The sequence below is a fragment of the Tetrao urogallus genome (genome assembly GCF_951394365.1).
Source record: "Tetrao urogallus genome assembly, chromosome: 2".
In the NCBI taxonomy this organism is placed as follows: Eukaryota; Metazoa; Chordata; class Aves; order Galliformes; family Phasianidae; genus Tetrao; species Tetrao urogallus.
In genome coordinates, this window is record NC_136814.1 from 53,968,204 (window position 1) to 54,420,622 (window position 452,419).

Genomic DNA, 452,419 nt, shown 5'->3' on the forward strand with positions numbered 1-452,419 from the left:
GAATACAGAGTATTAGAGCGAAAAACATCTTTCAAATGCAAGAACCGACTTCAGCTTCCTATTTTTTAATGGGTCTCAGTATGTTCTAATATATTCAAGAAAGTAAGAATCTCCTGATTTGTCTTCTTTTAGTCCAGCTAGAATTAGGCCTTCTCCTCTTACTACTGACTGTAAATGACTCCTTTTAACCCCAGGCTACCACGTACCTGAGAGCACACAAGCTGTCATGCAGAATACTGCCCATTAGGTTGGTTTTATCTCAGGGCATGTATCATGTCACAGATGCATCAGGCAAACATAGTTAACAGAGGATGAGAAGCCAGGTACCGACACAGCGGCTACAGCAGAGCAGCTGCAACATGAAAACATGCGACCTTTACAAGATTTGTTTGCTGGCTTACAATACAGTCTTCTTAGTCAATCCTTGCTACCTTTTTGCCTTTGATTTCTTTTACCTTCCTATTTAGGCAGGTATCTTCCTCAGCCTCAAGTGTTGCTTTGCCTTTATTTGGTTGGTGATTGACTTCCCAGCAGAGCTGCTCTGTTGGAGAGGTGACCAAGCAAGACAGCTGCTGCTTCACCAACAAGATCATTTGGTGAAACTATGATTTTCATGGCGCGTTATCTACCTACCTCCTTCGGGATTTAGTGCCACAGCAATTATAGCATATGCACCATGGGCATTTAAAATAACTTAAATTCTAGGATATAATTTCCTAGGTGGTGGGGCATTTTCTCTCTTTTCTGGAGTGAGTAATTAAAAAATGTTGTTGTCCATGATGCAGAAAATCCAGTCTTTGATAATAGCATTCCACAATTTAGATTGCTTCAGGTTTATTTTCTTTATGGAAAATCAACCAGAAAGATCATATCTTCCTGGAGCTGTGATTTTCAAGTAATGAGTGGTTGAGAAGAAATCAAAATGGGCAGAAATTTGGAAGAACTGCTAGAAAATCTGCAAAGACACGGGAAGGTTAAGGTGTGTATTTTAATTAATTCTGCTTGAGAAGATCACTGAACTTCCTGACAGATTCACAGGATGTAGAGAAGGTAAAGTTTGTTCATTTGTTCATTCTGCAGAGGGAGGTCTGATTGCCTGTATGTTTTGAAATTGAACATAGCTAGTGCTTCAACAACTGGGAAAAAGTGCTGGTGGGAGGTAAATCACTTATGATGTTGATTTCTCCATCGTTAAAGAAGAGGCGGCCCTAGCTTTGGAACACACCTTTGCTAAGAATATTTCTACACGGCTGCAAACATTGGAACATTTGAAGCATCTCTAGCTTACTTTTCCAAAGGACCAAAGCAGTTATTTCAAAGCAAAAACCCTGAAGGTCTAGCATGTAGCCCACTTTGTGAGAAAGTGTGTATCTGCAAAGGCTGTCATTGAGAATCAATGGAATAAACATTTCTGACTAAATGAAGTGAACATCCTAACTATTTCTGCAAGACAACAAAACTCCAAGGAGTGCTGCTGCACATGGATGTGAGGGCACAAGAATTTTGTAACAGAATTATGTGACAGCTAAACAAACAAACAAACAAATAAACAAGATGGGGAAGCTTGTCCCATGATGTGAAAAGTATATGTTGCTGCAAGACCTTCTTCACACACAGGCATGTGACTGCCATTTGGGCTACTGACGAAAAGGCAATACAAAGGGGAAGTTACAATACACGATAATTGCTTTGATTTTTGTATGTATGTATGTCTGTATGTATGTATTTATTTATTTCTGTTCTAGGATATAACCATTCAAGAGAGGGAAAAATGTTAGCCAGGTGGTAAAGTTCTGGCAGGAATGGGTTCCACTGCCATAAAGTAGAGCAGCCCCTGTCTGGAACTTGCTGTCACTTATATTTGTGCAAAATAGAGTTTTGATCTGTTGGAAAATACTCAGGCATATCACCGTCTAAGCAGCCAGTATTTGCATGACAGTGAGCAGACACTCCTTCCAGCAGGTAGGTTTGTGGCTGTTGGCAACAGGGTTCATGGCTGTGTCCATTCTGCAATGGAGCTCAGGGAGCACAGGAGTGAGCACAGCTTGGCAATCCATCCTCCTTGCTGAAGATGAGGGCTCTCCAACCCATGGTGGTCCTACACCCCCCAGTGCCACTTCACCAGTGTTTCTCAGCCCTGCGGTGAGGGGTTCTCTTAGAACCAGGTGCCAGCTTGTGAAGCCTGCCCTTCTCCTATCCATTGCCCCTTCACAAGTCATGCTGCCTCCTCAGTTTTACAAACATAGATAGTAGTGCAGCAGGCAGCAAGAAAAACAATTCCTCTGCCCCTTTCTGCGGGGTTACAGTTTGGGACAAGGAATGAAGGCAAGGGAGCAGCTGAAGAAATTCTTTTCCAAAGAGAGCCTTAGAAAGAGGAAGCGCAATGAATCCAGCGATTAGCCATTTCCTCCTTTCTGTCTCTTTGAAAGCCTGGGAAGAAGCAGGGCTGTGAGGGATCCCTTGCTCCATTCTGTATCTGGAGGAAGACTTATTTGCTGGCCAAGCTTCATGTGGAGACAAAGTATCCTGTGGGAGCCATACAGGGTGTTTGAGGCACAGAACTGCTATCACTGGGGACGAGTGGGGGCATGGGAACAGGATGGGAAGGGCTGCTATCACCATCCGCCTTGGCAGCATTTTATGTGACCTTTGGCAGTGAACATGAACACGTTATTTGCAAGAAGGGCTAAAATCTCAGTATAAATGAGGGTCCCTCTACGCAGATGGCCTCAGAGGACTGTTTCTGAATGTCTCTGAGCAACAGGTTCTGTTCTCTGAGCTCAGGCTGTTACTTTCAGCCTCGCTGGCCCCTGACCAGGAGAAAAAAGCTTCCCGCAGACAGGAAGGAGCAGGAGCACTGTTAGCGGTCACACAGAACAAACAGAAGCGGAAGGGAGGCTAGAAAAGGGCATTTGCTTGCTTTTTTTTTTTTTTTTTTTTTTTTTTTTAATTATCTTATTTGTATTTTTTAACAAAATTGGGTTACAGAGAGTCACAACACGACCAAAGCAGAAAGATGTTTTATCAGCGGTCAGGGCTGGTGGATATAAAGCAGTATCAGCACTTAACAAACAAACAAAAAACATTACAACAACCAACTAAACCCACAAGACACCCGAACTCCCTCCCGGAGACCTCCCCGCCCCCTCCGCCTCAGCGCCCGCCCCTTCCCGTCCGGGTGCAAGCGCCGCGCTCGGCTCGGCTCGCTGTGGTCTTCGCTGCAGCCGCGGTCGCGCCGCCGCCGGGCGCTATGGGGGCCCCGCTGGCCCTAATGGTGCTGACGGCCCTGGTGGCGGCCGGCCGGAACGCGGCCTCCCTCCAGGAGCGGCCTCCCGCAGGTAAAGGGTCGGGTTGGGGGTGCCGCTGGGGGCGGGAGGGGGCGGCGGAGCGGAGCGGACTGCGCTGCCAGTGCTCTACGCCCACCTCGTGCGCGGCGGCAGCGAGAAAATGGAGGCTGTGCCCGGCCATCCCGGCGCCGTCCCGGCACGGAGGACTTGGAGCGCGAGGGGGGCGCGCGTTGGCGGTGGGCGGGCCGCGTGCGGAGCGGTGCTGGGCCGGCAGCAGCCGCTGCAAGCTGTCCGGGCGGGGTTACGGTGCGCTCCTCGTGTTGTGGAATTGAAGTGAAAGGTGGGGAGCGCACGGCTGTGAGTTCGAACAGGGCCTGGGGACCTATGGCCGCGGGGCGCTTCCAGCCACACGCGGGGCTGGAGGTGTGCTCAGGGCCGCCGGCAGCGTCCGGCCCGGACTCTGAGCAGGTGGGACAGTGACAAATAAACAAAGACGGGAGAAATAGTCGGATCTCTGGGTTTCACTTCCATCAGCACCACCGGAGAGAGCCGTCTGTTGTCATGGCTCACGTCTGAAGAAGGCGCGCTTTATTGAGAGTGGCACGGAGCTCCGTTACACTCCTTGCACGAGTTTAAAAGTAGGAGAGTGCCTGCACTTGGATACTAGTGGCCCTGGCACTGGGGAAGATGGCTGGGGCTGTAAGACTTGCAGGCCAGCTGCTGATGTGCTACAGGGCACCCATCTTGCCAAAATCCAGGCTTACTCAGCACAGTGTTTGTCACATTGGGGCTGCTATGGGATAGCTGATATATATATATAATATGTATGTGTGTATATATATACATATATATATATATATATATGTATGTGTGTATATATATACACATATATATATATACACACATATATATACACACACACACACACATACATATATATATACATACATATCAAGCTTCCTGAAAAAACTAGCACTTTCTTTCTACACAAGCACAGCAAACCCTGAAAGGGACAGCACATGCTTCTGAGGTATGTTTTGGCAACACGAACAGGGGTTTTCCTGATGACTAGCACTGAGGTTAGCCGTAGCCTCAGTAACGGAACCATTCAGAGACTCCGACATTTAAGCAAAAGATTGTTTGTTTGTTTGTTTTTTTTAATCTAACAAAAACATGAAGGGAATTTTGATATCACTGTGTATTAGATCAATGAAGAAACACGCTGTATCTGTACTGACAAACCGTTATTACACACAGATGCAAACAGATATGCAGTATTAGATTGGAAAAACATGAACAGAAGAGTGGGAATTCTGAAACAAGTTTATGTTTTCTTTTAGAGTAATTACTTTCTGCAGATTCAGTAGGGCTTTTTGTATCCTGGTAGTGTATGATATATATACTTCAGGCAATGAGGAAGTGCCCTTCTGTCAGTTATCTCTTGCTCCAGGACGTAACTTTTCCTTGAAAAGGCAGGCAGCAGTTATCTGAGTAGCTGATACATGCCTGCAGCTGGTTGCTCATGTCAGCCTCTGTCTACCTGTGACTCATCGGTGGTGCAATGCTCTTGGCCATGGGAACTGTTTTTATTTCTATATCCAGAAAGAGGTTTCTGATCAAGGTTACAGTAGCAACAGTAGACATAGACTATGATGCAGCATCAGGTGTGTCTTGCACCTTGGAAGCAAGTTTTCCAGACTGCATGTGTAATTCCTGTTTGTGGCTGAGCATTGTGTGAGGTTGTCTTTTTGGTTTGTTATTTTGGCTCTTATTACTGGCAGTCATAGCAGTTCTTCTCAGCTGCAGACTTTCTAATAGCGCTCTATTTAGATATCTAATGACTTCTCAGGTATTAAAAAAAAAAAAGTAGACACATGTAATGCTGTAATGGGATGATAATGGTAGGGTGGCAGAGTCTTCGCCTACAGCAAATAAGAACAAGCCCAAGTGCAGCATACACAGAAATGAAGGAAAAGAGCTGCTTACCTGTCAAAGGCCTCAGGTAGGCAGGGATCTCCAGCAAGAGATGCTCTCACCCCCAGTGCCAGCCCTTAAATGATGTCTGGGAAGGGATAGATCCTGGCTTCACCCCTTCTGGTCACTCAGGTGCATTGCATTCACCTGAGCTCTGCCTTCCCACCAGGTGCTCAATCAGGTGTTCAGGTCATGACTTAGTATTTCCACTACAATGCTGAATATATGAAACAGTATTTCAATTTTAATGTCAAAGCAGTTTTTAAGATGTTCATCTTGTGCAACTTCCTGGGTTGTTTTTTTTATATTTTTTTGGTCTAGGTCTAACCCAGTTCATACAGCACATTACCTCCGTCAGCTTTCAATCATAAACAATTTTAAAAGCACTGTGGGACAGCTCAAAATGTTACCCCCAGTCTTTGTACTCTTTTCATCTGTAAATTGAATGTGTTTTCCTTCTTGAATTTAAGATCCTTCTGAGAACTTCTGATAGAACCTTATGCACTGAAATGCTGTTGCTAATTCAAGCTGACTTTAAATAACTTCATTATGAATATACCACCAAGGAAGAAGAGTAGTGTTACAGTTGAGGTATATGTCCCGAGTTTCTTTAGAGGAGTCAATGAAAGCAGGTGAAGGTGAGCATGGGAGGTTAGCAGATGCTACATGGCTGCTGTCACCCCAGGGGTGGCCAGATAGGTTGCAGGACCAATATCCTTTGCACCTTGGCAGCCTGCTGCCAACCTGCCCTGCTCCCTGCCACAGTGAGCCTAGTGCCAAGGTGCAGACTCTCACCACTGAGCTGCTTTCAGTCCATTCCTCAGGGTATAGGTTGCCTTTGTGCAACCTTCTACTTTTTCTTCCACGAGGGGGAGATTTGGATTAGATGCTGGGGAAGTTTTTCACAGAAAGGGGCAGTGAGGTGCTGGCACAGACAACTCACAGAAGCTGTGGATGCCCCATGCCTGGAGACACTCAGGGCCAGGTTGGATGCAGCCCTTCGCAACCTTGTTTAGCACCTGATTTAGTGGTTGGCAGCCCTGCCCACAGCAGGGGGATTACAACTGGGTGGTCTTTGAGGTCCTTACCAACCTAAGTTGTGGTGATTCTGTGATTGCTGTGGTCTTGCAGAAGTGTTCTCGGGGTCGTGCGGATTTACCTGGACATTTTAGCCTTTTCTTCCCCTCCAGTAGTGTTGATGGGCTAAGGAGAAATGATATATTTTTTTTATATTTATGGAGGCACCAAAGCTGCTGCCCTTCCTGAGTGCTGTGAATGTGAATGTATGAGCTCAGATGGAGCACAGGGCTGACATAAGGGGGCACAATACTTTCCTAGCCAGCAACCCAGAAGGATGGATCTTTAACTTTGTCAAGGCTGTCAGAAAGACAGTAGAGACTTTAGCAACCGTGATTTTGCACAGAAGTAGAATTAGGTACGTGCGTTATGAAACAACGTTCAAGGAACCTTAGGTCTGTGGAGTAAAGGGAGAGGGTAAGCCAATGAGATCTATTTTTTCTTTTAACCAGAGTAGAAGAAACTAATAGCTTTGGATTTTGAGAGTAAAGAAAAATGTCAGAAAGTAAACATAGGAGTAACAAGAGGCTAAGAGCATGCACAAGTGTTATCTCAGGGTGACTTGGAAGATGACTACCTAACATCAGTGAGTAACAGAAGTGGAAATGCAACCACAAAGCTGATCTGAGCAAACTCTCACCAGCATCAGTTTAAATAGCATAACCAACATGCATAACTCAGAGAGCAACATAGATATATAAACACTGCAAACTAACTAATGTTCCCATGTTGGTGTGGCAGAGACCTCTGCAGATGTGATGGGTACTGTAGTGTCTGTGTATAAAATCAAATGTCATCTCAAGTGTGCAGTTATCTTTATTCAAATATTAGAACTTTGGAGACTTCTGTGTCTTCGGCAAACCTGCGTAGCGAACAGGAAGGAAATGCATATCAGAGGAGGTTAAAAGCCACTGAAAGACTTTTGTTCTACTGCATGTATATACTGCTAGCTTTCAGGCTGCTAGAAATAATGCATATATTTTAAAATGTTTTCCAAAGTAAAATGAACCTAGCTTAGCAAAGAAGTGTACCTAGCTATGTGCTCTAGCAAAATAGCTCACAGAACTAATCCAGTGGTTGCACACAATATATGGTACAGTGCTGTCTCATAAACATCAGAAAACGCTACTAACTACAAGGCAAACCTTGTTCTATTTATTGAAATATGATATTGTCTCAGAGGTCAAGGTGGATAGTGCTAATTGCAGGTAGAAATCACCACGTTTTGAACTGGGAGTGAACTAGAACTATTTGAATGTCTTATATGGTGCAGCATGATTTGATTTACTGGTCAGTTTTCTGCTCGCTTTTTCCATAGTTAGTTTCTCACTGTTTGGTTTTGTGCCTTGAGTGTTGCTGCATTTGTGTTTGTTTATCTTAAATCAGAAGTTTTCTATTTGAAGAATAGCCTTGTGGCAGCCACTGCCACCTTCCTCGAGTTGCACATGCTGGACTGTGGAAGAGAACAGCTCATGATGTGTTTAAAAAAATGACTGTTTCATAAATAAAATGGTGTTCAAATAAAGTATTGTGGCATTTATTTGGCAGTATGCAAAAACAGTATCTGTGATGATTAAATGGTAAAGCTTTGGAAATCTGCAGTGCATTTGTGCTGGAATGGAATGTGGCTGAGCTGTCCCAGCCTGTGCACACATCAGGGGGCAGGAAGGAGGAGACATCATTAGAAGTCAGATAGACAATTTGAGGAAGAAGGAACAGTGAGCTGGACACTTAAGATTCTTTAAAAAACAAACAAAAACAGGGGAGGTAATAAACCTGAAGAAAAGAACTAAAGTTGCCTGGTCAAGGTGTTAAAAGTAGACTGGCTTATCCATTTTACACACCCATTTCTAGGTCCTGTGGGCTAATCTGTCATAATGCTGAGCCCTCACTTCAGCATCTTACACTGCTGCAGCTTAAGCTCTTGCTGGCTGAACTGACCAAAATGGTCCTTGGTGGCTCAAGTGACCAGGACCTGTTTGCAGGCAAAGATCTTGTCTTCCGTGTAGACGTAAATAACTAGTGCAGTTAGGAAAAGGAGATGATCTTCCAGGCCTTCCTTGATCTTAGAGTAGAACCAGCAATCCTCAAAAATAAACACAGGCTGAGAACAATTAACATCAAAGTTACTATCTATTTGTTAGACAGTCAGAGACAAGACGGACTGCCTGTGGAGAATAAGGGAAAAGGAGCAAAGGTGTCATCCCCTAGGAAAAGAGAAGGAGGTAATTCTTGGCCTGTGAAACATGGCAAGATGAATGAGTTAAAAGATGTGCTATAAACTTGCTTCTCTACTGGTTTTTGCTCTTACGTAGCATTAAGAATTTTAGCTGTTCAGCCTATGCTGAAGAGTGTGTCTTTGGTCTGTCTTTAAGGATATGGAGTGGAACATAAAGAGATGGAGACCAGTTCATGGGAGATACTGCTTGGCTAACATCACTAGAAAGAAAGTTGTTAATAGTAAGGATGCAAGGGATGAGACTGTGTGACTCTTGCTCCTGTAAGTGATCCAGGCCACCTTTCTGGTGGTTGAGAGGGTGGTTTAAATGGTGGTGTGGTTTGTGAAGAAGGTTGTCTTTTCAGGAGGAAGGCTTATTTTCTGCTAGTTTCTGCCAATAGTCTCAGAGCTGGAGCATGTTAAAAGTAATCTCTGGGAGGAAGAGCAAAGAACTAAGCCGAGTAATCCTTCTTGGAGTTGGAGGAGTGGAGAGACAATTTGGTAGATTGTTCTTGTTGGTCACTGCAGATTTCCTGTGTAGTTGGTTCCCGTGCCTTAGATTGGTAAGTGGGAATAATGCTCACCTCACTTATGGAGGTGTTGGGAAAATACTTCAGTAGATGTAAATGCTTTGCTGACTTAATATAGCAATAAGCACCATATAAACATTTAGCTGGAATAATAACTCTTTCATATGAATCACATTTGAATAACTAAGTCATAGAGATGCTTAGAGATTTGAATTAAAGAAAATACTCAAGACTGTTCATTAGCCCTCTGTGTCATCTGTATACAGAATAGAATAAAACTGTGGGAGCAGGAAAAAGCATAAGGGAGGAAAAAGCAAAATGTTGTGTAATTGAACAGCTAAATCCATGTAGCTTCTACTGATGATTCAAATATCTCCTGGAATTTCATTCCCTACTCTTCTGCTAAAAGCAGTTCTGTTCTTACAGTAGTACACAACAGTAAGATTTCACAACAGTAAACTGCCTCAAGTATTTACATTTTGGGAAGCAATGTGACATATGTGTGTCTTGACGCCTCTTCTGTCAATTTGTCACCTTTTTTTTCTTGTGGTTGAGAAATTGATGATTGTGTTCCTTTTTTCCAATAACTGAATGCCACTTTCGTACATGCTGTGAAAGAACCAAACCGCAGCACCGTTCGCAGAGTGACGTCTGTTATGTGTATCACAGCTTCGTGGTTAAATTAATAGCAGACCTCAGCCTCTCTGTGCTACTTTCTGTAAAGTGCTGTCTTTGTGGTCTTGTTTTCAAGACATGAAAATTGTTTACTTTCCCTCAATAAATCACAAAGTGAAATGAGAACGCTTCGTTTTGTGAGAAGTTCCCAATGGGCAGGTCAAATATGAGCTAGCTTTCATCATCTCACAAAAGCTAAATTAACAGAGTCAAACACTGAGAATCAGAAATTGAGAAGCTGTGACAGTTAAAATAGTTGAGTAACCTTCATTTTTCCTCATCAGAATGCCACGCAGCAGCCTTTGAATAGTCACAGGATCATGTAATTTTCCTTCCCCTGCAGCTGCTCACCAGTGCCCCTGCTGCTGTTAGCACTCAGAACAGAAGTTTGCTGAATGAGGAAAATATTGGTGCTACTTCTTATTTTTGTCACTTATTACCTCACCTGTAATGTTATTGAATTACTTCAAATGATCTCTTGAGCATGGAGCCACGTGCTAACTTCAGTATTCAAATTCCTTACAAATGTTAGTAGCTTTTTATTATCACACACTTAAAAAAAAATAATAATACTGCTGGGGATGTAAAAATGTCCGTGTCAGAAGTTCACATTGAATCCAAGCTTTATCCAGCAGACCTGTTGTCTTTTGGCAAGGCTGTATTAGGAGACATTAGGCCCCCCTGGAACTCAGAGCCTGGATTCTGCAGCTTTGGTAACATCCCTGCTCAGCCCCATCTGTCTGATTCAGTTCTGAAGAGCAACAGAAATCTGCAGGAGTTGGGCAGATCTCCTCTAACTTCAGAACACACACACTGTCTGTCCTGGTTTATCTGTGTAATATTGACAAAGCTGTGTCATTGTCACAGATGGTGAACCTGGTACATGCTCTCTGGTGGACTTGTTTTCAATGGGCATGGATTATATGAGGTTTTGAGTTGCAAACAGGAAGAAAACTGTCTCTGCAGGAAAAAGAAAAGTAAATCAGCATGCAGGGCTTAAATGTGTTTGCACTGGTGGCAAACAGGGTCCATTTGGGGGGAATAATCTCCAATTTTTAAGTCTAATTTTTCCAGCCATTTCTAGCATGTTGCCTTTTCCAAATAATAAAAGTAATATATTTGACAGTTCTCATATTTTACTAAGTGCAATTGTTTTGTTTCTTCCAGTGCCTTCGCCAACAGGGATTTTAGTCACATCCAAAAATTTCAGAACTGTCTTGCACTGGCAGTACCCATCCATGTCTGAAACTCCTCATTTTGTTGTGGAAGTCAAACCTTACCAGTAAGTTCATATTCTTTCACCATTTCCTGCACCTCGTTTTTTTCTTGAAGCAAAAACAATCAGTCCATGGAAAACAGTTTTGTTTGTTTGTCCTGAAGTCCTGTAGAATGAAGGTCTCCTAAGTGTAAATTAAGCCAAAATGTGTCTAATTATAACATAGTTGAGACTGGAAGGGACTTACGGAAGTCATCAGATCCAAGCCCTGCTCAAGCAGGGCCACACAGAGCAGGGAGTCCAGCACCATGTCCAAGAAACTTTCGAAGGTCTCCAAGGAGGAGACCCCAACCTGTGCCACCCAGCCACGCTGTTATTTTATCACGGGCAGTGTATTGTTCAGTATTGTCCTGTGGCATATAATTAATAGTTTTTTCTTGGTCTTTTTACAGCCTTGGCAACTATACAACTGTTTCAACTTGTGTGAACATCTCAGCTACTTCTTGCGATCTGTCAGAGGAAATAAAGGAAATTTTTCTGTCTTACTGGTTTCGTATTAAAGCTATTGTTGGATCACAACAGTCTGAGTACATTGAGACAAATGAGTTTGTTTTGCAAAGGCATGGTAAGTCCCATCATAAACTAAATCTTGTAAATTTTCTCCCAGCATTGTCTTTTTCTTTTCCCTTTCCTTTCCCTTTCCTTTTCCTTTCCTTTCCCTTTCCTTTTCAAGTATTCTTTTGTGCTGTATTATCATAGCTCATAAGGTCAGGAGTCCAGGGCAGAGTGAAGCATGACGATTGTTCAGTAGAAACTTCTGTAGTACTGCCTCTGCAGGGACTTGTTTGTCCTGTCACTGGAGTATTTGAAGATATTTTTAAAAGCTTCTTAGGGCACAGAGAAGTGATGAGGACAGTGCATTGCTTGCATGCTTTTTATGTATTTGCCTGGTGGATCAGATACTGGGATAGGGTAAGAAATGGCCCCCACATGCTGTGGACCTTTAGGCATTTAGAAGTTGTTTTCAATTGGTAGGTGATAAATACCTACAATGGACAATAAAGCCCCACTTAACAAGTTGGATTTCATAATGGTAATTTGTTAGTTCCATTTTAGAAGCAGATTCACTAACATACTGAAATGCCTCTTATTTCCCAGTGTTGCAACGATATGATATTAATAGCATTCAAAATAAATGTATCAATCTTCTCAAGTCTCCACTGAATTTTAGGAATTTAACTATACTTAGCTTGTTTTGTTGAATTTCTTTTTTTCAATACTGTGTTAAAAATGTTGGCCTAATAACAAAGGTAAAACGTATTGCAGGAAAAATTGGACCACCAAAGCTGAATCTCTCAAGGCACGGTGCTGAAATCATAGTTGATATTTACAATCCTGAATTTCCATCTGTGGAGGTTCAGCCTTGGCTCGAAGAAGTTTATTCACAGCTCTCATACTCAGTGATGTTTAGAAATAGCGAAAATGAGGTAAGTTTCAAAGTGAAAAATTAAATTCAAATTAAAAATACATTTGTGTGTTTTAAATGCTTAGCAAGGAGTTTGCTCTCCGTGACACACCCAGCCCAGATACCAAGAAAATAGCTGAATGTAACAAAATAATGCTGAAGCTCTAACATGTGGGTCGTGATGAAAGAGATGATTTAAAGGTCTGAATGTTAGAAGACACGCAAATGGGCAACTAACATTCAGACCTTTAAATCAGCTCTTAGTGTTAGTTGTCCGTTTGCATGTTTTCTAACAATAGTCAGATGATAGCAGCAGCTGCACACAAACAACAAGGATACTGCATCACACACACAGTTATTTCTACATACCCACCAAGACACGGATAATTTCACTTGTGCCCCTTTCACTTGTTTCGATAGAGCTTTCATTTCACAAGGTTAACCTTCAAAGTATTGATACCACGTTACTTAGAGTCATAGAGGGTGAACTTTTGGAAAGTGACAGTACATGGGTTAGAGTTACTTTTTGTAACTATGAACTGTGGGTGAAGGTGTGGAATATGGATAGAGCATGTTTTGGATGCGTCTGAAGATTGTTGATGAGAGCACCACATCAAAAGGAACGTTTTAGGGTGGCTCATAGGTTGGTGTCTGAGGTTTCCAGCTGTGGCAAGGCATGTATCTGTAGGAGCCACATCTAATGATATTATTGTAACATTTTAGAGGTGTTAGAAGATACTGTAACATTTGTATTGAGTCAAATGATACCTTATTTTGATTTTTGATATATGTATGTTTTCTTTTAGAGCAGAAAAACTTTCACTGTAGCAGACTGTGAGATGAGTGAATGTAGCCTGAACATCCCAGTTCCTTCTGAAGGTTCCATGTACTGTGTTTCAGCAAACGGGCATTTTTATGATGATCTGATAGTTGGTGCCCAGTCGGAAGAAAGTTGCATTTGGGTTCCTCCCGAGCAGGCTTGGAGTAAGCAGACTCTTAAACTGTACAAAGAATCTCTTGAGTCTGATCAGAGATATGATACAGCAAGTTGTTGAAGCTGTGGTGCAGCCGTGGGATCACTTGGATATCTATGGGAGAATATGAAAAAAGGAAAAGCGTGAGCATTCTTTTCGAAATGCACTCTCCCAGTTCTAAAGGCTTTTAAACACTATGTATTATTTTCAAGTAACTTTGATTTTCCTGGGTACTTTTCCAACCTCACTGGTATCCTAAAATGTGTTTTCTTTGCACCTGGTCATTTGTGGAATTAACAAATGACAGATGAATTGTTCATTGAGTTACAGCTTTTGGAAACACCGAGCCTATCTTCTAATAAATGGCATCTTGCTGAATCATATCACTGAAGAAAGTGTGTGCGGACATTCTGGAGCTTGAAGTGACTCTGAATTTGTAATTAAAAAAAAATGTAATAAAATCTGTTTTTTTCTTAAGTAAAGGGAATGAAGGCAGTTAGTGTCTCAACTTTGTATCTCTAGTACAGTTTGACTTTTTTTTTTTTTTTTTAAATACTCCATCATGGTTCTAAACTTCATCAGGGAAAAAATTTCTAAAAGCAGTCATGTATTCTTTTTTTTTTGTTATGCACAGGAAGAGCAGTGTGGTTGAGGGGAAAGACTAAGGAAGATTTGACTTGTGGACTCCTGTTAGTTTTAGATAACAATTCTGCATTGTGGAAAATTTCACATTTCAATTTTGTTGCACAAAGATTATGTGCAGCAATTCTTATGGCAGTTAATAGGATATCACACAGAGAATGTGTTGCTTTTTTAGAAAAAAGTTTGTTCCCATACGGACTTGCTAAGGAGGAAAAAGAAACAGTTATTTAAATGCTTTACTTCTATAAAAGCATGACTGTTGGATAAATTGAAAATCTCTTGTAATTTTTATTGATTTTGTGTATTGTTTTACAAGTTCTCTTGAGTGGGGGGAAAAAAGCAATAAATTGATAAATTCACGTTTGTTCTAAATGGTATAGTATTTATTTTCCCAGCTTCTTAATGGAATTTGTTCTACCTTCCTAGGTACACTAATTACTATAATTGTATCTGCAATTATACTGATTGTGGGGCTAACTTTGACAGTGTGTTATGGCTGCAAGAAGCTAAGGAAGAAAAACATAAAGCTGCCTAAATCTTTGGTAAGTTTAGCCTTGCTGTCTGTGTCAGATTTGTCATCTCCAATTTTTTTTTTTTGTAACAACAACTTTATGGTCATTTTGGTTGTTTGTGCCACGATCACATAGAAGTTCAGAATTTATACCAGTCTTAAGATTCTGATTGCCTCTACAATCAGCTGCGCTGTATTGGCCTTAGGATTAGACTTTGGTGGCTGTTTAACTGATGTAACATTACTTGATCTATTTTGAGAACTTAGTTTCCAAAAACCCGTTTGTGTGTACGTAGGCAGATTTGTATTCACTGTAATAGCAGAGACATAAGAATTATTGAAGTTAGAAGATACTTTTTGAGGTTGTCTTCTTTTTTGCTCAGGTGGGTTGCTCCAGACTTCACCCCCTGGGGTTTTGAACATCTCTAAGGAATAAGACTCCACTACCTGTCTGGACAACCTAGTCTAGAGTTCTAATAACTTTGCAGTAGGAGACTGTTTTCTTATGTTCAGTTAGGATTTCATATGTTTGAGTTTTGTGCCCGTTGCCTTTTGTCCTGTCACTTGATGTGCATGAGATTCCTTCATTACATAGTGATACTGTAATACTGCTGAGTATTACAATCTTCTTAGTGATGTGCAGAGTAAGAAGGAAAAAAAGAAGTAATAAAACTGTAGAAAAAGGGAGGAAAAAGTAGTAGGGGAAATCAGTTCTCACAATGAGGTTACAGGGAAGAGGATCAGCTCTGCCTTAAAAGCTCTCTGCAGTGCTTGAAGAGCAGTAGAAGCCTCAGTGCTTTCATACCAAGCAAGAGTGAATGTCTGGCAAGTATCATTCTGCTGTCTTTATGGTGTCTCGTTAGTTTTAGCAGCTGAACAACCAATAGCAGTCGAAACAATTTTCAAGAACTGTCATGTGAGGTAGTAGTAATTCTTAAATGATAATCATATCAAATCTGTATCTTGGCAGTAAGTCTCATAAAAACTTCTCTAGTGAAGAGACATTCCACATTCTTCAACTTCAGGACTCTTAAAGTGACACATAATCCAGGGTAGCTGTTACCTTCCTGGAGCCTGCTTGGTTTGGAATAGAATGTTAGCAGGCGGCATTGCTCTGACTAAATGAAGATGTCCTAGCAAATTACACTTGGTCCCTTTGTCCTAAGCAGTCATCTAGTCCACCAAATTGTGCAGAAAGTCTGATTTACAGCACTCATAAGAATTATTTTAGTACACAAGATATGAATAGCATTGGGAATGCAAAATGAGTAATTAATAACTTATGATTTATCTTCATCCAATTAAAATTATATTTTAAATACCTTGGATTATCAGTTTAATGAATTACTAATGCAAGCAATAATTTATATGAGTAAGTTTTAATGGAGGGAAGAGTTATCCCTGCAGGCATCTGTTACTGAACTTTTGTGCTTAACTGATCTTGTCTGAGAGTGAAAAATCTCAGGAGTGTTTCCAAGTGTCAGAAGGCTGTAGACAAGATGTCCCACTGTAAATCTGCTGCTTTCCAGCGATCTGCTTCAGTTAGATACTATACAATCAGATCATTTGAGTGACTTTCAGGAGGCTGAAATTCTACATCAGAAAGCTGTCTTAGCTGCTGAGATATCACAGGCAAATAAGGGGAGAAAATCCGTTGTCATTTAGATCACAAGAGCTTTAATAACATTGTCGCGATGCTGTTCAGGTCTTCCCAAGAGTGCCATGTCAGTCACGTTCAGGTCTTTCAACGTGGACATAAAATGGTCACTACCATTAGAGAAAGTGTTACTTTAAATGTTTGAAATGCCCTTGTTCATAACAGGGCCCCACAAGAAATATAAATCTAGTGAAATGGGACAGATTCCTAACAATAATTCATGATGCTGGTGTGCTGCTGGATGACAGGAACCTGATGTTTCAGGGTCTAGCTGCAGAGAGAACCATTTGTTTTCATCCAGTTACCTCACAAAGAGTATTTCAAGATGCTGATACCTTCCAGTCATCATCCTCATTCGTTCCAACTTGTCCTTCATTTGGAAGCAGATTCTTGTTGTAAGATCTGCGATAGCAGTTTGTCCATTTTAAGAGGAGCCAGTCCTTAATTTACTGATAAGCTGTGGCCATCTTTGTTTACTTCAACTTTGCTGTGTTTTATTCAGTGTTCTTATCTTTAAATGGTGGAAAATGTCTTAGTAGGAAGAGAACACACTAACTCCACAAGGCAAAGCCTCATCAAAAAGTATCAAGGTGTATTTTTATCTCGTGCTTAAGTAAACTTTTCTGCAAGCTGCTGATGCTTTTTCTGAGTGTGAAGGGGTGACATGGTTGTGTTCTCTTGCTGTATTTGCATAGCACTTAGAAATAGTGTCAGTTTGTGACTGGATTTTTTGGTTATTAGGATTATATGACATACATTTTCAATTTGAAGAAACCGTAATTGCTTGTCCCTGTAAATCTTACTGGTGATATTTGGCATAAATAATTACTGTCTTAAAAGAAAGAAGTTAGTTCATTAACATTTGTGAAGGATTTTTTTTCCCTATGGACACTTACAGGACAGCAACGTGGTTTTCTAATTGCACATTCACCCAGCATTAATTTGTTGTGAAATTATGCAAGAGCTGTGTAGATTTCAGTGTTTTAATAGGATTTGGAATAGATCTCTTAAATGCTCTTCCAGAAAACCTGCTCCTGAAAGTTGCTGGGAATGTGTAGGTGGACAAGCCCTTAGTAAAAGTGCAGATAGCACTGCCTGTTACTGGTAGTATGCACAAAGGAAAAATATTAACTCACTTATGGTAAACACTGGTTTTTAGAATAGTAACCCAGATCTTAATTGCACTTGTTCCTGGAGGTGCTTTGAGTATCATTACAGTTATTGTAGTAAGTTCTTTTATTCGAAGCTGTAATAAATTCATGAACTGCTAAATTGCGTTGTAAATCCATGACTGAGTGACTCTCAAGGAACCTTTGCTACCAGGAAGCCCACAAGGGTTTTTCCTTTGTACGGCTTCCTTCTTTTATGGAACAGAAATGTCTTGTATCACAGACAGAGAACTGGTTTTCTTTTCACAGACACAAGTCTTAGATGTAGTTGTACAGAAGCACTGATTTTATTCTTGGGGTCTTTCTCTAGGCATTCCCAGCCACCACTGTGAGATGCAGTACCTTTGTAGAGTACAAACACCCTCTTAATGTATTTTAGGACTAAGGCTTTAGAAGTGGGTGAAAATCATAGAATCATAGAATGGCCTGGTTGAAAAGGACCACAATGACCATCTAGTTTCAACTACTCTGCCATGGACAGGGTCACCAACCACCAGACCAGGCAGCCCAGAGCCACATCCAGCCTGGCCTTGAATGCCTCCAGGGATGGGGCATCCACAACCTCCTTGGGCAAGCATGATCAAGCACACACAGTACCATAAATGGGTATCAGGGCAACTGAGGGGAAAGTTTTGAGGTTGAAGATAGAGATGCATGGAAGGTATCAGCTCTAATGAAGTCAGACATCATGCCAGTAGGAATGTAGAGATACAGTCTCACATATTCCAAGCAAGGAATATGCATGTAAAGCAGTCAGATTCGATCATTTGGTTGTGAAGGTGCTCACAGTTCTTACACAAACACAGACTGGGGGATTCTTTTTACCTATCAGGAGCTTTACTGAAACAGCACTGTTCTTCATCCTTTTCTAATCCCAACCTACATCCCTTTCTTCACAATTTTTCTTCAACCTATATTTTTCAAGTCAAATTACGCTCTAGATCGTCTCAAAAAACAGTGACCATTTGTATCTCATAAAGAATTTAACTCACAAGAAGTAGCTTATAGCCTGAGATATACATACATGACTAATTAGGAAATTTGGAAAAGGATTCTTGAACTGAATACCCTTTCTCTCCATGCTTTCTTGTAGCTTTAGAGAGCAACATTATACAGTTAAAAGTTTATCCTTGTTCTTCATATATATTGTTAAAAATAACTTAAATCAGGAGAATCTAAACAGCCTGAAGGCATGTCTTAATGATTTAGAGCAAGCTCAGGCCTGGCTGTTGAAGAACTTAATGTTTCTTACTACAATAGATTTTTCAAAGCAAAGCTTTGAAGTCTGTTGCAGTGTTGAGCCAGTGCTTAGTGATACAGGAGAAATAACCAAGCAGTCTTCAGCATAAATGCAGCTACTGGGAATGTGTGAAGGTTCTTAAATCACTGTAAAGATCTGTTTCCAAAGATCTTTTCCCTTCCACATGAGACACTTGCCACAAGTATTGCTCATTACAAATTAGCTACAGGGTGTAAAGGTCCACAGCAAATTCAAGAGGAGGAGTGTTATATCATTTTCTTCTTACCCTGTTTCTTCTTCCCCACTGTAAGCTTCAAATGACTTAAATTACAATGAGTGAAAATGACACACGTGAAATGGATTTGGTCTTTGCATACATACTTGCATGTAGGAAGCATTTTGGAAAGGTTGTATAAAAGCATTAATGTATAACAGCTGGAGTCATACTGCCTGCTGACCTTGCCACATTGTCATTTTGCTAATTTTTGCTGGAATTGGTTATAATTCAGTCTGTGTTCCAAACTTGTGTATTTTTTTTTTCTTTTTTTAATGCTCTAAACTTCAACAGAAGTTAAAGCCATTGAATTAATAGATATGTGGAAGTAAAAGTAATGTATTTTTTTCCTCGCTTAAGGTCAGTGTGATAAGAAACTTGAATCTAGACAACAGCTTCGAGTCAAGATCAGAAGCAAAAGACATTTGTGCAGTAAGCGTCATGCCAGTCCCATCTGTGGGTGTCTCATCATCAATGAATGACGATGAAGCCTTGCTGAATATGGAGTCAGAAGAAGAAGCTGTTACTCCTGAAAATTTCAGTGAGGGAACATCTTCTGGTCCTCCTCTGGAGGCATCAGACAAAGTGGAAGAGACCTCTGTGCGGGAAGATACAGAAGTACCTTCTGATGTTGAACAGAATCATACAGAAAGTAATTTCATTTCTGATAGTAGCCAAACAGATGTATGTGGTAACTCCTCAGGTCCAGTGATTTCTGCCACAGAAATTCGACAAGCAGTCATTCCAAGCAGCTGTCCCAAGTTTTCTGGCTATGACAAGCCTCATGTACCACTAGATATGTTGATAGACGTTGGTGAAGAACAGCCTGTGATTGCATACAGGTCAACGGAGTAACTGCGATAGCTGAAATGTTTAACCAGAGGTTGTAAACAGCAGCATTACTGAAGAGAACAAAGAGTCTGGGCTGTGTTTTGGATATCTACAGGTTGTGCTTGTACTGATGGAAACAGCATAGCCAGTATCCAACTTAATGCAATGGAATCTTGAAACGGAACTGAGAATAGTGCCTGAAAACTGTATCAAAAACTTTGGGGAAGGATTCATGATGGCCTGTCTCTTACAGAAAAGTTTGTGTGTAGGACATGGCTTACTATTTCTTGTTTGAACAAAATGATTGTGTTGTTTGAACAGTACTCCATGAAGGGCAAAGGTTTTATTGGGGAGTGTAAAAAGAGCTGCTGTGTCAACTATTCCTTTCTGTTTCAAGTACTTTTCAAAGTTAATGAACTGAATGCTTAACGAGTCCTTGGTTATGACAGAGATGTGCTAGAAAAATTCAACTTTTTTCAGAGGTATTTTCTTCCTTATATTTGCATTCTCTAAAGTGCTTGAAGAGTACTAGGAAATCCTAGTATTTCCTTTAAGTAAGAATATAGTTGTAACTTTTTCCTGTGTCATTTAAGAACTTGATTCTGTGGCCAAGAACCAGTTGTTTATCCTCTTTTCTGCAACTGCAGGTGTGTACCAGAGCCATTACTTAGCACATTTCAGTGAGTAAATATTAAACCTTTTTTTTCTTTTTTCTTTTTTTAACTTGAAAGCACAAATCTTGTGATGTGAAAAGCTGTTCTTTAAAATTTCTGTATGGCAGCATCCAGCTGCCTACGTGTGTTGTGGTAACGTCACATTTTGGATAGCTCCCATATAAGTGTACTAGCTGGTCCTTATTGGAGTGAGGGGGGGGAAAGAAAGAAGCATGTAACAGGCACAGGCAGTTACACAGATTCTTTGGAAAGAGGGGAAGTTTTTTCCAACTGCATAAGATGCATAAAAACGCATGTCTTCTTCCAGAGCATATTTTTCCTAAATCTTAGAAGAATGTGGAGTTTTCTAATAGAAACCAGCATTACTTCTGCCAATCACATTTTTTGCAGCAAGTTAAAAAATGACAAAAAGGTAGTAATTTTCATGACATAACTCAGGAATCATAAATCATAGAATCACAGAATGGCCAGGGTTGGAAGGGACCTCAAGGATCCTGATGCTCCAACCACCCTGCTGCAGGCTCTCTACATTTAATACATACCTCTACATTTAATACTAGACCAGGCTGCCCAGGTCCCCATCCAACCTGGCCTTGAACACCTCCAGGGATGAGGCATCCCCAGTCTCTCTGGGCAGCCTGTTTCAGCACCTCACCACTCTCATAGTAAAGAACTTCCCCCTAGAAACTGCACCAAACTGTAAACACTCAAAAATACATCTCAAAACAATTGAGAAGTAGTGTGATAATGTGAAGTTCTTACATCACTGTTATCTGCTCTGGATGTTTTCATGCAAGATTATAATTTTGAAAAGTAAAAGATGTGAATCTTATTTTTTTTCTATTTAAAAACTTTAGAAGTCTGATGCCTACAAATCAGTTATTTGCCCTTGAGTCCACATTTGGTGGTGTTTTTTTGTTGTTATCTGATTGTAGGAAATGTTTGTGATAATACCAAAGGTTAGTTTGAAGAAAAGGTGTATTTTTACAGGTAGTAAAACACAGGCTTAAGGAAGTGCATGTAGAAAACTGTCTTTGTTTTAAAAGATCGTTTTTGTAGGTATATCAGAAATGTTTGCTTTCTATAGCAGGCTGTTTTAAAGGAACGTGTACTTTTGTCCTTATATTTCTCGGTGGCATGAGTATTCCTAATGTAAAGCTCACACGGCAGCTACTGGACTGCTTCCTTTCCTGTAGATGACTGACATTAACCACAATTGTATATGCTGAATTCCCAAAGGTTTAAAGACAATAGCAATTTTTCCCATTCTCTGTTCACAGGAAGATAACAGTTCCATTAACAGTTTAGGAAAAACCAAATCAAACAGGTGAATTCTGTAACTATGGTATAATGGAGAACCCAGCTAGAAAGATTAATGTGTTACCTGGCTGTGATTTGTTCCTTTGTTATAGTCAAGTGTGGTGAGACCCCAGGGTAAGTTGGTTTTTGTCATGTTTGGTTTGAGTTCCTAGAAGGCACTGTGGGTGAAGTACTGCTCAGAGTGCACTAATGTATGGATATCTTTGCTGCAGACATGAAGAGAACAACTCTTGGTGTTACACAAAAGCTTTGAAAATTAGAAATAACTTGCAGTTGAACCTTCAGCTCAGCTGACTTCTCAGTTAATGGTTCACCACTGACAAGTACTTTCAGCAGTCTGTTCTGCCAAGGAGATGTTTCGTGCAGAGCTGCAAGGTGCTTTCATTCTTTCAGTGTCATTTCTTTCAGGCTTTGTTTGTTTGTTTATAAATAGGAACTGCCAGGAATACCTCAGGACTTGACAGATTTTAGCTAAGTGCCTAAATCTAACTTAGATCTGCCTCAAGGTTCAGAAGGGAAAAGCAGGGTCTTAGAAATCATTGCATTAGCTTATTTTAGGAAAGGAAGGTTGTGACCAGATATTAATTTGTTGAGTAACTTTTTCCTTTGCTAACGCTCAGCATATTTCAGCTTAGCATACTTTACACCTTATTTTCCTTCTCTCAGCTTTGTCCTGAACTGCTACTGTACCCCAAGGAGATCAAAACTTAGCTGTTGTAGGCATTCCGTTTAGTGTGTCTGCCTCAAAACTATTCTGTCATAAGTATGTAAGTTCTTGGAAATGTGAGGTTTACGTTCTTAACTCTTTGTTGGTACCCTGCCACTGTTAGAAAAATTATTGCCTGAGAGTAGGCATCATGGATCTGTGAACAGAATAGCTCTCCAATTATTTGCTGTTCTGGAAATGTATTTCTTTCTGTTAAATTTTTGCTGGAAGAGAAGTGGTATTTTTTTGCCTGTTTGAGAGCAGGCAGACCAAGTGTTTTGTTGTTTTCCCCCACCACTCTTTGATACTACTGCATTATATGTTGTTTTTGCTGGATTGTTCAAGATGTTCTGTGGGCCAGTAGGCTTCGTGTTCCCCAGGCCTTTCTACAGCAGTTGTCAGCTGGAATGTTAAGAGTGAGACTAAGAACAGAGCATGTGCACGATGGTATTTCTGCTAGGATCTGATCTGGTTCCCAACAGCTGCAGTGTGAAATCTTTTTGGAGCAAGGAATGCAGAAATGCCTCACCAGACACAGCACTGCTTTGGCAGCTCTACCATACCAAAAAATTGAGCCATGTCAGTTTGAAGATAGAATAGGTAGTATTTAGTTATACGTTTTCATTTATCCATTGAATGTATTTAAATGAATAAGCTCATATTCTTTTGGTGAGAACAAAAGCTTTGCTGAAGCTCCTAAATATTTGTTTATAGTACCTTGACAGTGGATATTAAGAAGCCTAACACTTGCAGGGTCAAAAGCACTTAACATGCATGCTGCTTACTGACATAAAATATCAGCTATTCAGTATGACACACAGGGAAGTTTTTACCACTTTTACCTGTTTCAGGTGATTTTTACTCTTGTTATGGCTGCTCAGCATCCTTCTCTTCCTATCTCCTACAGATGATTTGGGAGTCGGTGGAGTGCAAGACTTCAGAACATTCTGTGCTTTGTCAAACCATGTGCATCACAGCCTTTGGGGCTAATGCCTAGCAACTTCTCTCAGAGCTGCTTTCACTGTCCTTTTTGCACAGATGCTGTAGAGTTTTATACTCTGTCTGGATTTCTAATTTTTCTACATAAATAATGTAGCTTAGAAATAGTTATTTACAAATCTGTTGGCATCTGTGAAAACAAAATGCAGCGCCTGGGTTGCTTAGCTAAGTTTGTATGTAGCCCATCACTAGTTTGGATTCTAGGTAATAAGGTGTCATTGCAAAGACCTGTTTTTCTCAACTAAGGCTTGAAATAACTGACTACTCTGAAATGGTGCCATGTAAGCAGTTCAGTACTAGTGGATAGAGCTATTGCACTTAATTCATATTAGTAGTTTCAGCATGTCTTTTCTTAAATGCACCTTTTCATCTTCCGAGTTTCTGAACCCAAAATACAGATTTCCTACAGTGACCTGCATAGATTTTTTTTATTTTTAAGTCTGGTTTTTAAAAAATTCAGTCCTTTAAATAGAAGGTCTGTATTTATTCTTACACTCTGTGTTCTCTAAATGGATGCAAGCATCAGACCGTGTGGAACCTCCACAGGCCTGCAGTTGTTTGTCTCCCCAGATGGGTGTTGTTCCTTCTCCGCATCTATCTGAAGACTTCACAAAGCCACCAGGCAATCTGCTCAAGCCGTTGTCATCCTTAGAAAGCATTTCCTTAATGTCTAACCCAAGCCTTCCTATCTTCAGAAGCCATCTGCAGTGAGCCTGTCTCAATTTTATTACCAGTGTAAATAGTCTATATTAAAAATGTTTGTATATGGAATTAAAAAACCTCAAGAGACAAGTGTGTGTGTGCTCTCCTTTTTCCTTCTGTCAGCTTCTGTGCTGAAGACTCAGTCTGCTTCTGAAGCGTGCTCAGTTAACTCACAGTAGGTAGCACGTGCTTGAGCATTACTGGAAGTGAATGGACAGCACTGGGGGGGCTGTGTAATTGTTTGTAGGCAGTTATTGTATTTACTTGCCAGATGTATTAGCATGTAGAATTCATTTCAAACTAGAGCTGCTGCTTGTTTGTTCTCAAGAGTTTGAGTGAAATACCACCTACTACAGTCAACGGCGATCCTCTGATCGACACAGAGGACACGACTGCATCCTCTTACTGGAAAAGTCTCTCTCCTTTGAGGTCATACAGCACCATTCCCCTGTCTTGGAGGGATGGGGGCCTGGCGCTCAGCAGGAGCTCTTTGTGATCCACTGGTTCTGGCTGCATCATCAGCTTTGCAGTTTCATGTTTTGCCCAGTAGCTCTGTTCACACCACTGATGCAACATGCAGCAACTTCGGTTCCGATGCTGAAGCCTGGGGACTGTCCTCACAGGCTATTTAAAAATGTTATCTGAGGGTTAAATGCTCAAATGGGTTCATTGCTACAGAGTGAGGAAAGCCAGGTTTCCCTGAAACTCCTACTAGCATCTTTGTTTGAATCTTAAATAAATAGAAGACTCTTGGGTATATATTGTTCACTTTTTAATTGTGAGCAAGTGCACTCTGATGTGTATCTTGGAAATCAGATGCTACTGTCATGCTGATTTACCCAACAGGATTTAAAATAGTTAGTTTTGATTTAATTTCATAGGCAAATCTAGAATGTGCCATTTTGAGGTATTTTCTATTCCCTCCCTCCAAATTCCTCCTTTTGAGTAATTTCTTAACATTATGAATAGTGCTTTCTTCATGCTGCTTCCAGCTAGGAGATTCAAGCCTTAGGATTTCAGGTTCTCAGAAATGACTGTACAAATTGTGCATGTTTTTTTACATGCCCATTTGTGATTGGGCCAAAAACTAATTTGTCATCTGTTTTGTGCAGAAGAAACTTGATTTCCTAGTGTCTGGGCGTACCTTAAAAGAGAAAATGCATTGCAAACAGAGCAAGCAATGAGTGAACAAGCCAAAAGCATCCTCCAGCCAGCTTGCTGTGTTCTGCAGAACTAATGCTGAAGCTGTCAGATACTTGCAGTGTGCGTGCGGCGCAGCAGTCGGAGGCAGTGCCAGGTCTGACCCAGCTCTTTCCTGTGCTGACATCTCTGGAGTAGCACACGCTCTGAAAGGTTATGCCCTCTCAAAAATACCCTTCCACAGAATGCATATATAGTCCCTTTAGATTTAAAATAGAGTGCAATTCTTTTCACTTTATTGTCCTTCTGGATGTGGCAGTAGGTGAGTGCAGGGGAGAGACCAGAGGTGCAGATGAGGCCCTTCTCCCACTTGGGCTCTTCCCAGCTGCCCATCCTTATTCCCCATGCCTCTCCACTGCCAGCTAGTGAGGTTATAATTTCTCTCTGTTCACCATCTCAGGATGACTGGAGAAGCCTGGTCTTCTTTCAGGCATTGGATAGGAGCTAGTTGTTTTTTTTTTCCCCTTTCCTAAAAGTCTTTTTGAATACAATTGGAATAAAGCACGCATGATTTGAGTGGCTGATTATTGATAATGCCTCTATACTACTTCCAGGAGGAGCAGCAAAATTGGCAGTTTTAGTTGACATATGCCATGTCAAGTCCTGCCCACAAGGACTGGGGAAAGGTGACCAGATTAATGAATAGCCCCAGTTAGATGAAGGCAAATAGGTATGCAAGGGTCCGCACAGCCAAATTTCATTTCTCGTAAGATAAAAAAAATTGGGAACAAAGATGTCTTTGTTACCCTGTGACTCTTCTTTCTGGTTAAATGGTCACAGCGCAGTGAGCTCAGACACCCCTGAGCAGCATGGAAGCCAGTTATGCTGAGCGTGAAAGATTCTGTCCCAAAAGCTCGTTCCGCAGATTCATGAGTGCATGGAGACTTGTATCCACACGAGGCACTGTTGCTGTGTTTTTGTTTTTAAAGAAAAAGTCTTGTGAAGCTCATGTGGTCACCGGCCTGGCTGTTTTGGGAATAGCAGTGCTAAAGGTCATTAGAAGAGTTCAGTTCTAGCGTGTGCTCTCCAGATGATGGGGAGCCCTTATTGAGAAGCCGAAGGATGAGCAGAGAGCCGACCTGCAGGCTGGGAGGTGTGATGCTTGTGGATCTTAACTTGCAAAACAGATGAGTGACAGGACATCAACTTTCTTTAATATTTTCTAGATGTGAATGGTATATAGAAAAAGGCAGGGTGGGAGGAGGGAAAAAAAGTCTGTGAACATACACCGTGACCTAGCTTCCTTCCTGCACAGAAACCTCACAGAACTAAGCACATCTGAACTTCAGAATAAAGTCCCTGTGATCGTCAGCAGTTAGTAGCGCAGTGTAATGAAGGAGCCACTGGCCTGAAAGGCACAAAGGGCTCCAAAATCAGCCTGCAAAAAAGTTGTAGCATGGGTTCTTGCCAGGTCCTGTGCTTTGGTCAAAATAATCCTGCGCAATGCCACAGGCATGGGGCAAAGTGGCTGGAAAGCTGCAGAGTGGAAAAGGATCATGGAATGCTGGTCAATAGCAGCCACCAGGAGCAGGGGAGACCTTATCACTCTTTACAGCTGCCTGAAGGGAGGTTGTGGTGAGGTGGGGGTTGGCCTCTTCTCCCAGGTAGCACTGACAGGGAATGGCCTCAAGCTGTGTGAGGAGAGGTTCGGGTCGGATATTAAGAAAACTTTCTTATCTGAAAGAGCAGTGAGGCATTGGCACAGGCTGCCCAGGGAGGTAATAGAGTCGCTGTCCCTGGAGGTGTTTGAAAACTGTAGATGTGGCACTGAGGGATGTGGTCAGTGGGCATGGTGGGGGTGGGCTGGTAGTTGGACTCGGTGATCTTGAAAGTCTTTTCCAGCCTTTATCATTCTGTAATTCCTGCCCATGCAGCTGACAGCTCAGGCATTGCCTCAGCTGCTGCTGGCAGTGGAGCAGAGAGCAGGCACTGGCATTGCCTGCCTTCAACTCACCTCTCTTTGCTCCGGTAGATGGACAAAGGCGGTATGCCCAATGTTTGTATTGTGCCTCTCCTGCCTAATCTGTGTTTCAGCTGGCCAAGCAATCACCTGGCATGCTTCCTACACTTCTAACATTGCTTCAACTAAAGCAAACAAAAAACCTTATGTAATAGTAACTCCACCTATCTCTGCTGGTAGGCTTTAGCTTGCGGGTGCTTTGGGGGGGACCCACAAGCTGACGGAACCCAGGTCTTTTATCTGTGTGCTAAAACTAGCTGTAGTGCTTTAGCAGTAGGAAAAAAACATAAGGCTTAGCAAACAAGAGAAATAATCAGCCTCGTTAAAGAAACTTGTCAATGGAAGAACAGCCTTTGCACCATTTTTGTATTTACATTCTCTACAGAGAGTGAACTTTGGTGTTGGTTACTAATGTTGTGGTGCTAGGCAATGTCTCACACGTTGTTAAATAAATATTTCAAGTGCAAATAAGGACTTGCTACAGAGGGAGCTTTCAGCACGTTCACATTTCTTACTATGAAAGTGCAGATATGGCACTTGGCATTTTTTACTGTAATCTCCCAAACGTTGAGGCAAGCCCACTGACTGTGAGAGGTAAACAGTTCACACCTGTGGGCAGGAAGCAATGAATACCCACAGTATATAGAGAAAGTCAGTCTCACTTCCTTAGAAACTTTTCTGTAATAACTCTTGTGATGTAATGCCCCTTCCCTGAAGGGCTGAGAAATAAAAGTCCCCGTTGCTTGGATGTGGGTGGTTGATGTGGGTTTTTTCTTTCGGATTTTTTTTGTTGTTGTTTGTTTTTTTGATTCATGTTCAAAGTCACCAGTAAGGCAGTGAAGGGCTGCTGCACGCGATGTGCCAGAAGAGGCAGGGAAGTGGATTAGGAGGGGATCTCAGCACTGTTGCCAGCTGGATGAATGGGGCACTTACAGAAAATACAGGCGGGTTCTGCTCAGAGACTTGCAACCTGAACACAAAAAGCCACTGTCATGGGTTGCAGCAGGGAAATCCCGATTCGATATATGAGGGAAGAGCTTTCAGTGGGAGTGGTTATGTGTGAGGTGACCCTGTTATCAGCTTGGAGCGTTGGGTTGGACAAGCTGAGCTCCAGAGCCACCAGCCAAGAGAGGTTGTTGCATGGGTCTGAGCCCATGAAACCTATGTGCAGACCTGTACCCAGTCGTAGAGGTGGCTGCGGGAAGAGCCCTTCTGCGGTCACATTTTCTCTCTTATGGTCAGGAATATCTTGCTCTAGCAGAAAATAAAGCAATAAGGTGGAGCTATCAGATGGGATGAGTCAGGCAGCTTCCAGCAAGAAAGTACTCAGCTTTCACCTCTGTGTGGCAATAGCCATTCTTCAAGAGGAAGAACTCTGTTTACCCAGTATTTGGAGAGGTTTTTATTCCAGGAATGGAAAAAATTCTGGTGCCCTCAGCTCTGTCTGTTCACAAAACCACAGAACTGCTGTGTCACAAAGGTCTGGGTCAAAGCAAATTCTTCAATGTATGTAAGCACTAATGTAGATGCTGCTGGGGAAAGGAATGTTTTCATTTTCATTTCATTGTAAGTACCATTCAAAGTATTCTTAAGCAGTACTGTTTCTTATATGTTCTTATTTATTTAAATGTGCTATAGATGTGTTGCACTCAAGATGAGTACGTCTATATGTCTATATGGGTGTGTGCAGTTGCCACTCACTAAAATGTAATTGTCTTTATCGCAAAGAGCACTGGGGAGACATGATTGAAGTTCATGAGAAGGAAAATGTTACAGATAAAACATGGGGATTATCAGTGGGTGTTTCAATAATGGTGAAATTATGTGAAGAGATTGCATTACATTGCCAGGCCCAATTACAGAAAAAGCAATATTGATGCTGTGTGGGAAGCCCTGACCTTTTCCATGACCCAGGTGTTTAGCCATAGCAAGAAGCAGCCTTTCTGTATTTGGAAGGGAGAACCAAAGGGGCATCCAGCCTGGCCCCAGTCATGCAGCCACCCAATCCCAGCTCTGGCAGGTCTTGCCGTCATGGGAGTTGCTGCCACCAGCAGTGATTCTGGCAGAGCTCCAATCTTGGGTCCTGGTAAGGTGTGTTGGTACAATTCAAGTAAGTAAATACACAATCTGTGACAGGTGTGACTAAAATTTGATGGCATTTCAGCCTGCTGATCTGTTCATAAAAGCTCCCTATTCCCACACTTGAGCTCATATAACATGATGAAATACTCATTGTGTGTGTTGTGGGGAATTTCTTAAAAGTCACTGAATTTCGAAAATGTGTTTGGTAAGTGGATAGATAAAAAACTCCCAGAAAGCAATGCCAAGATTGCCTCCCCACCTTCTACCTTGATTTTCTTTTCTTTCTTTGTTTTTTTTTCTTTTCTGCATTCCTTCTCAGCTAACACCACATTCTGGTAACTAGCTATTCAGAGTTACACATCTACAGTTTTAATGTGCTTGCTGCGAATTCAGTGCACGCATGATGATGTGCATGTGCTCAGCTGAAGTCACCAAGACCAGATTCTTGATTAGGTTGTGTTTAGTTTGCCTACTGCAATCAAATGCCTTTTGATCAAAAAAACACCTTAATTTGCACAATAACTTACACTTTTTTTCATCCTGGCAGCGTTTTCTTCTGTCTTTTTCCCAAAGCCAAGGTGAGGAGTTAGGCAAGTTTCTGCAGACAGAGATGACTTGCTTCTGCAACCAGGTGGTTTCTACCTTGGTTATTCATTGGTGGGCATTACTACTGTGTGCTGCTCTACACTGTGCATGTTTGGGTTGTCTCTTCTTGCCCACTGATGTGTGCAGGAGGTGAGGGCACCTGGCTCATGCTGGGATACCCAGTGTGTCGGCATTCGGCATGACCGCATTGTCCATACCACCCACCAGGCAACAACTGGCCCCCTGCAGGCTGGCACACACAGCAATAAAGGACCTACCAGCACAGAGTGAGATCACTTTATCACAAGCCCAGCATCCCATTTTGGGGCTGTGGAATATGCATACCAGTGGTACAGCATTCAGAGTTGCCATGGTGCACACATTGTGGCAGTACGCCCAACGTGTGTCCAATACACAGTGGCACTTTGACCAGTGGGCTGGGCTCAGCCAGCCCCAGCCTCCAACCATCTCTCCACAGCAAAAACTGCAGCAGTTTCATGTCCCCGTGTCCCTCTGATGACATGATCCTAAATGGCATCCTGCACTGAATGTTCCGACAGCCTTCACTCTTGTGTTCGACCCCAAGACAGGCCACCAAGATGACATCTCATCGCTGTTTTGTGTTATTCCAGCAAGATTTTGTGTTCTGCAGCACTGAGCGACTGGCAAGCTGAAAAACAATATCCTAACAGAGCGAAGACGCAAGCTTGTGTGACATATTTTTGGGATAAAGCAATATTGCCAGACATTTGGGAATTAGTCCCTGAAAAAAAAGGACATTTTTCTCATTGGTTTGCTCCATAATTAGTTTCAAACTTCAAAGTGAGTGCAGTTTCCAAGTAGGAACAATTGCTTGTGTTTAATTTAGAACAACTCATATGTTTCTCAACTAAATTAAATCAAAGCCACAACAGGGACTTTATAAATGGAGAAGTCATTTTAATAATTACTTCCTCATAAGACATGCCCAAGAGGAAAAGAGATGCTCTCAGTCATGGAGCTGCTCTCCTAAGCATGAGGGGGATCAGGCTTTCCTCCCTCTGCTTTCTGATGCACCTGCTGCAGGACAAGATAAGCAGTAAGTAAAGGCTTTCAATTTTCTTCCTACCTGGGGAGGAGGGCTGGGTCTGTTCACAAAGCTGGGCAAGTCAGGAAATCTCTGGATACAGAGGCTGGTTTCAGAAGTCCTGTCATTTCCAAATTAGTCTCATTTTGTCTTTCAAAATGCAGCTGAAATGAGTGTGATGTTCATCACATTTACTTACAGTTCTGTTACCAGCTTCAGTTCAATTCTGTGTGTCTGAGTCTCTGGTTCTGAGATATACTGCAGATAAAACTGTGGGCACATGAAGTCAGGTGGGTCATGAAATCCAGAAACCTGTTAGGATTTGGATGCTTCAGGAGTGTTAACTGATTTTGTCACCTGTATCTGTTTCACTTTGGAAACAGCTTATCTTGAAAGCTGTCAGACAGCTTTTTCCATCAGTTCAGATGAGAAAAACAGTGAATGTCATACTATTTTATTAGGCAAGAACAAACAAACACAGCCGTGGTAACTATTAAAACATAGATACCGTATACTATACACCACTGTTAAAATATAGTTCCTGCAGGCTAAATCTGGGATAGGAAGGACAGAGCACCTACCTTTAACTACTGGTGCAGCTGTGTACTGCATGCTTTAGGAGCCGATCGGAAGGGTTTGTCTGCTGGGGTGTCCACTGGGTATCTTTAATGGCAGTAAATTCAATTATGAAAGAAAAACAAACAAAACAAAACAAAACAAAACAAAACAAAAAAACAACCACCATGATTTGTTCCTTTCACAATCCTGGCTGTGGTCTGTAATTTCTACATCTGCTTACTGCAACGTGGAAAGTTTGGAACATGAGACCCAGATTGAACTTCCCTACCAGCTGCTAGCCTAGAACCACCCGAGCAGCGTGTGCCTGGATGCAGAGGTGCCTGCCTGAGAGAAATGTGTGCTGTCACTGTTCCTTACTATTTGCAGCCATTCCAGTCCTGGAAAATCGAGACCTTCAAGATGCAATCAAGCCACGGGGGGTACGGTTTTACTCACTGAATTTCAACAATACCCTGCGCTGGCTGCCTGGAAGGGCTGGAGAGGGAGGAACCACGCTCTACTTTGTGCAGTATAAAGTGTAAGTGCCGGGGGAACTCCAGCATGCCTCATCCAGCAGCAGCCCATCCCTGCTTGGCAAGCCAAAGGGATCTCTCAGGTGCCAAAGGATACCTGGTGCACAGCCATGTCCTTCACCGCTGCCAGCTCCCTGCACTTATCACAAGCCCGTAAAGCGCAGCTGAGCAGCCTGAAGGACATAGAGGTCAAGCACGTCTAGCAATGTGACGCACATCCTCATGGCACCTCAGCATGGCACATACATGCAGTTTGTGTGGGGGGCCTCTGAGACCATCAGCCTGCCCCAGGCAGGTCTGGCCGGCCAGGCATCTTGCAGGAGCACAGTCAGGGGTTCGGTGGCCACTGTGCCACAGGGTGCAGTGCTGTTACCTGTTCCTCAGAGGGAGCTTGCTCCACAAGGGAGGCCTGGTCCAGTCCCCAGCACATCTGGTCCAGCACCTCACAGCATGAAAGCCTTTGGTTCCTTTGGGGAATAGACTGTTACAAGTCTGCACAAATCTGTTTGATGATAGCTAGGGCTCGCATTGCTCCTCCTTTCCCCAAAGGTATGGGCAGAGCAAGTGGCAAAACAAAGAAGAGTGCTGGGGGATTCAGAGCCATTTCTGCGACCTGACAGAGGAGACTTCTGACGCCCATGAGGCTTACTACGGCAGGGTGCAAGCCGCTTCCACCGATGCCCGCTCCGACTGGAGCCTCAGCTGCAGGTTCACTCCCTGGCGAGAAAGTAAGTGCAAACACATGGGCTCTCTGAGCATGGGGCTGGGTTTTCTGCAGCATGGAGCACAGCATTTTTGCTCCCAATCTGCTGTCAAAAGCGATCCCCTTCTAGCTAGAAGACTGTACCGAAAGAAGTTGTGTGTCCACAGCTCTCAGGTGAAGTGTTTGCGACATAATAACTTTCCCCACACTTGAACCAATTTCAGATGAGCAGCATCTTAGCTACAATTCAGGGATCAGAAATCCCTGGCTCCCTTCCACTCAACCTCTCCCTCATGGAACTCCACAAAATACTTGCAGCAGTTTTGGGGGCTGCTGGAAGGATTGAGCACAGTGTGAAGAAGGAAATGTTCTCTGCTGGAGGGAAAGGGGAGAAGAGAGAAGGCAGCTGCATAGCCAACAGCCTTCTCACATGCATGCGTTTTTCCCACATGTATTCTCCTGGCAGTGGTATATTTAGAAAGGGCGCACACAGAGCTTTTAGTTAGTACAGCCATTGTAATTCCATAGTGCACAATGAAACTGCAGGACTGTTAGCACACTAAGCAGTGTCAGTGTACTTACCAATAAGCTCCCATAAATTATCAATTTTTTCCCTCTCTGGTCAATGTAAAACTGAAGTGTAGCCACCAACACAAGTCACTCCACAGCCCTGAAGCACAAACTAACTTGTCCTGTGTAGGCAAGACCGCATGCTTTGAGCTAGAGCTGCATCTTGCAGCAGCAGCAGCTCACCTTGCCCTGCACCACATCCTCCTGAGAAAATGTGGGGCAGCCACTGCCTTCAGGGGTACACAGGCACCATGTGAAACCTCAGCTGTCTTTAACCAAGCAGGCTCCATGAGTTCGGAGAAGGATGACTGAAGCTGCCCTTGACCTGAAATGGTTCAAACATTTCTGCAGCTCAAGATAGCAGAAAAACATGAAGAAAAAGAATCAGGGCAAAGAATCCAAAGCATTCTGTTCTGTGGATCATTATTAATAAACATGCTACAATCATACTCACAGCTTTGTTTATACCCTTAGCTATGATAGGACCTCCAACAATAAAGGTGGTTCACAGCAACAAATCTGTAATACTAAAGCTCCAGGCTCCACGTTCGGCTTATAAAAGGAAGAGAGGCAGCATGATACCAATGACAAATTATTATGATCTTCTGTACCAAGTCTTCATAATTAACAACTTGCTAGATGAGGTAAGTACATATTCAGATATAAACTCTTTACCATTGAAAAGCCAAGAGAATATAGGCACACTCTTCCCTTTTACAGCCCTCTGGGATTGGAAGAGTGTAAATGGCTGTGTATCTAAACACGAAGTAAGCTTATTTTTCAGGAATTGAATTTGGTTGAACTGGGTTGTAATTCATCCCCACTTTGTTCATTCCCATTGGTGTAGTATTTCAGAATCTAAAGCCTAGTTGAAACAGTTGGGAAATGAGGGCAATTTGGGGTGTTTTGTTTTGTTTTTTTTTTTGAGAAAGAAAACAACACCAAAAATAACACATAAATAACTAATGCTAGTTAATGTTGTTCACTTAATGCCAACCCATGTGTTGCTCTGAACTTTTCATCCTTCCCAGCTTAGTCATAGACACACATGCATGACCAGCTGTTTCTCCTCCCTCTGTCTGAAGCAACACAGAGTGCTGGTGTATGAAGGAAAAGACAAAGTGATCAAAATAGAAGACCTGAGGCCGGGAATCAGCTACTGCATCGTGGCTAGAACATCAGTGCTGGTGCTGGGCCGCAGCAGTGCCTACAGCAACAGACAGTGCACTGTGCTGCTGTGACCAGGTGGCTGCTGCCGCAGGCCAGAGCCAGAGAAGACGCAGCAAGCTGACACCCACCCGCTCCCCAAAAGGAGAAGGTGGCACATGGCAGGAACGCTGCTGTCTCAGAGGGCATCGTTTGCCAGAGTTCTTGCATCTTCTTGGCTCGTTTCACTCCAGATGAGAATGATAAGCCAAAAAGGTTAGAAGAACGGTGTGGATAATTATTTGCATGCTGTCAGAGTGCTCAGAAATGCCTCCTTCTTCCCCTTCTTCAACCAGTTATGCATAATATTGTTTCCTCAGTTTTTATTGCCATCATGCAATTATTAACCAGGAAAATGAGTGGTCTCCAGCTTTGTTAACAGGCAATTCTGCTGCAACATCTCTAGGGATTTACCCAGTGTGTTTAGTCTAGATGTACCCATCCTCACTTAATGGCCATTATTTAGGTGTTACGTGTTTAAAAATGAGTCGTTTATGAAATTTCATGAGTTTCTATGAGCCAGAATGCAAGAGTTATTTCAACTAGCTGGTCTGAATAGTCTATTTTCTCACCTCAATCACTGTATTATATTAATGTATCACTTGCTCAGCAGAGAGATTTACTATTCATCCTGCCTTGCAGGTGCCAAGGTGCAAAGCACATTAGGACATCTGTGACACTGGCCACAGCAAGCTTAAATTAAGGTCCTTTCTAAGAGAGAAAACCAGACTTTGAGCCTGGGTGCCTCCTGGCTATAGCATAACTGTAACAGATTTTCCTTCTTCTACTTCATCAAGTGATGCATAACATTAGTCTTTCTTGAGATACAGTCAATAGTTCAGGCTAAGGAGCTTGTTTCTAGGTGATTTCCCTACACTGATGAAGGGCTTTCCCTGTACTGTACAAGGCAGAACAGTTTACAGAGGTACAAGAGGGGTGCAGGCAGAAGGCATCTTCAGTCGAAATCCATAGCATGCTGCTTAAACATGCACTGCAGCAGCAGTTCTTTCTCTTCCCTGTTACTGCAGTAGTGGTGGAGGCTACCTCCTGTTACAGGCCCAGCTGTAAACTGACATCTGGGGTCTAGAATATGGCTGGACTACACATGTGGATGCTTTTTAAATTAAAATTTGCCGCATTAAATAATTAATTTTATTAATCATTTAATGTTACACAAATCCCAAGGATTCTTTGTATGCCCTATAGCACAATTTAAGACAATATGTATCTGCATTTATATTGTAATAAAAAAATGTGAAAAGCACTTGTGAAAATATATGTTTTTACGGTTTTCTCGGTTTTCTATTTTAAAACTTGGAGTTAAAATATGATTTATGAATTAGAAGTTTCAAACACTTTGTTTCTTCTATAACAAAGGTTGTAGAAGAAAGTGAAATAGAAGTCCTTTAAAATGTGTGCCCAGTGCTATGCCTTCATAGTGTCCTCAGTGTAACATTTCTGGTAGTGAAACCATTGTACAGGAAATCATGTACACTGAAACGGAAAAGATCCTTGCTTTCAGTTAATGACAGACATTTAGGGGGAAGAGAACTCTGTTTTAAACCAATAATGATGAACAAACTCGGTATCCATCACCTGTGATTTCCAACGATTCAACTCTTCCTTGTCTTTGTCTCACAAGAGAAAAGTTTTTCTGGTCAAGGACTGAGTAGATACACACCAAGCCACCAATGGAGAAGGGAAGTGGCTCTTGCCAGTTCTACTAGGTCTGTAACTAATAATAATCTTTGCACTTAACATCATTCTACTATTGGGAATTATATGAGGCAGTGAGAGAGGGCCAGGCGTAAGAAAGCAAAGTTTTACCCTTGGGTAAATGGAGTTCCCTGCTACATAGTTGCTCTCCACTTTTCCCATAATTTACAGATACTGGGGTGAATTTTTTTTTGTCATCAGCACCTCACCTACAAGCAGCACTGCTGAAAGCAGCAGCAGGATGCCAGCAGCAGGAATTGGGGAAGAGGCCATGCTTAAGTAAGTGAATGCTGGTCACTTGTGCCCTTACCAAAATGAAAAAAGACATCACATACTAAATATTTCTGCCATCTGATTCTAACACGATGTATTTGAATGACTTCTCTTGCAAGAATCTAATCATGTCCACACACTTAGTCCATAAAATCAGGTTTCCTGCTCAGTGCTTCCCTATTTACTCCTCTCCCTCTTCTTCCAGTGGTTTTACTGTGTCCCTATTGCACAGTTTCTTAATTCAGTTACATTTATTTGGAAAATGGGACTACTTAAACCTCAAAACAATACCGAGCCCATGACAAATTCCAGATCTCAGCAACTGCTGATAAGTTGCAAGAACTGCATGCAACCTGCACGATGCTGCCCTGCTCTACCCCTTGCACTGGGCAGAACCTCCATAAAACTGCTCAGGCAAAGTGTTAGGAAACAGCACGTTGTGTATTGCAGCACTGGTGACTTCATCTGCTTGTGGCTTATCACAACTTGAAGATATTTGCAGTAATTCAAGTCCTTTCTCAAATTCACTTCTTGCCTTAGTGCAGCTCATTTTACCCTTGTTAAACTAAGATAAACTTTTATTACGGTCACATCTACTAATCCTGGTCAGGGAACAGTCTCTAGATACAGTACCCATGTCAGATTCAGAGCATAAAAATGTTTAGGACTCTAAATCTTCAACAGAATTTATAAAGAAGAAGATGCCTGAAGAGTTTGGACCTGGCTAGAAATGTAGTAGGTGCCATGCTATAGAATCATAGAATCCTCAGAGTTGGAAAGAACCTTTAAAAGTCATCTAGTCCAACTCCCAACTCCTATGGACTCACAGAAGTTGGAAACCAAATTATTTTTCTTTTTTAACTTGATAAAATTATACAGAATTGTACAGAGGGAAAAAGAATTAGAAATCTGAAGAAGTCTTGTGCTGTCATATTTGCTAACAAGATTTCACTTCCTTAGCAACAACACAGCCTTACAGAAAGTGGTGCAAGAGTTGCAGGAATTGCTTCCATTCTGAAAGCAACTTTATTTATTATTAACAACCGCATGATTTTCTGCAAAAGTCAATTTTCTCTTTCTGTTTGGAATTTGAATTTATTTTTGGCATGGCTTTGCAATGTAATTTTACTGGGGAAGGTTCTGGTAAAATGGTTAGTGCCATATTTTTTCTCCACAGGCAGCAATAGTGCCCTTTTCCCACAATAAGCTCCATTGGGTTTGCAGAACAGAGGGTTCATGCAGGTACCAGCTGCATGATCTACACCCACAGCACCTTGACAGTGCTGGTAATGCTGTTGCTTTTAAAAACAAAATTTTGGATGCCTTACCCCATATGCTGCACTGCTGTTAATATCTCTGTGAAGGCAAAAAGGAGGAATAACTTTCTCCTAGGCTCTGAACTACAGCGGGGTTTTCCTGAAGGCAAGACAGTTTGGAAATAATTGGAAAAGTGAATTCTGGCCTTCTCCCCCCTTCCTTCTCATGGGTACAAGGTTGTCTCTGGTGTGGGTCCACCTCTCAGAGCTGACATGTGGGGTGTTCAGCACATGTGCACACAAGGCAGGATGCTTTCAAGTTGTTGGCTTGATCCCCAGAATGGGGCTGTCCATGTAGAGCACATGCTGGAACTCTCCTGGCCTCTTCTCTGCTGCGAACCATGGAGGGCCTTCTGCAATGAAGCCTGAATAGGGTGGAGGAGAGTAGTGTCCATGCAATTCCCCTACAAGCCATTGCCTCAAGCACCTTTTTAGCATTTGGAGAGAGCTAGGCTCACAAGCCAGCCTTTCAGAGCCTCTGATTGCAGAGGGTGCCTGGCAGGATCCATCTTCTAATGTAGGCCATGGCTAAGGCTCATGAGATTACAGTTGCTGACATTTCCAGCTAGCCTGTACTTCTGGCAAGCAGTTTGCAGGGTCCAGCTGAAAACACCCTCCCCCCAGATTTTTTCCCACTTGCAGAGCAGACACTTCCAAGCAAAGAGCTAAAGCCTGGGTTTAAACTAGATGATCATCACGGCCCTCTTTAACCCAAGTCATTCTATGATACTACAATTCTATAAAATACTGGTTACTAGAGCCACAGCATTTCCATAAAGTGGAAAGATGAAGCAGAAGAACAAAATCAGGACTTGCACAATTTGTTCTCTAAGATCTCGCCTGCTGCATCACTGGGGATGTCCACAGTCACACACACAGCCTGTTGCAGTGGCCTCATGTGACCACATCCTCCTGTCACAGCTGGGGATCCTGCCAACAAGAAATACATATTACATCTTTTAGAGTACGCCATTATTGATCTTTCTGTGAAGTGGAGCCCATCCCACAAGGCCAACCCTTTCTACCTCACCATGCTGAACATTACCTTATTTGTGGAATAGAGTAGCACCTAATCTCCCACTGTAAATGATATCAACTTCCTGTTCCACTGGCACACACAACTGCAATATTTGACTACTAGGCATTCAATAGCAGACTTCTGGAAAAGCTGATGGAGCAACAGCAGTAGAAGCAGATGCTTCAGCCTTATAAATTAGGAGAATATTATGCATAGCCAGCTGTACCATATAGATGCCCAGTTTCATACGATGCCATGATCCTTGGTGTTCATCATATGGTCTAGCACTGGGCCAACCCTGTTCACATCTCCCATATATTTGCTATAATCAGATGTAAACTTGGGGGTTATTTGCTAGCACGACTTGATCTCATGTAAGAACCTTCCTCATGGCCCAAGGGTGGGGTGTGATTGTGAAATTATGTTGGTTTTTGCATCAGATCTATCAGGTGTTATCAAGTATTCCACTCGCAGTGAATTTCTCCTAACTAGATGATTTTCTGTGTATTTCCTATGAATTTTGATGTTTGCTTCAATGATTGAAGGTATTAATCTGCAGTAAGAAAAGAAGCAAGAAGAAAACAACTCCTGAGAGTTAGTTTGCCACAAAGGACATAAGACATATAGTACATGTGCAGATAAACAGGGAAAGAAATGGCACTGGTGTTCATCACCGTAAAAACATACAATCTCCTTAGCTGCTTGTTTTCAGGTTCTTTCATAAAATGTTTTCAAGAAGAAAAAAGCTTGACAATTGAATTTCCCAAATGATGAAATAGCTTGCTGTTGCATTTCAGGTCTTACAAGTTGATTTTGCTGAAGGCCTGTCTCAAACAGCCCTTGCTGCCAGAATTTTGTCTTGAGATGGGAAAAAAAAAAAAAAAAAAAGGAAGGTTAAGTCTTGATGTGTAAAAGAAAATTTCAAAAAGATAATTCTTGAAAAGGAGTTTACCTGACATAAATACTGAAGATTCACAACCACTTTTATTTTTTAAAGTATGCTGCTCTTTTCTAAGGTAGCAAATGTAAGGACACCTTACACTGGTTCACATAAACACATACCCTCAACATTGACAAAATGCAGCCCAGCAGGATGACAAGGTGGGGACTCCAGTGGCATCCTTATGCTTCAACAGAAGAAGGGATAAGTGAGCATGCACTGTTGTACCTACAAGAGTGATTGTAAAACTACCATTACATTAATGTCCTTATGTCCTTCAAGCAATGTCATTCTGATATGATGGGGGCACTATTTATTAATTTTGTTTTTTTTGTTTATTTATTTTTGTAATAAATCATTTTGATTCCAACAAACAGCCATAAGCACTTGTTTTTCATTTTGAAACAATGGATGAGCAAGTACTTTTAACATTGTTATGGAACACTGGGTTTGTTTAAAACCTGGTATTATGTGCACTTGATTGTCATAGGACTGGGATGAACTGTTATTTCAGTGCTAAATTCTTATTCTTGATTTTTATGTTGGAAAGCATGAAGGTTCTAAAATTATCAGCAAAAAGAAAAACAATAGAGTTGACTCAAAATCACCCTTCAAGTTGATCACTAATTGTGTTCCCAAACGCAAAGAGAGACATAAAAGTGGGGCAAAAACAGATGTAAAAGTTTGATTCAGGCAGAATGAAAAAGATTCTGGGGAACAGCAGAATGACTAATGCGAGGCTAATACTCTCTTAGAAGAGAGAGCGTGCACAGAAAGTGACTGGGGATAAAATGCTTGCAGCATTAGAGGAGAAATGCTATTTGAACCAGCCTACAAAACACAAGCAAAGTGAGTTGGAGGGCTACATGTCTAACTGCTGGCACAGACACTGAACAATTTGTGCCTTTGAAATGGACTGTTACATTAGTACAGAGAAAGGCTATTTTTATGAGCGTCCACAGCCAAAGAGAAACCTTACACCTACAGGGGCATGATGTTCATGCATTCTGCTCAGAGAGATATTGCAACAGCAGTCTTTAAGCCCAAAGGGCCATTATCAAGAAGATGTTAAAAGAGAGATTCATCCATGGTAGCGGGAGCTGCAATTACCGGAAAGGCTTATTCGTTGCAGCTGTTCAAGAGATAAATCCAGACACACATTGGGGCTGATTCACCTCGGCATAGATACCATTAAAGACATGTATATGTATATGATTTTGTAGTCATTTCACACCAATGAGCAGCTAGGTCCCTCCACACCACTCTTTCACTCTCCATCCTCAACAGACAATAATGATGAAAAAGGGTTAGTGGGCTAAGATAAGGACAGAGAGATCCTTCACCAATTACCATCACCAGACTCAACATAAGAGAGACTGGTGTAGTTTATTGGCTGCTAATAGCAGACTAGAGCAGCGAGAACCAAAAGCAAACTAAAACCACTTCTCTCCACCCACTCCTCTTTCTTCTCCCAAGTGGTGAAGGAGAACAGAGAATGGGGGCTGCAGTCAGTCTGTAACACTTTGTCTTTGCTGCAATTCATGGTTACTCTCCATCCCTGCTCCAACATGGGGTCTCTCCCACAACTTTAGTTTGAGCAAATACAGTGCTTGGGATGCACTGGCATATAGCTGGCAAAAATAGCTTATGGAAAGATTTTTTCCCCCTTTTAAATAATAGAACCATATGAAAAGCAACTGCAAGCACCAAGTTATATTACCAACAGTCATCAAAAGAAACATTATATTGTTAATCTTGCCATGATTGACCATTGTCACAAAAACTATCCAGCTACTCCCAGACAAAGTAGGAAATGCAATAGTTCAAAACTAAGCAGTCACCATGATCCAAGGAAAGAGCTGTACATCCAAGAACCTGAGCCCTGCTGCCAGGAGCATGACATCTCAAGGTCCAGTGACAGCCAGTCATGGTAAGGAATGAAGTGTGCAAATGATCTGAACTGGGGAGGGCAAACTGAACAGCAGAGAAGCATCAGTCGATTTTCCACAAACCCCAGCACTGCATGGAAGTAGGATCAATGAAAACACTTCCAGAGAAATATATCTAATGAAAACATGGCATTTTACTGAAATGAAAACATTTATTAAAATATGTTTCAAAACATTATGTTTTTCAAGTGAAAAGCCAAAGCAAGTTTCTATTCTTTGTGGCCAAAAATATTTCCTTTGTTTTCCAGACTGAGTTTTCCAATGTGAAGTCGGTACTTCCCAAACAGTCACCTCTGATCAGTCTTTAACACATTTAGTCATAGCTCTTACTAAAAACAGAGGTAACCTTTAGGAATGCTTCCGGTCAGATACCATTTCTTTGAAAAGAAAAAAGTTCAATAGCACTTTCTGGAGTGCAGAATACAATCATGAATGCAGGAAGAAAAAAGGAGGACATTGAACTGCACTGACTACTGTCCCAAGAGGGACACTCACATTGGAAGCTGAGATTATTCTGATCATCCTCTGCTTTTTATTAGTGACATTCCTGTGATTTCAGTGACACAGACTGACATGTCACCTCAAGTCATGGCTCCTCTCTGTTGCAGGAATTCCATTCCTTTCTTGCAAGTTCCACAAATACACCCTGAAATACCCCATTTCCCAAATTCCTGCTACACTGTCTAGAAAAGAATCACAGAATCACAGAATCATAGAATCACAGAATTGTAGTGGTTGGAAGGGACCTCCAGAGATCATCGAGTCCAACCCCCCTGCCAAAGCAGGTTCCCTACAGCAGGTCGCACAGGCAGGTGTCCAGGCAGGTCTTGAACATCTCCAGAGAAGGAGACTCCACCACCTCCCTGGGCAGCCTGTTCCAGTGCTCCGTCACCTCACTGTAAAGAAGTTCTTGCGCATGTTTGTGCAGAACTTCCTGTGCTGCAGTTTCCAGCCGTTTCCCCTTGTCCTGTCTCCACTCACCACTGAAAACAGTCTGGCCTCGCCATTCTGCCCCCCACACCTTAGATATTTATAGACCTGGATCAGGTCCCCTCTCAGTCTTCTTTTCTCAAGGCTGAACAGACCCAGTTCACTCAGCCTTTCCTCATAGGGGAGACGCTCCAGGCCCTTCACCATCTTCGTGGCCCTCCGCTGGACTCTTTCCAAGAGATCCCTGTTTTTTTTGTACCGGGGAGCCCAGAACTGGTCGCAGTACTCCAGATGAGGCCTTACCAGGGCAGAGTAGAGGGGGAGGATCACCTCCCTCGACCTGCTGTCCATGCTCTTTTTAATGCACCCCAGAATGCCATTGGCCTTTTTGGTCACAAGGGCACACTGCTGGCTCATGGCCAACCTGTCGTCCACCCAGGTCCCTGCAGAGCTCCTCTCCAGCAGCTCACCCCCAACCTGTACCGGTGCATGCAATTATTCCTCCCCAGATGCAAGACTCTACACTTGCTTTTGTTAAACCTCATTTGGTTTTTTTCTGCCCAGCTCTCCAGCCTGTCCAGGTCTCGCTGAATGCCAGCACAGCCTTCAGGCGTGTCAGCCAATCCTCCCAACTTCGTATCATCAGCAAACTTGCTGAGGGTGGCCATTATCCCCTCATCAAGGTCATTGATGAAGATGTTGAACAAGACCGGACCCAGCACAGACCCCTGAGGAACACCGCTGGTTACAGGCCTCCAACCGGACTCTGCACCACCGATGACCCTCTGCGCTCTGCCAGTCAGCCAGTTCTCAACCCACCTCACTGTCCACTCATCTATCCCACACTTCCTCAGCTTTGTTATAAGGATGTTGTGGGAGACAGTATCAAATGCCTTGCTGAAATCAAGGTAGACTACATCCACTGCTCTCCCCCCCATCCACCCAGCCAGAGACAACATCATAGAAGGCTACCAGGTTGATCAAGCACGACCTCCCCCTGGTGAACCCATGATGACTACTCCTGATAACCTCCTTCTCTTCCAGCTGTCTGGAGATGGCATCCAGCGCAAGCTGCTCCATCATCTTTCCAGGGTCAGAGGTGAGGCTGACTGGCCTGTGCTTACCTGGATCTTCTTTCTAGCCCTTTTTGAAGACCAGAGTGACATTGAAGAAAACAATCAAATCAAAGCCTAAAAATCTTCTGCTGTGTAATCACAGGTGTTTGGACAGCTTACTGAGGCTTATATGTGGGGAACTAAGGATTAACTCCCCTTTCCATGTTTCATTTTAGCTGGTAGACAATGTAGAACATGATGTTCAGGTAAGGAGCTGGCTGGAGGGCCGGGCTCAGAGAGTGGTGGTGAATGGAGTTAAATCCAGCTGGCGACCGGTCGTGAGTGGTGTTCCCCAGGGGTCGGTGCTGGGGCCTGTCCTCTTCAATATCTTTATTGATGACCTGGATGAGGGCATCAAGTGCACCCTCAGTAAATTTGCAGATGACACCAAATTGGCTGGAATTGTGGATCTGCTTGGGGGTAGCAAGGCCCTACAGAGGGATCTGGACAGGCTGGAGAGCTGGGCTGAAGCCAATGGGATGAGTTTCAACAAGACCAAATGCCGGGTCCTGCACTTCGGCTACAACAACCCCAGGCGATGCTACAGGCTTGGGGCGGTGTAGCTGGAGGACTGCGTAGAGGAAACGGACCTGGGAGTATTGATTGATGCTCGGCTGAACATGAGCCGACAGTGTGCCCAGGTGGCCAAGAAGGCCAATGGCATCCTGGCTTGCATCAGAAACAGTGCTGCCAGCAGGAGCAGAGAGGTGATTGTCCCCCTGTACTCAGCACTAGTGAGGCCGCACCTCGAGTGCTGTGTCCCGTTTTGGGCCCCTCACTGCAAGAAAGACATTGAGGTCCTGGAGTGGGTTCAAAGGAGGTCAACAAAGCTGGTGAGGAGTCTGGAACACAGGCCATATGAGGAGCGGCTGAAGGAGCTGGGAATGTTCAGCCTGGAGAAGAGGAGGCTCAGGGCAGACCTCATTGCTCTCCATAACTTCCTGAAGGGAGGTTGTAGTGAGCTGGGGGTTGGCCTCTTCCCTCGTGTCATTAGTGATAGGACCAGAGGGAATGGCTTCAAGCTACGGCAGGTGAGATTCAGGCTGGACATTAGGAAGTATTACTTTTCAGAAAGGGTGGTCAGGCACTGGAATGGACTGCCCAGGGAGGTGGTGGAGTCACCGAGCCTGGGGGTGTTCAAGGAAAGGCTGGATGTTGTGTTGAGGGACATGGTTTAGTGGGAGCTATTGGGAATAGGTGAACGGTTGGACTGGATGACCTTTTAGGTCTTTTCCAACTTTGGTGATTCTATGATTCTATGATGCATTTCTACAATCACAATTAAAACCATATGTTTAATGTTTACAATCCAAGTGCCACTGATAGTATTTTTAATGAATTTCATGACTCTAGTAGGTTGCTCAGACAGTGGGACAAAATATATACACGTTTATATATCAGTATAAGAAAGGGAGAAAACAATCAGTGCTAAAAATGAGGTAGAAAAAAATGTAGAATACCTTTGTGATGTGGAAAACAGAATTTCCCAGAGCTATTTGCACTTTCTAAGGGACCAAGGTAAACAAAAGAGTAAGAGATTCACTTTTTCCTTTTCTCAGTCTTGTGTTGGCTATCATTTCTCAGGGGCTGTTAACTTAAACCCATGAGGAATTTACCCATGTAGTAAACAGAGCTTCCAGGTAAGGCCTGAGCAGGCACCAGCCAGTGTTACTGCATGTAATGAAGAAGACCATTGAAGACCATAAGTTTGGGCTGGTGTCACACTACTGCAGTGCCTGCAGAGTACAAGTAGGGCATTCTTCCTTTGCTTTAGGCTGTACCAAAGTCTGACTGGGTTTTCGCAGTGTGATGGCCAGCTTCATGCCATGAAGTACACCATCTGCATTCAGTTGCTTAGAGAAGCATCTTAGCCATGATCTATATAAAAATACCAGATGCAAATGTTTCATTGCCATAGAGAAATCCAAACTGCTTGGAAAAGAGAATTTCTGTTTCTAAAACACAAGAAAAAAAAAAAAAAAAAAACACAAAAAAAAAACAAAGCAAAAACAAACCTTAAATCACAGACATGTATAGTTTCTTTGTACTCTATGAGCTTGCATAGCTTGACATGAACTGTGCATGGAAAAGCACATTTCAGAACTCGGGCTTTAATAAATGTTTACACTTCTTCTTTTATTTGTTTGAAGGAAAACATAAAAAGAGAATGAATCAAATTCATGTAGGTTTTGTGGCTGTTCTTGAAACAAGTCTGTTCTTATATTCTTGGGAGAAGAACACAGCTATTCCTCCATAGACAGACAAACAAAGCTGAAAAGAACAGTGCAATCCTAAATTCCAAGGGAACATTTTCCAAGTAAACCAGGGGACTATAAAGAGGACAGTCTGTCTGAACCATACATGGGATTATACTGACATGCTGTGGCAAGACAGTAGCAATACAGTGCCTGAGTTACTTCCATAACCACAAGCTGCTCTGCTACTTTGATTACAGCTACTGTTCATGCTTCCAACCAAAATAAAAACAGTGGTGAAATGTCAGATTTAGAAACTACATCAGCTAAGCAAATTCTGTACACCGTCCAGGTGTGATTTCTTTTTGGTCATGAGCATTGCTGTAAGGCTTCACTTTTGTTTTAGCCTCTCTGATTGAGAGACAGAGAAATCGGAGATCAGGAGCAGAATAGAAGCCCAAGAAAATATACAAGCAAGAACGTGTGACTGGGTTCTTCCATGTTTCCAATGATGGTACCTGAAACAACTGAGGTATTTCCACATGTCAGCATAGTGGAAAATACCATCTAGCTCAAAGACAGAGCTGACTTTGAACCTTGACCTGAAAACCCAACACCTCATACAGCTGCAGCTGTGTTCGGAGGCCTCTAAATTCCCAACTTTTAGACAGCAAGAAACCTCTTTGTTTTCAGAAAAAATTTTCCCTGAATGACTCAATTGAATAATTCTTCCCATATCTCTGCTGTTTCAGGGGAAAATGGTTCAGGCACAAGTTCAGTGCCGTGAGATGAGGCATTTCCAGAGGACAAGCCAGCAGTGTTCCCAGAACAGGGCAATGACTAAGCTGTCTGAACTTTATGCCTCTCACTCACGGTGACAGACAGCACCACCACAGCCAGCAGGACTTCTAGTTTTAACTGTTTCAGCCTTTTCAAAGCAAAATAGTTAGAAAACACATTATAAATATAAATATATATATTTATATATATTTAATATAATAATTTTAATTTAATAATTTTATATATATAATAATTTAATTTAATAATTTTAATTATATAATATTTAATATAATATAAATATAAATACATATAAATTGAATATCGTGTGCTTCTCTTTCCCAGTGTAAACTGGTCATCAGGTCCAGCACGGACTTAATCTGTGGAATTCCAAGAAACAGACTTAGTGCCAGAGAGCTTCACTGTTTGCCCTAACCAGAGAGCGAGCAGCTGTGGTAGGGGAGTGAAGGATGATAGAAATAGTGCGTATGTAACACAGACAGCTCTACTGCACCACCAACCTCTAAACTGTCAACAGGAAAACCTCTGCAGAGTTATTTGCTGTTTGAAACCTTTCTGGGCAGTGAGAAACGTGTCAAACATGGAGCCTCTCTGTGTGACCACGAAGATCACATGTCATTCGAACATTATGTTAGCTAACAAGGGTCACATTTCCTAGGTATGAGAAAATGTGCTCTGTGAGGTACACAGTATTCAGAGACCATTTACTTCAATGGAAATTAGGCAGCTGAACAACATCCCTAAGCTTTAGAGTGCCTTAGCACCTTTAGTGTATTTATCTTTGTATTTATCTCCCTGTGAAACAAGGAAGGGCTCTAATTCTGTCTATAAAAATGTAAACATATATGGAGAACTCCAAATACCTTTGAACAAAGTGATTTGCTATGATTGCACGACGAGATTTTGGAGCACAGGGCACTGAGCCTTTTTTTTCCTCTGGTCTGAGGACCTTAGATCCAAGATTGCTGTAACAGTGCTCATTGTTGTTACCTAAAAACACAGTCTCCATTTAAATCCCCCTAAGTGAGACATGAAGGAGAAATCTGAATACATCTTCCTCTGAAATAAAGATAAATGACACCGTTTATATTACAATCAATGGCCTCAGTGGTTAAAGGCAGCCCAAATCTTAAATGTCATTTTAGGGTAAAACATCCATTCTGGCCCTCTGGATCACAAAGGACACAGACCATTACAGAAGGGCTGACTCAGCAGCAGAAGCCACAGTCCCTTCTCTGAGTCTCCCCTGAACATTAAAAACACATACTTTTCTGCTGCAAGAAAGAAAGCGCTAAACAAGCGGCAAAGTGTTTTCACTGAGGAAAAAAAGCATGTTCTCCACTTCAGCAGAAGATGCCCTCCAATGTACTCCTCAGGCCAGTGAAAACACGCATCCCCAATCTACAACTGGGGAATGTTTGAATGCCATTATGTACTGACATTTTAGCCTCTGCTGTAATTAAAACCAGATTCCTATCAATGGCACTGTTGTGTAGGAAATGAGCTGCACGAAGCAGCAACAGCTCTGTTCTCCCTACTGAGGAAAAGTTTTCCAGAAGTGACCACAAATACACACACTCTGCTGAAATGACATTTTTTAACTCTTCCTCCCTTCCTCTATAATAAGCATGTCCAGACTAATGCACTTCTCTTTCTTTAAGCAGAAACACAATGCACTACATTACATGTTCCAGGGCTGCATATCTGAGCTCCTCCAGTCAATCATTTGCCTTCATAGGGCAGCAGGCTGATCTGCAAGTTTTGTCTGCAAAAAAAGTAACTAAAACTCTCATACCACTACATGATTCTTTTTCTATTCCATCCTGCAATTATTTTTAGTTAATATAGTTCAAGCACTAATATGAAAAGAATCAAGAAGTGTAACTTAACGCAAAAGAGCTTTTTCCAATAGATAAACAAATGTCACTGCAATATTTGTATCTACAGTGCAAGGAACAGTTCTTCAGTAGCTGACAGTCACTGCCTAGTGTATAATTCTTTCTGTCCCGACATATCAGTCATTATAAGAAGTATGGATACAAATACCAATTGGCTTGAAGTTTACTCACAAGAAAACTAAAAAGCATTATCTGTAAAATAGTCAAAGAACAATTGAAGTGGGAGGGTCAATACCTTTAGTACTTTAATATGATTAAAATTTCCTGTGCCAAAGAAAGGTTGAGAAACCAATTCTGCAGCCCAGTGCTTCCTTCTGGCACACCCCCAGAACTCTGCTCCCTGCACCGGTAATAATTTTGCAGAGACTGGAGAAAAGCACCCCACGCACTTACAGCTCTCTGGTTAGCACAGCCAACTTCCCCTCCTGTCACCTAAGAGCCAGCTATTGCACTTGCTCCCAGAGCAGCACACACTGCAGCACCAGGAGCCCAATTTAAGTGACACCTATCTTTACTTCCCAGTTTAATAAGAGAGGCAAAAATCCAGTGTGAGAGTATGGGAACATGAAGGAGAAGGTAACAGCAGGGACAATTCTCCCCAGCAAGTTGGCTGCTTCTAAGACTGCACTGCACCAGGCATGATGCCTAGAAATTAAATATTACACAGTCAAATGCTGCAACGCTGAATGTTGCAATGCACAGATCCCAATTGTCATTCTATCACTCTGAGCCCTGGCAAAAATGCAAGAGATGAGTTTAGACAAAGTCTTGCAAAAGTCCTGTGCTCACTAGCAACCCTGTGCAGGGAGTGGGCAAGAGGAGGCAATGTGCACCCAGTGGGGACAGCCCACACCTCCCTCCACCAGCACCCTGAGATTTGCAAAGGCAACAGCACGGGAGCATCTGGTGGTTTGCGAGAGGGATACAGCTAAGTATGAGCTTGAAAACACTTGTGTGTTTGAGAATGAAAACCCTATGAGCATTTCCAATCTGGCTGTTAGTTGCAGTATCAACTACAGGCTTGCAGCAGAGTGGCTGGAAAGATGCACAGAGAAAATAGAATCTGGAGTTGATAGTTTACAGCCGGCTGAATGTGAGCTAGCAGCATGCCCAGATAGCCAAGAAGGCCAACAGCATCCCAGCTTGTATCAGAAACAGGGCAGCCAGGAGGAACAGGGATTGTCCCCCTGTACTCAGCTCTGGTGATACCACACCTCAAGTGCTTATTCAGTTTTAGGCCCCTCGCTACAAGGACATCAAGGTCCAGGAGTATATCCAAAGAAGCTGTGAAGGGTCTGGAGCACAACCTTGTGGGAGGTGGCTGAGGGAACATGGATTGTTCAGTCTGGAGGAGACTCAGAGGAGACCTGATCACTCTTCACAACCGCCCACATTGTAGCAAGCAACTTTGAACCTAATGGATGGCTATGGTTGTTTTTTATTTTCCTTTTTGTGAACACACAATCCTGGCTGCCAAATTGCTAAGACACTTGATCACCTCTGAAGTATGCAGTCTGAGCAGCCCAGTCAGTCTCCAGCTTTGGTCCCTCTGTAAATTTGCCTGATGACTTTCTGACAAGGCTGGAGACAAGTTTATGTCTGTTCCTGGTTCCTTTAAACAGCCTGTCACTTCTCTCTGTTATGCTACTGCTGCTGTCAGAAATGCACGGTAAGAAAGGAAGAAGCAAACCCCTCAAAACAATGAGATTTCTATTGTGAACATGAGACGGAAGTCAGCTCACATTTACACACTCACTAGCTTTACTGTTATTTGAAAAACCGTTTCAGCATCAACCGAGCTAGAAACCATCAGGTATTTTCTCACGTCTTAGAGTGATACAAGGACCCAAGAGCATGATTCAATAGCACTGTAATTTATTTTGGTAGGCAGATGGCAAGAAAACATGCAAAGCATTCAAATAATCAGTGTGGGTGTTGCTAAGACATGAATTAAAGTTTACAGGCCATAAAATCTAGGATTTTATAGAGATGAACTGCATTACAGACACATGCTTTCGGTGTGGGCTCATCAAAGTTATGAAAACGAAGATCATGGGAAACTGATGGATGCTTCTGGGGTTGATCTAATTATGTGTCACCAATCCAGCTTTGCCTACGTCTAGCTTCTTCCTGCTGTTGGAAACCTGTCAAGCTGAGCCCTCTGGAATGTTTTCAAGGACTGAAACCCATTCTATAAGGTACATTAAAACCAAATGGAGTTGAAGTTGTGCCCTTGCACAGATTCTTTCAGATCAAACGTCACATAGGAGACTAGGAGTTTCATTTAGTTCAGACATTTTACTCCAATTTTACTAGAACTTCACTGAAAACATGTTTGGGGCAGGATGCAGTCACCTAAATCAGTGCTCTAAGTACATTCTAGGTGCTGAAGGATCCTGCCTGGACTCCAGCAGTAACTATAAAAGAGACTTTAGGCCTCCCTGTGAGATGTTGCATCTACCTGTTCTTGCAGATGCCTCGACACCAAAGGTCACATTTAGTACTTACAAATACCTGTACTTAGGCAACTACATCCTTCCTCAGCTGGCTAGTCAGCTGACTTGCTATTGAAGATGTGCAGGATACAACTTCCATTGGGCCATTAGCTTGCAATGATCTGTGAAGATCCACTGCCTGTGGTGGCAGGTCAGACACCTGGTGCTTATGTGGACACTTGCTGTTGTCTCATACCAGTTCCTATAGAACAATAGGCAGCAGCAGCCAGCACTGGCAGCAAGATGATGTGAGGAACAGAAGTTTCACAGACCAAGGGAACAGAATCACAGAAACTGTTCCTTAGTCTGGCTGCTGACAACAGAGAGGCGATACCTGTTAGTAGGATTGCACTGGGAGACTTCTGCTGTCCCTTCAAGGGATAAAGCGAATGTTTTAACATCAGCCCAGTAATTACAGAAGGAGGCTATGGGCACCTATCAGCATCTCTGTACTGACCACCACTAGCAGGCTATAGATGTAGGGCTATGTAGGGTCTGTAGATAGCCACCTTTGGGAGCGCTACCATTAATGCCTCACCTGTTCCCTAGCTGAGCAGCATTATTACCAAAACACATGCTACATATCAGCGAATGGCTTCTAGAGGCTGGCACAGAGCACATGTGTTGTACAGCACAATGTCAGGCAGTGGTGACAAGAGGAATGGAGTAGGTCTTACATATGACATGCACAGATGTCTGAAATCATTTCTCCTCTGAAGAATTTACAATATGGATGGAAACATAAATAGAGCCATGGTTCAATACAAAATCAAAGTGTCTCTATTCTTCCCAGATCCTAAATGAATATGTTACAGAAAAAAAAGACTACTTAAGAGTTCAGCAGCGACAGCTTATGCCTACTGCAAAAGATTTAAAGACTAACATTTTGTGGTAATAAGAAATACCAACCATTGTGGTATTAAAGAGTTTAGTTTTCAAAATGATAGAGGTATCCCAGATTCCTTGAATATAGGTCCAGATGCTGCTGTGAGATGGCACAGCCTTGGACACAGTATGTGCATAGCTCTTGCCACACAACATGCAGTAATGTTCTGCAGAAAAGGCTTGTCTTGTGCACCTGGCTATGTTCCTGAGATCTGTGTACTTAATTTTGCTGTCACACTTTGGCTGCATTGCCAGATTCACAGACAACCAACTCTCGTGACTTTGGTCCAGGAAATCCTTTTTCTTCTCTGCACGAACCATCACAGTTACACGTGGAGATGTTTGCTTACTTGAATCACCCATGGTAGGCCAGTGCTGAACCCAGGATACCAGACTTAAAAGGTTAATGATCTATCCATTATGCTAAATCCTCTGCAGCAGCACTAATTCCTCCTATTCAGCCACACTTTTCCCAAGAGCCTGCGACAATACCATAGACATGGAAGGGTAGCTGATGTATTGCTTACATGCAAAAGGTCAGATGAAGGAAGGCCAGACACTAGAGGCTGCTGCCCTATAAACTTAGTTTCTGACTGGTCTGTTTGCCTTAAAAGTATTCTTTGACACTGAGAAATTACTACAAAAATAACACAGAGCCTTTCAGTACTCCAATTATCTGTACTCCAATCAAATGTGAAAATAGGTTTTGTTATAATCTAGCATCACATACTCACTCTGCAATGAAAGATAAGACTTTCAGATTTACCATGCTAGCTACGCATTCATGTTGGGGAAAATGATTAAAGTTATAACGGAAGATAACGCATAGTAAGGCTGTAGTTAAGAGTTGTGTTATTACTCTAGAATAATCAGTGTCAACAGAAACAAGGAGTAAATATTTTTCCTTTGAAATAAACAGGTATATGACACTTTTCAGCTCAGAATTGCAATTTATGTCTATGAACAAAGCATATATCAGTATACATGCATGAGTACAGAAATGTGCTCGGATGTAGCATTTTTGTTTATGTATATACAAATATACACATAATATAAATGTATTAATTATATATAAGCATGCATATTCTCTGTAAACAGAGGGGACACAAAAGACCTGAAGCCATCACTTCTGAGCTTCTCTCTGTAGGAGAGTTAATTTCTGACAGCAAGATAAATGAAGGGGCAGCTGTGTTCATTCTCCAGCGCTCATGTTTATTTAGTATCCTGATTAATGATGAGTGCTATACTTAGTCTAATTTATCTCTTACAAGCCTTTATACGCTGTTCAGAAGCCAATGTAAAGTTTATGTGCAGATGCACCCACACAATAAAACGATTCCATATTGAAAATGACCACAGTTTAATTTCCAAGTGAGTCCCCAAGGAACTTAATGCTAGGGAGGCAGTATCTCCGCCTGCCTTGTCTTAAAGCTCACATTGCAGATTCATTGGCAGCCCACAGGAGAGTTATAACATGCCATTAAAAAAAAGATGCAGTGGAAATTGTGAGAAAACTGTGACACCCAGTCACTTCTAAGATAAATTTTATAGATTATTTCGACTCTATAGAAAGAGATAGAAAGAAGTGAGGATACCGATCGAGAAAAAGCTTTATATACTAAAAGCCCAGCCTCAGAAGACATATCTGATTAAGCCAAGAGACTCCAACCTGTATCCAAGGACTCCCCCTTGCTTTGTGAAGTCATTCCATCCCAGAAAAATGTACACGGGATGAGTCTTCAATAGAAAAAGCAAATTAAGGAGATCTGTCGTGCCCTTATAAAAGCTTTTTAATGACATTTCCTTTTTCAACTGAAGAAATATTTTAAAGGATGAAAGTAATTGACAGAATGGCATAAGTGGGGATCATCAGAAGGGTTTTCAACTCCACTTCATGGACCAGTTTGTCGGAAACCTTTGCAATGACAAAGAACTCTGTGAGCAAACTCTGCATGGTCTGAGCACCAAGAGCTTGAAGAAGCTTGGAAATGTCCTTTGGTGGGAAGGTGGGTAACAGGAAGAAGCCATTTCATAATAAGGCCAAATGCAGAAGATTAGCCAAACGCTAACTCAACAATATTACCCAGTTTTTAGAAAGTCCAACAGAAATTGGGAACGACTCCCAAACTGATACGTAAGCTCTTACAAGCAGAAGAATTAGTAGTCAAAAAACAAAGGACATCCTAAGTAAAAAAATTAGAAGTGAAAGAAAGTTCTTCACAGTAAAGAAAGAAAGAAAACAGCAAAGAAAAAAAGCCAATAGAGTACATATGTGTTCTTTACATTTAGGTAATCCTTGCTTTCTGATGGGATGAATGACACCATCTGTTTGGCAGGATACAACTGAGACCTGCTAAAGGCTTGCACTTCTCTATTGATTGACCCACTGGACATTGAGCTTGAGTCTAATCTTAGAGTTGCATTTTCAACTTTGTGTATTTCCTCTTTGTTTAGTATTTCACTTTAAGTTTAAACTGACACCTTTTGAGTGCAATTTCCCTAAATAATACTACTCTAGGATGATAGAATCATAAAAATCACAGAATAGCTTGGGTTGGAAGGGACCTCAAGGATCATCAAGTTCCAATCCCTGTGCCATAAGCAGGGTTGCCAGCCACTAGATCAAGTACTAGATCAGATTGCCCAAGGCCCCATCTAACCAGGCATTAAACATCTCCAAGGACAGGGCATCCACAACCTCCCTGGGCAACTTGTTCCAGGACCTCACCACTTTCTCAGCAGATAATGGATATGGATATTCTTCTATTCAGATTTTAATAACAGTTGGTAAAATATGTAAACAAATCAAATTCATCTTTAAACTGTGAGATTTTGTGATAAATATAGTATTTATTCTAGTCAAGCAAATCTTCTCTGACACGTCTTGTAGGACATGGACACTGATAAATGTAATGCAGAAGCTGAAGTTTCCATGAGAGTAAATTGTTGACATTTTTAAAATCAGATTCAATTGAACTTACAATGACTCAAATATTCATCCTATCAAGCATTTGTGTGGCCATATTAATTTTTTTTTAACATTGTAGGGAATTAGAATAACAATAATGCATATTCCCTCCAGATGTGTCTCATTTACAGCTAATGCTTTCAAAATTTTACCATTATGGCTTCTTCATAGGCTATTCTTTTATTATGTTTTTCCAGTTTTCTACTGCAACAAAATACTTGTAAAAACTTGATTGACAGATAGTCTACATGTGGGATACAGCACCTGCAGCAAATCCTTCAGCCCACCTCCCAGAGCCCTCTCTGGCTACTGTGAGCCTCAGCTTGGGCACTCACCAAGCTGCTTCTCAGAGAGGATGGAAGCATCCAGGAAAAAGAAAACAAACCTGAACTGCTTCCTGTGGTGCCGCAGCTCTGAATGCTACAGTGTCAAAGATCTCCTGCTTCTTCTGAGTCTCAGAAACTCTGAAGTTTCTACCAAAAACCCACAAACCCCACTGACGCTGACTCAAAGATGCTGTGCCAAGGCCATCATAGCACCTTGTAACAGAAATGCTGAGTCACGGCATGAAACAGTGACTGAGCACCTGGTGGGAAAGCAGGGCCAACCCAGGAGAGCTCAGATATATGCAATGCACCTGAATAATCAGAAGGGGTGGAGCATCCACCCCTTCACAGACCTCATTTAAGTCTTGGCAGTGGAGGATATCTTGCTGGAGATCCCTGCATACTTGAGGCCTTTCAAGAGTGAGCAGTTTCTCCCGCCCTGCCTTTGTTTCTGTCTGCAGATGCTGCATTTGGGCATATCCTCACTTGCTGCAGCCTAGAATTTAGCTACCCCACCATCATTGCTGTGCTTTCCATTGCATTACGGTATTACACATTTCCTCCACCAAAGAGCCTCAAGCTCTGTTTTAATGCCATCAGCTGCATTTTAGTTGGAAGCAGCAACTCAAAACAGCTGGTGGGAAGTATCATATCAGCTACGTGTATTTCTGCTCCTCCTGGACCATGTTTTCCCACCTTTATGACAAAACCCTGCCTTCAGGCACCTCTCCAGTGTTCTTCCATAATGAAACACTGCTACAGTAATACTGAACCTGTGAAATACATACCACCTCTTTCAGAAGTTCAATACAGGAGAATCAATTATTTATCCGGTTCTAAGCTTTCTCCATTTGATGTCTGTTTCAACAGCCTCTTATGATTTATTAAGTATTTGCAATGTTTTGCTTTGCTACACTATTATAGCATATCAGTATCACTTTGAAAGGGATGGTTTCCACTGTTTCCAAGGGGATGCAACAGATCAAAATAATGTGTGATTACATTACGGTAATCCCCAGAGCAATACACTTTAAATACAATTCTTGCTGTTGGTCAGTGAGACAGATTCATTCAGGTGATTTAATGAATTATGATTTACTAACTCCTTTCCAAGAGACAGTGAAATAATACGCATTTAATGCTCCATTTGTTCAGGCTGATTTGCACCAAAAGACTACATGGGTACAACCTTCTGATATTGTCAGAGTTCTTTTCTGAGGACAGGATGAATTAGATCTCTTCAGGAGGAACTTCAGTTGCTTTCTTCTTGCAGGAGGCATTAACTGCTTCCCACCAGCAGTCTTACCTGAAGAGGCACATTTCATATTGCATTGTTGGGCCCAAATATTTCTCAGAGTTATTTGTGCCTCAGTGATGTGCAGTGCTACTATAATTAATATTTTTCCATCCAGGTTAGATTTTCTGTCTCAGTGAACTCACCTTGGATTTGGTTTTACAAAACATGAGAAGTTCTCTGGGCTGTGGTCAGTACTTGGGCCTACTGTTTGAACTATGCAAATCAGGATTTGTAAATACACCCTTCAAAATAGCTCTGCAGCTGTGACTTTGGAGGATGGAAGAATGATTTTCACTTCCTTTACTGCAATAGCTTAACTTTATGGGTTTCGGTAGTACCGGCAGATGGAATGAAATTAAGACTGAATGCCATATCCTCCTACACATAATACCTGATGTAATCTGATGGTGAGTCATAATCTTCTCAGTTGAATTAGAGCCAAGGAAAGACTTTGGTAAAGGTGCTAACAAGTGTGGTCACTGGAAGGCTTGCTGTGCTTTCCTGGGCTATTTGTTCTTAGCTTATCTTCATAAGGATTACTGACAACCTTCAGTAGTCTCAAGTACCCTTCCAGGAAAAGATCGTTCACCTTGCGATTTCCTCATTCACAGAATCACAGAATGGCCAGGGTTGGAAAGGACGCCAAGGATCACGAATCTCCAACCCCTCTGCCCCAGGCAGGGCCACCAACCTCCCCATTTAATACTAGACCAGGATGCCCAGGGCCCCATCCAATCTGGCCTTGAACATCTCTAGGGATGGGGCACCCACAACCTCTCTTCCAGCACCTCACCACTCTCATAGTAAAGAACTTGATGAAATGCAGAGCAGCACGTGTGCACTGACTTCAGCCAGTCAGGAGAGCCTCTTGAGAGGGACTCACTTTAATTCAGCCACAATATGGAGGAGAGGAGGGTCAGCCACACACAGGGCCACGGCATCGCATACCAGCAGGAATACCACTATAGCTGCTGTGCAAGGGAGCACAAATATGCATCCTATTCACTTGAGGCTGTGCTTTATGGAGTGCTGTGTAAAGGGGCATTTCTAATTATAGCTATGTATAGCAACAACTTTAATTGATGATTTGTTTTACTTTAAGACTTTATTGACATTATGTGACATAATTAATGTACAAAGAGCAAAGGAAGTATTTCAGTTCACAATAGCAGGCCTTTCTGCAATTCTTTTTAAGTTCTCTTTTAAATGGTATCTGTTAATCTCTTACTCAACTTCTTAGTGAAATGTAAATATCAGATCCTCTTCCTCAGTCCAAAAATAAATGCACCATATTTTGGATACCTTCAAAATAAGGAGATTAATCTTTCATAGTAAATAACAAAATTTCTTATGAAACAAAAATGAAGAACCTCCTTTGCAGGGGATATTTTATGGAGAAAGGTGAGCAACCATTTTTAAATTGAAACTAATTGCATGTGAGGAATAACCTATAGGGTCTGTCTGGAAGAACCTGAGTCATCAAAACTCTTTACTAACATTCACAACAAATTTATTTTGCCCTCTTCAGCTTTCTATTTGTGGGATCAGTCAGATTCACACATTAGGAAATTAAAAGATGCTGTTTACCCTAAAATTGCGTTTTACTGTCAAAATGTGACTGAATCTTATAATCAGAAAGGAAGAATCACAAATGAATGACTGAGCTTGTACTGAGCACAACAGCAAGACTGTCACCTTGACATTGCACCAACAGAACCAAATAGCCTTCACCTCAGAACTGGCAGAATAAAAGTTCAACACAGTGAACTTTTAGTATTATTTTATTTTATATAAATATATAAATATATATATATATATATATATATATAAATATATATACATTATATATACATTATATACATTAGTGTATATGCAAAGCAGGCTGTAAACACAAAAGCCATAAAACTGCACATCACCACAACAAATTTGGTTCTAAATCAAATGATTAAATTAAAAAATAAAAATAAAATATAAAAAATATATAAAAAATAAAAATAAAATAAAAATAAAATAAAATAAAAAAAAAAAAAAAAAAAGAAAAAGAAAAAGAAATAAAAGTGGTCCAGCAGACATTAAACTAGCGTGATGCCCTGGTTCTGAATCTGTTCAGGGACAGGAAAAAAAGACAACTTGTAAATTTGTTATCAGAAAGTGCCTACAGTGAGGGGAATACAAAAGATGTTATCACTGCTTACAGATGGCAGCCGCTGTTTCTCAGGACTGCAAGGAGACTGATGTTCAGGATATGCTGAGCACACAGGTGTGTTCCTAGAGTGAGCATGAGACACAAACACCACCTTTCTCAGTTCTGCATGGGGATTTCAAAAGATAAAACTGATAGCATCTTTTAACATTTTCAAGCACATTTTCTTCAAGTTCCCCTGAAGAATACTAAGCAATTACTATTGAATAAATGCAAAGAAGTCCTGAAATGTTTTTTTGAGTAAGAGTGTAAGCTCTTCAATGTATAATTTTAAAAGTAGCCAGGGCGGCATCACCACCATGTTTAATTACAGCCACCTAAATACTTCCATAGAAAGACCAATTATGCCATATCTGACCTTTCAGGTTCTTCTCTTATTCTCAGGTTGTTCTTTATTATATTTAGTAATGCCTGAGATTAGCTGCATTGAAATAAGCCTTTTATTTATGCTCCTAGGTTAAACTATTTTACAGACTAAAACATGGTCTCTCATTCTCTGAGGCGATCTCTCTTTTTTTGGGGTGGGAAGAAAAGTATCTGAAAAGTCATTGCCTTCACTCTTTAGCACAAAGAGATTCCGTAGGGAAGTCAGAGCTCTGAAATAAGACCCAATTCTATTTTGTCCAAACAGTTTTTCTATTACTTTCAGAATATAAGCACCCTCTGTAGTAATATCTGTGCAGTCCATCTACTTCATTGTTCATTCATTAACACATTCAATAATAGTCACCACCCAAGCATAGTCAATATATCAGCAGCATCTGGCACAAACACATGCCAGATACTGCATGCCCCATTCAGGCAAACTTCCAATAGAAATCAACAAACAACTTACATGGAGAAAGGAGTGTAGGATTAAAGATAGCCTTAAAGCCAAGAGTTGCATGTATATATGCACATATATGTCATTCTATACAACAAATGTATTTCTTAGAAATACAAACTATACTTAGAATGAGATAGAAAATGTTGGTGGTTCAACTACGACTTGATTTCAACCAAATCTCACTTAATCAAGAAAAGATTAAAAAAAAGAACCACTGCCTTCCTAGTCAGACTGATGCATTGAAGTTGGTTAAAACCCTCAACCCTGTCATGTTCACCATCTCCTCCCTCCTGCTGGGCTTCTCAGCTGAGGAGGTCAGGAGAAGAAGCAAAGAAGCATCCTGAGCCCGACAGCAGGTTCTTTGGGGAAGCAGGCTGCTCTATAATAACCACCACATGACATGACATTGGGAAAGATCGTGATCTCTTTCTCACACCTGTTTGACAAAGGCAGGAACTAATCCTTAGTTACCACACAGCCTGGTAACCAAGAAGGAGTAAAAATCAATATGTCTACAACTGGAGATGTTTTGCATAGGTACATAATCCTAAGTAGATTTCTGGCCTTTTCCACTGCATAAATAATTTCACTTCTTTAACTACTGTTCTGCAATAAGGAACAAATTACTCAATCAGCTCAGTCTTTCACCCACTACAGATAGAAGTTAAATTCTGCTCTTAAGCACTCCCTCATACAATGAATCTAGAGTAAATCTGCAGAAGTTAAGGGCTAATGTCAACTTGCAGTGATGTAAATGAGGGAAACTGTCCCACTAGATTAGTTAAGATCTTCTACTATTAATTTGTTACATATACCCTCTGTTTTAGAAAAAAAAAAAAAAAAGAGTTGAAAAGGAAGAAAATTAAAATAGAAACAAATCTTACTAGGGTTTTGGAACCTGAGTACTGTCAAAATCTTGAACAATCAGAGCAGCATTTTATTTGCAGGAAAGTAAAATAAAAATAAAAAATTAAATCTGTAAAAAAGGGGAGTAGAAATGTAAACAAAAATTCAAAAGTGGAGATGGCTAGATCTTTCATTTTTTTTCTGCTCCTTGAAAGATACAGAGGAAAAACAAAAGAACAGAATCACATAATCACAGAATCCTTTGATTTGAAAGGGACATTTAAAGATCACGTAGCCCAACTCCCCTGCAATGAACAGGAACAAAGATCAGGTAGCTGAGGGCCTGATTCAGCCTTGCCTTGAAAGTCTCAAAGCCACCAATGTACTTGTTATAGACTATTGGGCATCTTTTCAGTAACTTCAGTGCAACTCACAGAATAAGAAATTCTTTCACATTGCCCTGGTATCCTACAACACTACCAACCAGCTGTTCAAATCAGCACTGCTAAGCTGAGTACAGTCCAGACAGCCTCAGGAGCTATGCTGTATCCTGTGCCTGTTTGGTGGACTTGGGTATCATCAGTCAGTCATATATCTGTGCTCTGTCTACATCAGGCCAGGTAAAATCAGGTAACATCAGGTCAGTGAAATAGGTTCAAGCTGTTACCTCTCATTGAGCTTAGACTCACAACTCACAATTACATCTCCACTCTCTAAACTGATTCCTGTCCTGGGATCCACTGTGGCCTCTAAATCTCCAGGTAAGGTTACTGCTGGCTGGACTACAAAAACAAAGAAACTGCATACAAGTTTCACACAATGCATACAAGTTTATGTCCTACTCTTGCCATCCTTACAATGAAAAGCATCTCTTCCAGTTACCAGCACAGCTCAGCAGCTAAGGGAGGAGAAGTTACTCAGTGTTGTGCTCTGCATGCATAACCATGTGGAATTAACTCATTTAATCTCCCTCTCTGCAGGACTGTTCCTGCTGACAACATCCCAAGGGAAGCTACGGTATCTTTCTGAGTTCCTTACTATTCTGAATACATGTCTTTATGAAATACCAACTTGCAAACAACTGGAAAATATGTAGCAACTGGACAGATCAATACAATGGAAAGGGTGCTACAATAGAGGAGTGATGACGGGAGGACTGGTACAATAAAAAGGTGCTATAAAGGAAGGGATGAAGATTGCTCATCCATATCAGAAGATTCTAAGTTCACAAGAGAAAGCCTCACCAAGGAGGGATCTCCAGAAAGAGATCCTTCCTCGGGGGGGGTCAGCCCTGAAATGAGGTCTAAGAAAGGTGCAGCCAGGCTCCACCCCTTCTGGTCACACAGCTGCATTGCCTTCACCTGTGCTCCCAGGGCTGACTGGGTCTTTTCCCCAGATGATCGATCAGTGGTTCAGGCCATGATCAACAGTTCCCATACGGTCTAGGAGAATACTTCCCCAACTAACGTGTATACATTTTCCTCTCCAAGATGTTGATGGCATCCAGGTTGGGATATGTCCAAGCTAAATTACGTGCAAGTCCTATTTAATGGAAAAGGATTCAAGCAGGAAGCTGCCCTGCTTAATGCTTCCTTGATTATGCTGTGCTAAACCCTTAGAAGGCAAGGGCACAAACACTCATGGCAGCTTCTGCTGTTAAGGACCGCATCATCCTTCTGTCCCATCATGCAACCCAAAGTCCCTGCCTTCATATTTCAAAACCCTCTATTGGACTGGTTCAGCTATCAGAGAATTCCCTCATAGGCCCACAGTCTGACCTAACAGCTGTGTTTCACAAGACCATACAGCAGGGATGGCCTGCGTGTACTGGAGGCTGGGCTGACGCCTACTGGCTGCCAGCTGCAGGCCTCTGCCCCTCAGCAGGGCAGGCGGAAGGCAACAGCCTGATTTTCACAGCTGCAAGCACTTCCTGTCTCTTTAGCCTGCTTTTCTATCAGCACCTCTTCCCACTGACAACTCAGTAATGCATTAATAGCATGGAAAAAAACCACAAGTATTGCTCTCAACTTCCTTGTTACTTTGTGCAACTGCACCTCATATCCTTGCTTTACCACCGCCTTTCTCCATACCAAGCTGTTCTCTCTTTGGACTCTGTCTCCCTTTTAAGCATTTCTGTACCACTTTTATCCTTACACCTCCTCCCTTGTGCCTCTGGTGTTGCTCAACTTGCAGCTGTTACATCAATTTATTATCTAACTCTTCCATTTTCATGCAACTGAAAGCAATGCACCACAGCCATGTGTGCTAGAGGCAGCCTGAGGTGATGGCAGGGCTATGGGCAGTGCCAAGCTCTATCTGGAAGGAAAGATAAAGAACATGTATTTGTGTAAAGTAAAAGAGAAGCGGAGATGGTGAATCTAAAGGGCTACTTTCAGTCTGTATCATATTGATAGACTTTAGCCATCCTCAGGCTTAAGCTAAGTCATCTGGGACGTTTCCAGGAATCAGGGCAGAGGAATAAGACCTCTTCTTCCCACTTCTGTTTTAAATGCCAACAACTTCTATCTGTAAAAATTCAAGGAATTTCAGTGGAATGTGGCAAAATTTCCAGTTAGAAAACAGAGTGTGATCCTTTATCAAAGTATATCTTTCTTTCAAAAAAAAAAAAAAAAAATCTGGCCAAAAATTCATTGACAGGAGAGACATTGAGCTTCAACTATCTGAACTTGCTACAGGTCTTATCACTACTGCATGTGTGCTTCAGTCTGAAAGCAAGCAGGATGACTAGCTGTGTGACCAAGGCTTTAGTCTATGGAACCAGCACTAAGACTTCTCTTTCTAACGTCACGCTCACATAGCGGGCCTATCTGCACAAGGGCACCAATGCCCCATTTCTGAAGCAGATGGCAAACCCACAGGAGATGCTGGGATGAGATGTAGAACTGCAGAGACAGCTGATTGGACCTGGGAACCACTGCACACCACATGGGAACAGCTTGAGTCCATCAGAAGCTCTACTGCAGTAACAATCACCACAAGTTTACCACATGCACTTGTTTCTAATATTCTTCTACCAACTATTCACAGCTTCTGCCGTGATCACTGCCCAGACACCTGCACCCCAGATATTGCTGCATGCTGGAGCCCTGAAATGTTCAAAACTCATTAATCTGTTTACTGTCTGACTTGCACAAACTGAAGTCCATTCCCATACAGGTGAGACATCCACTTCTAGACACTGTCTCTCGTTCTATGCAACACTACCCATGCTTGCCCCTACCCCAAATCTTGGTATGCAGCAGCCAGGCACTGCAGCGACACAAAGGTGCTGGCTCTACATCGGCTCGCAGTCCTTGCTTGCAAGTCTCGCAGACCTTGCTTGCAAGATCTTTCTTTTAAGCAGAAAAGCCTGAGAGGAAGTGGCAGGGAGATAGAAGGCTAGAGTGAAAGACTCAGACACAGTGGCATAGCAAAGCATAGCTGGGGCAGGCAGCCGGGCGCGAAAGGCGTCAGCTAATGAGCTGGAAGGACTCCTCGGAACCAGACCTCCCGGAGAAGCAACACGGCTCCCTTCAGCCCCGCCCCGGCCCTCGGCGCCCCGCCCGGCTCCTGCCCCAGCTCCTGCGCGGTGGCGGTGCGGGAGCTTTGTGCGTCCTGGCCGGGAGATGTGACCCATGGGCACCCGCCAGCCGCGGCGGGGGGCGGCTTGGCTGCCGCTGTTGCTGCCGCTGCTCCTGCTGCCCCCCCCCGCGGCGCACACAGGTGAGCTGGGGTGAGATGCGATGCGATGGGTTCGGCGAATTTTGTTTTGTTTGTGGTTTTTTTGTTTGTTTGTTTGTTTGTTTTTTAAATCACTTTGCATCGGTTCAATTTCCATATTTCTGTCCTCTAATATTTAGGTGGGAGAAGAGTGCCGTGTGTTTCTTTAAGGCTCCTTCATCTTCGCTATGACTGTGCTGGAATTAGGTTTTACAACTCTGTGTGTTTTCTGAATGCTAATTTACTTTCAGTTATAATTTGACAGCATGCTCTTGGAGTATTTCTTGCTCTATACTTTGCGTTAATTCCCTTAATACTTCTAGTATCTTCCTTTGTGCTTGACAGCCACCAGCCCTCAGGGTCCCACCTGAGCAGTAAGAGACAGGTTACAGCATGGGGCGTGCTGAGTTTTGGCAAAGTTCTGCTCTGCGTGCCAGTCCCGGCTGTGCCTCCCAACAGAGCAGAGCAGTGCCCCCGTAGCAGCCTAGGTCAGAGCAGCACAGGGGGGAGCAGGAGAGGAGTGGTGGCTGGAACGAGTGAGCGAGCAGTCTGGTTAGCAAGGACTTGGGCAGAAGCAGAGATGTCACCAGGTGAGAATAAGCTCATACACCTAAGCTGCTGAATGTATGCCTGTGGTGGGGCACTGCTGCTGCCAGAAGCACCTCACGGGATTTCTTTGTTATATCCCTCCAGTATATACAATGCAAGGCATTAAGGAGATTAGCAGAGCTTCTAAGAAGGCTGTGGTCTTTGTGCTCTGGCTGTCTTCTGCAAATATTACTGCCCAAGCTAAGTATGTGAGGATGATCTTCCCATCTAAATTCACAGCAAAGCTTCCAGATCTGATGAGAGCTGGGCTGTATTAAGGGCATTCTTTGTCCCAGCTCTTGAGCATTACTGAGAAAAGTTTCAATTAGCTTATTTGACAGACTATTCTGTTATGCATCAGTTGTCTGGCTCTCAGGGAGAGCCACGCGTTCCTCCCATAGGGCCAGTTTCCTTCCAGGCAGCTGACCATGCTGTGCTTATCTTGTCGGTGTCTGCTGAGCACTGGGTCAAGTATTTGGAAAATTTCTATGACTTCCAGAGAAGGTTTAGAAAAATGTCAAGGGGGATGAGTTGGCTTTGGGTAGTAGCTTTACAAGGCAGGAGGGAAATATCTTGCACAGTCCTGAGTTTTAGCTAGACCTCTTCTCTTGGTGTGCAAGGCAGTAAAAGTTGTATTAATACATTCTGTCAGGATTTTGCTAGTAACGGAGAAAAAAAACCAACACATGAGGTGCTGATCCATCGTAGCAGCTCTTCCGCTCTCTTTCACCAGTGAGGTTATAGGTACATCAATCTCCTTTGGGTCTTTTCCTCCAACAGAACAAACCTGGGTTGCCAGTCACCAGCAGAGGCAATCCTGCAAATGCCACAGCTGTCCAAAGGCTGGGTCTGGTGCTGTTCTAGGAGCAGGGGCCAGGTGCTGTGGCAAGCAGTCTGACAGCAGCACTTCACAGACCTGGGTTCCTGCATCTGGCAGGGTCTGTACTGTGCATGTTCTTTGGGAGTCTGCTATTTAGTTAATCTGCAAACAAATTAACAAGCATAAAGCCTTTTATGGTGTGTTATTGGATACAGTCCTAGCCTTACTTGTGTATGTTAACTGTTCTCTGGGTCTCTGAAAGTTAGGTACTGCTGTCTGGGGCTGTGTGCCTACCTCACAGGTAACTTTGCAGTGCACACTTACTACTGTACTTCATTGGGTTTTTACAAATTAGTGCTTCATTCACTGCTAAAAATCTGTGCTGTAGTACTAATGCATAAGCATGGAAAATGGAAAATGAAGTTAAAAACAAAGGAAAATCCATTGTTTAATTAACAGGATCAGGAGATGCAGCAGTTTCTCTTTACACATCAGTTTAGCAATTTTTTTTCCAGCAGCTCACAAGGTTAGGGAAGGAAGGCTGGGATTCTTGAAAGCAATAGAATGTCATTCTAAGAATTTACCAAACTCTATCTTAAGTCCTTCCATATACTTCGAGATGAGGTTTCCTTAACCATGTTTTTCTGTAGTTAGAGAAACCATTATATCTATCTTAGTAGATATAAACTTATTCTGTACTGTAAAAACAGAAATATTGTGCTGAACTTCAGGCACGTTTGCTATTTCCATTCAGATGAGGCACGTGATTCTCTGGAAGCAGATCTCTCATTCCTTGCACTTACTCTACTTTTCTCCACGTTGGGAAGCGTTCTTAGCATTGGGTTTCTCTTGGATGAAGCCGACCTGGAAGGAGTGTTCCATGAGTCCATCTAATGCGGGTACAGCTAGTACAGTCTTAAAAGGAAAAAATAATGGAATAAGTCTAGAAAAGATTCTTTTTTTTCAATATTGATATTTCCATGTAAGAAATCTACTTGTACTGGCTTGCTTTATTCACCAATGTAGACATAGCTGTAGATGCAATTGAGTTGGTAGGTGGCTGTACCAATTATCTTATGGTAGGATATTGAAAGCTTCCCTCTTTTAATGTTCTCTAATCGTTGCATAAATTACTTGGTCTGCACTGAGACATGTAGTTTAATTTGCTTCTTTCTTCTTCCGCTTTATCATGGCATGTATTTTATTTTTACTAAAAAATATGTCTGCATATTGAGAAGCAGTCATCCCTTTAAGCAGATTTTTCTTTCACAGTCACTAGAATGCTGAAACATACAAAACATCTCTTTTAATAAAGGAATTATTCTGGGAAATACAAAATAAAAGGATTGGATCACAGTACGGGCCCTGCAGTTAAGCTATGGAGCTTGAGATTCGGAATCTTGCTTCTGTCCAAGCATTGTATTTTATCCTGTGAAAGCCATCCAAAAGGCGGGCAATGTTCCAACACTAATCTGCTTCTTTTCCTCCTCACCTACACACAGTAAATCGCTGAGAAGGCGTGCACCAAATCTGAATTTTTGAAGGAAGGGCAGAAAAGAAAAGCCGATCTCAAAGTTCAACAGTGCAGAGATGTTTATGCACTGACACAGGTGATCTAAGGTGTATTTTGGATCTGAGAAAAGGCTGATCTGTTATGCATACACAGCCAGTAAGTATTAGCTGAGGTATTAAACAGCAGACTGAAGTGTCTGATATTTCATATTAAAGGCATGCAGTATGTGTGTTATGCACAGGCTGATTATCCTGTGGATGTGCTCTGTGATGTCTTTGTGCTGTGAAGCTTCACTACTAATAGTGGAATTGTATGGAAAGGCTGAGCTTTGTGTTCTGCAGAAAGAATTTTGGTGTCCTTTATTTTTGTGTTCTGTTATTTCTGTTTCTCTGCAGCGTGAAGGAGAGAAGAACAAATACAACATAGCGATAATTAAAAGGATATGTTGGCTGAAAGCAGACTACAATATATGAAGGAGTATTGTGACCATACATTTGAAAAACTCACCCTTATTTTCTCACCTGTGACCTGCTGTCTCTGGTCAGGCTGTTTCAGATAATGCCACAGTCTGTGCCCTATGTGTTGGCTCTGCTTACAATTTCCACAATTTCAAATTCTTATTGCCTGTTAATTAAGGGTGTAAATAGTGAGAGTAGGTAATTCATCCCATAGAGAAATTTGAATGCTGTTGGGAAGCTGGGATTAAAGCCCAAAATTTATATATGTTTTGCAGTTCCCAGTGTTACCAGTGAGGTTCACCTCACTAGCTTATAATCTTATCCTTCCTTCACAGTTGTTCTCTAGCAGCTTTTGTATTTTTAATTCCAAGACAAGCAAGTGGTTAGTATTACTCAAGTCATTTGTATTTGTGTGGTGTGGTTTCTGTTTGTTTTTGTAGTTGTGGCTTGTACAAATTGATTTTTACTGATTGATTTCTCTCCAAGATTTGGTGTTGTCTACAACTAGAAGATTAGTAGCTGAGGTCATCCTTTGTAACCCAAACAAGATCTTTGTTTAAGAAGTTGAGATTTGTAGAAGCCTGAATTTTGGAAATCAAGTCTATCTGTAGATAAAAATGACTTTTCATTAGAAAGCTGTATTTAAACAGCACATCTGTTTGTGCTTTGTTCTTTGTGTACTAGTAATTTACGGAGTTTTTATCCACTGCTCATCATATTTTGAAGAGTACAATTAAATTAGATGGAGCAGAAAGACATGGCAGTGGGATGTGGGGCTGGAGATATAGGGCAGTTTACATATGAATAGATGAAATAAGCTCTGCCTCTTTCTCATGGAAAATAGATGACTGAAGGGGACTATGTTCATCTGTTTTTTTCCTGGCTAGCTGGCTAACTTAAAGAGTATTTTAAGGTACAGGAAGGGACAGGAGAAATACCATAGTTTCCCCTACTTTATTGCCCAGCATTTTGAGTTACATCTCAGATGGCAGCTGAGCTGTTATTCAGCCTCCCATTTTTCACTTCCTTTTCTGTGATGGAAATCCAAACATGTCCAAAAAAGAGTTATGAAAAGAATGTTGCTTTAGGAGAGGGAAAGAGGTTACCCAGGTTTATGTATTTGAGCTTAATCACACTCCATGCTCAGAAGCTCTGTGGTGAAAGGAGGTACTTTATTTCATAGTAGACTTGTAAGGGCTGGAGAGAGCAGTAAGGCTAATATTTATTATTTCATGTGGTTCGGTTTTTGGCTTTCCTTGTACTTTCAGGAGATATATCAATATCCTGCTGTTAGGGTGTACTGAATCAGAATAGTAATGTGCAGGATGTGGTTCAGAAACACTAAAACTATGCCTAGAGAGGGCTGAGACACATATAATTGCTGGCAGCTTTTTCACATTGTGAGAAGGTAGTGGACAGACAGAAGTAGAGCTGTGTGACTCCTCAGGTGTGAATCAACCTGTAGCAGTCAAACATGATCGACAGCGAACTTCTCCATCAGCACAGTCCATGGGCAGGAAAAACATACATGTGTATGCTCTTCCACTGAACTTCAGAAATGAAACACTGTCCCTTGGATCCAGCTGTGTGTTGCCACCTTGAATAGTATTTCTGAGGCTTTCCTAAGTTGTAAAAGAAGTAGATGATTACACTGAATGACTTCCTCTGTACAGCGAAGTCACTTTGGACCTGTAGACGGGGTAAACAAGGCAGAAAATCATGTCTGGTGTTTTTAACAGAAAATACTTGCGAAGTCCAGGAAAGACACTAAAAATAATCCCATACCTATTATTAAATGACACTGTCTTGTTCACATCTGAACTTACCGTGGGAGCACTCTGAACAGTCATACAGTGCCTCGAAACACACCAGTGTGTACCTCAGAGATTAGCAGAAATGGGCAGATACCCCAGAAAACCTTCCGTTCTTGTGAGTTCTCTACAAGCACTAGCTTCTGAAAGGCACAAGAGATGAGGTAGTGCCAGCATGCTGGGTGCGTTAGCCCTGCCTCGCAGCTCTCTGATGCAGAAGGAAGTGCTTAGCCTTTTAGAGCTAGCTTTCCCTCAGAAGTGAGGGCTTTTCTTCCACTGACATCACATTCAATCTCTTGTCTAGGGGAAAACGTAGATTCAGAAAATAACATTTCACTAATTCAGATTTCAAGAAAAACAAAGCCTCTTGTCTAGACAAGCTGTTGGTAGGTTGGAGAGCAAGGAACAACAGCCTTTAGGAATAAATAAAATCTTAATCATTCTAAATGAACAGCCACTATCTTATAGATATAAGCACTAAATAGTGGCTCAGTTTATGTAATATATACTTTCTGAAAGGGTACGTTAGGATTGCAACACGTTGTGTCAGAATTCAGCTGATAACTCTGACACAGCATTAGTTTTACAACATTCCTTTTCAAAAAGAAATTTACTTAACCCTTGCATTTTGAAAAGCGTAAAAAGTCAGAAATATTTGAATTAAGCACTCATTTTCTTGGCTGCTGGGTTGTAGTTGGTCTAATAAGCAGATGTTTTTCATACTAAATATGTTCTCAGGAGAAAAGAAAATCCTCAAACATTAGGCAGTTTGGCTATTTTTAATATATAATTTCAAAACATCTCTGTTGAAAAGCAAATGAGCTTTTAAAATTAACAGTTATTTTTGATAGAAAAGTACTTCTGCATTTCAAACTTAATAAAATATCGTTCAAGTATTTTTCATTTTTGTAAAAAAAAGAAAAAAAACCCACACACCTCTGATGAGTGATGATTCTCAAAGTCATAATGGGGTTATGAGTAATCTTAGAATTTCTATCAACTTGTTTCATTCCAATATTGATCACTTAAAATTAATAGAAAACATGCAGTAACTTTCTCCTATTTGACTGCATCAGGGGCATATTTTTGCAGTAAGACATTGTTGGGTAATATGAGCTCTACCCTTGCACTTGCAAACTTTCAAAGTGGTGGGGAAGAAGCACTTGGGTCTCTGGAACATGGCAAGGCAGGCCACACCTTGTATTGGCACCCTCTTTTCATCCTACCCTCACTCGTTTTCCAGGTGATCTGCTCAGTTTCACCTGATTCCAATGGCAGCCTGCCTATTTTCTTCTCAAACAAATCCACATACCTGGGTCTTGTCGCTCACATTTTCCCACCTCTTCTGCCATTATTTCTGCTTTTCTGTCTGCTCCACCATCTCAATTTCATTTAGTCCAATGACACTGTTTCTGTCCCCATCTTTCTCTCCCTTTTCCACATACCCCTTATGAAGAGGTTGTTACTGATGGGTTTGATTCCTCTTCTGGGAGGGTAAGAGTTTGCTCTGTGGTTACCTCTCAAGCACTGTTATGGTTACAACAGGAAATCACCTCCACAGTCCTCCTCCAATTCCCATCACCACTGAAGTAAAAGAGCTTCACTAGCCCAACTTCATGTGCAGAAGTCCCAGAGCTCCAGCACCCACCAAGAGAAAGGTAGGGATGCTTCAGTGACTCCTGCCTGCCTCTTCCTCCTCACTATACAATCTGTTGAATTCCAGAAAAGAGCTCATAAGAATCAGCACAGAGAAAATCTTTCAGGCTGACTTTGTTAAACAAACAAACAAAAAAGTTCACTCATCTCTTTTAATTGTTGTAAAGATGACTAATATCAGGCAGTGACATTTGCTAACGTGTATTCCTGGCTCTATGGGGTTTCCCTTCCTCTCTGTAACTTCTGAGCTCCCGTTTTGGCTCAGTTCCCCTGTTTACTATCTCATGCACTCCCTCGCATTCCTGCATGGCCAGTGTCAGCTTGCTTCAGACTGTAGATATGCCACAAAAGACAGTCATAGCGCTCTGCTAGCAAATACTACTAAACATTATGTCAGCGGACACTTGTTCTGAGTACAGCCATTTTTATAATATACTTAAATGTGTTTGAGGCAGTATTTTTCATTTCAACCAATGTATTCATCTAAGCAGATGAGCTGGAGGAAGAAAAAAAAGAGTATGAATTCAGCAGCAGAGAAGGAGCAAGCAAGATTGCACAAGAATTTGGTGGAAGTCACCCATAGCTGAACAGAAAGACAGGGCAGTGTGTTACAGCACAGCCAGGAGTGAACATCTGGTGTGCTCCATTGCTCCTACTTTACTTGGTATTTCACTGGTGGTTCTGATGCCAGTGAAAAGGTGAATCAGGAACTTGGCATCTCTGAATGTCTGCTCCCTTGTGGACATGTGCAAGTTGGATTAGATCAAGGGCTCTGAAGTGGCAGCTGCAAATCACAAGGCATGGGGAGTGAATGTCCATTGTGATACCCTTAATCACAGCGCCTGAGGCAAAGGAGCCGCTACCATCAGAGGTGGTCCCAAGGGCCACTTCTGCATAGGAAAATGCAAAAGCAATTGAAGCCAAAGTCTTCTCTGTCATTGTCAGAAGAGGAGTTCTTCATTTGTAGAGAATAAATTGATAAGGGAGGAGTACCTGCTTTTTACTGCCATAGGTATTGGAAAAAGCTGTGTTGAAGTAAGACTTAAGACTCTCCTTTCTGTTTCAATTCTTTTCACATCTCTCACTGACTTAAATTACATTGAATACTTGTCTAGAGAAATGCTCCAGCTTTCTAAGTCATTTTATTTTGTTGGAAAATTTGGTGGGAGAGCCATCCTCATGGCCATGACACAATAAAATACAACAGGTGATCATTTGTATTGAGAGCAGCACAAACACCAGTACTGAAACAATACACGTTTCTGTGGCAACAGCTCAGTTTTCAGTGGTTATTTGTCTTCTCCCCATCCTATAACTTTAAAAAAACCAATCTATATGTTTGTGTATTTATGTATTTTTATACTTTGCAGCTGCTAGGTTGTCTAAATCAAGAGACATGTTAACAAATGTGTTCACAGTGAGAGAGCTGAGGCAGCTGTATTTGTCCTGCAACACTGACATTAAGCACAGCCATTTATCACTGAATTAGGCAACACTGCCTCCGTAGACAGAAAGCAGACACACTGAGCAGATAATAGTTACAACTGGAAATTACATGTGCTTCTATTTGTGTAGGTGTGCACACACATATTCAGGTGTGTACAGATAGACGTGGCTGTACCCGAAACCAAGGTTTGAGCACTAACAACTTGAGCAAGGCACGAACATGGTGCTGAGCTGCATGCACTTAAAACCAACCGCATTTCTCAACCCAGCAGGCACTTTCACAGAGAGAGGATGAGGCACCTGCTGTGAAGTCCTTTACTCATGTGAATAGTCTCACTGACGTCAGTGGGCTTTTTCACTCACATGTGAAGGTGTTTTCAGGCTAAGTCATATCTGTTTTGAAGAGCCTCGCAGTAGTGTATTCTAAGATCAGGAATTGGCTCTTCAGTGCGGTGGTGAAATTTACAAGCCTATATTACTACATTCTTTCCAGCCCAGGTGTGCAAAGAATTATAAAGATATGAAGAACACCATTGCTCAAGGTTTGATTTACAGTATTTCCAAACATGGTAATAAGAGCTCCAGGTTTTTTTTTGCATCCAATAAATAAATAAAGGAAATTATTTCATTATACTGGAAAGTGATGACAGCCATTGCAGACTATCTATGAGGCAGGCTGAACCTAGAAAAGCACATTGCGTGACTGATTTGTGCTCTCATGTAGGCCACTGTAAACTGAAAACATGTGACATCCATGCTATTAATCCATTAATGGAAAGAAAATTGGAGTATGGTGGGTTATATTTTGTTTAGAGATGAGATACTGAAATAAGCAGCTGATAACTTTGGGAGATGCAAGCTATGTCTACACTCTATTTTATGCACATGCCTCCTGATATTACAGAGCATCATGGAGACATGAAGGAGTTCTTTCTTAGCTCTTCTCATAGAAATAGTGGAGTATGGCAGTTTTATTCCTGTTTTACAGATGCAGAATTGAGAAATAAAAAACATGCCTTGTTTATCCACAGGGCAAGCAGATGCACCTACAAAAAACACATATAGAAAGTAAATCTCTTCCATAGCAGCTGATGGAAAGTTAACGGTCTCTGTCCCTCTGCTCCCAAATCACATTGAACTTGGGGTAAATTGGAGTGTGTTTGCAGTGTGATAGTGCTTTAGATCTTGTAAAGATAGAGCCTGTGGGTTCTGTTGGCTGAGATTGGCTCATCTACTGCAGTCAGTGTTTCTGTTTTGAAACTTCATTTACCACATCAGAAGCCACGTTAGGCAGAGATAAAATTGAAAAAAAAAATAATAAAAAACACATGTTACTAGTTTAAAAATGTTCGAGTGTAACACATAAGTTCATGACTCCTGCTACTTTAAAATGTGCTTAAGGAATATAAATGTTTTTATTCAAGGTTGGGCAAATGTCAAAAGGTGCAGGTACACAAAACCATTTAGAAAACCAGAGGAAGAAATTCGCTTTGTTTGTGATGAGCTGGCTGGTTCCATTCACTGACCATGCATTAGCCCCACATTTTATAAAACTTTAAAAGAAAAAAAGTGTGAAATGTGAGCCGACAGGGAAGGCTTCAGCTGTCTTCTACTCAACTCAGATATAACACTGGCTAATTTTTTATGAGGCTTATCAAAACAGGCCTGGTAGTGACCTTAAGATCCCACCTGTCCCACTACCCTTAGGCAGAACCAGCTGTGTTGTCTGGCAGATAGCACCCTGAGCTGCCCTTTGAAACATCCAGAACCCTCCAGATAGTCAGCCTCGTGTGTTCTCTTCTGCCCATCAGGCATTTCTGCTGGGACTTCTTTCTATCTGAAACTGAACTTCCTTTCTTCTTTTCCTTGTTCATGGATGACATGGAGGATAAACTGTCCCTTCATGTAAAGACTTGCAGCGTTGCCCCAGCTCCCTGACAAGGTCTATCTCTGGTAAGTTCACTGTCAAAGAAGCAGAGATGGGGGCTGATCAGCATGGCTGCCATCTCCAGGGCAGGGAGGGAGAGGCATCTGCATTGGTCCATCCTAACCAGAGAGAGGAACCAGTGTGTGTGGGGGGGGGAGGGGGGCAGTGCTCACTGGCTCTTTTGCTTGTAATTAATGCAAAGCAGATGCCTCCCTCAGAGAGTCTGAGTTACCAGAGACATATCTCTTCCTCTTCTGCTGCTAGTTTGGGATTTTTTAATCTTGGCTGTGGGGGTTTTCAGACCCTTCACTATGTACTTTATTTTATTCTTAATTCTCTCCTTGTTGGTCTTTCAGGTTTTACCTCAGTGCTTTTTAATGAGAAGCTTTTTATACCTTTGGTTCCCCTCAACCTAAGAAATAAATCCATTTTCTATATCCTCCTGTTTGGGAATTGCAACAGAAAGTTTATTTGTGCTTCAGTACTTCCCCTGCTGTCTACACAGATTTCCCAGTTGCCTTCTCCAGGATTTGGTCAGGGCTGTGTCACTTCTGTTTTTTTCCCTTCTTGTTCCTACAATTGATGTCTTCCCTGTAGTCTTATCAACAGTACTGCAGGGATTTGGTACAAATGATGAAATTTGATGCGTGGATGATTTCTTGCAATCTATATAATACTGATTTTGGTTTGTTCTTCTTCGTAGTTTGCACATTAATTAATTAATTAATTAATTGTTTCTCCACTGAACAAATGTTGCCAACTTTAGGATGTTTATTGGGCAGCTTCATGCTGACATTTGGAATAGTTTCACCTAGAGCAGGGAGGTTGTGGAGGACATTTATTTTGGTGGAAAGTAAAACTTTATTTTCTAGGTTATCTCCCGCTTGGAAGAAAATGTTAGAGTAAAGCAAATGCCGAAACCTTCTTGGAAGCCTCTTTCTGCTGCTTTTACATCCTCTGGCATCTCAAACTTTTTGATTTCATTAATTGAACCTGTAATTTGAGCCCTTGTGAGATTACAGTCATTGGGCATTTCTGTGTCCAGGACTTTCTACATACCATTTGGTAAATAAGTAAGCTTGCCCTAAGGATTGTGCTTGACAAGATTCATTCTCCAGAAAAAAAAAGAAGAAAAAAAAAGAAATTGAAAGTCACTGAATACCGGCAAAGATCTAGGGAATAAAAGAGAGCAACATTAGAAACACTCTCCATAAACAGGTTTATGGAAAGCTGAAGATAGAGATGCAGGCATATACTGAAGTTTCTTTTGAACATTAATATGCAAACATATTGGCTTGGAAAACCCAGGATTTCTACCATGACAATTTTAAATATTTGGCCTTTACAGAACAGCTTTTTCTGACTGTTTCAAAGACAACTACAAAAGAGTCAGTTAATCAGGAAAATGGTGGTGATTTTTACTTATAAAAGCAGCTATGTGTTACACATGGTATGTTATATGCAATTCATACAAGAGAATGAACACTTTAGTAATAGTGAAATATATCGCCAAGAAAATAATAAGATCTGCTTAAGGTCAAAGTCTGTTCATTCAGATAGGTTCCCACTGTTCATGTTAATGTGTTGTATTTCCTCCTTTCTTTGTCACTTTTTGTTATCTTAAAAACTCAAATTGCATCTCTGGAGGAAGAAGGTTCTGAAAAGTCCTGAAAGACCACAGATGCACTTTTTCTCTTCCTTATTATGATCTCGTGGCCACTTGCACAAGAAGCTGCTCCCCAGCAGCTGCAGCTTCAGGATTGCTCTCAGGGCTGCTCGAAGTTGCTGGGAATTGGCTCGCAGCTTGAAGCTTGGGATTCTGTCCCAGCCCCAAATTCCTCTGCCTTGCAAGTAATTTAGCAATGTGAACATAGGAAACTGGGCTCTGAAGAGTCCTCAGACTTGCTTGCTTTGCTCATTTATGGTTCAAAGAACCATAATTTAGATGAGTGACATACCAGTAAGTGTTTGCTTTTTGGCTTAATCGAGAATAAAGGCAGTATGTAGCAGTTTATGGCTTATTTAAAAAATAAGCTCCTGTTTGGTTAACTTTGAAGTATATGAATCTGCACATTCTTAGTGTATATTGTTCCTTTCTTATTTTCTTTCTCAGGAGAGTTGTATTGTTCTTTGCCCAACCCTAGGAATGTTCATTTTGAATCTACAAACATGAAGAATGTCCTTCACTGGTTAGCACCAGAAGGTACAGGAGATGGAGTACTCTACAATGTGAAATATTCAGTGTAAGTTGGCTTCTTTATTGTATCCTTCACTGTTGTTTTTTTTTTTAGCATTTTAAATTTTTTAAAAAAAATCTTCCTGCAAGATAGGGCTGCTAAAAAGTAAAGAAAGAAGAACTAAAGCATAGCTTAGATTTAAGCAATATAGTTTTTAACTTTTACTTCTGGTACTGCTTACTTCAGATCCAGTTAAAAAAAATTGATACGGAAACTCTTCCTATGAAATGAGCGTAGGATGTAACCTGAAGCTTTCAGGGCATTCGACTAAGGAAGCTAAGGAATAAGCAGGGACAGTGCTGTGAATTGGCATCATAGTTGCCTTCTATATATGCTTGAATGGATCTGAGGATGTAGTATTTAAAGGAATATTGTAAGCAGACACAGTTTCATCAGTCTTTTCTAACAGACTCAACACCCACAGGTTTATTTCAATCCCCAAAGCTTCTCCAGTTTGGGTGTCAATCTGATGAAGTTTTCAAGTATTATAAACAACCAAGTAACATGATCAGAAACGGAGCTTGACTCTTCGTAGGATATCAAGGAATGTGAGTGAAGACCAGAATCCATTTCCTTCATTGCCACCAAGAGAGCGCTAGGTCATTGTAAGAACAGTATTGGAAGTTTAACTTATAAATAGGTGTAGTTCTGTGGACATGGATGTTACCGTGCTCCTAGTCTTATCCCAGTCTGGTAGCTTTTTCATGACACTAAAACAAATTTAGATCCAGAAGTTTCCTGCAACTTGTACTGATTTAGCAGTTAGAGTGTGCAACCTTGTTTCCCAGATCTTGCCATCTGTGCTAGCAGAGGAGTATCACAGTCCACATCCCTCGGAAAGGCAAGATAGGCAAGATTTCTTGACTGTAAAGAAATGAACAATAATCATATAGAAGATAAAAAAACTCAGAGAGTGTTAGCTGTGCTGACTACAGGTCAGCAGTAGAGTAGTCATAGTTATGGGCCATCTTTCACACAGAATACAAAAATGCTCATCTGTATCTCCAGTTAGCTAGAAAAGCAAGACTTTGAAAATGCAGTTGTGTAGATGCTGCCACATTCCCTTATTAATTAGCAGCTAAATTGGGATTCTTCTTAGCATAATGTGAATTTGAGGAGTGGGAGCTCCTGAGAAAATCCAGGCATACATTTTCCAAGGAAACTTGGATTTCTTCTGCTTGTGCTTAAGATCAGTACTGAAGCATTACTGTAGCGTGTTAATGCTGCTGCTTCAACAAGAAGGATTTTGAAATGCATCATATTACAGATGGAGTCTTTATATTAAACAAGAAAAAAAAAGTGACCAACAGCTTAGCACACATCTTTACGCAGCAGAAAGAGCCACTGGCTATTCTACAGAACATTTTGTCATTACATAGTTACCTTGACTCAGTTCTCATAAGTTTAAGCCAAAGCTGTGGAGACTGAAATTGAGAGTTCCATGTAAGCTAATGTGGTATTGCTAACATCCCAGTTACCTATTGCCATTTTTTAAAAGGACCTACACTGGTTTATTTTTCATTGAAAATTCATGTTTTTATCTCAGCTGAATTTGGGAATTCCTTGAAATAGCACATTTCTGCAAAACAGGCAAACTGTTCTATCAGCTTGATCATCATTTCTTTGTATATAATCAGGTGAATGATACAATGTCAAGAACATTTGTACAGCTCCCTTCTCTTTCTCTTTCAACACAGATATGGTGTTGGCAAATGGATTAGGAAGCCAGAATGCAGGAATATCAGTACAACATGGTGTGACCTCTCCAGTGAGACTGCTGACCATGAAGAGCAATACTATGCGAGTGTGAAAGCCTTCCTAAAAGGGAAGTGCTCTAACTGGATAGAGACAACACGATTTAACCCTCTTACAGACAGTAAGGAAAGCTAATCACAAAGCCAGGTGTTCACGGCCTTAGTTTATACTGTGTGCTCAGACTGCATCCTCATAGTATGCAATATTTTAATGTATGCTTAGATTTTTTTGCTGCTGTTTGAGATTTATGCTGCTAGTAGCAGTAATTGAAGTCATTGTAATTTGTAATTTTTTGTAATAAATCTTTACTCAAAGGGAAAAAAGGGCATGGCACATATACTTTATGAAGAACTCTGATTTTGAAAAGGCCCTATTAAACCAAACAGTAATTGTACTCTAAAGCATCATATCTCTTATCTGTACCAGATAATCTGACAATATACTGGTAATTCAGCTTGTTTTAGCAAATTGAGTTTCGATGTTGCACATTCTGCAAAGTCACAGAACTTCCTAGGCAAAATTCCAAGTCAGTGTTAAGCTTCTTACTGTGAAGTTTCAGTTACTTATGTGGAAGATATTTTTATATCACTATAAATAAATTGTTCAAGGTTCTGTTTAGACTACCCAAAATATTACAAAAATTTAATATGATTCCCTTCAAGAAGTTGCACAGTCAAATCTTCTGATTCATGTAACTATTTCTTATAAGTTTTTATTTTTCCAGCTAAAATTGGCCCACCTATGGTAAATGTGTCTTCTACCGAGAAATCTATTTCAATCACACTGACTGTTCCTGAGAAGTGGAGAAGTCCTGATGGCGAATCTATATCTCTGCTTCAAGTATATCCTGGCCTGCAATACAACGTGTCTGTCCTCAAGAAAAAGACAAAGAAACGAGTAAGCTCTGATAATGCTACAGAACTTTACCTATTAAGTCTGTGCACTGTGCACTGTAACACCAAGAACTGAAATAGGGCTCATAATATGACAGGAATCGTAGGATCATTGTCCATCTTTCTGTGTCAGGCAGACCAAAACTGGATGCACTGCTCTAGATGTGGTCTGATGAGCACTGAGTGGAGGGGCATAATCCCTTCCCAGCACCTACAGAATCTTCTCCTTTTGACACAGCCCAGGATGCTATTGACCTCCTTTGCTGCAAGGGCGCATTGCTTGCTCATGTTCACCTTTCTGCCTATCCCAGCCCTCTTCAGCAGAGTCTCTCCTCAGCCAGTCAGGCTCACCACACATCACAACAAAGTGCATCCTTTGCCACCACATCTGAAAGTCTTCATTCATCTCTCTCTCCAGATTTAAATTCCATAAGGGAGTAATTTTCACCAAAAACAGAGTAGATAAGGAGGCAGTTAGTGATTATTCACAAAAATATCCATTCTTCTCCTCCTGTCCTCCAGACACAACACCTATCTAGCAAATGTCTGAATTTCCAGAAAAGAGGAGAAAGGGTCTTACACCAAAACAGTCCCCTTCTGTCAAAGGTATATTAAAATGCTGAGATTAGCATTAGCTTGACAAAGAGCAGTTACTTTGAATTCCAAGACCTACATAAAAACTTATTTTATGGCTCCTAACTTTACCAGAACATCCAAATTTGAAAGATTTTCAGAACCTGTATCACGTGCCTTTCATTTGCCTACACATCAGGAAGGGGCTAGTGTGGTATTTTATCTCTACTGCAACATCAGCATGAGAACGTGGGCTGGTGATGATACGTGATCCTACTTCACATAAACTGTGACGTTGTGCAGTAGTAGTAGAAGGGTGATTGAATGGGAGATAAAATATTCAGAGATTATGTGACATAATGAAGACGTTGAGTTTTGATTGCATTAGGAAAAAAAAATGGATACAGCTGGCAGTTATTGGAGCATTATTATTTATTTCGGGAAATGTGTTCTCGTGACACATTTTATCTGTAACATTTTTACCTTTCTGTATGTGAGGAGTTAAAGAGGAAAGACAGACTTTTTTGTATGTATCTTCTAGTGGTTTTTCTCCATCAGCAACAGCAGCTTGGTTGTGCCCTGGTTAGAACCTGGAACAGCTTACTGTGTCAGTGCGCAGATCCATGTCACTACACCTCTTCTACACAGTGGGTTTTCCAAAGAACACTGCATTTCTACTTTGAAAGGTATGTGTAAGCTGGCAAATTACAGAGTTAGAGAAAATGGTGAATGAGTTTGTAATTTTTTCTGTCTATTCTCTCTCTGTAGATTCACACTATTGAACTTACTTTTGACTTTAAAACATAGTTGGGTCCTGCTGACTGAAAGATAAGACAGTACCTTTGAAAAAAAGGCTCTGCATTGCTTGAGTCTCAATGAATGAGATCTTTTTTTTTCTCCTTGAATGATGCTTGGGAGTGACAGAGCTGGGACAATCTGAGGGGGTAGAAACTAGCAACAGGAGAGCAAGAGGGAGGGATTGTTACTTATTTTTACAGTTTTTACTTTTTTTTATAGTTTAATTTATTATTTGGACTGAAATAATAAAAGATTGTTCTGTAGCACTTTTTTTTCCCTGATTTCCTGTAAATTCCTGTTTTATTTAAAATATTTGCATCCCATGTCCCAAAGAGCAATATGGTAAATGTGAGTGTTACTATCTGAATACATTATGAAGTTAAGCAGTACAACAAAAACTTTTGCTTTGTTAACAGATAAAACAACAGATGAGACTATAACAGTTGTATTTGGATACATTCTGCCTATCGTGCTAGCTGTCCTTTTCACTTCAGTGGCATGCTGCTGTGTGCACAGGTACATTCATGTCAGCAAACAGAAGCATCCAACAAGCCTGGTATGTATTCTTTGTTGCCGGATGATGCTGCCAGCTTTGGATCTCACAGCAGAGTTGTGCGTTTTCCAGGAGGAAACCAAGGCTAACTGCAAATGAAATCTCTAGTTGCCACTCTGGTCAATTATAAAACAGAGGAATAACTCCAGTTAGCAACTGTGACTAGATATGAGAAGATGACCAAGGGTAACAAAGATTAGAATAGATCTGTTTGCTTGGGAAGGTTCAGTGCCACAGGCAAGGTCTGAGATGAACTGAGGCAGATTCTGTAGGAAGTCAGCACTCCTGAAATGCATTCAGAAAGAAGCACAGAAGAGAGTTAGTGAACAAAAAGTTGAAATCAGAAACTAGAAGAGGAAGTAATTCAGCAGTGCAGAATCACCTTGATATTTTCTTGGATCATTACTAGGTGCTGCCACATTTTCCCATGTATTTGGGAAGATTTTAGCACAGAAAGGTTATTTAATCTGAATTTCAAGAGTTTGTTCATATACTGGATTCTGTTTTTTTGCATCCAGTAAATTACCAACAAGCAAATTCTGTTATTTTTACTCCCCAGAGACACTTTCTATGTAAAAGTATTTGCAGATTTCTTAGAACCACTCTTTAAAGTTGGTTAAATTTTGGAAGGAACACATGAAGTTTACGAAACGTTATCTGTTTCCATCCAATAAGCCCAATGAAATTTTTTTACAGCTATCTATCTGTAAACAAGTTGCTCAATCACAAAAGTGCAGTTGATGAGCTCTGATGTTAATCCAGTCTGCACGACACGGTGTGGTGGGAGGTATAAGGGAGGTAGTTTCAACCCTTTGATCTTTCTAAAGAAATCCAGAGCAGCAGAGATGATAGAAGTGTTTTCAGATGGACTGACTGGTTCTTGAAGGGGTCAGAAGGAAGTAGCAGAGCAGCTGCTGCTGCAGTGTAGTCAGGCATGTGCCAAAACACCTGCAACTGACAAGGTGCCAGCTTTTCCTGGGGTACAGGACATGGTAGGGGGAGATAGCAGTTTGCCACAGTTTGGAAAGCTAGAAGGACAAAGGTCCACAGCCAGAGGACTACTTAAAAAGAAATTCCCGCTCAAAAGTAGACTAAACTCCAACTCCAGGAGTCTTTTCTCTTATAGCATTGTGTTGTTTTTGTGGGTCTTTGGGAAATTTTGTTGGGATTTTTTTGCATCCAGTGAACTTTATGTTCAGTTTGAAAGCTTCAGTTTTACTTCTGCACCTCTTAATTCAGCTCATGTAAAGATAATGAATGAATATGGAACTACTGTTTTAGCGATGGGTTTTGCTTCTCCCAGTCTACAGACTATTCCACACAGCCATCCCTTGTGGTCACAGGGAGGCAGAATAAGCAATTTGGTTTGGTCTGGCACTTCTGACCCGGGGAGTCTTTCAGACTACGTAGATTAGTGGTTTTAGTCCTCCATTCAAGTTTGAAATGTTGAAGTGCAGCTTTTCATGGCTGTTATTCTATTGAATTTTCTTTTAATGTCTGCTATACAGTGCTTCTATCTGCTATCTATGCTAGAAATACTAGTCATTTCAAAAAGATTGTATACTGTTGTTTATTTAACTAGATCATTTATTGCAGTCATAAATTCAGCCTGTGAGCAAACGCAGAGTGCAGGTTCTGTACACTGCTGTATTTTCCCTCTCTGAGAGGAAACTTGGTATTATTTAATCCTCTGTAAGTCGCACCTTAGCATGGTAACCAACTGTGTGGGATGTGGTTTTGACTGCACTTCCTCTTTGCTGGTTAAAGAGAGTGGAATAGATTTCTGTAGTCTGTGACCCACGTGCAGTTCCGATGTTTTCTCAGTCACTTGATTTTGTGCTGGTGGAAACAAAACCAGAATTTTGACAGAATTGTTCTAACCATTATTTTGGCATGGAGAAGATGAGAAAAAGGAAATTAGAGCTGATCATAATATACTTTTACTTCTGACAGAACAACAAAAGCAGAGCATTTTAACAATCTTACAGGTATACATGATGAACTTCCTTTTTCCCTGAACTGAATTATTCACTCCTAATATGGTCTAAGAAAGCCTCATCTTTTAAAAACAGGCAGTAGTGTAAGAGGAAGCAATATGGTATTTTTATTATACTTAAATCAAAATACTTTTTGCTTTCCAGGTATGGCACTATACTGATAAATGCAAGGAAAAGGTTTTTATACCCTGTGAAAAAATAGTGGTCAACCTTATCACAGTTAATGTGGATGAGCACAGACCGTCTCAGGAATCCATTCATCCATCAGAAATGAAAAGCCCCCGTTATTATACTGTTTACAGTGGCACTGAAGGGAGAGATCTGTCTCCAAAAGAAGTGCTGGAAATAAAATACTTGCTGGATATTTCTCATGAAGAGATTTCACAAGAAGAGGATATTTTAGCTGAGGGGGACAAAACTGGAACAAAGAATGACCAGCCTAGAACAAAGAATACTTTGAGACAAAAAAATGGAGGGACTGTAGAGTATGAACTCAGCGTAAGGGCTGAAGACTTCGGTCCTGGCCAAAACCTAGAAGAACTCAGTCTGAAAGAGAAGACTTCTGCACCCGGGGAACTAGGTGAGCCACAGACTGCTTTGGGAAACTTAGTTAATTTTAATACAGGAAAGGCATATTGCCCCCAACTGGAGGTGAGGGCAGCAGACCCTTCTTTGGGACAGGAATTAGAGGAACTTAAACTGAAGATGGCTGATGCAGTGGATGAATTGCTAGGTAAGACCTGCATCAACTTGGTGGACTCAGATGATGAAAAATCTGGGCAGACATCTTATCATTGGCTGGGAAAAATAGCACATGGTGTCACAGAGAATGAGAGTGAACAGACCATACTGGTAGACTGGGACCCACACACTGGCGGATTGTATATTCCTACTTGGTTCAGTGTTGAAAATGAGGTGTGTAAAGGAGTATTTAAGTGTGATGTTCCTAACAAAGAGGGAATTTTGTCCAGACTGTATGAGAAACAGGTATCTGAAGAACCGTCTGAGGACCAAGGAATGTATCTGCTGCAATTTCAGGAACAATGGGGACTGCATGTAGAAATGGAAGACTGAACAAAGATTTTCTAGAATACTGTAAACCACAAAACCCTGTTTACTTTACCAGAGAGAATGGTGGACTCAGCAGAGGAAACATATCTTAATGTATTGGAAGTTTTTAGAACCGTCACAGTTGAACAACTTATTCATGATATTTATAACAACTTCCAGGTATGATATTGGTGATTTCAACTCCCATTATATACCTCTCTGGTAAAATATAATGGTTGTGAGATTATCTTCTTTTTAAAAAATAAAAATAAAAATCTCTGTAAAAAGGGTGCATATTGTAATTGCTACTAAAGCAAAATATTTTGGTTTGAAAGCTGTTATTTTTAGCAATAAAAAGCAACAGTATGATATTTTGCTGGGATGTGCCACGTATCTTGACACAACATAGCCTTTTTTATGTCTCATTCCTGCTAGTTTTAATGGGTGCAGTTGATTTTTTGTGGAAGTAAAGGGCACCTCCAATATATGGTTTCTTTGTTTTATCTACATTCTATTTAGTGAGGACATTCTAGTCTTTTTTTTTTCATGAAAGACTCAACTGGAATGCACGGTCACTTCCCTACTGCTGCTCAGATACACATCCAACAAAATTTCTTCTAGCAGGTACAGATGCAGGTTCAGAAAACGTGGCGGAGAAGGTGGCAAGCACTAGTCATATTTTACTCTGAGGGAAAATGTGGTGTGGGGGAATTTAGTAATACACCTGCAGTCTTACTGGATGGCCTGTGCCTCACCCAGCCTTAGCCACTAGCAGTATAGAAGCTGTTTCATGATGAAATGACTCACGTCCTGCAAGTGACTGTTCCTCCCTAGTGACTTTAATGGCAGGCTAGCATGACTAGCTCAAATGGAGAAGTCTGCTCTAGGCTCACCAGTGCTTTTCCAGGTACATCCCACTTAACACAGCAGACCCAGAAAGCGTCCTGGTGAGCTTTCTTTTCCTATCTGATGTTCAAAACAGGACTTTCAATACAAGTTCACTTTTTATCCACATTCTGTAATATTTACTTAGGATAGTAAAATTACCAGACATTCTAGAAATTACCTACTGAGGCAGGTGACACTTCCTTTCAAAGCCTGTTGGACCCTCTTTTCCTTAACATACTTTTTTTTTCTTTAGAACACCAGAGTAAATCACAATAATGATATATTTCGTTTTCAAGGAGAAACAACAAAAGAGAAAACTTTTCTGTTGTGTTTAATACTCATAACCTCCAATACATGGTGTAATTTTGAAGGAAGAAATTTAGCAATATCTTTTTTTATTCCAGTAATTTATTTGCTGCAGGGCTTTGGCTTTTTCTTTGAGTATTCATCCTCCGGAATATCTTAGTTGCAGTCATAGATTTTAAAACAAGAAATGACAGTCAAACATTTCACACTGATGACTACTGATGTAAAAAAAAAACCCAAAACCAAAAAAAAAAAAACCTCTCAACTGTCTTTATAATAAGGATATATATTTTGCAGCAATGTTACATCTAAATGCTTATATCATGTATTTCTCTTTTGAGAGATTCACAGAGGAAGGTCACAGCTCAGGGTGGAATAAGAAAATAGTTGGAGAGTGTCATCTGAGAAGCTGGGAAAAGGACAGAATTTCTACTGTTACACACCAGCTTCATTAAGCCATCCAAAATAGTCCCACTATTTCCTAAAGGTTTCTTAACTAACCTCTGGGATCACAGTCTTCCACTTGTCTTCTGTGATATGGGCATTTGTTTTTTTCCTCCCAATGAATAACTTCCTTTTCTTTTCCTATAGCCCACTGAATTTTATTCACTTATTCCTGTCCTAAGATCAATTAATTGTTCATCTTGTATGTCTTTCATAAAGAAGAGCGAAGATGCTCCAACTCCCCTACTAGTTTGTTTCTGCTGCCAACCAACATTCCTTGAAAAGGAAGGCATCTTTATTTTTGGTTTGCATTTTCTCTGGTTTTATTTGCCAGCTGTTGGTGTGTGCAACAAACTTTGCCCCAATAGTTGTGCAAAGACACATACCACGATCATGTCACTGCTGATTAAATTTGAGAACTTGATAAATAAATCATACAACTTCATTTCATCCAGTTCTTTGGTCATTTAATCCTCTTCCTGCACATATAATTGTAAAAAAATTGTTAAAAAAACCTTCCACTTATAGTTCAGTTGCGTAGCAATTAATTTCTCTCTTGCACTTGAAAAAAGGCATCACCTTCGTAGCTAACGTTAATTGTGATCATAATATATGGTATTGAGATTCTTGTAATCAAGCTGCATTTTCAGGATAAAATTTCATGATAAATAAGTTTGCAGATGACACAAATTTGAGTGGCAATATCAAGCTGCCTGTCAGGCTAGAGGAAAAGGATGCCATGCAGAGGAACCTGGATGGTATTGAGAGGTAGGCCCATGCCAATCTAATGAAGTTCAACAAGGCCAAGTCAAGGTTCTGCATCTGGGACAGGACGATCCCAAGAGCCAAGTACAGACTGGACAGAGAATTGCTCAAGAGCAGCCCTGATCTGGGGGTGTTGACTGATGAAAGACTCAACATGAGCCAACAATGCATGCTTTCAGCCCAGAAGGCCAACCATATCCTGGGCTGCATCAAAAGAAATGTGACCAGCAGGTCAAGGGAAGTGATTCTGCCTTTCTACTCTGCTCTCATCAGACCCTACCTGGAGTGTTGTGTCCAGTTCTGGGGCCCTCAACACAAGAAGGTCATCGAGCTGTTGGAGTGGGTCCACAAGAGAGCCATAAAGAAGAAGAGAGGACTTGACCACCTTCCCCATGGGGAAGGGCTGAGAGAGTTGTGGCTCTTCAACCTGGGGAAGAGAGCACTGCAGGAGGACCTTATAGCGGCTTTCCAGTACCTGAAGGGGCCCTACGGGAAAGCTGGGAAAGGACTTTTTTTTGAATGCCAGGACAAGGGGAGATGGCTTTAAACTGGAAGAGGATAGGTTTAGATCATATATTAGAAAGAAAATGGGAGGGTGATGAGACATTGGAACAGGTTGCCTGGAGAGGTTGTGGATGTCCCCTCCTTGAAGGCTTTCAAGGCCAGGCTGGATGGGGCTTTATCAAGCTGGTCTAGAGGGAGGTGTCCCTTTCTATAGCAGAGGGATTGGAACTAGATGTTCTTAAAGGTCACTTCCAACCCATTCTATGATTCAGTGGTGAATTTATGTTTCAAAATAGTAGCTAATTTCTGGGCAAATATATTTGCAATGCATTTTTTGCTTCCTTTTAATATTAATTTGTTTTGTTTTATGCAAGCAGTTCTTGTTTGTTTTCATAAGATATACTTTCAAAGTTTTCTCAAGATAATCACAACTGGGAAAAAAAAGAAGGGGAAAAGTGTTAATAACTTTCTTTTATACGCAAATAATTTATCTAGTTACTTAGCCAAGTTCTTTAGCCAAGTTCTGGAATTGATTAGAAAGGAAAACATGCATTAATTTCGAGCAATACTATAGCAGTAGACTGTTGAGAGCATTTTTATTACCCTCAAGGACATTCATGTTTTGCCTTAAAACTTTCAAATTATATGCAGCTGGTCAGGTATGGTAGCTTCAGCAAGTCAAACAGTCAGCAAGTAACAAAATACTTCCACATCAAACTCTTACTCTACCTACAGATTTCAAACAACAGGGTTGATTTCAAACAACTATTAATCACATAGAAGATCCGAGCAGTAAGAGAACTGATGCTTTCTCAGTCTTTAATACTTCATTAAACTTTGGTTAGCCACATTTAATGGACTCAACGCAGCCAAAAGCAAGGTTATATATATAGACTATACTAAAACACAAGCCTACCTATAGCCTTAAAGTCTATGATTTTGGAAACAATGTGGGAGGTTATTAGAACTAAGTAATAGTGCATTGAGTACAAAAGAACATACACTTCTTAAGCACAACAGCAACAAAAACAGCACTTTACCTCTGTTTGTACAGTTGATGTGGCCACTACTAGAAAAATAGCATCCAGTGTACAAACTAAGCAAAGTCATGAAGATAGAAGGTAAATGCTGCAATGGAGGTCTAGCATTGCACTTTTGAACTTGAAAAACAGGAAGTCTAGCTATCAAAAATGAGTTCTAATGGTGATGAAACTGATAGCTAGGTGTGGGCACACACCATTTTGGAAAAGGAACTGTAATTGTAAATGTGGCTTGCTGCCTACAATTCAGAGGGAGTGACAGGGTTCTCGAAGGAGTGACTGAAACAGGCATCTGAGCACAGGATACAACTGTGGTCTGACTTACAGCAGCTCTGGAAAAATTACTGCACAAAGAGAACATGCTGATGGAAAAATACAAACATGGCTTGCAAAAATACAGCTTGAGCTGTGCACATAGTACAACACTGACTGCAGACTGAGAACCCATACAGTGTGGGAAGTTAGCCAGATGAGGAAAACATGATAACTGCCTAATACAAGATGCAGGATAACATGGAGAGAAGTGATCTAATTCTTATAAGGGTAGCCAAATTTCACATCTGTTGTATGCAAGCAATCTGGACTTCACAGAGCACTCCAATCACCTAACAGAGAACTGCTGCATTCTTGCTCTGCTGGATGGATAAAGGAGCATGTGTGGCTGGACAAAGATGAGATGAGCACGTTCTCTGCGAAAGTGAGATCAGAAAGAGTTCTGATAGGGGCAGTGGACAAGAACTTCCACTTTGGAGAAGTCAGCAATGCATTAGCATCAGTGATGATCCAGTTATTTGCAACACACAAACAGTGCGTTGATTAGGAAAGATGAGGCTCTGGAATAAGCTGCTTGCACTGCTAAACAGATAGCACAGCTCTTCCTACGGAATCCAGCAAGGGCTGTAAAAAACATTCTCAGGGCCTAGGAAATTCACAATACAAAAACATATTTGTCCCAAACAAAGAAATTCTTCAAGTTACATTATTAATTGATAGTACTCAACTTCCACTGATTTCAAATTAAAATGTAAGTGAAGCTTATTTTTAAGCGCTTCACTGAAGAAAGATGACTTTCTGAATTTGATACTGACAAATTCTATCAATTTTTATCAAAAGAGAGTTAACTCAGAGTTCTCTATGGCCTGACCTGCAGCTACAGGCTTAAGCAGACCAAGTGATAGAAAAGTGAAGCAAAAGAAATTTAAATAGAACTGTGCCACGGCTTGAATACAAATCACATACAAGAACAACTGTTTACTAAGTGCTGTGGAAACTCTCAAGTGACTGTATAGAACTTTCAAACAAGCCTGTCTTTCTTCAACAATAATACTAAAAGTTAGATGATACTTCGTGACCTAGAATATGCTAGATGGTAGAACAATGCACACGTTCTATGAAGTTTGAAAACTAATCCTTTTTTTCCTTTCAAATAAGAAATGTGGTTCATCCATACAGCAGAATATTAACCATTTTTCCAAGTGTCATATTTTTTAATTAGCTGCAGGTTTTTGTTTGATGTGATTCATTTTTACAAAGTCTACGATTTAAAACCATCCCACTATCTCCCATTGTCCGTGCGAAATACCAATGGTCTCCTTAAGGGGAAGACAAGGCAATAAGCTAAGATTTTGCTGTTTTGGTTTTGCATATAGGTTTCAAGCTTCATCAGCCCAGGATCAAATAGCAGTAAGCGTAGGAAGTCATTTTCATGTTTAGTGTTATCTACAAACCATAAATAATTTGGGTAATTTGTATATGTAGTATACAATGATAATAGTGAACTGTTCTTAATTTCTCACTCTCTTTTCCTTTTTCTGGTTCAAAGAAAAGGGAAGAAAAAGTACAGACTTCTGTTTTTGAAAACCTCTAGAATCAGTTTAGCTGATACAGATTTTCCTAGTCTAAGCTAGGTTTTAAGAAAAGGACTTACTCCTTAGCACTACATAGCTGTGAGAACCTCAGGTAAGGAATAGGGATCAAAAGCTTCGCAAGATTCCCCCAGCTCTTCCTCAGCCTCACCTTTTGTATCCATTCTGCTGGAGGAGCAGTATCCTGCATAACAGTAATGTTTTTCCATCACACTTTTCTTGCAGTGAATGCTGGGTGCTTGCCACTGCTTGTGACATTATTGTAAGCTCTGTGCAGGCTGAGAAACCAGCAGAAAGTGAACAGTTCTAATTCCACAGCACATACCAGCTTGCCTGCTCGGTCTCACTCCAAGGTCCAAGGCCTCACTCATTGCCTTGTCAAAGTTACAGTTATTTATCCAAGCTGAGAGCTAGCACTGCTCCTGACAGAAGCTCTCTACTAGTATCTGGAATTGCCACAGCAATGCCCTTCGTGTCAGGAACTGTCCTTATTTCACAGCAACTCACACAGGCACTGGTGAGCCCAGCCTGTGCCATAAACATGCATCATCAGCTCTGCCTCCCAAAAACTGGCTTCCAGAAATATCTTCCAGATGTCCAAAGTTAGCCGGCATGCTGACATAGCATGCCCCATGCTGATAGCCTGTAGTGCTGCTCTCTTCCAAGTATAAGTAGACCAGTGCAGTAGGGAGCTGAGAAAAGAAGGCACTCAACATGCTAGGGAGCAGAGTCCTGTTTTGGGTCTGTGAATGTTTCCAGACAGTGCTACAGTACACTGTAAGCTGCTTCAGTTTAAACAGAGGCAAACCCCATTAGGCTGTGTGGCTATCAGCAGAACTGCTTCTGCATCTTCCCTTTGTTCTTGGCCATAGATGAGGCATGGGATGAGGGAAGTGGTACTTCTCTGTAAACCCCTTGTTTGGGCAAGATGGGCCCCCTCCACCTGTGCTCCAGTGTCTCAGTCCTGCCCCTCACTGCCTGTGCCTGCTTCCAGACTTCTGCTCTTTCTTAGCATCCTTAGCCCAGAGCTCTCCCTGCATAAGTGCTGATCTACAGCTCTGAAGAGAGAGTTTTTTCACCAATATTCTGTTGGAAAATGTTATCTGGGTGTTTTTTTTTTTATGCACTTTTTTAATGCATTTTGATGTTGGTTTAATTATTCTCAAACACTTTATATCTATTTGTACATTTATTTCTTACCCCACATCTGTAAGAAGAAAATGAAAAGAAAAAAAAAAAAAAAATTCCTTGGACAACCCCTTGCTTCCTGTAATGTAAGCAACTGTAGCTCTACTAAAGATCACAAGGATTCAGATTTTGCAACATTATTTACTGTTACCCCATTGGACTTAAACCCATGGTGTGCTCTATCTGTCTCTGCTCATCTGACTTAAAAACAGCCCAAAATATTTGTCCGTCTAAACTGAGTATGTTTACATTTTCCTGTATGATCCTGGACACATTTTACAATTTAAGCAGTTACCAAAGAAAACAATTCTGTTTTTATCATAGAATCATAGAATGGCCTGGGTTGAAAAGGACCCCAAAGGTCATGTAGTTTCAACCCCCGCTGTGTGCAGGGTCGCCAACCACCAGACCAGGCTGCCCAGAGCCACATCCAGCCTGGCCTTGAATGCCTCCAGGGATGGGGCATCCACAACCTCCCTGGGCAACCTGTTCCAGTGTGTCACCACCCTGAGGATGAAAAACTTCCTCCTAATATCTAATCTAAACCTCCCCAGTCTTGGTTTAAAACCATTCCCCCTTGTCCTATCACTATCCGCCCCCATAAACAGCTGTTCCCCCACCTGTGTATATGCTCCCTTCAAGTACTGGAAGACCACAATGGAGCCTTCTCTAAGCTAAACAAGCCCGCCCAGTTCCCTCAACCTCTCTTCATAGGAGAGGTGTTCAACCTATTTATGATTAAATAGGTTTCAAAAACAAAGCATAAAAAACTGTTGGGGTGAACTTTTCCCTTGTACGAACATTTACTATTTACCTGGCTTCATAAACAAACAGCACAAATGTCAGTAAATAGATCTTCCATGGTCAATCCTACTTTTTAGCTGTGGGAAAACACAGATAACAATCTGCTCTACTGCTCTTTTCTTTCCAAGCCCTTTGTGCAAGGACTCACTTTTTAAGCAGTAGCCAAAAAGCAACCAGCCAGCTAGGAATACCCAGCAGTTGTTCAGGGGTAACAAGCCAAATTAATTTTTAGCAGTGCTGTTGGTGTGTGTGGCAAAACAGCAAAGGAAAATAGTAAAAGCTGTTTAAGGGAAGCTTTCTGCTCTACAGAATCAGGCAATTAATTATGACTGAGATGAGTAGAGAGGCCTTGCATCTTCCCCAGGTTAACAGCAGGAGCCTTCTATCCTCTTCTTGGAACTGGTTGCCACCCAAAAATCAAGGTGCCTGCCTCCCAGCACTGACCTACTGGGGTTCTCAGTGTGCAGAAATAAAAGCTTTTGACAAGGGGCTACAAATAAATTACAGGGACAAGTTTAGCCTCTACCTTTAGTTGTCACTTGAAGTGTTACTAAGGATTACAAGCAGAGATACTTCTAGAGGAAAACAGGAGTAGCAACAGGAAATTTGACTCTTGCTCCTTTCTCTCGCTCTCTAAGGACCTCATTGTAGCTGCTGACAAATGGCCTGCAGCAATGTCACCTGCTCTGTAGAGCCTCTGCACACAGACACCAGCAAGGAGCTCTGTATGCTCCTCTTCTGTTACAGAAGCAGAGATTATCATTAAGCCAGCTCATGGCTTTTCAAAATGAATTTTAAAAAATATTGTTTTTAAAAATCACATCTTTGAACACAACCCTTACACTCCAAACTGCCCTAATCCACAATACATTTGGGGTGCCTTATACCAATACGTGAACATTAATTCCATTTGTGTCCCTCCTGTATTTATAACATCCTTAACTTCTCATTGCCAGCATAAATATTTCACCATGATCTTTTGGGATAGCTTTAATTCTACCAAAAACACAGGTGTCAGAACTATATACGCTCCCAGCCCTGCCAAAACATTCCCAGAGATCTATGAACACATTTCAGTCTGACATGGAGGTGCTGCAAGACTGTTGTTACCTTTTACTCATATAGTAAACATTTCATTTGTGTCACAAAAAGCTCTTACTTCCACGACATCAACCAGTAAGTTTCTCATATGCAGAAGCCTCACATAGGATCAGTTCAACCCTACTTACACCAATATTTTCAACAGAAACCTTTCTACAATCAACACAAGTTCAACCTAAGCCCACTTCTGAAGAGAAGCAGAAACCCTTTGTTTTACAAAGCACATAATATGCTCTTGAACAAAAAAAGCACTCCTGGTTTTCAGGGCTTTATCTATACTGTTGATAAAAAGAAGCTAAGGAGCAATACCTGACCCAAGATTGAGACAGAGCAGCCAACCCACAATCTCTCTAGAGCAGAATGACTGTGCAGTGTTATACTGCATTTGGCCTTAGGCCTTCTGAATACTGTATGATCTATTTTTTGTCATTCTCAAGTACACCCTTATAACAGCAGATGTTGTACCCTATTACTGCTGCCATGCAATGTTTTCTCATGTCTGTTGAGGATTTTCTTTTTCTAGCGAACCTCAATGGAAATCTCTTCAAAAATCTTGGCACTTCAGTGCTGCTGTCAGACTCACCATGCACTCTGGCCAACTGAGCAAGCGGGACATTTAGAAGTAATTGCTGAATGACCAGGTTCCTTCTCAATACCATGTTAAAAAGGAGAGAAATCTAAGGCTTCTGCCAGGGTTGTAACGATGGAGCCTGAAGAACAGTGTGGTCAGGGCCTGAGATCCTCAGTGACTGCACTGAACACTGGACACAGAAATGAACTCAGTCCTAAGCTTGATGGAAAATGCAACTAAACATAAAAAAGGGAACACCAAATAATTTCTTGTGGGCACTCAGCAATGCAGAATCTCCAACCATTTAGTACCTTCCTCATACCTATGGCTGTTTTTAAGCAAAACCATCTCAATTACCATTTACATTTTATGCATTGATGATGTCACATTACTACTGTCTGCCTTAAAAAAACAGCAGTCTAAGTAAGTGTCCAAAACAGATGAGGCATGCATGTTCAAGGATCCTGACTGATCCAAAGCCAAATATTCCAGTAAATGGCTATAATGAAAATCCATTAAGAGGATGAATCAGTTGCAGCTTGTTTTCCCTTGCTTTTTACTGTTGTGTTTTTCATCATTAAGAAAACAGCTCTGTTCCTCATAACTTTGTTAGCATTTATCAGAAAGCTATCTGTTATAGCAGATTAAGAGTTCCTGGGAAAAAAAACCAAATACACATAAGACCAAAACAAGCAACTAGATTTGTAAATTTCCTTATCTAACTCCTGGTCACCATAGCACACGGCAGATGGCCAGATTTGTTCCAGTCTTATTTGATTACTACTCATGTTTGTCTTTTCTGCAAAAGAGCACGAGATGCTATGCTGAGTTAGCTGGGAAGGACCTTCTAAAAGCTAACTGATCTTTTTACTCAGCTACACAGTGCCCTGTCCATTGCTGTAAGTAGTAAAGAAATCAGGTCTTGTACTGAGTTGAAAGTCAGTTCAACTAAGTACCTGAACAAGGCAGTCTGAATGTTATCCATTAAAAATGGAAATCTCATAGCAGCAAGCATGGTAAAAATATCAACAAGGAAAGTAACTCGAGTCAGGGATGGAAAGTTGTTTGCAGTTAACTACCAAGACAGGAATTTCCCATTTAATCCACATGCTTGCAAAAAATTTTATTAGAATGTCAGGCAAAACAATTTATTTCTTCCTGTTTTCTATTTGTTTCTATTACTGTGAGCTTATTATTTATACAACTTCACAAATCTCTCCCTGATTCTCTGCCTAATGGAATACATGCAGAGCCCCAGTTTGATGCCTCAGGTAGCTTTTGCCAATGTCAGAGCAGGAGTAGACCTAAAGGAAACACAGAAGTGTTTCAGCTGCCAAGACGCATTGCAGCTAATTATAACAATCATCAGGAGCTTCAGGGGAAATCCTTTGATTCATCCTCTAAACCACAAAAGCTGCTTGGCAGAGATGTGTCACACTACTGAGCGGGAAAGCCAAGGCAGCACCTAAGATTCTGCTGGCCAGCAAACGCTCCGAGACAAGGAGGCACTCCCACCTTTCCACTTATTAAAGCAATAAGGAATTCTCGAGTTTTCCCGTACAACAGCTGCTAAGCAGTGCTAGCCTACACAGGAAGGGTACCCACTGAGTGAAAACATCTTCACAAGCAGACCACAAAGTGCTTTCAGATTATCCGTATCCACTGTTGTTTTTTGATTATTTAAAGCTGTTGCAAGCAATGCAGGAAAACACAGACAACAAGTCACCCACCAATTATACAGCTTCAAGGAAAGCAAATGACTGAGAATCTGTTCAAAGTCATACCAAACTCCCCATTCACTCCCATTTTTTCCTCAATTACCTCATTTCTGAATTATATGCTCAGGTCATAAGAACATCAGAGCACAGGTCATATATACCTAGTTTTTTCTGCACTTTTTCAGTAACAGAAAAAGCACAAAATTAGTCAGCTTAGATTATCCAGTAGTGGCAGACTCAATGTGAATTTTTCTGCTATGTAATGAATGCCAAGCCAGAAACAAGCAGCAGGTGAAATCCACATGGTACTTCCATACCTAGGAATGTAAATCAAGTGGAGCCACTCACAATGATTTATAAACATATAGTAAACCTAAACTTGGCAGGCTGCCTGGAAGGAGCACAAGTGTGATACATAACTGAGGTTAGTACACAAGTCTGAAGCATTCTTGACTCTGCAAGTAAATGTAAGTTAGCACATACACTGTTCAGGCTCACATTCATCAGTTCATTTAAATTCATTTTCAAATTAGACCCCTGCAGCACTTTATGTAGGCCATCTCATGATTTTGCATTTGATCTCAAGGGCTGCTTATTCTCTCATCTGATTCCCATTAATCAAAACGACAGTCTCTAGCTAAATAATTTTACATGGGTCATCTAGCTGGTCAGTTTTATCTGTGAGGTGTTCAGCATTGCCATGAATTTTCCTCTACAGGAAAAACTTAACCAACACAACTGAGGCAAACTTCAGGCAAGTTCATCCAGTTGTTCATCAAAACATGGACCAGCAGAAACCTGAGACTGAATATACACTTTTGCATTAAGGGAGCAGAAGCAACACTTGGCAGGTTGGAGTGAAGGAAAATGTATGAGCATCTGCCACCCAGATGCAGTATTGAGCCCAGGGCCTCAGCTCACACTCTCACTTGCAGAATAAAGGCAGTCATTAAGAACTTGAGATACCGGGAGAGCTGAAGGTAAAGAAAAGATTTCTCATCTGCCCTTTCTCAGAATTTCACTAGCAAAAAGCAAAGCAGCCAAAACACATTGTGCAATTTCCCTAAATACATTTTTGTTTCTATGTGTTTATTCCTTTGTTTTTTTTCCCCTTCTTCGTGTAACCCAAGTGTTTTTGTGTTTGTGAGACCTTGATGTGGGTTGATCCTGGTGTGTGCAGCCTAAGCCTGCCCAGCAATGAGGAACTGAATTGGAAGGGCCAAAGAGAGAAATTGTGGGTTGAGACAAAGACAATTTTACCTTTAATAGTTAAAGCAGCAGTTGCACACACAAGAAAAAAAAAAAAAAAAAAAAAAAAAAAAAAAGTGAGCAATTCACTCACTAATTACCATATTCAGGCAGATATATTTATCTATTTCCAGAAAAGCAAAGCTACATCACACGTAACAGTTGCTTGGGATGACAAACAGCAGCCACAAAAATCTGTTCCTCTTTCTCCTATTTTCCCCAGCTTTTAATACTGAGTGCAGCACAGGGAATATCCTTCCGGTCAGTTGGGGCAGCCATCCTCTCTGTAGCCCGGCCCAGTGTCCTGTGTACCCCAAGCACACTAACTAGCATGAGAAACAGAGCCAGTAGCACTGTTCACCAGTAGCTAAAACATCCCTCTGTTATGAATACTGTTCTGGTCACAGGTCTAAAATGTAGCACCGCACAAGATACTTAGAAGAAAATGAATTCCACTGCAGCCAAAACCAGCACAGGTCTGCCAGAGATTTTTCAGAGATAAACACTAAACAACACAGCTCTAAACAAAGTTGCAGACCCAGGACAGACAAATCACATGCCCTGCTTGCAACCTTTTTGCAAGATTAGTTAGCCCAGCCTCTTGTCACAACGCTTTTAATGGTCCTAGTCACCAAATCATTTTGTTGTAGGCACTAGTATCCCTGAAAGATCTTTTGCTTTGTAGGTATCAATTTAAAGCTAGTGGAACTACTTCTATACTTGTAAAATAGGTAACAAAAAAGTACATTCTGTGACTGAAAAAAGGGCCATGCATATAAGTTTCTATACTTTGCTCTGGTAGTCAGTCTAATAAAGATGCAATCTCAACCTCAAAATTCAAACTCATGGCATAAAGGCAAATCATATCATCCAGGACATCTCAAAGAGGCATTTTTATAAGTAAGTCTGCTAAGCTTGGCACACCACGTGGAAAGATGCAAATCAAGGATTCTGGAGCATTTCAGGGCTAAGTTACTGCCATTTAACAGTTCTATAGGAAAGATGCAGAAATGCACACATCTAATACACCTCTCTAATACTCATAGACCTGGCACATTTGAAAACCCTTCTTTATCTTCTCTATAGCCTATAGATGAGAAGCTGCCTTATCAATACCTTGCCCTCCACACTGAAAGGAAGCTTTAAACCAGTACAGCTAGCAGCTGGGCTTTCCAGGTGAAATTATTTACCACAAGCAAATAAACTGTCCTCAGGGGCCACACCTAAATGAATGGACATGAATCTGCAAGCAAGGTTTTAGGTGGGGCAAGAGATTTTTCCATTTCAGTACCTTGTTTGTGCCAGTTATTTTGGTGTGGGTTAGCATACCATCAGGCTCTTGGAAGTTGTTGTCCCTTCTGCACCTCAGTTGTGGCACTCAGAAATCTGCTAGGTAGCTCCTGCAGGTGGATGAGAAATGATCAGGAGTTGCCTTTGCATATATATATATACATTTAATAAGACTACGGTGTTTTCAATCTATTTTCTGCTTGCTTTAAGTATGCGGTATCCGCATGTAAAATGTTATCCTCGATCAAATGTTGAGAAGGAACCCTTACCAGGGCCCCTGTACCCCTGAAGGCCAATACGTGGGTATTCAGCACGGCACTACCCTCAGACACGGCAGCATGCAGCCACAGCCCCTGCTCCGGGCACCCCCCCCACCCCACACACACGCACGCACACGCACAGGCCCTGCCCGCGGCAGGCACTGTATCTTCTTCAAGCCCTGTGTGCTTGGTTCTAGCCATGATTGCTCTTATCTGGCTCTCGCCTGAGGGGTTCACTGCAGATAAGACTGCAGTTCAGGTCCAGCACCGGTTATTTCTCCATTTCTATTAATTAAAACATGCGAGGCAGGGAGGAGGAGGTAACAGATACAAAAAAAATAAAAAAACCTGCCCAGCGCAGGCAACCTCTCTGACCCGCGGCTCAGAGACGGGCGGTCCCCAGGCAGCTCCAGAGCGCACCTCCAGGCCTCGAGCGCCGGTACGAGGAGGGGCTCCCAGCCATGACCCGCACGGCCTGGCCGGTGGCTGCCGCCATCTGCCGGTGGCGCTGAGGGGCGCTGGGCCAGGCCGCGCCGCGAGCCCGCGGAAGCTGCCGGAGCTCTTGGCCTCTCTCTGCGAATATTCCGGATTGGTTCAGAAAATGCTGGGTCAGAAGAGTGTCAGGTCGGGATGAAACGACAGCCATTTTGTGAGGCACTTTCTAGCAGTTACCTGGCCTGGCCTGGGGCTAATCCTTGGAGATTACCGTTCCCTCCATTCTGGAGCTGTCTTTAAAGACTGTCCGACCGCTCTGTGGCAATGACAGCACCAGCCTATGGCAGTGGTTGGATCGCTCACCTTGGAAGCAGTCACAGAATTTAAATTCTTCCTCTGCCCAAGGTCAGATCCAAATCCATAATGATTTGAACACACAGGATCTTTGAAGGCTCTACAGCAATACAGGAACTTCGGAAGCTATAATGGCAATTCAGGGAGGAAAGCTTTGCGTCTCTCTTGAAGAACACAAATGGAAACAACTGTGAGTCACGTTTCTGCTCTCATTACTGCTTTACTGTTTTATCCAGAAGTGTAAATGCTGCTTATAATGGAAAGAATAATAATTCATCTGAATATTTTCTGGATGGAGAATATGGCAGCTAGCATACAATCTGTGTGGGAGACTGACTTGTCAGCGTGTATAAGACATCCTCTGAAAATGCAAATGGATAAAGCCCATAGGGAGATTGGGCCAAAACCCAATTGATTTCTGGATCCCAGTCAGGCTCTGACATTGTCGAAGCATATCTCATGCTAATACTTAGACATTGCCAAATCTGAACCCATCTATCTTTTGCAGCATTTAAATACCCCAGTTCCCTCCACCCCATAGCTCCAGCACTGAAATAATAATATTTTCAATGAAGTGTATTTTGCCTTTAAACAAAGAAGGGGGAGCTGTAGAAGGCAGAGAAGTTCCACAGCGGAAGTTGTCTTAGAGAAGAGCGGGATATATCCCAAACACTTGAGAAAGTCCAATCCAGTTAAAAAGAGCAGAAGGACTTGAGAAAAAAAAACAGACATAAACGCAGGAATGATCCAAGGATGATAGAAAAAACTTTTCTTCATTTGTTACTATAGTATAGAACATAATATAGAATATGACAAGTAGCAGGACATAGCCAAACTGGCTCAGGGAAATAGATATGCTAAACTGCTAATTGCTATCCATGATTTGGAAACCAAGCATGTAATAGCAGAGAGAAAAATAAGACTAGAAATGAGAACAAAGTTTCTTACTATTGGAGAATTAAAGCTGTGCCCAAACCTGAACATTTTTAAGAGCTTCATGAATCAGTGAGAGGGATTCTATTTGAGATGGGATATAAGTGACCCTCCATATTGTTGGCAGTTATAAGGTTATTTTTATTCATGGAGGAGAGACTCAACAAAGTCCTTGAGAGACCCACTCTTCTTCAAAATCAAAAAATACTCTTAGAGCAGACTAGAATTTCAGCCAGATTAAATAATAATGCAGACAAGGCCAAGCTTTGCTTCTAGGTCTTCAGATGTTAAGGTATCTATGGGTGAAGTTCCCATTCTTAGCTGTAACTATCTATATCTGTAACAAGTTTTGGGCAAATTTTGGACCACATTGTTATTTCCTGTACGTGGTGCTAGAAGTCCTCAAAATGAGAGAGAGCATTTTGTTGACTTCATACTGAAAAACGGGTACGGATAGCAATCCTCCATGTTCTGTTCCTTGTTCAGTGAGGAAAACATAATGCCAGGCCAGGAGCTCTGGTGATGCCAGGGAACTGGCAATGCCTCGACATGCAGTAATGCCTCTTCTGTAGCAAGTGCTTCCCTCTGCTGGAGCAATGCCATAAAACACATTTTATGCTTGGAAACTCCTCACGTTTCACTAGTGCTTGGGCGTGTAAGTATAGTCCTCTTGGTTTCTTTGTCAGTGCAGCAGAACATAGTGCTTGCATCTTTTTCTCTTGGAATTACTAGAAAATGAAGGCTCTGCTCTTAGAAGGATGAGCTTCAGACAAGTGCCTTTGAAGATAAAGCTGGTATTGACCAGGCTGCTGCAACAATTTTACTGGTAGTACTTTGAATTAGTGCCTCTAGATTCATGGATTTTTAAAAGTTATGAATGTGATAAGTGGACTGGAAGTGTGAACTTGGTAGCAATCCTGCAGAGATAATGATACCAGGAATTCAGATTTTGCCTTTAGATTACCTTCTTTTTTCTTCTTCCTTTTTATGTTTAAATAAAAGCAATATCTTTTTCTGAGAAATCCAAATAATCAAGAGATCTGTCGAGACTTCTCAATTGCTTTTCTCTTTGAAGATAAATAGCATGCTTTTATGTTCATATGCACACTCTTTCACTATGACAGTTTCAGCCTATCAGATAAACTGACAGTCTCTGAAGAACAACCAAAGTGAAGGAGTCCTGCTTTCATTGTTTGTAGTCAATACGTTCTGTAGTGTAGAGTGACTGTGGAGAAGAACTGTAGGTAAGAAGACAAAAGTACTATATTCCATACAATTACCCATCTTCAAAGAAATAAAGGCTTTGCTGATATATAAAGAAGAACAAACTGTGGTGCTGTAGTTATGCCATATTTGCTGCAACCTATGTGAATTAGTTTCCTACAACTATGAACTATGTTGGTGATTTTCTAATTTACTTTGTCCCTTTGAGTGCTATTTTGTACTGCCTTTTGAGAAGAACTTAGGGTTTTGGACAAATTGAATATTATTCTCTATTTCATGTAGATCATCCAGCTCCAGTCAATGATTCAGTTTTCTATAACCCTTTTAAAATTTCGTTACATTTTTAAAATACAGAATTTTTTTTCAATTTGTTGGAGCTTATTCTTTTGCAGAAACACATTGCTCTAGAAATCACAAGTGGCTTCCCATAAACACACAGTACCCTTCCAGAAGTATCAGAGACTAGAGGTGCAGTAGAGGCTGTAGAAAAATGTGAGGCTGGAGTATGGCACTGCTATCCAATGACATGTCATGTGTTACAGCAATTACCAGACAAAGTGGAAGAGGTACTTACTCTTCAACTTATTTAAAACCTTTGCCAAGCTTGTGACTTTGGGCAGGGAATGGGGGAACCAGGGAGACTTCTCTTGCTCAACAACATGGCAGTGGCAGCACAATCTGAAGGAAATAATTTGCTGTGCTCAGCTATGACAGAGCAATGTTTCTGTTTTCCCTGCCACAGGGGAGCCATCAATGCCTCTCATGCAATATAAGCCCACAGAAGAGAGCTCCAGCTCCAAATTTCAAACCCCCAGACACTCTGGCTCTAGGGACAGGGAAATTGAAGCCTGAAGACTGAATCTGCTAAGGTACTTTTTCTGTCTCATAGCCCTAGACTGAACACCATAGAGGGAGTCTCTGGAGAAGTGGGACTTATTTCTTCCATTTTTCTGCATCTCTGTGACAGTTACTACCCAACAATTTCCATTTACACATATGCCACTTACATCCATTTCACTTTGGAGGCTATGTTTTTCTCCACAGTAGGTTGGGTCTTTGGGTACAGTCTGTGACAAGGACAGCATGCACACTGTCATAGACATCTGGGTAGGTGCTTCTGCAGATTCCTTAACAAAGTTTCTACTATGAGGAATTGTGGAGGAATGGCTACGTGACAAAGGGCACATAAACATGATACAACTTGCTGATCACGAGTTTGAGGATTACAGAACCCAGCTTGTCTGAATTGTTAACGTAGCAAGGACACAGGACATGGTGGATACAAAGAAACAGAAGCAATATCTAAAGGAATGAAGAACAGGCATAAGGTGGGAGGGATTGGCATTCAGCTTTAAGCACCAATGATGAGCTCGCTTTTGCACTATGTATGAGGATTATTAAGATATGTATAAAAGAGAATCTTTGGTAATCAATAAACGAGACTTGTTGATCACTCATATTGAGCGCCAGGTTCTCCTTGTTGCCACAAGGAATGATAGATAGCCAGGTTTAAAGAAAAAGCAAAATGAAACATTGCAGAGGCACAGATAACCGCCTCACCAGGATTTTCAGGGCCAGGCATGTGAGTTCAGGCAGACCAGAACCAGTGCAGCTCTCTTCTCATGGTGCTACACCCATGCAAACCAATCCAAACAATCCCACGATGACACACAGAGCAACCTCACGTGTCCACACCTAAGGCAATCTGTGATTGAGATAATCTTCCCGGGAAAAATGAAGACTTATTGTACACTAATCTCGAAAGCAGACCAACCCAGGAGTGTCACAACCCTTTTTACAGAGGAGGCACCTGAACTTCAGCGCCCTGCAGAGGGCTTTGGGAACAGTATTGCCCAGTTTTGAGACTGCCTGGTGGAGTCCTCTGTTACTGAGGAAGAATACAAGCTTGCAGATAGCTCAGAGTGGATGCCAACAAAGGAGAGAGGACCCATGCAGCAAACTAGGACCTGCTAACACAGGAAATGCTAAGTAGAGCAGTGAATCTTAAGATGTCTATTGACAAGGTATTCAAGTGTTTGTATTCATTTGCTGGCCATGGTAAATTGTCCATAGCTTGAAATTTACAGTTTTGTCATTTTTGCTTACCTAATAAGTACTAACCTCTGTATTCTACACACTGTAGCTGCTCTTCCTTTGTTATGTTACCACAGAAAGATCAGGAACGTTTGCTATCTGTACTATATATGTTCAGCTCACTGCTATAGAACACCAGACAGTGCAATCCCGTGCAGCAGCTTGGCTGACCATTTCACAGCAAACAACCTATCATAGGCTCAGAGAATTTTTGTGTAGAGAATAAGAGCAGCTGCCCTATAGCAGAACTCTGCACTCTCTGCACCTTCTTTATCTCACTTCTACACCTGTGAGTTTTCTTCACTATTTCATTTTCTTCTCTTCACATACAAGTCATTATAAATTGTTGAGGAATATTGCATAATGTATTTACTAATAAGAAGTAACTCACATAATGCAAACCCACTCTAGGTGAGGCAATGTTATCTCTCTGCCCTGACAAGTTTATGAACTGTGAGTAATTTCATTATGAACTTGATGCAGTTTTATCTTTCAGTGGCATATATAGCTGCAGAGGATCACTCAATAGTTTATTTTGATTGCAGATTCTTTGGGCAGAGACTATCTCTTGTATAGGCAAAGCCTACCACAATGGAGACTTGATTTCGTCTGCATCTTCCAGATACTTCTGGGATGCAAATGTAAAGTACTATCAATTCACGTGGCTGATTTTTTCCTAACATGCATTCGTGCTCACCCCACAGACACCATACTCACAGTGTACACAGACACAGGATAGAGAGTGAGGTGGGACAGAGAGATGGTTAAGAAAAGTTTTAATAAGAAGATAAAAAAAGAAAGGACAAACAGCAGTGACTAGGCTTAGGGCTTCGCCAGACAAGTGCAATGGCTCTGTTTGGTATTTGATATTCTTGACCAGAAATCTTATAAAGGGGCAGATACTCTCCTTCTGCACGCTCGTAGATGTAGAAGCATATATAAATTCAGTAGGCACACAGAGGTGAGGAGTTGAACCAGCTGAGATCCATGGCTCCAGGAAAGGGGCTAGAAAAAGAGCTCCATGGGAGCAAAGACTAACTTAGCTGCTAGAACAACCTGCAGTCCTTCCTGTCCCACATCAAGGCAGCATTTGTTGGCTCTAGTCTTGCTCCAGCACTTGGAAAATCACCATTGTGACTGTGATTGCTTCAGATCTCTCCAAGGCACAGGACACTACTGGCGAGCTCTGAGACAACTGATGCAGCTGTAGAATACAGTGTTTTGCTCCTGATACAAGAGTTAGGTACAACACATGACTGCCTCCATCCCCTTTTTTGTAGCCCTGTTGGCTAAAAGTAGCTCATGAATGCCTGCATCTCACCCACTCAAGCAAATATACCTGCCTTTGTGCCCTCAGGTGGAGCTGGAAACCTTAACGTAGGGGTGAAAATCTCCTCAGGTTGAAGAACAATTAAAATCATGTTTTGCCATGAGCAGCCATACGTCTTTGTACCACTACCTATTTTGTGCCTTGGGAAAGTTCAGCACTGCACATCTATAGCCGTGTAGCTTGTGATGCTTTAACTGATCTACCAGCTATGTGAATCAAGTTGTCATTGAATCCTGTCATTTGAAATCAGATCAGGTGTTAGGCTTTGAATTAGAATGCTAAATATAAAAAATGTTTTACCCAAAACTTAATGGTTTATAGGGATCTTTCTTTATTTCTAACTATGCTGAGTCACTATTTTGACAAAGCAAAGAAAAAAAAAAAGAAATCAACTGCAAGTAAGAACAGTTGTTAAAACACAGTAAAGTCACAGAAGAGAGTGAGTATAAAACACTGAAGGAGAGGTCATCTAACCTCTGAAGCTGTGGTGATATCTTGAGGAAACCTCTACAAGTTTTCTTCCAAGTAAAGACTTCTAATTAACACATGAACAACTAAAATGTGCCAGACCAAAGGTCCATCTTCCCTGGCATACCATCCTCAACAAAAACAGGTGCCTAGAATGAGAACAAGAGGCTATGAGTACATCCTTTGAATACTCTTCCAGCCTCAACATATTTCCATCTCAAAGGTCTTTCTGATCTATGTATGGATTTATTGATTTATTAACTCTCTCAGGACTTCCCTCTCATGTACTTGGGTCACAAGTGCTACTAGTCTACTGCCTTGTGTGAGAAGAACATTTTTATTTGTTTTGAACTCGGAGTTGCAGCACAGTCCTCACATTGGCTAATTGAACCTGAAAAAAGCCACAAAGAAAGTGATATTTAAACCTCAGGGCAATGAGACCCAGAAAAAAAACTTGCAGCTAAATGTGGACACGGCCAGTCTGCAGTTGATGGGACTAAGTAGTCATAACAATATATATAACCGAGTTATATATATAACAAAATATATAACTGAGTAGTTATGGGCACAACCATTCTGCGCCACTTGCTGTGTAGATGTGGCCAGGAGGACCAACAAGGCAAGACAGGCACAAGAGGTGACAATGTGAAATGCAGTGGAATTGTAAATAATAGAGGAAAGAGACTTTCAGCTACAGATTAACCATTTCAGATCTTTAACTAACAGTCATTTAATTTGAGATGTTCCCACTTAATGCTAATTAATTCGAAATAGTGTCAGTATTAATGCTCTGCCTTTAATTCCATGTCCCATTTTGCACTTTTAATGTACCAAACTACTAAATTAAGACTACATCAGTCAATGGACAATCACGCACCTCTAGACTTTCCCATCAGGGATTAGACATAAAAGAAGAAGACCTCAAAGTCAGTCCATATGATGCATATATATTTATTATAGTGGTTTTAGTCTCTTGCTGTTTCAGATGCTTGTTGACAGCTACATGAAGTCACTCATCTCCCAAAGAATTGTTAGAATAACTCAAATAAGTACTTTTCCCGCAGGAAACTGCTCCACAACTTTAGAAACTGTAACAAGAAAAGGTCCCTAAGCAGTACCTCAGTAAAGCTTGTGACAGGTATACCAAATCATACTTCCCTCACAGCAGCTTTTTTACACTCCTCTCTGCTGCACAGCAGGGAACTCTGCAGCTTTATGTGCATCTTTCCTAACCAGAAGAGATGCTTACAGCTCATAAGGGACCTATTTTCTTGAACCAACTTCTTTCCAATCAGTTTCATTGGTACTGTGGGACCATGACTATGTAGCATAATAGAACAGGCTCTTTACTTTTTTTGAAGCACATTTATCTCACCAAATCTACACAATTAAATCATAGTACAAATCAATGGATGAAAACTCCAGTAGTCGTGCCTCCTTTTGCAAAAAGAAGTAACAGCACAATTTCAGGAGTGTAATTCTGTTTGCAGTTGAAGGGAGCCCCTCAATGACCTGGCTGTTTTCCAAATCTTTATTTATTTAAATAGGCATACTGATCTTAGAGCACAACAGCTCCTGTCTCAACAGCCATAAGTAACACACTCCCTGCTCATCTAATCTTTGCCTCACATTATATTAACAGACCAAAAGTACACCCAAATTCTTACAAGTCATTAAGAAACAAGCTAGCAGAAAAAAAGATGAATAAAATAGCCTGAAATCTGTAGGCAAAAAAAAAAAAACACAAAAAACCACAACACTTAACACTTTTGGTTTCCTTTTTTTTCTGGCAATATGGTAATGTGAACGTCATTTTATAGAATGACATTCTGTGTTATTGAAAATATATCACAGATATTTACTGGAGCTGCTAGCTCACATCATGTCCATATATTGCTGCTTCCAGCACATGTGGCAGCAGGAACACTGGGGCTGGACATGGGGGCAGGTTTGCTTCTGAAAGAAAGAGAGCAGCAGCCTTATATGGTTGTGAGGTTTAAAATTTCAGCTGCATATACAAAGGCGTAGGCAGAAAGAGGCAGCAGATGTATTTATTTCAAGCCTCCCAGGTTCCAGTGTGCCCTGGATGGGGTCTGCCCTGGTCATTTGTAGGCTCTGGTGCCAGTGGTTCCAACCCAGGTAGCTCCTGTGGACATGCTTCATGGGCTCCCCACTTTTACATTTGGATCAGATAGTGCCACTGCATTTGAAGTAATCAAAATGGTCTACTTCTATGTCACTAGACTCACTTCCATGTCACTAAACTCAAAAGTTTATTCACAGTTTTGGTTGAAAACTGTAGGGCAACAACACTGTGCATCTTTAGAAAAGTCACTCTAGTTTTTGGCTTTCTTCCTTTCCTGATAGTTTATAATACTCTTAAGTTATTACTCAAACTTATTATTTTAGTCAAAATTAGAGCAGTTTTTTGCATGAATCTGCAAAATTGATCTTGTGTGTCTCTACTGGCAGCCACCCATAGTCAGATTTCATGTGCCCTAATGCTGGAAATGTACTTACCCAAATTAGATATCCCATCACTGCAGAGTGCACTGAGAAGAGGCATATCAGTGCTGCCTGAGCCCTGGGAATCAGCTGCTTACTCTTTATCTTGCAGGAGATTGAATTTATGGCATTTTTTATTCTAAGGCTCAACTGTAAAGATGCCAGATTTGTGTGTCAAGTCAGTTCAAGAATAATGCTAAATCTCTGATGTTTTCAAATAGGTTTTAAAGCTTGCTGTAGCAAAGCCACTTTACAGAGCTAATTCTTTATCACAGTTCTTACCTTTACATCTTCGTTTTCCCATACACTTCAGAGGCAATGAAAATAAAGCAGCCACCAACCTAATCCATTCCATACACTGAATTATTTTGCAAGCTCAGCCAGTGCTGTACAGCCTGCAGGAGCTTGCTTCTTCAATAAATCTTTTTTATTAAAAAAGAAAGCTAAAGAACTATTAGATTTGCATTTTTCCTTTCAGAAATACAGAGGAAGCTGTGATAGAAAAATAAAATAAAATAAAATAAAATAAAATAAAATAAAATAAAATAAAATAAAATAAAATAAAATAAAATAAAATAAAGGAACAATTTCTGCACTGGTAATAGCCTGTCTGGTCAGCACAGAAAACATTTGTACTATTCCTCTCTCCCACCATGATGCCACCAACTGCCTATGCTGAGATTCGTGTAGGACATTGGCCACAGTGAGCAGGGGGGTCTAAGGAGGCTGTGGTCATAGAATCATGGATTAATATGCCATAGAATAATCACAGAATAATATGCCAATTTGGGACACACAAGGATCATTGAGTCCAACCCCTGGCTCCACACAGCACCACCCAAAATCCAAAACCTATGTCTGACAGCCCTGTCCAGATGCTCCTTGAACTCTGGCAACATGGGGCTGTGCCCACTACACTGGGGAGCCTGTTCCATGCCCACTGCCCTCTGGTAAAGAACCTTTTCCAAAAACTGTCCTGCCCCTTCCCTGACAAAGCTCCATGCTGTTCCCTCAGGTCCTGTGGCTGACACCAGAGAGCAAAGCTCATTGCTGCCTTTCCTCTCTCTGTGAGGAATAGGCCTCCCCTCAGCCTCCTCTGCTCTGGGCTGAACAAACCAAGCAGCTTTGGCTGCTCCTCACATGCCTTGCCTTCCAGATCCTTCATCATCTTTATAGCACTCCTTTGGATGTTCTCTAATAGTTTTATGTCCTTTTTGTATTGTGGCTCCCCAAACCACACATGATGCTCAAGGTGAAGCACAAAGTAAAGCTGGTCTTCCTGAGATACTTTGGGAATAGGCCCCAGCAGGCAATGGCCCTTCCACAGCACCATGGAACTCCGTGCTCTGGCAGAACATGCATTTGCCATTGGTGACAATGCCACAGCAATGTGAATAAACAGACCTAGGGTGAGGGTACTTCAATGGCATTGTTTTGCTGGGTCTTGTGGGCTTCAGCTTCTCAAGCACAGAACTCTGCTTGTCAAATTACAGAGGTCATCACAAAACTCACTTCTGACATACTTCTTGGTGAAACACAACAGAATGCTTTCACTGAGTTTTGTGTCCTCTTGAATGAAGGGTTGGTCAAGGGACAATATAAATATACCCTTAAATGTTTTGATACAAACAAAAGGACTACTTAACCAGGGCAGGAGCCTGTGATGACCAACAGGGAAGGTGTTGCAGTGACTGCTCTACATCGCCACTAGGAGGAACCTGCATTCACAGTGCAAGGCTTCATAGTTGGCTCATTTACTTGCCAGGGTGTTGCAAACCCCAATTGCACCAGCAGGAGCCCCATGGACAAACAGTTTTCAGTTTCAACCCATCCATGAACTCTGGGGATGCAGCAAACCTCCATAGTTCTGAAGGCCTTCTTCACTGTGCTTGTTCATCATGTGTATTAATGATAATCACAAAACAGTATGTCCTCCACTTAGTGCAGGAGAGGGGGATCTGATGACTTTTGTCTGCAGGCTGCAGCTTTGATGTCCCTGACCAGCCACTGGGATACAGGCAAAGTTTTCTCAATCAAGAATATAATTTGCAACGGTTTTGATTAAAGGCACTGAAGTCGGTGAAAGTGAGGAAAGCCTAAAGCTTGGGTAACTATTAGCAGAACTCCTCCTGTGAAATGTTCTGTAGGAAAGTCAATTCTGGCTGTTGTCTTCCATGTTTTAAAGCAAGACATGATTAACCATAGGGAATGAATTTCGTCTGATACAGATACATAAAACAAAGACTACTCTTCGGAGCTAGTTATTCCTTAGTATCTCTACTGAACTGCAGCTTTAAATGCAGCTCATTTGATGAAAGACTTTAAAAATATACTTTATCACTGTTAGATAGATCTTCCAAATGAAAAAATAATCAGCACAGTTTTTATTTGATGACAGAGCTGAATGCAGCATGACTAGCCCCAGTTTGTTCAAGTCACTACAATATTGAAGTAATTGAGAGGAGTTCAGCACCCAGAAGGCAAACCAGATGTTACACATCATTCTTTTCATGCCTGGCTGTTACTAATGAAAAAATAATTTGAAGAAAACAACAGTTGAGCAATTTCGTTAGCCCAAATCTGCCCGTAGGAATCATTGAAATGTGATGCTGACTTAGCAGTAATGCTTTTTTGGAGAGGAGCTCTTCACAGAGATCTGCACCTTAATTTTCCTCTGTCAGTTGTGTTGTGTGTACATCAGCCTTCTATTATCCAACAACTGTTCAGATCCAGTGGCCTGTCAGCCACTATGTTGAGGAAATGCAATTTTTTGTTTCTGTAAAATTGTGATAAGGACATACTTAGCTGAATTTCCTATGCATGTCATGAAATACATTGTTGGACTTTTGCTGTGACAGTGACACTCACTCACCCAAGGAGGTTCACTGACACACCTCTTCAGGGCCTAGGTGGGCTTGTGATGTGGCCATCAGAAGGGAAAATCCATGTTCTACCTTTTAAGCAAGCATATACTGTTTGGAATTGGATGAACCATAATGCTTCATCTTCAGGCTTGAAGAGACACTTTGAGGGCTGGAAATCCATATAAGAGAATTAAGGCAATTCAAAATACGAGGAGTTATTGATAATATGCACAGCAGCCTCCAAGTGTTTTTATTTATTGATGATATTCAGTATTTCCAGCAGCCTGCAAAGCTTCATGGCCAGTTACAGCTCATCTTTCATTCTTGATGCACCATGTCAAGTAAAAGCAATCTGTGATCGTGGCAGCTATAGCTCTTTTTCAGAGAAATCCTGATTTCAGTTAAAGAATTGTTGACATTTGTCTTGGTTTGTCAGGAACAAAATCAATAGCATCTAATCAAACAGCGGTGTAATTTTGAGAGCAGAATGGATTCTGCTTTAATTCAAAAAAAGACAAATTTATCAACAAAATTAACACGTCTAGTGCAAGATTTCTTATATGTCTAGTCAGAGAAAATCACAAGATCTCAAGTAGCTCCTCTTGCCTCCAACCGCCTCCAGATCATTCAGGCTTCCTCTCTTTTTCTTGCATCACTCTTCCAGAGCCCCAAATTCAAGAGCACTCAAATTCATGACAATATTTGGCCCTGGATTTCTGATGCTGTCACTATTTCTTTCCTTGTAGAAAGTGCCAAACTGAAATTTGCTGGGAGGGCTGACTTCCAGCTCCCTATGGATGTGTGTGTTGGAGACAGGTGCAAACAGAAATGTTCTGCTTTTCTACATAAGTAGCTGTGGCTTTGTAACATTTTTCCTATCTGCCGCAGTCCCTCCTACCTCCCCTGGCAGTGTTTCCATGCTGCTATTCAAACGCAACATCTAGCATTAATGTGTTTGGCATGAATTCATTCCTCATCTCTCCCTGCAATAAACCCAAGAACAGCAAATCAGCAATAATGATGGCAACCCCTTTGCAGGTTTATAGCTTTATTACTCAGAATGCTCTTACTGGGAAATTATCTCCTGCTGGTTTTACACGCAGAATAAGTACCTGCACCAGCTTCCACTCAGGGAGATCAGGTACTGCCATGCTGGCAGTGAGGGCCCTCCCACCTGCATGTATCCTACCCATTTCCCAGTTCTGCAGGAAGCTGGTTGGCAGCCACGACTGAGCTATGCCAGGAGCTTGTGGCACCCCTGCTCAGCCTTGGAGCTGTGCACAAAGCCTGCAAGAAGCAAGCTGGGCTTACAAGAACCTGCTGGTCCATCTGCCTCTATGCCTTTCTAGAAATAAAAAAGGGGCGGGGGGGGGAAAGAAGGAATAATACGGCAGAAGCCTCTGTTGCAAATCTTAATTCAGAGGCCAGAGCAGAAGGCTTACACCTTTCTGTGCACAAAACGCTTTGCCTGCAGCAAACAAACATAATGAAATCAGGGCAGGCACTAGCAATAAGCAAGTGCTGGACACACACAGGAGCATGAGTGTTGTTTAACAAACTGAAGTATATTTTTTCAATATTGGCTGGTTGCTGATCATTTTCCTTCTAGCAGTGATGGTAAACTCAGGATCAGTTTGTCAGTAATGCAGATTTTTAAATTATTAATATAAATTTTAACTGTCGCTGCCTTCAAATACCCTGGCCTCTCTCTTTTTTTTTTTTTTTTTTTTTTTGAAGTGTTTTAGATAAGATAGTTATCTGGCTTTCTTTCTCCTGTTGCATGTCTGTTTGTCATGTGTGCATACGTGCAGCAATAGCAGTGCCAGAGCAGGTGTTACTCGGGGATGTATCCACACTGAAATTAATGTTTATTCTCAAAGCAGTTATTGTGTATCAGCTTGACTTCATTGTCCTGAACCCAGGACAGCTCCTTTCTCCAACCTGTCATGAAGACACTTCTATGTGGATCTCTCAGGCGAATCCTGTAACGGTCACCAGCCACATCATGGGGCACAATTCGAGATGCAGAGGGGACAAGGATAAATTTGCATTTACATAAAAAGTAATTGTTCAGTCAGCCTGTAGGCTGGCAGGTGACATAACTAGTAAAACAAATACTATTAATAATGAGCGTCATCTTATTTAATTGTTTTCCTTCTAAAGTCAGAGCGGTTGCACTACTGACACCTCGGTCCCTTTGTCAATGACAGCATTAATAGTGTACTGTCACGTGCTGAGGAAGCTTGGATCGTATAAAGGCAAAAGAATAATTATAAATGAAGTAAAAATGAGGACCCCAGAGTAGCAACAATAAGAAAACCAGAACTTTTGGAAAGCAGTGCATTTTATTCCCACATCTCATTCTGTAGTCTTCCACTGATGCTATAAAAACGCCTCTGCATGAGGCAGTATTTTTATTTTTGTGCAACAATCTCTTTATTGAGAAAAAAAAAAAAAAAAAGTTAACTGCATTTGCCAAATTCCCATTTTAATTTAGGGAATTTAGATGTATAAATAGCATACAACATTATCACATTTTTCCTATACATGCAAACATACAACATGGTAACAGCAGCTTTTTTAACAGTTGAAACTGTTCAAATTTCCACAAGTTTCTAATGATACTTCCACAACAGTAAAAGGCAAAACACTGAACTCCTCCAGGAAAAAGTCCTGCGGTACAAATCCCGGTGGAGAGCTTTCTATAGCATGTGCCAAGGAAGCACAGTGTGCTTCAGTGGGACTGGCAGTCAGGTGGCAAAAAGATCCCCATTTCTGTGGTTAAACTGCACTGAGCAGTAAGAGCAGGTCAGAAATGCAGGTTTCTCTTCAGCCATCTGTATGGATTGCTACGTAGATGGTACTGTAAAGAGTTCAGTAACACCGCAACTCTACATTGCAGGCACAGCCTTATATAAGATATATTTGAAAAATAACAAAAAAAACATTGGCTCATAAACAACAAATAGTGCTTTTATTGAAAGATGCCTAATGGAGCTTGAGCAGAAAGTAAACATATTTCCGCACAGGTGGTATTTCTCCACTCTGAAGCAGCAGCTATACGCAACTGTGATGTACACATCTCCATGCCCCATCCCCACAGTGCAGCAGCTACAGGCTGACTGCCTTTGTTAACAGTGCCTTTCCAAATCGATGGGTGATACCAGGTCATCCAACTTTTGCACTCGTTTCGAAAAAATACTACTGTGCCCAACAATTTCTATCTGCATTTGAATTGACAAGAATCTACTTTTTCCCTGGAGACTAATTTTGTACGTATGCTCTGCTGGGGAAATTGCTCACAGGTGATTTCAGTGCTGAATTCACCATTAGGTGAAAGCTGTCTGACTGAAGAAGGCATTAGGGTAGGCACTGTTTAACTGGAGATGTGGGTATAGCTGGTTCAGTGGCTTAATAAATAATAATAAATAAAAAAACAACAACCACCACTACCAAAACAATGACAAAAGCTTGATCCATTCTTTTTTTCCAGGAAATGATAGCCACTTGTTTCTGTCCACTGTGGTCCAGACAGCTGGGGCCCTCTTGGGATGATAAAGACTTGGGGTCAGACCTCTTCTCTGTATGGCCCTGAGCATAGGCATGACCCAAAGACTGTTGCTTCCCAAAAGGCTTCCCCAGGCTAAGAAATACTCACACACTTGTTTCCTCTGTCTTACCTGCTACAGGTATTTGGTACAAATTATGAGCATATTGCTTAGAAGACACACTGGAGATCATGCTTCCTGCTTCCCGCACGAGCCCTTGAGCACCCGAGGCTGAGCGCCAGCTTTACCCCTCACAGCACAAGGAAGCACTGAGAACAAAGGGGCACAGCTTCCCCCAAAGACCCAGGTGTTCCAGTGCCAAGCGTGCTGTGCAGACCTGGCCCCTGAGTGTGATCTGCCAGAGCTCCCTGCCTGTATCCACAAGACACTGCAGCCACACCATGCCATAGCCCAGCAGTCAGGTCATGACAGCACTGCCCTGCCAAAGAAGCTCTGGGAGCCCTAGTGTGGGCATGGGCAGAGATGATCCCCACATCTCTGCTGTAGCCTGCACCCAGGTTCAGACACAGGCTGAGATCCGCCCGACTCTACAGTATGAGAGAGCCCAAGGCACACTTTCTCCCTGTATTTTTTTTAATAGCCCTCCCATGTCAAATCAATACAACCCAATAATTCCAAACTTGTATTTTGGTCAAGCTAATCTTCCCAATGCTTTATGTAGTCGAAGCTCACAGGCAAACATCCTTCTTCTGCTGACTAAAGCTCCTCAAAAGTTCAGATCCGGTTCTGCTCTCCTACACGTGCAAGATTGAAGCATTTCCACTGAAAACACAGACCGCATAACATGAAGCTGGACCATGGCCCAGCCTGGCTGCAGAATCAGGGAGAATTTCAATTCTTCAGCTAGGTGGGTGATCATACACCGATACAATTCAACTGGCACAGCTTCTAGCTCTGTTGCAATCATAGTGACACAGAAGAGCACATACAAGTACAGTTAATAGGAATTTACAAATTGCAGAAATACACTTGTACAGAGTACATAGAATTGGATGGATAAAGAATTACATCAACAGAGCCTCAAGCTACAGGCTACTGCCGGCACTGCTTTCAACCTAGAGGCACTGATACCCCTCACAGTCATCCCCACGGCTTGCTGTTACCCAACTCTGTATCCACAGCAAAGGACTTGGTACCTTAGCTGTGGCACGTCTAAATGGATGTACTGAAAGCAGTTAAATGCAAGCAGAAAGCATGAGCAAACCCTGACCTTTTGCTTTTTGACAATGAGGTAAAGTTATCCTAAATTACTTGGATTTGTCAGCATCGATGTGGAAATGTATGCTCTGCCTCTCCCTCTGTACATAGAACTCAGCTGTCTGTCTTCAAGCAACATGTTCTGTGGAGTTTTCACACCTGCTTTTCAAGGGCTCGGTAGCTCCTCATTTTCTATCAAATAATCCTTTTTTATATATTTAGCACCCCTCACCAACCTCCATACTCCGAGATAGGCATCCTTCAGCGAGCTCCTGCTCCCATCTTGTGTGCTGGTGGCTTTTCCCTGAGCCGATAGCTCCCCAGCAGATTTCTTGGTGCTGTCCTTCTCGTCCTCTCCACCCTGGCTGTCCCCTTCAGCTGATCCTTCCACTGTTGCTTCCCTAGCCCCCTTTTCTGGGGAAATCACCTCCATTGCAAACAGCGCTTGGTCCCCAGCCTGCCTTTTCCCCTCCTCTTCTCTACCTTCTTTCTCCAGGTCTTCGTACGTGCTCTGCTGCCTGGTCTCGATGTACTTGGCCACGCAGTAAATGACCGACCCCAAGGTGTTGACCACCACACCAGCTATGAACAACTTGGTGGGCTCCACATCATTGAATGCCACCATGCCCACCGTGATGGTTGCTATGCTTTTCACCACCCCTACAAAGCTGGTGGTCACAGCTGAGTTAATATAGGTGCAGTGAAGGGTGGTAAAGTTCATGGCGCAGCTGATCAGGACGCAGGCGATGAAGATGCATACCATAGCAGGGTCCTTCCAGCCTGGGAACGACCAGACATTGATGGAGTCCATGCTGGCAAAGGAGCAGATGATGAGAAAAGGGGTGGCTGAAACAGCAATGGCATACTGAGCTGTCAGGGGTCCGTATTCGCTGTCAACGCTGGTCTTCTGAATGAGCACCAGGTATGCGGCATGGATCAGCACAGCCAGCACGCCGGTCACGTAGCCCATGGCATCTCCGGTCAGGTCACCAGCACCTGTTGGGTGGATTTTGCAGATGAGATGGAAAGAGCATCATTTTGGAGGAGGAGGATATTTAGAAAAGATATGTCAGTGCATAGCTTCTCAGGTTTGTCATGCTTGTCACAAAGCTTGATGTCCTTACCTCCTGATAGACTTTTCTGCCAAATTACTGAATGTTTTCACTTCCCTGTACACCCCCCGGTCCGAATAAACTCACTCACCTTCTCCCTTTGGCAAGAACACTCTGAGATTTGCAGCTGAAACAGCTCAGACACAGTGGCTCTGGGTACCCTCTGCCAGCATAGGTGCTGGGGAGCTCGGTCTGCCTGGCTTCCAATCGTGAATCTTCTTTCCACCATCCCGCCACCCTGGCGAACCCGCAGGGGTCCCACAGCCACAGCGCCCTGTTCGGGCTGCTCGGCAGATGAAGCTGCCTGCCCCAAACCCAGTGACACCAATCACGACGACAGGGCCCCTGTCCGGTTCCAGCCGATTCCTAAAATTGCACCTACCCCTGTAAGACTGCGCTTACTCCTCCTGGGCTGCAGCTGGCACCACGGGATCGCAATTGCCCCCAGGGTATTAAATATCCCGCCGTAAGGCTGCACGCACTCCTCTACGGTCGCACCACCCTCCACAGAGCTGCATCCGGAGCAGCACTCACGCTCGCCCCGTTGCCCCATTCTGCCGTGCCGGGGCGAAGAGTCTCCGAGAGCGGAGGCGGCGCTGCCGTCGGGGCGCCCCGCGGCGCGGCTGCCCGCTCGTCGCTCTGCATCCCTGTCCCGCTCCGCTCCCCCCGTCCCGTCCCGTCCCGGCGGGGCGGGCACTCACCGGCCAGCGCGGCGCCGCATGTGGTGATGAGGACGGCCACCACGACGCCGGGCGAAGGCATGCCGTCGCGCAGCACCAGGACGCCGGTGACGAGGGTGACGAGGGGCAGGCAGCGCTTGAAGACGACATACATAGGGAGGCTGAGGCCGCGCAGCGACCAGAGAGTGAGGGTGGACTGCAGTGTGGCCAGAGCGGCCACGGCGGCGAAGGGGCGAGCCAGGCGGAGCCCGAAGGGGGGCAGCGCCGCCAGCCCCCGCCGCCGCAGCGCCTCCAGCCCCACCGCCGCCGCCGCGCTGCTGAGGCACTGCAGTAGCGTCAAGAAGGCGAAGTGGTAGCGGGCTAGCAAGAACTTGAGCAGGATGTTCAGCGAGCCCGAGCACAGCCCGTGTGCCACCGCCACCGCGACGCCCCGCGCCCGGCCCCGCCACCGGACCATCCTCCCGCGCCCGGGGCCAGCGGCACTGCCGCCCGCCCGGGCACCCGCGGCGGCGGCGTGGGGACGGGCGGAGGCGGGGGGCGGGCGGAGGCAGGACGCGCCGACGGGCCCCCCCCCCGCGCAGCCCCCCGCTGTCCCCTCCCCGCCGCCTCCCCCGCCGCACGCCCCGGTGGAGCGGCGCGGGGAGTCCCCGGCCCGGGAGGGGAAGGGCGCATCGCCCGGGGGCGCGGCCGGCAGCCTGCAGCCGGGGCTGGCCTCGCCCAGACACCAGAACCGGTCACCAGAACCGGCGGCGGCACGAAGCGATGCGCTGAGCCTGGTCAAGTTTGTGTAAGCTCATCCCGAATTGGCAGGTGAAGGGTTTCCAGGAGTCTGAAGCTTCGCCTTGAATCGACGGGAAGATTGGCAGCGTTCTGCTGGCCTCCTCCAGCGCCGGGGAACGTAGGGCAAAACTGCGCTGCTGCATATCTTGTGCCTTCTGTACACCGTGCACGGCAGGTTGCTTTCATGAGCAGTAAGGCTGCTCGTCACTGATCTGTACGGGATCAGCAAAGCTATTCTCTCTTTTAAAGAAATAAGCCTCCCTCCTCTCTCAAGGGGAATTATGTTACGAAGAACCAGCTTGGTTGAGAATGGCAGAATTGCCACTGCATGCTTGTCCTTGGAAGACGCCCTACAAAGAGTAGGCCAGGTCTCAACAGGACAGTCAGTTCTGGTGGGAAGGTACCCAGTCCAGCACAAGCACAGTGCAACTTTCAGCTGTATCAGAAAGACACCACTGTTTTATGCCAAGAAGAATGTTACATTTCATTCCTAGCTCAGTGCCAGCCAGGGATAGGATGGAGCAGGCCCCACTAGATTCTCCCAAACAAAATGGCTCAGCCACTACTTCCTTCTGGCCACTCCCCTCAGAGGCCTTCACCAGCTTCGGCCACCACACTGCAGCATGAAGCGTGAATGCCCAGCAAAGTGGCCTGAAACATTACAGCATGTAACATTTGAAACTCTTCAATAAAAGTCACGGGAGGCCAAGCCTGGCTTTAAAACCCACTGAGGAACAGTGCCAACACGTTTCATGCTGGTCTCATTTTGGACTCATCCCAAGGCTTACAGGGAGCACAATTTAAAGAAACACATGGATTGCAGACTGCATTTGCAAATGGGAAGAAAACAATCTCCTTCTAACTAAATGTAGATGGGAAAAAAAATGTTTTCTGGAAATACTGAAGTAATTAGTACTCATGTACCTCAGCATGACTTCTGGAAGAGCCATTTTGTCCCCTCTCTAGTGAAAGCATCACTGCAGAGGAGGGCCTCTCACGTCACAGGGATCCATCTGCAAGTTCAGACTGGGGACTACAAGCTTCCCTGAGAAAGAGGCAAACACATGTATTGGAAAGGTAAGAACTTGGGAACTCAAATGTGTGTGTCCCGAGTTTCACATCAAACCTCTCAGGGCTTACTGGCATTGCAGGGACAGTTCCTCTTACAACATCTCTCAAGTTTCCCCTACATCTAGCCTTGTCTACACATAGCATTCTCCAACACCATTACAAAGTGGGGCAGCTGTAGGGGGAGTGCTGCCACTTGCCCAACCTTGCTATTCTCACTGTGCATTTAGGTCAGGCCCCCTATGTGTCTCCCACTGCCTCCTCACCTGTCTGTGCACAGAAGAGATGCTCTCCTGCATTGGGAAGGAGCTGAATAAAGCAACACAGAGACCATGTTCTGCAAAACCTTTATACTAGTCTTGAGTGCAATTGATAGTGCAGTAAGAAAAGGTCTTTTCACAGGGTGGGTCCTGTCACTTGTGGGAAAGATTCTGGTCACATCAGACTGTACTGCAGTACAGGTACATCTCTCATGTTGGCCTTTCCTGTGTGCAGAAACAATGTCATGTGCTCACTCAAGAGGTGATTCTGCTACAAAATTTTCGCTTACCAGGGCACAGATCATAGCTCTGTGATTCCTTACAGTAATGAGATGATTGTGATTTTTAGCTCAATTTCTTTGATGCAACTTATCCTCAACTTTGCATTTTGCTTGGGTACATGTTTGAGAAAAAGACGTGGACCAAACTCCTAAGGAAGACATCATTTTTTTAAATGGCTTCTACAATGAAAATGGTAATTATCTACATTAAAAGTCTTTAATGGAGAGCTTGTGTTAATCAGGGTCTAACATCTAACAACAATTAGATGTATAAGGGAAGTGTTGTGCAGAGTTGTAGCCACTCACTATCAAATGACTCAGTTGAAACTGAACACTACTACTGAAAGGGTTAGTATGGCCATGCTGGTGCAAATAAAATTTGAGGCCAGTGCTGAACTTGATAGAAGGGATTGCTTTATCACTGGTGATTCCCTCAAGGGTTGGTACTGGGGCTGGTCATGTTTGACATCTTCTTCAATGACCTGATACCAAGCTGGGAGGAGTAGTTAACACACCAGAAATCTGTGCTGCTATTTAGTGGGACTTGGGTAGGTTGGATAGTTGGCCAGAGGGAACCTGATGAGGTTCAACAAGGACAAGTGCAAAGTCCTATACCAGGGGAGGAATAGCCACATGCATCAGTACAGGTTAGGGGATGACCTGCTAGAAGGGAATTCTGCAGAGAAGAATCTGGGTGTTCTGGTGGACAACGACACACCAGGTCTTGTGCGACCTGGTGTGGGGAACCCGCTTTGGCAGGGGAGTTGGACTCGTGATCTCTGGAGGTCCCTTCCAACCCCTACAATTCTGTGATTCTGTGGGAGTCCTGGGGAGGGACGCACAGTGGCAGCATTAGTGGCTATAACAGGTTGGCCATGAGCCACCAGTGTGCCCTTGTGGCCAAGAAGGGCAGTGGTAGCCTGGTGTGCATTAAGAAGTGTGGTCAGTAGGTCAAGGGATCCTCCACCTCTCCTCTGACCTGGTGAGGCCACATCTGGAGTACTGAGTCCAGTTCTGGGCTCCCCAGTTCAAAATAGGGAACTTTTTAGAGAGGGCTGTAAGGATACTTGAAGCATCTTCCTTATGAGGTGACTGGTGACAGTGACAGGACGAGGGGAAATGGTATCAAGTTGTGCCAGGAGAGCTTTAGTTTGGATATCAGGACATGTTGGACTAGATGATCTCCAAAGGTTCCTTCCAACTCCCACAGTTTTGTTATTCTATGAAAATAACTTTTCTTGATCAAAATGCAGACCTGATGAGACACACCACTAGGTAAAGTTGCATGATGTATTGCCTCACAAAGCACAGGAAAAATGCGACTATCGCTTGGTATTCCCAAAAGATATGAACCATGATCATGATACTCATTACTGATAAGTCTCAGTACCTTTCACTGCATTTACTTTTTTGATAACATTTCTTAACTGTGGAAGTGAATACAAAATTTAGCCAAGGATACTGCATGCAATTAATTTAATAGCACTGCAGAATAACAAATCCACTCCTTTAAAACATGATTAATCAATACATCTCTTGAACTGAGAAGAAAACTATACACTCACATGAAACAAAATCTTCCACAAGAGCAAGTTTAAAAGTAGAACACGTATCTTCAAGATTGCCATAGTCAAAGGCCTGTTTTGATAAATAAAAAACAAAGATCAGAAGCTACTACTGTGGTCATTAAATGGGGGAAAAAAACCCTTTAAAACAATTCCCTGAGAATCAAGATTCAGCAACAACTACTAACAGATTTTTTTTCTGTTACGGTGCAAAAGATTACAGCATGTTCTCTCCATTCAGAGATCAAACAGGAAGAGTAAAAGCCACAGTTTTTTGTTACTTTGCACATCTTCTGGATTCATCCATTTTTCAGGAGTATTAAATCCCAGCAACGTTCAGCACAGAAGCTAACCTACACAGGAGGAGAAGTGAAGGCTGTTAGAAAAAGGTTTAATCCATGTGTTGAGAGTGCATGATCAGAATGGGTGTTGTTTCTCTCCTTGTGTTCATTTGTATAAATCTGACTTTTCAACCAATAAGTTACAGCAGTATTCTGGAAATACCCACCCCTAACAGAGACAAGCGTAAAGAATACATAGTCACCACCAAAATATACCACTCACTCAAGTAACTTGCAGTCTAAGCAGAAAAAAAGAGATAGAGCAGAAAAGTGGAATAACTGTAAAGGCTGAATAATAAATAGTAATACCTAGCACGAGATTTACGGCCCATGATATTACTGAAAGCTCTATATAGCATAGCTTTACGGATGCATCATTCCTCAGCACACAGAATTAAAGTGCAATAAACATGGAATTTGGTACAGCTATTTGGTACAATAGGAAATCTACTTTGTTTTGTATTTCATTCATCTTAAGACAATGGCAATCCAGGGTCAGTTTGCACTGACCCAGAAAAACTTACGATGATCCAAATTCTTCACCTTGTGAAAGGGGGTTTCTTTCTGTCTTGTCCTAGCACTGAGTCAGTATATCCATACTGCCCTGTGGCTGCCCGCTAGCTCCCAGGCTCATTCTCCAAGATAGCACAATAATTCTTTCCTCACAATTCCCAAGTCTTAGTTCTGCTGAATTCTTTCTTTCATTTCTTCATCCAGCAGGGCTGGCAGTGCCTGCTATTGCTCGATTTATGAGTGGTGCAACCCAGAAGCATATAGCATTCATTAACAGAAGACTATAAAAACCTGTCCAAAGGCCTAGGCCCTGCAATTTTTTAATGATGAAGTCTGATGATATGGGGTAGCAGCAGAAATGAGACAGTTTTAAAAAGGTTTAGGGAAAAAAAAAAAAAGAAAAGGAAGGGTGTGAATGGCTTGCACGAAACCAAGTCAAGCGACTTGGGTTTGAAGGGATCTTAAAGAACATCTCGTTCCAGCCCTCCCGCCAAAATTGCACCACACAAATTGAGGAGTCAAAGTGGGCACAGAAACTAGTCAGTTCATAGCTACTACAGCTATAAAATGTTGGGCATATTCTTGCATGTCTGATAATAGCTTGGCTACTCTGGAGCTGCTGTGCTTATGCCATGCAGTTAATCCACACGTACATAGGTTCAATTGGTCTGGATATCAGCTCTCGCTTTGGCCAGACTGTGGGAGGTCCAGAAATGCTGAATGTATGGCCACACTGCTATCTCTTGAAAAAAACTCTTTAAGTGAAAGTAAAAGATAAGTCTAATAGAAGAGATGGTTATAATATCTCTAAATCTTGAAGATTGTGATCCAATTAGGGTTGTTTATAATTCATTTTTTCCTAAGTGTTTTCTCTGTTTCTCTAGAGTATTATTCTGCGCGACTTCATTAACTGTTTTACTCAAAGAGATCCAAGGGAAAAATGTACGAAAATAATCTTTACCATCTCTGTGAAGCAGCAATCAAAAAGGTTAAAGGAATGAGTTGGCTATAAACTATGACATTTACTGTCTATCGAGAGCATTCATCATATTGCACAAGATAATGCAATGTGAGTCACAGCAAAACAATTCAATATAAATGGATCTCGGGGATACAAGCCTCAGGTTGACATTAGAGTACTAAATAGTGGAAAAGACTCTTCTTTTTCTATAGTGACAATATCTCCAAAGGCACTGCCAGCTACTTTTATTCTTTATAAGGATCAAGAAGATTCTGGCCTCTGCTTGCATCATTAACCAGACAAATCACAAAATTTTGTTGGTAGTTCTGAAGACACCAGTTCATATCTGCTTCTGTCACTCCTTAGCCATTCAGTAGCTGTTGAACATTTTGCTGATCCAAGTACTACTAGTATGGTAGAACAAGTCTACAAGCTCAAGAGCAGAACACTTCAGGCTTTTACTTGAAAAGGAGACACAAAGATTAGTGACACAATTGACAGTTTAGCACAAGTCTGATTGTAGATGATGACAAAAAGGTTCCCAGTGTGTCAGATCTTCAGTTTCTCTCTAGACAGCAGCTGCCAGACACGATGGAGTGTAGATCTTGACAAGTTCATCCCACGCACAGTCTACCACCTGTAAAGCAAACAAAATCTACTTAGTGTCGTGTTGACAAAAAACAGATGGAACTTAGAAGAAATTAACAAATATTGTTGTGTTGATGTTGGTTGGTATTCTGTTTTACAATGCTTCAAAATTAGGTAACAAGGCAATGGCTCTCTTTTTTTTTTCTTTTTCTCCTTTAAAAAAAAGAAAAAAAAAAAGAAAAAAAAAAAATTGTCTTAACTTCAGTAAAGTGCCCAGAGGTTTACACTTGCCTATTTTTCATACTTTGCATGGAAAACTTGGAGTTTGAAGTGATTGTTTCATGTAAGCTAAGGCAGTGTAACAATAGGACAAAGGATGGACATACACATTTACAAGCCATGTGACATCTCTTCATAGGCTTTCACAGTTCTTTTACCAAGACATCTCAGCACTTCATGATATAATGTGACCAGCTTTCTCATACTTGCATGCAGGAATAGTTATTACAGATATATTTTTGAATGGAGAGTTAAGGAACCAAGAAGTAAAGACCAAACAAAGACACAGGATGACACAGGATGTTTCTTGAAGAATAGAGACTGTTCTGTCTCACTCTAATGAGCTGAGAGCACTGTATTTTCTGTTGAGAAAAGTGTTGTCTGTTTGCTGAGAATTGAGTACTGGTGATGAAAGACATGTCAAAGACCATGGTGGGAGGAGGAAGTTTACTTCAAGCACTACATAAACCACCCTAGTCTGAAGAGGAAGTGATGCCACTTATGCCAACTGCCTTTTACAAACACAGCAACTGATTCCAATGTAACTGAAAATATTCTGAATTGCAAGCCCCAAGCTCTTCTTTAGGTGCAAGTTAGAAACTAAAATTACAAACAAGGAGATTAACCTAATTCTACAAAACTAGATTCGAATAAGTTATGAGATTCCACAGAAGTAGACCATAGAATGCTTTAGTTTGATAATGATAAGGACAATGCACCTGAGAGTCTGTAATAAAGTGAAAGGGTTAACCACACTATTACTCAAGTAACATAACGTATATTCACAGAAGATTGCAGGGGATAACAACTAAGGCAAAAGAAAGTAGGAAATGGAGAGCTAAATAGTTTATGAGCCCTACAGATGTGTACCAGTAAATCTGGCTGAATCCATCTCAAATTATTTTTATAAAGTCCTTTCCAGTTGAGATTACAAAGGATACAGTATTGTACCCTGTACACAACAAGTTCCTTTCTGCTTCAGATTCCAATTCCTGTTCTCTTCTAGAGCCAGAATAAACAGCTGCACATGAAAAATTTGGAAATCCAACTTCAATATTTGATTTTATGCTATAATTAGCCCATTTTGTGTTTACTATACTGCACTATTATTCATTTCCATTGCTTCCTTAGCTGCTTCTACTTAGTTATTTGAAGTGTTTTCCATATACATCTAAACGTACCAAAAAATCTCTCAAAAACGTTTGTCTATTCATACAACATAATAGAGCTTTGTATGGTTCTACTGCATTGCAGTCCCTCCAGTCATGCAAAAAAAAAAAAAAAAAAAAAAAAAAAAAAAAGAGAGAAAATCTGAGTCTCCCACTAAAGAAGCTATGCAGAAATTGTCAATCACAAAAAATACAGTTTTTAATATTCTCCAGAGCTCTGGATCAATATTTGTATTTCCATAATACTTTTCACTTTCATGCAGAAACAAGATAACATTTGGAAAAAGCCCATGGGAATTCCCACCTGCTACCAATATAATTAGCATCCTGAAGCAGCCTCTGAACAAATATAGCTACAGAACCATTTAATCTAGCAACACTCAAAATAAACATGGGGATTAAAAGCGGGTTTTAAAAGGTTTGCTTGCAGTAATTTGTCCAACTCATTGACTTAAAGGTAGAACATGAAAGATGAAGAGGTAACCAACTAACAGAAGGAAAATAAGGCTACAACAAATAGTGCTGTGTCCAGTTCTCCTGTAGAGCAGTCACTTTATAGTGAAAGACCGATATCAGAAACCTCGATGAGAGCACACACATAAGGAACAACAAACAGGTATACATGCCAAATTGTGACACAATGGTTGGAACAACACTAGCAAGAGCAACTGCATTCGTATTTCTCCATAATACTTTCTCCAAGATACTGTTAAGACTGTAAGAGAAAGGTGACAACTGGAAGTGTAATGGCAAATGTTAATCTACAGACAGCTGCTACACTCACCATTGTCACTGTCTCAAATACAAATCACTAAAAAAGAAATGTCAGATACAGATAAGTGAATGTTTAATGCAGTTACTGCATCAGGTTACCAAATGCCTTTTTGTTTCATTTTGATTTTTTCTTACAAAGACCTGTCTTACACACCGTTCTTATGACTGTTGTATGCCTTTCCTAAGAGGGAAACAGCATATTGAACAAGTGCTTTAAAAGTTTTTAGGAATGTCACTTCTCAAATTGCATGTGAATATGTTTTAATACGTTTTAATGTTTTAAAGCATGTTAGCCTTTCTTTTCTTCTTTTTAAAATAAGTGCTACTTTAATCAAATATTAAAAAGCAGCAGGAATTCACACTGGGAGGAAGGCTGACCCAGCACACCACAGTAAATAAGGGTACAGAAAAAAATTGTTAACTTCCTTTATATTTTTTTCATATTTCAATCACGGAATGGCCAGGGTTGGAAGGGACCTCAAGGATCATGAATCTCCAACCCTCCTGCCTCATGCAGAACCACCAGCCTCCCCATTTAATACTAGACCAGGCTGCCCAGGGCCCCATCCAATCAGACATGAAACACCTCCAGGGATGGGGCATCCACAACCTCTCTGGGCAGCCTGTTCCAGCACCTCACCACTCTCTCTGTAAAGAATTTCCCTAACATCCAACCTAAATCTCCCCTCCCTCAACTTCAAACCATTTCCCCTTGTCCTGCAGTTATCAGCCCTTTCAAAGAATTGATTCTCCTCCTGTTTGTAGGCTCCTTTTAGGTATTGAAAGGCTGCAATGAGGTCACCCCACAGCCTTGTTTTCTCTAGGCTGAACAAGCCCAGCTCCCTCAGCCTGTCTTCATAGGGGAGGGGCTCCAGTCTATCAACCAGATGATGTTACCAACACATGGAGAAAATGTTTCTGTGCTAAGATACAAAGGAAAATTTTAACTGAAACATTATCTGCATAGCCAGCAATTCCTCATCACCTGGAACATGAAGGTTTGTCCTTCAGTGAAAATGTCTTCTTCACTTGGAGACAGATTTCACTTACAGATTGAAACAAATCTCACTGCTTTCTGTATTTAGAGGGTGTGTGATTGACTTCTCTCAATTTTTTTTTTTTTTTTGAAGTTGATATGCAAACAGAGTAAAACACAGTTTACTTCAGTTGCAAAGAACTGTATAAATTATAATTTCCTTATACTTTGGACTCCCTATGTCATTATCATTTTTATGCAGACTGAATTGTTACAGTTCTACTATAGCAACATTTATTTATCAGAAATTGCACAGAAAAGGAAAATAGCAACAGCTTAGTTACAAAAAGGAATATTCTACTTACACTGACTGTTAAATTACATCAAGAAATAATACAAATGAAAAAAGCATTCTAAAATTGGTAATTTTTCTGCTGGTTGTCAATTGTTACTAAAGCCTTGTGGGATAAAAGCAGTCTAACAAAACGGTATAACTGCTTGTCTCTTACCCTTTTATTTCAATAGCAAAACTGCTGTACTAGCATATGTGCTGGGGGTATTGTTTTGTTATTGCCGCAACATAAATGCCATGCCAACTTATCTGCCAGTAGAGATTTAAGCATGTCTATTGCAAGCATAAAAACAAAATGGGCATCACTATACTTCCCTTTATGTAAAGCCAAAGGCAAGCAAACCAACCCAAGCCTGGAGTTGTCATAGGAAGCTGACTTCCTGACTAGAAAAATCATAGTTTAAATGAAACAGCTATCCTGTATTTTATTGAAATGTTCCTTGTCTCAGAGTATAACAATTTTTCCCACCAACTGATTTAATATTGATATCCATTAATTTACCAAAGACATTTCCATTGACTTACTAACTGATTTACTTCCTTGACAGGCCCTCTGTTTCCTATTCATCACAATCATCTTGTTTTGCAATAGACTTAGACCTTTTCCAGCTCCTGAGGACAATCCATTCAGTCTGGTGCAATTATCTGGTTGACATTCTGCTTCTTCGCTATTCAGAAGGAGCAAGAAAAGAAGAGAAATCTCCCAAGTCAGTAGCTTCCCCCCCCCTCCCCCAATGTTTGAATCCATAATAAAACCCCAGGCCCTAATCTAGATGAAATACATTCAAAAGAACAACTAAAAACTGAGTTCAGTTCAGTTGTCCTTCTATTAAAGGAGTTTGAAGAAAGTACAGCTTTCTCCATACTAACATTTTCATTCTTTTTAATGGGCAAATCCAGAAGTACCTCGGTGCCACTCAGCTTCCTGAGAGCTTGTAATAAATCAGGATAATGCACAAATGTGTCTGATAATGACTCATTTCTCTTTTCAGCTTTTCTCCATCCCACCCCCTTTTCAAATGAAACAGATAAGACCTGTCTTTCTTCTGTGAGAAGCGATATCAGAAAAAAATATTCAGTTCTTCTCTTCCATTAAGGTTGTGTCCCCTTTCCTCTTTTAGTTTCTTATCTTCTGTGACTTTTTATATAGAATTTAACAGTCTATTTATATCATTATTGTATATTTCTAATAGTTCCGAACACCCTCTGCATGTATGCAAGATGGAGATTAGTTAGGTTTGCTTTCAGAGGTGATCACTCCTCATATTCCATTTCCAGACCAGAACAATCTAGGCCTTAGTTGTCCATTCACATATAATATCCTAAAAAACACAAGTAGAAAACATTTCCGTTTTAGCACTTTTTTAGTACTTTTTTTTCCTTTGGAGGGGAGCCATTAAAAAAAAAAAGAATAGGCAGACCTCCTCTCTCACCAAAACGATTTGGTTAAGTGCATAATGGACCATGCATGAAGTAAAATCTACTCCATACCTATTTTGTACTAGCAAATCTGGACTACTGGTACAGCCTTTTGTTTGGCCAAAAGATGTCGGGGATGAGCTGCACATGATGTCTACCTTCACACAAGAACAAAGTAATGCAGTCTGCAAATTTAAACCTTTTGTCTTGAATTTCCAGCGACAGATTTCTCTGATGCACTTCTGAAAATAACACATAATTGTTATTTCCAATAAAGACATCATTAAATCCTTGACCAGAAGTTCTTACAAAGAAGAGCTATTTCAGATACTGCTTAAGAAATCTATTTATTTCTTAGGGAGATAAAAGATTTAGGGGGCACTGTTTTTCAGAATGCAAAGATGTATCACATTTCACCAATTTAAAAACGAGGCAGCTATCTCAACATCTTAGTTGCTCCAACATGGGCAACAGGAAGATAATGTGTTGGTCACACTGTGCTTTTCTAAATGCAAGTCTTCTGAATGTGTTTTTCATGAGTAAGACGTAAAGCAAATTGAGGCACAAGTTGCAGGTTAGAAAAGCCTTGGAATTTCTACAGCAGTGGTAGCAGTTCCTCTCTACCTATACAAAGGGAAAGACACCTCCTGAGTCTTTGACCAGTAAATACAATCTTAAGTTCAGTAGAAGATACTCTGGAACCCGCTTTTCCCCATTGGTGCCTCAGCGGCCCCAAAAAGCAGATTAAATGCAGTGAAACTGTGTTTTCATAATTATCACACCCAATCTTCATGCTGGACATAATCACAGATACTGATAAGGCAAAGTGTTTTCAGTGACAGCTGAAAAATCCTGTTCCTGTTTCACTAGAGCAATTCACTGGGAGACTCAAACAATTGTTGATTATGCAGACATAAAGCAAAATCCAGTGCATGGACTAACAAATGAGGTTTTGAGAGTAGAAATTGTTTTTAGGCAAGTGAAATACAGCAGACAACCAACACGTGTATTGAGATGCTTCACATCTCTTTTCAGTACATCAGAATCAGTTACTTTTTCCTCTCAGTAGACTGACACTGCAGCTTCTACAGCACTCTGATGCCTGGCAGCAACTTTTCCAAACACCCTGAGACCTCTCTTGATAATGACTAAGAGTGACCATTGTTCATAAATGATTAACTTTGACTTATACAGTGAAAGTATAACAGTTTGCAGAGGACGTATTGCAATAATCACCAGAAATAAATGTCACCTCTCTTTTCTCCTCCTCCAGCTGTTTAAAGGTGTTCACTTTGGTTTCATGATAACATTTGCATTTGGTTAAATCTGATCTTTCCATGCAAAAATCCACTCTGAAGCTAAGTAAAAGCAGAGCTGCTGTAGAATCTTTTAATCTCAAAGGATCTCTAACAGCATAACTTCAGTAACATCCCAGAGAAGGTCCATAGGGAGAGATTAAAAAGCAGTAGAGATAGTGATACAATTACAGCAGCGTGATAGCTACAACAGCTGAGTGAAAGCCATTGGTTCTCTGGTAATTAAGCGTAGCAGATAAGAGCAAATGAGCAAAAGCAAGGTTTTTACTTTTCTATACATTCCCACAAGAAGTACTTTTATATGAAACATCCACTATTTCTGGGGCTGTCAAGGGTGCATGACTAATGAACAGCAAAACAGAGAGCAAAACAGCCTCACTATAGATATGTCCTGCCTTTCCATTTGCTCCTCTCTCCTGCCAATTCTACTTGTTGTGCTTGTACAGCTAATGTGGTACACTGCACAAACTACACATAGAAAACAGGTAGCAGAACAAATTTGTACACCAGAACTTGACAGATGATCAAAGATTTCTCTAAAAAAACTGCAAGATCTTAGAACTAGGTTTGTTTTACCTTCAAGTGAATACAGTTTGGCTACATCTCCCTGCAACTACTGAGAAACATCAGGTTTTTATATTTTAGTGATATTGATGCTATATGAAAGCTCACAATGCCTTCAGCACAGCAATACTTCATTGGATCAACAGACTGTTGCTGCAAAGCAAATATCTTCCCTTGGTTCTAATGGCCTCTGGGTACATGGAAAGAGCATAGACTGGTATGGACACAAAATACTGGTGACATCCCACTGATTTAGAGAGAAGAAAGAAGAAATTTCAAGAAGCTGAGCCGCAAAGAATAGTGCAGAAGAGAGCACAAAACTGATTTCACAGGTACCGTAGTGGTATCAGCATCAACTCCATATTATTATCATGTGTGTACTGCCATATCTCACATCACCATCTCCAGTGCAACAGAGCAAAACTTCAGCCATACCCTTTGTTATGGTGATACATCCTGGAATCCCAGGCACACTCCCAGGAGAAATAAGATAAACCAGTTTTATGTGAGCTAATCTACTCTGGGAGAATATTTACAAATGGAGGTACAGCCATACAGAGGGCTAGAGGAAACAATTTTGCCTCCCAAACCATGTTGACACAAAAAGCTTTTTAGATGATGAGCTGCCCATTTGTAGTATAATTACTACCCAAACACACACAACCACAGTTAAAAAAAAAAAACAAAAAAAAAACTCACATGATTATTACTTGTGTTGGTCACAAGTTATACTAAAACCTAGACTTCAACACACATTCTCATGAAATGGTGCAGAACAATTTCAGTTTCCAAGAGGAACATCTCACTATTGCACATCATGAAAATCCTGTTCTGATTTGGCACATCACTGATGCCTAACACCCTCTTCACATGCCAAGAATTCTAGGTCATTGTACCACTTACCATCACTTCTACTGAAGTCCATATTCTCGTAATTTATAAATGTCACTGTTCACAGAGTATAGAGAAATGGAAAGATTCCTCTCTTGCTCTAATTAAACGCTCAGTGTCACTCTCAATAGCAAGGCAAAACGGCTGGCTCAATGGGAAGCAATAATGTACTTTCCACTATTTATGTGAGCCTATTGGAGTTCAGAGCATACTCAAAATGTAGGCTGAGAAAGACTTTCAGACAACTTTCAGGCTTCTCTCATATTTGTTTTAAGCAAAATACAGCTTTACAACAGAAAGGGTTGGGGTTTTTGTTCCATTATTCTTTATGTACTTACTGAAATAAATTCAAAATCTGGACAAGAAGAAGTGAATATTCACAGGAGCTGTACTTTTTATCTGTCACTGATGGATAGCCTAAAAAACTTACAAAATGAATTCATAATTACCACACCACATTCAACCTGCAAAAGTTGTTTTGTTTTGTTGTTTTATTTTGTTTAAATATAAAAAGGACTGCTTTCAAAGAAAGCTGCACAAATACCAAACGAAGTTACGTTAACGTCTACAACTCTGCAAGTAAGCACAGCAAAACCCCAGTAAGGACTGGACCTAAGGGGGTACTTCGCTTTCAGTCATCAGAATACCAAAGAATGATATACAGGGAAAGTACATACCAGGAGAGAAGTCAGAAATCTGATGAAGTACAGAATATCATTCCATATATGTCTAGCACTATCAGCCTCTAGAGAGGAATAATATAAAGCTGATTATCATTTTCATTATTTTCCATATACCTCCTATGCCTGTTTAGTTTGCATATAGAAGTTCATAGTCTGAAACTGTTATAAACATGACATGAACAGTGAAAGGAACAGGAAAGAAAAAAAGCAACCTTCTTGATTATATAAACGCAAAGCTTTCAACAAAAGCTTTCTTTATGCAGAGGCAGATACTTCCAAAATAGGTATTAGAATACTAATTAAGCACCAAAGAATTTTCTGTTTCATCTAGCTAATACTTATCTTCATTATCTGGTATCCATTCTTCACCAGCAAATCTCTCCCTGACAGGTTGCCTCCCCTTAGCAGGATACTATGCAAAAACCCCTTGCCTGCACAGACCTGCCTGTGGATTCTGCTCAAAGCTCAGTCAGTTCCACAGGAATGCCTTGTAAATCCTAAATTGGATCCTTAATCACAGTATCTATTTTGAACACTTTTCCAAGAGTACAGACTGAGTTTTTCTTGACATGTAAAAGATACTTCAAAAATACTGAAATTCATTGGGAAGAGCCAAGGAAAATATCATCTGGGTAGACAGCATTAAGAGCAAAAGCAAAGGTTAATGACCAGAATGGTATACTTAATTTGACTGTAAGTTAATAGCTTCTCCATTGCATGGAGGAACAAAGCAATTCTGATCTCAAATCGGAACTCCTTCTGATGCATACAGTGAAAATCACAAATCATATTAATGCATGAAGAACAGGTATTGGGACTCGTTATCAGTTCTTGATAGAGAACAGCCATGAGAGCAACCTACATACTGGAAGCAGCAGTATAACTGAGGCAAATAGTCTTTGCTGGATCAATGTAGATGTCAGGGAAAAGCTTCAAGGGTTCAGATTGTTCAGTAAGCATTCACTCTTGATCTGGTAGTTACACTTCAATTCTATTAAAGATTTTTTTTTTAAAAGCAGTATTTACATTGCCAATTGCTGTGATATCCAATCATCACAATACACTAAATCAACTCAGCAGAAAAAGCAGAAGAATATTAAAGCTGTTGCAGATGCCAAATTTCTGTCTGGAAGGCACATTGGCATGAATTGTACATGGATTTGGATTTACAGGCTGGTACTTTCACATTAAGTCCAACACAAGACTTACAGAATTTCTGCATGGAAAAAACCATCTAGATGCACTAATGCCCTAATGTAGATAGGTATACATATCATCATTTTCCTTTTTCCAACACACCAGTGCAGGTGCAGCTGTTTGCTTTGAATTCATTATCATCAATGAGCCTTGTTCCAAGAAGGCTGTGCCATACATTGCAGTTACAAAAGAAAGAATGTCCTTTCAGCAGGAACTCAGTTTGACAGATGTATTGCACAAAAAGACGGCGTATTTAGCCAGACAGTCAAAAACATCATCCACTGTAACACTCGGGGCTCTTTCCAACAGGCTTAGAACCAAGATGCAATCACATCCTCAGTACAAAGGAAGAAAACCCTTTTTGTCATCTCATTCAGACCCATTGCAAAAGCCACACCAACTCCGTGGAAAGTTGAGCTGGCTCAGGATGCTGTGAGGTAGCAATCTAAGGCCCTAAAGCACTAAGCTATGCTTCCTGCTCCCCCGGCCCCAATTCAGACAGAATCATATCTATGCACTCACTTGGGATAAAGCTTTAATTCCTGGCAACTGGCCTTTACACTACTCTTTCCCTGCCCCAATGAAAAACAACCTGAAACTTGGGATTTATATTCAGCCTTAAAAATTCCCCTGCATTGTTCACAGCACAGTCTCATTAATAGCTACCACAGCACCCCTGAGGCAGCAGAATGAAGGGAACAAGCAGTCTGGCATAAAGCTCTTCAAGCCTGCACCAATGCCAAGAATGAATCCACACACATTAAGCTAAGTATTGTGCCAAACTGACATTTTACTCCCATGTTATTTTGTCAGCAGCAGAAATTAGGATGGTTTTATTTTGTCCAATCAGAATTTCATCTCAAATGAAAGAAGTCATTTTCATCTAAGATATAAATTGAATTTCACTTTGAATTAGAAAAGAACCTAGATGCAAATAACACCTGAGGCACAGTTAACAAAGTTGCATTAACTTCTGTGTTAAAACCGTATGCTTTAAAGTAAATGATGAACTTTATTTTCAGTTTTCTTCTGTCTTTCTTGCTGGGGGGAAAAAAAACAACAACAAATTCATACTACATATAACAACTCTCTGTTTATAAAACAGAAATATTTGCAGAGAGAGAATCCTCCTACCACCAGTACACAAAAAGACGCCCTTGTCAAAATGGGTCCCACTCATTCAGATTGATAACTGAAGGATTTACAGTTGTGAATGTATGTTGAACCTCCTACAGTACTTGACAAACCAGATTCAGAGATCAAGTGTGACACTAGCAATACTAAACTTGACTTTTCAAGCAGATGGAACAAATCCCCATGTCTTTGCTTGGTATCTAAGACCATTCACCTTTACTCTTCCTTCCAAAATAAAGCCACCTCATTTCCCATGAGCTTGCTGTGGCTTTCTGTTACTTGATTTGGCAGTTCTGTCAGTTTTGTCCTCTTTTCCAGCTCAACACAAGTAACTGCTTTATAAATAAATATGCACCTAAGGAGGAGTTTACTTGATAAGCATTCAGCCAGATTCACTTCCAAAAGCTTTCTGTGATCTGGTGGCTGTTATTCAGGATCTGAGTGCTGCAGTCCAGCCTTGACAGAACTGGCTATAATAGGCGAGTGAAAGGTAAATTTGTCACATCTCTTACCTGGCCACATTTGTGAAGGCTTAAATCTAGTCCACATGTAAACTCAGTATGATGCTCAACTGTTTCCAGCAAAGGGTTAGGCTTGGAAAAGTCCCAGAATCTATATAGAAAGGGAGGGTGGGAGGAAGAAAAAAAAAAAAAAAAAAAAAAAAAAAAAAAATCAAACAAACCACAATTAAAGTAATTGAAAGGCCATTTAAAAAATATAATTTGAGATATTGACAAATCTGTTGCTGCCAGGATATTTAAAAGAGCAAACTCATCCACTTAGGAAACATAACTAATCATACTCCTGCAAAGCCATCTGCTGATTTGCATAAATTAAACCTCACTGGGTAAAACCATCTTTGTCTCTTGTTGCTGAAAGTGAGATCAAAATTGGCACCAAAGACCAGCACTTGGGACATTACTAAAACAGAAAAAAAATGTAGGATAGAATATTCTCATCATATTTCTTGATAGCTGGATAATTGCATCCCTGTAAGATATCAGTTCAAATTATGATTTTTCTTAATTTTTGGTATCGTTCAGTACAAGATGTTTATTTATGGAAAACTACACATTCGTGTATGACATTGGCCATTCTTTGTCTCTAATTTGAGACTGTACTTCTGAGAAACATTATAATTCAATAACAAATTTGTACTACAAAGATCAGTGGCACTACGCAGTTAACACCAGTCTAATGATGGCACAAAAGAAATATTTGTTTTGGGGGTTTTTTTTGGATTATATGGTATTTCTTAGAAAAGTCCACAAGCTGCAGAGCACTGCAGATTCTAGAGGGTGGTTGCTGTAACAAGGTTTTCTAGTTTGAATTTTCTGACGGTGGTCAATCAGATGCTTTATTTCTTCGCTAACAATCACAGAGTCTCATTGTGTTACTCTGATTGGGGATAGTGAAAATAATTAATAAGAATGATTCGTTATCAGACTAACTACACTGAGTGCTCTTTATGTTCAAACCAATTCAGGCAAAATAACAAACACTGGAGCCAGCAAGGTCAGTTTGTTTAATACGTAAATGTTATTTCCTTAATAAATGACCAAAGAGGTATCAGTACAATGGCTGTGTCATAGCAACAATCCTCTTAACTTTTTCCTAGTACCTGAGATCTAGGATAAACAACCTATTTTGCAAGAGAGAAGGGCAAAAAGCCCATCTCAGCATTTTCATCCTCATCCATTTGTTCATAAGAAGGTAAAGAAAGGTCAAAAAAGGTACAGTCTTAGGATTGAAAACCACTGATGACAATTTCATGGCGGCTCTGATAATTTACTGCAGTATGAAGTGAAAAATGCTATCTGTAGCCCAGCTTTCAATACTAGTGTGTTCTGCTCACTCTTTGATCCCCGATTTGTCTTTTTTCTTTTAATGAAAAGATGCACTTTCAATTGAAAAAAGAAAACAACATATATTTAGATGCTGCCATTGTTAAAGATTCATTACATTAAGATTTTAGTTACCAATGTTTAATATTTATACAAACAGACCTGTATATTAGAAAAAATTAAAAAGAAAATACATACACAAATATCCCTTTGCGGTATTCTTCAACAATGTTATAATGCTATAAAAAGCAGCAGTAATTTGTTTTGCTAGAAGAAAGATATTATCTCACTTATGAGGTTACATCATTTGGTGAGTAACTCCTGTGGTCAACATTTTCCTAACTTACAGAGAAATTCTACCTCATAACACTGTTTTTAAAGAAAGCTAGCACATGCAGGCAGGAAAATGGCAGTGAATTATGAAATGAACTGCACGAACATCACATTTATTAATATTTGATATAATATTTAGCATAAAATTGTAATTCTTGTCTTAATACCAAAAGGAAGCACTGGAAAGAAAAGATATGCTTAACACTGGTCTATGAGTGATTCTGACTTCCACGGTCGTAACAAAGTAAAATCATAATTGAAAAGTTACAATCAGTTTTGAAGTAGGTTAATTTCACCAGATGTAATGCTTGAGGCTCTGATTACCACCAGCAACTTTGCTACCAATGAAACTTCTTAGAACACTACGTGAGTTTCCATCAAATGAGGCATTTAAATTAACACGTTCTACTGCAGAGGTTTCAGTTTCATGCTAGAAAAATGCCAGCGATAAGTATTTCAACTATCTGGAAGATAATTTTTAGTTGGGAAAAAAGAAAAACGTAAAAAAAAAAAAAAAAGAGCAACGGAGCAAAGCAAAACACTTTCTCAGCTTGAAGGAAAAACAAAGCAAAACAAAAAGACAAGTGACTGAAGTAAAAAATAAAAAATAAAGGTTTTTTGTGAGCAGCATTATTCCTGAAGTTCTGAAGACTTCTTTGTGATCCACGTCATTGAACTTGCACTTGATGGGCAGGTAGAGTCTGTAGTTCACCTTAAAGCTTCTTTCAGATTTGCTATCTAGTGCAGAATAAACTTTCAACAAAAACTTGCCTCTTTACCCCATAGGCAAGATTCTGTGAACACATTTCAAGATCTGGCTTGATACCAGCTTAATGAAGTTCTTCAATTTATCAGATCATCTGTTTAGATTTGGGTGAGCACTGTCTGTGCCTAATGCAACAGGATCTTTTTATACTGAAGAGATTCCAAATATATAAAATTATGATTCCGGTAAGAGATGACACTGAAGTTCTTTCAAACTGAATTTTGATAGAGATAAGGCTTAAGAACATGCATGCAGATCTTAATAAGTCCTGGAAATGTTCCTGTACTTTGCACATTTCCGGGCATTTTAATGATTCATTTGTTTTAAAACTGATTTTTTGAATTAACATGCCTAGTTGTTTTGTGGGTTTTTTTTTTCCTTTTTTCCTTTGAGTTCTTCCAAAGAGTAGGGAGTTTGTCTTGATGAAGGATCTATAAGACAGAGGACTAAATACATATCCTTATACTTAAGTACCAAAAAGTAAAGTTCAGATCTACCACACCTTTTATTTTCTCAGTTACCAGCATAAAGTTGGCATGGGAACTAGTTTTCAATAGCTTGTGCACACAAGTAATCATAATTTTTAAAGGACTGCCATGCCATACTGTTCTATGGATTACTACAAAATGAGGCTAAAAACCAACAAGTCTTAAGTACTACGGAATATAAAATTAATGCCATTAATAGTCCATACATGCCAGTATGCATGCATGTATGTGTATGTAGGGAGTATTGTGCATCCATTCAAACTCAGAACATTCCTCAGAGAACTCTACCTCTTACTCCTTCTTGCAAATGACAGTAAAGTAATGTGGTAGAGGTACATCACAATATTATACTCTTTAGGAGAGACATTCCCAAAATATTGCAGTGACAAGTTTCCCCCGTTATACATAATATTTTACTTGTGCTGCATTTTTCAAAGACTTCCACATACTGTTCATTCATGCTAAAACCATGATTTTTAGGAACTAATGATTTTAGAAAACTCCTAAATAATTATATTTCATTTCTACATCTCTGATCCTGTCTCTCTGGTCACAGCAATTAATTGTTTGGACAGAAGAATTATGCCAAGAGTAAAACATGGCATTCTGTGAAAATGTCTCCCTTCTTTGCATTTACAGGCTCCATGGTATATGAGATAGAAGTTCTCCCCATCTTTGCTGAAAGCTTTGTAAACTAAATGTCAGAGCTGAAAATGCACTACATTTTGCATGAAGCAAAGCTAGACCTTACATGAAGTGCATTAGTGCCAAACCTGAAGGATATACACTTGGTGTCAAAAAGGGGAAGAGCAATGGGATGCATTAAAATCACTTAAATGCATTGACCATTCATTATGGTGATTATCAATCATACTGTTCAGACAAAGCCACTGGGAAAAAAAAACAAACAAAACACAACAATCACCACTTTTTATTTTGGACTCTGAAGCCTTTTGAGAAACCATACGTGGCAAACCAGCTGGCACTGAGTCAGTAGAGGACGCTAAAGAAGATCGCATAAATAAACCTCCACAGACTGCTGTGCAGTATCTTATGACAAGTAAGCCCTAGACATAAATAAAATTAGGCATTTTTATATAAGACAGAATGCTGATGCAGCAGTCTGTAAGGTTATATATGTACAGACAACACAGCACTTAGACTGTCAGGCTCCTGGCAGTAGCCACACAACAGAGGATTTCACTGGCCAGGCATTACCCCTTATTACACTAAGCAAGAGAATAACAATTAATGTAAACTTAGGAAGAAGCTCTCAAGAACCTTTGTCCTTAGCAGCTCACCATACTGGAATGTGGCAAAGGATAAAGGATCCTCAGGAAAGAGAGGCTATGATGGTGGCAATGTCCCACTAAATCTCTACCATCCCCTAAGAGGCTACAGCTGTGCAGCTGCACATAGACTTCCTATTACCCATTTGCTTCCTCTGTTGCATACAGGTATCAGTCTGCTTTCAGAGGGCAACTTAGCAAGCCTCTAACATAATGCTGTTCTGCACACACTTCTGTGATCTTCACACCTTCATTTCTCTTCAGGTTACAGTCACTCCCTCCTAACATTTCTCTACTTCAAAGCCCTCCTCACTAAGTTATCAAGTCTGTTAGCATACATGTTCTCCTTGCCCTACTTTATCAGATGGATCTTATTCCTGCCTTGAAGCATCCATAGCTCAACAGAAGGCCCCATGGTAAAAAAACAAACAAACAACAACAACAACAACAACAAAAAAAAACCTGTCACTTCAATGATTCCTGGTGTGGGGTTTTACAAACAATAATTATTTTCTATTTTAAAACCAAAATTGCTTCACAATCTAAGACTGACACAATAGACATTATGTGCCTATAGGCAAAAAGTAATAATCAAATATAACTTCAGGAATTCAGAAATAAATTGGTTTAGAAATTTCCTTTTCCAAACCAACATGCAATACCTGATTTGTACATATTTGAATATATGTAAGTGAACACTGAGTCTTAATCACTTATTTTAGATTAAAATTTAAAGCCTATGGTGTCCTGTACTCATAAAGTATGTTATATCTAGGGCAGCATAAAATGCAAGCCTTTGCATTAATAATTCACAAAAAGAGATATAGAAATATCACAAGCTATACAACTGCATATGGAATAGAGGTTTGCTTTCTCATCAAAGAGAATTTGAAACCGGTGAAGTTGTCCATCTATCCTACAAACAGGTGCAACATCAGCATTCAATATGTAATCTTTCTTGTACACCAGGTACACCAACCTATACATACTGGGCATTTTTAAACACCTTGTCAGTGAAAGAAAGTTTTCTCCCCTGCTAGTATTTCTAATAAACTTATCAATGGGTTTCAACATGGTTCCACTTGTTAAGAAACAGAAAGAAGCAGCTAATTTGTATTAAAGCAGTCAGCTTTACTATAAAACACTCACCAATTCTTACTAGTTTTACTGGGTAGCCAAGGGAACTTGCTGAAGTACCATCTAAACAACTTCAGCATACATACTGAGGAATGATACTAAAATTCCTTAGATACTGGTAGAATCAAAAAAATTCATTATAAAAGCTTCAATAAAAATAAATCACAGAAGCATACAAAACACATTCATCCTAGAGGTTGTTACCTTCCTATCAGAGACTACCACAGTTGGATACAACTATGTGCAGCAGAATGATGTGAAAAGGCCTACAGAAAGCATCTGTCAGTGCAGAAAGGAGTGACTGACATAGTTTTTAAGGAAAGAGCCCATATATTTTCAACATATCTTACGATGAGAGAAAACATCTAGGAGCAACATTAACTGCACTTCACTATGTCTGTGCTAGAATTATTTTCTATCGGAAGCAAAATTAAGAAGGATTATTTATTCTATGCAATAAAAAAAATATTACTGTACCTCACAGTAAAATCATAGGAGCAGGAAGCCAATAAAGTTGCATGGAATGGCGAAAACTGTAAGAAGACAAAACAGAACAACTTTTAAAGCAAAAAATCATGAGCAGATACAGACTTACAGCAATTAGAAAGTTACCAAAGTTTAGCTATTTAAGCTGCCTTTGTAGATATGCATGATGCTGCAACTATACAGATTATGTCAACAAATTTCCCCACCGTGCTTTTAATTACAAGCATTGTTTTGTGAGATTGTGGTTCGAGTTTCTTTCATTACAGCACTTCTAAGTAACACTGCTGTAAAGTTAAGAAGTTTTAGAACAGTCATAAACACTCATATTCTGCTTTTGGCTGACAACCTAAGTATCAGCTCACTAAGCACAGAAAGCTTTACAAAAGCTGTGTAACTTCAAAAGTTAGGCTTGAGCTATTGCCACAACTGCCAGGAGAGCGATGTACGTTGTTACATGCAGGATATCACTTGCTCAGGATTGTTAGGTACAGCCACAAAAAACAGTGTGTTTGCATTTGCACACTGAAAAGGATCCAAGATTTATTTTGGGGAAAGGAACAAGAGAAGAAAGAATAAAGGAACAATTAAGAGAAAGGAGAATTTCTGTGCTAATTATACAATCATCTCCTGATAACTACAGCACTGAAGCAATCAGCATGTCAATCTGTAGTGATGCTCTGAGTTCAGCAGCTAACAGGTGAATTTAGGATGGTGTGCCTTACAAACCAAGTTGTATTATATTTAACACAATTGATCAGCCTCTTCTGAGCCAAGAACAAGGGAGCACATGAACTTAGTAGGCAAGTACTTAAAGAACACCTTGGCTAAGCTGTAAAATTCTGCTAAGGACTTGCTTGTTTTTGAATATCAAGTTCATAGTAGCAAGTTTCCCACATTCCCCCATTGCAGCTTTGTTCAAATGTTTTCAGAAGAAGCAAAAACATCTTTTCAAAGCTGAAAAGTTTTGCCACTGACCTTAAATATCCTAGTCACTTTCAGGGACAGGATTTTCAGCAAAAGCAGTCAGCAGAGCCAGCCTGCTGCACAGCTCTCTAATTGCTAGTGCCAGCACAGCATAGGGGGAAAGAAAATCTTAGTTTGGGTAGCATCCTGGTGTCTCTCATTGTAGCCAACTGGTGAGACACACCACACAACCATGGATACACTGTACCACCTCTAAATGTCAGCCTACCTTCTTAGGTCTTACACCCACATAGGCCGCATTTAACTGCCAGGGACAGCTATAAAAGCCTGCTAAATAGATTAGAAGTCACACATTCCCACATACCTCTTCCTTACACAAGTACACATACACAGCCACTCCACTGCCTCCTAAAAACCATTTAAGGAATTATTCTCAAAGTTCTACTGCTAGCCAGCTCCTAAGAATCACTGAAAGATACCTCAGGAAACAGGGAGAATTATGAGCCAAAGGGAAACTTACCTAAGAATACAAAAATACCCTACTTGGTCAGGCCAATAGTCTTCTAGCCCAGTGTTTTGACTTCAATAAAGGCAATAGAAAATGCTATATAGAAAGAGACTGAGAATTCAGTCACCGGTCATCTATTTCTTCCATACAATATTTCTAGCTGCTAGAAGATTATTATCAGAGAATCATAGAATCACTGCAGTTAGATGAGACCCTTAGAGATCATCTGGTCTATCCCCACTGCTCAATTCAGGGTCAACTAAAACTATAGGCTGCATCCAATTGGATTAATATCTCTAAGGGCGGAGACCTGTTTGTGCAACTCCAAAGTAGAATAAATAATTAAATTCTTATGCTTAAATGGAATTTTCTGTATTTCAGTTTGTGCCCCATGCCTCCTATCCTCTCATTAGATCCCACTGAAGAGAGGGCTAATTCCAGAGGTCTATCACCTGATGTGTTAAAGTACTTACACCTGTTTGTAATATTTGAAAGCTCATCAATCTGCTAGACATAAAAAAAAGTCTTTCAGTGCTAAACTGAACAATTTCCAAGAACTCTACCATCTAAAATCTTCAACACGTTTTTTTCCCTAGTTCTTAGATCACGTATAATAATATTGCTTAAAGTGTATGCTTAAAGCGTAACGATTCAAGGATAGGCAACAGTGAATAAAGTGCAACTTACTTTCACTCTTCTGACAGCATAGGTATGACCAAGGAGGATGAACACTGGCTGCCGGACATTTCGCAAATCCCAGCCTTTCAAACTGCAGTCAACTGCACCAGTTACCAGCAAGTTCTGATGATTCCACACAACACAGATGTATTAGGACAACTTAAATATCAAATTGCAAAGAAGTTAGAGAGATAAAACAATAAGGCAGATCAAAAAATATAGATGCATAAATCATAAATGTGGTCTCCAGTATGAGACAATAGACAATAGAGAAGCGTGAGCTGTCTCCACTAAAAAATATACTGCCCACTATGGAAAAGAATGAGCAAAACTTCAAACCAATTTGATCATTTATCTTTTGAAACAATGTTCTTCTGGAAATGCAGCCAGCAAATGAGAGTAAAAGAGCAACTAGCCCTGCTTTTATTCCCATGTAACTAGAAGATGCATTAATGCTTCAGGAGAAACAAACAAAGAAAAAACCCTGCTACTTAATAAAAGTGGCTCACGTAAGAAAACAGTTGAACAAACAGGATTATACCTCATCGTACTTGCACCAGTCACAGCTCAAGATCTCAGCCTGGTGGGCTGGTATCACAAGTCTGACTCCTGGGGCTTTCACATCCCAAATTCTTAAAGTCTGGTCACCTGAAACAAAGAAAAATTCATTCAGCAGTGATGAACTGAGTTTGGGATACAGTTAATCCACTAGTATTTACGTAACAACCATTTATTAGTTCCATGAAATATAAATTATAGAAAGACACTCGAACCAAATAAAGTATGGGTATAATAGACACAGATTAAAGAAATGTGCAAAAGGAATAAGAACTTAGTATTGCTCTTCCATTGCAAAAAAAGAATTTCATTTTATTACTAATAATTCAGTTACTCTTTAAAATTCTGATTTGATCAAAAGGAACCCATGACTGTGTGGTGTTTATTCAAGAGGCAAATGAAATCAGTAGAAGTTGTGTCCAAACATCCATGATTGGTATAGAAAGAAGAAATCAGTACTGTCTAAACTAAAATCTTTGCTTCACATTGCTACTGAAGAAATTTCTCTATCAGTAACACTTCTGAAAATCTTCAAATTGGTTTTCATCAGCATGCAGCTTAGATACAAGCATTTTGATGCTTTTGAAGCCCAGTTGGTTGCTCTCCATAAAACGTACAGACCGGCACAGGAAATCACAGCTCCTTTCAATAATCCTTTTATTAATCCCCTATTTTACTTCCACCACTTGCAGGAGCAAGGATAACTGCTGCCCTGCATACATAAAGCCCTCCTGGCAATGTCACACTGAAGCCCTAAACATCCCCACGGTGGTTATAAAAACAGCATGGCATATGGTGAGAAGAAACACAACTAGCAGGATCTTGGCAAAAGTGGCAGCATGTCCATCCCTCTGCCAGCCCTGCCAGCCTCAGGACAGATTTCACCTCAAGTTTTAAGTCTTCTGAAGATGTAACAATGGACTTCTTCGAAACTTATTCTTTCAGTTTCATCGAATAACACAGATTTGCAGGGAAACCTCATATCTCACTACAGACAAAAAAAAAACATTTCAAAGCAAATAAATACTTCCCCACATGGAATAGAATGAAATGGTACAGAGATCAGCCATTATAGTGTTATTATAACCAAAAATGTTTGGAAAAGAATACTCAAGGCAGTAACAACTTTGACATCAAAAATATAATTGTCCCAGTTCTTTCCTGTTTTTTTAATAGAAAATGCTGACCCACAAGAAAATCAGTTATTTCACATTTTTCCTTACTTTATCTTCCTACAAAAATGCTATACTTAGCTGCCATTCACCATGGCTGGCACTGTTTGTGAAATACTTTTAATGGAATAAGAGAGCACACAGGTCAACCTTTCAGCCAGTGAAACAAATTGAATTAAAGCCAAAGGAAAATGCTATTTATCTTCTGAGCGAAATAATCTGTTTTTATATTTTTTTAATGTATCTGATAAACAGTATAATCCCGATACATGACACATTTCAACAAATTGCTTTTTTTGCTTGAGCATCTTTCTATGACCTCAGAATACATACATATTTCGTTTCAATTAAAATTGCTGCGAAAAAGAAATTGGAATTCCCGCATTCCATATTTCCATAATTTCTTGAAATCTGCATTTCAAATGATGTGTTTTTCCCATGAAAAAGCAGAATTAGGATAACCTATCCCAACTCAAGGGAACGGCATGAAGCTGCAACAGAGGAGGCTCAGGCTTGATACCGGGAGAAGGTTCTTCACCAGAGGGTGGTGGGCATGGAACAGGTTCCCCAGGGCAGTGGTCACAGCCCCACGCTGCTGGAGTTCAAGTGGCATTCAGACAATGCCTCATGTATACAGTCCGATTTTGAGTGGTCCTGTGTGGAGGCAGGAGTTGGACTTGATGATTCTTACAGGTCCCTTCTAACTCAGGATACTCTTTTATTCTATTCATAATAATGGAAAATACAAGTACAGCACACCTAATAAAATCATATTCACTAGGAGTCACTTCCAGTTGGCATCCCAAAGTAAGCAACCACTAAAACAGCCAACATTTTCCCCACAAAATATTTCTATTTTTGTAAGAAGCAATTTCTCTATAGCAACAGATTTTTGCTGGTCTGTTAGATAATTATGATTCCAGATTTGTTTGTATATTATACTTGCCTTCTTTCGTTTTAATGAATATTTGTGAAATCTTGGACGAATCAATAGAACCACACAATATATACTCATCTATTCAAAATTAATGAAAGAGATGCTAATCCACAAGTACATCATCCCCGTATGTGAGATGATGACTGCTAATGTGAAAATACACAATGAAGAGATAAAGTTTACTTAACATTTAAATTTCATGTAGGCTTTACACTGGATATTTACTCACAGATGTATTTAATCTATATCCATTAATTATTAACTCTTAAGTCCCGTGGCAACAACGAGGTAAGCAATTATCGCCAGACAGTACAGAAGTACAATGTAAGCTATATAACATAGCTAGTTAGAAGAGTCTCTAGTTACCTCACAGCAAACCTCAGTCTTTTTTTCCTGAAAAAAAGTAAATTGCTTGAAAATAAAGGTGAAAATCTTTATTTCAGTGTTTTCTGAGATTAATAAATGCAATACTGAAAAATTTTTTACTTAAAAACTGGCTAACTGACCTAACTTAGATTATTGTATTATTAAATTATTCTCTAGCAAATTGAAGTATTTGCTACATACCTAAATCTAACCCAAGTCATTCTAAACAAATTAGTTCACTGCAAAAAAGCTCCTGTTGTATTTTTATTTTCAATATTTAAAGACTGTTTTATATTATAACATCCTAATATAAAATACTACAGCCCATAAGCGTTTTATTTTCTAATATGTGCTGCATACAACACTTTGCTATGTTTAGCATATACCATAAATTGAGGGCCAAACTCATTGCCTGAGAAGCATTTCAGTTTGCATGAATCACAGAATGGCCAGGGCTGGAAGGGACCTCAAGGATCATGAATCTCCAACCTCCCTGCCTCATGCAGGGCCACCAACCTCCACATTTAATGCAAGACCAGGCTGCCCAGGACCCCATCCAATCAGATATTGAACACTTCCAGGGACGGGGCATCCACAACCTCTCTGGGCAGCCTGTTCCAGCACCTCACCACTCTCTGCAAAGAATTTCCCCCTGACATCCAACTTAAATCTTCCCTCCCTCAAATTAAAACCATTTCCCCTTGTCCTGCAGTTATCAGCCCTTTCAAAGAGTTGATTCCCTTCCTGTTTGTAGGCTCCCTTGATGCCATGTTAGAGGTTCATTTAGGAAACCTTACTGAGCACAAGACATGGAAGAATTTCAAAACTATGTCAGTATCTCTTGAAGCAATAAATTCCAAATGAAAACAACCACCTCATTTCATTACATAGATTTACCTAAGTGTGCAAACACATTATATTTGAATAGTTTGTGGCATAATCAGCAGTTCTGCTAACTCACATCAAAGCACAGTAACTGCACAGTTTGCTTTTTAGATACTTGACCAAGGACCGTAAATAGAAAGCTCTTATTCTTTTATCTCTTTAAGACTGAGATTCCAAAAATAAAAAGCTTCCCCAATTTTGCAAATGTTCAAGCACCATTGGCAGTGATGGAATGATGTTGGAAATGATGGCATTTCTTCTAGCAAATTCAAAAGACCAATAACCAGAAAAGAACTCACAAGATCTCACAAGCAGAGAGAGAACCTCAGCCCTCTCACCCACACCTTTCACAAATTAATGGAAATAAAAACTTCCAGTAAAGCATTTTGGAACTCACGTCAAACCACTACCGTAGGAGAATATAAGCTTATTTCCTATATATATATATATATATATATATATATATATATATATATATATATATATATATATATATATATATATATATATATATTTAGGAACCTAAACAAACACAGAATCACAGAGTCACAGGGGTTGCAAGGAACCTCTGGAGATCATCTAGACCATTCCCTTACTGAAGCAAGTTCCCTACAGTCAATTGCACAGGAAGGCCTCCAGGAGGGATTTCACATCCTCTCTGGCAGCCTGTTCCAGTGCTGTCACTCTCCCAGTAAGGAAGTTCTTCCTCTTGTTCATATGGAACTTCTCATGTTTCAGCTTGTGCCCAGTGCCCCTCGTTTTGTTACTGGTCACCATTTAAAAGAATCTGGCCACACCCACTCGACTCCTGTCCTTTAGATATTTATAAGCATCAATAAAATCCCCCCTCCCCAGCCTTCTCTTCTCCATGCTGAACAGCCCAGGACTCTCAGTCTTTCCTCATATGGGAGATGCTCCAGGCCCCTAACCATCTTTGCAGGCCTCCGCTGAACTCTCTCTAGCAGTTCCCTGTCTCTCATACCTGAGGACCCCAGAACTCCAGATGTGGCCTCACAGAGTAGAGGTGGAAGATATCTTCTAAGTTACTTGTCTGAACGCCCACTTCCCATCAACTCCTTGTTTTGCCTTGTGCTGCTTCTGAAGGAGCAACGTACAGTCAGAAGCCTGCAATCCCACATGTGGTCCAGGAACTGACATACAGAAAACATCCTTTTCTTGAGAAGCTTCACTTAGGGCAGTACCTTTCTCACTAATTCAGTTGAAGTACACCTTTTCCAGTTCATTATCTTACTCATTCAGATCCTGAGCACAGAAAGGGATGCCATCGGCTGCAAGCCAGTTGATTTCTGGACCTACAGCTTGACAACCCCTCAGACACACATTGGTCAGTAAAGACTAGTAGGAAAGAAAATCAAGTTTTTAAAAGGCCAGTCAGTATGCCATAACTGCCATTCTAAACCTGAGCTTTGCCAACTCCACAACATTCACATTTTCATCTGCTAGTATGTAGTGCAGAATACTACAGTTACACAGATGAGGGTAACATGGCACTCATTATACTTATCAGTGGGAAGTAATTAAAGATCAATAAAAACTTTTGACACTGTAACAGATAACTCTCTTTAAAAACCACAGGACTGAACAAAAGCTATGGTTCTGCAGTTGTGGAGGATCATTCAGTAGAACTGACTTATGTTTGCTTGTAGCCTAATGCTCTGTGTATCTGGCACTCTGTATGCACTATTCATCCATTTGCTCCCCAAGATATTTAAAAAAAAAAAAAAAAAAAAAAAAGGGAGAAAGACACCTTCTGGGCAAATGACACAATGACTCATTAAACCCTTTTAGCCATGAAGTTAGTTATTTATGTCATTTCTTTAATGACATTTTCCACATTGCCGCTTTATCAGTATAAGGCAGACATTTACCAGGGCTATGTGCTGGTACTGTCTGTACACCTGAACATGCTGCTTATCAGCTCAGAAATTGTTACTGACTTCACAACAGAATGTATTTACATATAGAGAATTAGTAGATTGTTCGGTTACTATTAACATCTCCCAATTTCAAACAATACAAGATAAGTCAATTACTTGATAGCTTTTCAAGAGTACCAATGATCGTACATAATGACTACAGCCCTAAAGTGATAATGCTTTACGCATCCCCATAAATGTTAATTGGAAATATATTAGATGCTAAATAAAAGCTAATTTAAATGATATATTAGACATAGTTGCATAACATAATTGCATTTCACTGGCTTCTGTACACAGTTAGTCTTCCTGTATGTATTCAGATCAAAGACTTAATGAACAAAATATACTACATGTAGTATCAAATTCTTTTTCAGCTTTTTTATATTAGTCACGGGTTTTTAATTTTCTTCACTCCTATACTTTTTCTAGTCTCATAAATGTTTGAGAGGAAAGGCATATTCCAAATGCAAAGATTTAACCTTATCAGCTTCAGGCAAAAGTTGTCTAGGCCCACAATGGTCATTATGAGCAGTTATTTTGCTGCGTCTTGCAGGTGCATTAGTTTGTGAACACTGAGAACAGAAAACCTAATTAGTTAAGATGATATTAAACTCCTGCTGGCATCTATATGGATTCAAATAAAGACAGCAAAAGGGCAAGAGTGAGGCACGCAGAAGTTCTTAAGACTCCCTCCCTTCTGCTTATTTTCAGAAAAGAAAAAGGGCAAAAAGACATTTACTTGAACTTCCCTACATTTTACATAACTTTTACATGCTTCACCTACATTTAGTTAAATCTGAAACATTTCATTATCCCTGCTTTTTCCAACTACAATTAACAAAATACTTATTATCTTAACTACTGTTTTACTAAGACATTACATAAGTCAAAAATGAAGAAGCTGCAACATGGAATAGTTAATTTCTGGTCTGAGTACTAACATTTTCCATGGTTAATATCTGGGTATGCATGTGAGCAGGTGCATGAGATAGAATGAGAGAAGGGAAATGAAGGGAGAAAGAAAACACATTACAATTCTATAGCAGCTCAGCTTTCTTCAAAGAGGGAACCCTTCAACAACAATCTTCAAAAAGGTTATTGTTTAAAATATTATGTAGTTTAAAAAAAAAAAGGGAGAGATGAAAGGAAGTTCAAAAAGTGTCCCTCCAGGCACATTTTCCACTAGTAATTTTCAAGACTACACACAGTTACAAATGAAGAGACAGTTACACTTAAGGTGGTCAGTCGTCCCCCCCCCCCCCCCCCCGTACATATATCAAAAGCATATAGAAGAAGAGACAAACTGTAAATGAGACATCATGCCTAGTTAGCCCTTATGTTGAGACTGCAGTTTTTCTCCAGTTCCAACTTCAGCTCAGTAGAAGTTCAGTTATGGGTGAAATTAAGCTTTCTGTTCCACAATTTCCCTTAGAATAGAGAAAACCAGTATCTGTGCGTATTGATTTTCTCTCTCATTTCTACTTGCTTAGACTTTTGAGACCTAAATAATGTCTGTTTGAACCACCACAGAAATCCAACAGGATTGAAGCTAGAGACATTGAAGCTGCTAATACTAATACATTGACATTTGTATTGAGGCAGTATCTTATTGGCTCCGGTTTCTCAGCAAAATCTGTGGCTCACTGCACTCCTAACTCCACCTTTGTGCTGTTGGACCACTGTAACATCTCCTTAATAGCAGATACATCCAGCTTAATTATAACTGCGTTAGTCAGCAAGTTTCATAGTGCTGGCAGAGGTAGAAAAGTATAATATATGATTACTTTCCCAAAGAACACGACACAGTGATCTCCAGCAGTAATGGTAATTGACTGCATTTTTCACAGGTCTAATAGACTGCTGATGCTTGAGACAATTTGATCAAAAGTTTAAGCCAGAAGAAAGCTTATAAAATATTTTAGCGGCCAACAGAAGTTGGATGAATGGATGCCAGCTACATAAAGTAAGGAAAAAAATGTCACAAGTCACTAAAGCGACTGCTAGAAAACTGCTGATCCTTCTTTAAACAGCCAAGAGAACAATTTAAAGATGGTAACAGAAGCTACAAATCCAGCTGCAGCACTACATTTATCTTGCCTTCCATTTTTAGCTATGACACATACTACCATCTGCTGGAGAAAGTGCTGAATGATTATAGGCACTTCAGCTGTTGAGAGAACTGCTTTACCATCATGTTTACCTGAAGCAGATGCAAAACAACCAGGGATGTGTGGAGACCATATAGTGCTGTAAATGACCCCTTCATGGCCTTTAAAGGTACGTAAAGACTTTCCCACTGCTGGATCCCACTGAATAAAATAAAAAGAAAATTGTTGAGGTGCACATGCAATGAGAAAGGAAAAGATTTAATGAATATAAAAGTTTGATGTATATGAAAAGGACTAAGAACTTTTTTTCATACAATATCCCAAGTTGGAAGGGATCCCTAAGGATCATCAAGTCCAACCCCTGATTTTGCCACGTATCATGAAAAGCACTACTTCACCCAATACCAGCTGAAGGATATAAAACATCTCAGTTAAAACAGAGCTATAGCTTCCATTTAAAATACCATTTAAAATTCCATTTAAAAAAGAGGAAAAGTGAATCAATGCTGTTAGAATTACCAGCATCAAAACAAATTGCATTTTTACCTTCAAGAAAAACCAACATACCAACTTGGCTGTTTGATCCCATGAACCAGACACCACTAGCTGCTCTCCTCTAGTTTGGCTCCAGTCAACACTATATGCCTATAAACGATACAATAGCCCAGTTTAAAAAAAGCATGTCTGAGATTCTAGTTACCTATTAACTACATTATACATAAATACATTAATTTCAGTTCCATTAATTACACTTGAATTTGTAGATTAAATTATAATCAGCTAAAAAACCACTCTGGTAAAGCATCACAAAGCTGCCAATAGTGTCATTTACCTGAGCAAAATTTAAATTTAATCTCTCAGTCTGCCACTGAAGGCACAGACTCAGAAAGGTATCCAAAAAAGTAAAGAAAGGGGCAAAAAAAAAAAGAAAAAAAAAAAAAAGGACAATTTAAACTGATTCCTGATCTCAGATCCAATTTTATTCAAATATTTACGTTATGAGAAAGGAAATCAAGGTATCATTCAGCTACTTCTGGGCACTTTCCTTCCTACAAACTATTTCAGACTTCGCTGGATCCAGCTTCAATTGACTGGCTTTAATCTATTTGCATATTTCCCAAAAGTTGAAGGCAATTGCTGCCCACAGAAAAGACCACAACACATCACCCGCAATTTTCCTTCTTTATTTCACAATATTCTGTTTCTGTATACTGAAAGGCTTATTGCTCTGGCAGCACTTTGTGCTGGCTCCCTTGTGTGAGGAGGTTATAACCTAAATGTACAAGACAACCAAACACTATTTGACAACAGCCAAATAAAAACTGAACAGTAATTCTTCTGTTTGCTTTTCCAAACTGTGTCCTTTTCCCCTTGGCTATTCTACCTTTGTCAGCTCACTACCAGTACCACAGTTCCTTTTTCAGCCTGCCTATTCTTATTAAAATAACAATAACACAAACAAACAAGTCATGCTCATGTTTTAAGAACAGATGACATCACAGTTCTCCCAGGTGGCTCCTGAGCTCCTTGCTAATATAACTCTCTCTTCTTTGCCTGAATCTGGATGATGGTCTTGCGTTCAACTCCTAACCTGGTATCATTTGACAATGCCCCAGAACGTATCACTACACAGTATGCCTCATCCATGCAATAGACCTACAAATTCTGCTCACTCCAAATGTTGGGCTGCCATATACATCCAGAATTTTCAAGAAAGAAATGCATGCCTGACAAATATGTACCTGCGTCACATAATTCACCTAGCCCCACACACTGGGCATGAATCAGATCTTACTACAGAGCTAACACAAAATTCACATATAGCTTACAGCTCAGCTAAAGGGTATCAGCATGCAGATCAATTGAAGACATGTGTGCAGGTCACTGTCACAACCTATGACAGGCGTAGCTGCTGCTTCTCAGTAGTCCGCAGCTGCAAAACAGATAATGGTACCTGGACAAACTCTCCTCCAGGCAAGCATTATAAGCCAAACAGACAACAGCCTCAGAAAAAGCAAGAGCTATTTTCATTTGGCATGTGGCAGACCAGGTAATGAGAAGAGAATGAGAAGAAGAAAGTGTCAGAGAACCAAACAAGGATCACTTTTTTTTCCTCTTACTTTTTCATGCTATCATTCAACATAAATCTACAGAAGCTTCAAAAGAAACTGTGCTGAGCAACTGAGAAGAGCTCATAACACAGCACAAACCTTAACCGTTAATCTTTCTTTATCTTCAATCGTAGAACGAATCAATGCATTTATGCTTAAACACTGTAATAAGAAATGTCTCAGGTAAGATGAAAACAAGATGAAGGAAAGAAGTAAAACCAAAAAGTAGTTCAAAATTAATTAGATATGTCCTGTAAAGTGAGCCTTTGCATTTAAGTACACTACTGTCCCCTATTCCAGTGACACCTTATCAAATCCAAAGTAAATCAGACTAATTTATTCACAAGATTCAGCACTTGGTTAGTGCTGAATTAAAACTCACTGTCCTTTAATAAGAAAGATGTGCTTTTAAATTAGAATTGTACATTATTTTTGAGGGAGAGAACAATCTCATTTAGAAAACAAGAAACTGGTCCCATCAGTGGAAATACTACGAAAATCAGATACTACAAAAATCAGTGACAAAAACATCATTACAGGTGTCAGGCAGGAATTACAGATTAAGAAGTAGTCAATGATTTTAAAGAGCGCTGTCTCTTAGAGTTTACCACTCTATTAGTTACATTCCCACTGAGATCCATCCTCTTAATGTACACATAGAAAGAATCAATACAGAACCTTGACATCTCAGAGTAAATACTTAGCCCATGTGTCCTACACTGTCTTTCCCACTCACGGTTGAATGCATCTACCTCCCCATGCTCCCTGCTAAAGCAGGACTTGGACACGGAAATTCTCACTTCACAAACAACAGATGGTGTAGCAGAACCAAAATAATCCTATGGACAGAATTCCAAAGAGATAATGATAGAGACAAAAGATAATTTCGTATTATGCCTTGCCTACATCTTTCTAGCAGTCTTTGAACACTATCATATAATCCTGATTACAACCACAGATCTCTCAAAATTCCTTATTTACACAGTATATGTATTAAGCCAAAGTGGCAAAATTACAAAGAAAAAAACATAAGAAAGACAGATTGTCTTATAACTGCAATCACTCAGATTGTACCCTCATGTTTTGTATCTGAAAAAAATGGATGTCTTTCTGAACACAAAACTGAACACCCACAGTTAATTGTTGACTACATACACACTAGCTTATTTCATTCACATTTGTTTCACTAAGTGTTATTAATCCAAGCTAAAATTGATCGCATCTGAAGTTCAAAGACTTGCAAAAAAGGAAGTACAAAGTTAAAAGGAAAGCATGAGAAAAAATAGGGTAAAAAAAAAATATATCATTTGGAGGAAGGTAAGTATGGTGAGGCATAAGTCCTTTAAAATGTGCAACTGTACGAACACGAGCATGAGTGTAGCATTTTCACTATCAATAATGTAAGGTATAAAGAGACTGAGACATTAAGCACATTGAATTCAGTAGTACCAAACTAAGGCATAAAAAAAAGAATACATGCTGTCTCAATATATGACTACTGTTGATTTGAGCAAGAACTCAGAGATGCTAGGATGGAAAAGGATAAGCAGATACAGAAGTATCATCTCTATCATTCTATATGCTCAAGGATAACTTGGCTATACACGTCAGCTGCCTGATTTTGGCCTATCCAATAACGTCCTCTAAAGCTACAGAATGACTTCAGGACTTTCATACAACTCAATGGTTACTCAGTCTAGAAGGAACCACAAATACTATTTCTGAAATTCATTACATTTATCTGACTAAGTGATGCTTACTACAGAGTGTGAAAGTAGAAATGAGTATGCAGAATAAATCAATTAACTTTATATTCAAAATAACACGAAGCTATAAACTCAAATCGTGGACCCAAACAAAGTTTAAAAACAGACAACAAAAACCACTTTTGATTTTGAGTGCTCAAATATCCCCTTTAGTAATTCAAGTATTAGACAGCCCAGCAAATTTCTACAGTTTGCCGGATTTACCTCCTGAATGTGTTCCTTATAGACTTGCAGTGGACCTTTGGGCTTAGCTATATCCCAGATTTGCAGAGATCCATCCCCGCTAGAAGTGATCAACACGTGCTCATTATTCTCACTCCACGTCACATCAAACAGGCCGTCATTCCAGTCAAAGCTGAACAGAAACAATGAAGATATTTGTCCATGGGAAAGCATAACACAAGTCCAGGCTAGCTGCGTGCAAAGACAGTAGTTTTTTAAAATCATTCTCTACCATTTTGAGCAGCTTTGTTATCCATTTCAGTTTCCAGTCAATCTCCTTAAAAGCAACTTACTGGATACAATGTTAACTCCTACAAGAGTAGGTTGACTAAGGTCAGAATAGGTCAATTAAAGCATAAGTGAACCAAGGATCTTCCATACGCAGAATGGAATCTGATTTCAATCCTAAACTGCTGGGAAATCAGAGATAAGAGGTGCCACGTATCTCAGACTAACCTACCATCAACTCCGGATGTTGCTACAGTGTCTGCAATAATCATGGTGGACAAAGAAATAAAACTGTGCTGGGAAGTCTTTATCCAATCTGCAACACCATTAAGAATCTGAGTGACAATGAAAAACCAACAGAAGGACAGTCATGAACATATTAAAGATCTCTATAACTCCTAAAAAGGGCTTTCAACACACCACCAATTCATCTTGCAGGATCAAGTACCATGCATTGGTTGCTCTGCAACAACTATCAATGACCACACTGTTATCTCATGGTAAATACTAACTTATTTACCCCTCTTTCACTAAAGGTTTAACTCAGTTCAGGTTAAACTTCATGGCATGCTGCAATAATTACAAGAGAAAGGCATGCACACAGAAAGCTTCTATGGAGAAAATGACATAGCTCGGTGCTCAGGAAAGCCACCAAACAAGTGGAGTCTCTGGAAACATAGAAATGAACAGAACACTTTACAGATGTTTAACAGCTTCAGATAGGTGGATAATTACGAATTAAGAACAGCTTCTCTGAGTTTTCTAACCTCTTGCTTAACAGCTCTATCTCATTTATCTTCTTAATCTAAACAACTGTTGTTTCAAAACTTCGGTGAATGGCAGCTAAGCACTAACCTCTCCTCTTCTCCCACCTAGAACATGAACCAAACTCCTCTCTTGAAGCATTCCATCTCCTAGAAAGGACTTCCTTGACTCATCCCAGCTTCCTGCTCTATTTTCAACCTAGGCCAAATTTAAGAGGATTAACAGAGGTGACACTTATAACAACAAACAACTAAACTTTCAATTTCAAGCTAGGCCAGAGCTTTTAATTTACACTGCTTGTTTTCCATTAAATGGCTTACACTATGGAAAGGGTGCAATCTAAATTACTTCATGTAATGAGACCTGTGGAATGCAAGCCAACCATTTACACCTCAATAAAAATACACATATACAATAGACAATATAGTACAGATACAATAGTTTACATTGATAGTAATACCCCAAAATGTTTGGGTGGGGTTTTCTACAAACAACAATATAGGCTTACATCTTATTTACACAACAGAAAATATTTACAACGTTACCTCCTGAGCAGGACAATCCCAGTTTCATTTTGTTCCAGCACCGCCAGAGTTCCACAACCTAAAACAGCACAGTACAACCCAACATCACACCTCTTTACCCACGCCAAAGACCCTACAAGCTCTGTGATAGCTCCTGTGAGCATAACACAACTAAACTTCTTTAAGAGACCAACTGCCTGTTGTCTCTTCTGCTCTCCAAAGCAGTAATTGCATCAGGGCTCTCCTCCCGCAGTACACCCGTGGCTGAGGCTGGAAAAGCAGCACCTCGTTTATAGAAGTGCACCTTCCCCAGGGGCCCTATGTCACAGGCATACCAGGATGGTATGTGGTATGGTTCCTTTATACCTTTTCGGTAACACAGCAGACATAACTTTTGTTTGTGTTTATTTCCACTCTGTGAAAACTGGATTTTGTAATGCAAACGCAGCTCACCAAAAAGGAAACACCCAGATCACTCCACGTTTAGAAACGTTACTTAAAACGAATGCTTTTAGGGGAATGAAAAGGCTGCAACCCCGAAGAAGCACGCTCTGCCTCCCCACCGGGATGGCAAAGCTAGCAGGGCCGACCGAGCACCCAACACGAGGGCGGCGCAATCCGCAGAAATTACCGGCAGACGGCCCGTTTGCTTAAGTACGTCACCTGCGATGCCGTAGTACTGCGCGGCGGCGCAGGCCACGCGCCCCGGCCAGTAGGGCGAGAACTCCGCCGCGTAGCCGTGCAGCCCCGGCAGCCGCACAATGCCACCGCCCGCCGTGCCCATGGCCCCGGCCGAAGTTAGGAGGCGGCAGCACCGCCCCGCAGCGCGCTGAGCCGCGCCGGAAGCGACCCGCCCGCCACGCTGAGGCCGCGGCGGTGCCGCCATCTTTGGTGCTGGCAGCACGGCGGGTCGGTACCGCGGCTTCAGCGGCGGAGATATTTCTATGAGCGAGTTTCCTTCTACCCGTGTCGACTTGGTGTCAGAGAATAATGATGCATTCCTGGTATTATGCCTTTTTTTTTTTTTTTTTTTTTTTTTTTTTTTTTTTTTTTTTTAAGCTAAACCTGCATTACAAAATCTGCTCTAAAGTGACATTGAGTGCCTAATTCTTAACCTGGCATTTAAAGGCAGATCCCTGGATTACGTGGTTAGACTCCTTTGATCTCATGGTATAAATAAAAAATATATATATGTTTCCAGGGAGGTGGTGGAGTCACCGACCCTGGAGTTGTTCAAGGAATAGCTGGATGTTGTGTTGAGAGACACAGTTTAGTGAGTACTACTGGTGATAGGTGGGTGCTTGGGCTGGATGATCTTGAAGGTCTTTTCCAACCTTGGTGATTCTGTGATTCTGTTTATTGAACAGCCTCCAGGACTTTATGATAAAATCACTCCAAATTTAGTGCAAGAGCTCATTTAATGTATCTACCAGATTGTCTAATAAGCACAAAGTTTCACAGCAGCTCATAAAGCTTGCAACTGGAAGTTCATAGGGTATCATTGACATGTATCATATGAACTCAGACTTCTTGACTCTGGGGCAGGGGAATGTTTTACTGAACGAACTGCTCTGGGCCAAATTCCACCAACCTTAGCCTCTATGCAACCCTTTAAGAATCACTAGATTGTTTACAAAATGGAAATTGAAGGACAATTTTCTGAGCCAGCATTTTAAGTAGTGGCCCTTTGTAACGAGGGTACAAATAACAACATTGGAAAAGATACGTATCCACTGCAGTGGTGCAATAAGTGAATTGTGGTGTGGCCCTTTGTGAGGTGAGGTTTCAGGAGTGGGATGGAGTGAAGCCCATAGACAAGTTAGCATGTAGTATTTCACCAAGCACATTTTCAGGTCTAGTCATCTTTCCCAATCAGTGACATTCTGTAGAGGTTACACGAACAGGAAGCAGCCCTTATCAGTGGCCCAGCTTTGCTTGGAAGACATATTAATAGGATTTTTGTAGACATCGATGATCAAGGAGCAGACAGAACATTATGAGAAAGTCCTGAGAGGAGGACTAGTTCCCCACACCATTTTTTTCCCCACAGAGAAGCTTGTGGATTCATGCTTCGATGGCCATTAGAAGTAGGAAGTGAAATAAAACAGCAAACAAAAGTATTTGCGTAGGGAGATTGAAAGGAAGGTACAACTAAAGAAATAAAAGCTATTTTACGAGCAGAGAGAGAAGGCAAACGTGAGTATTTCCTCCTCGGGCCCAGGGCGGGTGAGTAAATCCGAGAGGCAATAAGGACAGCCGGTAATAGCAGCGTTTTATAACAGCATTGGAACCAGCTGCGCTGCCGGTCAGCTCCTCCTACCACTGTCCCACAAAGCCCGTGTAGCCAGAACGCCCCATTAGAGGGCAGCCGTGCTCCACGGAACAGCGGCCAGCCCGCAGCTCCTGAATAAAAAATCCCCTACCGATGCTGATTTTGTTTCCTCACATAGCATCACTTCAATGAATTGATTTCCCACTCTTTCAGTATGCAAAGTTTAGGCTCTGTTTATACTGCAGTCACTTCTTCGAGCTCAGCTCATAATCCTACACACCTTGCTGGCACTGTAATATGTGGTCAAGATGCTGACAGCAATATCCTTGCACCGAGTTCACCTCCTTTTCAGAACACTGATCTCTGTTCTGCCATAGACACGTGCACATCGTTCCCTCAGCTCCCTGGCTGGCAGCTAGTTTAGGCATGAGCTGATCTGGTGGCAAGCACTGCTGCATACACAAATCCTTACAGAACCTGTTATCAGCAAGAGTATAGTCCAGGCATCAAAAAACATTGCAAAATGAGCCTTTCTACCACAGAAAGTAGACTGGGAGCTGTTCCTTTAGGTTCAAGGATATGCAGTTTAAAACACTGAAAATACCTAGGGAATGCAGTAAGCTCTTTTCTAGTTATCGAGTCATGCATTAGGCCCTATGCCATCAACATTTTGCTCTTCAACAGTGAATGTTTATTGACTGAAAGAAATGAAGAGATTTTCCCAGCTGAAATTTCCATACAGTCATAGGGCTGCATGAGTAGAAGCTTTAAGGAAAGCATTTAGTATCCCGAGTCTGGAAAGCCAGCAATAGTGAAAATAAACAACTGCAAGTAACCAAGGAGGTTGCAGATGCAAAGGAAAAAAGCTCACAGGGTCAGATTGGAAAAGAGAGGTTAGTGGAGGCTGGGAGGAAGGCCTATGTGCAGAGACATTTCTGGAAGTTAAAAAGGACAGAAGTGAGAGGAGAGAAAAACACTGTAGCAGAGGAAGAAATCCGAGATTTGGAAAGAAGCATGAGAGTTGCATGTTTGCTGATTGCCATTTCTATGCACCATATCTTATTTCAGTAAGTAAATTGCCCATGCTATTAGTGTTACATGATCAGACTGAACACCAGTCTATTTACCTGCTCTCAGTACTTATTTGGTGCTTTTAATGCTTATCTCAATTGTAGATTTACTTTCTCTTAAAGATTGGCAGTTGACTCTTCCAGAACAAAATGTTGCCTTCTCAGTTCTGAGCATAAAGGCTACTTCTGATTGTCTACAGTTGCATATTCAGTCTAATTTTTTTTTTTTAATAGGTTTTTTGTTTATTTCAGTTTAACCATTTCTATTTCTGTGCAAGTTACCTTCTAAAGCTCATGGGAAAAGGAACGGTGTATGTACTTTTGAGATGTCATTTGGACTTTAATGTATACAAGTTTAAGTTTGTAGGTTTTTTTCTTTTCATTCATAATTGAAATGCGCTGGCTTTTACTCCTGCAGACTCCCACAGCAATATATTTTAGTCCACTCCATCAATCTCCAATACAACCAAGAAAATTGAAAATGCAGATTTAGTCTTGAATCACTTTTCTTCCTCTACTGGACACTCACGGCTGTAATATATGAAAAAAAAGTTATAATTTGAACATAAGCACTTCAAGTTTCATATCTCTAAATCAGAATGCTTAACATGAAACTGCCTCTTTTATTCTTGGATCTCATTAACACAAGTTTGAGTGGCTTAATCAAGTCTTTAGTGTCTGTCACACACTGTTTGTCACTCAACACAAATTACATTTTCAACTAATAAGAATGAAAAATTCCTGGCTGTTAGAATTCTAATTATGGTAAAGCTAAAGGCCGATGATGTATGGGAAGAAATGGAATTATTTCAACAGATTTGAAGCTAACTGCTTGCTGCAAGTTTTTCTCATTAGAAAAAGCACAGCAGGAACAGGATGATACTGAACTGAAATCATACATAAACCATCTGGTGCTAGAGATGTGAATTCTACAGTACTTGAGAAACAAGTGAACAAGGTATGCAGAAGATCTGTGTGACTTACTCCAGATTAATCTGCATTTTTATTACTTAATTTCTCATTTCTTTTTTGGGCCCAACATCACATCCAGTCAAATGAACAGAAAAACTGTGTTGTGTTTAGAATGGGCATGGCATTAGTAATGAAACAGACCTCACAAGTCAGCAGCACTAAGTAGAATAGCATGCCTCTTCCGTCTTCTTTCAGTCCGTGACTTCCTTCTGTGCTTGACAAACATGGACTGTTCTAGAGAACAACAGAGATATATTGTTCTTGCTTCCTGTAAGGTGATGTAAGAGCAATGCTGAATGGATTAACACTGATTCTGCATTTTGTGGAAAACTACTTTATTTAGGAAAGCATTCATTGTCGTTCTGACCGGAGCAAGAAACAATAACCTACTGTATATTGCAGATTAGCAAATATTAACTTTCCCCTTTAAATTAGTCTTTCGTTTGCTCGTCATCTTCCCACCCCATTTACCCATTCCTTATCAGCAGAAGCAAATGCCAGGCGTATCTCATTGAAAATGGGAACTGATCGACGCAAACAGAGTTCCCGAAAGTACTGCGATGACTAATTTTCCCTAACAATTCCAGAATTTATCCTTGTCCTACAGAAGTTATGGAAATCAGTGATACAGGAACAGGCACCATGCTAGCAAGTTGATTGGTACCAATGAGATCTACTTTAATGGGATGGACCTATTGATATGACACAAACATTAATACTGCACAGTGCTATGTTGTTCCATGTTGCAGTGAGGAGAATGTCAGTCTGCATTCTCAGGTGAAAAGTGGTAGAACATGAGGAAACCATCTCAAGTTGCACCAGGGGATGTTTAGACTGGATACTGGGGAAAAATTCCTTCACAGAGAGAATGGTCAGGTATTGGGACGGGCTGCTCAGGGAAGTGGTGGAGTCCCTGTCTCTAAGGTCATAGAATGGCTTAGCTTAGAAGGGATCTTAAAGATGGTGAAGTTCCACCACTCCTGCCATGGGTAGGGTTAGCAGCATCCACTGAGTCAGGCTGCTCAGGGCCTCATCCATCCTGATCTTAAATGCCTCCAGGGATGGGTCATACACAGCTTCTCTGGGCAATCTGTTCCAGTGCCTCACCATCCTCTGAGTAAATAATTACTTCCTAACACCTAACCTAAATCTCCCCTTTTAGCTTAGAACCATCCCCCCTGGACCTATCATAATCAAACTGTGTAAAAATTCAGTCCCCCTCCTGCTTACAAGATCTCTTCAAGTACTGGAAGGCCACAATGGGGAGCCTTGCCTTCTCCATGCTGAACAAGCCTACCTCAGCCAGCACTTCATAGGAGTGGGGCTCCAGCCCTCTGGTCATCTTCAAGGCCCTCCTCTGATAGCTCCACATCTTTCTTGTGCTGAGGGCCCCAAGAGCAGAAGATGACTATAATCTCCCTTACCCTATGGCCACCCCATTTTTGATGCAGCCATACTCTACCGGGGCTCAGGGTTACCAAACCCAGTGCTCCCTTCAGCACTCACAAGCATCACGCTTGCTGCCAGGCCCCAGTGCCAGACACTGTGTCCTTGAGAGAGAAGCAACAAAAACAGTCCTTAGCTAAATAGGAAAAGCACCTCCAGCTTTCAAGAAGCACAAGACAAGGTTGTTACCCGCCACTTCATTTTATGAAAAAACAGGTTTATCTGGATCAAAACATGTCTGCTGGTGAAAGCACGCTTTAAAATCTCAGGCAAGCTGGAACCCGTTCCATCCCGGTGGCTGCCGACTAAGCAGCACCCCCAGCTCAGAGCGCTGCCAGCAACACACCAGAATACGGAGCCGGCCGGCTTTTCCAAGACCATTAAACAGAGCGACGCGGGGTGCTGCCAGTCGTCGCCCCATCCCCGCCGCGGGTCGGGAACCAGACGCGCAGCGCATCCGCAACGAGCAGCAGTCCTCGCCCGGTCCCGGGCGTCCCAGCGGAGCTCTCCTCGCACACCCGACACTCCATCCCAGCGCACAGCCCGGCTGCCGCTGCTGCCTTATTTGTGGCCGGAGGCGGGCCCAGAAGGAGGAGCGCGGTGCGGAGCCGCCCCCACCCGAGCTGCGAGTAGAGCCGTGCAGCTGTCGCTCGACTAAATCGGGGGCGCCTGAGAGCAGTCCCACAAGTGGTTCCTGCCCGCAAGCGAGTCGGACCCGGCGGCTGAAGGGAGAGCGAACTGCCGGCTGCGCAGAGGAGGAGACGAGTTGCGGGGGGCCGCTCGCCAGGTGGTCCCTACAGGTGCGGGGGAGAAGGGAGCGGCGCGCCATGGTGCGCGCGGTGGGCGCCGCGGAAGGCTGCGCTCCTCTTCTCGCTCCCAGCCGCTGGTGTTAGGCTCCGCGGGGCAGCGCCTCGCCCCGGCCTGGCCGCCGCTCTCCTCCTGCAGCTCGGCAGCAGCGTGCGGGGATCGCTCGAGGCGAAAAGACGCGGCATGGCAGCTGCCTGACCCCGGCCGCCAGAACAGAGCCCAGGACGCGCCGCGGTGGCGGCTCGGCAGGGATGAACGACGGCGGCGAGGGGACCATCAGCTTCGCGGTGCCCGGCCCTCCGGGCGGCGGCGAGGAGGGGCTCGGCCGGCGGGCGCAAGGAGCCGACGGCGGCCGTGGCTTCCAGCCCGAGTTGGCCTCTCCGTGGGGCGAGGACGCGGCCGTCGCTTGCCCCGCCGCCGGCACGGGCATCGCGGCGCGGGCCAAGGGCGCCGGGCGCCGGACGGCCGTCACCTACGTGATCAACGAGGCGAGCCAGGGGCCGCTGCTGGCGGCGGAGAGCGGCGCCCTGCAGAGCCTGCGGGAGGCGTGCGAGGTGGTGGGGGCCACGCTGGAGACGCTGCACTTCGGCAAGCTGGACTTCGGCGAGACGGCTGTGCTGGACCGCTTCTACAACGCAGGTGAGACCGCGCCGCCGCGCCCTTCCTGCTGGCGCTTATCGCCTAGCCGCTTCCCGGGCCGTGCGCGCAGCTCCGGCCGAGCCGAGGCGCGGCCCGCGCCGCCCTCCGGCGAGAGGCTCAGTCCGGGCGGGCGGCACCGGCCGCTGTCCCCTCGCTGTGCGCCGCGGCGCCGGGCTGGGCAGCGCCTTGCGAGCGGCCGCGGCTCTCACGTCGGGAAGCAAAAGTGTGTCAGATCCTCTTTCTGTCCCCCGCTGACCCCGTTAAGAGAGGAAGCTGTCAGCGAGCGCGCTGTGAGCGTGCGGCTGTTGGCGCTGCCGACACTGGTGGCTTGTGCCAGTGGGTCAGAGATGAGCTTCACCGCAGCGGAGTGCCGGGATGCACGTTTTTGCTGAAACGCTATGGGTGAAGCGGGTGGAGCTGCGAGGCCCCGGCAGCTCGGAGAAGCAGATAGGGTGTGCAGCTCGGCAATCGTGCTGCTGGCACAGGGGTTGGTTCCGCTGCCTCTCCGTGCTGGCAAGTTTGTGCTTAGGATATTGGCTGCAATAAAACACTTAGGATGGATGATAGATCGGCGTGAGTGCCCTGCGCTGTGTCTTGTCGCCCTGCCTGCTTTCATGGTGGTAATGTGGTAACAGCCTTGTCTCAAGGCACTGTGATCTGAGCTGGTGTGTTGTGATCCACCTGAGCCCATGTTCAGAAACAAGAACTCAAAACTTCCTCTTGGTTTTAAATTTTTTGATTAGTAGATATATATAGGATAAATGTAAAATTAAAAAAAAAAAAGCTTACTACTTTACTAAAGATTTCATAAGACTAAAATTATATTAATGTCCTTTTACCATTAAAAAAAGAAATACAAGCAGGAATTTGACTTGACCTGCAATTTTCAGCTTATTTCGTAGTAAATTTCTGTTTGTAAGAAATAACTCTGGCAAATGAGCACTTAAAAAAAATCTGGCTGATACTGTAGATTTGTCATCTCCTGTGGTAGGAGAGGAGAGTCAAAAAAAAAAGAGAGAAGTACCTGCACTCAGGCCCTGTGAACACAGGACTGCCCAGCATGGACATGTACATGCATGCCATTTCCCTGGAACACTGAAAGCTTTGCCTCCTGAGCTGCTGTTCAGGTCCAGGAGGTGGATGGCTTTGAAGCATGAAGTCGCGTCTTGCCTTGCAGCTCTTACACAACTGTGTCTGGAGGGGTGAAGCTCTCAAAGGTCAGAGGAGCTGTGTCACAGTTGGAGATAGGAGGGACACAGAGCTTTAGCATAGATCCCATTCTCCCCACATCCGAATGAGATACAGGACACGTGAAACCTGAGAGTCTCACCTGGTTCCTGTTCCATCCGTCACTGGAGCTGTACCACAGTGAGGCTCACAGAGCTCAATGATCTGTGATACTGCTGTACCTCCTCTGTTTGTTAATCTCTAGTCCAAGCCATACAGTAGGCTGGGTCTTGGTAGCGCACAGAGGCTTTTCTTGTGATGGAGCTTGGATTCAAAGTGGGCCCCTTTTCCTTCTGGCAGTAGGCGTCTGGCGTATAGTGCTACATAGCTGCACACTTATGTCATAGAACTGCCTATTTCAATGGCTTTCAAGCAAATTCTCTGAAGGTGAAAACTTGTTCGCTCAGTGCTGTTTGGTTATGGCAATATAACGATACTATTGCAAAACAGGAAAATTACCTTGCTCTTCTACATTGGTAGCAAAGCTGTAAATGTGTGAAAAATGAGGAGACGTCCAGCTCAGGACGTAGGAGTTTGCATCTGTTCCCAGTGTTCTGTCCTGTCCCAGCTGTGATCCAAAACTGATGCTGTGCTGAAGCTGTGAGCCGGAGCTGATGTTTAGAAGGATCTATGAGCTTTCATGCTTGTCGCAACATATATATTTAAAAATTAATTGTTCTCCAGAAGCTTAAGGCTACCAAAAAAATTGATAATAAAGTTCCTAGGCTAGGAACAGAACAGTGTTGCAATGTAAAAGCTCTGTAAAACACAAATGAGGAACCAGTGTGAGGAACAAAACTAAAATGGTTGTGAGGAGTGTAATTATTTCACGGTTTGATTTTGTTGTTTTCATTGCCTTAACTGGGCTGTGTGGGGGAAAGCATTTGTCGATGTCAGATAGTGTAAAGTCCTTCCGTATTTCCCTTCTTATCCTCTCTTGCTGTGTGCTTTCAGCAGTGAAAGATGCTGTTAATAAGGGTAAAGAATGTCTGCACACTTCACTGTTTTAAGAAACTGTGGTGCACTAAGATAGTTCAGCATAGCTGAATATCAAGTAAGAATTTAGCAGTAAAAATACTTTCAATTTAGGTAATGGTCGGTTGGTTTTATTCAAGGTACCAAGTTTTACCCGACTCAGTGTAAAGGCCAGTGAAGTCATGCGAGAAAGGAATGATATGATTGCATGGAGATTTGGAAAGTCAGGCTTATTGCTATGTTTACTGAAATGGGGCAACGAATCTCTCGAGTCTTGTGATTTGTACACACTAACTGTGCTTTGCGGGAGGAGGATGGAGGTCATAGGTGTGGTGTAACATCTCTATCCATCGTCAGGCCTTCCCTTCTTTTATGTCTTGTTTGTACTTTGTGTAATGTAGTCTGAACTCGTGGTGATCTCTGGCAGAGGCTCACTTCATGCCTTTCACTGCTTCAAAGGGAACTTCAGGAAGTATTAAATAAAATGTAATCTGAGATGTAAATACTCATCATCCCCTCTAAATTTGGATTAGCCAGCTAATAATCTTCTTCTGCTGGCTTCAGTCAACTGATGGTGCTTAAATGCTGAGACATAATTAGCAACATGTATGACCAGTGAGTAAGTCTTAGCTACATTATATTATTTGAACCAAATATTAACAGTGAGTCTATTGTAGCATTTTGCCTTACTTGACTGCAAAGAAATTGTGTTTTAAAAAGAAGAAAAACCCAACAACAACAAAAAACTACCTCTTGAGAAGCAAATGTTGAATCAACTGTAGTAATTGTTGAAACATTTCATACATTTCCTCTTTTCAGTAATAGTAAGGGAGAAAAGGAAAATTAGTCCAATGTCTGGCAGTGCTGTGTGTCTGGGGTTGGCCAGCTGTCTCAAGGGCTGGTTTCCTCCTTAAAGTGGATACTTCTCCCCCCCACCCCCAGTTGTAAGTTGTATTGAGCTGCTGCCATAGGATTGAAGCTGAATTGCGTGTTTCTCTTAAGTTCAGCTGTATTTCTGAACTATTCAAGAATGTTTATAGAGTCAGTTAGAGGTGCACCAACGTGTAGTAGAGAAACTATCCACTGCACTGTGTTCTGAATGTTTATGTACGCTACTTTTGTTGTTAAAGGATGCTTTTTTCTCCATTGTAATGACATGATCTGCATATCCTGTTGTTTTTTATTATTCATTGCTTGGTTAATTATGAAAACTGAGCCATAAATGAGTATGAACTTATTTAAAGTTTCTTTGAGTTTACATAAGCAATTCATTTTTTTTTTCTACCTTGTCTTTTTAGGCAAATGAAATTAGGATGATTTTATTTATTTATTTTTATGGGAAACTTGTCTTACTTTGTATTTAGTTTGTAACTTTTTCTTTTTAAGAAACTCGCATTGACTACTTCTGTGCATGCTTAGAGAGATCATTTGTTCAGTGTTTTCAGGCATGCACTTCTCTTCCATGTCTATTCTGTAAGTTTAGGCTATAGAGTATAGATGTAAAATTAATTTTTGGGGGTGATTTGTCAGAATTACAGTGTCTAGCATTCTGAATTCTTTGTACAGTCTCTGGACTGAGGAGAATCTGGATTTTCTAATCTCTGTGGTCACTTGTTTTAAGATGGTTTTCAAGCTAAGCAACTTGACTTGTCTCAAAATTATCTCCCCGTGTTTATGATGTTGTATTATACAAGGGCATCTCTTTTTCCTCAGCTTCTTACACTCAGGTTTCATGGATCAGTGGTCCTTGTTACATGATTTGTACTGACGCTGCTGTGTAGGGATATTGAGATAATTCACCATAATAGCAATGATTAACTAAAACAGAGTTCATCAAATAACAGCAAATGGATTTAGCTGATCGTTGTGTTTCTGGAACTTGGTGTTGGTGCTTTCAGAATTCATGCAGGCTTGGACTAGGGATTCTCAGTGTCAGCTCACCAGGCTTAAAAACATACTGTGCAGTATGCCTGGGGGAAGTCTTAGCAAACAGAATGAGAAAACTTTCAGAGAGCCAGTACAGTCACTGGTGTAAAGGTGAACTTTTAAGTCAACTGCATGAAACAAGAACACTTGTTTTGCAAAGAATTCCTCTTTGAAGAGGAGTGTTTGCATCAATGTGTAACAATCACAAAACACTCAGGAAACTTGAACCAGGTGAACCTTTACACAAGGATGTTCTACACCCAGACTCTTTTTTCATACTTTACAGAGCTTGTGTGGATAGTAAATGTTTATAAATATACAGGCACATAAAAATGAAGTAAAGCAGTAGAAGGACTATTTTTCCTTTAGGTACTCTAGATTCCATTATGTTGTTTTTAAAGTGATTTATGGCTTTACGTAAGTTTCCTGGGTGTTTTGTGATTGTTACATACTGATGCAAACACTCCTCTTCAAAGAGGAATTCTTTGCAAAACAAGTGTTCTTGTTTCATGCAGTTGACTTAAATATTTTCTCCAATTAAAAATAAGAGCCAACTTGCTACCATGTGAGCTCTGTAAAGGAGCTGGAAAAGTAGGGCCACTGAGAGACAGAGATTAACTGCAAGTTGTGTTCTATTCCATGTTGTCTCTCAGAACAATCAGCTTCTTCCGCATCTTACTTGCTGTACTTCCTGACTATTATTTTTCTGTTTCACTTCTCTGAATTTCATCAGACACTTCAAATGCCATGTGATCGTTCTCTGATTATTCAGCACTTGCATCTATCACGTAATTTGCTGTTTGGACACTCCCCTTGGTGCTGCTGAATAACCACAACTCTATCTGCAGCATCGCGTCTGGGAAGTCCCTGCTTGGAATGACGGTTCTCATTACGAAAGCTGATGAAATTATCTTTGTGCATTATTCTTCAGAATTGAGGGTGACTACTAAGAAAACATAAACATCTGGTACTGTTGTCAGCAGAATTCATGTTGAAAGAACTTTGCATTTCAGCAGCACTGTGTTGCAAGTGATGAGTTGGAGCAAGAAATGCAGATTAGTAATGCTGAGGGTGTGCAGAATCAGGTTGATGATTATAGGCATGCTTTCAGGATAGATATATCAAGCTTGTGATGTATTACAAGTACAGGATCTCTGTGTCAGAATGCATAGTCTATGTTGGCACAGTTACATGGGGTTCAGAGAAGAGTGGATCATAAATCTTCTTTTGACTCTGGATATTGAGCTCCAGATTCTGTTAGGAGGAAGCACTGGAAAGTTAAATCAGATGTGTTGGCATATCTTCAGCATAAAACAGTATTTCATTCTGAAGCTCTGGAATGTGGTCTGTGTTAAAAAGAAGACAGATAAAAGTATATTTTGTCTATTCATAGTTAGCACTACTGGAGAATTTCTGGATCAGTGGAAAAAATACAGGATTTGAAGCAATGTATTCACAACACTTGCTGAACCAGCTGCAAATTTCATAACTAGGCTCCAGTGTTGGTGTTGTAAATATGAGCTCCATCTGGCTACCTGTCAATAGGTGATTGGAAGGCTAGTAGCCCATCATCTTCTGTTTGAAGTAGACGGAGCATGCTAGGTGGAGGGTGTGTGGCTGTGTGTGACCCTTGAGACCTGTATTCTCTTTCAAGTTCTGTGACTGGCCTGCCATAGCAGTCTGTAGCTCTGCTGTGCAGCAGGAGCTTCCTCAGGTCTTTCCACAGGCTGAGAGGCTTGCAGGTGCATCTGACATGGGGTCCTGGGCACAGAAACCCTGATATGGCTGGGAATTTCCAAGGACATCTGTAATGTAGATAACGTTAAGAGTGCGCTCTTGCATTTAGTTCATGTTCAGGCTTTTGCTGGGTTATTACAAGTTAATGGCTGTTGAAATGCTACCTTCTGTTAAGTGCATCAGGCTAATAGCACTAGTTTTCAAATACTGTGGTGCTGTGTATTAAAGTGTCAGGAGAAGTGCACACTGTGAAATTGTTAGCGTCTCTTAAAAGCTTGTGGTGAGACATCATAAGAGAGGACATAATGAAAGTATATTTCCCAGTGGGGAAAAAAAAAAGGCTGAATGAAGCTAGGTAAATGCTTTTTGAGAGAAAGAGAAGGAAGCCTTTGGCTGATTTCTTTCTTTATTTTTTTTAATTCCCTTCTCCTACAGTGTGTAGTTCTGTAGCTCTGAACAGGATGTGCCATTCAGAAATGACTTCTGAATCTGCAGCAGCTATGCTAAGAATTTGACTTCTCTTTTTCATCAGTTTCTACAGTAAGGAATTATAGAATTGTAGAATTCTAGATTCTACAGTCCAGATTTATGTTTGAAGGGACCTTTAAAGGTTATCTAGTATCATGTCCTGCTCACACAGCCCACCCTCAGGACCCTGCCAGGAGTAGGGACACCTTACACTACACCCCATCCAAAGTGGCTTTGAACACCCTTAAAGCTGAGGCATACGCAAACTCTTTGGGCAGCCTCAACCTGTTCCAGTGCCTAACCACCTTTGTGGTAAACTCCATCTGAATCTAGCCTTTGTCAGTTTGAAACTACAACCTCTTTTCCTATCGCTAGAGGTCTCAGAGAAAAGGTGTAATCACTCCCTTGGCCTCCATATGTTTCAATGTGGCTTCTAGCTGTAGAGATTCCTCAGATGGTTCCTAACCCAGTTTTTTCCTATGATGGGAGAGACTTAACCTTGGCCTTTCTTTAGTTTTAGGGACCTGAGAGATTTGGGAAGATTGATCATCAAGGAAAACTGGGGCAGTAGAATTGAGTACTTTAACTGTTTCTATGTCACTGATCTCCCAACCTGTGTAATGTGTTCATCTTTGGTTTTTCTTTTTCTGATCAAAGTATCTGTAGAAGCTCTTGTTATTATTATTATTATTATTATTTTTTTACATCCCTTCCCAAGTTCACTTCTAGCTGTGCCTTGGTTGTCGTAATCCCATCCCTACATGTCTGGGCAGTGTTCCTATATTGTTTGCAGGATGTGTGTCCCTGCTTCCACTGCCTATGTGTTTCCTTCTTGTTCTTCAGTTCAGCCAGGACACAACCATATTCCATAAGCATATTACTCTCCTGCTTTTCTTGCCTTATTTCTTGCACGTGGGGATAAAGAGCTCTTGAGCTTGATAAGGAACGTCCTTGAAGCCAATGCCTTTTGGTTACCACATCCTTGAAGGCAGTTTCCCACAGGATTGCATTCATCAGTTACTTAAACAGGTGGAAGTTTGCTTTCCTAAATCTATAGTTCTTAACTTTGCTCTTTGACTGGCTCATATCCCTTGAGATTGTGAATTCTTTCAGAGCATGATTGTGCCAGTTGAATTTACCACCTACTCTGACCTCCCTAATGACATCAGTGAGCAGCAGGTCCAGTAAAGCTCCTCTCTGGTTGGAGCCTCTGAAAAGCATGCTGTGAAAAATCTTACATGTAACAAGTTAAAGTGGAGGGTAAAAGCCTAAAGGATTGAGTAAAAATAGATAAGACCCTAGTATATAATTTAATGCCATTATCCTCAGTATTTTTTTCTTGTCTGTTGTGCTTTTACAGAAAATTAAGCAGGTGTGTTTCAGTTTTATGGCAGTTCATTTTCTTTTGTCTCTCAGTAGAGATGAGCTGAGTAGTTAAATTGTTCTGTAGTTTTTTAAAACTTATTCCTTTTGTTTCTGGTCCTTTAGAACAGTCTCTATTTAGAGCTTCTATATTTTCATGTGTAGGCGTCCTGCATGTTGTATTTGTATGATAAAAGCAATCAAACCACAAAAAAGCCTCAAAGGATCAGCTATGATATGGATTTTGCACATGTGCAGTTAGTAAAAAAGAATTTGTTGCTGGGATTCTTGTCTTCACACAATAGTCTCCCTGCTTTATGTTGTCCCACAACATCTGCTGCTTATTTTGTATGGCTTTTCTGAGAACGATGCAAATATACTCAGAAATAATGTTTACTAGAAAGAGAGAGGCATAAGCAGTCAGTGAAGTCATCTTGTGCAGCAGAATGTGCATGACAGCTGACACTGTAATCTGTTCTGATGACTGGGAATCTTCCAATAATCACTGACAGGTAAATATCTGTGAGAAGCTTGAAACTGTTTGTATTCCAGGAGAAAATGAATCTCAGGCTAAGTTTGACATACAAGAACAGACTGCTTCTTTTTAGTATATATTCCCTTTTTTTCCTCCAGGAACTGAATTTAATCCTTGATTGGAATGGATATAACCTTCCTTTCAATTATCAAGAGCTGCTGATCAACTAGTAACGGAGGCATGCCAGAGCTGGATTCTGTTCTAAATCATGTCTTCCTTAATGAATAACCTTTAGGATACATTTAGATGCAGCATGGGGCTTAGAGATTTCCCACAGACTGGCTCATTTGAAATCACTGGGAATCGGCACTCTTTCAAATCCCACAAGAAACGTATGCTTTGATTTAAGAACTAGATGCTCGTGTAAAAATTTGGCTCTCCATTTCTTTCTTATAGTGATAAAGCAAATGAATCACTCTGGGGCTTCCTTGCTGATGGCATTGGTGGATGTCTCTTGTACAGCGTGCTTTGGGTGAGTAGGCAGATACTGCTGTTAGTGCTGAAGAGAGCTATTCAGCGATGCCTTCACAAAAGGCTTATATGCAGCTGTTGGATAGAGCTTTGTATTGATCTTTTCCCCCTTTTTGTAGTGCCTGCCTGATGCAGGTATAACGTTGCTTTCAGGGCAACCTTTCTGGTTCACCAGGGCCTGCAGACTGAAACCTGTAGTCTGTGAAGTTTAAAGATGCAGGAATTCAGTGTCTTCCTTCACCTCCCCATGTCCCTGATGCTCTTCTGACAGAATTGCATTCTGTGAGTTGCAGGAGTGCTCAAGTCAGTTGTCTGACACTAGCACAGAAAGCCCTGCGATATGGACTAGGAAGACTTGATGATGAACCAGAAGCAAAGGAACAGCTGTAAGAATTCATTTGTGATTCTGAACCATGACTCCCATGCTTGGGATAAATGTATCCAGTTATGCTGATGCAGGAGCCAAGTGCTTTGTTTAACTCTACCATAGAAGAACACCCGTAGGTGAAAAGTTCCTATCTCCACTTTTCCACCTTCAGTACAATTTGTACAGCTACACACACTTTTAAAAGCATGATGGTGCTGTTCTTTCCCTTTAGAAGAACATCTCTGAGGTGAAATATGTTTGTGCTGGATGTGTGGCTTATTTTTGTGTTTTATTGGTTTATTGCTGCCTTTCAATGCAGTTTCTAAGATAAGGTTTCTCAGCCTTCCGGCATTAACTTCACAGATGATTCATATGAAAATGGACTGACTTTGATCTGGATGTGTGTGTTCTTACCAGTGGTTCTGCTTGCACAAGCTCACAGTAGTGTGGCACGCTGACAACAGCCGGGATTTCAGTTGTGCGTTCCATTCTATCTTCTCTTGTTCCTTGCAGCTTGTGCTGTCAGTGAAACTGATATGTGGCATCTGCAGGGAAGGGCAGAAGCTATTTGCTTCTTGAATGTAAACCTTGTCTTCCAGTTCACAGTTGGGAATAGGAAGTTTTTTGCTAGGTGGCTGGTATGAAGAACTGGGAATCCTTCCAAGTCTCCTCTGGAGTGGAATTTGTTCAGTTGAAATACCATCAGAATTCCTGGGTCAAATGCAATTAAAAAAAAAAAAAAATAAAAATTAGTGATACTGTACTGATTGCTTTAAGTGGAAAATAAGTGTTTGTTACCTGTGTAAATAGACTGAAATCTTATTTATTTGTTATTTCTTTTGTTTTCTGCAGAGCTGAAGTCCATTGGTAATCCATAGGTAGTAAATATACTTAGTAAGGTACCTGAAGTCCTTTACCATGTAGTCTCTTACAAGTATTTTCTGTGACCTTCTGTGACTGATGTATAGTAACTGCTTGCTTTAGTTTATGGTGATGATGCTAATTTAAGATAAAGTTTATTGATAAATAATATACTAATATTGAATAAACTTGTTTCAAGACAGCATTATTTTACTGTAGTGAAAAGCCCATGCCATTCTGTGTTCCACAACTGCTGAGTGTACACTCTTTAAAGAAAGGAACAGATCTTTGTAAACACTTATTTATCAATTCATTTATTTTGAGACTGTGTAACTGGAAAAGCCTGGTGATTTCATTGTATTTCTGCTGGAGTTTATTCCTTTCATGTCTCTCAGGGTTGTCACTTAAATTGAGAATTTTCCGTATTTGTTGACCAAGAGTAATAACTCTGGGTGTAGAGTGCTGCATGTATGTAATGTGTGAAGGATCACAACGCAAACCAGAAAAGTGATGCTTTCAAAATATCCTGTAAAATTATAGCGTTGCAGTGGCCCTGAGTTGTACCATGGGAGGTTCAAGTTGGATGTCCAGAAAAATTTCTCCTTGGAGTGGTGCGGTATTGGAGTGGTCTCTCCAAAGAGATGGTGGAGTCACTGTCCCTGGTTGTGTTCAAGAAACGTGTAGATGTGGTTCTGACATTGTTTAGTGGGCATGGTGGTGATGGGTTTGTGGTTGGACTAGATGATCTTAGAGATCTTTTCCAACCTCAATGATTCTGTGGTTCTGTGTCTGTGCTGTACAAAGTAGGATGATGATTATTTAAGTTGAGGGACTTCAGTCCTTGTAGAGGGCCATACGTTTCTCGAGCTGCAGTTCTGCTGAGAGGAAGAAGAAGAAAAAAAAAAAAAAAAAAAAGGGTTTTAAGGAATCGCTCTTCTCTTGAGAGCACGCTGATGCAGGGCTGTCATCTTTGAGGAAGTGCTAGGATCTTGCAGCATCACCTATTTCTGATCTGTTTATGTGGGATTGTATTACTTCTTATCCCTAGATCGGAGTGAGCACAGGACTGTTCCTATTCCACTCCATATCACAGAGCCAAGGCAACACCTGTTACAGCCACACAAGACCATTTCCTGTGAAGTCTGAACTTCGTATGGCATTGCTGAATCCAGCCGTAAACTCTGTAAATGAAGAGAGACAGGGAGACCCTGTAAATTCATGAACCTTTCCACTTCTGAAGCCACTGACATGATTGGACGTGGTGATGAGTGGTGTACAGCGGGTTCTAGGCAACCTTTTTCCCTCTCATGGGTCTGATATGAGTGGCACTGCCCAGGGTCAAGACTGCATGATGGAGCCATGTCCTGCTGGGCTAGTAGCTTACTGCTGGACTAGGCTGGGGGTTTATGGCAGAATTCTCTGTTTGCTTGTAAGCTGTCAGTGTCTCAGTAGATGTAGCTGCCACTGAGGCTTGTAGTGAATCTTCACTCTGCTGCACTTTTTTTTCCTTTTCTTTGAGGCTTAATAGCAGAAGTTCCTGGAGTTCTTTAATTGTGAGGCAGTTTTAACTTGGTTTAAATATCTCAAAACATGTGAGTGTATTTCACAATTTTGAGGAAAATGAAGGAAGTGTTAAAGTACATATTCTGAAAATGTTCCACAAAAAGAAGAAAGGAAATAAGAATTTTTGCCAGTAATTCTGTTAGCAGAACCCATGATCTTCCTTTTCCAACTCATGCAAAAGGGCCAAAATGCAAAAAAAGCAATAGGAAAATGAACTAAAATAAAACGAGAGCTTCTGTAGCACACCCTGCTAGATAGGCGTGTAATTGGAAAACTTCCAGTCCCTTTTGTTGCTTAACTGCTTGCATTTTGGCCTGTTTTCTGCAGTGTCCCAGAAGTGCCTCTGTTTTGAATGATCAGTGTTGACAACCTGATATTTTGTCTCTCTGTTCAAGCACTTTAAGAAAGGCTCTAATGGAAAAAATTCCTGGTAGGCAGACATCCCAAGTCTGCTTGGTGGATTTCAGTTTATGCTATGACTACTTACAAACCAGCAAGTGCCTGTCTTAAGGATTTAATTCAGTTCAGAGGAAATTATTCATTCTGCATTGAAACTATTGCTTTAGAGCTACTGCTGTGGTACTTCTAGCAGTACTTCTGCAGCAGAACTATATCAGACTGCCAGCACTAAAATGCATGGTTAACATGGCATATTTTCAAGTAATCTTTAATGGTGGTGAGGAAATAAGTACAAATAAGGCAGCAATCACTGTGGTATACATATCAATGTTGGAAAAGGTGATTATCCTCCAAAGAGGATTTTGATGCCTCTCTCTGGTTGCTGCAGTAAGCACAGGAAGTCTATTGTAAAATTCAATTTTGTATGGACTTTAATCTTAGACTGTTAGAAAAGGGAAAATACTCTATCCTTTAAAGGTGCAATCCCATGGCTGCTAAGTGAATAAAAAACTGTATCAGCATACCTCTGTCTTGCGTTGCTTTTGGCACTCATGGAATTTCATGGTGAGGTGCGTCAGGGAGCTGACCTCACTGACAGCTAGCTCTTATTTCTTTTCAGTTAACTTTCAGTCACATCAGCTCTCCGAGCTGACTCACTGCATTACAGCATGAGTTCCAGGGGACAGGCCAAAAGCAGGACTGCAGCAACCTGAGTTGAGATTGCCTGAAGGTGTGGTTTCTTGTTATTCTTCATCTTGTCTCGTCGTGGGTTGCCTCATATCCTTTCCTCTTCCAGTAAGGGTGGCTAAGGTGTGTATTTCATGTTGGCTATGCTAGCTGTTTGTGCTCTCAGCCTGATATTTTTCAGAAACTTTCAGTTTTCTGGGTTTTGGTCCAGGTTGGAAGAAAAACTTGCAGATGTCCTACCAGCTAAGAGTTCAGAGATTCAGGCACTCAAACTGAAATCTGTGGCTCTGTCTTTGTTAGCAAATCAGACTACCTGTGGACACAAGAATTCAGTTGCCTCTGTTGTTAGAAATCTTCCTGTGTGCTTTTGGCTTGGGGCAACTGCTGTACTCTCAGTAGTGATCATGATAGCCAGTCTGAAGGCAGCAACCTGAGGTTAAGAGGAAGATGTAGAATGTTCCACACCAGTGAGTCCTCATGCAGTAGTGTAGTCCAAGGCATGTTTGATCAGCATTCTTTCACTGGCCTTCTAGTTTAGGTGCAACACTTGTGTTCCTTTGAGGAGATCTGAAGCTTGTATTGACAGCTGGGGACTTGCAGAGTTGCTGCTCCATATGCATTCCATAGAGGTGGGTTAAAGCTCTTATGTCTCTGAATATATAATTCCAGCAGACAACCTGGCTTAAAAATTCACTCTTCTTGTTGTAGCACTTCACTTATATGACGGACAGTGAGCAGCCATTGGGAATCTTAGGCCTCAATAGCCATCAGGCACATAACCTGCTAATATATGCTGTCTGTAGGAAAGGAATATTTCCAAAATCTTCTGTTAGAACTAGATTGCAAGTAAAGCGTATGTCATTTCCAGCAGGGATCGTAAATCACTTAATACCTGCACGTAACATAAAGTCTTGACCAAATATGATGTAAGAAAAAAAACTATTTTCCATTTTACTATATTTGGGCTTTCAATAAAAATGTAAGGCAGAACTGAGAGCACCTCTCTGCCTTTCTTGACAGAAGATAAAATATTTTTCAGATTAGTAGTACAGAGCAGCAATATTACGTTGGAATTAGTTATGTTGGCAAGCCTTTGGTGCAGAAAATGAAGAAACTGAGAAATGAGAACTGTGGAGTTAAGGTTAACAAAGATGTTTCGGGAGCTTAATTTGGACTGATTTGCTCAATGCTGGTAAAACTGGTCTGTAAATTTTGTAGCTTAACATGTTGGCTTTGCATCCAGGTATCTTCGGACAAATCTAAGTATTCCTAGAAGGAAATTGGGAATACTCAGGGAATTCCTAGAAGCTGGTTACTGTGATCAAAATGAGTGAGTGAGTTGTCGCTGTCACTTATTTATTTATTAATTCCCCCAATGTTTCTGATGTTTCTTAATCCTGAGTGCCTGATTCTTTCTCATCTTTTAGAAGCTTAAGAGAAGGCTGACACAGAGGAATTCACATTAGCACTTACAAATGCAGAATAAGATGCATTATTTTGTCAGCTGTGCCAGCTATCTAGTTTGTGTAAAACTGAATTTAAATTTCATTGGCAATTATTCAGACTTTCATATGTGTAGCTTTCCTATTCATGTTAGTGACTGTTCCAGGAAAAACATAAATCTGTTTTTTTTTTTTTTTTCATAAATGACTGTTATCTTACCAGTTCATCAGTTGAGCCTGAATGGAGTTCAAAGCCTAGGTTGAATCTTGTAGTTAGATCTTGCATTCTGAGTTATTGCAGTTTATTCGTAACAAGCCGTTTAGAATATTAATTGAATCCAGAAATTATTTAGGATGAGAACGTTTGTATTAAAACTTTATATAGAATAAAGGATTCGATTAAGGACTACTGATTTGGCATTTGGAACTGATGGATTCATGAGCTTCATCTGGTAATATCTCCTAGGTTCGGGAGTGAGCTTGCTAGCCTGGGATTTACGGTCTGCTATGATTATGGTAACCTGGCTGTTAGATTGGTTTGTAGTCAAAATGACAGCATGGTATTATAGAGTAGATCTAGTCCAGATTGGCTTGTTTTAATGTGTTGAGTATGTTTGTTTGTTTTCTCAAATAAAATGATTGCATTCCTGTTTTTTCTATTCTTTCGGTATTTCTTTTTACTCAAAAAGGTAGTGTTGTGTCAGACCTTTTAAAAGGCAAAAGCGTGTTCGAAATTATGGTGATAGTTTTGTTTCAGAAACTGTTCTGGAACGATGCCTTTTTTTTTTCTCTAAACGTTGAAGTCAGCAGTACGGTAGGTTGGTGAATGTCTGTGTATAAATACTCCAGAATTAAGTTCAGCACTTATAGCGTTCTGAGCATTTTATTTCAACGTTTCTTCCATCAGCTGCAGTGCTGGTCGTTTGTATTTGTGGGTAATGTGTCTGCTTGTGGATTTCATCTGCAGATGATAAGGCACTTCAGGGGGGACAAACAGCAAGCTTGCCAACTTAGAGAGAGTGAAACCAGAGGAATAGAGAGTAACATGACAGAGAGAGACTTTCCTGACATGCCTCCCCAGAGCACTGGTCACAGCCCAGGCTGCCGGAGTTCAAGACGCATTTGGACAGCACTCTCAGACCGAGAATTTGAATTTTGGGTGGTGTTTTGTGGAGCCGGGTGTTGGACTTGATGACCCTTGTGGGGCCCCTTCCAAGTCAGGATATTCTGTGGCTGCCTGAGGTTTGGCAATAGACTGCAGATAGAGATGAGGGTAGCATTCAGATTTCCTGAGTGAGCTGTCCACTAGGTCACATCTGCTTCAAGTGTGATGGTTGATTTAGATATGATTAATTACTGTTCAGTTAAGGATAAATGAGCATCTGTAACTTTTAACATCAAATCAGAAGGGAAGAAGTTTTAAAAATGGAGTGGTTCAATATTAGATTCTTCTGCAATAATTCAAAATCAGTTTGTGGCAAAATGAAAGCAACTTCTGGTAAAGGTTGCTTTCCTTTGGAGGAAATGTTTGAATGTTTGTGTGCTCATATAGAGAGTAACAAAGCAGCAGAAAGTCAAGGCTGTCCTTTTTGCTCTGCAACTGAGCTGAATAAGAATGAAATCATGGCTGTTGGAGGCTACTTGGAGTTACCATTGGCAAAGCCAAAGGCAGACTTGCTTATCAGACCTGTTTAATCTAGTTTTGCAGCAATTAGCAGCCATCCTGTCAAATGTTAAGAATTCAGCTCAGATGAGTCATATCCGTTTTCTGCGGTGGGATGCAGTGGTGCAGTTACTTGTGAGGGTGGGCAGTTAGTGCTGTCTTGTTGGCGTGTTGGTGGAGAGTGCAGTAGTAGTTTCAGGTAGGTAGTATTTTCTAGTTAGATATTTTTTAGTGTTAGTTTGCAGGTTAATAGTTGCTCCTTGGGAAATTTGAGCATGGAAAAAAAGCCAGAAACTGAAATAACTTGTTGTATACACACATTTTTTTGCTCCTCGCTCCCACTTCTTTTGGTAGTGCAACCAACATTTATGCTGGTTATTATGCTTTGTCCTCCTCAGTAAGAAGGAGGCTTAAATTTATTCATCTACTCCTTCTTTACTGACTCCTCTCACTATACCACTCTTACCTCTAACAGATGTGAAACATGAAGGGTAACTATGTGAGCAGTCATATTTGACTAAAGCGGAGTCATATCTCGAATTCTGAGTCTAATTTCAAACTTGATCTACCTAAAAGAGTGATGAGATTCAGCAAATGTAGAGAGGCCTGGATGGATCTCTGTGCTGGGAGTCAGATGTGCTAGTTCTGATAAAGCTGCTGTGCTTCTAGTTCCGAAAATCCAGCTTAATTAAGAGGCTGGATCAAAATCAAAAACTTGTGGGGAAAAGCTAATCTAAGTCAAATTTCAAGTTTTTCCTGAGTGTTACATTTTATTTTAGTTAAAATACAAAAATTAAAAATAAAAATTAAAATTATTGATCTGGAACCAGTGAGAGACTTTGTAGCTAGCAGCAACGATTGCACTGTAAGCTGACTCTTACGTCTGTAATTGTATCCCTGTCTGGAACTTCCTTTCGTTCTGCTGGCGGTAAGTCCCTCCTCCTTGATCGCTTACTAATGAGGCTGTTTACATTTTTAAAAGGATTTGAGGCCTCCGTATCTCAGGGCGAGGATTGCGTAAGTCCACGCGGCGGAGAGCTGTGCAAAACGGGACAGACTCAGGCAAGTTCTGTGAATTGTGATGGCAGTAAGTGGTAGCACCATATGCTGAATTAGTGATGTGTGTTAGTTTCTGTTGGAGGTTTGGTTGTTTAAATTCTGCATGCTTCAAAGTAGAGTCATCACTAAACTTGAGATGTTGTTTTCTGCGTGAAGTAGATCTTTCTGTGCAGTGTTTTTGCTGGAACTCGAGGGATATTCCAAATTAAGTTGGACCAGGTTTGTGGTGTTTGCTGTGCCATTTCTCCACTGTGGTCTGAAGTAACTGTTCTCCCTGTGGTTAAGTGCTGGAGGTGTTAGAAGAGACTCTGATTTTTCTTTCTTACTTTGCAAGAAGAGCTGCACGCAGAACTTGTGCTTGCAACTTACAGATCGGTGGGGTCTGACCAAACCCTGATGGTCATGTTTGACTTGTGAAGACTTTGTGCTGCTGCTGGTGGAAAAAGCAACCTAGCTGTAGTTTTCTAATAACAGGAGGAAGAAAGTGGCAGTGGTGGACTCTCTCTTTCTCTCTCCCCCCTCAGCCCTTTTTCCTTTCTAAAAGAAAGAGCTGGAAATTGCTAAGGTATAAAAGAGAGGAACAGAATCAGTGATATGTATTCTAGTTTTTCAAGGATTTCTTTGAAATTGGTCATAAGCTTTGTAATATAAATAGTATTTTGAATTTTAAAGGGACTATTTTTGAACGTCATTTGGTAAAACAAATAAGGGGAGAGTAGGCTACATACTTAGGCTGCATACATTTATTACAATGTCTTTGCTAGAGATGGTGAATTTATTTTTGTGGCTGTAGGGAAAGAACACTTTGCTACCTGGAAAACTGTGAGCAGTAAGGCACTTGAGCATATTGGTTTACTGTGAGCAATATTGGCTAGTGCAGTCACTAGACAGATTGTAAAAACAAATGAATGGACAAAGACTCAAAGGGAATAAATGCTGGACATGCTCATTTTCTAGTCTGTTATGGTGCATAACAGAGGTTACAAGTATTGTGATTAAATTTCTGAGAACTTCATGGGAGAAATAAAATAGAAAAGAGAGTGTTAGGAATTAGAAAGAAAGAAATAGAAGAAGAACTAGAAAAGTCACTTGCTGTATGAATCTATGGTGTCGTATCTTCATTATCACCTGCGTTTTTGCTTATCTTGTTTCAAAAATGAATTTGTAATTTGCCCAAGGAGACAGACAAGATGAATGAGGAGGATTGTCAGAAGCATTCATGGTGGTTGTTTTTTTCTATACAGATGCAAACAGTAGATATGTCCTCTTCAGAAAGAAAATAAAGGGAAATATGACGTAATGCAAGATTAGGAATGAGAAGGAAAGAACTAATGACAAACAGTTACTCATTTTTAATTTCTGTCCTTCTACCTCACCTGCAAGCAAGATTAGAAGAAGCTAAAGGAAGTACTTTTCCATGTAAAGACTAAGTCAAGTTGTTTATCTCATTGGTGTAAGGTGTTGTGGATGTGAAAAGTATTAGTTTCAGAAAACGACAAAAATAACCGGGGCATAAGTTTGGTGAGACCTGTTATGAATGATAGACTCCATGTCTGAATGACTCAAACTCTTTAGACTGTTGAATTTCTGAGGGCTTTAAAGAGGTACCAGGTGGCTCTGCAGTTGCTCTGTTTCTTTTTTTTCTTCTCTAATTATTGTTGTTGATAGTGGTAGAGATGAGATGCTGGACTAGATGCGCTTCCTAATCTGGCATAATATGATTATCCTTAAGGCTAAAATGGCCCTCTTCATTCAGAGATGATGTTAACTAGTAAATTTTCTAACTAATTTGCTACAGAAATGAGGTTGTAAATGTTATGCAGAGGTAGATGCAAATGTGAAGACCGATGTCAAGTGACTGCCATTAAAGACAGGTGGGAGTAGATCATCAGTTAATTTACCCTCATTCACAGAAGCACACCGGTTTATCCTATCCAAGGAAATGGCATCATTCTGGCATCTGAAATAGAAGGAAGGCTGTCCATATACGTATATTGACTCTTGTATGCTTTCTGTGTATTTATAGTGCATTATAGTGGCTGATCTCTTCAGTTCCGTAACTGTGGAGCTCCAAGAGCTTTAGGGCCCCAAGAAACCTGATCTAGTGGTGGCAGCCCTGCCCATGACAGATGATCACTAAGATCCTTTCCAACATGAGCCATGCCATGATTCTGTCAGGAGGTTACCTGTGGAACAGCAAACCTTGTTTCATTTGTGGATGACTTTCAAAGTGAAGAAAGTTAATTTGATGTTTAATCTCTTTTTTTTCTTTTTTCTTTTTTTTTTTTTTTTTCTTTCTGATGCATGAGGAGAGTTTTTTGCAACTTGGAATTGGGATCTGTAGAGGAGAAGCAAGAGGAGGAGGATTGAATGTTGGGTATAACCAGGAAGACTTCCCTGAATGTGCTGAGACCTTATAGGTACTTGAGCCTTCTCGTGCCCAGGCTCTGCAAGGGTGAGGAAGTCCCCAGGGAGCTTTGACACACACTTTTCACAGCTGTGTTTCTGCCAATTACATCTTTCTGCTAAAAGTATTGCCTGTAGGTATGTTGAAGGTGGATAAAAGCAGTACAAGGAAACACAGTTGATACAGTTGTTGTGTGTAAAGTATATATACTTATCACGTCTCTTTGGTGTTAAATCTCTGGATATTTTGCTGAGATAATTTTCAGCCAGTAGGAATTGAAATGTTTGTTTTTAAAAGTTCTTATCAGTAAGCTGCTACCTCTGCCCTTCAGTAACTATCTTACTGTTGATTCAAGCAGAAAGAAACTGACTTACAAAGAGTACTTCTGAACGCAAAATCCATCATTACACCTCCTACAGCATAACTGTCTTGGGTTTATGAGGAATGTTTTGTACATGGTGCTTCTAGGAACTAGGGTGAGGGGGAAAAGGCATGATGCAATCCCTCATTTATGCAAAAACAGACTGAAAGTATGTCAGAGACGTCCAGAACATGCAGGACTAAAAGCACTTCATGGATCATTTTGTTTTACTTTTGTGCAATTTGCTTTCAGTGCTGAAATGAATCTCTGTGGTTGAGAATGGCCTGAGCAAATTTTCCACTTTTATTTTGAAAAAAAAAAAACTTGGAGAAAGGGAACTTTCTACCTGTTTTCATTTATCAGCTGCAGCTAAGAGTATTTTCTTAATAGGTGTTTTTTGACTACTTCATTGTGAATATTAATTCTTCTATTTCATGAAAGCTTTTCTAACGTACAGTCAAAATGTATGAGAGCTGACCTACGTGCACAGACTGCAGGAATTACCTGCAAGGTAGATACTGGAGTAAGAGCATTCCCATTTTAATTGATTAAAGCATAACTAAATTGTTACATGCTTTAAACATAGAGAAAACGAAGTCAGCATTCTGTGTGGTGAAGTCCAAAGCAGCAGCACAGTATGCTTTTTGTTAAGTGAGTATATTCAGTGTAGCATGGTTTGCAAAAACAAAAAGGGGCAATGCAAATCACAGAGGAATGCAGGGTTAACAGGGGTTCTGCTAATCCACCTTGAACTCCAGGCAGATGAACTTGCTGCCTTGTGAGTGCCAGGCAGAGACCTTTGCTGTTTTTCATGTGAAGCTCTCTTTCACACAGGACAGAACATGGATTCTTTTTGTAATGCTCACTACTGGCTCATTCATTCTGTGGCTGCTATCAATTGCAAAGTCTTCCCTTCTTCCCACATGGTCTAAGCACACTTATGTGATTTCAGCAATCCTAAGCATAGAGTACAGTAAAGACTCGCATTGTTTTCAGTCTCCCAAATCAATTCCACTCCTGTCCTTCAGGGTGCTTCCCAAATTAGTGTCATAGAAAAAATTTAGCAGTGTTGACATACAGATCAGGAATGCAAACACGCGCCTGCACAGATCCTTGTGATAAGGTGCTGCAGTTTGGCACTGTATCATTGGTAAATACTCTTGTCCTATAAGGAAGAATAGGGTGTTTTTGCTAAACTTGGAGTTTATTTTAAAATGCTCAAGAGCAAAACGCGAAAAGTAGTAGTGAGCAGTTTAAATTCCCGAGCTGTGAGTCCATCCCTAAGGAAAGACAGCACAGCATATTGCCAGCTCGGTAGTTATGATCCAAGGCTTTTAGATGAAGCTACTCAGGCAGATCTATTTATTTTTTTTTAACAGAATATGAATCGCTATGGTTACTTTGCTGAAGAACTATTGAGAATGTACTTCCTTTTTGGGTCAAACCTATTTAGTAACATTTGTGCATTTGTAAGAGATATTGGTGTTTACTATTAGAAAACCTGGCATGTGAGACTTGCTAAGCCCTTGGGCGTTTTTCTTCTCAGACAGGGTCTTTTTGTTCCTGGAAAAGCACTGAATGCTACAGCAAAGGAGTAGCAGTTTATTTTCTTGGGACCAGTGGTGAGAACCAGAAATGGTAACTGTATTCTGTACCTTTCATTCAGATTGGGATTGGGGCCTTAAATTCTCAAATATTGTATCATTTATGACATTTTCTCTTTATGATGGAAATAGTTTCTTGAGTAAGTAAAGACACTTAAATAAACACATTTTTTACATGCTTTTGAATACTTCTGTTCCCACATTTGGAAGCATGGGAAGATCCCCTTTTTATGCATTCCAGCTGTTGTTCTTCATACTCTTAAAATATTATGTATATATTTTTCAATCTGTGCTCACTGCTTAGGGATTTTCTATGTTTACACCATATTTAGTATGACTAGGGAGTTACCATTTCTCAATCATGAGTTGAAAATAATATTGTAAAAAATAATTCTACATCTTTGGATTAGAAATACTTTTGGATTTTTTATCAGCTTAACAAACAGAACTCTGCTCAGCTTAGGGGACTGAGACACATTGTCTCTGTCTGGCTTAGCCTTGCAGTTTGGCTTTGCCCATCTTTGAGGCAGCCCATATTTCTGATAGAACCTGTGGAAAAACAAACAATGAGTAAGCTTCTTCATAGAAACCTGAAAGGAGCAACTAAACAGAAGAGCTTTCAGATAGCAGGGAGATACCTAAAAAAAAAAATTGCTTCCAGGAGATGTGTGCTACTTACTAAAAGAAGCTTTAAAGTAACCCCCATAAGGTGGCTTTGTCAAGAGGAAGAAGGAATGGAACGATGCCCTTTGAAAGGACAGCTTATGCTCAAGTGGTAAGGAAACATGAAAGAACGTGAACTGTGGCAAATGTAATGTAAGCCTTTATAAGGCAATTTCCAAAAGAGTTTGAGAAATACTTGCTGAAGTCAGATTTGAGCATTTTCAAATGCTTCGCCATCAGGGAGCAAGGTAGGGATCCTGTGCAATCAAGATTGGAAAGGAAAAATTGAGAAAGATGCAGCTTTCCTGCTATGATCTTTTGAAAGACTTTCATTAAGGGGATTAGTCTGAGGAACTGACTTAGATTTAAGTTGCTAGGAGAAAAGGCTATAAAATAAGCTGATAAAATAAATAGTAATGACTTATAAAAGCCTATGCATTGATGTCTCCTGCTCTAAACTTCTTTAAAAAGCTCCAAGCTCCAGTTAAAAGATATGGCATTGTTATTAATGTTGTGTGGCTTCTGACTTCAGTGGGTGTTGTCACAGTAGGAAAGGGAGACAGTAATATCAGTAGAAAAATGGGCTGAAAGTGCAAATAAAAAATGAATCTCATAGACATACAGATAAAATCGGGCAGTAGGGAAGAGCTGACCTAGCTTTTTTGTAGAGGTAAGTCAGACTTCAGTATTTTCCAAGTGTTTCTTTGTGAGACTGTGTATTTGAATGTCAGAAAGCTTTAGACAAGGTCCCTGACCAAAGATGTTTAAGAGACAAAACGACTGGAGCTGAAATATTTATTCCCCTTGAAATAGTTGAATTGTTGAAGTATTGCAACAGACTATCAGTTTGGCAATGTATCAAGGTTTCCAGTAGTGAAATGTGCTGGTGAAAGGATTGCTCTGTGCTTTCTTTTTTAATTAGACCTTTCAGAAGGTTTGTCAGCAGTGTGGTGGTGATGTTTGCCGGTGTGCAGGCTAGTCTGGACTGTAAAGGGCTGGCTGTAAAGGGTTGTAGAAAGTATTATGGTACTAGGCAGTTGAGCAGTTACAGGAAAGCTGAAGTTCAGTGATAGTGAATGTGAAACAACATGTGAAGAAAAGCAGTTCTAATTATGCGCGTGATATTAAGCACAAAATAGTTATTACTCTTCAGACTTCTAGCTCATTCAAGAGTTTACATAAAGTATCTCTGAACTGCTGATTGAGAAAGACTGGTCTTCATTTGCCCCTTTCTTTCAATGCTTGCAATGCTGCCAGCTTCTGGCAGAGGTATTGAGCTAAACAGAGCATTGTTCTGATCCTTGCAGCTGTTGTGATGGAAACCATCAGTTGTTTTTAAAGGTTGGATGTGGATCTGCTTATAGACATTCTTGTCAAATTGAATTCCCCAAAGAGGGCAAATATATAACCGTATAGTCAAATTTAATTAGAATAAAAATCAGAAAAAATTTTAAATCAGTAATGCAGAAATAAACAGAATAAATTAAATAAAAGAAAGAAGAACTGTGGATCAACTTTCCTCTTGCCACTTCTGTCTTCAAGGTGGGTTGTTTCCTGGCTTGGTTTTAATGAACTCAGCTCCAAAGCTGCATGATAAACTCCAAAGCTGTAGTAAGCTCTATGGTTCCTTTAGAATTTGGGAGAATTTCTTTCCATCACCTCTGAAGATTGGCTGTTTGCTTTTCTTAGAACTGTGTTTCCTTCTCTGAGCTCTTCTGTTGGCACACCTGTGATCCCCACAAATACTTTTTTCCTGAGCAGTCTGTCACTTCAGAGAATGTATAATCTAATCACTCCTTCTCATGTGTCTTAAACGTAAAAAGCACATAATATGAAAACGTATACCAAAATAATCACACAGGTACTATCACATCACTTATTTGTGTGTTTTTTATTTATATATTTAAATATATATATTTATTTTCCCTTGATCTTATTCAGGCTGAAGTAATGCTTTGTCTATGTTGAGAGGAAGATAGTTTATACAGATAGATAGATAGTTTCCCAACAATGCAATCTACTGGACAACACTTCTAAGTGTGGAAGTACTGAGTTGCTGCAGATTGCATTTCTTTCCTTGACTTTTCCTTGTGTTTGGGGATTGTTTCAAAATACGTTAATATCAGTGCAGGTCTTACCAGCATTGCATTGTGTTTGAGCATTCATCTGAGCCTTGTGAATTCCTTACTTGAGTTCTGAAGTATTTTTCTAACGTAAAGTTTTAGGTTGTAAGATTATTTAGTATTTCACATTCTTGTACTAGGGAGCCTGTTTCATTAGGATTGATACAGATGCAGTGATCCCAAATGTGCTGAGGTTACTTTTAAATAAATCGTTCTTTGTTTGGCTGTCATCTTTTTATTCTTGCCTATTCCTCAATTCCTCCCCCTGCATCAAGCTGAGGATATTTTTTCTTAATTTTTGGGGGTTGGAATCATGTGATAACATCACATTCCTTTGTCTTGAGCCAAGATAGATTGTATTTTGTTCAATCTTGAGCTTTTTCTTTTTTTTCCTTCTCCAGTTGTGTTCAGATCATTGACAGACTGCCATGCAGTTTGCTGTTAGTTCCTACACACTCTTCTTTTATGCTTATCGCCTACGTTTTTCCCCTCTCATTATTTATGTAACATCTATATGAACTTTCATTGTTACCATTTACTTGCTGTTTTCTTCAGTAAGAATCCTGTTTTACTCTCATCATCCTTGTATTATTGAGTCAAGAAGTTCTTTTCCCTTCACATACTCTAAATGTATTGCAGGATTTCACTTGTCTCTCTCGGCATCAGCTTTGCTAGGTCTAATACAGACATGGGGAAGGTCAGAACCACCTCTACTAGTTAACTGTTAAAGAGTTTATCTGAGGTGAAATTGCACCTTTTATTTGTTAGTGTTTGTCTAGGTTCATTTTTGAATTCAAGACCAGTTTGACTCAGTTTATTTTTCCCAGGAGCACTGGGCTAAATACAAGTGTATGGGCAACGTGATACTTCTGTATTGGAAGGTGACTTACTGCTTTTGGAGTACTAGGTGGCCTAATTCTGCCTCTGCTTTGTGCTACAAGCAAACTGAATGGGATGCTCACCAGGCTGAGATGCCTGTTCATCAGCTGGGAACAGGAGCTCAGGAATTCCCCTTCAAGTAGGCTGCAGGACTGGCTCTAAATTGTACTTCAGTGATGCAAGATCTCTGCTCCCATTTCATAAAAGTAATTTACCTGATCCAGGGTTAATGCAGTAATTTAAAGAAGAAAGCTTCCCAGAGCACTGGTGTCACAAGTGCTGTGCTGACCTGGTCTGCTGGGGTTGTGACATAAGGTGCTGAAATAAGGAATCTGAACTAAATGTTAGACAGTGGAAGTCTACGATAGAAAATAGATAATGTGTTAGCTTTTAGTGCTTTTGCTTGTACTTTGTGCTTTAATTGTAGTTTCTACAAGTATTTTGCTTTTCCTCTAGTATCTGAAGCTCAAGTGTGCTGTCCATACCCACTTTTCCCACTATACCCAAACCTCAGACACCTCTACAAAGCCTTTTTTCTGCCTAGCCTCTCCCAACAGACCGGCTTGGCCAGACAGGTTTCCGGAGAGGTCAACCATTCCCCTGTGTTGAGGTGTCCTCATGTGAGTGACTCCCATCAGCAGCTTCCGGTCCTGGAAATGCATGAGATGCTCCTGACAAGTTATGCCTGTTTCCACTGGTGACAAATCAGTGATGCTATGGTTTACACACCAGAACCAGATCTACTGAGCTGCACTGATGTGGTACTGTGATTTCCAAAACGGGCTTCCTAACTGAAGAAGGCATTCTCTTGGTGGGGCATAAGCATCTGTGTCAAAGACAGAGAACCATAAAGGAGGTGGTGAGGATGTCTTCCATTTGCTCGTTTCTGAAAGTTCACCCAATAGGGAATACCATCGTGGTTTATTGAAACCACTGTTATCATCACAATATGAAAAACGATTAGCATTCAAACTTGTGTTCAAATGAATTTGGTCTGTTTTTGTGCCTCTGTTGAAAGAGTTTTAACCTCCAAGAGGAAAGGAACCATAAATATTGGTCTATCCCAGAATTTGCTGATAGTAATTAGTTCTTATTTTGTCCTGATTAACTGTGGGACAATGAATATGAAGCAACAACTGTGCACCAATTAATCAGAAGATAATAGCAAACGTAAACATTCATCAATTTTATAACTGATCTGTTTGTATTCATTGTTCTTCCTGGCAGCACTGTTGTCAGCAGACAGTATCAAATAGTAGGGTGTACGTGTATAATATCTTGGACCGTTTGTTTAAACATTCTTCTTTACCCTGTTATATTTTAAACAATAAGCAGGAGTTGAACTTTGGCCACTGCATTTCTTAGTGACTAAAGGCATTGGTAATAACCAAGACAAAAAGGCTTTATATACCTTAAATGGATACTTCCCCTTCTTGACCACATTACCATATGCGATCGTAAGTTCTTGCAATATGCTAACAAAGTGTAATTAGTAGAGATGCTATGTATGAAGTTCATGATCTTTTTACATGTAGTATAAAAAGATGTAAGTGGATCTGCACTGCAGGTAAGAAATGTTTGTTACACTGTTGTAATATATGCCAGCCTTCACAGAGATGAGTCCTTGAGCTTCTGCTGTATCTTGAGCAGAAAGAGTCAAGCTGATTGCCTCTAATTCTGTCACACAAGTCTGCTTTCTGAGATTAATTACAAGCAGACTCCCTGTGCAGTAGCATTTTGGTTTTTTGAACGTGTTGTGTGACTGTATTTTGAGCTGTTCTTAGTATAGACATCAATTAGCTTAGTAACTTGAGGTAGGACTGCTTGGTGGTTGTAGTTATGTTCACAGCTCAGTGTGGTTATCCTGGCTTATTTGTACGCAAGCAGCTTCATTACAGACAACTTGGTTATGGTCAGGTAAAACTTGTGGTTTGTGAAATGGACATCAAGAGCTCACTGAGCTGCATGCTGCTGCAGTTATGCTGCTTCTATGTCTCAGCCAGAGCTAAGCTTCTTATGCACGTGTTTATGCTCCAGACTATCACTATAGGCATGGCAGTTGCTTAAAGTGGTGAGAGAGAAGGCTGTGACTAGACTTTCTTTAATGTTCAGAGCTAGCAAGGCACGATAATTTGCTGTAAGATTTATTATGAGGCTCTGTATCTATAGATGTCTAAGATAACTAGTAAAAAAGAGCATCCTGTCCCTGTTTTCTTTAAATAGCACTGGTGTATCTGTGGCCTGTAAACAAGTCTCTTGCTTTTATTAGTTAAGAGTAACATTTAATCTTACGTGCAAGATGTAAGCAAGGACTAAAATTTATTCATTCCTGTGTGGCTACAAGAGTTTCAGTGCTTCCACTTCCCTGTCTCTTGCTCCTATTTTGTACAGCATGCATCCATACCCAATCTGCTCGCTAGCCTGTGAATCTCAGTCTGAACAGACTTCTTTTTCTGGAACATAGATGTGTGAAAGCATTTGGAGTGAACTGTCAGCCTTTGGCCTTCAGAGGTACACTGGGGCTTAGGTGTTAAGAGGGCTCTACTCTGATTGGAGCTCTTGGTCAATTTTATTTTTTTTTTTTATTTGCTTTGAAACTGAAACTGCAAATGCTTTGGGTGGGTTTGTTTTTCCACTCTTATTGTGGAAATGTTGCTTCCACCTTGTATCAAAATGCATTTTTGTTACTTGTGGAACTGTGTGCCTTTTACTGCAGCACAGTTTTAGATTAGTCTAATCTGGTGGAAGTGAGAGACTGCTAAGTAGGGTTCTATCAGCTTGTATATTGATGACCAAACAGTCGTCTCATGCTAAGTTAAACCCAGGCTCATCTGAACTGGTGAGAATTTTTATGGATACTTACTTGAGCTAGATTTGTCATGGAAAATGTTAGTCTTGCTCAGCTCCTATAAGCTTCTAATCATATTTTATGTAACTCAATATGGTGTTTATTTTTTGCCTTAGGTGTATTTGATAATATGTTCTAGGCACCTTATAGGAGTCATTACCACTACCCTTGCTTTGCAGGCAAGAAGTAGAGATAGAAAAAATAGGTAAAGATGGACAAAACAGCTGAATTTCACCCAGAAGATGAGCTTCTGCTTGCTGCTCTGCATTTGACTTCTGAGCTTCTGGCCAATGCTCCATACTTTACTTCCTCCTTTGGTCAGAGCTGTTTTGAAGGAAGATGATAAAAAATGGGTTGCAGGAGTTTACTTAGGGTATAGAGGTTTTTTCTTGTTTTCAGTGTGATAGACACCTGATCATAAAAGCACATGTGCTTCTTGTGGTTTGTTGGAATTCCAAGTATGAGTTGGGTTGTTCCCATTGACAACAGTGGTATCAGCCCCAGAGGACTAGTGCAGACTTTGGAAATCTGATCTCTTTGTAATAAATATCAGCTTCATCTTAAAATATCCACTAGAGTGAGGAGGAACACTACACAGATGTTGGAGCTTTCCTTGTGGAAAAAAAAATAAATTCTCTATTGCACAAGGTTATCTGAAAGGCCTGCATTTCACAGAAGTCTTAAAATAGAAACAAAACAAGCCCTTGTTGCATTAAATACTACTACTACTAATATTATTATTAATAATAATAATCACAACACTTTATACCAGCGTTTTAGTGTCATATTTCTTATAAATGTTTACTGGACGTTGTGGTGCTTCTCTGTTCTTTGAGTAGCCCAAGCCTTAGGGCTTTTTTGTTTTGTGTTTTAGTCTGATTTGAGGAATAGGGCAGGATCCACAAACATGTCTTACAATGTGGTGGGAAGTCTGATTTATTCTAACAAATGTATTAAATGGATTTGTCCATCTCATCTTGACAATAGTAAGGATGATAGTTTTGATTTGGTTTTTGTTGTTGCTGGCATGTGTGTGTGTCTGTCTGTATGTAAGTGTTTCCTTCTTCATGGTCCTGGGAACATGCCAGTTTAATGCAGGTTTCCTCAAGTATTTTCTGGGTTCTTTTTTTGGTCAGGTCCTATCACTTTGTTAAGTAATATTTCTCTTTCACTGTTAATTTCGCAACTCTAGTGGGAACATGTTATCTTGCAAGATTTGAGAAGTAAGTAATGGAAAATTGCACAAGTTTTTCTCCTGCTCAAGGTAACGGAAATGTGCCATCAGCTTGCAGTTTCCAAGGATTGGATTTTTATGTGAATAAGTTAAAAATAGAACTTGCAGCAGCAAGTTGCTCTTAGGCAACTTCCTAAAAATATATGAATAAATAATCAACCCTCAATAAGCCCGCCCAAGCAATGTCTAGTAAAATTGCTCTCATTCTTATTGGGCTTTTGTGATGTTTCGATTTCTGAAAATTAACAAAAATCAATCTATGTGCAGTTCTAGTAATATGCTTTCTTTTCTACTTCAATAAAATGGATTTGGAGGAATCCATGCTTCAGATATTTATGTGGAATTGAGGAGGTTTTCTTAGAACACAAATTATGAGGCATCTAAAGAAAATAATTTCGTATTTGATTTTAGAATTTGTTCTATCAGGTAGTGTTATTGTGTTCTTGGCATCTGTTGTAGTTTCCATGGGAATAAATAGGAGGCATTACATTTGGAGCAACCTATGTAATTGATTCTTAGTGAAAGGACATCAGGGTAATAAGGTTTTTGTCTGCAGAGCTTGTCTTGCAACCTATCTTTTGTTGTAGAAGAGTTCACAGAAAGGGAAAGCAGGGAGATGATGAAAACCATGTTTCTTTTTTATTCTTTTTTTTTTTTTTTTCACATTACTACATTTCTTTGAATTAAACAATCCAAAAGATGGGATAGGATGAAGAATATCTCCCAAGAGGAAGAAGGGTGTTTGCAGGAGAGGTAGAGATGAGTCATTTTACTTAGTTTACCCTCTTGATCCAACAAAACTTTTGTAGTGGAAATATTCTGCCTGCTGGAAAAGAGACCTCATTTATGTATGCTGATATGTTGTAGTTGCCTCATGCTTTACTTTTACTTTGTGACTCCGGGAAAATGAAATGTGCATTTTAAGAGACATTGCAGAAGACTGCATGCCCTGTTTTGTAGGCATTTGTGCATGAGGTTAGTTTTGTTCATGTAGGTCAAATCTGCTGTGAACAGGACTCTGTGATAAGGTTCTTGATTATGCAGTTGTGTACTTAATTAAATCAATTTTTATTGTAGCTTGCATAGAGGGTGAAAATATAAATCAAATACAATTATTTTTTTTTCCTATGAGGTCCTCATTCATCTTATAGAGATTAACTAAACAAATTTTGTTTTCCATCTCACCAAATAAACTGTTTGCCTTTTTATGATCAGTGATGTTTCACCACTTTTTACCTGGGGCAATTAAGGTCTCTTTTAAAGGAGAGAATGGGTGGGGAGGAAGGTGAAGAAGGAAAGAACAGAAAGAAAAAAATTAAACCACATCCTGCTGACTATAGTCAAAATTCAGGCATAACTGAAATGGGGAAAACCCTCTATAGTTCTGTTTCCTACTTATAATCTATTCTTATCAAAGCAAACGCTTTGATGGTAATTGAAGTAAATGGAAAGAAATGGCACAGAAATATGTGGCTGTTAGAAATGTGTGGCATTGACCATTTTTCATTTCTTTCTACAGATATTGCTGTTGTAGAGATGAGTGATGCCTTTCGTCAGCCTTCCCTCTTCTACCACCTGGGAGTCAGAGAGAGCTTCAGTATGGCTAACAACATTATCCTCTACTGTGATACGAATTCTGAATCTCTGCAGTCACTGAAGGTAGCTCTGAGTGAAAAAGTGCAAGAGGGGAAGTCGCAGTTGTTCTGCCCTTGAGATAAGACTCTGAGTTTCCATGAGAAATGCAGTAGACATGTATGCTTCACAATAGAATAACAAAAATATTCTGATGGTTAAAAAATAAGTTTTCAGTGCAACGCTGAAAAACTCAGTTCATTTTTCCCAAGAGAAAAATATAGATGACTTTACCATGGTCAGTTAAATAGCTTGGTGTTGAGTAGCTCTTTATGGAAACAGCGGTTTGACACATCTCAAGAGAGAACTTAAGTATTTGGTTTTCTCATTCAACATAATTATTGTTATTTGGGGTTAACAGTAAGATCAGTTGGTTAAGAAAGGTGGTATGTAGGGGAGCAACAGGATAATCCTGACTCTAGTGCAAAGTAGCAGATTTCTGTCCTGATGGGACTGCAGGTGGTCACTGGTAATTCTTGCTGAGTTACAGTTGTTCATATCACATACCTGCAGGATTCTTCTGCTGGAGTTTATTGACACTGTAGCAGTTAGTTAGGCACAATTTATCCCTGTTTCTCAGTGACAGTGTTCGCCATGTGGTAGGTTGGCTGAATGCAGAGTAGTGGTTTAAGGTAACTGTTAGCTGTGAACTACGGAAGCCGAGGACTTGACACTTGCTCCACACTAAAGTTTTGCTGACTTCCATGAGGCTGTGAGAGGGCAGAACAATTTGGATAGCAGTTTTTAAATTACTTCCACTCCCTCAGATTCATTGGCTGTCATCAAGAGGTGTTACATGCCATTGCAGTTAAGCTCAAGGCATTGCTGAAAAGCGTTTCAATAAGCAGCTTGGTGAGTCAGGTTACAGTCTGGGCACTGCTGCCTCTCACAAGGGCTTTGCTTCCACTGCTTCTGGCTAATGCAGGTACTTAGTTTTGATTCTGCTCGGCTATTTGCAGCTTGGCTTTCCTGTAGGACAGAAATACCTTGAATTTAGTTTCTTCTCCCTGTGCCTCCATCCAAATGATCTTGGCCAACTGAAATGGTGGCAATCCAATTACTTCCCTTCTGTGTGCAAAACAAAGGGTATTCAGATAAAAGCCCTAAAAATAAAGCTCATAGTAGAAGATCCACCTTTGGATTTAATTCACTTATGGAAGTGCAGTGGTTTACGGTATAAGCAGAGCAGGATTTCATTGTACTACAGAGGAGCCAAACATTTGACTCCCACGAAAAATTAGCTAGAAGTAAGGCACTGCTTGGGAAAACTATTACTCAGTTCAGGAGTTGAACTTTGCAAACCAGTCACGTGTTGGGTTCCCACTGGTGTTGATGGAATCTGAATCCTATGCGGTGAGGATTCACTGTCCCAGTTGCCACTGTTATAATGCTCACTGATGGACTCAGAAACAACGCCCACAGTTTCTTTTAGCTTTGAGCTGAGCCCATGCTTCTGCAGAGTGTTTGTAGAAAACTTTTCAAAGTGCAAATCCCTTTCCCTATTATGTAGTGACCATCTTAAAAAACAAAGAGAATAATATAGTTGTGAGCATGCAGGAGCATCTTTTGAAGCAGTGTTTGTTCCTGTATTTGTTACAGCTAGCAGTTAAAACTGGAAGCACTGCAGGAGTGTGCACTATAGTTGTTAACTTTTTTTTTTTCACGGGTAAGCTTTGTGTGTGCACTGTTTTAATCTTGTATGTGAGAGTTGTGAATTGAAGAAAACAAAAGTAGTGATTATGGAAATGTAGGAAATACATAACTGCAGCACGTGATTTAACTAAGATATAAGGAAGTATAGGTCACCTCAGTTAGGGGAAAAGAAACTCATGGAAGTCTGAAACTTGCAACAGGAAAAGTATGAGGTGCCTTATTTGAGACTGCCTCTGTTTTTAGTGATACGACTTGTGAAGCTCTTCAGTGGTCACTGTGGCAGAAGTATAATGTAGCTAGTAAGTCTGGCAGTGGCAGAACTTCCTGAAAGCGAGGGCCACTTCCCACAGGTGGTTTGCCCTTGGGCAGCTCCTGGAGTTGTACCACCCAACTGCTGTGCAAGAACTGCCTCTTCCTATCCACCTGTGCTTTAATTCTCATTCTCTGAAGCTTCGCATTTAAATTGGGATTTAAATTGTATATTCTTTGCATCAGATTTATTTGAGAGCATGAATTTCAGCCAACTTGAATGGTTGACTTTCAGTGCAAGATGGGAATATCTGAAACTTCCTAGAATTACTGCTTTTACTATTCTTCAGGTTTTTCTACTGGTAGCAAGATGGTATTTGTAAAGCTAAATATGTATGTATTAATAGCTGACTTTTGGACAGTCCCATTTCAGGACTGCATGTGCTCGTGTGTGTATATACAGGATGTATGTATCTACTTAGTTCTGTAATATCTTCAATTACAGATTATCTCTCCTGGGACAATACTGATTTCCATTGGCTTGGCAGGCTAAGAAAACATGCATCAAACAGCTTCTTTCTGTCATTTGTCTGTATTTTGTATTTTAAAGTTAGAAAGTCATACTGGTCAGATATATTTTCCGGTATTTGTTCAATGTTATCAATGTTTTTCTTTCTTTTTTCTTTTTCTAGGAAATTATTTGCCAGAAGAATAATGTAAGTATGATTTGTGTGCCAGCTGAATTCTAGGCATTCCAAACTTCTGTGGCATTTCATGTTGTTTATCATGTTCTCCATTTGAATCACTTAACACTTTCCTACTGTATTTTACAGAGTTCTGAAGCTGCTAGCAGCAAATCCGTGTGTATCACTTTGTTGCTAGGTACCAGGCTCACTGCTTACCTTGCTTCCAACTATCACTGGTATTCTCCTTGCTGCCTTTACTTGTCTGTCATTTTCTTTTTTCCATACACTACTTTCATCTTTTATTTTGTCAGGTTTTTGTTTTTCTTTTTCTCTGTACAGTGTTCTTCAGGCTGTTGTTGTATTTGTTTGTTCTCTATTTGTGCGGGTGTTGTTTTTTAAAGAAAAGAAATTATGGAAAGGAGTAAGGAAAATAAAACAACAACAACAACAAAAAATCCACCCCCTATTGAAAAGGAACTGTTTGGAAACTGATGCTCATTTTAGAAACCTGTGGCTGAAGCTGTGAAGGTGTATATATCAAGAAAGAGAAAGTGTGTGTGTCTATTTCTGTAAGCAAAGGTTGGGAGCCTGCTAGCCCTTGTGCAGTGCTGATCCCAGAATTTCCTATCTCTTTGGTTTCTGAGGCTGGCCTTGCAAATCTCCCTTCCCTTTTTCACTCTTACATTCAACGTGGGCAGAGCTCTGGCTGTGAGCACTGGTTTCTCCATGTGGTTTGTTCAGGAGCAGCAGGGCCAGTCACGTCAGAATGTATATTTGGTATGCTGAACTCTTGGCTTCACTTGGGAACGTACTGATAGCCATATATGTTAGGGTATAATTTTGTAGCAATTAGTTGGCTTTGTGCAGGTATCCTGAGGTGCTGTGCAGTTCCTGTATTTGTATAATTGTTTTTTTATGGGCACATGATGTATCTAATTTTAGCAATTGGTTGGGTTTTATTTCCCAGAGTGTTAAAACTGCCACAGAAACTGCAATATTCCTGAGTTTTATGTTGTTTTATTTAATATCACAGTTCATGGACTTAAGCACTGATTTCTATCTATACGAAGCAGGATTTTATTGAAATGGCAGCAGTTACTCACTATAGCTCATAGAATTTCTAAAGAAGGCTTTAAAATCCCATGCAAGCTTTGGCCCTAATGCTGTGTTTTAAATTACACAGTGTTTTTTGATTAAAAAAAAATGGAAGCACAGAGCACATTCCATGGATGTCTGTGCATCTCTTAAGTGCATTTCAGTGATTCTCAGACTGTTGTAAATGATGTGTTAAGCTAAAAATCTCTTGCCTTTCTGCAATGAAAATGGGGTAGGCGATCAGTTAGGTCTTCACCCAGAAAGAAACAGACCAGTGAGGCCTTCCAGGGAGGCTTTTCTTCCTTCCTCATAAATGCGTGTATCACATACTTGTTTGTTTGACCCACAGTGGCAGAGATCTAGGTAAACGGTAATATAATGTCTGTATGAGGAGTGGGGAAATGGCTCTGTTAGCAGGAAACCAGCAGGAGGTGGCTTGTGAAGGAGAATAAAGGGAGGATATTGTCTTGTCCTACTTTTGTGTGACAGCTTCTGAAGTTGCAGGAGCGGAATGATAACTTGGCCTTTATCTGTCTGAGAAAGAATTGTTCTGTTTAAATTCACATAGGTGGCTGTGAAACTGCCATTTACCACTTTTAGAAATGCTTCAATATATGCCACAAAAAGTGTGGTCCTTGAGAATCTCAGATGTTTTCAAGCACACCCACATAACATGTTTTCTGAGAGGAAATGTTTTCCTAGTGATTAGAGCACAAAATTCAGTAAAAAACTGGCTTAGCATCTCTGAAACTAATTGTTTTCGTTTTTCTTTTTTTCCCCTCAGTTTTTGGCATGATATGAGCCAAATTACCTGGAAATAGAATTTTCAAAATGTTGGTGTGTACCTAATCGCTGAATAAAATTCCTGCTTCATGAAAATCATGTTTATTCATAAATCCACAGTCTTGCATAAATTGGTGTAACAAAGGGAGATACCCACTCTACATAAATAATTTGGTGATGCTGCAGATAGAGGGTAAAAAAAATGAAATTGGTGTAGGAATAAAACTGAATGTTAGACCTGCAGTTCTAGAAAATGTGCTTTAACAGCATGCAAATATCAGCCATAACAGCACAATAGTATCCCTGGCACCAGTGGATTAAAAGGCTTCAAAACAAATGTGTGTTTATCTAGATATAGATCTGTCTTACTGAAATGGCTTGTTTGCTTTCCTGAATCCTAACTTCCTAAAAATGAGCGCAGAGGGGGGGGGGGGGGGGAAATATCCATTACCAACTGTTTTGTCCTTTGTTCTACCTGGATTTTTGTGCTTCCAAGTTATGGTCAATACAGCATTGCATAGCTAGCATAAACTGCATTGAGCTTGGCAGGGCAGGGAAAGATAACATGGGCTCATTTCCTGTTACATGTGGTTTTATAGCTGGTTAGTTGGATTGTTTCCAAACGTTGCAATGATATCAGAAAACATATATTTTTACAGGGAGTGATACTTTGACAGAAGGCAGTTACTTTGATATCTGAAAGCTTAATTTTTTTTTTTTCTTGTTATCTGATTTTTGAGGTCAACCGAGCAGCAGAGGCATTCTAGAAATTGCTAGTAAAGAGTTTCGGTCATGAAGACAAGTTGGTATAAAGGTTACAGCTCGTGGCTGTGCTTTCCTTGGCTTTTTATTTGGCTTAGTTCTACCTGACTTGAGTCTTACTGACTTTGGAGCAAAGCTGCTGGTCGAGTAACAATAAATGGTGATTTATTGATGCAATTTTTTTTTTCTTCAATTTAAGAATTTCAATTCTTGCTCAATCTGACGATTTGAATAATGTACTGTAACGTAATGAAGTCTGCAGCTAACACAGTAACATCTTGACAGTGTACAACTTTCGAGTCCAGGCTCTGTGCTTACACCATACTAGTATGATGCATTGCCTCAGGAGCTGCTGGGGGGCAGAGCCTCCCTGACAGCCGCTGTGATGATCAGAGCAGAGATGAGGGCTGAATGAGAACTGTTCAGGTAGGCAGCTGACTCACAGGTTTAGCAGTAAGGCACAGGAGTTAGTGCTGTACAGCTGAGAACTCTTATTAGTTTTGTCATTCACTGGATCCTAGTTTGTAATTAGTAACTGTTTTCCACAGCCCATCCTAAGGATGGAGCTGCCTCCTGTTTAAGGCACAGCTTGGAGATCAGCTCGGTTGTGCTCCTTCAGAGCAAATGGTCCTAAATGATGCGTGCCAGGGGCTTTACCAAGCTTCCAGCCTCCACATAGAGCATGTATAGGTAACTGCAGATCTCATGGGGTATGTGTAGCTCTTGGTTTCTTCCCCTCTAGCAATAGAAGGAAGTATTTCTAACACTCCTTTCCCCACTAGCAAATGATTTAGGGGCTGTTTTTTGTTTTGTTTGTTTTTATTCAAGTGTATAGAAATGTGAAACAATAACCACTAAGGATATTTGTTGCCAGTAACTGCTGAAGTATTTATTGTTATTTGTGGTACATCACTGTCCTTTATCTCTTTCTTTTTTTTTTTTTTTTTTTTTTTTTTCCCAAGCTTTGAGTTCATTGATATATTCGGTGCATATTTTCCTTGGAAAAATTTAGCTTTTTACTTTTTCTCCTTCGTTAATGTTTTGTGAGGATGTATAAAATGTATGCTGATTTTTTAACAAGCGTTTAGGATGTGGCATGGCTGCAAAAGGCTGTTATTGCTAGGCATGAAAAGAAAGTGGGAATTGTTTGAAAGATCAGACCCAGTTTCTGTGTTTTAATTAATTTGAGGTGTGAGGGCTACTTTTATTCTTTTTCCAATCAATAGCAAGGCTGTCGTTCATTTGAATGGGATTTGAAATAAGCCCAGACTGAGCCTGTATTCATTAAAACACCAGCACATGTTGATTTACTGTATGTTTGGGGATGGAGGGAATAGGTTTAATAACTTGTTCTGGGATTTTGCCATCTGTTACGTGCAACACCGTGAGCAGTTACAGAATTACCTTTAATAAAAATCTCATGAAAGCAATTGGAATAGGAAGAGATTGATATTCCTCAGATGAACTGGTAGGAAAAAATGAGAAAAAGCTGATCCTAATTAGAGGAGAGTCATCAGGAACAACAGCTCCTGTTATGACAGATACTGCTTATTTTTATTACCACCACTAATTTGATTAAAAGAAAAAAAAAAAATTACACTGGATGCTGACTTGAAGAGTAGGGAACTAGGTGTAATTCTGTTGTGTTCTCTCATGTGTAAGTAAATTATCACAATTTTGGTTTTCAGGGGTTTGATCTCTGGCACTTCTTGTCCTTGAAGGCATTTTTCTTCTGCTTGTGGACTTTTGACTGCTCAGTGATTCCAACAGAGTCTTGGGGATGAGAGGAGTAGGCTCTATCAACTTCCTCAGGTTTTACAGAGTTTCTCCCTGCTTTTGAAGTAAAATTCAAGATCTGGGAATTATTTGAGCAGGACTCGGGTGTTGTTTTGTAAAGCATTGCTCTGGCTTAATCTATACAACTTTCAGAGGAAAGCCTTCTTTTCCACATGAGATATCTTTGTCAGGGAGAGAATGGTGTTCACCTTACTGCACAAAGTTCTTTCTAATTAGCCGTGGTGTCTCTTCATTAACTTTTCCAAAAAACTATGCCTTACAGAAGCAATGGTCTTACTTTAAAGAGGGTTGTTGGAAGAAGGGCTTGTATGTGTTCTTGTTGCAATTATCGAAATATAACTGTGTGCTGTGTTTTTATTATCCCTCTTAAAAACAAATAAATGAAACATGAATTTATTTTCCTTAGCAGAGAAAGGGTATCAGGAAAGAAGGGAGTGCTTAATGTTCCACTGACCAGTGGATCTAGCCAAGAATAACTTATTCTCAATTTCTGTAATGGTAGAGCCATTAATATAAACTTATGGCTGTATCTAAACTGGAAATGCATGCAGTCTGGAATTTTTTGATTTTTCCACAGCAAGTTAGAAAGGGACACTAGGAAAATACATAGCAATTAAAACATTCATAAAAATGGATTACAGATTTAGTCATTTGCTGATAAATATCTATGCATGCATAACTGACTCCGAGCTACTTTGACTGGTTTGGTGATGCGGGCTGTGATGTGGATGTGATTTCAGAAGGCGGCCTGATGTTGCCAGGTGCTGAGTGTGCTGGCTCAAAGCCTTCAGAGTGTGTGCTTGTGTCTCCTGTATATAACTAGCTCAAGTGATCTGAGAGTTTGGGCCTGGTTTGCCTCATCTCGTGTCCTGAGGTATTCTGCTGCATCAGGATGAACCCCAGTACTCTGTGTGCACATTGCTTGTCTGTCACAGCTCTGATACTCTCAGAAACTGTTTGAACCTGCAGCTCAGGTCACTTCTAGTGACTCTGTAGCATTAGTGTGATGTGAGCTTTTGAACTGTAAATAACATGGGTTCATAAACTAAGGAGGCTGGGAAGTGAAACTTCCAGTAACTGTTGTTGATTGGGCTGGGAGAAGCATCTCTTTCCACCTGCTTTTGAGGCCTTTTTTTGCTGCTTGCAATTATGACTTCGGTTACATCAACACCCTTTTAAAAATGCAGTTGTATTTAAGGTGTGTTACTCCTTCAAAAATTGCCTGTTTGTCTTGAATGGCTTGGTGCTGCTGCTTCTGTTGTATATAACAAAGTGAGTCAGAGTAGTGGATCAAAGGAAAATACCATTTCTCCCTTGTGTGTTCAGCAGCTTAAAATATGGATTAAGGTTAATTATTAGACTTAAGAAAGAATATCAGAGTTTGTGAAAGAAGAATTGGGACCGTTACAGGACACATTTTAATAGGATAAGAGAAAAATGTTCAAGCAGAATAATGGGCAGTGAATAAGTCAAAATCAGAAGCAATGTGTGAGCAGATAGGAAGAGTGTGTTAGAAAAACCACCTGGCTTAAGTTAGCGTAGCCTGTATTTTGACAGAGATCCCTGCCCGAATACAGCCAGGATCTCGCTCTTTGTAGCTGGAATTTGTGGCAGTAGCAAAACTTATTTTCTCCATAGTGGGAGACTCTGGACTTTGTGAGGGCAAGACTGTTGTTGTTTGTTTGCTTGTTTGTCTTTTAAGTAAAAACATCTTCCTTCCCCACACACCTTTGATAAATAATACATCTTAGTTGTTTTCTCTTCCCTTGTGTCACCTGAGCTGCTGTATCTTTGCCTTTTTCAGGTTCATCTGATAAAAACCTAGAGTACTTTTTCACTTGGAAAGTGAGAATTACGTCACTATTTCTTGTATTTCTTCACTGCGTGTGGCATTTTGGCTTTTTCTTTATGCCTTCCCCAAAGAAAAGAAAACCTAAGAACTTGTTCGTTTGTTTTTTTTCCCCCTCCTGTACCCTCTTGCTGTATCTGCCTGTCTGATGAATTTCAGACAGATTTGAGATGTTTCAGAGATGAAGGACTCATCAGAAAATGTAGCTATCTTGGTTACATTAACATCCACAGTAATGCCTTAGCTGAGGGAAAGGCCAGTGTGTTCTCACCTCACCATAGAACCGTGGTGAGAGTCTGCTTTCAGTTACCAGAGAAATCTGGGGACACTGAGGAGAGCTGTGAGCTTTGTTCTACTTTCTTCAGTTTCCTTCTTGTGTGATTCTTCTGCCTTTTACTGTTAAGTTCTTCCCTTGATCTTTCAGTATTCTGTTTCTGAAGGCTACTGGGTTTGTGTGTCTGGAATAGCAGGTTCTATAATGTAGAACGTAGCCAGGGTCGGGTTTTATGATGGTGGTTTTTTTTCTTTTTTTTTGCCTTAAGTATGAAGCAAAATGCACATAAATTAGCTTCTGCTGGCTCTCTCATTCCACTGAAATAGATGCCCTATTCCTAGAGAAGGTGCATGCAGAGAGCTCTGAAGAAAGAGCAGCTTTTGTACTTGTGGGATTATTTACAGAGACTCCATTACTATCTCTGTAGGTGGCCTGACCATTATGCCAGAATAAACTTTGGGTTCTGTGGATTTCAAAAGCTAGAAACATCCTTTTTCAGAGCTGATTTTTCTCTAAGATCTATGCCAGAGGTCTGAGAAGCCTTCCTGCAAGCCGTCTTGAATTTATTCTTAATGCGCTGAATAAACATTAGGAAGTAAAATATTTGCCCTAGGATATCTGTAGCTACTTTACCCTTTCTCTTGGCTCTGATTTCCCAGCCTTTTCCCTTTATTAAAAAAAAAAACAAAAAAAAAAAACCAAAAAAACAACCCACCATCCTCCTGTGCTTAATAGGGTCTCCTGTGCCAGTCATTGCCCACCCTTATCCTGAAACTGCTGAAACCAGTTCCAGCAAATTTATTATTTCCTCTCTGCGTTTGACTGCAAGGCTTATTAGGCTTTACCAGGGTCAAAGGTTTGTCTGTTCACTCTTAAGAGTGTGTGCTAACCTTACAGGCTGCCATATTCTTGAGCAGAACTGTTCATTCACTTCTCCATCATAAAAGCAAGCAGTTTGATTTCTAGCATTGCACTTCCTTAATTCCCTGCTAAAAATATTGCCATTATACCCTTCCCAGTTCTCAGGTTTTGTTTTTTTTTTTTTTGTTTTTGTTTTTTGTTTTTTGTTTTTTTTTGAGTTGCTACGTTCCATACACAGCAAACTGTGCCCTAGCTTTTCAGCTGTAATAATTCGCAGGTTCTGGGGAGGAAAACCAAACTCATCCTTGCACAAGTCTGTGTATGCAATAATCCCTTACCAGCTTCTGGGTTAGTTGAACAAAATGAGCCTTGTGTAATTTAATTTCACAATTTGTCTGTTTCCCTCAGAAGTGGGATGGGATTGCTTCTGTACTGAGATCTCATGCTTTAATACTGTAATATGCATAATTTAAATATATATATATATTTATTGCTATGCATTTTGCTCCCAATCTCAAGTACACATTTATTGACATAACTATACATATGCGTTCATACAGTCTAGAATTCCTCAGTCCTTTTATCTTTTTAAAATCTAATTATGCATGCTAAAATGCTGTTTTATGCACATGGTTGAATTAATGCTTTTGAAAAGAATGCAATGAGTGCTGTTTCAGTGCAGGAGGCCCTGCTTGACAGTGGAGTCTCTGAGGTGATTTCCTCATTGCTGTATTGACTTCTGGCAGAGCAGAAGCTGACCAGAAAGTAGTTAGCCTTAAAAATAATTTAGAGGCACCAAAATGTAGAACTGCTTCCTTAGGGCTTTTCTTGCTGGGCTGCATGCCACTTCAGTAGTGGAGTGTGAGTTTAAAATCAAATGGCAGCACATCTCCTGACTTCTGGTGGTATGCTGTTTTATAGCTAAAATCTTTCAGAACCGCAAATGTTCAGCAAGTTCTCTGTGGGCATAAATCTGTACTCATATACCACAGGCACCAGGCGTCTTGCCTCCCTGTTTCCTGGAAGATAAATGATTTATTTTTTCTTTGCAGAGTATCTGTCAGATTGATATATGTAAATCAATACAGTTTGACAATTCTAAGACATTCCATAAGTGACTGTTCTGAAATATGTATGATTTTAAGCTCCTGCTTAGAATTGCTGCGTAGCGGGGAATTTCATTTGTCTTTGTTTTGCTGAACCATTTGAGTCATTTTGTGATTCATAGTGGATTTATTTTCTCACTATTTTCCTGTTGTGATGCCATTGATTTATGTTACTGTTTTTAACATTTGTGATACACGTTTCAGATGTATATCATGTACAAGATGAAAATTGAATGTATGTAATTGTAGGCTCCATATTTAAAGTCTTTGTCCCTTTTGCCTTCAGCAGGTACAATTTAACCCATTATTTATACAGTTTTTCTAGGTTTAGGCTTGCCAAACTGTAATTGCCCTTACTATTGTGCCTTGTTTTCTTACAGATGTGCACTGGTAACTACATCTTTGTTCCTTACATGATAACTCCACATAACAAGGTGTACTGCTGCGATAGTAGCTTTATGAAGGGACTAACAGAACTGATGCAGCCAAGTTTTGAATCACTTCTTGGGCCTATTTGCTTACCTCTGGTAGATCGATTTATCCAACTCTTGAAGGTGGCACAGGCCAGCTCAGGGTGAGTTGATGTTTTGTACCCCTTTGTATATTGTATTTTTCTGCTGACAATACAAATGTCGGATCTCTTGCCTTCAGAGTGAGCGATGTTTCTGTTGAGACAAATTGATAATGAATTAATGAATAATTTAGCTTGACCAACTCTCTGCACTAACGCTGCTCTATGCTGAATGTTTCGCAAAGGTATTGCGAGAGTGTTGCAGGGCCATAAAAACAAATGCAAGGATCTTTCACAAAGTGCTAACGTGAAGTTGTTCCTCTCCAGCCAGTATTTCCGGGAATCCATCCTTAATGACATTAGGAAGGCCCGTACCCTCTACACTGGCAAAGAGCTTGCAGCAGAGCTGGCGAGAATTCGGCAGCGAGTGGATAATATTGAGGTCTTGTCTGCTGACATTGTAATCAACTTGCTGCTGTCCTACAGAGACATACAGGTATGTATCCTCTGCTCAAAGATAATCTAAAAATGTGATAAAGTTAATTCTCAATGGAATTGTAGTGCATTTTGCACACCTTTTCTAAGAAGCTATAGAAATAATGTGCACTGGTAAAAAATTGGTTGCAGTATCTTCACTGATGCTCTTGACTTTTAGTTATATTGTTCAGCATGCCTTTACATAGCTGAAAATACATTATAACAGCACCTAAAAAATATGTAACATACATCAGGTCTCCATGTCAGCACTGCTACGTGACAAATAGCCTGTAGCGTGCCCTACTTAAAGGCCGTCTTAGTGTTCTGCTATTGATATGTTTGTGTTCTGACTATGAGCTTTATCACCATGTGTGTGACATTTCTCTTGGCAACATAACATGTTTGTATGCATTGCAGCTTCTCTGAATGGTACTAGTAATTGCTTGCTTTATTATACATAGTTTCAGTTGTTGCTTCTTAAGTATTTTTAATTTTTGTTTGCGTCTCATGCTTACCTTGAAGAGTTTTGGAATACTTCGTTGTAGATGCAATTAGCATTGTAATTTCTATCTGATATGAACTCTGATACATGTTCAGCCCTGAAGCTAACTGGTATTATGAAATGTGGAATGGGAAGTTTCTCTATGTATATTTAAGCAGTACAGGAATCCAAATTGTGTAAAGTGTTCTGTTTATTCGCATCTCTGAGTGCCAAGCCATTTATAGTTTCAGAGTGAGGAATGTGAGATCCATGTAACTTACATCCCAGTTTGAAATGCCAACTCCTTAGTTCAAAGAAGAGTTTGTATATGCGTACTTGAGTACAGCCGCTTAAAACTTCATTGTTCCTTTCTTTTGGAAGGATTACGATTCCATTGTGAAACTAGTGAAGACTTTAGAAAAACTGCCTACTTTTGACTTGGCTTCCCATCACCATGTGAGGTTACATTATGCGTTTGCACTGAACAGGTAAGACTGTACCTTTCCTACTGATGTCAAGTAGTAAATCAGTACCACAAACTCAATGCATGGCTGATAATCACGATTAAGGGTTCCTACTGGAATCTTTGTATACAGGTCTAGGGTTCTCACTGAAGCAGTACTGGAACCTTCTTGATGAGTCTAAGCTTCCTTTTCCTTTCATACTGTCAAATTGCTTTCCTCTTCCTTCAGTCTGATTTTATTTATTTATTTTGTCCTTCCATAGATCTGTGTCAGCATTTGAGTTTTTCATTTCAGTGTCTGAATCTGTAAAAGTAAAATACGCTTTTAACATCGCTGTTGCATGACAGCATTGCGGCATTTGTGCTGAGTTAGACATCCACTCGTTCAAGTCTGAGTTCTCCTGTTGTCAAGAGACACTTCATGTCAAGAGACATCAAGTGATAATCAGAAGATTTTACAATGTTATAGTACGCATATTTTTAAGTTCTCTGATAACATGTGCAATGTGGCACATGCAGCTACATGCACTACTTCTTTGAGTTAGATGGGAGCCGTGCCCTGGTGCTTTTTTTGTTTGTTTATATTGTGATTTTTCCCAAAAAATCTGAAACACTGGCAATAAGGAAGGGCATTAAAGAGGGAATTTTCCAGTGGGAATTGCAGGTGTTTTCTAATCCCTTAGTGTTACCACAGTGAAGATTGGCCATTTTGATGTTTAGAGAAGCAGACAAAGTGTCAGCAGGCATTGAAATTCTCAGATATACATAGGTTGCTCTGAAAGTAATGCCTCCTATTTGTTTCTATGGAAATGACAACAAATACAAAGAGGTCAGTAACGATGTTTGATAGAGCAAATTCTCAACTATGAAACAGTATTTTTCCAAATGATCACTACCATGAGCTATGCATTTTCACTGTGATGGTCAAGAGCCTGCATGCCATGCTTGTGAAAATCTGCACCAGTAGAGGTGACTGTCACCACTGCTGAAACACACCACCCGCCACCTCACTGTGCGCACATCCACTGTTTGGTTTCCATCAGTGTTCAGCAAGTGTCACTAAATCACAGAATCACACAGAATCACAGAATCACCCGGGTTGGAAGGGACCTCAAGGATCATGTAGTTCCAACCCCCCTGCCTAGCAGGGCCACCAAACATACACATTTAGATCAGGTTGCCCAGGACCCCGTCCAACCTGGCCTTGAACACGTCCAAGGACGGGGCATCCACAACCTCCCTGGGCAGCCCGTTCCAGGGCCTAACCACTCTCCTCGTAAAGAACTTCCCCCTAACATCCAACCTAAATCTTCCCTCCTTCAACTTGGATCCATTTCCCCTAGTCCTGCTATTGTCAGCCCTTTTGAAGAGTTTACTCCCCTCCTGGGTGTAGGTTCCCTTCAGGTATTGATAGGCTGCAATGAGGTCGCCCCGCAGTCTTCTCTTCTCCAGGCTGAACAAGCCCAACTCCCTCAGCCTGTCCTCATAGGGGAGGTGCTCCAGCCCCCTGATCATCTTAGTCGCCCTCCTCTGGACCCTTTCCAAAATCTCCATGTCTTTCTTGTACTGAGGGCTCCACACCTGGACACAGTACTCCAGATGGGGCCTCACAAGAGCCGAGTAGAGAGGGACAATCACCTCCCTGTCCCTGCTGACCACCCCTCTCCTGATGGAGCCCAGGATCCCATTTGCCTTTCGAGCTGCCAGAGCGCACTGCTGGCTCATGTTAAGTCTCTCGTCCATCAGGACCCCCAGGTCCTTCTCTGCCGAGCTGCTCTCAAGGACCACTCCTCCCAGCCTGTACAGGTGCCTGGGGTTCTTCCGGCCCAAATGCAAAACCTTGCACTTTGCCGTGTTGAATGACCCGTGTTGACCCGTGTTAAATGTCAGTGGGTGCCACTGTTTCTGCATGAAGGAAGGTGCATCAACACTCCTTTGCTTTATACATACTTCCAAATCAGATACCATTCTGTCAGACTGTCCCTCTGCTGCCATCTGTCACACAGCGACAGCATGTAACAGAATGCTGGAGAGAAGGTTCACCCTCTATTGCCATACCACCAACAACCGTGTCAGACATCGTGAGCCAACATGAGGCAAAATAGGAGACATTGCTTTTAAGGCAGCCTTTGTATCTTTGCATTTTATGAATAAATATCTTATGATCTCCCAAAGGATTGCTCTCGAAGCTACTCTTACTGCTGTTACTGCTTTGCTCTAGGTGATCATGAGAGAGATAACATGTTTGGGGGCTTTATGAAGAAGGTTTTTTGGTAGTGATGTTTTTTAATCTTTGTTTTAAACATGTTTATAAAATGATTCATTGCGTCTAGGAGCACATTCGACATATAATTACAGACTAATGCATAAATATATCTTTATTTAAAATCATATGTATAATCTTTTAAATAAATAACTATATATTCAGATGGGTTGTGAAAAGGTATTCCTTGTTAACTTTATTGTTTTTTATTGGAATATTTGTTTTTAATAGACGAAATCTGCCTGGGGACAGACAGAAAGCTCTAGAAATTATGATTCCTTTAGTAGAACAAGAAGATCAAGTAGCTTCAGATATGTACTGCCTGGTTGGTCGCATTTACAAGGACATGTTTTTGGAATCTGGATTCATAGATACAGAAAGCAGAGACAAAGGGACCTTCTGGTGAGTAATGTTTTCCTGGTCTTTGTCTTTTTCTTAGCTTTAGAAAGCATTCCTTAAATGAGAACACACTTCAACTGTTTTTCATTCCAAATATTTTGTGTTCTTAATGGTTATGCAATGTCTTCTAATCTGGGCCTTCCTTACTTGTTAAGAATGACAGATTCGCGGTGTCCATACATCTGCTTCCATAAAGCTCTTCAGGTGCCTCAGAGTTGAGGTACCTTCATCACAGCTTATCTTTCTCCTCTCTCTCAAATGTGAATTCTCTTGTTTCCTGCATTTCTTTTAAGAATCTGGGCCAGGTGTTATTATTCAGGCTTGAATCAATAGGTGTACCTGCATCTTGGTAGGTATTTACCAGCTATGCTTAAAGGTGCTGAAGTATAACTGTGCTGATGCTTAGAAATTTTTGTCTTCTTTTGGCTTCCTTGCTGACAAGGAATGTAAACTCATGCTGGGAAAAGATTTATCACCCCATCATCTCCATATAACATATACATATTACAGTGGATTGCAGTACAAATTCTTACGGTACTTGTCTCTAAAATTATCAAAAAAAAAGTCCTTTTGTCTCTTGTCTGTCAGGCCTTCAATTTCCAAGGGAAATATACTTGAAATGCCAACATTAGGTATTTTTGTCAGGGTGAGCTGCTTTTTTCCATTCCAGTTCAGGAAGAGAATATAGATAAATATTTGTTCTGCATATCCTCCACATTGGATCCTTGTTCTGCTTTCGAGCTCATCAGATACCTGTTGAAGTAAATGCTTGATTCTCCTTCTCATTTCACGTTTTTCAGTAACCTTCAGATTAGAATTGTTTTTGAAATATATAATTATTCACCATCTGTAGTCTTAGAATACACAAACAATTTTTAATTCTTGGTTATGCTTTACAGTTTTGTAATGCTTACTGGCCTCTTAAAATATGTTGAAATAGCAGGATACAGCATGTTATTTTCCCCCCTCCCTTCCCTTCCCACTTCATAATTTTGATTAAAGAATTTCTCTAAGACAAAGCTCCTGTGAAACTTTTAAAATTGGTGTAGAGTAATATTTTGTTTAATGTTAGCTGATACAAAAATCAAACTCTAGTCTTTATACAGTACTAGGCATCACCATGGACAAAACAAATTAAATGAACTTATGTCTGTGATATGTACTGTGATTGCTTTTTCCTCATTTGTACTGCTTTAAGAACAGATAAACTTTGAGATTTTCAAACACGATTAGGTGAGTTTATATGTTTAGTAGGCGTAATTACTTACTAGGATGTTTCACACAGCTGTTTTAACATGCTTTTAATAAATGCATCTATCAGTCACGTTGCTCATCTACTTGATGAGATGCAATGATTGCAGTCATAACAGCTTGGAGAAGGAGAACAAATGCAGCTTTTGCCGTGGGTAGGGCACTGACAAGGCAGCTCCTAAATAATCCTTGAAGTCTCTGGCCAGTTAGACCAGACTAAGACAATCTGGAATTTGACTGGAACCTGTTCCAGGGGAATCAGTTGCTTTTAGTTTGTACTTTATGTTGGATATTGATTTGAATTCTAGTGTCAGTCATATGACAGGCTTGATATGGCTGAAAGATTGAGCCATAACCTAGTTGCTGGCCTTTGGCTGGGAGCAAAGCTGCTACCAGTGCTGCACACTGGCCTCAGTGGGGGTGGAAGAAGGCGTGTGCAGGAACAGTGCCTCCACAATGGCATTAGTTTATGTTGAGATAAAGGTTATTATCTCTGTCTTAGAGAAATGAGGTTGCAGGAGAAATGTAGTGAATTGCATAAGATAAGAATTTAGCAGCAGAACTGAAGTGTTAGTTTTGCAACAGCTAATGATGTTAGGGTACTTTGGGCTATTTAGAAAAAAAAAAAAAAAAAAAAAGCAGGAAGTGTGATTTTTCTGACAACTGAGAAGTGGAATAAAAAGCATCTGTGATGAAAATATGAGACAAGAAATGAAAGTCTAATTCTTAACTGTCACTTTCTTGTTGCGTACTGACAATGTAAATCAGATTCACCAATGCTATCAAGTCATCTTTCAAATCCTTTTACTGCTACCTATCTTATTCAGTATCTGTATTGCAACTTTTTCCCAAACATCAGCTTTCAATTTCTTGAAGGCCTTTATAATAGAGTCAGCTAAGCCAACCTCTAACTTTATAGGAAGACATTTAAACCTGACTGCATTTCTGCAACACTGATTCCTTCTGTGTCGTGGAGGGCTTGACAGTGCACAACAATTGCACATGTTGAATTTAAACCAGTTCAATTTGCAGATTTTAATTGCAACTGGCTATTTTCATTTGTTGAAAGTTAATAATTGCACATTTTTCATTTTTATTTTCTCTGTAAATTTCTTGTTGGTTCCTATTGTTTTTTTTTCTTGTGCATGCTGCAAAAATTATGTCAAGGAGAATGCTACTTGTCAACTGAAGCTTAAAGAAGCCAAATACTGAATGTAATGAAAGAAATAAGCTCTCTGATCCTATAAAATAATTTCTCAGTCCCCTAGGGAAAGGAATGTAGCCTTTTTTTTGTTGCCTACCTGTGACGCTTTGTTTTCAACTCAATGCGTTGTTTTTTGAGGGCTGTTCACCAATTACTTCTGCAAGGAGTAACTATCTTGTATGCTTCAGTTCATCTCTGCCTCCTTTGCCTATATGCTTAACACCATTGACAGCATGTGTGTTCCCACCTTTTGTTTCTCACTGGAGAAGTTTATTTGATTTATAAAATTCTGAAGTTCTGTATTCGTCACTGAACTAGAGGAATTTAGGTATTCGTGCCAGAAGTGAGGCATTTGTATCATTTGCTTCTGTGTTTATGTATTTTGTTATGCCTGTATGTCACTGGAGCAGATCCATGATCTAAAGTCAGCATTAGTGAAAATCTATATATTTAAGAGGAAATTAAAGAGTCCATTAATAAATATAACAATAAATATAACTGTGAAACAGGTCTCTTAAAAGCTGGTAATGCTCTTTTCTTCTATCTCAATGGAAAAACCGTAAATCCAATAAGATACTAACTTTGCTGGAGTGGACAACCAGGGCCTGTACTTGGGTGAAGGGAAAGGAAAAGGAAAGAGGATGCATATATAATTAAATAACTCTTAAGTAAGTAACTCAATACTAAAAATAGCCAAAAAGCATGTGCAGAAAACAGTATTTTTGTTTCCATGGATTCTTACTATGTAAACAGAAGATAAACACCTACAGAACCTAAAAGTATAATTATATCCCTACTAGATTGCATTATTTAGAAAGCAAACTTGTATGTTTGTTTTCTCTAGGTTCAAGAAGGCGTTTGAGTCAGAGCCAACACTGCAGTCGGGAATCAGTTATGCAGTGCTTCTTCTGGCAGCTGGACATTGCTTTGATACTTCTTTTGAGCTTCGGAAAGTTGGTAATTACAGCTTGCAAATTCACAGTGAACTTGATTTCTAGTGAAAGTATGACACCATTCACTGTCACAAGGGGAGGAAAAAAATCTGATAGTTGCATATAAATGCTTTGATAGTGAGCATGTGAACATCTAAGTTAGTGTTCCTAGCCACCACTGATCCCACCTGGCTGACAGTGAGCACTGTTGTGATGATCTGATTCCAGGGTGAAGGTCTTAACGGGTTACCAGAGCTTAGTGAAAACTGACAGCCCTTCTTTGCTGTGATGTCTTTTTTGTGAGCCAGAAGGAAGGAATGCCAGAAAGGGGGTTTGAATCTGGCTAGCTTTCTTGAAAAAAATGGAAATAAAAATCAAGCAAGCAAACAGAAAATACCTATGGATCGCTAGGAAATATGGGCAAAAAAACCTCTCCTTAGGGTGGTCAAAATGCACGTAGCTTGAGATTGGGATGGGTTAAGAGAAGAATGAGCCACACTTCTCTTCAGATGCTGTTTTTGAGGTTTTTTTAAAGCTTTGTATTAAGTGGTCCGCTTTGTGATTTGATTTGTGGTTTTGCTGTATTTGAAGACAAGGCAAAGCCAAAATTAGCCAGGATCCCATTCAGGGAAGCCACAAAAGGAAGATGACTGAATGTTGTAATAGTTGCAAACGTATACTTTGTAACTGGCATTTTTCTCCACAGGTTTGTGTAATTCTTGAGGTACTGCAAATCCTTTTTTTTTTTTTTTTCTTTTTTTCTTTTTTCTTTTTTTTTCCCTCTTGGTCTCCTGAGGAGAAAGAAGCATTTTTCTTTCCTCCAAAGAATATCTTTAATGAGCCTCTGCACTAGTTTAGAAGTAAGGTGTGTGGAGTATCTCTGAAAGTAATTTTCTGGGTGAAGAATTATTTTTTTTGAGCTTGAAGCTCAGAGATTATTACCTTCATGTGGATAATAGAAGTGGAATTGAAATTTTCTGGTATTAAGGAAGGTGATTATTTGGATATGATAGGCTTTGTAGGGTTGCCCCCAGCTACTGTGTTTGCCTTTATGTGTGGACAAAGTTTTTCTTTTTGGGTTGGATGGAATGCTTTCATCTTCTACGCTGAAATTTTAATTCTTGTGGCAGCATAGGTGGTAAAAAACAAAAAACAAAAATACCCAACCAATCAAACAAACAAAAAACTCAAAAACATATGCACACACATCTTGCTTCCCGTGAGGCTTTTGTATATATTCATTCAGCTGACACAGTTTTAAATTAGGGATAGTTTAGTGAATCTGAGCTATATTTTCTGTGTAGTTTAAATTGAATCCTCCAATTCTAAAGAAACTTCAATTGCACGCATCCTGGCCGACTGGATTTGGGTGAACTGATAATAGTGATGAAATCTGAAAATTATTTGTAGTGATCAGATGTTCGGCATCTTCTTGTGAGTTTGTGCAGTGATTGCTGTACTGCTCGTGTGGAGAACAGTACAGAAATTAAAGTTCCTTCCTACTTAAGGTTCCATCCATGGCTGATGAGTTACTTAGGGGAGTAATATCTAGTAGCTGTGTTTGGTTGAAGGGTAGTGATTTATTTAGTTTTGGATGTTTGGTTTTTTTTGTTTGTTTTGGTTTTTTTTTTTTTTTTTTTTTTTTTTTTTTTTTTTTTGAAGATGAGAGAAAGGAACTTTTGTTTTCTTTAGAAGCTGTTGGTGTGGCAATCTTTCTTATGTAAATATTTATATGGGGAAGGGAATCAACTCTTTGAAAGGGTTGATATGTGTAGGACGAGGGGAAATGGTTTTAAGTTGAGGGAGGGGAGATTTAGGTCAGACATCAGGGGGGAATTCTTTACCCAGAGAGTGGTGAGGTACTGGAACAGGCTGCTCAGAGAGGTTGTGGATGCCCCGTCCTTGGAAGTGTTCAAGGCCAGGTTGGATGGGGCCCTGGGCAGCCTGGTTTAGCATTAAACGTGGAGGTTGGTGGCCCTGCATGTGGCAGGGGGGTTGGAGATTCATGATCCTTGAGGTCCCTTCCAACCCTGGCCATTCTGTGATTTAATTGTTGTCTGTTGAGACTCTTTTAAAGACAGTGCCTGCTGTGGTCATAGAGTTGTTGAGTTGGATGAGACCTTAAATATCTGCCTCCAGTCCATCTACTGTGGGTAGAGACACTTTCCCCTAGGCCTCCTTCCTCTCTCATAGTAAAGTATTTATTCCTTATGTCTAATCTAAATTTACCTTCTTTTAGTTCAAAATTGTTACTCCTTAACCTGTCATTACACCTAGTGATAAAGAGTCCCTCTCCGTTTGATCCCCTCGTAGTCTACCTTTAGATAGTGGAAGGGATCTACTAGCATCTATTTTGTTATAAGAAATATTGTTAAAATACTTTGAAAGATTATTTCAAACACAGTTATAATATAGGCCTTATGCACTGGACAATGGTAATTGGTGATAAAACTGTGGTTCGTGTTAATATGATAAGGTTTGTCAGCTGACTTGAACTGTGCTAGGTTCTGAGGACAAATCAGTATTTCCTTTATGTTGGACTGATGTTAATGATTTTGACCAAAAATTAGGGAAATCAGAGGTTGCAAGGAAACATATTTTTTTTCTTGTCCCAAAGGTCTTTTATGCTTATGTCATTCTTTTGATGTCACCTTTTTGTATTTATCTGTGTATAAGACCTAACAGCACTTAGATTTGCTTAGTAGTGCTTGGCATCCTCCTGTTGTGTTATTACAACGCATAGATGTTAGAGAAAGTCTGTTTCCTGGTGGGCGATAAGGAGAGAGGTGAAGCTGGCTGAATTTCAGTCCAGGTTGTGTGGAAATAATGTTGGTAGGTTAGGAAAAGCAAAGGAAAGATACAGTCCTTAACAGCACTTCAGAGGGTGCATGAAGCTGTAATTAGAAGATGCATATCTGATTACATTGGGAATAAAGTAATAACTCCAGTAACCAAAGAGACTTTTTACCCATTTGCATCAGATCAAAATTTGCTTTCTGAGAGTTCCTGTCTATACTTGTCAGAATAATAGTTGACATGAAATGATCAAGTGAAGCATTAATCAAGTACTCATTGTATTTTCTTTACAGAATTGTTTTAACTGTACAAAATCACAGAACTTAGAGACCAAAACATAAACACAGTGCTTTGCATTGGCAATAATGATCTCTGCAAGCTGTTCAACTCCAGTACACAAGAGATCCAATAATACAAATTGTTCTGTCAATATTTGAGCAAGGAAAGCAGTTTATTTATAAAGCTTTCAAAGTAATCTTTAACTGGTAATATCTTGTTATTGAATATTATTTTCTTTCCAGCTGTGGGTATATTCCTGGCATTAATGACCATTCTGACAGTAATTTTCCTTTCTTTTTCTGTATTTATGCCCATTTCTTTTTAAGGCAAAATGTTTTTGATAAAATGTTCTGGATCTTAGATGATGCTTCATTGTTTTTGTAAATGCCAGATTTATTGCAAACAAAGAGAATGTCTTGTCTTCACCTGGTTGTTCTAATACTTTCTGAAAACTTTTAAGAATAATGAGATCAAAATAAGCTAGAGAAATAATAAAAGGAGGCTGCAATCTTAAAATTGCATATATTCTCTTCAAGAATAAATAAACTTTTCTCTAAGAAACAGACAGCTAATGCTTTTACTTATATTTAAGTGTCAGTTTATTCTGTATGTTACTTCAGCATGACAACTTGTTAGCAAGAGCACAAAGTGAAATACAGATATGAAACAGACTATAGAGCACTTGTATTTTATGTGTAAAACTATATCCATTTTTTATCTAGTGTTTAGAACACAGAAATGTAAGCAACATGACAAAACAGTATGGATTTTGTTGACTGAAATTTAGCTAATAATATCTGTTTTGATAAGATTTATTGCTGCGTTCAGAATGAAATTCAGTCTGCTAGCTATTTAATGAAGGTTAAGGAAAAAAAGGAGAAAAATCAACAGTTCCATTGAAATTTCATGTGAATAGTAAGCTTTGGTATGACAGAAGGTGATATGGGAGGGAAACTGCCATAGTGGAGTAGTATGGGGAAAGTGAACAGAAGGTTACTGTGGTGATAAGGCATGTCCTGTAGGCTGGAAAATATTTCATTTGCAGGGGCGTTAGCTATAAATATGCCATAGTTGCAGTAGTTGTTTTGAACTAAAATTCACCCTGAAGGCCACAGGGAGACTTGTAGTTTTCAGAAAACTTAGCAAGTCAAAATGAGGCCTGAGGCTCTCCGTAGTCTTGAGTTGCTGAGGGGCTTACGAATATTAATAGATGTCTTTCATTGGGGTAGGACTTGCGGCAAATTAATGAACATCACTGCTGGAAGAAGGCCAGTGGATCATCAGTTCCTTCTGCATGGGACCTTGTCTATAAAGGTAAGTCTGGGGCTTGGGGCTTGTAAGTCTCAAAAAAAAAAAAAAAAAAAAAAAAAAAAAAAAAAAGACAGAAAAAAAAAAAACATAATAGGTGCCTTATTCAGCATCTGTTAAGTTTTTACAGCTATGCTATGTAGCCTAAGGCCCCAATGTACCTTTACAGATGAGGTCCATGCAAGAACATAGGTAATGTGACTGTGGCCTTGTCCTGACAGCGATGTCTTAAAGTTCCTTTCTTGAGAGGTCTTTAGGAAGAGGGGGAGGGAAAAAAAGTCTGCTACAACCTAGGGCGTATGGAAGTCATTTAACATTAACTGGTAAGTATAATTTCCATCTTATTTCATTGAAATGGAAAGGATAAAGTAACTTAAGCAATGAATAGATTTCAAAGCAGGGAAATAATGTATTTTAAAATGACATAGATATGTTCCTGTGACCTATTATTCTTTCTACTACAGGGGTAAAGATCAGCAGTCTGCTTGGTAAAAAGGGGAGCTTGGAGAAGCTGCAGAGCTATTGGGAAGTAGGATCTTTCTTGGCAGCCAGTATGTTGGCTAATGACCACATAAGAGTGATCCAGGCTTCAGAAAAGCTATTTAAGCTAAAGGCACCAGCATGGTAAGGTGATAAGAAAGATGGTGTATGGTAATGTCTTTTAAAACACTGTATCTTGCTAACAGATTTTGCTAGTCTGTGTATTGTTTCATGGTACTTCTACCTTGATGGAGGTATCTTCCCCTTCTGCCTTTATTCATGGATATATATATTATGACTTTTTTTGCTGGTCTGAGAAGAGCAGATTTACCATTGACCCTCTTCTGAGGGTAAGGGGGGAGGAGAAGTTGCTTATAGGCACTGTGCTTCTTCAGTTATTTGAAGTGGTAGGAGCATGTGGGTTTAGTCGTAACTGCCCAAGTGTTCTTAGGAGTGCAATCAGCTTGGCTAGAGGAGCACAGATACACCTTGGAATACTGTGATAGTTATTGCATGTGCCAACTATTTTATGAACTTGAATATAAATGAGCAATCTGTACAAGTTTCATCTGGTTGCAATTGAGAAGAATGCAGATTAAAGTCCATTTAATGGAAAGGTTGTAAGTCTAGAGTTAGATTCAACATGTTCTTCACATGCAGACAGGAAGTAGGGACCAGTTGTCCACTCATCAAGGTCTAGGCCCTTTTGGCAAAGGAGATCCGAGACTCCTTTCTGACCTAAGTTGTCACTCTGCCAGTCAAGGCTGCCTGTTTTTTGGGTTTGTTTTTTTTTTTTTTTTTGTCTTTTTTATGAAGAAACTGAAGTCTGTCTCCAAAAGCTGGTCAGAAGTGAATGTAGGTGTGCTAAAATATGGAAATGCTGAACTTACACATTGAGATAGCATATGAAACTGTTGAAATGGACAACGTTGTTTTTTCTTACCAATTTTCTTATAAAAGCTGTTTACAATGTATTTATATGCAATGCTTTTTTTTTTTTTTTTTTTTTTTTTTTTTTTAACTGTACATGAGGAGCTGGATAGCATTCTGTGGGAGTCTCCTGGTAGTTTGCTTGAGTTTATGAATGCCTGTTTGTTGGGATTTTATGTACCCAGTGCTTTGGGGTTTAAGTCTGCAGATTAAACTCTGAAAATACAGCATGTTTGTTTGTGCTTCAGGAGTGATTTCTCCTGTGAGCAATTCTTCTCAGCCTGCTATTCAGCAGCAGAGCCTTCTGGTACAAGGTAGATACAGTATTTCATGCAGAATATCCATTCAACCAAAGAGGGAGAGTTGGGCAATGTATAGCTATACAACTACTCTCAAAATGCCCTCTGAGTTAGCATTATTTCTTTTTGCATATAGCTAGACTATAAACAAAGATATTTCAGGAAGCTTTCATGGTTTAGAATAGCAGGCAGCATATGTGATCAGGCATATATGCAGGAAGGATTGTCCCAGATCTCAGACTGATAACATAGCTGCAACATTTCCAGCAAAAAATGAGGAATTGCTGTTGTTGAAAGCAAGCTGGAGAACCAGAATCTTATTGACTGCCTTAGCATTGCAGTGGTGGGTGCTTCAGTTGGAATAAAAGATACAGACATTATTATTTACTTACTGTATTATTGATCGCAGGTACCTGAAGTCTATTGTAGAGACTATTTTGATATATCAGCATTTTAAAAAACTGAATCCTGAACAACATACAGCCAAACAGGAACTCGTGGACTTCTGGATGGACTTCCTTGTTGAAGCCACAAAGACAGATGTGTCTGTAGTTAGATTTCCAGTAAGTGTTTTCTTGTTGGTTTGTTTTTAATTGTGACATGTAGGAAATGAAGACAAAACACTGCTTGTTTGTAGGTTCCCAGACAAAAAAACTGCTTGTCCAGAAGAAATGCATTTGGCCTGCATACTAAACTAGTTTTAATTGATTTCACATGGCTACAATGGAATTGCACAATCTGTTCCAATAAAATACTGTAAAAAAGTCAGAATATTATTTTATTATTTAATGCTTGCTACCAATGAATATAGTTCTAAAGCAGAATTTTGCAGTGTAGTCCATGTAATACTATATTATGTTATGTTCTGAAGAAAAGACACTTAATTTCAGTCTCTCTGACTCAACAGACTTTTTACACAGCCTGCTGCCTATTAAGTATGTGTTCTGTTAGAGCTTAGAAATCAGACCAAACAGCAATAAATCTTTTTTTTTTTTTATTATTATTCAGCTGTTAATATATTTCAACAACAGAGCACTATAACTTATGTATACTTTTATGGTTTCTTTCATGAATACTTTGCTGAAAGATTTTTACGACATATCCTGGTGTACTAAAATGTGCTGTTCTTTGTCGCCTCTGTATATTAGTGATACATATTAGTGATATATGTAGGAGAAATAACGTCTTGGGTATTCCTTTTAGCTAACCATTGGCAAATACATCTTTTTGTTTTAGGTCTAGTCACTATCGACCCCCCAGTACTTCAAGGGCATACTTGTTTTGTGCAGTTCTTCTGACATCAGACTGTAAATGGGATAATAAACAGTAAAGGAGATGGTAGTGTTGAACAGCAACAGACTGAGGCAGGAAATTGTAGTGGTGTTGCAGACAGACATGTAGTTCTCCTAATAAAAGGATTTTGTTTGTGCCTATTTGAAAGCAAAATCACGTGGTGCGACAAGTCAACAAAATGAAGCATAGTTACATCTTTACTCTTACAAATAACATCTATAACAAGCTTTTTGTAGAAATTCTCAGAGCTTGAACTTAAGGACTTCTCTAGTAATTGGTAGTTGCTGAACTATCACTTGGTCTCCTAGCTGCTGGCCTCAGAGTTGTGATCCTCTTCGCAGCAATTAGAGGAAGAAATGATGCAGCTTATGGGTAACTTTGGGATAACTGAGGATAAGACACCAGTTCATGAAATGGTCTAAACCAGATTTTAACAACTGTAAGTGATTGAAGATGCAGGGTGACACATTTGGTCACCCAGTTAACTGCCATGATACTTTTCAGACTACAGCCTTGCACTTCTGTCATGTGTGCATGTGCTCACTGACTGAAGAAGTTGCTGTGACTAAGATTTGACTGATTAGTCTTTCCTAGACTTTCTGCTCTAGCTGTTTGATTTTACGGGCTTTCTTTTTAAAACATAGATGTAGACCAGGCTTTAGTTTCTAAAGCAATTCTTTAAACTCCAAGAAGTAGTTTGGTGAAAGGTAGGTTTTTTTCTTGAATTAATAGCAATGTTTCCCATTCTTCAGAATGAGAAGATCTTCTATGGAGGCACTAAAGATTGGACATTTTAGACATCAGATTTTTTTAACCACTGAAAATCCAAAATAAAGACATAAGAATCTTTAATGAGAAATCATACTTCTTCAAATAGCCGAGCTTTGTTGGCTTTTCAATGGTGTAGACCTGGAAGTAGTTCTGGCAGAACGTTATTGAAGTAGCAAGTTGGCTTCATCTACTCAGTAGCTATATTCAGTCCAAATCTTACTGCATTGCATCCCATCACTTTTACATGAAGATTCTAGGTTTTTCTTTGTTTGTATTTGTACCAGGAAACTTTCTGTAAACTTTAACTGTCTGCTTTTTGTAGCAGTGCATGTTGCTTTTGAGGAAAAAATCATTTAATCTGGCTGCTGTGGTTCACGGTGTTCTAAATCAAAAGCAGGTCATTCTAATTCTAGGTTGATCTGTTTTTCTGTTTTAGCCAAATGCACTTTTGTAAAAAATAATTAAGTTACACCCTGAATCCTGTCTATGTTGGATATGGACATTCTCAAACGGCATTGTAAAAGGAAGACTTGTGATAGAAGGATTTCAAATGTGATAGGTGTCAGAGAAATCGTTTGGAATTTAAGATATATACAATCAAGTGACATGTAATTCAAAAAAAGAAAATTGATGTTTTCTTTATCTTAAGTTACTGTGAGCCACAGTAAACTAGCTTAGTACCTAAAACTTTTATTGTTCATCCTGTTTACTTTATTTTTTTTCCTGCCGTAATATGACTACAGATAAAATTTTAACAGATTTTAGTACAGATTTCCTATGTTTTACTTATTGGGTAATTATTTACTTATTTACTTATTTTTTATTTATATTATATTTATTACTTTATTTTTACTAACTCTTAAGATTTTTATTTTTTTTTTTCTACAAGGTTTTAATATTGGAGCCAACTAAAATCTATCAGCCCTCATATCTCTCCATCAACAGCGAAGCTGAGGAGAAGACTGTATCTATCTGGCATGTGCTGCCCGATGACAAGGTACCATGATGTTTCTGTAGTTGTAACTTCTTTCCCAATTTAAAAGTGCATGGCTTGTAAGTCCTGTAACATGCAAGCAGTTGTATCTAATGTCAAATTCTGTGAAGGAGAGGGTATGTTTCTAGCATATGTGAAGATGCTTTGCTCACACATTGTCATGTGTTTTTTGTTTCAAACAGATCATTCTTAATTTTTTCTTTAGAATTTGTCCTGTTCCTTAATGGATCTTCTGCATCCACCATGTTTAAAAACAATGTGCATCTTCTTCCAGGTTGTTTTTAATATGAACAAGTCTGTTGCTTGAGACTTTGTAAATAACGTGCATAGTCCGAATGATGTCACGTAATGTGTATGTACACAAAGCTTTCTTCTTCCCATACTCACAGCATTGCTTGTCTGCTGTGGTAAATACTCTTTTAATATGAAAGCATTAGAGACTGGCGTGCCCTTAAATGGCAGTGAAATAAATCAAGAGGCAAAGAATCTTTTTGGCATAGGGACAGATAGATGCTCAGGAGGTACTGCAAATGGAAAAGCTGAGAAGTACTTAAGTTGAGGTGTGAGAAAGCCTTACATATTTGGAAAGAAGTTTAGAAATTCCAGAGATGCAAGAGGAGAGGAAAGCATTGAATGGTTATCACCATTCATGGGAGCTGGACACAGTGATCTCTAAAGGTTCCTTTCAACCACTACAATTTTGTGATTCTGTGATCACATTCTGGGATGCTTAGGAAGAAAAATGTTGGTAAGAGTGAAGACAGAACACATTTTTAAGGCCTTCCTCCTTAGAGAAGGAAGAGAGCATGGAAACATGGGAGGGTTATATGAAGAATTGATAGAGGCCAAATCAGCTGGAAACAGAACACTGAAGGTAGTGTGTTTTCTAGAACTAGCACTGCTCGTTCTTCTGTGGCAGCATCCTTGCAAGATAGGACAGTAAAGGATCTATTTGCTAGGTGATCCATCCTTCAGCTTTTATACGTGTGCTTTTAAGAGAGAAGCATTTTTTCTATGCGAGGCAGCACTAATTAGAATTTTTGTTAAAAGTTTGTGAAGGAACAGAACTGAGCTGTGGCTGAAATAGTTTATTTTGGGAACAAACTGAGGTGTTTGCCTAGAATGTTCATCTGTAGCTCATTCTGGTCTACGTTTTCGCAGGTAGGTTCAGAATGTGAAAATAAAATTAGAAGATAAATTTATGCAATTTCCAGAGAAAAACAGAATTAACCACATAATGAATAATGATTTGTATCAGTATGACAGAGTAAATCTTGCTATTGTAAAATGTCTGTTCTAAAAGTACTTCCATATTTAGAATTCAGTTGGTTTAGAAACTAGTTGTACACACGAGTTCGTGTTTGTAGATACAGTGGGCTTTTTGTGTGTGTAATTCATATCCAAACGGGGCATTATATTCTGATTAGGGTCTTTTGTACAGTATGGGGGAACACAGGATTTTGTAGTCCTATGTTTGGGCTATTTAGTCATGTTCCTCTTTGAAGAATCCCTTAATATTCTGTTTTTGAATAGTATAAATCTTTGTCTGAATACTAGTGGAGGTTTCACAACTGACTCTTCGCACTGGAAAGTGTTTCGAGTGTGTCATCAAAACCTCTACTAAAGCCTGGAGTGGAATAGCACTGGTGAAGCAGCAGTATGCCACTTTCGGTCGTTGAGCTTTCACTCTGAATTTGTAGCCAGTTCATACTCATGTCTTCTTTTGCTAACACTGTACTTATGCTAAATGATTCTTTGCCATTTGCCTGATATTATCTTTGATGAGAATCTCGGTATCTCTATTTTCTTTAGGCAAAACAAGTAGGATTGCTGTACTGGCTGCATGTGACATCTCACTGCTTGTATTCCAGTTTGAGTTAAACTTACTTGATCATATGTACTCATATTCCTACAAAGATACTGGATAGCGTGTTAATGTTCCTTGTACTTACAGGGATGTTTAGCTTAATGCTTTCAGCAGTAACTTTTCCCATAGCTTTGTCACTTGGCTGCCTAATCATCCTATGACTGGGAGAAGGATCTGGTTGTATTCAGTCTGTATCTGTTCAGCAGAAAAGTATTTTGGTTTTCTGGGGTGTAACTGGTGCTTTACAGTTTTGTTTCTGTTATTGTAAATTTGGTTTTGTTTTGTTTTGTTTTTTCCCTGATATTCTATTGTAGCATTTAATACTTCCCCTCCCCTGACTCCCTTCTGATTTTGGCAGCACATCTATGTATTTTCTGCACATCACTGTTTTCCTACATTTGCTGCCCTACTGATGATCAGTGACAATAGATAAGGACAGTTTTTTTTATGCACTCACTGGTTCTTCTGCTCTGGCCTTACTGTAGTGAGCTTATACAGTATGTTAAGAGCTGATGGGTATGCAGTGCAGGCATCTCTGCCTTACAAGCCATAACGTTCATTAAAAGAATGCAGTGGGCAATTTGTTGGTTAGAAGTTCAGCTGTACTGTCATAATCTGTTGTTAAAATTTTGTCAAAAAGCATCAGAATCCATCAGAAACTTCAAACAGAGAAAAGGTACAAGAAAAATTTGAAGATACAATGTAACTGGTGAATATAACTAGTGTAGCATTTGTCTCTGCTGAGAGACTTCGTGAACTAAATGGATGTATTTCAGCCCACTGCAGTGAAGAAGGCTCTTTCTTTGGACCTTTCAAGGCTGATGACAGGCCTTGTAGGAGCTGATTAACAAAGGCCAGCTGTCCCAGCTACAAGGATAGAAGAGACGGCTGGGTTTGGAAATGGCTTCAGCTATATGAATTTAATCTACCTAGCAAAGGTCTGTTTAAGTTAGAGCAGCTTATGCTTCAGTTTTCAGTTCATTAAAAAAAAAAAAAAATAAAAGAAATTTTCTTAATTTTCAAAATGAAACCATTGCTTTAAGAATAAGAATTGAGAGTTATCCAGCATATGAACTTCCCTTTGTGCACATAGAAGCTGAAATTCTGCTTCAAATACAAAATGTAACTTGTTTAAGCCTGCAGCTGGCAATTTGGTAATGAATAGGAGAATACCAGGATAAATAATGAGGCCTTTCTCTTTTTTGTCTTTTTTTTTTTTTTTAGCAGTTTATTTTAATATTTCTTTCTTTAATAATGCCAAGTTTTTACATAGACAAATGCATATAAAAATCAGATGGCATTATGTTTTGTGGAATACACATTACCTTTGCCCTGCAGTTCTCTAATTTTAGCAGTCCCTTCCACATAGGGTTAGAGGAATGCAGCAGTGCTGTTAGCAAGTTTGAAATAGAACAGCCTGTCTCTGTTCCGTGTTGGCTTCTGAAACCATTTTGAGTTTTGTTTTGGGTGGTTGGTGGTTTTTTTTGCCTAACCCAAGAACAGATGCTGAATTTGGATAGCGTGCCTGATATGTTTACTCCAATGTATTCAAAACTTGGCAAGATCTTTGAGGGACATAGCTTTTATATTATTTCATTGCCTGAAAACATCATTTGGTAAATGAAAGATACATGCATCTCTGAGAAATCAGTTGCATGTTGATTATAGGTAAAGCCCACAATACTTTGTTTCTTGCTGTGCTACTTGCACATTTCTGCTTGCAGGATGTTTGTTTTAGATCATTTAGATATTATGTTATTCCCAGTGCTGGGAATTAGACAAATATCAATAGCAAAACTCTGGAAAAAGAGTTTCCAGACATGGAAAATTGAGAAGTAGCAGAGCTCGTATACAGTGTAAAGCATAAAAGAAGAACACAGATACACCCTCCTTGTTAGCAGAGGGATTTAGTAGGGGATCTTTGTTCATACAGGAGAACCAGGCAACTTGAATAGTACTTCCACAGGCACTTCACACTAGCACTGGCTCATTTAGAATTGAAAGGTTACTGTAGTTACAGCTTTGTGCTTTACAGTTAGAGCTATGTGAAGTTTGCACGTATTTATCAGTATGTTGTGTTCGGCATTTTGCATTAGCCTTGCAACCTCTTTAATGAAATTTGAGCAGGAAGGAAAGAATTACAGAGATAAAAAGACTGATCTGGTAAGCCTTACAGAACTGCTGTAGCTGGGAGTTTGATTTCCTCTCTCATTTCGTGCATATTGTACAACTATTTTGGTAGTGCATCTATTCTGTGTACTTTCCCATTCCTAAAACAGGATATATAAAATACAGTATATGCAATGCTTCTTTTGGGATTAACTTGATTATGTCTGTGTTTGACACTGTGCCCTTATGCTATAAATTGCCTTTTGGCTGGAAATGTTTCCATACCTTTTTATTGCCCAGGTGACTAAAATGCTCAGTGCAGTTCAGCTCTGGAAACCAATTTCTTCAAATATGTTGCTCATGGGGTGGGTCCTAAGGTTGTCACACTTCCAGCTGATATAGTTTCCCATTTTCCTGAAAGGTGAATGTTTTAATGTTTTAAAAGATATGAAGGACTTCTGATACCTATACTAAAACTTTATTAGAACTTAAGCACAGATCAACGTGATTGTCTGCTGAGAGAACTCAGTTCTGCCATGCATGACAGATCAACAGGTAAAAGATCTGAAAATAAATGAGGCCTGGCCCTGAGAGTTTGTGTAGGGTGTCTTCCAGTCTTGTTACTGCTTCAACAGCTCTTAGGGATTTTAGTATGTTCTTAATTATCTCTTCTGGATTCCTAGGGAAATGGTCTCCATTTTGTTTCTTTGGACAGCTGGCCTTTAGATTTGCCCCTTCCTTGAGCAATATTGCACCTCCATTTCAAGAATTTCCCATTTTACTCTCCAGCATCGGTCAGACTTCCTGCTTTGTAGTGCTCTCAGCCAATTATTCCTGTACACAGAGGACGCTGAATGTGTAGAATGAGCTCTTGTCATTCTCAGAGGTGGATTTGTTTTCTCCCTCTCTTTCTGGAAGGTTGCACATGAAGCTGAGTTCAGCACCCAGGACAGACTGTATGGGCACACCCTTCTGATCTGCTAGTTTACTTTTTTTCTAAAATAATACATTGTGTTTGCAGAATAAACAGTGAAGGAACAAACCAGCCAAACCTTCTTTATAAGCTTTTCTTGCTTATTAGGTGAAAAAAAAAAAAAAATGAAATGCCCTGAAGAATAACTGTTGAGAAGTAGTAGGCTGTTATAATCCAAATATTTCTCTTTTGGTCTCTTGAGTTACATGTGAGAAGATATGCCTACTGGCTCTTTGTTTTTGTAAAGGAAGAGGGTTTCATTGAACTTTGTTTTTTCTTGTGTTACAGAAAGGTATCCATGAGTGGAACTTCAGTGCTGCGTCCATCAGGGGAGTAAGGTAAGTTGTTTGCCCTTCGTGCTTGGAAATGAAAAAAGTAATTGAGTCTCATGTTGAGCTAATGCTGTGAAACTTGGTGAGTAACAGACAGAATATTGGAGCTGAATATTGCAAGTACTTCTGGAGATGCCCTGCTTTGTGTGACACCCCAGGAGTCTTACTCTAGATTCAGAAATGACCACCTGCAAAGTTAGTTATGTAAAAAATAGAGAATATAATCTCTTAGATTTTCGAACTGATGCTTTCTCAAAGTTTGTTACAGCTTTATGCTAACTGAGGTTGAATTGCAATAACTGCTAACGTTTCATGTCATCTTGCTTGAGCTGTGTCACATCCGTGAGATGCAGTTGTGCACTGAGATTCTGACATACTGGGAAACTTAACACAAGGAAGGCAGTCCTTGAAACAGGTTCTTGACAACTACAATATGTAAGCCAGGAGGTAATGTGGAAGCAAGCAGGAAGGATATGAGGAATCAACAAAGTTTTGGGGGTGGGGGACAGGTTAGCGTGCCTTGGAGTATCCTGATCACTCATCTCTTGTTGGGTTTTGGTGTGGATGTGTGTGGTTTTCTCTTTTGTGTGTTTGCTTATAGGTATGGCAGCAAAACTGTTTCAGAACATAGGAAGGGCAGACTGTCACTGGAGTGATGACAGAGTGCAGCAGAGCGGTGGATAGATCATGAAGTGAGCCCAGACTGAATGTAGTATTCGCTTCTGTCTGATAGGGTCCAGCCTTCTGATTTTTATCTGCTGAGTCTAAGAAACTAGTGTTCTGCTTCTGTGATCTCTTTAGATCAGATCTTCACCTTAGTTTCATTTATTTTTTTCTAGGATCTGTCTATACTTGGGCTTCCTGTGGCTTTCCATTTTGGAGTTTGCATTTAGCATAATTTTAAAAAGGCCAGAAATCTTATATTCTTCAAAATAGTCACTGCTCTGTTCTAAGAATAACTGTTCCATACACACAAAGCTGTTGCTATGTCTGCAGTACATTTTTGCACAGATGGATGATTCTTTTTCCTTCCAACAACTAACTTAAAAAAAAAAAAAAAAAAAACCTATCAATAGACACAGAAATTTAATCCCGTGGGATTCAGTTTATTTTAAGCCAAAATCGCAACGATATGCATAGTTCGGTGTGGTTTGGGTTTTGGTTACAGCATGTTTTTGTGTGCTTCTAAAAAAAGAATATGTGTATTTATTGCCCAATTTTGATATTTTTTTTGGCTTTATTAAACTCTGCTGTGGCTAGTGTTGTTTTGGTGTACTCTCCCTCATTCGTTATTTAAACTGTCAATAGTCATTTAATTTGTCTGCTAAGATTCCAATCTGTTCATCTGCCCTTGGAAAACTGTAAAGTGAGTCAATCGAGCCAAGAGTGAATTCTTTGAAGACTCAGTGTCTGCCTCCATGAGGGCCTGAAGGGGGAAATCTTTCATCTTACGCAGTTGTAAAACCAAGTAAATCTATTTTTCAAGCATGCAGTTATCTGATTGTCATCTTTTTTCAGTATTTTTATATGATTTTCTTCCTGACTTTATCAAAGTGGATATTTTTGTGGGTGGAACTTCCTTCAGAACCAGACCTGCTTCTAATTTATTTTTGTATCCAGAATATTTTTTGCTCCTTTGAAGCCCTAGATGTAAAGCTGTCTAGGAAGGGAAATTCCCTGCCCCATGAGGATTTTTTTTGCCCTTCTAGACTAAGAACCAGCTTTAGAAGCACAGTGTTAATGTAAGAGAGAGTCTTTGTACATGCTCCTGAAAGCTTTCACAACAAAGACCCTTCTAAATATTTACCGTCTCTTCAGCCCTGCTGCCAAGAGATATCTGGCAGTGAAATGACTAATTTTTTAGGTAAATACTTTAAGTAAATAATTGAGAGGTCACTTATTCTGTGTGCTCTTTATCAACCAGTGCAATCAGCATCTCATTTCATGAGTAATGGAGTTTAGTGCTCAGGAGTTTCAAAGGAACTTGAACATAGTTCTGAATTGCACTCTACCTGCAGGAAGCCATTGTTACTGGGTTTATCTTAAAAAATAATGATAATAATAAAAATTTCAACTGTAACTGATTAGAATTTGTGTTCTAATATAAATAACTCTGCTTTCATTTTTTTGCCTTCTTGGCCTCAAATGCAAATGTTTTTTATTGAACTGGGCCAAGAAGCACTGTTAATCCTTAAAGGCTTCGTCAGAGCTTTTGGACCTCAGCTGCTTCTCAAAGGTGCTTTGCATCACTTTCTCCAGTTATCAAGGAAGCTCCCTAGTATTTGTCACATAAGCAAGAAGATGCCATCTATTTTTCATGTTTAAAAATGAAAACTTAAGTTGCAGGATGAAGCTGGTAGATGGATTACAAGTTGGAATCTCCTTGATATTCAGGACAAGCCCTGAACTGTGAAATATCTGCTACTTGTGTTGTTTCCATGGGGAAGTGCCTCAGGGATCATGATGATAGATGTTGCATTAGAAACACAGTGACATTTTTTTTTTTTTTTTCTTCCATAGTTTAAGAATTAACAAGGATGTTAATTTTCCATCCTGACTTCACTGGACTTAGAATCTTATCAGGCTACTTAGTTGTTAGAGTGGAAGTTGTCTCCATCCTCATTTCTGAAAAACAGAAATCTGCAAAGCTGCATTTCTGTGGTTTCTGCCAATGCTTGTTTTATCTGTTACTTTATCTAGAATTGTCAGGAAGCAGTAGTTACAGAATTTGCAGTATTCGTCATCAGCTAATGGGAGTTCTGTATGCATGTGATTTGGGCCCAAGGCCATGTTGCATTGTGTTTCCCTGCTTGTCTTTTGAAACTTGCAATTTCAGCTCCAATTCTGCTGTCATAGAAGTTGGTGAGTGTTAGACATGCTCAATAACTCTGAAAATGAGATGTTTCCTGAGAAAGTTTATCCAATTTGTTTTTATAGCTTGATATTTTTTGTCTTCCTTTCTTCATGTTAATGACTTTTTTTTTTTCAGGGAGGAAAAGAATGCATATAAACATTTATAAATATTCAATATTAAAAGCCTTATACCTGTATGAATTACCTTAGTGTACATGCTACATTCTTACCCATTTATTCAGTACTGTCTTAAGTGGCTTTTGTATATGTTGGGTTAGTAAAATATTTCCATTCTCCTGGAACTTTTGATGAATTAGTAACATCAACATTAATAACTTCATATCTGTAGAATTTGTGTATATTCTCAAAAAATTTGGTAAATTAAGCCAGGGACAGTGACTGTCTTCCCAGATGTTTGCATCACTTAGCACATAGGAATTTTTCTTGACAAAAATAGCTGAATGACAACACCTAAAGTGACTATACTGAAGTAGTGATCAGTTTGGCTTGTCATAAGTAGCTTTATGAAATGCATGTGTCCAGTTTGTCTAAAGAGCAGTTTCTTTACCAAAAGCTCTTGCAAGGGATATAAAGTAAGGGAGTCATAAAAGAGAATCAACAGTCAAGCAACCATAGATGTATTAAATCTTGAAAACTACAAATATTTCCTGACATCTAAGAAAAAATTCTTTAGTGCAGTGTAGAATGCCGTTCTGCTTTATTTTGCATAAACAAATAAATTAAAACCACAATAGATATCTTGATCTGACTAAAAATAGGTTGATTTAATTAGCAACATGGCTTTTGTATTGTATCTTGAGAATGATAATATGCAATCTTAATTTGTTCCAGTTTCAAATAGTTTTTAATATTTCCTTTAAGGAGCACAATAATTACTTGTACATTTGAAAAAAATAATAATAATGTAGCAAATGGATATCTTGCAAAAGCTGCAGCCTACATTAGGTAGAAAATTGACAACTGTGCCAGAATCCCAGAGTCTGTACCTCTTTTGCTGAAGCATCTATGCATTCATAAGAAAATGGCATGCATATCTCTTCATTATATTTGTACTCCCATTTGTAATGGGTAAAAGCAAAAGAGAAGAAGGGGGTAGGCAACACTGGCAAAGTTGTTTGTCTCATTTCTATTTTATTTATGATGCTGACCTAATTTAGACATGTTTTTCCATTATAATATCAATTTACCAATTCCTTATGAATCGATCAGAAATCTTCACGTTCAAGAGTGAGCTGTGGCTGATTTGTAAAGGGGAAAGAATTCATGATTTGAGTTCAAAGCTTTCTAATGTGAACGTGAAGTGATCTTTCATCCTGGCTTTGAGATCAGCATTTACCTAAATGCACTGGAAAAAAAAGTCTCATGTCAATAGAAATAATCCTGTTAATTTATCGTAGAAACATAGAATGGTTTGGGTTTGAAGAGAACTTTAAGATCATCTAGTTCCAACCCCTCTGCTATAGGCAGAGACATCTCTCTCTAGGCCAGGTTGCTCAAAGTCCCATCCAGCCTGGGTGGAACTTTTGTTCCTGCTTTTGCGAGTGCGATGTATGAACTAGGGGACAAAATGAATGACAGCAGACAGCTGAATGTGAACTTTGAAGATTTAAGGATGTGATTTCATTGTAAGGAAAGACTGTGGTTTTTCATGTTTTATCTGGTGCTTTCTGACAATACTTGTGTTGGTCTGTACGATTTGACATAGGTGGCAGAACCCCAAAGGCACTTTTCTAATAACATGTTCTGCTTGGCTGTTCTTTCAGCATTTCGAAGTTTGAAGAACGGTGCTGTTTTCTGTATGTGCTGCACAATTCCGATGACTTTCAAATCTATTTCTGCACGGAAGTTCATTGTAGAAGGTGTGTCACAGTTATTTCAAAAACCACTCTATGCTGAGGTATGCAGTGTCTGTATGTACAGCAGGGACTGTTTCAGAACTGTGGTTAGAGTTGGTGACAAGTGAGGATGCTCAAATCATCTTGTATGTGAAAGCATAGTACTCCCCCAGAGATGCATGAACTTTAGAGGGTCAAAACACAAATTCAGACAAATAATAGAAATGCATAATTACAAACTTTTTTTTTTTTTTCTTTTTTTTTTCAACAAATCTTGGGGTATTATTTCTCTATATTTGTCATATTAGGGCTTATTACAAGTATGTGTTTTCCCCAGTTGAACAAAGCAGCCTAAACTTACAAATAGATTTTCTGCAGTGGCACTGTTTGGGGTAATAACGGTCCAGGAGAGCTAGTGACGGTTTTTGCTTTACTGTAGTTAAAATTTTATTTCTCATCACAAACAAACAACCTTGATGTCCTGTATGTTACTATCATGATTACATAAGTATGATCGTATAAATAGCCCTCCAACAAAGTTGGCAAGTGTTTGTTGCACAAAGTTTCTTACCTGCTCTATGCTGTGCTTCTGCTCTGTAAGCTTGAGGTCTAAAATCTTGAATTAGTCCCAAAGGCATTCCTGGAGAAGATGTCTTGTATATTTGTACTTAAAAAAGCTGCAGCCATACCGAACATTACTGTGTTGCTTCAAGGTAATGAACATGACTACCTCAAAGATTAGTCCCTACCTTGTCTTCTCATCAATTCTAGTCTGCATAAGTTCTTCTACCATTTTTCTTCCCATTCATGTTTTGTCATTACTCGGAAGATAAGACAGAAGTGTGCTTTCAAAGAAGGACAAGCCATAAGTAATAGTAATACCTTCATTCATTCATTCTTTTATTTATTTATTTGTTTGTTTGTTTGTTTATTTTGCAGACAAGCTAACTTTTACACACAATTTTTGCTTATTAAAATCTTCTGGTTCATTCAACGCTTTAGTGAGATGCATTCCTGATATCCCCATGCAGTCTTGAGTATGTGGTTGCATTTTTTTTATATTTTGTTTTACTTGCTTTCAAAAGGTTTTTTGACATGGTGAACAGCATCACTGAAGAAATAGGGAAGTCTACAGAGGAAGGAGAATGTGATGGAGACTCCCTGGAGGTAGTTATTTATTTTAGCTTATTTTCAAAGCATCATTTCAACTATTTTGAGTTTCTAGTAGCTTGACTGAAGGAAGTAAAATTACTCATCCCTTCACTGGAAGAAGTCAGACAAAAATAGATGACAAAATTTTGTAAACTGTAATCTTTATAAGTTAATGATTTGTCGTAATGCTCATTTCTAGGTTTTATAACCAGCTTGTATTTCAGTTATCTTACTCGCTTGAGGAAGTGCTCAACCCAAGCTCTCAATAATTGCACATTATTACAGAGTGATTCTCGCTATAGTTACTTCAGGGTGTAGTCACAGTCAGGCAATATTAGCATCTGTTTAAATCTGAAAGGTTGTTGTCTATTTCATGCATCACTGCAATTGTGTACAATTACGTTATTGGCAGGACATCTGCACAACAAACAAGGATGTAATTGTGGTAGGGGAAGGCTTGTGCATGCTAGTTACAATACGTATGGGCAAACATGGCAATGAACTGCAAAAACAAATCAGATGATCGTGTTGGTGTGCTGCTGGGAGTCAGTCATTCTTGCCTTAGCTCTCTAATGCACACTGAATCTTAGAATCATAGAATTACGGAATCATAGAATGGCCTGGGTTGAAAAGGACCTCAAAGATCATCTAGTTTCAACCCCGCTGCCTTGGGCAGGGTTGCCATCCACTAGACCAGTCTGCATCCATCCTGGCCTTGAATGCATCCAGGGGTGCCCTGCTCCTGCTCTCTCACGCATTAGCCAAGTCACAGCTTGCACAGTATGCGATCACTTGCTGTATTCTCATCTTGATTTTCTCTGTGATCGTACACATAGTTGAGATGTGAATAGAAGGCCGTTAGGTGTAATGCAGTACTTGGTGTTTAGACAGTCTTTTAGGTGGCAGGAAACAGGGCAAAATATTTAGGACTGTGTACTAAAGTTGTAGAGACAACCAAAACTAACTGAAAAAGTCAGTATTGTGTAATGAATCCAGCTCTCTGTTCCAGTTTCCATGTTGGTGTTTTCATAATACATCTCAAATTGGAGATGGGACAAATAGAAACCTCTAGAGAGGGTTGTGGGATAGTAAAATGCCCCAAAATGAGAAACCATGGGTACCTAATAGGTTTATTTTAGCAAGAAAAAAAGCAGAGGGTCACGTGTTTACAGGGTGTAAGTATCTTTACAAGGAAAACTGCTGAATATTAATAGATTCTTTACTAAAAGAAAAATATAATGAAATAAAGAAATAAGTTAGAATTAGAGGCATGACTTTACCCTGAGAGTAATTAACTGTTCAAACATTACTAAAAGAAGTAGCGGATTCTCTATATCTCAGCATAAGCTCCTGGGCTAAGCATGAGAGCAAGGAAGTGAAATTATGTCTGTGTTACACAAGAGGACAGATGAGATAATTGAATGACTATTTCTGGATTGCCCTTAAACTCTTTGAAATTTTAATTCAGCTGAAACTGTGTAACTATGCACTGCTATAATGACTAACCTTCATTGGCACACTTTGCTGTCTGACCTGGCCAGGTTAGTTTTGTTGGTTTTGGAAGATGTGGTCAGGTCAGGATAGTGTCTGGGATAAACTGTGTCCTGCCTTGATTTGTGTGTCTGTGGAAGCTGAAGTTTTCAGCTGGGTGCAGAGTGCCCTCTGTTGTCTTCCACTGCCTTTTCATGGCCTGCCAGCAGAGCTGCAAGTGCTATTAAAAGATACGAGTGTAACGAGTGTTCTATGAAGAACAGGTAACAACTAGCTCAGCTTTTCTTACACTTACCTGGAATGGCTGCCTTAGAAGCTGAGGCTTTCCATAAATTCAGCGGAGAGATATAAGCACGTTGGTACCATATCCAAGTTGCCGTCTTGAAGTGTTTTTCCACTTCTCCGTGGTCCACAGAAAGGGACTAGTATGCTAGATGCCGTTGTTGTGCATAGAGTCAGATTAATTAAATCTTATCCCTCTGTTTCATTCATGTTTGTTTTCAGTATGACTATGAGTATGATGAAAATGGCGAGCGAGTCGTTCTGGGGAAAGGAACTTATGGCATTGTGTATGCAGGACGAGATTTGAGTAATCAAGTCAGAATTGCTATTAAAGAAATCCCAGAGAGAGATAGCAGGTATAGTAACTGAATCTTGTTCCAAATTTTGTGCATTATGTGCTCTCATTAAGCAATTGAGTGAACCAGTTTGCTGATCAAGAAATATCTCATCTACAATGCTGCCAATAAATTGTGGTATGAAATGATATTCTCTACCTCTCTAAGTAGACATATCCAAACTGTGGAATCATTTATGGTTGCAACAACTGAGAATTTGCTTTCTGGTTTTTGGCATGTGTGGTTTGTAACATTTTTTCTTTCCAAAAGAAACGTAAAACAGAACCTCCCTCAAATGCCTTATGAAAGCCCCATCTTCTTTACGTGTATAAGCACGTTCTTATAAAAGAACTTTTGAATTTCATAATTGGCAGAATTCTTTTAAACTCTGATCCTGAATTGTTGATAAAGACATTTTCTTTTGCTATTCGTGCATGTTTTGTTAGAAAGCTCCTTAACACTAGAATGTGGAATGATCTTTTTGCCCACACTTGGCAACACAGTGACTTTGTACGTATAATACCCCACCTCATCTATAAAAGTTACCATGTAAAGGCCAGATGTGTGATCCCCATTGCAGTTGCATATCCTGAAGTTTGTTGTGTGTGGCTTCTTGAATATATAATTTCCACAAATATTTTGAGAAGTCTAAACATGATTTTTTTTTTCCAAGTGGAACTGAGTTTACAAAAAAAAAAAAAAAAAAAAAAAAAAAAAAAAAAAAAAAAAAGCAGTGAATTATTTCTTTTACTCTGTGGTGATTATAACCACCAATGCCAAATGTGTTTAACAGATAATATTGTATTCATAGTACATCAGAGTAAATGTGTTTCCCAGGACCTAAAATAGAACTAAACAACTACATTAAACTCCAGACTTTCTTCCTGAAGCTCAATATTGTATAAATTCTTTAATTTCTTTCTAGATACTCCCAACCTCTGCATGAAGAAATAGCCTTGCATAAGCATCTCAAACACAAGAACATTGTCCAGTATTTGGGGTCTCTTAGCGAGAATGGTTTCATTAAGATATTCATGGAGCAGGTGCCTGGTGGTAAGTTATGGAGGCTGGCTTGGTACCTGGTTTGTTTCTTAAGGTTTTAAAAATAAAAGAACCATCACACTGCACTAAGATACACCATATTTCCATGAAACATCCTTTAGTTTCTCTTTCATGAATTAATGAGGAAAAAAAAACAAACCTGTAAGGGTTTTCAAAGCATTTGAATCCTTTTGATCAGGGTTTAGGTAGGACGTGCTTCAGATACAGCTCAGATCATTGCTGTGGCAGGTGATCAGCAGCCATCCTACTAAGGAATGCTGTATGTAGTTAGCCTTAGGTAGCTGAGCCCCCTTCAAGTATGGAACACAAGAGGATTGTGGCTGGTGATTGTTGCTTCTGTTTGATAAGGAAGAACCTACAGCAGCCAGACGTAATAAAAACCTCTTTTGCTAGATTTGGCTTTTTGAGAAGCTGTGGATTCTGAGTATATAAATAGGTGAAAGGTGCATGTGAACACCAGGCCTTTCTGCTGTTTCACAACAAAGCTCTTGAGCAACTTCTCCCCAGGCATAAGAGAGAGATGAGCCCATTTGTTGCACAGTTTCCAGTCTGCCTGCTTGAGAGAGCATGTATTTCTGTGCTGCAGCTAAAACCTGTGGAGATACTTACTCTCTTTTTAATTAGTGAGGCAGGTGATGATGCAAGAAAGTATTTCCAGGAGAGCTCTTTGGTTATAGAAGAGGTACCTACACTTATTTTGGATTGCTCCTTGTTACTTTGTTTATCCTTTGGGAAAAAGGTAGGGTTTAATTTGGTTTTGCTCTCATTTTTTTTCCCTCTCCAAATTTACAGGCAGTCTTTCTGCTCTTCTACGATCAAAATGGGGACCATTAAAAAATAATGAGCAGACAATTGGCTTTTACACTAAGCAGATTCTCGAAGGATTAAAATACCTCCACGATAATCAAATAGTGCATCGAGACATAAAGGTGAGAATCTGCTGAGCTTAAGCCTGGTGGTGTAACTATATAAACTATTTATTTGTTCTGTAATTTAAAAGCTTTTTCCTGAAAGCTATTCATTGTCACAGACCTTCTCTGCTATTCCATGGGTTAGGTAAGTGAGCTGTTGTAATTCAAATCTGCACGAACAGAGTGTTTTGTTTTGTTCAGGAAAACTGACAGAGATGCATCAAATGTGAGAAAGCATGTATTTTTGCTTCTATTTTCAATGATATGATTGAGCTTTCATACAAACATATCAGAAATAACAAAGACTGTGAGTGGGGATATCAGCAGCTTATTTTCCAAGGAGATTCTAGACTTGCAAAGGTGTTTTTTTTTGTTGTTGTTGTTGTTGTTCTTTTTCTTAAGATGTTTTTCATAGTACTATTTAAACGGATTCATGTAGATGGAGATGGTCACTTTGCAAAGAAGTTTCTGATAATGGCATTACATAAGGCAGGATTGCAATTGATTACTCATTCATCATATGCTAAAGAGCCTAAGGAAGTAGTTTTTGCTTACAAAAGAGTGCATTCTAGAAATAGGTGATGCAAGAAGTCTTGAGATGAATGGAAAAAAATAATTACTCTGAATGTTTTGTTCCTCAGGGTGATAACGTGCTTATCAACACTTACAGTGGAGTGTTAAAAATTTCGGACTTTGGAACTTCAAAGAGACTCGCGGGAATCAACCCTTGTACTGAAACTTTCACTGGTATGTTTCCAGAAGAGATTCTTTCCTCACTCCAGCTGTGAGCATAGGGTCAGATTCCATAGCCACTTAACTTTCATTGGCTTAAGATCAATATGGAAGGTCGCTGCTAGAACATGCTCATTTAAGGTATAGTTAATTGTGAGCTGTGTACCGTTCAGAGAGAATACTGTTTTAGAAGTTCAGTTTGAGACACAGCATTCCTCTACAACAGAAGAGCACTGTCTTTCCTCTGTCATATTTGAGTGTCTCTTATGTGCACATGGCTTCTTGTGCTGACCTAGAGGTAACAGTTTTTTCCTTCTGTTGCTGGGTTGGATATCCTGGCATCTAGTACAAGGCCTGTCATTAACTTAATCCTCTTTCTGCTTGATAATTCAATTTGGATTTACTGTGGTGCCACTGCAGGATTTAAATGGTTGCTCCAGATGAAAAATGACCATTATTTTAATTCTTTCCTTGTTAAATTTCTGTTCTGAATGCAACAGAATGCAGAATGCTGTCAGGATGATTCCCTTCAGAAAAAGCGTTCATAACGCATGCTGAGTTCCCTACTACTCAATTCAGAGTAATCTTCCTTATTTTATTCTTAATCTACGCATAGAACAGAGTAAAAATAATATAATCTTCTGTGGACATTGAAAAGAGATATTGTCAGATTAGTACATGATATCAGATGCTTTTAGCACAGGTAATATTTTGATTAGTATTTTAAGTTTCATGTCGAATGCATCTGGAAACTTCTAATTCTTGTTTTGAACAATAAAGTACTTCTGTTAACTCTCCTGATATCATCCACTGCCCTCTTATTTTGCTTGTCTTATGTAGATATTTGTATTTTTTATGCACCTAAATAACAAAGATGGATGTGTTTTAAACAGGTACCCTTCAGTATATGGCACCAGAAATAATTGACAAAGGGCCACGTGGTTATGGGAAGGCTGCGGACATCTGGTCTTTGGGATGCACGATAATTGAGATGGCTACAGGGAAACCCCCATTTTATGAACTGGGAGAACCACAAGCAGCTATGTTTAAGGTCAGACATCTTCCTTGTATGTCTCATGCTGGTTTTTATAAACACAGGAAATCTTGTGACTGTTTTGGAAAGGCTGGGATTGGAAGGAAGAAAAGATAAAGAAAATACTTGGGTAATGAGGATGCTAAGAAGAATGAGCTGATTCATCTGAGTGCGAGTGTGGGGTAGTTTTGAAGACAGTAATGGAGCAGCTATTCACAAAGAAAAAAAAAAAAAAAAAGGCTGGGAAAAGCAGTTCCAAGTTCTCTGCTTTGCTAAGCTTCTCTTGGGAATTGTATTTTTAAATGTAACAGAATAATCACATAGTTTGTAGTAATTTTGTTCCCTGAATTAATCAAGTACTTACACAAAGATAATATGAAAACTCAATATGGAACTTTTACTATCCGAAAACATTTTGATCATAAAATCATAGAATGATTTGGGTTGGAAAGGACCTTTAAGATCATCTAGTTCCAATCCACTGCTGTAGGCAAGGATACCTCCCTGTAGACCAGGTTGCTCAAAGTGCCATCCAGCCTGGCCTTGAATGCTTCCAGGGAGGGGGGCATTCACAACCTTACTGGACAACCTGTTCCAGCTTCTCACCACCCTCATGTTGTTATTTAGTATTAGAGAAAATAATAACGCAAGCTATTGTTCTTTTTTTGTTCTCCCTCTATTTATGCCAGGTGGGAATGTTTAAAATCCACCCAGAGATTCCTGAGTCCATGTCTGCAGAAGCCAAGTCGTTCATACTGCGTTGCTTTGAACCAGATCCTGATAAACGAGCTTTTGCTCATGAGCTCCTCGTAGATGAATTCTTGAAGGTTTCAAGCAAAAAAAGAAAATCCCCATCAAAACTCTCGGGTAAGGAATTTCTGTCTCATAAATGGCATTGTTGCCTAAAACTGGTGTTTCAGTCTTTAAGATGAAGACGGAAGATCTCCATCTCAGGTGAATGTTCAGTTGTAACCTTTTGTTCCAGCTGCAGAAAGACTGTTATAGCCAAATTCTGCTAATGTGTTGTCGGAGGTGATTTATATAAATATGTCTAATAAGGTTTAAGAATAAAATTAGAATGGTTTCATTTAAAAGGGTAAAAGATTGAGTCCAGCTGTTTAAACTACTTGGAGACTGACCTGAAACATGTCGTTAAGAGTCATTTTGATAATGCTCTTTAAACACTGATAGGCATGGGGTGTCAGCTCCTCCTTCCTCTCAGTTCCAATGTCAAACTACCAGTCGGTAAAGAAGCTTTTGCTAATGTCTAGTCTGAGCCTCCCATGGTGCAACTTTGAGCTATTGCCACATATCTTGTCACTTGGTACCAGGGAGGAAAGATAAGCAGTTCCCTCTTTACTACTCCTAGAAGTTTTTATCTGTTTGTTTATTTTATTTATTAAAAATCTGTGTATGTTTTCATTCAAAGAATGTTTCCAGAGAGTGCATTTTATATAATGTTATAGCATAATATTGAGCCTCAGGAGTGTTTTATATGAGCAAAATGATCTTTGTCCATAGCAATCTGTATAATTTTTTTTATACACTCATTTCCTGCAGTGTTCTAAATTATGGAATGTAACTAAGGAGCTTTGAGAAGTTGAATTAGGGCTTTATGTATGTTATGTTTGCATATATGAAAAATATCCTCTATATAATTTGAGCATTATACCAAAAAGAAGAAAAAATACCATGTAAAGAGATGGTATTGGATGAGGACTTTTCACATACTTGGTTTCTTGGTTTTTTTTGGATTCAAATTCATTTTAAATGGCAATAAATCATAGTTTTGAAGTAAGAATTGCAGCTAGGAGCATCCAGCTAGTCCATAAAAATTAGAAGTGAGTGCTTTCTTTTCTGTGTTGTTTTAGCATTGTAACTCTTTTCTTTACCTTTCTCCCACAGTTCTTTCAGCTAACACAAATGGTGAGTTTCAACATACTTTCTTAATCAGAGCATAAGTATGCAGATACAGTGATTATAACTTGTTCTGGTATAATTTCTCACATTAAATCCTTGCAAAGAGAGGTGGGCACAACTGTGAAAATAAGTGACCCTTCTCTATTAGAAAACTCTAATTCACTGCGCAAAATAAAAATACTGCGGTGCTGCCTTGGCTGAACTGTCTAGGCAGGTGGGTGATGTGGGCTTGAAAAACGGGGTTATTATTTGTTACAGGACCCCTTAGTAGGAATCGGAACAGAAAACAAAAGGGCTGCTTTGTTTTAACAGAGCCAAGGTTTGTGGAGAAGGATATGTAGAATTTAAATTATTAGAATGTGGGTGTGTGGCTTAACCTATAGAAATGCTGTTACTGATCAGAGTGCATACTAATGATACGTGATGGACATTCACTCCAGTGTCAGTGTTCTGGAAATGAGTTTGCAAAGAGCCCAGTGTTTCCGTATCTGAATAACATTTTCAATAAAAATGTAGCTGAAGATAGAATCACAGAATGGCCTGGGTTGGAAGGGACCTCAAGGATCATGAATCTCCACCCTCTGTTTCTTTTTTGTTTTTTGTTTCTTTTTTAATTTTTATTTTTATTTAATATTTTGTATTGATGGTGGGGAAGGCAGTCAGAATTTCTGCTTTTCTGAAAGAACAACCTTCTTTGCTTCAGGACTGTGTTGGTGCTATTAAATTTTGATTTCTAAATATCCTTTAATAGAGTATCTTCGGAGCATATCCTTACCTGTTCCTGTTCTGGTGGAAGACACAAGTAGTAGCAGTGAATATGGCTCTGTCTCACCTGATACAGAGTTGAAAATTGATCCATTCTCTTTCAAAACAAGAGCAAAATCCTGTGGAGAAAAAGATGGGAAGGGAATCCGGTCCCTTTTTCTGAGGTAAAGTACTGCTATCCAGCATTAATGTTACCTAGTAGATTAGGAACTACTGCATTGTGATTGTATTTTATGAAGTTTCTGAGTGCCTGTTCTTCAGCATCCCAGATGAAAATTTTGAGGATCACAGTGCACCTCCTTCACCTGAAGAGAAGGATTCTGGATTTTTCATGCTGAAGAAGGATAGTGAGAGGAGAGCTACCCTTCACAGAATATTGACTGAGGACCAAGAGAAGGTGGTGAGGAACTTGATGGAAGCTTTGGCTCAGGTAAAGCAATGTCAAGAGGCAGTCAAAAATAAATAAGTAAAAAAATAAAAATGATGCAGTTTGAAGACTACAATTACTTGAAAATTTCAAATCTATGCATAATAATAAAAAAATCCCACTTAATTAAACTAGAAAGCATGTACAGTGTAAGCTTTCACAGTTTATTGCTTTATTAAGGCTAATAAAAACAGGCTCTGATGTTATGTTTATCCTACTTTAGATATGCTGTTTCTGCTGTTCATAAATATGATTTGAACACCCTGATACTAGTTTTTGTGAGTTCCATCTTTTAGCTGTTGAGTTTGATGGAGAAAGAGCTGGATCTTTTGATCTGCTCTGGTCTTAGGTTACTGTATAGAAAAGAGTAGAGCTATTGATACACCATTGTCTTCCAGCCAACAGCCTTAAAAGGAGGAAGACAGAAGTAATCAGGAAATAAATGTGCCTCTTTCTCACAGTGATTGGAGCCACACATGGAGGGGAGGGAGGATGGAGTACAGTAGTGGGAGATACAGCAAAATAATTGCAGAATGACCTTTTGGTGCTGCTTTGTGGCAATGATTCATTATGATGTATCAGCTCAGGATGACACCAAATAAATTACAGATCATCACCACACTGTTAGATGTTGCAACACAGAAATTGGATGACAGGTTTTTTTGTTCTTTTTGTAATGTGTGTTAGTAGTTAATTGACTCACTTAATTTTTAAGGCTGTGTATTGCTAGTCTAAAACATGTTTGTGTAAAATGTGGCAAGTCATCTTTTAAAAAAAGGACTCTTAGGGAAAACAATGCAAATAATAGGATTCTTATGCGTGTAGCACAGCTAATGTAATTGGAAATTGTTACTATACAGAAAAAATGCTTCTAACTCATGGAGGAAAGTGAAGGTAGGGGAAATCACAGCAGTTGTCCTGGTAACTATATGCTATACAAAGTGTTAAAATAAAAGGCAACAAGAGAGATGCTAGCGATCCATGCTGTGTTACATACAGGATCTGCTGTAACACAACACAGTTGTTAGCATGCGTATGAAAGTAATAATCAAAGAGATTGTGAGAAGTTGAAATAGCCACAAAATCCAAAGAAGGTGCTTACTTCACATATCTTCTCCTGTAGTTCCCACCAAATGTTGATGGGGGAATAACAGTGTTCCTCAAGTGAGTTGGAACAGCACAAGAAAGGATCCAGGGAATGTAGTTGTAGTGTCAGAGTTCAAAGCCCAGCTGGGTGGGAACATCAGCACTTCAGAAGAGTGCAGAACTTTGACTCCCAAACACAGTTTTCTGTCTCAGTTTTGTGCCTTGTCAAAGAGCAGAAAACTTACTCAAACCACCAGAAAGCAGTGGTAACTGCAGTTAAGGGGAAGCTGATCTGGATTCCTGTTATATGCTGCTTAAAAGCGAGAAAGTACCAATAGAAGCCTGACCCGCTTGTTAGGCTTTGTCAGGATTTAGGCTTTGATAGCACTTCTCCCTTCACAAGAAGTTCTTATATGAATAATTTCAACAAAACAGTCTCTGTGGGTGAGGGCTATGGCAAGAGAATGACCCTCCCCAAAGTAAACCTCTGTTTCTAATTAGGGAGCCATACTGGTTACCATGTCCCCAAGGTGCCGTTGATGGACTTGGAACCTTCTAATTCAAGGGCTGCAGTGTGTTCCGTGTCCACCTATTTATCCTAAAGGCTGTTAATTATTTCCAGGAAAAGGAGACCAATTACTGCAGGACAGAGGGAGGAGTCCATTTCAGTATAGACAACAGTCAGGTGAATTTTCCAAATCAGAGCAAATCAAAATCAGAAGGTAGAATTTTTCTCAGAGATGGGCTGCTTTAGTCAGTAAGATGTTTAATTGCTGTAGAGATTTTTTTGTTTTTACCTTCCCCCACCAGCCAAATCATCTTGTTTTCATCCAGATCAGAATTAATTAACAGTCAAAGACTAGTTAACAAATTATGCAAACAGGGTTCTTGACATATCCAGCTATAACATTCATGGCTTAAAACTAACAAACATAAGGGAACCAAACACAGAATGTCCTTCTGTTACAGAAACCAATGCTAGAAATCTTCAGTTTCTGTAAGTACTTCAGTTCATTTCGAAAAGGTGTTTAATGCTGCATGCTGACCAAGTAATGAGGTTTTCTATCTCTGACTTAATTTTAAGGTTTGAAAATTAAATTTATATTCCATATTATATTATATTGGAGAGTAAATAAAATCTTCTGCTTCCTAGTTATTCATGGTCTTTATTCTGATGAATACTTTTGAGCTTTCTTGCTATTTTTGTAGCATATGCAAAAACACAGTAAGTTTTAAAGATAGGCACTAGACTTTGTCATAGAGAAGGGAGAGATTTGTAGATTTGCTTTAATAAACAGCTAAGTGTGAAAGTTCTGTAGAAAAGGAAATGATGTAGAAAGGAATTAGTATTTTTCCAAACCTCCTCTGTAACCTTGACTAATTCCTTCTTTTAAATGCAGTGGTGGGATTTTTCATGTTGTCTTTCAGAGGCATTCTGAAAAGTACGTGGTTGTTTTGTTTTGTTTTGTTTTTAATTGCAATTTTAATTTAATTGCAAAATTGGTGTGCACATATAGCATATACACATACGTAATATGCACATATACTTCAGCAACTACTGTAAAATAAAGTCAGGTACTTTCTGGGCAGTAGTCTGCATTTGCAGGGAACTCAGTGGTACAGTTGTGTTTACACAGCCACTGTACGTGACCTACAGTTGCACTTTTGCCTTAACTATAGCATCAGTTTCCAAAAATCATATTGCCAACTAACATTATTGGCTGAAGGCCCTCTGGGTGTACATTTCAAAAGATGGTTATAAAAACTATTTCCTTTCCTCTCTGTTCTTCTTCCAGGGAGCTGAAGAGCCCAAGCTAAAATGGGAACATATTACAACGCTTGTTTCCAGCCTCAGAGAGTTTGTACGGTCCACTGATCGTAAAATCATTGCAACCACTCTTTCAAAACTGAAACTGGAGTTAGACTTTGACAGCCACGGTATCAGTCAAGTGCAGCTTGTGCTGTTTGGTTTTCAAGATGCTGTAAGTTGTCATTTTTACTAAATGTTTTGCATGGGAAGACTGCAAAAATCTAGAAAACAGAAGTAAATGAAACTTTCTTAACTTCCCTCCAGAATTTCAGAAACAGTAATGTGTGAGAACTTTGATCTTGTAATAACGAGAAAAACAACCCACAGCCATGATTGGGTTTGGTTGCTGCGGGACTGTTGGCAGGTCGCAAATGTCGAACGTAGCTGTTGAAATTTTGTTGATTAAAGAATCTTCATTCAGCACAGTTGCATAAGCTTTGTCACAGTGCCAAAGCAGAAAAACCTTTTTTAAAAAAATCTCATTTTGTAAGAGTTTCTGGTAAATAAGATTGACACTGACTGTCAAGCAAGTCTTGCATAAATAAATCTCTTGAACTTGCCTTATTTTATAAATTAATGCATTAAGTACTTCCATGGCCTGACATAATATGCTACCTAAATTATACATTTGATCTGAATTCTGACTCTAGAATTTTTGGTTAGCATCAGAATTAGCTGCTAACCAAAGTTAGAAGCTTTTCTTGTCAATCTATAATAAATAGAATAAGAAGGAAGGAAAACAGGTTTTCTTTGTGACAGCAATTAATTCGAAGTTTGTGCTATCCAGCAACGAGCAGCAGCCAAATAGGCATATAAATACCATTTAAATAGCTAGTGTACCAAAAGCAAATTGGTTTTGTTTTCCAGCTGTGTGTTTCAATGTTAGCTCACAAACAATTATGCTTAAAGCTTAAGATGAATAATTTACATGGGAGGAAACAGCTGTGCTGGGCATCTCTATGCAGCCTGAAGTTCTGAAGTGAAAAGTGAAATGACAGCCCTAGTAGGCACTTGAGGTGGATCATTCTTGTCAGCATTTTGACCTTGTGTACTTTGAGAAAGAACAGAGGTGTCAGGAAAGATTGTACAGCATTTAAACTGTTTGTTGCATACACCATAGTGACAACGAAGTAGACTGCCTACCAAAAAAAGCTAATATGCAAAATGAATCTGTAAGAGAGAGCTTTCCTCAAAGGAAAGAAGTCTTCACTCTGAATACTCTTCAGCTCTCCGTTCTCTTTAGCTTCACATCACTTCTGTTCAGACAGCTGAAAGAAATATACGTGTACAAAGGCCAGAAAACCAATTGATGGGAGGAAAGAGTATGAATATCTGCGTTGGGTTTCTGACAGATGTTGTTGGGCATCAGCTGTTTTGTGACAACAGTCAGTTCATGCTCTTTTCTATAAATATTTAATCTTCTTCTGTTACCTTCATTGTTCTAAGTTGCTATTTTTAAGTTACACATTTCTTTCCCCCTACTGTTATTTAGCTAAGAGAACTACTGAAAGGTCAAAGAAAAAAGACTGCTTTGTAATTAGCCAGCCTTTATTTTTTGACATGTTAAATTTCTATAATAGAACTCTCATCCAGATGTGTATCCATCTCAGGTACTTCACAGGCAGGCAAATTGTTAATAGTGAGGGAAAGCATTTCCCTTGTTCTCAGGACTTTTTAACTTTGTAACCTGGGATTACCCTGCTAATATCCAAGATGTCCTCATCAGATCACCCGTGAAAAAAAGTAGTTTTGTGCTACAGTCTGGAAAGCTCAAAGACATTCCTGTGGATTTTTTGTTGTTGTTCTTGACAAAAATGCATTGTGCTTCTTCAGTAGTCGGATAGATAGGCTTAGCTAAAGGCACTGCTGTGGGTAGGAGTTAGCAGGAGGTGCACTGCCTCATCAGGCCGTGGGCAGCCTGGAGGGGGCTGTGGGCAGCCTAAGGCTCTGTGCGCTTCTGCGTAGTGTCCAACTGCCATCTTGTGGCTGCTGAGGACAGAACTGAGGAGACCGAGGTGCTGCGGTGAGCTGAGCTGGCTGCTGGGTGAGAGAAAACTTGTGGGTCAAGATGGGGATTGTTTAAGCAAAGGAGGTGGAGGGACCACGTAGTGCAAAAGTAGTCTGCTACCCGCCAAAACGCAGCACCTTGCGGGCTGCTATAAAGAAAATGAGTTCTATGCCAGCCAGCTTGGTACAGGCACCTACGTCAATTCCTGCCTTGCTGAGCACTGTTGCTTTAGGGCAGTGATAATACGATTAATAACACTTTATTGCCTTCTAAACATGCATAAAAGTTTTCACAAGTGCAACTGTCTCATTGTATGAAGTTAACAGTAGAAGGAAAGAGGTGATGGCACAGCATCAAAATGAAGTCTTCTTAATTTAACTATCTAAACTAATATTAACTATTTTCTAAATCAAGAGGGAGCACTGTCATATTAATTCTTTTATACTTCCTACAGCTATTCTTTAACATAGCGAAGTACTGCTCAGAGCAAGCAGAGAAAATCATACCAAGAAAAGCAACAAGGTTGATTAGGTTAAGTCACAAAGCTTCCACAATATGGTCCTTGGTATTTGTCTTGGGGCTTGCATTTTTTTTCCAGTCAGTCTATGACTGTAAATGTTAAATAAGCTTCAGTACCAGCCATCTGAAAACACCTAACACAGGAACTGTACTTCATTTAGAAAAAACTACAAAATCCTGTCTCTGACGTGTGGTATTGTCAACTTCCACTCTTTTGTTAACAATTTCTTTATTCAGCATCAACATGAAACGGTTTACATCACTTGTTTTGATGCAACATTTATAAGTTCAAACACTTTACAAAATTCTGACAGATATCATAGTGTTATTAATTTGTGGAGGATATGATGGCTGACTTGGATTCTGTGTTGCTAGGTCAATAAAGTTCTCCGAAATCATAACATCAAGCCCCACTGGATGTTTGCATTGGACAACATAATTAGAAAAGCTGTGCAGACAGCAATTACTATTCTGGTCCCAGGTAAGTTAGTTCATACTGCTCAGCAAATATTTGTTGCCTGATCTCTTTAAATGTGCTTTAGAGCTGTGATTATGGTGCTTCACTTAAGATTTTGAAACTAGCAGGGACTTTTTTCCTGTTCACTGTCTGTTTTGCAGCTCTAGCACTGATAAGTGTATTGTCCGTTTTACTTTGGAAAGCACTTTCCAAGATGTGTAATGTAAACAATTCTGCAACCTAATGAGCATTACCAGGCAAAGGTGCTCTGAGGCTGCCTTTTTTGAAGTGCATACTGCTGCTATTGCAATCCAAAGGATGAACAAATCATAACGTCAAGCCCCACTGGATGTTTGCATTGGACAACATAATTAGAAAAGCTGTGCAGACAGCTATTACTATTCTGGTCCAAGGTTAATTAATGGGTTAATTTTTTTTGAAAAATGTGTATTTACACTTGCTGATGGTTGCTCTACAATGGCAAAAGGATCTTGTGTTCCTAGTAGTGTGATGTTTTTGTTTTTTAAAGTAAAACAAATACAGACGTATTTCCCTAACATAAAAAACAACTGGGGAGCTGCTGTGTGATAAATCTACTTTGTTTTATTTAAGTAGAGGCAGCTGTTATTCTTAGTATGTTTGGCTCTAAAGCAAGTGGCATTCAAATTAAGAGGTTAATTGGACTGAGGCATGAATGTCCCTTTTGGAAAGAAGTTTACTTGTAGATTCTTGAGCATAAAGGAAAAAAAAAACTGGCCAAAAAAAAAAAAAAAAAAAAAAAAAATATATATATATATATATATATATATATATATATATATATATATATATATATATATGTTTTGAAGTGGAGGCTAAAGGGAATACTCAGTCATAAGGAGCCACAATGGAAGGAAGGAAGGAAGATTTACGTAAAATGGCTGAGATTAACAGATGTTGATGCAGTAACAGATTTTGTAGGAATATAAGATCTTGTGTATGTATCTTGCATACCTGGTAAGATCTGGTAGGTAGTTTAAACAGGGAATAACAGAAAACAGTGTATTCTTACAGCTTTGTGTCTGTGATATTGTGAGTGTATATCACTACAAAGTAGGCACTGTTCACTCTGACAAGTAGAAGGGAAGTGTGCTGCCTTAACTGTTGGAAAAGTGATCAGTTTGTTATTTTCTCTCTGTACGTTTGGATACAGTTTTTGGCAAACATGATATTCTTTTAATGAGAGAATGCTAATATCTCAGATATTTAGACCTCTAGATATCGGAATCTCTTAAGTTTTCACTCTCGTGTTTTCAGCTGCAGTTATCATTTACAATGCACACAGTTGTACTTCTTGATAGCTGTAGCCTAAATCTAATGCACGAGTGGGTTAATACTGCTTTAATCAGCATTTAATAGGTGTTAATAGGAAGTGATATTAGTATGGTAGCTCTGTCCTCAACTACTGGAGGCAGTAACAGTCATTCACTCCCTCCCAGTTCAGCAAACCCTCGATCAATCCTGGCACTAGAAAGCAGACAGCATTCATACTGCAAATTCTGACTGAGTGCAGTACTGTTTGTTCTGTATATAGGGTGAACTGTAAGATTCCTCTGCAGTTTGACATCAGATGCTAGCCAAATTTGACATCTTACTAAGCCAGATTTCTATTTCTTAAGGACTTTGAACATTCTGTAGGCTGAATCAGAATGTGCTAAGCTGTTACTCTATGGTGTGAGTGGTCTTAGACCCTTAGATCTCCAGAAATTTCCAGTCTGCTTTAATCAAAGCTGTAGGATAATCACTAAATAGCTTTTTTTTTTTTCTCCTTATATTTTAATCTTTCTAATAGAATTGAGGCCACATTTTAGTCTTGCATCTGAAAGTGATGCAGCAGATCAAGATGATATAGAAGTTGAAGAAGATCAAGATGAGCAGCCTCAGAATCAAACTATCCAACAGCCTTGCATTGTCATGGAAGATGCAGTAGCTACCTCAGGTGTGAGCACACTCAGCTCTACAGTATCCCATGACTCACAGGCTGCTCAGAGAACACTGAGTGTCCAGCTGGGCAGGCTAAAATTAGAGACTAATAGGTAAGTCTGGGCGTCAGGACACACCAGCCTTCTTGTGACTGTATGTTGGTTTGTGTTTTTAATTATACATACTAGAATAGTACTGACATTATCAAAATTCTATAGTAATGCAACTTATGCTTTAAATGATAGTCATGGTATAGTTGTGACTGATCACATGTATTAGTTTTATTCGTTTCAGCACAATAACAACACAAGTAAAAGTTGGTCTTGTTTCAGGCGCCCTTTCAAGGAAGATCTGAAAATGTTTATCTTGCTGCCAAGCTTCTGCTTTTTCTCTCCTTCATATGCTGTATATAGCTGATGAATGGTGGTATGTTTTGTTTCTATTAAGGCAGAACACACTGTTCTTTTTGGTAGTTATTCCTGGGAACAAACAAAAGCGAGTTGACAGCCACACGTGAACTGACAAAGGAAACTTCCAGAGTTGTTTTGTGTGCAGAATTCACTGCAGCAGGATTTGTGTTTACAAGCAAGCATTACATCTTTATTTTATTTTAAAAATGCTGTGGTTCAGAGATGGAAAAATGTGTGCATTTTTTAAATAAGAGGTGATCCAGAAACTTGTATTTTGGATTTTTTTCAGAACGTATATGTATTCTACTTTTACTAAGATATTATTTTCTTAACTAAAAACACAGATCTCTGACTCCCATTGTTTTATCCAAACAATTTTTCTATATAATCTTGTTTTCTTTTCATTAACATGTACCAAATAGTCTGTTTGGAGCAGCTATTTTAGCTTTATATGACACTGGATTTCCCACTGACCTCAGTAAATTTTTTATGTAACCTTTGCAGAAGGAGAATACATCTTCAGTACAGTTGTTATGCTGCCAGAACATTCTATGTAGCAGTTGACCCAAATTAAATTAAAACGTTAAACTGCTCTTTACTTGTAAGTGTTTCCAGGAACTTTGCCATAATTAGAGTAATTCATTATACTGTACTATTTTTGATAGAGTAAGAACTCTTCAGTCCTCATTTTACAATTCACTATTTATGTCTGTGGTGAGTACTGAGGAATATTTTGATTTACCTTACTGATATACTTAAAAGCAACAACACAAACGTGATGCAGATTGTCTCACTTGACTTCTCAAGTTCATGCTCAGGAATAGCATCCTCTTGGATGAGGTATTGCTTTCTAGAACCTTACTTCTGTAAACTTCTTGAATGCAAAACCTTGGGCCAAATAATCACATCCTGTCATACACTCAAATTTTGAGGTAAATAATATGGGCAGTTGTTTAATTAAGGAATTAATTAAAGCTTTATTGGCATTTGCAGCAAGTAGCTACCGAGAGAAAATGGTTTATTGGCCCCAAAGGCCCTTTTTTCAACCAGAATGGGTAGAGGAGGAATACATTAACTGAAAGCTTCAGTTAAAGCCTCAGGCTGCTCGACTCTGTGCAGAATACTAATCTGCATCGAGAGTAACTAAGGTGTGGGTGTGTGCAGAGAGACAAAGCAGTGCTGATAGCATGGGAGGTGGACTTTTCAAGAACTGTCAGCTCTAGTGTGTAAGTACTCAAATGCAGCTGTGCTGTTGGTAATCCAACATGTTCTATGCATTCCTAAAAGTAGCAATCATATAAGAAGCAGTTCATTTCTGTGCAAAGACAGAGTGCTTCTGTTGCACGTCCGCCAGCTGAATTCCACAATGCCCTTATCTCTCAGCATCCCAGAAGAAAAGTTGCAGTGCCTAACTAACAAAACAAAACAAAAAAAAGCAAAATGCTGCACTAAAATGGAACAGATAATGTGTAGCTCTCAGGCTGACAAAGACTTCAAGGAAGGGATGAAGAGGCTGTGATTCTTTTGAAGTAGAACTTTCTAAGACTGGAGAGTCACCAATAGGTCTATGAGCTATAATGTGAGCATATGGTTCTCAATCTCCAGTTTCTTTAGCCATGTTTCTGAGTGTGTTTGATTCACAATTCCTCCTTTTTACAAAAATAAATAAAGAAATAAAAATATAAAACAGGAAGTTACAGCAACAAGTTTCACGTGTACATTTTCTATTGTATTCTGACTTTTTACCCTTGATCAATTTGAATGGTGCTGGTCACCAAACTTCTAAAGGGTTCCCTCTGGCGCTGTATTATGAGGGATTCAAACATAGGTTCCAGTTTGTTTCTGCTTGTCGTTCTCAAAAGTAATTGCTTAGGAGAGCACCAAAGCTATTTTGCCTTTTCTGACATTCATAAAGCATGGGAGGACAGGTATAAACCCTCTACTATGTGAGGAGAGACCTTGTGTGGATTACAGCGTATCTTCCCCAGTTGACAAACAGACCCATAAGCTGCCACCACTTTTTCATCACTGCTCTGTCCCTGATGTGCTTTTGAAAATATCTGCTGGGGGAATGTGAATTGGCATTCTGCCATACACAGATAAAGTGACAAAGTTCAGCACTTGGTTTATGAAATGGTTCAATAATTGAGAAGAAGAATTCCACAGTTTTGTTTATAACAGAATGCTGGCTGTATAAATTTCACTGAACTGTGTCATACTACCTGTTCTGTTCAGCATGTGTATGTGTCTATGAAGGCAGAATATTTGCTTTGTTTTGCTGCTTAATAGCTGTAGCTTTAGGAACCAGAAGAGTAGATGCTTCTATCTTCATGTGAGTCATAAAAGTTTATAGTGATAGGATATTCCTAAGGCAAGAGAAGAAATCTGTCCATATCTCTGTCAATAAAGTTTCCAGTTTAAGTTCAGTAGGATGTGTTTCCCTGAACACTTGAAATCACCTTTAAAAAAAAAAAATAATAATAATGCATTTTGTTCCTCTTGCTTCTCAGGTTACTGGAGGAGCTGGTTCAAAAGGAGAGAGAATTTCAAGTCCTTTTACATCAAGCTATAGAAGAAAAAGATCAGGAGATCAAAAACCTCCGGCTTAGGTCACAGCCGATAGGTAAGAAGCTATTTCAGAGGAAAATTTCACACTGGCTACAGATGAAAACAGATTTCTTGTTTTTATTGAGCCAGCTTCAGCAAACATGTTTTATTATGTTGCTTTTGACAAAATGTGCTTTGGAGTGCACACTGAAGAAACAAATTGATGAATTTGTTAATCACAATAAAAGTAATAGCACGACTTAAATATTTTTAATGGCAGTTGTAACACTGTGTATTCAAGAGGCTCTATCTAAATGATGAGACAGAAGTGCAACTTAAAGCTCACTAAGTGAAGCTGAGTTTGATCTGTATCTACCTCAAAGAGGGTAGAAGTGCTAATGCAGTTTGGTACTTCAATGTAGTGTGCTTCAAATAAGTGCCACTTTGCAAAAGCAGCTGATTCTCACTGTAAAGCATTGCCTACACACCAGTTGTATGAGTTACCCTGAATATTTAAATTTGTGTAAGAAACTCTGTGTAGATACAATTACAATGATACTGAATTTCTATCTGAGTCATTCTCCGAAGAGGAAAGGATCTGTATCAGATGCTCATGCTGCTTTAACTGCCTTCAGATTCAGGCCCAGGCCTAAACTCAGACTGAGTAAAGTAAATGACCGTAACCAAGCACAATAGTTGATGTGAACTGTCCACAGACTGCAACTGGCTGTGGGCTGCAGAACTGACATTGATTTGTGGGGGTACTGCTATCCTAAGGGTGGAGGGAAGAGTGATTGAAGACAGTGCTTCGGCAGTAAAAATGATAGGAGGTGTTGCTTTGGCAACATGCAACCTTCTAAAAAAGAGAAATGCTTGTTCTAGATATTCCTGGATTATCTGTCTGTCATCGTCATTCCACTGGCACAGGGACTGAGGACCCTGATCTCATAAACTGGCTGAGCGTTCAAGGAGCTGATGAGGCCACAATAAACAAGGTAAGAATGGTGCTTTCTGATTGCTTTGTGACACAGATGCAGTACTGTTTTGTGACTGAGCACAAGAAGAAAACAAATAGTCTCTCAAAATGTGTGAAGTAATGAAAATGAATCTCTTTTCAGAGGAAAAGAAAAAGCTACAGATATGAAGGCTATAATTTTATAGATAGATAGATCGTGTAACTGACAAGGAGTAAGAATAAATTAGCCTTGTAAAGAGGCAGTATTGCTTTGCCTCACAGTTTTTCAGCATCCTCCCAGATGGTAGCAGTTCTTGCTGATTATGCCCTGGATACAGAGAACGTGTTCACCCTTAGCTAACTGTGTTAAGTGAAATCTCATCAAGATTCTGCAGCAAAGGATAGATAATTTTAGAGGTGCTGAGCACCTCAATTTTGGCTGACTTAAGAAAACCTTCATGTAGTTCAAAGGCTTCTTGGAAATTCAAGCATCAAATTTAGATGCCACTTTTGAAAATGTGAATCTTAGCTTTATTTTTTTTTTTTTCAAATGTTTTATGTAGTATTAATTATGCCTCAGTGTACATTCACTGAAGTCAAGATTCTGAGATACCAGAGGTAACAATGGAAATGCCAACTGACAAATGTTTTGAGAAGCTGCAAAAGCACTGTGTTTAGAGTAACGTGGTATGTCAGTGTGGGCAATACACTACACAAAAAATAAGTAGCTTCACTGTGTTTCACATGGGTGTACAATATGGATTCATTTCTTAGATGCAGCACATGTTGAATCAATTCTAGATTTCTTCCAAACTTCTGTTTCTAAGGGCAGACAGCATATAAGGCTAGATAGTATTTCTAACAAAATATTGATATTTAACTTTTTTTTGTAGTTCTTGGCTGAAGACTATACCTTAATGGATGTTCTCTGCTATGTTACACGAGATGACCTGAAGTGTTTGAGACTGAGGTAAGGCTGCACAGTTAAGTGAACTGCATGCAGCTGCAGCAGGTTTTGTTACATGAACAAATAACTGATACTAAACCCGTTTCTTGGATTGTGCTGCATTGTTTTAATAGAAGTTACACTGTCCAGTATTTCTTGTATCTCTCTATGCAGTCCTGATAAGCTGCTGTAGTGCTTACACATTAAAAACAAGCTTTTCTTTTATAGCCAAGCAAAAGGAATTTTTTTTAAGTAAAGCTTTTACCTTGCACTTGGATACCCTGGGAATCCACTAGAGCCCTGCTTTTACTTTAAAAGGTTGAGACTGCAAAATGTGCTGTAGTTCACCATTATCACAAAGCTGCAGAAATGAACATGGCCTACAGCTAATGCTAGATTTCAGCAAGTCATGCCAGGTGCATCTGCCACAGCAGGACCAGCTTATGAAGAAACAAGAGAAGATACCAAGCACTGAGGGTTCCTAGTTTTAAAATAATTTTTTAAAAGTAGTAAAACTTTAGCAGGTGGTTCCTTCGTAACGTTGGCAGCCCGCTGTGGGTTATGCAGGTCCAGAAGTCTGAATTCCAGAAAGCAGGCAACTGGAAAGTAAAAGTTTGTCCTGCACTGTAATCAAAAAAGGACTCTGCTCTCTGTTTGAATACGTGTTGGATTTTACCTTTGATCAACCTTCCTACTCAGTCGTAGAACTTTATTAATCAAAACTAGAACAAGAAAATCAGAATGCACCTGAATTGGAATACTTTCAGGCTAGAGAATATTCTCGTACCTGAGCATCTCTAATTTATTTTTTTTTCATTACAGGGGAGGAATGCTATGCACGCTCTGGAAGGCAATTACTGACTTTAGACAGAAACATGCCTGACACTTAAATCTTCCCTTGCTTCTCCGTGGAGAGGAAGAGGTTTCTTTCCAGCACGGAGCAGGTGTGCTGTCAGAAGGACTGTTGCACTTTAATCCAGTATTTGTTTACCAATGTTAAAAACACTGCAGCTTCCTGACTGCTCTTACTCCTGTAATCCCTGAGGAATATGTAAACAACATGCAACGTTATTTTACTTCAACCATTTTTACTTGCAAGTTTTCCAAAAATTAAAAGGGGGAAAAAAAAATTAGCTCAAGAAATATCGTACTTAAAGTAACCAGATGTTCATTTCATGGAAAACTGATGTAAGGTTTCATGTGACTGTGCATCACTGGAACAAAACCAAAATGTGACACCTTCTCAATCAAGTTTCTTTTTCTTTGTAGTGTTGTATCAGTAAAATGTAGTAGAAATTCATGATTTCAATCAGAAGTAGATGTTTTTCTTTTAGTGTGCAAGTCCTAAGAGTAATTGTTTTTACCTACTGCTCTATATAGTTTAATATTGTTTATTTTTGGTAATTTAAGTTCTATGGTGCATTTGTTTTAGTTGTTTATGTACTACTGAACTGTACCAGTTGCATACACCTCAACCATAGTACTGTTAGCTTGTTCTAAAGCTATCTGACACACACAGTTGAAAATAAAAATAACCTAAGAGTTACTTTTTCCTATATTTTTGGACTTCTAAAATACTAAAGGTGTAAAATGGGAAAATATTGGAATAAAAAAGGAAAAAAAAATCACACTGAGTATCAAGGGAAACTTTCTGACGTGTTCAAGTTACAGTGATTTGACTTTGATAATCTGTAACCTTGAGTGTTTTCTCTGTACTGGAATTGGTGTGAACAGAACACTGACAACTCCCTGCAGAACACAGTTTTTCTCAGGCTCCTCTGTTTGATGTGATAAAAGAACACCCACCCTCTGTGCACAAAAAAGTTGTTTTGCTGTATTCTACCTTTGCCTGTATCTCTTTTCTCACACATGGAAAAGGATCATGGACATTCTCTGTCCATCCACACTGATCATCATCCTGGCATTCCTCCACTGAGATTCTTTTGGGGCAGCTGTTAAACAAACAAACCCTAACACAAACAAATCCCCATTCTATTGTGAATAGAACATGCTTAGACAGAAGCTACTTTCTTCATAAGTCTTGGTAGTTGGTGAACAGCTTATGCCCTGGATTTTTCAGGTTATGTATTTCCCAAGAAAATTACATACTCAGGAAAGAGTGGTAGGAAACACAACCAATTTTAAAAAATCCTAAATGTGAAAAAGTGACTTTAGGAAAACAAACTAATTTGATTTGACAATGTGAAATAGGATTCTGTGTCAGCCCATGATTAAAGCTTGAAAAGTTCTGGTTTTATGCAGGATGAATAGAACAGAACACAAGTGCATTGCTTTCTCTCTTCATACTTTAAAAGCAAGCAGTCCATGGCCTATGACTCAGGATGCTCAGGAATGCCAGCTATGTGTGAGAGAAGACAGTGCGATCATTTTCATGTCCATTTTAATGTTTTCACGAGACCTAGCTTGGCACCAGCTGGGAATTAATTCCTGTGGTTTGCTGCTGGCCTCACTAGACCTGCAAAGCTGCTCAGTAACCCATTCCATAGGGCTGTGTCATATTTGATGCAGGGCTAGACAGCCATCCTACCTGAGCACCTGTGGGCTGTGCTTCCCTCAGCTGCTCAGTTTATTCATCTTTGGGCTAGAGCTGTGCACAGTCAGAAAAGAGTTTGTAGCAACCCCACCATGCACTTGAATGTAAATTGTTCTGGACAGTTGTAAAAATATTTGTAATGGACAGAACGTGCACACCCTTTGGGGTAGAGTGCATCAGGGAGGTCTGCTGGGGATCATAGAATCCTTTGAATTGGAAAGGACCCTTAAAGACCATCTAGTTCAACTCCCTTGAAATGAACAGGGACGCCAACAGCTCCATCAGGTGCTCAGAGCCCTGTCAAGCCTGACCTTAAGTGTCTCCAGAGATGGGACATCCACCACCTCTCTGGGCAACCTGTTCCAGTGCTTCGCTACCCTTATCATAAAAAACTTTCTCCTTATATCCAGTCTAAATGTCCCCTCTTGTAGTTTGAAACCATTTCCCCTTGTCTTATCGCAGTAGACCTTGCTGAAGAGCCTGTCCTCTTCCTTCTTACAGCTCCCTTTAAGGGGGAATCCCTCAGCTTTGCTTTCCGGGGATGCTGACAGGTACCACTGACCTCAAGTGAGACACAAGATCACATTCTGAGGACCTGGTATGTTTTAGCAGAGGATTCTGCAGCACGGAGCCTTCTGACTTCAGGATGCACTTCTCCCTTTGATTTTAGCAACCTCCTGGTCCTTGGCTAGGGCTGCTCTAGTGCAGGGCTCAGGGTGGCTGAGGCTCCTTCCACTTCTGTAAGAGAGCCAAGCAGAAGGCAAGAAGGAAATCCGGACCACGGCAGAGCTGGCTTTGGACCTTCTCTCGTTCGGCACCGAGCCCAGCCTGCACCCGTGTTACAGCACCATTCCCCTGCATGCAAACCACAGCACAGTTTCACCACCCAAGCCCCATGTCCCGCCTCACACCGTCAGGGGCTGCCGCAGCAGCCGTGCTGCGAGAGTCCTGCGAGGCAACGAACAAACAGACACCGCAAAAGCACGCAGGGAGATACAGGCACCGGAACCCGGAGGGAGCCGACAGCTCCCGGTTCGTAACCTCCTCACAGCCGCCCTCAGGGCAGCGGCCGCTTCCTGCCCGCCCTCACCTGCAGCTACCGCCGGGGGTGGGACGTGGCGGCCTCACCTGCCCGGGGCCGCGGAGCCGCGGGGCGGAGCCGCCGCGCGCGCCGAGGAGGAGACATGGCGGAGGCCGCGGGCAGGAGCGGCGGGCGCCGGCGTTCCGCAGGTGAGGCGCTGCGCGCGGCTCGGGGTGGGCGCGCGGCCCGGCTCGCCCCTACGCGGCCGCGGGGAGCTGCGGCGGCGCGGGGGTTGGCGGCGGCCGTTCCCCCCCGCAACAGGTGCACGGCCGAGCTGCGGGGCTCTGCCCGTTCTTCCGCTGGCACCGCGCGGCGGCGGCCCCGACCCCGCCGTGCCGCAGCGCCCCGGCTGCGGAGCCGGGGTGGATGCGGGACGGCGACGGTGCGTCCCCGCGGGGCCCTGCGGCACCGCTGGCCTTCGGGGCTGACCCGACCGGCTGCTGCCGCCCCCGCGTAGGTGGCCTTGCTGGGGCGGCGTTCGGGATCTCTTGTTTTGTCCTGAGAGCGAAGAGGTGTGGGCGTATGGAAGCGGGCGGAGCGCTACGTGGCTGCTGCAGGTGCCGCTCGCTTTGCGGCTGCGGGGGCTGCCTGCAGCTCTCGGTCCCCATCTCCTTCCCCACGCCGCACAGCGTGGACGCTCTGCGGTCCTTCGCTCCCCCCGCACCCGTTGGGTTTGTGGCTGAAGGGCGTTCATCAAAGCAGCCGCGTGGCTGCTGCTTAATTAACGTTTCCACAACGCAATGTTTTTAATACATATTTGATATAACGTGGGCATGCAACAGCGAGCAACAGCTGCGGGCAGGCCCGTCCACGTGCCGCCTGTCGTTAAGGAGGTTCAGTACGCAGCGCTTTGGCTCGGAAGCCCTTTTCGCAAACGCAGCCCCGCTGCAGAACGCGACCCGCAACGCGCGGGGCTGGCGGCTCGCTTCGCTTCCGACGGGAGGAACGGGATGCCGGGCTGTTTTCTTTGAAGCCACGTGTTTTTGAAGCCACAAATCATTTTCCGGCTCTTTCCCGGGTCGCGTTAACTCGATGTTTTCGCTAATTGCCTGAGCGGGCTCTTTCGTTTGTTAGAACTGGAGACGACGACGCACGTTTTGCAGGCGCGCTTTAAAAAGACGTCCGTGGTGTAGATGAATTCTGCGTTCGCTTCGCCTCGTGGCACCGCGCTGCGCTTCCGCTTACCGGGCTCACCGGGCTCCGGTGCTTTACCCGAAGCCGCACGGGGGGCGGACGGGCCCCGAGAGCCGTCAGCTCCCCGCCGCTGGGAGGCGGCCGCGGCTCCCCGCGGGGCCGCGTTGTTTCCCACCGGCCGCCAGGCGGCGCCCGCGGCACGGCCCGCTCCGCCTGTACCGCTGGGCCGGCACAGGCTGGCAGCAAAGCGCGGGGCGGTCGCTGTGCTACCGACGGAGATACGGAGATCAGCGGAGAGCTCTGCCTGTCCTATCCGTAGTTATCTCACGTTAATAGTGTGACTACTTCCAGCTTGTTAAATGGTGCTGAAGTTTTAGTGATATGTTTTTGACAGGAGGAGTGTCTGCTAAGGTAGCTACGCTTGTGTGCGCTATTGCTTTACTTTGGGTTCGTGTTGAGAATGGATATTCCTTCCTACGTGTTACTTCAAATGTCAAAAATCATAATTTGCCATAATCTGAGACTGCTGCCATCTTATTTTAATGACGATTTGTTTCTTTAGCACAGATAAACAAACTTAATGCTTTACAGCTGGAAATTATTTGTGGCGTTAAATGTAATTAAATGTGATCAGCGCAGTAATTGCCTCAATTATGTATATGGGGTAGAATCACAACGGCGTAGTTTATTTTTCACTTGGAAAAACGTGCATGCAGTGCAGGCTGCAGCACGCTGCTGGTGCTGTGGCAATTCTGCACACCCGCTTTCCCTGCGGGAGGGAAAGCCCCCTCCATGCAACTTCTGTTGTCCAATTGCAGTGCTGTGAGGAGCTGCTGTAGAACAAGGTACACGTGTAGCCTCTGTTACGTGCGTTCAAGGTGAAGGCGGCTGTGAGAAGATGGTGCTTCTGTAAAGCTGGTTTCGATTTAATTCTGCACGTGCTCCCAAGTATTGATTCTGGAGTCATGTGGTATTTGCTTTTATTAAAGTCAATCTTTGCTTTCATTAAAATGAGACATATTTATAACCTCAGTGGACTTAGAGAAAATACTTGAAAATGTGGATTCTGGGAGTTCTGTTGGAGTTCAAGGAAAGTGAGCTGTAGTTGTCTGCTAAGAAAACATGAGAGGATGGCCTGCCTGATTGAAGTGGGTGGAGTTAGCATCACCCACTCCTCTTGACTTTGGGAGCCCTCAGGGATTGCAAGTGATGGAATGACTTATGCTCCATATTGATAGTCCAGGTATAAGGAACTTGTGAGGAAAACATGAAGTACTGATGCCTCCAAATAGTTTTCATGTCAATGTCTGATACTCTAATGTCTTCTTCTCCTCAAAGAAGGTAGCCTACAGCTCTGGGCTTTTCAGGTTCATCTAACGAATGTGCTGGGAAGATGCCAAGAGAGTGCTGTTAATTATGCATAGCATCAAATTCTTCACAGGATTTCATCCACCAAGTGCTGTGGTAATACACTGAAGGAAAAAAAATTAATTTGGTCTTGGCATGTTGCCTTTGCTTTGAACTATTTCACATTTCTACCAAAGTTTAGTACTTAGGGAAGGTCTCTTCATTCTCAGGGTGCTTTACAAGCACTTCCACCTTTTGATGTGCATGCAGGTGAGGAATTCTAAAACTATGCTCTTTTCACAAGCAGAAGCAGTGAGGAGACTGCCTAGGATAATTAGCACTGATGACTTTTGCTTTCTGCTGAGTTTCTGTCTCCTACTTCCCCATCCAATCCATTCCCATTCTTCACTGCGTTTCTGTATTTAATTGAGCAGGGTCTGAAGCAATCTGGTGTCTGCTATAGGCCTGATCCCATATCCTGCTGTCACAGATAGGTTGGACCATTCTTAGGCAACTCTTTTCAAATTGCGTTGTTATTCATCACTGTACGCATTGTGCAATTTTTATTACTAGTCATGCTATGCAAATCCATTTAATTAAAAGTGTAACAGGACGTGTCAATGTTTGTCTTGCGTTTGATGGCTTTACTGGTGCATGTGTTTGAGCTCATGGATCCGTCGGTGGGATCCCTGCCTGTGTGCTCTTGCATGGCTCTGAGTGAGTTCCAGTTGGTGTGGGGCCGAATGGTTCTGCTCTTTCTGGAGTTAAAGCACTTGATGCAACGACTGCAATGCAATGACGCAGATGCAATGACTGAATGAAGAAGTTGTTCATGGCACTACTGTATTATTATGGCCGTGACTTTTATAAGAGAGTTGCTCACTTAATGCCATTCAAGGGTGTCTATGCACTTGACGGCATTCTCATTACTCAAAAGATGTGAAGGTTTCCCTTCTTATTTTCTGGCATTTTAGATTCTGTGCTATTGATTAATACAAGGTGCCTTCTTTCCACCTTCTTGGAAGGTAAAAAAAAAAAAAAAAAAAAAAAAAAAAAAAAAAAAAAAAAAAAAAATCAGTCATTATAGACTAAACAATAAAAAAATACATATTTTAAAGATGTATTCCTGTAAAATCTACAAGTTCTTTACTATCTTGCATATTTACACAAGAAATCTTTGAAGAGAAATTTAAAAACCTCTAAAGATGAGGTTATTCTCTATTTTGACAATCAGAGGTAGAAGGAAAAGAGCAATGCAACAGCAGTGGCAGAAGAAAAATGAGATGTGTTTGAGGAGTGGTTGGCTTAATGGGAATAAGTAATTCTTATGATAGCGGAGCTATTTCTGTGATTTCCAACTTGTAGGAAGTTGTTATAATAGGGAAAAAAAGATCTGTCTTTTTAAGGCTGTTTTGCTCTGTCCTAGATTCGCATGGCATTGAAAATAAGGTTTTCAGTTCTTTGATGCTGAGTAAATAGCTGTTCTCTCATGCCAAGTAGAAAAAAAAAAAAGGCTCTATTTGCTTGAGTTTGGGCCTGATTTAAAATCTACTAAATGAAGTAGAAAGTATATGCAAGGAGATGAATCTCCTGGAGAAATGTAGGCAGGGATCGCATTTGGAAGTTAGTTATTATGCATATGTTCTGATATGTAGCTCTGCCATACATTTTTTTTAATGAGTTCATAAAGCTTTTGACACAGATGACTATTAATGTCAAAAAATGTCCACGTAAGATATGGTTGCATGCTGTATTCTGTGCTCACACTGTTTTTATACATATATACAGGTTTTGAATGGTAGGTACTGTTTTTGCAGGCTAGTGTGGGATCTGTTAACCATACCTGGATTTCCCTGATTGTTTTCCTGACTGGAACCCAATTCCCAGTGAAACCTTATTATTCCATGCTGGGAAAACAGCAATATAAATGCAAAATGCCATCTCCTTTCTTGATGCTAGCTTATAGGATGGGGACCTATCTTTTCCTGACCCTCCGTACTAGGCACATCACAAATAGCTTAATGAAACATTTGCAATCCAAAAAGGAGCACATGTTAAAATAACATGTTGACTTAATCTAATTCTTGATACCAAGTGCATTTGAGTTGAGAAGAAGCTTTATTTTTATTTTAAGAGGCCTTGAACCAATATCCAAGAGCAGAAGTGGAACAGTTTTTATTCTGCTTGGCAAATACTATGACCCAGAACCATCTTAAGGTTATGTATTATTTTGTCCCCTACAAGAAAATGAACTTCACCTGTTAGCAATTTTGCATAAAGCTGGAGTAGGGTAACAAAGGGAGTGTGGAAATTGCTCTAAAAGCACTGAGGCACATGAACATTCTGTTCAGCTTGTGGTTTTCACCATCCAAACTTCTTGTTAGTGCTTCAATAGCGGCAGAGTATATTTTAGAATAGTGAAAATAAGTAATAGTAGTATGGTGGTCATAGTTATAAGCTCTTACAAAGTACTTTAGAAGAGGGAAAAATAAAAGAATCAGTGAGTTCTTTCAGGAGTTAGGCTGGTTGTTTTTTTTTTTTTCCTTTTTTGGGGGGTGGGGAGGAGAGATGAGGGAGAGGTTTTTATGATTTGATGCTGTCCCCTAACTTCCCATAAAACAGAAGGTAAAGACTTCTACTGCTTAATTGCTTACTCTTTAGCTGCAGTATTTTTCTTAAACTCTATTTTATCTGCCTTTATCCTGAGAATACTGCAGGAGAAAGATGTGAGATTTCTGTAAAATGTAGCTTGTTGAGTGCATGTACAGTGAGTGGAGGAAAAACCTGCGTACTGTGATTCAGCAACATCTTATGAGTGCTTCTGTATGGAGGGCTTTTCATCGACAACTTTTCTCTGAATTGATCCTTTCCCCCTTCTGTAGTGCTATGTGATTTTATATTTGATTGATTTGCCTGACATGCCCAGTAATACAGAGTGGCTTCTAGTTAGTGTACTTGATATCTTTTTTTTTCTTCCTTTCTTGAAAGCCTATACAGTCTTAGTTACCACAGGTTACTGCTGCCTGTAAAAGATGCACGTTGCCCTGTCCTCGCTGGGTTCCTCCTTCACTTTCTGTTCATAAGCTGGCCAGTGTTGGACAAGGCTGTAGTCTGCCCCACCAAAACAGAGATCCGACCTCTCCCTCAAACAGGGAGATTAGCCTCATGGACCTAAAGGTATTGGGTTGGCAGGGTGCTGCTTCTTGAGGTGGTGGCTATAGAGTGTGAACTCATCGCGTGCTGTTTGTTATGGACCCAGCAGTGAGTTTCGTATAGTATTTGTGTGGTTATGAAAGTGATCCTATGAATGAGACACAACATCTGAAGTTCCCCCACTGAAAATGATCAGATTGCTTGCAGTAGACCACAGCAGTTGTTGTGGTGACTGACTTTATGTTTACTAGGTGAGATATCAAGCTGAATGTCTGATGTTAAAGCACAAGCATCAATTAGCACATTGTTATAAATATTCACGTCCCAGATCACAGTATAATTATCTTTATAGTCTTTATTCAAACTCTGTCAGGTAATTCGTTGTGCATGTTATTACACCTGTCGAATCCAGCAGGTGGAAGTGGATGTGCTGCAGTGTAGTGATTACGGTGATAATGAGTTTGAATGTGATGTAGGAAGAAGAAAGTCCTTGATGCCTTCAAGATGCCCAGTTGCCTGATTCCATCTCCTGAGAACCCAGACCTGACAGTGAGGGCTGAGCCATGACTGTACTGGTGTATGGTGTGCCTAAGAGGCAGTGGGTTGTTTTAAGAATAGCTCCAGAACAGAATGTTTGAAAGGGTTGGAGCCCTGTTGTGGTGACTGAAAGCAGGGAAAGGAAGGGCAGCAATGCTAAGCAAAGCTGGCAGGGAGGTGGTGCTTTCTGCTACTTCTGTGTTGTTGGAAACAAAGGAAACACATGGAAAGTATTTCTGGTACCAACTGCTGACCGATGCTGGTGGATGTGCCTGCACTGCTGTGTGTTATTTGTGGTAGGCATGTTTGTGGATGGGAGTGGGAAATGGAGCTGCTTCTCTTGCATGACAGTCTGTATAAACCCCGGAGGGCGAATCACTGAGCTAAGAACAGCCTGTGTTAAGAAGGATTTTCCTCACTCCTCTTGTTCACGCCTCACAGTACACAGCGTCTGGCAGATGCTGACAGATGCTGTCACGCTTGATTTCTGTGCACACCCACATAGTTCCCTGGCAGGGGGACTGGTGGCAGGAGGTAGCCAGGGGGCAATGGGTGCTGTTGTGGGCTGCAGGCCACGCTCAGGGCCAGTGCCCCAAACAGTACAACTGCCTTGTTCAGTGCTTGCTGCCCCACCAGAGAGAGGAGGGGTGGTCAGCATCCCAGGCCACCACTGTCAGCTCCAGCCCTTCTCTTTCAGGATGCTATCCGTGTGACTGAGGTGGCCATGCGTGTCTACACACCTTAATTTCTCAAGTGTGAGCCACCTGTAGACTCATCACCTAGTGTGTGGTGCATCGGGCTACGCATTTTTCTTTATGAACTCTAAAGTGGGGGAAAATGCTCTGACTGTAACATTGAAGAGATGTTGTAGCTCACTTGTGTTCTTTAGTGGCATTTGGAATGGCGAGAGGTTGAAGTGGGGGTACCTGAAAAGAGGTTGTGTGTTGTGGAGAGGTTTGAGTCGGCCTCTTCTCCCAGGTACCAGCGATAGGATGAGAGGCTTCAAGTTACACCAGGGGAGGTTCAGGTTGGATGTTAGAAAACTTTCTTAGAGCAGTGAGGACTGGCACAGGCTGCCCAGGGAGGTGGTGGAGTCACCGACCCTGGACGTGTTCAAGAACCACGTGGATGTGGCGCTGAGGGGCATTACATGATTATGAGGCATGGTGGGAATGGGCTGATGGTTGGACTGGATGATCTTAGTGTCTTTTCCATCCTTAGCAATTCTCTGACTGTAGGGTGAGGGCACAAAGTGCAAAGAGTGTGGGATGTTGTGCAGAGGTCAGGAGCAATGTGCAGGTTGCTCAGCCTGTGTGTGAGGGCTCTGCTGGACGTGGCCAGAGAGCTCCGGAATGCAGCGGCTGAAGGGAGCCTCAGGAGCCTTTGTTCACCTTGGTTGGTCTTAGCTTGGTTTGCAAAGTGAAAGTTAATGGTTGGTGCTGTAAAATCAGTGTTGTGGTACCAGATGCTAACTGCACAAGTCGTTTAGTTGCCCCACGTGTCTGTTCCAGCCAGAGAGCCTGATTTCGGAGTTCCCACACACCTGCCTGCAACAGTGGGCGTATGCTCATGCAGAAAGCACGCGGTGCCTAAGAAAGCGATTAAATTAAGGGGAGGGAGGGCAACGTAGACATATATGGAAGACGACTCATCCTCCTCGCTTTAATGAAGCTTAACTCCCCGAACAAGAGCAGGCAGAGCAGCGGCACGGCGCAGGTTCTCGGCGGACCCCGCGGCCCGCAGCAGGACGGGGCCGCCCTGGGCGGGAGGTGGCCGTGTTGTCAGGGCAACGGCCCGAGGCGGCGGATCGGGTTCTGTCCTCCCGCGCTGAATATTTCAGCGTGCCGGAGCTGGGAGAGGAGGGTGCCGCGGAGGGGAACCCGGAGCGGAGGGCTGCGATCTGGCTGGAGCGAGTTAAAAGAGCGGCAGAACCGGTGTGCCTTTAACTGGGGCTTTTTCCCGAAGAGCCTCTCCGCGCCGAGTGGATGCTGCGTCGGTCAGCTGTTTGCGTCCCGCTTATCCATAGGGGATCTGCTACCGGCGCTCAAATGAGCAGGCGGCGTCGCAGCTAGCTGCTGTGCAGCGGCTGCCGGTGCTCGCCCTGTTTTTATTTTATTTTTTATTTTTTTAAATAAGAAGGAGACGACAACAGCATGCCCGGCGCGACTACTGTCCTCCGTCAAGAGAGGCTGAAGAAGACAAGTGCCAGGCCCAGCCCTCTGGGTTTGTTCACCATCACCGAAGAGGATGAGCAGCAAAAGAACGGCAGTTCCAAAAGACCAAGAGGTATGCGCGGCTCCGCGGCGTCACCGGCGCTGTGTGCGCTGCGGGGCTCCGCCACGGACAGGTGCGGCTCGGCGGCGTAGTGGCAGCAGTGCGCTGTGCCTGATGGATAAATGGGCGCCTTTAAAAGCACCCGGGCTGTTATGCAATCGTCTGCTTGGGATGGGAAAGGGAATCTACTTTTTGGTTCTTAACCCCGTTTTCAGGCAGAGATGAAGGTCCTGCTTCAGAATGGTGAATTTGCTTGTTTGCTTTGCAAGGATTTCTGCGCTCAGTCTGCAGAAGTACCTGTGAAAAGTGGTGGCTGGAGGCTTGGGGAACACCAGCCTGAGATAAGAGACAGCTTTGCTGAAGGCAATATAAAATTATCTTTACTTCTGTGCGTGTGCATAAGGGGAAGTGTGTCTTCTGGAAGAGTATAAACATATAAAGAGTAAAACCTCCCAAGGAGGTTGTGGATGCCCCATCCCTGGAGGCATTGACGTGGCTTGACGTGGCTCTGGGCAGCCTGGTCTGGTGGTTGGTGAGCCTGCACATAGCAAGGGGGTTTAAACTAGATGATCACTGTGGTCCTTTTCAACCCAGGCCATTCTATAATTCTATGAAATAAATAAATATATACATGTTTAGTTAGACTTAGATAAGCCTGACTAAGGACAGGGCCCTCTCACAAATAGTAACTGCGAAAGAAAAATTATTCGTGGCTGTGTGGCAATAGTGGAGGGATGCTGATGATCATTGATTTGTATCAGTGCTCCCACCTTGGAGGCATTCAAGGCCAGGCTGGATGGGACTTTGAGCAACCTGGTCTAGAGGGAGGTGTCCCTATAGCAGGGAGGTTGGAACTAGATGATCTTAAAGGTCCCTTCCATCCCAAACCATTCTACGACTCTGTGATCAGAGATCTGCCAAACCTGTGTGGCTGCTGCTTATTTTATGTCATGTCATTAATGTTTTCCACCTGGATCCTAGTGTTTGAATTCTGTTGGTCTGGCAGAGATGCTGCAATTTACAGTTGTGCCTGGACTCTTAGATCTGAATCTTTAGTACTGTCTTTTCTTCTTCTTCTTTTTTTTTTTTTTTTCTTTTTTTTTTTTTTCCCCTCTGTGGTCATATGATTACATTTACACGATCCCACTTTTTTTTATTTTATTCAAGTAGGAAAAAAATTGCACTAGATTTTTGTTTACCTAACATCTACCAGTTTTGTAGCCTCAAGACAGTGTTTCAAATTTCAGACACTGCCATTCTACCATGTAACAGAAGAGCCCTGCAAGCAAGCATTTAAATAGCAAATTTATAGCATGTATATTTATTACAGCTAACAAGGTGCTGCTTTTTTTTTTTTTTTTTTTTTTTTTTACTATGAAGGGAAAAAGTAGCTTGGTAGCTTTGACGAAATTCCTGAGTTTTGAATTTACCTGGTTTTGCACCTTGTGCTTTTTCCTCATAATAGTGAAGGGTTGGACAGATTCAAGCATCGAAGTAATATTGTATTGCTGGTCCTTGTTAATGTGCCTCCAGTGCTGGGGTCTTGTGTGCACAGTTCTGTGCATTTGAAATTGCCCATGTGAAATGGAGATGCAAGCTCTAGTATGATGATGAGCTTTTTAATGTTTTAAGAAGGATATAGTTTTCCTTTATCACCCCCTGGGTGACTTCTGGAGTCAGCAGCCATAATCGATATTTTTCCTGGTTTTGTTCAGTTTCCCAGGGTAAAAGTTCTTGATGGCTTGGCCACTATTTTCTGCTTTCAGCTGTCACACAGATATGCTCATCCTTTGCCTTTCTCATTAAAAGTGAGATTCCATTTCTGATCTTCTTCTCCTTTTATTGCTGTGAAATGTTAGTAGTCAAATAGTTTGCTCCCTGTGCTCCCAACACGTGCATGAGAGATTTTACTGAGATTAAAATTTGGCAGTGTAACTTGAATACTCTTGGTGAAAGTTCAGGAGGCTGTACAAAGCCTTCTCATATACTATGAGTACACTCCTTTGATTTTTCTGGTAGTAATTAATGAAATGGCTCTTACTGTCTCCAGAACTGCAGTAGTTCTTTGCCCTTCTGTATGTGCAAGCACTGGGGTTAGAGCTGGAGTCCCCAAACATGTAGACTACAGGTGGTGCACTCACTGCCTGCCTGGCACTGGGGGAGGTTGCTGGGAGAGTGGGACTGATGGATCTGCGTGAGGCTGCCCTCAGGTTTCAGGGCCCATTGTTTGGTTGCTGCTCTGCACTGTTTGCTTCATCTTAGTTCTCAGCCTGCCTTCGTTGCTGTGTGCTCAGCACGCTTTGGCAGCTGCTCAGTCTGTTCTTTTCTGAGCACAGGCTCAATCAGTGGTGTGTTTGTGGAGGTGGGCTGTCTTCACCTGCAGCTCCTGTAGTCATGCTAGGCTCTCTTTTTACTGCAGTTTGAAGGCCCGTGATGCTCTGATACTCCAAAGTAATAAAGCATCTCCTTCCTCAGTTAAAGACACTTGAAGAACATCCCAAGTTTTAAGATATTCCACATTTTGGGTGGTTCAGGCCATCTTGCAATACTAAGGCTGACTTACAGTTTATACAAAAGTTGTTTTTTTAATCTGGGAAACATATTTATGGGGATTGTAAACTGGTTAATAATTGCAAGACTTTCTGTAAATTGGTTTCAGTATCAGTCATGTCTTGTCCTGGGTTGGCTGTACTGTGATCTGAGTTAGGTGGACACAGAGCTTGTTCTTCCAGTGTAAACAAGCAATGAAATGAAAGTGTTTGTCAGGCATTATTTGTTTAGTCTGGAGATAGGAAAAGCCTGCAGCAATCTTTGTAGCCATGTGCTTCTGATACTTTCTTTCTTGCATTCACTGCTTTCTCATCCAGGTTTCACCTTCCTCTCCTCTTCCCTTTACTCCTATCCTCTCCTAACAGCCAAGTGCATGTCTTAGGAGGATGGAAGGAGGCAGTAATTGGTTTCTGGATTCTGATTACAGTTGCTGCTTGCCTCTATGAACCAGTTAACTAACTGGTAGCTAGAAATGTAAGAACATTTTCTTTAGTTTTTTTGTTTGTTTGTTTGTTTTTTTCTATAAACCTGAATGTGAGTTTCAGGGTAGTCTGCATCTATTCAGTCAATATTAATAATACTCTACTGGATCAGACTGGGGCTGAAATGTTGGTCACAAGTGGGGAAGAGAGGGTGGGGAGGCATAAGTGTTATTCTGCTAAATCTGTTCCTTGGAAGTCTTGGAGGTTTTCAGATAGTGCTTGTATCTCAGAGTCTTGTCTCATAGACATTCATATGAGGTTGTCCCTTGTTCTATAATTATTATTTTCTTTATTTGTTGGGATATATTTGAATTTTCTTTAGTTTTTTGTTTTGGTGGTGTGTGTTTTTTGTTGTTGTTGTTGTTGTTGTTTTTTTTTTTTTTTTTTACTGATTTCCTTTCTCCTTTTGCCAGAATAGTTGTTCAACCAAGTTAGTTTCAGTTAGATGCTTGGAACATAAACTAGTGAGCTCAAGTGCATAAACGACCAGAGAGCTACAAATAGTACTTTAAGGAACCCAAATGTCATGTCTCAGCCTGATTCTTTTAAGGGTTGTTTTTGTTATAAAATTTTAACAGAGGGAAAAGTCATGTCTTATTTGTAAGCCCGGAGTGGTGAGAATTGGCACAAGTAACCAAGCTGTGCAGTACTCACACAGACTGGTGGCTGTCCAGACTTCCAGGCAATAAATCCTGGGTACTGTTTGTTGGTTGAAGTCAAAGCTTGAATTGAGGCTCAATTTCCTACTGGGATTAGCATCTGCCTAAAACAAATCTTGCAGGCATGTCTGCTTTTGTTATGTTAAGCAGACCTAGAAATCGTCCACAGTAAGGTAATATGTTTCTGTCTCCAAAGGGACCATTTAGACATCTTCACTTTCATCGTCAGTTGTTAGAGATGTGCAGTATTGGCATTTAGAGCACATTTTTCACTTGGTGTCATTTACTTACATAGATCTCTCAGCATACATTTTTTTTTCTATCTTTCTGCAAAAGCCTCACTTTTGCAGCTGTCCTAAGTCTCTGTGTAAAGCAGTGTGCTTTTTGTTTGTCTGTTTGTTTCTTTTTTGAGACTTAGCACACACAGTCATGTTATTCTGCATATTTTATTTAGGCTACATATTTATATCAGCATCATTAGTCCCTTAAAGCTTGTTCTGTAAAGCAAATAGTTTCTGGGGCTGAAGATGGTGGGTGTTTTGTTCTGCAACGTAAATCACAAAGATGCAGCCAGGTAGATTAATTTTAAGCCATCCATGCTGTGTGAGCACCGTGGCCTCAGAATTGTTAAGTTCTGCCTCCACTCCCTCCTTGGGTGGGGAGGGGGAGATGAAACCCTCTCAGATTGATTGTTTCTGAAACTACCATTTGAAGAGCATAGAAAAGTGATACTCACATTTCTAGGTTACGCATTTTCATTATTAATAACTGAAACAGCTATCTTACTGTCCTCACAGCAAATCAAGAGGAGATCTCAACTAACCTAACAGTCAAACTCTTCACCTACCTGCTGATTTAAAACTGATGAAGGGAATGTGTTTCTAATTTGCCAAGTGACTATTGCTGCTAATACAAAGTCAGACAAACATGCTTTAGTCTCTGAACAGTAACACTGATTCTTTTGTCATCTTGAAAACAAACAAGAGGAGGTCTTTTTCCAGTCCTTTGGTGCATGGCAGCGATGGCTGTGATTACCAGCGGGTTCTGATGCTGTTGCCTGGATTATAATGTTTTTGCATGCTGCTGTTTGAGCTATAAGCTCTGCTCATCCAGGGAGATGAGGGAGAGTTCTTAGTTTATTGCTTAGTCTTCATGTTCTGCCTGTATTAGGGAAAACATCAGTTCCTTCTTAAACTGAGATTAACAGCTTAAAAGTTGCCAATTTGTTCCTGTGTTTACATTCAAACACAAACTTTAAAAGATCTGAAAGAGAAGGAAGAATTTTGGTATCCTCAAAGGCGTTAAAGTGAAAGTCCTGAAAACTGAAATGGTAAACCTACAGAATGGGTACTGCATGGGGCATGGAAGAGCAATCTTATCCCATGCTGTGGAGTCTGTGCCTCAGACTTGATCCAGAATGGCAGCTTGGTCTCTGCTCTCCACCACACTTTAAAGCAGCAAAGCTGTCTGGGATAGAGGCTCTCCAGGTGCAGCCCCTTGACACTACTCAGTAGGGCAGCCTCAAGTTCATTCAGGGCAGAACAGTCAGCAGCTGTTAAAAGCTGGGGAGCTGGTTCACGGGAATCAGGTGTTGGAGGTTTTCATGGCAATTGGTGGCCTTATCCTGCCCATCTGTGTCTGAGGCAGTCAGGGGAAGGAGTGGTGGAGGAAGGAAAGGTACCAGTTCACATTACAGCATGTATTGCATGGAGGGGCAGGGCTGAGAAACCAGGATGACATGCTCTGTGAGCCTGCACTTTCCAGTGAGTTTTGTTCATGTTTCTGTGCATTTCCTTCTTTTTGCAAGCCAGTGCCAGAAGATGAGGGTCCAAAAGTATCTGTTATTTTCATGGATACTTTTTAAAAACTGAGTTTTGTAGCCTAATTTTCAGCTGTTGAGGTTGCAGGTTGTTTTTTTTTTTTTTTTTTTGGGAAGCTATTGCAAGGCTCTATCCTCATAAGGTTTAATTGTCTCTAGTAATAGATAGGGATCAAGAAACAATTCCTTTGTAATAAGGGAAAACAGATCCTAATGTGAAGTTAGTTTATCTGCAATAAAACAATGAGACTGTGCTAGAAGTCTGAGGGCAGTAGGGAATATGTCTGTAGTAAAGCAAATCTGATTTGTTCATTCTCTGGCTTTCAGAGTGAAAGTCCCAGGTCTGAGGACCTGGTGTGTGTTGTAACATAGTCTGTTTATCAGAGGTTGTGCTGGGATTACTGAGGTTATCTATGCTGGATAAGAATCATCTTACTTCTAGCTCAGCTCCTTAGGAAGGGGTTTCCACTGCTGATTCTGGACAACTGTAATATATTTTATCAGTAGCTTCTGTAGGAGAAGCTGACTGTAGTCTATTCACATGTTTGGGGAGCATATTCAACTTCCTGAGTATGTGGATTGCAGAAGTCCGAAAAAATGTACAGTGTTGGTAGTCTTTAAAGTTTAATAAGATATCTGATAAAAAGAATCCAGCTTCACTGTGCATCCAAACTGAGGATAATCCAAATTAGTTAAAAGATTGAATTCTGCAAAATGTCTGTTATAAGTAAATTAGCTTATTTCAACCAATGCGTAAATGGTGACATAGTATTCATCAGAGCTGTCTGCAAGCTAACATGGTCCAGTATTTGATTACTGTACTTGCAGGAGAGATTGCTTGTTGAGGTTGCTGGAAGATCTGAGTTCAGTTGATCTTAGACAACTCTCAGAAAAGTTTTATATAATGAAAGACAGCACTCATGGGAGGCTGATAGCAAACAGTTAAGTTTTTTCCTAAGTCACTGTTTCTTTAAAACTGCTGAGTTGGGAATTTAAATCCCAATTGTGGAAAGATGCATATAAAAGGAATGTAGTTCAGTGGTAATTTCTTATGTGAGAGTGAGAAACACTGAAAGTGATAGAGCTGCCAAATGATCCCCAAGTTCTCTGAGGTTTTGTAGCATTCTTTTTTTTTTCCTTGCAAATATGGAAATATTTTTTTTTTCATGAGGTTACTACAATATTATGCCATTAGCATGAGGTGGCATTACAATTGCCTGGGTACCCTTGTGTTTGTATTTTGCAGTGCAAAAGTAGGATAATAGCTAAGCACACATCTTATTTAGAAACGTTGCAGTTTGATCCCCTGGAGTTTCAGTGACTGCAGTGTTGTCAGGAGTGTTAGTGCTCTTGCTGCTCTACAAGGTTGCTTAGAAACTGCTGCATCTGTTTTCTCCTTCAGACTTGCCATTGTATCCAGGTAGATAGAAATCTGGCTGTATTTTTAAGAGAAAAACCTTGCTTGCCATATTGAGCTGTAGAGAGCTCCGTGAGCACTCTTCTATATTGATGCTGTTAATCATGAGCAAGTGATGATAGAACTCCACTCGTTGCTGGGCTCAGCAGAATCAGTGGGAGTAGAGCGTTTTTCTTGCACAAACTCACGTGTGTACGTTCTTTGCTTACTCAGCTAACCACAGAGTACTTTTTGTGCTTTTTTTCCCTGCTTCTTTAAGTTTGGTCTGCGCTTTACAATTGGAGAACTTGTTTTTCTGGTAGTTGAGAATTAAGAGTTCTGTGTGAAAGCATCTCAAAAGAGAGTTGTACTATTATCAGAAGTCTCTTTGGAAGCAAATTGCATTTTAAAGTTATGCTGGGAAATTTGGCGCAGTCTATCCAACCTCAGACCACAATGTTAGTGTGTCAAGAGAACAAGTGCTATGATGACTGATGCAAAATGATGTATTTTAATGAACTGCGTTCATGTAGTGTGAAGATGCATTTCGTTAGGCACTGTTTTTGCATCTAAACACCACTTGGAACTCATATACACTTTACCTGTGTTGCAGTGAAGCATGGGATGGATGTTAATGTCTTTGGGTCCAGTGTGTATAATGATGGTGGGGGGGGAGGGGGGCTATGGGCTATGTTTCATCTGCATTCCTTTGCTTATTAAACATCAGAAGTGAAATTAGGGAGTATTCTAAAACTTAAGTTTGAATTTTCATGTTTTATTTCTTAAGGCTGAGTGTTTGTCTTGTTCAGAGGAGAGGAATGAGGTTTACTAAACTTCGCAGAAACATCCTGTCTCACTGGTTTGTAGGTTTGAGTGTGACAGCCATTGAATATCCACACTGTCCCAGACCCCATCTTTATCTGTATGTGTAGATATGACTGCTTAGTTGAACTCAGTATAGAAATTACTAGGGATAGCATGCAGATTGTTTAAATTATTTTTTGCTAGCCGTTTCAGAGAAGCACTTGAATGCTAGCTTCTATTTCTGCTTTAAATTATTAACTCACAGCTAATGGATAGAATAAACAACATGCAGGTCACTGTAACTCCACCTGGGTGCAAGTTTCTCCAGGAAGGAAGGGTTCATATCCCTATACCTGGAGGGGGGAAGTAGAGTATCTTCTAATTACTCCAAAGCTGTTGAAGCCTCCTTGTATGATAATGCATGTCAGCCTCATAGCTGTGTCTCCAAAAGCAGGAAGTTGAATAATTGTGCCTCGAAGTACTTGTGAGTTTCTGCTGACCGTCCTAGGTTTGCTCTTTAGCTTTGTAGAAACAACACTCTTTTTCTTAGAGATTAGCCATGCTTTTGTAGTTTTGAGTTCATAACTGTAGTCTTCTAATCCGTAGAGCATATCTGTGCAGATGTCAACAGGGAGAAAATGGGTATGGAGTCCAGAGTTCTGAGCAAATCCAGCACGAGTGTCTGAGACTGGTGGGAAGCACACTGTGGAAAGTAGCAGAGACTGCAGGTTATAGAAATCCTGCAGCTGGTGTATCCTTCACTTCAGCTGATGCTCTCCTTTTCTGGTACTACTGTCTGCAAAGCTGGCTGCAGGGAAAGCAAGAGTATCTCATTAGAAGCCGTAGATTTACAGTTTTTCCTCAGTCTCAGTAAATCATTTCCAGGAATGTCTTTTGGAGGCTAAATTTAAGATCAACTTAGAAAAGGAACTGAAGAGTGTATTTGCTGAGGAGCTGAGTTACTTGGAAACCTCAAGAACTCAGGAGAAATACTCAAGGTACTCGAAGTCCAATGAAGGAACTCATTGATGCACTTGTGGAGTTAATTTGAGATCTGAAGGTCAGGTGACTGGCAACCAGTCTTTATTTTTCTTGTTTGGTACTGCTATAGCTTCAATCTCCTACCGTACCGTATATACCGTACCGGTTGGTGTACTCCATCACATGGAGGCTGACTTTTACAATCTGTTTTCTTCTGGATCATCCTCTTACACCCAGAGCAGATGCAGGAAGAACTGTCTTCCTGCAGTCTACTGTACTAGGTTGTGATTGGCTGCTGACTTCTGTTTAGCATTGGAAAGCTGTAGAGCAAGACTGAGGCCCCTGCATTTTCCATTGCAGCTGGGAAAAATACTCCAGCCAGTGAAGTTTTGTCTCTGTGAGAGCCTTTCTGCAGTCCTGTGTCACAGCCACCTCCTATTGCATCTTATGTGGCACTAGAGATGTGCTCTTTCTCTGCTTGTCAGGAACAAGGATTTTTCTGAAGTATCTGAAGATAGCAGATGATACAGAATGTGTAAAGGATAATTTGTATTGCCTTTGTGCTGAGAGAAGATGAGGAAAAGGAATGAGGAAGCAGAGTAACACAATTCAGAGATGTTATTTTTGGAAGTATGATTTAATTAAGGGGAGTATGATTGTGTGCCGATGTCTAGAGCTGAGACCATCTGATTTGTAAGAAGTCCAGTGAAGAGTCCTGTTTTCAACCAATTAAAAATCTCATAACATCCTAAAATGTACTGTTAAGTTTGCTGGAATGCCAAGTTTTCCTTTGAGTTCCAAATAATTTTTAGCTTTGCTTTAAACTCCTGCACAAGCAAGTTGTATTAAGTAATGACTGACTAAACTTGATTCACACTGTTCTGTCTTAGTGTACAAAGCTATCCTGTTTCTCAGTTCTGCTTCAGAAAGCTTTTCAGAAAGCTGTTTGGAAATGCAGGTTTATCCAGTTACCCACCCTTGACATGAGAAATCATTCTTTTATGCAGCCAATTTTAGTGGTTCGTTTTTTTTTTTTCTTTCCCTTTTTCAAAGTCAATTTCCTCATTGCCTGCATGCTGACTAATGCACTAATGAATATTACAATACTAAACTTTGGATCATATGCCAAACTGAGAATTCACCGTGAATGAGTTCAAACATGTCTGAGCTGTTTTTGAGGGTGCACAGGTATGATGTCAGTGGAATTAGCGCTTGTTTAACTTCTGAGTGCAGCAGTGACAGCATGATGGGAAACAAACTGCTTAACCTTCTTGCCTGCTATTGCTCCTGTGCTGTAACTGCTGTTTCATTGGGAACTGTTGAGTGAGAATGCACACTGTATCCTAAACTGGCAGTCCACACAAACTGTAGATGACAATACTTTAATGTTTAACGTGCTTTCCTTTTTGCTAGGAAAAAAAAAAAAAGAATCAACAACAAAAAACAAACAATGCCAGTTGATCTCATCATTCCCTGCGGCAGAGGAATAAGAAAGAGTAGTTTGTAAAAAGTGCTTCTGCAGCTGTCTATGTTCGTTACTGTGAAATTAAAGCTCCTATTTCATAGAATCACCAAGATTGGAAAAGACCTCCAAGATCATCCAGTCCAACTGTCTACCTACTACTGATATTTCCCACTAAATCATGTCCCTCAGTATAACATCTTGTAGTTTCTTGAACACCTCCACAAATGGTGACTCCACCATCTCCCTGGGCAGCCCATTCCAGCACCTGAGCAGTCTTTGGGAGAAATTCTTCTAAACATCAAACCTGAATCTCCCTGGCACAGCTTGAGGCCATTCCCTCTAGTCCCATTGCTAGTTACATGGGAAAAGAGGCCAACCCCCACATCACCACACCCTCCCTTCAGGTAGCTGCAGGGAGTAATAAGGTCTCTCCTGAATTTTCTCTTCTGCAGACTAAATAATCACACTTTCCTCAAGCTGCTCCCTCATAAGACTTGTGCTCCAGATCCTTCACCTGCTTTGTTTCCCTTCTCTGAACATGCTCCAGGGCCTCGATGTCTTTCTTGTATTGTGAGGCCCAAATCTGAACGCAGTGCTTGAGGTGGAGCCTTACCAGTGCTGAGTGCAGAGGGATGACCGCTTCCTGCTGGCAGCACTATTTCTGGTACAAGCCAGGATGTCATTGACGTTTTTGACCACCTGGGCATATTGCTGGCTTATGTTCATCCAAACATTGACCAATACACCCAGGTCTATTTCTTCTACAGTCTTCCAGCCACTCTGCCCCAAGTCTGTAGTGTTGCCAGGAGTAGTTGTGGCCAAAGTGCAGGACCCAACACTTAGTTCTGTTGAAGTTCATCCTGTTGGCTTCAGCACAGCTATCCAGCCTATCCTGATCCCTCTGTAGGGCCTTCCTTACATCCAGGCTGATCAACATTTCCTCCTAACTTGGTGTTATCTGCAAACTTACCTAGAGTGCACTCAGTGCCCTCATCCAGGCCAGATACTAAACAGGACAGGTACAGACCCCCGGAAAACACCACTTGTGACTGGTCACCAGCTGGTTTTTACTCCATTCACTACTGTTCTCTGGGCCTGGCCGTCCAGCCAGTGCTTTACCCAGCAGAGAGCCTACCTGCCCAAGCCACAGGCTTCCAGCTTCTCTGGGTGAGTACTTTGGGAGATGGTGTCAAAGGTTTTGCACACATCTAGGTAGACTATGTCAACAGCCCTTCCCTCATCCAGCAGGCAGGTCACTTGGTTGTAGAAGGAGATCAGGTTAGTCAAGCAGGATCTGCCCTTCATGAACCTGTGCTGGCTGGGCCTTATCCCCTGGTTTTCCTACATGTGCTGTGTGGTGTCACTTAAGATGATCTGCTCCATAACCTTTTTTGGCACTGAGGTCAGGCTGATGACTCTGTAGTTCCCCAGGTCCTCCTTATGACCCTTCTTGTAGATGGGAGTCACCTTGGCAAGCCTCCAGTCCTCCGGGGCTGTATGAATGGTGGAATGCAGCTTGGCAATCAGCACCCTCAGTTGGATCCTATCTGGCCCCCTGGACTTGTGACAGTCCAGGTGGAGTAGTAGGTCTCTAACTATCTCCACTTGAACTGTGAGGGGTTTATTCTGTTCCCCATCCCAGACTTCCAGGTCAAAGAGTACAGTACCTGAGGATAACTGATCTGACTTTTAAAGGCAGATGTAAAGATAGCATTGAGAACCTCAGCCTTTTCCTTATCATCAGTGGTCATGTTCCTTTCCCACTGCATCCAGTAAAGAATAGAGATTCTCTTTAAGCCCTCCTTTTTCTGTTAATATGTTTAGAAAAAGGTTTTTTTTATTTTCCTTTACTCAAAGGCCGACTTGAGTTCAAGCTGGGCTTTTACCTTTCTTATTCCTGCATATCCAAACAACTTCTTTGTACTCTCCTCGAGTTGCCTATCTCTTCTTCCACATGAGCTAGATTCTCTTTTTCTCCTGAAGTCTCAGGAAAAGTTCATCCACTCTGGTTCATCCACACTGGTTGTCTTCTCCCCAGCTTATTTTAGGGTACGGGGGGACTGCCTGCTCCAGTGCCTCTAAGACTTCCTTCTTGAGGAGCCTTCCTGGACCCCTTTACCCTTCAGGACTGAATCCCATGGGACCCTCCCTATGAGTGTCCTGAGTAGTTTGAAGCCTGCCCTCTGGAAGTTCAAGGTAGCAGATTTGTTGCCCCCCCTCCTGACTTAAAAATTGAGAACTCTACCATTTTGTGGTGACTCTGCTCAAGGCAGCTCCCAACCTCCATATCTCTCACCAGTCATCCTCTGTTTGTGAGTTTATTTCCATGGAAACTACTGCAGATACAAAGACTATGATAACACTGTTTGATAAAGCAAATTCTCAGCTACAAAACACTTTTTTTCCAGCAGTCGTCACCACTGGCTATGCATTTTCACCAGCAATGAACAAGAGCTTGCATGCCACACTTGTAAAAATCTGCACCAGAGATCACCGCTGCGCTCTGGTGTTCTCCCACCAAAGAACACGCTGCCCATAGCCTCGCTGTACTCACATCCACTGTTTGGTCTCGTAAACTTTCAGCAAGCATCAATGAATGTCAGTGGGTGCCACTGTTTCCACATTGAGGAATTCAGTGACACAGCTTTGGCTCATACACCTTTCCATGTCAGACGCCATTCTGTCAGATTGCTCCTCTGCTGCCATCTGTTGCACAGCAACGACATGTCATGGAATTTTGATAGGAAGGCTCAAACTCTACTGCTGTATCACCAACATCTGCCTCTGACATCATGAGCCAACAAAATAAAATAGGAGGCACTGCTTTCAGAGCAGCCCTTGTACTTTTTCCTACTGTGTTTAGTTGCAGTCTGAACTGCAAAGTAAGAGAGGAGTGGGTGAAGAAAAAGCAGATGGCAGCTGCCATCTGTAAACCAGAAAAGGACAGCAACAACCAGCTGCTGAGTGAGGTATTGGCAGTAGAATCAGGCTGCAGACCAAGCAGTACGTGCCTGATGTTATGCCTGGGTTATCAGCATTTCAGTGTGTTCTTACACTGCCTTTTCTGAAATACTGCATGAAGTATTTACTTTTTTGCTAGGCTTCTTATTTGCCAAGTTATTCTTGTGTTTAATTAACAAAATGTCTGCCAGTTTGTGTTCAGGGAGCTTTTGTGAGTGCCAGTGTGGCCAAGAGTTACCTGGATTGCTGCTCTAATCCACATGTCAGGTGCTGGCTGTCACTCAAGATTAGCTACAGAGTAGCTAGGCTTTCCACTGCGGTTTGTTTAACAGAAATGATGCGGTAGAATAGCTGAAGTTAGTTGGTAGAGTGACTGCATACTAATAAACGGGATGCTGTACAGAGTCAGCAGGATCCAGCAGCTGTCATTCAAAGTAAAACTTTTGATTTTCTTTCTTTTCCCCTGTATGCAAAACCTTCTGTAGCATGTATCCATGTGGAGGCCTCTTCACCTATTTTGAAACTTTTGTTCTTCACTGTTCTCTACCCTTCTCCACCGCAGAGCATCCAACCTGACCTGCTCACTTGGGTACTGAAGTAGTGTGAAAGTACACTGAGGAAGGAGGCTGCTGTAATTATGATATAGTTGCAGTGCATCATACAGATCCACATTCTTCACTTGAGGAAGGCGTGTTTGTAGTTTTAAGACAACTGTCTTCTGAGGCTGGTTATTGGAAATCCAGGTGCTGGTTAACAGTCCTTCTGAGACCTGTGTTGCAATAACTGCCTTTTGTGCTTTTATACTTAAAAATTCTTGTGACAAATATCGCATCTAGTAAGATTTTACAGAAACAATCACTAATTCCCTCCCTGGGGAGGGGAAATTCATTTCTACAGAACACCCTGACAACAGTGATTACAGTGAGAGCTTTCCTATCTGACTTGAATATTTCAGGCTGAGTAAGGATTATTGAATATTACTCTGTGAAAAACAGCCAGTCAAGGAAGCTTTAATTTCTTTTGATTGAGTGATAGTGCACTTGCTGTACTCTAATTTCTCCCTTTCTTTTGACTCAACTTATTTGGTTGTCTTTTTGCTCTAATGTTATTTAATTTACAGAGCATGCTCCAAAAGTGCTTCGTATGTAGCATAACACAAATGTAACACAATATTCTTTTACAAGATGAAAACAAAATGTTTTGCCTACAAACCTTTTGGGAAGACTTTTCTACTTGCAGGTATTAAAAGACGTAGTGAAATCACCATAGGCAAAGCATAGACTTCCACTCTGCTAGGCACTCTTGGGTCATTACATGAAAAAATGCAATGGGATCTTGCTTTTCAATTTTATAACAGATACTCCTCCCAAATTGTATGTACTAAAGCTGTTTTCCAAATACCTTTGTTTTCAGCTGTTGTAAATTAGTGCAGGGCTGGATAATGTTTTATACTTTGCTTTTTAAGAGGAGAGGGAATAAAATGGGGGAAATGACTATCTTGGTGTCCTACATGCCTCCAAGATTAATTGGGGCTTTCTGCAGAAAGAGCTGTTAATTTGTGTTGGAAACAACTCACTGCTGAGTAAATGAAGTGTTGAGGCTGATGTCAATCAGCAGTGAGGCCCTTTCTGCTATTTACCTCATGCTGTGCTCTCTGTGACCTGCTTGGGTGAGAGCTACCATGGGCTGGAGCAGGCTCAAGCTGCTCAGGCACTGGTGCTGCAGAGTAGCTCTGTTTTAAAGGGCACTTGGACATGATATGCCCTGGTGTCTTCCGGTGTGACATCTTAATGTCATCTGAAAGAAATACACTTCCCAAAAGCAACGATTGCTCCTGAGCCAATGTTTCTAAGCCAATGTTTCTAGTCCTGGCTTCTGTGGTAAAGTAGAACACAGGACTGTGGGGTGGTGCTTAGGGTGGAAGCTGTCTTCTCTCTCCTCTTCTTTCCTTGGAAAGCCTTTCTCCTTGGATCTGCCTTTGTGCAGCTGGGGCACTACCCCTTTACCTGCATACATTGCGAGCTGTCACTGACAAACATTTAAGTACCTGAAATCTGATTATTAGAGGAAGAAAATAAATAAGCTTTGCTTTGCTTTTCTTCCTTTCTTATTTTTTTGCCTCTCTAGATAAACGAAATTTAGATATTGGGGAAATGTGGGAATGTCTATTTTATTTTTTTTTTTCTTTTAAAGCTCTACTGTTCCTAACAAATAGATATGTAGAGAGATTATTAATGCCAAGTAGAGTGTTGGAGGAGGTTACAATCGGTAGATTTGATCACAAATGTAGCATAACAAAATATAAAGTGCACGTACCATGATCGTGGATTCAGTTCTTGCTCTGTTAAAAGTCAAGTACTTTCTTTCTAAGAGTCGGAAAAAAACCAAAACCCTTTACTGCCTGCAGTAGTTAACTCCACGTCTAGGTGAGCACTGGATTTTGTAGTGTTAATATCACAGTGGGTAAGACATCTTGTGGTGTCTGCTGAAGCCCACTTATTAAAGGACTTGGACAGTTCAGTTTATGAGCACTTAAAATCTAGGCTCCTTTCCTCTAGTCCTTAAAGACATTTCTAAAGGCCTTTTTGGAATGGGAGTTGAAAATGAGTATTAAAAAATTGTGAGCAAAAATGAGACTTAGTCACCTTGAAGACTTTATAGTATTGCTTGGAGTAACTGTAACTGAATAGCCTGATCTTCCATGAGCTGCAAATGATTTGCTGTAATCCCATCCTTTCTGGGTGTGACTTACGGGTAGTGCAGAATTTGTCATAAGGGATGCTAGATGTGAAGAATTTTAATTTTAAAATCCTTTTTGGCAAGAAGATGTAAGGTTAGGTTTGTGCAAAGCCACTAAAAAGGCTCAGCCAACTTTCTCCCTGTGATAATTCTTTGAAGTAACAAATTAATCTCCTGTTTTCAGGCTTAGAGCACTTATGTTTTTTTCTCTTGGTAATGCATTGCAATTACTTATCGCCAGTTATTGCTCTCTGGCTTTGTTTACTGAACTTCATTTTCACGTAGATAATTAGTGGTCTAATTCTTGCTTGAAAAAAAGTGACCATACAGTATCCATTTCAAAGAATGAGAAAACTTCCAAGAACAGGTGTATCTGTAGTACCTGAATCTACCTTGAAGAAATTGGTGGAAGGTTCTCATCAGAATCAGATTCTCAGATTATCTTCTGAATTAATGAATAGGTCTGTATGTCCTGCTGTCACATTCAGTCATTTCTCAACCTAGTAAAACTTCAAAAATGTTATAATTTTGCATGGGAAGCAGTGATTCCATTTTTAAAAAAAATCTTTTCTTGCAGAGTGTGAGGACTTACTGTTATCTTAGTATGCAAACTGCAGAAAGGGGATCTGAAGCAGGGCACTTACAAAATAGTTTGAATTCTCCCTCCCCCTAGCTGGGGTTGAGGTGTGTTGGCCAGACCGCAGACAATACTGCAGACAAACAACGGCTTTAGGCCTGAAGTACCCAGCCTGGTACTCAGCAGAGGGCAGGGCTCTGCAGGGTGAGTGACGTGCGTCTGCGTCTGGCACAGGGAAGAAAGGCACTGCAAAGCAAAAATGTTATTTCTACTTGAATTGTTTGTTTGTGCTTCTGCAGGGTTTTGTGCTTCTTTCTCAAAATGGTCATTTACCTAGGCTTACTAGAAGATTGCATCTGCAGTCTTGAAGTAGCGTCTGTTTTCTTGCCATGTAGCTCGCCAGAGTTTCTTGTGCTTGAATTCCCAAAGATCAAAGCTGCGTTTACAAAAAATGGAGAGGCACCGTACTGGACGAGGTCCATGTTCCTGAGGCCAGTTCTTATGCTATTGGCAGTAAATGTCTAGGTTGTTGGGCAGCACTACTGTCAAGTTATTGCACTGCTGAAGCTGTGGTGGCCTGGCACTGGATTCAACTCTGCTGCATTAATTTTGTTGCCAACAATGGATCACAAGTCAGAGAGGGAAGTGTTAAAAATGATGGATTGTAAATTTCATCCAGTGTATATAAAGCTAGCACTTTCAAACACTGAAAGAATGCTGAACGCAGCTATACTGGTGCATTTGGCCCATGCCCTGTTGGTATCACAAAAACCATAATACACTCAGTTCTTTAGTGTGTGGCTTCTAAAGTCTTAATTATTAATAGTGATTTAGCCTCCAAAGTTATTGGCTTGCTTAGAAGGCTTTGAGGTGTTGCTTTCGTTCTTATAGTGGTGCTTTGGGTCTCTGTGTGTGTGTGTGAAGTCCTTTAAACTTGTGCTAATGAGGCTGCTGTTTAAGGCCAGGCTTTAACTGCAGTGTACTAACTGCCTGAAATAATGTCTTGGAGAGAAAAGAGGTGCCTCTCCTGCTGCTGAATTGAAGAATAATTAACTGTCACGTAGCTATTCAGGCTCTTTTCAAGATGCTAGTAATTGTTGTGTTTGATAGCATGGCTCTACATTCACTGATTTTACTTTTTTAATTCAGAGCTCTTTTCTCAGAGCTGCCAAACATACAACTTTGCTAAATGAAGAGATTGTTCCTTTTACAGCATTTTGACTCCAAGGAGGAAGGAGAACTTCTTAGAGAAAGATGCATGTGCACACAAGGTGTGGTTCCTGACCTTTCTCTCAGAAGACTTTTTGGGTGTGTGGTTGCATGTAGGTAGGGAGCTGCTTATAATGTGAACTGGTAGTGTTTCAGAAGGGTCTGTGATAGTGGATACTGCAGTGTAGTACACATGTAACATTTTATGACGCTACACTAAGAATTTATTTTGGAAAAGGTTTATATTTCCTAAGGAAAAGAGTCTACCTCCTGAACTGTTAGCTGAAGGTCTCATGTCTTTCTAGTAATAACACCAGTGAAACAAAATTTTAGCTGCTGGAGCCTGCAATTGTAGGACTTTTTGAAGATCTTCAGGGAGGGAGACTCTGCAACATCTCAAGCATCTGATGAATCTTCTCAAACTGTGTGTGTCATTTGCAAGCCTTGTTCTTGGGTAATGACTTATGAGAACTAGAAGAAAGATGTATTGTTCATCTTCCTGGAATAGGAACTGTGGAGTGCTTCTGTTATCCTTCAGTTGCCAGCCAATTACTCTGCTGTTGTGCTCTTCAGCTATAGTTTGTCTTGCTCAGGTTGTTCTGCGACAATTTTCCAGCTTGGAAAGTGATTAAAGTTTGGAAAAAGCAGAAGGGATCTTTGCATTGTTCTTTTTCGTCTTGTGTCATCACACTTTGCTCTTTTCAGAAAATACTCTTTGGGGTTATGGAGTGATTTAAGATAAGAGTCCTGATGCTGTGATTTAATTGAGCTCACTGGTGTTTTACATGCTAGCTTGCTACTAGTAGAATATCAGAACATCACCCTATGCATGTAGTTTGTGGACCTGTGTGATGCAGGGAAGTGAGACTTCCTTAAATTTATCCAGAATAAATTCATATAGAGAGAAGAGATGCCCAGACTCCTTTAAAATTAATATCAACAAAAACCCTACTGTTTTTATTCTAGGGAATAGGATAAAAGGAGGACAGAATTCACACAGTGAGTCAAGATCAAAGCCAACAGTCGAAGCCAAAGTACAGTCAAGAAGACTTTACTTTCATTTATTCTCATCCCACAGTGAATATTGACTTCTGCAGAGTAAAAATTAGTTTATGTTCTTACTAGTAATACGGATGGCACTGGTGAGAAAAAAAGAGACTGACTTGTTCAGATTCTCAGGAGTTGTTTTCTGTTGATACACTCAAGAACTTTGTGAGGATCTACAGTAGAAGCGTATGTCTGGTCAGTAGAGTTTCAGATCCTGCATATTTGGTTGCCCTTTGTTACTAGAAATAAAGAAATCAAAAATATGTATCCATTCATGTTTTGACATGTAAATAATGGAAAAAAATAATACTACATAAACCAGTAAATGTATGCTAGGTAACTGATGGGCTAACTTGTTCTGGAGACGTTAAAGACATGAAGGAAATTGTGATACTTTTATTTTCAAAGTAAGTTTTACATGATTATGCTGTAGCCCACAAATATGTGATCCAGACTTGAAGAATGGGGGACCAAGCTCCTAAATACTATGCCAAAATAATTCTATATCAGTGTCTTCTAATTAATGTTAGTAGACTGAAATGCAGAGAAAACACAGACAGATATAATTTTCCACATTTACAATGTTTTTAATATATTATTGCTGGAACGTTTTGTACTGCTTTAAAAGGAGATGGTGTGGAAGTCTTTATTAAGACCTGAAAAACACTGCTGTAATAGTGTATTTTTCTCTTAATATTTAAATTTAAGGCCATATTCCTTAGACAATGTTCCATGTAATGAAAGCCCCAGCGAGGGTGAGGTAGTCCAGAGAATATAAACGATGATGAAATCTGCAAAACCAGTTTTGCTTCTGCAGTTCGACAGAACTGAGAGAGTTACACTCTTCTCTCAGGCAGCTTTAATGTTGTTAAGTGCCAACCTGGTTAAGCTATCCATCCTACAATAGGCCACAAAGTGTATGCTTGAATTTTTCAGTAGTTCTCAGGCTTTCAGACATTTGCATCTTTCTTCCAGCCCGCTGTCTCTCTCTGTGTGAAAAAGGGTTCTTGCTGAAGCAGCTTCTTTCTTTTGCATGTGTTATCCCCTAGGCACATGACAGCCATGTAAAAAATGCAGACCAACGGGTGCATCAGCTCCTGCCAGCCACGTGGATGATTTCCCTTTCCTTTTCTTCATGTCTATATAGTTTTTTATGTGCTGAACCTTCATAAAAGTAAATCTAGAAAGTTCAGCATTGAATTCTTCACAAAAGTAAGCTTAGAAAGTTCAGCATTGAATTAAAATGGTAGCTTGCCCACTAAAGAAATACAGTACTGACATCATACGGAGCCTTTCATAAGGGTGAGATAAAAACTGATAATGTAAGTTAATGTTTACACTTTAAAGGTTGACCTTTAGCATGTAGGTGCCGAAGACTGTCGGGTGTTTTAAGAGACAGCAGATGTGTAGCAAGGCCTACCTGCTGGCATGCCAGTTAGGGGTGTGGGCTGTAGTTGGGGGTTGCTTTTCCTTTTCTCCTACTCACCTGGCTGAAGGTAAAGCCTTGTCTGTCCCTGTAGGGCAATCCCCTGCTAATCTGGGGAAATCCATTTTGTCTCAGTCAGTTGATACAGGCAACAATCTCTTTGCCCAGACCAAGCTCCCTTCCTCTAGGAGGTGATGCAGATGTAGCGTTAGGGCAGCCAGCTGCCAGCTGCCATCCTCTGCTCGTGCTGTCACAGAGCTGTGGCACTCATCCCTTTTGGCTTGAGGCCTTCTGATACTCAGTGGAGCCCTGGGATGGTGGTGAGCATAAACTGTGGATCAGCCTGATGTTTGACAAGGGACTGAGGGGTCTGTCTTGCATTCTAAGCCCTCTGAACACTTCCTACACAAGGCATGACTTGTTTAGCTCTTCCAGCTTCTTACCTGATTTAGAAAAAACAAAAGCTGTTAGCTTTTCCACATATCTGCAGAAAGAGAAAAATAGTAAGGAAGCACATTTAAAAATAATAATTAAGACACTAAATGAGGAAAACATCAATCAAAGCTTGGGACCATACTCTTGTAAAGCTGAATCTGTATAATATTTTAAAAAAACAACCACCATTGTCTTTAGCTGGCTTTTTTGCAGAAACTCTGTTCTAACCTTTTTCCCGTTATGTTTTGTGCATTACCCATGCATTACAACTCTGCATGGAAATGGCTTTCAGATGACTAACCTTTTTAACCTCAGCTAAGTCATGTTTATTAAAAATTAACTTCAAAGATGAAAATTCATCTTGCTCCCTCTTTTCAGCCGTGGCCCATTATGAAGATTAGTGCCTAACCCTTCCTTGCAGCAGGGCTGCTCGATCTTCATGGCCTGGTTGTATCTAGGGCAGTCTGCAGCAGTTCTAGCACACTGTGTGGCTATTTTTGGCAGTGTAGCTTTTGTCTGGCAGTGCTAGGGAAGGATGGCATATGCTCAGTACATACGTGCTGTGCATGTGACTGATTTAAGGATGAGTGATGAGATATGGTTTAAATAAAATATATATAAATACATATCAGTATCAACAAAAAAAGAAAGAAAAAAAAAAAGCACTCTATGTTTTGTTACAAAACGAACAAATTAATCTGCCTGACTGCATGAAATTTTGTTTTCTTTTTTTATGTAATTGTGTGCTCAGTGGACTGTGCATTAGAGGGTGAATTAGCAAGTTAATTTACCCTATGTGTCTGTAAGAGAATAGCTTTTACAACCTCAGGCCTTGTGATCTTAACTGCAATGTGGATGTATCAGAACACACAAACACAGCTTTTTATTTTTAGAAGTACTGTAGCAAAAGCTTGGTTTAACCTGCTCTCTCCTTTTAATTCTGTTTTACAGTCACTAACAATTGAGATATATATATATATATATATATATATTCTTTTTTTAATTATTTGGACATGTTCCAAATGAGCTTGTGGTATTTTCTTTCAAATATTTTTGTTTGTTTTCCATCCTTTAATACAGTACCTCAAGGGGACTATTTGCAGAGCAAGTTAACCTGCTCATCACTGGGGCAAGGTTGTTTGAATTAATTACAATTAGTCTTCCACATTAATAATCAAAAATAATTGATGTTTACACTCTGTAATTTGAGTTGCAAACTCAAAGCAGAGTGTTTATCAGTCTGCCTCTCTAATATTCCATAAACCCAAGATGCTTCAGGCTCAGAATTTCACAGGAAGGGCTGTACATTCTTATTTCTCATTTCTTTCATGAAGTAGCTGGGTACCCCAGCCAGAACTTGGGCCCAGTTGTATCAGCTGTGGGGCAGAAGGAGAATGCTTGCATCAGAGCAGCAGTAGTATGAATAAATGAGATGCTGAAGAGAGCTAAGAACAGAAACACTTCGAGGTAAAGGTCTGGATCCATGCTGTTAGAGATGAGGTGGGGTTTGTGCTCCAGGGGCCATCATTGGCTGCAGTTGGTTGGAATGCTCTGGCGAGGACTAGGCACAAAACCCCGTTCTCCAGGTTTATTTGCCAGCTGTAGCCTCAAGGTTGGCTGAAGTGGCAGGACAGAGCCATAACTTCTGGGGTTTTGCTGAAGTCATATTCAAAACTGTTAGCTTTTAAAATATTTTTTCCCCTAGAATGAAGAAATATATCCATTATTTACGAGTTGCTAGTAACTGATTTGTTATAATATTGAGCAAAGGAACTGTGCTTGTTGAAAAGGCTCATTGGTTATCAAGACAGTAGAAGCATGTCAAAAATTAATTATGCTTACACTAGTACTAAATTACATAATGTTGCAATACTAAAATCTTATGTACATGTGCAAAAATCCTTCACTCAAACAAGACTCCATCTCTGTCTATTTTCTCTATCTTGAAATACATCTTTCATTTTTTAGTGCTGCTGTGAAACAGTCTTTGCTCCAAAGACTGAAATTGCAAGGGCTATTTTAAATGACTGAAAGACCGTGCAGGGCAAACATGGAAGATCTGCTGCCCTACTTCCCTTGGAGGCAGGCTGGAACTGGCTGCCCAAGGCCTGCCTGCAAGCTGGGTGCTTTGCAGTAGGAAGTGGGGCAGTGTGGTAGACAGCTGCCAGCACCAATAACCGGTGCCTTGAGCAGCTTAGCATAGGCTAAGCCCAAATCTATTGACGCAGAGTGCAGGGAAGGGCTCGGCAGACTTCTCCCCCTCCCTGCTCCTGTATATAATCTCATGATGCTGTGGATGTGACAAACTCCATTTTGGTTAGATGTTGGGCCAGAAACAGAGAGAGTGGGTCAGATTTGACCTCTGAAGTCTATTTTAATGGTATCTGTTTTTACACTTCCTGAAGCTGCACCTTTTCTTCATTGTCTCCTCCTTCTTCCTCCTGTCTTGCATAAATTCCTGAAGAAAATTTTCTTGAAGAAATTGCCTGAATTTCTTTAATGTAGGATGGGAGACCGAGTGAAGTTGTGCTTGTGAGGTGATATGGATCATGCTATGGACTTGCAGTAGATGTCTGCAGTGCAAATGAATGTACAGTACTGAATATGATGGATGAAATAGGTAAGCGGCTCACGCTTTGTATTTCCAGAAATAATTTTTTTTAAATGGCTTCCTGACTAGAAACTGGAAAGCATTTTTACGTCTAGCCAGGGGATGTGTGTAGTCTTTTTCCCCATTTGCTTCTGTTTCCTGATTAACTGCAAAGAGCTTAACATGATGTGAGGGTTTGGGGAAGGGTAACCAGAGTACGCTGATCTTCTGACTTTGATTTTCTAGGATGTGTTTCCAAGTGGAAGGCTTTATGCAGCTATTGATAACTGAGCAGCCAAGTTATTTTGGCATGTTTTGTCGCACAAAAAGGGCTCTGTTTTGTTGATATGTCACTATTCTGTTTCAAAAGCATGAGAAATTTGAATGGGTTACCATCTTTTGATTTTCTGCGTAATTCTTTACTGACTGTTTCGCTCTAAGTAGCCATACTATTTGTATGCATTGTAGCTATATACTTGCTAACAACATCATTCAGTCAGTTTAATTAATTTTAACTTTGAATTTACAAGGCTAAAATGAGATGCTGAGGATGGCAATATGCGGAACAGGAAGGGACCTGCCTATCTGTAATGAAATCTTTTATATAAGCTAAGAACTGGTTGCGAAAACAGCTGCTACTTTGGGGTTTGGGATGTTGTGTTGTAGCAATTTCGGTGTGAGAATGTTTCCTTTTCTTCTGCTGCCCTAGGCAAGACAACTGGAGAAGGATGTTTTGCTGTGAGAAAGCTCTGTGTGAGGATGTATTCGCCAAGGGGAATTAGCAGAGGTTTTTGTAACTCTTAATCTTTTTAGTTATTCGAGTTCATACATGCAGAGCATGAAAGCAAGAGTATTGTGTTTTGTTTTTCCTATTATTTCTACTTAGTTTATTTTTTGGTGACTAAACTAAACAACAAAAAAAATTAAATAATAATAAAATTGCTGTTTCGGATGTGGATGCTTTTTTGCTTTCTCGTTCGGTTTTCCTGTTTTTCTCTTCAGTGGTTGCCTGGTGCATTTACTCTGTAAGTTTACAGGCAGAGCTGTTCTGCTATGGCTGTGGGTTACGCCATCTAGCTGTCCTTTTTGTTTCCTGTCAGCTACCTTTGAATCATAGAAGTAATAAAAGAAAATGCATTTGATTCTTTTTTTTTTTTTTTTTCCTTTTTATTTTGCTATGGAAAGTGCTACTTAACATACCTAAAAGTAGCCTGATGTTTAATGCTGGCTTGGCGCTGTCATGTGTTCTCTGTGCAGTGCCTGATCCTAATCCATATTTCCCTTTGTGGAGTTGACAGCTCGCAGTCCTTGCACAGAGATGTAGCTTTTCCCTTCCTTCTGTACCCCAGGTGACAGCAGCAGCAGTGATTTTTTTGTGTATGTGTGTTTGGTTTGTTTTTATGGGTTGGGTTGATGGTTTGGTTTTTGTGGTTGTTTTTTTGTTGGGTTTTTTTTTTGGTCCTTGGTGTCTGGCACATAGGGCTCTGGAAGTTATGTGCAGGGGTGGAAGCCAGCCTGTATCCTGGAAATGGAGGGGTCAGATTGCTGGGTGCTTGCACATTAGATGGTCCAATTCCAGATAGTGCAGCCCCAGCACATGTTGCATGAATGGTGATAATATTGTCATTCGACCTGATGTCTGCCACTGTCTTTAGTTTAAATTGTGGCTTCATATCAGGCTTATCTGGAAAGTGGACTGAGTGGAAAGCTCTTTAATAATCTTCAAATCAAGTTATGATATTGAATTATGTCTTTTATATATATATTTATTATTGATGCATTTGATTAAGTGAAACTTAGCATTCCTGGAAATAAAGAAGTGCTGGCATTGATAACTCATTATTGTACATACACACTTGGCTCCAGTGATTGCAAGAATCTCTCCTCTTTTTATTCCTGAGCGTAATTTGCAGACTTTTCCTCATGGGAGTTGTGGATTTAGGCAGAAACACAGAGGAATGCTGGGCTGTGGAAGAGCTGAGAGGTGAATGAACTGTGGAAATAAGCTGAGACCATCCATTGTACCTCAATTCCTGACAAAAGTGGGATGTTCAGATGTGAAAAGCTGGTGTTTAATATGCTGTATCACTGATATCTTTGGAAAATGAGTTGTCTGAGCTACTAATACTGCTGAAAAAGCAGTGGAATTTTGCAGCAACAAGATAATGGTGCAAAGTACAAAATGTAAGTCTGAAGTTATAAAAAAGAATTGTTAAAGAATGCAGAGATAGCATTTCATTATAAGGCTTTGATGAAAGAATTGATAAAAAATAAGGCAAGCCTCTAGGCTGCTAGAATTCACGTAGATATAATTCCATTAGTTGGTTATTTTTCAAAATAAACTGGAACATAATCATCAAATTACCAAATTACACAGGAAATTCTGGGGAGGTAGGGACTACTTGTAAGCCATGCTATAAAAACAGAACCGCTACAGTTTTCAAAATGCATATACAGTGACAAAAATTTGTTAGAAGAAATAAAAACAGAGGACAAGGTTGTGCAAAATGGTGCAAGAAGGTGGGGAGAAAAAAAAGACACAAAACCATGGAGTAGCTTTTGCTTAGGAGATACAGTCATGGGCACATTTCTGTGAGTTTCTCCTCCTTCCCTCCTTTCATCCCCTTGCAAAGTTGCAAAACACATCTGTATAAAGAGGGGCAGCTGAAGGTGCTGCTCATTAAATAATAGGTTTGGCTCTTTATTACTCCTTTCCAAAATGAGGAACTTTGTAGTGAAAGATAGCTTTATTTGTACCATTCTTGGGTGAGGTTAGGGCAGTGTGAATTGTTATGATAAGAGGCCCATCCTGCATTCCAAACAGCAGAACAAGTTACTGGATCAAATGTGAACAATAAAGCTGCTTCTGTCTGTCTTTCCTACAAAAAGGTGTACAGATTTCTTGGCCAAAAAGCAAAGTAAATTAAATAAAGTAAAAACCTCTAGATAAGAATATGGATCAAGTAGTTACAGAACTGTCGTTTTTTCTGTCTACAGAGATAGAAGAACCTTTTTTCTCAAGTATGCAGAGCAGGTTCCAGTGTATACAGAAAAAGCAGATGTTTCAATACTTGTAGAAAAGGAACCAAAATTAGTCCTTCTGTGTGTCATTTTGTTGGTGTTGTAGTTTCTTGGTTTCTTTTTCTTCACTAAACAACAGAAGATTAGAGATACTCATGTTGCCCAGCAGCAGAGCATCTTAGGAAAAAGATGTTCATCTCATTCAGGTGAATGATTATGTGGCTTGTTCTTTGGAAGTGTGCAGCAACTGCATACAGCAAAAAGAGATTTCTAGATTTGGTAACAAATGTTCTCCAGAAAACTTCAACATTAAGTTTCCCGAGGGAGTTGTGGGTAAAACAGTAATGAAACTCCAGTCATTTAGATTGTACTATTTTGGAAATTACGATCATATTCTTAAAGGAAAGCCTGAGGATAGCTGAGACTTAATTAGTGACTATATATGCTTGCTTTAGTCAAGGAAAACAAAGAAGTTGTTTATAAACGACTGCTACTTGTATGTATGATCTAGTTTTAGAATATTATGTTTTGAGGTTTTTAAGATATCATAGGGCATTGATAGGAACAGCAGATTTATAGGGTCATGTAGCTTTGACTTGCAAGCTTAGGTGGTATTTTTAACACAAGGTAGCTGGAAAAGCATTTAAAACCACTGTCTGCTATTTTTGACATGTCTAGCACTTTAAAAAAATCCATATAATCCTCTTGAAACAGATGGCTACAGTGAGTTAAAATCCCATGCTGGGATTTGGGCTTTTACCTGATGTTGAAACCAATGTCATGACACAGGGATGCATCACTGACTTTGGAGGTGAAAACCTGTTTCAGACTCATACTTAAAAAAAAGGTTGCAAAAGCACAAAGCACAGTGGCTTGTGCAACAGTTTGCTTTCCTGAGCTTAAAAAAAGCCTGCAGTGTTTACCAGTGGGAACTGTGGAGTCCCTCTGGATTTAGTCTGTTATTTTTATTTATTGTAGTTTGTGCAATCAATATCTGGGCTACACTGGAATATGGAAATCAGTGTTAACTAGCTGCCTCTAAACTTCTATAATGCGAGGGAGAAAAAACAAGAAGCGGAAGTCTTTCTTTAACTTCAAATCCTGTAATCGCTTGAGCTGCCTAAGTGAATGCAGGATTCGACCTGAAGTTTTTGGTTTAAGTAAGTGTAAGGACAACTGAGGCTGATTTTTTTGGGACAGGGCTGAGATGAGGAGGGAGATGTTGGCAGTGGTTTCACACAGAACTAAAGCATACTTAAGACAAAAAGTCCAGCTGTCCTTCAGCTATCCAGACGGCCACCATAGTGTTTCTAGAGATGGTGACAAAGCGTTGGTGTTCTTGTCCAGATAACTGGAAATAATTTAATATGGTTGGTGATTAATAACGAAAAGGCATACTAGTTCAGTGCACTTGTTTCCTACATTTCTTTAGTGGTGAAAGGAGGCAAATGAATGGGACACTGAAGTGTTGACACACACTTTGCTCTTTATGGTTCAGTTGTTCGGTAGCTCAAATTTATCCCAGGTGGATTCCGGCAGTTAACCGAGAGTAATCTGACCCTTCTAAATGCAAATGTAGCTGCCTTTTCCCCATCCTAACATGCAATGCATTTGAATTTCACAAATATAACAACCTGCTCTGAGTCTTCTACCATCTATTTATAAAATATAGACATTTCAGAGGAACCTGTTCTGTCCAGCAGTCCCAGCAGGGCTCAGCCCAGGCAGCCTCGCTGTCTCCCACACCCTCCTGATCACTGCCACCCACTGGGATGCTCACTGCTTGCTCCTACCTTCTCGCCCTGTTTTCATGCAAACTGCAACACTTGAGGAGCTTCAAGTTATATGGGTGATGACAGGTAGAGAAATTTCAAGTAATTTGGTGGCAGGTGAAGAAAGAACCTAAATGCAGGATGGTAATTTTTTTTTTTTTTTTTTTTTTGGGGAGGGGGGGGGGGGACATAAAATTTTAACACAGTGCATGCGTTCCAAACTTTCTTATACTTCCCTTCTTAGCATCACACAGTGCATATCCTCCCTAGCAAGTGAAGGACATAACATATGCTGAAATATGGGAGTTCTGCAAGAGATGTCAGTTTCTTTGTGGAAAGCAGAAGAAACTAATAGCTCCCAATATCTAAGGCTCTTACAGCAAAGCCTGCTTTAGTTTTCTTAAGTTTATTGTTCTAATACCTGCAAATAGCACTTGGGAAAGACAGCAAGCGTATATGTGACTAGCTTGTTGATGACACAGTAAACTTTGTTGTCTTGATGAGACCTATGTGATGGTATGTCTAGGTATGCTGGGAATGTTTCTGCTTTCTGGTTAAAACTTAGGATAACTCTGGGCAATTCATGTGAGGGCACATATGAGGTGTGAGCTGATCTTGAGGATGCACTGATTTGGGAAGCTGAATCTCTCTGGATTTCAGTGACAGGTTGCTGTTAGGCACGTTGGCACATGCTAGATTTAATCTCAAAAAAACTGGTGATGTGACACAATGTTTTTCACTCCACACTTTGCTCATTTTACCAAGAGAGAGCACTGCAGTTTGATGACCTTCCCCTTTCTCCATTTTGTAATGCAGTTTCAGCTGGCAGATACATCAGGCTGCAGAGCAAGCACAGAGTGCATTCAGAGGACAGATTTGGAGTAGTCAATTATTACCTTTATCTAATTAATCATACATCTTTCCTTCAGCCACACCAAATACAAATACAGCTGTTGAACCTACAGACTCAATAGTCTGAGTGCATCCGTGAAGAATGGTATGCATAATACTGCAGCAGGCTTCAAAATGATACACCTGAACATGACCTGTAAACAAGGGTGATGCTCCAGGTCATCACCTTCTGCAGCTTTCATGTAGTTGCCAAGAGAGACCTTGTCCCTTGGAGCCTTGCAGCCAGAGTCATTGAGCCCTTTGCTTAATGAAGGTGTGCCTAGGGGACCCCGGGGCTTGTGAACTTGCACACACGAATATGACCTTGTTCAGTTTGTCAGCCAGGAGTGGGTGGTGTGCCCATGACTTGTGAAGCTGTTCATCTGTCTTGAAAATAAACTTTTCATGTATTTTGTCAAGCCATAACATACATGCATTTGTAATAATGGAAGAACCTGCAAAATAGCACAAGGCAGAGAAGAGGTGGTTATGTTTATCATGATATTTCCTCACTGCTCCAGCCTTGCAGCTTGCTGACACAGTGGCCACAGAAGCCTTGAGAGGCTCTGTGGTGTAGAGGGTATTTCAGCATCAACTCCTGCCCTCTTTTTTGTTGTTCCTGTCTCCAGGGCATGTAGAAGAATGTGGAAGAGGTAAGGAAAGGAAACAGCAGTGGGAGGTATAACCCTCACTTTTCCCCTTCTGAGTCCTGCTTTAGCTTGCTTTTTACCTAGAAATGCTCTCCCTCACTACGTGGTGATTGGAACTTCGCATGCTAATGAAGAGGGACTGTGTGATTTCCTTCTCCAGCTCTCTTAATTATCAATTACACTTTTTAATCTGCACAGCTCTGCATGCCTTCTCTTGTTACAGTCTCTAAAATAAGTGATTTAAGAATTTGATAATTATCCACCTTGGAAAATCTCATTTGTATAACGGCGTTGCTAGATTCAGAGCTCTCCTACTCGCTCTCTAACTAGTTTTATGGAAAGAGAACAGGATATTACTGATGGCAAATCTAGGAATGGATTCTAGCTTTTGGGAGTCTTTAGAGACTGCTGAAGCTGAAATCTCTTCACAGTAAATTTTCTCTACCATTTGGAAACAAGGGGGACCATTTAGAGATAGGAGAACAAAATATTTGTCCATTGGTTGCAAACTAATTCCTTTTTATTTAACACACTGTTGCCTTACTCTGTTCCTATGGGGAACATATCAGCTAGTTGACAATGGCAGAACATGAAGAACTTCCTGCAAATCTCTCATTGAAACTATTGGTACTACTCTTGCCAATGTTTCAGTACTAAAAAAGAAAGCCCTCAGCAATAATGAGAGCTTCAGTTGTCCTGTAGCAAAATCATATTGTAGAAAGCATAGAAGTCTGTATTTTTTAAATGAGGTGGTTGCTACAGTTTGTTACATCTCTGGCCTTAACCCCTGCTCTGTGCCAGCATTTGGAAATTAATGGAAGATGAATTTGGTGTCTTTTCTCTGCAAACTGAGCTAAAGGCTCAGTCTGCTGTTGCAGATGGTTTTATGAAGACCAGAAAAATCACCCAAAACAAACAGGCTCTCAGCCACAGATGAGAGAGCTGCCAAATGTTATGTAAAAGCAGAGAAATCCTTAGAAATCTGCACTAAGATGTCTACATTTTTAATACACTGTTAAGCACTTAGCCTTGGGGAGGGGAGGCCCTCACAAGGCTTTCTCCATCTTTTCAGTCAGTTCTGTTCAGCAACTGTTTCTCAACCAGTCCATTTAAGCTTGAGTGCACGTATTGAAAGATCTTGGCTTGTGTGTGGTTCATTGAACAAGGTGGCTGCCTAAAATCAAGAGTGTTTCAGTATTGTGCTTCTTGTCACCCCTTGCTTTTACCCCAGCTGACCTTTTTGCTCTGCAGAAGAGAACACACACAGTGTTTAGTCAGCCTACACTTATTACTTCAGGTCACTTGCATGGTTCACACAGAAGTGGGGAGAAAAGCATAAATGCAAATATTTTCAACCATCTGCTCAAAAGGGTAGGATGGAGCACAATAGCCTGGGATGTCTGCTGTGTTGCAGTAAGTTTTGGTGGGCTGTTCAATGTTGGTGGCAGTGCAGAAATGCAGCTGGCTTGTTGGCTGCTTGCTAGCCTTAGCCTTTGCTGGGAAAGGGGCTGTCATGTCTTTGTGGTTGGATTACGGGCAGCTGTAGGTAGGGGTAGACCATCTTAGATCCTTCTTCTCATTGTATCCAGAATGTTTTTATGATAGCAACCACTTGTAGCTCGTAATCAGTGGAATGCAGTGAGCTCACCAACAGTGCAAAATAAAAAAAATACGGATACTTTGAAATACAGATACTTTTGAAAGTAGTTTACAAATAAATGTGAAAAAGGAATATGTTATACTGTAGTTAATTATTTGGCTTGTGCTTCATGTGTTTAGACAACTAAGCTCTCATAAGACTTATATAAGCTTTTATATAATGTGCTGTTTCTGGGAAAAAAATGGTGACTGTGCCTAACTTGACCTTGAATGTTTGTCATATATTCAAGACTTACTGGATGATGCTACTCAAATTCAATAGGCAATTTGTTTATATTTAACTGCTGTAGTTTGTTCTGGTTTGTGGCTAATAAGCCCAGAGGAGGCTATAGTCTTACCTGTCTGTCTGCCCTTGTGACTTTACTTCCTTGTTTCACTGGTCTAGTGTAAGGTAAGAGTTTGTTCTGTAGCACTTACAGACTCCCTGTGCAGTTCAGCTCCAGGTCTGGTAGATAGTTTAAGTATCTTTGAGTCATGCATAATGATCTCCTGGCTTCAAGTAGGGACACAGATTTAAGTGTATGTGTTGGAGGGGCTGCTTGCTGGGTAGGAGATTTGATTGCTGCTGCTATTAAGAGAACTTATTGAATACATGAAAATAGATAAGTTATTTAACTTTTTATTGAATGCATCTTATAGCCCAACTTGCTATAACACTGTGATGAATGGACTATTTGCAGTACAGTGCCCTTCTCTTAGGTTTCTTATGTTCCCTTACTCATTGCAATATCTAATCACAGATTAGATGTTGAGGAAGATGAACAGTTTCCAAAGCCAGTCATTGTGTTTATTAGCTCTTGACCAAATAATAATATCTTTAAAAGATTTTCTTGGAACATCCATGGAGGATTATTGTTCCGCCACTGATTTGCTGAGAGTGTCAGACAAACTAACATTCTTCAGATATAATGATAATTCTTTCAAGGGGAATATCATGTAACTCCTAGAATGTTTTGAATGTTTACTGTATTACCAAAGTTATCTTCTCATACAAATACAATTTTTTGCATGTCTACTTCAGCATTACTAGCTGAATTACTTCTAGTCATGGGTCCGACAAGCAGTTTGTCGTGTTCTTTATGTCATGAACTTTAATACTTTCAATGTTGTATGATACTATTTTGCCAAATATGTGACTTTATTCTAATATAAAGGTGGAGAAAAATGAAATTATACATATCCTGTAAATGAAAGAAATTGCACAAATCAAGCTGTAATTCTACCAAAATTAAAATCTCTTTGTTAATTTCTGGGAACATTATCTATTGAAAATAATGTGGGAGACTTATACTCAGGAAAAGTCTGAAAATTATTTCTCAACTCAGGATCAAATCTCACTGCTTTGAGGCTTAGTTTCATCAAAATAAAATCAAGCACACACAGAGCTTTTGTATATGATGCAGACTTGTCTGTTTTTCCTCTACAAACTCAAATTAATGAATATTACTTATTTATTAGTTACTTTCTTCTCTTGATGTGGTAGTAGGAGGCTGCGCTGTTACAGCTAAACTTAGACTTCTCCTGGTTTACAGATGGTTAGGAGGAGATGACAGCTAGGACTATCTACTGCTAATTATACATGTATGAGTATCAGTTCACTGTGACATTAATTACAATTAATTACTTGTAGTTTGAAGAGGCATAGGCTTGAGATTTTTTTTCTTAGTCCCTGTAGGAATTTCTGAAAATAAAGGGGTAGCTAAGCCCCATCTCTGTGACTGCACATGGGCACTGATGCAGCCCTATCATCTGAAATCAGGTGCCATTGTTCAAGGCACTGTGGAAGTGCCAAGCAAAGATCTCTGTCCTTGAAGGTCTGACAGTTTAAAGCCATCAGAATGTTCAGGAGTTGCCAAAGGATTGTGTTTCTCTTGATAAATAATTTAAAAAAAAAACAGTGTGCTAGAGAGCCAGGGTGGCTAGAACACTTTATATTCTTTGCAGGCAGCATAATTTCAGTCCAAAATAGTCTGTATTATATGAGAGCCCAGAAAAGGGTTGTAGTTTAGCAAGGAAGGCCAGCACTTTGTCCTGTTTTGATAGCTACAAACAGTTCCTCAAGCATTTGTTTCCTGTGACCTTGCTGAACATCACAAGCACGTGTTTAATGTTAGCATTTTATTATAGCTTTGCAGTGATGTAAGACCAAGAATCAATGGGCTCTGCATATTTATTATTTTATTATTTCACACTCTTTTTTTTTTTTTTCCTGCTTCCTTGATATACTATTTCCCAGTTCCTTCTTAATGTATTCCAAAACAAAGGAATTTTAAGGGAATGAGAACAGATTTCCTATTGGTCTGTTGTGATCAAGGCTGGTGAAGCCCAGCACAGGAGGCAGAGCGAATGCCCTGTGTGGGGTGCGTGCTGCCAGGCCTGTCACCCGGCTACAGGGCCTGAGTGATGCTTCAGACCTAAACTTATTGTGTAAAAAGAGAAGGGAAGTATAGCCCTTTCTTTAACAGAGCCAACCCTGTGATTTGCCAGGGAATATCTGGCACCAGCCCCCTGTTATTGCGAGGCATGTGTTACATTACAACACGGTGTTGTCCGTGGGCTCAGCAGTTTGTGGGCAGGGTGTGTGCGGTGTGCCTGGATGCATGCAGGGTGCTACTTGAAGTTGGCACGCTCACTTCCTGCAGCAGCTATAGCTTTTCTGTTCCTAGTTCTGCTTGAGAGCTGTTTTTGGTGTCCTTGGATCTGGGCTGGTGCAGTGCAAAGCTGAGCGCTGACAGAGCAGGGTCAGGCTGAGTGTGCAGCACAGACACGGAGCAGTTGTGAGAGTGGTGGCAAGGGCCCAGCATTCCTGCATGAGATTGCATAGGGCTAATTAAAGAGTGCGTAATGATGAGCTCAAAATGCTTTCCCTGTAAAAATGGTGTGAATTGGTGTGTACCTCAAATGCCTGCTGCATGGGGAGCAAGCAGGAGGAATTACAGCTTGCAAACACAGCTGCTGAGCAATGGCCTCCCTGGGTTTGTAAAGACGAGTGGAAGTGGGATTTGCTACTGCTGTCACTAGACAGCTGGAGAAAGCCTCAGAATCACAAGCTGCTAATGGGTGAGTGTCTTCAGACCTAAAAACCAAGAGATGACTTCAGTACATCCCAGAAAAATTCTTGGTGCAGGCAGTCAATGAACTGACATGGAGCATTGCTCTCTTTGACAGCTGACAGCCAGAAATGGGTATGATGTAAACGTTAAAGGTACATTTAAACCGCTGTCTTGCAAAATTTGGTTTTGTAGAGTGCTTCTCTCTGGTTGCATGAGCTTCTGGCACTGATGTTCTATTAAAAGCAAGATAAATGTATTTTGGAAGTAAAAAGTGCTGACATTGGAGGTTTTTTTTTTTTTAATTGCCAATCTGGCACAGCAGTGGGTGAGCACTAATGAATGTAAGTTAGCTGGCACTTCAGCTTCTGGAAATAATGTTTTAAATAGTCTTGGACAGAAACCAAGTGCAACTTGTAATTGTGTCCTATGCTGTGTATCTGTGATAAGAAACAATTGTTCTGGAGTTACCTGGGATGAGCAAGGTGATCTCTTACAGCAGCACCCTATGTGAATGTGCTAATGGCTAACTTTAAAACTCATCTTATTTGTCTTCATCCACACAACATATCGTGCACCATCTTATTTCAGTAACACTCCAAAGAGCTCTTCTCTTTCCATAGTCTGAAACTCATGAGAGGCAAGCTGCTGACTGCCCATTCTCACAGTTGAAAGGGATGAGACATGAATTTATTGAGAGGGGATATCCAAAGACAACGTGGCAACAAATCGTAACTGCTCTGGAAGAAATTGTTATTACAACACAAATGTCCAAGTCTTGTTGGATGGTGCTACAAGTATGTATATATAAACAGGAGTGTGATAAAATGACAGGTGCTGGGAAATGAGCAACTAGAACTTAGTGGTCATTTGGGTCTGTAGGAAGACAGGGACTATCAGTGGTATTGTGAGGACACGGTTTTGAAGAACTAACGCTGTGCCACCAAGTAAAATTCAACACAATTGCTGTAGTTGTGGAAGATTGGCAGAATGATGAAAAACACTAATCCCTTCCTTGGGAGCTGCTTGCTGTTATTGAGACACCATTAATTACAAAGGCTTTATCTGGGATTCTGGTGGAATTTGCTGGTGTTTAGCTTCAATGAGTTTGTCACTTTGAGTCCATGTCATAATTCTTTGTGAATTCTTTAGGAAGGACTGAATTGTGCCTGATATGCCTCTTTCTCCCTGTGGAATGGCAACTGGCAGGCAGGCTCAGAAAGGGTACCCTTCTAGGGAAGGCCATTTGCATCCTCCAAAATTTCCACCATTGCAAAGCAGGGAGCCTGGGGAAAAGTTTGTTCCTGGCCCAATGCCAGTGGTGACTTATCTGCATGGCCCCAACTGTTGTGTAATCAAACCTTAGTGTCTGTCTCCCATGTAAGCAAAAACTTGATAGCATCTCCTTAAGCCCCACAGTTGTCTGCCTGGGGATCTTGAAGGCAGTTGGTGAGAAACTCTGCACTACTGGTACAGAACCAGCTCAATTCAGTGATTGTGTGCACAGGGAAACGTAATGGCTCTGGCAAGCAGCCTTTCAACTTGTGCACAGGGAAGAGCTGGGTGATGATGACCTGAAGGTAAAGCAGTGCTTCTCCATCCACCTCCCCCATTACTCACAGAAGGGAGAGCCGATTGCCTTGGCTGGAGCCCGTGGGCCTCTTGTCCCTGGCTGCAAGGGGCTGCTGGATGCTTGGGAATGTGACTGGATGTGGGGGTTGATGCATCACTGTGTGGGATTGAATATTGCCACTGCAGCATAATATTATTCCTCTTGTTTTTTTTGTTTTTTTTTTTTTCTTTATAGTAGCTTTTTTGTAATGTATACATCATTTTATGGTGCACCTTTTACTGTGATGAGACAGAGCATTTAATGCATGTTACAGTGTAACAGATTGGACCTTGTTAGGAAGCATGGTGTGTTCTAGTGGTATAGATAAGTCACAGCAAACACTTTGACTTGACAATCCCATTTTTCTCTATTTTTGTTGATCAAAGAAAAGGATCAGTGCCAAGAACATGCTCTATAAAAAAGTTCTGAAGATACACATAGGATGCTGTTTTTTAGTCTAGCAATCCTTGTAAAATATTTACTGCCAAAAGAGAGGGACCCAATTACTGTATCAACTGTTGTTAACATGTCCTTGTTATTTCTGGAGGCAAATTCAAATACACTCCATGAAACGTCTTTATTCTGCTCTTGGTGATAGCACAACTTTGTTTTGTTTAATTGATACTAATGTGTCATTATGAGGTTGCTGCAGGGAGGTGGGAGGCTTAGAGGTCTAAACTCTCCTCTCTGTCCAAAATAAAAAGGAAGCCTCTGTGGATTAAAGAGACGTAATTCTAAGAAGCATGTTATTGGTGGTGTTGTAAAACCAATATCATTTGCACAATAAAATAACCAAGAATTTTAATTGCTGGATTTGAGTTTTCTAAAGCAGACAGCAAATAATTAAAATTGTGTAACATTTTCCAGTAAAAGAGGCTTGCTTCAGTCTCTTTATAACTTTGCAAGTTTTAAATGGTTTGGCTTGTTTCTCTTCTTTTTTCTTGTAACTGAACCAATGGCTGAAGAATGACACTTGGGGAAAACAACTTTTTTTTTTTTTTTAAATCTTCATAGAAGCCCAATAGGATGATTTCAGGCCACCAGACTTCAGAAATTCGGTTTTAGATCAGTGCTTCCTCCTGTGCCTGCGAAAAACTGTCCAAGCTGCCAACGCAAAGTCACAGCTCGTGCCTGACAGGGATGTGTTAAACACAGCAGTGCTAAATGTTTTGTCCTTTTATTTTTGCTTAACTGAAGCAGCACCCCTCCTTACAGATGCATTGCATTCATCAGTGTTCGCGTGACTTGCCATCCCCATGCACCGAGTGAGAACACTCCTCCCCAGCACTCCCAGGGCTGAGCAGGACTGCTCCCTGGCTGCTTCCAGCCTCTGCAGGCTGCCCCTGCATCAGGCACGCCAACCCTGCTTTGCTCTCCTCTGCTGCTACCCAGACGCCTGCTGCTGGACCTGCAGGAGAAGGTGATCTGATGCTGCTGGAGAGAGGCATGGAGGAGGTGTTTGGGTGGAATAAAGCTGGCTGGAAAGAGCAAAAAGTAGACAGGTGGGAGAAGAGGGGTGCAGGCTGGCAGGCTCAGAAACAGGAGAAGGCGGTTGAGGCAGTGCCTGAAGAGGTGTGGACAGAGATGTAAGTTCAGGAAAGGATGCAAAGGATGCAGTTCAATAGAGAAAGGAGAGGAAGAGTGCAGCTGGTGAAAAGGAATGGAAACTTGGGCAAAACATGTTTTTCCCCACCTGGTGGCAGGGTTATTTGGTCTGCCAAATCAATGTTTGTGTAAGAGAATACAGTCTCTAGATTTCCCAAATTGATTTGACGTTCTACTGATGGGAGGTTATAAAGTTAACTTTTATTCTGACTGAGTAGGAGGTTTTGTTGTTGTTGTTTTTTAGTTTTAAATGACTAATCTATGTCAGTACATAATGCAGTCTGCTTGTTAATAATGAAGATTCCAAGACCAAGCACTGAAATGTCAGGAAACCTCAAACAGTAATTTACTTGCGTAACTTGATTTCGTATACCCTATGCATGTACGCAGTCACATATTTAAAAATTATTCTGTGTTGTGTTCTTGGAAGTTAATAGTGTTCTCATCAGTAAGGCTAAGCAAGTGTGAATGAAGGAAAGCTTTGATCTGCCTCAGCTAAGCTGCATATGTAACGTTGTGACGAAACAACTTAATGGAAATTTCATGCAAAATCTTTTCTAGGTCACTGTCTACAAACTTTCTGGGGTTGTAAACAGTTTGTGGTTTGTTTATTAGGAACATTAGTTCAAATACAAAGATCTGTGCAATTTCTATTTCCAAGAACAAGGCATTTGGTGGGTAGATACCAAATCACTTGATTTCTAATCACTAGATCACTTATCGATATCTATCTGGAAGCAATGTGATGAGACAAAGATTGTAGTTGTTGCTCCTTTTTAGGAAAGCAAGCTAAAAAGTGTTGGGTTTGATTTATTTTTTATACCAATCCATTTTTATGTCTGTTACTGTTCTGGAAGATTTAGTTTTTAAGGATTACTAAAAACCTGGGTACTGCTGAATCCTCTCAGGCTGGGTTTAAATCATGTAACGGGTTTAAAATAAAAGTCAGCCAATCAGAGACAAAAGATTTCCCTGAATACTGGAGGGAAAAATAAGTGAATTGTATACCTCCTAAGGCTAAGAGCTGCAAATTATGGCAGTCAGGAAGTGTAATTACCAAAATGAATAACAGGCCAATGCCCAGAAAGCTAAAGACACAAAGCTTAAGGAATTAAAATGAAACCTATGTGGACTTGGAATGGTTAATGTCTTTATTTTAAATAAAGAATTTCTTATAACAAACATCTGTATTGCTGGTAGAGCAGTCCGTCTCTGAGCAAAATCTGCTTGGTCTTGGCAGTTCTAACTCTTTCAGAAATCACTGTCCTCACAAAATAGGTTGTGAAAACACAGCCCAGCTTCTGTGCATCTCTTCCTACTGTCTTTTGTTGAGAGTTTGCTGTAGAGACTGGAAGTCATAATTCACGTCCTGTTTTTCTTCTCTTTTTTTTTTTTTCTGAAAGGATGACTCTGAACATCCCTAAAAAATGCATGACCTGTTGGATCTTGCCCAGCGAGCTCTGCAGCAGTGGAACAGCTACCTACAATGCTTGCTGTAGGTGGTCTGGAACTTACTTCTAGGAGAGAAGTCTCAATAGATGTCCCAGGTATATATCTAAGTGGCCTGATGCGGTGCTGTGTGAAGGCAGTTAGGTACCAAAAGCAAGGTGGGGGTCTCAGTGTAATGCTTAGCTTCGCTTTTTGGCCAAGATGAGCTCTTGTGTTGGCCTGGTGTAGGCACAGCTCTTTCACTGCCAGTATCTCCATTCAGCATGCTGTGTCAGTAGATGAAACCAGCATGACAGTGCACTTCTTCCTTAATAAACAAGGTCATGGTGCTCTGGTAATGTAAGAAGCTGCATCTTGCAGAAATTTCTGCACCTTCAATTTTACTCTCCTTTTCATGGAGCACTAAATGTCTCAGGTATTAGCATTAAATAATACTACTTCTTCTCCATTACCCCTCCTTTCTTGCACTTTGAACATCTTGGGTTTTTTTAGGGATTCGTAAGTAAAAGATTTAAGAAGGTCTCAAGAAAGGCAGTTATTGGTGCCTGTGCAGAGCAGCTCGAGTGGGAGTAAAACACTTTTGGTCTCAAAGTCACTTGGCTGTTTTTGCAGATGTATTTTTGTCACTGCTGCCGGTAAGATGAAAATACAAAAAAATCTATAGTCTAGGAAGAAGTCCTGTTTCTTTCTCTTGTAATGAGCCCCCATTTATTCTCTTACAAATGAGGCTTCACTTGCAGTACAATTTTCTTAAGAGAGGCAACAGGATGAGACTGCAGATCCGTTTAAAGCAATTATGGGATGAAGGCCAGGAGCCCACTTAGTTTGGCAGATACAGTGATTTTGACTTTAAAGTAATTTAAAGCAGAGGAAGGGAAATCTTGGATAATGGAGATCTCTTAAGCTTTATTGTAGGTGGTTTTTGTTAGGGGTGGAAAGCAAAGGGAATTGGCTTTCGTGCAGCAGGGTTATAAGCAGGAATCCAGAGAGCTGCTGTGTTGCTGGTCAGAGCTTTTAGGGTACTGAGAAGGCCAGAGAGCTGGTAAATGTCTTTTAAAAGCATTTTAGAGTCAGAAGTAGTGCAGTGGTAGAGCTGTGCTATAGGTCTCATCTACATCCTTGAGTAAGGTGACAGCATGAGATAACTTCACTAAAAAAAGAAAGCTTTGAAAAAGAATAGACCTGATTTTGAACTTCCTTTCTTTTGCAGCAGACAGCAGAGAGTGTCCTCACCTGGATATAGTGACCCTGTTTGGGGATGCTCCCATATGGCAGCAGTTAGTGTAGAAAGGGATTAATTACCATGAGACACAAAAACAGTTGTGCCTGGCTTTTGAATGATCAGTGTGGTGTTGCCATGGCAGAAATGCCACTGGCAGAGGCCTGCTCCTTCCCTTCATGATGAAGTCACTAGGATGGTAGCTGCTCACCTCGGTGTGTGCGGTGCTAAGCCTGAACAAATTTGGGAAGACCTGGAAGCATGGAGGGCAGCACAGACATGCATGGAGTTCAGAAGGAGTGGGGTGGCTTGTGTATGTCAGTGGGCTGACAAGAAGAAAGCACATAGTCTGTGAGCTTGCAGGAGTCTTCTAAATTAATCTTAGATATAGCTCATTTTGTGGCAAGTTCATTTTAATTAAAAGTATATATTACATCATAAGATTTTTTTTTTTAATTTTCTTTTTTTTGTTGTTTTTGCTTTTGGGGACCTTATCTTCTCTTATTGCAAAGCTGAGATCAAAGAACTTGCTTTGTTTTTAAAAGTGGCTAGATCTTAGGATCAAATTGCTTACTATACCAAACTGTAGCAGAGCATTCATTTTTCCCTTAGTTCCATCCACCTTCCCTTTTATGAAGTTGCAGCCTGTTTTTTGGCACAACTCAGCCTGCTACCTGCATCGGTCACCGTGCCCTCTGTAGAAGCTGGTATCAAATAATGAATACTCAAGTTGCTGTTCTCAGCTCAAGTGATTTGACCTCGCCTTCAGTGCAATATTGAATGCAGGCAGGTCTCATCCCGGTTCTCCAGTTGCCAATGGTAGGTGTAAGCTGCCTCGTGACTTGGATGCTCTCACAGGAATTACCTCATTGTCAGGAGCAAGCTGGCTGTTCAAAGTCCAGATAAGTGACTTCCATCCTGTAAAATGTACAGGTATTCCATTTCATCCTCTGAAGTGACCTTCAATGCATGGCCATTACAGCCAAGCAAACGGGTCCTGACCATCCTGCCCATGCTGTAGCATGCTGTAGCAGTAAGTCTCTGATCTTGATGAGAAGCAGGAATTGCTACTCCTTCACCTGGGGTGAAAGTGTTTTGTCCTTGAGCAATAGGATTGCAAATTGACTGTTGTAAGCCTGATATGCCCCAAGTTTGGTTTACTTTATATGCTGCCTAAGACAGTCTAGATAGCTTGTGATGTGTTGGTAGTCTGGAAATGAGGTTGCTCTGTAGACCCTAAGGTTTTATTTTATTTGGGTGATGTGTAACTTAAAAGTTTCCTCTCATCTGTGTCTGGCCAGACCTACCGGCCTGCTGTCAACTGCACAGCCACTGCTTTGGTACCACAGCCTTTTGCAATAGATAGCAGGCACCTTTTTTTTTCCAGTGGTTCTTTAACGTCAATATCATTCTTTTACATTGCAGTATAATGATGTGATGTAATTATCCAGAGGAAATAATATGCATGTCTGCTTTCAGTAAATAACAGTAAATAACAGTAAATGCTGTTAAGTTTAGCTTTCGTTTGTCATTAAGAGAGCCTAAGCAGCATAAGGGTTCTTCCTGCCAAGTCACTCAGTCTGCTCTATTCTATATTATTTAATATTTTAGAATGTGATACTTTAAAAAGCCAGCATGGTCAGCCAAAAGTAATTTTTCATGAATATGCATCTCCCTGTAGAGCAGTTACATAATTTTAATCTTAACACACACACAAAACGCACCCAAATAAAGAAAAAAAAATCATCATTTTTCTTGTAGTTACTTGCAAGATCCTATTTTGTCTGTGGAGTGTTTCCAAAGAAATCTATTTATGCTTCTGTTTTCAAGTGTTTTACAACTTCGTGCTGAATTGACTGTGACAGTTTAAAATCACCTGTTTGGTTTCCTACTTCTGCAGTATAATGAAAACAACAACTTCTGTACTGTTTTGTGAGTAGTGAACACCAATGCTGATGAGTTTTCATTTATGCTTAGCTCAGTCCAGGTACCTGAGATGAAGAATGTCAGTAACGGTGTATGTATGCAGTTGTATGGCAACTCTGATAGTAGACTTCTGTGATAAGTGCGAGAGGAACAAAAGCTGGATATTTTTAATTTGTTTATATTTGCAAAACAGCCGCTGAGTTTCTCAGCAATGGAATTATGAGATGATGCACATTTTTGTACATTTTCCTGTGATTTTTTTTTTTTTTAATAATTTTTTCAAGGGTGTTACTAATGAGAATGTTTGTAACACAGCTTTTTGATTGGAGCTCTAGTGACATAAGCAGACCCAGACGATAGTTTTCTGTAGAATTTGCATTAAGGAGCCTGAAGAAGTTGGACTTGGAAGTGTTGTGGTGTCACCACTGAAGTGATGGGTCCATTAGGGAAATCTCTGTAGCTTCTGTTTATGAACCATCTAAACCAGGGCTCTTAAGAGGGCTTCTGTTTTTTTTGTGGAGGGGAGGGGTCTTGACAGCAAGTGCACAGGGTGTAGCTTTCCATGCTGATGATTCGTTTCTGCCCATGTGGGTGTTCTCACGCAATGCAGTAACTGAAAGAATGACAACAGTGTGCTGTCACTGCCTCAGAGCCCCTAACAGGCTCACAACTTGTGTCTGAGCTGCTGCAAAATTCATCTTCACATCACAAGTCGTCCCTCTTGAAATTTATTGCTGGCTCCTATAGTCCTCATTACCCAGGTATTTCCCTTGCTTCCCCTTGTGTGTCCTTCGTACAGGAAGGGCTCTACAGCATGGCTTCTCCAGGGTGGAGCTGTTTTAAAAAGTCTCTGTGGGTAGGAGCTGGCTGCAGGCAGGCTGCTTATGTGCTCTTTGGAGGCTGGCAACAACCTGCAAGTCATGAGTTATTACTTCCTGCAGGGAAGGGAAGTTTTAATCTGCTCTTGTAGGGGAGGAGTGGAGGAAATGTTTTATGTGAAAAAAAAATGCTCGTGTTTAGTTCCTGTGTTTCTGCACAGTTCAAACATCAGAGTAAACGCCTCAGACAGCCAAATGAGTTTCAGTGATGAGAAAAGGAGATGGTTTGGTTTTGTGTTCAGATTTTTGTGCTTTGGTGTCTGTGTTTGATCCACCTCCATGCTCCTCAGCAGGATCCTACTTGTAATATATGCTAGTTGAAGGTATTTTCTTGCTATTGTGTTTTGAAGGACTCTGGTAACTGTTATGTATGCATGCATGCATAAGAGCTTAGAAAAGCAAATCTAGCACTGGCTGCCAGCGTAATCTTTCTACTCTTAAAGCAAATAATCTTAAGAAAAAGCATGTAAAGGTCTTGAACAAGATTAGAGCTGCACTGTGCGCTTACAGTGATTAAATGAAGAAGAAATGTAAGGGAGTTATAATGTTTGACCAAACATCGAGCTTTCTGACCTATACCTACAGAGAGATTGCTGTCATTTGTTCCCAAATTTCCAATTGTAAAACAGAAGTAACAGATTAGTATGGAGTTCAGCTCTTTAGTCTTAAAACTCAGTGCCGTTGCTTTCAAACACAACAGCCTAGTGCTCAGACAGGTACTGAGGAGTTAAATGCTAACTGTGGTGCAGTATTGAAGCTAGCAGGTTTTGTCAGTGCTCACCTGTACCTGCCCTAGGAATACACCCCACCCAACACAGCAGTACTTCAGCTTTCATTGGCGTGCCTGCCAGCTGCTGTTCAGAGGTCTGATAAAACTGCCAAGAGTAGCTCTACTTCATCAGTACTGAGTACAAGGGGGTCTGTATGTTCTTTGCTTAATTCTGACTAGTTCCAACTATGGCTTTTTCTGTTATGCGCATCTGACATAAGATGCCACATTAAATAAGCTTGGGAACAAAAAAGTGGTTTGGGTTTATTTTGGGGGGTGGGTTTGTAAGTAACTGAGTGAATTTTGTGTTTAACACTTGATTTTCTCTGTCTATTGTCAGCAGTTTCTGACTAAGGCTAGCTTGTTCCTGTTGTCACTACAGGTGCCTTCTCCATCTCCCAACAAGCACTCCATCTCCCCTGTGTAGTGAAGTAGCTTTTTGGTCTAACTAGGGAATTAGCTGTCAAGTGGCAGGGACAGAAAAGCTGGATTATTTTTTCTCTCTTTCCTTTTAGTTTCTCTGTCCTAGATATTTGTTTTTCCTGTCTGCTTTTCTGTGCTACTGCCTTGTATGCATGGAGATAGAGCAAGCAGTTGAAGGCTGTATTTCCACTTCATTGCTCAGTGTACGTTTTACCTGGAGGTAAAATGTGGCTGTCTGCATGCCTTGATCTAACTTGTGCATGTGCTCTTTCCTATTGGTGCAGCCCTGTCAGTTCCCCATTTCAGGTGCTCTCTAGGGCACTGCTCTTTGGTGGACGCTGTTTTGCTAGTGGGTGGAATCAGCACAAAGGTCACAGGCACCAAGTTTAAGAAGTGCACTTATCTTTGCTTAAGTTTAAAGAAGTGAGATAATAAGTGAAATGATATGGCAACAATAAAACAGAACAAGGCAATGCACCTAACCATCACTGCATGAGGATAGTGATAGTGATTAAGAAAAATACATCACCAACTGCCCTAATACTTTACCATCATTCAGATCTGCAGACCATGGGGAGGATTTGGAGCAAGGATTTGGAGAGCCTTTCCTGGTAGCTGGGAGCTCCTATGCAGTGCGTCCGCTCATAGGTTATGTCTCCAACTTCCCTGCAAGAGGGTCCAGCTTTTACATTGTTGAATAAACAAGTTTACGTGACAGTTAGGTTTAGAAGCACCCATTTAGAACACTGAAAGGAAAAAAAGAATGAGTTTTGATTGTGGCAGATCTTCGGAAGTTTGAAAGTGCAAGTGTTGGCTGCACTCAGATAATCTCCCAAAAATCAGGACACTTATGGGTAGAATGAATTCTTTGTATGAGGTCTTTAAAGTGGCAATTACATTAATCACATTAGGTCAATTTTCATTCTGACTTGAAATTCATATTTGTTAGGTCCATCTGTAGTTTCTTCCGTTGATCAGAGGAAACTTAATATAGTTATTCCTTTCAATATCAAACGTCTTTTTTCTTACAATTTTTAAATTGACACATGTGATTTGGCAAGATGATGTGATTTTTGATGTGATTATGCTGTTATCAACAAAATATTACTTTTGATCAATGAACATTTGATCAAAGCCTCTACTATTTCCCTCCCCTGCCTGCCCTACAAGAAAGACAGAGTAAGTGTTGAAGCATGTTCCTTATGCTGTCTTTTATCCTTCATGTTCGTCCTGAATTATTCCTGTAGAAGGAGATAAAGGAGAAACAAAGACTTTCTCGGGTCATGTTGGTAATCAGCCTACTGAGATGCAAAGGCTGGAGTTTGGAGGAAATTGCTTGGAGCCTGCTGGAAAAAAAAAAAAAAAAAATATTTTCTAGAGTGAAGCTAATACAGGAAGGCTTGTTCTGTTTTTAAAGCAGTTTTGTCCAACACATTTCTAGTGAAATTTTCATTTAAATTTACTTTTTTTTTTTTTTCATCTCCCCTAGTCTATGTCAATACAACTTTCTTTTTGTCCTTGCTTTCAAGTATTTCCAAGATCTTTGTGGAGGGTTTTTAGCATTATTACAACCTGTCTTTACATTCATCCCAGATTACAGTGTTCTATAGTTGAACTCCTGGAGATGAAGATGAATTGTGAACTGAGAAAATCATGGCACCTAATTTCCTGCCTTGGGTATTAATTAAGTAGATGCTGAGCCAAGGATATGGTTGCAATTTGAAGTATTATAATGAATCTTTTTGTTTTCCGCTATAAAGGATCACTGAAAGGGCATTCAGAGCCCCAGAATGATCTCTTTCTAGGGCCTGATCAAAAGTCTATTAAAAATAATAGAAATCCTTCCTCTGTGAGATTTCATTCGAGACATAAATTGTCCTCTTTTCAATTCTGGATAATGGGCGCGTCTGTAATTTGTGAAGTCTGTGAAGCTTTTACCAGAATCTTTGTACCACACCTTTAGAAACCTCAGATATACAAGTCACCTTTCGCAGCTGTTTTTGTGCTGCTGCATTGCAAGATGTTTGGTTCTCCCAAGTTTTGTGGTTTGATTCTGTTGTTCTGACTTCTTTTTATCAGTCTGCTTAATCCAACTTCTTCAAAGGGAAATGTTTATAATAAAAACTAAAAAGGCTGCTGTTCTTTGGAAGTAGTGATTTCCAAAGCATCCCTGAGAAAAGAAGATGAGAGCTGTTGTCTAGCAATGTGATTAATAACACATTTTTTCTTTTTTTTCTTCCCCCCTCCCCCCCCCCCCTTATTTTAGCAGCTGAAGGTTCTAAAGTACAAGACAAGAAAGTCACTTCAGGACAAAGCAATACCGGAACTAAACCAGGTATACCATTCTTCATGTTTCACATTGTAAAGCTGTTTGTCTTAATGGTACATTAAAAATGCATGTCTTCCTATGAATTTTTAAGACGTTTCATTTTCCTAAACCTTTCTTACTAAACCCGTATCAGTGACTGTATTTTGTTAGGCTGGAGTCTCTGCTCACAACAAAGCAAAACTAATGAAGTCTTCATCTGTTTTAGTGCAGTTTAGAAATGAGGGTTCCAAAGTGAGATAAGGTTACAGAAGTCCCTGTACTTGCATTCGTGCTTGTATTTTCTGCTGTAGACAGGGATTTGTAGCTTTATATCAACATGCTTCTGTTTAGAAGTTTCTTCACTTACTGTGCTGTAAGACATATTTTGTAATATACCCTGTGCAGTAAGCAGATGCGTGCCATTACTTGACTCTGCCCAATTGGTATATTGTGTGGATTTAATTCACTATTCACTAATACTGCACTTGCATGGTAACAGTTTCTGTACAAAAATGCTTAATGTAATCCTTAATGCCACAAGTCTGTTGCACTCATGTGCTTAGACCAAGATCCAAAAGATCGCTCAGAAATTTAAATTCTTCCTGTACTAGAACTCAGGCACCCAAGCTTAAAATGTTCCATTAATAATGCTGAGAACATGCAGGTGTTGTGTTGCTGCAGGCTCAGTGCATGGTAAGCAGTCCAGTTTCAGCTTCTGAGCAGTCTGGCAGCTCAGTGGCTGCTTTGTGCAGAGGCTTCAGTGTGCCTCAGCTGGATGCCTTTGGGCTCCATCCCTGGGGGAAGCAGTCCAAGGGCTGTCTGACAGAGCTGAACAGAACTGGATGCAGCGCCATGGATCAGCATTCCTGGTGGCTCCCACTTGGGCAGTGGAATGAAGGGTAGGGAAGGGAATAGTGATAACATGACCCACTTTTAAGACAAAAAAAAAAAAAGAATTGAATGGTATTCAGTATATACTTTGTCCTGCAGTAGTTTAATCTCAGTCCTTCAAGTCTCAGGAAGGTGTCCTGGCTGCTCCCGTGCTCCATCCGTCTGTGCTGCAGTGTAGAAGGGAATACAGGATCCTTAAAAGGAGTGCTCAGCTCTGCACTCAACTGATGAGAGCCTCTGTGCTGAACTGAGGATTCCTGAGCTGTATTTTTCCTGAGGCTGCATACAAATTTTGTGTCAAACATTGCTTTGGTTAAAAAATGGAGACTGTCTGCAGCAGGAGTGAAAGCTGTCATTACAAACAAAGTTATTATCTGGAAGGTGTCTGCAGGCTGAACAAATATTTGGAGACCAAGAGTAACATCGGCAGCTCTGAATCTGTGCGTGGGAGTGTGCAGGGATCTAGGCAGGGGGAATAATTTTTGAGATCCAAGCACAAATCTTTTTAAAGGATGCAGTGGCTTACATATTTCTCCCAGAAGCTCCCCTGTGAATTAGCATACCAAACTGGCTGTGGTTTTCCACTCTGACCCTTTTAGTTTCATGAGCACAAGAAATTGCAACACTAGGAATCAGGGACAGAAAGAAAGTGGCCATTTGTGAGAGGAGACTGAGAGAATTGGAGGTGGATGTGAAGAATGGTAGGAGGCTGAGGTACTTCTCAAGTCCCACTGAGAGCTGCTGACAGTTGCTAGAGCTGTAGAAACTGCCATATGTAATAATTACATATGCCAACTAGGTTGGGAATTTTTTCTAGGTTACTGATTGCTACAAATGCCAACTGTGCTTAGGAGTTCAGTATTCCTTACATAGAAGCTTTGAAAAGTTGCATTTTCCTTTTCTTATCATGATTAAGGACCAACAAAGTCTGTTTCATTACTAAATTTCTGAGAGAAGAGAAAAAAAACCAAGCCCCCACCGCAATACTAATAACTTCTAAGCTCCTTAAGCAGAATGATAAAAACTTACAGGAGATGCCATGAGTTCATGAAAAACACCATTCCGCCATTTGGACATATAGTTTTGGTGTTTAGTTTCCAGCAATAGGTAAAAAATTCATTTCCTCTTACTAGAACTGTGACTTACTTAATCTCTAAACATCTCTCTTGGGCATAATGTTAATCTTTTTTATATTCTATCTTACAGCTCTGCTTATTACAAAGCTATTTAGCTGTAGTGAAACAGACTTCTGAACATGAGTTCACATGCATTGCATCATACCCAGACTGTGCCTTGTTACAGCAGCATGTTGGTCCTCCTAAAGCGTCCAAAGTCCTAAGGCTTTGGACATCTTTGTGCCAATATTAATTTTCTCCTTTGTGCACCCAAATATACATATATTAAAGAAAAATGAAAAACAACAAAAAACAGATTGTTGTTGAATACATACATGCTTATATTCTGCATAACCTTTAGCTTCATGTGAATTCTTCACGATTGTTCTAACATCCTTGGGGTGCTGGGAGAGGCTGTGTGTGTGAGCACCATCAGGTGTGTGATACAGGAAAATAATTGGATGTCTTCAAACAGAATGTCAGAGGGCAGTTTTAAAAATTTATTTTATTCCTCCTATTGCTTATAATTAGGAATTCTTACAGGAGACCTTTTCAGTTTGCCTGTCCGCATAACCTTCTGTCTCTTTGAAGACTCGCTTCTTCTCCCTTGATAGGGAAGTCTCTAAGAAAGTAGGAAAAAAAGGAAGATGGTACATTTTGAAAGAACGGGGTTTTACGTTATTCCCTAGTGGCTCATCATTCTCTGACAACTTGAAGTTACACTGACAACTCTTCAAAGGAATCCTTGTTTTCCAGGAAAATTCATATTGGTGGTGCACTATTCCACTAGCACTAATTACTGATGCTGCAGAAGTTCGTGTTCTGTGTCTTCTGTGTGCCAGCCACAAGAGAGAAGGAATATTATTACCCTTTTCACCTGCATCTGCATGCTGAAGAGGCAGCATGCAAGCCAGTGCACTTCTTAATATCAACCAAGTGTGACTTTGCACTGTACATTGGACAAATCTATGCGCTGGCATGGTTAGCAGTAGTTACATAAATGGCAGCACTGTGTGCTGTTTAACCAGAGTTAAAGGTTCGATCTGTAACTGGGTGATGGATTGTCTTTCACTTTGTTGGTGACTTTTTCATCTTTTGTACCTTTCGTTGGGTCTTTAATGTTTAAGTGTTTGTCTTCCTAAAAACTGTGCGTTGGGATTTTTCCCTGCTGCTCTTTGCATTGAAGCCAACACATTAGAAGAGGCTATATTCTCTCACCATCATAGAGTTGGTTGTTTTTCACCAAAAATAATTTAAAAGTAACTAAACTGAGCTAGCTATCTGTGGATTCTTCCATGCAGGAAGTCCTGTCATCCTGATGCTGAAAATTCTGTTGGAGTATGAAATGCACAGTACTGACTTCTAATTCAAATGGCTGCATAAAAATCAGGCTAACACATCCTCACTTCAGCGATTTATTGTACGAATACTTTTTTCTTTTCAAACCTCATTTTTTTCTTTTCAAACCTCATTTTTTGACGTAGTTTTGCCAGCAACTTTTTTCTTTCTTATGCAGCCTATACACACAAATAGATGGACTTGGCATGTTTGTACAGATTGCTTATTGGTATTCACATTGAATAAAGAAAAGCATATTAGTTTATATATATTAGTTTATATATAGTTATATATATATTCTTACACATATATATAGTTATATATGTGTGTGTATTTTGTATGTTTCTAGAGTGATTGGAAGTTCTACATAGTTGTTCACTTCAAAATGAAATATTAAAAGAATATTAAATATTAAAAGAATTGAATTCCCATCAGTATAGGAATAAATCAAGCCATTTCATTATACCCTGAAAACTTTTCTGTTTTTGTGTGGTTGTTTTGGTTGCTTATTTTTTGTTCAAAGCAGACTTTCTCAGTGTTAGTGAAAAAACATAAAATCAACAGCTTTCCAAGTTTACAAAATAGGCTGAAGATGAGTAGGAAATTAGTTTTGGCAGCATGCTGGGATGAATCAGTAACTAAGATTTTGTTCCCATTTGGTCTTTGGCTCCACTGCTGAGACTGGAAGTGTGATGTTAGCTATTTAGCATTTTGTTGTTTTCCAGATAACTCATTTTGTCGCACTCACCAAGTAGTGTTTTTCCAATCAAACATGAATTTTTAGTTAAGCCTAAGCTCTGACACAGATTTTTTCATGTTATCTTTGATCTTATCACTGTGATCCAGTAGCAGGTATTTAAAAAAAAATTCTGTGGCTAACTCAACATTTCGAAAGATAGCTGAGGAAATTGTCTCTTTCTTTACTGTTATTGTATCATTCCATGTATGTGATGCACTATCTTAATGTGTCTGTCATAGCTTTTAACACACGCACACAGTATCAGTAGGAGATCAATATCATGCCACCTTGATTCTTACTCTTCAGAAGTTCAGCCGGGACTGCTGTAGTGTTTGATCCAACCTGCTGTGCGTATGTACTGAGCTTCTTCAACCTTGTGAAATAGAAGTGGCTTGATTTTTTTCGATTGTTTGGTGGTTATTCCCCTAGGAGCTTTCTTTTGTTGCTATTTGATTTCGTACTATATGATTAATATTTCCCCCCCTTCCATTTGCAGACCACCCATCAATACTGAAGGTTGATGACAGGCAACGGCTTGCTAGAGAAAGGAGAGAAGAACGAGAAAAACAACTAGGTAAGCCCGACTCTATATCATTTCTTAATAAACTCAGGTATTTTTCTTCTTTTTTTGTGAAGTAAAACCTTGAATATGTGTCAAATATTGCTCAGTATCGTAGACAATGTCACCTGTCCATGAGCGTGCGTAACACTACTGAAATGAATTCTTAGGTGAAGGTTGCTTAAGAATTAGCTAGTGATGGGCCAGGTACGGAGTGTGGTAGCGAGAGGATTATCAAATTAGTAAAAACCAAATTGTTATGCCTACCAGATATCAAATCCTAAAGATGTTTTGACCTACTACATGCTACTCCAGCTTGCTGTGACCTTCCAGTCCTATGGTGCTTCTGGCTTCCTTCTCCACAGGCAGTAAAGAGGGGCAGTGCCATTAGCTGACCTCTCTTGGTCTGCTTGGGAATGATTGAAGCTAAGCAGATGTCCTTGTCCTTCGGCTAAATGGCTTGTTCCTCATCACAGTCCCAGGAAAGCAGAACCAAAAAAAAAAAAAAAAAAGCCCACAGTAACATATAGGATAACTCTGGGAGTCAGATTAGAGGTTCAAAGCTAGAGGTTCCTTTTTATCTTGGTGAAGGTGATGCCAGAGAGGCTGAGAAGCATGAGCTTAATGAGAGAAAAATCTCAATCCACAACCCCTTCCTAGAAGCCTCAAAGGTATTACACTGATATGGTGTGCTGGTAGAGAGACTTTATAGGTATGATAGAATTCAGATGGTCTTGTTTATAGCTGCAAGTACTTAGACTTTGCCAAAAATGTAGTTTACTGTCCATTTTGCACCCACTTTTTAATAGGACTGCTAATTATGCTTGAAAATACAGTGAAAGAAGCTTATCTTGTTTTGATTCGTTCAAAATATTTTTCCATTTTTCCTCAAATGGGTTTGCATATCACAATTGAAAATGGCTAGATTTTTTTTTTTTAACTGAGATGTACACAAACAGAGAACCTACCTGTGCATAAAAAATTGGTTATTAATTTTTGTGGGGTTTTTGTTTGTTTTTTCTTTTTTATTCAAGAAAAAGTTACTCATTCCTGGAGAGTTTTGGTTGATAAAGCTGAAAAGTGAAGCCTTCAGTACAGGCAAACAAATTTAGGTTTATAAAGACAGTATTCTTTTAGCTTTGCATGTAACAGTTTATATGCAGTGTTTCAACATATGCTCACAATGGAATTGAGTCTGGAATTTTTTTTGTTTGCTTTCCCCACAATTTGAACACTTCTTCTGCTCTCCTCAAAGCATTTAGGTCTTAAATACCACTACACACCTTCATTTCTCATTACGTTTGTGCGTTAAAGATATTTAAGAGAAAACTTCTTAGCCAGAAGCAGCCCAAGAGATAAATATTCAGTATTTATTATACACCTGATCTTCCTTTTTGGCATCCTGTGTATGATCAGGAAAACACACAGAATTTAATCAGCAAGTATGTGCTTCTGCATGTAAACAGCAGGAATTGCATCAGATGAGCCAAGGTTTCAGCTCCAAGCAGGGTTCTGTTGTTGCTGGGTTACTTGATAGCAGTGCTGTGTTGCATGCTTTACTAGTGCAATTGCAGAAGTGGAGAATGTAAGTATGTTTCATTTTGCACACGCTACTGGATGATAACTGTGAGGCACTAGAAGTCAGAAAGAACCTGAGCATCAGAAATTGGAAGGCCTGGCTGCTGTTTCAGATGAGAATTGTTGTCAACTTCAGTGTTCCTTTAACACAGTGAGATACTGTGAGATACTCATAGAACCATAGAATGGTTTGGGTTGGAAGGGCCCTTTGAGATTATCTAGTTCCAACCCCCTACTATAGGCTGGGATACCTCCCTTTAAACCATCCAGCCTGGCCTTGAATGCTTCCAGGGAGGGGACATCAACAACTTCACGGGGTAATGTGTTCCAGTGTCTCACCACCGTCACAGTAAGGAATTTATTCCTAGTATCTAGGCTAAATCTGCTCTCTTCCAGTTTAAAATGATTTCCCATTGTCCTGTCGCTAATTGCCTTTATAAAAAGTCCCTCCCCAGCTTTCATGTAGGCTCCCTTCTGGTACTGGAAGGCTGCTATAATATCTCTTCAGAGCCTTCCCTTCTGCAGGCTGAAAAGCCCCAGATCTCTCAACCTCTGCATAGGGGAGGTGCTCCAGCCACCTGATCATCTTTGTGGCCCTCTTCTGTACCCTCTCCAACAGCTCAGTGCCCTTGTGTTGAGGTCCCCAGAACTATACATAATACTCCAGGTGGGGACTCATGAGAGCAGAGTAGAGGGGCAGGATCACCTCCCTTGATCTACTGGTCATGTGTCTCTTGATGCAACTCAGGATGCAGTTGGCTTTCTAGGCTGCAAGTGCACACTGCTGGCACATAGTCTTTCATCAACCAACACACCCAAATCCTTCTCCTCAGGGCTGCGCTCAAGCCCTTCTCCACCCAACCTGCATCTGTACTTCCTTAGTGAGAGCAAAATTCTCATAGATCTGAAGACAGCTTTCTCTGGGTCAGAGAGGTTTTTGGGTCCTGGGGAATGGGCTCCATTATCTTAAAGCTTGTTCAAGGTGCAAATTGCTTTTCATTATTATTACCTGCCTATCGTGCAGTATTAACCAACTCAGACTATTTTGCCGCATAATTTCCTATGCTGTATAAGAAAAATAAACAGGGACATAAATTAGTCACACCACTTAGTGCACTGACTTAATGGTGTTGCAGGCAAATATATATAGAACAGTTACTTGTCAAGATATTATGTTCTTAGTCAGACTTACAAGTAATAACACTCATGAGTTCACATGGCAACTTGGGTCTTGACTGCTCCTTGCATTCTTTCCTTAGCAGTGCATCTGATGTGAGCTAGAAGCAACTCTAGGAAAGCCACACAGTAAAAAAAGAAGATGAAGAGTTATTTAATGCTCCAGTGAAACTCTGGCTATACTTTAAAACATCTACTTTCTCTGTTAATGTATACTAGTGTGTGCAGGACCAGGCTCTCAGAAGAACTGCTATTGGATTTTTCTTTCTGGCAGTGGTCTCAGAAATAACTAGGTGCTGAGACCTTTCCCCAGACCTGTTACCTTAAGCTTAGTGTTGAGTGGTGTTGAGTATGTGTTAGATCCTGTTTCATAGAATCATAGAATCACCAAGGTTGGAAAGGGCCTCCAAGATCACTCAGTCCAACCACTCATCTGTCAGCAATATTTCCCACTAAGCCATGTCCCTCAGTACAGCACCTACATATTTCTTCAATACCTCCAGGGACAGGGACACCACCACTTCCCTGGATAGGCTGTTCAGTGCCTGACCACTCTTTCAAAGAAGTTTTTCCTAACATCTAACTTGAATCTCCCTGATTACCGTGGCACGACTTGAGACCATTCCCTCTAGTCCTATCACTAGCTACATGGGAGTAGAGGCCAACCCCCACCTCACCACACCCTCCCTTCAGGTAGTTACAGAAAATGATTAGGTTTCCCCTGAGCCTTCTCTTCTCCAGAATAAACAATCTCAGTTCCCTCAGCTGCTCCCTCATAAGACTTCTGCTCCAGACCCCTCACCAGCTGTGTTGCCCTTCGCTGGACATGCTCCAGGGCCTCAATGTCTTTCTGGTAGTGAGTTCCCAAAACTGAACACAGTACTTGAGGAGCGGTCTCATCAGGGTTGAGTACAGAGCCTCCCTACTCCTCCCTACTCCTTCTGGCAGCACTGAAGCCAGGTTGCCATTGGCCTTCTTGGCCATTTGGGCACATTGCTGGCTCATGTTCAGCCAAGTGTTGACCAATACCCTCGCATCTGCTTCTTCTACAGTTTTCCAGGTGCTATGAGCCAAGCCTGTAGTGTTGCCAGGGGTTGTTGTGGCCAAAATGCAGGACCCAACACTTAGTTTATTGAACTTCATCCTGTTGGTCTCAGCCCAGCTGTCCAGCCTGTCCTGATCTCTCTGTAGGGCCATCCTACCCCCAAGCAGATCAACATTTCCTCCCAACTTGTGTCATCTGCAAACTTACTGAGGGCACACTCAGTCCCCTCATTATGGTTGATTAGTACAACTAGAGAAAGCTTACTTGGAACTTCAGGTACTGGGACTAGACTGCTTGTCAGCAGCATAATTGAAGTTTAAGCAAGCCATTGCTTGGTAGAATTAAAAGTATGCCCACTCCCACTCTCTGGTGCACTGAAACTTTAAGTCATATAAACTGATAAAAGGAAAAGGGACTGCTGCCCTTGAGTTGCAAAGCAGTAGCTATGTGACTGGGGGAATATTATCGTGTTACAAATCAAATATTTGATGTTGCAGTCAGTGGGAAATTCAAGTAAAATGTGTTTTATTCAGTCTCTTCAAACTGATCAGCAACATAGGGGGAGGAAAGCTGATCTCATGTAGTATATACATGCATAACCACACAGAATCAGCCCAAATGATGTAGGTGATGATGATTCCCTGTCAGGGACTTGTGTGTTGCTGTTTTGATTTGGTGGTGGTTTTTTTTTTAATGCTGGGCTTGTCAATATGGGAATGACCTTTAGAAACTCACCTTCCTCTATTTCATAGAATCATTTGAGTTTGAATGGATCTTAAAAGACTATGTGGTCCAACTCCCGTGCAATGAACGGGGACACCTACAGATAGATCAGGTTGCTCAGAGCCCTGTCCGGCCTGACCTCGAATGTCTCCAGGGACACAGTACCCACTGTCTTGCTGAGTAACTTGTCCCTCACCACTCTTACTGTAAAAAATTTTTATCCTTATATCCAGTCAAAATTTAATGGATTGTGGCTTGAAACCTTTTTGGAGGCATATACAACAACCTGGAAATAGATGGGTTATTTGGTGTTTTTTTGTGTGTGTGTCCTAAAATACATTCATAGAAAGAAGAAATCTCTTAACTCTGCAGTACAGCACTCTTCAGATGTCATTCTTTTTCATTCTTGCGACAGTGTGACTCTCTTTTCTCAGTTCATAGTGACCTTTAGAAGATTGCAAAAAGTACTGTGTAGTTGGACATGCAAAAGTATCATTTCACAATGGGACACATTACACAAACACTGTTTAGAACCTTCCTAATCCCTTACTGCCAAAGTCTTAAATGCAACTGCCACCAGTCACATTGCCTGGGATAAAATAGAAATTTTAACAGTACTATTTTAAGTGGTATTTTGAGAAAACAAAGTCTTTATTCCTGTTTTCTGTATTTTTTAATTTCATAAAACTGCATTGTAACTCCAGCTAGAATTATACTTCTTTTTCCAATCTGGAGAGCTCTGGTTTATTGCCATCTAGGTTTTATTAATATTAACATCCTTCATCAGCAACGTGTTTTAACTTTGTGCTAGCCATGCATGAATTACTAGAGTTGTTTTGTTGTTTTGTTTTGTTTGCTTGTTTATTTTTCTTTGGAGAAGAGTAAATCTTTGGTTCTGGCTTTGTTAAGGAGGTAGCATGACATAATGTTTGCTTATTCCTAAAAACCTGCTTCTGGGTTTGAGATTGGTGGGATTCATAGGCTTAGACTCTCTGCAGCAAATGGAGGTTACCTGTTCATTTTAATGAATTTGTCATAGATGATGCTTCCATATCTTGAATTATTATTATTTGTTTTTTTCTTAAGTTTGTTTGTAGTACTGTAACAACAGCTCTGCTGCAGCGCAGAGGTATACTTTCCTTTGGCTTTTCTGAACCCTGATTTCCTAGCTATTGACAAATGAACATCTGCTGCTGGAGTGATGTTACTTCTGTCGAGAAACACTTCATTTTGTGTGACATTACAGCTATGAGAAAACAGTAGGGTTTTTAAAAATAAATAGATGTGGAAACTTTCATTTCTAAAAGGGAGAGTTCTGCATGTCCCTGTGATGTGTGTCTTTGTGTGTCCTTGCATGAAGAATTAGCTAAAACTAACAAGAAAATTGAAAGTTGTGTTGTGCTTTCATCTGTGTATTTGTCTGCTAATGTGATTTAGGAGCTGTCTCTTGAGATTTGTGTCCTAGTACAGTAAAGTAGTGATTTTTACAATAGAGTGCAAATTTCATTTTTATTCAGTGCAGAATCTAGATAGTCAGTCAGTCATGTCATGTGAACCAAAGCAAAGAAACATCAACGCTATCCATGTTAAATAAATATCAAGTTGCATAATATTGTTATATAAGTGTGGGTCTTTGAAATTAGTAGAGTTGGATTTTGTTAATTCTGGGACATTTGCCATGCAACAGTAAATCAAATGAAGGCAGGGTGTTTTTATTTCTATAGAATTAGAAGTGGGATTTAAACTTAATACATCTTTTTTTTATTCAGGGGATCTACCAAGTTTAGCAAAGCCACCCTAGTAAGCAGAAGTTGAGACTTTGTTGTGCATCAAGAGAAATTATTTCCCAAAACAGAGTATTGGCTTCTGTAAAGAGATGGTACAGATCTGCGGAAGTTTGTTTTGTACTATGAGTACCTTGAACAGAAGGAAGTTGCATTATTTGTCTTCTCAAGAAAATTAACTTGTTCACACCCTTCTGTTTGTAACAAACAGAGTACCAGTTTAGTAGCTACTGTTTCTTTATCAAGACTTAACTTTTCCTGTTTCTGCTTTCTCTCTACCTCGATTATTTTTTTCTAGTTTTGCTCTACTGCATATGTGGCTTTCACTGTTGTGTAATGGGTCAATGTGTTCCACACCTGTGAGGATTTTCTTGTGTCTGGCAGTGGTATTTTAGCACTGTTATTTTACTACTGCACTAGGGTATGTGAGTACCTCTTTTCTTTTTACTGAGAGGTAAGAAAATAGAGAAGAAGATTGCTGTCATTTTTGTTGTCCACAAATGTACAGTGGCACTAGCATTATCTGAAGATCGTGTTATGCTACCTAATCAATGAAAATAAACAGGCTACTAAATAAATGCTCCGTTCACCTTAGTATATTCTTGTTCGGTTCTGTAACTTTTATTAGAAAGTGTGGAAAACACACAGAAGAGATAGAAAAATCGACTGAAATAGCGTCCATTCAGAATAAAGAGGTTTTTTAATTTTTTTTTCATTTCTTTACTATAGAGTATACGGTTGTCTTCAGATGTCAGCCTTAAACTTCCAAAAGTTTAATGCTTTGCTTTTTTTATATGTGACTCATATTTTCTATGACTAACAAGCTGCATCGATTTTTAGATTTTCTTTCAGCTTTTTCTCCTAGACTTGTTTTCTTACGTGGGCAGAAAAGAAATATGGCTGCAAAGCAATTACTTCAGTTACTTTATCCTCCTGACCATGTGGTAATCTATTATTTGTTGATGTGCACATATCTTTAAAAGATTGTTAAGATAATCTTTACTTGATTCTATAAAAGTTCTTCCAGTACCTGTGTTTTCATTCTGCTCTATTTCTGCTTGCACTCTGTCCCATAGTCTGCTTGCACTCTGTCTGTGCATTAAACATTTAAACATCCTTTAAAGTGCAAATATTGCATCTCTGTGTGATGCTCTTGGGCCATGAGAGTTGGGAGTGGCAGAGGGGCAGTGACAGGTAAGGGTGTTAGCTGTCAGATGGGGTTCTTGAAGCAGAGTGAGGGGAGCTGTCATGCTTGTCTTGGCTCCAGCTTGACACAATACCCTCTTTTCTTTGAATCCATGTGTCAGGCTGACTGGCTGTGCTTGGCACTCTTGGCTGTGTATGCAGCTTGTCTGTGCTGTTTGTGATGAAAATCATAGTAGAGGTCCTGGACAAAATAGAAAAGCTTAATACAAATTAATGCTTTTTCTACAGAGGGCCTTCACCCCCAACATGGCCACATTGACTACATCTGTGCTGGCAAACTAGACAGTGTTGAGGAACGTTCCCCACCACTAAAACTTAGTTGTTCTTGCCGTTAAACTGTTCCAATGGTTCCTGGCAAGCTTTTGGATCCAGACAACTTTTTTATAACTGATTTCCAGGCAAGCTTTAAGAATTGGCAGGGAAAGCCCCTAGACTTTTCTTAATGTGTTTGAATTGAGTTTGTCACTGTTTTTGGAAAGTGAACATTTAATAGTGTAGATGAAACTTAGTTGATGCTAGTTGGTCTCTGTGCCCATTTCTTAAACTAGACCTCATCCTCAAAAACTGAAAAGAAAATAAATAAAGATGCTTTTTATAGAAGGAAAGTAACTGGGATTTTAGATTTGTTTTAATTCTGATAGCTTTGAATAGTGGTCTAGCAAAGGAATTTTTTACTTACCAGTATCTCAATCCCTGAGCCACAAACAAACTTATTTAAAGACTTACATCTGTGTGTATTTTATCTACACTAATCCTGCTTAGTTGCTGGCCTTTTCTTCTGCAATTACAGTCCCAACAAAGACATGTGGCTGGTGTAGTTTCTGGCATGGAGAACAAAAGGTGGTAAACATGCCATCCCAATTAACTTCTCACTTAAGGAAATGTGGTATTAATCTTAGGTTTTAGAATATGCCTGAGTTTCATTTTTGGCTAGGTCTGTTGAATTTTTAATGCTAACAATGTGTAAGCTTTAAAATAGTATTTTAAAAATCACATCATGATCTATGTTCTTCCATTTGAAAATGATCGCTGGTACAATGTCACATCAGTAGAAATTATGCATTTATTCTGTTGGTGAATTCCTTCTGGTTTATTCTGTTCTTTGAAAGATTAGGACAGAACTTTATCCAATATTTCCATGATCAGAAGCCCCACAAAAACTAAGAATCAGTGACATCAGTATCTGAGTCATTTTGGGATGTCTGCAGAGGACTTGATAGCACCAGAAGGGTTTATAAGACAGAAAAAAAAAAAAGTCTTTAAGGTAGATTAGTTTTAAAATTGCTGTATGTATGTCCCTCAGAGCATTGCTAATGGGGAAGCATCAGCTGGGAGAATCTGACATTAACTTCAGCTGTAATTACAGTTCTGAAGTTCACCTTTTAATTCATTCAGTCAGCCATTCTTGTGGAGTACTGGAACATTCCTGGTTGTGGGCATGGTTAAAGCAACACTGATCCATTTTTCTGCTAATGCAGCAAGGAGGAGATCAGTCTTAGTGCGGAGCTGGCAGTGAGGAGAGGTGAAACAGTGGTCAAAGGAGAAAGCTATTGCTGAGGTCAGTGTTGTAAAATCAGAGAAGATAGAGGCTGGAAAGACTGAGAAAGATTGAGTCTCAATTCAGGTAAACCGTCTGCCCAAGGTGATCACAAAGTGTAGACTGAGAAAAGAGACTGAGAACCCTTAATAAAGGCTATAACCACAAGAAAAAGAGCTATGATGAGAGACAACAGAAGGGACACAAAAGGAGAGCGACCAGAGAGAACTTTTTCTTGCTACATGTGGATAAACAGCAAAGGGAAAAGGGAGGCTTTGCCACTTCGTGTGTGTTCCTCTTTCCTGCCCAGTAGCCCCTCTGCTCACCTGAGGCCTCCTGTGATGGTGGCAGCCAATAAACCCCGTCAGCAGCATATCTGCCTTTCCATCTGCCCCATCCACAGTTAAAAGTGTTGGAAGGAAAAAGGCATGGAAGAAATGTGGCTTTAATCAAATTGTTCCTTGATCCACCCGATCCTCAGTCCTGTGAGCAACATATCATGAGCAACATCATCAGGGTAGCAGAGGTGGAAGCTGCTCATTTTGGTGGCAGCTATCACTTTAGTTAAAATGGTCATGAATCCTTATCAGAGTACGTAAAGTTAAATACAGTTTTAAGGCATTGGTACATTGAGTAGAGAGATCTCAAGTAGCCCTACTGTATAATAATCATTAATTTATCTGAAATTTTCATCAAAGGTTCAGGAGAAGGAAAAAGGTCACGTGAGATATTTTCAGTGCAGAATTCACCACTTTAATTATATTCTTTTTCTCTACAAATGCAACTTGTTGAGAAACATTTTGCCAGCTTGTAGACGGTGTTAAAGATAATGATGAGTATTTTCCTGGTTTTGAAAAAGGGTAGTCAGTTGAACTCAGTCACCACTTTTAGAGATTTTTATCCTTATTTCTGAAGAAAACAAAATAAGTGCACATGGAGTGCATGAGAAGAACAGTACAGTTCACTGGTGCAGCTGCATGCTCTTGGACTGACCCTCTTACACAATCCAGCTGTGCAGAGACTAATAGGAAGAGCAAGCTTTGCCAAAGTGTCTACATGCCTGATGATGGCCTGACTGCAGTTCTGCCCTAGGCATTGGTTAGTTAAGTCACACAGCTATACAGAAGATAAAGGCAAAAACAGGAGACAGTAGTGTAGAAGTGACATGCCTTGGACTTCATTTGTTAGAGATGTAGCCCAAATTGTTGGAAAAGGTCAATTTAGCTGAATCTTGTTGAACCTGGGCAATAAGAAGCTTTGTAAGGGATCACATCTCAGAAGAAGAGTAATGATAGCCATTTCTTTGTCTATCCAGTCTATTGGTGAGCTGTTGGCTCCTTGGAGCAGCAGATGCATGTATGAAAGTTCCTCTTGCTTTCAAAACACTGATTTTTGGATCTTTTTTTTTTAATGTCGTAAGGCTTTAATGTGGAAGGAGAAGCTTTTGCAGATTGCAGTTGGACTACAAACTGTTGTTCTGTTGTCATGTCCTATTTCAGCCTTGATCTGTAGTTCAGATTATCCCTTTCAAGTCACTAAACTACAACAGAAAAGTACTTCTCAATATCTGCTGCTCTTTGTGTTAGATTTCATGTTTGTAGGTGTCATTTTTTCTCACAACTATACTTAGTAATTAAGCAACTGTACTGCGCCATGTAGCTGTAATTATCCTGGCTATGTTAGATTATTGAATTTCCTGCAGAAGTCTTGCTGAACTGTCCCACAGTTTGCCAAGAGGATGATGTCTTCTGGTTGCTTATAGCTGTTGCACAAGCATCTCTTTGCTGGTCTGTATCCCACAGCATGGCTAAATGTGCTGTCTGCTTTTCTTAGGGGAAAGCATTTGAAATCTGAAATGATCTGAAAAAAAAAATGTTTTCTTAAGGGACATAATCTTAACGTGAGCTTGTCTATCCAGAGTAGATTTCAGGAGTCTGCGTATACAAATATTTAAGAATTAGAGTGCAATGTAAGTTGTTTATCAGGTGAGATTTGTTTGAGTAGGCAGAAAAATGCAGAAGAGGAATTAGGTGAAGATGACTGCTGGCCTTCTGAGAAGTGATTGCAGTGTCTGTTCTGAACATCTAAAATCATTTTGCTTATTTTTGGTATGAGTTGTCAAACAACACAAATCTCTCTGCTCACTGAAGGCTTGAGTTGCTGTCTTTAAGGTACAAGGTTATAATGATTGGCTCCTTTTTCAAGTGTTTTCAAGCATAAATTTTTTATACTTAACAAATAGTGTTTCAGAGTAAGGAAAAAAATCATTACCTTGGACATTAAAAGTGTCTTTTTCTTTTCTTTTCTTTTCTTTTCTTTTCTTTTCTTTTCTTTTTTTTTTTAATTTATATTTTGCTAATCTGATTCTCTGCTTCTGTTGCATTATCAGTGAACTCCTTCATCTGGTTTTCTCTTGTGGTTCTTGATTTTTGTCTGGTGACATTCACGTGCATTTCTTCCTGCAGTCCTATCTGTCAATTCGTGAAGATCAGGATGTATCCTGGGTTTTTAAAAAGGGGTTTAGAATAAAAAATTTCTGGGTTTTGAAGCTTTCAAAGCACTAATGGGGAGAGTTCCAGTGTGTCAGAGGTAATGGCTTTAATGTGGGCTAATTTTGAGCATGTATTCCAGGTGGAATACCTTCATGAAGATGCAGACCTTGCTGGGGAGCAGAATTTGTCTTTCATAGTGCTTCTTGATTTGTCTTGATGAGAACTTCTGAAATATTGTTCAGAGCACATTAAACTTATTAAATCTCATCTTTAGTCTGACTTCTTTGGTTGATAATATTTTCTTCTGATGAGTTGCTGGTACAGCTAACAGTCCAAACACTACAACTGTCATCCCAGCCTAATGAGATCTGCTTTGATCATTAAAGTTATATAGTAGTAATAGTTTTTTATGTTTCTTTTTACTGTGAAAGAATACAGAGAATTAGCATGGTTTATACACATATATCTGACTTAAATGTTTTCGTATTTTAAACTAATGCAAAATAGTTTCTTTCACACAAAAACTATATAGTCAAAGAATGTAACCATTACTGGTGGCAATTCACAGTAATTATACTGAGACTGAATGACGTGAGTGTGTGACCAGGGTCTGTGAAGTTTTAACACATGGAGAGAGACTAGGAAATTACATATGTCTTATGAAAATGAGTTCAGTTTTTTTCTATTTAGTTTGATTATCCAAATTGTGTTAAAGTTTTCATCGCGTAACAGCATGTTAATGCTTTTATTTCTGATTTTTTCATAGCTGCAAGAGAAACCGTCTGGTTAGAAAGAGAAGAGAGAGCACGGCAGCATTATGAAAAACACCTAGAGGAGCGCAAAAAGAAGCTAGAAGAACAGCGACTAAAGGAAGAGAGAAGACGAGCTGCTGTAGAAGAAAAGCGAAGGCAAAGAATAGAAGAAGATAAGGTAAAATGAAATGTCATGAAAATGCTTCTCAGCTTGTTTTTTCTGTAAGATATGGTGCTGCCAAACCTGTTCTTTTAAACTTGTCAGCGGAGATGTAATGTGAGCCTTGATCAGTATGAGAGTATACAGAAGAGGATACGTATCTTAGTCACATTTTTTTGAAGTGCCCTGTGAGAGTCTGTTGCAGCTAGGTTGAGCATATCTAGGATGTATTATGTGACACTACTCAACCTTGAACAGAAAAATAGAAATTGTATGGCTTCTGTATGTCTGTGGGTTAATTTTTAGCTGTTCATTTTAAGGCAGTAAGTATTAGTTGCTTTCTAACAAAACCTTCAAGACAGTGTGTACAGGACAGATGCTACTGGCTGATTTGTCTCAGTTGAGCTGAGAACTCCCCTTCGTCTTAGGTAAGTCAGCACATCATTGCTTTTTTTTTGTCAATTCTCTCTCACTATCCTAGTGAGAGAATATGTAGGAGATTCAGAGTGGGAAGTAGCCCTGGTGTGTGTTTGTTCAGTGGTTGTCATAATGGGACAACTGTTTTTTTCCTCCGCAGTTCTGCATAAGTCTGCAATACACCTTACTTTCTCAAAATTAGTTTTCAAAAATAGTTCAATTTATTTGTGGCTTAGTTATTGCTTAATCCAGTTGTAGAGTTAGAATGGTTCGTCTGAGTGTGTATCTTTATTAGGCAGCGTTTAAGCTTGGGTGCAACTCCAAGAAACCTGCTAGGTGTTGCCCGTGGGGAGGGTAGCAGTGCTGGAGAGGATTAATGTTAAAAACCTGGTAGTATCCAAATGTATTATCCTGTTGTACTTAAGGAACGACATGAAGCTGTTGTACGTCGCACAATTGAAAGAAGCCAGAAGCCAAAACAAAAGCAAAACAGGTGGTCCTGGGGAGGAGCGCTACATAGCCGCATTAATAACACAGGTAAAGAGGGAGGCCTGGCTTTCTAGCCAGTGTCCCTGCCCTGTCAGTTAACTGGAATTTACTTTCCTTCTGTTACAAAGAAAAATGATGCAGTATATGCTGTTTTAAATTCTCTGCTCTTTATCTTATTATTGCTAGCAACAGCATGTTTCTGACCTTCTTGTGTAGCAAAAACATAACAAGGGGAAATCTGAACAAAAGTGAAAACTTGTTTCGGGATTTTGACTAATTCTGCATTTCTATTTTGCTACAGCTTCTCGCTTCTGCTGCTTTGCTATTGTTCATGTGTGTATGTGCTGGTGTGCTTGTGATATGTCAGTTTTGTGATGTGAGCTACTGTGTGCAAATGTTAAATTTAAATATTGTGGCTCAAAAAATAGTTCTGGTGGAAGTGACCAAATACCAAGATTAAAACAGAAAGAAGCAAATTGATTATTTGTGATTATTTGTATCTTGTACAGATAATCAGGGAGACTGGAAAAAAGCCCTTTTTTTTAAGCTTGAAAAAGCTTTGATGGACAAATTAATTTAATTTTTTCTGTATCATTTTTTCCTAACTTGTCTTCCCTAACTGAATCTGACAGTTACTATTAAGTCTGTGCCCTGTTAAATGTGACTGGCGTTCAAAAAAGAGAACTTGTTCTATATTTCTTTCACCAGAAATTGGTACTTACAAAGAATGCTTCTCTTCCTACTCTAACATAATACTTTTAATTGCATACAGCCTTTATCAAGAAGGGGGAAAAACATTAAGAATGATCTGCAATGTAATTCATCACACATAAGTTCAATGAACAGTTATCCTTCATAAAATCATAAAAGTTTGTTTTTGTTGTTGTTGTTTTTTTTGTTTGTTTGTTTGTTTTAAATTAGCTCTGTATAACTTGATTTTTATTTTCTTTACTGTTAAAAGTCATTGTCTTGCATTCTGTCCCTAGGTTATTTTTTTGAATCATCATTCACCTTTCTCGATTTAGCAGGCCTGGAGCACCACTTCAGATCTCTGAGTGGTGCTAGAAAACCTGGTACATAATCACTCTCGTTTGTTGATTCCTTTACCCATAGCTAGTTCTCAGGAAATGAACTCGTCAGTAACTAAACCACCCTCATGTAGCTGCGGTGCATGCTTAACATCATGCTCATAGTTTAGAACTGTTGTTAGTCCCAGATTTTGTTGTTATTATTTATTTTTAATATGGAGAGTTATTACTAGCTGACTCCAAAGATCTGGCACAATTCACTAAAATGAAATGCAATATTCTGTCTACTGGAATTCAAGGAGATGTCACTTGAATCCTTTGATCTTCTTCTAAAATGCTTTTGCCATACTGCACATGCACATCACTCACATTTATTTTTCACATGAAGGCAAATACATGATGAATGTGTTGCTCAGATTCTAATAACAAAGAAACCAACAGTCTTCTAGGTCATAGATCTCATTTGGCCTATTCTATGTTTGTAGGTTTCATATTGCCAGCACTTGCACACAAATCTTCATGCTGAGTTTCATTCATTTGAATAATATTCATAGAATTAAGAGAAGTACTGGCATGCCATGCCAAATGCAAGAGGCAATTTTCATGTTCTCATTTGTCATCTTCAAAAAGTTGTTTTATGCAGTATGTTCTTTAAGCCAAATGCAGAATTTCTGTTTTGCTGTAGTGATACACTTTGTATCCTCTCAAGTATAGATAAGATATCAGGGATCAAAATCCTAAACGTAAATACTGTTCTTACCGAGATCTATGACGTAGGAAGCCCGAGTATCCTGTCTCCAGTACTGAACAGCATCATTTTTAATGTATTTAACGTTATCAGTGTCCTAGTCTTTTGTCTGTTTCCAAAACAGTTTGTGGACTTACCTGTGGACATGGAGAATATGAATCAGCAGAGCATTAGGCATCTGCTAAAGCATGGTTAAATTCTCTGCTGAGTAGCACTGAATTTGCAATACGTGCTCAATGTGTAAGCAAAAGCAGAATCAACTCTCCCACTATCTTCTGATTCTCAGATTTCCAAATAGAATTTGCACTAAAGAATAGTTAGTTGATACACTTAGCTTTTTTCTTTTCTTTGATTTTTGAGAGAGAAGACAAATCATAAAGCTGGCTGTCCTGCTTGCTCTTCCTCTTCAGCTATTGCTAGCAACTTTCCCATGGCATACACATGTGCACAAAGTGTATATGATCTGTATCATATCATCACCTCTCAGTAGGGTGCCAATTGCACAGGCAAAAGCTGTAATGCTGTTCTCAAATCCACGCAGCCTAGAAGCAAAATACATCCCTTTGGTATTATATACATTTGTGTATATATATATATATATATATATATATATATATATATATACAGCAAGCATGTGTGTGACAAGTAGTCTGCAGCCTTCCACAAAGACTCATTTTCTTTATCTGTTAAGCTGTGTGCAGTTTGGATTGACTAACTGCAACTTCATTCACAGCAGGTAGAAGTTAACTCTGGTGGGAAATTTAGCACTTTCACAGTGATGAAGACATAATTATACCTTTTGTGCTTACTCCTGCTCTTCATTTGTACCAGCCCTCCCTTAATCTGTTGGAATTTTGTTAACATGGTGCTGACCTTCTGCTTGATACCCTGTCAAATATCACCTTTGATTCAGGTTTTGAGGGCTTTTACTTGAATGTTTTAACATTTCCAAGCACGCTGGCCTTTCCCTGAAGCTTCTATTGTGAGTCAGGTGTCAGATTTTTTCAGAGAGTGTTGAAAGAAACGTGAAAATACCATCCTGGCTACTAATGTCTGCTTCAAATTTTCCATTGAAGTCCTTGGATTGCAACCTGATTGAATAATAATCAGTGAACAGAATATTTTAGACATTTGGAATTTAAATTGAACAGTTTTGTGCCCAGTCTTTGAGTCATCTGTACAACGTCTGCTGAGAAATCCGTTCTATTTTGAAAGTTCTTGTGGTAGAGCAGGAATGACCTAGTCATGTTTTACTCCTAGTTCACTAGTGAGCTAGAAACTGGCATTACTGCATGTGGGCTGTCAATTAGCATTATCTCCATTTGTTTTAGATCCAGACAGGCGATCTGTTTCAACAATGAACCTTTCGAAACATGTTGATCCAGTCATTAACAAGCGGCTCTCCTCCTCATCTGCAACATTACTAAATTCTTCAGACAGAGGTACAGTTCCAAAGAGGAAAAAAAAATAAAAAAGAAAAGAGCAAGAAAGAAAATGTTCAATACTAATGTATGGCTTTGCACGTAAAACAAGTCTGAAGTCGTTTTCTGTACTTTATGTAAATGGAGTGAAAAGACTCCGAATGTGAAAAGTAAATGGTTGAACATTTCTTTTTCCTGTGAGAAGAAATATGTATTTCTTGTTTTTAAAACAAGAGAGCTTACCTAAACGATCTCACTTCAGCAAATGATAAAAGTGGTGCTTCTGTCAGGTTTTTAGTAAATGAGGTACAACAATTGAAAGAATACATCTCTCCATACTGCATGCAATTTTCTGTGACCTTTTATTTCTGTTATGCCATTTTGTCATTATTTTGCTTTTGTTTTATTTTGGTAGTCGTTCTTGAATATCTGAGGACATGTTGCATGAAGCTTTTGAGCAGTTATTTTGTTACCATTTCTGATTATTTTTAATGATGGTGTATGGGTATTTTTCATATGGTGTCTGTTTATTGACTTTTTGAGTCCAGTTACTTTTCAAAGATTGCTTTATTTCAATGTATGTTTTCAGTGTTTACAACTCTGCACAACTGATAAACAATCAGGGTTCTGTGAGTTAATGTAGCTGTATTGCTGCTTCTGTTTTGAGGATTCATGGGATAGAAGCATTGAGCAGAAGGGAGTGTTATAAAAGAATGTCTCCTGTTTAACCTGTGCAAAGAGCTTTACAGAAAAGTACTTGTGAAGGACTTTTTGTTCTACTGAGAAGCTGTGGCCTGTTTCAACCCAGAGAAGTGCATATTTTCAAAAATAATTTTTAGAGGGGAGCTTTAGTTGTATTACAAAAATGGTTGGGTAGACATCATTATTTGTGTGTTTTAAGTGCTGTGTTTTACGTGCATGCTTTTGGATGCCTGTTTCTGGTTGCTCTGACCATATTAATGCTTATAGATTAACACAGTTCTGAAGTCTGGTAACTTGTGAAACATAGTGTTATCTTAGAGCACAATTTATTCTAGAACTCCAGTAATTTTTTGCTCTAAAAGTTGAAGCCCCAACAGTTGTATTTTGTTCCCCGTAGGTGTGTATGTGTGTGTATTTTTTCTGGTTGATGACTGTTCCTTGCCAGGGATGATTCTTTGTGGAAGAAAGGCATTAAATATTAGAATAGTCTCTTGTAGAGTGTAGCTCAAGGTGTAAATGTTTTTACTGTACAATTCTGTACAAGTTGGACTGAGAACTAGGTGGTATAATGGCAGGTGAAGGGAAGGAGTAAGGAAGTGGGGGCTCTGTGTCATATACTTTAAATGCCAAGGCATTCCTTTCTTGGCATATTAATTAAAAACGGTACAGAAGTCCTCAGAAGTCTCTTATATTATGAAGTCTGCAGGAGACATAAAGCAAATTGAAATGGTGTAAATGTCCTTTTTCTTGTGCAGTCACATAGCCAAATCTGGTTGAGCACATAACTGGAGAAGTGCTGCACACCTCTCCTGTGACCTCAGCATCTTAAGGCAAGCATTTAAAGAAATCATCTGCCTCTCTGCTCCTTTTTTGCCTTCCAGGGACCACCAGTTGTGTTTTGCCTGTAACAGATACTCCTACCTACAAAACAAGAAAGCTGGAGATGAGGATGATAAGCTTACCCTAAGTGGCTTATAGCTGTCATCAAGAACATGTCTACTGTTAATCAGTGTTTATTTTTAATTTTTCTGCCATTTGAAGGACAAGATTTATTATGGCCCAGCCAAAGATTTCATTAATGGTTTGCCTGGTTAATTCATTTTGAATTACAGTACTGCTACATAGCTCTTTATCATGATTTTACAATCCGGCAGCTAGAACAGGCTTTTCTTTGTGCTCTGATAGGAGTGGTACTGGGTTGTTCAAACTTTGTAACAGATTATGAACAAATACATTCAATTGAAGAAAGCTTCTGTCGACCAATAAATTCTGGTAATGGTGCTCTTTAAGGTGTACCTAGCAAGTGGATAGTACCATAAGTAAGGTATGGCTTTCTTAGTTTTGAAAAAACGTAACTTGTACTGTAGTTATGCTCTTCCTCCTCTCTGTAGTGAGAGGAGGTGATGGTATTGATCGCTGTATCTACTTTGTCTGCCAGCTTTCTAGAAGAAGTTCAAGGCCTGTTGAAAGAGAGTCTAAAAGCACAAGTTTTTTCCCACCTATTTCACAGCATTTCTGTGACTCTGACAACCACATATCAGTGAGAGTCCTTCCTTTGTGTTTCTCATCAGGAGACCTGTTAAATCCCTGCCTCCCATCTGTTGCTAGTACTAATCAGATGCTGTTGTTTGCTTACGTGCAATATATTCTGCTGCTACTATGATAACTTCCTAGTGTTCAGTTGATATATCCTGAATGTAAATATAGATGACTGTGATCAATTCACCATTGCCAGCTCTAAGGCACTTTGTGGGGTTTGGGTTGTTTTTTTTTTCTTCTTCCTTCCAGTTGTACTTAATTAATCTGTTTAACCTGCCTAGGGTTACCATACCATACTATACCGGTATGCCTACCTACCACGAATGCAATTCCAGTGAGGGACCAACGAGCAAGCAGCCTAAGACAGTATAAGACCAACAACAAAATCGTTTCCTCTTCTCTGTTGGGTGTTTTGATGGGTTAAAACATCACCCTAAGGTTTTTGAAAACAAGAGGAAAAAAAAAAAAAAAAGAACAAAAAAACCAGACCTCATTGTTTTAAAGCTAGTTTTGTTATTAAACTCTGTTTTGTATTCTTCCTTCCGTGTGAACTGGACTCTAAAGCTCAGTTGTTGAAAGCATTTAGGGTGAATGTTCTTGTACTTGAAACTCAGTGAGCCGAAATGTATTTGGCTGCTCTGTGCTGATGGTAACACTAGTGACTGCTAGGGTATGTACTGTAAGTGTCAAATGTAGTACTTTCACTGAGCTGTGTATTTGGAGTAAGTGATGACGTTGATCTACAAAACCAAGATGTGCTTATGATGAACTGTGATCTAAAACCATTTTAAAACCATAGGGAGATTCAGATCCAAGCTCCTGGCTGAGACTGTTGTGCCACCTTTCAAGTACTACTTAAATGTACTGGCACTATCACACTTCTCTCAGCTCATTATTTGGGCATGTCAGCTAGCCCTCTACCAATCACAGCCTTGTTAATTAGTTGCTGGGGGCACAGAATTGCTTCCAGTAAATAATGTGGATAAGATGTGTCAGGAGTGAAGAGAAAAGGTAATAAAACCATACTTATCTCCTAGGGCAAATTACAGGGGGATAGCTGAGTGCTGTAAGACATCAGTTTCTTAGCTTTGGCCTCTTCAGACTGCCTGTTCTGTGGGACTTGTGTGAGGTTTACAGCTGGCCCACAGCACCAGATTACATCGTGACATTTACTTACCAGTTCTTTGCAGCTATACAAATGAATTCCAGGAATTCATATTTTGGGATGCATAGTAGTGGTATGCATAGTAGTGCTGTTGGCCTAAAATTTCAGGTATCATTTTCTAAGGTGTGGAGCCAATTTCCATGCAGTACTGGTGTTCTTCTGATAAGTTTTATAGTCTTTGTGTTAAAATATGGCAGAAGAGTTTCTCCAGACTCAACATCTAGTAAAGGATGAAACCACAAAAAAAGAATTTGCTGCCTTGCAGCGGGAGACTTAAAATATGACCACATTGAGCAGTGCCCAGAGAAGAAGCAAAGATTTTCATCACTATTGCATCCAGTTTAATGGTAGTCCTATAACTTGTTCTTCCTTGTTAAGTTGCAAATTTAATGATAATGTGTATGCTGTAATGGAGATCTCTAAAGGGTATTTTGTGTCCCCGTATAATCTGTAGCTACACAGAATGGAGCTATTAATCACAAAGAGCTCTGGCAGTATTGTATTATGTAAGAACGCTTATCCAGAAGGCCTGCTGTGTTTTAGAGTACTATATTTCTGTACTAATGACACTTACTGAGTTAGCAGAATTTAGGTGAGCAGTTTGAGAAGTAAAAAAAAAAAAAAAAAAAAAGCAAAAAAAAAGCACTGAGAGCAGATTAGGCCATTATATTCTCATAGGATGAGATTATTGAGAACAGCCTCTCCTTTCATGGGGCTTGTTGTGGAGTAGATTAAAGAGAGCTTCCAGGTTTATGGCTTTCAGAAGAAATGGATCACTGCCTTTAAAAATACAAATTAGCCTGTGGTTTATCACAGCCAGTCATGTCAATGAATGTTTTAGGGACTGTGCCTCGTTTAAAAAAAAAACAAAAAACAAAAAACAAAAAAACCTCATTCAAGTTGCAGTTTTCTCAACATAGAGAAACTAAGGCCAATGAATGCTGGGGTATGAAACAACCTAATTTCTCTTTCAACACTGAGATTTTTGCCTGAGTTTACTGTAATGAACTATGAGAACTATTCCAGTGTTTTGACTTGTGGTTCTCCGAATAATACTATTTGTTGCACCATACTGTCAAAGAGCCATCTGGTACAATAACATACAGGACTTCTTTGGATACTCCTTTGCCATAATCAATGCTTAAATAATGATAAAAAAAAATCATTATATTAAAAATAATAAAGAAATTATGTGAGGCAGAACAAAAATACTGATAAACTAAATTTGCATTATGTAGTACTGAAACACTTGTGAGTGATTACAGCCAGAGCAGCATGTATAACCTGTTTTCAAAACATACTGACAATGTAGAATGTTGAATCTTGTTACTGCTGTAAATAGAAAACTATCGTTAATGAGGGTTTTTGACAGAATTAAATACGCTATGTATTCTGAGGCACCATGTGTAACAAAGACAACTGTAGCTGCTGAGCCTGGTATCTACAGCTCAGGAGCACTGTATCCTTTTGTGATGCTTTGACAAAGCCTCTTTCTGTGACGAAAATCTGTATGGTAGTAAGCAGCCCTCTTTGTTTTTTTTTTCTATCTAGGCTAGCAGACTGCAGATGGTGTTTTAGTAATTGATCTTTTGTATATACTTATGTACCTGGTATGTAGAAGGATTTTGAGACACAAATATCTCTAAATCTATATTAAGGAATGGCAACTGCTGTCTTGGTGCAGAAGTTATCCTGCCATTCCTAGCAGTAGGTCGTATGGGATATGTGCAAAATATCAACATTAACCTGATAACAATTCAGCGTAATGCCACGGTCAGTAGCACAATATAGATGATTGGCTTTGTGATCAGTAGGAATTCCTCCCCTAAAGTGGAGTAACTCTGAAAAACTAAGCAATGACTGGGTGTATGGTTTGGGTTTCCAAAAGGTAGTTTCAGAATTTCCATGGTGTGTAGTCGTAAGGCTGTAATACTAACACTTCTGCTACATGTGGTCATTTGCACGCTGTCTGACCTAACGTCTTGCTTGTATGATGCACGTTCAGCTCGCCGTCTGCAGCTCAGTCCATGGGAGAGCAACATCGTTAGCAGGCTCCTGACGCCCACACACTCATTCCTGGCCAGAAGTAAAAGCACAGCTGCATTGTCTGGAGATGCAGGTAAACCTATAAGAGCAGAGACTTCATGTTTCAGCCACGTATATTTCCAGGTTCCCTTCAGGACGTTGTAAAATTATTGATGTAATTACGCGTGTACAGTAGCATCCCAGAATGAGTTTGGAAAACCTAGAGTACATTGTATGACAGCTTGAAAGCTTTTGCTATGCTTGATTTGCTCTGCCTCTTTCTTCCTCACTTCTCTCTTAACTATCTTTGGCCTCTTCATCGTTGTAAGAAGGGAATACAACACATGCAGGGCAACAATTTCACGCTGTTTGTGGCTGCTGAAGGAAATGCCCACTATGCTGTAAGGAACTGATTCAGCACACCCACGCTGTGAGCTGTTTGCTGCAAACAGTGCCATTCTGCACTGGAGCACTTCTCACATGAAGCACGTTGGACACGTTAGAGGGATAGGCCCTGGCTGCAGTAGATTTAATAGCATGTAAAATGTGCAGGTTTAGCAAGGTGACAATAACAGTCAAGTTCTCTGATGACCCCAGAACACCCCTGTGATGAACTCCTGTGCAGAAGATTAACATGCAGAAATATGTAAATATTGATAGGAAGTAACTTAAAGCCTTAGTAAAACTGCATTTCAATGACAGCCAGGACATACTGGTTTATCATGTGTTTTAGGCATGTGACAGATGCTTTTTTTCTTACCGTAGACTGTTTTGAGAACATGCAGTAGGAGTTTTACCATTTCAGGAGTACATTTCAGCACACGTCAAATGTTTAAGCCTAGGCAGGTCTTTCCTGTTTAGTATGGGCAGATCTTTATTTTAATTAAAGGACATAGAAGGTAAGAGGGAATAGAGATCTCCTAAGATTACTTTTAAAGAAGCTTTCACTTAAGAACTCTTATCTCTAATTAGGCTGCAGTACATTTCCATAGGGAGAGAACCATTGGAGCAAAAATGTGACCGATATTCTTCAAACGGTGGAATTAACAAGTAGAAATTCCTTTTCACTCTTCATGACTTTTAAAGCAATAGCTTGTAAAATGAAAGCTTAACATCATCCACCAAGCAGGATATGGAAATGCAGCTCTTAACTAGGGAATACCTGAGAAAGCAGTTTCTTAAATTTGAAAGTGGTTACTTAATTGGAACATGTGGGAAGATGATTCTGTGACTGCTGTTGTTTCATGCTGAAGCTCTAAACTGAGTGGAATATTGAGAAGGATTGCAGATAGCAGGAACAACTGATTTATCAGTCATCATTTTGGGGTAACTCCCTAGAAATACTTTGTCTGCCCTGACTAGAACTGTACCACCCAGAAGAATAATCCATCTTTTCATTGTTTTCCAGGTATTATTCTCTAGGAGCAATAACTGCAGTCCCTTCATGCAGGACTCTTCCTGGAGATTAATGATCAGGTGGTGGTAATGGCTCACAGCTGTGCTCTGAGCACTCCACTCATCCCAGCCTGTCATTATTCCCTAGAAAATTACCCTGCCTTTTGGCTGTAAAGATGAATTGCAATGCAAAAAAATCAAACTAAATGCGGATCCATGTCCTTAACACTGAAGTTAAGCAAGATACTGGGGACCTCCAGCATGAGTATACCCAGATATATATATATATATATATATAAGTAACTTTCCAAAACAAAAATGTAATTTTAAATAACTCTCCTCTGTGTTTGTAATCCTGTTGGTACATCCTGATTCACTGGGAGTGCCTCATACAGCGTTGTTTGGCAACCTTGCAAATGGAAACGAGCTACTTGTCTGTGAGCATTTATGATGTCATCCTCTGTGGTAATGTTTGATAATCAGCATGCAGCAGCAGAATTGATTCACAGAGGGTGGAAAATATGTAAACTGTAAGCTGTTAAAATATACATTTTGGCCACTGTCTCCTGTCAGGTTCAGATATGCTCAATCAGATTAAAACAAACAAACAAACAAAAAAACAGATTTTTCTTTAAAGTTGTTTTCTTGTTTTCCAGTTGTTATGTTTGTCACCTCCTATTACCCCATTAAACATAAAAGTCTATAAATAAGGAGACATGAGGACCCTTGCTGTAACATTTGCATGAGACTTCCTTTATTCATAATGTTAATCTCCCATTGCAGGAGAATTTGAAGAGTTAGGGCTGTTAAGTCCTCAAAGTACTGTTAAGTCTATGAGCTCTTCCTGTGACAGCAGTTGCACTGCTGTAAGGCTGCAAGAATTAACTGTGTGTAGAACTGTGTGTGCTCAGAGGTCTACAGGCAAGAAATGTTTTCTTCTAAGGAAAACGAGGAAGGGAAGCAATAGAAAATTAACCCATAGAAACTCTGCTCTTTTCCTTCAAGTAATATATTGAATAGTAATGATGATGTGACAATATTAAATGAGCAGGAGAGACAAAGACAAACAGACAAGTAAATCTAAAGAGTAATAACACAGTTTTCCCCAACCTTCTCCTTCAGTTAAACAGGGAGGAAGTCTAAGAATACTTTACTGCAAAAAGTTCCCCATGATGCATTTTGCAGTGTTGTAGTTCTCTTTGACCATGTACTTGGAACACCATAAACCTGATAATCTGCCATTGGCAGGAGATCTTTTGGTAACAGTCTTTGTCCTTGTTCAAACAAACAAAAAAAAACTTGCCATCCTGGTTACTCTTTCAAATCCTAGTTTGTAGGTTGATTGTTGTCATCAGCCTGCTTTTTGAAGTGTATAAAATATTTTGCTGTTGAGAATATGTTTAAGTTGGCTGTTATTGTAGCATGACTGAGAAATATCGAAAGTTTCTATATAGGTGGACTTCAAATATTTTTTAGAGTTATTTGAAATAACACATCACATGATAGAAATTGTAGACAACAGTCAGTATCACTGATTTCCTAGATAAAACTGTTCCTGTTGTTAGCATGTTTGACATCTCCTTTTTCTCTACTTCCAAGACCAATTAATAGAAATTCTGGTTTTATTTAGATTGTTTCCTGTTCCAAATGTAATTGAAATTCATTTCAATGCGTATAGTAAGCTCATCAACTTCAGACCAGTTGTTTTGTCCACTTCTTTTTCAGAAACATCAGTTGTATAAGAAAAGAAAAACTTTTTTTTTTACTACCCACTTATGTGCCACACCTCTTTAATTTATTTAAAAGAAATTTACAAGTGGATCAGTACATGGCTGTGTATTAGAATTGTATCATTACTATACATATAGCCAAGCTGAGGTAACACATGATGGTTCTGATTTGAGAATTAGTCATTCCTCTCTATTAATATCTTCTTTCTTTTCTCTGTCTTTCTCTGTTGTTTCTGTTCCTGCTGGCTTTCCTCTGTCAATTCTCCAATGATGCTCTATAATTATAATGAATAATTAAAAAAACAACCAACACCGTAGTTATCCCCATTTGTCCCCGTTCAGCATCTTGCAGCCCCATCAGCCCCCTGTCCTACAAGACCATGAGCTGTAGGAATTCAGCAGACCGAGCAAAACTTTTTGCATCTACTGATGCTGTTGGACGTAGAAGAACGCATCTGGCAGGGGTAAGTGTGCTGCTTATATGTAAGTTAATGTCTCATGCCATAACCACCTGATTGAATTTCTTGTTAGAACAAGAATAGCTGTATGTATGTAATGTATATCTAACATTTCCCTCTGCAGCCTCCCATTGCCTCCAATTTGTTTCATAGTTGGTTAGATTTTAACTGGTATATACTACATTATCTGTTGCCATAGCCTGATTGTGCACTAAAGAATCTGCTTGGGAAAACACTCATTTTTGCAGAATGCCTTGTTTTCTCATGAGGTATGGAGGCAGTTGCAGAATGTTTTGTCCTTTTCTCTGAACTTCCAGGGAAAATCAGAGCAGTCTGATACAGGCAAGATCAAATTCATGTTGACTGTAGTAAGAGTGAAGTCTTCTCTGCAAATGATTATGTACACGGGCAAAGTATCAGGAGACAGTGCTGTCTATTATTGACATCATTTTCGGAAGCAGTGTTAGATGAAGGAAGCATGCATCAGAGCCAGTATTAAGCTTTGAGGCACGTGTTAGTTTGCTGAACTTTAGGCTGTGACGTAGCTTTAGGTTATGTCTCTACAGAAATCTTGCACTATGTGTAGAGCATGTTGTAAACTCCCGGGCTATCAGTTTGGCACCTCTAAGGTCTTTCTCATTGTTTTTTTTGTTTGTTTTGTTTGCAATTAAGAAGAAGAGAAGTTGGTGCATCTTGATGAAAAAAAATGGTGTAAGAATATTGTTAATACCAAATGACAGAGTTAAGAGCTATTTTCAGTAGCCTACATATTTTGGAGAATCTTTTTACTGGTTAGCTTCTGTAGGAATTTGGATTTTTTACTTCATTGGGAAAAAAATTGCTGATACTATATTTTCAGGACTAATTAGGGAGATCCTATATAGATAGTTTTTGTAGCAAACCAGAATTCTTGTTCATTGTAATGCATTTACTCTGGCTGTATACAATCTGATAACTTGGGTGATTACCATCATACTAGACAGTAGAACTCTTGTAAATGATAGTGCCAAAGGGCTGGTTAATTACTCTCAAGTAACAACTTCAGGACTGGGACCACTTTTTGCTTATCACATATTACATAAGGTTTTTGACAATTTGAAACAACTAGTTTTACCCCTATGCAAAAATACTTCATGGATTTACAAAGATAGACCAAAGTTTATACGCTCATACACTCAATGGAGTTGTTTTCCATCTCCAGCTGTTAGACATGTTTTCATGTCTCACATGCTCACTCTATGAGTGTGTAGCAGCCCCTTTACACCATGCTGGCTGAGTGACAGCTCAGTGTATTCTCCTCTGTTCTCATGCTTCAGACTCTGAGAGCTTAAGCTCATTACTCCAAAAATCCAGGGTCTTTCATTTGTATTTAAGTGGAGGAAATATGTAGATGTTTAAATTCTTATATATAGCCTTAAGCCAATTGTTCTATTAATACAAACCAGAGTTGTAACATAAATATTTTCAAAAATTAGTATGATTTTTCATAGTTCTCATCCCAAGATGAAAAATAAAGAAGGGAAGATATGAAATCACTATGATGCACTGTCAAAAAAAAACAAAAAAACAAAAAAAAAAACACCATACAAACAAAAACAAACAAACAAAAAAACCCAATGGGGAATCATTCAAGAAAAAAAGAAAGTTAGGATACCACATTTCCTGACTTTGAGGGCATCTGTGGTGTTGACATATAGCAATGAAAGAAAAAGTCTGTGTTGTGTAGAGATTCTTACCACTTACCCACTCCAGAGAGTGGGTTTTTTGGTGTTTTTTTTGTTTGTTTGTTTTTCTTTTTCCCCAAATGAAATCCAGGCTTTGTGGGGAGTAAGTATTGTCTTTGGAAGCAGTGAATGGTACTGTGTAGCAACCAGCAGAGATCAAACCTTAAAAGGTAACTTTTTGCCTGTGTAAAAATAAGCCTCTGCAAATTACAGCTTAAGACAGTAAAGGGCATGATTAAGAAGGATCATTGTTTTCAGATGTGTATTTCCTTACAAAAGCAGTGTCAGATTACAGAAGCTATATTCATGAACTTGTCAAACAGGCTGTAGAAACTACTGACTCAGCGCTACTTTTTCTCAGAGCCCACAACTCCTCATCCTTAACTGAGCTTGGTTTGCTTTCTTAGCTGTGTGAACTGTGGCTTGACTTTGTCTTTGTTTGCTGAACTATAGACTGACAAAAAAGAAAAGGAGAGAGACCATTTGTCATCCAACTTCTCAGCCAACTTGAAAGGAGGTCATTTTTCTTCCAATCCCAAAGCTAGATCTCCGGCTCCCTCTCCAGTTTGGTAAGCCAAGTACATGCTTTAGCTGGAGGCTGAGCTATAAGCAGCTCTAATTGTTATGTTGATTAAATGTTAGCCTCCACAGGAAAATCAGTGCAACCTTATTTGGTGGTATAAATGTTTTCTGTATGCAACAAAGTAAAGATGATATTGTTTTTAGAAAAATAAAGTAATAATGCTGTTGCTTTTTAAGGAAAGGGAAAAAGGAGCAGTGTACCTGGTTTCTTACCTCTTGGCTGGGTCAATGCTCCCATAATCTACAAAGAGAAACATTTTTACTGAAAGCTCATTGGTTGTTCCAGCAGTTCTGCTGGAGAGCAGAGAAATAGGGAAGTTGTTTTGGTTTTAGCTATCATAGAGGTGGTATGCTGATGTACAGCAGAGCATGTCTTACATTGATTGTCACTCTGTGATTACACAGGCATGCATCAAAGTCTTTGCCTTCTTTGGCTGGCACGCTCAAGCAGATAACTTCCCCACCTGGTTCCTCCAAAGTTCCTTCTACTCAGGCACGTCCTCCTTCTCCTGGCAACATCCGGCCTGTAAAAAAAGATATCAAACCTGAGAATGAAAAGAAAAGACCAGAAAAGGAGGCTGAAAAGACCAATGAGGAGAGGACAGAAGAGAGTAAAGAAACATCAGCAGGTGCTGGAGAGTTTGCAAATCAGGAAGAGCTTGCTGTCCATGAAGACGTTGCTCAAGGTAAGGAGAAACTCCTGTTGAGGATAAGGAATGCCTGAATGTCTTTCATGTTCTTCCATCCCTTTTTCTGAAACAATAAGCTTTAGATAGCTTTCTATCAAGTATTTGTCTAAGTTTTTCAGAATGTTACACCTACACATGTATGTTAATTATGAGAAAAGTATAAACAGGCTGAAACCCTCCTTTTGCAACAGCCGGAACAGGCACACCTGTCTTGCACATCTGTTTTCTCTGACTTTTTGATACAGAAAAGGTAGACTTTGTCCCTCACATCATGATACAAGTTCTTTTCAGTCCTGGAATAGAAGAGCAGTAATCTGAAAATCAACCATACAGGAAGTCATCACTTAACGGGGGTAATGTGAGCAATGAGAATGTCCAGCTTTGCTAGATGCATAGTACAGTGATGCATATCTATCTTATCTACAATATTGCTTATCTATAATATTGCTGGAGTACCAAGGGTAGGGGAAATTCTGCTAATTTGATAAGATGGTAAGATGGAATGCAAGAAGATAACAACATGCAATAATGATAAGTCGTAAGAAGAGGAAAAGATGCATCTGAAAGTGAGAAATATTACCTTGTTCTAATAGAATTTTTAGACCATTGCAAATACAATATTGAAGTATCTCAAGGATGGGATAGAATGGCCATTGTGGCCCCTGGCGTCGACAGGATGGGTTACCTGGTGTTCTTGATTTAAAAGTAATAAATTCTCTTCTGACTGTCCTTCAGAAAACAGTTTTATGTATTAATTATCCTGCATTTAACTGCAAGATGAGTAATTGGAGGTTGTTGTTCTGTAAGAAAACTTGTGAAATTATTACTTTTGTTTCAGTAACTCCTGTTAACAGTAGTTGCAGTGTGGTTCCTAGGTCATACCACAAAGATGCATCTGTTGGTAATGGGTATGTAAAGAAGGTATGAGATGATTGGCATGATGGGATGGGATTTTATTGCTTTTCTGGTAGCCTTTTGCTTGCATCATAGAAAACTTCCTTTTCAAAGTACTTTGAGGATACCTCTAAGGGTTACCTTTTGCAAGCATTTACATACAGTACTTTCCAAGTCCAAAGTAAAGTCCAGAAAAACATGGAGATGTTTGTTTGGCACTTTAGCTCAGGAGAAAGAAAGGCTTAACTTCTCTGCAGAGTTGGTCAATATTTGGGTAGTGATAGGGTTACTTAGTGTGGAAACAGGTTATCTATGATAAAGGGATCTGAAAGTGAAGTAGTTCATGTTTGCAGTGGGGAAACAACAGGTAGTGAAGAGGAGCAGGGGAGAAGATACTGCAGTCGTAGTGGTGAACAGCACTTCAGATTGGATGTATTTTGTCAAAACCAGGGAATAAAGTCACTGATGATTGAGACCTAAGACTGGAACCTAAGCATAAGGACAGATCTTGCTTTGCAGGTAGGGGCCCAAACTGTCAAACCCTAGCCACTGGTTGAATCCAAGATTTTAGAGCGGAGCAAATGCAACTTTTGGTGCTAGAATTTCATTCCTGGAGGTGAAGAGTTGATTTCAGCCAGTTACCTGAACTGGCCTCTAATTTGCCTGGTTCAGACCCCTGTCAGCTGTGTAGGTAGCCAGAAGGTGAGCAGATAATGATCACTGATGGAACTATTCAAGCTTTTGCAGTAAAATCTCATTATTTTACCAATGCTGTTATTGTTCTAATGGAATTTTGGGTGCACCTATGCAAGTTGTCCTCGTCCTTTCTGACAACAGGGCAGGTGAGCATTGAATGAGCTATGTGTTACGTTGCCAGAGTCAGCACCTGAAGGAAAGAAGTAAAGCCCAAGCACTACAAACCTGTGCTACATTCAGAGGTGACAGCCCTGCTTTGGTCCATGTTAGTAAACTGACAAGGGCAGAGGTTCAGGAACTCTGTCACTTCTACCATTTAACTATTACAAGCATTCTCTACTGTGTTTCTGGTCCAGGTTGTAATTGCAATGCCACATTTTCTTCTGTCACCAAGGTTAGTAAGCATAGCTATAAAGGACTCCAAGACTTTAGGAGTGCTCGAGTTACTTACTTTTTTCTTCCAGTCAGACAGATTTTTCTGAGTTCCCTGCTTTGTCTTTGGGGTTAGCCTAGTCCAGGTTTGTTCCCTAGGAATGTACTGAACACTGGCAGTGTGAGAGGCTGAACTGTACCGCTTTTCTTCAGGGCAAGGGAACAGGCCCTGGAACTCTTAAAATGACTTGTATAAGTGTAAGCTTTGAATTCAAAGTGAGCATGCATTAAGATCTGTAGAAAGGCCTATACTGAATTGATTTAAAAAAAAGACAGAATTCAGTAGATGTGAACACTGAGCAGAGAAAGCAGCTGAATTTGTGTTTGTGCATACAGTGATATATAGGAGAGGACATCAGAGGAAACTTGATGAGGGATGTAGAGCACAAGCCTTATGAGGAGTGGCTGAGGGAACCGAAATTGTGTAGTCTGGAGAAAAGGAGGTTCAGGGGTAACCTTATCACTCACTACTACTATCTGAAGGGAGGTTGTGGTGAGGTAGTAGTCAGCCTTTTCTCCTAGCAATGGGACTAAAGGGAATGGCCTCAGGTTGCGCCAGGGGAGATTCAGGTTGGATGTTAGGAAAAACTTCTCCAAGAGAGTGATCAGGCACTGGAATGGGCTTCCCAGGGTGGTGGGGGAGTCACTGTCTGTGGAGGTGTTCAAGAAACTAGGAAATGTTGTAATAAGGGACATGGTTTAGTGGGAAATACTGGTGATGAGTGAATGGTTGGATTGGATGATCTTGGAAGTCTTTTCCAACCTAGGTGAGTCTATGATTCTATGAAACCCCTACTGGAAGCTGTTAATGAGGTGAGGAAAATAATACTCTAAAAGCCAGTTAGAAATGTAGATTGAAGTTATCTCCTTGCCAGTTCTGATGACTTACTTCACATTTATCTTCTCAAGATCCTGACTCAATTACTAGTTCATATGCTTCCCTACCCATTTTTTGTCCATGTTGCCAGATGTGATTACCCTGAGAGTGCTTCCTTCAAGTTAGCTTGCGTGTTATTAATGGCCTCTGGCCTCCAGGGAAAAAGCATAGCAGAGATGTCCTTTGCCTGTGCTAGGAAATGTCAGGCAAGCTTGCAAAAGTGTGAATTAGTATTTAACTTGAGAAAAATTTGTGATGTCTCCTCTACCAGTTGGCTAGAGATGGTCCTGGGTAAAGAATATAATATGAAGCAAGTGCTTGCCTCACCACTGTAAGAACAATTTTTAAAAAGAATACAGAAGGAGGGAAAGCAATCTTTACCTTCATAAGAGCAATTCTAGTGAATGGTGACAGCAAAGCCTCTTAGGGTTTGAATTCAAGCCGCAGTTTACCATTAGTGGCAAGGCATGTATGAAGCTGCACTGTTTCTGTGAGTTTCTTGTTGTGGATCAGCCATAACATATATCAAAAGTACCTACAGAAATTCTAATTGGCTGGTAAAAGCTGGAATATCTGCAAAGCTGCTAACAGTTTGTGTTCTGCCCTTACTGCAAATCACTACAGGCAGTTGATGTTTGAGATCACAAAGCCACTTAAAGGGACTGGCCTACTCACCAAAAAGTGTGGCTCTCATTTTCAGCTACAGTCTATCAAACAGAAGAAAACGTAATATTACAACATGTAATTTCTGACTCTGAAAATTAGCAAATATGATGGTAGAGACTTGCTGAGTTAGCATTCCTCCCATTGAGACCCTGTCAGCATTTATTCTTCTGACAGAGAAGCTGGCTTAACCTTCCAACTGAAGCTGCTTTCACAAAACAGACTCCCATTAGAAAGTAAGTATTTGTTGCTTTTATAAAATTCTTCCTCCATGTAAACTTGAAAATACTTTACAGAATATTTGAAACTGTATTTTCTTTTCCTTTTAAGAGGTAGGGGTGTGTGAGAGAGAGGTGGAACAAGATAAAGAGAGGAAGAGAGAAAAATACAAGTATTAGCTTGGCTACTGTGCCTGTTGAGACCAGTTTTTCTTCCTATCTATTTCAGCAGCCAGCCCATCCCTACCTCCTGCTCCCCCAGCGCTTTCTCCACCCCCAGCCCCTGTGAAGACCTCTGCAGGTACAACAGATCCTGAGGAAGCAACAAGGCTGCTGTCAGAGAAGAGGCGCCTTGCTCGTGAGCAGCGGGAACGAGAAGAGCAAGAAAGGAGGGAGAGAGAAGAGCTTGAAAGGTGATCCTGTGCCTCTTTAGTGGAGAATATAAGTTTTTAGCAGCTTCCTAGCAAATGTTTGTCCGTATTTTGTTGTTATATTGTAAGATACGAAGCACAGTGCTAAGGTGCAGGAGACACTGCACTTTTCCCAGATTTTTTTTTTTTAATTTTTCATAGAAATGTATATCTAAACATATCTATAGTGTTTAAACCTATCCCAAATAGATACGTATTTCATTAGAGCTTGAAAAAACTTGGAATCCTTGGAATCTTGAAAAAGCTTGGAATCCTGTCGTATAATGGAGAAGTAAAACCTTGCAAAGGTTTTATGTTATTCAGTAGGGCATCTACCATCTTTGGTGCCTGCTGGAAGCAGAAGAGATGGCTTGGCCTCACCCTGCTCAGATGTTTTTGAGGTTCTTATGAATGAAAAAACAGTGTAGCCTTTCTCCAGCTGTTCTGCAATGCTGATGTCTTGGATCAGGAGTCAGCTTTTTTTCTTTTTATCTTATGCTTTTTTCATGATTGCAGGCAAAAGAAGGAGGAGCTGTCCCAGAGGATAGCTGAAGAAAGAGCTCGCCGAGAAGAAGAAGAAGCTCGCAGACAGGAAGCTGAAAAAAAACGAAAAGATGCAGAGGAGGAGAGGGAAAAGGAAGAACGGCTGCGTCGACAGGCAGAAGAGAGAGAACAGAAGGAGAGAGAAGAGATGGAGCGCATTCAGAAACAAGTATGTTCCCCTCTTGGAATTTCTGTGCAGCACCTAATTTAGAGGGGTACTTAAAATAGAAATGCTACACAGTGTGAATATGTGTGGTGTGATGTGATTTGTGTGGCTGAATTCATCTCATGGAGTGGTTCAAAGAGTAAAGATGCTTCTTCTTGACAAAAGCTTGCAGTTTTTGATTAGCTTGTTTTTGTTTTTTGTTTTCTTGTAAAAGTTGCTTATTTTAGAACAAATCCTGTGATGAAAAAATCAATAGGGTTGTAACAGCGGAAGTTTATGAATGGTGCTATGTGAGAGAACTGTTTGTCCATACAGTTGTAGAAGGTCTAGAGACCAATATAACCACTGATACCTCATACCTGGAAACGTTCAAGGCCAGGTTGGATGGGACTGAGCAACCTGGTCTAGTGGGAATAAACTGTTACAATAGTTCCGTTGTGTAACACTGTCACATTAAGGCAGCAAAGCATTTCTACAGTATATTCCAGTGAAGTTTTACATTTAATTTAAAAAGCAGGAATTGAAAGCTTGTGCAAATGTACCTGTGGCTGTTTGTCCTTGGCCTCACTAAGCAATAATTCTGCTGGCCAAATAAAGCATTCTACTTCTTTTGACTTCCAAAAGCATCCACCACTCAATACATGGATTTCTTGAATGCTTTGCTGGCTGCTGTTCCAATGCTGAAGGTTAGGAAATGTATTTATCATCTGGTCTGCTGTCAGTACACGCCAGTCAGAACAGGCAAAGAACCTTATTCATCTCTGCATGTTATGCAGAACATAGATTAATTAAAAAAAGTGCAATTCAGTCTGAGAAGGTTGTTCGCAGATTTAAATCCCAAGGTGTTGCAAATACATATAGATGAGTGGGTATCAGTGTAAATCTGTCCTCAAATAGTAATTTTTTTCCCTTGCTTTTTTTGTCCACCATCTCAACTCAGAAAGAAGAGGAAGCTCGCCTACGGGAAGAGGCAGAGAGGATTCGATTAGAACGTGAAAAGCATTTCCAAAGAGAAGAGCAAGAGCGCTTGGAAAGGAAGAAGGTAGATGTGTGGGTAGATAGGACAAGGAGGAATGGTTTTAAACTAAAGGAAGGGAGATTTAGATTAGATGTCAGGGGGAAGTTTTTTGCAGAGATGGTGGTGAGGTGCTGAAACGGGTTGTTCAGAGAGGTTGTGGATGCCCTGTCCTTGGAGATGTTTAAGGCCTGGTTAGATGAGACCCTGGGCAGCCTGGTCTAGTACTTGATCCAGCAGCTGGCAATGCTACATGCGGCATGAGGTTGGAACTTGATCACTGTTGAGGTCCCTTCCAACCCAAGTCATTCTATGATAAGGTTACAGTACATGCAGAGAAGCTGTAATTCATCTAGCTTACACCTCTGCTGTAGGAAGTTATTCACAAAGTTAAGGTGTCCTTAGAAAAGCTGTGGTCCTCATCAGTGTACCCTGATGTGAAAGTACAGATAATATTGCTAAAAGTAAAAAAAAAAAAAAAAAAAAAAAAAATTTCTTTTTGCAGTAAGCAAATGCAACTTTGGTAAACAGCAGTTATGATTTGGGAGAGAAAAATTTAGATTACTGCCAGCAAACATTATTTTCCTCCTTCGTGTTTTTTGCAGAGACTTGAGGAGATCATGAAGAGAACTAGGCGTGTAGAAGCTGTAGATAAGGTCAGTGCCACAAACTTGTCATGCATAAATAGTGGGCACATTTCAGTTCCTCCCTTTGGTGCAATTTTTAATGTATAACGTTATGCTTCCTTTGTAGAAACCCAATGACCAGCAAAATGGACATATATCAAAGGCAAATAATTCTGGAGAAGCAGGTATTGTATTTAACTGTACCCTGAGTACAGCAGGTGAATAAATGCTTATTGAGCACAATTGCAGTTAAGAAAACCATTAGAAGAGTTAACTGAAGTCTTAGTAAATGTTATTTAATTAGCCTTTCTGTATTGGTAATTATCCATTACAAAATGGGTCAGCTATTTCAGTAATTTTATTGCATTGGTTTAACAAGAGGGAGCTGCTTACCAAGTTTAATTATTTATAAAATTAAAAAAAAAAAACACACGTTAACTAGTTTAGTTTTTACAGACTTGGCCAGTGATTTTATAGTTTCTCTTTTCGTAGTATTAGAGATATGATCTGTCATTAAAACAAACCATTCACAATCCTAAACATTCCCCCATGCTTTCTCTTTCACACCTGCTGCTTTATTCACTTGATGTTAATTTCTACATCTTTTCTTTCAAAATTCAGCTGTTGCAAACCCTTACAGTCTCTCTGTAATACTCACACTCAGTCTTTTCTTCAATTCTGTTTCCACTGTTTTGTTTTTTTTTTTTTCCTTCCCCTCTGGTTATTTTAGGTAAAATTTAATCTGAACTTTAATGCTTAGAATAAAGGAAGCAACATAAAAGTTACCATATATTCAACAATAGGCAAATACTAATTAGCAGGATTTAAATATACTGAAGACAATCTGTCAAGTAGCTTAAACTGTAATAGCGTAATATAACAAGTGATGATATTCTTTATTTCCCTTTTGTATTTGCATTGAGTAACAAAAGAGGACAAATAACGGCACTGGCTGCTCATACTCCTTTTTTCTCCTTCGTGTTTATGGTTAATGTGCAAATGAGCACTGCCAGAAAACTATTTGACATGAATTTCAATATGTGTTTGGAAATTATTTGTTTACATATTATCTTTTTAATTAAAAAAAAAAACAAAACAAAACAAAACAGTTTGGGAACTGCTAATACAGAATGTGTCTGGAGTGCCATCTGTTACTGCAGGCACTGATTAAGTTGCTGTCAACCATTTAAATAATTCTTGAAAGTAAAAATGGCTTTACGACCTGAGGCTTGTGCTTTCCTTCCAGAGGCAAAAAACAAGTAGTCAGTTTTTGAGGGGAATTTCAACCTCCATTTCTGCAGTGCCAAGGGAAAGCTGGGATCCATCAGTGACTGGAGAAGTAGAAAAGTGCCCTCACTCCTAGGACTGCTTTGCTGTTTCTGACTTTGCTTTATCTTGATATGATATTGAGTTGAAGACGCTAATGGATATACTTCAGCCAGCTCTAACTTTCCATAGTACATACCAACAGACTGCTTCTGACCATTGGCAAATCACAGAATCACAGAATGGCCAGGGTTGGAAGGGACCTCAAGGATCATGAATCTCCAACCCCCCTGCCACATGCAGGGCCACCAACCTCCACATTTAATGCTAAACCAGGCTGCCCAGGGCCCCATCCAACCTGGCCTTGAACACTTCCAAGGACGGGGCATCCACAACCTCTCTGGGCAGCCTGTTCCAGCACCTCACCACTCTCTGGGTAAAGAATTTCCCCCTGATGTCTGACCTAAATCTCCCCTCCCTCAATTTAAAACCATTTCCCCTCGTCCTACAGTTATCAACCCTTTCAAAGAGTTGATTCCCCTCCCCTCTGTAGGCTCCCTTTAGGTATTGAAAAGCTGCAGTGAGGTCACCCCGCAGCCTTCTTTTCTCCAGGCTGAAATTCTGTTGCTATTTTCTTTTCATTTTAAATCTTACTGTTTGGCAAAAAGTGAAGAAACCTGTATAGGAGTGGCCAAATCACACAGTGAAACAAAATCCATCACCTTTGTGTCATTTGTTTGAGCTCTGCCTCAAAAGAGGAAATAACTCTGCCTTTCCAAAGCAAAAGAACCAGCCTTCTTTTTAAATGTTAAAACTGACATAACTCCCACTTGGTCCATCTGTAGCAGCAGTAATCTGTAAGCTAATATCTGTATGGCTAATATCTTTTATATAAAACCAGATTAAGGCACTCAGCATCGAAGACTTCAGTCCAAGCACTTAGGTCATAGCAGAACAGGAGCTGTGAATGGAGGGCTCTCAGATGAGGTGCTTTAGGTGGCCTAGATAAGTGCATTGAAGCCTATGAATACTAACTTGTTCTTATGATTATTGTAACAGGTGCTAGAGTCCAGCTGCTTCCTTTTGCAGAGCTATATATGAATTAGTATGGCTGTAGGTAGAAAGCAGAAGACTGTAGTTATACTTTAGAAGAACATCCTAAGGCAGGCCAGTGACATCATATGGTCATTGTGTATCATCCAATTTTAGGTTGCTCTTTGCAGCATTTTATGGTTGTGATTTAGTACCTGTTGAAATCTCCTTCCCGTGGAGATTTTCCCCTTGTTTCTTTTTGGTTTACAGCTAGTGATCAACTCAGGAAACAAGAGGTAATGTTGATGTCCCAGTGTTCTCCTATTCCATTCTTTATGGCATTTTGAAAAAAAAAAAAAACAAGTGTAATGTCCTGTAAGATATCATCCTATTTTGACCACCAGGTGAAGTGCTGATATTGTTTACGTGATTGTAAACTGATTGATTATTACTACCAACAAAGTTTTAACTTTGAAATCTGTGAAACTGATATGTCCAAAGCTTGATAAAGAAAGCAGAGGGATTAACTAAATTTCAAAAGTGTAGCTTACCTTAGCTGTGCTATCTTTTATAGAAAATGTTTTATCCTACTTTGAAGGAAGATGGTGTTGCTTAGTTGTATGAAATTGTGCTTTCTCCCTCTAGTCATAACCAGTCCTACATCTCCCATGGAACCTTCAGGAGGACCTCAGCTTCAGCATGCAACACAATCTCCAAACAGCGGGAAACCCGTATCCTGCACACACATGATTGTTTCACATCAACCCCCCGTAACTATGGACAGGTAAGAGGATTGTTGAGTATTAGAGGGTGTTCACAGGATAAGAGTTACTGAAGTAATAGATCATTTTCTCAGATCCATGTATTCATTAGCTAAGTAAGAGACACAGCTGTTTAATCTGCCACTTTTCCTGTTTATTTTTATCTTTTCCTGTGTTCAGAAAAGAATTTTAACATCTTCCACTTAACATTTTTACCAACTGAAGAATTTTGAGAAAACATAGTTCATTCTTTGCAGTGTTTGAAAGAATGTGTTGCCAGCAGTTATTACATAAATTGAAACTTAATTGACATGGCAATTCTCTTTGCTTCTTTCCATGAATTAGCCATTTTAGCTTCATAAAAAGCAGTCTGGATTTACAGGGTTAGTTAGTTCTTGACTGGAATAGTGAACACTGTGCTTACAGCCTGGATGCTTCGGTTTGTGAATTGCTTGAAGAATCAGCAAGTTATGATTGTTAAACAAAAGATATAGAACTACTCATTTTGACTCTGTATTTTGAAAGGAAAGTTTGAGGAGGCAGACATTTAACATTAAGAGCTCTTTGTATTGTGTGGCGAGTCACTCAGATTTTGAGAAATTATAGAAATGCTTGAAAGCTCTGTGCTGAACCAAGTGAAATCTGTTACATAAGCATGAGCTGTCAGTTACTTCAATTTTAGTAAGAAAAGCAGAAAGCCAAATAATCCCATAGCCCTTTCATGTTTTATGCAGGTAATGCCAGAATATGCATGGAAAAACTTGAATGTGGAAAGCCATCTCACAGTCTGTAATGGGCAGTAGGCTTCAGGATGTGATTGGCACTAATTGAAGGAGGAATTTGCCCTCTCTGTCCCTCCATATGCCTGAGGGATCTTAGCCTGCTGTCATGCTGACAAAGATGCTCCTGCTGAGATAAGTTCTGTCAGTGACTCTGAGCACTGAACTGCATTAGATGAGCTGCATAGAGCTGTCTCATAATTATCTCAGGCAACGATTAATTGTTAATCACTCACAACCTTAGATGCACCTTGATGTCTGTAATATAAAATGTGCCACACTAATAAATGCTGTCATGTAGCATCGTATTTGGTATCGAAGGAGGATCTGAATAGCCAAAGTGAAGAGTGAATAGGTAAGACTGAAGAGCATGAACAAAAATTCAATGTGTATATGAGGCTGAGGAAGGAGAAAGTGATGTGCCAGGATAGTGCAGAGGGACTGTCTGCTCTAGAGGAACATCCACCCTGAATGGGAAGGCAAGAGCTAAATTACTTCATAAAATCGTGGTGTTAGCCCAAGCAGCTCAGCAGACTGTTGGAAGGAAGACACGGCAGCACAGATTTTATCACATAGTGAAAGCCACAGGTGCCAACACCATTGCTACTGCATCTTGTGTGCCATATCTAGCACCTAGATATACCTGATATTGTAGCATATGCAATAGTAATAAATATAGACGGTGTTCTCTGTGAGCATCTCACTCCACCCCTACAAAAGATTTGGCTTTTATTTGGATGTTTTGAGGGTGAGAAAGCTCAGATTTCCAACCAGAAATTGAAGTCCCCTTTGCCTGGGGGATTTCTAGAATATGTGTGTATGGGCAAGAGGAAGGAACAAAGGACTGAGTCCCATTAAGGCCTATAGCAACCATCAGTCTCATTGCACTTCCTACAGTGGTGTGCCATGTGGGAGGTTCCAAGCTACAATCACTGAATTCTTTTCATCCAAGTGTAGTGCAATGGAAAAGGCAACACTAAATATACTTCTAAATGAAGCTTGTCATGGAAATTTCCCTATTAGATAGTAAAGCATCTAGAATTACTCATGGAGATACTACATTATTAATGGCTTACGCTTCTACATTGATTGTGGTGGCTTTGTGGGCTTTTTTCCCAGCAAATGGAAAAAGTGAGTTTGAAACATAGTTTGAAAATAGTATGTAAAGGTAAAATATTTTCAAACTTTTCATACATTATGAAAGATTCCAACAAAATTTGTTCCAGATCCTAATTTTCTCATGCTATACTGAACAGTAAAATCCTGAAAGAAGCAGAATGATAGAGTTTGGGGTTGTAAACAGCTACAGAACTCATCTTTCACTTGGAGTTTTTTGTTTGTTCTCCACTTCCTAATTCTTTGCTAAAGTTCCCGGCAGTGTTGTATGCCTGAAAAGGGTATATATACAGTGCTGGGCACTGAGACATCACTATAAGTGGAACATAAGACGGTAAACACAGGTGAAGTAGTTCAAAAATCGATTCCTTTTTTGTGTTCTTTGCCTCAATGACGCATAGAGGTCATTTAGGGAAAGAGTGTAAAGAGGGGAGGAAAAAAAAAAAAGCTAAGTACCAGGAGACCCTCTAGTCAATGAAGGGTTACTATGTGTTGTGGTGCAAGTGCAACCCTAGGCTCAAGTAGTCCCAAAGCTGCTAATTACCAGAAGCTGGAGGGCATACCAATCTCCTAGGAATTTGTCTAATCTGCTTTTGAGATTATGGCCCCTAAGATGTCCAGTGGAAATGAATTCCACCGTTCAGTTTTTCCCTTTATTTCTACTAAACATCTCCTTAATGATTTGGTGGAGTGCCATCTACATCTTATAGCATAAAAACCAGAAAATATCTAGTTGTGATTTTTCCCTGGCTTCCCCCCCACACACCCTGTCCCCCCTTTGTGACTATACAGATGCACATCTTGAAAGAGAACTTTGAATTCTGAATCCTAGTATGACTTGATGTGTAATACTGACAAAGCAGTGACCAATAATTATGGAGAACTATTTATCAAGTTAGCGGGTCAATCAGAAAAATAAATGTAACTTTGCAGAAACAAAAGGCTTCTCTTCATTGTGCCAATACTCCCACAGGTAAATGTACTGCCTAATTTCAATGCAGGAGCAAACCCCATCTTCCCCCCTCTTTCCCGCCCCCTCCATCAGATTTTTTAATACTGTGTTATCCTACCTCTGGTAAGGTTATTGGCAGAAGATGGGGATGAGATAAGTAACGTGACACCTCATAGCAAATAATAGCCTAATAACTACATGTGATGGAACAGTTTTTATTAGTATTGAAGCATTTCACAGATTGTTACTGAGTGGATCTCCAGCAGAAAAGGATGGGTGATGTGTCATGGGGTCTCTCGCAGGCAGAAAGCAGGGTCTCTGGGTCTGCTTTCAAAGCCATGTGCAGTGAAACACTTTCCATTTTGAAGTTTGCTTAGCACGCTCACAGGCTGAAAAAAAAAAAAGAAAAAAAAAAAGAAAAAAAAAAAAAAAAAAAAGAAGAGAAGAGAAAAGAAGGGAAAAAGAAAGAAAAAGGGATTGCCTTGCCTTTCTGGAAGGGAACTGGTGATAGTTTGAAAAGCTGGAAAAGATTTGATATGAAAACCAGCATGCTATTCTTACAGGAAATTTGGGCTTCAGATGACATGTTACCTACCATCTTTTTAAGTGCAATATTTATTTTCCATTGTTTGGGAAGTACTGTGAAACAATTCTGTAATTGTAAAGACCTGGCCACCCTAGCAGGCTGGTCAGTGAAAAGAAAGCTTCTGCCAATTGCAGGCAGAATTTGTTGGGTTGTTCTTGTTTGTTTTTTTTGTTGTTTTATTTTCAGACTAGTACATGTACTCTCAGGAGAAAACAAGCCTGTGAAACCAAGCCACCTGCTCAGAAATGGCCTGAGGACATTGATAGCCTTGTTCAAATCTAGGAAAATGCATCTGAGCATTTGTGCTGAAGCATTTCCTAACAACCTGAAGAACTGTGATATGGGAACACATGCCCCAGACTGCCAGGATCTGGCAGTGAAGGGCTTTCAGGAAGCACCTGTGAAAGATTACATGACTTTGAAGTGATAGTTGGGCACTCCCTCTTTCTCAGAGAACTTTGGATGCCATTACTATCATCCTGTTCACCACAGTAGCACCTTAGTTCCTCCCCTGTGGTAAGACAGCACGCGCTGCATGAAAAGACAGCAGGATTTGACAATACAGCAGCTAATAAAAGAGTCGGGAGAGATGTCAGGGCTGACACAAGGTGATGCGTTTTCTCAGAAGTGTAGGTGCACCTGGAGAGCGTTCCCAGTGAGTTGGGGAGATGTGAGGGATGCCAGGAGGTGCTGCTTTTGGTCTGGGCTGGTCATTGCACGAAAGAGTCAAGCTGTGCCTGGAAAATAAGGCCCAGCGGAGAGGGATGAAAAGGAGAGCTGAATTGGTACAGGAGTTTTTTTCTCTGGGTGAGTGGCAGGTAGAAGAGGCTGCTCAAAAACTGGAGGCAGGTGGTGATCCAAAGAGTAACAAAAATGACAGTGCCCTCATCTGAGAGCAGTTAGACTGATTTGCAGTATGAGGAAGGGTACCTCAGCACTCAAATATGGCAGTGCTTGTGAAAGCCAAGAAAGGCCACAAATCCCACTACTTGCTGTAACAACAGCTCATCTGCCGTGGTAGTCATGAAATTTTCATTTCACTGGCTAAAAGAATGCTGTGGATTAATGCAAGTTTCAATTTGTGATATTGCTTTAAGCAGGACTGTTCTTGTGTTCTGAATTAAGTGTATGATGAAATACTTATGTTTCTCTCTCAGCAATCTCAACCCAGAGAAAAATACAGAGGAAAATGGAATGTCTGTGCAGAATGATAACTTTGAAGAGATCATAAATCTACCTATTGGTTCTAAACCATCCCGCTTGGATGCCCTGAACAACGATGGAAGCGACAGTCCCGGAATTCCTCTGAATCCAATTTTAGCTTTTGAAGATAAGGGGACTCTTTTGCCTCAGGTAGACAGTGTTCAAACACATCAAACAGCAGGTAAGTTTGCCTTAGTTCACTACAGTTGGTGATGTGGATCTAGAGCTTCTCCTTGACACAGGTTGAATAATTCGAGCATTTTAAACCCAAAATTCTTTGTGGAGAGGAGCAAATCTTCTGTTTGTAAAGCTATGTATACCAAGCATGCAGATGCTGTGTGAATTATGATGAGTCCTCATCTTTTATTTGAGAGGTGTTCTCAGTTACACTGTGCTATTTGCCTTTAGGAGTTGCTTGAAAACATTTGCCCTGTGCTTTCAAGTGGAAATGATAACAGTGACAGCTGTTGTTCTTAGTTTATGATCTGCAATCATGTTCCAGTTCTGCAGATGTAACATCTGAAATGCATGCACTGAAAGGGAGCTGGTAGCTGCCTTTTATGTCAAATTCTGAATGACTTCCCTCATCAAGTTCTTGCTGCCATGAATACTGAGTGGTGGTTTGCAGCACAGCAGATTTTTTCTGAATTACATTGTAGCTTTTAAAAGATGTTGGGTAAACAGTTATTAGCATAAGAAATTAAATTGGGCAACCCTAATTTACCTTCTCTTGCCTAAAATATAAGAAAAAATCATCTTTCAATAAAATATTTGCTTAAGTGCGTTCTGAATTAAGCATTCCTACTCTTTGCTGACCTGTCATTTCCGATGCCTTCTGTTGTAGAAGTGATCTGATTATTTCTTCTGAAGAACCAAAGGTGACAAAAACGTCTCTGCAGTCAGTGGGAGTTTCTTCCATGCAATGAAGGAGTGTTTTATTTTTCTCTCCAGGTTTTTTAAAGATTTCTTGAACATCTTTTTTCTTTTTGGAAGGACTTTAGTAAAACCAGCAGAAGAAATGATGGACATAGACTTGGATCGCCTTTCTAATAGTTTTCATCACTAGAAAAATCATGCTTCACATGCATTACTTAATATGGCTTTTTCCAATGAGCTTTTTCTGTTAGTAAATGGATATTTCTGCATTCCTAAGAACACAAGACACTGGAATCTGAAAGCAATGGGCTGATTCGGGTAGTGGGGCTTTCTCTTTTTTTTTTTTCTTCTTTTTTCAGGTGGGTGTTGGTTTAAAAGGCATAATTGTAAAATTGGCAAAGAATCTTTTACACTTTGTGGTTCTGATACTTGAAAATTAAATACCTCATTGCTCTACGAGTAGAGTTAATGAGGTGTTTTATTTAAACCTGTTGGTTTAAATATTATTGCAGAGAACTCTAATTATGGGGGCAGAGCATCAGCTTCTGTATCAGGTTCTTGTAAATGTACAGGGACGTTCTGTAAATTGAGATGTCACTATGATCTTCTCACATTTTCTCTAAAAACACAAAACGAGGCAGGTTTTAAAATGTGAAAATTTGAAAGCATTATTTTTTCATGGACAAGAGGAAAACCTATTGTTCTCCTAGATGATGTATTTATGAATTTTGTTCCGTACAGAAATAAATTGTTTAATTGAATAAATTAGAAAAATGTAATAAAATGGTACTGCAAACTTGATTATTTTTTGTTACATTCACGTTCACAGTACTATAAAAGATGTGCACAGGGAGTAACCTTGTTCTGAGTCCTGTAAATTGCTGCTGTTCCCAATGATGGAAGACTTTTCCTTTGCCTTATCAGACGATTGAAGACTGTGTGAAACCTGAAATAGTTGATTTTTTGATGATAAAGCAGGTTTGGGGAATTTTTTGGTTTTGCTCGTTTCAGAGCAAATGGAAAATGGTCACTGTTTGTGCTTTGTATGTAGCGTGTGATTTTTATAATGCACTACAGTTTGAGTGATAAGAGGAGCAATGCAGGTTGCTTTCTCTTTAGTTTCATGCTGATTTCTACCATCATTATGCCATCCCTCACTTTCAGTTGTTGTTGAGCAGAACAGTAACATTGTGCATCTTTCTATGCTGTGATAAACCGTGCTGTTGCAGGCAGAACTCACGGGGTATTTGAGTTGGAAACATCAACCGGGGCTTCATGCGTTGTTTGTTGAAGTCCCTGAGTAGATCCATAGCAGTGGAAATGGGTTTACGGGGTTTCGGTTCGCGCTGACAGAGAATGGCCACTCAGATTCCTGCACCTGCCTTTAGTGAGCACTGAGCTAGGCTTATAGGAAGCTGTGCAGAAAGTCTGTGCTTGCAGAAGAAATCTTCTGAGACGAAAGCGGAAGAGTTCTTGAAGAAATGACTTTCTGCTGCTGCCAGGCATTCATCCTACACAGGAGATGGGATAAAAGCAATGGAAAAGCAAAGAAAAAGAGACTTATCTGCCAGAATGCGTGGAAGCTATTCAGTCTATTCAGTCAGAATGCTTTCAATAATAGTTCGTGACACAGTAAAATTAATTGGATTCCATACTCACTTTCTTTAATTTTCCATGTACATAGCCACAATATTTTAAAGTGTCCAAAATATGTAGTTTTCCTTTAAACCTTTATAGCATGTGAGTACCAAATAAAACTTGTTTGAAATATTTCTATTTCTACTTTGATTTTCTTGCATACTTGAAGCGGGAGTCAGTCTGTGGTGGAAAACTCTTCTTCATGTTCCTGGTATGTGTAAAACCTCTTTAGTTTTTAGTTTTCCTCTGATGTCTTTACTGAAAAATCAGTACAGGATTACTTACAGCTATGAACACAACAAAGATGTTGCCAGTAGGATTTAGCTTCATTTTTTTTGGTCCAAGGATTCATTTAGGCTCAGGCATAAGCTGTATTGATCTCGACTATTTTTATGAGACATCAGAACACTCACTTTGCTGTTCAAAGCACAAAGATGAAGAGCTTACTTCATTTTTCATGTGGTTTTTGCACTGGACTGCAAATAAAACAATGTATAATTATATTCATTCCAGGTTTGCTTCAAATAAAAGGGGAAAACAAATGTTCTCTTTCAAGGACCCAGCTGCAAACTGAAGTCCACAGAATGGGTACAGATGTAGGTGTGAAAGCCCAAAAATATGAAAAAAAAAAAAATATATATATATATATATATATATATTAAATCTTGGGTTTAACCCCCTTCTTTAAATGCTGGAAGATTTGAATATTGTTATCAGTAATAAGTGCAGTATAAAATGAATGCCAGCTTTTTTGCCTGCTGTTGCATCTGTTTTGCTATTTGTATGTTTGGAATCAACAGTTCTGAGAGGTAGAATCAGTAGTTGTAGAAATTAGAGTTTTTCTGAAGGTATGGAGTAGTGAGTGACCTTTCACAACAACTATGCTTCTTGCAAAGATGTTGAAGTAAAGTTTGCAATTACATAGCTAAGAAAAACAGAGAGAAGACACTCCAAAGTCTTCACTTATACCACAGTGGTCATAAAAAGTTGCACTGGTTTTCTGTTTAGAAAATGATCTAAAATCATCCAAGGAGGTGGCCTAAAGTTGGAGATCTCCTGCTTTCATCCCTATCTGCACCAGTCAGCTCCTTTTGGTCCTCTGTTCTAAGAACCCAACTGCACCAACATGCATCATTAGGTGCATGGGTCTTTCATGTGATGTTTCTAAAGAAATTTCCTGTCTGCTACACGTGAGTATTGAAAATTCCATACTGCTTTATCTAACAGCTATCTGTTCTTTAACTAGTCTTTTTGCTGTGCTGTAGAGAAACCTGTACCTGTTTGGGGCTGGGTTTGTTTGTATGTTTTTAGACCTTATAATTGGAGAGAATTTGCAATTGCTGAAATGAAACTTTACCCAAATAAAATGTCTCTCCATGCTCCTAAGCTCAGCTTAAAGATTTGGGCCAAAGTAAAATGTTATAGTGACATCTTAGTTGGCAGATGTTTTCCTACATCTCACTCAATTTGTATTCCATGTCTGTAGCCAGTAGCAACTCTAAAGCTGTACTTTTTTTTTTTTTTTTTTTTTTTAAAGACGATTTCTTTTAAAAGAAACTGTGCAATCTGGGAGCAGAGATTTGCCAATTCTACTGTTGTAAAACTACAGTATTCCAGCCAGTCTAACAAGAAGCTTCAACTGGCTTCCTGAATTTGAAAAAAGAAGTGTATGTTTTAAAGGAGGAAATAAATTACTACTGAATTATTATTAGTAGTAGACAACTATTAATAGGTTAGCTTTCTCCTAGAAATTAAAACATTAAAAATATATTTAAAAAAAAAAACAAAAAACAGTGCTCCACAAGTTCAAGACTCTGGACCTTGGTATGTTTTTTTTTTGTTTTGTTTTGGTTTTTTTGTTTGTTTGTTTTTTTCTTCTGAAAAATACTGTTTTGATTGGCAAGAAGATCCATGAGACAGATTCACTGCCCCCTGGAGAATAGGGAAGGCATGAGCAGTCTGAACCTGTATACACATCACGAATTCAAGACAGATGAATTTAGAGCTAAGCATACTACTACATGTATTGGTCCTCTAACTTCTTTCAAAATGAATTAACAGAGTATAACATTAATGTGTAATTTTGTCGAATTTGTTCACTTTCCCTTTTGCAAGTACCTATGGAAATAATGTGCTATTTGCAGAAAACAGATTTCTGTCTTCATATACACATTTCTTTACTACACATTACATATACACAAGTCTTTCATGGGAGCTGTTATATTGTGTTTGCTTTTTGATCTGGTCCCATTCTTGTTATTGGAACATCTCTGCTTTATAAAGGTGCTGTGCACCATGTTCATACCAGGAAATTGCAAGTAACAGGAGCAGTTAAGCTACAGGAACCAGTGAAGACAGTCATCTCTAAAAGATCAGGCTCTTGGATCTGGTAAGTTTTTTAAGCTATCTGGTTTAAATATTAACTATCTGCATGGCAAATAGCTGCCCTAAGGAGCTCTTGAGTTTCTTCTGTCTGTTGACGGACTTGCTCGAGGAGTTTGGCCATTTGGTTTTTCCTGAATGCTAATGAGAATTCTGGATCTGAAGACAAAAAACGAGTGTTAGGCAAGCTGCAGCAACTGCCCTCTTCAGATGTTTTCCCCTGCATTTTAATGCATGTGCTTAGAATACTTCTATTTTAGGTTAGATAACGTAACTTTCTTACTACAGTATAAAATAAGTATACAGAAAGGGGAACAATATCTTTCTGCCACACCGAGCAGATGGACACTAATTCAGTTTTCATCCCTATTACCATTCAAGAATATTTGCTGCTAAACTTCAGATCCAGAATGGCGAAAGCTGTTTCAGTTGGCAAATTCACTCTTCTGTACTGATTCTGTACAGCAGATATACACAAAGATGTATCAGAGCTCTGGCTCTGTATTTGTAGAGATACACGCTATATATTTATTATCATTATAATTTATTATCATATTGCATTTCTCATCTGTACTCAACTTGTACTTAAAAAATGATTTAAAAGCAACAGAACCAAAGAGAGAGATATATTAAGGAACAGAATTTTAGTATGGAAAATATGCAGCTTTCCAGCTTTTGCCATCCATGTGATCTGCTTGTGCTTGCTAAATCAAAATAAATTAAAATTTTAAATTTGAAAAGCTTTTAGGCTGAGTACCATGGATCCTCATATTGGAAAAAAACATCTATACCCCAAGTCCTGTTTCCTGCTGATCTAAAAGTTCAAAATGAATGAAGTGTATCTGCGTTTATTCTAAGATATTCTTTCTTGTTTTAAAACAGATAAAATAGTTAAGGTAGCAGCTGTCCTTGGGCTTCTTCTGCTTGCTTAGGCGAGCAGAGCTGTCAGTTCAGGGGTGTAGGTGACAGCCTGTGACAAAGATTTGCCTTTGCTGCTGATGGGAGCAGGCAGTGCCCCAGAGGTTTGGCCTGGCGATGAAGACGTACCTGCCTGCAGTCTGCAGAATGTGGAAATGGCCAGCTGCTGGAAGCGAACCTCTTGGTGGGTAAGAAAATTCCTGAGGTAGGCCTGAACCTCAATGATGTGACACTTCAACAAAAGCATCATCTTTTCTGCATAAATAGAAGAATAACTGGAGATCAGCAGGAGCTTTTAAAATACTTCCATAGCTGTCTAATGTAACAATGCTTCAGATTGTTAATGACAGATCTGCCTTCAGTTACAATCTGTGTCACTGCAGAGAATGGCAAAGGGCTTCCACCTGCAGCCATTAATGGTAGCACTGGTTCTGCATGGAATTGATGTGCGGGATTTCTGCAGAGGGGGCAGCTCTGCCAGAGAGCCTGTCCTTGTTTGCTACACGTGCTGACACATACGCTGATCAGCTTCTCACACTGACCAATGTAGCATGCTGCTGCTGGACTCCATCACTGCTTTGCTCTGAACATCTTTTCTTGCAGATCTAAGAAATGCTCAGCTGCACAGAGCAAGTGGTCATAAAAGTACTTGTCTTCTGCTCATTAAAATTATGCTCTCTTCATTATCTGTAACTGAAATTTAAAACATAGGCTACCTTCTAAAAAGACACTTTATTGTTCCTGCTAATCTATTCAAGAATTAAAACAGCAGTGTTTGGTTCACCTTCCTGATGATCCTCATTCATCTTCCTCTTGCTGGTTGGGCAGAGGAATTGATCTAAAAGTTTGGAACACAACTGTAGTGGAAATGCTAAGTCATGACCTGAAGCAGTAATTGAGCACCTGGTGGGAAGGCAGGGCCAACCCAGCTAAGTTCAGGTGAATGCAATGCACCTGTGTGACCAGATGGGGTGAAGCCAGGATCTACCCCTTCCCAGACCTCGTTGAAGGGTTGGCAGTGGAGGTGAGAGCATCTCTTGTTGGAGATCCCTGCCTACCTGACGCTTTCCGAAGGTAAGCAGCTCTTTTCCTTCATTTCATAGAATTATAGAATCATAGAATCACAAGGTTGGAAGCAACCTATAAGATCATCCAGTCCAACCATCTCCTCATCACCATTGCCACCACAAGCACTAAACCATATCACGCAGAATGTCACCCAGACGCCTCTTGAACACACTGCCAGGGACGGCAACTCCACCTCCTCCCTGGGCAGCCATTCCAGTGCCTGACCACTTTCTGAGAGAAATAGTACATGTCTACAATTTCTACATCTGTGGCTGCTGTATTTGAGTTTCTTCTTATTTGCTGTAGCCACCCTGCTGTCATCATCCTATTATAGCATTACAACAACTATCCATGCCCTTGCAATTGCCCCTTCCAGCCTCTGTTCCAATATGAGGGGATGCCATCATATTGTATATGTGCTGGCAGAGAGAATCAAACAAAGATGCAGCAATGCCTCTTGTCTGCAGTGTATTCTCACTTCTTTAGTAAGGAGTATTTTACACCATCCCACCTTTCTACTTAAACCTCTCTTTAAGGACCTCAGAATTGGCTTAGAAACTAGCTCTGCAGAATAGAAGTGCTTAAAGAGGGCAGCAAACACCTCACCCAGACCCTCTTTGGCTAAGGTCTATTTTCATGGCTAAGTGTGTATTTCAAGGGTGACTGGAGGCTCTTTTGTGCTAATGAATTGGTTGAAACCAGATGGAGGATGATGGAGGAATGTTAAAGGTTGTTCAGCACCTGTCAATTAACTCCTTTGGAAAAAGATTCATTTCACTTCAGACAACCATAAGTGCCTTTGAAAGCACAGTTAATGCTGTGTGACAGTTACCGTGATCTATCATGCGCTGGATGATGGAGGCAGCTTGAAAGGATGTCTCGGTATGTTCCTGTTGGCCAGCCAGTCTTACCAAGCGCTTTGTCAAGGGTTCATTCATCCATTTGACCATGCATAATGTGCCTCCTTCTAGAAGGCAAAAAGGTGGAAGAGTAGTCTGAAAATAGAAAATCCAGTGCCCTAAAAAAGAGTGTGACTAATCTGCCAGAACCCATATGTCTAAGCAGGAAATCTTTTAGAGAATTGAAGAAACGAAATAAGTGCTGAACTTTTGCAAATAAGTATTTCCAAGTTGTAAAATATGGCCATGTCTTGAAGTTATGCTCTCAGTAGGGTATATGGATTCGATTCATAGAAAGCCTGTTGGATTTTTATATCATTGGGTTTGTGCTCTGAAAGGATGCATCCTTTTAAACTCAAGATCCACTCTGGCCTAGTTGTTTCTGTCCCGCAGCTGCTGAGCACCTCTTGTGGAACTAAATGAGGCATGTCATCATTTGCATGGCAGTTACAAGAGAGGAAATGTTTGACAGATGATATCCAGTCCCAGAGTGAGATGGGGAAGTTCATACTTATCCTCTGTGTCATGAGGACAGCTGTTTGTTGAGGGATGGTAATTTGAGATCTCTTATAAAATCCATGTGCAATAAATTCAAGGAGATAAACACACTTGGTATTTTAGTCTCTTTATCCTTTTAGATTAGCTTCTGGCATTGTGAAATGAATTCAGCTGAGAAATTGGGTGACGTTACAGATAACAGTATGTATGTATGGCAGTGAAGTTTGGCACAAAACGTTTTAAGCAAAATAATAATTAAGCAGTTCAACAGAAAAAAAATGCAAATAATGGAGCCAATGTCACCAACCGGTAAGTTGGATCTTTCTCTCCTTGCATATGACGGCAAAACTCCCAGTAAATTTAAAAGAAAGATCTCGGCTTCAACTCCCATTAGAATTAATAAAGGATGTGTGCCCTTCTCAGAAGAAGCCATTTATGGTGAAGCTATTTCCCTACCTTGCTTTGCCAGCTCAGCAAGGCAAGATGTCACATAATGAAGAGAGTTTTCTTCAATGTCAATAGAAAGCATGGTCTGGAGGAGACCTTCAACACATGGGCTCTCAATGATTCTCTGCAATGAGAAAAAGATAAACATTCAGCACTTCCATCGTATTTTGATGGTGTCCAAGTGCTTTAGAAATACTTAGTATCTCTTTGCAATACTGAGGAATAAGACAATGATAATGCCAATGTCTCTTCTCCCAGCTCTAATGCAGCCAAGTGACAAACCATAGATTTACAGAATATCCTGGGGGGGACCCACAAGGATCATTGAGTCTCGCTCCTGGCTCCACACAGCACCATTCAAAATCTAAACCATATATCTAATCACCCTTGAACTCCAGCAGTTTGGGGCTGTGCCCAATGCCCTGGGCAGCCTGTTCCATGCCCAGCACTTCTGGTGAAGAACCTTTCCCTAACCTCCACTCCAGCCTTCCCCTGACACAGCTCCATGATGTTTCCTCGAGCCCTGTCACTGTCACAGATCAGTGCTGTCCCTCTGCTCTGTGAAGAGCTGCAGCATTACGAGGCCTCCCCTCAGCCTCCTCTGCTGCGGGCAGAGCACACCCAGGGACCACAGCCAGAGATCACCTGATTTTAAGTGTTTCCCAGGGCTTGCTCTGTCTATGGAATGTTTTCGTGATCACGGATCACTTTGGAGCTTAAAGATTTCTTCGACCTATTACCAGTGTGTCAGGCTGTATATTACAATCAGGCTAACATTTGCTAAAGACTTGCAGCAAATTAACGAGTGCTCCAGAGCTAAGCATGTGGAAGTTTATCATTTTCTTTGCATCTGAGGCTTTGAAAGCTTTCTGGTGTTGAAATGCTCTGATCTGTGGAAATATGAGGGAATGTGACAAGCAAAGGTGAGTTTTGTTTCTGCAGAGTTGTTACATATTATATGTTTCTGTTTATCCCTTATTTTTTAGTTTGCATCTGCTATGCCCCAAACGTCATGGGTATCTCTGCACTGGAGTTTATGTTCTAGATAGCAAGTTGAAAACAGAGGAGGTTGAGCCTGTGCAAACCTGGAAAAAAGCCCTTGAGACCAAGGAATGAATTCTGAACAAGTCACCAGACTTAATTAGGGAAGTTGCATCTCCAGCTCATAGGAAAATCCTAAAGATACGAGCTGCTTATGACTCCATGAGGGAGCTCAGTTGGCCATCAACAAAAAGAATATCTTCTTTTGTATTCTAATTTTATATTGCAAATTTTTAACTTGCTGCTTAGCAGCTGAAGCTGGCTTCAAGACTGCTGCCTTTAAAGCTGCTACAGCCTGTGTCCTGCTGACACAAAACCACTGCTTTTTTCCCCTCTTGTGACAAGGACTCTTATGTGTCTTAGAATTGACCTTGGAAGCCTGGCGCTCCTATTCATTTCTGTGAGTTCACTTCTGAAGTGAGTGCTAAATACATTACGTGGCACCCTGCAGTGCTTTCATGAAGATGAACCAGCTCCCTGCCAAGGACACAATAAAGTCGCCGAACCTAACTGATAAATGTGGTAGTTTTTTAAAGCAGCTTTTGAAAGCATGGTCCATTTTCACTCTTCTTGTGGGCCTTGAGTTTGAAGAAATGCATTTCCTTGCAAAAATTGATTTCACAACTACAAGAACTATTTTAATTCCTATCTTTGCTAATGTAAGTGAAAAGCTTTATTGGAAACTGACATTTCCAATCCCTGCTTAAGACATGCTGAAAGGTTTGTCCCATTGCTCATTATTAGTTAGGTTCATAGTATTATAGCAAAGTTTTCCTCTTGGATGGTTTAAATCTCTTCCTGTTGCACTGAGTGCTCTGTTATATCATGGGAAAGCAGGCGAAGGATTGCTAGAACAGTCTTTGCAGTAGGGACAACTTTATTTTGTACCATGATTTGGTACTTCAGCCTAACCAAATCTAGACAAAACTCAGCAGAACACAAGAACTGCAAGAATGAGAATTATCAGTACGAAAAAAGAAAGGACAAAATGTCCCTAAACCTGAAATCAGGTAAATCATGTGTAGAAAAGATTTTGTTTCAGACACTGGAGACATGTAAGCAAAGCAGTCTCTGCAACTAGCTGTAATTGGAAAATGAGCAGGGAAGTGCATCTGTAGATATGGATTTCACTAGAAGCAAATTCAGCAATGGAAGCCTTGATAGCACCTTGGCACAACATGTGCTTGGCCAAGCAGGGAAAATATACATCAGCAGTTGGGGGGGTTATATTTAACAAATTGGGAGTGAGTGAAATTAGATCAGTTCTGAATACCATAAACAGGTAAGTAAAGGTATATAAAGAGTGACAGCTAGAAAATCAGGATTCAGTTTCTAACCAACCAGGGGTTCTCCTGGATGGTTCCTTAAATTAGTTTGAATGATCTTTGTTCAAAATATGTTTTGTCCCTACGATGTGGTCACTCAAATTAAGTAAGCATATCACTCATAGCACAATCAGACATTTCTTGTTTTCTTTAGCATGTTTGCATTGTGTTGGAAAAATATGGAAAGATAACTTTTGTTACGACACATGAGGTCCTTTTATTCAGAAACACATTTTCGTGCAAATTATACTTAGTGTATATTTTATAACGAGAAAATCTTTCTGTGGGTAATGCTGATTCTTTGTAAGTGTAACTGCAACCTCTTCGGGTATAATTCAGTAAAAAAAACCTAAATGGTACTCACCTGTCTGTTCTTGGAAAGGTTCAGGTTTTTGATGATGCAAGCAGCATGGCCAGCAATCACAGGGTCTGTTGTGTGCACTGACAGGAGCATCCCCAGGCTCTGCAGTAGCTCAGTGCACACCAGAGCATCCTGAGAAAAGCAACCAGCATTTCCATTACATCCCACACAGACAATGCCAAGCACAGTGATGAAACTTAGCAGCAAACAGTAAGTAGGTTGGACTTAGCTCTGCAAGAAAAGCTTTACTTGGTTCATTTAAGCCAACGGCTAAGTGTTTGTGACCAGTGCCTGTTCTCTCAAAATATGACCTACTGTCTGGCAAGGGAAAATTATGGAGATGCAACAGCAGCAGCACTGTGTCTTTAAGTATCCCAGCAGCTTAGCCAACAGTAATGGACTGTACATTTAGGCCAACTTGTGATCAGTAAAGTGCTCTGAACAGCATCTTCTGTGACAGTACACGTTTCTCTATTCTCTGACGGATATTTTAGAGAAATTTTATGTTTTCCCCCTGAAAGTAGTTTTTCTCCCATATCAAATGGGTTTGCAGCACCAGCCAGGTAGGTTCCTCAGCAGGGGGTTAGGTCTACAGTTGAAAGCAATGTAAGATTTCCTCTTGGGGAACCTTTTCCTTTATCTGTTCTTTATGTGATTCTTGTGTAGCAGACTATTTTATTTGTGTTACTTAGAAATTGAGACACTTTTGTGTGTTTGGTGTAAAACAAATAACTGGTCCTATATATAATTGGAAAAAAAAAAAAAAAAGAAAGGATAATTCTGAACTTGAAAATCTGCTTCAGGACCACTGAAGAAGCACAAAAGGAAGTTTTTAAAAGTTTAACATGCATCTTTCTTTCGCTTGGGTTAAATGACAAAATATGTCTATTAGAGGCCTGGAGTAACTCCCTTATGAGGAAAGGCTGAGAGACCTGGGACTGCTCAGCCTGGAGAAGACTTTGGGGGAATCTTGTCGATGCTCATAAATATCTAATGGGCACAAGTCAAGTGAACGAGGCCAGACTCTTTTCAGTAGAGTGCAGTGACAGAATGAAGGGCAGTGGGCACAAACTGGAGCACAGGAAGTTCCATACTAACATGATGAAGAACTTCACTGCAAAGGTGACAGAGGGTGACTGGAATGGGCTCTCCTGTTGCAGAGTTTCCATCTCTGGAGATATTCAAAATCCACCTGGACACCCACCTGTGTAACCTACTGTAGGGAACCTGCTTTAGCAGGTTATGTGATCTCAGAGGTCCCTTCCAATCCCTATGATTCTGTGATATATTTGTTTTTTTTCTTCATGTCACCTGACATCTTCAATTCTGTTTATTTTAAGCACTGTCATAACCAGCAGTATTAAAATAAGACATGGAAGTAGATGGAAAAGGCAAAATTCAGAGCATTAAAGAATCCTGTATGTAGGTGTGGCTGTAAACTTTCTCTAACTCTGTTTTTACTTGTCCTGAAAAGCAGAAATCACATAATTTTAGATCATCCATTTCAGTTACTGTTAATGTTTTCTGTGCTTTTGGACTGTGTGTCCTCTTTTCTATGTTATCCTATTGACTGTAGTATCCTTATTTAATTTGCTACAGCACGAGAGGAGGAAACTGTCTATAGACTCTAAATGAACTTTCCAATATGTAATGACTTTCCTGCCAAGCCTCTTCCATCTATTTAGACTTATGCCAGCAAGTGACAGTACTCTGAATTCTGCTGAGCCTCCTTGGCAGGCATGCAGCTGGGATCCAGACTTAGTTGGCTTGGTCCTGCACAGTATGAGAGGCTCAGGAGAGAACTCTGAGTACAAGTGGTTTGGTGGTTCAAGTGAGTACTGACCAAACTTCTCCTCAGGTTCAAAATAAAAGAGTAAGGAAAAGCATTCCAGCAGGAACTGTGCTCAGAATTGCAATGCTGTGCTCAAAATCCTTGGGTAGACAGTGCTTGTCAAGATGAATATTATCGTGTTCATCAGGCAGCTCGATGGAAAAGCAAAGCTCTTTGTGCCTGGAATGGAAAGTCAGCAGCATCACCTGGAGCTGACACATCCTTGTCAAAGGAATGTGACTTTAAAGGCCACTTCCCACAGACACTGACTCTTTCCTTAGAATTTTAGGGCTGGGTTGTCCTTTGGAGAACTGAATAAAATTTCCCCGTAAGAGAGAAGTTGTTCAGTGCTCCCCGGGAACCACTGTCAGCAGCCAGGACAGTGACCAGAAGGAAGGGACGGGAGCTAGTATGAAGCATTCCTAAGGGTTTAATTCATGGTAATGAAAGGGCAGATGAATCCTGCCCTATTGTATCCTTGGCAGCATTAGCAGTAATTCAAGCATCACTTGACTCGGTGGTAAAGGTTAGCTTTGTGTGGTGGTTTGTTTCCTAACAGCTGTTCCCATGGAGAAGTCCCTCTTTCAGACGCTCAGAATTCAGCCTGGGTGAGTGAAAGAAACCTTTAAAGGCCTTGAAAATCCAGGCCACAGAGATGGGGAGGCCTGGGGAGAGTGAGGTCAGCCCCTCCTCAGAGCACTTGGATCCCTCGCTCCCTGGGGACAGCCCTGCTTGCTCACTGCAAAAAAACGGTAGATGTGATTGGATTTTTGCTGTGCAATCACCCCCAGCAAAATTTCAGCAGTAAGCTTGCTAAGATCAAATTGCATTCAGTTGCAGCAGACAGTTCAACATGCCACAAGGACACGTGGTGCTAATGTGGCCTGCACAAAACCTTTGGAAAACTCGGCTCTCTGATTGTGGCTCCATGGGCATGAAGCTTTCCCAATTTTTCCATCATGTCCCTGAGTTAGAGGAGGCACAATTCATTTCATACTGTGCCATGTACATGCGACAGGATGTGAGGCACCAGGTCTCCAGTGCCCTGGGGAAATTCCAAGTCTCAGCCCCACCTGGGCCCAGCTGTTGTCACTGAGGCTGTCACTGCTGCTTACAGTAGTGTGACAAGAAAGGTCCTTGCTTTCTTTTTTTTCCTTTATCTGCCCAAACTCCAGCTCTCCCCCATGAGATTATTGTTAGCTTAAGCCACCTAACAAAAACATTTCATATCTGTGTTCCTAAGGATGACTTTATCACTCGAATGGAAAAGCGTGTTTAAAAATGATAATAATAATGTCTGCCACTACTTAGCAATTTGGTGCTTCATGTGGAGGATGAAAGTACAGCAGGCGTGCTTGTGTTGGTTGTTTGCTGCAGTTTATTTTTAGCCAGAGTTCTTCATGTGTTTGCATGGCATTACACAGCTGAATGGTAGCGTTTGCTTTGAACATGGGCAAAGAAACCATTCTGTACCTAAGGACACAAAGAGTCACAGGAAAGTTCTATTGAATTAGCTAAACATTGATGGAGTTTTAAATTATCTCAAGTCTAATTTAATAAATAAATAAATAAATAAATAAATCTGCTGACAATCTGGAGAACGAGGGGAACACAGGGAGTGCAGGGTGGTGTCCACCCAGCCAAGCAATCTGACACCCATCTCTACCTTTTCCCTCCCCAGGGCCTCTTCACAGGTGATCCAATGAACTACGGGATTCCCAGCTTGCCACTCACCACAACAGATAGTCTCCTTGGGTAGAGACAGTGCAGCTGGAGTAGCAAAACCTCATCATTTGGGGCAGAAACGGGAAAGGCTGGGAGATCTCACAGAGTGTCCTGGCACACCTCACAGAATGCTGTAACAGTGTTAATGCAGGCAGTGGCCAGAACTGTTTTTTCCCTCTGGCTCTCAGGAGACAAGCTGCCATACCTGGTTATGTGGGTGCTGGGACAGCACCCAGAGCAGAGCGACAGCTGCACGACACGCATCCTCACTGGTGGACACCAGGAGAGAGCACAGCCTGGGCAGGACATCCTTGGCAACCAGCTCGGCCTGTGTGTCTGCTGTGTGGAGAAGGTGATGATAAAGTGTGAGGACATTAGAGGGAATAGGTGGTATAGGACAGTTCTCGGTATTTCGTTATAAAAATTAAACCTCATTTGGTCTGGCTCATTAGGCCAAGAATTAATACAGGTTTGAGAACAGTATGTAGCTTTGGACACCCTTCATTTTATGTCTAAACCTCTGTGAGAAAAAATGAGGGGCATTTTCTGAGCAATTCATTGGCCTGAAACTCTGTAGAAGGGCAGACAGACCTCCTTGAACACACGCCTGTCTCAGTCACTGTCCTTCTACAACATAGCAATCTCAAAGTCTCGAAGACCAGAGACACCAAGGAGCAAAGAGCAGGGCCTTTACTCCCTGCCCCTCCATCACTGCGATTGCTTGATAGCAAGGTGCCTCCACAATTTCTAGATGAACAGCTTACTCTGAGCCCTAGGACTCTAGTGCTGAACATGCAGCTCCTCTGCTTTCATCTCCAGAGTATGTTGTAGAAATGGATTGGGGTACTTAACAGGATAGGATTTTTTTTTAAGAGGATGACAAATGCTTGGGAGCGAATTACGGTTAATGAGAGATTCATGCCTTAGGAGAGGGCAGGCCCCACTCAAGCATCAATTTCAGGAGATGTTCTATCCTAATCAGGGTTATAAGGACTGGGAAATGTGGAGGGGAGCAAAAGGCCCCGTGCATACAAGATACGTGCTGGCTCCCTCACTTTGGGTACTACCTCTTGTTACCTTGGGCAAGTTTAGTTGAGTGCACGCAGAACCTCCCTCTTCCTGCAGCATCCAACTAACATGCAAAAATGAAGGTGTCTCTGTTTTTAATGGGAAAAGTTGCCAACCCACCATGCTCATTACAAAAGCCAGAGAGAGAAAGGAAAAGAAATAGTGTGGTTCGTTTATCTCTAACATGGTACTTACCCCTGGTAGCCAAATTTCTTAGGCAAACGCATGCCTGGCTTGAAACCTTCTTGTGCCAAAGGGAAAAAGAAAAAGAGAGAAAAAGAGTGGTTTCAGTAATGTGTGTTCTTGGCTACTGTACTCAAAATAAATGTGACAATGCTGGCAAGCTATCACACTATCTTCAGAGCACAAATTTTGGGCCTTTTTTTTTTAATGAGTTTGTTTGAACTTCCCCTAGATAAGTTGTTGATGAGGAAGAGCCAATGGAGTTCAGTTTTTGGATTATTTTTGGAATGTCAAATCAATTATAGGAAAATGTACAGACTGAATTTGTCTCATTTATTTTCTTTTTCAACTAGGAGAGCCAACACAGAATTTAAGGCTTTATCCTTTAAATTCTGAATTGAGCCTTGCTGAAGTTTTTTAAGAGAGTGGCTCCCAGCAAAGCAAGATTTTCTAGATGTTATTCTTTGAAACCATGTAGTCAAAGCTAAGGATATCACAAGGAAGGGAAAAAAAGGGAGAAGTAGCATAAGTGTGAGAGCCTGGGCAGAACACTTCATATGCAGTTTCAAGTTTAAAGAAAATAGGGCACCTCGCCTAAAGGTAGTGTCCAGGGCTTTAATGATTCCCTTTTCTTTCTCCAAACGTTGCACTCATAGAACCTACTATGTTTTAATGTGTGTCTTTCCTTGTGGGAAAGATGTCATAGAGCCAACTGTGCAGTAGATAAGCAGAAGTGTGCCAGACTGAAACTGAAAGCCCAGCTTTATAGCTGTACTCTGATGCTAAACCTTCACGTAAAGAGAGGGTTGCAGCTTTACCTTGTCCACAGAGGAAGACAGAAGAGAGATGAGCATGCGCAGCAGGAATCTGTCACCAATTCTCAGCATGGCCTCATGGTGCTGAGTGTTGGCTGCTATGTTGCTTAGGGCAGCACAGCTATAATACTGCCAAGAGACAAGGGAAAAAAATAGGAGGAGAGGTGGTCACAGTGATGACAACACTGAAGTGAATCAAACTACATTGGAGAAATGCTTAGATTGAGAGCTGAAGAAAATACAGTGCTTTTTCATCTTCAAATACTTTGTGAGGCAGACCTAATAACAGCCTGAGTGGGCTCAGGAAAAACAATGCTGTATCTGCTGTTGCCACAACAGCAGCCATGTGCTCCCTGGTATCTGGGAATGTCCTGCACTACTGCAGCTACTCGTCAGCTGACACCTACCTTAGCTCATCTACATGGACTGCACTGTATATTTACACTGGTTGACTGGAGACGGATGTTGTCACTGCCCTAGCATGCCAAGAGATCATTTTCCAAAGATTTAAACATCAATTCCAGAGAAGATTATACAAATTAAAACATGTGGTACTTAGGAGGTATAATTAGAAGGAGCAGGTTGAACTGCAGAGAAAGAAATTTTGAGATGAATGTCAGGAGAACTAGGTGATGCTGATACAGTTTGCAGAAAGCAGTTCCAGAGGATCCATTACTTCTGACATTTACAACTGAGCCAAGGAGAAGACTGGAGGAAGTAATCCTGTGCTTCTCAGACAAACTGAATGAACAAGTGGACTTTAAGGTTTACAAATCTGACTCATAGTTTTCATTAGCATACTTGAAACCAAGAAGCAACTCTGTTAACTGTGCACAAATGCAAGATGTCTGGGGTAAGCATAAAACAGAAAGAGTTCCCAGACATCCCAAATAATGAGAAAAAATTTCTTTGCAAGTTTTGCCTTCTAAAATACTTAGCAGAATTGTTCAGAGGGGAAGATCAAAGAAGGCAAGGATGAGCAGGCCTATCAGCAGCTGATCTGATGGTCCAAAAGACACAGAAAGGTAGCTGTTTAAAAACTGTGTGCACCTATTACTATATGTGCTGGCTTTATAAACCCGCTGTGGAGCTAAACAAATCATGTGCTTTGAATAGATGTTGTCTGACTGAGCTGAGTTCCTCCAAGATGCACTCACAGTCACTCTGCTTCTCTGCAGAGCTTTCCCCTCCCTCTACCTTTGCATTTCCCAGTTCTGTAGTTTGTGCTCTCCCTACAGTCACACTATCCTTGTTAGAAAATCTGACCTGTGCCATACCTGCACTTCTGAGTCAGGGGACTCCAACAGCAAGGTGAGAACTGGCAGGGCTCCTTCCTTGCACAAGACCAGTTGGATCCTCTCTGCCATTTAAGAAAACAAAGTTCTGTTAGTGTGTCCTTTCCCTTCCCTCTCTCTCATCTGGAGGCATTATTTAACAAGGATACGCACAATAGAGTGATTATGCTTATCCAAACATCAGAGCACACCATTTAGAGTTGGCTTAAGACAGTAGTGTGCAGTCATTTTAGCAAAATGACCTGGGCTGGTTGGTTAAGCCTGCACTGGTTTTCTGCTAAAACCTATTGAGAGAATCTGATCTGGTGGAGAATATGAAAAACCAAGCATGATATTCACCACACACGATTTCCATGTAAAACAAACAATAATAGCAGAAGTGTAATAGTTAATTGTAAAAGTTCTTGCCAGTCATTCTCCTCACTGTATAAAAATAAGATATTCCTTAGGAGCATGTCATCTAGCTGTGTGGGATAATAGTGTCATGTGTATTTTGAATCATCCAACATTTGAGTTAGAGATACAAGTTAAACAATACCACAGCTTGACCTTGCAGGACAAATTTGGATAGTCCTTGTTGGATTGCTACAAAGTACTACCAAATGTGCTGATAGTTTTTTAGACCAAAATATTTCTTAAATAAATAATCACTATTTCTGTTTCTTTAATATTTTAATTGCTTGTACATTAATTCTTTGAGTTCAAAAGTCAAGCCTTCCTATTCTGGGTTTAGGTAAAAATGGCTCTGCACTAGCTAAGGAGAGGCCAACCGGAAATAATCAGGCTATGGTATCATCATGAATACAATATGCAAACATTGTATAGAATAACTTCTTGTGCAGAGAAGCTTTTGTTCTTATCTTAATCCTTTCAATTTGTGTCTTTCTACTGCTGAGGAATTTTCTTTCAGTAGTGTTAGCTAAACCATTAGTCAGAAAGTACCTGATTGCGTAAGGTTGAGAATAGCACCAACTGCATTTTGTTGTACTCTAGGATCATAGGAGTTGGCAAGAGACAGTAAAGGTGTAACTCCTCGAGCAGCGCCGATAGCCTCTCGGTTGGATTCTGGGGAAAAAAATGACAGTGCCGCAGTGTATCCTTTTATCTAGAGTCAGGAGCAGGACAGCTGGAAGGACTGACGTTTTTTGGAGTACTGATTCATTTATGTACATTTCTAGACTGTTTAAACAATGGCCAGTCTCTGGAACCCTAGTAAGAGAAACGTGAAACACAAGCAAGCAAGAAATGTGTAAGTATTTGGATCAGATCATACCCTCAGGTGCCAACACTTAGAGATTTATGAGAACAAAACATCTATTCCTGGAGCTGTTCTACACTAAGGAACTGATGCACACACATGCAGATAGTCAAGGATATCTATTCTAGCACAGTTAAGCTGGGATCAGTTTAGTATTCCAGATTAAGTCCTTTTTTGCCTTCATATATATTGAATGGAAAAAATACTCTCATTTTTGAGTGAAATAATTGCTCTGGGAAAAGCCATCTATTTAAAAATATCTGTGTCACGTGGGAAGCATTTACTCAGGTGAAATTTTCAGGTTGATTTTGTAAATAAGTCTTTCTCCAGTATAATCCATAATGTGTACTGTTCTTTTGTTTCCCACAGTGGAAGCAGAAATTATTTAGTGCAGCTCCATCTGATGCAAACCGGTCTGATGTGATGTAAACTCTAATAAACTGGATGAAGGGGAGAGACAAAAAGATTGAGCATCCAGATATTGATCCTTCCTCATTCTTTCACACAATACACTCCATTAGTTATGAGTGAGGAAGAAAAGCTTGCATTTTGGCAAGGGCATTACAAATGTCTGGACAAAATTTGGGCATTTTTTTTCTTCCACCTTCCTTTCTATGATAGGGTAAGGAAAGCCTACGTTCTCACGTGAAAGAGCCTCTCTGGGACACATTTCCAGTCCAAAGATCTTCTGAAGGAAGCAGATGACCATGACAAAATTGAGCCACTGTGTGCCTCAAAGATCATTCTTCCTTTAAGAAGGAAAAAACAACAGTTTGATTTGAAAATGAAAGCTCCATGATAGTGGTGATTGATACTGGAAGCCTGCAGTGGTGGGAGGGCTCATGCAGCCTGTGTTGGTGGAGGTGGTGGCACATAGGCTTGGCACCCTGCTCTCGCCTGGGAGTGACTGGAGCACCCACTCTCACTGTGGGAGAGTAGAAACCTCTATGACCATAAAACTCTTTTTTCCCTTTTCTTTTGGTGATTCACTAGCTGAGAAATTCAGCTTCACCATCTTTCTTAGAGCCTGTTATTGTGGATTTGCTGGTTTTGTTTTTGCATACATCATTTTCCCTCATGCCTCCCTCCATTGTCATTCTAGTTTTAGTCAGATAATGTGAACACTGAACACTGTCTGTTTCATCAACTTATGGCAGAATGGGTGAAAATATCTACCTCACCATGGTGCATAATTTTATTATCATCTCCACAGCCCATCTGCTTATCACAGGATCACACAGAATCACAGAATTGTAGGTGTTGGGAGGGACCTCTTGGGATCATCGAGTCCAACCCCCCTGCAAAGCAGGCTCTCTACAGCAGGCAGCACAAGCAGGTGTCCAGGTGGGTCTTGAATATCTCCAGAGAAGAGTATCTCCAGAGGAGAAAATCTACATAATGTGGCTCTTCCACTGATGCCAGTGCAGCAGTCAATTTCCCCAAGAGTGCTTTTAGAAGGGAACCATCCTTCTGAGTATCCACATACTAATCTAAAGTAGTTGAATCACTAACATCTACTCAAACTGGGTTTGAATAATCCATCTGGAAACCCACATTTATAAATTCTTTCCTTTCACTTTCTGCTGTTTGTGTGCTTTAAAATTTTCCTGATGGCACAGCTTTGAATGTGCACTGTTTTTTGTTTAGCTTTATGGCCTCCCCAAACTATTGCTGTGAACATTTAGTTCTGTTCTTATCTACTCTGAGGAGAGTTCTTATCCCAGAACTGATTGTTTCCACTCACAGATTGAGACAGATAATTGCAGATGTACGCATGTCCTCTTGCTGTTATCCAATGCCAGTGTCAGAACCAACTGACCTTGAAATCCTTTTAATCTAAATGAGCTTGTTTGTTGTTTAGTTTTTGGCTATTTCTGGCAGCCAGTAAGTACTGCATATCCCAGATTCACATATAACTTGCACTCACATTACTAAACAACTTCACCCTGTACAGCCACGGATGTGTATTGCAGCAGAGTTAAGACACGTTGCCATTCTTGGATTTAAAGTTTTAGTCACCTCAAAACTATCTAAAGGATCTTTCCAGTTTTGTTCTGCTTCTATGTTTATTTTTTAAAAAATATTCTCAAATATGTATGGCATACTTGAAGTCATGACTGAGCAACATTGTTTTCTCAAGCAGATCTTTTAAGATATCAGAGCATGTGAGTTAGAATTAAAATAAACTCTAGCAAGTTGCTGCTTGCTTTAGTCTCACTGCTGTGGCAGCAAAACATATTCTGAGGAAGAAATAAATGGATCCAGTCCATTTAAATCCTAGCCAAATTGAGACACATGTTCAAAACTGATCTAAGTCCCAGGCAGCAACCCAGCCTATGCATTTGCAGGACTGTCTACCATTATGTTCAGCATATGCTTTCTTATGTAGGCTAGAAGTTCCTTGAGTGCTTAATGTGATCTACTTGTGCTCAAAAGTATACTGGTACTTACAGAGTGTGCAGTGGTGTTGGGTAACCATCCTCAATAGAGAATGCAACTGGAGTGGCTGAGGGTTCCCTGCAACCTGGATTAAGCAGAGACATCAAGGAGGGACAGAGTGCCCTCAATACTAATTAACACCTTTAGGTTCTAGAGGACATCCCTTTGCTGTGCACTACTTAAAACAGCTGGAGGGAACTGCCTCTGTAGATCTTCAGGAGAAAAACTCCACTAACTATACATATAACTATGACAAAAGCACTCCTATGCCCAGGAATCTCAAATTTGAAATAAAAAAAGCAAATTAGCACTTTCACATGGTTGGATCCTGCTTTATCCGCTCTCCCTTCACAACATAAGTACCTAAGTGAGTAAGTTAAGCATCTACAATATCTCTCACAGCCTCTTGGGAGATCAGGTGGCAGCTTCCCATGCTGAGGGGAACTTGGTAGAAAAACAAGATAGGAAGGGAAATAAGCATTATTTATAAGCTTTAAGCAGACCTTTACATATTCTTTACACAAGAACAATGCAGTTTGAGAAAGGCATAATAAGCTAGACTAACATGATGACTTTTGGTAACAGTGGTTGAGCTTTGTTGCAGACCCTTAACAAACTGGTGATGACACAAAATAGCAGCAGAGGAGGATAAAGTCTAAATGGTAAATCAGCTGCAGGATGACAACACCACCATAATGCAAAAGACATAAATGTTATCATCAGATGTATCAGACAAGTATTTTCCTGAATGTCACAGTAGAAGACATGGATGAGATCCCAGCTGAAGCTGTTTCTTGCATGTTTCTTGTCACTGTCTTTCAGAAGGGATAAATTCCAAATTAAACTCCTGCGGCACTTATTTATGTCTTCTGACTGTAACAATGCTTGAGGTCTGTGGTATTGCAAAATAGCTATGTTCCATTTCTGGAACATACGCTTTACACCCAAAAGGGCTATGGAGATAAATGGAGAGTCTAATTTACAAAAGGAGTCTTAAATGAACTTGGCTTTCTCGTTCTAGTAAAATGAAAGATCTTCATTGGTATAGACATCAAGGAGGGAGAAATATTGAAGTTAAAAACCAGCATAGACACTTATTAAGATATGGTAGTCATTAATATATTTAGGTTGGAAATCTAAAAAGGGTTTGTAATTGTAAGACAAAAAAGGCCAGGAACACTGAGAAGATCTTAACCAGAATCTCAAGAATTTGTGAAATAAGAATACTGAAAAGATACCAATGTGGCATCTGTTGACTCTTAATCCAGTTGCAAGAAAGTGGTATCATATGGAAATATGACATAAAAGGTGAATGGATTCAGTGCAGAGGATAAAGGGAAAGAACAGCACACTCACCTGAAACAGCTAAAGTCATTGTGCAGGCACAGGAATTACACTGGACAGTGGGATCCTCTGACTCAAGCAGATCCAGAATTGGCTCAAGTAAACCCATTTGGATAACCATTTCTTTGTCAACTATTCATAGATTCACAAACAAATGGACAAACAAGAAAGTAAATATTTAAAGCCTTCGTTAAAAGAATATGTCCTTCCTTTGCGGTCTATTTGCAAAATAGACCTAATATAGAAACAGACTGAAAGGCACTTACAATTTCTTACTTGGTTTGCTTGATTCATTGTCAGACTCAAGCAAGAATGTAAGAGATATTCAAATGCTTCCAAATATTTCCACCAGCAATTCTGTTTTCAAACACACAGTTCATTTTGGAAACTGCAACTGCAGTTTTCCAATAGGTTCATAATTTGCTCATCTGCTCTCTGTGTTCTGAAGTCTACCTCTATAAATATATTTTTAACATGCCCTCTGCAGCTCCCAAATACTAACTCAATTAAACGGGTCCCAGAAGCTACATAAGACAGTTATAAGTATAGTTATAAGACAGTTATAAGACAATTATACTAAAGATCTAAGCATTTTTTTCTAAACTGTAAGCAATTTAAGAATGAGTTTCAGTTAATTAGTAAAAGGAAAATGAATGTCATCTCATAGGCATTTGTTTCTGAGAGCTGTATCTGTTGCATGAAAGGGTAAGTGGTGGGCTCTCAATCCAAGAAAAAAGTGGCCAAGAGGGCCAACGGCATCCTGGCCTGCATTAGAAATTGTGTGGCCAGCAGGAGCAGGGAGGTGATCATCCCTCTGTACTCAGCACTGGTGAGGCCACATCTTGAGTACTGTGTTCAGTTCTGGGCTCCTCACTACAGGAAAGATGTTGAGGTCCTGGAGCGTGTCCAGAGAAGGGCAACGAAACTGGTGAGGGGTCTGGAGCACAAGTCTTATGAGGAGCGGCTGAAGGAGCTGGGATTGTTCAGTGTGGAGAAGAGGAGGCTCAGGGGAGACCTCATAGCACTCTACAACTTCCTGAAGGGAGATTGTGGGGAAGAGGGATTTGGCCTCTTCTCCCAGACAATGAGCAGAACACGGGGTAATGGCCACAAGTTGTATCAGAGGAGGTTTAGATTGGACATAAGGAGGAACTTCTTCTCTCAGACAGGTCAGGCATTGGAATGGTCTGCTGAGAGAGGTGGTGGAGTTGCCGTCCCTGGCAGTGTTCAAGAGGCATCTGGATGACGTGCTGCGTGATATGGTTTAGTGCTTGTGGTGGCAATGGTGATGAGGAGACGGTTGGACTAGATGATCTTATAGGTTGTTTCCAACCTTGTGATTCTATGATTCTATGATTCTATGAAAGTAGTACAAATATTCCTACACCAGCCTGAGAAAAATAACAGTCTTTGCAAACAGATCCAAGATTACTTGCCACATGATATAGCATTGCTCAAGGGACCTAACATACCCAGCATCTATGTGTCTTGCAAGCGAACTCACATCTGTCCTATCTAGAACACAAAAAAAGGGAATTTGGATCTATGTAAACCTCACTATGGAGAAGTGCCTTCCTTCTGTACTGCGTCCTGCATAAGAGATGCACTAGAATGGGAAATGCGTTATTAATTACTCACTATTTCCTTCCAGCAAAAAGTTGACAAGGGACAAAGAAGACATCTGTTGCACCTCCAGGTCAGCAGAGCGCAGTAAGGCATAGAAGGGCTCTAGATGCTCTGCTGGCAGGGGAACATTCACTGCAGGAATAAAAGGAAATGCTCAGGAGTCTCATCGTTCACATTGCTCTCATTTTTCACTTTTCAGTCTTGGGCCCGAGTTGTTATCGTAAATGGGTTGAATGGTATTCTCCATCATTTAAATTACATTGCTACAGGCAAAACAGGCCAAGTTTCCTGAGAAGGTTTTGAATAATCAAGTACTCTAAAAATATGGGAAGGAAACCAACATGCCTAGCTACCAAACAAGTCATTCCACCTCATAGCAGGTCCTCATGTTGAGTATTCTGCACTTTTTTAGCCAGAAAAAAATACATAGGATAAAGCTTGAGGTACAATTCTAAAAAGCAAATAAATAAACCACAGCTTGCTTGTTGCTGGTATTTCTGCCCTTATGTAGGACCCAAACTCTTGCTGGAAATCTTATTTGGCATATCAAGGCTGACTTCTAGCTGTTCACAAATTGCCTCAAGAGCCAAGCAGTGGCTCCCACAGAGTGGTGGGTACAAACCATAATGTTTCCTTTGTGTCTCCACTACAGCCTAGCTTTTAGGGCTTTGTCCTCTGCCAAAAACTCATACACTGCAAAACCTTAAAAGATCACTATGACCACTTCCTGCCACCAGATTCTCTGTGTGTTGCTCTCAGGAGATTCAGAATACACTGACTCTAGATACTTCAGAGTCTGCTGATTTGTTTTCAACAGAAATGACAGTTTTTATAATCATGAGAGATAATCTCCTGATAGCAAAACCCAGAATGATTCTGCCCATATGGCAATGACAGCATTTCCATTTTTCCTGGTAAAAAATGCAGCAGGAAAAAAAATAGAGCTTTGATTAATGAATTTTGAATCAAAGCAGGCTTCACAGTTGGAAAATACGATTTTATTTATAATTACGTGGAAATTTTCTAAGGCATTGAGATAACTTACTGTGCTGGCTCATATGCAAATAATAGAGAGCAGCAGACTGCTGTAGACCTGGGTTTTCAGAAAAAGCTAAGATCCTCAAGGCTTCCAGAGGGTCCTTTCCCAGTGGTGACATCTCAAAACCTAAAGATATACAGTTACAGCACAGTCTTAATTACACTTGAAAAAGTATAGTTTACAAAAAGAAATTAAAGTTTACAGCCAATCGAACAAGTACAAGGATTTTTGTACTGAATGAGCTCCATAGAGCCCATGTATACTTTTCATATTTCCAGGAGCAGCAGCAATAAACAAACCCAGAATAACCTGTCCTTGCAGTGCCTCTTTTGAAGTTCTTGAAGCTAGTGATTGGATGCAAGATAAATTATAACCTTTAGACACTTTTATGTTATCCAGTATAAATGCAGGTGTTGTTCTTCTCCATAAAACTCCTATTGCTTCCTGAATCACAGAAGGTTTTTGTTAAAATGTATCAACTGAAAATAGCATTCTTAGCTATAAGCTACAGAACAAGAATATGTTTTTAATTTACCACTTCTTATTTTTGCTGTGTTTTCTATTCTTTGTATTATAATAATGGATTTCAGGAAATATCAGTGTGGATTGCAAATGGGCTTGCCTCAGGCTCAAATTCCTAGCATGTGTCTACCTGTTCTCGAGTATGATAGTTCCTCTATGAATAAATCAAATGTTCAGCAATAGCCATTGAGAGTACAGCAATAGCAGTCATCCATGATTTCTGTAAGTTACTGCCTTATGTGCTTACTGTGCACGGAATGGAACAGCAAAGAGGAAAAAAAAAACGGCCATTGATCCAGAGCTCAATAGCATCAACAGTTGAAAAGGTAATATACTAAATATTGACTGGTAGAGCACACAAGTACATGATCCATCTTTAGATAAGATTTAGGAAGTGCATTAAAGACCAAAATATCTCTGTGAAGAACAAGATTTAGCTACTTTTCTTCACATGGGATATCAGGGATGTGAGGGATGTGAAGGTTGAGAGCTTTCAATGACTCAGTGTGAAACTCAGCCAACATCTTAAGCTATTAGAAGCTGCTGACATATCAAGAATTAGCAAATGCGTACCTTCAAGGTTAGGTAAGTGTGTTCCACAGAACAACTGCTTCATATAATGATCTGTTTTATTTAATAGTTAGCAATAAACACAAAGGGAAGTCATCAGCGTGTGCAAGAAACCTTGAGAAAAAAAACAAGGATCTCTTCATGTACTTTAGTTCCCTTCCTTACACAGTGACTACTTGAATCCCTCAGATATCTGTGCATATTTATTTGGGAGAATGGTAAAGAAAAAGCCACACAAAATCTTCACCTGCTTATCAAACATTTGCTGAAGTAGCTAACAAATGAATATGACCTATCACAAAGTCTTTCCTTGCACTCAGCTGTCCAAATGTTGGCTTTCTGCTTATTATAATTTGTTCAAATTTGAGGATGGGCTTGCTCATCTCATCTTGGAATAAAATACACAGGTGAGTACTAAAGTAAGATGTACGTGTCCTGGTTCTTTTTCTGAGCCTCCCAAACTCTGCTCCTGTCTTGGCAGCAGACTTTGGCCACTCAGAGAACTAATCTTGGTCCTTCTTCCTGTGCACTGTGCATATCCTATCATAGACATTGGGATTTTCCTAAGAGCATGTGTGGCCACCTCTGCACTGCTGCCACAGAAGCTCAAGGCTCTCTGCTGCTCTATCCCAGCTCCTCAGAAGCCAGGACAAACTGGACCTTTGCAGACCCATCTCAGAAAGGAAAGGATTTCTCAAGAAAACATACATTTATTCTTTTCAGAAGCACTAGTGGGTGCCGTAAGGGGCCATAATGTTATCATCATTTTTTCCAGACCACTCTTTACTTGCACCTGATCTCTTAGTTGAGCAGGATTACTGTCAAAACACTCATAAATGGCCAGGAGCATGTTAGCTTTTTGTTCAGCTTTGGAAGATTCTCACTGCAAACAAAACTGAAAAGTCCCATTTTGGATATACATGTTAGGACGTTGGGATTTTGCCAGTGCTTCACATGCAGCAGTTAATTAAACATATCAGCAGCACGAGATCCCTCTGTTAACGAGTAAGGATATCAGCTGAGGTTAATCCTTGTGTAGTTCAAGGATGTAGGTCAGCATCACAACAATCATTCCAAAAGTTGTTCTATGACAGATCATTTCAAACAACTTTATCTGTGTTACATCAAGAATAAACGTCTCTCTTGGTTCATGAAAGCAGAAGGATATGCAATTTTGTCTACTACCTTCAGCCCAAGGTTCTTAAACTTAACACAGTACATGCAATTAGCTGCAAGTCAAAGCAAAAAACCAACAGGCAACTGCCCCCTCTTCAAGATTGAGACAAGAATGCTTTCAGGTTGGACAACTGACAAAACACACTCATCCAAGAAAACATTCTGTGACAGTAGGAATTAAATTGAAAAAAAAAAAGTTTTCCTACTAATATGTTGTATTTTAAGACAGGATTGAGAGAACACCCAAGACAGATGAACATAGACTTACGGGTCTGCTTTGATTCAAGCTGAATCCTATGATTGTGTTCAAGCTCTGTGCCTTAAACATGTACACAAAAGTGCATATTGGCAGATCAGCTTATTGGAGTTTGGGGAAGCCCTCTGAGCCCAATGGCACTTGTCCCAGGGTGTCCTCAGCCTTCCCCACATACAGCACAGGCACTTCAGTGCAGCTCCAGGTGCTCTGCACCAGACCATAGATGTACATGAACAACTCAGCCAGGACCATGCTGCTGTTTCCTGCCAACAGGCTCCTATAGTGCCCAATGTTAACACAGTCCTCTTTCCAGCTTTGTTGCTTCAGGGACTGACTCAAAAAGTTAACTTCAGTTACTAGGACTTGCTTTCACTAAACATATGTACACGGGTCATGTTTAACAGTGGTGGCACAGCAGAAAGGGACAGACCACTTCTACCTGAATCCTACTTTTGTGCCACTCGCGCTCTTGATGTCCCATACACAAAGAAAATGCTCTGTGGTTCTGTCTCCTTTCCTACACCAATATAAAATGTCAGAGTAGTTCAGACGGGAATCTGTTTTCAGCCCCCCCAAAAGATTCTCCTTCCCCTTTCACAGTCCTTTTGAAAACGTAATGCTCTTACCTCTTTCAATTTGCTGCAGAAATTCCTGTGCTGTAACCCGCTCATGAGGCTGCAGCATGGGCTTGTACAGCTGTCTGGTCTTTGAGGCATTCTGTTTCAAGCAGGAGCACTCGCTTATCAGAGCTAAGCATTCCTTCACGCTGTGCACCAGCTCTGAAGACATCTTCTGAACGAAGGCCACGAAGTTGCGCAGCAGCTGCATGCACCGTCCACACAGCTGACCCATTCTTGCTCCAACAGCAGCAAAAAAAACCAACAAAAAAAACAAGGAAAACGAAAGAGATGGGGGGAAAAAAAAGCTTCTCCCCAACTTGTTGACGTTTTGCACTTACTTGCCACTTTGGTGTTTGTCCAGTGTTACAGATGTCAGCATGACACGCTGTGCGGCTGCTGTGAAGGAGTCAAGCATCTGTACCCAAAAAGCTACATTACACAACAAAGCTGATTTCTGTGGATCTCCCAGTCTATCAAATATTACTGAAAAGGCTGGACCTGAGCCATGCACAGACACCCTCCCTTTTCTTGAAGAAAAATAAGATGATGACCTAAACCCATTCCATGGAGAACAGAGTTTAATTCCTGGAGTATCCACAAAAGCCTTCATGAAGCTAGAAAAGCAATGAGGTGATGAAAAAAAACAACTTCAGTTTTGTAAGGCAGTTTTCCATGAAAGGTAAGCACCACCTTGTGTGCACGTGTACAGGCTGTAACTGCCAATGGGAGAGGAAGACTGGGGAAAAAAAAAAAAAAAAAAGCTTGTACACTAACAGGTTTTTCCAGTTTTTGGTAGACCAGAACAAAAACCCTGTTGGGCAAGCAGCTCATAACTCAGCCAAGTGAGACTCTGCAAATCAGCAAGAATGGAAAACTGGAATAAAAAAAAATCAGTGGCCAAGTGAGTAGGGAAAGTTAATTATGGGGGATTGCTGTCTTGACTGTAAAAGACATCCGCAAGTTTTCAGGCAGAAAGGGAAAAAAAGCTGTTCTCCTTCCACCCCATCATTTTGCATACTTCACCAGGATGGAACATGTGCCCACCCTTGACTGAACAGTCTTATAAATGACCCTGCTCTAATTAATTTAGCATAAAGTGATAATTGTAACATTCTTCAGGTTTTGAGTAAAACCTCATTTGATACAAGATCACCTTCATTACAAAACCAGCATGTATTAGTTTGACGAGAGTTGATGACTTTTATTAACTTCTATAAACTTACTCTAACCATTGCATTTGGTACACTAAGTGCTAAGTTTTAGTCTCACTGTCCTTCAATGGATCTTAAATTTCTAAATTAATCAAGGTTGAAAATCCAACCCCTTGTTTTTTCCCTGTCTTCAAACATCGGTGAGCAGGCCCACCCAAATCTCAGTGGTCTGTCTGGTGCTGCTGTTTCTTTTCTTATTTACTTACTTAGTTAAATGTGATGTGGTTTTCTTAAACTAAAATACTACGCTGCACAGATACACCCAGAAGTTGTGAGACCTCTCCTGCATGTGCAGTTGAGTCTCGGATTCTTCCAGCTATTTCCTCAACCAGCTTTGCAAGCCCAGTGAGTCCTACTCTCTGATCTGCTTCTCAATGCTATCAAAAACTAGGTTAACATGCCAGTTTTCGCAGCATGTCTTCTGGACATATTCAGTAGGAACCTTCTAAACATGGGGAACCTCGTGATTTTAAGGTTTGGTTTCTGCCACCACTTGCTCTTCAGGTTTTGCTTATGATCATCCACCCTCCAGCTTCCACCCTAAAAACAGTGAGCTGGCAAACCCATCACATGGTCCTTCAGTCTCCTGTTCTCTACTGTCTACAGAACAGTGTGGCTTAATTGTAAGGAAATATTTTAAGGTAATTTGAACTGTACCACACTCAGATAAGAAAAAAGCAGGATTGTTTCAACAAGACACTTGCTAGCAATCACTGTACTTCTGTAACATGTATTTAATAAGCATTTCAAATTATATTACACATATTAAACAGCTTTCCAGTTTATCTCTAAGGAAGATATTCACATAAAGATTTAAAAGCAAGTTTTCAGAGGTGCTGAGATCTTGTAAGACCATGTAAAATCAATGGGAATTAAATGAACTCAGCAGACCTGAAGATTAAGCTGTAATTTTCCTAAAGGCATAGAACTCAGATATCTCAATACTTAATCTGATGATTCAGTTAGGAAATTGTTTGTCTTTGATTTGAAACCACTACTTGAAGACAAGATTAGAAGGCTAGTTTGTGGGCCTTCAAGCCTCCTTCAAAATTAATGTAGCTGTAGTAATGCTTAGGTTGCAATCATAAACCTAAAGTTTCATGACCTAGATGTGATTCTTTATCTGATTGAACAAATATCAGCTCAAGGCTGCAGAAGTAAAAACAGCAGCATCGTAACAGTGTTAAACCATTTTACTTAAACCTTTATTCCTATAAAGAAGGTATTCCAAATAGTAGAAGCTCCACACCCTACCTCCTGATTCTTCTTCCAAAGGAAAAGAAATCAATTCCCTTTGTAAAATGTAAAAAAAAGTCTCTGAATCTCACTTCTATACAGTTGTGTGCAAGAGAGGTTTTTCCTAGCCCTACTGTTCAAAGACTATTTGGAATTCTGTATAAAATACATTTTGAAGTTTTAATCCGGTTGCCAAATGATACATAAATGCTGTAACTAATGGCATTTTCAACATAGAGCTTCCAGTGGTACAAGAATTTACCTGATGTGTAGCTACTTTGTAGAGGACAGAATATTGCTTTTGGACACAGTCCCTTATGCAGCCAACAGGGTTTTGAATTAAAAAAGATAAAACCTAAAAACACATTTATTCAACAATAATTATGCACCATTTCACTCATACAGAACTCCACTGCATGAACCACTTCTGGTAATTCCTTTCCCTAGTTTCTAATGGTATGTTTTCAATAGCTCAAAAATGATTGTCACTTGGAAGAACACATGCAAAAACTCTTCCTAGCTTGTCTTCATTTTAACAGACCTACACAACCCTCAGACTTGGACTGACATGAATACTGAAAAAAATAGGGACCGACAATTTTATTTGAGCTACCGCAGCAAATGCTTTCCTCTTAAAGGAAGAACAGGATGGTCTAAGCTCCAGATTTTAGAAATAACATTACAAGTTCACTGTGATTTTAAACTATCATCTGTGAAAAGAGGATTTTGAAGGAGCATAGGAGAGAGGCAGGGGTGGAGAAAAGTGTGCTAGTCAAGTATGAAAATAGATACTAGAAAGAAATAGATCATAGATAGATAATAGTTAAAAGACTACTTAATAAACAGTGAACTGAATGAATGTACACTATTAATCAAGAATACAAAATTTTGAATATTGAACAAACTTAATTTGCCTCATGTAATTCTTGCTTCATTCTCTTTTCTTACCCTTCTGTTCAGGGCTGAAGAAAATGCTGTACAATTCAGAAATCTGTAAGACCAGGCTTTGTATTACTGCTGTGCGGTTAGTGGCAGATTTGGTTTAAAAGATTATAGATCTCCCAAGCCTGTATTTGAGGCTAAGATCTCCTCACTGGCACTAATTCAGTGTAACTTTTCTTTAATCAGATCTCTGAAATGTCGCTTCAAGATAACAGGAAACAACACGTAAACCAAAAGCATTAAGCTCTTGAACTGTAGACAAAATAGAAAAATAGTAAAATAAAATAACGAATCAAGAAAAATGGCTGAGAAAGCAGAACAGCTCTAAAGCCAGATTCTGATGTTACTACATACCCACTAAGACCTTTTGTGAAAACTAAGTATATTTATATATATATATATAAAAATCAAGATTTCAGGAGAAACAGACTGTAGTCTTCTAAACAGAGAGGAAGCCAGATGCCAGGACTTGATAGATCTAGTTTTGTGAAAAATTGCCAGAGGTTGCTTCATGATACAGTTAGGTGAAGCTTTGTTTGCAATATAATTTCACTAGAGTATAAATGAAGTTGCTTTCCCTGCATCAAATCCCTTGGTTGAGGTATTTACTCATCCTCACTCAGAGGCAGAGTGCCATCTACTGAAGCATCCCCTTTACATATCTGTCTGGAGCCTGTCCCAGTCCTGGATTGACAAAATTTACCCAAGGGTGCTGTAAAACTGAAGAGGAAGCTGATTTAGGTGTGATTGTCTATTGTACAGTAACAGCTGCATGCAAAGGTATAGGTCAGCACCCTGACTTGTGACAGTTTGTGCTCCAGTTTTGTGAAGACTCACTCTTGGCTTCTTAATAAATCTTTGGAATTGAGGTTACATTATCATTTTGTAACGCTTAAGAGCTTCAGTGGGTGCTCAGATTTCACTGCTAACTGTTAACCATGGACTTTCCTCGTGATTTCTCCTCTCCATGTTAGTGCTCTGAAGATGTGCGAGTACTCAGCTGAGTCACTGATAGTGACACGTGATAGCAGCCAGCAGGAGTTTGGCTTGGGACAGTGATGACACAGTATTATTGTGCAGCTCTAACTGAATCTCCTAACTGAATTCAGGTTGCCCTGACCTTCATACTTCACTGTAAATTTTCTGGACTCTTCCTGTATTCAAAGTGATGCCTTGTGTCATACCCAGAGAAGCTATACGCTACAATAAAAAATACATAGCTAGATGAAAAGAAAAGCAGGAAAAAATTTGTAACAGAAAGTAGTTGCATGAAAATGTCAAAAGTAGGTCAAAGGTGCCTGCAGACCTTGATTGTTGAATCAAATTTCATGCAAAAAATAAGTACCCAAAATTTGTTGAGGAAAATTACCACTCAAAGGCAGAGAAGCAAGTACTTGGAGAAGTACACCAGCTTGCAGGACAGAGGTGAATGGAGATGTGTCATGTTTTGTTTAATAAACAGTACTCTAGGAAAACCACTGATATGATGTGTTTCAAGGCACAGGTGCACATCCTGGTCTTCTCATTAACTTGACAATGGACTGCAGTGAAAAGTCACAAAACCTATAGCTCAAAAGCCAAATTTTTTATAAAACAAGGCACTAAACAAATCTTGAAAAAATAGTATTTTTTGTTGTAAGACAATAATTAGAACAAATTTGCAAAATACTTCATATTATATTATATTTATTCATTTATTCATTTATTCTTCTAGACTCTCAGTATATTTTCTTAAATAGAATGGAGAACTGAAAAGCATAAGTGACCATTCCTTGCAAATAAGCTATATCCCACATACCTCAGAAAACAGAGGGGAGACAATGTCCCAAGTTGGCACAGATCCACAAGGATCATCTGGTCCAACACCTAATATGCTCATATTAAAATACACAAAAAGGAAATAACACAAGCATCCCACAGGTCTTTGGGATCATTTAAAATGTGTGCATGACCAAATCCCACAATAATTCTGGAAACCTTGCCAGCCCTAGAAAGCTGACTCCTGCCCTTGAGTGCTTTGTCAAGCACTTCCACACTAACAGCCTTATAGCTGAATACAGAAAAAGCTGCAGTACACATGTTGCCCTTCAGCAACATGTTAGTTACTCCTGTGTAACAGAAAAAATGAAGAGGAGGAAAGAGAACCACATGTCTGGGCCAGGCTGCCCAACATTTAACCACAGCCATCAGGGCAACAAAGCTGATGAACAGACTGAAGCACAAGTCTTATGGGGAACAGCTGAGGGAACAGGGGCTGTTTGGTCTGGAGGAGTCTCAGGAGAGATCTTATCGCTCTCTCCAGCTGCCTGAAAGGTGGTTGTGGTAAGGTGAGTGTTGACCTCTTCTTCCAGGTATCAGTGGTAGGATGAGAGGTAATTGCCTCAAGTTGCACCAGGAAAGGTTCAGGCTGGATATTAGGAAAAAATTTTTCTCATAAAGAGTGGTGATGTGTTGGGACAGGCTGCCCAGGGAAGCTTTGGAGTCACCATCCCTGGAGGCAATCAAGAAACGCATAGATGTGGCACTGAGGGATATGGTTAGTGGGTATGGTGGGGATGGGTTGATGGTTGGACTTGGTGATCTTATGAGTCTTTTTCAACCTTAATAATTCTGTGCTTCTATAACTGAAAATATCTACTGTGTTTATGTTTTGGCACAAAGTCATTTGTTAGTGGCTGCCCCCATAGAAGTTTTTATTTGTAGAACTTAGCTGCCAAAAGCCATCATATTCTGGCACATTAAAACAACACTACAGGTTAGATGGAGGTAAGAAGTGTGTTACTTAGCACAGGAAACAGCAAATCAATGTTACAGGGTACGTTAGCTTCCCATGTTCCATTCCTCTTTCCACCCAGTTTTGGCTACTGCCCAGTCATCATGCCTGAATTGAAAAATTCTGCAAAAAAACTGACCACGTGCATGTTCTCTTTACTTATTTCATACATGTATTTATTTATATATTCTGCCTCATGCGTACTTTGCCTTTTACAAAATGTATCAGACCAGTGAGATTTGAGTAGTGTGAACCGTTGTTTGAGGACGCACTCAGCTGAAGTTGGACTATGTTATCTTAGATGTCCCCTCCAGTCCCTACGATTCTGTGATTTCTGCACCAGCTAGCGCTGCTCACTCGCAGCCCTTTACCGGACTTTTCCGCGGCAGAGTAAGCACTCAGCTAATTTCCCAAACGTTGCGCTGATGCACTGCAACCAAGCGATATGCAAACATCTGCTGCAAAAGCTGCTGCAGTAAAGCACTGCTGCTAGGCGAGCTCCTTCCTGCTGCACGGAGCATCGCCAATACCTCCCGATTGTGATCCGCAGGCCAAGCCCCGCTTTGCACTCAGCCCCCTTCACACTGCTCCCGTGGAAGGACGCGCTCCCTCCCCGACAGGTAACCACGCCGGGGCCCTCACGGAAGGACAAAAGGCGACGGTGGGAGGAGACAAAGGCTGTCATCGCGTGACACGACGGTCCCTGGGCCCAGGGAAGGGGCTGGAGGGGACACTAGGGCAGAGCCCCCCCATACGGCCCCCGGGCCTCAGCCTCCCCGGCCGCCCGCCCGCCCACCTCAAGACCGCCATCTTGCTTGCGGCCGCCTACCCACAACCAAGATGGCGCCCGAGCGGTTGGCGGTGCCGGCACCGCCCCGCGCCGAGCGGAAGTGACGCGCCCCGCGGCGGCGGTCGTCCCTCCGCTCTCTATGGTGGTTGATTCTTTTTTCCCCGTGGGCCCCGCGTCTCTTCCTTCGGCGAGACGGGAAATGGCCGACGAGCAGCCATAAGGGAGCGGGGCCGCCGGGAGTTCCGCCCGCCAGGTGAGGAAGGGGCGGAGGGGAAGGGGCCGCAGCGAGGCTTGGCGGGACGCTGTCTGCGTGCTGGCGGCCGTACTCTGCCGCGGGGGAGGGGAGGGAGACTGAGACTGAGGGGCGGCCTCTTCTCCCCCGCGCGCGCGCGCGGCCGCCGCTCCGTTCTCCCCTCCCCCCTCCTCCTCCGCCGTGCGGTGCCGTCCCGCCCTTCCCCCGCCGCGTGACCTCCGCGCGCCGCAGCCATTATCCGCCGCGCCGCCCCCGCTCCCCAGGCCCTAAGGCGGCGGCGCCAACCGCCCCGGGGAAGAGGGGAGGGGCCGGGCCGCACCGCAGCCGCCGCTTCCTGCGGGAGTCGGGTCCAGCCGGCGGCGCTCTGCCCCGAGCCTGCACGGCGCCTCGGGAGCTAAGGTAGAGGAGAGGAGGGAGGGCGGCGGTCCGGGGCCGCTCCGGGCTCGTTGGGCCGCCCTAAGCCGGCCTTTCGCGGCGGGCCCGCACACCTTCGGCCGGCTCCGCGGCCTTCTCCGCTTTTCCTGGGGGAGATGAGCCTGAGGGGTCGCCGAGCGGCGTTGGTCACTGGGTGGGCGACCGCTCTGCTCTTCGCGGGGGTTAAAGGGTGCTGGAGTGAGGTGATGCTGCCCTGCGTGCTGTTGGCGTTGGGCCTGCGGCGGGAACTTCCCCTCGGGCCTGAAAGCTGTTCGGGCCCTTGTGTCTTAATGCTGTGGTGCTGCTGTTGCTTCCTTGCTGGGCCTTCACTGGCGTGCTTAGAAATCTCCCTCCGACCCCTCGCAGCTGGTGTTTGTGCCCCTCCCTAAACGAGGCTGTTACATTTCCAGCCCTATCGCACCGTGGTGTACCACTGCTCCAGGCCTTTATTTATTGTTTGCTTCAGAACCTTTAGTTTTCATAAGGAAATCAGCTTTTTGTTTTGCATGTGGTGGTGATCCTGTAAGGCCTTGCTACCACTTGTCACTTCTTTATCACAAAGATCAAAGTTTTGCTCTAGCAGTTAAATTTTCCTACAGGAGGGCCCAGGGGCATGCAAAACAAAGGAGTGCTCCACAATACAGTCACTTATGGAGCTATTTAAGACTGAGTAATGGTTGGTTTGTTGTAGGTATATAAAAAACATCTCTCAGAAAAATTGTTCTCAATTTGGAAAGGGTTGATTTAGACCATGGGGTCCCAGGAAAGTACTGTCCAGCTGTTTTCCTTCTTGTGCTTCCTTTTTGTTGCATTAAACAAAGAGGGGATGAGTAAGAAGGGACAGAGATTCTGGCTTAGAGTATACTTCGAACATGTAGCTTCTAGTGGCGACAGGGGAAGAGTTGCTTCCTCCTACTTATCTCTTCTGGTGTTGAGTGACAACAGCGCTGAGTGGCTGGAAAGAGTTCTAATGTGTTACATGTATCAAGTACTTGAGGGTGGCTGGGTCTCTCCTGAGCTGACGGTGGCTGGAGTAAAGCTTCTGAGAGGCTGGCTCCAGCAGTCCACAGGTGAAGGCTATGTCTGCCTTCCTTGGGAACGTGGCAGGGCATGCATACAGTGGGGAACATCCTGCTGCGGTGGGGCTGCAGAAAACTTAAGGCAGTTTGGGTCAGCAGCAGGGAGCTGTTGTTTGGTGATGGGTTACGCTTATTGAGGTAGATTCGACTCAGGCTGGTTGTGAAGGAGCAGTTGTGCTTTATGAGCTTGTGGAATGCCAGAGAGTGTTTGGGATTTGTTTAAGTGTAGTGGAAGTAGGTAAGGGAAACCACTGAAGGATGTGAGGCACTTTTCAGTCTGTTAGGAGAGTTTTTCCCAAACATATTCGGAAGAGGTGCCTTGTTTTCTTGGCCATTGTGCTGGCATTGGCTCTCACCCAGCTGAGTGGTAAGCTGGATCTGGAAGGTGATGTGGCTCTAAAGTCAGCTTTGTCTTTCTCCTGATGTTTTTTATTCTGAATCAGTTCAGCTCACTGCGTACCTCTGCGTATCAGTCCTTGGAGTGAGGAGGGGGAGGATGGCCCTTTGTGTCAGCAGACTATTGTAAAGAAATTGTAGAAACCACTCTTGAAGGGAGCATGAAAACATCTGATTAAGCAAACAAACAAAATTAAAAAAGCAAGCCAAACAAAATAGCAGCAGTTCTCTTGTTTTGTTTTTGTTTTGACAAAATTCATAGAAATAATCATTTTGATGTTTTTAGTTAGAAGAGAAATGTGGTTATGTTTGCCTCTAGTTTTACATAACAGAACAGCTATCAATCATACGATTATTCTACAGAGCTGCTCTTGCTTCTATTTGGAGATTGGTTTTTAAATAATTTTACGTATACTTTCTGTAGTCTTGTACTAAAAATGGATAAATTAGGAATTATATTTTTACACAAATGTTTATTTGACTGTTTCAGCTGAATTTTCATGCTGTAATTTTTTTTATGTGAGTTTGTTCAGTTTTTGTAATCATTCAAGTATTATGAAGATGATAGGGAAGGTAGGAAATGGTTGATGATAGAAATGGTAGGGAAAAAATGAAATAGGAAGAAAATATGTTCCCCAGCTCTTATTTGTACAGCCTGAGGTAGTTTGGTTAAATTTGTTATTGTATTTCAGTAGTATTTGTAGAATTCTGGGCAGTGATTATCCAGGAGGTTTACAGTTGCTAATGAATTGTGTTCTATTCTTATTTGTGATGTGCTGCTGTTAAACTTGGGGACATTTAAAACAAGAGGAGGTGGAGAATGGATAGAATGCGTGGTTATTTTATGGCAGATACACAAGTGCTGAATAGGTACCTTACATTGCTGTCCTAAATAGACCGACTTCTCTTTAATTTAACGTATGTGTAATGAAAGACTATTAGGAATTCTGTAGCATTTCTTGAGGACGAGCTTATCCCCTGATTCTTGTTGTATAATCCTTTTTCTTTTGAAGCTTGGATCTCTGAATGAAAATGCATTTTTGACAACAGCTTGTGAATTTCTTTAACAAGATTTTTTTAATTAAATCTTATTGATAGCTTTCAAGTAATGCGTAAACAAGGGTAATAACAGCTATTAAATAAGTATAAGATAGCTAAAATAATAGTGAGCTGAGAGAGAGAGCAGTGTTTTGCTAGTATAAATTTGGATAACTAATCTAAAATACCTATTTAAGCTTCCATATGGTGTAGAATTTCTGAATTAGTGTGTTTAGCAGATATGTAGTGTCTGCAGTATCTGTCAGAAAGCTTTAACATCAGTGTAGTGAGAAAGGCTCATAAAAATATTTAAAAGGAATCGGAGACAGGTTTTTATCTTTAAGAATTTGGCATGTTTGAAAGAAAAATAGTGACATCTACTTCCTCATCATAGTGTTGCTGATTGTAGGGCGTATCTTGTTTTTGCTTGGTGGCTGAGGCTGATTTAAGGCACCCGTACATACTGCTGTTACATTAAGAAACTTGCTGACTGTTTGATCATTAATGTGACTCAGTATCCATATCTGGAAAGATGTGCAGCTGGTTGTGTCAAGGTTTGGTAGTATGCTTTCTTCAACAGCACTCTGCTTGCAGGTACTGTTAAAAAGCTTAAGATGTGAGTTTGTTGCTGCCTTTTGAAGCTGGTTTCAGGGAAGCCTTAGGATTGCATTGCTGCCAAAGGAAGCAATCTTGAGTGGTGGCTATCGCGGCTTACCCGTCACGGTCCAAATGCAGGGCTGTGTCATGAGCCATACTGAAAAATCACTTGTATTGTAACTAATCACGTGATCCATATGTTTTCTGGTCTGGTTCACAGTGTGGCTGCTCAAATACTTGTGCTGCATAAGGGAGAAAACCATCAGGAATGTGAGTTACTAGACAGCTGGAAGGATGGTACTGTTTCTTTACACGAGTAGTGCCAGGTTGTTCTGACTTAATGTTGTGGAGCTACAGAGGCTTCCTTTGTAATAGCCAGCTTTCTTCTGACCCCGTGATGAAATGCTTGAGAGTTTAGCATCAATTTTCCCACATTTAGTGCAGAAAGCAAGGGTAAAAGAAGCTTGAGTTACCAGAACCATATGCAGATAACAGCATTGGTGTTTTAGATATAGACTGTGTTTCTTGCAGTTGTGGTTCCTTCTTTAAATGCTCAGTAGTAGGCATCTTGCATCACATTTTTCATGCACAGCTTTGCAACCTCTAGGTCTCTTGAGACTAGTCAAGAGATAAGCTTAATGCAGCCAAGTAAGAGAGGCAGCTGGTCTTTTGATTTGTGGATTAATGTTACTGCTTAGAAATGTGATGTGTACAGCATCTCTTTTTTGTTGTGTTGCCTGACATGATGTTGTGACTTCAGATTGTGACAGTGGGGACAAGAGAGTCCCCAGGAAGAGACTGCTGGTGATGTAACTCAGTATGTACCACTGTTTTTCAAATTCTCTGTAATAGAGATCAATCAGCTATTTTAATTCTTGCACACTGTAAAAATATATACATAGGCAAACCTTTATTTAAAAAAGAAGTCTAAACAGTCTTTCCGTTTCTGCTCCTGTGTGTGAAAGTTCTTTGGAAAAAGATTTTTTGCATGTCAAGTGTTTGCCTGTAGCAGTTAAATGGAAGCAAAACTAAAAGTAGTTGAGATTTTCTGTTCAGTATTTAAGGTTTTCTATTTAACATTCTTTTGTTTTCAAGTCGTTGGCAAAAAGAGTAGCTATGGTACATCCCGTGGGTGATGCGAAAACTTGTCTAAGTTAGGATTCTGATTTCAGTTAGCAGCAGCCAAATGTTTTTAAAAGTTGGATGTGGAGGAAACATCGAAATGTAGTAAATATTGATTTTAAAATCTAGCACTGAACTTCAACCACTTAGCTGAAGTTTGTATTAATTTTTCTGTGTAAGAATGCTTTAATTAACCTTTGCTAGCTAATGCCATCTCACCTTTTGTCTAGACAAGATCTGAAATGGTCCGATACACTACTGTGCTCCTTCAGAGACTCATGCTTGCTGATGATGAGAAGTAAAAACTTTAACTTGTTAAAGCATATATTTTGTAAAAATTGGAAATATCTTGGTCACTACTAGTGAATGGTAAGTGGAATTTTGATAGCAGGGTTTATCAAAACAAGTGCTACTTTTTTTTTTTGTGTTCAGGTGTTCTCAATTTTTCCTTCATCTACAAGTGTGATTAGTTAACATGTTTGGCTTTAATGAATGTGTTACTGAAATGCAGAATTTCAAGGAGATCCAGCCTGTCTGTATCAAACTGGGACAAAATTCTGAGTCACTTTCATGGCATTTGAAAATTTTCTTAATGTCAAGTCAGATTACAAGTGTGTATTCGTGAATATATATTTGTATATTCTTAAGGCTTTGCAGTAATTAAGGTTGAGGCCAGTGAAAAACTCTTACTTTGGAGAGTGGGTTTGTTATTTCAGTTATATTTTATTTCTGTTTACCTGTAAAAGCTTCAATTTTTTTGAGAAAAAAATGCTGGTTATTTAAAGTCATGCAAATGTTTCCTATTTAAATAGGAAACTGTAACAGAGTAGTTCTTGTATAAATGTTGCAGAGAAATCTAAAAATCTGCTGTTTTACTGAGCTCATATCCCATATCTTTTTTGGGGGAAAAAAAAAAAAAAAATCATTCCAGTTAAGTCCAAAGCTGTGTATTAGAGTTCAAACTCTTACATGAATTTGCCACCTCATCCTCTTGACTGCATGCTGTCGTCTTTTTTTTTAATCTCGATCTGGCATTTGTTTGGGTCTTTGTTAAGTCAGTTAACTTAACCTTACGAAAGTGAACACTGAGCGTCTGTCAGAAACCTTTTAATTGAAGGACCTGAAGGGTTTAAGGGCTGAAGGTTATACAGCCCTGGAAGCAGGACTGAAGGACTGATAATGTATGGAAAGGAAGGAGCATTTGCTCTTGGCAGCAGCTAACGCATAAGCTGCTCCAGATCTCAATGTGTGGTTTCACTAGGCTAGGACTAAATATGCTGTTTATTGTGTTGCCTTTTTGTGATAAACAGTTTAATCTTTGAACCCATTTAAGCAGGAGTTAATGGTCCTTTCATGAAAGTACTTGTCTCTCATGGTCATTTTTTTCTATTCTGTAGGGATTTGTGTTGCTGAAAGCATAAACGGAGAATTATAAAATAACTGATTGATTGACACAGACCTGTGGCTTGAGGTAAGGTGAATTTAATTCTGTTTTCAAGTGCTCTGATGGAACCCAACCATTTCAAAAAAATCAATGTTGCTTTTTGTTTTTTCTTAAAGTTTGTTAGTGGTAAACTGAATTATATAAATCTTTCTGAGTTTGATGTATGTTCTGTAAAAGTCAACTGTTGTACCATATATTCACTTGTTACGCATAAGAATGCAAATGTACAAATGTTGTTCTATACAGGGGAAATCCAATGTTCCTTTTCCTTTAAAGCTGAAATTACGTTGTGTAGACTTCTTGTATATCTAAAGCTTGGTCTGAAATTTCCTTTTAATAGAAAAACATTTTTTTTCTTGCTCTAGGAAAATTGGTATACTTCATGTATTGTAGCTGTTTAAAGACTTGTCTATGAACTGGATAACATAAGAGATTGTAATCCATTTTCTGGGCATTTAATTGAGCACAAAGAATTAAAACCAATCTTCTGAGTTTATGTTCATTTACTTTCCTTTAAATGGAAGGAGCCTTTTACAGGCAGCTTATAATGTATTCTCTGAGTTAAATAGTTTTAGTCAATTGGAAAGCTAGTTTAGGCTAAAACTGTATTATATTTTATTTTAAAATATATATAATATCTATAATGCAATATATACTTTCCCTAGGTTAGTTTCACATGAGATTAGTCTCTTTGGGGCCACACAGACTCAATGCAACTGTGATGGGGGAAAGTTAAATGGGGCAAGAGTGACAGTGCTAGGGAAAGGTTGGTCTGTTTTTTTTTTGTTTGTTTGAATTTGCTTACATGTGTGTAAAATCTCTGTGATTTTGTTAACTTTGAGCTATAATTCAATTTGTCTTCAGTATTTCTTCTCAGATAATATATCAACTATATGCATAAAGTTAAGTGTAACAAAAAGTGCTTGTTGTGTTGAGCTTGTATTTTCATTATGATAATTTGGAGATTTTATGCTTGTTTGCAATACAAAAGCTGAAAGTTGATTCTTTTTTTCCACTATTTGTTTTAGTGGTTATTAATAATTGTAGATAGCATATTAAGGGCTGAAAATCTGAATATGATTGTCAGCAGTTTATATTCGGTTGTTTTCCTGTGACCCATTATTTTCTAAATGGGGCAATCTCAAAAGAAAAAGTTAATGAGGCAAAATTGTTATTATTAAATGAAATTGGACAGTTTAAACATTGCTTTTTAAGAATATTTTAGACTTCCACTGAAACTTTGTGAAATCATAGGTTACAGAATTGCTGAATATCCTGAGTTGGAAGAGACCCTTAAGGATCACTGGGTCCAACTCCTGGCTCCACACAGGACCACCCAAAAATTAGAGCATATGTTTGTGTGTGTTGTGTAGGCTTCTTGAACTCCAGCAAGGTCATTGCCATGACCATTTCTCTGGGGAGGCTGTTCCAGTGTCTGACCACCCTTACCATGAAGAACCTTTTCCTGATATTCAATTCAAGCCTCCTTTGTCGCAGCTTCATTCTGTTCCCTTCGGTTCTGTTGCTGGTCACCAGAGAGAGATCAGTACCTGTTCCTGTGCTTATCCTTTTGAGGAAGCCATAGGCTGTCATGAGATCTCCCCTCTTGTCTCCTTTACTCTGGGCTGAGTAAACCAAGGGTCTTCAGCTACTCCTCACACCTCTTCCCGTCTGGACCCTTTGCCACCTTTGCAGCGCTCATCTGGATGCTGTCTAATAGTTTTATGTCCTTTTTGTACCGTAGTGCCCAAAACTGCACACGGTACTTGAGGTGAGACTACACCAGTGCAGTGTAGAGTAGCTAGAAATGCAATGCTTGATGGACCTCAGGATACGCTTGGCCTTCCTGGCTGCCTGGGCACATGTTCAACTTGCTGTTGACTAAGACCCCCAGATTTTTTTCATTTTGTCCAGAAGGATACTGTGTGAAACAAAATAGAATTGTCTCAGGATAGAAATGAACAAATGCTGAGTCAAATTCAAGTATAGGCTTGAGTTGTCATGTTGCTTTGGGTTAAAAAAAAAAATAAAATCTTTCTACAGAGTGATTTCAGCCTAAGTAGTAGAAATTTCAAAGGTTTCATTTGAAGGAGGGCTGGGAGTACTTGGCAGTTCTGACCAATATTCTATGGTCATAACTATAAACTATATAAATTGAACGGAATATTTAAATTTAGTTATAGCTTAGTTTTAGTTTAGATCTGGATCACAAATGTATAATGGTCTAGACTTGTGTTATTTCTTGTCCTAATTTGTAGAAATGTTTTTTTCCATTGCTTACTTAACTCCTTTTACGCAGGATCAGTTTGCAATTAAACCTGAGAAACCTGCTATCTTTTCAGACTAATAGCTTGCACTGTAGATGTATTAAGTCTTATGTTGTTTAAAACGTTGTATGTTGAGATTTAAGTTGCTAATAAACGTATTTTCTTCAAAATTCTTCTGTTTAGGTAGTGCTATACATCTTCCTAATATTCTTGTTTTAAAGTATTACAATCTTATATTATTTACGTGGTCTCTAAATAGTTCCATCCCTCTTTTTCTCCTCCCTTCAACTGTTTTTCCTTCTCAGAAGAAGTTTATCTACTGGGAAAAATGGGTCGATCTAACTCTCGATCACATTCTTCAAGATCAAAGTCCAGATCTCAGTCCAGCTCTAGGTCAAGATCCAGATCACACTCTAGAAAAAAGAGATACAGGTATATTCATGTCATACTACGTGAAAAATTGTTTTTTGTGTATTGAGTTCTGTCTGGAAGTTTTTTTTCACTTGCATGAGGCTGGGATCTTCACTTTATAGACAATAACTAGTTTCTGCTTTGAATAAAACTTCTGTTTTTTTAAAATTTGATTATTCTGCTCTTTTCCTGTATCTTTCCTGTACCTCGGTATAGTTTCAGAATGCTAATGGTTCTTCCTGATGTGTTCTTGTTTTGATTCTTGGACCCTCTTTCACATGAGGTTTTCATTGTCCTGCCTCTTTTCCTGATAGTCTTTTCTGCCTTTCTCATGTAGCTTTTCAGATCTGGAGGAACTTAAGGCTTCAGCAGATAAACTTTACCTTGTCTTCTCAGTTGTCTCCAGTCTTTTCCTTCACTTTCTTACCATTGGACATAGCCACTTCTTTAATAAGAGGTGGCAGAATTCAGTGGTTACTGTCTTATCAACTGCTGCTGTCTACAGGCTGGTATATTCAGTTAAATTGGAGGTGATCTAATGTCGTGTTCCAGGCTGTGAACAGTGATCGATGGAGAACTGAGTGCCATGCTCCAGAGTGGTGGTGATCTCTTAAAACAAACAAAAACAGCAGAGCAAGCCATTGAGGCTGGTAACGTCTTAATGATGTGATGCTGAAGTCTAAGTTTCAAAATTCTTTGGAAGATCAGTGTTTATTAAAATTCCTTATGAGATAGAGATCATATACTGCAAAATTTACTCGAAGGCTGTTATTCTGCCTTTACCATTCTGACTGTATTAGAGAGATCTGGCATTAAGTCTTGAGGCACTTCTTTTTCTCTCTCCAGTTGTCGAATGTTAACGTTTGTTTTTTTAATTCTAGTTCTAGGTCTCGATCAAGGACATACTCACGATCTCGCAGCAGGGATCGTGTTTATTCTAGAGATTATCGCAGAGATTACAGAAATAATAGAGGAATGAGACGTCCCTATGGTTACAGAGGAAGAGGTAGAGGGTATTACCAAGGAGGAGGTGGTAGATACCATCGTGGAGGTTATAGGCCTGTCTGGAACCGAAGACACTCCCGAAGCCCTAGGCGTGGCCGTTCCCGTTCCAGAAGTCCAAAGCGAAGGTCTGTGTCTTCACAGAGGTCCCGGAGCAGATCTCGTCGATCTTACAGATCTTCCAGGTCCCCGAGGTCCTCTTCATCTCGTTCTTCATCCCCATACAGCAAATCACCTGTCTCTTCCAAAAGACGTGGGTCTATGGAAAAGCAGGCAAAGAAAACTGAAGGGGCTCCTTTGCAAGATAGCCCTTTGAAAAATAAATCACAAGATGAACAGAAAGATACGTTTGAACATGACCCATCAGAATCTCTTGACGATTTTAATAAATCATCAGCAGCTTCTGGCGACATTTGGCCTGGCCTTTCAGCGTATGATAACAGTCCAAGGTCACCCCACAGTCCTTCTATTGCCACCCCGCCCAGTCAGAGTTCATCTTGCTCTGATGCCCCTTTGCTTAGTACAGCCCACTCAGCAAAGGACACACCTCAACATTCCCATTCCATTCAGCATAGTCCTGAGAGGTCTGGCTCTGGTTCCGTTGGAAATGGTTCTAGCCGTTATAGTCCTTCTCAGAATAGCCCATTGCATCACGTCCCTTCGAGGAGAAGCCCTGCAAAGACAATCCCATCACAGAGTGCTCCCCGTGAGGAGCCTCGAACACGTTCATTTTATCCTGAGACTGGGGAACAGGAAACTGTAAAAGGTGGAAAGTTTCTGAAAAGGTAGGAATTAAATTGTAACATTAACGTTGCAACTAAAAAAAAAAAAAAAAAAAAAAAAAACACCTGTAACAGTATTTATTTATTTATTTTTACAAGATCACCGCTGTGCCTTGGAGAAGGGAATATGAAATACTGATGAATATCTTTAAGAATTTTAGTCTGGTTAGAATTGAGCTTTCTCCTCCTTTAGGATGTTTCAAGTTCTTGTTGGGTGATTAGTGGGGACAGAGACCAGTATCCCTGTAGCACTCCTTCGTGTTTTTCGTTTGTGGTACATTTTCCTGTATTCCATTTACTGTTCGGAAAAGTATTAATTAATATTTTAATGAATGATGGATCAGGCTTGCTTGTTTGACACTGACTTCTGTTCAAGCACTTCAATGTTTTAATGTTTTATGTAATTTGAAATGCAAAGTCTGAAAACGGAGGTGTATTACGATTGATTTTGTTAACGTAAACAGCATTCACTGCTAATTGTATGGTGCTATGTGACAACTTTTTCTTGACTTGTGTTACTTAAGAAGTGGGGTAGGTCTTAATATTCTTGGGACATAATTCCACTGATGTGAGGAACAATGGAATGCGTGCTTTTCCAAATTTGTTCTCAAAATATTTGATATACCTGATACAGCAGCAACTGAAGAAGGAATTTATCTTACATTATTGACGTTAGACCGTTTCTTTCTAATTTACCTTGCACTTTGGTGGATTTATTAGAAAAATGAGTTATAGACAGATATAGATAAAATTTTTAAATGAATTTGCCCTGTCAATGATTTTTAGTATATGAAAATATACTGATAGAAAATGAAAAAAAAATATATCAAAAAGTCAGACTTGCTTGAGCTGAGACTTACTGCTTCTGGTGGATGTGTTTTGGACCTATGTGAAGATAGCGTACAAGCTGTAGCTAAAACCAATTTGTGAATGTAGTTAGGACATTCTGTTAATTCAGATTTGAGTTATCAGTTTTTATTATTTTAATGGAGAAAAAGGACTGGTGTAAGTGCATGTGAAGCTGTGTGCCAAATTAGAATGAACAAACTAACCACTAGCTCTCTTTACAAACTCTAGTGGAGAATTTCTATGTGTTCTACAGAAAGGCTTTATTTTCTTCAGATGTTTCCACTAGTGCGTAGATGACAGTTAGTACAGTATGAACTGTGTGTGAAATTTACTTGAAGTTGAATGGCTCAGTGGAGTATGTTTTTTCTTTTTGGTGTGGGATTGACGCAAAAGAGGAATGCAAGTGAACTGGAATGAATGCAATCCAGAGTTACCAGTCTCTTCTTTGCTATCCACAGGTACACAGATGAAGAGTCTAGAGTATACCTGCTTGATAGGGGTAATACCAGGGAGAAGGAGGCCCAGAAGGAGAGAGGATCAGAAAAAGGGAGGACAGAGGGAGAAAGGGAATGGGAGGATCAGGAAACTTTAGACTTTTTCGTTGATAAAGAGACTGGGAAAGAGAAGTTTAATGACTCTGAAGGGGAGGACACAGAGGAGACAGAGGATTACAGACAGTTCAGAAAGTCTGTCCTGGCAGATCAGGGTAAAAATTTTCCTACTGCATCTCACCGGAATGCTGAGGAGGAAGGAACCAAATACAAATCTAAAGTAACAATGAAGGGCAATAGAGAGAGCGATGGATTTAGAGATGAGAAAAGTTATAAGCCTAAAGAGACTGGCTATATAGCAGAAAGGCCTAGTACAACAAAAGATAAGCACAAGGACGAAGACAAGAGTTCTGAGAGACTAACGATGAAGAAAGAAACTCAGTCACCTGAGCAGGTAAAGTCTGAAAAGCTCAAAGAACTCTTTGATTACAGTCCCCCTCTACACAAGAATCTGGATGCGAGAGAAAAATCCACCTTCAGAGAGGAGAGTCCACTTAGGATCAAAATGATAGCCAGTGACTCCCATCGTCCTGAAGTTAAACTCAAAATGGCACCAGTACCTCTTGACGATTCCAATAGGTAAATTATTCCACTTGACAAAGTGGTTCTCCACCTGCTTGCACTGTCACTCATCTTTATTTAAACTAGTGGTTTCTTTTTGTGTGTCTTTTCTGTTGTTGATGCATTTTTAGACCTGCTTCCTTGACTAAAGACAGGCTGCTTGCTAGCACACTTGTCCATTCCATCAAGAAGGAGCAAGAGTTCAGATCCATCTTTGACCACATTAAACTGCCACAGGCCAGCAAAAGCACGTCAGAGTCATTTATTCAGCATATAGTGTCCTTGGTTCATCATGTCAAAGGTATGTGTTCAATTTACTCATTCAGCAATAGCATTTAAGACTTAGCTAAGACTGTTTGCTGTCTGTAGTACAGGAAGATTTCAGCCTTCTTAATGTTGATTTAGTTGAACTTTTCCTTTGAGGTATACATATAATAATTAGAGAAATAATAGTCACCAAAACAAGTGTCAAAAAAGCAAGCATTGTAGAGCATTAGAGAAGTCATACTATGTTTCTTGTTAAATTTGTAAGTCAAAGTAGCACATACTTTGTTAAATTTTTTTAGTAAAGCTTAAGCATACTAAATTGCTTAATTTTTTTACTTCAATTCTATTTGAATGTCATTTCACCACTTCATATAGCATTGCATCTCCTTTTGGAGCACTTTAGAACTCATCCAAATGTTTATTGGAAAGCTGGTTTCGATCTCAAACTGATAAAGTGTAAGAAGTGGTTCTCTAAATGATCTTAAAATACACTGCTTCGTTTTATTCTTACTTAACAGTATTGTTGGATGTGAGAACCTGAAACTTCTAGAGATTTAAGTAAATCTCCATTAAATTGTTTATATGCTAATTATTTTCCAATTTAACAGTTGTGCCTGTTGCTTACTATAATAAAATTAAAGCATTTCCACACTTTTTGTGGAAAAAAACCTGACAAAGTGGGTGTATTTTATTCAAGTCACATACTGGCAAAGTTCATTCAAGAATACATAATTTCTTAAAATCCAGTGAGGATATCTAGAGTATTTTTAATTTTTTTTTCTTCTGTAGCATTGACTTAAATTTTACCAGGCTGTTGTCTTATTCTTGCATTTAATATACTATGAAAGAATTTGCTGGTGAACGTTTCTTACCATATCATCATATAAAAGGGGAATGTCAAAATGCTAAATGAGGTGAGAAGTTTGGGTGTGTCTGTCTGTGTGCATTGTTTTAAATATACTTTAGCTTTTAAAGTAGGAAAGATTTTGGTGCTACAGGTGTGTTTTTTCAAGTCTTATTTTGTTTTTGAAGTAACTCTAGGCAGCTAAAGCCAAATGGCTGTTTTGAATTGCTTAGAAAAAAAGCAATAGTGGTAGTAGGTTATGTTAACATAGCAGACTCGAAATATTATTGGGACACTTGCTTAGAGTGTAACAGTCATTGCTAGAAAATAATTTTATTGATAAGAGATCAAAGTCTATATCCAATGAAAGCTTGGCTTAAATGGCACGTGTAAACTGAAGGTGAAATATTTGTTATGTATTGATCACAAAATTAAGACTTTTTCTGTAGACTTGTGTTAAACAGATAACTGGTAAATATGACAGCTTAACAGAGTGTCTGGTCAAGTTTTTAGTATATGTAAAGTTATGACTGTTTTTTGAAAGGAGAACTTCTCTATGCGTTTCAAACTTACTGCGGTCTGTGATCAGATTTAGTAACTATTTTGACGATTTGAAGTTATGTTCATTATTGGTGTGATGCGACCAGTCTGAACAGCTCTTGATTAATGTAGAGCTGAAAATGCCCAGTGATGTTTTCTTTTTCATTATAAATAGGTCCTGGAATGTGTTTTGAAATGGCAAAATCCATGTTACAAAAGTAAAATAGCTGTTGAAAGATACAGATGCCAAACAGGCAAAGTTGAACCTTCTGTCTTCCTGGCAAAAATGGCATAAAAACAGAGTTGCTAGCTCAAATTCCTGTGTTTGATGGAATTATGATTGAGGCACTACCCTTGTAGTGGCCGTTTCAAGTTTTAATGGTTGGTTATGAGACAAATACTGGATGCCGGGCGGTAAGTTGATACAGATGTATGTTGACCTGTTAAGCAGATAGCTTGCTTCATATGTAACATTTCATAGCTCATGACTTTATGTATTTCTATATTACATTTAAACACATTTGTTGAGCTGGTTTGAAACCTTGAGTTTTGCTGTTGCTAATTTAACTGTCTCTGAAAGCAAGAGAAAATCTGTCAGAGAAGTTGTCAGGTTTGCCAAGATGCCAGATGCTTAAATGAATTTATTTACATTTGGATGTGTTAATTGTCTTGAATTGCTACTGTTAAAACTTCAAGTCAAGAAATGGTATTATTTTAAGAAATGACTTGTTATTAGGTCATCCTTGTAGTTATTGAAACATACATTACTTAAATGTTTTCACTGAATTAACACTAACTTAAAGTCGAAATGAGTTGTAAAATGTACTTCCTGCAAATATTCACTACTCGAAGTAATCTTATGTTTTTTTTTTCTTATGGACAAAGTAGAAAATCACTTAAATTGTTCCTTTATTTCATTAGAGAAAAATGTCACTGGAAATGAACAAATCTAATTCATGTATGATGCTTGAATTACATTTAATACAGCCATGGTGTAGCCATAAGTAGATTTGCAGTGATTCTGTGCACTGTATCTTTGTTTGGATTACAGAATGTGTAAGAATAGGAAAAGCCCACTCTTGCTTGTTGTTTTGATATTTTTACTGAAAATATTGTTTTTTGCCTGCTACTTGCCTTTCTGTCAGGAGTAAAATACCTGTCAGTTGAATTAAACTAATGAAACAGTGTTTTTCTATTGTAACCAACAGAGCAATACTTCAAGTCAGCTGGAATGACCCTAAATGAGAGGTTCACTGCATATCAAAAAGCAACTGAAGAGCACTGCACTCGGCAAAAGAGCCCAGAAATACATAGGTATATGTTAATTGCTTATGTCTTAGATAATATCTGCTAATATTTCTTGTTCAAGAACTCAAAGTATTGATTTCTGTTCTATATGTGATACTTCGTTGATTTCTGTGCAAATACAAACGAAAAAAACCAAAATTTGGAATAGCCAAACCAAAACACCAGCAACAAACCCTGGGGAAAAAAACAAAACAAACAAAACCAAACAAAAAGGTTTCTGTAGAAGAAAACTCAAATGAATCAACTCTGGCTTCATCTGTGGCTTTATAGCACGTATCTTTTCTACCTCTGCATCTCATTTGGGTTATATTTACTTTTTTCACATATTCTCTCAAATATTGAGAGAGAAATGTCTTGCATGTACAGGGCTTCTTTTTTATCTTCAGCTTTATTCTTTGGTGTCAGATGTTCCATCTCGTATCACTTTAGTTTTTGTATCTATTAATTCATAGCAGTTTTTTCTCTTGAAATCAGAGAGCCTGGAAGGTAAGAATCATAGAATCATAGAATCACAAGATTGGAAACAACCTATAAGATCATCTAGTCCAACCGTTTCCTCATCATCATTGCCACCACAAGCAAGATGATAGACATGCAGTTGTAATTTCTGATTGTGTGCTTCTGATTACATGATGCAATGTATATTGTATTTGTGTTGTGTGTGATGTTATCTCAGCTTTCAACTTTGTAAGATCTCTTAACTGAGATCTTACTTTAACTGTACAATAAGCTGTCATTGTTGATGGTGTGTGTTTTTTGTTTTTTTTTTGTTTTGAAGGTTGGATATCAAACTGGCTATATATATACTGATCTTCTGGAGTAATTGCTATCTTGAAATCTCTCTTGGAAATGTGAAAAATCAAACAGCCATTTTAGTGTATTTGTCTTTTAGTATACTTCAAAGAACAAAACCAATGTTTATAATTTTTGGCTTGCTTCTTGCTTCTTTTATATTCAGATGGTGGGACTTCATATGCAAGAGTTTGTTCTGCTGCTAAAGTGCCTTGTTATTCAGACTTATGTTGATCTGTGTGAGGCCATAAGCAGTTGCATACACGTATGGCTAGACACTGCTTTTATTTTACATTTAGGAGGATTGACATCTCTCCAAGTGCCCTGAGGAAGCATACCCGTTTAGCAGGTGAAGAGAGGGTCTTTAAAGAAGAAAGTCAAAAAGTAGGTTCTAAGTAAACGTTAAGTATCTATTTCTAAACTTAATGTGATAATTTTTTTCCCCTTTGAACTTCATTTCTAACTTCATTTGAGTTTGTGGATCTCAGTCTTTTAGAACAACTTATGTTATGTGGAATATTCGCATTCCAGAACTTTTTTCTGTGAGTCTTACTAAGAAGCCAGTTTGCATAGCACAATGTGAATATATTGAATTTTACTGAGGCAAAAAGAAAATTCAAAATGCCTCCTAACTTCCTTTCTTTCGGTTGTTTCTTGGCACATTTTGTGTCCAAGGACAATGAATGGGAGGAGAAAAAAGTGCTGATGTGCACAGTAGCGTGGCTGAATGTATAAAGGTACATGTGCTCTGCTAGCAATAATTAACTGGAAAAAAATGGATACCAAGATATCCTACCATAAAATATGTTATAGTCAGTTTGCATCAGATAGTAGATGTCCTGCTGGTTCAATGGAAACGCTTGTTTAAAATGCAAAATCTTAGCTGTACCCAGATTTAGCCTGTAAAGGGTGTTCACCTTAAGCTCAGTTTATGTGCTAAAGAGTTGTTGTAAATTCTGTCTCCTCTTCTTGAAAATTTAGGCACGGTTCACCCCCACAGATTCTCTTCTGGATGTTTTCTTTCAAAATCTTAGTCAGAAACATATTTCTGCTTACAGGGAGATAAAAAATTAAGATGTGATTCTGCTGATCTTCGGCATGACATTGACCGCCGTAGAAAAGAGCGAAGTAAAGAGCGAGGAGACTCAAAGGGCTCCAGGGAATCCAGTGGGTCAAGAAAGCAGGAGAAAACTTCAAAAGATTACAAGGATTACAAATCTTATAAAGATGACAGGTAAATGTTTGAAATCTCTAGGTTTTTGGTCTCTAATTAACCCTTTGTAATTGTAAGCTTAATTGCTTTCAATTTTCGATGTTTAATGGAACGTTTAAATTTAAACAAATAAAATTATTTGTTTTACAGCAAATATGTATTATCTGTCTTTTACACGGCTTATGGTGGATGAGGACAAAAACTTTGGAATAGCAAGCTAACACTGAAAAAAAAAATGACAAATTAATCTGTCCTATTATCCAGGCTACATCAGGAGGTTGGACTTCAATGCAGTACATTTCTATAAACAATTTGTGTAAGAACTTTGGTTCGTTATGCTTGATTCCGCACTTTTTCAACTCATAACACCCAGAGTATGAGAATCTTACTGATACTTAGATTTAACATGGGTGAGAAGGGGAATCTTTTTATTTTTTTTCTCTCCTAAAGCCAGTGGTCTATTTTCTAAGGAAAAAAAGGTTAGCATATTTCAGTGGATACTTTGTAGCAGTGGTAAGAGTTTCATCAGGTATAACCTTCCTTTGAGTAATGTTGTCTTTTAAGTTGGGTCAAATTAGAATTTTAGGGAATTACCAAAAGTCTTGCTGTGGGATTTATTATCCTGCTTTGTACTGGGTATACAATGAATACTTATGCTTCCTGTTTCCCATATACTTTCTGACTCTGGTATCCACATTACCTTCCACTGGCAATGCCCACCTTCGTTGGGCAGCCCATACTGTATGCTCTCAACAGTATGCAAACTGAATTATGTAAAATTTCTGTAAAGCTTTGCCTTGAGGGTTTTCCTCCCTTTGGCTTCTGTTTTTTTTTTTCTTTCTGCCTCAGTGAAAGGCAGATCTTAAAAGTAACAGAACCTCTTAATGGCAACCTAGAAAAATTCTGCAGTTTGCAGACTGCTGTTTTCCAACTCACTAGCAGTAGTGTATGTTTAGTCCATTTAAATGGCTAAGAAGAGGCTGGAAAGTGAAACTATATCTTGCCTTAGCATCTGAAATGCATTACGTGTATGTGTGCTTTTATAACCAGATGGGGGATAGCTTTTTTAAATATAAAGAAACCCCTTTTAGTATAGCATATTACAGTCTATCTCGTGCTTTTAAAATAGCACACAGTGTATCATTTTATTTTTCAGTAAGCAAAAAAGAGAGCAAGACCGTGCTAGATCTTCTCCATCTTCCTCTCCATCTGCTTCTTCATCCAGTTCTCGAGAAGAAAAGGATTGCAAGAAAGAAAGAGATGAAGAGTTCAAAACTCACCACGAACAGAAAGAATACTCTGGTTTTGCAGGAGTCAGCAGGCCAAGAGGCACCTTTGTAAGTTGCATTTCTCCTGTTCTTCCCCCAGATGATGAGGACTGCAACAATAGTGTAACAGATTAAATGAATTGTTGCAGTACTTAATGTTAGTGTAGACCTTATTCATAGTTGTGATTTCTTTTTTCTTTTACATGATGTACCACTTCTGCAGTGCTTTTCTTTCAGCCTTATCCAATAGAAATCTTATTTGGTGTGTAAATATTCAATAGTGCAGTATTAGAGAGCCTAGTGTTAGGATTGGAAAAATGATTTCTGTTTTATTCCTTCCTTGCTGTTTTGTAATTACACTGTATCCTAACAGGATATTAAAATTGACCTTTCTACAAAGATGAAATCTTGTGATCTATATTACCTGTTACTCTCTACAGTTTTTCTTTTCTCCATAACTTTCAATTTCATTTTGATCTCCTTTGTGTGTGATGTCTGCAAATTATTTAATAGAGAATGGCGCACAATAAAATGTGGGCACTAATGTTGAAAAAGAACTATACTGAGGAGAGGAGATGGTATACTTGCTGCTTTCCAGTGTTTCTGTAGCCTGGACTAGCCACAATAAGCATGCAAGCATATTAATGTAGCTCAGGAATGTGTTTTAGCATTGAGATTTGGAAAATACCATGTTGACCTTCATGGTCTTCATAGCATTTTGTAAGGGTAAAAATTGCATGTTAACGTAACTTACTGGGAAATGTAGCAGTGTTAGAAAAGATTAAGAAGTAATAGAAAGGGCCTTGGAAATAAAAACATTATGCAAAAATTAAAAATGCCTTAAAGGTCTGTTTGCGGGTGGACAAAAGACAATGGCTAGGAGTAATTGCATGCTTTTCCCAACAGTTCCTTTGTGTAGCCTGCATTTAAGACAAAATAAGGTAAAAAGGTGTTGTTTGACACAAACATACCTTGTTTGTAGTAGTGCAGAAGTTTTGAACTGCAGAGAAGAGAGTATCTAAAATGCATGTGAGATGTGCAGCACTTAAGGTTTGCATTTTCAATCTTGAGAGTTATAACTACTTTAAAAAAAAAATGATAATCCAAATGCCAAATTTCTAATGCTAAAAATTCAATTTTTCCTCTTTCTTGTTCTTATATGTAATTAACAAAGGGACAGGTGTGTGGTGTAAATGTATCCACACTTGGATGGTGCAGATACTGTATATGACTACCGCCCAGTTCCGAGGAGCATAAGCTGGTTGCCCATGGTTAAAAATAGAGCTTAAAATCCTCCCCTCTCACGAAGAGAATACGGGTTTTTTTTAATCTCATAATCAGTGCCAGCTTTACTGCTTTATAAAATCAGATTATACGTGTCTTAAAGAGAGATAGTACTTCATGTGAAATTTAAGTAGCTGTGAAGTGGAAATGTATTAGTTACCAATAATTTGACTAATGGTGACTGCCAGTTATGACTGCATTAATAACTGATTGATGTCCTGTAATGACATGCGTGGTCATACAAATGCTTATCAACCAAACTGAAGTACTTAAATAGGTCAACCTGTTGATTTTAATATTCTACTTCAGGGTACAGAGTGGGTAGTATTGTAAGATACTACTAGGTGACTAATGTAGAAATGTCGTTGTGATTTAGGCTAATAGTGTCTGAATTCAAAGGAAGTACTTCTTTGGTTTTGGAGTAAAGAAAATGTTTTTGTTGTAAATACTCCCTAAAATAGGAAGCTGTAACACCATGGGGAGAGTGTGGCTGACTGGGTAGAGGAAGTCCTTCTGTAAGCTAAACTGTCAGTTTGCTGTTAAGTTAGTGTTGACTTTTCACTAATGCTTACTGATAGGCTGAAATGCTGAATTCTGTGCTTGTTATGTGTAGCATAAAGCCGTAAATGCTCTGAATACTTTTGAAGTAGGAAAATAGAACTAAGGATAAGTAGAATGTTTTTAGGTTCTGAAGTATATTGGAAGGTTTTGTAGCCTTTTACTTTTTCAGACTGAGTTGGTTTTCGGGTTAAGGAGCGTTCATTCGTTTGAAATGTAATCTGTCTTAAAATGCATAACTGAATCTCAGTTGAGAATGAGTGGCACAAAGCGTACAGTTACTTGCAGAATGCATTATTTGTATGTATTCTAAAATCATTTTCTCATGACAGATATGATTGTCTCCCTAAGTGACTTCACTTTCCCCCCCTGGAAGTTTTTTTTTCCCCCCTTTAAGTCTAGGTTTTTCTGTTTGTTTTGTCTGCAAACAGCTTCAGAAGCTTATTCTGACCTTTGTTGCAGCAGACTGACTTACCAGCAGTCAAAGGAAATTTCACTTTGGTGAATGTAGGTTAATTTATACCAAGAACTCAGATATACTTGCTTTATCTCTTACGTTAAGTAGAATCATTATTTTGAAGTGAATGCTTGAATGTATTACTTAAGGTAGTATGTGACTTTTTAAAAAATAGTTTTATATTTTTAACTGAGAACAGAATGAGCATTTTCAGTACAGAAAGCTTGAGCATTTTGTTGTGGTTTTATGTAAATGGCTTAAATAAAATAACATTTTGGTTAATCAGTTTCGAATTAGGGGCAGAGGAAGAGCCAGAGGAGTCTTTGCTGGAACAAATACTGGTCCCAGCAACTCAAATACTACTTTTCAAAAGAGACCGAAGGAAGAGGAGTGGGATCCTGAATATACCCCAAAAAGCAAGAAATATTTCTTGGTGGGTGTAGAGAATTCTATCTTATGCATGCTTTTGGTTTTTCCGAGTGCGTTTTTATATCTGGTGTTAAGGAGATTGACAGCTACAAAAGTTGCATGTTGAGAGAGTAACTGCAGTTATGTAATCAAGAAAATACCCGAGTTCTTGCAGTGCCTAGTTCAGCTTGTCTTTCTGCAGCAGGCTGGAAATAACTGAAGCTTAAGGTAGAATTCTTCTCTAAAGCATATTTTTCAGCGAGATAGGGAAGAAGGCATACTCTGGCAAAAAATATGAAAAACAAAAGCAAAAAGACTCGTGCTGTGCCTTCGTGGATTTATCTCAGTTTGGCATTCAAGCTTTGTTTTTACATTCATTTAGAAGCACACAAAAATGAAAGATCAGGAAAAGCTAACATATTTTTGGATGGATGTGGACCAACTCTGCTATTAGCAGCCTTTCTGTTCTTACCTGAATAGTATGATAGGCATAAGTGATCTTAGTTATGCCTTTTTTTTCCCCATCTGGATTTAATTAATGGAGGACTGTTGATACAACTAACCAGTGAGTAGCTTAGTGTACTGAATATTTAATCTCTGCTGCAGCTGATTTCCCTAACAATGCCAACTTCTAAGGATATTGTTTCCTCATTGAAAAACATTAGTTAGCGAAGATAAGACCTTTTCCTATAGTATTTTTTTCCTCACAAATATATTAACAGGTAATCCAATAAATAACACAACTTCAATTTGCATGTGTATACAAAGTTTTCTCCCTGTTTCCACCTGCATATAGTGACATGTGATCAACTGTTCACAAGGAAGTTCCACGATAGCTAGAAAAAAAAATGACTGACTAGAGCTGTTACTTTTTACATATTCAGGAATGTTTGCTTAAAAAAAAAAAAGCCACCTTGTAAATACTTGAATGGTATATAATGGTAAGCTACTTATGTTTAACAGTTTAGATTGCTTTCCAAATCACAAGTTAAAAAAGTAGATATTGGAACAGGTGTTCATCATTCTTCCTAGTGTAAACATTTAATATTAAATGATTTTCTGTTGTGTCCACATATGTTTGTCAGACATGCCCAATTCTGTATTTAGCACCAAGATAGCAAATGTAATGCTGACTAACCATAACTAATGTTAATATCAGATCTCAGTAGTTTAAAAATGATGTGCAATGCCTTGCACAAGCGAAGCAGGGTTTCTGAAAGCCTTCAGTTATCTTTCCTTAAGTATAAAGATTCTCTCTGCCTTAAAGTAAAAAAAATAAAAAATAAAAAGCATATTCTTACAGTTCCTTCCTTTAATGTTTTTTCCTTGCTGAAAAATAGTGAGTTCTTTTTTCTGATGACTGAAAAAATAAGTGACAGGTTTGGTTTGTTACTTACAGTGGACCTACCCACAGCTAATAATGACTCTTAAATCAGGTTTTTTGAGGTACTTTTAGTTATAGCATTATGAATTGCAGGGATATGTTTTTTCGTAATATAATATACAGATTATCTGAATTGTTTTCAATTTTTTTCTTCATTGTTTTTTTTCTATACGTGTAAATTTGGTTCAGAATACAGCATTTAAGAGGTGTTGTAACCTTATTGTTTGGTATATTATAGCATGATGACAGAGATGATGGTGTGGATTATTGGGCCAAACGAGGAAGGGGCCGTGGTACTTTCCAGCGTGGCAGAGGGCGTTTTAACTTCAAAAAGTCAGGTAGCAGTCCGAAGTGGACACATGACAAATACCAAGGGGATGGGATTGTGGAAGATGAAGAAGAAACGATGGAGAACAACGAAGAAAAGGACAGACGCAAGGAGGAAAAGGTAAGTGGTTAGTGAAGTGCAAAATACATAAATTTTCTTACAGAATCTCAGGTGGTTGTTGGAGGGGAGGTGGCAGATCACTTGGAAAAATATTTTTAGTATTTGGTTATTAACAGTTTACAAGAAGACTGTTTTCTTTCTTTCTGCAGGAATAACCCTGGAAGAAAGCTGAAAGAGCAGCTTTTGCACCACCCACACAACATTTTTAATATGTTCTTTTTGTTGTCAAATGAATGTAAGCATTTTACTTAAATTTTACTGTTGGAAGTAGTTTAGAAGGATTGTTTTTCTGTTTTAAGCCTTTAGGAAAAAAAAATCTTGATATAGTAAACTATGTTAATGATCGTACAGTTAGAAAGTAAAATATTTGTAACAACTTTTAAGAAATTTTACTGTTTGTTATATGCAGTGTAATTCTGCTTTGTCCAAATACATGGTCAAGTACAACTCTTAAAAGTTTTGATTCTCCCCTATGTCTGTGTTTTATTCTGAAGTAAACTTCCAGCTCTGCACACCTGAAATCTTGGAGGAGCATTTTTTATCAGCTGATTACTACTTCTGTGTTGCTTTTTTTTTTTTTTTTTTTTTTTTTTTTAAATTAAAAGCGTTTTTAACTATAGTTATCCAGTCATAATGTGAATACAAAGTCATGTATGAGGTTGATTATACATTAGTTCACAAGAACCACATTTACAGGAGGTCTTGAAATGATAAATTGATTCTTGATTCTTCTTCTCACATTAGAGAGAGAAACTGAAAGATTGTAACTGTCACTGTCCTATAGTAGCCTGAGGAATACATATGCATGTGAATTCTTCAGTGAGTTTCAAGATTATTTCTCTTTTGGAATGTGAATTTTAGAAACCTATTTCCAAACCACTGGTGCTAGAAACTCTGGACAGGTCTGAAAACTGGAGTGCTGTCTGCCATTTCTACAGTTGGTAGAAAACTATTTACAGCTGTCTTAATTCTGTAACTCGTGTCCATAACAGGTTAGTCATGTATTATGGATACCTTGTGATGTCTTCCATCATCTAAAGACACTTCTTTTGTCAAGGGTAACATAGTACTATGTTTAAGGTTTTGTAAACCTGTAGTTTAAACTCACTGCAAGATAAAGGTGCTGTCTATGATTAGGGGTGGCATTTTCAGGGTCAACAAAGATTATATTTTCAGCTTTAGGTCAGTAGCTTAATCTTCCGCATTTTAGTTAAGAAATTGATGGCAGTATCAATGCTGCATTTATGTCGGTCTTGGTTTCAATTTGTTAAATTGCCTCTTTTTTTTTTTTTTTTTTTAATGTGGAATCCCCTCTTCAGGTAAGTAATCTGGCAAGAGTAAGTCTTTAAGTTTTCTATCACATCAGCAGCCTTAAGTGAGATCTTGGAGGGAAAACAAACAAACACCAACCCAACACATTCCCTTGAAAATACATAAAGCAAGTTACATTAAAATTTGAATCAGTAAAAATACTTGGAACATACTAAATGATTATATGAAGTATTCTGTTCCCATGCCCTGGAAATACATACTCTTAGTATTCCACTTTATCCAGTGTATAAGTCTGAAGTTGTAACTTGATAAAAGCTGTTAGCAGAGGGTGTGAAAAATGAGTTAGTCTTTTACACTGATTTTTTCTAAATACTTGTGCCCTTTCAGTATTGTAGTTAAAATGTAGGAGTCAGTCTACAGTATTTAAAAAAAAAAAAAAGTGCTTTGATTAAAATGAAAGTGTTATTTGTCTTAAATACATATGCTCTCCTTCTAGCTTTGTTAGTAGTTAACTAGCTGACCTGTCCATGTTAAATAGTAGAAGGCAAAAAAAACAGTGTTCTAACTTTGAAGACAGTGGATTTCAGATTGCACTACTGTGCCAGCATCTGTGTAGGAAGGGAAATAAGATTAATATTTGCCCTTCAGTGGTAGGTACTAAAGGATAATTTCTGCCTTACATTTAAAGAAGTTTAGGCAGACTATACCCTTTTTGCAAAACTTGCTTTTGTATATACAGTACATCTTTTAATAACCATTTGAAATGTGAACTGATTATTTTTCTAAGTAAATCTTGCATGTAACTTAGGTATACTGAATTAGAAGCAAAAAAAAGGAGCAGAACAATAAACTGATATACTGACAGTGTCAGAGCCTATCTTAATGGGACTACTACATCTATCTGAAACTAATGAGTAGGACCAAACTTTACTATCATAACCTCAGAACAGATACAGTCTGCGTGGTCTAGCTCAAGTTGAAGCTGGATTGTTGTGATGACCTGTTATGGTTTGTTTGTTTGTTTTTGTTTGTTTTTGAAAAGTAGTTCTTGCCTAAGTTTTCGGCTTCATTGAATATGTAGGGTAATCTATTATGGATTGCTTTGATAATGGCATGTGATTGTTACGTAGCCTTACCTTTAGACATGTCTGTAGGTTAGATTATGAAAATCCTTTTTTTTATTCCACTTAACTTGAGTGCATTTTTTAATAAACATAATTTCTTAATTACAGCAGTGACAGTGACAGCTGTAAGTTTGAGTGCTTCATTTCAGATAATCCAAGATGCAAGTTGCACTCCTTCAAAGATCTGTAAGAAGTAGAAACTAAATTGGGCTCAGACTTTTTCTTGACTATAAAATTAAGCATTTACCATACTATCTAGTCCTTCAATATATTGAATAGTGGATTTTCACAGTTGTGTTGGAATTAATAAGGACAATGTAGTTTGAAGTTCTCAGATCTGCTGAAATAGTTGTGTGACTGGTAAACTGGAAGTATTTAGTGCATTCTGTATTTCTCTTGCTGAAAGCTAAAGACTGTCATTGACAGATTCTGGGTAGGAGAAGAAAGGTTCAAGCTTCCTTCCTGTATCAGATGTTCAATTACACTTTGAATTAAGTAATTCATTTTAACTTATTGCTCTCTGGCAATAAAAGAGCTCATGAATCTCCTTTATCTCTTCATGGTACACAGTTCAGAGGAAATCATTTCAAATTCAATCAAATTCATTTTTATAGGAAAATTAAACTGTAGCAGCTATGTTGCTGGTCTAGACATTATGCAGTTGTTCATTTTCTCAGTTCAGAAGTATTTACTTTCCAGAAACAATCAGTAGCATAACAGTGAAACCTTTCCTGCGTTAGCTTTGCTGTGTTGGCACTTAGTGAGTATGCAGAAGAATTCTCGCTCTGTAGCTTTCATTTGCCTCCAAAAGCATCAGTTTGTAAGCCCCACATCACTCCTCATTTATTAAAGCTATCCTTTCATGAAATCCTTTGGTAAGTAGATGAAGCAGGTCACATCTGTGCTCTTTAGAATTGCATAGAAATAAATGATTCAAGTTAGCAAGTACCACTTTCCTGCTGAAACCTGGGAAACCAAAGCAGTTATTGATGATGATGCAGTTAAGCTAAAACCACCTCCATTGTGCAGTTATATTTAAGAAACCTGCCTTTTTCCAGCTCTGTGGACATATTCCCTCCTTTGGTAAGGAGATGACAGAGCAGTGGGTGGATGTATTTTCTGAAGGCAAATGCTGTTGTACAGTTTTTTAAATACAGCAGAAATAGGACTTATAAGTTGGTATTTTGTCTCAAGATCAGTCCATATTACGAGTTACGAATAATAGCCACAAGAGTAACTGCATGAGAAGGCTATATAGCAGTTGCATTCCACCCAAGTGTTGCAGGATAGGTTTACACTTAGGAGCTGTTACAGAGACATACCTGTAAACATGAATAAAGATGATGCCCCTGTGATTAGCAATTTATCTCAACTTTTTGACAACTTTGAAGCTAGTGTTATTGACAACAGTGCAAGCTGCTCTTTGACAGTCAGAATTCTGAACAAATATAGCAATAACTACACAGCTGGAGAAAAATTTCCATGGTTATTCTGCTGTTGCTCAAGTTCTGGTTTGAAGTAACGAGACAGTGCTGCTCAAATCTTGGTCAGATTAACAAAAAAAAGCTTTGCATATTGTACTAACTTTTAGCAGTCTAGTTTTGTCTGTTGATGTGATAATATCACATGTCCTTTCTTGAAACTTACCTTGTTGTAGTTCTTTGAACAAATCAAAAGATCAACTGCATGCAGACCTAAAATGTAGTTTATTTCTCTGACTCATTATTTCAGCTGCCCAGTGAGAAAACTACAGGCTTTTTCAACAGTTATAATTAATGGACAAATGTAGTTAATTGGACACTTCTTCAGGGTGGCATAGGTATTACTGTGCTGGAGACTCTTCTCAACTGGAGTGCATTAGTTTCTCCCAGTAGGATGCAGCTGTTATGTATGGATGTGGCATACTCTCTGTACTAGTGCTTACCAGCTGAACAGCTGTCGCCCAGTCAAGTCCTGCTGCTGCGAGGAGTTTCTTTTGTTCATGAGTACAGTGTACTGTTATTGCACACACTCCACGTTCCTTCACTCATAAAATCCCCTACATTACTTTGCTGTACTGGGTTACTTACTGCGTTTTCTGACTGTTTAGTTGAAAGGACCTCTCGTGGAAGCTTAAAAGTTTGAGGACTATTGCTTGATTACCTAAGGAGCTGAATGCTTAATGTTCCAGAGTGAGGACAGTGTTTTTTGTGCTTTTCACTTCCTTTGGGTCCTGTGAGAGAGACTACATTGTTTTACATTGGCCAAAGACAAAGCAACTTTACCTCAACTATCCTGAAATTAATATTTAATGTAAGGTGACTTTCTGTTGATATCATTATAGGAAGGCATTAATAGAGACTTTTTAAAGTTGTTATTCCCTGTTTCACTTGAGCACACAAGAAGACAAGCATTCACGTTGTTCTCTTATATGTTGGATGCTGCTTGCCTGCCTTCAGGAGTAGGGATTAGAGATGCAAAGCAAGCTGGAGGCTTTGCGCACAGGTGCGATGTCCACGGAGGATGTTAAGATCTTCCTTCAGGCCCCGTCCTCCCAAAGCTAAGGCAGACGCGACTCGCTGCCCACCAGCCGTACACCCCGGACAGGCTTCTGCCGGCGGAGGCGGTTCCTCCTTGGCCGCCGCGGTGGCCGTTCGAGGCGCAAACGATGGCAGCGGCGGCAGGCTCCAACCGCCGTGCCGGCGGCATTCAAACTGCCCCCTCCCGACGCGCCCCGCGGGAGCGGCCCGCCCCCGGCCCTCCATCGGCTGTGCTGAGCGATGCGATCTCTCTATTGGCGAGACTTCCTTTCCGTCCCGCCCCCGTTCGCTGATAGGCGCCGCCAGCCGGGGCTCGAGGTACGCGGGGTGCCGGCCGGGGCCCCCTGCGCCTCGCTGTGCCGCCATGGTGCTGCTGCTGCACCTCCTGCGGCGCCTGCTGGAGTATCTGGGCTGGCCGCCCGAGCAGGTGAGAGCTGGGCGAGGAGGGGGAGCGCTGCCCCGGGTGGGGGACGGAGGGCGCGTGCCGGCGGGAGGCACCGCTGCGTGTCCCGGGGGGTCCGCTCCGTTGGTGCGGAGCTGCCTGGGAGCTTGGGCCGTTCCCTGGTTCTCCTGTCTGCATTCGGTGCTTCACCGACAGGCCGCCTTCCTGGAAACCCGCGTGCTGGGCGGAAGCCGTGCGGTCGGAGCGCGCCTCTCCTCCGTGGTCCCGTCGGGAGGGAGCGTCCAGCAGCTGTGTGCGGCGTTAAGGAGGTACCAGGCCAAGGTACGGTACGCTTCTTTACTGGGAGGTTTTCCTGAGAGCCGCGTAGATGCGTCTGGTTGCTCAAAAATGCGCTGTTTTTCATTCAGTAGCTCAGAATCCTGCTAGTGATGCGATGTACCTGCCGCGTTCCTCGATGGCCTTTGTGCTTCCCATACGTGCTGGGTCAGGCTGTCTGCGTGTGGTTTTGGAAGCAGGCTGCTAAACCCTCTAGAACCTTCAGCTTGAGGTGTGGGAAGGTTGCCTTAACCTGACTGCACTGCCCTTAATCGCATAGAATATTGCACCTTTTAATATCCTTCAATATAAAAACAATGGGCTTCAATTTTTGTCCCTCTATTATAAGGTGTTCTCGTTTTTAGGTCATATCTGTTTGCCAAAGAAAGGAATATGGATCTACTCGAAGTGTTGTTCGTAGACTTGCGACAGTTCTTTCCTTAGAGCCCTACCCAAGACCTTATTTTCAAGTAAGCAATTTATGGTTATAAATAAGCTTCAACTGCTTACATCTTCTAATTCCTAAAGGCAGCGATAGCTTTCTTGATCTTTTTAGTAAGCTTAGCTGATACTTCGCATCCCCTAAGCTCACTTTCTCAGCATGCTTACTATTTAAAGCTATTTAAAACTTTTTTGCTGAGACAAAATTTTTGGTGTGCACTAAGTCCAGTTTTTCTATGCATATTTTTGTCTTAGTTTGTTCACCACCTGAGTCCATTGGATCATGATGAACAAAGCATGGTTCCAATACCTGTAGCTCCATCACTTGCTGATGTCCTATGGGTAGCGCATGAGGAAGGACAACCATTTGCTAGATTTAGGTAAGTGGAAGTAAAATATATGCATAGAAAGGAGTAATAGTGTAAATGTTTGGGTTTTTTTCTTGTCATCTTGTCTCCAAGCTTTCTCAGGGTTCCAGTTAAACCAAGCCTGCTAACTTTTTATCCAGAATTTCTTCCTGTGTAGAATATTTTTATCTGAAAGATTTCTAATGCTGAGTACTGCCTTTCCTTCTAATGGCATATCAGATAAATTAGTGGTGTTTTTAACTCACGTTTTTACTCAAGAAGTATTTTGTAGGGGCAGAAGTTTGAGAAAAACATGTTGCAACAAAGCATAAGATGTTTCTTATTGATATCTTAGTTCACAAATATTTTGATAAACATTATAAAGGAGAAAATGCAGAAAAAATATTTAAATGTGTCCTTTGAATCTAATTGCTACAGTGCTGCATGTGTGAAGTTTGTTACTTTAACGGACTGAAGAATGTAGAATTGCTTCAGTTGAGAGGGATCTATAAAAATCACTAACTCCAGCTGTAAGACTACTTCAGGACTGACTAGAGCATTATCCAAATGCCCTTTAAACACAAACAGACACAGAGCATCAATTGCCTCTCTAGGAAGCCTCTTCCAGTGCAAAACTACTCTCTTGGTAATGAGGACTTCCCTAGTGGCTAGTCTGAACCTCCAATGACACTTTTTTTAGCTGTTGCCATGTGTCCCATCACTGGTACCAGGGAGAAAGATTTGGTCATTTCTCTCAGCTTTCTCTCTTTGTAAAGTTGTCTGCAGTCTTAACAAACCCAGTGTCTTCAGCCTCTCCTCACCAGACTTATCTTCCCACCCTCTGTTCAGCTTTGTTGCCTTCCTCTGGATACTTTCAAGGGCCTTAATATACCTTTTTAAATTGTGGAGCCCAGAGCTGCACACAATGTTCCAGGTGAGGCTGCTCTACCACTGAAATATGGAGGGAGAATCACCTCTCTTGGCTGGCTGGTTGTGTTGTGTTTAATGCATCCCAAAATGTTGTTTGCCCTCTTGTCTGCTGGCTTGTGTTGAGCCTGCTGTCACCAGCATCCCAGGTCCGTTTCTGCTCTGTAGCACTCCAGCCAGCTCTCCCAGTATATATATATCTGTCTGACATTATCTCAGCTGAGGAATCTGGTATTTGTTCTTTTTAAGTTTTGTGCTACTGATGATTGCTCAGTTTATATAGATACCTCATCCATACTTCTTATCCCTTAAGAAAGTGAACAGCACCTCCTACTTCAGTATCATCAACAAGTTCACTAAAGACGCGTTAAACTCCTGTATCCAGATGACTGAAAAATACATTGAATAGAGCTGGCTCAAAATTGAACCGTGGAGAATGGCAAAAGCAACTGGCTGCCAGCTAGATGTATTCCCATTGATTGCAACCCTCTGAGGCCTATAGTTCAGGCAGTTCTTCACCCTAAGCCCATTGTGTACCTGTTCATCTCACTGTTGGATGATTTGTACAGAATACTACTGTGGAGCAATATCAACAGTCTCACTAAGATCTAGGAAAATTAAATCCACTGCCTTCTCCTCTTCTACTTTGGGAGGTGATGTTGTAGAAGGATATCAAATTAGTGAGACAGGACTTTTCCTTTGTGGACCCCTATTGGCTGGGCCAGATTATTACATTATCTTTTAAGTGTCTTTCAGTGGTGCTGGGATAATCTCCAAAATTTCTGCAAGCACTGAAGTTAAACTGACATGTCTGTAATTTCCAAGGTTGTCTTTTGTGCCCTTCTTGTGAATTGGGGTATAGTTATCTTGATGCCTGTCAGTAGAGAAGTCCCTGTATTCCCAAGGTTGCTGACAGAGGGGCCCAGCTGGTACATCTCCTAACTTCCTCAATACTTTTGGCTGAATCCCACCAAACTCAATGGGCTTAGAAGCATTTAACTGATATAACTGGTTCCTTAAAATTTCATGTCAACAAATGGAAATTTGCAGTCATGGTCTTCCAGCTCGTAGGACTGGGCAACACAAGGTCTATCATTAATATTAGCCTTTTCATAATCTCTGTCAAATATCTGGCTTCATCCAGTAGCTGTCCAATATTTTCATTAGTCCTCCTCTTGCCTTTAACATACTTGAAGAAGTCTTTTTTTGCTGAGACATCGCTGAACAGTTTTAACTCCGGATGAGCTTTGGCATTTTTTTCCTGCAAACACCAACTACAGCTCCATAATCTTTGTGTTTCTATATTTTAAAAATTTACCTTGAATATCACCTATGCAGTTCTTTAATAACATGCTGAAGGAAATTTTGTACATTGAGAAAATGTAAGTACTATAAGATGACAGATTATTCTGAAATTTGCAGACAGATGGTATACAAGTTTTCCCCCCATCCCTTCTCTATCCCTCTAGAGAAAAAAAATAGGAAGTTGGCTTATTGTTCCTTATATAGGATATGTTTAAAGCCAGAGGAGAAGTCAGAAGCAAGTCAGAAGTCAGAAGATTTAAATGTGGATACTTCTGTATCCATCTCTACATTCTAGAGTGTAATTGAGCTTTATACTGCTTTTCTGACATCTGTTTTTCTGTTATCTTTGTTTACTGCTTGCTGGTATTGAAATTTCAAGATGCTAATAAATTGAAATGACACTTTATACTACAGAAGTTGTGATTTTTTTTTTTGTTTTCATCTTTGGGTTCTTCATCTGTTACCGTTGAACTACCAAAGTTGTTTTGAAGCACTTGCAAAGTACTAAAAGAGTAAGAGTATTGTGAAAAGGAACTGTGTGTCCTGTTTTATCTTTGCTTGTGCTGCTCTTTAGCTCTTCTAACTCAGATCCAACACACTTCATTTTTCTGTTGTTTCTGTTCTTCCTCCTTCTCTCCTGGCTCTGCGGGATGTTTTTCAAGGTCAGGTGCAATGCATATCTCTTCCTTCTGACCTAGTATGAAAAACAACATTTTCACAAATAAGAAAATAATGTTGCAGGTGTGGTTTTAAGTAAAAGGATAATGGATGTAAGGAGAATGGTCTGTTTTTGTTTCAGTGAATATTGAATGAATTCTGTTAGTTTGAGTTAGTTTGAATGCTGTTAGTTTGAGTTTATGCTCATTCTGTATTTAAAGTTATTTCTGCAGGGCCTGGCTTGAAATAACTTTTAAAGTTGAAACACAAGAGCTGTAGCACAATTCTCTAATGCATTTGTGTTACATATACAGCTTATAAAAGATAAGGTTCTTATTTGGCAAGTATTAAAATTAATCATTATCCTCTATTGTACTTTCTGAAAGATTACAGGTTCTTTGCTGCTTACAGTGTTCATCTTGCAGAGTTTGATAAATGACTAAAATGTGTGAAGTAATTTTGAAGAGATTATTGCTGACTCTCCCTGCCTTCTGTATCTATTGTTTCATGCAGGGAAAAGGGAGAGGCACCACAGTCATGGATAGTAGCAGCTCAGTCCTGCACTGCAGCCTCGTTTAATTTATCCCCAAGTAAACAATCTATTTTGATTATGACTGTTCAAGGATTTGTATCTTACTTTAACTGATGGAAATTTAAAATACTGTTTAAGTTATTTCAGCTTTTTGTTTTCTTAAACAGTTCTCAAATTTTATGTCTTGCAGAATGGTAATAACTTGCTTGGACAGGTGTGTAGTCTTGAGATTTCTTTTGCTGGCTGAACCTTTTAAACTGTCTTTTATTCCTTTCTAGGACTGAATTATGGAGAAAAGAAAAAAGTACAGCTTATCGTGACTTACATCCATCTATAGATTCCATACCAAGTATTTCAAAAACCAGTACACAAAAAGACAGTCTTGTTGATCAAGCAGCACTCCAGAAAATTTCTGTGCTCGAAGAAGAGCTAACTTTTCTTCGTACTCAGATCGCCGCAATTGTTGCAGCACAGACATTGGGAAGCATACCATCACGTAAGCCTTTCTGTTTGTTTTTTTTTTTCTACCTTAGGAGTCTTCTTCATGGATTGCCACGCCTCTGAGATTGATACAGAACATCTCTAATTTCTTCACCTGAAGTTACTTGCACCAACAACATTTATGAACGTAGTATTTGTTTTGTGATGGTTGTGTTGCTGCTGTGGCTTGTCTGTTTATTACTTTTTAAAAATTTTTCTCCCCCAGCCTCTTTACCCTTTGACTTTTCGTGGCTTTCTTGCCAATTTCAAATGCAGTCGATCCTATCTGATGTCTATATTCATTTTCATGTTTGTGAAGGAATTTTGTAACAGCACTAGTAATAAACCACCAGTTACTATTTAAAAAATAATAATTTTAACTTTAGAGTTACATACAGCTTCTGACAAGTTATCAAATCATCAAATTGTTAAAAACATTCTGAGGAAGTCAGGTTCAGGATATAAGATAAACAGGTGCTCCAAGTAGGTATGTAACCACCTTTGGAGCATCAAAGATAGTTCATCTCTGGTCCGAGCTTCAGTCTTCTGATTTTTCCCTTAAATGATTTGAGATCCTGCTTTCCTTGTACACTAACTCCACTGTGGCTGTCAAAGCATTGGGACTGATGTGTTTACATTTGTGTAGTGAGTACTGTGCAAGTGAACTTAAACAGTTCTGAGGCCTCTTATCTTTCAGCTTAGCTCTGTTGACACTTCTCCTTAGTGCTCTGCATACAGTTTTGTAATCTGTTTTATGTGTTTTGTAGTTTTCTTTGCTGGTGCTTCATTTGGTTTATTGTAACCTTCGGACCATTGAGAATGAACTGTATGTAGCTGCAGGGTGCTTTCTGCTTCAGGTTCCTGATTAATCTAGTGCAAAGATCAAAGATATAAATGGAGAAAATTGGAGCAGCCCAAACCACCTCAGTACTGTTATTTCATGTATGCTTAATCTATGTGTTTAAAACCAAAATTGATCTTGTCACTTATTTTTTTCTGTGGTATGATGCATGAGTTGTGTAAGGAAGTGCTATGAGAGGGTGGGTCGTCTTATCTGGACTTAAGCACTGTCTAGGATGACTCGGGTTTAATGTTAATTGCTAAGGTACTACTGAGTGTTAAAAATAAAATCCCTCTTTTTCTTTTATGACTGCATTCAGAACCCTTTAGAACATTCAGCATTCCAGATGGATCTTACCCAGTGCCAACCATGACTTCTACGCCATTGTCTGTCTCTCACAATCACTTTGCAATTCCTTCTCCTCCCCCACTTCCTTCTGCTGCACCATCTGGTGTTGATGCTAGTAATTCAGCAATTGAACTTATAAAACAGCGTCGTGCTGCAAGAAACAGTGCTTCAACTACGGGTGATAGTGCTGATCCCCAGAGGATGAAGAACATTCCTAGCATGATGGATGTTTTGAAAGATCTAAACAAAGTTCAGTTGCGTGCTATTGAAAGGTAGGTTGAACTGAATGTGTGCCTGAATTATCCAAGGCTGTGCAGTCATCACAGCAGTTAAAACAGCAGCAGAGAACACCACGATGAAATATCAATTTAACAAGCAGCTATTACTGACAAACTGAAGTTTATAATTTAAGTTCTTGGACTAAAGTGTGAGATACTCATGGTGCAGCTTTTAGATCAATTTAAAAATGCTGAACATCACAATTTTTAAAACTACTGTCCTGAGTTAGAATAGAAATCTCAGGTTGTTTGATTTTTGGTGTGTGGGTGTCTTTTGTTTCAAGACTGAGTCTATTTGAAAATAACTTACAAAGTTGCATACAGGGTTCTGGAAAGTGCTTTGAAGAGTAAACTTTTTACACTCAGTGTGAAAGGACGTCTCTTTTGGGAAACACTGGGAACTAACTTAACCAAAATATTCTCTTTCCTTTGAACTGTTAAATGCATTCTGTGACTTATTGAAGATGCTTCATGAATTTAAATAGTGCAGTTGTGTTATAATACTTTTCATGGTCTACTATTTTGATTTTAAGCTCTGTTGACAGGTTACAAAATTTGTTTACTAAAGCTTGTAACGTGTCTTTGTGTCAGTGTTGGTCTGCTTTGTTAGATGTGATAAAGGTTGTTGGATGTCTTTTCTGAACTTCTGGAGTTTAAAAATAATGGTATGCAAGAACAATAGGATATCTAATGAATAAGAGAATATTGGCAGTAAAGTTCAAGCTCTATTGCCATACTGCCAGCAATCCCCACTGTGGGCCGGTTGCATAAAAGAGGAGGCAATTACATTCAGGGCAGCCCTTGTTTTCTTCTATATAATTTCACATAGCATGAAGGAAGAAAGTGAGAAGTGAAATGTTTATAATTACAGTTTGAATGATCATCATGTTGAGCAGGGGCATAGAGGAACTGATAGTTGTGTATCTGAAGTGCTCCTGGATTTAGACATCTACTTGAATTCTGGAGATAGAACTTAACAAGAAATTTATATCTGCGGTCCTTCCTCCTACCTTTGGGCTTACGTTGTTGTCCAGCCTGGCAGGCAGCAACCTGGCAGCAGTTTAGAGGGAAGAGAAGGCCTTTGTTCTCCAGAACTTGAGGGGTCCCTGCTTCTACCACCTGAGCACCGCCTTACACAGTGGGCAAGTGCTCCAACAGCTTGATTGTGTATGAAGGGTGAACTCTGTCCTTCCATGTTTCATGTTAAATCACATCGTCTGTAACTGTCAGAGTTTGAGCTCATTGCTGTCAGTGTGCTTTAGGAACAATTCATTTATCTGGAAATAATTGATCTCTAGAGGTCCCTTCCAACCCCTACAATTCTGTGATTCTGTGAAATAGCACTTCACTAGGCAAAAGTGTGAGTTATAGATTTGTTTCAAATATCTCAGTAGTTAGCATGGCCTCTTATGACTTAATTTATTGAACTAGTCACTAATTTCTGTATTTATGTTGACACTGGGGTGCTAGGTGCTCTTTAGATCTGGTGTCTTTTTGCCATCTTTCAATTTTGGATTTGATGAGAACAACTTGTCTAATTTTTGACTATAAACTTTTCATGTTTGGATGCTTAGGTGCTCGCTTATATGGAAAATCTCTTAGAAGCCTTTGTGCCAAATTTGATAAATTTCCTTAGATAATCATAGAATCACCAAGGCTGGAAATGACCTCTAAGATCATCCAGTCCAACCATCCACCTGTCACCAGTATTTTTCACTAAACCATGTCCCTCAATGCAACATCTAAATGTTTCTTGAGCACCTTCTGGGTCAGTGACTCCACCACCTCCCTGGTGGGAGTAGTAATGCTTGAAGTGAGTTCAAGTGTGGTTTATAAATGGGACTTTATTTTCATCTGGATGCATATTTACTTAAAGGAGGTGGTGTTTTTCTTTAAATATGATTGCTCTGAGAAATTGTGTAAGTTCTCTCTTTTTTCTGTATACTTCTTACTGAAGTTTATATCAAAATATTTCATAACTTTTTTCAACATACTAGGCATTTTCCACTAATATGCTTAAAAATAGCTCTGAAATGTAGCCTGTTATAAAAACCATACGTTTATTTTTTTCTTTTAATCCATTACCTTGCCACTTGATTTACTGCCACTTTTCTTTAAGGAGCAGCATTTTTGAGCTAACAGTCTGGCTGACAAGTTCCTAAGTGTACTGTTAGTAGTCTTATTTGGTGAATTGCTGAAAATAATGTGAGCAGCATTATTCTGTGTGACCTAGGATAGGACAGGGAGTATATGAAAGTCGTGTCTTGGGATTTTAGATAGCTAAGCACATAATTATGGGCAGGTAATAATACATTTTCTTTATAGGTCACCTGGAGGTACTCCTGTGTCTAAACCAAAAAAAAGGAGAAGCTCAGATTGGGATCCAGTTGCTCTACTAACTCATGCACTAAAACAGAAATTTGCACATAAGTATGAAGATGAGGATGATTCACTGGACAAAGAAAACAGATCTTTCGATAGCTCCCCATTTTCCAGTCCAGAAATCCCAGTGGTATGTTTTTATATACGTTTTTCATATCTTGAAAGATGTAGCATGTGGCTTACTGAGGTATGGACATTTGCTTGATGGTAATTAGTAGTTATTCGTGTGTAGAAACTGTGTATTTAGTAAGCCTATTAATTAACTAATTTTACAAGAGGTCTGCCTAAACTTGCTATGGGTTCAAAGATGAAAATGAAAGATTTGGGTTTAGCATTTCTCTTGTGGTTCTCTTGTGGTAGCATCATTTCTACAAACGCTGCGTCTTTATTCTGACTAAAGATTCTGAATGTTGTTGCAGAGCACGTGAGAAAATACAGACAGCTAGAAACTTGTTTGAACAAAACAGCCAGGCTTATATTGTAGACCACTGCATTGCATGGCTAGCATACCTGATTCTAGATGGGAAGACAGAAGTGAGCTCCAGGAAGAGCTTATTTATGGATCACCTGTTGCTCCAGATCTAGCAGCTGAATTTATAAAGCCGTGGAAGAGCGACTGGAGTGCTAGCATGTAGATAAAGAAAGACGGGCTCTTTTGGTTAGAGGCTTAACTACAAGATTAGTATGATGAATATGCTTATTCTAATTGTCCGCCCATGAGTGTTCTGAAGAATAAATGCGCTTGAAGTAATTTCACAGGTTTACTATCTTATTTTCCTAGGTTAGGAGTACAGAACATCTTTAAACTGTCTTTATTGTAAACGTCTTCTCATTTGGTTGTCTTTGGTACAATTTTACCTAATGCTGCCCCTGTTTTTCCTAGATTGGACATTGCAGCCTGAAGACAAGTGCAAATTCTAGCCTTGTAAGAACTGACAAAGTTAAACAAGTATCAGTGTGGAAAGTGAGACCTCATATTTAACTGATGGAGGGAGACTTCTGCTGAAACTTGGTACTGTGTGTAAGTGGCAGTGCTGCTTTGTGAAACTGCTGTAATGTGTTCTAGAATGTCTCTGTCTTATGCTGTTGAAGTTTGGATTGTAGGCATGTGAAATTGCCTCTTAGTTTTCCAGCAGCTGAACTTGTGAATCTGATGCTTTATGAGAAGCACACAACCGAAAAAAGTATCTTGTTATTGGGGGACGTTGTGTCTTAAATCTGGGAAATAAAGGAAATAAATGTGTGAAAGAAATGTAATTATTGGTGTGGCAGCTGTGGTGTGTGCTGTCTCTGCACCTGAGTGTAAATAATGAAACAGTGTAAACTTTTGATTGGAGTGTATTATATATAGCTGATTCTATACAGCTGATGGTAGCTAACACTGTAGTATGGTTTCCTCTGGTTTTCTTTGCAGTTTGTTAATACAACTCCATATTTCATATGCAAATAATATTTCAGTTTATTTTGCATCTGTGGAGAAACTTTTATTTGTGAAGCTTTGTCTTATTCTAAGTACACTGCAGGCTGCCTGTTAGATGCTTGTAATATGAGGGAGTTGTCTTCACAAAAAAAAAGGACTTTTTTAGAGGGATCTGCTAACGTGTAGTCTAACTTCTGTGTATAAATAAACCCTGTGTTATTTCTGTCACTGGCTTCTCTGTATGAAGTCTTTGTTCAGAGTGCATACAATAAAATTTCCTTTGTATCGTGTGTGTGTGTAGTAGTGACATTTCTGTCTTGCAGGCTGTTTTGTCTTCTTGTCTTCTATCTTAAGAGCTGACCATATTAGACAACTTTTTAGGTTGTATCATCTAAAATTACTTTAAAGAGTGCTGACACTTTTCTTGCCAGAATACTGGGAGTTCCTAGTTTACAGATTTGTTGTGATCTACTGTTTGAAATAGCTGCCTTTGCTTAATCTTTTGGTTTTATGCATCTGGATTATTAGAAGAACTTTATATCAATTGAACTGTGAACTGTATGCATTGTATGTCCTTGTGCACCTTCTATTTTCTTACCCACCTGCACAGAGTACAGTGCCATTTGGATTCCCTGTTACTGCCCAGTCTGATCTGCTGAGTAGTTAGAATTTGCTGTTCAAATTCCATACTTCGGTTTTAATTTCAGAAGTTAATATTTTGACTAAAATTAGAGCTTATGGAACTATTTGTTTCTTAAATAATGTTTTCAAGATGTTTTTTCCTGATTTTTACTAACTGTTGAACTTCATCACACTGTCTCATTTCTTTCACAGTCCGTAGCAGCCAGACATTCCCTTTCTTTTTGCTTCTAAAATATGTATTTGCTACATTCTCTACATAACTTGCTATGAAATCCACACAGAACAAGCAGCTTGGCCCTCTGCTTAGTAAACTTTACCTCTGCTATCAAAGTTCTAGTTGTCTTTTGTCTGCTGCTCTGATAAAGTAGGGAGCAGCAGTGAAAGAAATCCATGAGTGCCTGCAGAAGAGAACATGAGAACAAGTGGGTCCTGTTATGTGTAAAGCTTATGAAAGAGATCTCTTTTGCTTCACCACTTCACGCTTCAGATACTGAGCAAGTTACCCTTTTTTGTTATGTTAGCATTCATAGATCCAGGGGATCTCTGGATTTATGAATGTTCTGTTGAGACTGACAAATGTGGACGTGGAATTCCTTCAGTGAGAAACTGAGTTAATTGGGAAGCTCTGGCTATAACAGTCTTCTAGTTCTATTGCGTTCTATGGTCAGAAGTTTTTTCTCTTTTTAGGAAGAAATACTGTTTTGGTCTCTGAGCTGCTTCTGTTTTGTTCAGATTTTGTCTGGTCAAGAGCAGTTCCCAGTTGGAAGCTTGGATTTGAAAATGGATTCTCCTTGTTTTAGAAAAGACTTTTCTCCACAATTTCTCTTAAACAGCCATCTAGTTTCAGACTTCAGAAACATCTACAAATATTAGTGAGCTGTTTGGCTCTCCAGACTACTAGGTACTAGCTGTGATTTTTAGGTCAGTGTACTGTGAATTTTGCTATAATGCTATAATAGTTTTTATAGTTGATTTGCTTACTTGGAGGTGGGAGAAAAGTCATGGGCCCTGTGTTTTGTTTTGTTTTTCTTTCCAGCAATGTAACAATTTCACATGTGAACAGATTTTGTTTCTTGTTCCAGTGAATTAGATAAGGCAAGGAACTGTGATATACCTTAAGAACTCTGGGGGAGGCATCTAATAACTTTTGACAGTTTTCAGTAGTAAGAAGTTGCAAAATGTTGGATGTCACAGTCTAAAATGAAAATGTTAGCCCCAGTTGCAGAGGAGATTTTTTTCCCTTTCAGAATTAGTGAGATTTAGCTTTGTTGTCTTATTTTCTTTTACTGGAACATCTGTATCAACAGCTTTGAAGCAACTCGATTTTCTGTAAGAAGAATCTGTGCCCTCTTGACCTATGAAAAACCTTTATTTGCTCAGAGGCAATACAACTCCTATATTCCCAGGAGTAGGTGAGAAGACTCAGGAGAATGTTCCAGCAGGCTTCAGCCACATCTGTATTACCTTCTGGGTTTACCGTAGTGATCTATGAATTATGTGTGTGATTATTTAAAGCATGCTTGTATGAAATTTGAGTAATTTGCAGAATTGGTTCTAACACTTAACAGAATGCCATCGCTTCTCTAAACAGCAAATAGGAAAAGCTAAGCCTTACTGAAGTTTTCTGGTGAGCAACATGGGCAATATCCCTGTGGGATGAGAAAAATACATGAAAATTTGACATTCTTCTTATGCTAGGTTAGCGGCATGATTTGATTTAGTAACTTGCAATTAAAGAGATGTTTTAAGATGTAAAACCTTATTTTAAAAACTCTTAGGGAGAAAATACAGCTCTTTTTCTTCTGAACAACATTATTCTTCATATTTATAGTTTAGATTTTTTTCTCTAAGGCATGTACATTTATGATACTATACAGATTGGCATGGAGAGTGTACTATTATGTACAGTCTTATGTATAGTTTAAATGCTATTAATGAAAAAAAGCTTTGATTTACTTGCTTAAATATTGAGATTTTACAAGAAGCACATTCCTTTTGTAACTGAATTTGTTATTAAAAGAAGCATTGTTCAAAATAGCCTATTAGTAACTTTTCACAAAATCACAATTAGAATAAGCTACCCTTTATACAAGATCAACTATCTTCAGTGGAACGTCTTGACAACTGTGCTAAGGTTTTTGAAAAGAACTGATGTAAACTGAAATATGTTTAGTACTTGAATACAGCCACGAAGGCTTGCTGGTTCTCTTAAAGTTTTAATGACAAACCTCTAAAATGGAAAGCTGACAAGGCCCAAGACTATAAAACTATGCAGTTTTTCACATGCATGTATTTTTTTTAATCTTGTTTTGTATTTTCTTTTTTCCAGTGTTAGTGCCTACCATCTTCCATTCCTGCTCACGTGTCAGCCTACAACTCATTCTTTCCCCTTGTTTAGGAAAATTATTGCCAGATACAGAAAATACTTGAAGCTTTTGAAGCGTAAGTCTAGGCATTAATTATATGTTTTCAAAATTCATCTAAGGAGAACTTTCATAATCATCTTCATAGACCCTAAGTGGTAATTAAAAATGTATAAGATTATAAGACAAATTTGTTGATTTGTGTGATTTTGAGCTTTAAACAAACAAACTCATTCTTGTTTCTGAGGATATGATATGGGACATACTATTTTTTCTTTTTTATGGCCTATACTTTTGTTTCTTTTTAGTTTTGAAATCTGAAAATCTCAAGTTAATGGGTAAAATTTACTCAAGGCAAGTATGTGCTTTTTAGTTGGTTTTACCTTTGCTGTACTTGCATAAGTTAATGTAACTTAGCAACTTTCAAACCACTGTAGTTTCTTCATAAAGGTACTAAATTATTCTGCTTTGTTGCCTACTGCTTGTGTTCAGCATCATTACATGTTGTATAGAATATGCATATTGTAACTACATTCCATTCACACAATTGACCTACCTCCTGTCATCTCAGTATTTCTTCCTACATTATCACAGTCAGACCATCTCCCCTGGTCACTCTCTCCTTCAAGATTTTCTGTTTCTGAAGTGTAAGACTTGTTAAAAAAGAATGTTAGTCTTCAAGAGATAAAATACATTATATCAAAAGAAAAAAAGATAGATTAATACTTGCATCTCTTTGTATAAATATTTCTAGTTCTCTTTCTTTCACTTTGATTGACAAATGTGAAAAGCATTGTCTAGAAGGGTCCATGAAAGGCCTTTTCCTCTTTTGGTGTTTGTGCTCCCTAATTCTGTCTTGGACCATTTTGTTTAGGACCTCACTGTCTAACTGCTGTAATTTTTATGTTACATGTAAAGACTGGAGTGGACAACTGTCCTTCCAGTTGGGAAATTTTTGTCCCTTTCAGTATTTTTGCCCAGATTATTTACCACTTCTTGTGCTTCAGAAATATTTTCTCATTCTTTAATACCAGTCACTAACAAAAATAATTTCTATTTCTCATCAATTTGCAATGTAATTTTGGTATCTATTTGAGTTATTTTTATATATTTATGTGTATTTATATATATATATATATATATATATCCTTGTATATTTGGCAAGGATTGTTTTGCCCGTTCGTCCGTGGGCATGCATCACTAAAACAACTGTCTCCTGTAAAATAACACTAATACCACATCTGTGTTCTTTGATTTATACTAGAACATCTCAAAATCCAGTTACAAATTATTGTAATAATTTGGCCTACGTTTGGCAGAATTAGAAATGACTGAAGATCAGAGGACTCAATCTGTCAAGAATAATTTTTAATAAAGCAGATTTAATGACCTCATTTTTGAAACCTAGGCACTTAATTGTGTATATAAATCAATTCATAGAATCACAGAATGGTTTGGGGTGGAAGGACCTTTAAGACCAACTAGTTCCAATCCCCTGCTATAGGCAGGGACACCTCGCTCTAGACCAGGTTGCTCAAAGCCCCATCCAGCCTGGCCTTGAATGTCTTAAAGGAGGGGGCATCCACAGCCTCACTGGGCAACCTGTTTCAGTGTCTCATCACCCTCACAGTAAAGGATCTCTTCCTGATATCTAATCTAAATCTACCCTCTTCCAGTTAAAAATGATTTCCCATCGTCCTGTTACTACATGCCCTTATAAAAAGTCTGGCTTTACTCCCTCCAGGTACTGGAAGGCTGCTATAAGGTCCCTCGGAGCCTTTTCTTCTCCAGTCTGAAGAGCCCCAGCTCTCTCAGCCTTTCCTCATAGGGGAGGTGCTTCGCGCCTCTGATCATCTTTGTAGCCCTTCTTTGGACCTGTTCCAACAACTGCATATCCTTTTTGTGTTGAGGGCCCCAGAACTGTATGTAATACTCCAGGTGGGGTCTCATGAGAGCAGAGTAGAGGGGCAGAATCACCTCCCTTGACCTGCTGGTCATACTTCTCTTGATGCGATCCAGGATACAGTTGGCCTTCTGGCCTGCAAGCACACATTGCTGGTTCATGTTGAATCTTTCATCAACTGACACCCTCAAGTCCTTTTCCTCAGGGCTGCTCTCAAGTCATTCTCTGCCCAACCTTCATCTGTGCTTGGAATTATCCCAACCCAGGTTGCAGGACCTTGCACTTGGCCTAGCTTGGTATGGGCCCACCTCTCAATACTGTCCAGGTCCCTCTGGACAACATCCCTTTCTGCCAGCATGTCAACTGCACCACACATCTGCAAACTTGCTGAGGGTGCTTTCAATCCCACTGTCCATGTTGTCTACAAAAATATTTAACAACTTTGGTCCCAGCACTGATCTTTCATCACTCGTTTCCACTTGGTCACCGAGCCATTGGCTGCAACTCTGGGTGTGACCTTCCAGCCAATTCCTTATCTAGTGAGCAGTCCATGCATGAAATCCATTTTTCTTCAACTTTGCAACTGGGATGTCATGCGAGACAGCATCGAATGTTTTGCACAAGCCCAGACAGATGACTTCCATTGCTCTTCCTTTATCCACTGATACCGTAACTCTGTCATAAAAGCTCACCAAGTTTATGAGGCATTATGTGTCCTTGGTGATGCCATGTTTGTTACCATTGTTACCACCAGTCACCTTTCATTATTTTCCACATGCCTTAGTAGGGCCTTCAGGAGGATCTGCTCCATGATCTTGCTAGGCATAGAGGTGAAACTGACTGGCCTGGATCTTTTTTTTTTTTCTGCTTCTTGAAAATGGAGGTTACATTTCCCCTTTTCCAATCACCAGATTGCCACAACCTTTCAAATATGATAGATAGTGTCTTGGCAACTTCATCTGCCATTTCTCCCTGAACCCATGGACGGATCTTGAGAGACCTTGCCAGTGAAGACTGAGGCAAACAAGTCACTGAGCACCTCTGCTTTCTACATATCCTTTGTGACCAGGTCTTCAGTTTCATTCTGGAGAGGGCTCACATCTTCCCTGGCCTTCCTTTTTATCACTGATATGCCTGCAGAACTTCTTGTTTTTGAAGAAGTCCCTGGATATGTCTTTATGTCCCTGGATAGATTTAATTCTATGTGGGATTTAGCTTTACTAAGCTGATCTCTGGCTGCTCAGACAACTTCTTTGTAGTTGTCCCAGGTAACCCATTCCTGCTTCCATTCTGTATAGACTTTCTTTTTGTGCTTAGGTAAGTCCAGGAAGGAGTTCCCCATTGATCCACTGAGGCCTCCTGGCATTCTTGCCTGCTTTCCTTTTCTCTTGGTATGAACTGCTTCTGGGCTTGGATACCTGGTCATTGAATACTGATGAGCTTCCTTGGGCCTCTCTTCCCTCCAGGGCTTTATCCCATGTTGCCCTGCCATGCATTTTCCTGAAAAGTTTGAATTCTGCTCTCTTGAAGTCCAGAGTAGTGAGCTGGCTGTACACCTTCTTTTGACACCCTAAGGATCTTGATTTCCATCATTTTGTGGTCACTGCGGCCAAAGCTGCACTCGAGCTTCACATTACTCAACAGTGCCTCCTTGCTGGTGAAGACAAGCTCCAGCATAGCACCTTTTTTTGTGGGTTCCTGTACCACTTGGAAGAGGTAGTTATCATCAACACATTCAGAAACCTCTTTGAATTGCACCAGCAATCATTCAAATCTACATGAAAGCACCTAAAATAGATAATGATTTTGATTTGCAATATCTGAACTTCATTTTACCTGGCTCTTATCTAGCTGTTCAGCTCAAAGACATTTTTTACTGTCCCAGACAGTAGTTTCCACAGATTTATTTTTTTAGAGAAGTAGTTCTAGCAACTAATTGTAATACTCAAAAGGCTATTCTTTTGATATTCATTATTTTCCCCAATGATTATGTCAACAGGATCTTTCCTCCTGCAGTGGGAATTTGATTTATTTTGCTTGTTGAAAAAAAACCAGTGTGGTACTTTCGTCCCAGCTATGTTTGTAATCTTTTTATTATTACTATTATTATTTTTATTCAGGCTATTTGCCTGAAATGCTGAAGAGTACTCTGCATGCAGTTTATTTAAGTAGGTTGTTCTGAAAGTAATGCCTCCTATTTATTTCCCTGGCAAATACAACAAAGAGCACAATAACATGATTCGACAGAACAAATTCTCTGCTACAAAACACTGTTTTTCAACACAGTCACCACTTCTAGCCATGCATTTTTCCCAGCAATGAACAAAACTGTGCATGTCACACTCCTAAAAATCATGGCTATCTAGAATGTGGCTTATCTTTTATGTTGCTGTCACCACTGCAGAAACACACCACTCACAGCCTCACTGTACTCACATCCACTGTTTGGTCTCCCTAAACATTCAGCAAGCATCAGTGAATGTCAGTGGGTGCCATTTTTTAACACATTTGCTTCATAAACACTTCCATGTTAGATGTCACTCTGTAAAGGAGGCATTACTTTTGGAACAGCCTTTGTATGTGTGTGAGTAGAAGCGTTCAGGCTTTCTTTTTTCGATTGATATTAGAATAGAAGCATTCACACCTCCTTTTAAAGGTGAATTGAGGCATTTAACTTCAGTGGATCAGAGAATCAAAAGTGGAAGCCTAAATTTGCTCCTTTTAGGCAACAGATAGGTGGTGCAGTGTGCAGGGATGGAATTGGTGCTGGCTATGGCAAACCTCTAACCAGGAACAAATATCTTAGAATAAAATGCACTTGGAGTTCTTGAAAATAATTGATGAAAGTGATGTGCTCTGCGGCTGAACTGCATGAGTTTAACCACAAGAGAGCAGTGTTACACCAGATCTGTGTTACAAATCTTAAATTTAAAAGTAGTTTTGCTTTGCGAGAGCTAAGTCTAACAGCAAAGTTGTAATTTCTTTATATTTCTATGTCTTTGTGGTACTCATTAACTTGTAGAAGTAAATGCTTCTAACTTTACTAGTGCTATTAGTTTTAATTTCTTCATATTTTGCTGTCGTCTTGCAGCTGTTTGATGCTTTGCGACCTTAGGGCTCACAGCCCATGAGTATTTGTCTTGGTGTTTGTTTGTTTGTTTGTTATTTGTGTGTGTGTCTGTTTTATTTTCACACAGTGAGAGCTGTAGAAGTCTCAGTTGTAAGTTCCCAAACAACCTTATGGATCATGCAGGTTGGTGCTCTGCGCTCCAGCTGGTGAGTTTTACTTTATCCTTCAGAGTGCTGTTAGTTTGTATGAGTATTCATTGCATGTTACTTATTTTTTCTAGATGGTATTTTGTTCATCTTTTTTCCATTCATCCATTTCTACTGATCGTATTCCTTGCATTATGTATTGTATTTGACTGTCATCTGCTGAGGCAGGTTTGACAAGTCAGGCTGTTGTTGTTATGCTCTTTCCTCGCTTGCAAGAAAGTGTTCCTGAATAGAGGTCAAGCTCAGTATCCTCTTGTCATTTTGTTAAGTTAGAAGCTGCCGTACCAGCATGTACAGTGGGAAAGCAATCAGAAAATATTTTGTAATAATAAAAATACCTAGTTTGATTTTTACTTTGATTTGACTCTGGTAAAATGTGGGCTTTATCTGCCCTTTTGACCTTTCACATGTTTTTGAACTGGTTGTCTTTGCTCCTTATGTCATTCATTCCTCTTGCATGCAATGTCTGGGTTTGTATGGATTATATTAATATTCTGGTTGCTATATTTCTACAAGGATCCTTATTTTTTTTTTTCCCCCCTAAAATTTCCAGTAAATCTTCACTACTTCTTTTATTTCCCAGTCGTAGTGTACACTTTTTTAAGATTTGAAGAGCATACTGATCTGCTATGAAACAAATCTGCTGCTCTGTAACCTAGTTTGTCAGTAGTATCACAGTTCTCTAATGTTGAGTTCCTAATTTTGAAGTCACAAATCAGAGAAAGAAAGATTAATGTGTGGCAAGATAAGCAAACAAAGTGAGGAAGATCCTGCTACGTGCTTTGTGAGCTATTGGAGCTGTTGCTAGGATGTTAACAATACCCTGAGCCTGGGGAAATGGCTAAAACTTGTTCCATTCCATTTCTACACATCTATACAAACTGTAGGCCCCCTTGTCTTCCTCTAACATGATAAGAGCCATAGGGGAAGGAGGTTGCATCTTGATCATCAGACCAAGTCTTTCATCATTTTCCGGCATACCTCCATTACAACTAAGATCCAGTGGTACATGGCCAGACCTTGACTGAACATAAAAATCATGAAGAGTTAATCTGTTGTGAATTGAATCATAGAATCATAGAATCATAGAATCATAGAATCACTAAGGTTGGAAAAGACCTAGAAGATCACCCAGTCCAACCGTTCACCTATTCCCAATAGCTCCTACTAAACCATGTCCCTCAACGCAACATCCAGTCTTTCCTTGAACACCCCCAGGGTCGGTGATTCCACCACCTCCCTGGGCAGTCCATTCCAGTGCCTGACCACCCTTTCTGAAAAGTAATACTTCCTCATGTCCAGCCTGAATTTCCCCTGGCGTAGCTTGAAACCATTCCCCCTGGTCCTATCACTAATGACACGAGAGAAGAGGCCGACCCCCAGCTCACTACAACCTCCCTTCAGGAAGTTATAGAGAGCAATAAGGTCTCCCCTGAGTCTCCTCTTCTCCAGGCTGAACATTCCCAGCTCCTTCAGCCTCTCCTCATATGGCCTGTGCTCCAGACCCCTCACCAGCTTCGTTGCCCTTCTTTGAACACGCTCCAGGGCCTCAATATCTTTCTTGCAGTGAGGGGCCCAAAACTGGACACAGTACTCGAGGTGCGGCCTGACGAGTGCTGAATATAGGGGAACAATCACCTCTCTGCTCCTGCTTGCAACACTGTTTCTGATGCAAGCCAGGATGCCATTGGCCTTCTTGGCCACCTGGGCACACTGTCGGCTCATGTTCAGCCGAGCATCAATCAATACCCCCAGGTCCATTTCCTCTACGCAGTCCTCCAGCCACACCGCCCCAAGCCTGTAGCGTCGCCTGGGGTTGTTGTGGCCGAAGTGCAGGACCCGGCATTTGGCCTTGTTGAAACTCATCCCATTGGCTCCAGCCCAGCTCTCCAGCCTGTCCAGATCCCTCTGTAGGGCGTCGCTACCCCCAGGCAGATCCACGCTTCCAGCCAATTTGGTGTCATCTGCGAATTTACTGAGGGTGCACTCGATGCCCTCATCGAGGTCATCAATAAAGATATTGAAGAGGACAGGCCCCAGCACCGACCCCTGCGGAACACCACTCACGACCGGTCGCCAGCTGGATTTGACTCCATTCACCACCACTCTCTGCGCCCGGCCCTCCAGCCAGCTCCTTACCCAGCCAAGAGTGTACCCATCCAAGCCTCTGACTGCCAGCTTCTGCAGGAGAATGCTGTGGGAGACAGTGTCAAAGGCTTTGCTGAAGTCTAGGTAGACCACATCAACAGCCTTTCCTTCATCCACCAGATGGGTCACTAGATCATAGAAGGAGATCAGGTTGGTCAAACAGGACCTGCCCTTCATGAACCCATGCTGGCTAGGCCTGATCCCCCGGTCACCCTGCACATGCCGCATGATCTCCCTCAAGACGATCTGCTCCATAACCTTCCCTGGCACCGAGGTCAGGCTGACAGGCCTGTAGTTCCCCGGATCCTCCTTACGACCTTTCTTATAAATGGGAGTCACGTTGGCAAGCCTCCAGTCATCTGGGACCTCACCAGTCAACAAGGAGCGCTGACAGATGATGGAAAGCGGCTCGGCTATCACCTCCGCCAGTTCCCTCAGCACTCTTGGGTGGATCTCATCTGGCCCCATCGACTTGTGACAGTCCAGCTGGAGCAGTAGGTCTCTGACTGTTTCTTTCAGAATCGCAGGGGGGTTAGTGTGCTCCCCGGCCGAGATTACCAGGTCAGAGAGAGGGGTATCCTGAGGATAACTGGTCTGACTTTTAAAGACTTTCTTTAAAGTAAAGAAGGCATTCAGAACCTCCGCCTTTTCCTTATCCTCAGTGGTCACATTCCCAGCCTCATCCAGCAAAGAGTGGATATTCTCCTTTGTCCTCCTCTTACTGTTAATGTATTTATAAAAGAGTTTCTTATTCCTTTTCACACCAGCAGCTAGGTTAAATTCAAGCTGGGCTTTTGCCTTTCTGATTTCACCTCTACACATCCTAACAACTTCCCTGTATTCATTTTGAGTGGCCTGTCCCTCTTTCCACAGGCGGTAGATTCTCTTTTTCTCCCGGAGCCTCAGGAATAGCTCCCTATTCATCCACGCCGGTCTTCTTCCCCGCCGGCTCATTTTGCAGCTCAGGGGGACTGCCTGCTCCTGCGCCCTTAAGACTTCCTTTTTGAAGAGCAACCAGCTCTCTTGGACCCCTTTGCTTGCTAGGACTGAATGCCAGGGGACTCCCCCTATTAGTCCCCTGAACAATTCAAAGTCCGCCCTCCTGAAGTCCAAGGTAGCAGTATTACTATTCCCCCTCCAGGCTCCACCGTGAATCACGAAGTCTATCATTTCATGATCACTCTGTCCAAGACAGCCTCCAACCTCCACATCTCCCACCAAACCTTCCCTGTTTGTGAACAGCAGGTCTAGTGGGGCAGTTCCTCTCGTGGGCTCTCCGACCAGCTGTATCAGGAAGTTGTCCTCTACGCATTCCAGAAACCTCCTAGACTGCTTCCTCTGTGCTGTGCTGTACTCCCAGCATACGTCAGGGAAGTTAAAGTCCCCCATGAGGACAAGGGCAGGCGACTGTGCAGCTCGTGCCAGCTGCTTATAGAATACCTCGTCTGTTTCTTCACCTTGATTTGGGGGTCTATAACAGACGCCCACCAGGGTGCCTGTCTTGTCAGCCCTTCCTCTGATCTTTACCCATAGGGATTCAACATTATCGTCCCCAGTCATAATCTCAGTAGCGTAAAAGCATTCCCTAACATAGAGAGCTACACCTCCACCCCGCCTTCCTTGCCTATCTTTCCTGAAGAGTTTATAGCCATCCATTGCAGCACTCCAATCGTGGGAGCAATCCCACCACGTTTCCGTTATGGCTACTAGGTCATAGTTTGCCTGCTGCACAATGGCTTCCAACTCTTCTTGTTTGTTGCCCATGCTGCGTGCATTAGTGTAGACGCACCTCAGCTGAGCCCCTCGCCTCTCACCTAATCCCACTACCACTTCCCCAGGCTGCTCTCTAGCAGGCCTGGCTTTATCCCCCTCCCCCTTCCTATCTAGTTTAAAGCCCTCTCTACAAGTCCCGCCAGCTCCTGGGCAAGTATCCGTCTCCCTTTTGGAGACAAGCAATTCCCATCAGTAGACCTCAGGCCAGATGCCGAGTAGACCACCCCATGATCAAAGAATCCAAAATTTTTACGCTTGCACCAGCCTCTCAGCCATGCATTTATAAGATGGCTTTTCCTGGTCATCTCAGCGTTCATCCCTGTCACCAAGGGAATGCTGGCAAACACTGCTTGTATGCCCGCTCCATCAACTAACTTCCCCAGTCTCCTAAAATCATTTTTTATAATCCTCAGGCTTCTAACAGGGATCTCATCACTGCCGGCCTGAACTATCAATAGAGGATAATAAGCAGAGGGGCGGATAAGGCTGGGGAGTTTTCTAGAAATATCCCTGACCCGGGCCGCAGGAAGGCAGCATACCTCCCTACGGGTAGGGTCAGGACGACATATTGGACCCTCTGTTCCTCTCAGAAGAGAGTCACCTACAACTACCACTCTCCTTTCTTTCTTGGAGGAGGCAGTCTTTAAACGCGGAGCTGACCGCCTCACCTTAGGCAAGCTTGGCGGCAGTGCCCCCACATTATCATTATCATTTATATCATCATTAATATCATCATTATCATTTGTACTGAACCATTAAACATCAGCGTCTGTACAGAGTGCTTATGCAGAATAGGAGACTGTATAGACTTAGCTGTTATTGAAAAAAACAGTATTAATATCTATTGTGATAGTGTGAGTGGTTTTCCAATATTGACAGTGTAAAACTTCTGGGCAAGCAATCAGTCCTGGCAGTGGCAAATGTCTATCTGCAGTGACAGATATTTTTCACTTAAAACTATTTACCACTGCAGAACATCACTACCAATACATCACTGGCATCACTGGCCAGTCCATCTCTGTCTTCTCTGCATCCCCCCCTTCAGGTATTTATACACATTGATCAGGTCTCCCCCAAGCCTCATTTTCTCCAGGCTGAACAGTCCCAGCTTTCTCATCCTCTTGTTGTAGGAGAAATGCTCTATTTCCTTTATCATCTCCATAAGCTCTCCATTAGACTCTTTCCAGTACACCCATGTCTTTCATGTCATGGGGGCCCTGAACTGGGCACAGGATGCCAGGTGTGGCCTCGCACCTCCCTCTACCAATGAATTTTGGACACTTTTTTTTTTTTAAATTTTTATTTTATTAGTTGTCATTCTTTGACATGATGAATACTTACAGCAGTATGTTAAAAAAGATACAATTAAGTCTCTTGGCATCACTGCATAGCAGTCACAGCATTTTCACACAATCTAGTGCTTCCTTTTAGAATGATGCATATGGCAAATATACGCACATATGTGGGCTGATTCTTGGTCCCGGTGAAGTTGGTGGGACCAGTGTTTGGCCCATAGAGTTGTACAAGATATGTGATTATGTATATATAAAATGCTTTACAATAAACATGACATATACAATCTTGATTTCAGAGATAAGCAGAATATATTTTTACATCCAAGTCAAACTTATGCTCTGCACAGAAAGTTTATGTACCTAAAATATTGGATGACTTATAGAAACAATAGAGTAATAGTTTGCACCAATCAAAATAATTTGGACACGTGTTCATGGCATGAAGCTTGCCTTGTGTTTTTTTTCTGTTTTGTTTAGGTTTTGGCATGGATTTTTTTCTTCGTTTTAGATTTGCGGCATCTTAATTTAAATTTTATTATTGAGTCTGTGGGTGATGGTGTCAGGAGGAGAGCGGGAGAATCTTAAGGAAAGCTTATCTGAGTTCATTAGAATAGAAGGCTATAGATGATGTCTGGTATCTGATACCTGAAAATAACAGGAGTGTTTCTCCTTTCCAAGAAGAGTCCATATGAAAGGGCTCATAGGAGTCCACCTCTGTTTTGATGGAAACTTCTAATAGAAAGTTCAACCAGAGTTGAGAAAAGCTGTTAAGACAGCTGTGCAGTTTGAGATGTAGATCATTCCATTTGCTGTGGTAGCAACCTTCTCGTTGATCGTTCTGGGAGAGTTTGATTTTCTTACTGAAAACCAATAGTCCACATGAAAAGAATAGATTTATGATTTAGAGAGATCGTCTAGAGGCGCTACTTAATGTCAGCTACTCATCTGTCTGTTTCTATTTTTCAGAAGTATACATTTGTTATAGTTCTTGTTTTCCCATTTTGGTTGGTTTCCGGAATGTCAGCCCTTAGAAACCCAAAGGCAGGTCAAACCTTTACTTAGTGAAAGTGCATACGTACATATTGTTCTAACCAATGTAAAAATGCCACTTATTACCACTCTTCAGACTTTGCCTCTTTGATGAAATGATTTAAAGAAACTGGTTTTAATCAATTAAGTGAACTGTATTTGTGTGGCATTGTTAGAGTGTGTTATGCTTGTTCTTAGCAATTATCTGCTTCCTTCATTACATATACGAAAAACCCAACTCAGTTTTAAAACTGGAGAGTCTTTTAACTGTAGTGGCCCAGTAGCAAAGAAAAATGATCTACTAAGTCTTTCTGTAAAGTGGCTAATAGGGCTGCCAGGGTAACGATCCATAGACTTTGTACTGTCTGCACATTTTTTCCATTCTGTTCATACACTGTCCTGTTGGCATCCTTGGGGAGAAATCCCAGCCCCAAAATGTTCTCTAAACTCTAGATAATACCAAGCACTTACCACACCAAGCACTGGTGTTTCTCATTTGGCTGTAGCAGGTACAGTTTGGCTTGTTTTGTGGAGAATCGTATAAGATAGCATTAAAGTCGGAAAAAACCTCTGAGCTCACCTAGTCCAACCACAGATTCCAGTGAATCTAGTTGCCAGAGATCTGTTGCCAGAGCCTGATTTTTCAGCTCACTTTTGTCTAGAGCACCTGAGGCAAACTGGTCTGGGCCCAAACTTGTGTAATGGGTTTGCCTTCCAACTACAGACGCATTTCTGGAGCCACCTATTTTGAGCACTGTTTCATTAGATAGGGTGACTGAAATCCAGCAAGAACATTAAGTGCACCCAACCTAAAGCCCGAACAAAACAAACAGCAACAGCAAAAAACCCTGTTTGTTTTAAGAGCAGCTTTTCAAAGTTTATGAGGAAGATTTAACTTGGTAAGAGCAGTCTTGTAATAGGCCCCTTAGGCTCTAATTACAGAAAAAACCTTGGATGCACTGCAGCTGTAACAGAACTTGACATGCACTAAGCTCTCCTGTTGGACCTATTTTCTGGATGCTCCTCAGCAGCACATTTCTGTCAAGAGCTTTTTTTGCTGCTAGGCACCAGGTTTATTTAACTAAACCTCAGAATGCTTTAAAAAAATTCTTTGAACTAGATGGAAAATGACTTCAATTTCTTAGTATAAAAGACAAAACAAGGGAAATTATATTTTTTTGTATGTACTTAAGTGCTTGTAGGCAGCCCATTATACTGCTTGTATAATGTCCTAATAATTGTCCTGGATCTGTCATGAAGAAATATCTTTCTAAAACGCTGTAAAGTGGTAATGCTGCCACCTCCACCATCAGGTGGTTAAAAAGGCATTTATGTCCTATAGTTAGAAATAATTTTATTCTTCCACAACTCCTTGACTTTGACTGTTATGGTGCATCTAATATATGAGTTTTGTTTAGAAGAGAGAGGAAGGAGACTAGTGATTTCCACCTTCCTATTTCACTGAGTTTCAGTCCTTTTCTCTGAAGATACATGTCTAATGACTTAGTAGAATAAAGCATCCTTTACTAAACCTTGTGCTTTTTGTTTTCCTTTAAACGTTAGTCACCTTATGATCGTGAAGACTTTGTCTAACAAAGTCAGTGTTCCCTGTAACTAAAACCAAATTCTACTGCATCTACCCTTGCAACTCTCCAAGCAAGCATTATTCCTCTCAAACACCAACTTTAAAGAGTGCTTTGTTGGTCTGTCCAAAGACACTTCCTCTGAACGTGGTTATGTGGACATATCTGCTAG

General features: G+C 40.3%; 10 protein-coding genes across 11 annotated transcripts; 7 read left to right on the plus strand and 3 right to left on the minus strand.

Moving 5' to 3' along the window:
- Positions 1 to 3,250: 3,250 nt before the first annotated feature.
- IFNGR1 (interferon gamma receptor 1) lies at positions 3,251 to 19,764 on the plus strand (the record flags this gene model as incomplete). Its single annotated transcript, XM_079532554.1, has 7 exons — positions 3,251 to 3,338; positions 10,929 to 11,043; positions 11,430 to 11,602; positions 12,304 to 12,464; positions 13,249 to 13,426; positions 14,485 to 14,600; positions 19,270 to 19,764. 7 exons carry the CDS (start codon positions 3,251 to 3,253, stop codon positions 19,762 to 19,764), a joined length of 1,326 nt encoding a protein of 441 aa, XP_079388680.1.
- An 11,218-nt stretch (positions 19,765 to 30,982) lies between these two features.
- On the plus strand, positions 30,983 to 34,639 carry IL22RA2 (interleukin 22 receptor subunit alpha 2; the record flags this gene model as incomplete). Its single annotated transcript, XM_079550339.1, has 5 exons — positions 30,983 to 31,046; positions 31,980 to 32,130; positions 32,675 to 32,853; positions 33,873 to 34,042; positions 34,484 to 34,639. 5 exons carry the CDS (start codon positions 30,983 to 30,985, stop codon positions 34,637 to 34,639), a joined length of 720 nt encoding a protein of 239 aa, XP_079406465.1.
- A 29,594-nt stretch (positions 34,640 to 64,233) lies between these two features.
- IL20RA (interleukin 20 receptor subunit alpha) lies at positions 64,234 to 84,417 on the plus strand (the record flags this gene model as incomplete). The annotated part of the gene is made up of 7 exons (XM_079532877.1): positions 64,234 to 64,321; positions 76,651 to 76,780; positions 78,472 to 78,650; positions 79,254 to 79,426; positions 80,537 to 80,681; positions 81,210 to 81,349; positions 83,488 to 84,417. The coding sequence occupies 7 exons, from the start codon at positions 64,234 to 64,236 to the stop codon at positions 84,415 to 84,417; spliced, it is 1,785 nt and encodes a 594-aa protein (XP_079389003.1).
- A 31,107-nt stretch (positions 84,418 to 115,524) lies between these two features.
- SLC35D3 (solute carrier family 35 member D3) lies at positions 115,525 to 117,607 on the minus strand (the record flags this gene model as incomplete). The annotated part of the gene is made up of 2 exons (XM_079532650.1): positions 115,525 to 116,354; positions 117,172 to 117,607. The coding sequence occupies 2 exons, from the start codon at positions 117,605 to 117,607 to the stop codon at positions 115,525 to 115,527; spliced, it is 1,266 nt and encodes a 421-aa protein (XP_079388776.1).
- Positions 117,608 to 123,487: 5,880 nt separating this feature from the next.
- On the minus strand, positions 123,488 to 157,080 carry PEX7 (peroxisomal biogenesis factor 7; the record flags this gene model as incomplete). Of its 2 annotated transcripts, none has more annotated exons than XM_079549945.1 (10): positions 123,488 to 123,556; positions 134,774 to 134,873; positions 140,596 to 140,651; positions 142,724 to 142,837; positions 143,256 to 143,362; positions 150,773 to 150,881; positions 151,248 to 151,325; positions 154,762 to 154,912; positions 156,318 to 156,375; positions 156,960 to 157,080. In XM_079549945.1, the coding sequence occupies 10 exons, from the start codon at positions 157,078 to 157,080 to the stop codon at positions 123,488 to 123,490; spliced, it is 963 nt and encodes a 320-aa protein (XP_079406071.1). The 2 variants fall into 2 exon arrangements, with proteins under 2 accessions (XP_079406071.1, XP_079406070.1); XM_079549944.1 differs by lacking the exon at positions 123,488 to 123,556 and adding an exon at positions 124,680 to 124,834 and having other exon boundaries at positions 134,782 to 134,873.
- Positions 157,081 to 163,114: 6,034 nt separating this feature from the next.
- MAP3K5 (mitogen-activated protein kinase kinase kinase 5) lies at positions 163,115 to 255,924 on the plus strand (the record flags this gene model as incomplete). Its single annotated transcript, XM_079550856.1, has 30 exons — positions 163,115 to 163,502; positions 193,883 to 194,022; positions 196,590 to 196,613; positions 205,491 to 205,684; positions 205,949 to 206,117; positions 206,961 to 207,067; positions 209,537 to 209,707; positions 213,004 to 213,116; positions 217,939 to 218,098; positions 219,593 to 219,746; positions 222,137 to 222,244; positions 227,479 to 227,528; positions 232,160 to 232,255; positions 233,317 to 233,398; positions 235,379 to 235,512; positions 236,417 to 236,544; positions 237,346 to 237,482; positions 238,106 to 238,211; positions 239,090 to 239,247; positions 239,919 to 240,096; positions 241,135 to 241,155; positions 241,901 to 242,078; positions 242,176 to 242,344; positions 245,224 to 245,409; positions 248,140 to 248,245; positions 250,053 to 250,296; positions 253,104 to 253,216; positions 254,023 to 254,135; positions 254,989 to 255,065; positions 255,864 to 255,924. 30 exons carry the CDS (start codon positions 163,115 to 163,117, stop codon positions 255,922 to 255,924), a joined length of 4,065 nt encoding a protein of 1,354 aa, XP_079406982.1.
- A 2,855-nt stretch (positions 255,925 to 258,779) lies between these two features.
- Positions 258,780 to 361,148, plus strand: MAP7 (microtubule associated protein 7; the record flags this gene model as incomplete). Its single annotated transcript, XM_079550340.1, has 18 exons — positions 258,780 to 258,825; positions 266,984 to 267,133; positions 313,452 to 313,520; positions 318,073 to 318,150; positions 330,443 to 330,606; positions 331,431 to 331,542; positions 334,602 to 334,712; positions 340,103 to 340,216; positions 343,566 to 343,711; positions 345,883 to 345,998; positions 346,417 to 346,697; positions 350,710 to 350,893; positions 351,407 to 351,602; positions 352,540 to 352,641; positions 353,220 to 353,270; positions 353,368 to 353,425; positions 356,184 to 356,322; positions 360,890 to 361,148. The coding sequence occupies 18 exons, from the start codon at positions 258,780 to 258,782 to the stop codon at positions 361,146 to 361,148; spliced, it is 2,376 nt and encodes a 791-aa protein (XP_079406466.1).
- A 4,720-nt stretch (positions 361,149 to 365,868) lies between these two features.
- On the minus strand, positions 365,869 to 390,387 carry LOC306944081 (uncharacterized protein; the record flags this gene model as incomplete). Its single annotated transcript, XM_079532520.1, has 14 exons — positions 365,869 to 365,990; positions 366,879 to 367,004; positions 368,650 to 368,784; positions 369,671 to 369,785; positions 372,392 to 372,520; positions 376,150 to 376,283; positions 377,208 to 377,253; positions 378,014 to 378,139; positions 379,288 to 379,370; positions 380,248 to 380,370; positions 384,359 to 384,478; positions 385,985 to 386,104; positions 387,018 to 387,137; positions 390,162 to 390,387. The coding sequence occupies 14 exons, from the start codon at positions 390,385 to 390,387 to the stop codon at positions 365,869 to 365,871; spliced, it is 1,725 nt and encodes a 574-aa protein (XP_079388646.1).
- Positions 390,388 to 406,045: 15,658 nt separating this feature from the next.
- BCLAF1 (BCL2 associated transcription factor 1) lies at positions 406,046 to 421,098 on the plus strand (the record flags this gene model as incomplete). The annotated part of the gene is made up of 11 exons (XM_079550341.1): positions 406,046 to 406,149; positions 407,010 to 407,915; positions 409,220 to 409,891; positions 410,005 to 410,174; positions 412,733 to 412,838; positions 413,924 to 414,008; positions 414,683 to 414,858; positions 415,994 to 416,174; positions 418,691 to 418,837; positions 420,435 to 420,644; positions 421,054 to 421,098. The coding sequence occupies 11 exons, from the start codon at positions 406,046 to 406,048 to the stop codon at positions 421,096 to 421,098; spliced, it is 2,802 nt and encodes a 933-aa protein (XP_079406467.1).
- Positions 421,099 to 425,923: 4,825 nt separating this feature from the next.
- Positions 425,924 to 435,797, plus strand: MTFR2 (mitochondrial fission regulator 2; the record flags this gene model as incomplete). The annotated part of the gene is made up of 8 exons (XM_079550143.1): positions 425,924 to 425,986; positions 426,158 to 426,283; positions 426,643 to 426,747; positions 426,974 to 427,098; positions 430,765 to 430,982; positions 432,127 to 432,427; positions 434,759 to 434,945; positions 435,699 to 435,797. 8 exons carry the CDS (start codon positions 425,924 to 425,926, stop codon positions 435,795 to 435,797), a joined length of 1,224 nt encoding a protein of 407 aa, XP_079406269.1.
- Between the last annotated feature and the right edge of the window lie 16,622 nt (positions 435,798 to 452,419).